This window comes from Saccopteryx bilineata, chromosome 2 (assembly GCF_036850765.1).
Source record: "Saccopteryx bilineata isolate mSacBil1 chromosome 2, mSacBil1_pri_phased_curated, whole genome shotgun sequence".
In the NCBI taxonomy this organism is placed as follows: domain Eukaryota; kingdom Metazoa; phylum Chordata; class Mammalia; order Chiroptera; family Emballonuridae; genus Saccopteryx; species Saccopteryx bilineata.
In genome coordinates, this window is record NC_089491.1 from 313537446 (window position 1) to 314060534 (window position 523089).

The 523089-nt window shown below is 42.8% G+C and overlaps 9 protein-coding genes, 1 long non-coding RNA gene, 6 other non-coding genes and 4 pseudogenes across 39 annotated transcripts; 12 read left to right on the forward strand and 8 right to left on the reverse strand.

The window, feature by feature from the left end:
* Positions 1–2457: 2457 nt before the first annotated feature.
* DAP3 (death associated protein 3) lies at positions 2458–72008 on the reverse strand. Of its 8 annotated transcripts, none has more exons than XM_066261903.1 (13): positions 71881–72008; positions 44490–44536; positions 23620–23742; positions 21213–21314; positions 18723–18831; positions 18494–18586; positions 16804–16934; positions 16029–16109; positions 15779–15937; positions 15171–15230; positions 13997–14086; positions 9616–9733; positions 2458–7138 (listed from the first exon to the last, which is right to left on the reverse strand). In XM_066261903.1, the coding sequence occupies exons 2-13, from the start codon at positions 44529–44531 to the stop codon at positions 7053–7055; spliced, it is 1194 nt and encodes a 397-aa protein (XP_066118000.1). In that variant the 5' UTR covers positions 44532–44536; positions 71881–72008; the 3' UTR covers positions 2458–7052. The 8 variants fall into 8 exon arrangements, with proteins under 8 accessions (XP_066118000.1, XP_066117999.1, XP_066118005.1 ...); XM_066261902.1 differs by lacking the exon at positions 71881–72008 and adding an exon at positions 70839–71185; XM_066261908.1 differs by lacking the exon at positions 23620–23742.
* On the forward strand, positions 35967–36048 carry LOC136327820 (U4 spliceosomal RNA; annotated as a pseudogene).
* Positions 71349–391020, forward strand: ASH1L (ASH1 like histone lysine methyltransferase). 4 transcript variants are annotated; one of them, XM_066261893.1, is made up of 29 exons: positions 71904–72009; positions 119003–119166; positions 131784–132304; positions 177564–182127; positions 208188–208289; positions 227611–228352; positions 245426–245605; positions 291933–292027; positions 337211–337284; positions 338836–338881; positions 338994–339102; positions 349991–350197; positions 350317–350463; positions 366461–366569; positions 366991–367155; positions 367300–367394; positions 370450–370607; positions 372276–372428; positions 374564–374618; positions 374705–374837; positions 375867–376115; positions 376981–377067; positions 379640–379730; positions 380301–380439; positions 380554–380726; positions 384388–384554; positions 387246–387286; positions 388161–388462; positions 388806–391020. In XM_066261893.1, the coding sequence occupies exons 3-29, from the start codon at positions 131885–131887 to the stop codon at positions 388895–388897; spliced, it is 8895 nt and encodes a 2964-aa protein (XP_066117990.1). In that variant the 5' UTR covers positions 71904–72009; positions 119003–119166; positions 131784–131884; the 3' UTR covers positions 388898–391020. The 4 variants fall into 4 exon arrangements, with proteins under 4 accessions (XP_066117989.1, XP_066117988.1, XP_066117992.1 ...); XM_066261892.1 differs by lacking the exons at positions 71904–72009; positions 119003–119166 and adding an exon at positions 71349–71398; XM_066261891.1 differs by lacking the exon at positions 119003–119166 and having other exon boundaries at positions 71875–72009.
* Positions 100603–100811, reverse strand: LOC136327756 (small nucleolar RNA U3). The gene has a single exon (XR_010729877.1). It is a non-coding gene; the product is annotated as a small nucleolar RNA U3 (small nucleolar RNA).
* On the reverse strand, positions 121616–187354 carry LOC136326249 (large ribosomal subunit protein eL28 pseudogene; annotated as a pseudogene).
* Positions 165772–165847, reverse strand: TRNAV-GAC (transfer RNA valine (anticodon GAC)). The gene has a single exon. It is a non-coding gene; the product is annotated as a tRNA-Val (tRNA).
* LOC136327570 (small nucleolar RNA SNORA48) lies at positions 249343–249481 on the forward strand. Its single transcript, XR_010729759.1, has one exon. It is a non-coding gene; the product is annotated as a small nucleolar RNA SNORA48 (small nucleolar RNA).
* Positions 280263–282645, reverse strand: LOC136323365 (NADP-dependent malic enzyme-like; annotated as a pseudogene).
* A 5292-nt stretch (positions 391021–396312) lies between the features above and the next one.
* RUSC1 (RUN and SH3 domain containing 1) lies at positions 396313–406080 on the reverse strand. 2 transcript variants are annotated; one of them, XM_066261896.1, is made up of 11 exons: positions 405845–406080; positions 403737–405182; positions 403045–403455; positions 401953–402051; positions 401722–401798; positions 401428–401602; positions 401241–401346; positions 400995–401041; positions 399775–400324; positions 399085–399210; positions 396313–397043 (listed from the first exon to the last, which is right to left on the reverse strand). In XM_066261896.1, the coding sequence occupies exons 2-11, from the start codon at positions 405094–405096 to the stop codon at positions 396875–396877; spliced, it is 3120 nt and encodes a 1039-aa protein (XP_066117993.1). In that variant the 5' UTR covers positions 405097–405182; positions 405845–406080; the 3' UTR covers positions 396313–396874. The 2 variants fall into 2 exon arrangements, with proteins under 2 accessions (XP_066117993.1, XP_066117994.1); XM_066261897.1 differs by lacking the exon at positions 403045–403455 and having other exon boundaries at positions 405845–406078.
* On the forward strand, positions 402360–407298 carry LOC136326250 (uncharacterized). 2 transcript variants are annotated; one of them, XR_010729417.1, is made up of 4 exons: positions 402360–402704; positions 404385–404517; positions 406125–406316; positions 407183–407298. It is a non-coding gene; the product is annotated as an uncharacterized lncRNA (long non-coding RNA). The 2 variants fall into 2 exon arrangements; XR_010729418.1 differs by having other exon boundaries at positions 402362–402704; positions 406225–406316.
* A 107-nt stretch (positions 407299–407405) lies between these two features.
* Positions 407406–419442, reverse strand: FDPS (farnesyl diphosphate synthase). Of its 4 annotated transcripts, none has more exons than XM_066261898.1 (11): positions 419279–419442; positions 418182–418404; positions 417943–418105; positions 416287–416427; positions 409996–410076; positions 409725–409847; positions 409273–409361; positions 409111–409183; positions 408373–408450; positions 408142–408276; positions 407406–407663 (listed from the first exon to the last, which is right to left on the reverse strand). In XM_066261898.1, exons 2-11 carry the CDS (start codon positions 418379–418381, stop codon positions 407463–407465), a joined length of 1284 nt encoding a protein of 427 aa, XP_066117995.1. In that variant the 5' UTR covers positions 418382–418404; positions 419279–419442; the 3' UTR covers positions 407406–407462. The 4 variants fall into 4 exon arrangements, with proteins under 4 accessions (XP_066117995.1, XP_066117996.1, XP_066117998.1 ...); XM_066261899.1 differs by lacking the exon at positions 419279–419442 and adding an exon at positions 419205–419240; XM_066261901.1 differs by lacking the exon at positions 418182–418404 and having other exon boundaries at positions 417943–418084; positions 419279–419441.
* A 1074-nt stretch (positions 419443–420516) lies between these two features.
* Positions 420517–421921, forward strand: LOC136323366 (snRNA-activating protein complex subunit 1 pseudogene; annotated as a pseudogene).
* A 12613-nt stretch (positions 421922–434534) lies between these two features.
* Positions 434535–446233, forward strand: PKLR (pyruvate kinase L/R). Of its 2 annotated transcripts, none has more exons than XM_066261879.1 (11): positions 434535–434633; positions 435225–435407; positions 439654–439745; positions 439834–439965; positions 440078–440264; positions 440653–440923; positions 441035–441185; positions 441466–441618; positions 441713–441879; positions 443225–443406; positions 444173–446233. In XM_066261879.1, the coding sequence occupies exons 2-11, from the start codon at positions 435317–435319 to the stop codon at positions 444277–444279; spliced, it is 1533 nt and encodes a 510-aa protein (XP_066117976.1). In that variant the 5' UTR covers positions 434535–434633; positions 435225–435316; the 3' UTR covers positions 444280–446233. The 2 variants fall into 2 exon arrangements, with proteins under 2 accessions (XP_066117976.1, XP_066117975.1); XM_066261878.1 differs by having other exon boundaries at positions 434554–434652.
* Positions 446234–446268: 35 nt separating this feature from the next.
* On the reverse strand, positions 446269–458434 carry HCN3 (hyperpolarization activated cyclic nucleotide gated potassium channel 3). The gene is made up of 8 exons (XM_066261877.1): positions 457934–458434; positions 452369–452798; positions 451321–451482; positions 450314–450532; positions 449747–449893; positions 449095–449335; positions 448078–448242; positions 446269–446969 (listed from the first exon to the last, which is right to left on the reverse strand). The coding sequence occupies exons 1-8, from the start codon at positions 458215–458217 to the stop codon at positions 446269–446271; spliced, it is 2349 nt and encodes a 782-aa protein (XP_066117974.1). The 5' UTR covers positions 458218–458434.
* Positions 447576–447682, forward strand: LOC136327932 (U6 spliceosomal RNA). The gene has a single exon (XR_010729985.1). It is a non-coding gene; the product is annotated as a U6 spliceosomal RNA (small nuclear RNA).
* Positions 453648–453750, forward strand: LOC136327939 (U6 spliceosomal RNA). The gene has a single exon (XR_010729992.1). It is a non-coding gene; the product is annotated as a U6 spliceosomal RNA (small nuclear RNA).
* Positions 458435–460427: 1993 nt separating the features above from the next.
* Positions 460428–472771, forward strand: CLK2 (CDC like kinase 2). Of its 5 annotated transcripts, none has more exons than XM_066261881.1 (13): positions 460428–460698; positions 462246–462415; positions 464860–465088; positions 465777–465864; positions 466214–466280; positions 466444–466560; positions 468072–468238; positions 469397–469491; positions 470675–470804; positions 470908–470990; positions 471153–471232; positions 471413–471503; positions 472253–472771. In XM_066261881.1, exons 2-13 carry the CDS (start codon positions 462246–462248, stop codon positions 472436–472438), a joined length of 1503 nt encoding a protein of 500 aa, XP_066117978.1. In that variant the 5' UTR covers positions 460428–460698; the 3' UTR covers positions 472439–472771. The 5 variants fall into 5 exon arrangements, with proteins under 5 accessions (XP_066117978.1, XP_066117979.1, XP_066117980.1 ...); XM_066261882.1 differs by having other exon boundaries at positions 465780–465864; XM_066261883.1 differs by having other exon boundaries at positions 464863–465088.
* A 512-nt stretch (positions 472772–473283) lies between these two features.
* On the forward strand, positions 473284–481813 carry SCAMP3 (secretory carrier membrane protein 3). 2 transcript variants are annotated; one of them, XM_066261886.1, is made up of 9 exons: positions 473284–473548; positions 473889–473966; positions 475921–476040; positions 476120–476240; positions 478339–478467; positions 478910–479069; positions 479171–479272; positions 480951–481068; positions 481352–481813. In XM_066261886.1, exons 1-9 carry the CDS (start codon positions 473483–473485, stop codon positions 481496–481498), a joined length of 1041 nt encoding a protein of 346 aa, XP_066117983.1. In that variant the 5' UTR covers positions 473284–473482; the 3' UTR covers positions 481499–481813. The 2 variants fall into 2 exon arrangements, with proteins under 2 accessions (XP_066117983.1, XP_066117984.1); XM_066261887.1 differs by lacking the exon at positions 473889–473966.
* A 518-nt stretch (positions 481814–482331) lies between these two features.
* On the forward strand, positions 482332–488708 carry ENTREP3 (endosomal transmembrane epsin interactor 3). 3 transcript variants are annotated; one of them, XM_066261888.1, is made up of 12 exons: positions 482332–483154; positions 483351–483407; positions 483604–483714; positions 483823–483942; positions 484087–484194; positions 484941–485116; positions 485250–485349; positions 485684–485753; positions 486015–486566; positions 487484–487552; positions 487653–487906; positions 487999–488708. In XM_066261888.1, the coding sequence occupies exons 1-12, from the start codon at positions 482930–482932 to the stop codon at positions 488170–488172; spliced, it is 2016 nt and encodes a 671-aa protein (XP_066117985.1). In that variant the 5' UTR covers positions 482332–482929; the 3' UTR covers positions 488173–488708. The 3 variants fall into 3 exon arrangements, with proteins under 3 accessions (XP_066117985.1, XP_066117986.1, XP_066117987.1); XM_066261889.1 differs by having other exon boundaries at positions 484944–485116; XM_066261890.1 differs by lacking the exon at positions 483351–483407.
* Positions 488709–496278: 7570 nt separating this feature from the next.
* LOC136327869 (U6 spliceosomal RNA) lies at positions 496279–496385 on the forward strand. The gene has a single exon (XR_010729929.1). It is a non-coding gene; the product is annotated as a U6 spliceosomal RNA (small nuclear RNA).
* The last annotated feature ends 26704 nt before the right edge of the window (positions 496386–523089 follow it).

The following is a 523089-nucleotide window of genomic DNA, read 5'->3' on the forward strand; positions in this document are numbered from 1 at the left end:
TCAGCACCGGGCCAACTTTGCTCCAATGGAGCCTCAGCTGCGGGAGGGGAAGAGAGAGACAGAGAGGAAGGAGAGGAGGAGGAGTGGAGAAGCAGATGGGTGCTTCTCTTGTGTGCCCTGGCCGGTTGTTGAACCCGGGACCCCTGCATGCCAGGCCGACGCTCTACCACTGAGCCAACCGGCCAGGGCCATAAAAATGACAGTTTTTAACTTCTTACTTTCCAACCTAGATTCAATCTAGTGGTAAATAGAAGCCCCAAGAGACCAGCTGTGCAGCAAGTTCAGCATGAAGACAATAAAAAATGGTACATGAAGACTAGCTCTGCAGTAGAAGGAGCCTTAAAAAAAGGCTAGGACTGGATAACATAGATTACAATAGAGTATTTGGGAAAAAATTAAGAATCCATATTTAGAACCTGGCCGGTGGCTCAGTGCATAGAGCATTGTTGGCCCAGTGTAAGAACATCCTGGGTTTGATTCCATGTCAGGGCAAACAGGAGAAATAATTATCTGCTTCTCCTTTCTCCATCTCCCCTTCTCTCCTTCTTCCCTTTCCGCAGCCAGTGGCCCAGTTGATTCAAGTGTGGCCCTGTCACTGAGGATGGCTCCATTGGAGTACATCAGCCTCAGGTGCTAAAAATAACTCAGTACTTGAGCATTGGCCCCAGATGGGGTTGTTGGATGATTTCATGTGGGAGTCTACCTCACTATGTCCCCTCCTCTGCACCCTCAAAAAGAGAATCCATATTTAGCAAACTATAAAAGTAATGAGGGAATTCTTCAGTAAGGACTTCATACAGAAATTATGCAGTAGGCATACAACTTACTATTTCTTTAGTTAAAAAGAAAGAGCATGCAGTGGCTAAAGCATCAACCTGGAATGCTGAGGTAACTGGTTTGGTCGCTTCCTCTGCACACTGGCTTGTAAGCGCAGGGTCGCTGGCTTGAGCAGGGGGTGGTTTACACAATCCCAAACCTTGCCAGATTGAGCCCGGTCACTGGCTTGAGCAAGGGGACTGGCTTGGCTTGAGCCCAAGGTCCAATTTCTTTTCTTTTCTTTTCTTTTAAATTAATTTTAATGGGGTGACATTGATAAATCAGGGTACATATGTTCAGAGAAAACATCTCTAGGTTATTTTGACATTTGATTATGCTGCATTCCCATCACCCAAAGTCCAATTGTCTTCCGTCATCTTCTATCTGGTTTTCTTTGTGCCCCTCCCCTCAACTTCTTTTTTTTATTTTTTACAAAGATAGAGTCAGAGAGAGGGATAGATAGGGACAGACAGGAATGAAGAGAGATGAGAAGCATCAATCATTAGTTTTTCATTGCAACACCTTAGTTGTTCATTGATTCCTTTATTTTTTTTAATTTTTATTTATTTATTTATTTATTTATTTATTTATTTTTTACAGAGACAGAGAGTGAGTCAGAGAGAGGGACAGACAGGGACAGACAGACAGGAACGAAGAGAGATGAGAAGCATAAATCATTAGTTTTTCATTGCGCGTTGCGACACCTTACTTGTTCATTGATTGCTTTCTCATATGTGCCTTGACTGCGGGCCTTCAGCAGACTGAGTAACCCCTTGTTGGACCCAGCGACCTTGGGTTCAAGCTGGTAGGCTTTTGCTCAAACCAGATGAGCCTGCGCTCAATCTGGGGACCTCGGGGTCTTGAACCTGAGTCCTCTGCATCCCAGTCTGACACTCTATCCACTGCGCAACCGCCTGGTCAGGGTCATTGATTGGTTTCTCATATGTGCCTTGACCGTGGGCCTTCAGCAGACCGAGTGACCCCTTGTTTGAGCCAGCGACCTTGGGCCCAAGTTGGTGAGCTTTGCTTAAACCAGATGAGCCCGCGCTCAAGCTGGTGACCTCGGGGTCTCGAACCTGGGTCCTCCGCATTCCAGTCTAATGCCCTATCCACTGTGCAACTGCCTGGTCAGGCCTAGGTCCAATTTCTGATCAAGGTACATACAAGAAGCAATCAATATACAACAAAAGTGAAAGAAATTACAAGTTGATGCTTCTCACTCCCTTTGTCTCTCTCTGTCACTATCTCTCTCAAAACAAAGTAAGGCATAATGATTATATGAATTTAGTCTTTCAAAGATGGAAGCCAGTTTCCTAGCTTTATTTGGAGCTAAGGATCAGGTAGGCAAATCAGATGCAGGTCCTGGCAAGTAATAAGGCAATAGCATCTTACTGATTTGGGAGGCAGCAGCACTGGAGTTTCTGGGGTGTAGGTGCCATTGTCATTAGCATCTGCAGTGTCAATGTTTACAGATAGCACTGGTGACTTCCGCACAGCACTTCTCTCCCCTGTTGTGTTAGGATGTTGTCTGTGGCTGCTGAGCCACGGATGCTGTTGGAAGTTCTGTGTGCTAATTCCTTTTGTTTTTAAATTATTTAGAGCGGGTACTCAATTTACAAGAAAGAATCTTGATAAGTACAATTTCTTTTTTTTAAAACTTTATTTAGAAAATTAAGTTTAACAGGATGACATTGATCAATAATATTACATAGGTTTCAGGTAAACATTTGTATAGCATTTGAACTGTTGATTATGTTGATAAATACAATTTCCAAGACACATACCCTGTGTAGTTGTGGGTTGTGCATCCATGGATTAAATCAACCTCAGATGAAAAATTTTCCGAAAAAAAAATGTAGCTGTGTAGTTAGGCCTAGGATGGTTGTTTGCACTAAAAATGTATTTTTTTTCTTGTCATTATTTCTTAAATACAGTTTAACTATTTACATAGAATTTATTTATTTATTTATTTATTTATTTATTTATTTATTTCACAGAGCCAGAGAGAGGGACAGATAGGGACAGACAGGAACAGAGAGATGAGAAGCATCAATCATCAGTTTTTTGTTGCTACACCTTAGTTGTTCATTGATTGATTTCTCGTATGTGCCTTGACCATGGGCCTTCAGCAGACCGAGTAACCCCTTGCTCGAGCCAGCGACCTTGGGGCCAAGCTGGTGGGCTTTGGCTCAAACCGGATGAGCCCGCGCTCAAGCTGGCGACCTCAGGGTCTCGAACCTGGGTCCTCTGCATCCCAGTCCGACGCTCTATCCAGTGTGCCACCGCCTAGTCAGACTATTTATATAGAATTTACAATGTATTGTTTTATAAGTAACCTAGAGATAATTTGATAATTTCATGTATATGAGAGGATGTGCGTAATTTGAATGAAGTATGACATTTTCAGGGACTTGAACAGCTGTGGGGATGGAGTGGGGTTGGGGTCCCGGAACCTGTCTACCAAGGAACCAACTGCATGTGAAAACACCAAGGCAAAAAAAAAAACCAAAAAAACAAACACCAAGGCATATAAGAGTATACTTTTTTTTGTTTTTTTGTATTTTTCTGAAGCTGGAAACGGGGAGAGACAGTCAGACAGACTCCCGCATGCACCCGACCGGGATCCACCCAGCACTCCCACCAGGGGGCGACGCTCTGCCCCTCTGGAGCGTCGCTCTATTGCCACCAGAGCCACTCTAGTGCCTGGGGCAGAGGCCAAGGAGCCATCCCCAGCGCCTGGGCCATCTTTGCTCCAATGGAGCCTTGGCTGCGGGAGGGGAAGAGAGAGACAGAGAGGAAGGAGGGGAGGGGTGGAGAAGCAAATGGGAGCTTCTCTTATGTGCCCTGGCCGGGACTCGAACCCGGGTCCCCCACACTCCAGGCTGAGAGTATACTTTTGTGTTTTAAAAAAATGTGTATTTTATTTTTGTGTGTAGAATTTTGTCTCTAGAATTTGGTAATAAAAATTGCCTCTAGAAAAGGGAGCTAAGAGGAAAGAAAGGAGCCTGATTTTCCATGTTATTGTATAGTCTGAACTTTGTAACATATATATGGCAAAAATATTTAGAACAAAGTTATAGTGAAGCCTCTAAATGACATCAACTAAGGAAATTTGGTGATAGGCAGTGGTAGTGAGGACTGAGAAGAGGAAGCGTACATGAGCTACTGAAAAGATGTATCTAAACAGTGACTACCTCGCCCCCAACAGCGGTCATATTGCCATTATTATTATTTTTTGTGCAAGACAGACAGGGACAATAAAGAAGGGAAAGAGATGAGAAGCATCAACTCATAATTGCAGCACCTTAGTTGTTCACCGGTTGCTTCTTATATGTGCCTTGACTGGGGATCAAACCAGCAACCTTCAGTTTCAGTCAAGCCAGCAACATCAGGCTCATGCTGATAATCCCGTGCTCCAGTTGGAGGCTGTGCACTCAAGCTGGCAACCTTGTTTCAAATGGCAACCTCCATATTCTGGGTTGACACTCTATCCACTGTGTCACCATCAGTCAGGCCCATCAGTTTTTATTTTTACTTCTAGAGAGGCAGAGAAAAGGAGAGAGGAGGAGAGAGGGAGAGACAGTTGCGGCACTTCAGTTGTTCATTGGTTGCTTCTCATTTGTGCTTTGACCGGGGGCTCCAGCTGAGCCAGTGACCCCTTGCGTAAGCCAGTGACCTGGGGCTTCAAGCCAGCAACATCAGGTTCATATTGATGATCCCATGTCCAAGCTGTTGACCGTGCTCAAGGTGGTGGAGCCCGCACTCAAGAAAGCGACCTTGGGGTTTTGAACCTGAAAAACCTCAGCATCCCACGTTGATGCTCTATCCACTGAGTCATCACTGGTCAGGCTAGATGCTGCTTTTTTGAGAGATTTCTGCAAAATCCAAGCTTAAGGCAAACGGGGTCATTTGTATGGGAAAGCCATGAAAAATGGCTTGTGTGGGCCTGCAAGTTGGGTGAGGCAGGGTCTCAGGGAATCATTAGATTGATGGAGACTCAGATATGGCACCCAATTGCTGGTTCTGTTTGGGAGGGTTCAACAAATGAACAATGGCCTCTGTTAGCACTTCTGTCTGGAAGAAAGCTGTCCCTCCAGCTCTCATTCAGAAGCCAAACAATTTACTTCCTCCCTAAATGCCTCTGGTGCCTTTCAAGCTGCTGCCCCAGCAATTGAGCTTAGAGTGAGTGAGTCCGAGTAAATCTGTGCATGGGACCTTAAAGAGGAACTGCCTGGGATTCCAGCAGCTCAGGCAGTTTTCAGTCTCACGTACAATCCCTGCAGTTTTCACAGCCAGAGTTATGGGGACTTCCCTTCCTGGCACTGGAACCCTAGGCTAGGGGTTCTGATGTGGGGCTAGGACTCCTCGTTCCTTGGGGGAACCTCCACAGTCAAGATATACTTCCTGCTTTTTAACCACCACACAGGTACGTGAGGCCAGGCTGTTGCATGTCTCTTCTCTCCTATCAGTAGTCATGTGGCTGCTTCTGTATATCCTTAAGACTTCTACATAGTTATAGGACTTCTGTTCAGCTAGATTTCAGGCATTCTGAATGATAGCTGTTCTGTAATTTAGATGTAGCTGTGGGAAGTTCTGTGTACCATATTTACTTATGCTGCCATCTTGATCAAGTCCCCTGTGGTAACTTTCCAATTAATGCATTATAAAATCCATGTTATAAATGGTAGCCACCTACCATTTAATGGGTATCTACTATATGCGAGGTACTTTACATATACAGTATTATGTGATTTAATTCTCATAAACCCCTGAAAAGTATGGCATTATTGTTACTATTAGGTAAGGTGAAATAGAGAAAAAGTGAAATTAGAGAAGGTAATAAGTTTTAAAAGACTCAAAGATAGAAAGCTAATATATGGTAGATCTGGGACTCAAACTTCCAACCAACAACCTGGGTATATAAAAAGAAAATTGAAAAAGAATAAAAATAAAACAACCTGGGTATAGTCAGAGAATTAAACTCTACTGAAATTAATTTGAGTCAATATTTTCTCAAGCCTCCCAAAAATGGTACACAGCTAGTACTACTCTAAATGCATTAAGAATAATCATTCCAGCCTGACCAGGCGGTGGTGCAGTGGATAGAGTGTCGGACTGGTATGTGGAAGATCCAGGTTCGAGACCCTGAGGTCACCAGCTTGAGTGCGGGCTCATCTGGCTTGAGCAAAAAAGAAAAAGAAAAGCTCACCAGCTTGGATCTAAGGTCACTGGCTCAAGCAATGGGTTACTCTGTCTGCTGAAGGCCCACGGTCAAGGCACATATGAGAAAGCAATCAATGAACAACTAAGGTGTAGCAACGAAAAACTGATGATTGATGCTTCTCATCTCTCTCCGTTCCTGTCTGCCTGTCTCTATCTATCCCTCTCTCTCTCGCTCTGTCCCTGTATAAATAATTTTTTAAAAATTTATTTATTTATTTATTCATTCATTTTAGAGAGGAGGGGGGGGGAGATAGAGAGAGAGAGATAGATAGAGAGAGAGAGAGAGAGAGAAGGGAGAGGAGCAGGAAGCATCAACTCCCATATATGCCTTGACCAGGCAAGCCAGGGATTTGAACTGGCAACCTCAGTGTTTCCAGGTTGACGCTTTATCCACTGAGCCACCACAGGTCAGGCTAAATAATTAATTTTTTTAAAAAAGAATAATCATTCCACATAACATATAACATTTATTTCTTAATTCTTTCAGGAACCTGTCAAAGGAGCTGTACTGTACAAAGATGCCAGATTCAGATGCAGTTTCGGGACCACTGATAAACAGGAAATAAGTGATGTCAGGGAAGAAGTTAAGCTGTGAATCTCAATCTCCATAAATGAATAAAGTCTGGAAAATAGTACCACTGGAAATACCTGTGGAATTTAGTCTCTTTAGACACCCAAGAAGCAGAACACCAGAGAAATTCAATTTGGCCTATCTCAAGACTCAATCTTATAAATCTAACACAAGACTTTAAGCAAGATACTGAATTTAATTTTTAAGGAAAAGATCCATGATTAGTTAAAATGTTAAAACCACTGATATTAGTTTCAGGAAGAAAAGGATGTCTTATTGCCATTACAGTCACTTTACAAGGAACCCATTTCAATGAAGGGTGGGAGTTGACTGCAGTCCTGTCCAGTCCCATGAGCTCTTCATGTGTTCTGCGCGATGTCCCATCTCATTGGGTCTATTAAAGGAAATGGCCATTGTCTTCCACATCTGTTGAGACTGTGGCCTAGAGGTAGGCACAGAGCCGCTCCAGCTGCCCAGGATTCGCATTACTTAGGAATAGCAGCTCCTTTTTTCCTTCTTCCGTATGAGCTAAAATAGAGTCAAACACAAATAATTAAAAGTTTTCTCTGCAGTGTTATGGCACCAGAAAATTCTGTGGGCAGAGGCAACATTATCCAGATTATAATCTGATTAAATTAGCATTCCCAAGAGACCTCATTTCTAGATCCTTTATCCTAATAAACTATTTTCTTTTTCTTTCTCTTTTGATTAATTGAGTGTGAGGCAGGAAGGCAAACAGAAAGACTCCCACATGCGACCCAACCAGGATTCACCAGGCAGGCCCCTACTGGGCGGGTGATGCTCTGCCTATCTAGGGCCATTGCTTGCAATTGAGCTATTATTAACACCTGAGGCAAGGCCACGGAGTTATCCTCAGCACCCAGGGCCAACTTGCTCAAGCAAATCGAGCCATGGCTGCAGGACAGGAAGAAAGAGAGAGAGACAGAGAGAGAAAGAAGGAGGGTGGGGGAGGAGGGGAGAAGCAGATGGTTGCTTCTCCTGTGTGCCCTGACTGGGAATCGAACCTGGGACATCCACACAACAGGTTGATGCTCTACCAGTGAGCCAACAGGCCAGGGATGCCCAATAAACTATATTCAAGCCATAATTTCCCTTTCAGTCTCTATAGTTCCAATCCATTTCTCCCTCTGTTCCAAGAATATCTTCTGGACTTTAGGGTTTTGTCGAGTCTCCCAACCCTTCAGAAATCTCTCCATTGTGCTTCCTAAACCACCATGCTGCAGCTTTTCTTTATTTCTTTTTTGTGTGTGATAGAGACAGAGAGAGGGACAGCCAGGGAGAGACAGGCTGGAAGGGAAAGAGATGAGAAGCATCAATTCTTTGTTGCACCTTCTTTAGTCTCCTTAGTTGTTCACCGATTGCTTTCTCACATGTGCCTTGACCCAGTGGCTACAGCAGAGCAAGTGACCCCTTGTTCAAGCCAGCAACCTTGGGCTCAAGCCAGTAACCATGGAGTCATGTCTATGATCCCACGCTCAAGCCGGATGAGCCTTCGCTCAAGCCAGCAACCTCAGGATTTTGAACCTGGGTCCTCCGTGTCCCAGTCTGACGCCCTATCCACTGTGCCACCACTTGGTTAGGAATTTTCCTTAATTTATTTAATAACATTCCAGCCAAACCATGTTGCTGAGCAAGGGGTCACTGGCTCAGCTGGAGCACCCATCAAGGCACATATGAAAAAGCAATCAGTGAACAACTAAAAGTGAAGCAACTATGAGTTGATTCTTTTCATCTCTCTCCCTTCTTGTCTCTCACTCTCTTGCTAAAAGAGGAAACAAAAACAAAAAAAAAGCCTGACCAGGTGGTGGCGCAGTAGATAGAGCTTCAGACTGGGATGCAGAGGACCCAGGTTCGAAATCCTAAGGTCAACGGCTTGAATGAGGGCTCGTTTGGCTTGACCGCGGGATCTTAGACATAAATAACCTCATGGTCGCTTTCTTGAGCCCAAAGGTCGCTGGCTTGAATCTCAAGGTTGCTGGTTGAGCCCAATTCACTGGCTTGAGCAAGGGGTCACTCACTGTGCTGTAGCCCCCCGGTCAGGGCACATTTGGGAAAGCAATGAACAACGAAGGTGCTGCAGCAAAGACTTGATGTTTCTCATTTCTCTCTTCCTGTCTGTCTATCCCTATCTGTCCCTCTCTCTGTCTCTGTTGCAAAAAAACAACAACAAAAAAACCTCAAATCAAAAAACACACATACACACACAAAAACACAGAAAAAACCAATCAACCAAAGATACAAACAAGCAAAGAAACCAAAGAAAATGCAACAATGAGAATGTGACAGCAACCCAAACCAAAACACTGGGCTTGGTTCAGTCTCCACTCTTAGCGCGGGCATTTTAGTTTAGAGTACTATGAGAATTTGGAGAGAGATATGATGGCTTTGTAAATTAGATCATACCCAGCCCCCCACTGCCACACTTTTCTGTACCATCCAGTCAGCCAAAGAGAAGTCAAGATAAAGGGAAAAAAGATGAAATACAAAGTATAGGCTGCTGCTTAGGGAAGAAGGGATCTGGCCCTGGCCGGTTGGCTCAGTGGTAGAGCGTCGGCCTGGTGTGCAGAAGTCCCGGGTTCGATTCCCGGCCAGGGCACATAGGAGAGGTGCCCATCTGCTTCTCCACCCCTCCCCCTCTCCTTCCTCTCTGTCTCTCTCTTCCCCTCCTGCAGCCAAGGCTCCATTGGAGCAAAGATGGCACGGGCGCTGGGGATGGCTCCTTGGCCTCTGCCCCAGGCACTAGAGTGGCTCTGGTGGTAACAGAGCGATGCCCCAGAGGGGCAGAGCGTCGCCCCCTGGTGGGAGTGCTGGGTGGATCCCGGTCGGGCGCATGCGGGAGTCTGTCTGACTGTCTCTCCTTGTTTCCAGATTCAGAAAAAATACAAAAAAAAAAAAAAAAAAAAAAGGAAGAGATCAAGGCTTTGACTCAGTAGGACTCTTCCTGAGAGCATAGAGCCCTGAGAGGAAAATATTAAACAACTGACCTTTCTCATGTTGAAGCCAATTGTTTTCCAAATAATACTGCATACAACTTTCAAATTCTTTTGGGTTATAGTTAGAAACCAGGATAGGAATAAAGGGATCCAGGGCGTCAAATCCTTCCTGGAGAAGAAAAAGGATAGATATGGTAACTATTAAGTGATGAATCAAGAGGAAAAAAAGTGACAAATCAGTAGAGTGATCAAGTTTATTTAAACACTTTGAGGGCAAAGTCTTGGCTTTTCTTCCATTCTACAATACTCTTCCCTTTCTGGTTATCCTGCCTTATACAGGGCTCTACATACAGGGGCTGGTTATTGTTGCTCTCATGGTCACAAGTATTATATTTATAAAAGATTAAGAAATACTTGAGGGGGGATGACATTTGTTTGTGTGTGTGTGTGTATATATATATAATATATATATAATATATATAATAACATATACATTAATTTTTTACAGTTCCATATATTCAAAACAGAAAATAAAACAAGGATGTGTATGAGATGCTTAATGGAACATAAACTGAAACAAATGAATCAATCAAACTATACAGTAACCCCCTTTAGATACATTTTAAGACCTCCACTGACTCCTGAGACCGCAGACCACTGCACCCTATACATACTGTATTTCTCCTACACAACATACCTTTCTCTATTTATTTACTTACTTATTTTTATCGAAGAAGGGAGACAGAGACAGAAGGGAGAGAGAGAGATATATAGAAGAGAACAAAGCATTCACTTGTTGTTCCACTTAGTTGTACATTTATGTCACTTCCCCTACGTGCTCTGATGGGGACTGAACCTGCAACCTTGGTGTTTTGGTACAACGCTCTAACCCACTGAGCTAATTGTCAGGTCAAGTTCTTTTTTTACATTTTATTTTATTTTGACATTCAATATTATTTAATATTAGTTTCAGGTGCATACCAAGTTAATTTCTGAATAGAGTACTGGGACTAAAAACCTTTATGCAAAAGAAAAAACTACTCAAACAAATATTGTATTCTAGTTCATAGCTTATTTTTTATAGAGTGAAGGGTTAGCAATTCGGAAGCTACTTTTACTGTATTCTAAGACTGAGCTACTAATCAAATATACTGTGGATAATAACAGCAGATTACTTATTGTTGGAGATGAGGGTTGCAAATATAGAAAGGGGGAAGGATATTGTGAATGCTTTGATATTTGCCTGGAATTGAAACTATCAGTATGAACACATGGTTTATTCATCATTCATTCATTTATATTATCTTTTCCTTCCTTTTTTTTATTGGAATAACTTAAAAAATTTTATTATTATTATTATTAATTTTTTAAAAAGATTTTATTTATTGATTTTAGAGAGAGGGGACAGAGAGAGAGGCCAAGGGAGAGAAGGGAGGGAGGAGCAGAAAGCATCAACTCCCATATGTGCCTTGACCAGGCAAGCCTAGGGTTTTGAACCGGCAACCTCAGCGTTCCAGGTCAATGCTTTTACCCACTGCACCACCACAGGTCAGGCTTATTATTATTAATTTATCAATGTGGTGACATTGATAAATCAGGGTACATATATTTAGAGAAAACATCTTCAGGTTATTTTGACATTTGATTATGTTGCACACCCATCACCCAAAGTCAAATTGTCTTCCATCACCTTCTATCTGGTATTTTTTTTATAAGCTAATTCCTATTTTGTATTTATTTATTTATTTATTTATTTATTTATTTATTTATTTATTTATTTTACAGGGACAGAGAGAGAGTCAGAGAGAGAAATAGAAACAGACAGGAACAGAGAGAGATGAGAAGCATCAATCATTAGTTTTTTGTTGCAACACCTTAGTTGTTCATTGATTGCTTTCTCATATATGCCTTGACTGCGGGCCTTCAGCAGACTGAGTAACCCCTTGCTGGAGCCAGCGACCTTGGGTCCAACCTGGTAGCTTTTTGCTCAAGCCAGATGAGTCCACGCTCAAGCTGATGACCTTGGGGTCTCGACCTGGGTCCTCCGCTTCCCAGTCCGATGCTCTATCCACTGCGCCACCGCCTGGTCAGGCTCTATCTGGTTTTCTTTGTGCCCCTACCCTCCCCCTGGTAACCACCACCCTCTTGTCCATGTCTCTGAGTCTCATTTTTTTTTCCAGAGACAGAGGGAGAGTCAGAGAGAGGGATAGATAGGGACAGACAGACAGGAACAGAGAGAGATGAGAAGCATCAATCATCAGTTTTTCATTGCGACACCTTAGTTGTTCATTGATTCCTTTCTCATATGTACCTTGACTGTGGGCCTTCAGCAGACCGAGTAACCCCTTGCTCAAGCCAGCAACCTTGGGTCCAAGCTGGTAAGCTTTGCTCAAACCAGATGAGCCCGCACTCAAGCTGGCGATCTCAGGGTCTCAAACCTGGGTCCTCTGCATCCCAGTCCGACACTCTATCCACTGCGCCACCAACACTCTTGCTTTTAAATAGCATTTTCCTCTAAAATGAATCAAGGTTCCTTGAAGAAATGGCTGATTTTATGACTAGGCATGAAAAGTACAAGATGAGCCTGAAAGATATTCTTGTACCATAAAGAAAGAAGCAGAGAAAGAATGATGGGTACATTTTCAGAGGACATAGAAGCCAGCTTGAAGGGGGTCCTACTGGCCAAATATGAAAAAATTTAAGTACCAAAATAAATACTGATAGTCAAGGTTAAGAATCTATACTTGGTACTGAAACAAATAAATACATAAGAAAGAGAGGAAAATTCTTACATATAATAGAAAGCCAATAGAAAATGATATATTTAGAGGAAATTATGGAACTAGGAAATATCTATTTTGCAATTATCAGAATAACTGATTTAGGGAAGACTCGCTGTAACTAAAACCTTACTAAAACTATTAAGGAGAAATTTGAGGAGTAACACGATATTTGCCTAGTCTCAAAGTCTATATCCACAAGGTATTTATTCATTATAAAAGAATATAGAACTTTACTGAGAGAAACCAAATGGATACCACCCGAACTAAGTGTTCAAAGTTAGTATCACAGTAGGAGGAGAACAGGTTTCATGTGCCTCCTAATGTTATGCACTAAGAATACACAACACTCCTAATATCACATATAATCTGGAGAAAACATCAGACAACTTCATAAAAGAACCCATAGATAACTGGCATGTATTCTTTAAAAACAGAAATATAAATATTAAGATTATATAAGGCAAAGACTGAAGAACTGTTTAGATTAAAGGAGACTAAAGAGACATGACAACTGAATGCAAGACATTGTCCTGGACTTTCTTTTTCTTTTCCTTTCTTTTTTTCTTTTTTTGTATTTTTCCGAAGTTGGAAACGGGAGGCAGTCAGACAGACTTTCGCATACACTGGACCAGGATCCACCTGGCACGCCCACCAGGGGGTGATGCTCTGCCCATCTGGGGTGTCGCTCTGTTGCGACCAGGGCCACTCTAGCACCTGAGGCAGAGGCCACAGAGCCATCCTCAGCACCCGGGCAAACTTTGCTCCAATGGAGCCTTGGTTGTGGGAGGGGAAGAGAGAGACAGAGAGGAAGGAGAGGGGGAGGGGTGGAGAAGCAGATGGGCACTTCTCCTGTGTGCCCTGGCCGGGAATCGAACCCGGAACTCCTACACGCCAGGCCGACACTCTACCACTAAGCCAACCGGCCAGGGCCTGTCCTGGACTTTTTTATTTCTGTAAGAATATTGTGATAATGGCCCAATATTATCCCAATGGCTCAGTGGATAGAGCATCAGCCGGCATATGGATGTCCTGAATTTGATTCCTGGTCAGGGCACACAGGAGAAGCAAACATCTGCTTCTCCATACATCCCTCACCCCCCTTCTTTACTTCTTCCCCTTCCACAGCCAGTTGGTTCGAGCATGGCCCCAAGTGCTGAGAATAGCTTTGTTAGAGCGCGATAGCCTCAGAATCTAAAAATAGCTCAGTACTTGAGCATTGGCCCCAGATGGGGTTGCCAGGTGGATCCTGGTCAGGCCACACACAAGATCTGCCTATCTCCCTTCCTCTCCCTTAAAAAAACAAACAAACAAAAAAACCAATACTGGGATAACTGGCAAAACAGAGTAAGTTCTACAGATTAGGTAACATTATTATATCAATATCAATTTCCTGATTTTGATAACTGCTGTATGATATCTTTGATTTTAGGAAGTACACATAATTTAGGGATAAAGCGGCATTATGTCTCAGGTGACATATTCAGAAAAAAATGAATGGAGAGAGAGAGAAGAAGAAAGCAAATATGGTAAACCTGGGTAAAGTCATATAGGAATATAATTTTTCTTCAAGTCTTAAATTATGTAAAAAAAAAAGTTATCTTTAGACAGAATGACTATCTAATGAACAACAACTTGTTCAATGACTTGACCTTTCCCAGCAGCTCCTGAGGCAGACAGGCTTTCCGAGGTTTAAAAAGAGACCCAGTCTGGCTCAAAGTCAACACAATGGCACCTCCATTCTGAAAGAGGATAAAAAGAAAACTTAGAAAAAGCTAAAAAGGACAGAAGATATAAAAACACTTTGAACAAAGTAATTACACCAATATTTAAATAAAATGATTTTGAATAAGATTATTCTAGTCAAGTGGAAAGATTAGAAACCAAATGCATAGATTTTTTTAACACAGTAATTTTAGAGGGAGAGGAAGGGGACAGAGAGAGCAAGAAACACTGTTCATTGTTCCACTTATTTATACATTCATTGGTTGATCCTTTAAAAATTAAAAAAAAAGGCCCTGGCCGGTTGGCTCAGCGGTAGAGTGTCGGCCTGGCTTGCGGGGGACCCGGGTTCGATTCCCGGCCAGGGCACATAGGAGAAGCGCCCATTTGCTTCTCCACCCCCCCTCCTTCCTCTCTGTCTCTCTCTTCCCCTCCCGCCAAGGCTCCATTGGAGCAAAGATGGCCCGGGCGCTGGGATGGCTCCTTGGCCTCTGCACCAGGTGCTAGAGTGGCTCTGGTCGCGACAGAGTGACGCCCCGGAGGGGCAGAGCATCGCCCCCTGGTGGGCAGAGCGTCGCCCCTGGTGGGCATGCCGGGTGGATCCCGGTTGGGCACATGCGGGAGTCTGTCTGACTGTCTCTCCCCATTTCCAGTTTCAGAAAAAAAAAAAAAAAAAAAAGAAAAAAAAATTAAAAAAAAAATTGATTCTAGAGAGGAAGGGGAAAGGAGGAGAGTGGCAGGAGGGAGAGTGAGAGGGAAGGAGAGGCAGGGAGAGGGAGGGGAAGGAAGGAGGGAGGGAGGAAGAGATGGAGGGAGAGAGGGAGAGAGATAGAGATAGAGAAACATTGATTTGTTGTTCCTGACTGGGATCAAACCCATAACACTGGTGTTAGCTGGCCAATGATCTAACCAACTGAGCTACCCAGCCAGGAACCAAATACACAGATTTTAAACTTGGTACAGTTATAGGAATTAAATAAAATATATAATAACTCTCTGCCCATAAAATTAGAGACTGGGAAATACTAGCAATGAAGTAGTCGAAGATCTTTAAAATGAAAATACATTTCTTTCTGCAATGTGTTAGGCACCAGTAACACTCACCCAATCATTTTTCACCATTTTCCTCAGATTGTAAATAAGTGCTAGTTCCTCTGGGGCAACCTGCACATTGGTCAAGGTGTGAGAGGGGGAGAAAGGGAATGGGAGCAGGAAGAAGAGGCCATTACTTGCTTTGCCTGGATGCTTCTCGACAACAATCGATAGCAATTAAAAAATCCTCAACTATGTACCTGAAGGTATAGCCTCTGAGATAAGCTACATAGCTGTTGGCTCTAAAACTGATGTGCTTCTGGAGGTTAAAAACAGTTCCCAAGGGAGAAAACATTCATTGTCCCAAACTACCACCCCCCTTCCTTGATGCTTCTGATCTTTTCTGCTTAGACAACATAGCTTCATTTAAAGAGAATAACAAAACTGACAAAGAAAGAAAACATAGCTTCTGCTGTCATGCTTTTTTCAAATTACTTTCCCTTAGTTTTCATGGATAGTAGAACTTGGTATCACCTCTTTCTGATGCTATTTCATTATACATCTTAATTCAAATACTCCTAGGGCAAGAGAACATATCGCATGGTCCCTGTGCCCCAGCCTACATATATGATAGCACCAGAAGCCAGAGAAACCAGAACAGAGAGACTCAGTTTTCCTACTGGGCTTTTATCTTCTCTTTTCAGTGTGGTCCTTCCCCAGAGAGCATTGACTCCATCCACTGCCACCAGAAGGTGAAAAATACCCAAAGAACTTTGCCTCTTGAGCTCTTTGAGCACAATCCCAACTGCATCTGTGGCGTTCCTCACTCGTGTCATCCCCTGTAGCAAAGGAGAGACAGTGGCTTAGAGTCTTATCCGTCAGAGGCCTTCTCTGGTTATGGCACAGGACACAGTGTCTTCTTTTAGGTACCTGTTCAACTATTTCTCCCAGAGGACTGCCTTTCTCAGTGCTTTCTCGCTTATTCCAGACATACTTCTCTTGAATTTTTATCTAAAAACAAACCAAATAAAAACCAAAAATGGCTACTCAGTGGAAGAATGAACTGATCTCTAGTTGAGAAGGTAGGAGACTAAGGTTGTTAGGAATTAGTTTTAAATCTATTTTTCAGGCCCTGTAAGATCTCAGTATGGAAGTCGTTGTTATCTAGCACACTTCTGCCTAGAGCTTAAAAATACACACACACACACACACACACACACACACACACACACACACCCTGACTAAAAAGGTCCAGGATCAGGCCTTGGCATCTACATTTTTAATAAACTATTAGATGATTCTGAGTACTTATAGTTGAAAACCCCTGGCCTAGAGATCATGTACAAGATTACTAAAGAGTCATTTTACCAATACATTTATGGTTCCAAAAATGTTCTTATCTGAAGTATGTAGTTGAAAATGTGCTTTAGAGGCTTTGAGGCTGTGACCTTGGAAAAGTCAATGAAATAATCTGGACTTTAATTTGCTGTCCTCAAAATGGAAACAGCCTACTGCTGCCACTACTTCACATGGATGAGTTTAGATTTTAAGCTCAGTGTGAGTAAAATATATGAAAGAAATGGAAAACGTTATCGTAATTTCAATCACAATACTAGTTCTCTACAGTCTACTGCTACTTCAAGCACAAAGAAGACAGACTCTATTGAAAGAATGTCCAGCATCAAAACTCTGGAAGTCTAGTTACCTGACTCAAGAAACGTTCATTTGCAGTTTTGAAATTCTTCAGCCAGAATGAAGCCTCTAAAGGTTGATCAAAGCGCTGTTTGTTGTAGGTGGATTGCAGAAGATCCCGGCAGTTTTTCACCCAAAGATGAGCTTTAAAAAAAAGGGCACAAAAAACAAGGCACAAATTGACCATATTCAGCTCAAAATACTCTGATTCTAAGTTCTGGGAAATGACTTTAGTCTCCTACATGTATTACTTAAGACCTTGTTTCCAAGATTTATTTTTGTCTGGTCCACTTTAGATTAAACATTATCAATACACAAAGCATACCAAGTGTATTAAAGGTCACCTCAGCTTCCTGGCGGTTTCCAAAGAGTCATAAAATGTGGATACACACACAATAAGGAGAAATACGTACAAAGTATGACAGTTTAAGTTTTCTAAGTCTAGACGCTGATAACCAGTACCATGTGGAAGGTTCTCTGGATAACTCAACATTGTTGACTGATGGCAATAATGTCTGTGATGACCTCTAACGTGGTAGTTTATGCTCTTGGTCATTACATATCAAAGTGAGGACTGCTGGGCCAAAATACTTCATTCTCATTTTTTTTATTCATTATAGAGAGGGGAGAGAGAGAGAGAGAGAGAGAGAGAAGGGGGGAGGAGCAGGGAGAATAAACTCCCATATGTGCCTTGACCAGGCAAGCCCAGGGTTTTGAACCAGCAACCTCAGCGTTTCCAGGTTGACGCTTTATCCACTGCGCCACTACAGGTCAGGCTCATTTTTTTTTTTTTTTTACAGAGACAGAGTCAAAGAGAGGGATAGATAGGGACAGACAGACAGGAATGGAGAGAGATGAAAAGCATCAATCATTAGTTTTTTGTTGTGACATCTTAGTTGTCCATTGATTACTTTCTCATATGTGCCTTGACTGGGGGGCTACAGCAGACCAAGGAACCCCTTGCTTGAGCCAGCAACCTTGGGTACAAGCTGGTGAGCTTTGCTCAAAACAGATAAGCCCATGCTCAAGCTGGCAACTTCGGAGTCCTGAACCTGGGTCCTCTGCATCCCAGTCCAATGCTCTATCCACTGCGTCACGGCCTGGTCAGGCTACTTCATTCTTTTCTTTTCTTTTTCTTTTTTTAAACAGGAACAGAGATAGAGTCAGAGAGAGGGATAGATAGGGACAGACAGGAATGGAGAGAGATGAGAAGCATCAATTATCAGTTTTTTGTATTGACAGCTTAGTTGTTCATTGATTGCTTTCTCATATGTGTCTTGACCGAGTAACCCCTTGCTTGAGCCAGTGACCTTGGATCCAAGCTGGTGAGCCTTTTTTTTTTTTTTTCTCAAGCCAGATGAGCCCACGCTCAAGCTGGTGACCTCAGGGTCTCGAACCTGGGTCCTCCGCATCCCAGTCCGATGCTCTATCCACTGCGCCACCACCTGGTCAGGTGGCTACTTCATTCTTATCAAAAGGCTCCAGAAAGCTTTTAGCTGAATTTCTTCTTATTGTATTTGCTTCACTTTGCAACCTGCTTGTCAGTAATATGAAGAAATTATGATGAACTAATTTGGACCACTTTGCATCTGAAGCATAGACCTCTCCTGTAGCTATTAGAGACTTGTCAGAAAATTAAAGCCACAACGCTACACAGTAACAGGATAACTAACCCCAGCATAGTTAAGACAGAAAGTTCTTACCATCTGGAATATGCAGTATCAGCCAGTCCTGTTTCGCACAGAAATGAATAATATGACAAAGACTGAGGGTTTTTCCTGTTCCTTTCTCCCCATCTAAAGCACTTGTTAAAGAAAACATTACCAGAAGGGACACTTCTATGTTGACAGAGTACTCCTGCATTCTTTCTTTTCTCTCATTTGAAGAAGGAAAGCACTGCTTCAAGACAGCCCACATAGGCAGAAAGGATACAGAGAACATACCGTACAGCTGGATGTGCAAAATTGGTGTTTTTCAGGTGATGCAGAAGCTCTAGGGCTGGTTTCCTTACCATCAGGCAAGCTTCATTGAATGTCTTCACCTAACAAAATGAGGAAGGAGAAAGGAGAGTGGGTGTGAACTTATAGCCAGGTCTTGGTATATACATTGAGCCTAATTAGCAACAAAATGCATATTTTTCATTTATGTAGTTAGAAGTTGGGTTGGTTCAGAATTTGAAAATATATCCATATATTTAGCTGAAAACTGCCTGACCTGGCAGTGGTACAGCGCATAGAGCATCAGACTGGGACTCAGAGGACCCAGGTTTGAAACCTTGAGGTTGCCAGCTTGAGCAAGGGGTCGCTCTGTCTGCTGTAGCCCCCTGGTCAAGGCACATACGAGAAAGCAATCAATGAACAATTAATATGCCACAACAAGAATTGATGCTTCTTATCTCTCTCCCTTTCTGTCTCTCTGTTCCTATCTGTCCCTCTCTCTGTCTCTGTCATGCAAAAAAAATTAGCTGAAAACTGAAACACATTACAATCTCAGACCAAGTAACATAAGTCAACTTTTAATTGAATCTGTTAATGAGCACAGATATTGTATCAATTAATTGAAATCTATAAATAATACAGCTATCTCACATTAACTTTGTATACCACTTAGGGTTGATGTAAATATTAAAAGCATGTAAAAAGCTTAATAAAGTACCTGACATATGGTAAGCACTGACTCATGTTAATTCCTTTCAACTTATTTTTAGCTTTTTTTTTTACTTCTTTTTTTTTAAAGATTTGGTATTGAACAGGCGACCTCGGCATTCCAGGTTGACGCCTTATCCCATTACGCCACCACAGGTCAGGCCAGCTTTTTTTTTTAAGAGAGAGAGAAAGACAGGAAGGGAGAGAGATGAGAAGCATCAACTCATAGTTACCGCACATTATTTGTTCATTGATTGCTTTCTCATATGTGCCTTGACCGGGGGGCTCCAGCTAAGTCAGTGACCTCTTGCTTGAGCTAGCGACCTTGGGCTCAAGCCAGCAACTATGGAATCATTTTGATGTTCCCGTGCTCAAACTGGCGACCTTGGAGTTTTGAACCTGGGTCCTCAGCACCCTAGGCTGACACTCTATACACTGTGTCACTGCCTGGTCAGGCTTTAGTTAATTCTTATTACTATGAGCTTCTAGGCATTTCTCTAGAATTATTCACTTTGCAGCTCAGGAGAAGGTGACCGACCAGCTGCCCCATAGATATGAGGCCATATCTGACACCACCAATATACAAACAAACCAGAAATCTGACATAAAGTCCATTTCCTTTTCTTTTTTGTAAGAGGGAGAGAGATACAGAGACAGGAACATCAAGCTGTTCATGCATGTGCCCTGATGGGGGATCAAACTGGCAATCGCTGTACTCCAGGATGACGCTCAAATTAACTGAACTATGTGGCCAAGGTTTAATTTTTTATTTATTGATTATTTAGAGACTGAAAAATAAAGAGAGGGGTGGGGGAAGGGAAGCATTTGTTCCACTCAGTCGTGCATTCATTGGTTGCTTCCTGTGTGTGCCCTGACTGGGAATTGAACCGGCAACCTTGTTATTTTGGGACAATGCTCTGACTGACTGAGCTAACTGGCCAGGACAGTTCATTTCCTTTTTGACATCAGAAATACTTTGGTGGAAAAATTTGGGAAGTATTGATATGTATGAAAGTGTTTTGCAAATAAAGCCTTTATGAATGTCTATTGATAAAACTATCTTGCCTGACCAGGCGGTGCAGTGGATAGTGCGTCGGACTGGGATGCAAAGGACCCAGGTTCAAAACCCTGAGGTCGCTGGCTTGAGCAAGGGGTCACTCCATCTAATGTAGCCCCCTGGTCAAGGCACATAGAAGAAAGCAATCAATGAACAACTAAGGTGCCGCGACGAAGAATTGATGTTTCTCATCTCTCTCCCTTCCTGTCTGTCTGTCCCCCTCTGTCTCTGTCACAAAAAATAAGAAAACTATCTAGCCTGCCTGGTGATAGTACAGTGGACAGATCGTTGACCTAGGATGCTGAGGTCCCAGGTTCAAAACACTGAGGTTGTCAGCATAAGCGTGGACTCATCTGGCTGAAGCAAAGGTTCATAAGCTTGAGTGCAGGAACATCAAAATGACCTGGCTTGAGCACGAAGGTTGCTGGCTTGAGCAAGGGGACATTGGCCCACCTGAGACCCCCCCCCCTCATTAAGGCACATATGAGAAAGCAATGAATGAACAAACAAGGTGCCGCAACCACAAGTTGATGCTTCTCATCTCTCTCCCTTTCTGCTGTCCCTCCCTCCCTCTCTCTCTCTCTCTCTCCCCCTTAAAATAAATAAAATAAAATAAAGTTCAAATTTCATTTTTTATAGTTTTCTATTCATTTAATTCTACCCTTCTGTTGTCAACGGCTTGTGTTCTGGGCTCTCTCCAATTCCCTCCCGTTTGAGCACCTGCATTACAAATCGAGGAGGCAGGCCATGGGGGAATATAGTCTTCATATCCTGGAGGGGAAGGTTGTAGTGCTGACCCTCATGCTGCTCCTCATGCTTGGCCTATGAAATAAGAACGCAAACAGGTATAATGGGGCCACAAAGTGACAAAAGACTGAAAAAGTGAAAGGGGCCTGATAGACCATACTGAGAAACATTCATCTCTCAGAGCTGGAAAAGTTATCTTTCATTTCTTGTCTTAGACAAAAAGAAATGCTAGTTGTTGTTCCTAAATCCACAGTGTGTATATAAAGCTGGCTTTTCCCTGAATGATGAAACCAGTTGCCCAGCAACATAAACCCTAGATGTGGAGGTAGCAGCAACAATTCTTGCCATCTGGATTCTTCTGTGCTGTGTATAGAGATGCTCCAGTCACATGACAAGCATGCTGCTGTTTCCATAGAAACTATAGAGGAATTGGCAGATAGAGAGACTACATTCACAGGGAAAGCTGAAACACACTTTGATGATTTCATTTACTTATTATATTTAATTCTGTGCTTGTGAAAGTAGATGAACACTGGAGACATAAATAAAACACATCCTTTTGAGATGGTGTTTTGGGTAATCTATTTTTTTCCTTCCCACATGCACAACAGCGTATGTTAAGAATGGGGAGACCCAGAGAGTAGGAATATGAACAAAAAGAAAAAAAATTGGTTTTATTTAAACACAGACCTTACAACTAACTTTGTTTATGAGACAGCAATAATGCTGGGAACAGAAAAAAGAAATCAACATCTAACCTAATAGGATCTGAAGTAGAAAATACAACACTGAATACCACTGAAATCCTAGCTTCTGATGACAGACCTCTCTTTAAATGCTGCTCTCCTCAACAAATCAAGTTAGTTCCCTCTCCAGAACTAGGAGATTTACTTAGAAAGGTAGACAGAAAATAGTCCCCAGGTTGGTTATTAGGAAAACTAGGTTTTGTAACTGCTCTGCTGTCATCTTGGGCAAATGAGGTTGATTTCTTTAGGAATATCCATACCAGACTCTTTTAAGTAAACTATGGCTGACTATCCCTTTTGTAAGTAAATTTTTTTTTTTTTTCCCCTGAAGCTAGAAACGGGGAGAGACAGTCAGACAGACTCCCGCATGCACCCGACCGGGATCCACCTGGCACGCCCACCAGGGGCGAAGCTCTGCCCACCAGGGGGGTGATGCTCTGCCCCTCCTGGGCGTCGCTCTGCCGTGACCAGAGCCACTCTAGCACCTGGGGCAGAGGCCAAGGAGCCATTCCCAGCGCCCGGGCCATCCCTGCTCCAATGGAGCCTTGGCTGCGGGAGAGGAAGAGAGAGACAGAGAGGAAGGAGGGGGGGGGTGGAGAAGCAGATGGGCGCTTCTCCTATGTGCCCTGGCCGGGAATCGAACCCGGGTCTCCCGCATGCCAGGCCGACGCTCTACCGCTGAGCCAACCGGCCAGGGCTTGTAAGTAAAGTTTTATTGGAACACAGCCTCACCCATTTGTTTATGACAGAACTAAGTATATAGTTGTGATAGAGACCACTTTGGCTCATATGCTTTAAATTTTAATCAATAATAACCGTTAAATTTAACTTCTAATGAATTGAATTAATAAGTATGTATTATGGCCTGAGCAGGTGGTGATGCAGTACATAGTGTCGAACTGGGACGTGGAGGACCCAGGTTTGAAACCCTGAGGTCTCCAGCTTGAGTGTGGATTCATCTGGTTTGAGCAAAGCTAACCAGCTTGAGCCCAAGGTTGCAGGCTTGAGAAAGGGGTTACTTGGTCTGCTATAGCCCCATGGTCAAGGCACATATGAGAAAGCAATCAATGAACAACTAAGGTGTTGCAACGAAAAATTGATGCTTCTCATCTCTCTCTTCCTGTCTGCCCCTATCTATCCCTCTCTCTGACTCTCTCTGTCTCTGTCAAAACAAAAACAAACAAAAAGTATATATATACTATGCACCTGCTCTACGTGCAGCATAGTCCTTGGCATGAGGTAAATTCTTTTCTTTTAAAATTTCTATTTTTAGAGAAAGACAAAGGGAGTCAGGAACATAGGTCTGTTTCTGTATGTGCCCTGACAAGGGATTGAACTGGCAACCTCTTTGCTTCAGGATGATGCTCTAACCAACTGAGCGATCCAGCCAGGAAGGCATGAAGTGAATTCAATGGTAGGGATCAGATCAGAACAAATGTGGACTGACCCGCCTGAGTATTTTATGCTACCACAGTATCTGACAGGAATGGGGAAGATCTGGGTTTTAGAATGCTGTCTTGGGTACACTGCCTGACTACATGTAAATCTGGGTTTTAGTTTTCCTAACATGTAGAATGACAGCCACACAAATTATACGCCCTGAATAAAAATCCATATATACATTAGTAACTCACCGGGTCATTCTCACTGGTGCGGGAAATAGGTCTGAGACTCTCAATCGAAACCTGGTTATCCAGGTGAGCAGCAAGGCTTTGGGGTACCTGGGTCCCAATGTGCAAAAAATGTCCAGGGTCCAACTAGAAAAGAAATTATTTTAGTGTTTTGAAATTAAAAGGCTTTTTATGCTTGCTACAACACTGAGGTTTTAAGCAATGTCTGCAACAGGGGAAAATGCCACTAATGTACATTTTAGTTTTATGTAAAATGAGTATCCTTATTATGATTGACAGTTCTCTAAATTCAATCACATTACTCAACCTCTAAATCTGTTCCAGTTTATGGTGCTATGTTAGGGCTCTGTCTCAAATGGAAACAAGTAATTCCATTAGAGATGCTTCAGGAGCATAGTACAGCCATTAACAAGCTAATACAGGAAACTTACTTTAATGCTCTTGCCCACCGTGATGAATGGTGGCCAGTACCTAATCACGTCACTTCAGTTATTAGGGGATTAGTGTAATGTTTCTATTTAATAGGTATTATTACACTCCCTGCAACGCTTTTCTTGATAGTTGTGCCCTGGAATAAATAATCTTTTTTTTTTTTTTTTGTATTTTTCTGAAGTGAGAAGCAGGGAGGCAGAGACAGACTTCCATATGTGCCCGACTAGGATCCACCCAGCAAGCCCACCCAGCAAGCGGTGATGCTCTACCCATTTGGGGTGTTGCTCTGTTGCCACCAGAGCCATTCCAGCACCTGAGGCGGAGGACATGGAGCCATCCTTAGTGCCTGGGCCAACTTTATTCCAATGGAGCCTTGGCTGTGAGAGGGGAAGAGTGATAGTGAGGAAGGAGAAGGGGAAGGGTGGAGAAGCAGATGGGTGCTTCTCCTGTGTGCCCTGGCCAGGAATTGAACCTGGGACAACCACACGCCAGGCTGATGCTTTACCACTGAGCCAACTGGCCAGAGCCTAGAATGAATAATCTTTATCTTTTTTTTTTTTTTTTTAAGCAAAGGAGAGAGATAGGAAGGGAAAGAGATGAGAAGCATCAACTTGTTGTTTGTGGCATTTTAGTTGTTCACTGATTGCTTTCTCATATGTACCTTGACCAGGGGCTCCAGCCAAGTCAGTGACACCCTGCTTAAGCCAGTGACCTTGGGGTCATGTTTATGATCCCATGCTCAGGTCTGCAACCCCGCGCTCAAGCTAGTGACCTTGGGGTTTTGAACCTGGGTCATCGGTGTCCCATGCCAGTGCTTTATCCACTCTGCCACCGCCTGGTCAGGCTGGAAAATAATCTTCATTTATAAAAATATGAGGAAGTGTATAAAGCATCGAGCTAAGTGAAAATATACTGCTCTATTCAGTGAACTGCACATAGAAACCTCTGAACTGGGAAGAGATGGTTGGTGTAGGGAGATGAGGACATATATTCAGGACATAAATCTGACAAAATACAAACTGGAGAACCAACTCCCAAACTGTTTGAGGATAACAGGCTTACATATAAGTGGAAGGATACCAGTTACAAGGGAAAGATTAGGATATGAAATCAGCAGAAGCAGATGTGAGATAGCTGTAATAAGAGAGTTGCCTGATAAATCAATGTTAACATAAAAGCTGCCCATTCAGTCTCACCAAGTAGCTTCATGAGCACAGAAAATGTATAAATATATTACTTTTGGAGTGACGTCACGGAAATGGCGCCGTGAGAAGCGCGTCCGACAGCTCTCCCCTAAATCACAACAAATTTATCAACTAGAAACAGAAAAATTTATCCTCGGAGCATTCCGGAGTTCCACACAAACTGAAAGCAAAAGGACTGTTATCACTTGAATCTGAGAGACGAGGGTGTGGAGGAAGCTACCGCAGCGACGCTCATTCAAGCCGCCAGGGAGTGCGCCTGCGTGCTATCAATAAGACCACCCTCAGATGCCGATAAGAAAGAGGAAATCGAATATTATGGATACAAAAGAAAGAGAGGTAACACAAATAGATGTGGAAAAATCTATGGAGAAAAGACTTAACATATTGGAAGGTTTGGAGCTAAATGACAGAGAATTTAAAATAGAAATCTTAAAAATACTCAGAGATATACAAGAAAACACAGAAAGGCAATATAGGGAGATCAGAAAACAACTCAATGAACACAAAGAATATATTACCAAGGAAATTGAAACTATAAAAACAAATCAAACAGAAATGAAAAACTCAATTCACGAGCTGAAAAACGAGGTAACAAGCTTAGCTAACAGAACAGCCTAGATTGAAGATAGGATTAGTGAAATAGAAGACAAACAACTTGAGGCACAACAGAGAGAAGAAGAAAGAGACTCAAAAATAATAAAAAATGAGAAAGCCCTACAGGAATTGTCTGACTCCATCAGAAAGAATAACATAAGAATAATAGGTATATCAGAGGGAGAAGAGAAAGAAAATGGAATGGAGAATATACTCAAACAAATAATAGACGAGAACTTCCCAAGCCTGTGGAAGGAACTAAAGCCTCAAATTCAAGAAGCAAACAGAACACCAAGTTTTCTTAACCCCAACAAACCCACTCCAAAGCACATCATAATAAAGATGACACAAACCAATGACAAAGAAAAAATTCTCAAGGCAGCCAGGGAAAAGAAGAGTACAACATATAAAGGAAGGCCTATTAGATTATCATCAGATTTCTCAGCAGAAACTCTACAAGCTAGAAGAGAGTGGACCCCAATATTTAAAGCCCTGAAAGAGAGGAACTTTCAGCCAAGAATACTATACCCATCAAAGCTATCCTTCAAGTATGAAGGAGATATAAAAACATTCACAAATACAGAAAAGATGAGAGAATTTATCAACAGAAAGCCCCCACTCCAGGAAATACTGAGGGGGGTTTTCCAACCAGATTCAAAGAACAAAAGAAAACAACACCACAAGTAACAGCTCCACCAAGAACACAATAAAACCAAACTTAAACTGTGACAACAAAGGAAAAAAAGGGGGGAGAGGATGGAGATTAACAGTAGCAAAGGATGATGAAGTGCAGAAATACTTATAAGATAGGGTACTACAATGAATATGGTAGGTACCCTTTTCATTACTTAATGGTAACCACCCTTAAAAAAACCACCACAAAAACACTTGACTTAAAAAAGGTAGCAACAGAGGAAAGAAGTATGGAACACAAACAAACAAAAACAAATGATAGAAAAACAAAAGAGAAGAATCAAACCAGATACAAAACTAACAGAAAGCAATTTATAAAATGGCAGTAGGGAACCCACAAGTGTCAATAATTACACTAAATGTAAATGGATTAAACTTACCAATAAAAAGACACAGAGTAGCAGAATGGATTAAAAAAGAAAATCCAACTATATGCTGCCTACAAGAAACACATCTAAGCAACAAGGATAAAAACAAATTCAAAGTGAAAGGCTGGAAAACAATACTCCAAGCAAACAACACCCAAAAAAAAGCAGGCGTAGCAATACTCATATCTAATAATGCTGACTACAAGACAGAAAAAGTACTCAGAGACAAAAATGGTCATTTCATAATGATTAAGGGGAAGTTGAATCAAGAAGACATAACAATCCTTAATATATATGCACCAAACCAAGGAGCACCAAAATATATAAGACAGCTACTTATTGACCTTAAAACAAAAACTAACAAAAATACAATCATACTTGGAGACCTCAATACACCGCTGACGGCTCTAGATCGGTCATCCAAACAGAGAATCAATAAAGATATAGTGGCCTTAAACGAAATACTAGAACACCTGGATATGATAGACATCTACAGGACACTTCATCCCAAAGCGACAGAGTATACATTTTTCTCTAGTGTACATGGAACATTCTCAAGAATTGACCATATGTTGGGCCACAAAGACAGTATCAGCAAATTTAGAAAAATTGAAATTGTACCAAGCATATTTTCTGATCATAAAGCCTTGAAACTAGAATTCAACTGCAAAAAAGAGGGGGAAAAACCCACAAAAATGTGGAAACTAAACAACATACTTCTAAAAAATGAATGGGTCAAAGAAGAAATAAGTGCAGAAATCAAAAGATATATACAGACAAATGAAAATGACAATACGACATATCAGAATCTCTGGGATGCAGCAAAAGCAGTAATAAGAGGAAAGTTCATATCACTTCAGGCCTATATGAACAAACAAGAGAGAGCCGAAGTAAACCACTTAACTTCACACCTTAAGGAACTAGAAAAAGAAGAACAAAGACAACCCAAAACCAGCCGAAGAAAGGAGATAATAAAAATCAGAGCAGAAATAAATGAAATAGAGAACAGAAAAACTATAGAAAAAATCAATAAAACAAGGAGCTGGTTCTTTGAAAAGATCAACAAAATTGACAAACCCTTGGCAAGACTCACCAAGGAAAAAAGACACAGGACTCAAATAAATAAAATCCAAAATGAAAGAGGAGAGATCACCACAGACATCATAGAAATACAAAGAATTATTGTAGAATACTATGAAAAATTATATGCCACCAAATACAACAATCTAGAAGAAATGGATAAATTCCTAGAACAATACAACCTTCCTAGATTGAGTCATGAAGAAGCAGAAAGCCTAAACAGACCAATCAGCAGGGAGGAAATAGAAAAAACTATTAAAAATCTCCCCAAAAATAAAAGTCCAGGCCCAGACGGTTATACTAGTGAATTCTATCAAACATTCAAAGAAGACTTGGTTCCTATTCTACTCAAAGTCTTCCAAAAAATTGAAGAAGAAGCAATACTTCCAAACACATTTTATGAGGGAAACATAACCCTCATACCAAAACCTGGCAAGGATGACACAAAGAAAGAAAACTACAGACCAATATCTCTAATGAATACAGATGCTAAAATACTAAACAAAATACTGGCAAACCGAATACAACAACATATTAAAAAAATAATACATCATGATCAAGTGGGATTCATCCCAGAATCTCAAGGATGGTTCAACATACGCAAAACGGTTAACGTAATACACCATATCAACAAAACAAAGAACAAAAACCACATGATCTTATCAATAGATGCAGAAAAGGCTTTTGATAAAATACAACACAATTTTATGTTTAAGACTCTCAACAAAATGGGTATAGAAGGAAAATATCTCAACATGATAAAGGCCATATATGATAAACCATCAGCCAACATCCTATTAAACGGCATAAAACTGAGGACTTTCTACCTTAAATCAGGAACAAGACAGGGTTGTCCACTCTCTCCACTCTTATTCAACGTGGTGCTAGAAGTTCTGGCCAGAGCAATCAGACAAGACAAAGAAATAAAAGGCATCCATATCGGAAAAGAAGAAGTAAAGCTATCACTTTTTGCTGATGATATGATCCTATACATCGAAAACCCGAAGGACTCCACAAAAAGATTATTAGAAACAATAAACCAATACAGTAAGGTCGCAGGATACAAAATTAACATACAAAAGTCCATAGCCTTTCTATATGCCAACAATGAAATATTAGAAAACGAACTCAAAAAAATAATCCCCTTCACGATTGCAACAAAAAAAATAAAATACCTAGGAATAAACATAACAAAGAACGTAAAGGACCTATATAATGAAAATTACAAAGCATTGTTAAGGGAAATTGAAAAAGATACAATGAGATGGAAAAATATTCCTTGTTCTTGGATAGGAAGAATAAATATAATCAAAATGGCCATATTACCCAAAGCAATATACAAATTTAATGCAATTCCCATCAAAATCCCTATGAGATTTTTTAAAGAAATGGAACAAAAAATCATCAGATTTATATGGAACTATAAAAAACCCCGAATAGCCAAAACAATCCTAAGGAAAAAGAATGAAGCTGGGGGCATTACAATACCTGACTTTAAACTATATTATAGGGCCACGATAATCAAAACAGCATGGTATTGGCAAAAAAATAGACACTCAGACCAATGGAACAGAATAGAAAGCCCAGAAATAAAACCACATATATATGGTCAAATAATCTTTGATAAAGGGGCCAACAACACACAATGGAGAAAAGAAAGCCTCTTCAACAAATGGTGTTGGGAAAACTGGAAAGCCACATGCAAAAGAATGAAACTCGACTACAGCCTGTCCCCGTGTACTAAAATTAATTCAAAATGGATCAAAGACCTAAATATAAGACCTGAAACAATAAAGTACATAGAAGAAGACATAGGTACTAAAATCATGGACCTGGGTTTTAAAGAACATTTTATGAACTTGACTCCAATGGCAAGAGAAGTGAAGGCAAAGATAAATGAATGGGACTACATCAGAATAAAAAGTTTTTGCTCAGCAAGAGAAACTGATATCAAAATAAACAGACAGCCAACTATATGGGAACTGATATTTTCAAACGACAGCTCAGATAAGGGCCTAATATCCAAAATTTACAAAGAACTCATAAAACTCAACAACAAACAAACAAACAATCCAATAAAAAAATGGGAAGAGGACTTGAACAGACACTTCTCCCAGGAAGAGATACAAATGGCCAACAGATATATGAAAAGATGCTCAGCTTCATTAGTTATTAGAGAAATGCAAATCAAAACTACAATGAGATACCACCTCACTCCTGTTAGATTAGCTATTATCAACAAGATGGGTAATAGCAAATGTTGGAGAGGCTGTGGAGAAAAAGGAACCCTCATTCACTGTTGGTGGGACTGTAAAGTAGTACAACCATTATGGAGGAAAGTATGGTGGTTCCTCAAAAAACTGCAAATAGAACTACCTTATGACCCAGCAATCCCTCTACTGGGTATATACCCCAAAACCTCAGAAACATTGATACGTGAAGACACATGTAGCCCCATGTTCATTGCAGCACTGTTCACAGTGGCCAAGACATGGAAACAACCAAAAAGCCCTTCAATAGAAGACTGGATAAAGAAGATGTGGCACATATACACTATGGAATACTACTCAGCCATAAGAAATGATGACATCAGATCATTTACAGCAAAGTGGTGGGATCTTGATAACATTATAAGGAGTGAAATAAGCAAATCAGAAAAAAACAAGAACTACATGATTCCATACATTGGTGGAACATAAAAATGAGACTAAGAGACATGGACAAGAGTGTGGTGGTTACCAAGGGTGGGGGGGGGGGAGGGAGGACATGGGAGGGAGGGAGGGAGAGAGTTAGGGGGAGGGGGAGGGGCACAGAGAACTAGATAGAGGGTGACGGAGGACAATCTGACTTTGGGCGAGGGGTTTGCAACATAATTTGATGACAAGATAACCTAGACATGTTTTCTTTGAATATATGTACCCTGATTTATTAATGTCATCCCATTACCATTAATAAAAATTTATTAAAAAAAAAAATATATTACTTTTGTGCCACCCCTCATAACACATCCATTTAAAAACATCTTAAATTCCATAACAACTTTCTAATTGGTATCTTTACCTTTAAATATTTGACTCTTCATTTTTCATATTCTAAGATTTGTCTTCCCAAGTAATAAATTTAAATCTTCTAATCAAAAAGGTTGGATGGTTGCCTGCTGATATCAAAATAAGCCGCAAAGTACTTAGCATGGTCAGTTGAGGTCAAAGCCATGACTTTAACTGACCTCTCGTCTCATTCCTGTATGAGCTCCACATTCCAGCCATATCATCATGCTAAAAGATGTTATTCACTTTTAGGGGTCTGTACTTATGCTCATTCTACTTCAACTTCCCTCTCTCCCTATTTAAATCTTACTCTTCCATTCAGGCTCATCTCAACTATCACATCCTCTGTGAATACTTCTCAGACACCTCCAGTCAAAAGTAATTATTTTCCCTCTCTGCTGATAGCAGTTTCTTTGTTTTGCATGGCATTTTTTACTCTGCCCTGAACTGTATTTGTGGCTTTTGTTAACTGAGTACCTATGAGATGCTAGGCAATATAGAGTTTTAAACACATTGCTTTTGAGCCAAGAATCCTAGAAGACAGGTAGAATATCATCATGCCTGTTTTATAATGAGGGAAATCAAGGTTCAGGGGAATTAAGCACCTAATTTTGCCTAAGATCACAGAGTTGGTAGGTGGTGAAGCCAGAATTCAAATTCAAGTTTGTCTGATATCAAAATCTCTATTCTTTTTTTTATTTTTTATTTTTATTTATTCATTTTAGAGAAGGGGGGAAAGAGAGGAGAGGAGCAGGGCCCTGGCCGGTTGGCTCAGCGGTAGAGCGTCGGCCTAGCGTGCGGAGGACCCGGGTTCGATTTCCGGCCAGGGCACACAGGAGAAGCGCCCATTTGCTTCTCCACCCCTCCGCCGCACTTTCCTCTCTGTCTCTCTCTTCCCCTCCCGCAGCCGAGGCTCCATTGGAGCAAAGATGGCCCGGGCGCTGGGGATGGCTCCTTGGCCTCTGCCCCAGGAGCTAGAGTGGCTCTGGTCGCAATATGGTGACGCCCAGGATGGGCAGAGCATCGCCCCCTGGTGGGCAGAGTGTCGCCCCTGGTGGGCGTACCGGGTGGATCCCGGTCGGGCGCATGCGGGAGTCTGTCTGACTGTCTCTCCCTGTTTCCAGCTTCAGAAAAATGAAAAAAAAAAAAAAAAAGGAGAGGAGCAGGAAGCATCAACTCCCATATATGCCTTGACTGGGCAAGCCCAGGATTTCGAACCTGCGACCTCAGCGTTCCAGGTCAACGCTTTATCCACTGCGCCACCACAGGTCAGGCTCTATTCTTTTTATTATATCATGTTATCTTATACACAAGTTTGCTTCCCATTTTTGGCCATACACTTGGAAGAAAATGAGTCTTATTTAATTCATCTTTGTATTTCCTTCTCTAAGTACCCAACACACCCAAAAACCTCATATTTGTGCCTTGGAATAAAGAATTTTTCATTAGAGACATATAATAGGGAGTATGTAAAGCATCTAAGTGAAAGCAAATAGCACTAATATAACTTAATGAACTTCACATTGAAACACTGGAACCAGGACTGTTAGACTTAATATCATATAAAGTTAACTGAGTAACAGAGTTTCTCCAATTGTCTGAGACCAATGGAAAACAATGTTTCTCAAATATCCAAATTCTCTACATTTCCTACCCTCTCTTGCAGATAGACTGGGGTCATTTAATTAGTTCTAATTAATGAGCTATAAGTTCATACAAGGTTTATCTTTTCTAGTGATAGCCAGCTAAGAATGGATATAGATAAAAGTGTCAACCTGGAACACTGAGGTCGCCAGCGCGAAACCCTGGGCTTGCCTGGTCAAGGCACGTATGGGAGTTGATGCTTCCTGTTCCTCCCTCCCTTCCTCCCTCCCTCCCTCCCTCCCTTCTCTCTCTCTCTCTCTCTCTCTCTCTTTAAAATGAATACAAAAAATTTACGAGTGGATATAAATTCTTTCTTCTTCCCCTGCTGTGGCAACCTACATGCTGAATGACATCCAAAGATGAATTTTATCCCTATGTCTATCCCTTCCCATGTTTGACTGTAAACCACTTTGGAAATACAGCAAGACCAAAAACAAAACAAAACAAAACACATGCATACATCATAAATAATTTAATTTGTTGTATTAAGCCAATGAGAATCCAGAGCCTGTTACCTCAGTACAGCAATCTGAACAGTATACCCTACCACTGATAGGACTCAGTTTTCTCAGTTGTACTGGAGAGAAAGCACTATAGCTCTAAAAAAAAGTAGCAGTCAAGTGGATAATTAAAAGATATTCATGGGCCACAAGGTGGTGGTGTTTCTATAAGAATCTTATGATTTTTTAGTTAACTGCTTTTTGAAGCAAATTAAGAGCTAGCAAAATGAATTCCTTACTTCTTACAGCATTATATATATCCAGCTAGTCTCTTGCTTCCAGGGAAAACGACAATAAGTACATGGCTTCTACACAGTTCCAGAATGAACATCATGCAGGAAAAACAGCATTCATAAGTCAACTAAGACAGTTACTCTAAACAATCTACATGAAGCACAAAATTCTTCAGACAGCCCGACCTGTGGTGGCACAGTGGATAAAGCATCGACCTGGAAATGCTGAGGTTGTCGGTTCGAAACCCTGGGCTTGCCTGGTAAAGGCACATATGGGAGTTGATGCTTCTAGCTCCTCCCCCCTTCTCTCTCTCTCTCTCTCTCTCTCTCTCTCTCTCTCTCCTCTCTCTCTCTCTCTCTCCCTCTCCTCTCTAAAATGAACAACAAAAAAATTCTTCAGACATCTCTGCATTCGGACTCCCCTTTCTTTTCTCCTATTAAAGAAATTTTAGCCCTGGCCGGTTGGCTCAGCGGTAGAGCGTCGGCCTAGCGTGCGGAGGACCCGGGTTCGATTCCCGGCCAGGGCACACAGGAGAAGCGCCCATTTGCTTCTCCACCCCTCCGCCGCGCTTTCCTCTCTGTCTCTCTCTTCCCCTCCCGCAGCCAAGGCTCCATTGGAGCAGAGATGGCCCGGGCGCTGGGCATGGCTCTGTGGCCTCTGCCTCAGGCGCTAGAGTGGCTCTGGTCGCAATATGGCGACGCCCAGGATGGGCAGAGCACCCCCCCCTGGGGGGCAGAGCACCGCCCCTGGTGGGCGTGCCGGGTGGATCCTGGTCGGGCGCATGCGGGAGTCTGTCTGACTGTCTCTCCCTGTTTCCAGCTTCAGAAAAATGAAAAAAAAAAAAAAAAAAGAAATTTTAGCCCCCCTCCCACTTTTTTTGAGAAAGGTAGGGGGAGAGGGGGAGAGAGAGAGAGGGAGAGAGAGAGAGAGATAGGAGCATATGTGTCCTGACTGGGGAATTGAATGGGCAACTCCGTGCTCCGGGATGACGTTCTAGAACAGGGGTAGTCAACCTTTTTATACCTACCGCTCACTTTTGTATCTCTGTTAGTAGTAAAATTTTCTAACCGCCCACCGGTTCTATAGTAATGGTGATTTATAAAGTAGGGAAATAACTTTACTTTATAAAATTTATAAAGCAGAGTTACAGCAAGTTAAAGCATATAATAATAATTACTTACCAAGTACTTTATGTTGTATTTTTGCTAAGTTTGGCAGAATAAATCTTTATAAAACAACTTACTATAGTTAAATCTATCTTTTTATTTATACTTTGGTTGCTCCTCTACTGCCCACCATGAAAGCTGGAACGCCCACTAGTGGGTGGTAGGGACCAGGTTGACTATCACTGCTCTAGAGCTATCTGGCCAGGGCTTAACTTTCATTGATTTTTAGAAAGACAGAGAAAGGAAGAGAGAGAAAAGGAAGGGGGAAGGGAAGCATTTGTTCCACTCAGTCATGCATATTTTGGTTGCTTCCCACGTGTACCCTGATCAGGGATAGAACCCATAACCTTGTTTCAGGACAATGGTCTTAACTGACTGAGCTAACTAGCCAGGGCCAATTTTAGCCTTTTAATGTAATCAGTCGAGACCAGAACGCCTCTGTTTATCTTTGCTTTTGTTTTCATTTTCTATGAATGAATTATTTTATGTATATAAGTCTGTCATGAACCCTTGGAAAAAAGAAGAATTCTACAAGACAAAGGGCTGCTTTTCTAGGAAATCTAATCTGTAATTAAACAATAGACGGGGACCTTGCCAGATAGCTCAGTTGGTTAGAGCACTGCTCCAACATGTCACGGTGGTGCGTTCAATCCCCAGACAGAGCACATACAAGAATCAAACAAATGAATAAATCAGTGGAAAAACAAATCAATGTTTCTCTCTCTCCATTCCTCTCTAATTACTGAGTATATTTAAAAATTTAAAACAACAACAACAATGAGGTGGAAGTGACTAAGCCCTTCTGGCTCAATTCTTATCCTTTAGGATTTAGCTCTGGAAGGATTTCCTCTGGATCCTACTAACCCCGGTTAGATGCTCTTGCTGGGAGCTGTAGCAGCACTACACTATAACAACCATTTATTCATGATTCTACTACTGGACTTTGAGGTCCTAGAAAACATGGACCATCAAATGCAATACAGTACAGTGGTTAGAGCCACTGGCTTTGAGGTCAGACAGATCTGGTATCTAGTCAGGGCTCTGTGACTTCATAGCCTGTCACCTTAACCAAGTTACTTAGACTTTCTAATCCTCAATTTCTGTATTTGTGAAACAAAGATATTATCTACTTCATGTGTTGGTTATGAGGATTAAAAATGGAAAGCACTTAGCCCATTACCTGGCACACAATAAATATCCAAAAAAGAGTAACCATTGATGAAATGAGTCATCTTAAAATTCTGAGTACTTGTCATATGAAAAGTAATAAAAAACTATTTGCTAAATTAGCTTTTTGAGAAGTACGAACATTCATGTACGTCCTCGTGCCTCCTGACCATCCAGAGTATGATCATACATGTGTAAGGCATTTAAAAAATGCAAATGTAGCTTTGTGCAGTGGCAGTATCATAGCCAATGAGGTTTATCTGAGGTGCGATTAGTGCTAATAAAAAGAAAAATAAAAAAATAAAAAAGGCAAATGGAGATGATGTCAGCGTAATGGCGCGGTAGGAAGCGATACCGATAAATCTCCCTCAAAACTCAACAAGATCTTCAACCAGAAACAGAAAAACCTATCCTTGGAGCCTCCAGCTGTTTCGCAATACACCCGAAGGTATGGTCGAGCGAAAAATTGGCTAAATATATAATCAAACCCCGAAGGAAATAGGGAGTAAGAAATGTTCCGCTTTCCTCAATAACCTTAACAGGGTGGCTTTCACTGGGAACTGAGAATATAGAAACTGAGGCAGGTAAAGGGAGTGATTAGATCCAGGCCGCAGCACAAACGGCCGAACCAGGCTGTAGCATAGAGATCCAAGCCGAGGAAAAACTGTGCCTGTAGCAACCCAGTCAATACAAGCTAAGACTCGTGCCAAACCCAGACAAAGAAAGATAAGTGGGGCAGCCATTTTCCCTGATCTCTTGGTCGGCGCGCACAGATAGTGGGCGAGAGATTCCTCCAAGTGCCTCAGCAGTGGGCGCTCGTGTTACCCCACAGAGAGGCAGAGTCAAGGGCCTTTGTGTGGGCCAAAAACGGAATCTCGAGCTGCCCCAGCACCCTGAGGGTGCCATGCACGGGGAGTGAGCAAGAGCCAATTCCAACGCTGCAACTTTTCCATGCGGGAGGGGTTTCACTCAGAGGGTGAGACTTCCGGCCTGATATCCTGGTCTGCGCACAGATAGTGAGCGAGAGTTTCCTCCAAGGGCCCCAGGAATGGGTGCCCACCCGTGTTACCGGACAGAGTGGCAGAGCCAGAGGTCTTTGAGTGGGCGGAAGCCCCGCCTGATTATGCTAGCAGCTCTGACTGACTGAGCCTTACCCAGAGCCCTGTGCTGAGTGGGAATAGAGTGGGGAGTGGCCAGCTCTTTGAGCCTCTTACTATCCAGGCAGAGGCAGCAGCAACCCCATAGCTGAATTATCAGGCTACTAATTGAGGAAGGAAAGACTAGGAGAGAGGCTCCAGGAACATGGACTCTTTCACTGTCAGAGCCTATAAATGCTAATGAGCCTTGACTGCCAACGAGACTGAAGCACAATACATGACATCGCCACAGAGACTTATCAACTGCAAACCTCTACCTGAGCATGCCAAAGGGGCAGAACCCGGGGTACAGAGTCACCGACCAGGAAGAGGGAGAGAAAAGAAAAAGCAAGAAGTTAACCTCTCAAAATCAAGAATAATCCGCAGACTTTATAACCTATCCTATTTTATTATATTTGTTCGTTTCTTTCTCTTATCTTCATTCTTGATTTTTTTTTTCCTCTTCCAATTTGGTCGTTTAACTCTCTGCCGGTCTTACTCTCTCCTCTCCTTCAACTACACTACCCATAAGTGTTACATCTCCCATTATCTTTTCTTTCCTCTTCCTTTCTCTCTATGAGGGTTGCACTCCAAACCCTTAACTCTCTCTCTCTCCTCTTTTTTCTTTTTTTAGTGGTTCCCTCTTTATTTTTTCTCTCTCTCTCTTTCTTTTCTCCCTCTATATTAGTGTCTTCCTTTCTCCTTTACGTCTCCTCTCATTCAAACCTCAATAACGAACAAATTATCTTAGCTGGGACTCAAACTTATGTTTGTGGCATTTTGGGGGGTTTTTACTTCACCTTTTTAACTCATTAGCAGTGCTCCCATCCCTGGCTCTCCATTTTATCTAGTTCTTGTTCCACTAAATACAATAGTAATTTTTTAATTTGTCCCCCCATTTTCCTGTTTCCCTCTTATTCCTCTCATCATAACTCTTAGTCAACCAACACCTATAAGCAAATCATTTTATCCTTGACTGAAATTTTTTCCTTATTTGTTTTTTTTTAAATTTTTCTGAAGCTGGAAACGGGGAGAGACAGTCAGACAGACTCCCGCATGAGCCCGACCAGGATCCACCTTGCACGCCCACCAGGGGCGACGCTCTGCCCACCAGGGGGCGATGCTCTGCCACGAGCAGAGCCACTCTAGTGCCTGGGGCAGAGGCCAAGGAGCCATCCCCAGTGCCCGGGCCATCTTTGCTCCAATGGAGCCTCGGCTGCGGGAGGGGAAGAGAGAGACAGAGAGGAAGGAGAGGGTGGGGGGTGGAGAAGCAAATGGACGCTTCTCCTGTGTGCCCTGGCCAGGAATTGAACCCGGGTCCCCCGCACACCAGGCCGATGCTCTACTGCTGAGCCAACCGGCCAGGGCCTTATTTGCTTTTTGTGGGTCCATACCCCCTTTTTTTTTTTTTGCCCCTTTATTACTTCTCCCCAATTCAGGCCCTCCAGTACAGGCATTGTTTGTTCTATTTAGTACAATATAATTCAGAGTTCACCACAAGATTTTCTCTAGAAAGAGGGGAGAGGAGAGGAGAGGAAAAAAGGAGGGGGAGAATAATTTCCTTTTTTTAAAAAATTTTTTAAATTTTTCTTTATTTAAAAAAAACTTCAATTTTTTATTTTTATTTTTTAACTTTTTATTCTTTATTAAATCTCATTAATAGTATCAACAAAACCACCCTCAGACGCCATTAAGGAAGAGAAAATCAAATATCATGGATACAAAAGAGGAAAAATAACACAGATGAGGAAAAATCTATGGAGAAAAAATTTAATATATTGGAAACCTTGGAGTTAAACGACAGAGAATTTAAAATAGAAATCCTAAAAATACTCAGAGATATACAAGAAAACACAGAAAGGCAATTTAGGGAGCTCAGAAAACAACTCAATGAACACAAAGAATATATTTCCAAGGAAACTAAAACTATAAAAACAAATCAAACAGAGATGAAAAACTCAATACATGAGCTGAAAAACGAGGTAACAAGCTTAGCTAATAGAACAGGCCAGATAGAAGGTAGGATTAGTGAAATAGAAGACAAGCAACTTGAGGCACAACAGAGAGAAGAAGAAAGAGACTAAAAAAAAAAAAAAAAATGAGATAGCCCTAAAGGAATCATCTGACTCCATCAAAAAGAATAACATAAGAATAATAGGTATATCAGAGAGAGAAGAGAGAGAAAATGGAATGGAGAACATACTCAAACAAATAATAGATGAGAACTTCCCAAGCCTGTGCAAAGAACTAAAGCCTCAATTTCAAGAAGCAAACAGAACTCCGAGTTTCCTTAACCCCAACAAACCTACTCCAAGGCACATCATAATGAAATTGGCACAAACCAACGGCAAAGAAAAAATTCTCAAGGCAGCCAGGGAAAAGAAGAATACAACATATAACGGAAGGCCCATTAGATTATCATCTGATTTCTCAACAGAAACTCTACAAGCTAGAAGAGAGTGGACCCCAATATTTAAAGTCCTGAAAGAGAGGAACTTTCAGCCACGAATACTATACCCATCAAAGCTATCCTTCAAATATGAAGGAGAAATAAAAACATTCACAGATACAGAAAAGATGAGGGAATTTATCATCAGAAAACCCCCACTCCAGGAATTACTAAAGGGGGTTCTCCAATCAGATACAAAGAACAAAAAAACAAACAAAGCCACAGCCTGACCTGTGGTGGCGCAGTGGATAAAGCATTGACCTGGAAATGCTGAAGTCACCGGTTCGAAACCCTGGGCTTGCCTGGTCAAGGCACATATGGGAGTTGATGCTTCCAGCTCCTCCCCCCTTCTCTCTCTCTGTCTCTCTCTCCCTCTCTGTCTCTCTCTCCTCTCTAAAAATGAATTAGAAAACAAACAAACAAAACAAAACAAAACAAAAAAAATACAAAGCCAGAAGTAAAAGCTCCAAGAAGAACACAATAAAACCAAATTTAAACTGTGACAACAACAAAAAGAAAGGGGGAGGAGAGGATGGAGATTAACAGTAGCAAAGGACAATGGAGTGCAAAAGTACTCACAAAATAGTGCACTACAATGAACAGGGTAGGAACCCTTTTCATTACTTAAAGGTAACCACCATTGAAAAAACCACCACAGAAGCACATGATTTAAAAAAGATAGCAACAGAGGAAAGATGTATGGAATACAACCAAATAAAAACAAAAGATAGAAAGATGAAAGAGAAGGATCAAACAAGACACAAACTAACAGAAAGCAATCTATAAAATGGCAGTAGGGAACTCACAAGTGTCAATAATTACACTAAATGTAAATGGTTTAAACTCACCAATAAAAAGGTCCAGAGTAGCAGAATCGATTAAAAAAGAAAATCCAACTGTATGCTGCCTACAAGAAACTCATCTAAGTAACAAGGATAAAAACAAATTCAAAGTGAAAGGCTGGAAAACAATACTCCAAGCAAATAACATCCAAAAAAAAGCAGGCGTAGCAATACTCATATCTGATAATGCTGATTACAAGACAGCAAAAGTACTCAGAGACAAAAATGGCCATTTCATAATGGCTAAGGGGACATTGAATCAAGAAGACATAACAATTCTTAATATATATGCACCAAACCAAGGAGCACCAAAATATATAAGACAGCTACTTATTGACCTTAAAACAAAAACTGACAAAAATACAATCATACTTGGAGACCTCAATACACCACTGATGGCTCTAGATCGGTCATCCAAACAGAGAATCAACAAAGATATATTGGCCTTAAACAAAACACTAGAGCACCTGGATATGATAGACATCTACAGGACATTTCATCCCAAAGTGACTGAGTATACATTTTTCTCCAGTGTACATGGATCATTCTCAAGAACTGACCATATGTTGGGCCACAAAAACAACATCAGTAAATTCAGAAAAATCGAAGTTGTACCAAGCATATTTTCTGATCATAAAGCCTTGAAACTAGAATTCAACTGCAAAAAAAGAGGAAAAAAAACCCCACAAAAATGTGGAAACTAAACAACATACTTTTAAAAAATGAATGGGTCAAAGAAGAAGTAAGTGCAGAGATCAAAAGATATATACAGACAAATGAAAATGACAATACCGGCCCTGGCCAGTTGGTTCAGCGGTGGAGCGTTGGCCTGGCGTGCGGGGGGACCCGGGTTTGATTCCCAGCCAGGGCACATAGGAGAAGCGCTCATTTGCTTCTCCACACCCCCCCTCCTTCCTCTCTGTCTCTCTCTTCCCCTCCCGCAGCCAAGGCTCCATTGGAGCAAAGATGGCCCGGGCGCTGGGGATGGTTCCTTGGCCTCTGCTCCAGGTGCTAGAGTGGCTCTGGTCATGGCAGAGCGACGCCCCAGAGGGGCAGAGCATCGCCCCCTGGTGGGTAGAACATCGCCCCTGGTGGGCGTGCCGGGTGGATCCCAGTCGGGCGCATGCGGGAGTCTGACTGTCTCTCCCCGTTTCCAGCTTCAGAAAAAAAAAACACACAAAAAAACACAACACAATTTTATGTTTAAGACTCTCAACAAAATGGGTATAGAAGGAAAATATCTCAACATGATAAAGGCCATATATGATAAACCATCAGCTAACATCATATTAAATGGCACTAAACTGAAGGCTTTCCCCCTTAAATCAGAAACAAGACAGGGTTGTCCACTCTCTCCACTCTTTTTTTTTTTTTTTTAAATTTTTTTTTTTAAATTTTTTTATTTATTCATCTTTACAGAGGAGGGAGAGGGAGAGAGAGAGAGAGAGAGGAGAGAGACAGAGAGAGAGAAGGGGGGAGGAGCTGGAAGCATCAACTCCCATATGTGCCTTGACCAGGCAAGCCCAGGGTTTCGAACCGGCGACCTCAGCATTTCCAGGTCGACGCTTTATCCACTGCGCCACCACAGCTCAGGCCACTCTCTCCACTCTTATTTAATGTGGTACTAGAGGTTCTAGCCAGAGCAATCAGACAAGACAAAGAAATAAAAGGCACCCATATCGGAAAAGAAGAAGTAAAGGTATCACTTTTTGCAGATGATATGATCCTATACATCGAAAACCCCAAAGAATCCACAAAAAGACTACTAGAAACAATAAGCCAATACAGTAAGGTCGCAGGATACAAAATAAACATACAGAAGTCAATAGCCTTTCTATATGCCAACAATGAAACATTTGATAACGAACTCAAAAGAATAATCTCCTTCACGATTGCAACAACAACAACAACAAAAATACCTAGAAATAAACATAACAAAGAATGTAAAGGACTTATATAATGAAAACTACAAACCATTGTTAAGGGAAATCAAAAAAGATATAATGAGACAGAAGAATATTCCTTGTTCTTGGTTAGGAAAAATAAAAAGAATCAAGATGGCCATATTACCCAAAGCAATATACAAATTTAATGCAATTCCCATCAAAATTCCAATGACATTTTTTTAAAGAAATGGAGCAAAAAATCATCAGATTTATATGGAAATATAAAAACCCCCGAATAGCCAAAACAATCCTAAAGAAAAAGAATGAAGCTGGGGCATTACAATACCTGACTTCAAACTATATTATAGGGCCATGACAATCAAAACAGCATGGTATTGGCAGAAAAATAGACACTCAGACCAATGGAACAGAATAGAAAACCCAGAAATAAAACCACATATATATAGTCAAATAATTTTTGATAAAGGAGCCAACAACACACAGTGGAGAAAAGAAAGCCTCTTCAATAAATGGTACTGGGAAAATTGGAAAGCCACATGCAAAAGAATGAAACTGGACTACAGTTTGTCCCCCTGTACTAAAATTAATTCAAAATGGATCAAAGATCTAAACATAAGACCTGAAACAATTAAGTACATAGAAGAAGACATGGACCTGGGTTTTAAAGAGCATTTTATGAATTTGACTCCACAGGCAAGAGAAGTGAAGGCAAAAATTAATGAATGGGACTACATCAGACTAAGAAGTTTTTGCTCAGAAAGAGAAACTGATAACAAAATAAACAGACAGCCAACTAAATGGGAAATGATATTTTCAAACGACAGCTCAGATAAGGGCCTAATATCCAAAATATACAAAGAACTCATAAAACTCAACAACAAACAAACAATCCAATAAAAAAATGGGAAGAGGACATGAACAGACACTTCTCCCAGGAAGAAATACAAATGGCCAACAGATATATGAAAAGATGCTCATCTTCTTTAGTTGTTATAGAAATGCAAATCAAAACTGCAATGAGATACCACCTCACCCCTGTTAGATTAGCTATTATCAACAAGACAGGTAATAGCAAATGTTGGAGAGGCTGTGGAGAAAAAGGAATCCTCATACACTGTTGGTGGGAATGTAAAGTAGTACAACCATTATGGAAGAAAGTATGGTGGTTCCTCAAAAAACTGAAAATAGAACTACCTTATGACCCAGCAATCCCTCTACTGGGTATATACCCCAAAAACTCAGAAACATTGATACGCAAAGACACATGCAGCCCCATGTTCATTGCAGCATTGTTCACAGTGGCCAGGACATGGAAACAACCAAAAAGCCCATCAATAGATGACTGGATAAAGAAGATGTGGCACATATACAATATGGAATACTACTTAGCCATAAGAAATGATGACATCGGATCATTTACAGCAAAATGGTGGGATCTTGATAACATTATACGAAGTGAAATAGGTAAATCAGAAAAAACCAGGAACTGCATTATTCCATACGTAGGTGGGACATAAAAGTGAGACTAAGAGACATTGATAAGAGTGTGGTGGTTGGGGGGGGGATGGGGGAGGGGGGAGAGGGAAAGGGAAAGGGGGAGGGGGAGGGACACAAAGAAAACTAGATAGGAGGTGACAGAGGACAATCTGACTTTGGGTGATGGGTATGCAACATAATTGAATGACAAGAAAACCTGGACATGTTATCTTTGAATATATGTATCCTGATTTATTGATGTCACCCCATTAAAAAAATAAAATTATAATAAAAATAAGCAAATGTATATTCTTTTTGTTTCTATAAATTGGTTATCAAACAAACATGATTTTAAGTTAATAAAACTATAATTGGAACTAATTTCATTTTTTGAAAAAAACAACAAAAACCAAAAAACACGAAACAAAACAAACCCCTCTCCCAAGGGGTCAGTGAGCATGAAAAAAACTCACTACTCAAAGAGTTAATAAAAGAATCAAGTAAAGCAACAGAATGTTTTTTCCATATATTGCTTTATTCAGTTATCAGATGCTGAAGGTCTAAATTGGAGATATATTTTTCATTTAAGTACTCATTAAAAAATGATAATTAACCCAACTAGAGAATATTAATAAAAGTTAATAAAGATAACTATAATCAAGCTTTAAAAAAATTAATTCTCCTATGACATGGTAAATTCTCAGTCATAACTATTGTACTGAAACCTGTTACATAAAGATTTTTAGGGCAGCCGGGAGTAAGTGAATGGGCAGAGAAATGGAATTGTAACTGTTCTTTTGAGTGTGAGCTTGTAAATTAAAGTCAGCATAAGTTCTCCAACGCACTGAATTCTGCATTCAATAAATCCATCTAAAAACAAGAAATCTACCTAAAGATAGTTTATACAAAGCATTTAGGTCAGTTAGGACTCACCTTATGGACCCTGAAGAACAGTCTTGTCATTCCTTTCAGCATTGTTCCTGCACATTTTAAAAAAGTGAAAAGGTCAGACAGAACTGAAAAAGATATTTGCACAATGGATTAATATCCAGAATATATAAAGAATGCCTACAAATTGACAAAAAAAATGAGAAGACACAGACATTTCACAAAAAGGTTTATACAAATGGCTAATAAACTCACGAAAAGATTTTTATTTTCATTACAAATCAGAGAAACAGAAATTAAAACTACCACAAAGTGACCATTCACAACCACCATATTAGGAAAAATGAAAAGGTCAGACAATAGCAAATGTCAAAGAGGCTGTGAAGTACTGAGAACTTTCATACACTGTCAAGGAGAGCGTAAATACAAATATCTAAGAAAAGATCTCTGATAATATCTTCTAAAGTTGAAAATGTATAAGACAGATCCAGGTATTCTACTCGTTGGTGTTAATTTACACTAGGAAATATGTATAACAATGTTCGTAGTAGCAGAGTAAAGAGTGATCAAAAACTGCAAAAACAAACAAACAAACAAACAAAAACCCAGGTCCTGGCTGAATGTCTCAGTGGATGGAGCATCATCCCAGTGTGCCAAGGTCAAAGGTTCAATCCCTGGTCATGCACATATGAGAAACAACCAATAAGTGCGCAAATGGAACAACTACAATAAGTGAAACAATGAGTTGATGCCTCTCCCTCACCCAAATCAATGGAAATATTAAATGAAAAAAAACCCAAAAACCCACTGCCTGACCAGGGGGTGATGCAGTGGATAGAGTGTTGGCCTGGGATGCTGAGGACCCAGGTTCAAAACCCCAAGGTTGCCTGCTTGAGCACGGGCTCATCCAGCTTGAGCACTGGCTCACCAGCTTGAGCGTGGGATCAGACATGACCCCATGGTCACTGCCTTGAGCCCAAGGTTGCTCGCTTGAGCAAGGGGTCACTTGCTCTGCTGTAGTACCCCCACCCACGGCAAGGCACATATGAAAAAGCAGTCAATGAACAACTAAGGCGCTGCAACGAAGAACTGATGCTTCTCATCTCTCTCCCTTCCTATCTGTCCCTCTCTCTGTCTCTTGCAAAAAAAACCCAAACAAAATACAAAACCAAAAAAAAAAAAAAAATCCACACAAAAAACACCATTAACATCATTCTCTTACATGCTAGTATAGGGGCCACTGCTGTGGAGTAAGGTGCTGGCTGTGAGAATGTGCTCAGGCCTGAAGATGAAGTTCTACTATGTCACAGGCAGAAATCCGGGCTGCTCTGTTCTCTGCTCTTTATCTGATCTCCTTAGCTCTGCCTACAGCGTCTTCTTGCCCTCCAAAACCGCTCAAAGCACATCACTATCACCTGCTGCCTAATACAACTGTACAAAATAGTTAAAAGAGCAGACCTGAGATTGCTTGCTATCCTTAGAAAAGCCTGTTTCCAAGGCTACTCCTTAGGTGGTATCTGGAAACCTGGATTTCAGGAGAGTTCTCACCATTCCCGGTACTGGTAAGAGTGGGTCACTATGCCTAAATTATTTATATAAACATGGTTTATGCTGAATACCTGCTTTCCTTCTGAGAGTTTCAAATTTTAGTACATTCCAGAGAAATAACTATATGACCAACCCCAAAAAGCCTTGAGCACTGATGCCTGACCAGGCGGCCCAGTGGATAGAGCTTCGGACTGGGATGCGGAGGACCCGGTTTCGAAACCTGAGGTTGCTGGCTTGAGCGTGGGCTCATCTGGTTTGAGCACAGCTCACCAGCTTGAACCCAAGGTCGCTGGCTTGAACAAGGGGTCACTCGCTCTGCTGTAGCCCCCCCATCAAGGCACATATGAGAAAGCAATCAATGAACAACTAAGATGCCACAACGAAGAATTGATGCTTCTCATCTCTCTCCCTTCCTGTCTGTCTGTCCCTATCTCTGTCACAAAATAACAAAAATAAAAAAATTTTGAGCATTGAGACACAAATGGATTTCTCTGGTTGGGAACATTTCACAAGTTTGTTACAACTTGTTGGTGAACAAATTAAGTATGTCCTGTGTGATCTCTATTGGAAAAGGACTGCTGGAAGGTTGCACCTGGTTTTCTTCATACCCTACCCTTTGCTGATTTTGCTCTGTACTTTTTTTGCGTGTGTGAGACAGGGACAGAGAGAGACAGGGAGAGGGACAGGCAGACAGGAAGGAAGAGAGATGAGAAGCATCAATTCTTCGTTAGGGCATCTTAGTTGCTCATTGATTGCTTTCTCATATGTGCCTTGACGGGGGGGGGGGGGGGCGACAGCAGATGGAGTGAACCCTTGCTCTAAACAGCAACCTTGGGCTTAAGCTGGTGAGCCTTGCTCAAACCAGATGAGCCTGCGCTCAAGCTAGTGACCTTGAGGTTTCGAACCTGGGTCCTCCGTGTCCCAGTCCAACGCTCTATCCAGTGTGACACTACCTGGTCAGGCTGCTCTGTACTTTTAAATTTTTTTATTTTTTTTTGTATTTTTCTGAAGTTGGAAACAGGGAGGCAGTCAGACAGACTCTCGCATGCGCCCGACCGGGATCCACCCGGCACGCCCACCAGGGGGCGATGCTCTGCCCATCTGGGGCATCGCTCTGTTGCAACCAGAGCCATTCTATTGCCTGAGGCAGAGGCCACAGAGCCATCCTCAGTGCCCAGGCCAACTTTGCTCCAATGGAGCCTTGGCTGTGGGAGGGGAAGAGAGAGACAGAGAGGAAGGAGAGGGGGAAGGGTGGAGAAGCAGATGGGCGCTTCTCCTGTGTGCCCTGGCTGGGAATTGAACCCAGGACTCCTGCATGCCAGGCCGATGCTCTATCACTGAGTCAACTGGCCAGGGCCTGCTCTGTACTTTTCATTGTAATAAATCACAACCATGGGTATGTGTTGACTTCTAAGTCCAGGAAATCATAGAATCTGGGGATGGTCTTGGAAACCACTGACACAATCACCAAGTGCCTAAAAACACTCAGCATCCATCTATACCTGGCACCCAATCCACCTGATACTCAAACCACCTGACACCCAATGTCCATTGACCAGCTCAATTTTCTTAACCCACATTTTTCTCAATTTTTCCCTACTTAAACAAACTCAACTCTTGCCTCCAACACTATCTTCCACATATCTATGACTAGCTAACCCCCATGCTAATTTTTATTTATTTATTTATTTTTATATTTTTTGAAGTGAGAAGAGGGGAGGCAGAGAGACAGACTCTTGCATGTGCCCGACCAAGATCCACCTGGCAAGCCAACTAGGCAGTGATGCTCTGCCCATCTGGGGCCGTTGTTCTTTTTGAATTGGAGCCATTTCTTAGCATCTGAGGTGGAGGCCATGGAGCCATCCTCAGCACCTGAGGCCAACTCACTCAAGCCAATCGATCCATGGCTGTGGGAGGGGAAGAGAATAAGCAAGAGTGAGAGAGTGAAAGAGAGAGAAAGAAAAAAAGGGGGAGGGGTGGAAAAATAGATGGTCACCTCTTCTGTGTGCCGACTGGGAATCGAACCTGGGACATCAACATGCCGGGTTGACACTCTACCACTGAGACAACCAGCCAGGGCCTAAACCACATTTTTCATGTCCTTTAAAATACCTACTGTGTTTCCCTGAAAATAAGAAAGTGTCTTATATTAATTTTTGGTCCTAAAGACGCGCTAGGGCTTATTTTCAGGGGAGGCCTTTTATTTCTAAGCTTGAAAAAAATTGTACTAAATCTTATTTCAGGGGATGTCTTATTTTAGGGGAAACAGGGTAGAAGCAGAAAAAATCCTATTGACAGGCTAAATGAGAGCAGGAGAGATGAATATTTGCTTACTCCACTTTCCAAGGTATATGCAAGTCAGCGCACTTCAAGATTAGTGGCTCAAAGCCACTAATACCATGAAAAATTTAATGTTATATAAATTACATTAAATGTTATAAAAATAAATGAATGTTATATAAATGAAATCAACTGGTTTCTCCTTTCAGTTTTTTCATGTCATTTGAACACTTTGCAAAGCACAAGTTACGTATATTGCTTCTTACTGGAAGGAAGGTAAGGGAACAGCTTCCTATTAAAAGTGACTAATGGTACAAGATGAAAAGAGCTATGGAAATGGATGGTGGTATGGTGATGGCTGCACAATAATGTGAATGCATTTAATATCACATAACTGTACACTTAAAAATGGTTAAGATAGTGAATTTTAAGTTATGTGTATTTTACAATAGAAAAAAAAGAACAAAACCAAAAAAGTGACTGATGGTAAAAATTAAAGATGAAAGATAATTTCCTCAAGCCCTCTATGCAACAAAACTGAAAAAAATTCTCAAAGATACCATTAAAATATTAATACTTCTGTAATACTGTTGAACAGCCATCATTCTGAGACTACCCATTGTCTACTTGTACTATTTCAAGATAGAAGAGTCCTCCCTCCAATCCCAGTCATCTGCTATTTAAAATTTGGATAAAACAAACAAATCCCAGAGAAAAATAGTTTCCTTAGTCTTTAGCCTTTCCAGGTATACTTGGAAGGGGCATGTACTCACCATTGTATTTAAAACTGTCACTAATTCTGGTGCAATATAGCTAGTGGTGGAGCCTTTCTTTAAATTTTTAAATTAGGTTGCATTTTATTTTGAAGAGCTTCCTTTCTTTAAAAAAAAAAAAAGTTATTTTCAACAGATAGGCTAGGGTAGATGTACACTGAGAAGTAAGAAAAAGCCAATACCTGATTTAGAGAGGTATTCCCTAAAGACTATCTATATGCTAAGACTTTGGTGGTCACAGAAATCAGAGGTTCTTTTTTTTCTTAAACTTTTACTATTGAGATAATTGTAGATTGGCATGCAGTTAAAAGAAACATGTTCCATGTACCCAGTTTCCCCCAAAGGTAACACCTCGCAAAACTATACTACACTATCAAAACCAGGAAATTGACATTGATAGTCAAAGTAGAGAACATTTCCATCACTTCAAGGATCTCTTATGTTGTCCTTTAATAGCCTTCCCTACTTCCCTCTCACTTCCCTCCCATTCCTTAACCCCTGACAACCACTAATCTGATCTCCATTTATATAATTTTGTCATTTCAAGAATGTTATATAAATGAAATCATACTATACATAACTTTTTTTTTTAAGTGAGGAGAGGGAAGATGATAGTGCGACAGACTCCTGCAGGAGCCCCGACGGAGATTCACCTTAGCAACCCTGTGTGGGGCCGCTGGAATCAAGGGAGCTATCCTCAAAGCGTGGGGCCAACATTCGAACCAGTTGAGTCACTGGCTGCTGGAGGGGGATAGGGAGAGAAAGGGGAGAGAGGGAAAGGAGAAGCAGACGGTTGCTTCTTCTGTGTACCCTGACTGGGAACCGAACCTGAGATGTCCATACACCGGACTGATGCTCTATCCACTGCGCCACTGCCTGGTCAGGCTAGAGAATTATAAATTCTTTTTTTTTTTTTTTTCGTATTTTTCTGAAGCTAGTAACAGGGAGAGACAGTCAGACTCCCGCATGCGCCCGACCGGGATCCACCCGGCACACCCACCAGGGGGCAACGCTCTGCCCACCAGGGGGCGATGCTCTGCCCCTCAGGGGCATCGCTCTGTTGCGACCAGAGCCACTCTAGCGCCTGGGGCAGAAGCCAAGGAGCCATCCCCAGCGCCCGGGCCATCTTTGCTCCAATGGAGCCTCGGCTGCGGGAGGGGAAGAGAGAGACAGAGAGGAAGGAGAGGGGGAGGGGTGGAGAAGCAGATGGGCACTTCTCCTGTGTGCCCTGGCCGGGAATCGAACCCGGGACCTCTGCTCTACCACTGAGCCAAGCGGCCAGGGCCGAGAATTATAAATTCTTAAGGTTAAGATGACCTGTTCAAGAACTGAACTTTTAAGACCTAGATCAAAACTGAATTAGTGCTGCCTGACCAGGCGGTGGCGCAGTGGATAGAGCGTTGGACTGGGATGTGGAGGACCCAGGTTTGAGACCCTGAGGTCGCCAGCTTGAGCGCAGGCTCATTGGATTTGAGCAAAGCTCACCAGCTTGAGCCCAAGGTCACTGGCTTGAGCAAGGAGTCACTTGGTCTGCTGTAAACCCCCTCCCTCCCCCCCTGGCCAAGACACATATGAGAAATCAATCAATGAACAACTAAGGAACCTCAACGATGAACTGATGTTTCCCATCTTTCTCCCTTCCTGTCTGTCTGTTCCTCTCTCTGACTCTGTCTCTGCCACCAAAAAAAAAAAAAAAAAAAAAAGAATTAGTGCTACAATGATTTCAATATTAATCACTGATTGCTTTTTAGAAAGAGGCTCTATATTAAGCAATTTATTGTCATGAATAATGTAAAGAAGGGACTTGTATGATGATTGCATTAAGAAACTGAAGACAGCACCCAGGAAAAGAAGAAACAGAGGACGTAACCATCTTCACTTTATCATGTGGAAGGAGGCTTCTAAAATCCAAGAGAAGGACTGGGACAGTGAATAGAAGCTATGAATAGAAGCAATCCTATGAAGTAGACATTATTATACCCAGGTGAGAGTAAGGCTGGATAGACTAAATAACCTGCCTAACAGTATATAGCCTAAAAGTGGCAGTTTTGGAATTCAAACCTATGTTTGACTTTGCAGCCTTTCCGATTAGCACTATTGTCAGTCATCAAGTGCTTGTACATTTCTAATAGGGAACTCACAGCAGTCCATATAGTTCTCAAACAGCTTTTATGAGAAATTCTTTCACAATCTGAGGTAAAATGTCTCTCTATAGCTTCTATTCACTGTCCTAGTCTTTCTCTTAGATTTTAGAAGCCTTCTTCCACATGAAAAAATAAAACACTTATGTCCTCTGTTTTTTTCTTTTCCTGGGTAATAATGTCTTCGGGTTTTTTTTCTTTGTGTGTCTGTGTGTGTGTGTGTGTGTGTGTGTATGAGAGAGAGAGAGAGAGAGACAGACAGACAGACAGACAGGAAGAAAGGAAAAGAGAACCATCAATGTATCATTGCATCACTTCAGTTGTTCATTGATTGCTTCTCATATGTGCCTTGACTGGGAGCTCCAGTAGAGTCAGTGACCCCTTGCTCAAGCCAGCAACCTTGGGTTTCAAGCCAGCAATCTTTGGGCTCAAGTCAGTGACCATGGGATCATGTTGACAATCCCTTGCACAAGCCAGCTACCCTGTACTCAAACTGGTGAGCCTGCCATCTCAGGGTTTCAAATCTGGGGCCTCAGAGTCCCAGGCTGACGCTCTAGCCACTGCGCCACCACTAGTCAGGTTGTCTTCAGTTCTTTTTTTAAATTTTTTATTACAGGGACAGAGAGAGAGTCAGAGAGGATAGATAAGGACAGACAGACAGAATGAAGAGAGATGAGAAGCATCAATTATCAGTTTTTCGTTGTGACACCCTAGTTGTTCATTGATTGCTTTCTCATATGTGCCTTGACCGTGGCCTTCAGCAGACTGAGCAACCCCTTGCTCAAGCCAGCGACCCTGGGTCCAAGCTGGTGAGCTCTTCGCTCAAGCCAGACGAGCCCACGCTCAAGCTAGTGACCACGGGGTCTCGAACTTGGGTCCTTCTACATCCGAGTCCGATGCTCTATCCACCGCACCACCGCCTGGTCAGGCTGTCTTCAGTTCTTAAAGCAATCATCATACAAGTCCTTTCTCTATATTACTCAACAATACTCTTTAAGCATGATCAATCGCTTTTAGATTTTGCATTCCTAAGAGTGACTATTTTATAATTCTATCATACCACTGTTTCACTGAGAACACAGTTCAGTAAACTGTGTTCTTTTTTAAAAACAAATATTGTTACCCATTAAAATCTCAACAGCCTTTAAAATTTTTTTTAAATTAAGTTTATTGGGGTGACATTGGTTAATAAAACTATATACGTTTCAAGTGCACAATTCTTTTATACATCAACTGTATACTGCATTGTGTTTACCCAAAGTCAAGTTTCCTTTCACCAATATATATAATATTTAAACGACTTATCCCTTTTCTTCCTCTACCCAGTCTCCCATTCCACTAGTTCCACCATACTATTGTCCATGCCAGAGTTGTTTGTATTATTTGTTCATTTGTTGCTTTCAGTTTTACATCCCACATGAGTAAAATTACACAGTTCTTGACTTTTCCCATCTCAATTATTCGTTAGCATGATCGTCTCAAGATCGATCCATCCATGTTGTCGTACATAGCAGTATTTCAACTTTTTTTTATGGCTGAGTATAATTCCATCGTATACATGCACCACATCTTTATCCAATCATCTATCAAAGGACACTTCAGTTTCCACCATGAATTCAGCTTTTTAATGGAAATTAACAAGCTGATTTCAAAATTCATATGGAAATGAAATAAACCTAGAATAAAAGAAATAACCTTGAAAAAAAAGTTCAAGGGCTCACATTTCCTACTTCAAAACTTACTATAATGCTATAGCAATAAAGACATTGCAGTACTAGCATATGCCTATGGATTGTATGTGTCTGATCCATGTCTACAGATCAATGAAACAGACTGAGAGTTCAGAAATAAATCTTTACATCATAGTCAGTTGATTCTTAGCATGACTGCCAAGACAATTCAATGGGGGAAGAACAGTATTTTCAACAAATGGTACTAGAACAACTGGATATCCATATATAAAAAACTAAAATTGGACCCCTACCATACTCATACATAAAAATTAACTTAAAACAGACCATTGGACTAAATAGAAGTGCTAAAACTATAAAACTCTTGGGAGAAAATATGTATCTGATAGAGAACTTGAATCCATAATCCATAAATAACTTTTCACAACTCAACAATAAAAAGACAACACAACTCAAAAATGGGAAAAAATTTAAACAGACATTTCACTAAAGAAGATATACAATTGCCAATAAGCACACGAGAAGATATTCAAGACCATTAGTCACTAGGCAAATGTAAATCAAAACACAGCATGATCCCACATCACACTCACAAGGATAGCTAAAATCAAAAGGACAATAACAAGTGTTGGGGAGGATTCCAGTTTTTCTGTAATCCTCATACATTGCTGTAGGGATTGTAAAATGATGCAGCCACTTTGGAAAAACAGTTTGGCATTTCCTCAAAAGATTAAACATAGAGTTACTGGATGATACAATTCTACTTCTAGTTATAACCCAATTGAAAAGAAAACATGTGCATACAAGAACTTGTGCACAAATGGTCAAAGCAGCATTATTCATAATCATCGAAATGTGGAAATGATCCAAATGTCCATCAACTGACAACTGGTGAAAAGATAAACAAAATTTGGTATATCCATACAATGGATATTATTCAGTGACAACAAGAAATGAAATTCTGGGCCCTGGCCGGTTAGCTCAGTGGTAGAGCGTCGGCCTGGTGTGCGGGAGTCCCGGGTTTGATTCCTGGCCAGGGCACACAGGAGAAGTGCCCATCTGCTTCTCCATCTCTCCTTCCTCTCTGTCTCTCTCTCCCCCTCCCGCAGCCAAGGCTCCATTGGAGCAAAGTTTGCCAGGGCGCTGAGGATGGCTCTGTGGCCTCTCTGCCTCAGGCGCTAGAATGGCTCTGGTTGCAACAGAGCAACGCACGAGATGGGCAGAGCATCGCTCCCTGGTGGGCATGCCAGGTGGATCCCGGTCGGGCGCATGCAGGAGTCTGACTGCTTTCCCATTTCCAACTTCAGAAAAATACAAAAAAAAAAAAAAAAAAAAACCCCGAAAAAAAAAAAGAAATGAAATTCTGGCCTGACCAGGCAGTGACGCAGTGGATAGAGCATCGGACTGGGACGTGGAGGACCCAAGGTCGAGACCCCGAGGTTGCCAGCTTGAGCACAGACTCATCTGGTTTGAGCAAGGCTCACCAGATTGAGCCCAAGGTTGCTAGCTCGAACAAGGAGTCACTTGGTTTTCTGTAGCCCCTTGGTCAAGGCACGTATGAGAAAGAAAATCAATGCACAACTAAGGTGCCAAAATGAAGAATTGATGCTTCTCATCTCTCTCCCTTCCTGTCTGTCCCTATCTGTCCCTCTCTCTGACTCTGTCAAAAAAAAAAAAAAAAAAAGTTCTGATACATGCTACAACATGGATGAATCTTTTATGTATGTTATGTATGTATGTATGTATACAAATGTAGTTTTCCAAAGTGAGAAGCAGGAAAGCAGAGAGACAGACTCCCACATGTACCCCACCAGGATACATCTGGCAAGCCCATTAGGACAGTGGTCCCTAACCTTTTTTGGGCCACGGACTGGTTTAGTGTCAGAAAGTATTTTCACGAACCAGCCTTTAGGGTGGGCCAGATAAATGCACAAAATAAAATTATGCGACTGGCATAAAAACTGTGGTATTTTTAAATATAATTGTCGAACTTGCGTGACAAGTGTCAAGAGTGAATCTTAGGCGGATGTAACAGAGGGAATCTGGTCATTTTTTAAAAATAAAACATTGTTCAGACTTAAATATAAATAAAATGTAAATAATGTAAGTTATTTACTCTTTCTCTGCAGACCGGTACCAAATGGCCCATGGACTGGTACCGGTACTGCAGGAGATAAAGAGAGAGACAGAGAGAAAGTAGAGGGGGAAGGGTGGAGAAGCAGATGGGTGCTTCTCCTGTGTGCCCTGGTTGGGAATTGAACCCGAGACTTCCACATGCTGAGCTGACGCTGTACCACTGAGCAAACTGGCCAGAGCCATTGATGAATTCTTTTTTAATTTTTTTTTACAGAGACAGAGAGTCAGAGAGAGGGAGAGATAGGAACAGACAGATAGGAATGGAGACAGATGAGAAGCATCAATCATCAGTTTTTCGCTGCGACACTTTAGTTGTTCACTGATTGCTTTCTCATATGCGCCTTGACAGTGGGCCTTCAGCAGACCGAGTAACCCCTTGCTTGAGCCAGCAACCTTGGGTACAAGCTGGTGAGCTTTTGCTCAAACCAGATGAGCCCGCGCTCAAGCTGGTGACCTCGGGGTCTCGAACTTGGGTCTTCCAAATCCCAGTCTGATGCTCTATCCATTGCGCCACCGCCTGGTCAGGCATATGAATTCTTTAAACAAAGGCAAAAAAGTCTGTCACAAAAGACTCTAATTACCGTATATCCCCATGTATAAGACGCACATATTCCGAAAAAAATTGGGGTCTAAAAACTGGGTGTGTCCCCTGGCCGGTTGGCTCAGCAGTAGAGCGTCGGCCTGGCGTGCAGAAGTCCCGGGTTCGATTCCTGGCCAGGGCACACAGGAGAAGTGCCCATCTGCTTCTCCACCCCTCCCCCTCTCCTTCCTCCCTGTCTCTCTCTTGCCCTTCCGCAGCCGAGGCTCCATTGGAGCAAAGATGGCCCGGGCGCTGGGGATGGCTCTGTGGCCTCTGCCCCAGGCGCTAGAGTGGCTCTGGTTGCAACAGAGCGACGCCCTGAGGGGCAGAGCATCGCCCCCTGGTGGGCAGAGTGTCTCCCCCTGGTGGGCGTGCTGGGTGGATCCCGGTCGGGCGCATGCAGGAGTCTGTCTGTCTCTCCCCGTTTCCAGCTTCAGAAAAAAAAATAATAAAATAAATAAATAAATAAATAAATAAAAACTGGATGTGTCTTATACAGTGGTTGTAGATTTTTTAAATTTGCACTTCCCACTTTTTCGCACAGATGGAGTTGTATGAATTTTGTGATGAATAAAACTGCACTTCAATAACTTTATGTAATATTTTTTTTTCATAATTCTGGCCCCAAAATTAAGGTGTGTCTTATACATGGGAGCATCTGATACATGGGGAAATACGGTATATAAAATGTCCACAATAGGCATATCTATTGAGATAGAAAATTATATGAGGGGTTTGCCAGGGGCTGGGAGAGAGGAGAATGGAGACTACTGATTGGGTTCTTTTTTTTGGATTTTTTCGAAGCTAGAAAAGGGGAGGCAGTCAGACAGATTCCCGCATGCGCCCGACCAGGATCCACCCGGCATGCCCACCAGGGGGCGATGCTCTGCCCTTCTGGGGCGTCGCTCTGTTGCATCCAGAGCCATTCTAGCACCTGAGGCAGGGGCCACAGAGCCATCCCCAGCGCCCGGGCCATCTTTGCTCCAATGGAGCCTCGGCTGCAGGAAGGGAAGAGAGAGACAGAGAGGAAGGAGCGGGGGATGGATGGAGAAGCAGATGGGCACTTCTCCTGTATGCCCTGGCCGGGAATCGAACCCGGGACTCTTGCGTGCCAGGCTGACGCTCTACCACCAAGCCAACCGGCCAGGGCTTCCTTTAAATTTTTTGTGAAAATTACTTTTTTTTTTTTTTTTTTTTTTTTTTTTGTGGCAGAGACGGAGATAGTCCGAGAGAGGGACAGACAGGAAGGGAGAGAGATGAGAAACATCAATTCTTCGTTGTGGCTCCTTAGTTGTTCATTGATTGCTTTTTCATATGTGCCTTGACCAGGGGGGCTACAGCAGATTGAGTGACCCCTTGCTTGAGCCAGCGACCTTGGGCTCAAGCTGGTGAGCCTTGCTCAAACCAGATGAGCCTGCGCTCAAGCTGGAGACCTCAGGGTCTCAAATCTGGGTCCTCCATATACCAGTTCAATGCTCTGTGCCACTGCCTGGTCAGGCTGAAAATTACAGATTTAAAAACCATATCCTCAGTGATCTCACTCAAGTAATGAATAACAGGATACAGTTACCTGTAAGGTTCTGCAGTATAACCTAGATTAACAGCTTCTCGATTTTGGTTGCACTTAAATATCTGGGAATAATTAAACTTCTGATACCCAGACTATCTCAGACCAATTAAATCACAATCTTTGGTAGTGAGACTTAGACATCAGTAGTTTTAAAAGTTCCCCAGCTGATTCCAAAGTGCATACATGAATGAGAACCATAGCATGGATGTCAATGGTTAAGGGAATTTCAATCCATTTAACATGTAGGCTTTTGGGTACGGTTAAACCAATTGAACATTCAGTACATATTTCTCCAAAAAGCCATAATGAGACCATCAAAACCCTTACTTTCATGAAGACATGATATATATAATAGCACTATTCTATTTTACCATTCTAGGAAAAGGATCTACGTCTCCCATGAATTTTCTCTGCTGATATGATTTCCTAATAATCAGTAATTTTTTCAAAAAAGATTTTATTTATTCATTTTAGAGAGAGGGAAGAGAAAGAGAGAGAGAGAAAGTAGGGTGAGAAGTGAGAAGCATTAACTTATAGTTGCTTCTCATTATGTGCCTTGAGCAGTTAAGACCGCAAGCACAGGGTTTCAAACCAGCGACCTTAGCATTCCAGGTCGATGCTCTATCCATTGTATCATCACAGATTAGGCAGTAATTCTTTTTCTAAATTGGAGATTCTCAACTAGGGCAATTTTGCCTCCTGTGAGACATGTGGCAATATCTGGAAGCATTTTAAGCTGTCACAATTTGGGGGAGCATTGCTACTGGCATCTAGTGAATAGAGGTCAGGGATTCTACTATACATACATTCTACAATGCACAGGACAGGCTCCCACACAAAGAATTATCCAGGCCCAAATGTCAATAGTGCCGAGGCTGAGATTGTTTTAAATTCTGAGTCCTATAGGAAAAGTTTGCTTCATGGAGACTGATCTGATATTTGCTTTCATATTTTCAGTTAGAAAAAAGAGAATTTGTTATACTGTATTTTATAGTCCTCATTATATCTATTTTCCCAAGTTTAGATTCCAAGAGCAACATTAGGGTTAGAGAAGTAAAGGAGTTTCTCTGAAACACACCCATTATGACAAATTTCAAAAGTGCAAACTTCTCCAATCTTTCAGTAATGTACTTCCAGGGGCCTTTGTTAGAAACAAAATGCAGTTAATCTCCAAATGATAAGGAAGCAAATGATGATGCAATGTACACTAACTCTTCTAATGGAAAAAGCAAAGAAGGAAGGAAATGAAATGGACTATGATCGCTGTATCGGCTAGAGCAGGGGTAGTCAACCTTTTTATACCTACTGCGCACTTTTGTATCTCTGTTAGTAGTAAAATTTTCTAACCGCCTACCGGTTCCACAGTAATGGTGATTTATAAAGTAGGGAAGTAACTTTACTTTATAAAATTTATAAAGCAGAGTTACAGCTAGTTAAAGCATATAATAATTATTACTTACCAAGTACTTTATGTTGGATTTTTGTTGTTTGGCAGAATAAATTTTTTAAAACAACTTACTATAGTTAAATCTATCTTTTTATTTATACTTTGGTTACTCCACTACCGCCTACCATGAAAGCTGGAACGCCCACTAGTGGGCGGTAGGGACCAGGTTGACTACCACTGGGCTAGAGGATATTCTAGCTATCACTCAACAAACTAAATCTAAAATATTTCTGCCTGGCTGGGCGGTGGCGCAGTGGATGGGGCGTTGGACTAGGATGCAGAGGACCCAGGTTAGAGACCCCGAGGTCGCCAGCTTGAGTGTGGGCTCATCCGGTTTGAGCAAAGCTCACCAGCTTGGACCCAAGGTCACTGGCTCGAGCAAGGGGATACTCGGTCTGCTGAAGGTCCACGGTCAAGGCACATATGGGAGGGTAGTCGGTGAATAACTAAGGTGTTGCAGTGAAAAACTGCTGATTGATGCTTCTCATCTCTCTCCATTCCTGTCTGTCTGTACCTATATATCCCTCTCTTTCCATCTCTGTAAAAAAAAAAAAAAAAAAGATAGCCAATAAACCTAAAATATTTCCAAACAACGACTCCAGATTGTCTAAAGGCTTCGTAACAGGCATGTTTACTGTACACACATGCCCAGTGTAAACACCCTAGAATTTCAGGGCTAAGTGATATACTTCTTAAAAATTTTAATTTATTGATTTAGTGAGAGAGGAAGGGAAATAGACAGAAACATCAATCTGTTCCTATATGTGCCCTGACTGGGGATCGAACCAGAAACCTCTGTGCTTCAGGGAGATGCTCAAGCCATCCGGCCAGGGCTCAGTGATTCACTTTTATTTATCTCAAATCAACTGTACATTGGATTATGGTTCTGAAGTGGAGATGCATAAATAGAAAGACTTAAAGCAAAAGATATATACAAAATAATTCAAGCCTGACCAGGCGGTGGCACAGTGGATGGAGCGTTAGCCTGGGACGGTGAGGACCTAGGATCAAGACCTCGAGGTCGCTGGCTGAGCACAGGCTCACCTGGTTTAAGCTTGGAGTTGCCAGCTTGAGTGTGAGATCATAGACATGGCCCTACGGTCGCTGGCTTGGCTGGAGCCCCATGTCAAGGCACATATGAGAAAGCAAACAATGAACAACTGAGGTTCGACAATGAAGACTAGATGCTTCTCATTTCCCTTCCTGTCTGTGTCTGTCTCTCTCTCTCTTAAGGAAAAAAAAAAGATATATTGTGATGCTAATTTTAGGTAATTTTCTTTCTTGATATTTATTTCTAATGTTAATAACAATAATAGTAGAATACTAGCAATATTAATATTGTTTATGTAATAAAAACTGTCTAAATTTCAGTAAGGTATCTACATTAAAATATTTTTAAAAAATTTTTTTAATTCATTTTAGAGAGGAGAGGGAGAGACAGAGAGAGAGAGAGAGGGGAGACAGAGAGAGAAGGGGGGAGGAGCTGGAAGCATCAACTCCCATATGTGCCTTGATCAGGCAAGCCCAGGGTTTCGAACTGGTGACCTCAGCGTTTCCAGGTCGACGCTTTATCCACTGTGCCACCACAGGTCAGGCTTAAAATAGTTTTTATGAGACATAAGTAAAACAATTTTTATAGTGAGATATTAAAATATAGGAATCTCTATTTATAAGATTATTCAATTGCAACACTGCTTCTAATTTTTTTTCAAAGATTTTATTTATTCATTATAGAGAGGGGAGAGAGAGAGAGAGAGAGAGAGAGAGAAAGAGAGAGAGAGAGAAGGGAGGGAGGAGCTGGAAGCATCAACTCCCATATGTGCCTTGACCAGGCAAGCCCAGGGTTTTGAACCGGCAACCTCAGCGTTTCCAGATTGACACTTTATCCACTGCGCCACCACAGGTCAGGCACTGCTTCTAATTTTTTAAAAATGGAAAGAACCTAAATATCTGTCAACAGTGCATAAGCAGCATATTTACACAATGGAACAGGATACAGCTGTTTAAAAACAAAACCACCTCAGAAGTTCTCTGAGTAATAATGAGAAAAATCTTCAATATATTAAGTGAAGAAGAATTAAAAAAAGCATATACAATGTATATGGCAAGATATTATTTAAATAAAAAAGAGTGGGGGAGAGGAGTAAAGAGGGACAAATAGTCTGACCAGGCAGTGACGCAGTGGATAGAATTATCGGCCTGGGATGCTTAGGACCCAGATTTGAAACCTAGAGGCTGCCCCCTTGAGCTCGGGGTCATCTGGCTTGAGTGTGGGTTCACCAGCTTGAGTGCAGGGTTATTGGCTTGAGGCTAATGTCTGTGGCTTGAGCAAGGCATCACTGGCTCACCTAGAGGACCCCTCCAACCCCAGGACAAGGCACATATGAGAAAGCAATCAATGAACAACTAAGGTGCCACACAAGTTGTTGCTTCTTATCTCCCTCCCTTCCTGTTTGTCCCTCCCTCTCTCTCTCTCTCTAAAAAAAAAAAGGGAGGGACAAATATACGGTGATGGAAAATGATTTGACTTTGGGTGATGGGAACACAACATAATCAACAGTTCAAATACTATAGAAACGTTTACCTGAAACCAATGTACTCCTATTTATCAGTCACCCCATTAAATTTAATTTCTAAATTAAAAAAAAAGTCACCTAAAAAATTCATGAGTAATGATTTTAAATTGAGTTAGCAATGAGGTATTTTAGAATAAATGTTTTGATTTTTATACTAGCAAATTTCAGGTAAGGGATGCTCTTCTATGCTGAAGGTTAAATCACCCTTGACTATGTCTTTATAAAGTGATTTACCAGACATTGGGAAAAATAAACTTCTTTCACTGTGGGGTTAACAAATACTTACTTCAGGGCTTTTGAAGAGAACTTGAAGCATAAATATAATTTGTTGTATGTTTTGGTCCTGACTTTGTTTTATCTCAAATAAGTAATAAATTCAAATTTTCTTTTAAAAAAAGGAGAAAAAGAAGTCCAATTTGCTTGTAAAAAGGTAAAAACAGGGTCAGGCAAAAGTGGGTGTATAGTTTTGAGTACATAAAAGTTTGTTCTTGTACTATTATTTATTAATTATTGTATTATTTTCCATACAAACAACTATAAATCTGCTTTTGCCCTCCTCTATATTTAGAATATGTAAAAACTGGTATCACTAGTTGCCTTCAGAGATAAAACGGGTTCCTTTGGGGACAGAAAAAGAGGGAGAAGGGTGTCTTTTACACTTTTTTGAATTCCGAACCAGGTTGCTATTATCCAGGCAGAATAAATTTTCAAAATTTAAATCCATAAACCTGTCCCTGCCAGTTTGCTCAACAGATAAGAGCGTCAGCCCAGTGTGTAGTCATCCTGGGTTTGATCCCTGGTCAGAGCACACATGAAAAACCACCATCTACTTCTCTTCCCCTCCCTCTCCCCTTATCTCTCTCTCCCCCTCTCTTAGCCAGTGGCTCTACTGGTTCAAGCATCAGCCCCAGGCGCTGAGGAGAATAGCTTGGTTAATTCAAGCATTGTCCCCAGAGTGGGGTTGCTGGGTAGATCCCAGTTAGGGCACGGGTAGGAGTCTGTCTCACTACCTCCAGTCCTCTCACTCAAAAACAAAACAAAACAAAAAAACCCCAAAACAAACAACAAACAAACAGAAAAAACAATAAACCCCTAGTGAGCCATAAAGTTAGCAAGTAATTATTCTGTAAGAATATCACTGTATGAATTATTCTGTATGTGTATTTCTCTATATAGGACATTCTTTTATTTATTTATTAAAAATAAAAATAAAAACATTCATTTTAGAGAGAAGAGAGAAGGGAGGAGGGAGGAGGGAGGAGCAGGAAGCATTAACTCCCATATGCCCCATGACTGGGCAAGCCCAGGGCTTCAAATCAGCGACCTCACCGTTCCAGGTCAATGCTTTATCCACTGTGTCACCACAGGTCTCCATACAGGAAATTCTGATGCATCAAATTGTGTTATACTGGGTCCCCAATTCAAATAATAAATCTACCTCCAGAATGTTTGAGAAACCTTTTGGTTTCTCAGGTAAGTACCTTTCACATAACATTCTATACAGAAAAAGATAACATTGTTTTAAGCTTATAAAAGTCTTTTTCTCTCAGCCCACGTTTCCTATCTGTAAAACAAAAAGCATAAACTATAGTAGTGTTTTCCAGACATTTGTTCCCCTATGGTAATACAATTTTTACCAAGCTAAGAGCAATTTATAATACTAACAAATAAAAACAAACAAACAAACAAAAAACCCTGGCTGGTGTGCAGCCATGGCTTGGTTCAAGTGCATCAGCCCCAGTTGCAGAGGATGGCTCTGTGGTGCCTCTGCTTCAGGTGCTAAAAATAGCTCGGTTGCTAGCATGGCCCCAAATAGGGTCTGCCTGGTGGATCCCAGTCATGGCACATGGCTACCGGTCGTGGCACATGTGGGTTTATATTTCCCCTCCTCTCAATTGAAAAAGAAGAAAACAAAATAAACAAAAAATAATAGGGTTGTGCTGGAAATGGCAGGAGTAAGGAGCATATATACTTCAAAGTTCCTTTTCCTCTAGCTACTAAAATACATCAGAAAATATCTAGGACTCCAAAAAACTCAGGTAACCATGAAAGCAATAGTGAACATTAACTGAAGACTTTATTGTTAAGCGTGTTCAATGTGCTTTATTTGACTTAACTCATTTTATCTTCATAACAATACTATGATGTAGGTAATATTATCTCTAATTTACAGACAAGGAAAAAGTGGCAAGTATAGAAAAATGGTTAAAAGCATGGACTTCAGAATCTAATTGCTGGGATTTGAAACCTGGTTCTTCTACTTAATAGACGCATAACCTTGAGCAAGTTACTTAAACCTTGTATCTGTTTCCTCATTTCTAAATTGGAGATAATGGTAACATCTAAAGCATGAGTTTAAAAGCTTGGTATACTAACACAAATTTCAGTTCTTCCCTTTTAAAGAAAATTATTCACAGATCATTATGGTTATATAGCATTTTCCATAAACTGTCAAATGTAAAGTCAATCCTGGAGCTACTCCAGAAAACTTTACCTTTAACAATTTCTTTTAACATTTGAAACTTTATTTTACAAGTTTATATTGAAGAGCTTTTCCTATTTATATATATTTTATTTCTCTTTCTTTTTTTAAAAAAATTGCTTTTTAGAGAGACCAGGAGAGGAAGGGGGCGGCTTTCATTTGTTGTTCCACTTAGTTGTGCATTCATGGATTGTTTCCCATCGGTGTCCTGACCCTGTTGTTTTCGGACAACACTCTAATCAACCGAATTACTGGCCAGGACCACGTATATTGTATTTAGATAACATCCCAGCAATGGAGAACCATAAAATAAATGATTAATTGCTTCTATTCCAGTGGGGAAGTCTTGAGAGCAGCTTAGACTGCTTCTGGACAGCAATATCATATAGCCTAGCTGTCTGTTTACAGCTTGAGGACTGATGCCAGAAGACGCAGAGCAATAAAGAAAACACAGACAGACCTTGGAGATATTGAAGGTTTGGTTCCAGATCCCCATAATAAAGCAAGGAAAGGGGTCCTCAGGTTACAACACAGTTCCATTCCTAAGACAGTGATGTAACCCCAATTTTGGTGTAAGTCGAAACACACCCTAGCCTAACACAAATGAAATACTAGAGATTTTAACAGTCCAAAATGGTGTAGGTAAGTGTACTGGGGGACACCAACTTCCTCACTCATATAACATGTTACTGCATATCCTTCTGCTGTGCACAACCAAAATAGTTCGCGCATCTAGTCCATAAGTAGGAAGTTAATGGCATAAGCTAAAACACTCACGTATCAATAGTTCAAGTTTTTTTTTTTTTTTTTTTAATTTTTTGTTTTTCAAAAGAGGGATAGAGCCTGACCTGTGGTGGCGCAGTGGATAAAGCGTCGACCTGGAAATGCTGAGGTCGCCGGTTCGAAACCCTGGACTTGCCTGGTCAAGGCACATATGGGAGTTGATGCTTCCAGCTCCTCCCCACCTTCTCTCTCTCTGTCTCTCCTCTCTCTCTGTCTCTCCCTCTCCTCTCTAAAATGAATAAATAAATTAAAAAAAAAAAAAAAAAAAAAAAAAAAAAGAGGGATAGACAGGGACAGACAGGAACAGAGAGAGATGAGAAGCATCAACCACTCGTTTTTTTTTTGTTGTTGCGTGTTGCAACATCTTAGCTGTTCATCGACCGCTCTCCCATATGTGCCCTGATCGCGGGCCTTCAGCAGACCGAGTAACCTCTTGCTGGAGCCAGTGACCTTGGGTTCAAGCTGGTGGGCTTTTTGCTCAAACCAGATGAGCCCGCGTTCAAGCTGGCGACCTCGGGGTCTCGAACCTGGGTCCTCTGCATCCCAGTCCAACGCTCTATCCACTGCGCCACCACCTACCTGGTCAGGCAATAGTTCAAGTTTTAATGGGAGTGCCTGACCAGGCGGTGGTGCAGTTAATAGAGCATGGGACTGGGACTCAGGGGACCCAGGTTTAAGCCCCGAGATCATCAGCTTAAACATAGGCTCATTGAGCTTGGTGTGTGGGTTTGCTGGCTTGAGCATGAGATCATGAACATGATCGCATGGTCGCTGGCTTAAGCAAGGGGTCACTCACTCTGCTGGAGCCCCTGGGTAAGGGCACATGTGAAAAAGCAATAGATGAACAACTAAGGTGCCTCAATGAAGAATTGATGCTTCTCGGCCCTCGCTGGTTGGCTCAGTGGTAGAGCATCGGCCTGGTGTGCAGGAGTCCTAGGTTCGATTCCCAGCCAGGGCACACAGGTGAAGCGCCCATCTGCTTCTCCACCCTTCCCCCTCTCCTTCCTCTCTGTCTCTCTCTTCCCCTCCTGCAGCTGAGGCTCCATTGGAGCAAAGTTGGCCCGGGCGTTGAGGATGGCTCCATGGCCTCTGCCTCAGGCACTAGAATGGCTCTGGTTGCAACAGAGCAACGCCCCAGATGGGCAGAGCATCGCCCCCTGGTGGGCATGCCGGGTAGATCCCGGTTGGGCACATGCAGGAGTCTGTCTGACTATTTCCCCGTTTCCAACTTCAGAAAAATACAAAAAAAAAAAAAAAAAAAAGAATTGTTGCTTCTCATCTCTCTCTCTACCTGCCTGTCTGTCCCTATCTCTGTCTCTATATCTCTCACTAAAAATAAATAAACAAACAAACAAATAGTTTTTATGGGAGTGAGCATCATAAAGACTAAATGTCATATGTCGAGACTGTCATAACCCAGGGACCCCTTGTATTGCAATAATGCGAGTCGTAATCTTTTTGCTAGTGGAGAGTGTTGCCTTCCATTATGTAAAAAACGTAACACCTCTAAAGCGAAGCATAATAGAACAAGTTATGCTCGTACTGGAAATCTAGGCAGCTTTGTTGAGTGCCTATAATTTTCTTTCAGAAAACTTTCAGTTAAACCACACCCTCGTTTAAATTAAAGCACAAATCACAATCCAAGATTTAGTACTTTGGAGGTTAGCCATGCTCGTCTTTCTTTCTTTCATTGATTGAGTTTAGAGAAATGGGAGAGGGGGAGTAAAGGAGAAGCATTCGTTTGTTGAGAAAGAGAAGCATTCACTGGTTGCTTCCAATATGTGCCCTGAACAGGGACTGAACCTGCAACCTTGTTTCAAGACAACATTCTAACCAACTGAGCTAACCAGCCATGGCCTCCCCTTTCTATATTAGTTTTCTATTGCTGCTGTAACTAATAAATGTTAGAATAAAGAAAGCGGACTGTGGAGACAGGTTCAGGGGGTTACAAACTTAGTGACATAAAACAATACAAAATGTCATTTTAGAGTTCCCTGGTTTAGAAGTCCAAATCAAATTGTCTGTAGGGTTGTATTCTTTCTGAAGGCTCTAGTTGAGGCTCTGTTTTATTATTTTTCTTTGAATTTTAGAGGCTCCTCTTTCACCTTCAAAACCTGCAATAGCTGCTCAAGCCTTTATCACACTGCATCACTTTGACACTTCTCTCTACCTCTTCCTTTTCAGAACTCTTAATTACAGTCGGTTTATCAGATAATCCAGGATAATCTCCATAGTTTAAGGTTAGCTGATTAGCAACCTCATTTCCCCCTGTACCTTTATGTATTTATTTTTATTTTGAGAGTATGTTTATTAAAGCTTGACAGTGAAACAAGGAAGGGCTTAGGACAGAAGAAATAAGAGGAGAGCCTAGCAGGGCTGCTTTGGCTGTCTAGAAATGTTCTAGGAAAGAAACGAGCCTAGGCGGGGCTGCTGTCAGTTCACTGGATAGTCAGAAGAAAGCGGACTTTGGAGACAGGTTCAGGGGGTTACCCCAGGACGAGCTGCTGCTGCCCATGCTCCCCTGGCTGCAAGCCTCTTGGGGTCCATTAGTTTGGGAGGTGAATGACTGTGGAGGAAGAAGAAAGGGAAAGGCAAAGGTGTGCTCCTAGGAGGGAGAGTGCCCCGTCTGCATCCTTAATTCCTTCATCATGTGATAACAGTTACAGGTTTCAGGGATTAGGACATGGACATCTTTGTTTAGGAACCATTGTTTTGACTTCCATACCTTCCTTGGTTCAAATAATTCAGCATGCATTCTTGCAATAAGGTCATTTTACTAAGCACCTAATATATTTTAGTCTTGATAGGTACTGGGGCATACACAAAAGAACAGAATACTACCTTATTTGCTTATACTTAGCAGACAATTCATGAATTAGTGCAGTTACTGAAAGCTAACTGAAGGCAGAGACCATAAGTAACCCTCTTTATATACTGGAATGATGAAAATTTTAAATTAAAAGTCTATTTTTCTTTGTAGCATATGGAATTATATTACTGATGAAAAACTGTACCATGAAGCTTGGACTGGATTGCTCAGATGATTAGAGCACCATCCTGAAGTGCAAAGTTTGATCCCTGGTCAGAGCACATATATGAACACATAAATGTTCCTATCTTCCTTTTTTCATTTCTTTCTGTCTCTCCCTTCTTTCCTTCCCCTCTTTCACTTCCTTTCCTCTTTCTTTCTTTCCCTTCCTCTCTCTCTAAAATCAATAAAATAAATGTTAGAATAAATAAGTAAATTTAAGATTGATGTCAATGTTTATGGCCTACCAATTAAAAAAATCTTTTTTCCTATGAAGGCAATGTGGTATAGTCAAACAATTTAGGCTTTTAAGAGACAGGCAGGCCTGACCTGTGGTGGCGCAGTGGATAAAGCGTCGACCTGGAAATGATGAGGTCGCCGGTTCGAAACCTTGGGCTTGCCTGGTCAAGGCACATATGGGAGTTGATGCTTCCAGCTCCTCCCCACTTTCTCTCTCTCCTCTCTCTCTCCCTTTCTGTCTCTCTCCTCTCTAAAATGAATAAATAAAAATTGCCTGACCTGTGGTGGCGCAGTGGATAAAGCGTTGACCTGGAAATGCTGAGGTCACTGGTTCAAAACCCTGGGCTTGCCTGGTCAAGGCACATATGGGAGTTGATGCTTCCTGCTCCTCCCTCTTTCTCTCTCTTCCCCTCTCTCTCTCCTTTCTAAAATGAATAAATAAATAAAAATTAAAAAAAAGAGACAAGCAAACTAAAGTGTAAAATAAAGTTGGTGGACTTCTCTGAGCCTCAGACTTCTCATCTGTACAATGGGGATAAGGTGATCTCAAAGTGTTGCTATAGGCCCTGGCCGGTTGGCTCAGTGGTAGAGCGTCGGCCTGGTGTGCAGAGGTCCCGGGTTCGATTCCCGGCCAGGGCACACAGGAGAAGTGCCCATCTGCTTTTCCACCCCTCCCCCTCTCCTTCCTCTCTGTCTCTCTCTTCCCCTCCCGCAGCCAAGGCTCCACTGGAGCAAAGATGGCCCGGGCGCTGGGGATGGCTCCTCGGCCTCTGCCCCAGGCACTAGAGTGGCTCTGGTCTCAACAGAGTGATGCCCCGGAGGGGCAGAGCGTCGCCCCCTGGTGGGCGTGCCGGGTGGATCCCGGTCGGGCGCATGCGGGAGTCTGACTGTCTCTCCCCGTTTCCGGCTTCAGAAAAATACAGAAAAAAAAAAAAAAAGTGTTGCTATAAATATTAAACAGGAACACATGCTCTCCTGGCAAGGTATTCCACAAATGTTAACTCTCTTTTCCTTTTATTTTTGAGAGAGACAGACTGACAGACAGCGATGAGAAGCATCAACTTGTAGTTGTGGTACTTGCACTTTAGTTGTTCTTTGATTGATTGTCAGTTATGCCTTGATTGGTGGCTCCAGCTGAGCCAGTGACTCCTTGCTCAAGCCAGTGACCTAAGCCAGTGACCACAGGATCATAGTAATGAGCACATGCTCAAGCCCACAATGTTAGGGTTTGGAACCTGGCACCTCAGCGTCCCAGGTCAATACTATCCACTGTACTACCAGGAAATTCTCTTTTCCTTTTCATATTTAAAGTACCTAACATTTTTATTTATTTATTTATTTTTACAAGGACTGAGAGAGTCACAGAGAGGGATAGACAGGAAAGGAGAGAGAGATGAGAAGCATCAATCATCAGGTTTTTGTTGTGACACCTTAGTTGCTCATTGATTGCTTTCTCATATGTGCTTTGACCTCGGGCCTTCAGCAGACGGAGTAACCCCTTGATCGAGACAGTGACCTTAGGTCCAAGCTGGTGAGCTCTGCTCAAACCAGATAAGCCCGCGCTCAAGCTGGCGACCTCGGGGTCTCGAACCTGAGTCCTCTGCATCCCAGTCTGACGCTAGATCCACTGTGCCACCGCCTGGTCAGGCTAAAGTATCTAACATTTATTTCAACATTTCCATGACTCTTTGTGCAGGAGACTACAAGAGAATATAAAAGAAATGTTAGCCATTCAAATTAAAAACGTGTTGGTGGGGTAACACACTTGCATTTGTAACACATAAAGATCAATGTAAACCTAAACGGGCTCCATGAAAGAGTTGGAACCTAACACATGATTAGGAAAAGCAAATATACAGTCAGGTAATCAAAACTGATTTCTTCTTTAGCTTAAAAAAAAAATAAAGCAGTCAAACAAAACCTGATTCATACATTGAAGTATGCTAAGGGGGAAATTTAGGAGTGTCTACTTGAACTTTACAGTTTGACTAGGCATTTGAGATCATTCTTGTATAGTGATTTTTAAACTGTTTCTTGGATCCCTAGAAATCCACAGATATCGAAGGAAAGGAAAACCCACAGAAATCTCTTACTTAATTTATTCTGCATTACCCTTTGGGTGAAACTAAAAACTACTAGATTATACAAACTTTGGGATTATCCATGTATTTTAATATAGCTCTCCTGAATTCAATCATTAAGAAAGAGTAAATGTTGGCCTGACCTGTGGTGGCGCAGTGGATAAAACATTGACCTGGAATGTTGAGGTTACTGGTTCGAAACCTTGGGCTTGCCTGGTCAAGGCACATATGGAGGTTGATGCTTCCTGCTCTTCCCCCCACCTTCTCTCCCTCTCCCTCTCTCTCTCTCTAAAATGAGTAAATAAAATCTTAAAAAAAAAAAGGATATCGACTTAAAAAAAAAGAAAAAGTAAATGTTCATGTTCGTGCAGAACTTTGAGAAACAAGTATCACTAGCCACATAAATCTGATAGGTCTGGTTTTGCACTGTTTTAGCAACGATTTGAAAGAATAGGACACAAACTACCAATTACACCTACAAACCTTATCAACATCAACACTACTCTGAAGAACAATAACATTTCATACTCTGCACTTTGCTGTGTCTAGGCGATAATTCTACTTTACATATGCTAATATGCAACTAAGAAAATAACTTTCTTAGGGACATACAAGCCATGGAAGATCGAGTCAAGAACTGAACTATTACTATACTACTCACAAAAATTAGGGGATATTTTATAGCTTCACATTCATTTTGAAATATTCCCTAATATAGTTTCCTCATTCTCTAACATCAGGTTGAAAATGTATCATCCATCCATGAGGAACGAGTAGCAGTACACGAAAACATCGCGTAAACACAGTGATATGAAATTTAAGAAATCTAAGCGGGGTTTAAAAAAAGAGAAAGAAAAAAAGAAAGTGGACCACTGCGCGGGTTTTTCCTTGGGTCCCAAGCCCGCGACACTCAGCCCGGAAAAAAAGCCCTCTATAAGGGTCGTCGGCCCTATTTAGTTCACTTCCTACCTCCTGGAAGTTCGAAGTCCCGCTCCCTTCCCTCACGAGTACAACCCTTGTGCTGGTTCATTCCCTTACCGAGTGTCGCGGTTCAGTTCTACTAACGCGGAGACCAGCAGTCCCTGGCTCCACGGATCTTGTCCCGCAACGGAGACTCGAGCTCGCTTCTTACAGCAGGAAACTATTCAACGCGCAGCCGCCGCGGCCTCCAACCACCGCCCAGCAGAGGGGCGCCAAGCCGCCCCCAAGCTGCTCACCGCCGCCGGGGGGCGGAGGAGGGAAGTGAGCCGGGACGCTGCGGTGCCGTGGCCAGGGGGGTAAGTAGTCATAAGTCTCTGTCCACCGCTCGGGTTCTTACAGTCATAACGGCCTGCTGTGCCTATTTCGCTCATCCTTTTCTCCCCCACTCCTGCGGCCAACGGAATGGAACAGGCCCGCGGGGGCATTGTGGGAGGCGCACGCGCGAAGGGTGGAGGGAATGTGGGGGGGGCGGAGCAGGAGGAGGCGGTGGCGGCCGTGGCGGCTGTTGGTGGCAGTGGGGGCGGAAGGGGGGGGAGAAAAAGAAGAGGAGGTGGAGGTGGAGGAGGAGGAGGAGGAGGAGGAGGAGGAGGAGGAGGCTTGGGCTCGCGCTGCTGGAGGTACGCGTGAGGGCCCGTGCCAGAGCCGGCTTGACAGGGGCCGAGGGGAAGCAGGGGACCGTGCGAGGACGCGCCCCAGAGCGAGCGCGTCCGGGCTGGCGGGCGCGCAAGGCGACCAAAGGCGGTGGTTGGTGGGAGCAGCGAGCGACGAGCCCAGCTACATTCTGGCGCGTGCGGCCGGACGCTCGCGCTCCGCCGCTGGAGTCGGGTGAGGGTGGGGGCACAGAGGAAGAGAAGGCGAAGAGGGAGGAGTGGGAGGTGGGGGGTACGAGGAGCTCTTCGCTCCGTCCCTCCCTCCTTCCCGAGGAGCTGCCGCCGCCGCCGCCGCCGCTCCACCGCCGCCGCTCCGCCGCCATTTTGGTTTCGTTTTGCGGAGGGGGAGACGATCCCTGTCTCGGTTGCTGGACCCACCTCCCCTCAGCTTGCCCAGCTTAGCCCCACGCCTTTCCCTTCTCCTCTCGTATTTCCGCAAGTCCGCTCACCCGCAGGCCGCCTCTTGACAAGCGGGAGGGATCCGCTGTGGACCAAGGGAAGCGGAGGAGCCTGGTGGCGGCCGTCCCCTCTTCCCCACTTCCCTGCACTCTCATCTCTCTCGGCCTTGGCCTGTGACGGTGAGTAGAACCGCCTGGGGAGGTCTTTGGGCCTAAATACTTCCTCAGCTACTCAATCCTTGGCTTTCTGGGCGCTCCTGTCATCTCCCGGATCTGTATCTCCAGGAGAGCGGTGGTAAGGATGGGGGAGGGGAGAGTAGGAAAGGGGATCCTGAGTTTACCGGGAAGTCCCTCCTGTCGGGGGTGAAGGGGTGGCCCTGACTGGCGGGCTCCTGGCTTGGGGGAGGGGGACGGGAAAGTAAGCGAGTGGAGGCGGAGTTGGCTGCGCCCCTGACAGGTTTAGTTTGTGTGTTGGGTAGGCATGATTGGAGCATCCCCCAAGGTCCAGTTTGTGTCTGAGGGATACGACTAGCTGGAGAGGTGATTTTCTGAGGGTAGTTCACCTATACAGTCAGGTCTGTGGTGTTCCTGACACGCTGAAATGCGTGTAGGAACGACAGGATGATCTGAATGTTTTAAGTGTAATAAATGTTACTGGTTAGTTTGTAAATGGAAAAACATGTTTTTGGTCTAGAAGACAGATGGCCTGTCGGTGTATAGCGGCTGTTTGTGTGTGTATGCAAGGAAGGAAACTATTCCGGAAGAGTTTGCTTGTATGTGTATAAGGGTGATGGAGTTTCCTTATAAGTTTAGCTTATTTTTAAAATAAAACTTGGGATGTGCCGTGGTGGTTGGTATGTGTGTGTATATTTTAGGGTTTGGGAGCGCCGTATTACTTCTTGTTGGGAAAGAGCAGTCATAGCAGTAGTACTTTAGATATACTATATACTGTGTATGCATGGGTTCAGGGATGGGAGAAACTTGTCATAGCCAGTTGTGGCCTTAAGAATACTTTGTTTTTCTGAAGAAGGTGAATCGTTTAAATGTGAAGGCCCAGACCATCTTTAACAGAACAGTTATTGTGAATGTGTCAAGAGTGCATGGCCTTTTTGTGGACCTTAGTTTTTTCAAACTGCACTTTCAGTTTTTTTGTGATTCTAAATACCTGTGAGAACAGTAAGATAGATGTTTCCCTCTATTTTACAAAATAAGAAATTAAGGCATAAAGAGAATTTTTCCAAGGTCACCTGTTAAATTGAGGACAGAGTTTTGAACTATAACCCAAGTATTCTGACCACTAGTCCAGTAGTATATTTACCATATAGTGGAGACTCAGGAGGTCTTTGTCAGGCAAATCTGAGTTTATTGGAAAGATAGGGGCATATGTAAGCGGATAATGTATTTGGTACAGATCAATTGTGTCAGACATGTATATGGAATGTAAGTTATCCTGTATGAAAATGTCTATCCATGACTATATTATTTTTTGTGGAGAAAACAGAGCATTTCTGACACTTAAGCTTGTGTGTTTGAGAAAGGGATGTCTTTCATAGCTTAACTTGTACCAGAGCAGCTGCCTGGGGGCTGACTGCTTAACTTTATATTTTTCTTTCAGTTTGACAGCTTAACCTTAAATCTACAGGATGAAGGATCTTCTTTCATTCATTCAACAACTATTTATTGAATAATTGCTCAATAAATGGTCCTGCATTAGACTAAAAATAATCAAGGTGACCCTTTTGAAACTTTGGATATATATGAAGGGAGACTTGTCTTGACAGTGATTTGTATTAACTCAAGCAAGGCAGACAAATCAGTGTGGAATTGAAACTAGAAAGCATTCCTAAAAAGTGTCTTTAGTTGGGAGGGAGTTTAGATCTTTTAAACATCTTAATATGGAAGGATACAAGTGTATTTAATTATCTAACAGAGTAACCAGGTAGTGATAGTGTGCCTTCTTTTGCCCCCCTCTCCTTTTTTTGCATTTATAAGTAAACTGGTTTTGGGATCTGGAAATTGTTCTTATAAGTGCTTATGGATATGGAAACTTTGGCTAGGCTGAAGGAATTCTTCGAAAGACTAATTTTATAGTAAGGATCCCCTCTATGAACATGAAGGAAAAGACTTGAACAAAACCAACTTTATATCTCTGGAAAATGAAATGTTTTTTGATGTGCTAAATTAGTGGTTCTTAAAGGGTTTTGGGGGACACATCCTTCTGTGAATCTATTGAAAGACCCTTACTGTAGAAAATGAGCATAAGCAGAACCACACAAATTATGCACACAATTTCAGGACTTAAATTGTAATGAAATAGAACTAATTTGTATTCAGGTCTCATTTGAAAGCCTTTTTTAAAAATAAAATAGTTGTGTTTGGGGGTGGAGATGCTAGTATGAGTTAAAATGAAAGATTTTGTGACAATATTTGAGCATACTGACAGTAAGAATTTGAAGATCCATGTTTTTTATTTTTTTTTATTTTTAAATTTTTATTTATTCATTTTAGAGGAAAGAGAGAGAGAGAGAGAAGGGGGGGAGCAGGAAGCATCACCTCCCATGTGTGCCTTGACCGAGTAAGCCCAGGGTTTTGAACTGGCGACCTCAGCGTTCCAGGTCGAAGCTTGATCCACTGCGCTACCACAGTTCAGGCCATGTTTTTTATTTTTATTTCTTTATTTTTACGTGAGAGGAGGGGAGATAGGTAGGCAGACTCCTGCATGCGCCTCCACAGGGATCCAGTGCTCCAATCTGGGGCCAATGTTCCAGTGCTGTGCTATTTTTTAACGCCTGAGGCTGAAGGGCTCCGAAGGAGCTATTCTCAGTGCCAGGGGCTCATGTTCTAACCCAGTGGTCCCCAACCTCCGGGCCAAGGACCGGTACTGGTCCATGGGCCATTTGGTACCAGTCTGGAGAGAAAGAATAAATAACTTACATTATTTCCTTTTTATTTATATTTAAGTCTGAACAATATTTTATTTTTAAAAAATGACCAGATTCCCTCTGTTACATCAGTCTAAGACTCACTCTTGACGCTTGTCTCGGTCACGTGATACATTTATCCATCTCCCCCTTAAGGCCGGTCCGTGAAAATATTTTCTGACATTAAACCGATCTGTGGCCCAAAAAAGGTTGGGGACCACTGTTCTAACCAGTTGAGACACTGGTTGTGTCAAGGGAAGAAGGAGAGAAGGAGGAAAGAGAGAGGGAGAAGCAGATGATTGCTTATGTGTGCCCTGACTGGGAATTGAACCCAGGACGTCCATATGCCAGGCCAATGCTCTATCCACAGAGCCATTGGCCAGGGCTTATTTTTTATTTCTTTGCATACTTATTTGCAGAGTCTTAATATGTGATTCTGAATTAGGTGATAAGAGAATGTAGCACAAATGTTTATAGTTTTATTCTTTGTCATTATCTTTTTATTCTCAGATTTCTGTCTTTTCAGTTTTGTATTGGGACTGAGGTGTTTTTGAAGCTCATTTCTTGGAGTTTATCTTAATTATAACATTATTGAGTTAATTCTGTGCAAGGGACACAACGATGAATAAATACATGGCTTCCGCATTTGGAGAGATTCTAATCCAATTGAAGCTGTGAATTGTATGATAGTATGGGGCTTCCCAAAAGGGCAAGGAGTAGGGACCATATTCCTAGAAGTTAAGGTTTCATGACTTAATTGCAGAGTTTTTGCTACCACTTATTCTTTGGAAGTTATAAAAAGTCTTCATGCTGTAAATGCAACTTTGTAGCTAAAAATGTGCTTTGGTAGCAAATAATTGATCACCTGATGTATTTGGATTGAGAAACTCTGGTTTGAAAGGGAGACAGACATTGGTTGCATTTCTTATCTTGTATTGGATGTATTTCTAATAGTAAGCTTATGTGAAAAACATCTTTAATGTTATTTTCTAGAAAATACTTCTGGGGTAAATTCCAGTAGTTATTTGACACACTACCCATGAATCTAGTACCCATGAAATTAAAAATAATAACCACATTTTTAAAAGTACAAGAAATTGGCCCTGGCCGGTTGGCTCAGCAGTAGAGCGTCGGCCTAGCGTGCGGAGGACCCGAGTTCGATTCCCGGCCAGGGCACACAGGAGAGGCGCCCATTTGCTTCTCCAACCCTGCGGTGCTTTCCTCTCTGTCTCTCTCTTCCCCTCCCGCAGCCAGGGCTCCATTGGAGCAGGGATGGCCCGGGCGCTGGGGATGGCTCTGTGGCCTCAGCCTCAGGCGCTAGAGTGGCTCTGGTCGCAACATGGCGACGCCCAGGATGGGCAGAGCATCGCCCCCTGGTGGGCAGAGCGTCGCCCCATGGTGGGCGTGCCGGGTGGATCCCGGTCGGGCGCATGCGGGAGTCTGTCTGACTGTCTCTCCCTGTTTCCAGCTTCAGAAAAAATGAAAAAAAAATAAAAAAAAGTAAAAAAATAAAAGTACAAGAAATTCAGAACGTTGTTTTAATAGGACAGATTACAGGATTCATCAAGATAATGGAGAGATCTTGAGGAAAATGGTCAGATTACTGTGATGGCCTTTGTGTAGGAATGTCAAACTTGTGAAAAGTTAGATTTTCTTTAATTTTTAACTTGGATAGTACTTTCTGGTATTTTTAAAACATGTTATGTGTGTATGTATCTGTGCATTTAGATACATATGTATATATATATAGTCTCTTCTATATATGAGATACTGTACTTCACAAAAAATAATGCTTCTAATAATCACAAAAAATTATTGAGGATTTTAAATATCAAGAATGAAAGCAATTTTTATGTCCTATTGAGTTGTATTCTAAAATACAGAATATTACTGCCCTGGCCACTTAGCTCTGTTGATTGGAGTGTTGTCCTGATGTGCCAAGGTTGCAGCTTTGATCACCTGTCGGGGTACATACAGGAGTCAGGCAGTGAAGGCATGGATGGGTGGACCAACAGGTCGATTTTTCTCTCTCCCCTTCCTCTTTCTCTAAAGTCAATTAAAAAAAATTTTTTTTTTCTTTTCGTATTTTTCCAAAGCCAGAAACGGGGAGGCAGTCAGACAGACTCCTGCATGCACCCAACCGGGATCCACCCAGCATGCCCACCAGGGGGTGATGCTCTGCCCATCTGGGGCGTCGCTCTGTTGCGACCAGAGCCATTCTAGAGCCTGAGGCAGAGGCCACAGAGCCATCCTCAGCGCCAGGGCAAACTTTGCTCCAGTGGAGCCTTGGCTGTGGGAGGGGAAGAGAGAGACAGAGAGGAAGGAGAGGGGGAGGGGTGGAGAAGCAGATGGGTGCTTCTCCTGTGTGCCCTGGCCGGGAATCTAACCCGGGACTCCTGCACTCCAGGCCGACGCTCTACCACTTAGCCAACCGGCCAGGGCAAAAATATTTTTTTAATAAAAGATTTACAGAACAGAACTTTTCTGTATCTTGCAAGGGACTGTGGCAGTACCACTTGAGGCTTTCTTCTAAGTCTTCCATACCCTATGAATAAAAAATTGGCCACATTTAATCCTGCCCAAAAAGATCTGCACACAGTGAAGTTTTATCATATGTGTAGGTGGTATGTCTCCAGTTAAATAATTTCATATTGCTATTTAAGTTATGTGTGTTGGTCTGAATCTCTTAGAGGTAATAATATATAGCCTTACTGAAATCCACTGTGAGGTCTACTTTGTGTCTATCTTTTGGGAGCATGAGAGGGGAATGAAAACAGTGTTTGTTTTGTTTTGAACTTTATTGTAGTCCTTTTTTCTTTAAATTTGTAATGTGATTTTTAGTTTTTTTTTTAAGACGGAAGTGAGAAGAATGAACTTATAATTGCTTCACTCTAGTAGTTCATTGATTGCTTTTCATATGTGCCTTAATGGGGAAACTTGGGAGGCCCAAGCTGAGCCAGTGACCCCTTGCTCAGGCCAGTGACCTTGAGTTTAATCCAGCAACCTTAGGCTTCAAGCCAGTGACTGTGCTCCAGCTGGTGAGCCTGTGCTCAAGATGACAACCTTGGGATTTTGATTTTAGTATATGTGCTGCCGAAGCGAGCACAACCTTGGGATTTTGAACCTGGGTCCTCAGTGTCCTAAGTTGACGCTCTGTCCTCTATGCCACCACTGGTCAGCCTGATTTTTTTTTTAAAATTTTGTATTCTTTTGTAGTAGAGGTTAGATTTTCATAGTTATGATTTGTCATCTTACTTAATAATAACTGTCAATCTTTCATGTTTTAGAAATCACTTTTTTAGTGACTTCCTCATTGGGGGTGTTTATGGCAGTGTGATATTGACACAACATAATAAATGATGGCTTCAAGTAATGACAGAAAGTTAACATAACCTTACTGCTATTTCAGAGTTGAACATCTTATTTATGTTTGTAGAATATAAAATTATTTTTAGCATTGTTTTTACTTTTTATAGTTTTAGTCATTTGCTCTTACACATGGAAGTTAGTAACAGGATTGTATACTTTATTCATTAATTGTGTTGATATTTTAAATGTAAAAAATTTCAAACATATATAGAGATAAAGAGAATAGTATATAATGCGTTCTCATGAATTCAGCACCCAGCTTAAGTAGTTATCAACACCCAGTTATCACACTATATCTCCATCTACTATTAGCCTCTCTCCCTTTTCTCCACTTTATTTGAAGCAAATCTTGAAGACATATTTCATCCATAAATAAGGGTATTCATTTCAGTTTTTTTACTTTTTTAATTTGAAGGGGGGAATGGAGACAGGGACAGACAGACTGGAAGGGAGAAAGATGAAAAGCATCAACTTGTAGTTGCTGTACTTTAGTTCATTGATTGCTTTCTAGTTGTGTGTTGATGGGGGGTTGCTCCAGCTGAGCCAGTGAGCCCTTGCTCAAGCCAATGACCTTGGAGCCAGGACCTTTGGATTCAAGCCAGTGACCATGGGGTCATGTCTGTGATCTCATGTTAAAGCCAGTGAGTGACCTTGCGCTCAAGCTGGTGAGCCCACGCTCTGTGCGGCGGCCTCGGGGTTTCGAACTTGGGTCCTTAATGTTCCAAGTTGACACTATCTACTGTGCTACCACCTAGTCCGGATCATTTCACTCAAATGGGTTGTTTCTTCATAGTTAGATTTATATAATTTTAAAAATAAAGTGTATAATAATATTTGGAACTGAACTATTTTACCAAATATTTCTAATTTATATTACCTGTTAATAGGGATTTCCTTTGCAAGTTAAGAAATGAGCTAAATTAGAAATTAACCTCACTGCTTTTAGATGTTGGCACTGAAAAATGCAAGTTAGTTCCTATGTTTGCCGGTAAAGCTTATCATCTCTTTCAGTTTTCTGTTTTGTTGGTGTTATTTTTAGTCATGAAGACAAGATTCTAAAAACATTTTCTAATTCCTCTTAGATTGTCTTGATTTTCCTAACTGGATCTAGTTACTACAAAGAAATCAGATAAATCTGGTGATGTTGAACAGAAGTTGAAATTCGTCGAAAATCAGTTTGTTATTTAAAGAGTATAAAATGCACATTATTAGGAATTTTGAAGTTAACTGTGGACATTTGAAAGGCCATACCATTGCTAAATAAACCATGTATGTTGCAGACAATGGTTAGCATGATGAGTAGAAACATTTATGAAAGAGAAAGTAGATAGTCTTTTTAAATTTCAAAATGAATCAAAGTACTATATAGAGATTTCAAGTGCTTACTAGTAAAATAGAATTTAGATACATACTCTTTTTTTCCACAAAAGGCTGACAGTTATAATTAAGATGAATGTGAATTCCATCATTAGTGAAATTTTGGTTAACTTTTGTTATATGCTACAATCCCATGGTAGATAAATCATGAATTTTTTATTTAATCTTTTTGTTTTATAATTCTATCTTTTCCACACTTGATACTTCTCATTCAGTTTTTTTTTGTTATAAGGCTCCAGGCAACAGTGCATCTGATTATAAAGTATCCATATCATGGCTTCTTGGTGTAAATGACATTATTTAGAATGTGGAGGAGTCATTCGTTATGATAAGATTTCTTAAATTCAGCAGTGCTGAAAATGAAAGCTCCAGAGTTAAAGTATTTACCAACATGAGACTGATGGGGCTAAATGGAGAGAATTTGAGACTGTCTTTGAGAGAAGAAACTGCTAACTATAACATTTGAGAAGATAGAATGACTTAGTCATGTATAATTATTTAAAGTATAAAGTTTTTCAAAGAAGGTTGGAAAATATAAATCTCAAGAAAAAGAGGTTCCACATCAAGCTAAATGATAGCAAGTTGGGAAGTTCAAGTTATGCAGAGCTTATAAAAGAATAAAGAACCATCACCTCGAAACTGCAATGAATTAGAGAATACATATAATTTTTTTTTTTTTTTACAGAGACAGGGACAGATAGACAGGAACGGAGAGATGAGAAGCATCAATCATCAGTTTCTCGCTGCGCATTGCAACACCTTAATTGTTCATTGATTGCTTTCTCATACGTGCCCCGACTGCGGGTCTTCAGCAGACTGAGTAACCCCTTGCTCGAGCCAGTGACGCTGGGCTCAAGCTGGTGAGCTTTTGCTCAAACCAGATGAGCCCTCGCTCAAGCTGGTGACCTCGTGGTCTCGAACCTGGGTCTTCCACATCCCAGTCCGACGCTCTATCCACTGTGCCACTGCCCAGTCAGGCCATATAATTTTTTTAAGCAAGAGAGAGAGAGAGAGAGAAAGAGAGACAGAGAGGAAGAGAGAAAGATGAGAAACATCAGTTCTTTGTTGCCTCACCATAGTTCATTGATTGCTTTCTCATATGTGCCTTGTCCCCTGGGCTCCAGTGAGCCAGTGTTCCCTTGCTCAAGCCTATGACCTTGGGCTCAAGCCAGCGACCATAAGGTCATGGCTGTGATGGCTGTGATCCCATGCTCAAGACAGGACCCTGTTCTCAGCTGGTGAGCCCGTGCTCAAGCCAGCTACTTCGGGGTTTTGAACCTGGGTCCTCAGCATCCCAGGCCGATGCTTTATTCACTGTGCCACTGCCTGGTCAGGCAATGAATTAGAGATTTAAGTTACTTTTATTTGCATGTGTGTTTGTGTACCTTTAACTTTAAGGAAAAAACCTTGAATGAATGTAGAACAAGGTCAAGGTTACTTTTGGTTAAACAAGTATTTCTTTCATTTGTTTGTACATTCATTTATTTATCATCCAACCAACTAACATTTTTCTAGTGTTTAATCCATTCCCATTTATGTGCTCAGGTATTGGGAAAGAAGACATGATTATTATTATTATTATTATTATTAGCCTTAGAGAGTTGTCAGTCTAGTAAGAGGAATGTCTTGTTAACAAACATATTTCAATATACTGGATAACACAATTCTCCCAGACAGAGAGGAGAGAAAGTTATTAAGTCTGTGGAGAGAAAGAAGAGAATAGGGATGCCTTCCTATGAGTAGAAAGAGCCAGGCTTTAAAGAATAAATATGAATTCATTAAGGCTTAGGGCATTTTATGTAGAGGAAGATCATCTGCAAAGGTATGAAAATGAATATAACATAACAATGAATTCAAGTGACTTTAATTTGGATTTCATTCTCCTTACAATCTTCTATGCCAGTGGTAGTCAACCTGGTCCCTACCGCCCACTAGTGGGTGTTCCAGCTTTCATGGTGGGTGGTAGCAGAGCAACCAAAGTATAAATAAAAAGATAGAATTAACCATAATAAGTTTTATAATTTGTTCTGCCAAACTTAGCGAAAATCCGACATAAAGTACTTGGTAAGTAATTATTATTATATGCTTTAACTTGCTGTAACTCTGCTTTATAAATTTTATAAAGTAAAGTTACTTCCTTACTTTATAAATCACCATTACTGTGGAACTGGTGGACCGTTAGAAAATTTTACTACTAACAGAGATACAAAAGTGGGCGGTAGGTTTATAAAGGTTGATTACCCCTGTTCTATGCTCTAAAAGATTGGCCTTTTTAGTTAGACATCATCAACAAAATCACTACTGCCCGACCTGTAATGGTGCATTAGATAAAGCGTTGACCTGGAATACTGAGGTCACTAGCTTGAAACCCTAGGCTTGCCTGGTCAAAGCATATACCAGAAGCAACCACTACTAATTGATGCTTCCTGCTCCCTCCTCCTCCCCTCCCCCTCCTCCTCCCCTCCCCCCTCCTCTTCCCCTCCCCCTCCCCCTCCCCTCCCCCTTCCCCTCTCTCCTCCAAAAATCATTAAAAAAAACCTTTAAAAAATCAAAATGAAACTGTTTATATACACTCTACTTGGACAAAATAATATTTGGTTTATAATTAAAGGTCATTTAAAGTTTTTTGGGTATTTTTTTGGTGAGAGAGAGAGAGATAGGAAGGGAGAAAGATAAGCATCAACTCCTTGCAGCACTTTTTTTTTTCTTCTTGCAGCACTTTTAGTTGTTTATTGATTGCTTTTTCATACATATCTGCCTTGACTGGGGAGGGGCAGTTGAGGGGTTCCAGCTGATCTAATGACCTTGGCCTTCAACCTGTGACCTTTGGGCTTATGCCAGGGATCGTGGGGTCATGTCTGTGATCCCATGCTAAAGCCAGCAATCCTGTTCTCAAGCTGGTGAACCCACACTCAAGCCAGATGAGCCTGTGCTCAAGCCAGCAACCTTGGGATTTTGAACCTGGGTACTCAGTGTCCCAAGCTAATGCTTTATCCACTGCACTCGCCACCTGGTCAGGCCATTTAAAGATTAAAATGAAGAGCCTGACCAGGTGGTGGCGCAGTGGATAGAGCGTCGGACTGGGATGCGGAAGGACCCAGGTTCGAGACCCCGAGGTCGCCAGCTTGAGCGCGGGCTCATCTGGCTTGAGCAAAGAGCCCACCAGTTTGGACCCAAGGTCGCTAGCTCTAGCAGGGGGTTACTCGGTCTGCTGAATGCCCACGGTCAAGGCACATGTGAGAAAGCAATCAATGAACAACTAAGAAGTCGCAATGCGCAACGAGAAACTGATGATTGATGCTTCTCATCTCTCTCCTTTCCTGTCTGTCTGTCCCTGTCTATCTCTGCCTCTGTTAAAAATAAATAAATAAATAAAGTTAAAAAAAAAAAAAAGATTAAAATGAAGAAAATAATTGGTTATATTTTCATTTAGAACAGTTTTACTAGTGTACACCTTACTCCTTCAGCATTTTATTTAGTCTTTGAATTTGCTAGATACCCAGCCAGATAAAAAATGTATAATTGTTTTTTATTTTTTTATTTTTTAGATTTTATTTATTGATTTTTAGAGGGGGGTAGGGGTGTGGAGGGAGGAGGATTGGGAAGCATCAACTTATAGTGGTTGCTTCTTGTATGTGCCTTGACCAGGCAAGCCTAGGGTTTCAAACTGGCGACCTCAGTATTCCAGGTCGTGGTTTTATCCACTGCACCATCACAGTTTTTCTTGATAATGAACAAATCTCCCAGCCTACATATTGATTTAATTTCCCACCATTTGTTGAAAATCTCAAATAGAGATTAAGATCGTGGACTTGGAAATCAGATTGACTTGGCACAGATCATAGTTTTGCTATATACTGATGGTGTAGTTTTGTTTTTTTTTTTAAATGAGAGGAAGGGAGGTAGAGAGACAGACTCCCACATGCGCCCTGACTGGGATCCACCTGGCAGCCTCTGTCTGGGGCAGGTGCTCTGCCCATCTGGGGCCATGCTTACAACCAAGCTATTTTTAGCACCTGAGGCAGAGGCTCTACAGAGCTGTCCTCAGCACCTGGGTTGATGCACTCAAACCAGTTGAGCTATGGCTGCGGGAGGGGAAGAGAGAGAGAAAGGGACTGGGGAAGCTGATGGTTGCTTCTCTTGTGTGCCCTGAATGGGAATTGAAACTCAGACTTCTACATGCCAGGTCAGTGCGCTGAGCCAGTCAGTGCTCTATCTGAGCCAATCGGTCAGGCTTAGTGGTAGAGCCAGTTGGCTAGGGCCAGGGCCTGATGGTGTAATCTTTGGCAAATATTTATGAATATTGGTTTCCTTGACTATAAAATAATGGTTATATTTACAAGGTTTGAGGATTATATGAGGTAATATGTGTAAAGTGCTTAGCATAATGTATATCCTATAACAAGTGCGTAATACATGTTTGTTATTTTTATTTTTCTTATACCCTGAAAAGAGAAAAATAAATATTTTTTCTAGCAAAAGGTTAGAATGTCAAAGTACATTTTTTATAGTATATGTGTTAAAAAGAATAAAAAAGCTTGACTAATGGTGAAACACAATGGATAGAGCATCCACCTGGAAGGCAGAGTTCTCTGGTTTGAAATCCCCATGTCACCAGCTTAAGCAGGGGATCACTGGCTCAGTTTGAACCCCCCGGGTCAAGGCACATATAAGGAGCAATCAACAAATAACTAAAGCAGTGGTTCTCAAACTTTTTGAAGTCAGGTGCATTTAAAATCCTACAGATAATTGTAGGCACACTATATACAAATTTCTGAGAAATGTTATAATAATTAAGTCAAATATTAAAGAAAAAACATGAAGTCCAATCGTGCTTTTATGATAATTAAACGAAATAAATATGACAAAATTAAACTTATTTTGACATTAAAAAACATTTTTATGTTATATTTTTTGAGTTATGCTTTTTAGAATTTGTAAAAAAGAGGGGTTAAAAATAAAAAAGTTATCTTTTTATATATATAGATACATTCTTAGTAAGATTTAGTAAATTCGGCAGGTCTCGGTGCGAATGTGTTAAGTTTTTTCATTTTTGTGTTTATGAGAAACATGAGCCTGATGTGTTCTTGCAATTTCTTCAATGTTTGGGCATATATTTGAAAGGCAAACTCTCATTTCCTCATCAATACATTGAAGAATTACTCTCTTTTTACTCTTAATTGTGTTGAGGGTAGAAAATCCTAATTCACATAAATAGATGTTGAAAATTGAAGTAAAATGTTCAAAGCTTTTTTAGATTTTGCTACATATTCTTTCATAGAAATCCAAAAGGCTTCAAGAAACAATTCCTTATTTTAATCATCAATCCACGATCAGTGGATATAGCTGCCAGTTCTTCTTCTGTTAATGTTAATAAACCAAAACCACTTGAAGCTTACATGAATGGGTTTCTAATCCAATCGTATTGTTCAGTGTTAAATGATGGAAAGTGCTATAAATTAAATTCTGCCCATCATCCTTCAACTCCTATTTTATTTACACTTAACTTTTTTTCCATAATCAAATTCTTCAATATCACACTTTTTGAGAAATCTATCCATTTTATTTGGGTGTATTTATCTAAAAGTAATATAATGATGTGTTAATAATAAATATAATAATGATGTGTTAACAAAAAGAGCAGTATTTCCATAATGAAATGGTATAATAGAGTAACTATATTTATTTTTATATCTGGGCACATGCTGCGGACCAGCACAACTAGTAATGCCAGGTCTCAAGTGGGAATGGTGCAGAATTAAGGAAATATGTGAAATTAAGAAAATACAGGGTTGGGAAGGCCCTGTAATAGCTGCTGGCAAGAACAAAGCGTGCCCAAAAACCACTTATTGCTTTATTTATAGGGCAAAGTGGGCAATTAGCAAATCAATGAGATCTTTGATCATGTTTCCAAGGTAACTCAAGAATTTTACCAAGTGCAGAAAACCCCCACCATACATATCATCTTAACTTTACACCAAACAAAGGATAGAAGAAACTGGCTTCCAGTCTTTCCAGGGAACATGGGGGATAGTGTAAACAATCCAGCACCACAACATAACAGCCCTTTGCAACCTAATGAGGCAAGTGAGGTGGGGGTTGGGCAGAATGTCAGCTTACAGCCAATTCCCCACAGCTCTGTACCCCTAAAATCTAAACTCCAAAAACCCTGTTGGTTTTTTGGTCTCCAACAGGCACATATTTCTCTGGAATACCATAGGGTGCACCTGGAAATCTTCTAAGGCGCACCAGTGCATCCTGGTGCATACTTTGAGAACCTCTGAAAGTAAAGCAACTATGAGTTGCTGCTTCTCATCTCTCTCCTCCCTCTCTCTCTCCCTTCCTGTCTCTCTGTTATTATATATAAATAATTTTCATACATGTATATTTATTTTTTCTAATTCTTTTTTTTTTGAAGGGGGGTACAGACAGGAAGGGAAAGAGATTAGAAGCATCAATTCTTCATTGCAGCACCTTAGTAGTTCATTGATTGCTTTCTCATATGTGCCTTGACCGTGGGACTCCAGCTGAGCCAGTGACCCCTTGCTTGAGGTAGTGACTTGGAGCTTAAGCCAGCGACAATCAGATCATGTCTGTGATCCCATGCTCAAGCTGGTGACCCTGCTCCCAAGCCGTTGTCCCTGCACTAAAGCTGGTGAGCCCATGCTCAAGTTACATGGGCCCACACTCAAGCTGGTGGCCTTGGTGTTTTGGACCTGGGTTCTTAGCGTACCAGGCTGATGCTATCCACTGTGCCACTGCCTGGTCAGTCTTCTAATTCCTGTGTGTGTGTGTGTGTGTGTGTGTGTGTGTGTGTGTGTGACAGAGACAGAGAGGTACAGAGAGAGGAACAGCTAGGGATAGACGGGCAGGAAGGGAGAGAGATGAGAAGCATAAATTCTTTGTTGTGGCTTCTTAGTCTCCTTAGTTATTCATTGATTACTTTCTCATATGTGCCTTTATGGGGGGGGGAGCTACAGCCAAGCGAGTGACCTTTGCTGAAGCCAGTGACCTTGGACTTCAAGCCAGCAACCTTTAAGCTCAAGCCAGGACCATGGGGTCATGTCTGTGATCCCATGCCTCAAGCTAGCAATCCCACGCTCAAGCTAGCAATCCCACGCTCAAGCCGGTAACCTTGGGATTCTGGGACCTCGGTGTCCCAGTCCGATGCTTTATCCACTGCACCATCTCCTGGTTAGGCTGCTTTTTATTCTTTTTTTTTTTTCTTCTTTCTTTAACAGAGACAGAGAGAGAGTCAGAGAGAGGGATAGATAGGGACAGACAGACAGAAACAGAGAGATGAGAAGCATCAGTCATTAGTTTTTCGTTGTGTGTTGCAACACCTTAGTTGTTCATTGATTGCTTTCTCATATGTTCCTTGGCTGCGGGCCTTCAGCAGACTGAGTAACCCCTTACTTGAGCCAGCGACCTTGGGCTCAAGCTGGTGAGCCTTGCTCAAACCAGATGAGCCCGCGCTCAAGCTGGTGTTCTCGGGGTCTTGAGCCTGGGTCCTTCCGCAACCCAGTCTGACGCTCTATCCACTGCACCACCGCCTGGTCAGGCTGCTTTTTATTCTTACCAAGTCAACAATTTGTATCCAAAGTGAACAAGCATGTGTCTATATATTGTGTAAATGTTTTTGGAATGGAGAACCTTGAATCTTTGAACTGTAGTGGGTTTAATTATTATAGTTCTCTTTTTAAAACTGATTTTTTGCTCTGACTGGTTGGCTCAGTGGTAGAGCGTCGGCTCGGCATGTGGAAGTCCCAGTCAAGGCACAAAGGAGAAGCGCCCATCTGCTTCTCCACCCTTCTCCCTTTCGTTCTGTCTCTCTCTTCCCTTCCTGCAGCCAAGGCTCCATGGGAGCAAAGTTGGCCCCGGGCACTGAGGACAGCTCCATGGCCTCCGCCTCAGGCACTAGAATGGCTTCGGGCTCAATGGAGCAACACCCCAGATGGGGAGTGCTTCGCCCCCTGGTGGGCATGCTGGGTGGATCTTGGTTGGGCGCATGTGGGAGTCTTATTGCCTCCTTGCTTCTAACTTAGGAAAAATACAAAAAACAAAAAGAACTGATTTTTAGGAGCCTAGGGTTTTTTTTTTTTGTTTTGTTTTGTTTTTGTTTTTTTTTACACAGACAGAGAGAGAGGGAGAAAGTCAGAGAGAGGGATAGACAGTGACAGACAGACAGGAACAGAGAGATGAGAAGCATCAATCATTAGTTTTTTGTTGTGCGTTGAGACTTCTTAGTTGCTCATTGATTGCTTTCTCATATGTGCCTTGACCGCGCGGGCCTTCAGCAGACTGAGTGACCCCTTGCTGGAGCCAGCGACCCTGGGTCCAAGCTGGTGAGCTTTTGCTCAAACCAGATGAGCCTTGGCTCAAGCTGGCGACCTTGGGGTCTTCAACCTGGGTCCTTCCACATCCCAGTCCAACGCTCTATCCACTGCGCTACCGCCTGGTCAGGCATGCCTAGTGTATTCTTTTAAAGCAGAACCCATCTCTCTCACTAAACATTTATTTAGTGTTTATTATATGCCAGATACTGGGATACAGTGATAAAATAAGTTCTGTGGGCATTTTTATTTTCCTTTTCCAGGACAAGGTCTTTCAGTACTGCTGTAACATACTGCTTATATTATATGTGGTTAAGCAAGATTTGTTCTTAGGTATACTAGAGATTACTGAAGGAATGTCTTTGGATATGATTATCTTTTGCTGGAGTAAATCAATTCTAGGACAAAAATCTCTTCCTCTTGGGGGATCTGTATTGTGTGCCTGTGTTTTATCCAGGCAATCCATTGTGCAGTTAGTCCTTTGGGATATCACCGGTTTAAGACCTCTGTTCAGAGTCAGATAAAAACCAGCATTCTGGCCTGACCAGGTGGTGGCGCAGTGGATAGGACATTGGACTGGAACGCAAAGGACCCAGGTTTAAAACTCCAAGGTCGCTGGCCTGAATGTGGGCTCACCAGCTTGAGTGTGGGGTCCCTGACCTGAGTGTGGGATCATAGACGTGACCCCATAGTTGCTGACTTGAGCAAGGAGTCACACTCTCCTGTAGCCCCCTGGTCAGGGTACATATGAGAAAGCAAACAGTGAACAATTAAGGTGCCGCAAGGAAGTGTTGATGCTTCTCATCTCTGTCCCTAGCTGTCCTTCTCTCTCTTTCACAAAACAAACAAAACCAGCATTCTGCCTCCTGTGCCTTTTTTTTATTGCAATATATTTTCATCTTTTTTTTAAATTTATAAATAATTATTTTTATTTTAATGGGGTGACATCAATAAATCAGGGTACATACATTCAAAGAAAACATTTTCAGGTTATCTTGTCATTTAGTTCTGTTGCATACCCATCACCCGAAGAGAGATCGTCCTCCGCCACCCTCCATCCAGTTCTCTCTGTACCCCTCCCCCTACCCCTCTCCCTCCTTCCCTCCCCCCACCCCCCATAACCACCATACTCCTGTCCATGCCTCTTAGACTCGCTTTTATGTCCCACCAATGTATGGAATCCTGCAGTTCCTATTTTTTTCCGATTCACTTATTTCACCCCGCACAATGCTACCAAGACTCCACCATTCCTCTGTAAGTGATCCGATGTCATCATTTCTCCTGGCTGAATAGTATACCATGGTGTATATGTGCCCCATCTTCTTCATCCAGTCCTCTATTTTTTTTTACAGTGATGAAAAGCCTTTAAGCAAACTCTTGGCCAATACAGCAAGAATCCATAAAAGAGTAGTGTCCTTAACATGTTCACCAAGTCCAAGTTGGCCCCATCACCATGCCAAATCCCTGAAAAATGCAACCCAACCATAGTTCAGTCTGTTAGGAGCTGTCACAGGGAGCAGAAGTCCAGGAAAGTTCCCCACAGGAAAAGTCTGCATGGCACTGGAATTGTTGTCACCATTCTATACTTTGCAGCTCATGTCCAAGTCCCAATGACCGCTGCTTCTAGCTGGTAATGATTCAGGTAGACTGGAAAAAGCCATTTGCAGCATGCGTGGATATGGAGCTTCTGTTCTCCTCTGCCTGGAGAGTTGAGACCAGGTTGCTTTTCCCTGGAGCTCTGTGACTGTGGCATGGTAAAGAGAACCTTGGGATACACTAAGCTGGGTGGCAAAGGTAAATTCATAATACAAGTTGGCAAAAGGAGGAAAGAGAGCTCTAAATTAGGAGTAGGTCCCAGCCTGAAATATGAGTGGGGCATTGAGGTAGGAGGGATAAAGGAAACACTATATATTAAGCAAAGCAGCAGAAAATAGGACTATCAACACCCACAACAGAGATCTTTGAGGGAAGAATAAAGAACCTGACTATTCAGGCAAAACATAGTTAAGTGGCCCTTGTGCAAATGAGATCAGTTTACCTGCTTCTTGGAAGAAATACCCTAGGCTCGTCCACAGTGTCGTAGATGGGGCCGACGGCCCTGGGCACCTTCAGCCTTCAGTGGCAAACCCCAGCATTCTGGGCAAGGTTAGGTCATAGGTGGCTGGAGCAGGGCTGGAAGAGACTGAACCCTCCCTTGGAGGAGCGAGGGGGAAGCCCACCTTCCAGTGTCCCTGTATCCTCACAGCAGATGCGTGTAAGCCTGGCAGGCTTTAACTCAATGACCTTCCTTTCCAATATTGAAGCAGGATCCAGATGGCATCCTATGAGACCCCTTTGGGGCGTTGGAGCCTTTAAGGGTGTATCCTAAAAGCTGGTAGTTTCCCTGATCTCTATTGGGCTTTTTCTGCCTCTAGGTATCTTAAAAGCCCTTCTCAGAAGATCTTGCTGAGGGGTTTGAGGATCCCCATCCGTCTATATAAATGTTTTTCATATATCTGGAGCTATTTGGAAAAAGGCAAAACAGTGTTATTAGCTAGATCTAATAAAGAAGGTAGTAGTTTGCAGGCGAAAAAGATTTGGTGTCTCCTGTTCATCAGCATTCAAACGAAATGTAAAATTTTTTTTTTTTTTTTTTTAAGTAAAAAGCATGATATGGTAGACCCGTCAGAGTCATTGGCCTGGTGTGCAGGATTCCCGGGTTTGGTTCCTGGCCAGAGCATACATGAGAAGCGCCCATCTACCTCTCCACCCCTCCCCTTCTCCTTCCTCTTCGTCTCTCTCCTCCCGCCAGCAGCCAAGGCTCCAGCGGAGCAAAGTCACCCCGGGTACTAAGGATGGCCCCATGGCCTCCGCCCCAGTCGCTAGAATGGCTCCGGTTGTAACAGAGCAACACCCCAGATGGGCAGAGCATTCCCGCCTAGTAGCCATGCCAGGTGGATCCCAGTCAGGCGCCTGCTGGAGTCCGTCTGACTGCCTCTCCATCTCCATCCTCAGAAAAATACAAAAAACAAATAAATAAAAGAAAAAAATACTACCAAAAAAAAAAAGGGGGGGGGCATTTCCTTGTGCTAAAGCTCCAGGGAGCATGGAGTGAGCTTGAGTATGTCCTATGAAACATGAAGCTCTATGTTGACATATAAGTCTTTGAAGAAGGAGGAACTGCTGAAATAGATTATCAGCATTTGTCTGTAAGACAGCAGTCTTTATAGTGGGAACACCATACGTAAATATTTGCTGTCTATAGATTAAGGGGGGAATATGGCAAATGCTGAAAAGCCATGATCTTTGTGCCCCTCCCCTCCCCCAACCCCCTCCCTCACCTCCCCCCACCCTGTAACCCCAACACTGTTTGTTGTTCATGTCTCTGAGTCTCATCTTTATGTCCCACCTATGTATGGAATCATATAGTTCTTAGTTTTTTCTGATTTACTTCTTTCACTCAGTATAATGTTATCAAGGCCCATCCATATTGTTGTAAAAGATCCTATGTCATCATTTCTTATGGCTGAGTAGTATTCCATAGTATATATATACCAAAGCTTTTTAATCCACTCGTCCTCTGATGGACACTTGGGCTGTTTCCAAATCTTTGCTATTGTGAACAATGCTGCCATAAACATGGGGGTGCATTTCTTCTTTTCAAACAGTGCTATGGTGTTCTTGGGGTATATTCCTAACAGTGGTATAGCTGGGTCAAAAGGCAGTTCGATTTTTAATTTCTTGAGGAATCTCCATACTGTTTTCCACAGTGGCTGCACCAGTCTGCATTCCCACCAGCAGTGTAGGAGGGTTCCCTTTTCTCCACATCCTCGCCAGCACTTATTCTGTGTTGTTTTATTGATGAGCGCCATTCTGACTGGTGTGAGGTGATATCTCATTGTGGTTTTAATTTGCATTTCTCTAATCATTAGTGATGTTGAACATTTTTTCATATGCCTGTTGGCCATCTGTGTGTCTTCTTTGGAGAAGTGTCTATTCATTTCTTTTGCCCATTTTTGGATTGGATTGTTTGTCTTTCTGGTATTAAGTTTTATAAGTTCTTTATAAATTTTGGTTATTAACCCCTTATCAGACACTATGTCAAATATATTCTCCCATTGTGTAGTTTGTCTTTTTATTCTGTTCTTATTGTCTTTAGCTGTGCAGAAGCTTTTTAGTTTGATAAAGTCCCATTTGTTTATCCTGTCTTTTATTTCACTTGCCTGTGGAGCCAAATCAGCAAATATATTGCTGCAAGAGATGTCAGAGAGCTTACTGCCTATGTTTTCTTCTAAGATGCTTATGGTTTCACGGTTTACATTCAAGTCTTTTATCCATTTTGAGTTTATTTTTGTGAGTGGTGTAAGTTGGTGGTCTAGTTTCATTTTTTTGCTGTCCAGTTTCCCAACACCATTTGTTGAAGAGGCTGTCTTTACTCCATTGTATTGTGTTACCTCCTTTGTCAAATATCAGTTGTCCATAGAGCTGTGGGTTTATTTCTGGGTTCTCTGTTCTGTTCCGTTGATCTATGTGCCTGTTCTTATGCCAGTACCATGCTGTTTTGAGTACAATGGCCTTATAATATAACTTGATATCTGGAAGTGTGATATCTCCCGCTTTTTTCTTCCTTTTCAAGATTGCTGAGGCTATTCGTGTTCTTTTTTGGTTCCATATAAATTTTTGGAATATGTGTTCTATGTCTTTGAAGTAAGTCATTGGTATTTTAATTGGTATTGCATTGAATTTATAAATTGCTTTGGGTAATATAGACATTTTAATGATGTTTATTCTTCCTAACCATGAGCACGGTATATGCCTCCACTTATTCGTATCTTCCCTGATTTCTTTTATCAATGTTTTATAATTTTCTGAGTACAAGTCTTTAATCTCCTTGGTTAGATTTATTCCTAGGTACTTTATTTTTTTGGTTGCAGTGGTAAAGGGGATTGATTCCTTGATTTCACTTTCTGACAGTTCATTATTAGTGTATAAAAATGCCTCTGATTTCTGAGTATTGATTTTATATCCTGCCACCTTGCCAAATTCATTTGTCAGGTCTAGTAGTTTTTTGACTGAGACTTTAGGGTTTTCTATATACAATATCATGTCATCTGAAAATAATGATAGTTTTACTTCTTTTCCAATTTGGATGCCTTTTATTTCTTTTTCTTGTCTGATTGCTGTGGCTAGGACTTCCAGAACTATGTTGAATAAGAGTGGTGAAAGGGGGCACCCCTGCCTTGTTCCTGATCTTAAGGGGATTGCTTTTAATTTTTGCCCATTGAGTATGATGTTGGCTGTGGGTTTGTCATAGATGGCCTTTATCATGTTGAGGTATGTTCCCTGTATTCCCACTCTGCTGAGATTTTTGATCATGAATGGGTGCTGGACTTTATCAAATGCTTTTTCTGCATCTATTGAAATTATCGTGTGGTTTTTCTCCTTTCTTTTGTTTATGTGATGAATCACATTGATTGACTTGCGAATATTGTACCAGCCTTGCCTCCCAAGAATAAATCCTACTTGATCATGGTGTATGATTTTTTCCATATATTGCTGGATCCGGTTTGCTAATATTTTGTTGAGGATTTTTGCATCTAAGTTCATCAGGGATATTGGCCTATAATTTTCTTTTTTTGTGTTGTCTTTGCTTGGTTTTGGAATCAGAATTATGCTCGCCTCATAAAAGGAGTTTGGAAGTCTTCCTTCCTCTTGAATTTTTTGAAATAGCTTGAGAAGGATAGGAGTTAGTTCTTTGAATATTTGGTAGAATTTTGTGAAGCCATCAGGCCCAGGACTTTTCTTTTTTGAGAGTTTTTGATAGCTGTTTCAATCTCATTTGCTGTAATTGGTCTGCTTAGGTTTTCTGATTCTTCCAGATTGAATTTTGGAAGATTATATGATTCAAGGAATTTGTCCATTTCATCTAGGTTGTCTAGTTTTTTGGCGTACAGTTCTTCATAGTATTTTCTTATAATATTTTGTATTTCTGTTGTGTCAGTTGTTATTTCTCCATTCTCGTTTCTAATTTTATTTGAGTCCTCTCTCTTTTTTTCTTGGTGAGTCTCGTTAAAGGTTCATCGATCCTGTTTACCTTTTCAAAGAACCAGCTCCTGGTTTCATTGATCCTCTGTATTGTTTCTTTAGCCTCTATGTCATTTATTTCTGCTCTGATCTTTATTATTTCCTTCCTTCTACTAGCTCTGGGCTTTACTTGCTGTTCTTTTTCTAGTTCTTTTAGATGCAGGGTTAAGTTGTTTATTTGAGCTTTTTCTAGCTTCTTGAGGTATGCCTGTAATGCTATAAACTTCCCTCTCAGGACTGCTTTTGCTGTGTCCCATAAATTTTGAGTTGATGTATGCTCATTATCATTTGTTTCTAGGAATTTTTTAATTTCTTCTTTGATCTCAATGGTAACCCATTCATTGTTTAATAACGTGCTATTTAGTTTCCAAGTGTTTGAATGTTTTTCAATTTTTCTGTTGTGGTTGATTTCTAGTTTAATGCCATTGTGATCAGAGAAAGTGCTCGATATGATTTCAATCTTCTTAAATTTGTTGAGCCCGCTTTTGTGCCCTAACATGTGGTCTATTCTAGAGAATGTACCATGAGCGCTTGAAAAGAATGTATATTCTGCTGTTTTAGGGTGAAAGGTTCTGAAGATATCTATTAAATCGAGTTGATCTAATATGTCCTTTAAGTCTGCTGTTTCTTTGTTAATTTTCTTTCTTGAGGATCTATCTAATGATGTTAATGGGGTATTGAAATCCCCTACTATTATAGTATTGCTGTTGATCTGCCCTTTAAGTCCATCAAAGTCTGCTTTATATATTTAGGTGCTCCTATATTAGGTGCGTAGATATTTATAATGGTTATATCTTCCTTTTGGATTGCTCCCTTTATCATTATGTAGTGCCCTTCTTTATCTCTAACTATGGTCTTTGTTTTAAAATCCATTTTGTCTGATATAAGTATTGCTACCCCAGCTTTTTTTTTCATTTCCATTTGCGTGAAATATTTTTTCCATCCTTTTATCTTCAGTCTGTGTACATCTTTTGATTTAAGGTGTGTTTCTTGTAGACAACATATGTATGGGTCCTGTTTTCTTATCCACGCAGCTACCCTATGTCTCTTGATCGGATCATTTAGTCCATTAACATTTAAGGTTATTACTGATATGTAATTGTTTATTGCCATTTTTTTTCTTTAAAACTGTTTTTCTCTTTTGCTATATTCTTTTTTTCCTTTGATCTGTTTACAACAGGTCCCTTAGCATTTCTTGCAGCCTTGGTTTGGTTGCAGTGAAATCCTTGAGTTTTTTTTTGTCTGTAAAGCTTTTTATTTCTCCTTCAATTTTAAATGATAGCCTTGCTGGATAAAGTAGTCTTGGTTGTAGGTTCTTGTTCTGCATTACTTTGAATATTTCTTGCCATTCCCTTCTGGCCTCAAGTGTTTCTGTTGAGAAGTCAGAAGTCATCCTTATGGGGGCTCCTTTGTAGGTGACAAGTCTTCTTTTCTCTAGCAGCTTTTTTTTTTTTTTTTTTTTTTTTTTTAATTTATTTTATTTTATTTATTCATTTATAGAAAGGAGAGAGAGGGAGAGGAGAGAGAAAGAGAGAGAGAGAGAAGGGGGGAGGAGCTGGAAGCATCAACTCCCATATGTGCCTTGACCAGGCAAGCCCAGGGTTTCGAACCGGCGACCTCAGCATTTCCAGGTCGACGCTTTATCCACTGCGCCACCACAGGTCAGGCTCTCTAGCAGCTTTTAATATTTTCTCTTTATCATTTAGCTTTGGTAATTTAATTATGATGTGTCTTGGTGTTAGTTTCTTTGGGTTTCTCCTTAATGGAGTTCTCTGTGCTTCCTGAACATGTGAAATGTTTTCCTGCCTTAATTGGGGGAAGTTCTCCGGTATAATATGTTTGAACAAAGTCTCTATCCCTTGTTCTTTCTCTTCTTCTTCAGGAACTCCTATGATGCGGATGTTATTTCTCTTCATGTTGTCACAGAGCTCTCTAGAGTTTCCTCAGACTTTTTGAGTTTCTTTTCTTTTTTCTGCTCTGCTTCCGTGCCTTTATTTATCGTGTCCTCTAACTCACTGATTCGATTCTCTGCTTCATCCATCCTGCTTTTAATTCCTTCCATTGTATTCTTTATTTCACATATTGTATTTGTCATTTCTGACTGATTCTTTTTTATTATTTCAATGTCCTTATTTATATTTGTTATCTCTTTATTTAGGTTTTCGTAATGGCCATCTATGGTTGTTCTAATATCTTTGAGCATCCTAACAATCCTTATTTTAAACTCTGCATCTGGTAATGGTTATATCTGATTCACTTAGGTCCTTTTCTGGGGATTTCTCTTGGTTTATTTGTGTTGTATTTCTCTGTCTCCTCATTTTCTCTTCACGGGAGTGGCTGTAATCACGTGCTTGGGTGCACAAGGGTTGGTGGCCTTGGCCTTTGCCCCGCCCCCGAGTGTGATGTTATGCTCGGTCCTGAGGGCAGTGCGAGCACCCTTGCTCAGCTGCTGGTCTCCGCCTGTTTCCGAGCTTTCGCCTTGCACTTGCAGGAGGATCCCACTCAAGGAGCAGCTGCTAGCCTTGGCTCTACGGCTGGGCAGGGCTGCGTGCCCAAGCTCAGCTCCTAGCGGAACTCCGCCTCTTCTGGGCTTTTGGCTCCACCCCCACGGGGGGAGCCGGCTACCAAGTCAGACCGCAAGCCTGGGTTGCCCGGATGGGGCAGGGCTGTGCTCCTCTGCCCTTGCTCCGGGGCTGGTCTCCACCCTTTCCGGTCTTCCCGCCCTTCTCCTAGAGGCTGGATTACAGGCTGTCAGCAGCTGAGCTTGACCGCTTTTGCACACCCCCTTCTCCCCAGCCGGGCAAGATCGAGCTCACACCTGGGCCCAGTGGTGGCCAGCCGGCTTCCGCCCCTACCAGCAGAACCACGCTTTTGTCTCCCGCTGCCGCCTGCTCTCTGATGCGCCCTCAGCCGCATGGGTGGGGCGTTGCAGCTCGGACCCTAAGACTCACTACTGTAGACCCAAAAGCTCCTTCCTTCTATGCGACTCTGCTCTGAATGCCGCGAGGGAGCTTGTTTGGCTGCTCTCCTGCTTCCCTTTGCTGGTATTGCTGTTTCCGGGGGAAATACTCACTTCAGCTTTGGGGAGTGACTTGTCCCAGGGGTTAGGGTGGCTATCTCCCAAAATGTTTCTCCCTATGCCTCCTAGATTACACTCTCTTCCTGTTACTGTGGTCCTCTCCTCCCCCCCCCCCCGTTCCCCCCCCTCCCCAGGAGCCCCAGGTGATTGTTTTTGAGAGAGATGTTCTGCGCGGTCCCTTTAAGAAGGATCCTGGGTCTGAGAAATCAGACTCTCTCACAAACAGTATCCTGACTTGTTTCCAGCTAAATACTGTCCTTACGCCTCTTCTGGGCTCTGGGGCTGCAGGCTGAGGCTTTGTTCCTGGGGCTCAGGACCCTTTCCCCTCTGCTAAACTCACTTCCCGCCACGCGAGTCTCTCCCTGCTGCCGTTCGCTCTGAGGAGCTGGGCAGCCCTCTCCGCGTTTCAGCGTTTCCCCGTTTCCACTTTTCCTACCAGTCTCGATGCGGCTTTTTCAGTGTTCCTTGGTTGAAGAGTCCTCCTAGTTTAGTCCAAAGTTGGTTTTTCCAGATGATAGTTCATAAAATTAGTTTGTAATCCACTTTGGTTCTGGGAGGTAGATGCTGGTACGTTCGCCTACTCCAGCGCCATCTTGTCTCTGTCCCTGTGCCTTCTAACAGAAGAAATATTTTACTCAACAAGTATTTATTGTATACTTTATACTTTTATAAACCCATGGGGTACAGCATTAAATAAAAGTCAAAAATTGCTGTCCTCATACATACTCACTTTCTAATAAGATAGATACTAAGTAAAGGGATATGATGTGATAGCTTTTTTTAAAAATTTTTTTGTATTTTTCTAAAGTTAGAAGTGGGGAGGCAGTCAGACAGACTCTTGCATGTGCCTGACCAGGATCCACTAGCATGCCCACCAGGGGGCGATGTGAGGCATTGCTCTGTTGTAGCTGCAGCGCCTGAGGCGGAGGCCATAGAGCCATCCTCAGCGCCTGGGCCAACTTTGCTCCAATGGAGCCTTGGCTGTGGGAGGTTAGAGAGAGATAGAGAGGAAGGAGAGGGGGAGGGGTGGAGAAGCAGATTGGTGCTTCTCCTGTGTGCCATGACCGGAATCGAACCCAGGTCTTCCACATGATGGGACGAAGTTCTGCTGCTGAGCCAACCAGCCAGGGCTTGATATCATAGCATTTTGATGATAAGTGTTAAAAAGGAGATGCAGTCAGAGTGGTTAGGAAAGTCCTTTGAGGCAGTGACATTTGAGCAGAGATCTGAATCATGTAAAACAGTGGTAGTCAACCTGGTCCCTACCGCCCACTAGTGGGCGTTCCAGCTTTCATGGTGGGCGGTAGCGGATCAACGAAAGTATAAATAAAAAGATAGATTTAACTATAGTAAGTTGTTTTATAAAGATTTATTCTGCCAAACTTAGCGAAAATCCGACATAAAGTACTTGGTAAGTAATTATTATTCTATGCTTTAACTTGCTGTAACTCTGCTTTATAAATTTTATAAAGTAAAGTTACTTCCCTACTTTATAAATCACCATTACTGTGGAACCGGTGGGCGGTTAGAAAATTTTACTACTAACAGAGATACAAAAGTGGGCGGTAGGTATAAAAAGGTTGACTACCCCTGAAAAGGAACCCATGCAACTATCTGGGGCATGATCATAAGCCCTGAGGCTATAGTGTATTTGGTATGTTTAAGAAGTAGGGCTGGAGCCTGACCTGTGGTGGCGCAGTGGATAAAACGTCGACCTGGAAATGCTGAGGTTGCCGGTTCGAAACCCTGGGCTTGCCTGGTCAAGGCACATATGGGAGTTGATGCTTCCAGCTCCTCCCCACCTTCTCTCTCTGTCTCTCTCTCCTCTCTCTCTCCCTCTCTGTCTCTCTCTCTCCCTTTCTCTCTCCTCTCTAAAAAAATGAATAAAAAAAAAAAAGAAGTAGAGCTGGAATAGTAAATAAGTTGGGGAAGAAGGATAGGAAATAGATAGAAGAGGTACCCAGGGACAAGATAATATAGGGACTTATAAGACTTGACTAAGTGTCTAGGTTTTATTCTATATTTGATAAGAAGCTAGCTAAGGGTAGGTGTTGAGAAGGGTCATGGCTTGATCTAATGTATACACTTTGAAAAGAAAACATGATGCAACCAGAGTGGCCAGTTAAGAGGGCACTGTGATAAGACAAGAGGTGATTTTGAGTTAAATCTAGGGTATTATCAGGGAGATGGATTTGGGATATATTTTGAATGGACTGGGGATGATAACTTGGAGTAGATGTTGGATCTGAGTAAGAGTGGTCCAAAATGACTCCAATGGTAGCTTCAAAAGTTGGATGCCATTTTAAGAAATGAGGAACACTGGGAGAGCCAGGTTGTGACTGTACAACAATTTAGTTTATATTTGCTGACTTTTGAGTTTTTTATTAAATGTTTCAGGTTGTGAAGTTGAATAGGCAGTTAGAAATAAAAATTTGGGAGTTGATTGTTGTAGAGTTGGTACTATATTTAGAGCAATGAGAGTTGATGAGATTACCTGGGGAGTTGAAGTTATTGGGTGAATTGTGGGATATTCTTGACTTAGAAGAATTTATTTAAGAATGATGGGATTGAAAGGATCTTTTGATATTTTAGGAATAATATCTTCCTTGCTAAGAATATGTAGCAAGTACTAACTAATCAAAAGAGACATAAATAAAATGGTTGATGAACAAATTGCTGTTTTTTATCTGTTAAAAATACTTTTTGTGTCACAGTGATCAGAACACTCATTTTTTTTATTTTTATTCATTATAGAGAGGGGGGAGAGAGAGAGAGAAAGTGAAAGAAGGGGGGAGGAGCAGGAAGCATCAACTCCCATATGTGCCTTGACCAGGCAAGCCCAGGGTTTTGAACCGGCAACCTCAGCGTTTCCAGGTTGACGCTTTACCCACTGCGCCACCACAGGTCAGGCCAGAACACTCATTTTAAATGAAATTAATAGCAAGAGTGCCTATTTCTACATGATTATTCTGAAAAATAGCCAGAATGGTCATTGTCTTCCTAGATGTCCATTGTGGAAGACAATATAAGTTTAAAAAAATTCACACAATTTAAAACATGATTGAGGTGTCAAAAGACATGAAGCTTCTTACCTATTAACATGATAACCATTTCTAACTTTTGGGGAAATTTTACAGAGTAAGAATGAGATCAGTCTACCTCCTAATTTCTTATTTAGTCTGTCACTGGACATTGTGAAACCTTCCTTTAAAGAAGCTGGTTTTTCATATGTAGATTTCTTTTTCTTTTTTTCTATTTTTTTTCCTACCACTCAGACTGCATACTCTCCCACTTATTTTATTTTATTTTATTTTATTTTTTTTACAGAGACAGAGTCAGAGAGAGGGATAGATAGGGACAGACAGACAGGAACAGAGAGAGATGAGAAGCATCAATCATTAGTTTTTCATTGCGACACCTTAGTTGTTCATTGGTTGCTTTCTCATATGTGCCTTGACCGTGGGGCTACAGCAGACCGCGTAACCCCTTGCTCAAGCCAGCGACCTTGGGTCCAAGCTAGTGAGCTTTGCTCAATCTAGATGAGCCCGCGCTCAAGCTGGCAACCTCGGGGTCTTGAACCTGGGTCCTCTGCATCCCAGTCTGAAGCTCTATCCACTGTGCTACCGCCTGATCAGGCGCATCCTCTCCCTCTTACTCTCCCAAAGGAAGAGAAGAACGATCATCAATGGCAAAAGGCAGTTGCATAAAACAACACCAAGAGCCGGCTTCATGCTCAGGAGAGAACACTGCAACTCCTCCTTGTGATTTCGGGGGCTCTACATGATCAGAGAAACTTCCCTAGTAACGAACTATAGAAATGATCCCTGAAAGTATAGTCTTCATATGTAGACTTAATGATTCAACACATCTAATATTCTGGAATATGTGTATAAAATCCAATACTTGTATATGTTAGGGGCTTAATATCATTTAGGTTGACTTACTGCCTTTTTAGGGACATTTATGGTTGTGGGAGAGGATCTATTTAAAATGTATTTGAGGTGTCAGAAATCGAAAGGTGTAGAATAACACAAGTCAGTCACAACATATAGGTTATTTGTTGTTGATTTAAAAACCTTTCAGAAATCAGCTTAGTGAATGCCTGAAACATATACTACTCTCTTGCTTTAGTACATGACTTCACACTTCCCAATCTACCTCTGCCTTTAGGAAACTGTAGGGTCCAATCTGTTGAATTGGCACTATGCCTAAATGGCCAGTAGTTCTGGACTTTGTCAGTCCTGGAAGGGAATTTAATTTCGGAACACTGAGAGGAAACTTTTCTAATGACATAGTCTCCAGGGTTTGTTTGACCTCTTTTTGCTATTTTATAGAAATTGCCAGAGAATTAGCATCTATATCATGTATGATTTATTTTTTTCCAAGTCAAAGTAATATTCATTAGTTGAGGGCATGAGAAAGTTCTCTTCCAAGTAAATGTTGTCCTTATGAGGAGACTACCAAATATTTCCATAATAGTTTATAGAGTCAGTCTTCTTCTTTTATTTTTGTATTTTTCTGAAGCTAGAAACCGGGAGAGACAGTCAGACAGACTCCCGCATGCGCCCGACCGGGATCCACCCGGCACGCCCACCAGGGGGCAATGCTCTGCCCCTCCGGGGTGTCGCTCTGCCGCGACCAGAGCCACTCTAGCGCCTGGGGCAGAGGCCAAGGAGCCATCCCCAGCGCCCGGACCATCTTTGCTCCAATGGAGCCCGGGCTGCGGGAGGGGAAGAGAGAGACAGAGATGAAGGAGAGGGGGAGGGGTGGAGAAGCAAATGGGCGCTTCTCTTATGTGCCCTGGCCAGGAATCGACCCCAGGACTTCTACATGCCAGGCCGACACTCTACCACTGAGCCAACCGGCCAGGGCCTAGAGTCAGTCTTCTTAAGACTGAGATGCTTAAGATAGTAATATCATAGCCTGACCAGGCGGTGGTGCAGTGAATAGAGCATTGGACTGGGATGCGGAGGACCCAGGTTCGAGACCCCGAGGTTGCCAGCTTGAGCGTGGGCTCATCTGGTTTGAGCAAAGCTCACCAGCTTGGACCCAAGGTCGCTGGCTTGAGCAAGGGGTTACTCGTTCTGCTGAAGGCCCATGGTCAAGGCACACAAGAGAAAGCAATCAATGAACAACTAAGGTGTTGCAAGGAAAAACTAATGATTGATGCTTCTCATCTCTCTTTGTTCCTGTCTGTCCCTATCTATCCCTCTCTCTGTCTCTGTAAAAAAAAAAAAAAAAAAAAAAAGGATAGTGATATTATTTGGGATTCAGATAATCCTCTAAAAAGATTTCTAGATGAGTTTGTTGCCAAAAAGTCTGGAGACTTCACTTAGAACTAGATGGTTTAAAGTGGGTAGCTCTTAGTTTCATGGGCACTTTTTTTTTTTTTTTTTTAATTTAATTCAGTGAGAGACAGGGAGGCAGAGAGACAGACTCCTGCACATGCCCTGACCAGGAATCATTCTGCAGGCCCCATAGTGGGCGATGCTCTGCGCATCTGGGGCCATTGCTTTCTTGCTTGGCAACAGAGCTATTTTAACACCTGAAGATAGGCCATGGAGCCATCCTCGGCACCTGGGGCCAACTTGCTCAAACCAATCAAGCCATGGCTGCGTGAACAGAAGAGAGAGATGAAGGAGAGAGATGAAGAGAGATTTCCACATGCTTGTCCAACACTCTACCAGTGATCCAACTGGCTAGGGCCTTTAAGATTTTATTTATTGATTTTACAGAGGGTGAGAGGAGTGAGAAGTATCAACTCATAGTTTTTTCATTTTTTAGTTTATTGTTTGCTTTGTCATACGTGCCTTGACTAGCCAAGCCCACGGTTTTGAACATGTGACTTCAGTATTCCAGGTTGATGCCCTGTCCATGGTGCCACCATAGGCTAGGCAATGTGGGCACTCATTCTTAACCTTTACTTAGGAGCTAGCCTTAAAAATAGAGGATCATAGCTCTGGTGATGGTAACTGTGGTAGTAGTCATTGACCCTATTAAAAATGCAGTCAGTCTGACCACGTGGCCGCGCAATGGATAGCACATCTACCTGGGATGCTGAGGTTCAAAACCTCTAGGTTACCAGCTTGAGCTCAAGGTTGCTGGCTTGAGCAACGGGTCACTGGCTCAGCTAGAGCCCCCTGGTTAAGGCATGTATGAGAAAGCAATCAATCAACAGCTAAAGGCTGACCTATGGTGGTGCAGTGGATAGAGCATCTACCTAGAATGCTGAGGTCACCAGTTTGAAACCCTGGGCTTACCTGGTTAATACACGTATGGGAGTCATTGCTTCCTGCTCCTGTCCCCCTCATTTCTCTAAAATTAATAAAACCTTAAAAAAAACACATAAAGTCTGCAACTACCAGTTGATGCTTCTCATCTCTCTCCCTTCCTGTCTCTCTCACTTAAAAAAAAAAAAAAATTCAATGAAACCTTTGTACCCATTCTCAAAAAATGCACATATGCACATAAATTCTTTGGTATATAATTTTTTGGAGTCATGGGCAATTTTTTTAATGGAGAACTCTTTTCACATTATTTAAAATTATTTTTTTTATTGATTGAACGGGATAGGGGAAGTGGGAGAAAAAAGCATCAACTCATTGTTCCACTTAGTTGTTCCATTTATGTGTGCACTTACTGGTTGCTTCTTGTATGTGCCTTGACCAGAGATTCAACCTGCGACCTTGGTGTGACAGGATGACAATATCCACTGAGCCACCAGGCCAGGGCTCACATTATTTTTTAAATTAATTTATTTTTAGAGAGGGAGAGGAAGGAGGTGGAGAAAGGAGTAGAGAGAAAGAAACATCCATTTATTCTTCCACTTATTTATTTATTTATTTATTTATTGCTTTATTCTTGTACGTGCCCTACCAGAATTGAACCTGCAACCTTGGCATGTTGGGATGTCATTCTAACCAACAGAGGTACTGGGCCAGGGATCTTGTACAGTTTTGATTATAGCCCAATTTCCCTTGTTTCATAAGCACCTTTATTACAGATGTTATGGAATGACAGTTGCATTCCTTTTTTTTCTTTTTTCTTTTTTCTTATGAAATTAATGGGATGACATTGATCAATAAGAGAACATAGCTTTCAGGTGAACATCTCTATAGCATTTGAACTGTTGATCATGTTGTATACCCCCATCACCCAAAGTCAAATGATTTCCTGTCATTGTATATTTGTCCCTCTTTACTCCCTTCCTTTCCATCCCTTCCCCCTGGTATCCTCAGTGCCTGGGGCAGATGCTGGAACCAGTCAAGCCACTGGCTGTGAAAGGAGAAAGGATGTGGGGAGAGGGAGGGGAATATGTACCCTAACCCAGGATCAAACCAGGACATTGGCACACTGGGTGAACATTTGATCCACTGAACCAGCTGGCCAGGGTGGCATCCTTGTTAGTGATTTTAGAGGAAAAGCTTTCAATTTTTCACCATTCAGTATGATATTGACTGATGGTTTGTCATATATGGGCTTTATTATATAGAGGTACTTTCTTATGCCCATTTTTTGAGTGTTTTAAACAAAAATGGATGTTTTACTGAATTCCTTTTCTGCATCTATTGATAGGATCATATGATTTTTGTCCTTTGTTTTGTTGATATGGTATATTATGTTGATTGATTTACATATGTTGAACCATCCTTGTACTCCTGGAACAAATCCCACTTGATTATGTATTATTATTTTTTAATGTATTGGTGTATTCGATTTGCTAGTGTTTTGTTTAAGATTTTTGCATCTGTATTCATTAGTGATATTAGTCTGTAGTTTTCTTTTTTTGTGTTGTCCTTGCCAAGTTTTGGTATCAGGGTTATGTTGGCCTCATAAAATAAGGGAGTATTGCTTCTACTATTTTTTGGAAGGCTTTGGGAAGGATAGGTACCAAATCTTTGATTGGTAGAATTCATTAGTATAGCAATTTGGTCCTGGACTTTTATTTTTGGGGAGATTTTTGATAGTTCTGATTCCTCCCTGCTTATAGGTCTATTTAGGTTTTCCACTTCGAGATCAGACAGGAAGATTGTATAGTTCTAGGAATTTATCCATTTCTTCTAGATTATTGAATTTGATAGCATGTAATCTTTCATAATATTTTAGTATAATCCTTTGTATATCTATGATGTCTGTGGTAATTCTCTTTCATTTTATATTTTGTTTATATGAGTCATTTCTCTTTTCCTTAGTCTAGCCAGAGGTTTGTCAACTTCATGGATCTTTTCCAAGAACCAGCTCTTTCTTGTATTAACTTTTTCTATAGTTTTTTTGTTCTCCATTTCATTTAGTTCTCTAATTTATATTATTTCCTTTTTTTTTTGGTGACTTTGGGTTGACTTTATTCTTCTTTTTTTTTTTTTCTTAAGTGAGAAGTAGGGAGGTAGAGGCAGACTCCTGTATGCATCCCTACTGGGATTTACCCGGCAAGCCTCCTGTGGGGTGATGCTCTGCACATCTGGGGCTGTTGTCCCCTTGTTCTGCAACCAAGCTATTCCAGTGCCTGAGGTGAGGCCATGGAACCATCCTCAGTGCCCAGGGCCAACTTGCTCCAACTGAGCCATGGCTGTGGGAGGAGAAGAGAGAGAAAGAAGGGAGAGGGGAATGAGTGGAGAAGCAGATGACCCCTTCCCCTGAGTGCCCTGACTGGGAACCATATGCCGGGCCAACACTCTACCACTGAGCCAACCGGGCAGGGCCTGTTCTTCTTTTTCTAGTTCCTTCAGATGTGATGTTAGATTGTTTACTTGGGGTCTCTCTTGTTTCTTGTTATAAACCTATAATGATATAAAATTTCCTCTTATTACTGCTTTCACTGCATTTCAGAAGTTTTCATGTCATGTCATTCTTGTTTGTCTGTATACATCTTTATTTGGGTGTGTCCTATTTTTATTTTTAAGATTTTATTTATTGATTTGAGAGAGAGAAAGGAGAAAGGCAGGGGGAGTGGGAAGCATCAATTCGTAGTAGTTGCTTCTCATACATGCCTTGACTGGGCAAGCCAAGGGTTTCGAACCAGCAGTTTCAGCATTCTAGGTAGGTGCTTTATCCACTGTGCCGCCAGAGGTCAGACTTTTTTTTTTTTTTTTTTTAAATAGGTGAGAGGATAGGAGATAGTGAGGCAGGCTCCTGCATTTGCCCCAACCGGGATCTACCCGGCAAACTACTACTAGGTAATGCTCTGTACATCTGGGGCTGTTCCCTTGCTCACACTGAGCTATTTTAATAGTGCCTGAGGCCATGGCCATGGAGCCATCTTCATCGCCTGGGGCCAACTTTGCTCCAGCCATGGCTGCAGGAGGGGAAGAGAGAGAGAGATGGGTGGGGAGGGATGGAGAAGCAGATGGTTGCTTATACTGTGTGCCCTGACCTGGAAACAAAACTGTGACTTCCACATGCTGGGGCAACACTCTACCTTTGAGCCAACCAGCCAGGGCACATTTAAGGTAATTGACACATGAGGATTTCCTAGAGCCATATTATATTTTGTTTTCTGGGAACTCTGTCTACTTTGGTTCGTTTCCTTTGTGTTTCTGTCAGTTGTTTTTGTTTGGTGGTATTCCATGCTTCTTTCTTTTATTCTTTTTTTTTTAAAGCTATGTATTTCAGTTTTGTTTTTTTTCATGGTTATTGAGAAAAATTATAAGTGCTTCTTCACTCCATCCTTCTTTGCTACTTTAGACCTTTATCCTCTCCCCTTTTATTTTTATTTATTTATTTATTTTTTAACAGAGAGTCAGAGAGAGGGACAGATAGGGACAGACAGACAGGAACGGAGCGATGACAAGCATCAATCATTAGTTTTTCGTTGTCCGTGCAACACCTTAGTTGTTCATTGATTGCTTTCTCATATATGCCTTGACTGTGGGCCTTCAGCGGACCGAGTAACCCCTTGCTTGAGCCAGCGATCTTGAGTCCAAGCTGGTGAGCTTTGCTCAAACCAGATGAGCCCACGCTCAAGCTGGCGACCTTGGGGTCTCGAACCTGAGTCCTCCGCATCCCAGTCCGATGCTCTATCCACTGCGCCACCGCCTGGTCAGGCCCCTTTTATGTTTTTGTCCATCACAGATTATCCTTATTAATATTGTAACTTTGTTGGAGCTGTTACCTGAAGTTTTGTTGTTTGTATTTGGTAGAATAACCCCTTTGAGTATTTCCTGCAGTGGAGCTTTTCTGGTGATAAATTCCCTCATCTTCTGTATGTCTGGAAAATTTTTATTTCTCCTTATTGGAAGGATAACTTTGGTGGATATAGTATTCTTGGCTGGTAACTCTTCTCTTTCAGTACTTCAGATGTTGGAGTCCACTCTCTTTTGGCTTATAGAGTTTCTTCTGAGAAGTCCAATGATAACCTGATGAGCCTTCCTTTATATGTTTTTTTCTTCTTTTCCATAGCTGCCTTGAGGATTCTTTCTTTGTCATTGATTTGTGGCTGTTTTATTCCTTGGGGAAGGCCTGTTTGGGGTGTGGTAACTCAGCATTCTGTTTGCTTCTTGCATTCAAGGATCTGTCTCTTCCAAAAGGGTATGGGAGTTTTCATCAATTATTTGTTTGAATATGCTCTCTATTCCTTTCTCTCTCTCTTTTTCTTCTGAAATACCCATTATTCTTATATTGCTCTTTCTGATGGAGTCAATTTTTGGTGAGCTCTCATTTCTTTTAATTCTTGAGTCTCTCTTCTTTCCTCTGTATCGTCTCTAGTTGTCTGTCTTCCATGTCACTGATTCTCCTCTATCTGGCCTGTTTTATTAGCTAAACTTGCTCTCTCATTTTTCAATTCATATATTGAGTTCTTCATCTCTGTTTTCAAAGTTTCAATCTCCTTGGTAATGTACTCATTTTCTTTTCTGAGCTGTAAAGTTGCCTATCAGTATTTTCTCACATTTTGTTGAGTATTTTCAAGACTTCAGTTTTGTATTCTCTATTGTTTAACTGCAAGGTTTCCGTGTGATTAAGATTGTTTTCTAGAGATTTTTCATTTTCTTTTTAAATTTTATTTAGAAAATTAAATTTTATGGGGTGACATTGATCAATAAGAGTACATAGGTTTCAGGTAAACATTTCTGTATAGCATTTGAACTGTTGGTTTTGTAGTGTACCCATCACACAAAGTCAGATTATTTTCAGTCACCATATATATGTCCCTCTTTACCACCCCCTCCCGTAACTACTTCACTTTTGTCTGTGTCCATGTGTTTCAGTTTTATATCCCACCTATGTGCGAAATCATACAGTTCTTAGCTTTTCTGATTTACTTATTCAACTTAGCATAATATTCTCAAAGTCCATCCATGTTGACACAAATGGCAATATTTCTTCATTTCTTATGGCTGAGTAGTATTTCATTGTATGTACCACATCTGCTTTATTTAATCTTCTTTCGAGGGGCACTTTGGTTGTTTCTGTGTCTTGGCCACTATCAATAATGCTGTGATAAATATGGGAGTACATGTGTCTTTGTGTACCAATGTTTTTGAGTTTTTAGGTAGATAGTAAAGGGCAATTCTATTCTTAAGTTTTTGAGGTACCACCATATTGTTTTCTGTAATGACCGTACCAGTTTACATTCCCACCAGCATTGAATGAAGATTCCTTTTTATCCACAGCCTCTCCAAAACTTGTTATTACCTGTGTTGTTGATTAACAGCCAGTTCAACAGGTATGAGGTGGTATCTCATTTTAGTTTTTATTTCTCTTAAGCATTTTATTTCACCCAGGCATTTCTCTAATATCTAGTGAAGATGAGCATCTTTTCATATATCTGTTGGCCATTTGTATGTCTTCTTGGGAGAAGTGTTTCTTCAGGTGCCCTCCCCATTTCTTAATTACCTGATTGTTGCTGAGCTTTGTGAATCCTTTATATATTTTGAATATTAATCCCATATCACAGTTGTTTGTGTATATCTTATATATTTTGAATATTAATTCCTTATCAGATTTATTGTTTGTGTATATCATCTGCTATTTGGTTGGCTCCCTTTTTGTTTTTTTATTAGTTTCTTTTGCTGTACAGAAGCTTTTTAGTTTGATATAGTCCCATTCATTTATTGTTGCCTTTACTTCTCTTGCCTTTGGGGTCAAGTTTATAAAATTTCTCTAAGGCCAAGGTTTATAAATTCAGTACCTATATTTTCTTTTTTCTTTTTTTTTTAAAGAATGTATCTTTTTTTAATTTATTCATTCATTTTTAGAGAGGAGAGAGAGAGGGAGAGAGAGAGACAGAGAGAAGGGGGGAGGAGCTGGAAGCATCAACTCCCATATGTGCCTTGACCAGGCAATCCCAGGGTTTCGAACCGGTGAACTCAGCATTTCCAGGTCGACGCTTTATCCACTGCGCCACCACAGGTCAGGCCTATTTTCTTCCATGTAATTTATTGTTTCAGATCTTGTATTTAGGTCTTTAATCCATTTTGTATTAATTTTTGTGCATGGGGCAAACTGTATTCAAGTTTCATTCTTTTGCATGTGACTTTCCAATTTTGCCAGCACCATTTGTTAAAGAGGCTTTCTTTTCTCCATTGTGTGTTTTTGGTTCCTTTGTCATAGATTTTTTGTTCATATATATGTGGTTTTATTTCTGTGCTCTCAGTTCTGTTCCATTGGTCTTTGTGTGTGTTTTTCATCCAATACCATGCTGTTTTGATTATTGTGGCTCCATAGTATGATATGAAATCAGGTTCTTTTTTCTCATGATTGTTTATTTTTCTTTCTGAACTGTAACTCTTCCTTGTGTAGCCATGGTGTTTGTCTGCCTTGAAGGCATTTGAGAGTTGTATTACTAAGAAATCAGGCTAAAAACAACTAAATGATAAATTAAAAAATAAAAATAATAAAAGAGAAAAACAAATACAAAGAACAAAACCCATAAAACAATAATCAAAAACAAAATAAAATAATAAAAGAAAAAATATTAGACGAAATATCTTCCCCAAACACCCAAGCAAACACACTTCCAAGCTTTTTTTTTTCCCCAGTAGATGGCGCTGGATTATTCATTTTAGCTCTGTGAAATTTTTAGGGTGGCCTCCCTGGAGAGGCTGATGTCACTACGAGGGAGGTGGGGCTGTAGTCACAATGATGGCTGGGGCTTGCTATGAGGTTTACAATTTTAGTAGTGGCGATCTTAGGACTCAGGGTGCTACTCTCTGTGTCTCAACAAAACAGGGGAAAGAGTGACTCTGTAGTACTAGCTCTGCCACTGTACCCATGAAGGGAGTGAGGCTGGATCTGGGAGGTGAGGGGTACCTCACTTTGTGATTTTGTGTCTCTTCTGAATATAGGTTGGTGGCATTCTGTGGGAAAACTGGTGATGACCCCATGCTCTGCTGCTTTGGTTCAGTATCTCCCCAAATTCTGCCCAGTCTCTCTGCTCCTGCACGCAGAAGGAGACCTAGTCATTTCAGGTTTCTCGCTGTCGGGAATCCTGACCACAATTGCATCTTTATCTTTCAACCCCTTTCTCAACCCTCCTTCCCTCTTTAGTCGATTTAGTGTGAGGATCTTTTAGGCAATTCTGTGAGCCCAGCTGGGGTTCTTTGGGTGAGTTATAGCTGTTCAGTTTTCAAAATTGTTGAAATTTCAAGGGTAGAGATCAAGGGTATCTCTCACTGCTGCCATTACTCGGACATCATCCTGACAGTTGCATTCTTTTTTTTTTTATTTTTTATTTTTCTGAAGCTAGAAACGGGGAGAGACAGTCAGACAGACTCCCGCATGCACCCGACCGGGATCCACCTGGCACGCCCACCAGGGGGCGACGCTCTGCCCCTCTGGGGCGTCGCTCTGTTGCGACCAGAGCCACTCTAGCGCCAAGGAGCCATCCCCAGCGCCCGGGCCGTCTTTGCTTCAATGGAGCCTTGGCTGCGGGAGGGGAAGAGAGAGACAGAGATGAAGGAGAGGGGGAGGGGTGGAGAAGCAGATGGGCGCTTCTCCTGTGTGCCCTGGCCGGGAATCGAACCCGGGACTTCTGCACACCAAGCCGACGCTCTACCACTGAGCCAACTGGCCAGGGCGACAGTTGCATTCTTGACCTGTTCTTCAACAAATGCTCTGAAAAATGGAAATAATTCTATGTAAGAATGATGGTGATTTAAATAAATACTTGTTTGTCATCTGTTCACTGTCCTTTCACCATTTTGGTAATGCAGTGGTTTCTGGAGAATCATTAGTTAAAGCAGCATACCAGTGATAGAATGTCAGACTGGATATAAGAAAAGTCATTCTTTCCTGTCTGTTAGTGATGCAGTGGATAGAGTGTTGACTCGGGATGCTGAGGTCCCCAGTTTGAAACCCTGAAGTTGAGGGCTGGAGCATGGACTTATTGGCTTGAGTGTGGTCTTCCCGGGTTGAATGTGGGGTCTCCAGCTTGCAGCCCGACATTGCTGGCTTGAGCCCAAGGTCACTGGCTTGAGTAAGCAGTCACTGGCTCAGCTTGAGGCCCCCCAGTCAAGGTACATATGAGGAGCAATTAGTGAATAACTAAAGTGAAGCAGCTATGAGTTGTTGCTTCTCGCCTCTCTCCTCCCTGTCTGTCTCTCTCTAAAAAAAAAGAAAAATCATTTTCCAAAATTGGTTAAAATGGGAGCAAAAGGATATACATCTGTGCCTTATTTTTTATTTAAAAAAATTTTTTTTATTTTTTGAATTTTTCTGAAGTTAGAAGCAGGGAGGCAGTCAGATAGACTCCTGTATGCACCTGACCGGGATCCACCTGGCATGCCCACCAGGGGGTGATGCTTTGCCCATCTGGGGCATTGCTCCATTGCAACCGGAGCCATTCTAGTGCCTGAGGTAGAGGCCGTGGAGCCGTCCTCAGCACCTGGGCTAACTTTGCTCCAATGGAGCCTTGGCTGCAGGAGAGGAAGAGAGAGACAGAGAGAAAGTAGAGGGTAAGTGTGAAGAAGCAGATGAGCATTTCTCCTGTGTGCCCTGGACAGGAATTGAACCTGAGATTTCCACATTCTGGGCTGACGCTCTACCACTTAGCCAACCGGCCAGGGCCTGTGTGCCATTCTGATTGGCTTCCTACGTATAGTTACATAGCTTCCCTACCTACACTCCACCTACCTCTCTGAATGCAATTTCTAAATCCAAACCTGACCATATTCCTTGACAGAAGAGACTCTTTACCATTCTCTTCAAGATGCTGCCCACCTCTTCAGCTTTTTGTCTCACTGGGCATTTTTTTTGTATTAAGTGAGAGGTGAGGAGCCAGAGAGATAGACTCCTGTATGCACCCCAACCAGGATCCATCCTTCAAGCCCCATCTGGAGCCACTGCTATGTTGCTTGGCAACTGAGCTACTTCAGTGCCTGATGCTAGGCCATAGAGCCATCCTCAGTGCCCAGGGCAAACTTGCTCGACCTATTCGAGCCATGGCTGCAGGAGGAGAAGAGAAAGAGAAAAGGGGGAGATGGAGGAGTGGGGAAGCAAATGGTCACTTCTCCTATGTGCCCCGACCTGGAATCAACCTGGGACTTCCACATGCTGGGCGGTTGCTCTACCGCTGAGCAAATGGGCCAGGGTCTCATTGGGCTTCTTCACCTTGTGTTCCAGCTGTTGGAAATGCCATCATTCCCAGGCATGGTTTGTTTATGTCTCTGTGGCTTTCGTGTTCCTCCCAGTGCCAGGCTGCTTAGAGTACACCTACCCATCTTCTGACAATAAGTTTAAGTTGATACTGTGAAGGCTTATCTTCCCACCTCCCCTCTTCTAGTGAACAATATGCACTATTTCTTTTTGGCATATATCTAGAAATGGCTTGCTGGGCCACAGGGTAAGCATGTTTTTTATCTTTAGCAAATACTGTCAGTTTTCCAAATGATTGGGTGATTTTACTAGTAATGTGGTGCTGCAGATGCTCCATATATTCACCTGGTTGTTTTTGTTTTTTTCACCTGGTTTTAATTTTATTTATTTATATTTTCTGAGAGAGAGAGAGAGAGAGAGGCAGATAGGGACAGACAGGAGGTAGATGAGAACATCAACTTGTAGTTGCGGCACTTGAGTTCATTGATTGCTTTTTGTTCGTGCCTTGAATGGGGTACTACAGCCGAGCCAATACCTCTTGCTCAAGCCAATGACCTTGGTCTTCAATCTAGAACCTTTGAGCTCAAGCCAGTGACCTTGGGGTCATGTCTATGATCCCATGCTCATGCTGGCTACCCCGCACTCAAACTGGTGAACCCACACTCAAGCCAGCAACCTCAGGCTTCCAAATCTGCGTCTTCAGCTTCTCAAGCCAACACTCTTTCCACTATGCTACTTCCTCATCTAGCTGGTGGTGTCATTCTTTTCATTTCAGCCATTCTGGTGGATAATAGTATTTCATTGAGGTATTGATGTACGTTTCCCTGATGACTGGTGAGGTTGAGCATCTTTTTATGTGCTGGCAGTACATTTGGAATCCTCTTTTGTAAAGTACCTGCTTTTAATGTATTTTCTAAATGTATTTCCTTTTTTAGATATATGCATTGCAAATATTTTATCCAATGTGAGACTTTTCACTTTCTTGGTGGTATCTTTTGATGAACAGAATTTTTTATTTTTGATCAATTTCATTTTTTTTTTAAATTTTATTTTTTACAGAGACAGAGCGAGAGTCAGAGAGAGGGATAGATAGGGACAGACAGACAGGAACGAAGAGAGATGAGAAGCATCAATCATCAGTTTTTCGTTGTGACACCTTAGTTGTTCATTGATTGCTTTCTCATATGTGCCTTGACCATGGGCCTTCAGCAGACCGAGTAACCACTTGCTCAAGTCAGCGACCTTGAGTCCAAGCTGGTGAGCTTTTTGCTCACACAAGATGAGCCCGCGCTTAAGCTGGCGACCTTGATGTCTCGAACCTGGATCTTCTGCATCCCAGTCCGACACTCTATCCACTGCACCACTGCCTGGTCAGACTCAATTTCAGTTTGTTTTTAAAAAAGAAAGATTTTGATCTAGTTTGAAAGGTATTTTTGGGGGACTAGGGGGCAAATGGAGAATTACTTAATAGGCATAAAGTTTGAAACAAAATGAACATGCTCTATTGATGTGTTGTACAGCATTGTACCTATAGTCAACAACACCGAATTGTACACTTAAAATTTTGTTAAGAGGAGAGGTCTTATGTTAAATGTTATCACCACAATAAAATAAAATAACAATTATCTGTGTTGTAGGTAACAGTCCACTGAATGAAAACAAAAAAAGACAGGAATGAATTAAGAAAACAGATAGTTATAGAATAATGGAGTTAGAAAGGATGTCTAGATATAGTGTTTTTCAGATGCCAGTTAACTATCCTTTGTTGTATGAAGAGTGTAAACCCAGTGACCTTAGTTGAGTTTGCCTATCATCAGGATGATTTCTCTCTGCCTTTGTGGTTCCCAAAATATTTCTCCTCTGTTTTCACCAGTGTTCCCAAGTTTAAAAGTAAAAAGATTGAAAACCACTGGTCTAGAAGTTACTGGGTTAGTTTTTTCAGTTTTACATAGATATGAACAAAACAACTTTGAGAGATGTGTGCTGTGCTTATGGTAGCTATATGTATTTCAGATCTTTTCAAAATAAGTTTTCATTGGATTTTTGTTTATTTTACAAGTAATACAGTTTTTTAATAGGTCAAGAAAAAATATATATAATTTTTTTACTTCCAAACCTTTCTCCCTAAAGAAACCAGTGCTATCAATTGGTATATAATCATCTGTACTTATATTTCTGTATGCATACAAATACATATGATTTTCTTTTGTTCTTTACAAATATGAGATTTTGCTTGCTTTTTAACTTAAAAATAGCAGACATTTTATATTTGTGTATGTCAGCATATGTGTGTGTGTCCTATTTTTGTGGCCATGTGAATGAGCACTATAATTCTTTTATTTGTGTGTGTTTTTATGATAGTCTCGAATTGCTATTGAAGTTAGACTCTGTAAAATTTTAAATTGTAGTAGATACCATGATAGCTTTATTCCAAAATGATGGTGGCTACTAGTGCTTATTTTTGATTGCTAGTACTAACTCTTACCACTTTAAAAAATTTTCAACCAAACTGATGAATGAAAATTACCTAGTTTTTTTTTTACAGAGACGGAGAGTGAGTCAGAGATAGGGATAGACAGGGACAGACAGACAGGAATGGAGAGAGATGAGAAGCATCAATCATTAGTTTTTCGTTGCGCATTGCGACACCTTAGTTGTTCATTGATTACTTTCTCATATGTGCCTTGACTGCGGGCCTTCAGCAGACTGAGTAACCCCTTGCTTGAGCCAGCAACCTTGGGTCCAAGCTGGTGAGCTTTTGCTCAAACCAGATGAGCCCGTGCTCAAGCTGGCAACCTCGGGGTCTCGAAACTTGGTCCTCCGCATCCCAGTCCGACGCTCTATCCACTGCGCCACCACCTGGTCAGGCGAAAATTACCTAGTTTTAATACATACCTTCCAAACCACTAATGAGGTGGTACATTTTTTTCTAGTTGATTATTTCTATCTCTTCTGTAATTACCTGTAGATATATCTGAATTTTTTTTCTTATTTGCTAGTTCATAGAATAAGTGTGTATAATCCTTTTTTGTGTTCATTGCATTTTCTTCCCATGTATTTTTTTTGTTTATAGTACTTTACATATATATAATGCTTTTATATAATTAATTCTGTATTTCCTTTTATGGCTTCTTGTTTCCTGATTTGCTTAAGAAGGTTTCTCTCCCGTAGGCTACAGAGATATTCACAAATATTCTTCATGTTCTTTTATTTTTACATATAGCTCTTAAACCCATGAGGGAATTATTTTTGTATGTAACATGAAGAATGGGTCTAACTTTGTTTTCTCCAAATGGATTGCCATTTAGGCCAGTATGCAGCACCATTATTAAGTCAGCTTCTTGTCATATTGAAATCTATTAATTGAAATGTTTTCAGCCTTGGCTGGATAGCTCAATTGGTTAGAGCAGGGGTAGTCAAGCATTTTATACCTACCGCCCACTTTTGTATCTCTGTTAGTAGTAAAATTTTCTAACCGCCCACCAGTTCCACAGTAATGGTGATTTATAAAGTAGGGAAGTAACTTTACTTTATAAAATTTATAAAGCAGAGTTACAGAAAGTTAAAGCATATAATAATAATTACTTATCAAGTACTTTATGTAAGATTTTTGCTAGGTTGGCAGAATAAATCTTTATAAAACAACTTACTATAGTTAAATCTATCCTTTTATTTATACTTTGGTTGCTCCACCACCGCCCACCATGAAAGCTGGAACGCCCACTAGTGGGCGGTAGGGACCAGGTTGACTACCACTGGGTTAGAGCATCACATGGAAACACCAAGGTTGCGGGTTTGATCCCTGGTCAGTGCACATATGGGAAGTGGTCAGTGAATGTACAACTAAGTGGAACAACAAATGAATGCTTCCCTCTCTCTCCCTTACTCTGCCTGTATCTCTAAAATCAAATCAATTAAAATAAGTTTTAGTTTTCAAGAGGACTACAGTGAAAAGTTTTTATGCAAAGTAGGAAAGGAATACTTTCCACAAGGTACTTTATTTTGATCTGCCAGATAATTTTTAAATGGCTTTATTGAGATATAATTCATGTTCTAATTTAAAATATACAATTCAATAATTATTAGTATATTCACATAGTTATGTAATCATCACCAACACCTAATTTTAGAACCTTTCATCTTGGTACCCATTAATAGTCACTCTCCATCCCTAGCATTCCCCCTATTCCCTAGCTAACCACTATCTACTCTCTTTCTTTATAGATTTGCCTTTTATGAACATTTCACATAAATGGAGTCATAATATAATGTCTTTGAACCTTCTTTCATTTAGCATAATGTTTTCAGTGTTTGTATTTGCTGTTGCATGTTCAGTATTTCATTCCTTTTTATTTATGAGTAATATTTCATTGTAGGGATCATGTTGCTTGGAACACGTGTGTATAAGTTTTTGTGTGGACATAAATTTTCTTTTTATTTCTATACCTAGGGGTGAAATTGCTGGTTCACATGGTAATACTGTTTAACCTTTAGAAGAACTGCTAGACGTTTCCAAAGCACATGTACTGTTTCATATTTTTACTCCAGTTTCTCCTCAGAAATTTATTTATTTGTTTATTTTACCATGTGCATAAGAGACAGGGACAGACACACAGGACAGGAGAGAGATGAAAAGTATCAGTTCTTCGTTGAGGCACCTTAGTTCTTCATCTCACATGTGCCTTGACTGGAGGGCTCCAGCCAAGCCAGTGACCCTTGCTTAAGCTAGTGACCTTGGGCTCATGCCAGCAACCATGGGGTAATGTTTATGATGCTACACTCAAGCTGGCAATCCTGTGCTCAAGTGGTGAGCCCGTGCTCTAGCCAGAGGAGCCCACGCTCAAGCCAGCAACCTTGGGGTTTCAAACCTGGGTCCTTAACGTTTCAAACTGATGCTCTATCCATTGCACCTCCCTGTGGTCAGACTTCACAGAAAATTTTTATAAAATAACAAGTGACTTTTTTGTTTAGTGCACAACCATATGCACTGGCTCTGAGTTGATTGCCTCTTACCCTAGTGGAAAAATCTTTCTAATGTAACTTCTGCTTCTCTCCTGCTGCCAGTTTAGAAATCCCTAGGGATAGAGATCAGTGTCTCTATATATTCCTTGCAACCACAGCCCTATCCCACCTCTTTTAAAAAATAGAATTGAAGTTATATAAATGATCCATGTTAATTTTGCTTCTCAGGAAGAGCTAAATAAGATTTGAGTAGTTTATCATCCGACAGTCAACAAATAGAATTTTTTTCCTTATGATTTAGCTTTGGGGGTGCTTTTTGTGTATATTTTCCCTTTGCGGCTTACTAATTTTAATTTATGTCTGCTCTTTCTCTTTTTGTTCTAAGTTTCTAGAAGTGGTTTGTTGGTATAATAGTTCTTTTGGTCATGAGATACATTCTTTCCTTCAGTTTAGTGTTCCTGAAATTAGAAAATAACAAAATTGATAACCACATTTAATAAGACAGTGGCTTTTAAATTTTTTTTACCTTGAAAATGTGGTCACTAATTCATGAAGCCTTTAAAATTAGTGGCATCTTGGAACTTAACAAACATATGCAGTATATAAATACGAAAATAACTAGGTTTATTTGTGATGAGTCCTTTGAAAATTAGGAGTTGTTGGCAATTGTCACCATCTTTTTTTTTTATTTCTGCAGTGAGAAGCAGGGAGGCAGAGAGACAGACTCCCACATGTGCCCGACCGGGATCCACCCGGCATGCCCACCAGGGGGCAGTGCTCTGCCTATCTGGGGCGTTGCTCTGTTGCAACCAGAGCCATTCTAGTGCCTGAGGCAGAGGTCATAGAGCCATCCTCAGCGCCCGGGCCAACTTTGCTCCAATGGAGCCTTGGCTGTAGGAGGGGTAGAGAGAGAAAAAGGAGAGGGGGAAGCGTGGAGTAACAGATGGGCGCTTCTCCTTGTGCCCCAGCCGGGAATCGAACTTGGCACATCCACACATCGGAGGCTGATGCTCTACCACTGAGCCAACTGGCTAGGGCCTCACCATCTTTTAAACCAGGGGTAGTCAACCTTTTTATACCTACCGCCCACTTTTGTATCTCTGTTAGTAGTAAAATTTTCTAACCGCGCACCGGTTCCACAGTAATGGTGATTTATAAAGTAGGAAGTAACTTTACTTTATAAAATTTATAAAGCAGAGTTACAGCAAGTTAAAGCATATAATAATAATTACTTACCAAGTACTTTATGTAAGATTTTTGCTAGGTTGGCAGAATAAATCTTTATAAAACAACTTACTATAGTTAAATCTATCTTTTTATTTATACTTTGGTTGCTCTGCTACCGCCCACAATGAAAGCTGGAACGCCCACTAGTGGGCGGTAGGGACCAGGTTGACTACCACTGTTTTAAATGAAGGGTCCTGTGGTTGAGTGAAAAAGCTTAGTTTGTTTCTCTTTGAAAGTGTAGTTTATATTTTATAAATTATGATGAGTAAATTTTTTAGGAACATAGTTCAAAAATTTTTTTTATTATTATTCAGTTTTTAGAGAGGAGAGAGACAGAGGAGAGAGAGACAGAGAGAGAGAAGGAGGGAGGAGCTGGAAGCATCAACTCCCATATGTGCCTTGACCAGGCAAGCCCAGGGTTTCGAACCGGCCACCTCAGCATTTCCAGGTCGACGCTTTATCCACTGCGCCACCACAGGTCAGACCATAGTTCAGATTTTATTGGTATCTTCATGAAGATATTTTAAGCATTTTATAATTTCAGTGACTTATGTAATGTCAGTGATTCAGTGGTTTAATGTAAAACATCTTAAACCAGAAAACTGCTTACCTTTTGACTTTTGAGGAGCTAATTTCATTGTTATATACATAGTATTTATTTTTAAAATTGTATAAACAGTAAGAGCTTATAAAATATTTAAAGAAAAATATTCTTTAATATTTTTATTTTGTCTAGTGTTTTTTAGTCTTTATATACATAGTTAAAAATATAGTAATAAATATATTGTTTATTCAGTGACTAGGTATTTATTGAATATCTTTTATATTCCAGGTACTTTTTGCTTAAGGCTACAGCAGTGAATAAGGCAGACAGGATTCTTATTCTTGTAGAATAGATGGTCTAGTGCAGGGGTCAGGAACTTTTTTGGCTGAGAGAGCCATGAACGCTACATATTTTAAAATGTAAGTCCGTGAGAGCCATACAATGACCCGTGTTCATTATGCATTATCCAATAAACATTTGGTGGTGTCCCAGAGGACAGCTGTGATTGGCTCCAGCCACCCACAACCATGAACATGAGCGGAAGGAAATGAATGGATTGTAATACATGAGAATGTTTTATATTTTTAACATTATTATTTTTTTTATTAAAGATTTGTTTGTGAGCCAGATGCAGCCATCAAAAGAGTCACATCTGGCTCGCGAGCCATAGGTTCCCAACCCCTGGTATAGAGGAAAATACGGATATTAAACTTACTAGTATGATAAGTGTTAAAAGAATTACAATATGCTGCATGAGCACTTAACAGAAAGATCCTCGATGGTCGAAGGGGTTAAGAAACATCTCCCTGACGAAGTACCTTTAATCTGAGATGAAAAGGATGAGTAGAAGTCATCTGTGAAGCAGGCAGAAGAGAGTCTTAAGGATAGAGAACTATGTATCTCCTAGGCCCTAGGGAATGGAACGCAGATGTTTGATGAACTGGAAAGTACTTAGATCACATATGTCACACATAACATGTTTTTGCTTTTTCTGGTTGTCATTTGCCCGTGCTTTGCTCATAGCAGAGTGGGAAATGGTGAGACTAGAAGAAGGTAGGGGCAGATAACAACAGCAGCAATAAAAGTAAACACTGGGCCCTGGCCGGTTGGCTCAGTGGTAGAGCGTCGGCCTGGTGTGCAGGAGTCCCCGGTTCGATTCCTGGCCAGGGCACACAGGAGAAGCGCCCATATTCTTCTCTACCCCTCCCCCTCTCCTTCCTCTCTGTCTCTCTCTTCCCCTCCCGCAGCCAAGGCTCCACTGGAGCAAAGTTTGCCCGGGCGATGAGGATGGCTCTGTGGCCTCTCTGCCTCAGGCGCTAGAATGGCTCTGATTGCGCCAGAGCGACACCCCAAGATGGGCAGAGCATCACCCCCTGGTGGGCATGCCGGGTGGATCCTGGTTGGGCGCATGCGGGAGTCTGTCTGACTGCCTCCCGTTTCCAACTTCGGAAAAATACAAAAGAAAAAAAAAAAAAGTAAACACTGACATGTGTGTGAAGTACTTTTTTTTCTTTTAGATCTTATTTATTCATTTTAGAGAGAGGAGAGAGAGAAAGGTGGGGGAATCTTGGAAACATCAACTCATAGTAATTAATTCTTGTATGTGCCTTGAGCGAACAAGCCCAGGGTTTTGAACTTGTGACCTCAGTGTCCCAGATCAACACCTTATCCACTGTGCCACCACAAGTCAGGCTAAGTATTTTTCATATGTTAGTTCATTGAACCCTAATAATAGTTTTTATTCACAAGTGAGAACTGAGGCATGCAGTGCCTTGACCAAAATTAATATAGCAGAACTGGCATCTGAGACTATACATTCTGGATCCAGAGTTTGTATCATTAAGCACTACAGCATACTGCAATGCATATCTAACATAAGTTATGACTAAAATTGGGAATTGTTATATCTGAAGACCAGTATGAAACAATTCAAAGGTTTTAAGTAGGGAAATGACATAATCAGGTTGTTAAATCACTTTTCTGGCTACATCTTGGAAAAGGAACTGCAGGAGAGGAAGGGGGATATACAAACATGTTGGAAGGCCACTGCTATTTTGTGGGCAAGAAATGTTTTCTTGGACAGGTCGGTAACAATGGAATTAGAGAAGTGCATGTAATGAAAAAATTATATATATGGTATTGACAAATGTTTGTGTTAGATTTAAGTTTGGAAATAAGGGAGTATGAGGAATCAAAGAAGACTGCCAGATTTCTGGCTTGAGCAACTGGTAGTACCATGATTTCTTAGCTAATATGATGCATCCTAAGAAATATGATGATGAGCTATAAAAATTTAAAGACTATGAAACCTAGGAAATTAGAATGCAATAATGTGGTATAAAATTTTTAAAGTCTTACATACTTTATATCTTTTTTTGGGGAGGGCTGAATGATGCCTTTTATTGCTTTTCAGGCAGTGGGGGTTGGGGGGTGCTCAGGAGCTCTTCGTGGGGCGGGCTCGCTTCCTCTTGACCATCACGGGCTTCTGGTTGCACAGGATGGCGCTGGTCCTGCGGATGGCGGCCATGTGGAGATCTGGGCGGTACCTGTTCTTGCGGATTATGTGCCGGATGCTGCTCAGGGTGGGCCGGGCGTTCTTGTTGATGGTCCTCACGTAGGAGGTGGCCAGCTTTTGCTGGCCGCTTCTCCGCTTCATAACGACCACCACGCCTTTGCCCTCGGCCGCCGGCTCCATGGCCGCGGTCTTGCGGTGGTTCAGCCCGTTCTAGCTGAAGGAGTTGCCAGCCTTCAGATTATTGGGTTCGGTGATGTAAGTCTGCTTGTTCCTCTTGATCAGGAAGCTGGAGCAGTTCCGTAAGACCGACCATTGCAGGTGGGCAGACATGGCGGCAGCTCCTCTCCCTGGCACAGCGGGAGATGAAAAGAGGCCTATATCTTTTTTTTTAAATGTTGAGAAATAGAACAGAGATTATAGTCTCTTATGTTTAAGACCACAAAAAGAATTTATCACAGGTGAGACAAATTGGATTTTAGTTATTTTAAGCTAAAAATCTGCCAACATTGTTCAGTCTGCAATGGCAATTTTAGGTAGGTGTACTTGCTCAAAAAGAAAAACTTATTCTTAAATATTAGAAACAGTTAAGATAAATTACCTTTTTTACAAAGTTTAAAAACCTATAAAAATTCATTCAATTTATATATTATCATACTGCCTTCCTTTGTATATATCATGAATATATATTCACAAATCTGCTTGACCTTTCTATTTAAATGTTTCACAGGTATCTAAAATTTTTTTATTTTTTATTTTAGTATTATTTATTTTTATGATAGAGAGAAAGGGACAGAGAGAGGGACAGACAGGAAGGGAGAGAAAGGAGAAGCACCAATTCTTTGTTGCATTACCTTAGTTCAGTAGTTCTCAAAGTGTGCGCCAGGGCGCACTGGTGTGCCCATAAGATTTCCAGATATGGTCTCTTAGTTCCTGAGATTAGCATTAGAGAGGAGAGAGCAGAAAAAAAAAAAAAAAAAAGGATTTCCAGGTATGCCCTGTGGTATTCCGGAGAAATATGTGCCTGTTGGGGACCAACAGGGATTTTGGAGTTTAGATTTTGGGGGGACAGAGGGGTGGGGAATTGTCTGTAAGATGACAGTCTGCCTAACCCCTGACCTCATTTGCTTGATTAATTTGCCAAAGGCTGTTAAGTTGTGGTGCTGGATTGTTTACACTACCCCCCATGTTCCTGGGAAAGACTAGAGGCAAGTTTCTTTTATCCTTTGTTTGCTGTAAAGTTAAGCTGATACTTTTGGTGGGGGGGTTTCTGCACTCAACACAAGAGTAAAAAGAGGAATTCTTCAATGTATTGATGAGGAAATGAGAGTTTGCCTTTCAAATATATGCCTAAACATTGAAGAAATTGCTAGGACGCATCAGGCTCATGTTTTTCATAAACACAAGAATGAAAATAACACATTCGTGCTGGGACCTGCCGAATTTACTAAATGTTAGCTAAGAATGTATCTATAACTTTTTTGTCGTTTTATTTTTATTTATTTTTTTTATTTTTTTTTATTTTTGCATTTTTCTGAAGCTGGAAATAGGGAGAGACAGTCAGACAGACTCCCGCATGCGCCCGACCGGGATCCACCCGGCACGCCCACCATGGGGCGACGCTCTGCCCACCAGGGGGCGATGCTCTGCCCATCCTGGGCGTCGCCATGTTGCGACCAGAGCCACTCTAGTGCCTGAGGCAGAGGCCACAGAGCCATCCCCAGCGCCCGGGCCATCTTTGCTCCAATGGAGCCTTGGCTGCGGGAGGGGAAGAGAGAGACAGAGAGGAAGGCGCGGCGGAGGGGTGGAGAAGCAAATGGGCGCTTCTCCTGTGTGCCCTGGCCGGGAATCAAACCCGGGTCCTCCGCACGCTAGGCCGACGCTCTACCGCTGAGCCAACTGGCCAGGACTCGTTTTATTTTTTAATCCTTCTTTTTTACAAATTGTAAAAAGCATAACTCAAAAAATGTAACAAAAATGTTTTTTTAATGTCAAAATAAATTTAATTTTGTCGTATTTATTTAGTTTAATTACCATTAAAGCATGCTTGGACTTTATATATTTTTTCTTTAATATTTGACTTATTATAACATTTCTCAGTAATTTGTATATAATGTGCCTACAATTATTTGTAGGATTTTAAATGCACCTCAACTTCAAAAAGTTTGAGAACCTTAGTTGTTCACTGATTGCTTTCTCACATGTACCTTGACCAGGGACTACAGCAGAGTGAGTGACCCCTTGCTCAAGCTGGTGACCTTGTTCTCAAGCCAGAGACCTTGGGCTTCAAGCCAGCAACCTTTGGGCTCAAGCCAGTGACTATGGACTCAAATCAGTGACTATGAGGTCATGTCTATGAACCCACATTCAAGCCAATGACCCCACGCACAAGCTGGTGAGCCTGTGCTCAGGAGACAACCTTAGGGTTTCAAACCTGGGTCCTCCGTATCCTCGTCCGACTCTATCTACTGTGCCATCTCCTGGTCAGGCTAAAACTTAGTAAATGTATTGCTGAACTCTTGATCTCCCTTTCCTGTCTCATCCTGGCAAACAAAAATGTTAGCCCCAAGAAGGCAGGACTCTTTTGTGTTTTTTTGCACTGCTGTGTCTCCAGTTCATGTTACATAGTGGACACTCAATAAATATTTATTAGTTTTAGGAATATCTTTTTTTTTTTTTACAGAGACACAGAGAGGGGGCCATAGACAGGGACAGACAGGAACAGAGAGATGACAAGCATCAAGTCATTAGTTTTTTTTGCGCATTGCAACACCTTAATTGTTCATTGATTGCCTTCTCACATGTGCCTTGACCGCGGGCCTTCAGCAGACCGAGTAACCTCTTGCTCGGGCCAACAACCTTGGGCTCAAGCTGGCAACTCGGGGTCTCGAACCTGGGTCTACCGCATCCCAGTCTGACGCTTTATCCACTGTGCCACCACCGGGTCAGGCTGTAGTAGTATCTTAATGGTACCACCATACAATTCACCAGTTGCCCAAGTCTTTAAATATTTTTTTCTTCTCTTTTATAACTTGACATAATTTGTCAAGTTATACCCTCTAACGTACCTCTCAATCTACCATTTTTTTGGGGGGGGGTGGACAGGGAGAGTCAGAGAGAGGGCAAGACAGATGGGAAGGGAGAGAGATAATAAGCATCAGTTCTTTGTTGCAACACCTTAGTTCATTGATTGCTTTCTCATGTGTGCCTTGAATGGGGGGCTACAGCAGAGCGAGTGACCCTTTGCTTAAGCCAGTGACTTTGGGCTCAAGCCGGCAACCCTGTTCTCAAGCTGGTGAGCCCATGCTCAAGTGGGATGAGCCTGTGCTCAAGCTGGTGACCTTGGGGTTTCAAACCAGGGTCCTCTGTGTCCCAGGCCGATGCTCTATTCACTGTGCCACTGCCTGGTCAGGCCACCCATTTTTCTTTATTTCCAGTGTTACCACCCTAATTTTTCAATCTTGTGATTGGTATTCCAGAATCAACTTTTGCTGTATAAGCATTTTTTGGGAAACATTTTTAAAGATTTTATTTATTGATTTTAGAAGGGGGGCAAAAAGGAAGAAAGACAAAGGATCAACTTAGTTGCTTCTCATCTGTGCCTTGACCAGGTAAGCTCAGTGTTCCAAACCAGTAACCTCTGCAGTCCAGGTCAACACTTAATCCACTGTGCCACCATATATCAGGCATATCTAAGCATTCTTTATTTTTTATTTTTTTATTTTTATTTTTTTTATTTTTCTGAAATTGGAAATGGGGAGGCAATTAGACTCCCGTATGCGCCCGACCGGGATCCACTGGGATCGCCCACCAGGGGGCAATGCTCTGCCCATCTGGGGCATCATTCTGTTGCAACCAGAGCCATTCTAGAGCTTGAGGCAGAGGCCACGGAGCCATCCTCAGCACCCGGGCCAACCTTGCTCCAATGGAGCCTTGGCTGCGGGAGGGGAAGAGAGAGACAGAGAGGAAGGAGAGGGGGGGAGGGTTGGAGAAGCAGATGGGTGCATCTCCTGTGTGCCCTGGCTGGGAATCGAACCCGGGACTCCTGCATGCCAGGCCGATGCTCTACCACTGAGCAAACTGGTCAGGACCTCTAAGCATTCTTATGTGTATTTTGTTACTCCATTACTCAGAGCTTCTTTTTGGATTTCTCATACTTAATATAGTCTAACAAAGTCCTTTGCAAAGTTATTTCCATTTTGTGTTGTTCTGCCTTTGGTTTATCTACTGTTAATCTTTATAATCTCAGGTGCTTTTTACACATACTGGCCCTTAATTTTTGGATATTTACCTCTTTTTTTGCCAGGCTCTTCCCGACACAGACTGGGCCTTGCTTAACGTTAACTGTTTTTCTAAGATATGTTCCTTGTCCCTCCAAGTTCTCTTGATATACTACTTTATGTAGTAGTACCTTCACGTATTTTGCTATAATAACAGTTTATGTGATTTGTCATTTGGCTGCCTTCCTCTCTAGAATATGAAGTTCATGAGACCAAGAACTATATTTCTATATTTTTGACTACAATGGATGTCACAGTTCTCAAAACATATTTTCAGGCTCTTTAAATATTTATTGAATAAAGGGATAGATTAAGAATGATGAGTTTATAAAGGAAATTATGGAATGGTTAGAACAGTATTTGGAGAACCAGTAGAATATATCATCATAGAAGCCAAGTGAGAGTTTCTAGTAGAAAATATGCCAAATGTGGTAGGGAGCAGTAGTAAAATCAGTACTAAAATTGATCTTTGGGAGTCAGTATAGCATATTATTTAAGAGGAACCAGACAGACCTGGGCTTTACATTTTATTAGCTGTTAACCTGTTTTTCATCTTTAGAAAGGGAATAATAGTAACTACCTCATGGTGATTGTAAGGCTTAAATAAGATAATCTATACTGCTCACAAAAATTTGGGGATATTTCAAAATGAATATGAAATGATAAAAAAGCATTTGATTTTTTATTAAACAAGAACATCAGAAAAGCAAACAAGTCCAAGAAGGTTGTTTGATTATGCAAATGAGATGCAAAACCAATTTTTATTTTATTGGTGAAAATACACTATACAAAAGGCTGAAAGTATTAGAGTATCTGCACGGTCCCTGATCCCCTAATTTTTGTGAGCAGTGTATATAAAACATTTAGCATGGAACTTTGCACATATTAAGAGCTCAGTAAATTTTAGGGTTTGTTTATTTATTTATTTATTTTTATAGAGACAGAGAGGGACACATAGACAGGGAGAGAGATGAGAAGCATCAGCTCATAGTTGTGGCACCATAGTTGTTCATTTGATTGCTTTCTCATGTGTGCCTTGGCTGGAGGCATCAGCCAAGCCAATGACCCCTTGCTCAAGCCAGTGACCTTGGGCTTCAGGCCAGCGACCTTTGAGCTCAAGCCCACGAGCATGAGGTCATGTCTATGATCCCATGCTCAAGCCCATAACCCTGGGCTCAAACTGGTGACCTTTAGGGTTTAAACCTGGGTCCTCAGTGTCCCATGCCAACGTTTTATCCACTGCACCAGAGAGAAGGGGAGAGATTGAGAAAGGGGAACATCGATCTCTTCTGTGTGCCCTGACTGTGGATCAAACCTGCAACCTGTGCTTCTGTCTTATGCTCTAACCCAGTGGTAGTCAACCTGGTCCCTACCGCCCACTAGTGAGCTTCCAGCTTTCATGGAGGGCGGTAGCGGAGCAACCAAAGTATAAATAAAAAGATAGATTTAACTATAGTAAGTTGTTTTATAAAGATTTATTCTGCCAAACTTAGTGAAAATCTGACATAAAGTACTTGGTAAGTAATTATTATTATATGCTTAAACTTGCTGTAACTGCTTTATAAATTTTATAAAGTTACTTCCCTACTTTATAAATCACCATTACTGTGGAACACATTTGAGTGGTGGGAGGCAGACAGGTGAAGATGAATCGACTTTATACATACTAAATTTGAAATCCCTAATAATTAGACATCCAGTCATTGTGTTAGGTAGGCATTTATATATATGAGTCTGGAATTCTAGGAAGAGGGCATAGCTAGTCTCTATCTGGAGATAAAAATGTTAGATGGCATTTAAAGTCAAAAGATCTTGTCTTGTTTTAAGTGAGTGTAGATAGAAAAGGGAAGAGCATGTTCAGGGGTAATCCAATGTTTCGAGGTTAGGGAGAAAAGAAGCAACTAACCAGCCAAGGAGACTGAGGTTGGCTAGTGAGTGAAGGGGAAGAATCCAGAGAGGTATCCTGGAAGTCAGGTGAAGAAGTGAAGGAGCTGTTCAGCTTTGTTAAATTCTGTTGATCAAGTAAGATGAGAGGACCAAGAAGTGAGTAATGTAGAGTACATTGGTGAACTTGACCAGCAGTTTTTGTGCAGAGGGGGTGGTGAAAGTGAATTGCTGTGTTCAAGAGAAAAAGAAAAGGCCAGGATTTGAAGATGGGGAGTATAGACAATACTTTTAGAAAGTTTTGTTGTAATGGGAAGCTGGCAGAGGAGATGGGATCAAGAGGGATTTTCTTTTTTCTTTTTTTATATTGATTTTAGAGAGAGAGAAGAAGGAAGAGAAAGAGAGACAGGAACATCGGTCTGTTTCTGTACATGCCCTGACCAGTGCTTGAACCAGTAACTTCTGTGCTTCGGATGATGTTCTAACCAGCTGAGCAGGAGAAATTTTCTTAGATGAGAAATATTGTAGTGTGTTTTCATGCTGATTGCGTTATCCAGGGGAAAGGTGAGAAATGGATGACTTGAGAATAGTTACCTGAATAATGCTTTTTAGAAGGTACCAGGAATAGGATTAAGTCCTCAAGTGGTTGGATTGATAGTAGAGACAATTTACTATACATTATGATAGGAAGAAAGCTGCACAGGCAGGTGTGTAGATATATGATGGGTGCTTGTGGCATTTTTCTTCTGATTGTTTCTACTGCCATCATCAGATTGGAAGCAAAATCAGTAAGAGTGGAGGTGATATGAAATAGCTGTCTAGGAAAGTGGTGGTGTGATTAGGTTACAGAAATGTGTTACAATGCTAACTACCACTTGAGGTTGGTCAGGAATATAATATGACATTAGTGAACATAATTGTTTTTCTTAAATTGTGATGGTATAGAGGTAGAAGAGGTAGAAGATATGATTTGTAAACTATTAGTAGTGCAATTAAGATATTTTAGTAAGTTTTTAGAAAACCACTTATATGAAATAGCGTACAATAAGAATTAAAGATATATAGGTTTCTCATTTATAACACAAAATGAAGTTATTTTTTTTAAAAAGAAGTATTTTCTACATGCCAAACATTATATTAAAAGCTATAGGGCTCTTGCCTGACCTGTGGTGGCGCAGTGGATAAAGCGTCGACCTGGAAATGCTGAGGTTGCCGGTTCGAGGCCCTGGGCTTGCCTGGTCAAGGCACATATGGGAGTTGATGCTTCCAGATCCTCCCCCCTTCTCTCTCCTTCTCTCTCTCCTTCTCTCTCTCCTCTCTAAAAATGAATAAATAAAAAAAAAGATAAAATTAAAAAAAAATTAGAACTTAAAAAAAAAAAAAAAGCTATAGGGCTCTTAAAATTCTTTCCTTCCTCCCACTATTTATAGGGTGCTAAAATATGTGATATTTAATGTTCCAGGGACTGGGAATGTAGTGAGCAAGCCCAAAGAGGTGTTTACCTGTATCATGCTTACATTTTAATGATAGTGTATTTTGGAATGCAGCTGATAAATGTGGAGCAAGAATAAAAAGTTACCCAAATTGTGATTCTATATGGATAATAGCTATTCAGGGAAGGATCAAATCAGTAATAGCTTCAGTATAAGCTGAGAACATAGGTCCTCAATTATCCAAAAGGTATTTTGATGCTTTTAGGAAGATAATATAATGTGGGTTAGGTTACTTCCACTGTGGTGTTTAGAGTATCACTCCTTAATCAAACACATTAATATTTCACCACTGAAGTGTAGGACTATTCACAGAAATTTGTAATGAAGATAAAAATATATTCAGATCAGGTCATACCAGGCTTTGTCACTCGTGAATTATGAAAATAATTTTGTTTTTCAGACTTCTGAATTTCAGGATTGTGAACCCATCATCTTTTCCCTTTGTACATTTAAAGGGAAAAAAAATGCATGGCACAGAAGCGGAAATAGATGGGATTTGTTATGGACAGTAAAGAAAACTGAATTGACTAAAAATCATAGGCATTGTGTGTTGGATAGTAAGGATAAGTAAGTTTGAATAGTTAGAGACAGATTATGAAAAGCTTTGAATGCAATTATGAAGTATTAATACATGAAGTGGTAGACAGCAATAATAGTCAGTTAAACTAATTGGAAGATTGCTCTTTCAGCTGTTTGTGTGAATGAATAGAGTGGGAACAAATGAATAGTTTTAGTCAATTGGTCAATATTTGTTGAGTAATTACTTAAAGAACTGCTGCTACTGTTAATAGTAATAACAATAAATTGTTGATAACTTTTTATTGAGCCACGCTATGTGCCAGTCATTTGGGTTATACATTTTGCACACATTCCTTGTAAGAGTTATAAAACAATTAAATCATTTGGTCTCTGTCCTTGAGACTCTTATAATCTTGTTGGAAAGAAAAGTCTTAAGGTGCATAGTTTTAACTATGAAATATTGTATTTCATAAATGAACTTAATAATAAATTTGCATGCTGCTTTAAAAATAGTTTATGAATTTTGGGAACTGAGGCATTCCAACTGACTACTATTTGCTCTTAGGAGAATTTGTAATAAATTTCTGGTTTTCAAAGGGTTTTTTTGGTATTTTTTTTTGTATTTTTCCGAAGTTAGCAGGGAGGCAGTCAGACTCCCACATGTGCCTGACCAGGATGCACCCGTCATGCCCACAAGGGGCAATGCTCTGCCCATCTGGGTTGTCGTTCTGTTGTGGTAGAAGCCATTATAGCACCTGAGGTGGAGGCCATGGGCCAACTTTACTTCAGTGGAGCCTTGGCAGGGGAGGAGAAGAGAAAGGTAGAGAGGAAGGAGAAGGGGAAGGGTGGAGAAGCAGATGGGTGCTTTGAATGTACCCTGATCGGAATTGAGCCTGGGACTTCCACAGGCCGGGCTGACACTCTACTGCCGAGCCAACCAGCCAGGGCCTCAAAAGTTTTTATAACAATTGTTATAAATCATTTTTGTGCCTGACCTGTGGTGGCGCAGTGGATAAAGCGTCGACCTGGAAATGCTGAGGTCGCCGGTTCGAAACCCTGGGCTTGCCTGGTCAAGGCACATATGGGAGTTGATGCTTCCAGCTCCTCCCCCCCTTCTCTCTCTCTGTCTCTCCCTCTCCTCTCTAAAAATGAATAAATAAATTTTAAAAAAAAAGAGCCTCCTAAATCATTTTTGTGATTAGTTGTTTAATGCTTGTTTTTCTCACTAGAGTATAAGGCTTCTAAGTTTAGAAACTGAATCTGTTTTGTTGAATACTGTATTTCCAGGGTGTTATACTATCCCTGGCACATTATAAGTGCTCAGAAACATTTTTTAATGAATTCAGAGTTGAATTGTACAACAGAGAGAATTTCAGACTAAAAGTCCTAATTCAAAAAGCCTGACAACCTCTTATAAAAATGGTTGGGGCACTGAAACGAGCCAAAAATATGATTCTTTACCCTCAGTGAAACTGATTTTATTCAACTAAAATGTAGGAATAAATGTAGGAAATACATTTCTTGAAAGTGAGGATTGCTAAAATATATGAAATTATTTTTATCTTTTGCTGTGTTTATAGAAGCTTTTTGGTTGAGTTATTGTTCCAGTGGTTTTAAACATTGATTTGTACCATACCACAACAGCCTTTTTATGCCATCTGTAGAATAATACATGTACTCTGAAATTTTAAATCTTATCATAACTGAATGAATTTAAATTCATGTTGAAGTACATTTTGCTTGTTTTAACTGTGATTTTGGGTTCTTTCTGATTTCCTTGTCCCTCCTCACCCTATACCCATTTCTCATGTTAATCACAGTTACCTCTCTTCTGATAAATTTTTGTTGTGATCTGTCCTACAGAGAAAGTGATGCTGGTTGCAAGTTGTGGAGATTCCTGGTTTTCATGGAACGCAGTTCTGTAAAGTATTCATAGAATTCCTTGGCAATAACATACACTTGTGATGGACTCTAGAAATACTGCTATGTTAGGATTGGGTTCTGATTCCGAAGGATTTTCAAGAAAGAGTCCCTCTGCTGTCAATGCTGGCACACTGGTCAACAAGAGAGACGTAGAGCTAGAAAAGAACACAAAGGAGGAAGAGTGCCTTCGCAAGTGGAATCGGGAAAGAAACATTGAAGCAGGGAAAGATGATAGTTTGACTGATGCACAGCAACAATTTTCAGTTAAAGAAACAAACTTTTCAGAGGGAAATTTGAAATTGAAAATTGGCCTTCAGGCGAAGAGAACCAAAAAACCTCCAAAGAACTTGGAGAACTATGTATGTCGACCTGCCATAAAAACAACTATCAAGCACCCAAGGAAAGCACTTAAAAGTGGAAAGATGACAGATGAAAAGAATGAACACTGTCCTTCAAAACGAGTGAGTAGAATTCCCAACGATATGTGGTAACAATATTTGCATTTCTCAATTAATTTTTATCTAACCTATATACATGTTCCATGAAGTTTGACTTTTAATCTTTATGCATAATTTCACAATAGTCTTTTGTAAGCATGAAATAGATTTGAGGCTTGTCATAATGGTGAGTGATAGTATTACCATGTATGTATTTGTGTTTGTAAAATTATGGCAGATATTTTAAATGGGGTATTCCCAGATTGCTGCTTTTAGTAGCATAGCAGAAAGAATACTGGATTTGTAGTTAGGAAACCTGGATCTGAATCTTGCTTTCTTATTTACCAATAATGTGACCATATACAAATCAACAGAGAAGTCACTGAGGCCCAGAGTTTTTCTAAATTTTATTTTATTTATTGATTTTAGCAAGTTAGGAAAGGACAGAGAAACACAAACATTCATATGTTACTCTATATGCCCTAACCGGGGATCAAACTGGCAACCTCTGTACCTTGGGATGATGCTCTAACCCAGTGGTTCTCAAACTTTTTGAAGTCAGGGTGCATTTAAAATCCTACAAGTAATTGTAGGTGCATTATATACAAATTTTTGAGAAATATGTTATAATAATTAAGTCAAATATTAAAGAAAAAATATAAAGTTCAAGCGTGCTTTTATGGTAATAAAATGAAATAAATACAACAAAATTAAATTTATTCTGACATTAAAAAACTTTTTTTTTCTTTTACAGGGACAGAGAGAGAGTGAGAGAGAGGGATAGACAGACAGGAACGGAGAGAGATGAGAAGCATCAATCATCAGTTTTTTTGTTGCGAGACCTTAGTTCATTGATTGCTTTCTCATATGTGCCTTGACTGCGGGCCTTCAGCAGATTGAGTAACCCCTTGCTCAAGCCAGCGACCTTGGGTCCAAGCTGGTGAGCTTTTGTTCAAACCAGGTGAACCTGTGCTCAAGCTGGCGACCTCGGGGTCTCGAACCTGGGACCTCTGCATCCCAGTCCAACGCTCTATCCACTACGCCACCGCCTGGTCAGGCAAAAAACATTTTTATGTTACATTTTTTGAGTTACGCTTTTTAGAATTTGTAAAATATGGGGGTTAAAAAATAAAAAAAAATGACCTAAAAAGTTATCTTTTTATATATATAGATAGTCTTTTTTTTTTGGTGTCAGAGAGAGGGACAGATAGGGACAGACAGGAAGGGTGGGAGATGAGAAACATCAATTTTTCTTTGCGGGTCTTTAGTCGTTCACTGATTGATTTCTCATATGTGCCTTGACTGGGGGGCTACAGTAGACCAAGTGACCCCTTGCTTGAGCCAGCAACCTTGGGCTCAAACTAGTGAGCCTTGCTCAAACCAGATGAGCCTGCACTCAAGCTGGTGACCTCGGGGTCTCGAACCTGGGTCCTCCACATCCCAGTTCAACACTCTATCCACTGCGCCACCACCTGGTCAGGCTATAGATACATTCTTAATAAGATTTAGTAAATTCGGCAGGTCCCAGCACAAATGTGTTAAGCTTTTTCATTCTTGTGTTTATGAAAAACATGAGCCTGATGTGTCCTAGTGATTTCTTCAGTGTTTGGGCACATATTTGAAAAGCAAACTCATTTCCTCGTCCATACATTAAAGAATTCCTCTCTTTTTACTCTTAATTGTGTTGAGTGCAAAAAAATCCCACCATACATATTACCTTAACTTTACACCAAACAAAGGATAGAAGAAACTTGCCTCCAGTCTTTCCGGGGAACATGGGGGGTAGTGTAAACAATCCAGCACCACAGCTTAACAGCCTTTTGCAACCTAATCAGGCAAGTGAGGTAGGGGGTTGGACAGACTGTCAACTTACAGCCAATTCCCCACAACCCTGTCCCCCCAAAATCTAAACTCTAAAAACTCTGTTGGTTTTTTGGTTCCCAACAAGCACATATTTCTCTGGAATACCATAGGGCGCACCTGGAAATCTTATGGGCACACCATTGCGCCCTGGCGCACACTTTGAGAACCACTGCTTTAACCAGTAGATTCATACAACCAGGGCTTAAAGATCTTAAATTATTATAATACCACCTGCCTTTTAGGATTGTTCTAAGGATGGAAGTTTTGTTAAATCAGTTGGTCCATACAACTATTTATTCCTGTTCCTCATATTTTAAAAATGTATATGAAGTTATAAAATACCTGAATTTTTGTGAGCAGTTAAATATTATAAGTTTTTCCCTCTTTCTTACCAACTATTAAACTATAACAACTAATTTTCCTTAACTCTTTTTACTCTGTCTAGTAAAGATATTAAATGTGTTTGGGATTATGTGTTGGCCACAAATTTTAGTCGGTACAATTACAGTATCTTAATTTCAGACTGTAGGTACCATATGTGCCTATAAGGATATTTAAATTATATGTATACAAATATAAAATAATGAATTTATGGAGAAAGAATTGGCTGAATTATTTTCACTGAAATTTAGGAAAATTCCTGAGTGTGTGTAATAACTGTTTTTACTATTAATTTCTTATCAAATTCATATGCTTTCTTCATGTTACCAGAAACCATAATGATGCAGACTCTTCGTTCTTCAAATTGTCATGGCATCTAAAAATTATTTATTTACTTATTTAAAAAAAATTTTTTTTAAGAGGAGGGGAGATAGTGAGGTAGACTCCCCGCATATGCCCCGACTGGGATCCATTTGTTAACCCTGTCTGGGGCGGTTGCTGGAAACAACCAAGCTGTTTTTAGTGGCTGAGGTTGATACTCTTGGACTAGCCGAGCTATCCTCAGTACCTGGAGTGATGCTTGAACCAATTGAGCCACTGGCTTCAGGAGGGGAAGAGGAAGAGACATGAGTGAGAGATGGCGAGAGAAGCGAATGGTAGCTTCTCCTGTGTGTCTTGACTGAGAATCAAACCCGGGACATCCATAGTCTGGGCTGACGCTTGCTGTCTGCTGAGCCTCCAGCCAGGGCTTAAATTTTTTTTTTCTTTTAAGCGACAGACAGAGAGAGGGACAAATTGGGACAGACAGGAAGGGAGAGAGATGAGAAGCATCAGTTCTTTGTTGCATCATCTTAGTAGTTCATTGATTGCTTTCTCATCTGTGCCTTGATGGGGGGGGGATGTACAGCCGAGCCAGCAACCTTGGGCTTCAAGCTAGGGACCGTTGGGCTCGAGCCAGCGACTGTGGGTCATGTCTGTGATCCCACGATCAAGCCTTCAATCCTGTGCTCAAGTCAGTAACCTCAGGGTTTTGAAACTGGGTTCTCTGCATTTCAGGCTGACGCTCTATTCAGTGCACACCGCCTGGTCAGGCAGGGCCTAAAATTTTTTAAAATTGATTTTAGAGACATATGAAGTGGAGAGAAAAAGGGAGAGGGAAAGAAGGTGGAAAACATCAATTTGTTGTTGCACTTTTACATTCATTGGTTGATTCTTTTATGTATTCTGACCTGAGGCCCACAACATTGGACCGGTACCGGTCCGTGGGCCATTTGGTACCGATCCGCAGAGAAGGAATAAATAACTTACATTATTTCCGTTTTATATATATTTAAGTCTGAACGGTGTTTTATTTTTTAAAAATGACCAGATTCCCTCTGTTACATCCATCTGAGATTCGCTCTTTTTTTGGGGGGGGGTATATTTTTTGTATTTTTCTTAAGTTGGAAACAGGGAGGCAGTCAGACAGACTCCCGCGTGCGCCCAACCAGGATCCACCCGGCATGCACCAAGGGGCAATGCTCCACCCATGTGGGGCGTCGCTCTGCCACAATCAGAGCCATTCTAGTGCCTGAGGCAGAGGCCGCAGAGCCGTCCTCAGCGCCTGGTCAAACTCTGCTCCAATGGAGCCTTGGCTGCGGGAGGGGAAGAGAGAGAGAGGAAGGAGAGGGGGAGGGGTGGAGAAGCAGACGGGCGCTTCTCCTGTGTGCCCTGGCTGGGAATCGAACCCGGGACTCCCGCACGCCAGGCCAATGCCCCACCACTGGCCAACCAGCCAGGGCCAAGACTGACTCTTGACGCTTGTCTCGGTCATGTGATACATTTATCTGTCCCACCCTAAAGGCCAGTCCGTGAAAATATTTTCTGACATTAAACCGGTCCGTGGCCCAAGAAAGGTTGGGGACCACTGCTCTAAACAACTGAGCTAATCTGCCAAGACATTCAGGAATTCATTTTTTATTTTATTTTTTTAAGCAAGAGAGGAGAGAGACAGACAGGTAGAGAGATGAGAAGCATCAACTCATAGTTGAGTCACTTTTAGTTCATTGATTACTTCTCATACGTGCCTTGACTCAGGGGCTCCAGCTGAATCAGGGACCCCTTGCTCAAGCCAACTACCTCGGTCTCAAGCCAGCTGCAACCATGGGATCATATCGATGATCTCACACTCAAGCCGGTGACCCTGCACTCAAGCTTGTGACATTGGGGTTTCAAACCTGGGACCTCAGCATTCCAGATCAATGCTCTATCCACTGTGCCACCATTGGCCAGGCCAGGAATTTTTAATAGTTGTCATTCTGCACAGGATCATATAAATATATTGTGGCTTGGGAAGTTTTATTGATAAAATCAAGTATGCATGAGTTAGACTATAAGTCAGGAAAAAATGTGTATTGTACAAATTCATGAGAAAAATTAATTGGATGAATCTTAGCTAAATTGATAAATCTAAACTGAGCCTTATATTTTTCATCTTTGAAATAAAGATAATATTTGTTTCTGCTCACCTCAAGAATTTTCAGAAGGTTGATTGAAAAACGATTTTTATTTAGATATCTTTACTTGAAACAATGTTATAGTTTATTTGCACAGCTAATTTGTAAAGGGCTTTAGAATTATTGTCTTTAGAATTGTTTTTGTAGTGTTTTAAAAAAATATTCAGTGATAAAGATATATATATATATGTATGTGTGTGTGTATTTATATATATATAAAGTTGTCTATATCTCATGTATCTTGCTTATAGTAGAATACAGTGTCTGAGGGAAAGTATCTGTATATTTACAAAACTTTGGTGACCGGGTAGGTATTTATTTTTCCAACAATTACTTTAGGATGTTGAATAGATTACTACTCTCTGAATTAGCTCTTCAGAAATAATGGAAAAATCATGGGTTATATAATGAATCAGAAATAAATCAATTACTGGCTTAATAACTACACGAGCAATTTGGTTTATTTTACTGTGCTTAGTTTTTCTTATTTATAACATGGGATTAGTATACCTGTCTTAATGAGTGTAAATAATTAAATATTTATATAGTATCTGACATGTGATAGGTTTTTGTGAATATTCTCTTTTTTTATAGCGTAAGGTAGTGCTTCACAATAGGGATGTCTGGAATGGTCTGGGTGTGTGGTGTTGTCCTTGTAACAGAGCCATCCTCAGCGCCCGGGCCAACTTTGCTCCAATGGAGCCTTGGCTGCGGGAGGGGAAGAAAGAGAGGGAGAAGAAGGAGAGGGGGAGGGGTAGAGAAGCAGATGGGTGCTTCTCCTGTGTGCCCTGGCTGGAAATCGAACCCACGACTCCTGCACGCCAGGCTGATGCTCTACCACTGAGCCAACTGGCCAGGGCCTGTAGAGCACTTTTTGAGCGTAGTTTGCGTGTATATGTCACAATTTAAAATGGACAATTTCTTGGTTCCACATTGTCACTTCTAAGAAACTCTTACAGAAATACTTGCAAGTATGCATCAAGTTGTATATATAAGATATTTATTAAAAGTGTTGATTCCTGATGCCTTCTGTTGATTCTTACTTTGTATGTCAGGGCATTTTTTTAAAAGTGTGTTTATTGAGATATAGGTCATCATATGATCCACCCATTTAAAGTGTACAGGTCAATGTTTTTTTGTATATTACTTTACTATTATTATTATTATTATTTTTCTTTAGTGAGAGGAGAGGAGGCAGAGACAGACTCCCACATGCGCCCTGACCGGGATCTACCCAGCAATACCATTAGGGGGTGGTGCTCTGCCCATCTGGGTTCCTTGCTCTGTTGTAACTGGAGCCATTTATTAGCACCTGTGGCAGAGGCCATGGAGCCATCCTAAGACCTGGGGCCAACTTGCCACAATCAAGCAACAGCTACAGAAGAAGGGGGAGGGGGAGAGAAGAGAGAAGGGGAGGGGTGGAGAAGCAGATGGGTGCTTCTCGTGTGCCTTGACTGGAAATCAAACCCGGGACACCCACATGCCGGGCCAGTACTCTACCACTGAGGCAACTGGCCAGGGCAACATTATTACCATATTTCCCCATGTATGATATGCTCCCATATATAAGACACACCTTAATTTGTGGGCCTAAAATTAAAAAAAAAAATGTATTGCATAACGTTATTGAGCTCACGTTTTATTCATTATAAAATTCATGCAACTCATCACTGTCTTCATATATTACCTTGTCCTTGGTTCCATCTATGGCGTTTGAAATGCCACACTTCTTAAATGACTTTGACAATCACCGTATAGGATACACCCAGTTCTTAGACCCCAAACTTTTTGATAAAGGGTGTGTCTTACACATGAGGAATACAGTAATTTTTTGGGGGGGGTGTAACAGAGACAGAGAGATGGACAGATAGGGACAGATTAGGGAGGAAGAGAGATGAGAAACATCAACTCATACATTCAATACCTTAGTTGTTCATTGGTTGCTTTCTCATATGTACCTTGACTGGGACGCTCCAGCTGAGCCAGTAACCCCTTGCTTAAGCCAGCGGCCTTGGGTTTCAGGCCAGCAGCCCCATGCTCAATCTGGAGAGCCTGCACTGAAGCTGGATGAGCCCGTGCTCAAGCCTGCGATCTCAGGGTTTCTAACCTGCGTCCTCAGTGTCCCAGTCGGACACTATCCACTGCATCACCACCTGGTCAGGCAGTATATTCATTCTTTGTACCAGTTTTTTAGGTAGTGAAAGTAGACGTGGAAGTCATATTTATATTTATCACATTAACCAGACGGAAAAGAGACAATGGCATATTTTTTTCTAGCATTTAAACAAAATTTCAATTTGGGATTGTACAATTTAATTATACATATTAGGATACTAAGCCCCCCCAAAACACTTCTGTGACAAATGAAAATAACCAAAATATCAGTTTTCTTTACTAGGTGATTCAAAACGGAAACTTACGTGAGCAGAAACAGATTTGAGATATTTTAATAATATATTCTGAGTATAAATTAGGTCAGATAGCATTGAAATTTGATGCTGTTTTGCCTAACAATTTGTCAGTGAATATGTACTTTATTTAGACTAGTGATTTAATAAGCACAATAAATTATAAACAAATTTTACAGCTCTAATTATAATTTTTCTCCTAAGAGGTAGTTTTTTTTTGGGGGGTGTGGGTGGGAGGGAAGAACTACCTATTCTGATTTAATTGCTTATTTAAGAAAACAGTTTATTACCTGGAAAATCTAAATAGAGTGAACAACAGGAAGGAAATTGAAGAAATTATCAAAAACCTCCAAAAACTGCCCTGGCCGGTTGGCTCAGCGGTAGAGCGTCGGCCTAGCGTGCGGAGGACCCGGGTTCGATTCCCGGCCAGGGCACACAGGAGAAGCGCCCATTTGCTTCTCCACCCCTCCGCCACGCTTTCCTCTCTGTCTCTCTCTTCCCCTCCCGCAGCCAAGGCTCCATTGGAGCAAAGATGGCCCGGGCGCTGGGGATGGCTCTGTGGCCTCTGCCTCAGGCGCTAGAGTGGCTCTGGTCGCAATATGGCGACGCCCAGGATGGGCAGAGCATCGCCCCCTGGTGGGCAGAGCGTCGCCCCTGGTGGGCGTGCCGGGTGGATCCCGGTCGGGCGCATGCGGGAGTCTGTCTGACTGTCTCTCCCTGTTTCCAGCTTCAGAAAAATGGGAAAAAAAAAACAACAAAACAAAACAAAAAAAAACCTCCAAAAACTTAAAGTCTAGGACCACATGGCTTCACTGGTGAATTCTACCAAATATTCAAAGATGATTTAATACCTCTTCTTATTAAACTCTAAAGAAAAAAAAAAACAATGGAAGAGGGGGCAGTAGTTTCTAACATTTTATGAGGCCAACATAGCCCTGATCCAAAATCTGGCCAGGATAATATAAAAAAAGAAAACTACAGACTAATATCCGTGGTGAATACAAATGAAAAATCCTGAAAAGGAAAATACTAGCAAATCAAATACAATAATACATTAATAATAATATACCACATCAAGTGGGGTTTCTTCCAGGGCCACAAGGATGGTTCACCATATATAAATCAATCAATGTGATGTACCACATTAATAAAATAAAGGATGAAAATTACTGATCTTATCAATAGATGTAGAAAAACATTTGACAAGATAACAACATTCATTTGTGATTAAAACACTCAAGAAAATGGGTACAGCCTGACCAGGCAGTTGTGCGGTGGTTAGAGCATTGGACTGGGACACTGAGAACCCAGGTTTGAAACCCCGAGGTTGCTGGCCTGAGTAAAAGGTCGCCGGTTTGAGCGTGGGATCATAGATGTGAACTTATGGTGGCTGGCATGTATGAGAAGCAATTAATGAACAATTAAAAGTGTACAACTGAGTTGATGCTTCTCATCTCTCTCTGTTTTTTATTTGTGTGTGTGTGTGTGTGTGTGTGTGTGTGAGCGAGAGTGAGAGTGAGAGGGACAGATAGGGATAGAGAGGAAGGGAGAGAAATAAGAAGCATCAATTCTTCGTTGCGGCTCCTTAGTTGTTCATTGATTGCTTTCTCATATGTTCCCTGACTGAGGGGCTACAGCAGAACTAGTGCCCCCTTGCTCAAGCCAGGGACCGTGGGCTCAAGCCAGCAATCTTGGGCTTCAAGCCAGTGACCCTGCGCTCAAACTAGTAAGCCTGCAAAAAAGCGAGATGAGTCCACACTGAAGCTGGCGTACTGAGGGTTTCAAACCTGGGTCCTTTGCATCCTAGTTCGATGCTCTATTCACTGTGCCAATGGCTGGTCAGGCTGTGTGTGTCTCTGTCATTAAAAAAAAAAAAGAAATTGAATGCACAAAGAAATGGAAAAATACTCATTCCATGCTTATGGATTGGAAAATTCAATGTAGTTTCAAATGGCCATATTACCTAAAGTGATACAGGGATTTAATGCAATGCCCATAAAAATCCCAATGGCATTTTTCATGGAAATAGAACATGAAAAATTCATCAAATTAATATGGAACCACAATGGACTTTTACTAGCCAAAGCAATCCTGGGGCAGTGTAGGGGTGTGGGGACAAAGCCAGAGAGGTATCATACTCCCTGACTTCAAATTATATCCAAAGCTACAATAATCAAATCAGCATGGTATTGGAAGAAAAACACACACAGACCAATGAAACAGAATTGAGAAACCAGAAATAATCCCACATGTATATGGACAACTCATTTTTGACAAAAGAGTGAAAAACCAACAAATAAATAAATACTCTTCAATAAATTGTGTTGGTAAAATTTGAAAGCTGTGTTCAAAAGAATGACTGCTACTTGACACCATACACAAAAATTAACTTATCATGGATTAAAGACCTAAAATGTGTGAAATAATAAATTACATAGAAGAAAACATTTTTAAAAGAGGTACTAAACTTACTGACATTGATCTTAGTATTTTATGAATTTGACCTCAAAGGCAAGGGAAGTAAAGCAAAAAATAAATGCATGGGACTATAACAAATTAAAAGGCTTGTCTGACCTGTAGTGGCGCAGTGGAAGAAACATCGACCTGGAACACTGAGGTTGCTGGTTCAAAACCCTGGGCCTGCCTGGTCAAGGCACATATGAGAGTTGATGCTTCCTGCTCCTTGCCCATTCTCTCTCTCTCCCTCTCTCTCACTCACTCTCTCTTCTCTCAAAAATGAATAAATACAAAAAAAAAAAAAATTAAAAGGCTTCTGCACAGCAAAAGAAACCACCAACAAAACAAAAGATAAATCAAATGAAAAGATGCTTGCAAACATCTTTGATGAAGGGGATAATATTCAAAATATGTAAATAACTTATACAACTCAACAACAAAACAAACTCAACAGTCCAATTAAAAAATCTACAGTGGGCCTGACCAGGCGGTGGCACAGTGGATAGAGCGTCTGACTGGAATGTGGAGGATCCAGGTTCGAGACCCCGAGGTCGCCAGCTTAAGCGCAGGCTCATCTGGTTTGGGATAAGCTCACCAGCTTAGACCCAAGGTCGCTGGCTTGAGCAAGGGGTCACTTGGTCTGCTGAAGGCCCACGATCAAGGCATATATGAGAAAGCAATCAATGAACAACTAAGGTGTCACAACGAAAAATGATGATTGATGCTTCTCATCTCTCTTCATTCCTGTCTGTCTGTCCTATCTCTCTCTCTCTCTCTGACTCTCTCTGTATCTCTAAAAAATAAAATAAAAAAGATCTTAGAAAAAAAAAATCTACAGTGGATCTGGACAGACACTTCTCCCAAGAAGACATATAAATAGCCAACAGATATATAAAATGACATTTAACTTCATTAGAGAAATAAAAATCTGAAGTACAATGCAGTGCAACCTCATATCTGTTAGAATTGCTATTATCAAAGACAAGTACACTGGTACCTTGAGATACGAGTTTAATTCGTTCTATAACTGAGCTCATAAATCAGTCAACTAGTATATCAAACAAATTTCTCCCATTTAAAATAACTGAAATAGATTTAATTTATTCCAGCCCTGTGAAACATCCCCAAACCATCCTAAATTATAAAAAAGATGTGTTTTTAATTAAGAAACACATGTTTATTTTACCAGTGTGTAACAAAATATATGAAATAAAAGAAAAAAGTTATTTAGTACTATATTCTTACATTGGAGACATATGAGTGGGGCTAACAGAGGTGAATGGCGGAAGAGGAGGGAGGAAGGGATGCAGGCACAGTAGACACGTAAACTAAAACCACTTTTTTGACACTAAATCTAAACTGCATTTTATTTACTTTGAATAAAACTAAAACTGCATTTTCTTTATTTAAAATGAAATAAAAAATACTTAATTGTAAAAAAATGCACTTTCTTAACTTTAAACTTAACCTAAGCTTAATATTATGTATTTTTCATTTAATCATCACCTGTTTTTGCTTTTTTTTTTTTTTTTTTTTTTTTAACAGAGGCAGAGATAGACAGGGACAGACAGACAGGAACGGAGAGAGATGAGAAGCATCAATCATCAGTTTCTCGTTGCGTGTTGCGACTTCTTAGTTGTTCATTGATTGCTTTCTCACATGTGCCTTGACCGTGGGCCTTCAGCAGACCGAGTAACCCCCTGCTGGAGCCAGCGACCTTGGGTCCAAGCTGGTGAGCTCTTTGGTCAAGCCAGATGAGCCCGCGCTCAAGTTGGCGACCTCGGGGTCTCGAACCTGGGTCCTTCCGCATCCCAGTCCGACGCTCTATCCACTGTGCCACCACCTGGTCAGGCTGTTTTTGCTTTTTTTTTTTTTTGTATTTTTCTGAAGCTGGAAACGGGGAGAGACAGTCAGACAGACTCCCACATGCGCCCAACCGGGATCCACCCGGCACGCCCACCAGGGGGCGACGCTCTGCCCCTCTGGGGCGTCGCTCTGTCGCAACCAGAGCCACTCTAGCGCCTGGGGCAGAGGCCAAGGAGCCATCCCCAGCGCTCGGGCCATCTTTGCTCCAATGGAGCCTCGCTGTGGGAGGGGAAGAGAGAGACAGAGAGGAAGGAGAGGGGGAGGGGTGGAGAAGCAGATGGGCGCTTCTCCTGTGTGCCCTGGCCGGGAATTGAACCCGGGACTTCTGCACGCCAGGCCAACGCTCTACCACTGAGCCAACCAGCCAGGGCTTGTTTTTGCTTTTTTGACTGCACTTTTGTCACTTTCATTTGCAGAACTTTTTTTTTTTTTTTCCTGAAACTGGAAACGGGGAGGCAGTTAGACTCCCGCATACGCCCGACCGGGATCCACCCGGCACGCCCACCAGGGGGCGATGCTCTGCCCATCCAGGGCGTCGCTCTGTCACGACCAGAGCCACTCTAGCTAGCGCCTGGGGCAGAGGCCAAGGAGCCATCCTCAGTCCAAAGAGCCATCCGCAGTGCCCGGGCCATCTTTTGCTCCAATGGAGCCTTGGCTGCGGGAGGGGAAGAGAGAGAGAGAGGAAGGAGAGGAGGAGGAGTGGAGAAGCAGATGGGCACCTCCCCTGTGTGCCCTGGCCGGGAATCGAACCCGGGACTTCCGCATGCCAGGCCGAAGCTCAGGGCCTGCAGAACTGAATAAAAATCTATCCAAAGAGGTTTGCTTTTGCCTGCCTTTTAAAATGTTACGGAAATGTAACAAACAAGTGTCATTAAAAAGTGCTGATACATGACCATTTGAACCTTTTTCTGGGTGTTTCTTTTCAGTGAAACTTGAAAGCTTCTCCCACATTGCCAGCATGTCTTTAATTTCATTTGAAGAAATCACTTCCTCCGACTCTACCTCCTCCTCACTACTAATCTCTTGCAGAAGCTCCTTATGTTGCATCATCTGTAGCTCCTTCAACTCCTCAGTTGAGAGTTCTGCCTCATGTTCCTCGACGAGCTCGTTTACTTCACCCTCATCTACCTCCAGACCCATCGACTTTCTGAGGGACACAGTCTCCTCAAACGCTTCTACCTCGGTCTCAGTCTCTGGTTCGAATTCTTCGAAGTCCCTGTCTGCAACAACATAAGGCCATACGTTTTCCATGCAGTGTTCAAGGTTCTTGTATCCTCTTGCCATACCAAGTCAATAATCCGTAAACATATCACGATGTTGTCGTGAGTGATCTTTTCAAAACTCTCGAAGGGTGCCTGACCAGGCGCTGGCACAGTGGATAGAGCGTCGGACTGGGATGTGGAAGATCCAGGTTCGAGACCCCGAGGTTGCCAGCTTAAGCGTGGGCTCATCTGGTTTGAGCAAAAGCTCATCAGCTTGGACCCAAGGTCGTTGGTTCGAGCAAGGGGTTACTCGGCCTGCTGAAAGCCCCGCGGTCATATGAGAAAGCAATCAATGAACAACTAAGGTGTCACAACGAAAAACTGATGATTGATGCTTCTCATCTCTCTCCATACCTGTCTGTCTGTCCCTGTCTATCCCTCTCTCTGACTCTCTTTCTGTCTCTGTTTAAAAAAAAAAAACAACCCTCAAAGGTTTAGGATTACGTTTTCAGTCACCTCAAAGCAGTGGCGGAACAAGTGCTTTGTGTAAAGCTTTTTAAAGTTGGCAATGTCTGCTGATCCATAGGTTACAAGATTGAAGTCGTGTTGGGTGGGAGGTAGAGGACTTTCACAAATTTGAACCAATCGAGAATGTCATCTTCAAGACCCGGTGGGTGGGCTGGAGCATTATCAAGGATTAGTAATGCTTTCATTGGGAGTTTATTTTCTTGAAGATATTTCTTCACTACAGGACCAAAGATAAGATTTACCCATTCAATAAAAAACTGCCTTGTAACCCATGCCCTTGCATTGGCATGCCACATAACCTGCAGTTTTTCTTTAAGAATCTTGTGAGTCTTTTTTTTTTTTTTTTTTTTTTTTTACAGAGACGGAGAGAGTCAGAGAGAGGGATAGATAGGGACAGAGAGACAGTAATGGAGAGAGATGAGAAGCATCAGTCATCAGTTTTTCTTTGCAACACCTTAGTTGTTCATTGATTGCTTTCTCATATGTGCCTTGACTGCGGGCCTTCAGCAGATGTAGTAACTCTTTGTTCAAGCCAGCGACCTTGGGTCTAAGGCGGTGAGCTTTTGCTCAAACCAGTTGAGCCCACGCTCAAGCTGGCGACCTCTGGGTCTCAAACCTGGGTCCTTCTGCATCCCAGTCCAGTGCATCTCTATCCACTGCACCACTGCCTGGTCAGGCAAGAATCTTGTGAGTATTAAAGGCTCGAGGATTTTCAGAATGATAACACTTGCAGTGGCTTTACTTTATAGTCACTGCTAGCATTTGCACACAATGTAAGAAAGTGTCAGACGGTACTTCATGGGTTTATGGCCTGGCAGCTTCTTTGCGGTGATGAAAATCCTCCAAGGCATTTTTTTCCAAAATAATCCTCTTTCGTCACAGTTGAACAAGGGGATGTAGCCTTCGTTTGTGATAAGTGCAGCAAAATGTGCGATGTACTCCTCAGTTGCCTTAACGTCAGTACTCATAGCTTCACCATGCCTCACCACCGAGTAGATGCCAGATCTCTTCTTGATATATATTTTTAAACCAGCCGTGACTTGCCTTTAACATATCTTCTGCTTCCTCTTTTGAGGTTGATGGTTCTTTCTTAATTCAACTTGTCATAAATAATATGTGCCTTTTTGCATATTACAGTCTCCATCACTGTATCTCCTGCCAGCTTTTTCTCTTTCACCCACACCAGCAGAAGCTTCTCCATTTCTTCATGGATATTTGTCATTAATTGGGACAGAATTGTAGTTCCCTTTGCTGGATTTGCACTTCTGATGGCATCCTTTTTTTAAGGATGGTTCAAATTGTAGATGTATTGTGGTTGTACAGCCTTGCCAGTTCAATCACTAGTACACCACGCTCATGTTTTTCTATTATTTCTTGCTTTACTTTTAGCGACATTATTTCCTCCTCAACGCTGTCCTTTACACTCACTTTTTTTGACCCCATGATAGCACACAAACAAGTTAGTAAAAAATGCAAAAATGATACAAGAACTAGTACAGCACATGAGGTTCTACTTGAATCTGTGGGTAACACATGAGAAAGAACGAGATGTTGGTGTTGTACTGCCGATACTGGACACGTGTATCAACATGCCAATGAGCGGCAGCTTCCCTAATCATGACTTGTATCTCGGAATTTTGCTCGGATCTTGAACAGTAATACAAACCAAGTCACAGCTCGAACCAAGTCACAGCTCGTATCTTAAAGAAAAAAATTTGTATGTTGGTCTGCTCATATCTCAAGGTACAACTGTAGTAACAAGTATTGAGAAAAATTTTTGGAGAAAAAGAATCCTCATTGACTAATACTAGGAATGTAAACTGGGTACAGCCACTATGGAAAACAGTATGGAGATTCATCAAAAATTAAGAATAGGCCGTGGCTGATTGTCTCTGTGAATAGAGTTTCAGCCCAGTGTATGGACATCTCAAGTTTGATTCCCAGTCAGGGCACACAAAAGAAGTAATCATCTGCTTCTATCCTCCTCCTTTTCTCCTTTCTCTCCCTCTTCCCTGCAGCCAGTGGCTTGATTGATTTGATCATAGGCCTTCAGCGCTGACAGCTCAGCTGGTCCCAACACATCAGCCCTCAGGTGCTAAAAGTAGCTCATTGATTTGAGCATCAGCCCCAGACGGGGGTTGCCAGTTGGATCTTGGTTGGGCACATGTAGGAGTCTGTCTATCTCCCCTGCTCTCTCTTAAAAAATAAAAAAAATTGAGAATAGAATTAGCATATGAACCAGTAGCCCCTCTTCTGGCTACCCAAAAAGTTTTAAAACATTTATTTGTAAAGACATATGTTACATTGTGTCCCCTTCATCATTATGTATGGTGGTCAAGACATGGAAACAACTAAAGTGTCTTTTAATAGATGATTGCATAAAGAAGGTGTACAAATATACAGTGGAATACTACTCAGCCATAAGAAAAGATAGCATACTGCCATTCACAGAAACATGGATGGATCTTCAGACTATGCTAAATGAAGTAGGTCAGATATAAAAGTTCAAGAACCATATGGTTTAACTCACGTGGGATATAAAACAGGAAGCAGTAGATGAACAAACAAAAGCTCATAGACAGGCCCTGGCCGGTTGGCTCAGTGGTAGAGCGTTGGCCTGGCGTGCAGAGGTCCCAGGTTCGATTCCCGGCCAGGGCATACAGGAGAAGCGCGCATCTGCTTCTCCACTCCTCCCCCTCTCCTTCCTCTCTGTCTCTCTCTTCCCCTTCCGCAGCCGAAGCTCCATTGGAGCAAAGATGGCCTGGGCACTGGGGATGGCTCCTTGGCCTCTGCCCCAGGTGCTAGAGTGGCTCTGGTCACAGCAGAGCAACGCCCCGGAGGGGCAGAGCATTGCCCCCTGGTGGGCGTGCCGGGTGGATCCCGGTCGGGCGCATGCTGGAGTCTGTCTCTCCCCGTTTCCAGCTTCAGAAAAATACAAAAAAACAAACAAACAAAAAAAACCCTCATAGACATATATAACAATATGTTGGTTACCATAGGAAAAGGGGAGTGCAGGAAAGCTAGTAAAATTTAAAGGGAGTCAAATATATGGTGATAGGAGATTTGACTTTAGGTAGAAAACACAGTGCAATATACAGAGGGTCTACATAATTTTATTAACCAGTGTCACTGCCAAAAATATTGGTTATAAAAAGAAAATATTTAAAAATTATGTCAATATTTGAAACATAAATTAAGAAATAGTTCAGCCCTGGCCGGTTGGCTCAGTGTTAGAGTGTCGGCCTGGGGTGCGGAAGTCCCGGGTTCAATTCCCCGCCAGGGCACACAGGAGAGGCGCCCATCTTCTCCACCCCTGCCCCCTCCTTCCTTTCTGTCTCTCTCTTCCCCTCCCGCAGCCAAGGCTCCATTGGAGCAAAAGATGGCCCGGGCGCTGGGGATAGCTCCTTGGCCTCTGCCCCAGGCGCTAGAGTGGCTCTGGTAGTGACAGAACAACGCCCCAGATGGGCAGAGCATCGCCCCCTGGTGGGCGTGCCGGGTGCATCCCGGTCCGTCGCATGCGGGAGTCTGTCTGACTGCCTCCTCGTTTCCAGCTTCAAAAAAAAAAAAAAAAAAGTTCGTTTGAGATATAATTTTGAATTTGAGTGAAGTGATTTTTATGGAGAATTATTAAAACCCACATGAATCCAAGGATTCTTTTTTTCTTTTAAAGATTTTATATATTGTTTTTACAGAGAGAGGAGAGAGCAGGGGAATGAAAAATATCAACTCATAGTTGCCTCACTTTAGTTCCTTTCTTGCTTGTTTTATGTGCCTTGAGCAGGAAAGCTTAGGATTTCAAACCAGTGACCTCAGTGTCTCACGTTGTTGCTCTATCCACTGTGCCACCACAGGTTAGGTGAACCAAGTATTGTAAAAAAGGGATGTTACCCTGAGATTTTATTATAAAACTGATAGATTAATGTAGTTTCTTTAATAAGAAAATTTATGGACAGTTATACTTGTATATTAGCTTGTGCTTAGTATAGTTAATTTGCTCAGCAATTTTGTTGTTGGTTTTTATTGTATTTATTTTATATGAGGTAGTGGGCACAATGCAATCCTTTTTAATATAGTTGACAGCTTCACTCAGAACATTTTTATTAATGTACGTTCCAAAAGTATTCTGATAAATCCCCTTCCCTTCCCAGAAGTGAGAGTGTGCGTGTGCGTGTGTGTGTGTGTGGGGGGGCAGGGTTGACACCAGAGCCAAGCAAGAAGAAGTGTGAAAATAGCCATCATTCATCAAGAGCCAGCGAACCGAATGGGAGAGTAGATGGCAGCAGAGTAGGCAGACGCACAGATTTCCAGCTCACACCACCAAACTGGATTCCAAATTAATTTAGGAACAATCAGCATGAAAAACCAATTTTGGACTAAAAGAATAGGTCTCAAAAACCAAGGAGCAATAAAGAAGTCACATCAAGCCTGCTAGGGAGTGCAGAGGTGTGGTAGGGGCTCCCCTGCTTCCAGGAGCAGAAGGGGGGTGAGGCTGAGAGCTCAGAAGGGTTCTCATTACAAGGAGAGAGACCCTGAAATAAGTGGGGTCCTCACTTTCTGAACTGGAGATCCAGTCTAGAAATCCAGAAACTGGAGGAGATAGACAGAAACCATTGAGAAGAGCAAATATCTGTGAGTGGGAAGATGCAGGGGTGCCTTAAAGGGACAGAGCAGAAAATATCACTCACAGCCACTTGCCTGGGGCCCTGGGGCCGAGGAGGGCTTAAAGAATTGGCTTGTCTTTCAAAAGGAAAGTAGAGAAAGCGAGACAGACAGTGACAGGCAGAGGATTGCCTGGGATGATCTGAGAAGCTGACTCATCCAGTGTGGTTGTGGCCATAGCTAGGGGAGGGATTGACCCCTCCACACAGCACAAACCTAAAGTGGTTCCGGGTTACCCACTTCCAGAAAGTTCTCCAGCTCCAATCAGTACAAAAGATACAGCTGAAAGCAGGAAGTGGGGAGGAGGGCAGTAACTCAAGTCTCCAGGGAGATCTGCGATATACCTCCCCCTACTGAAACTAAAACACCCCAGCCCAGAGAGCAGCTGGCAGAACTGCCTTCACATTCTCAAAGCTTATACCCACCACATTCCTGGATGCAGTTTCAAACAAGTCCCCTGCTGAGATCAGTAAACAAGATTACCACTGAGTTAAGAAAAGTGAGCAGAAAATAAACAAATCAAGACTTCAAAGCAGCCTGACCAGGTGGTGGCGCAGTGGATAGAGCGTCAGACTGGGATGCGGAGGACCCAGGTTCAAGACCCCAAGGTCGCCAGCTTGAGTGCAGGCTCATCAGGTTTGAGCAAAGCTCACCAGCTTGGACCCAAGTTCACTAGCTCGAGCAAGGGGTTACTCGGTCTGCTGAAGGCCCGCGGTCAAGGCACATATGAGAAAGCAATCAATGAACAACTAAGGTGTTGCAACGAAAAACTGATGATTGATGCTTCTCATCTCTCTCTGTTCCTGTCTGTCTGTCCTTATCTATCCCTCTCTCTGACTCTCTCTCTCTCTGTCCCTGTTAAAAAAAAAAAGACTTTAAAGCAGCTGTACTAGGTAAGTAGACCACAACTAGAACAAGTCTACAAGCCATACACAGAATAATGGGAAGGCAAAGAAACATAAGTCATACGCTTCAACAAGCAAATCCTCAGAAAAAGTCCTGGATGAAAAGGAACTAATCAAAATACTGGATGCAGAGTATAAAATAATGATTGTTAGGATGTTTAAGGATCTCAAAGCTTCAATGGATGGACTTAATGGACACTTCAGTAAAAAAATTGTAAGCATCAAAAAGGACACGGAAATCATAAAGAAGAATCAGACAGAAATGACAAACACAATATCAGATATGAAGACTACACTAGAAGGAATTAAAAACAGGCTGGATGAAGCAGAGGATCGAATCAGCGATTTAGCGGACAAGATAAGTGAAATCATGGAAGTAGAACAGCAGAAAGGAAAGAGGATCAAAAAGTCTAAGGAAACTCTAAGAAAGCTCTGTGACAACATGAAGAGAAACAATATTTGCATAACAGGGGTTCCTGAAGGATAAGAAAAAGAACAAGGAATAGAGAAACTGTTTAAAGAAATTATAGCTGAAAATATCCCTAAATTAATGCAGGAAAGAGTCACACAGGTTCAAGAAGCAGAGAGAACCCCATTAAAAAAGAACCCAGAGAGACCCATACCAAGACATTATAGAACCCCATTAAAAAAGAAACCAGAGAGACCCATACCAAGACATTATAATCAAAATACCAAAGCTAAGAGATGAAGAAAGAATATAAAAAGCTTTAAGAGAAAAACAATCACTTACAAAGGAACCCCCATAAAGATGACATCCGACTTTTCAACAGAAACACTGGATGCCAGAAGGGAATGGCAGAAATATTCAAAGTAGTGCAGAGCAAGAACCTACAACCAAGACTTTTTTATTCAGCAAGACTATAGTTTAAAATTGAAGGAGAAATAAAAAGCTTTCCAGAAAAAAAAAAACCTCAAGGGGTTCATCACAACCAAACCAATGCTGCAAGAAATGTTAAGGGGCCTGCTGTAGACAGAACAAATTGGGAAAGAAGAAAAAACAAAACAAACAAAAATTATATATATAGTAAATGAGGAATGTAGATTTAAAGATAAAATGGCAGTAAACAACTATATTCAATAATAACCTTAAATGTAAATGGATTAAATGTACCAATCAAAAGACTTGGACCCGTACATATGCTGTCTACAGGAGATGCACCTCAAAACAAAAGATACACATAGACTGAAAGTAAGAGAATGGAAAAAAAAATATTTTATGCAGATGGAAATGAAAAAAAAAGCTGGGTAGCAATATTTATATTTATATCTGACAAAATAGACTTTTAAACAAAGACTATAGTAAGGGATTAAGAAGGTTACTACATAATGATAAAGGGAGCAATTTAACAGGAAGAGGTAACCATTATAAATATCTATGCACCTAATATAGGAGCACCTAAATATATTAAGCAGATTTTGAAGGACATAAAGGGAGAGATCAACAGCAATCCTATAATAGTAGGGGATTTCAATACCTACTAACATCACTGGATAGATCCTCAAGAAGAAAAATTAACAAAGAAACAGTAGAATTAAGGGACACACTAGATCCACTGGATTAATAGATATCTTCAGAACCTTTAACCCTAAAGAAGCAGAATATACATTCTTTTCAAGTGCGCATGGTACATTTTCCACGATAGACTACATATTAGGGCATAAAACATATCTCAACAAATTTAAGGAGATTGAAACCATATCCAGCATCTTCTCTGACCACAATGACATGAAACTAGAAAACAAGTATAATAGAGCCTGACCAGGCGGTGGCGCAGCGGATAGAGCGTCGGACTGCAATGCAGAGGACCCGGGTTCCAGACCCTGAGGTCGCAGCTTGAGTGTGAGCTCATCTGGTTTGAGGAAAAGCCCACCAGATTGAACCCAGGGTCGCTGGCTCCAGCAAGGGGTTACTCGGTCTGCTGAAGGCCTGCGGTCAAGGCACATATGAGAAAACAATCAATGAACAACTAAGGTATTGCAACGCCCAATGAAAAACTAATGATTGATGCTTCTCATCTCTCTGTTTCTGTATGTCTGTCCCTGTCTATCCCTCTCTCTGACTCACTCTCTGTCTCTGTAAAAAATAAATAAATAAGCCCTGGCCGGTTGGCTTAGCGGTAGAGCGTCGGCCTGGCGTGTGGGGGACCCGGGTTCGATTCCCGGCCAGGGCACACAGGAGAAGCGCTCATTTGCTTCTCCACCCCCCTCCTTCCTCTCTGTCTCTCTCTTCCCCTCCCACAGCCAAGGCTCCATTGGAGCAAAGATGGCCTGTGCGCTGGGGATGGCTCCTTGGCCTCTGCCCCAGGCGCTAGAGTGGCTCTGGTCGCGGCAGAGCGACGCCCTGGAGGGGCAGAGCATCGCCCCCTGGTGGGCAGAGCGTCGCCCCTGGTGGGCGTGCCGGGTGGATCCTGGTCGGGCGCATGCGGGAGTCTGTCTGACTGTCTCTCCCCGTTTCCAGCTTCAGAAAAATACAAAAAAATAAATAAAAATAAAAAAATTAAAAAAAAAGTATAATAGAAAAACTGAAAAACAATCACTTGGATGTGAAACAGCATGTTTTTAAATAATGATTGGGTCAATAATGAGATCAAGGAAAAAATAAAAAAATTCCTTGAAACAAATGAAAATTAGCATACAACAACTCAAAATCTGTGGGACACAGCAAAAACAGTCCTGAGAGGGAAGTTCATAGCATTATGGGCATACCTTGACAAGCTGGAAAAGGCTCAGATAAACAACTTAGTCCTGCAACTGAAAGAACTAGAGAAAGAACAGCAAGTAAAGCCCAGGGGACGTAGAAGGAAGGAAATAATAAAGATCAGAGTGAAAATAAATGACATAGAGACTAAAAAAACAATAAGAGGATCAATGAAACCAAGAGCTGGTTCTTTGAAAAAGTAAGAAAGATAGATGAACCCTTAGCTAGGCTCACCAAGAAAAAAAGAGAAAGGACCCAAATAAATAAAATTAAAATTAGAGTGGAAAACAATGGGTATAGCAGAAACACAAAGGATTGTAAGAAAATACTATGAAGAACTGTATACCAAAAGTTAGACAACCTAGGTGAAATGGACATTGAAACATAGAATCTTTCAAAAATCAATCTGGAAGAATCAGAAAACCTAAACAGACTGATGTCAACAAATGAGATCCAAATAGTTATCAAGAAACTCCCAAACAAACAAAAGCCCTGGGCCAGATGGCTTCACAGGCAAATTTTACCCAATATTCAAAGAAGAACTAATTCCTATCCTTCTCAAGCTATTTCAAAAAATTCAAGAGGAGGGAAAACTTCCAAGTTCTTTTTATGAGGCAAGCATAATTCTGATTCCAAAACCAGGCAAAGACAACATGAAGAAAGAAAAATATAGGCCAATATCCCTGATGAATTTAGATACTAAAATTCTCAACAAAATAATAGCAAACTGGATACAGAAATACATGAAAAAAATCATACATCATGATCAAGTGGAATTTATTTTTGGGAGGAAGGCTGGTACAATATTTGCAAATCAGTCAATGTGACTCATCACATAAGCAAAAGGAAGGAGAAAAGCCACATGATAATTTCAATAGATGCAGAATTAGCATTTCATACAATTTAGCACCCATTTATGATCAAAACTCAGCAAAGTGGAAATACAGGAAATATACCTCAACATGATAAAGGCCATCTACAGCAAGCCCACAGCCAAAATCATACTCAATGGGCAAAAGTTAAAAGCAATCTCCTTATAATTTAGAACAAGGCAGGGGTGCCCCCTTTCACCACTCTTATTCCATATATTTCTGGAAGTCATAGACACAGCAATGAGACAAGAAGAAGAAATAAAAGTCATACAAATTGGAAAAGAAAAAGTAAAACTATTATTATTTGCTGATGATATGCTACTGTACATAGAAAACTCGAAAGTCTCATTGAAAAAACTACTGGACCTGATAAATGAATTCAGCAAGGTGTCAGGATATAAAATTAATACACAGAAGTCAGAGGCAGTTTTATACACCAACAATGAACAATGAACAGTCAGAAAGAGAAATTAAGGAAACAATCCCCTTTATTATTGCAACAAAAAAAAATAAAGTACCTAGGAGTAAATTTAACCAAGGAAATTAAAGACGTGTACTCAGAAAATTATAAGACATTGATAAAAGAAATCAAGGAAGATACAAACAAGTGGAAGCATATACCGTGTTCATGGTTAAGAAGCATAAACATTATTTAAGTGTCTATATTACATCAGAGGCATGTAAGTCTGGCAGGCTTTTAGCTCACTGGAAGGTAGGCTTCCCCCTCGCTCCTCTAAGGGAGGGTTCAGTCTCTTCCAGCCCTGCTCAAGCCACCTATGACCTAACCTTGCCCAGAATGCTGGGGTTTGCCACTGAAGGCTGAAGGTGCCCAGGGCCGTCGGCCCCATCTACGACACTGTGGACGAGCCTAGGGTATTTCTTCCAAGAAGCAGGTAAACTGATCTCATTTGCACAAGGGCCACTTAACTATGTCTTGCCTGAATAGTCAGGTTTTTTATTCTTCCCTCGAAGATCTCTGTTGTGGGTGTTGATAGTCCTATTTTCTGCTGCTTTGCTTAATATATAGTGTTTCCTTTATTCCTCCTACCTCAATGCCCCACTCATATTTCAGGCTGAGACCTACTCCTAATTAGAGCTCTCTTTCCCCCTTTTGCCAACTTGTATTATGAATCTACCTTTGCCACCCAGCTTAGTGTATCCCAAGGTTCTCTTTACCATGCCACATTCGCAGAGCTCTAGGGAATAACAACCTGGTCTCATCTCTCCAGGCAGAGGAGAACAGAAGCTCTGTCTCCACACATGCTGCAGATGGCTTTTCCGGTGTACCTGAATCATTACCAGCTAGAAGCAGCGGTCATTGGGTCTTGGACGTGAGCTGCAAAGTATAGAATTGTGACATCAATTCCAGTGCCATGCAGACTTTTCCTGGACTCCTGCTCCTTGTGACAGCTCCTAACAGACGGTGGTGATGGTGCCAACTTGGACTTGGTGAACATGTTAAGGACACTACCCTTTTATGGATTCTTGCTGTATTGGCCAAGACTTTGCTTAAAGGCTGTAATCACTGTAAAAAAAAATAGAAGACTGGATAAAGAAGATGTGGCACCTATACACCATTGTATACTATTCAGCCATAAGAAATGATGACATCGGATCATTTACAACAAAATGGTGGGATCTTGATAACATTATATGGAGTGAAATAAGTAAATCAGAAAAAAACAAGAACTGCAGGATTCCATACATTGGTGGGACATAAAAACGAGACTAAGAGACATGGACAAGAGTGTGGTGGTTACGGGGTGCAGGGGTGGGGGGTAGTGAAGGAGGGGGAGGGGCACAAAGAAAACTAGATAGAAGGTGATGGAGGACAATCTGACTTTGGGTGATGGGTATGCAACATAATTGAATGACAAGATAACCTGGACATGTTTTCTTTGAATATATGTACCCTGATTTATTGATGTCACCCCATTAAAATTAATAAAAATTTATTTATAAAAAAATAAATAAACCCCACAGGATTTGAAATTGAAAAAAAAAGTCTGTATTACCCAAAGCAATTGACAAATTCAATGTAATTCCTATTAAAATACCAATGACATACTTTAAAGATATAGAACAAATATTTCAAAAATTCATACGGAACCAACAAACAAGTTGAACAACCTCAGCAATCTTTTTTTTTATTATTACATTTTTATTTTTTTATTTTTTTACAGAGACAGAGAGTGAGTCAGAGAGAGGGATGGATGGACAGGGACAGACAGACAGGAACAGAGAGATGAGAAGCATCAATCATTAGTTTTTCATTGCGCATTGCAACACCTTAGCTGTTCATTGATTGCTTTCTCATATATGCCTTGACGTGGGCCTTCAGCAGACCGAGTAACCCCTTGCTGGAGCCAGCAACCTTGGGTTCAAGCTGGTGGGCTTTTGCTCAAACCAGATGAGCCCACGCTCAAGCTGGCGACCTCTGGGTCTCGAACCTGGGTCCTCTGCATCCTAGTTTGACGCTCTATCCACTGCACCACCACCTGTTCAGGCAACAGCCTCAGCAATCTTGAAAAAGAAGAATAAAGCAGGTGGTATCACACTTATGGACGTCAAGTTATACTACAAGGCCATTGTACTCAAAACAGCTTGGGACTGGCATAAGAACAAGGATATAGATCAATGGAACAGAAGAGAGAACCCAGAAATAAACCTGCACCTTTATGGACAATTGATACTTGACAAGGGTGGTAATAGCATACAAGGGAGTAAAGATAGTCTCTTTAACAAATGTTGTTGGAAAAATTGGACAGCTACCTGCAAGAAAATAAATAGCACCAACTTAAACCATTCAGAAAAATAAACTCAAAGTGGATAAAAGACTTAAATATAAGTCATGAAACCATAAGCATCCTAGAGGGAAAGATAGGCAATAAACTCTCTGACATCACTCGCAGCAATATAATATGCTGATTTATCTACTCGCACAAGGTAAGTAAAGGACAGGATGAGCAAATGGGACTATATCAAGCTAAAAAGTTTTTGCATAGCTAAAGACAATATGAACAAAATAAAAAGGCTAAGCAAACAATGATAGAACATATTCGACAATATGTCTGATAAGGGGTTAATAACCAAAATTTATAAAGAACTTGTAAATCTCAACACCAGGAAGATAAACAATTCAGTGAAAAAATGGGCAAAAGAAATGAGTAGACACTTCTCCAAAGGAAACATACAGATGGCCAGTAGGCATATGAAAAAATGCTCAACATCACTAATCATTAGCAAAATGCAAATTAAAACCACAATGAGATATCACCTCACACCAGTCAGAATGTATGCTCATCAACAAAACAACACATAATAAGTGCTGACAAGGATGTGGAGAAAAGGGAACCTTCCTGCACTACTGATGGAAATGCAGACTAGTGCAGCCACTGTGGAAAACAGTGTGGAGATTCCTCAAAAAATTAAAAATGGAACTGCCTTTTGACCCAGCCATCCCACTTTTAGAAATATATCCCAAGAACACCACATCAGTGATTCAAAAGGAGAAATGCACCCCATGTTTATGGCAGCATTGTTTACAATAGCCAGGATCTGGAAACAGCTCAAGTGTCCATGAGTGGATGTTTGGATTAAAAAGTTTTGGTACATATACACAATGTAATACTATGGGGCCATGAAAAAGAAGGAAATACACTTTTTGCAACAACCTGGATGAACCTGGAAACTATTATGTTAAGGAAAGAAACCAGGCAGAGAAAGAAAAATATCATGGACCTTACTCATTTGAGGAATCCGACGAACAATATGAACTGAAGAACGTAATAGAGACAGAGGCGGGATGAAAGGATCCAGAGGGAAAGTGGACAGAGGGAAATGGGATGATAGGATGATAGGCTGGGATGAGAGCAGAAAATCAAATCCTGGAGGGAGGAGAGGAGGGCGTTTCGGAAAAAGAGACGGGGAGATGTACTGGGGAACACGGGGGAGGGGAGGATGTATTCGGGGACACTAGAGTCTATGTAAACAAATTAAAATAAATTTCATGTTAAAAAAAGTATTCTTACAAGTTGTTCTGCAATCCAAATATACAGTAGCTTGTAAAACAGTGTTTAGAAAACAAAGACCAATGTAAACAGACAGGTTAACACAACTAGAACAGTAAAAGTTTTATATGGCTCTGATATTTTACTGTTTTCTTAGTGTATCAAGAATGTTAGAAATCTCTTTCTTCAGCTAGCTCCATTGCTTAGAATTTACAGAAATACCTTCTTTTCCCCATTTCATCTCATCTTCAGGATCCATCCAATATTCTCTAGTGTCAGCTAGGAGTTTTTTCCTTTAAATGAATGTGGATTACCTCATTTTCCCAGTTTGAAACATCTCTGCTCTTGCTGCTCTGCTTAGAAGATGATAGGGCTCTAGCAGTTTCATCAGTGTTTTGCTTCTTTACAGGTTTTCTGAAGTAACTTGCTTTTTCCTCTTTAACTTTTTGTCAGCTTCACTGCCAGAATCGCTGCCAGAATAGCCTGAAGGAACAAGTTTTTTTGATTTAGGCATTGCTATGTTCCTGCTCTGGAACAGCGTGTGCTCGCTCACTGGTGGCTCTAATTTGCCTGGCAGTTTTGAAATTGCTACATACAAATTCCAGTTGTTTTGAAATGAAATGTCGAGGGAAAAATGAGTAATATTACATGGGTTTTGGCTTTTCCTTTCCTTGACATTTCTGCTAAATAAATTCCTAATAATATATTAGGTTTTCTACATATATAATATTTAAATTGTGCCCTACTTTAGATTATCCCACTTTAGATAAAATGTATATATTTTATTGAGATATAATTTAAATACTATAAAAATTTACTCTTAAAGTATACAGTTCAGTGGTGTTAAGTGTATTAGCTCTCTACAAAATTGTACAATCATTACCACTAATTTCAGAACATTTTCTTTACCCTAAGTATGTATTCTTATTGTGTCTGTTTTATCAAAGGACAAATACCAGTATTTTCACAAAGGAGGATCCAGTTGATATCACTTAATTTTTTTTTTTTTTTAAACGAGAGAGACAGAGATAGAGGGTGGGGGGACAGATAGGAATGAGATGAGAAGCATCAATTCTTCATTTCGGCACTTTAGTTTTTCATTGATTGCTTTCTCATATGTGCTTTGACCGGGGTGCTCGAGCTGAGCCTGTGACCAAGACAGCAACTTTTGGGCTCAAGCCTGCAACCCTGTGCTCAAGCCGTATGAGCCTGTGCTTAAACCAGCGACCTCAGGTTTTCAAACCTGGGTCCTCTGCATCACAGGCAACTCTTTATCCACTATGCCACCTCCTGGTCAGGCTGTATCACTTACTTTTGAACATAATCTTTACTCTAGATTCATAGTATTTGTTTATTTCTCCATAAAACATCTGAGTTCCTATCCTGTGTAGTAATCAAGTAATTATGATGTAATATGGTAACATTCATAATAGAAGTACACAGTGTTTATAGAATCACAGAAGCATTGGGAGAAAGTGGTGAGCAGGAGTATATATATACAAGGAAAGCTTTACAGAGTAGCAAATATTTCAAATTAGGTGTTGACTTCTTTGTTAGAATTTGCTAGAAAAACTCTTGGGTCAAACCAAAAAGCAAAAGCACATCCAGCATGTCTCCCACACGTTTGTCTGTTGTTTGTGAAACAAGAATTTGGCATCCCTTTAGTGTAGTTGAATATTAAGAAAATATAAAGAATGAGGACAAGTGGGGTAGTAAAAAATTAACTTTTTGTGTTATACTTAAAAACTTAAGAGTCTGCACTTCCTATTTTGTCTACTTTTCTTTCTTTTTGAAATTTTTTCTAAGTGACAAATAGAGAGGCAGAGACAGGCAGACTCCTACATGTGCCCTGACCGGGATGCACCTGAAAAGCCCCCTATGAGATGATGCTCTGCCTATCTAGGGCCATTGCTCTGCAACCAAGCTGTTTTAGCACCTGAGGTGAGGCCCTGGAGCCATCATCAACACCCAGGGCCAGCTTGCTCCAACCAAGCCATGGCTGTAGGAGGCGAAGATAGAAATAGAGAAAGAAGGGAGAGAGGGAGGGATGGAGAAGCAGATGGTCGCTTCTCCTGATCAGGAATTGAACCTGGAATATCCACAGGCTGGGCCTATGCTCTACCACTGAGCCAACCAGCCAGTTCCTACTTTTCTTCATTAACTGATCTTGGGTTGAAGTTCCCTGTTTTGACTTATAAAATGGATTTTTTTTTAAAATTATGTAGTGTTGCTTTTAACATTATAAATTTTAAAATAAAAATTGCATGAGCATACCCATTTCTTCTTAGGGTTCTTTATTTTTAACGTTTTAAAATTTTGTGGTCCTACTTTATCTTAGTGTTCTTAGAAAGAGGAAACTTTTTGAAATTAAAATTGCTTTTTTTTTACCTGTGGTGGGGCAGTGGATAAAGCATCGACCTGGAAATGCTGAGGTCGCCAGTTCAAAACCCTGGGCTTGCCTGGTCAAGGCACATATGGGAGTTGATGCTTCCAGCTCCTCCCCCCCTTCTCTCTCTCTGTCTCTCCTCTCTCTCTATCTCTCTCTCTCTCTCTGTCTCTCTCTCTCCTCTCTAAAATGAATAATTAGAAAAAAAAATTGCTTTTTTGGAACGTTTTTGCTGAGAAAGTCGTGGTTTTGTGTACTTGTAGTAAGTAGGAGCCCTATTGTTTATAACTGTAATGTTAAGTCTTTCCAAAGATGTTGTAACTAAATTTTATTTTACAAATCTGTTAATAGTGCCTGGTCTGTAGTGGCACAGTGGGTAGTGTTGACCTGGAATGATGAGATCGCTGGTTTGAAACCCTGAGTTTGCCCTATAAAGGCACCTATGATAAACAACCAATAAACATCTGAAATGAAGCAACTATGAGTTGTTACTTCTTGCTCCGCCCCTCCTCTCTCTGTAAAATCAATAAATAAAATATTTTAAAAATTGTTAGTAGTGAATTACCTTGGTCTTCATGCAGGAGGTAAAGTCATGCAGGAATAGTACTGGGGAGGATTTGTAGAGCTTCTTGAGGACACAACCTGCAACAGCCAGTGATATTGGAGTTCAGGTTTAAGGATCAGTTGCAAGGATTTGACTATTTAAGGGGAAAGTAGAGTGAAGTGTATGGGGGTTTATGGTACAGCTGGCAAAGCTTAGCATGACACTTCAGTGTCATTTGTTTATATATATAAAGATTATCTGAAACTATATGTATATTTTTTAAACCAACTACTTCAAAATCTAGCAATTAAGAATTCTTGTCCGAAAAAGAAAGCAAACTTTTGTTGTAAGTCTAATATCCTCCTCTCCCCTTCTAACTAAAATGTGGGAAAATATGAGCATATCATCCAGAATCTACTTAATAAACTTTGCCTTTTTGTTATAAATGCGTATTGCATTGTACTGGCAAGTACCTAATGTCAAGAATTAAGAGAGGTATTTATTATTGGGTAAGGACCTACCAGGGAAAGGAATGATAGTTTGCATATTAACTGTGGCTGCCTTTGGAACCCCTTAATAGAAATAAGGATCTTTCTTCAAGCAGGATTTTTGATACTCTTAAAGCTTTAGTTTCTCCAGAATCTATTATCTAAATTGAGAGAGTACAGATTAGGAAAAGAAGATAATGTCAGAAATAAGTGTTATTAAAGTGAAATAATAACCACTGAAATAATAATAGCAACCAGAACTCAGTCTTTAAACAAAATAGGTTCTGAACTAATAAATTTGCTCTTTTTCTACTCTTTTTTTTTTGATAGCCAATTCCTGATCTACAATGTATATTTTACCTCCATTTTTGGAAAATATTTCAAAGACAAATATACAACAAGCTGACAATATAAAGTGCTGCTGCTATATTAGAAAGTCAGAGTTTAAGAGGTCTGCAAAAGCATTTTGACACAAATGCACAGATGGTAGATAATACTATACACTAGAATATTTTACCTATTTTTAGTCAAGCTACATAGAATTCTAACATCTGAGAATATATTTGAAGGCAGAAAGATAAAATAATCCTAAAAATTGCAGGATTCAGTGGTAACTTTCCTAGTAAAAGTAGTAAAACAATGTGGAACCTGCTCGGAACTTTACATTTTTATTTTTTGGCAAAATTGCTGAAGTGTGATTATACTGTAGCTCTTGTTTAATCCTTGATTGTGTGGATAGGGGCCTACAGAAGACTTGAAGAAATGACAGATACTGAAAATTCCCAAAGGCTGGTAACTTATAAAAAAACAAAACTTGTTTATGACTGTTTGGAATTATCAAATAAGTAGAAATTTTCCTAAGCATTCTTCATGACTTTTTTTTTTCCAAGTGAGAAAGTTAGGAAGGGAGAGAGATAAGCATCCACTTGTAGTTGCGGCACCTTAGTTGTTTATTAATTTCTTCTCATACGTGCCTTGACCAGGGGACTCTAGCTGAGCCAGTGACCCCTTGCTCAAGCCTGCGACGTCTAGGTTTCAAACCTGGGACCTCAGTGTTCTAGGTCAATGCTCTGTCTGCTGCTACACCATGGTCAGGCTCATGACATTTTTATTTCATCCTCAAAAAGCAAATTATCTTAGGTAAAAATGAAAAATTACAACAGTATGAGAACGCAATCAATGAACAACTAAGGTGCTGTAATGAAGAATTGATGCTTCTCGGCCCTGGACAGTTGGCTCAGTGGTAGAGCATCGGCCTGGCGTGCGGGAGTCCCGGGTTCAATTCCCGGCCAGGGCACACAGGAGAAGCGCCCATCTGCTTCTCCCCCTCCCCCTTTCCTTCCTCTCTGTCTCTCTCTTCTCCTCCGGCAGCCCAGGCTCCATTGGAGCAGAGTTTGCCCGGGCACTGAGGATGGCTTTGTGGCCTCTGCTTCAGGGCTCTGGTTGCAACAGAGCAACGCCCCAGAGGGGCAGAGCATCGCCCCCTGGTGGGCATGCCGGGTGGATCCCGGTCAGGCGCATGCAGGAATCTGTCTGACTGCCTCCCAGTTTCCAGCTTTGGAAAAATGAAAGAAAAAAAAAAGAATTGATGCTTCTCATCTCTTTACCTTCCTGTTTGTCCCTATCTGTCCCTTTCTCTGAATCTCTGTCTCTGTCAAAAAGAAAAAAAAAGAAAAATTACAATAAATTTAAGATTATTAAGTTTCTAAAAGAAAGGGAGGGAAGGAAAGGAAAGAGGGGAGGAGGGAGGGAAGGAAGGAAAGGGTAAAGGGTAAGGAGAAACAACCTGACCAGGCAGAGGCGCAGTGGATAGAACATCGGACTGGGACACAGAGGACCTAGGTTTGAAACCTTGAAGTAACTGGCTTGAGTGTAGGATCATAGATATGACCTCATGGTCACTGACTTGGAGCCCAACAACTAAGGAGCTACAACAAAGAATTGATGCTTCTCATCTCTCTCCTTCCCTGTCTGTGCTGCTCTCTGTCTGTCTCTCTGTCTCTGTCTCCCAAAAAGAAAGGAAAGGAAGAAACAAAGAAAGAAATTAGTGTTATTGTTAGTAATGTTACTACCTGTGGTTGTTGTATGAATATCCTGGTAAAGGATAACTTTAATGCACAACCTATTTATGTTACAATAGGTCAAACAAAAAAGTTCCCGTAGGTATTTTTTTCCAACACAGTGGTAAACTAAGATGTATATAGTACCTCCATTTTAAAACAACCTCACATTAGATTCTTACTTTATGAAAACTAGTTTTTAGATGTCAGACACTTTTGAAAATATTTCACATGTTAATGACTTATTCACTAAAAGATACCAGCTAAATCTAAGGGAAACTTTTTTGTTGTTAGTTTTATTGGTATTATGTTTATCCCAATGCCTTTTTTTTTTAATATGTATTTTGTGTCTAGGCTCCTTAGGTCTAACTAGAGAATTTGAGAGACTTGCTAAATAGGGAAGGTGGTCACATTTTCTCATCTTACCTGTATCTTGTGGGCTGAGTGCCATCTATGAATGTAGTCTTTCTTATACTAATTCATAAAAAGGTCCAGAGGATGAGTCTACATTATCCCACTACTACCTTTCCACTCCCATGTTCTTGTTGACAAAAGTTATTAAAAAGGGGGAATCTGATGGTATATAGGCAACTTCAGTTCCTTCTTTCAATAGAGTTCTGTTGTCTTACCTTTATATTGGTTGTTTATTTTGGAAGGTGCTTGAGCTAGAGTCATTTTGTAGTACAGAAGAAGAGAACAGTTGGCATGGAGCCCAGCAGCTATTATGCAAATTTCTCTGGATTTTCACATTTCAATAAAGCATTCTTTTTTTTCTCTACATACACAGGGGACATATAAAGCCTACATACAAGGGGACATAACGTGGTCTGTCTTAAGCCTTGGAGACAAAACAAGGTGCCATGCCACTGTTTTTTCAAAATAGCATCCATTATGAAAGCATATGCTCCCATAAATTGAGGGGCAAAGCAGATTTTTTCCATTGTACTGTGCAGTTTCTGTTATAAATATACCAGGAAGATTAAAACTATCATAATTATTTTCATCACGTTCATCCTCAATTTTTGCTTTCATTTTATATCAGAAACTTCTCTAATCAGCATTGCATTTAGCTGATTGAGCAGTTCACTTTCTATTAAAGTGTAAAATGTGAGGGATATCTGCTTTAGTCTGTATCATGTTTTTTTTTTAACCTTGTACATGCTGAGGTGTGGGGAATATGAATGTTTCTCATTTTATTGTTAATCTTGCTATGGGAAAAGTCATTATTGAACCAAAATGATAGAAGGCAAAGCTTCTTCAGTCTCAGAAAATTAAGCCTAAATATCATATTGACTTGCTAATTTGCATGCTGGTTTTTATGGTTTACTGTTCCTGTCATTTATTTATTTCTTTTTTTTTTTTGTATTTTTCTGAAGCTGGAAACGGGGAGAGACAGTCAGACAGACTCCCACATGTGCCCGACCGGGATCCACCCGGCACGCCCACCAGGGGGCGATGCTCTGCTCCTCCGGGGCGTCGCTCTTTTGCAACCAGAGCCAGTCTAGCGTCTGGGGCAGAGGCCAAGGAGCCATCCCCAGCGCCTGGTCCATCTTTGCTCCAATGGATTCTCGGCTGCAGGAGGGGAAGAGAGAGACAGAGAGGAAGGAGAGTGGGAGGGGTGGAGAAGCAGATGGGCGCTTCTCCTGTGTGCCCTGGCCGGGAATCGAACCCGGGACTTCTGCACGTCAGGCCGACGCTCTACCGCTGAGCCAACCGGCCAAGGCCATTTATTTCATTTTAATGACCCTAAATCACTCCAGAGATGCTCACATACAGACTCCTTCATAAGTGCATATGCTAATGAATTCTGAAACATAGTTGCTTAGAAATGAATGAAGACTTTTTGGGAGACATCAGAATTAAAGACCCTGTGTGATGAGATGAAAAAACCAAAAAACCTCTGAGTTTTTTTAAAACTTCATTAATAGGGAGTCAGGGTTAAATACAGTGATGACAGAGAAGTTGTTTCCTGACTGACCTCATTTTATGAGTCAAAATCATTGGGTGCATAGTTCTAAATTTTACCTCTTTTTCTATTAGTCAGATAGGGATTTGAGGGTGGGAGAAATACTGAGAAAGATTATAAATTAAGTTAGACAGGTACTGTGGTGGTGATTTTTTCACTTCAAAAATAAAATAGGTATTAAAGAAGAGTATAAAGATTTCTGCTGTTGATAACTGGGAGAGATTGCCATCTTGTTCCTTAAATTGTATTAAATAGCAAGAAGAGCTCTTTACTGGTGGGAGTTCGTATCACACAATTTCCATATTAATATTGCTATACTTTTATCACAATATTCCCTGAAGGAATTAGACTTTTCTCTAATAATATATTTTGGTTGAATTGATGATAAAGGGATCAATATAGTATAATAAGAATGAGCATAAAGTTTGGGCTTTATTCTGGAATACATAGTTCAAGTGTAGCACCAAATAATGATTTTGTACTTTATATGTTTTTTCACTTTAAATAAATTTTTATTTAGAGTAGGCATACAACATTAGTTTCAGGTGTACAACGAAGTGATTAGACATTATGTAACTTAAGTGATCATGGCAATAAATTTCATACACATCTGACACCATATATAGTTTTTATATTATTGACTACATTACCTTTGCTGAACTTTACATCCCCTTGTTTATTCTATAACTACCAATTTGTATTTCTTAATTCCTTCATCGTTTTCACACATCCTTCAACCGTCAAAATGTTGTCTGTATCTATGAGTCTGTTTCTGTACTGCCTTTTTTTTTTTTTTTTTTTCCTGAAGCTGGAAACGGGGAAAGACAGACAGCCTCCCGCATGCCCCCGACCGGGATCCACCCCGCACGCCCACCAGGGGCGACACTCTGCCCACCAGGGGGCGATGCTCTGCCCCTCTGGGGCTTCGCTCTGCCGTGACCAGAGCCACTCCAGCGCCTGGGGCAGAGGCCAAGGAGCCATCCCCAGCGCCCGGGCCATCTTTGCTCCAATGGAGCCTTGGCTGTGGGAGGGGAAGAGAGAGACAGAGAGGAAGGAGGGGGTGTGGAGAAGCAAATGGGCGCTTCTCCTATGTGCCCTGGCTGGGAATCGAGCCCGGGACTTCTGCACGCCAGGCCGACACTCTACCGCTGAGCCAACCGGCCAGGGCCTGTACTGCTTTTTTGATTAAAAAAATTTTTTTTAATTAAGTGGAGGCGGGGAGGCAGAGAAAGACTCCCTCTAGTGCCTAGCAAGCCCCCTATGAGGCGATGATTTGCCCATCTGGGGCATTGCTCTGTTGCTCAGCAACCAAGCTTTTCTTAGTTCTTGAGGCAGAGGCCATGGAACCATCTTCAGCATCCCAGGGCCAACTTGCTCCAATTGAGCCATGGTTGCATTCTAGGGATGGAGCAGGAGAGAGAGAAAGAGAGAGAGAGAGAGAGAGAAGCGAGAGAGGGAGCGATGGAGAAGGAGATGGTTGCTTCTCCTATGTGCCCTAATGGGAAATCGAACCAGGGACATCCATACACTGGACCTACACTCTACCATTGAGCCAGCCGGCCAGGACCTGTACTGCTTTTCTGTTTATTTTGTTTTTTAGATTCAATTGTTGGAAGATACTATCATTTTTTTTCATATTTTTAATTTATTGATTGATTTTTAGAGAGAAAGGAAGGGAGAGAGACAGACAGAAACATTGACTCATTGTTTTACCTATTCGTGCCACCATTAGTTGATTTTATTTATTTTTTTACAGGGACAGAGAGTTAGAGAGAGGGATAGATAGGGACAGACAGACAGGAATGGAGAGAGATGAGAAGCATTAATCATCAGTTTTTCGTTGCAACACCTTAGTTGTTCATTGATTGCTTCTCATATGTGCCTTAACCATGGGCCTTCAGCAGACCAAGGAACCCCTTGCTCAAGCCAGTGACCTTGGGTCCAAGCTGGTGAGCTTTTTGCTCAAGCCAGATGAGCCCGTGCTCAAGCTGGTGACCTTGGGTTCTTGAACCTGGGTCTTCCACATCCCAGTCTGATGCTCCATCCACTGTGCTACCGCCTGGTCAGGCTAGTTGATTCTTGTATGTACCCTGACTGGTGATTGAACTTGAAACCTTGGCATGTCAGGATGTCTAACCAACTTAGCTACCTGACCAGGGTCTATATGTTCTATCTTTTTTTTCCCCTTCGTCTAAAGGAAGACCCTTTAACATTTCCTGTAATACTAGTTTAGTGGTGATGAACTCCTTTAGCTTTTTTTTTTGTCTGGGAATCTCTTTACCTGTCCTTTGATTATAATGATAGCTTTGCTTGGTATAGTAATCTTGGTTGTACGTCCTTGCTTTCCATTACTTTGAATATTTATTGTCAATCCCTTTTAGCCTGCAAATATCCTTTTGAGAAATCAGCTAACAGTCATATGGGAGTTCCCTGGTAGGTAACTAAGTGCTTTTCTCTTTCTACTTTTAGTATTCTCTTTTTGTCTTTAACCTTTGGCATTTTAAATTATGATGTGTCTGTGTGAACTACTTTGGGTACATCTTGATTGGGAATCTCTGAGCTACTTGGACTTGTTTGTCTGTTTCTTCACCATGCTAGTGAAGTTTTCTGTCATTTTTTCAAATAGGTTTTTAATGTTTTGTTCTCTTTCTTCTTCTGGCATCCCCTTGATGCATATACTTGAAGTTGTCACAGAAGCTTCTTATACTGTCCTCTTTTTTTATTCTTTTTTCTTTTTGCTGTTCTGATGGGTGTTTTTGGCTATCTTATCTTTCTTTTTTTTTCTTTATTTTTCTGAAGCTGGAAACGGGGAGAGACAGTCAGACAGACTCCCGCATGCGCCCGACCGGGATCCACCCGGCACGCCCACCAGGGGCGACGCTCTGCCCACCAGGGGGCAATGCTCTGCTCCTCCGGGGCGTCGCTCTGCCGCGACCAGAGCCACTCTAGCGCCTGGGGCAGAGGCCAAGGAGCCATCCCCAGCGCCCGGGCCATCTTTGCTCCAATGGAGCCTTGGCTGTGGGAGGGGAAGAGAGAGACAGAGAGGAAGGAGGGGGTGGAGGTGGAGAAGCAAATGGGCGCTTCTCCTATGTGCCCTGGCCGGGAATCGAACCCGGGTCCCCTGCACGCCAGGCCGACGCTCTACCACTGAGCCAACCAGCCAGGGCCTATCTTATCTTTCAAATGGCTGATTTGATTCTCTCCCTCATAGTCCACTGTTGATTTCCGTTATAATATTCTTCACTTAAGTAAATGTGTTCTTTATTTCTTACTGGCTCTTTTTTTATGTTTTCTCTCTATATTCATTTTTGTGTTTCCTGTCTTTTTGTTGAAGTTCTCATTAAGTTCATCTACTCTTCCCCTAGTTTATTGAACATTTTTCTTTTCTTTTTTTTCCCCAAGAAACAGAACAGACAGGATGGGAGAGAGATGAGAATCATCAACTAGTAGTTGCATCACTTTAGTTGTTTATTGATTGCTTTCTCATATGTGCCTTGACCGAGAGAGCTCCAGCCGAGCCAGTGACCCCTTACTCAAGCCAGTAACCTTAGTTGGGCTGAAGTCAGTGACCTTGGGCTTCAAGCCAGTGACCTTTGGGCTCAAGCCAGTGACCCTGCACTCAAAGTGGTGAGCCTCTGCTCAAGCCAGATGAGACTGTGCTCAATTTGGCAACCTCAAATTTTCGAACCTGGAACCTAAGCATGCCAGGTTGATGCTCCACCCACTGTGCTACCACCTGGTCAGGCTCATTGAACATTTTTCTGCCAGTATTTTGAACTCTTCATCTAGTAGATTTCTTGTTTTCATTTAATTTTTTCTGGAGTTTTGTTTTTTCATCTGGGATATGTTTTTTTGTCTCCTAATTTTAGCAACTTTTATGTATTTCTGTGTATTAGGTAGAGGTGCTGTGTCTTCCAGGCTTGGCAGAATGGCCTTGTAGATATAGTAGGTTTCTTGTAGTATCCAGTGGCACAGCCTCTTCATTCAGCTGAGCTGGGTGCTCCAGGTACGCTCCACCCTGCCTTGTGGGCTTTCTACACACTCTTGTTGTAGTTGAACCCTGATTGATGTTGGCTTGTCAATGATAGGGTTTATACCCACACAAATTGGCTGAATGATGCCCGTAAGGAATTTCTTCACTCTGTGTTTTTAGAATAATTATCTTTAATAGAAGTGAATATTTAAATAATACCTTAAATTCGAGGGTTCATCCCTTGGTTTTACTACTGACAGTGTTGAACTGGTTATAATTCATAGTAATTTATTCTATCATGCTGATTACTCACAAATTTTATGATATCAGAATTAACATTGAAGTAAAAATTTAGTTTTTTGCTTTCCTGATACCAAAGCCAAACTTGGTAACAATCTACTTTTAAGTATTTATAATATCTTTTAAAGGAGGATATTTACACTATTTTTCTAGTTTAATCTTTTTTCCTATCTCCTTGTTTGTACCTTACCCTTTCATTAGCTTCTGTGAATATATTTTTAGAGGTCTTATTTACTTTTTTTTTTCACAAATTTTTTTATTATTAATTTTTTTTAATAACAGACAGAGAGAGTCAGAGAGAGGGATAGACAGGGACAGACTGACAGGAACAGAGAGATGAGAAGCATTAATCATTAGTTTTTCGTTGCGTGTTGCAACACATTAATTGTTCATTGATTGCTTTCTTGACCACGGGCCTTCAGCAGACTGAGTAACCCCTTGCTTGAGCTCAAGCTGGTGAGCTTTTGCTCAAACCAGGTGAACTCTTGGTCAAACTGGCGACCTTGGGGTCTCGAACCTGGGTCTTCCGCATCCCATTCCGATGCTCTATCTACTGCTCCATCACCCGGTCAGGTTTTATTATTAATTTTAATGGGGTGACATTGTTATTTACTTTCTTTATTCTCCTCTACTTCTTGGTTGTTAGTCATGATAATGGCAAAATATGAAATTTATAATTTATTTATTTTTGTGTATGTGTGGTGACAGAAACAGAGAGAGTCAGAGAGAGGGACAGACAGACAGGAAGGGAGAGAGATGAGAAACATCAGTTCTTTGTTGTGGCTCCTTAGTTGTTCATTGATTGCTGTCTTGTATGTGCCTTGACCATTGGGCTACAGCATACCGAGTGACCCCTTGCTCGAACCAGCGACCTTGGTATCAAGCTGGTGAGCTTTGCTCAAACCAGATGGGCCCGCGCTCAAGCTGGCAACCTCGGGGTCTTGAACCTGGGTCCTCCACATCACAATCTGACACTCTATCCACTGTGCCACCGCCTAGTCAGGAGAAATTTATAATTTGAACATACATTTTTTCTTTAGTAGTGAGTTTGAACATTTTTTTCTTTTTCTTCTTTTTAATTCTCTGCTTTGAATTGTCTGTTCATAACTTTGCTAATGTTTATTTTGAAATACACTCTTAAAATGAATAAATAAAATCTAAAAACAAATAAATAGTGACACACACCCCCCTTCCCACAACATCTGGCAACTACCATTCTACTTTCTATTGATGAATTTGACTGCTCTAGGTACCTCATATAAGTGGAATCATAGTATTTGTCTTTTTGGGATGGGGATATTTCATTTAGTCTAGTGTCTTCAAGGTACATCAATATTGTAACGTGTCAACATTTCCATTTTAAGGCTGAATAGTAATCAATTTTATGTATATACCACTTTTTGTTTATCATTCATCTTTTAATGGAAATTGATGGAGTCATTTTTACCTTTTGGCTATTTGTGTATAATTCTGCTGTGAACATCAGTGTATAAGTATCTGTACAAATTCCTCCTTTTACTTCTTTGGAGTATTTGCAGTCAATGTAACATTTTTTCGTACTTGATAAGTTGCCTGTAGAGTTATATGGAAGAATAAACAATGCTTGACCAGTGGTGGTGCAATGAATAAATTGTAAACCTGGGATGCTGAGGTCCCGCGTTAGAAACCATGAGATCATACTTACCTGGCAGGGGAGATACCATGATCAAGAAACCATGAGATCACTGGCTTGAGCATGGGGTCATCAACGTGATTCCATAGTCAATGGCTTAAGCCCAAAGGTCTCTGGCTTGAAACCCAAGGTTCCTGGCTTAAACAAAAGATCATTGGTTCGGCTTGAGCCCCCTGGTCAAGGCACGTATCAGAAGCAATCAGTGAACAGCTAAAGTGACGCAACTACAAGTTGATGCTTCTCATTTCTGTCTCTTTCCTTCCCTCCCACCCCCCTGCCACTGCAAAAAAAATAAAAAAGAAAAGCCAAGACATTTCTGAAAAGAACTGTAATGTAAGAATCCAACTTATTAGTTAAAATGATTAGAACATTGTGGTAACAGTGAATGGATAGACAGAAAATCAGTGACCCAGAATGCAGTACAGTTATTTAGCAATAGACCCAAGTATGTATGAGAATTTATTGCATAAGAAGTATAGCATTTCACATTAGAGGATGCATGATGAGATGATTCAATAAATATTAGAACCGAAAAAAAAATATTATTAGAACTGGGTAACTGTCCAGGAGATAGTATACATATACATATATGCATATGTATATGTTAAACTTCAGGAATATGTTGCTTTTCATCTCTATTTCACTGCTTGTATTTTCTTTCATTTTCTCTGTAGCAAGAGACAAGGAAGGGAGATAAGCATTCATCTTTGCATCATTTTATTGTTCATTGATTGATTCTCATATGTGCCTTGAGTGGGGTGGGATTCCTATGCTCTAGCAGGTGACCTTGGAATTTTGAACCTGGGTTCTCAGCGTCCCTGGTCTAACGCTCTGTCCACTGCACCACCAATGGTTTGGCTTCACTGCTCTGTTTTCTTTGAGAATAAAAAGATGTATTGTTTTCCACATTTAAAAACTACTTTATTTTTTATTTTTTTTTATTTTTTTTTTGCATTTTTCTGAAGCTGGAAACAGGGAGAGACAGTCAGACTCCCGCATGCGCCCGACCGGGATCCACCCGGCACGCCCACCATGGGGCGATGCTCTGCCCACCAGGGGACGATGCTCTGCCCATCCTGGGCGTCGCCATGTTGCGACCAGAGCCACTCTAGCGCCTGAGGCAGAGGCCACAGAGCCATCCCCAGCGCCCGGGCCATCTTTGCTCCAATGGAGCCTTGGCTGCGGGAGGGGAAGAGAGAGACAGAGAGGAAAGCGCGGCGGAGGGGTGGAGAAGCAAATGGGCGCTTCTCCTGTGTGCCCTGGCCGGGAATCAAACCCGGGTCCTCCGCACGCTAGGCCGACGCTCTACCGCTGAGCCAACCGGCCAGGGCTTAAAAACTACTTTAATTGCCCTGTCCGGATAGCTCCATTGCTTGGAGCATTGGCCCAAAGCACATACATTGCAGGTTTGGTCCCCAGTCAGGGCACATAATGAATCGATATTCCTGTTTCTTTCTCTTGCTCTCTCCCTTCCTCTCTGGCTAAAATCAGTAAATAAATTTTTTTTTTTTTTTTTTTTTTTTTTTTTTTACAGAGACAGGGAGAGAGTCAGAGAGAGGGACAGACAGGGACAGAGAGATAAGAAGCATCAATCATTAGTTTTTCGTTGCTCATTGCGACACCTTAGTTGTTCATTGATTGCTCTCTCATATGTGCCTTGACTGTGGGCCTTCAGCAGACCGAGTAACCCCCTGCTCAAGCCAGCGACCCTGGGTCCAAGCTGGTGAGCCCTTGCTCAAACCAGATGAGCCTGCACTCAAGCTGGCGACCTCGGGGTCTCGAACCTGGGTCCTTGGCATCCCAGTCCGACGCTCTATCCACTGCACCACCACCTGGTCAGGCAGTAAATAAAAATTTTTAAAAAATAATGTACTCTGATTGCGTTGGCCTGGTGTATGGAAATCCTGGGTTTGATTCCAGTCAAGGCACACAGGAGAAGTGACCACCTGCTTCTCCACCCTTCCCACTCTCCTTCCTCTCTGTCTCTCTCTTCCCTCCCGGAGCCAGGGCTCCATTGGAGCAAAGTTGGCGGAGGTGCTGAGGACAGCTCCATGGCCACTGCCTCAGGTGCTAGAATGGTTCTGGATACAAAGGATCAAGGCTGCAGATGGGCAGAGCATTGCCCCCTGGTGGGCGTGCCTGGTGGATCCCGGTCAGGCCCATGTGGGAGTCTGGCTGCCTCCCCACAAAAAAAAAAAAAATAATAATAATAATAATAATAACCTACTCTGATTCCTTTTTATCCAGTGCTGATCCCCATTTCTTTCCCTGCTGTTCTTTACATCATTTTAGATTTGTGTCTGCCCATTCTCATTTAAACTCATTCTAATCAGGTTTTTCTCTTGAACTTTATAGCACTGCTATTGGTTGGTTACCAAAGACCCCCACAATGCTAAACTCAACAAATGTATGTTGTCATTTTTATTTGATGAAGAAAGTAGCTAGAGCAGGGGTCGGGAACCTTTTTGGCTGAGAGAGCCATGAACGCCACATATTTTAAAATGTAATTCTGTGAGAGCCATACAACGACCCATGTATGTTATGCATTATCCAATAAAAATTTGGTGGTGTTCCGGAAGAAAGCTGTGATTGGCTCCAGCCACCTGCAACCATGAACGTGAGCGGTAGGAAATGAATGGGTTGTAATACATGAGAATGTTTTATATTTTTAATGTTATTTTTTTTTTATTAAAGATTTGTCTGTGAGCCAGATGCAGCCTCGCGAACCATAGGTTCTTGACCCCTGAGCTAGAGGGATGGAATACTTAAAGATGTAATGGAGTTACATCTAATAGAATAGAGTTACATGTAATAGAAGTTTCTCTTCTGCTCAGAAACTTTTAGTGCTTTCCCCATTTCATTCAGAGTAAAAGCACAAGCCATTATAATGGCCTAAAGGCCCTCCATGATTTAACTAGCTCGCTCTGATTACATATTATATTACTCTTCCTAGTCAATTGCTTAAGTCCGGCTGCACTACCATTCTGGATGTTCCTGTTAACTTCCTCACTTGTCTTTGCTCAGATGTTACCTCAGATGATCAGTGAAGCCTAACCCAGTCACCTAACTCAGTTCTGCATCCTCAATTGCCTTCTAGGGTTGGAAAGGATTTACAGTTTTCCCCATAGCAGTTACCACCTTTTAACAAAAAATATTTTTTAAAATTGCTGTTTTTTGTTCATTGTGTTTCTCTCCCACAAAAATATAAGCTTCATGAGAGCAGGGAGTTTTGTTTTTATTGTGTTTTGCTCTATCTCCAACAGTGAGTAGACTTGTCCAATATTCATTAAATAAAGAATTAGGTCACACACTTTTCTGCATAAATGTTCCAATAGCTTCCTCTCTCTTAGACTAAAACAGTCTGTCCTCCTACTTCCTGTTGGACTACTCTACTCTTGATTATTCCAGAAAACCATGGATTCCTTGACTCTACCAGACAGGCTCCTTTGCTCTTGTTCTTTTCTCTTTTTGGTATTGTTCTTTTCTCATGTAGCTATGTAGTCATAGCTCCCTCTCCCATCTCCTTTGGGTTTCTCTGTAAATGTAATCTTCTCAGGATTTCCTTGGCAACATATTTTAATACTGTAAATCCTTTCCAACCCTAGTCTTTTTCTCTTTTCCTTTCATGCTGATTTTCTTCATAGTATATTTCACTTATTGCCTCTATCCCTCTCATGCATTAGAATGAAACTTCCATGTTGAAAGGGATTTTTTCCCACTGCTGTTATTCTTAGCACTTAAAACAATAGGTGCTTAATACCTATATGCTGAAGAAATGAATTCATGATGCAGCAAGAATTTAAAATTATAAAGTAAATAAAATCACTAGTGTTCTTGAATACCATCAGTTTATAGAGTTAGAAAATGTAACAACAAAAAATTTATTTAGGCCCTGGCCGGTTGGCTCAGCGGTAGAGCATCGGCCTGGCGTGTGGGGGACCCGGGTTCGATTCCCGGCCAGGGCACATAGGAGAAGCGCCCATTTGCTTCTCTACCCCCCCCTCCTTCCTCTCTGTCTCTCTCTTCCCCTCCCGCAGCCAAGGCTCCATCGGAGCAAAGATGGCCCAGGCGCTGGGGATGGCTCCTTGGCCTCTGCCCCAGGCGCTAGAGTGGCTCTGGTCTCAGCAGAGCGACGCCCCGGAGGGGCAGAGCATCGCCCCTGGTGGGCGTGCCGGGTGGATCCCGGTAGGGCGCATGTGGGAGTCTGTCTGACTGTCTCTCCCCGTTTCCAGCTTCAGAAAAATACAAAAAAAAAAATTTATTTATATAAGTAACAGCAGTGCCTAACCAGGAGTGGCACAGTGGATAGAGCATCGGACTAGTACCTGGAGGAGCCAGGTTCGAAACCCTGAGGTTGCCGGCTTGGGCATGGGATCATAGAGACATGACCCATGGTCGCTGGCTTGAGCAAGGGGTCACTTGCTCTGCTGTAGCCCTCCCCCACTGTCAAGGCATATATGAGAAAGCAATCATTGAACAACTAAGGTGCCACAAGAAAAAATTGATGCTTCTTATCTCTCTCTGTTCATGTCTGTCTGACCCTATCTGTCCCTCTCTCTGACTCTCTATCTTTGTCAAAAAAAAAAAAAAAAAAAGCAATAGCAGTATTTATGAGATATTTAGAGATAAACTTGACAGGGCGTATTTAGGATCTAGATGAATAAAATTAAATATCCTGTAGCACCAAAAAGCTTGACTAGGTAAATAAATTTATTTTGTTATTGTGGAGCTAAAGTTGATGTTGAGATATCTTTTTTCCTTTATTAATATACAAAGTTAGAACCATTTTGAGTTTATTTTTTTTATAACTTTCAAGTGGATCTTTGGAACTATACAAATGAAAAAATAACCACGGAGCCATATGAAAAGTTCTAAAATTGCTGGTGATGGTTTCACAATTCTGTGAATATACTAAAAATTACTGAATTTGTGCTTTAAACGGGTGAATTTTATGATATTTGAATTACTTCTCAAAAATATTGCTATAAACAAAATAACAAGGGATTTCTATAGGAATACAAAAATGAAAAATTAATCTTTTCAAAGTATTGAAACATACGGTTTTAGTATCATCTGTTCATTTTTTCCCATGCATCTGTCCAACATGACTTGTTGAAGAGACTGTCATTTTTCTATTGTATATCCTTGCCTCCTTTATAGATTAATTGGCTGTATAAGTGGGGGTTTATTTCTGGCCTCTGTATTTTGTTTCATTGATCTATGTGTTTATTTTTTGTGCAAGTACCATACTTTTTGATTATTGTAGCTTTATAATATAATTTGAAATCAGGGAGCATCATAGCTTCAACTTTGTTCTTTTTTTCAAGAGTGCTTTGGCTACTCATGGTCTTTTGTGATTCTATAAACATTTTAGGATTATTTGTTCTAGTTCAGTTAGGTGTTTTTCTTAAAACACTATTGCTTATCTTATATCAGACATGTGATCAGTATGTTCGTTCAGTTGTAATACTAAATTGAATTGGTATAAGGTTTACCCTCTCTGAAACCTTTTTCTTGTTCAAATTTTAGGACCCTTCAAAGTTGTACAAGAAAGCAGGTGATGTTGCAGCCATTCAGTGCCAATCTGAAGAAAGCATCCATCTTCATTCACAGGGAGAAAACAATCCTTTGTCCAAGAAGCTTTCTCCAGTACACTCAGAAATGACAGATTACATTAATGCAACATCATCTACTCTTGTTGGTAGCCGGGATCCTGATTTAAAGGACAGAACATTACTTAATGGAGGAACGAGTGTAACAGAAAAGTTGGCCCAGCTTATTGCAACTTGTCCTCCCTCCAAGTCTTCCAAGACAAAACTGAAGAAGTTAGGGACTGGCACTACTACTGCAGGATTGGTTAGCAAGGATTTGATCAGGAAAGCAGGCGTTGGCTCTGTAGCTGGAATAATACGTAAGGACCTAATTAAAAAGCCAGCTATCAGCACAGCAGTTGGATTGGTAACTAAAGACCCTGGGAAGAAGCCAATGTTTAATGCAACAGTAGGATTGGTCAATAAGGACTCTGTGAAAAAACTAGGAACTGGCACTACAGCAGTTTTCATTAATAAAGACTTAGGCAAAAAGCCAGGGACTATCACTACAGTAGGACTGCTGAGCAAGGATTCAGGAAAGAAGCTAGGAATTGGTATTGTTCCAGGTTTAGTGAATAAGGAGTCCGGAAAGAAGTTAGGGTTTGGCACTGTGGTTGGACTAGTTAATAAAGACTTGGGGAAGAAATTGGGTTCTACTGTTGGCCTAGTGGCCAAGGACTGTACAAAGAAGATTGTAGCAAATTCAACAATGGGATTAGTTAACAAGGACATTGGAAAGAAACTAGTGAGTTGTTCTGTGGCAGGACTGGTCAATAAAGATGCCCTAAACCTTAAAGCTGAAGCACTGCTCTCCACTCAGGAATCACTTAAGGCTTCTTGTAGTACAAACATCAATAGTCATGAAAGTCAGGAACTTTCTGAATCCCTGAAAGACAGTGCCACCAGCAAAACTTTTGAGAAGAGTGTTATACGGCAGAGTAAAGAAAGTATATTGGAAAAGTTCTCAATTCGAAAAGAAATAATTAATTTGGAGAAACAAATGTTTCATGAAGGAACATGCATTCAGCAAGACAGTTTCTCATCCAGTGAAAGGGGGTCATATGAAACCTCAAAGCATGAAAAGCAGCCTCCCGTATATTGCACTTCTCCAGACTTTCATATGGGAGGTGCTTCTGATGCATCTACAGCTAAATCCCCTTTTAGTGCAGTAGGAGAAAGCACTCTCCCTTCCCCATCACCTACTGTATCTGTTAATCCCTTAACCAGAAGTCCCCCTGAAACTTCTCCACATTTGGCTCCTAATTCATTACTTTTAAGTCCTACCACCGAGTTAATGGAAGAAATTTCTGAATCTGGTGGAAAGAACCAATTTACTTCTGAAAGTACCCATGTGAACATTGGTCATAGGTCTGTGGGTCATAGCATGAATATTGAATGTAAAGGGATTGATAAAGAGCTAAGTGATTCAAAAACTACACATATAGATATTACAAGAATAAGCTCTTCTCTGGGAAAAAAGCCAAGTTTGACTTCTGAATCCAGTATTCATACAATTACCCCTTCAGTTGTTAACTTCACTAGTTTATTTAGTAACAAGCCCTTTCTAAAACTTGGTGCAGTAACTGCTTCTGACAAACACTGCCAAGTTGCTGAAAGCCTAAGCGCTAGTTTGCAGTCTAAACCATTAAAAAAACGGAAAGGAAGAAAACCTCGGTGGACTAAAGTGGTGGCAAAAAGCACATGCCGGTCTCCAAAAGGGCTAGAATTAGAAAGATCAGAGCTTTTTAAAAATGTTTCTTGTAGCTCACTATCAAATAGTAATTCTGAGCCTGCCAAGTTTATGAAAAACATTGGAACATCTTCATTTGTAGATCATGACTTCCTTAAACGCCGATTGCCAAAATTGAGCAAATCTACAACTCCATCTCTTGCTCTCTTAACTGACAGTGATAAACCATCTCATAAGTCTTTTGCTACTCACAAATTATCCTCCAGCATGTGTGTTTCTAGTGACCTTTTGTCTGATATTTATAAGCCCAAAAGAGGAAGACCTAAATCTAAGGAGATGCCTCAACTGGAAGGTCCACCTAAGAGGACTTTAAAAATCCCTGCCTCTAAAGTTTTTTCTTTGCAGTCTAAAGAAGAACAAGAACCCCCAATTTTACAACCAGAAATTGAAATTCCTTCCTTCAAACAAAGTCTGTCTGTGTCTCCTTTTCCGAAAAAGAGAGGCAGACCTAAGAGGCAAATGAGATCACCAGTCAAGATGAAGCCACCTGTTCTATCAGTGGCTCCATTTGTTGCCACGGAAAGTCCAAGCAAGCTAGAGTCTGAAAGTGACAACCACAGAAGTAGCAGTGATTTCTTTGAGAGTGAGGATCAACTTCAGGATCCAGATGACCTAGATGACAGTCATAGGCCAACTGTCTGTAGTATGAGTGACCTTGAGATGGACCCAGATAAAAAAATTATCAAGAGAAACAATGGACAATTGATGAAAACAATTATCCGCAAAATAAATAAAATGAAGACTTTAAAGAGAAAGAAACTGTTGAATCAGATTCTTTCAAGCTCTGTAGAATCAAGTAATAAAGGGAAAGTGCAATCCAAACTCCATAATACAGTGTCAAGTCTTGCTGCCACATTTGGCTCTAAATTGGGCCAACAGATAAATGTCAGCAAGAAAGGAACCATTTATATAGGAAAGAGGAGGGGTCGAAAACCAAAAACTGTCTTAAATGGCATTCTTTCTGGTAGCCCTACCAGCCTTGCAGTTCTTGAGCAAACAGCTCAGCAGGCTGCTGGATCAGCATTAGGACAGATCCTTCCCCCTTTACTGCCATCATCTGCTAGTAGTTCTGAGATTCTTCCATCACCTATTTGCTCTCAGTCTTCTGGGACTAGTGGAGGTCAGAGCCCTGTAAGTAGTGATGCAGGCTTCATTGAACCCAGTTCAGTGCCATATTTGCATTTACACTCCAGACCAGGCAGTATGATTCAGACTCTTGCAATGAAGAAGGCCTCAAAGGGGAGGAGGCGATTATCTCCTCCTACTTTGTTGCCAAATTCTCCTTCACATTTGAGTGAACTCACATCTCTGAAAGAAGCTACTCCTTCTCCCATTAGTGAGTCTCATAGTGATGAGACAATTCCCAGTGATAGTGGAATTGGAACAGATAATAACAGCACATCAGACAGGGCAGAGAAATTTTGTGGGCAAAAAAAGAGGAGGCATTCCTTTGAGCATGTTTCACTGATTCCTCCTGAAACCTCTACAGTTCTAAGCAGTCTTAAAGAAAAACATAAACATAAATGTAAGCGCAGGAATCATGATTACCTCAGCTATGACAAGATGAAAAGGCAGAAACGAAAACGGAAAAAGAAATATCCCCAACTACGAAATAGACAGGATCCAGACTTTATTGCAGATCTGGAGGAATTAATAAGTCGTCTAAGTGAAATTCGAATTACCCATCGAAGTCATCATTTTATTCCCCGAGACCTCCTGCCAACTATTTTTCGAATCAACTTTAATAGTTTCTATACACATCCTTCTTTCCCCTTAGATCCTTTGCACTACATTCGAAAACCTGACTTAAAAAAGAAGAGAGGGAGGCCCCCTAAGATGAGGGAGGCAATGGCAGAAATGCCTTTTATGCATAGCCTTAGTTTTCCTCTTTCTAGTACTGGATTCTATCCCTCTTATGGCATGCCTTATTCTCCCTCACCTCTTACAGCTGCTCCCATAGGATTAGGATACTATGGAAGGTATCCCCCCACTCTTTATCCACCTCCTCCATCTCCTTCTTTTACCACTCCACTTCCACCTCCTTCTTATATGCATGCTGGTCATTTACTTCTCAATCCCACCAAATACCATAAGAAAAAGCATAAGCTACTTCGACAGGAGGCCTTTCTTACAACCAGCAGGACTCCCCTCCTTTCCATGAGTACCTACCCTAGTGTCCCTCCTGAAATGGCCTATGGTTGGATGGTAGAGCACAAACACAGGCACCGTCACAAACACAGAGAACACCGTTCTTCTGAGCAACCCCAAGTTTCCATGGACACTGGTTCTTCCAGATCTGTTTTGGAGACTTTGAAGCGCTATAGATTTGGAAAGGATACTGTTGGAGAACGATATAAACATAAGGAAAAGCACCGGTGTCATATGTCCTGCCCTCATCTTTCTCCTTCAAAAAGCTTAAACAGAGAAGAACAGTGGATCCACCGAGAACCTTCAGAATCTAATTCGTTGGCCTTGGGATTGCAGACACCTTTACAGATTGACTGTTCGGAAAGTTCTCCAAGTTTATCCCTTGGAGGATTCACTCCCAATTCTGATCTGGCCAGCAGTGATGAACATACAAACCTTTTCACAAGTGCAATAGGCAGCTGCAGAGTTTCAAACCCTAACTCCAGTGGCCGGAAGAAGTTAACTGACAGTCCTGGACTATTTTCTACACAGGACAGTTCTGTAAATCGGCCTCACAGAAAGGAGCCACTGCCTTCCAGCGAAAGGGCAGTACAGACTGTAACAGGTAAGAGGGTCATTTTGTTGCCTGTTACTTGTGTTAGAGAAATAGATTATTTTGCCCACTGGTTGCTTGATAGCTGTACATGAACTTTTAATAGATCTACTGATTTTTGTTTTCATAAACATTTTGAAACGCTGTCTTCAAAGTTCTCATTTTCAGTAGACATAAGAAGTAAGCTAAGTCATGTCTTTGCATTAATTTTTTACTTTTTTTTTGTCAGAGACAGAGAGTCAAACAGAGGAACAGATAGGGACAGACAGACAGGAAGGGAGAGAGATGAGAACCATCAGTTCTTCATTGTGACACCTTAGTTCATTGATTGCTTTCTCATATGTACCTTGGCTGGAGTGTTACAGCAGAGTGAGTGACTTCTTGCTCAAGCCAGCGACCTTGGGCTCAAGTTGGTGAGCCTTGCTCAAACCAGATGATCCCATACTCAAGCTGGCGACCTCAGGGTTTTGAACCTGGGTTCTCCGTGTCCCAGTCTGACACTCTATGCACTGCACCACCACCTGGTCAGGCCTTTGCATTAATTTTGAGTTTTGAGAAGAGCTGTCATTATCAAAACAGAAAATAATCTTTTGGAAACCAAGAAAAATTTATTTTTCTTACTCAAGTAGGCTATTACAGTTTCTTTAGTGAGAAATGGCTCATGGATATCTGTTAGTAGCTTTACAGGATTTTTCGTATGCACTACCCAATTGTTTGTTATTGGAATAGTATATTATTAATTCTGTATATCGCATAATAAAAATCTAAGCATTCAAATGATCAACTTTGTAATAACAATATTCAGTGAGACTTCAATTTGTAGAGTACCTTTAAATATCTTTATAAAAGCTGCTTCACTTGGATATAAAATCACATGAAAATATTTTGATAATGCATTTGTAATGTCTAGAAAGTATCTTTTAAGAATTGAAGATAGAAACTAAGAAAGAGGAAGCTTTACCCATTCATATAGAAAAATGATTTTAGACATTTTTCATCTCATGGCACATAAACTAATTACTAAAATTCTGTGGCACACCAAAAAAATTAATTTTATGCAGAATTGACAAAAATATGTATACCGTATTTCCTCATGTATAAGATGCACAATTTTTTGAAAAATTTGGGGTAAAAAAACTGGGTGCATCTTATACAGTGGTTGCAGATTTTTTAACTTGCATTTTCCGCTTTTTCGCGCTTGTTCTTGCACTCGTAGATTTTTTTACTTTCATTTCCTGCTTTTTCACACTTGTCTTTGCATTCATTATTTTGCACTTGTTATCAGTATATTACAGTAGGTTACATTTTGACACGTTCTGCCCAAAAATGGCTCAGAAAAGATTTTTGTACAGTGCTGAATTCAAGTTAAAAGTGATTCAGTTTGCAAAAGTGAATGGAAATTGTGCTGCTTAACATAAGTTTGGTCCTCCTCCAACTAAGATATCCATCCAAAACTGTCTATGGAAAGAAGAAACACTACTGAAAATGCCACAGCAAAAGAAGGTCATGAGAGGCAAGTGAGCAGAATGGCCTAATTTAGAGAAGAAATTGAAGCTATGGATTGAAGAGCTAAGGGCAATTGGAATTCCTGTGTCCACAAAGATTGTTCAGCATGAGGCAAGAAGAATTGCTGATCAAAAAGAAGTTACTGTTTTCAAAGGAGGACACAATTGGTACTTCATGAAACAAAATGGACTAAGCATGCGTACATGCACCAGACTTGCCCAAAAGATGCCTTGAATTTCATCGTTTTGTCATTCAATGTTGGAAGACACATTAGTTTGAGTTGGGGACAGATTGCGAATATGGACAAAGTCCCCCTTCCATTTGATGTCCCAAAGTAACAGAGCTGTTGATAAGAAGGGGGTGAAAACTGTAACTGTGAAGACAAGTGGACATAAAAAGAGCCATTCTACAGTTGTTCTAGCTTGTGCCAATGGAACCAAGCTGCCTCCTATGCTGATTTTCAAACGCAAAACAATGCCAGAAGACATTCCTCCAGGATTGATTGTCCACATTCATGACAAGGGTTGGATGGATCAGGATGGGATGAAGATGTGGTTTGAGCAAGTTTGGAGGAGACCAGGTGGTTTCTTATGCACATCTGCCCTATTGGTGCTTGATCAGTTCAGGACACACATAACAAGAAACACAAAGAAGATTACTGCAGAGCAAAAAAAAACTTGCCGTCATGCCTGAAGGCTTGACATCTCAGCTCCAACCACTTGATGTCAGCATTAACAAATCCTTCAAAGTTGCCGTAGAAATGAATAGAACCAATGGATGAAGTCTTCTCAGGACAATTTGACACCAGCATGAAGAGTGAAGAAACCAACTATAGAAAAAGTTTGTACCTGGGTGAAAAGCTCCTGGAATAATATCAAGATTGAGATCATTGTCAAGTCATTTAAAAATTGTGGAATTTCAAATGCCATAGATGGAACTGAGGACGAGGCAATATATGAAGACAGTGATTTGTCATCAGACACAGATGAAGACAAGCTAATGGTTGGGAGTTTTGACAGTGATGAGGAGTTGTATGAATTTTATGATGAATAAAACTTGAGTTCAATAACTTTATATAATACATTTATCTTTTTAAATTTCAGGCCCCCAAATTAAGGTGCATCTGACACATGGGGGAATATGGTAATTTTTATTCATTCTCACCAGATGGCTATTGTTGTATTGGCTGTTGTCATTTTATAATTTGACAATCTAAGAGAAAACAGGTCAGTAACCCTGACTAAATTGTGTGTTTTAAAAATTCTTGTGGCACACAAATTGAAAATGTCTGATACAGTATAAATAACTCTAGGAAGCCCATAGAACCTCTGATGTTTTAATATGCTTGTGTGTATTTTTCAGAAGAAAGTTCATACATTTCATCAGCTTCTCCAAACTGTTAAGCCTTAATGTTTCTTCCTATAAAATGGGATTGGTAGGGTTATGATAAGGAGTAAATGAGATTATAGTATATATCAAAGTGATTTGCACATAGAAAGCACACAGATGTTAATTGGTATTATTCACTCAAAAGATTAGAAACTTGTGCATTTCAGGAAATGATGAACCCCTAAAAACAAGTTTTTGTTCCTGATTTTCACTATTCACAAACTTTTGAAAAATAAAAGCTACCTTACTGGAAAAGCTGAACATTTTTTATTTTTTAACAATGTAATAAAGAGGAAAAAATTCTAAAGTTTAATTGGGTCATTCAACAGAATTTTTTTTTTTTACATCTTTAAATTTTGTTTAATGATAGAAAGGCAATCAAGACTGTTTTTCTTTTCGTAGTGAAAGACAGAGACGGACAGACAGGAAGGGAGAGAAATGAGAAGAATCAACTCGTAGTTGCTGCACTTTCAGTTGTTCATTGATTACATTCTCATATGTTCTTTGACCTGATAGCTTCAGCTGAACCAGTGACCCCTTGCTCAAGCCAGTGACCTTGGGCTCAAGCCGAATGAACCGTGCTCAAGTCTACAACCTCAGGGTTTTGAACCTGGGTCCTCAGCATCCCAGTTTAATGTTCTATCCACTGTGCCACTGCCTGGTCAGACAATCGAGACCTTTTTGTAAAGTATTTAATTATACTCTTGGAGAAAATAGGGTATTATTCAATCACTACCTATTTTTTTAGATTGTATTTATTTTTAAACTTTATTTTTAATTATAGTTGATATGCAATATTATATTAGTTTCAGGTATATAGCATAGTGATTCAAAATCTATATACCTTACAAAGTGATCACCACAATAACTCAAGTAACCATCTTAATCAAATTTTTGACAAATATTTAATCAACAGTTTTTGAATATTATCTGCTTAGCATTCTACTTTGTGGGTCTTTGTGATATAATAGGTTAATTCTTCTCATGAGCCTTATACTGTAGGAGATGGGTGATAAATGAAAAAAAATACATAGTAAGTCATTAAAGTCATTATAAGGGAATATAAGTACAGTGTTCTGTGAAAGCATGAAATGGTGGCCTAACTAGCAAGGTTTCCCTGAAAAAGGAACCCTAAACTATTTCCTGAAGGAAGAGTAGCAGTTAGGGAAACAGAAGTCTACTCATTCATTTATTTATGGAATTACAAAATATCTAGCATTCTTCTATTCACTTGCATGTAGTAGAGAGTAAAGACATGATATCTGACCTCATTAATTTTTCAACTTAGTAAAGAAAGATAAACAATACAATGCTAAGCACATAAATAATGGCACTTTTTTTTTTTTTTTTTAGAGAGGAGAGGGAGAGACAGAGAGAAAGAGAGAGAGGAGAGACAGAGAGAGAGAAGTGGGGGAGGAGCTGGAAGCATCAACTCCCATATGTGCCTTGACCAGGCAAGCCCAGGGTTTTGAACCGGCGACCTCAGCATTTCCAGGTTGACGCTTTATCCACTGCTACACCACAGATCAGGCTCAATAATGGCACATTTGAGAAAAATCCTGTCAAGTTAATAATAGCATTGTTGGGTGATTAATTAGGGGGAATGGGTGTGTATTTCAATTAGAATTATTAGCTATGACTTGAGGATGAAAACGTTGTAACTTTTAAGATGAGAAGCCACTAGCTTCTCAAGTTGAGAAGGGGGCATTCCCGCCTTCAGTCACAGTTCCAAGAAGAGAAAAATCTCCTTAGAAAGAGAGTCTCAGACAGGAGGTCGTCACCCCAAGGATGAGATCCTGGAACGTAGGAGAGGGGCCTGGCTAGGCGCGCCTAGACTTTCGTAGAAGTCCATAAAGGAGTAGAGGCAGACCACTCGTAGATATGGGGTCCGAAGTCAAAACCATCTGACCAGGAAGGGGTGTTTTTAGAGAGAAATTTGGAGGCCAACTGTGGAAGGGGGAGGGAGAAACTCCTTACCTTCTGGTCCGGCAGGGGTTTGGAACAGGGACAGATCACTGGCCAATCAACCTACAATTACATGTCCAAACAGAATCAGGGAGTAAGCCCGGGATGAGCTGCTGCTGCCCATTGCTTCCCTGGTTGTAAGTTTGGACGGCAAGAAGGAATTGTCCAGGCAGTTAGTACCCTGTCCCGGGTTTCAGCACCAAATGTTGGCATCCATGAGAGTCTGAAAAGACCAGAGTAACAGGCTCTATTGAAAGGAAGAAAGGAACCCTGCTGGGCACTTCTCCGTGGAGAAGGGCACCAGTACAAGCTAGGGGGATGAATTTATAGGGTAAAAGGAGAATCTCTAGCAAGTGAGTGTTGAATCAAAAGTCCTGGTATGTCGGAATGCCCCTCCTTGGGTGGCTTGTCAGCTTCTTGGAATTCCTGTGCCTCAGGGACGATAGTCCAGTAAGGGTGAGGTCTGACAGATAAACGGAACATCAAGAGGGCAGTTTGGAATTCACATATCTATCACCACCCAGCCAGTGCCAAGAGCAAAGTCCTTTAATGACTGCTTTCACTTAAGATGCTTGCTACAGATTTCATTGTCCCCAATTTACCTATGCTTCTGCCTAGCCTGCTACAAATTTGGGCCTTCCCACAGTCCTTCAGGTTTGATAATTTGGTAGAACTACTCACAGAATTTACTAAAATCACTTATGATTACAATTTTTTAAGTAAATGATACAGATCAGGAAATGAAAAGATGCATAAGGCACTGTCTAGGCAGGACAGGGGACACAGAGCTTCCACACCCTCTCCTTGTGGAGTCTGAGAGTGTTGCCCTCCCAGCATTTCATTGTATTCGTAAACCAAGAATCTCCACCAGGCCTTCATTATAACATGGTTGAATAAATGATTGGCCATGTACTTGAACTCAATCTCTAGCTTCCCTTAATCCACTGGCTCACATTTTCAACCCTCTAATCATGTGGTTGGTCTCCTAGTGGCCAACCTGGATCCTGAGTCTGTCTGAGGATCTACCTTAAGTTACTTGTTTTGCGTGACAAAGACACTCCTATACTCAGGGAATTCCGAGGGTTTTTGAAACTTTGAAACTGTATGCCAGGAATCAGAGACAACAGACATACAAGGGTGAACAAAAGTAGGTACAGTTTTTAGTACATGAAACAGTTTATTCTTATATTATTATTTATTATTGTATTATTTTCCATATAAACAATTGTAAACTTTTGCCCACCCCTGTATTATTTATTGTATCACAAATTTAAATTCTTCTTTTACTTTGTCTGTATCTTGGAATCTTTCGTTCTTCATAATTACTGTTAAGTGGATAGGAGTGTGACTTGATTTTTTTTTCTTTTTTTTTTTTAGCAAGAGAAAGGGAGAGAGATGAGAAGCATAAGTTCGTACTTGTGGTACTTTAGTTGTTCATTGATTGCTTCTCATATGTGCCTTGTCCAAAGGGCTCAAGCCGAGCCATTGACTTCTTGTTCAAGCCAGCAACCTTTGGGCTTAAGCCAGCGACCATGGGATTATTTCGATGATCCCACACTCCAGCCAGCGACCCTGAGATTTCAAACCCGGGACCTCAGTGTCCCAGGTGGATGCTCTATCCACTGTGCCACCACTGGTTAGTTTGATTTTCTAATAGGAATTTTTTCAGGTACATATGAAAACTGGCTTACCTATCTGCTTAAAACAAGTTGAGGAAAAAAATTTTAGGAAGTAAAAAGTACTCAGTAAATCATGGAACAGCTTCTAATCCGATCACTTTGAAAGCCGGAACTTGTTTGTTTTGGAAAAGCTTTAAATATTTGAATTTTTAATCTTTGTTCTGATAGTAGCTATCCCTTCAATGATTATTCTGTGTCTATTGTTTGCCAGGTACAAGGAGTACAAACGTGAATAAGATATAATTTCAGATCTCAAGGAATTTCAAGTTCAGCAAAAAGCATATATGTTTGTCCTGACTTGTGGTGGCACAGTGGATAAAGTGTCGACCTGGAACGCTGAGGTTTCTGGTTTGGAACCCTGGGCTTGCCTGGTCAAGGCACATGTGGGAGTTGATGCTTCCTGCTCCTCCCCTGCTTCTCTCTCTGTTTCTCTCTCTCCTCTTTCTCTCCTCTCTCTCCAAAAATGAATAAATCAAAATAAAACATAGATGTATATACAAGTAATTATTGATAGTTTCTAAAATTGAGATATTTACAATGTATTTTGGGGAGCACATAGAGAGGGACTTATTTAAAAGAAGCTAGGAAAATGTTTTGAATTTTGGTGTGCCAAGAATAGAGGGTGAGGACTGTATCTTATAAATAGGCTTCTCTGGGTCTGATACTGTGCTTAGGTAACTATAAATATTCTGATATTATACCCAGGAGATGATGATCATAAAGCCTCTTGTCTATATAAGACAACAAGGAGCCTGGCCAGGCCGGTGGCAGAGTGGATAGGGTGTTGGACTGGGATGCAGAGGACCCGGGTTTGAAGCCCTGAGGTCGCCAGCTTGACTGTGGGCTCATCTGATTTGAGCAAGGCTCACCATCTTGAGCCCAAGGTTGCTGGCTTGAGCAAGGGGTCACTTGGTCTCCTTAGGCCCCCCGGTCAGCACACAAGTGAGAAAGCACTCAGTGAACAACTAAAGGTGCTGCAACGAAGAATTGATGCTTCTCATCTTTCTCCCTTTCTGCCTGCCTGTCATTCCTATCTGTCCCTCTCTCTGTCTCTTTTGCTAAAAAAAAAAAAGACACCAAGGATTTTGGCATTTACCCTATAGGCAATGGTAAGTAAAAGATTTTAAAGCAGAATAATGATTTGCTCAGCTTGTATTGATCGCAGTAGAATAGATAGATTAGAAAAACAATAGGTGGACCAGTTTAGAAATTGTCCCACCCAAATATTATATGGAGCTTAAATTAGGTAGTAATTGAGAAGAAATCAAATAGATTTACAAAAAGAGAAGGAAATAGGAAAATATTTTAGATTTTTTTTTTATTTAGACAATTATATTTAACAAGGTGACATTGATCAATAAGAGTACATAGGTTTTTGCCTGACGAAGTGGTGATGCAGTGGATAGAGCGTTGGCCTGGGATGCTGAAGAACTAGGTTCGAAACCCCAAGGTTACCGGCTTGAGTGCAAACTCATCTAGCTTGACCATGGACTCACCAGCTTGAGCTCCAGGTCACTGGCTTGAGTATGGGATCATAGATGTGACCCCATGGTTGCTGGCTTAAGCCCAAGGTTGCTAGCTTGAGCGAGAGGACTCTGGTTTGGCTGTAGCACCCCGGTCAAGGCACATATGAGAAAGCAATCAGTGTATAACTAAAGTGACGCAATGAAGAATTGATGCTTCTCATCTCTGTCTCTGTCTGTGTGTGTCTCTATCACTTAAAAAAAAAAGTACATAGGTTTTAGGTAAACATCTGTATAGCATTTTGAACTGTTAATTGTGTTGTGTGCTCATTATCCAAAAGAATTTCAAGATACCTTTCTTGGCCCTGGCCAGTTGGCTCAGCGGTAGAGCATCGGCCTGGCATGCGGGGGACCCGGGTTCAATTCCCGGCCAGGGCACATAGGAGAAGCGCCCATTTGCTTCTCCACCCCCCCCTCCTTCCTCTCTGTCTCTCTCTCTTCCCTTCCCGCAGCCAAGGCTCCATTGGAGCAAAGATGGCCCAGGCGCTGGGGATGGCTCCTTGGCCTCTGCCCCAGGCGCTAGAGTGGCTCTGGTCGTGGCAGAGCGACGCCCCGGAGGGGCAGAGCATCACCCCCTGGTGGGCAGAGCATTGCCCCTGGTGGGCGTGCCGGGTGGATCCCAGTGGGGCTCATGCGGGAGTCTGTCTGACTGTCTCTCCCCGTTTCCAGCTTCAGAAAAATACAAAAAAAAAAAAAAAAGATACCTTTCTTGAACAGTTAGTTGAATGGTATGTCATTAAGTGAAAAGGAGGTATAAAAAGGAAAAAGTTGGAGATAGAAAATGGATGTGGGTTGTATGCTATTCAGTGAGATAAGTGGATCTGTGTTCAAGAGAGAAATCAAACCTGAACATACAAGTTTTAGATATGATTGTTGAAGTCAGGAGGAGGAATGATATTTCAGGTGAACATACAGAGTTTCCTAAAGGAGCTTGCAGTGAAGAGTACTACAGAGATGAGTTAGATAAGAACTAAAAGTAGACAGTTTGCTTTGTGTGGTACATTACCTTTTGTGATCTAATTGCCATTTCCATGGTGTCAAATGTTAGATTTCTGGGGGTTAAAGGAATGAAAGGGAAATGAGGAAATGCAGAAAATTAAAATTCTTACAGCTTTAAATTTTATAGCATGATGACTGGTTTATTATTTACTCATTCCTTATTATGTCAGGGTAATAATTGCATTTTCTCAATCTGTGATTATTTCAGTATCACATAGTTTTCCTTCTTAAATAAAAAGAGCATAACTAAACATCGTTATTTTATTCATTTTTATTATTATTATTTTGCAATGAATAAAGAAATAAATTTATTGGCCATGCAGGAAGAAAGAGAAAAGGGAGCTTTGAGATGTGATAGGCAGTTAGACAGATATGAGCAGAGCAAGGAAAATGAACCAGGTACAGAAGGTCACCAAAGCAAGGACAACAGGCCAGGCCTCAGTTGTTTTTCAGCTCCAGGTCCAGAAAAGCAGCAAAACAAACAAATGACTCAGCAGCTGATCTCAGGACCAGCTACACTGATTTTTTAAAAAAAAATTTTGTTTATTGATTTTAGAGAACTAGAAGAAGGGAGGGAGAGAGAAAAACATTGATTTGTTGTTCCACTTATTTATCCATTCCTTCGTTGATTTTTGTGTCCTGACCAGGGACCAAACCCGTATAAGAACAATGTTCTAACCAGCTGAGCTACTTGGCCAGGGCAATATCATGTTATTTTAAATTGACCTTCGTTGTCTTCAGTTGATATTTTTTCTATACAGAACTTGAAGATATACTCATTATACAGTAATTGGTATCTTCTTTAAATGTCCAAAAAACTATTATACTTTGTATTACAAAATTGTCAATTATTTTCATGTCATTGTTATCCAAAACAACTCTCAAGGGCCAAAACTAGAACAATTTAAGCAACAAAATAAATAACAGTTTTGGATTCTAACCTAAAGAATAAGGTAAATATCCATGATCCCATGCCAATTTATGTAAATGATTGATTAAATGAATAAATGAAGGAACAGGACACATCTTTCTTATGATGTATGTAAACTATTCAAAGAGGTGGAACTTAATTCTCTTGTTGTTGATTATGGACTGTATTTAGTGACTTAATTCCAAAGAACAGAGTATGTAAAGGAAAAAATAGTAACTTTATATTAAAGAAGTCTAGCAGATAGCAGCTTAACCAAATGTAAGGTTGACCTCACCAATAATAAATCATGGTAACATGTACTTTTTGATTTAATATGGTTAGGCAGGAACTTAAGCCTCTGATATTTTTTCCATAAACCCATAACCCCAGAGTAATCATAAAAACATTTTTTTAAAATCCTGACTAGTATTCCACTAAAGTATCAAGGACGTTAAAAAACAAGGAAAGATTGAGAATGTCACAAATCAGAGGAGATTTAGGAGACATGACAACTAAATAAAACATGATATCCTGAATTGAACTCAAACATGAGAAGGAAATAAGTGGAACAATTATATGAATTTTAGTTTCATAGTTTTACCAAATGTACCATAATTATGTTAGACACTATTATTAGCAGACGTTGGATAAAGAAAGAGAATTTTTGCTCTGTACTGTCTTTGCAACTTTTCTGTAAATTTAAAATTATTCCAAAACCAGTTTAGTGTTTTTTAAGAGTGGATTACTAGAGACTTCCAGTCAAGATGGAGAAGTAAATACTATGTTTGCCTCCTCCCGTGACTGCATGAAAATTGCAACTAAATTATAGAACCACCACCCTGAGAAATACCTGAAGACTAGGTAAACAGAACTCCTATAGCTAAGGATATAAGTAGAAGCCACAATAAGATTGGTAGAAGGGGCCCTGGCCGGTTGGCTCAGCGGTAGAGCATTGGCCTGGTGTGCCGGGGACCTGGGTTCGATTCCCGGCCAGGGCACATAGGAGAAGCGCCTATTTGCTTCTCCACCCCCCCCCTTCCTCTCTGTCTCTCTCTTCCCCTCCCGCAGCCGAGGCTCCATTGGAGCAAAGATGGCCCGGGTGCTGGGGATGGCTCCTTGGCCTCTGCCCCAGGCGCTAGAGTGGCTCTGGTCGCGGCAGAGCAACGCCCCGGAGGTGCAGAGCATCGCCCCCTGCTGGGCAGAGCTTCGCCCCTGGTGGGTGTGCCAGGTGGATCCCGGTCGGGCGCATGCGGGAGTCTGTCTGACTGTCTCTCCCCGTTTCCAGCTTCGGAAAAATACAAAAAAAAAAAAAAAAAAGATTGGTAGAATGTGCAGAGACTCAAAACAGGCTGGTTTCACCTCACATGTGGTGGTTAAGAATCAGAAGGAGGATCTTAGTTGTACAGGTCCTTCCTGAGGAGGGAGGATCCCCAGGCTTCCTAGGCCAGAATTACCAGTACTGGTAAGAGGAGTCCCTACAATATCTGGCTATGAAAATCATCAGGGATTCCATCCAGGTGACAATTGTCTGCTATAGACCAGTTGTCCTCTTAAAGTTCCTGAGCACAGACTTGATTGTCCACACTAATCCTGAGTTCCAAAGAAGGGACTGCAGCTTAAGAAGCTCCAGGGACATATGGGGAGGAACTGAGTTGTTTGGCTTCTAGGCGAGAGCTGGTTGGGCCGCTCTCTCTCCCAGACAGAAGTGTTGGCAGGTACAGTTTTTCCATTATTGAGCCCTCTCCCACATAGCCATGAGGTGCAAGCAGATGCCATAACTGAGTTCATCTACTTGGTTAACAACATTTGTCTCACTGTGCTGATGATTTCCTTGAGAACTGCCATACCCAAACTGCACACCATCCCAAACCTTGTTCAGCAACTGTTTCTCACAAGTGCCCAGCCTCAACCTACAGTATGGACTTCTTTAAAATTTTTCAAAGATTTGCAAACCCCAGACAAGCTGTGGCTGGTTTCTGTATGCCCCATACCTCTTGCTAAGTGACCCCAGGCACTAGTGACAGCCAGCCTCTCCAAGGTGCCTTCAAGCCCAGCACAGTCAACTCCTAACCACAGATCATTTTATAGTTTCTATCAGATATCCCTGGGTCAGATACAGGCAGTTGCTTCCCTAGACCTGGACAAGAACCCCTCCCAAGGGTCCACAGAACCAATAAACGTGATGGTCAGCTTCATATGACACTAGACCACCATCTAGTTAGCTGCACAAATGACACACTCTTTGGGGAACTCAGCAGGCAACAGAGCCCACTAAAGCAAATCCTGCTCTGTGGGGTCAGCCCCCAAATAACAGCTTATATACTGTAGTTATGGACAGTCCTCACAGCCAATGAGCGTGAGGGTCAGTTGCACCCAATGAAGTACCAACATCAATCAGAGGTCAACTACAACAGAAGGACACACAAAACCAACACCCATGGAACACCCTTGGAGCACTTGGTTCAGGTCATTTGGGAGTCTGTGTCACTGGGCCCCATAGAACACTTACTACTTAATGCCACCATGCAAAGACTAGGAGATCTACCTAATGCATAAAAAAAAACACAGGGAGGCAGCCAAAATGAGACAGACAAACATGGTCCAAATGAAAGAACAAAACAAAACAGAAAGAGTGAAACAAAAATAGAGGGACCATGTCCAGGTAGCTCAGTTGGTTAGAACAGTGGTCCCCAACCTTTTTTGGGCCAGGGACCGGTTTAATGTCAGAAAATATTTTCACGGACCAGCCTTTAGGGTGGGACGGATAAATGTATCACGTGACTGAGACAAGTGTCAAGAGTGAGTCTTAGACGGATGTAACAGAGAGAGTCTGGTCATTTTTTAAAAATAAAATGTCGTTCAGACTTAAATACAAATAAAACGGAAATAATGTAAGTTATTTATTCTTTCTCTGCGGACCGCTACCAAATGGCCCATGGACTGGTACCGGTTCGTGGCCCGGGGGTTGGGGACCACTGGGTTAGAGCATTATCCCTATGTGCCAAGATTGTGGGTTCAATCCCCTGTGAGGGTAGATACAAGAATCAACCAATGAGTCTGACCTGTGGTGGTGCAGTGGATAAAGCGTCAATCTGGAGTGCTGAGAATGCTGGTTCAAAACCCTGGATTTGCCTGGTCAAGGCACATACCAGAAACAAATATAAATTGATGCTTCCTGCTCTTCCTCCCCTCCATTCTTCCTCCTTCTCTCTCTCTCTCCCCCTCCCTCTTTTTTTTCTAAAATAAAAAATAAAAAAAAAAATCACTAAATAAAAATTAAAGCCTGACCAGGTGTTGGCACATATGAGAAAGCAATCAGTGAACAACTAAAGTTCTGCAACGAAGAATTAATGCTTCTCATCTCTTCCTTCCTGCCTGTCTGTCACTATCTGTCCCTTTCTCTGTCTCTGTCTCTGTGTCATAAAAAAATAAAATAAATAAAAATTTAAAATAAAATAAAAACCATTGAATTCTTAAATAAGTGGAACAATAAAAATCTCTCTTTCCTTCCTCTTTCCCCCCTTGGCCCTCACTTCCCAACCTCCCTTCCTGTCTCTAAAATGAATAAATGAAAAAACTTTTAATGGAGGTAAGCAGTCTCCCAGATACAGAGTTCAAAACACTGGTTATAAGGAGACTCAAATTTAAAGGAAGAATAGATGAAGTCAGGGAGAACTTACACAGATAAAACCATTAAAAAGAAAGAAGAAAAGAAGAAGATAACTACATTAGATGGAATCAACAGCAGATTAGAATAAGCAGAGAATCGAATCAATAATTTGAAATACAAGGTAGTAGAAAACGCCCAATCAAAATAGCAGAAGAAAATTAAAAAATGTTTTTAAGTGAGAGGAGGGGACATAGACTCCTGCATGTGCCCCAGCCAGGATCCACTCAGCAACCCCTGTCTGTGTCCAATGCTCGAATCAGGTGAGCTATTTTTAGCACTTGAAGCTGCTCCTCTGACCAACTGAGGTATCCTCAACACCCAGAACCAACACTCAAACCAGTTGAGCCATTGGCTGCAAGAGAAGAAGAGGGAGAGAAGCAGATCATCATTTCTCTTGTGTACTCAGACTGGGAATTGAACCCGGAAAGTCCATATGCTAGGCCAACGCTCTATCTACTGAACCAACTGGCCCAGGCCTTAAAAATGTTTTTAAATGTGGATACTTTGAGTGAACTCTGGGATAACATTTGCATTATAGAGGTACTGGAAGGAGAAAGAAAAGGTTGATAGGTGACATTTGAAGTAATAATGACTGAAAACTTCCCTAATCTGGTGAAAGAAATAGACCTACAAGTCAAGGAAGTGCAGAGAGACCCAAAGAAGGAGAACCACAGAGACCTACACCAAGACACATAATTAAAAATCAAAAGAGAGCCTGACCAGGTGGTTGCACAGTGGATAGAGCGTCGGACTGGGATGCGGAAGGACCCAGGTTTGAGACCCCGAGGTTACCGGCTTGAGCGCGGGCTCATCTGGCTTGAGCAAAAAGCTCACCAGCTTGGACCCGGGGTCGCTGGCTCCAGCAAGGGGTTACTCAGTCTGCTGAAGGCCCGCGGTCAAGGCACATATGAGAAAGCAATCAATGAACAACTAAGAAGTTGCAACATGCAACAAAAAACTAATGATTGATGCTTCTCATCTCTCTTTCCGTTCCTGTCCGTCTGTCCCTGTCTGTCTCTGCCTATGGAAAAAAAAAAATCAAAAGAGAATCCTAAAAGCAGCAAGGGAAAAGCAGTAAGTTACATACAAGGGAACTTTCATAAGACTGTCAGCTGATTTCTCAACAGAAACTTTGCAGACCAGAGGAGATTGGCAAGAAATATTTAAAGTGATGAAAAACAAGGACTTGGCCCTGGCATGTTGGATTAGTGGATAGAACGTTGACCCAGTGTGGAGACGCTTAGGTTTGATCCTCAGTCAGGTCACACATGAGAAGTGACCATCTGCTTCTCTTCCCCTCTCCTATCTCTCTTCCCCTCTCGCAGCCAGTGGCTCGATAGGTTCAAGTGTCAGCCCCAGGCGCTGAGGATAAGTTGTTTGTTCCGAGTATCAGCCTCAGGTGCTGAGGATAGCTCAGTTGATTCAAGCATCGGCCCCAGATGGGAGTTGCCAGGAGGATCCTGGTTGGGGTACATGTGGGAGTCTGTCTCTCTATTTCCCCTCCTTTCTCTTAAAAATAAGAGAGAGCCTGACCTGTGGTGGCACAGTGGATAAAGCATCGACCTGGAAATGCTGAGGTCACCGGTTCAAAACCCTGGGCTTGCCTAGTCAAGGCACATATGGGAGTTGATGCTTCCAGCTCCTCCCCCCTTCTCTCTGTCTCTCTCTCCTCTGTCTCTATCTCTTTCCCCCTCTCCTCTCTAAAAATGAATAAATAAATAAAAAAAATTTTTTTTTTAAAAAAAGAGAGAAACAAGGACCTACAACTAAGATTATTCTACTCTGTAATGCTATCATTTAGAATCCAAGGAGAGATGAAGAGCTTCCCAGACAAGAAAGCTCAAGTTCATCTTTAACCAACTAGTATTATAAGAAAGGTTAAAGGAAATTCTTTAAGAACACAAAGAAAAAAATAAAATATATAAACAATGAGGTGACAATAACAGTATTAAGTGTAGTTATAATTATGCTAAATGTAAATAGATTAAATCCTCCAATCAAAAAACAGTGGCTGAATGGAGAAGAAAACAAGACCCATACATATGCTATCTACAAGAGACACACTTCAGATTGAAAGACACCCAGACTAAAAGTAAGGGGATAGATAGAAAAAGACACTTCATGCAAATGAAAAAAAATGTGAAGTAGCAATACAGCAGACAAAATAGACTTTAAAACAAAGCTGTAATAAGAGAATGAAGACATTTGCATATATAGTAACCACCATCTGCATATACAATATGTAAATAACCTAAGTGCCCATCAATAGATGGTTGGATAAAGCTGATGTGATATATATGTATATACAATGGAATATTGGCCATAAAAAAGAATGAATAAAATCTTAACTATTTGCAACAAACATGGATGGACTTAACCCTTTAAGTATTGAGTTTTTTTCATGCTCACTGACCCCCTGGAGTGAGGTGTGTTTTTTTCCCCCAAAATGAAATTAGTTTCAGTTCCAGTTTTATTTACTTAAAATTATGTTTATTTGATAGCAAATTTATGGAAACAAGAAGAACATTTGCCTTTTTTTAATGTTGTCTTACACATATACGATCATACTCTGGATGGTCAGGAGGCACGAGAACATTCATGAACATCTGTATTACTCAAGGGGTATTACGGTTAGTGAAATAAGTCAGAGAGAGACAAATACCATTTGATTTCAGTTATATGTGGAATCTGAAAAATGAACAATCAGAACAAGAACAAACTCGGAGATAGAATAAAATGATGGTTGTCATTTGATTGGTCAGTTAGGGACTGGGGTAAAAAAGGTGAAGGATGAGGAAGTACAAATTGGTAGTTACAGAACAGTCACAGGCACTCCCTCTAAACTCCAGCGCTCAGGCAGAAGCTTGAAAGGCATCAGAGACACATGGGGAGGAGCATCAGGAGATAATTGTCCCTTAGGAGAGCAGGGGGGAAAGGGGGAGCAGGCAGCTTTCTTCCTGAAGTGTTGTCAGAGGCCATTGTTCCTTTGATGAGTCCGCCTCCCAAGCTGGCCAGTACGTGCCATATCTGAGACTCTATCAATCTGGGTCATACTGTTTGCCCTACCCTGGTGATTCCTTGAAGCTTTGCCCCACCTATTTTTTGGGCCCATCCAAGCCGTTTTCAGGTTTCTCTCTATAGGAATGGCCTGTCTTTGCTTATGCTTCAGATTTTCCTAAGATCTCTGAAACTAAGTAGCATCTGGCCTCAGCAAGCCCCATACCTCTTACTAAGTAGCTCCCATAATACTAGCAGCAGCTGGCCTTGGTTCACAGGTTGGCATTTCCCGTTCACCTTCAAGTCCTGCATAAGTAGCACCCATCTGCAAATCATTTTGTAGCTCATGCTGAACCGCCCTGGGCAGAACACAAGAAGCAGCATACATTGGCTGCACATTCTGGCAGATCCCAGAGCCAGCACACTGCGTGGTCTGCTTCAGACCATGTAGAAACTACACCACCTAGCCACCTTCACAAGCAACACACTCAAGGGGCAAACTCTGGGCACCAGAGTCCTGCTGAAGTATGTTCTGTTCTGGGGGGGGTGAGTCCCTGCACTTATGATCTTCCTTAGTAGTCAGTGGACACACCCAGTGCTTGCAGCTTATTGGCCTGGGTGTAAATCCCTCCCGTTGACATGTCAATAGCAATCAAGGCTCAACTACAAGAGGAGGGTGTACACAACCCACACAGTGGGTGCACTCTGAGTGCCCAGCTTGGGTGGTCATGGAGGCTATGCCCCTGGACCTACCAGAAACCCACTATATTAGGCCACTTTTACAAAGCCTGGGAGATGCAGCAGATCTACCTAGTATGTAGAAACAAACATGGAGGCTCCCAAAATGCAACAAAGAAGCATCCCAAATGAAAGTACAGAACAGAACTTCAGAAAACAACAAAATGGAGACAGGCAATCTACTAGATGTTAAGTTCAAAACCCTGGTTTTACAAATGCTCAATGAATTTTAGTTATAACTTCAGCATAAAAGGCATGGAAACCATAAAAAAAAAGAACCAATCAGAAATAAAGGATACACTAAATTGAAATGAATAATTTACAGGGAATCAACAGAGTAGATGAAGCCAAGCATCGAATCAGCAATTTGGAATATAAGGAAGCAAAAAGACAATCAGAACAGCAAAATAATTTTTTAAATGAGGATGCCTTAACATTTACATCATGTAGGTGCTGCAGAACAAGGAATTGAAAACTTACTTGAATGACAGAAAACTTCCCCATCTTGTTGAAGGAAATAGACATACAAGTCCAGGAAGTTCAGAGATTGCCAGACAATATGAATCCAGAGGCCCACACCAAGACACATAATTAAAATGCAAAATGTTAAAGACAGAATCTTAAAAGCAGCAAGAAAAAGCAATTACCTACATGGGAACTCCCATAAGACTGTCAGCTGATTTTTCAACAGAAACTTTGTAGGCCAAAAGTGAGTGGCAAGAATATTCAAAGTGAAGAATACCAAGGACCTACAACCAAGAATGACTCTACCCAGCAAAGCTATCATTTAGAATTGAAGGACAGATAAAGAACTTCCCAGACAAGGAAAGCTAAGCCAGTATACCAATCCAGTATAATAGGAAATGTTAAAGAGTTGTTTTTAAGAAGAAAATAAATATATACAAAAATAAGAACAATAAAATGACAATATATACACATTCATCAATAATTGCATCTAAAAAACAAAGTCAGCAAGCAGGACAGAAACAGACGCATAGATAAAAAGAACATATTGACAGTTGCCAGATGGGAGAAAGGTTGGGAGGAATGAGTAAAAATGTGAAGGGGCTAAGAAGTACAAAAGGTTTTTAAGAATAGTCACAGGGATAAAAAATGACAGCATTGAGAATACAGTCAATAATATTGTAATAACTACATGTACCAGGTAGGTACTGGAGTTATTGAAGGAGTTACTTCATGTTAGTTGGAATAAAACATACTCGATAAGTTATGTTGATCAGAGATTTTGGTTTTGTGACAGAGACAGGGAATTAAAGAGGGACAAATAGGGACATACAGACAGGGAGAGAGATGAGAAGCATCAGTTCCTCGTTGCAGCTCCTTAGTTGTTCATTGATTGCTTTCTCATGTGCGTTAATGGGGGAGGGGGGGTTACAGCAGACTGACCCTTTGCTCAAACCAGATGATCCTGCGCTCAAGCTGGCGACCTCGGGATTTCAAACCTGTGTCCTCCGCGTCCCAGTCTGATGCTCTATCCACTGCACCACCGCTTAGTCAGGCTTGATGCAGATTTGAGGAAAAGTAAATGAAATCAGATCAGGCACACAGGCAGGAATAATAGTTCTTCATATGTTGTCTGAAGTAAGGCATTTAACCTGTCCTTTTATAGATGGTGACTCAAATTGACTTAATCACTCAAGCAGTTTGGGACTAAGCAAATTAAATCTCATAAACTTTTAAAAAGAATAACAGGTTGAGCACAATACAGTGTACAGATGATGTGTTGTAGTATTTTGCACCTGAAACCTGTGTAATTTTGTTAACCAATGTCAACCTGGTAAATTCAGTAAAAAAGAAAATAAAAAGAATAATGTCAAATTGTTGTATAAATCATGTGCATATCATGGTTAGTGTCTTGTTTATTTTTAAGTTAAATAGTCTTATATACTGAGTCTAAAATTAGCTTGATTCAAATGAAATGAAATTATACAAGTTTAAGTGACACCAGGTTTCTGGTTTCACCCAATCCTGAAAGCTAATTCTATTAAGTATCTGTGTTAGGTAGCCTAAAACAGGTCTAGTGAGAAAGAGTTTCTGAACTATAGTGTCAAGTACATACATCATTCCTGTTTTTTAGCTTTTCAACTCATGCCTGGCTACATAGGCCAAAATTGGCAACCTGATTTAAAAAATGGGGCTAGCAGTATCATGTAATATTTTTACATTTACAAATTACAGAAAAAGCAGACAGTGGCAAATTATTGTAGGTGTTGATAACTGTTTTGTCCTCCAGGAATAAATTAGAGGTAAATTTTCTTTTGTTTAGGAAAAGGATATACACTGTATAAGCATAGTGGTAGAAGCTAGTATACTGAGGTTTGTTATGTTTTGTTTTTTTAAACTGAAGAATGTAAGCATTTCAGAATTTTCTGATTATTCACATTTTTTCTAGCATAGTGTGTAAGCTACACCTGTAAGTGAAGTATGAACATATGGAGATGAAATTAGAAAATCGATTTTGGTGGTTAGTGCAGTTTTGGGAATTTCATTTCAGTGAACGATCTGATATTGGTATTACAAATAAAGCCTAATTAAAAGGAGGAAAACACTTTTTAGTTTAAAAATCACAAACATAGGCTCCGAATTATTCTCATAGTACGTTTAATTGGTGAGTCAGATAAAATATAGTTCTTCCAGTAAATGTACTTCCCACAATTGGAAACAGCTGTTTTTATTGTGGAACCAGCTCTTAACAGTCACCTTGTTCAGAAGAAGCTTTCAGGGCTACTATGAACTGTGAAACTTAGCAAAGGATTCAGAACTTGAAACAAAAAAAATTTGATCAGATTTTTCTGAATAGGTTGGTATTTTATGTTTATATTCTTTTACTGTGGTGTCCATTTTTCTTATAACCAGTTTTGATTCATTTATTGTTTAACAACCACTGTCAATAGCCCTTGACTTACAAAAGATAGAAGAGGAATTTCTTTTTTAAAAGTTAAAAATTTGCAGCTGTTTTAGTGTTCGTGGGAAGCAGTGATTTAAAAGTGTTAGATATTTGTTTTAAATGTTATTGTATAATAAATTTTTCTCATCTTTGAACTTACCATTGCATAGTATCCTTGCAAATCTAGCATACTTACTCTGTTTTATCTTGGTTTGCCCAAAATTATATCTGGCATTAGAAACATCAAACAGCCTACTCATTGAAACCATTCTATAGTGACTTGGGTCTTTCGTGTTGAACACCCAAACTTCTGTGACCAAAATTCATGCTATGTTAAGTTCTGAAAGTTTTAATTGTGTATTTAGACTAAAGAAATACACGTTTATCTAACAGCTGTTGGTTTCAATCACTGTGGGGTTTTTTTGCTAACTTCATTTGGAAATTTCTTGTTTTGTTATCTAAGTTACTCAGGGCTTCAATGAAGTAATTTGCCTCTTTATTACACTATTTTCTTTGTGCTGCCTTTTCTCACCTGCTTAGACACTGTTATCAGTGGGAGTTTTCTATTTTTATGCTGATACCTTTGTCCATTTGACTATCCTAATACCCAGGCGCCATGTAAATGCAGTATTCCTTTTTTATCTTAGATTTGTTGGATTTCCTCCTGTGTGTCAATCAAGATTGCTTGTGACAGATTAACTTCAGAACATCACCTTGGTTTTCATTCATTGTTGTGTATAATGTGAAGATGTCCAGATTCTTATCCCTTTAAAATCCAGTTATGTTCTTTTTTATTTTCTCAACTTTCTGGCATTCTTAATCATGATTTCATACCATCTTTTCCCTTTTTGTCTAATTGGACATAGAGCCTGTCTTAATCTTTAAAAACTCATTGAATAATAACCAAATATAATCCAGAGATCCTACTATCAAAACAACTTCCAGGGCTCCCTCACATTTCCAAGTTTGCTTTTAAATTTTAATTCCCTTTTTATTATCCCGATTTTCTGATTCTCTATTTTCAGTTTTTCTTACTAGTAGTCAGCTTTCTTCTTTTACATGAAAGCCTCTATTTTTCTAACTGAAAAAAAATTTTTTTTTCTTGTTGTAATCACTTACATTTATGTTGAAGTCCAGTTTTATTTAGGTATTACCTTTGTGCTTAATCTATAATTTCTGCTTCCTTCATTTATGCATGTAGAATTTCTAAACTTATTTTTGAAGCTGTTGTCTGTGTGATGAGACATTCAGTAGTGTTTCTACCCAATAGAAATAAGGAATTCCCATTTATATTCTGTTTACTTCTAAAGTGCTTAGTTATTTGATTTTATACTATATTAAGTGAGAAATGATGGAAACTCTCTGGTATCTAAAATTATATGTCCTTCATGTTTATTATTTACGGAAGTATTTGATTTTCTTGAACTGGAATATAATATACAAACTTCTTGTCCTTTGAGTAGTGGAGAGTCTTCACATATCCCTTCAGGCAGATCTGAAATGACTACAGATGAGACATGAACAAATTGTTTTCACATTATGGAGACAACAAGAAAACAGTAACTCCTCTGAGGAATGAACCATGATTTAGAAGAACCAAAGAGCAAAATAGAAAAAAAAAAAACCCACTACTTTCTCCTGTGTACCAGGGATACCTCCAAGTTCTAACTCATTATTTGGACACATCTGGTTTTATTGATTGTTGAGCAGATAAAATATATTATGCTCACTTTGTTAAAGATGGCGCTGCCCACATGGAAGCCTGTTGTCCAGGTGATATTAATGTGTTGGGGGCGGGCTGTGGGCAGGCAGGATCCTTGTAGCCTGGGTCTTGGTTTTAGGACTAAGCCTTTCCCACCCTTTTTGATGTGGGGTGGTGCAATCCCATCATGCCTCAGATGAGTGACTTTGTATTAGAGACTTTCCTATTTTCTATATTGGATTAAAGTTTTGATTTCTGCACTATAAAGTGGGGCAGACCAGGAGCTTGCTCTCTTGGTTCCTGAGATAAGTATTAGAGGAGAGAGCAGAATAATGCCACGTGGAGGAGAGGAGAGGCAGCCAAGATGGCGGAATGCTGAAAGAGAAGCCAGTTAGTGCAGAGTTTGTATAGAGAGGAGGAGATGGGGAACAAAGGAAAATGAGGCTAGTGAGCTAGAAACCTTTGATTCTAGGAAACTCGGATAAGTCAGTAGCTTTTTGGAGCCCAGTGTGTGTTTTTACTTGCCTGCCGGGTGCAAGCTAGAATTAAAGCTAATGGCCCACCAGTTCGTGGCTCCATTGTTTCATTACCGTCTGTCCGACTCTAATGTGAACCTGCATGGGCCAGGCCGCTGTGATGGTGGCCATATATACTGGCTTTACATTGATGTAATATTGAACATAATCCCAACCTTGGAGAAGGTGAAGAATTAATGAATTAGCAGATTTACTTCAGGGCCCTAGCCAGGTACAGCAGTTGCTGAGAACATCCTCCTGGCACTCCAGGGTTGCAGGTTCAGTCCCACAGTCAGGGCACATACAAGAAACAACCAGTGAATGCATAAATAAATGGAACAACAAATCTATATTTCTCTCTCTCTGAAATCATTAAATTTTTTTAAAAAGTTTAAAAGATTCACTGCATAGGAGCTTTTCCAACTTTGCAGTTACCTACCAGCATTGGAGATACCTATCTTACTAGTACTTTTTTTTTTTAATCTTTAAGACTTTATTCATTTTAGAGAGGGGAGAGAGAGGGGTGGGGGAGCAGGAAGCATCAACTCCCATATGTGCCCTGACCAGGCAAGCCCAGGGTTTCGAACTGGGGACTTCAGTGTTCCCAGGTCAACTCTATCCACTGTGCCACCACAGGTCAGGCCACTTGCACTCATTTTACTAGTACTTCTTTATGTTTAAGAGAAATGCTTGATGTTTTAGATTAGTTCTAGTTCCTAATTAGGCAGATGTGAGTGAGAGTGCTTTATTTTTCCAACATTAAAGTATAAATATATTTACTTCCCTACATTTTATAGTTTAATTGGTAGCAGAGTCAGGAATCAAACTCACCATGCCTTACTCCGTAGTTCATGTTAACACTATTCCACTCTGCATTACATTGGTTTAGTTTTGAAACACAGATATATTGGCCTCTTTTGAAATGGATATGCTTGTTCTCTTTGGGTATTATCTTGTTGTTCCCCACCCACCCAACTGCATAATGGCACTTATAAAACAGTATACTTCTGGCAGTATTAGAGATGATGTTTGTAGATTTCATATGATTAGCTCAGTTTTAACATGCTTTTGAACATCTTTTGTAGGTTGCTACCTCTTGCTCATAAGTATCATCATTTTCCAGTCCAAAACTTGGTTGCTTTACATCATTAAGTAATACTTTTTTCGGGTAACCTCATTCTCTTACTGCTTGAGCATTGTAAATGAAATAAGGGTCTAGCCTGATGATTATGAAGCCCTAGAGATCTTTGTCTCAGGGATACAGCTTTATTTCCCTTAAACATGGAATATTGTCAAGAACATCTCTGCTTTCTTTGAACAAGGAATTCAAACAGACTTTCAAAAATGAAAAATGAGAACCTTCCTGAGTGAAGTTTTAATCTAATCTTCTATTAAATCCTAAAATAGGTTGCTGGCCACCATTACTTTCAGGAAATGACAAATGGCTCAGAAGCTAAGGAAGCTAAGCCATCTCTCTCTCAATTGTTTCAGTTTCTCAGGAATTGCTGTACAATGCTGCCAATAACGATCTCCGGGGATCTGACCCCCATTCCACCTCCCACTGCCTCCTCTGCAGCTCCAGATGCCATCAAAAGAAGGAGCTTTGAAGAAAGTGCCTGTACTCTCTTTTACCCTGAGGTGGGTGAGGCTAGGCAGGGTGATTCTTAGGATATCCTGATGATCAAAGGTATAGCGGAAGCCTTCATCAAGAATTTCTTGAAGATGACCAAGAAATATGGGAAACCTTACCAAATAGCCTAGAAACTGAAGACGGAGCTCAAGAATGGATGGCACAAATGCCACCTGAAATGTAATACATGCTGACATATAAGACCCTAAATAAGCTCCTTGAGGGCATAGGCTATTATGCTGTTTTTACATCTCTTCCCCCACCTCTACAATATCTAGCATAGTGCCAAACATATAAACTATATTCAGTAAATGTTAGTTTATGGCTGAGAGAGAGGACTTTATAGAAAGTGCTCTCCAACCCCTTCTTTTCTTGACATTCAATCTAAAATTGTGTGCCCATTTATTAGGAGAATAATGCTAAACACAGTTCAATGATGTCTCAAGCTTCTTGGCCACTGTTGTCTTCTGTCTGGCTGTGTGTCGGAGTAGGAAATATTTATCTGTCCAGTACATAAATTTTCCATTATTAATACTGGAAAAATAAATGTTATGTCTTCATTGATGCCTGGGTTTTTATTTCTTAGGTGTTGTATTATATTTAGCTGTGTAATGGAAATCCTATCTCATCAGAACCACAGTCTAGGGGATTTTAAAATCCCTTTGTATCTATTTTTAAGATTCAATAATAAACAGTCTTGCTTCTAGATTAGGTCTTGCATTAGTCATCACTGTGTTTCAGAAATAACATCAATTTCCTAGAAATCTAACTTGTCTTTTATCTCACCTGAACAATGCTAAAAGAATATTTACAGTGATTGAAGATAATTATTTACTTGAAACAAAGCTCATGGTTTACTGTTTTTCTTAGAGAAAGGGAGACACTAGAAACTTAGCTATATTCAGTTCTTCAGTTTATCCTTCATTTCTTCATTAAGGAGTTATTATCCTTCACTTCTTCATTAATGAGTTAATTCTCATTTAGAGGCAGATCTATAAAATCTCATCTTCAGGTATTTGATTTCTTTTCCCTTTTGTGCCTCCAGTTATATGTAAGGCTTTTTATTTGTAATGTTTTTCAAAAATTTCAGAGTGCTACTAGTTTTTTGGCAAATATGAAATGGACATTATTTATATATTTTTAACAGCTAGTGTTTTAGGTTATAAGGAATCCAGTGAGAACCAAGTATATTTTATTCGGGAAAATAATCTTTCCTGAATGACATACTTTTTATCTTGAATAAGAGATGTGTTTAATTATGCTGCATTGACTTGGGGTTTTGGTAAAACTATGAGACATATTGAAAGGAAATTGAGTTTCTTTGTCTTTATGAGTTTTTACGTACAAAACAAAAGAACCTTAAATGTTCAGTTTTAAAGGCGGTTTATGCTATTCTGTGGATAAATTAATCACTTTAGTATATGGTGCAGAGGAAAATCATAAGATATGAAAATGACTTCTGTAGGTTAGATAGGGTATATAGATTTTAGATCTAACTTTAATTATCATCTCTAATTCTATTAAATGAAACCATCATGTTGCATTGTAATTTTGTTAGTTTATATGGTAAATTTGAATCAAGAATCAGGAATATTTGATTAGAATATTGTTAGTGATTTTTATTAATATCTCAATTATGTTTCATGTAGTAATACCTAAAAACTCAATTATTTATTCTGATCATTCTTTCACTAAAATTAGTTTTCCCTCTGTTAACCTAACAGGATAAATTATGTATATGAAACCTGTGAAATTCTGTCAGCAACATCTAGTGCGGTTTGTCCTCTGCTTATTGTCCTCTTATTGTCAGCTTAAAAATAATATTATTACAGGGAATGGCAGTGGCAACAACTAAAATGTTACAGTGCTAACACAGAATGGTTTAACATTATTTTTAGACTTGTATTTTCCTATGATTTCTATCTTTTCCTGTCTCCCCAGGTTCCCAACCAACCTTAGATAACTCTTCCCAGCGACCATCAGAGAGCAAGAACAGTAGCCCTACCCGGAAGAGGTCTTTATCTGAAAGTACTTCTTCGACAGGCAAGTACTATTCATTTTACCAGACTTTGAAGATAATTTTCCATCTGTTACTTGTGAATAGACTTAAAATATATTGTATACTTACAATAAAAAATATTATTTATACTGACTTATATAATATTATATAAAAAACAAAACAAAGTTGGGCCGCAGCCAGTTGGCTCAGTGGTAGAACGTTGGCCTGGCGTGTGGAAGTTCCAGATTCAATTCCCGGTCAAGGCACACAGGGAAACCCCCACACATCTGCTTCTCCACCCCTCCCCCTCCCCCTTCTCTCTCTCTCTCTCTCTCTCTCTGTCTCTGTCTCTCTCTGTTTCTCTCTGTCTTCCTTTCCCACAGCCATGGCTCGAATGAGCAAGTTGGTCCGGGGCGCTGAGGATGGCTCTATGGCCTCACCTTATGTGCTAAAATAGCTTCATTGCTGAGCAACGGAGCAGCAGCCCCAGATGGACAGAGCCCCCCTGCTCCCCACTGGATAGAGGGCTTGCTGGATGGATCCTGGCTGGGACATATGCAGGAGTCTTCTTTCTGCCTTTCTGCCTCTCACTTAATTAAAAAAAAATTGGCTCTTGGATGAGAGAATCAGTAATAATGTATATTGAGACAGTATAAAATGCTCACAAAAATTAGGAGATCAGGGAAAGTGCAGGTACTCCTGTACTTTCAGCCTTCTGTATAGGGCATTTTCACCAATGAAATACAAGTTGGTTTTACAACTCATTTGCATAATCAACTTTTTGCTTTGCTGATCTTGTTTAATTTAAAAAAATCAAATGTTTTTGTGGGTTTTTTTTGACAGAGACAGAGTCAAAGAGAAGGAAAGATAGAGACAGACAGAAAGGGAGAGAGATGAGAAACATCAATTCTTCATTGCAGCTCCTTAGTTGTTCAGTGATTGCTTTCTCATATGTGCCTTGACCCCAGAGCTATAGCAGAGCAAGTAACCCCTTGCTTAAGCCAGCGACCTTGGTCTAAAGCCAGAGACCTTGGGCTTCAAGCCAGCGACCTTTGGGCTCAAGCCAGTGACCATGAGGTCATGTCTATGATCGCATGCTCAAGCCAGTGACCCCTCGCTCAAGCTGGTGAGCTCGCGCTTAAGCCAGAAACCTCGGGGTTTTGAACCTGGGTCCTCTGCATTTCAGTCAGTGCTCTATCCACTGCACCACTGCCTGGTCAGGCAAATGCTCCTATTTTATATCACTCCATATTCATTTTGAAATATCCCTAATTTTTGTGAGCAGTATAATAGTCTTCCTTTTTTACCCGTTTGTGTCCAGCTAAAGGTGCAGTAGTCCTCCTTTATCCACAGGGAATCTGTTTCAAGACCCCTAGTGGATGCCTAAAATCACAGATTGTACTGAATTATATATATATATATATTTTATATTCATGTCTTCTACCCACAAATTTATTGCTTTTCCATTTTAACTGAGTATTTATCACACACCATGTCCTGTAGCTTTTGCAATTTGAGATGTAACAGCAAAACTAACATGAATTTCTTTTTCTTTCTCTACAATTTTTTGGAGGGAATATACATTTTCACCATAGATCTTTATAACCTCAGTATATGATTTTTTTTCTTTCCCTTTAAGTTAAAAACTTTCACCTTTTCATTTAAAGGGAGTACTTTATGGTTTCTTTTTGGGATATCTCAATTACCAGCATCACTACTCTTGCACTTTGGGGCTATTATTAAGTAGTATAATAACAGCTAATTGCACACACGCACTGCAGTACTGCACAGTTGATCTGGCAACTGAGAATGCTACTAAGTGACTAATGAGGTGTAGATAGCATATACAGCATGGATACACCAGACAAAGGGATATTTCACATACTGGGTGTGACAGAGAAGGATTACAGGAGATTCATCATGCTACTCATAACACTGAGAAATTTAAAACTTATACATTGTTTATTTCAGGAATTTTCCACTTAATATTTTTGGACCATAGTTGACTGCAGGTAACTGAAACTGTGGAAAGCAAAACGGCTTATAAGGGTAGAGACTACTATAGTCCAGAAGGAATAATTCAAAATGATAGGTGCAAGAGTAGGCAGACACAAAAATAGAGATTTTTAAAGTTGAGTTGAAGTAAAGGTTGTGTTTATAATAAAGACTTAGTTATACTATATAAAGTTGTTAGTAAAGTCATAGTTTCCAAAGTAGCATTCACAAATCTCAGATATGCAAAACATTTTTAGGTTGTAAAAAGAATCTCTATTAATATTTATTTCTAACCTCAACTTTTATCTTTTTTTTTTTTTGTCTTTTTCTGAAGCTGGAAACGGGGAGGCAGTCAGACTCCTGCATGCGCCCGACTGGGATCCACCCGGCACGCCCACCAGGGGGTGATGCTCTGCCCATCTGGGGCGTTGCTCTGTTGCAACCAGAGCCATTCTAGCGCCTGAGGCAGAGGCCACAGAGCCATCCTCAGCGCCTGGGCCATCCTTGCTCCAGTGGAGCCTTGGCTGTGGGAGGGGAAGAGAGAGACAGAGAGGAAGGAGAGGGAGAGGGGTGGAGAAGCAGATGGGCACTTCATGTGCCCTGGCCGGGAATCGAACCCAGGACTCCTGCACGCCAGGCCGATGCTCTACCACTGAGCCAACGGGCCAGAGCCTCTAACCTCAACTTTTAAAATCAGTAATATATGCCTGACCTGTGGTGGCACAATGAGTAAAGTATTGACCTGGAATGCTGAACTTACTGATTCTAAACCCTGAACTTGTTGAGTCAAGGCACATACAAAAAAGCAACAACTATGAGTTGATGCTTCCTGCTCCTCTCCCATCACCTTTCTCTCTCTCTTTTTTTTATTTTTTATTTTTTTTATTTATTTATTTTTTTTTCATTTTTCTGAAGCTGGAAACAGGGAGAGACAGTCAGACAGACTCCCGCATGCGCCCGACCGGGATCCACCCGGCACGCCCACCAGGGGCGGTGCTCTGCCCCCCAGGGGGCGATGCTCTGCCCATCCTGGGCGTCGCTATATTGCGACCAGAGCCACTCTAGCGCCTGAGGCAGAGGCCACAGAGCCATGCCCAGCGCCCGGGCCATCTTTGCTCCAATGGAGCCTTGGCTGCGGGAGGGGAAGAGAGAGACAGAGAGGAAAGCGCGGCGGAGGGGTGGAGAAGCAAATGGGCGCTTCTCCTATGTGCCCTGGCCGGGAATCGAACCCGTGTCCTCTGCACGCTAGGCCGATGCTCTACCGCTGAGCCAACCGGCCAGGGCTTTCTCTCTCTCTTACTCTCTCTCTCCCCCACTCCTCCATCTAAAATCAATAATAAAATAAAATAAATATATATATATATACACATAATGTCCCAATGAGGTATAACAACATATTTATATAATTTATACTTAGATTTAGGTTATGCTTTTTGTTTTCTCTTATTGATAATATGTGTGTTTTCAAAAGCCAGAGAGAGGAGATACCGGTATGGTAACTTTACTGAGGATTAGAGAGTAAGAAGTCATTTTTTATCTATCAGTGTTATCAGGATAGATGAGGAATGTAATAGCTTCATTCCAGGCATTAATATATGTAAAGGGAAGAAAGTGAGTTCAAGAAACTAAACAAAAGAACCAGTGTGGTTGAGCAAAGACAATGACCAAATATGAGGCTGTAAAGAAAGAAGGGATCAGTTATGTATAGCTTTATTAATAACACTTAGAAGCCATTGGAAGTTTTAAACAAGAAAGTGATTAGTCATATATATATAACTGTATCATAAAAGCTATTTTAATGTGTTTTTCTTTCATTCAGTTCTAAAATATTTGCCCCACACCACCAAATTTATGGGCAACATGTTACCACTAACAAATGACTTTTTAAAAAAATTCATGATATTGGTTGAAAAGACCTTTTTCAGAGGATCTTAGAAGAAAACAAACATAGTAGGCTATTTTAACCACAGGCAAAAAAGGAAGTGGAGCCCTGGCCGGTTGGCTCAGCGGTAGAGCGTCGGCCTAGCGTGCGGAGGACCCGGGTTCGATTCCCGGCAGGGCACACAGGAGAAGCGCCCATTTGCTTCTCCACCCCTCCGCCGCGCTTTCCTCTCTGTCTCTCTCTTCCCCTCCTGCAGCCAAGGCTCCATTGGAGCAAAGATGGCCCGGGCGCTGGGGATGGCTCTGTGGCCTCTGCCTCAGGCGCTAGAGTGGCTCTGGTCGCAACATGGCGACGCCCAGGATGGGCAGAGCATCGCCCCCTGGGGGGCAGAGCATCGCCCCTGGTGGGCGTGCCGGGTGGATCCTGGTTGGGCGCATGCGGGAGTCTGTCTGACTGTCTCTCCCCGTTTCCAGCTTCAGAAAAATGAAAAAAAAAAAAAAAAAAAAAGGAAGTGGAATTTGTACATCTCTTTAGGCACATTTCTCCACAATGACTTTGAGTCTTAAGGTTATAACCTAAATTGTGATTATTCATTTTGTAGATTTCTACCCAAGTGCTTTTGATTAGGAGATCACTTGAGACTTACGGTCAGAAAATTTAATTTCTTCATCAGCACAAGTTCTCACTGCCAAATTATATCAATAGGTATTAGTTGAATTTATTTGATGATTATTTTTAACATATTGGAAACTTTTTATTAATACTTTTGTGCCAAAAAATATAATGGAATTCTAACAGCATTGATTATCTCATAGTGCTTTGTTTTTATACTACTTCAAAGGGTCTTTTAAACTCAGGTAGTATAGTTAGTAACTAGTTTTGATGGTGTCGGTCTAGATCAGTGTTCAGCAAACACACCCTATGGACAAATGTGGTCCAAGGTCTCTCTGTGTAGCCCTCAAGCTGAGGATTGTTTATACATTTTAAAGCATTGTTTAAAAGCATTAAAGGGAGCCTGACTGTGGTGGCACATGGATAAATTATGCATTGACCTAGAATGCTGAGGTTGCCAGTTTAAAACCCTGGACTTGCCTGGTCAAGGCACATAATGGGAGTTGACGCTTTTTGCCCCTCCCCGCTTCTTCTCTCTCTCCCTCCCTCCCTCTCTCCTTCTCTCTCCCCACTCTAAAATGAATAAAGTTTTTTTTTAAAGCATTAAAGGGAGAGTAAAAAGTATATGTGAGACACCATAATGTGTCCTTAAAAGCCTAAAATACTTACCATTTAGTCTTTTATAAAAAAAAAAAGATTGTCACCCATGAAAAGAATGAGATTTCAGTAAGAGACATATTAAATGAAGAAAATATTTTACTTTAGGAAACCAAAGAAATAATATCTATATCCACAAAGTTTCTCTTAATATAAGACTTTTATTCATTCAAATAACTATTTATGGGAGGTTACTATGAGTACTGATCACTGGGGATACAAGCATGAATAAGGTAAGGTTCCTGCCCTCAAAGATTTGGACATATTCACTAATAAAAATTGTGTTAAAGTCTCTAACAGATGAGAGCACAAAATATTATGAGACACAGGGAAACTAAGAGCACTAACCACTTGGATTGACTAAAGAAGATATTCCTGAAGATGTGACATATATACTACTATAATTTGATTAGACAATTGGGGCAAAATAAAGGGTAAGAATGTATTTTACACACTGATAACCGCATGTCCAAAGAAAGGCACAAAACTAAAATAGAATGGTATTTATGGAGAGCAACACATCATTTGATATTATAATGTTCAAGAAGTATTGTGTGATGGTGTTTAGAAATGAAGCTGTAAAAGTAATAAGGAAAATATCACATAAGCTATGTTTTTATTCATTTGAAGGTAAAGCAATTGGAAGCCACTGAAGGAATTTGAATAGGGAATGTAAAAATTGTTTAATATTTTGTATCAATCAGAATAGGCTAGATTTGAATGCTAAAAAAAAATTGCCGGCCTGACCTGTGGTGGCGCAGTGGATAAAGTATGGACCTGGAAATGCTGAGGTCGCCAGTTCGAAACCCTGGGCTTGCCTAGTCAAGGCACATATGGGAGTTGATGCTTCCTGCTCCTCCCCCTTCTCTCTCTCTGTTTCTCTCTCTCCCTCTCTCTCTCTCCTTTCTAAAATGAATAAATAAAATAAAAAAATAAATTGGGTATTATTATTATAAAAAAAAAATTTAAAAATTTGCCAACATTTCAGTAGCTTAAAACAAAGGGTGCCTGACCTTTGGTGGCGCAGTAGATAAAGCATCGACCTGGAATGCTGAGGTCCCCAGTTTGAAACCCCAGGCTTGCCTGGTCAAGAAACATATGGAAATTAATGCTTCCTGCTTCTGCCTCCTCATTCTCTCTCTCCCTCTTTCTCCCCTCTGTAAAATGTATAAATAAAAAAGAAAATATAAAACAAAAGCTGATTTTGGGCCCTGGCCACTTGGCCTAGTGATAGAGTGTCAGAAGTCCTAGGTTTGATTCCCGTCCAGGGCACACAGGAGAAATACCCATCTGCCTCTCCATTCTTCTCCCTCTCCTTTCTCTCTCTCTCTTCCCCTCCCACAGCCAAGGCTCCAACATTGGAGCAAAGTTGGCCCAGGCACTGAGGATGGCTCCATGGCCTCTGCATCAGGTGCTGGAATGGTTCCTGAGGAAACGGAGCAACACCCCAGATGGGCAGAGCATCGCCCCCTGGTGGACATGCTGGGTGGATGGATCCTGGTCAGGCATATGCGGAAGTCTGTCTCTTTGCCTCCTCACTTCTCAATTCAGAAAAATACTGAATGAATGAATGAATGAATGAATGAATGAATGAATGAATAAATAAATAAAAACAGGCTTATTTTGGCCCTGGCCAGTTAGCTCATTCAGTTAAGAGCGTTGTTCAAAAGGACAAGGTAACAGGTTTGCTTCCCAGTCAGGGCAGACACAGGAAGCAACCAGTGAGTGCACAATTGAGTGGAACAAATAAATGCTTCCCTTCCTCCCCCTCTTTCCTTTCTTTGTCTTTCTAAGAATCATTCAATCAGTAAAATTAAGCCTGGTCAGATAGCTCAGTTGATTGGAGCGTTGTCCCAGAGAGCGGAGGTTGGTGGTTCAGTTCCCTGGTCAGGGCACATACCAAACCACGTCGATGTTTCTTTGTCTCTCCCTACTTCTGATAAAGGCAAAACAAAACAACAAAGTCTTAGTTTTTGTTCACGGGGTTTTTTTTGTTTTTTGTTTTTTTACAGAGACAGAGAGAGTCAGAAGGATAGACAGGGACAGACAGACAGGAATGGAGAGAGATGAGAAGCATCAATCATTAGTTTTTCGTTGCGTGTTGTGACCTCTTAGTTGTTCATTGATTGCTTTCTCATATGTGCCTTGACTGTGGGCCTTCAGCAGACTGAGTAACCCCTTGCTGGAGCCAACAACCCTGGGTCCAAGCTGGTGAGCTTTTTTTGCTCAAGCCAGATGAGCCTGCGCTCAAGCTCGCGACCTCGGGGTCTCGAACCTGGGTCGTTCCACATCCCAGTCCAACGCTCTATCCACTGTGCCACCACCTGGTCAGGCTCACGGGTTTTTTTTATGTTGTCTTCCCCCTAGGATTCTGTCTGATAGGGTGGCCTCTGTCTGGAATGTTGCTTGTTTTGTAGAAGAGGATCATAGTAAAGCACTAACTGGCTCTTAAAATTTCTACTCAAGTAACATGTTATTTCTTACATTTCAATGCCAAAACAAGTCACATGGTTAAATCTTAAGTCAATGTGGTGTGGAAAGTATAATCCTATTGAAGGAGGGGGCAGCAAATATTTATGAATAATAAATCTACCTATCACATATGCATTTTTAGGAAACTGCTAAAACATTACAGTTTAGTGGAGTGTGGTTAAACAAATGCATAAAGACAGTAGATAATGGCTTCAGGTTGGATATATTAAGTTTGAACTGACTTTGTGCTATTTCTATGGAGATGTTGGATAGCCCACTTGCAAGTAGTGGTTTATATGATACTTTGAGAGACATGGTAGAGATACCAATCTAGCATTATATATAAACTTGAATCTGACTGAATGAGATTGCCCAAGGACAAAGTGTAAATTGAGATGAAAACAGAAATGGAGATTTAAGAAATAATAGCATTTGAAAAGGAAGTGGAAGAAAAGATGTAAGTGAATGACATAAGAATGTTTTAAATTGATTTTCCAGAAAAAGAGAGGAGGAAGCATTCATTTGTGTGTTCCACTTAGTTGTGCATTCATTGGTTGCTTCCCATATATGCCCTGACTGGAGTTCTGCCCTATAACCTTGGTGTTTTGGGACAACATGCTAACTGGCTAGGGCTAATATATTTTTTCTAAGATTATTTTTAAATTTTTTTTTTTTTTAAGTGAGAGGCAGGGAGGCAGAAACGCAGGCTCCCTCATGAGCTTTGACTGGGATCCACCCAGCAAGCCTCCGACCAGAGGATGCTTTGCCCATGGGGCTGCTGCTTCATTACTCAGTGACCAAACTATTTTAGCATCTGAGGCGAGGCCATGGAGCCATCCTCCGCACCCGGGACCAACTTTGCTTGAGGGGAAGAGAGCTAGGGGAAGATTAGATAGATAGACAGATAGATAGATAGATAGACAGACAAACAGACGGGGAAGGGTGGAGAAGCATGTGGTTGCTTCTCCTGTGAGCCTTGCCAGGAATTGAACCTGGAACTTTCACATGCCTGGCAAACGCACTACCACGGAGCCAACCAGCCAGGGCACTAAGCTTTTTCAATAAATTTTAAAATAGAAAAATCAGGCACATAGATGGTGGCAGCATGCCTGAGTTATAGGAACACTGGCTTGGTCAGGCCTTAGTGTGGCCTTCACGTTTGTTTGCTCGCATCCACCCCTCATCTGGCCATGGCAGAGCCTTTGCCCACCTGATGCCCAGTGCCCATCATCCTTATCACCCCATATCTGTCAGCCAGCTTGAGTCAGAGAACCACCAAGGTGCAATTGCAGGAGCTGGAGCAGTACCAGTTGTGCTGCAGAGGTTGGATGGGAGGGCACTGGGAAATTGTTCTTTTTGACCTCACCTGTGAATAAAGGTTGACCTGGAATGCTGAGGTTGCCGGTTCCAATGGGCTAAGGCACATAAGAGAAGCAGCTATGAGTTGATGCTTCCCAAGTCTCCCCTCCCCCTTTCTCTCTTTCTCTGCTCTCTAAAAAGTAAAAAAAAAAAAAAAAAAAGCTCTGGTTTCTCTTCAAATCATATAAATCTTTCGCCTTTTAAAAAGTCAAAAAAATAAAAATAAACTAAAATATAAGAGTACACATCATAGAAGCCTCTTTAAGACATGATTTTTAAAAAATTTATTGATTGATTCTGTAGAGAGAGTCAGAAATATCCATCTGTTCCTTTTTGTGCCCTGAGAATCAAACCCACAACCTTTGTGTATGGAGACAATGCTTTAACCTAGTAGTTTTCAACTTTTTTATCCTTGGGGAACAGTGACCTAACCAGCTGGAAATGGAAACACTCAACAAATAAACTTTCTTCTTATCACACATAACAGTGCAACATGGTACAAGTTGGTGCTTTATTTCCAAATTCTACATGTATGATGCATTGAATACTACATAAGTTTGTTCAAATATTTTTTTTCTATTGCACATGATTTGTAAATGCTCTGCAGGTTCAGAAGGTTGTTTGACCAAGCCTACAGGTTCCAAAGATATCTGAGATAACCTTAATAGTATTTCCATTGATGATACAGTATGATAAGTGGCAATCACCCTGAGCATAAGTGAATTTGACTAAGATCTTGGGTCCATAATATTCATACAACATCTTTAACTTTTTCCTGGACCGGCACAGTATTTCTGGCAGACTAGTGTTTGACAAACACTGCTTTAACCAACCAACCTATGCAGCCAGGGCTGATAGAAGTCTCTTAATGTCTGATATCACAAAGAGGTTGAGATTTGGACAGACAGTGTCAAATGATTGGGAAAATGCTTCCTTCCTGCCTTCCTGTTTTTGTGAGAGACAGATAGACACACAGGAAAGGAGAGGGATGAGAAGCATCAACTCATAGTTGTGGCACTTAAATAGTTCATTGATTGCTTTCTCATATGTGCCTTGACCAGGGGGCTCCAGCCAAGCCAGTGACCCCTTGCTCAAGCCAGCGACCTTGGGCTCAAGCCAGCAACCTTGGGCTTCAAGCCAGCAACTTTTGGGCTCAAGCCAGCGACCATGGGATCATATCTGCGATACCACACTCAAGCCAGCAACCCCAACTCGGTGGTGAGTGGTGAGCCCACACTCAAGCTGGCGACCTTGGGGTTTTGAACCTGAGTCCTCAGCGTCCCAGACTAATGCTCTATCCACTACTCCACCGCTTGGTCAGGTGGGAGAATGCTTTCTAAAAAACGAGTTTGCAGGAGTAGAGGTAGAGCAATTTGGTGACTTTAGAGAGGGAAAGGAGTCAGTTAGAATTCAGGAGGCAGTGGAATAAATTAGAGCTCTTTATTTTCAGCACTGTAGTAGATTAGATGTGCAGAACAAACTTCTTGGTAGCTAAAACTAAAAATACTAAATAAGATGGAAAATAGTTCTTAAAACGTTGCTGAACTTTGAATTAAATAAATAGGAAACTAGAAACTTTTAGAAAGCTTGTCTCAACAGAAATAAAGAGTATTAGACCTGCTTGACATCTGCATAGAGTTCCTAACCACAAGCTCATACCTTCTTTCTTCATGCGCAATTATATTGCCTGTGACACTCAGGAAAAAATTAATTAAAATTTGTCATAGATTGGTAAAGCCCAGTTGCCTGTTACACCAAACTTAATTCCATATGATATAAAGGTAAGATTTTTTGATCAGTATATCCTCAATCATGGTTGAGCTTCCATTCTTTTTGTTTAATTTAAAATTTTTTTCAGTTAAAGTTTTATTTCAGGTGTACAACATAATGATTAGACATCTATATAACTTATAAAGTAATCACCCTGATACATCTGATACCCAACTGGTACCATACCTAGTTATTACAATAATATTGACTGTATTCCGTATGTTATACTTTATATCCCCATGACTGTTTTGTAACTGCCAATTTGTACTTAATCCCTTCAACTTTTTTATCTACCCATCAACCACCCTTCCTTCTATATCTATGAGTTTATTTGTTTTGCTTGTTCATTTTTTTTTTTCAGATTCAATTTATAAGTGAAATCATATGGTATTTGTCTTTCTCTTTCTGACCTATTTCACTTAGCATAATACCCTCTAGGTCCATCCATTTGTCTCAAATGGTAAGATTTCATTCTTTTTATGACCAAGTTATACTTTATTGTAAATATGAACCAAATCTTCTTTATTTTTATTTATTTATTTTTTGTGTGACAGAGAGAGGGACAGATAGGGACAGACAGGAAGGGAGGGAGATGAGGAACATCAATTCTTTGTTGTGGCTCCTTAGTTGTTCATTGATTGCTTTCTTATATGTGCCTTGACCAGGGGACTGCAGCAGAGCGAGTGACCCCTTGCTCAAGCCAGCAACCTTTGGGCTCAAGCCAGCGACACCATGCTCAAGCTGGTGAGCCCACACTCAAGCCAGCGACCTCGGGGTTTCGAACCTGGGTCCTCCGTGTCCCAGTCTGATGCTCTATGTCCTGCATCACTGCCTGGTCAGGCCAAATCTTCTTTATTTACTCTTCCATTGATGGGCACTTAGATTCCTTTCATATATTAAATATTGTAAATAACACTGCAGTGAACATGGGGATGTATATATCATTTTGAATTAGTGTTTTGAATGTCATTGAGTAAATACCCAGAAATGAAATGGCTGGGTCACATGGTAGTTCTATTTTTGAATTTTTAAGAAATCTCCATATTGTTTTTCATAGTTCTGCACCAATTTACAATTCCACCAATAGTTTACATACAAGTAGGGTTCCATTTTCTCTACATCCTTGTCAATACTTGTTTGTTGATTGATGATAATCATTCTAATATGTTGAAGGTAATAGCTCATTGTAGTTTTTTTTTTTTTTTGTATATTTCTGAAGCTGGAAACGGGGAGGCAGTCAGACAGACTCCCGCATGCGCCTGACCGGGATCCACCCGGCACGCCCACCAGGGGGCGATGCTCTGCCCATCCAGGGCGTCTCTCTGTCCCGACCAGAGCCACTCTAGCGCCTGAGGCAGAAGCCATAGAGCCATCCCCAGCACCCGGGCCATCTTTTGCTCCAATGGAGCCTCTGCTGCGGGAGGGGAAGAGAGAGACAGAGAGGAAGGAGAGGGGAAGGGGTGGAGAAGCAGATGGGCGCCTCTCCTGTGTGCCCTGGCCGGGAATCGAACCCAGGACTTCCGCCTGCCAGGCCGACGCTCTACCACTGAGCCAACCGGCCAGGGCCAGCTCATTGTAGTTTTAACTTGAGTTAAACTCCGATGAGTAGTGATGTTAAGCATCTTTTCATGTCTGTTGTTCATCTGTATGTTTTCTTTGGAGAAATGTCTGTTCAGGTCCTCTGTCCATTTTTTAATTGGATTGTTTTGATGTTTTTTTGTGTTAAGTTGTATGTGCTCTTTATATATTTGGGATATTAACCCCTTACTGGATGTATTATTGGTGAAAGTCTTCTCCCATCTATTAGGCTGTCTTTTTATTTAGTTTGATGCAGTCTTATTTGTTTATTTTTAATTTTTTAATTTTTTCATGTTAGAGGAGGGGAGATAGTAAGACAGACTCCCGCATGCACCCTGACCGGGATCCACCTGGCAATCCTTGTCTGAGTTCCTGCTTGAATCAACCAAGCTATTTTTAGCACCTGAGGCTGATCTGTGGGACCAGTTGAACTATCCTTGGCGTCTGAATCAATAGAGCCACTGGCTGCAGGAGGGGAAGAGAAAGGGGAGAGGGAGTGGGAGAGAAGCAGATGGTCACTTTTCTTGTGTGCCCTGATCAGGAATAAAATCTGGGATCTCCTTATGCCAGGCCGATGCTCTATCTACTGATCTACCTGGCCAGGGCCTATTTTGTTCGTTTATTTGTTTGTTTCTCTTGCCTGAGGAGATCCCAAAATGATAATACTAAGACCAGTGTCAAAGAGTATATTGCCAGTCTTCTAAGAGATTTATGGTTTTAGGTCTTACACATATGTCTTGAATTCATTTTCAGTTAATTCTTGTATGTGGTGTAAGAAACTGATCTAGTTCCTTTCTTTTCTTCTTTCCTTTTTTTTTTTTTTTTTTTGCATATATCTGTTTCTTCAATACCATTTATTGAAAAGACTGTCTTTATCTCATTGTATATTCTTTCCTCTTGTCATAGGTTAAGTCACCAGATAGGTATGGATTTATTTCTGGCTCTCTATTCTGTTCCATCGTTCTATGTGTCTGTTTTTATGCCAGTCCATGTTGTTTTAATTACTATAGCCTTGTAAGTATAGTTTGATATCAAGGTAGTTTTATACTTCTGACTTTATACTTTCTCAAGATTGCTGTGTCTATTTGGGTGTTTTGTGGTTCCATGAAAATTTTAGATTTATTTGTTCTAGTTCTGTGAAAAATACCATTGATATTTTTATAGGAATTGCACTGAATCTATAGATTGTTTTGGGTAGTATGGACATTTTAACAATGTTTATTCTTCCTTATCTATGAGCACAATATATAACTTATACACTATTGTATAATTTTTAGAGAATAGGACATTCACTTTCTTGGTTAAAGGTATTTTTTTATGTAATTGTAAATAAGATTGTTTTCTTAATTTCTGTTTCTGATAGTTCATTATTAGTGCATAAAAATGCAACTAGTTTCTGAATATTAGTTTTATATCCTGCTACTTTACTGAATTCATTTATTAGTCTTCATAGTTATTTGCTGGAATCTTATAGGGTTCTTGTAGTATGTCACCTGCAAATAATGGCAGTTTTATATTTTCCTTTCCAATTTTGATGCCTTTATTTCTTATTCTTGTCTTATTGCTGTGTCTAGGATTTCCAATACTATAGTAAATAAATGTGATGAAAATAGACATCCTTGTCTTTCCCTGATCTTAAGTATAACACTTTTAGCTTTTCATCATTAAGAATGATGTTAGCTGTGGGTTTGTCATGTATTGCCTTTATTGTGTTGAGATATATTTTTATTATTTCTACTTTGCTGAGAGTTTTTATCATAATTGGGTATTGATTTTTTAAATATCTTTTCAGCATCTTTTTACTTTTTATTTTGTTTATGTGGTGTATCACTTTTAAGTGATTTGCAGAAACTGAACTCATATTGTATCCCAAGAATAAATGCCACTTGATCATGGTATATGATCCTTTTAATATATTGTTGAATTTGGTATATAACATGTTTTTTGTGATGTTTTCATCTGCTTTTAAAATCAGGGTAATACTGTCTCGTAAAATGAGGTTGGCAGCCTATTCTCCTTTTGAATTTTTTGGAATAGTTTGAGAAAGCCAGGTGTTCATTTTTTTCTGAATGTTCGGTAAAATTCACCTATGAAGCCATCTGGTCCAGGACTTCTGTTTGTTGAGAGTTTTTTGATTACTGATTTGATTTTATTAGCTGTTAACAGTCTCGGTTCAGATTTTCTGTTTCTTTTTTATTCAGTTTTAGATGACTGTATGTTTCTAAGAATTGATGTATTCCAAGTTGTCCAATTTGTTGGTGTATAATTATAATGTTTTCTAAAAATTTTACTGTTTTCAGAGAGAGAGAGTAAAACATCAATTTTTTCTTCTACTTACTTGTGTACTCATTGGTTGATTCTTGCATATTTCCTGACTGGGAGTTAAACCAGCAACCTTGGTGTATTGGGATGACCCTCTAACCTTTGTATTTTTATACTATCAGTTTTCCCTTTTTCTTTTTAATGTGTGGTTTTATTTTGGTCCTCTCTTTTTTTGCATGATGAGTCTAGTTAAAGGTTTATCAGTTTTGTTCATCTTTTCAAAGAACTGTCCCTCAATTTCATTGATATTTTTATTGTATATTTAGACTCCATTTTGTTTATTTCCGCTCTAAGTTTTTGTTTGTTTGTTTATTTTTATTGATTTTAGCCAGAGAGGAAGGGGGTGGGGAGAGAGAGAGGGGAACATCAAGCTGTTCTTGCATGTATCCTGATCAGGGATTTAACTGGCAGCCTTTGTGCTTTGGGACTATACACTAACCAACTGAGCTATCCAGCCAGGCTCTCGTCTTTATTATATATTTTCTTCCTTATACTCACTTTGGGCCTTATTTGTGGGGGTTTTTTAGTTCCTTTAGGTTGAGGTAGGCTTGTATTGCTATGAATTTTTCTCTCATGACTACTTTCACTATGTCCCATAGATTTTGAGGAGTTGTGTTTTCATTTTCATTTGTCTCAAAGTATCTTTTGATTTCTTCCTTGATCTTACTGTTATGCCATTTGTTGATTAGCCTCCTTATGCTTTTGTGTTACTCAGTTTTTTTCTTGTAATTGATTTCTACTTTCGTACTATTCTGGTTGGAGAATGATTTCTGGGTTTTTTTGTGTGGTTTTTTTTTTAGTGTGAGAAGGGGAGGCAGAGATGGACTCCCGCACGCACCCTGACTGGGATTCACCTGGCAAGCCCACTAGGTGGTGATGCTCTGCCCATCTGGGACCTTTGCTCCATTGCAGCCAGAGCCATTTTTCAGTGCCTGAGGTGGAGGCCATGGAGCCATCCTCAGTGCCCGGGGCTAACTCGCTCTAATTGAGCCATGGCTGCAGGAGGAGAGGAAGGAGAGAGAAACGAGTGGGGGAGGGGTGGAGAAGAGATGGGTGCTTCTCCTGTGTGCCCTGACCAGGAATCAAACCCAGGACTTCCACACTCTGGGATAATGCTCAACCACTGAGCAAACTGGCCAGGGCGAGAATGATATCTTGATCTTAATATTCTTAAATTTATTGAGACTTACTTCTTAGCCTAACCTGTGGCCTGTCCTCGAAAATGTTCCATGAGTATTTGAAAAGAATGTAAATTCTGCCACTTTAAGGAGATATTCTCTGAAAATACCAATTAAATTTATCTGGCCTAATGTGTCATCATTACAAGCCCTGTTTTTATCTTGATTTTCTGTCTGAAAGACCTATTCATTATTATCAATTGGATGTTAAAGTCTTCTCCTATGACTCTCTCTCTCTCTCTCTCTGTATGTCCATCAGTATTTGCTTTATATATTCAGGTTTTCCTATATTGGGTGCATAAATGTTTTTAAGGGTTATATTCTCATGTTGGATTGATCCATTTATCATCATATAATGTCCTTTTCTCTTATTACAGCCTTTGTCTTAAAGTCTGTTTGGAATATAGTTGGCTTTATGATATCATTCACTGAAATAGATAATCAGGAGGAAGAGCAAGGTTAAAGGAGGAGGGGGTAATTAAATTGTAAATAAGAGATTGAGAAATCTATAAAACATACAAAAGTAGAGAATTAGAAAAAATTATATTCATAAAATGGAAATTCAGGTGTCATTAGAATATAGATAATAATTGAATGAATTGCCAAAGAGAGAGTGTAGATTTGAAACAAGAAAAGGAGTTGAACTAGGGAAGTTGATAAACTACAGCATTTAAAGGTTGGGAAAAAGGAAGGGATAAGTTTTCAGTTTGATTATTTTCACATAAAATTAAAAATTAATATGTATATTCTGATCATTAAAATTAGACAAATAAGGCCTGACCTGTGGTAGTGCAGTGGGTAAAAGCGTCAACCTGGACCACTGAGGTCGCTGGTTCGAAACCCCAGGCTTGCCTGGTCAAGGCACATATGGGAGTTGATGCTTCCTGCTCCTCCCTCTGTTCTTTCTATCTTTTTCCTCTCTCTGTCTCCTCTCTCTAAAAAAATGAATAAATAAAATGTAAAAAATAAATAAATTGTAAAAAAAAAATTAGACAAATAAACTTGTTCCTCGTAGAAAAGGTAAATTACAGGTACTGGAGATGGCCTTAGCAGGCGGGGGTGCAGTGGGTAGAGCGTTGGCCTGGGACGCAGAGGACCCAGGTTTGAAACCCTGAGGTCTCCAGTTTGAGTGTGGGATCATAGACACGACCACGTGGCCACTGGCTTGAGCCCAATGGTCACTGGCTTGAGTAAGAGGTCACTAGCTTGGATGGAGCCCCCCAATCAAGGCACATATGAGAAAGCAAAGGAGAATTGATGCATCTCATCTCTCTCCCTTCCTATCTGTCTGTCCCTCTCTCTGTCTCTCTCACTTAAAAAATCAACAACAAAACACAAGTACTGGGGATTGAGGACCTCTAGAGTTCAATTTTGTGGTATGACAAGTAATTGGAAGATAAAGTATAGTATCACAGAAACAGCGGAAGCAGGATTTTTTAAGGTTAACATCATTAACATATTATTATTTTCATTTATAAATGTACAATTTGCATATACAGGGAAAAATAATTTCTGTGAGCATAGTAGACTATTAGAGACAGGGAAGTAATCAGAAAAACACATCAACTTACAGGGGAGAAAAATGGAACTGCATTTCATGCCTGTGTCTACATAAACTTGGGAAGGAGAAAGAATGATTACCCATGATCCTCCAATTACAATTGTAAAAAATTATCTTGGGTCATTCTGTGTCAACTGCAGGAACTTTGATCCAGACCTTAGTTCCAGGTCAGGTGGAGGAAGGATTTTAGTAAATAGTGATATAAAATAGAAAGTTTGAAATTAAAAAAAAATACTGAATTTAAACAAGACTATTAGAGATTATTTGAAGGAAGTTATTGATAATTTGAGAAAAATTCCAATGTAGTCTGATGAGATTGAAATATAGAATGCCTGGGGCATTTATGTATGTATTTATGTATATATGTATGTATGTATGTGTTTTGTTTTGTTGGTCTGTTTGTTTGCCTGGTGCTTTTAATGGAATATCTATAATACTATACTTTTTAAAGTCGTATAGATAAGAAATCATTGATTGACTTTGGGAAAGTATGACATGATCATTAGTAGTAAACCAACATCTTGGGAAGTGGCTAATCATGATCTGATTTTTATCATGTAAAACTAACATAGCTTGCCAGAGGACTTGAGCATTTCCCACATTAATTATAGTCATAAAAAGCTGCTGAGCGGTATCTGAAGAAACAAAGATTACCAAATCATTGAGCCACTAAGATAAGAAGTTACTACTTATTTTCTATTCTTACTGTCAGCATATATTCTTTCTGAACTAATTTGTACAGATTTTTTTTTATTCTTTCTGTCACAAAGGTAGAAGAAATGGGCTTTAGAAAACAAGTTACAGGCCCTGGCAAGTTGGCTTAGTGGTTGAGCATCGGCCTGGCATGTGGATGTCCTGGGTTCGATTCTTCATCAGGACACAGTAGAAGCACACATCTGCTTCTCTATCTCTCCCCTTCTCGCTTTTCTCCGCCCCCCTGCAGCCATGGTTCGAATGGAGTGATTTGGCCCTTGGCACTGAGGATGGCTCCATGGCCTCCACTTCAAGCTGTAAGAAGAGCTTGGTTGCTGAGTGTTGGAGCAATGCCCCAGATGGGCAGAGCATCACCCCCTAGTGGGCTTGCCGGGTGGATTCTAGTTGGTGCATATTTGGGAGCCTGTCTCTCTGCCTCACCCCCTCTTACTGAATAAGAAAGAAGAGAATAAAAAAAGAAAAAGAAAGAAAGAAAACAAGTTATAGAGGCAAAATAAGGGGCGCTTAAGAGAAAGAGAAATGCCTTGGGGGGAGGAAGAAGGGAAAGGTGGGCATATGCTCCTAGGAGGGAGAGAGCACAGATGTTTTTTATTCTAATTTTAAAGCTTTGCCCAAGAAGAGAGTTTCACTTTTATTCCTTTGCATTTAAAACATTGTCAGAAAAAGTACTGATTTAGCAATATCATCTATATTTAAAATTTACATCTTTTTCCAAATTGCTTCAACTGTCAGGTTTTTAATAGGACATTCATTTTTGAAGAAATGAACTCTTATTTCTTTCTGCTCCTCATTTCTGAGAGAGAATTATTGTGTTTTAACCCACATATTATTAGGGAAATATGGGCCAATTTTGAATTTATTTTGGTTACTCTAATATACCCTATTCAGAAAAGTAAACTATCAGCTGGCTTTTGAAAGACAGATGCATATGGTATTATGATGTTTAATTTTGCTATGAAGGCCTGACCTGTGGTGGCGCAGTGGATAAAGCATCGACCTGGAAATGCTGAGGTCGCTGGTTCGAAACCCTGGGCTTGCCTGGTCAAGGCACATATGGGAGTTGATGCTTCCAGCTCCTCCCCCCTCTCTCTCTCCTTTCTCTCTCTCTCTCTCTCCTCTCTAAAATGAATAAATTAAAAATAAAAAATAAAATAATTTTGCTATGAAAAAATAGAGCAGTATTCCTTGTCTTTTGTCATGCCTAAAAAGTTGTTTAACTAGCTGCGTTCAATTTTTATCTATATGTAATTTGTCATCTTATTTAGTGAATGGAGTTCCTTCTCGAAGTCCAAGATTGGTACCTTCTGGGGATGACTCTGTGGATAGTTTGCTGCAGCGGATGGTACAACATGAGGACCAAGAGCCTCTGGAGAAAAATATTGATGCTGTGATTGCATCTGCCTCTGTGCCACCTTCCTCCAGTCCAGGCCATAGCCACAGCAAGGAGCGAACCCTGGGAAAACCAGACAGCCTTCTAGTGCCTGCAGTCCCCAATGCCCCTTGCAGTAATAGCATCTCACTCCTTTCTGAAAAGTTGCCAAGCAGCTGTTCCCCTCATCATATTAAGAGAAGTGTAGTGGAAGCTATGCAGCGCCAAGCTCGGAAAATGTGCAATTATGACAAAATCTTGGCCACCAAGAAAAACCTGGACCATGTTAATAAAATTTTAAAAGCCAAAAAACTTCAAAGACAGGCCAGGACAGGAAATAATTTTGTGAAACGCAGACCAGGTCGACCTCGGAAATGTCCTCTCCAGGCTGTGGTATCAATGCAAGCATTCCAGGCTACCCAGTTTGTCAGCCCAAAATTGAATGAAAGTGAAGAAGAAGCAGCACTACACCTTGGTCCTGATACAGTGACAGATGTCATTGAAGCTGTTGTTCAGAGTGTAAACCTGAATTCAGAACATAAGAAGGGATTAAAGAGGAAAAGTTGGCTTTTAGAAGAACAGGCCAAGAAAAAGCAGAAGCCATTCCCAGAACAAGACGAACAAGAGAATACTAAAAGGTAATTCCTTGTTTAACATTTTATCTGAATACAGGAAACGAGCTTTTATACAAATGTAACAAATCTATGCATCTGTATAATTCAGTTATTCTTAAAACATTTTATTATATAAGATCTGTTCTCTGTTCTATTTAAAAGTGTTCTTATTGCCTGAGCAGACGGTGGCACAGTGGATAGAGCATTGGACTGGGACAAAGAGGACCCAGGTTTGAAACCCTGAGGTTGCCGGCTTGAATGCAGGCTCATCTGGTTTGAGCACAACTCACCAGCTTGTACCCAAGGTTGCTGGCTTGAGCAAGGGGTCACTTGCTGTGCTGTAGCCCTCTGGTCAAGGCACATGAGAAAGTAGTCAATGAACAACTGAGTTGCCACAATTAAGAATTGATGCTTCTCATCTCTCTCCCTTCCTGTCTGTCTGTCCCTATCTTTCCCTTTCTTTGTCTCTCTCTCTCTCTCTCTGTCACAAAAAAATAAAAAAATAAAAGTGTTCTTGTTCATGGCTGTCCAAAATTATAAATAATTAAGAAGTAAAAGGGGATGTAGTGATCCAGTTCAAGCCCCTCACTTTACAGATGAGGAAATTAATGCCCAGAGAGATTATGTATTTTATCCCGTATATAGCTATGTGAGTGGAATTATTTTTACTATCACATTATTTTATTTCTACTGTGCTCTAAACTTTTCTTCTTATCGGGTACATTTTTAAATCTTCTTGCATGTTAGATTTATTTTATTCATATTTTTCTTTTTATATTTTTACTTTTTTCTGAAAGGTATAGAGCAGAAAGCCAAAAATCACACACACAAAAAGACCACTTAATTCTTTTGTTATATATCCAGCCATTTAAAAAAATTATTTAGTAATTTTAGAGAGAGAGGCAGGGAGAAAGAAAGAGACAGACAGAAACATCTATATGTGCCCTAATTGGGGATCGAACCCCAAACCTTGACGTGTTGGGACAGTGTTTTAAACCAGGGGTTGTCAACCTTTTTATACCCACCGTCCACTTTTGTATCTCTTTTAGTAGTAAAATTTTCTAACCGCCCACTGGTTCTACAGTAATGGTGATTTATAAAGTAGGGAAGTAACTTTACTTTATAAAATTTATAAAGCAGAGTTACAGCAAGTTAAAGCATATAATAATAATTACTTACCAAGTACTTTATGTTGGATTTTCTCAGAATAAATCTTTATAAAACAACTTACTATAGTTAAATCTATCTTTTTATTTATACTTTGGTTGCTCCGCCACCGCCCACCATGAAAGCTGGAATGCCCATTAGTGGGTGGTAGGGACCAGGTTGACTACCACTGCTCTAAACCAGCTGTTCTATCGTCCAGGGTTGTATGCAACCATTTCTTTCTTTGAGAGTTTATTTGATATTTTTTAATGAATCAATACAATATTCACCAATTTTAAGTGGCTTTAGCTTTACTAAATAAAGCATGGTTATTCTCACATTACAATCCTTGTTCATAATTAGAGAAATACAAATTAAAAATGCTAGGCACATTTTGTCTATAATACATTAGCATATATTTTTAATTGCCCTCTTAAAAGCTACACCTGTTTATACTTTTACTAACATTATAAAGTAATAGTTGTATACTACTTACCCTACCCTTATCTACCCTGAATGTTATCTTTTTTAATCTTGATCAATCCAATATAAGTGAAATATGTTTCCTAAGTGTTACATCCTACGTGTTTCAATTTGCACTTATTTGGGTACTAGAAAGTAGAATTTGTTTCTGTTTCCTGCCTATTTCTTTTTTTTTTTTAAAGTAAATCTTAGGGATTCACGCTTTTTTTTCTTTCTTTTAAGTGAGAGAGACAGACAGTAAAGAAGAGAGATGAGAAGCATCAGTTTGTAGTTTTGGTACTTTAGTTCTTTTCTGATTGCTTCTCATTTGTGCTGTGATGGGAGGTTGGGGGCACCAGCCAAGCCTGTGACCTTGGGCTAAAGCTGGTGCTGCAGTGCTCAAGCTTGTGAACCTGCTCTCAACCTGGACAAGCCCACATTAAAGCCAGTGACCTTGAGGTTTCGAACCTGGGACCTCAGCAACCAAGTTCAACTCTTGATGCACTGTGCACCACTAGTCAGGCTATTTTTTTCTTCTTTTTAAATACTTATACATTCAGAATATTTTTGTGTCTGTTCTTTGACATTTAATTTTCTTTATATTTTCTTCCCATACATCAACAGAACAGTTGAAGTATCATCCTTTATCTATTATCTACCTTGGAGAATCCAATACATTGAGACTTTTTCATATCTCTCTATGCATCTATTAAAAAATGCTTTTTTTTCTAGAGAAAATATAGGATTTAAATGTTTTTTTGTGAGGAATATATACTTGTAAATAAATCAGTGGAACTAGAATTCTTTATTTTTTAAGCAAGAGAAAGGAAGGTAGAGAGACGAGAAGCATCAACTCATAGTTGCAGCCCTTTAGTGTTCATTGATTGCTTCTCATACGTTCCTTGACCTGGGGGCTGACAGCTGAGCCAGTGACTGCTTTTTCTAGCCAGTGACCATGGGATCATGTTGATGATCCCATGTTCAAGCTGAAGACTCTGTGCTCAAGCTGGTGAGCCTGCACTCAAGCCAGATGAGTCTGTTCAAGCCTGCAACCTTAGGGTTTTGAACCTGGGACCTCAGCATCCCAAGGCAAAGCTCTATCTACTGCACCACCACTGGTCAGGCTAGAACTAGAAATTTGTTGATTCAGAAGTTAAAATTCTGGGCCCTGGCCGGTTAGCTCAGCCGTAGAGCGTTGGCCCAGCATGTAGAAGTCCCGGGTTCGATTCCCAGCCAGGGCACACAGGATAAGCGTCCATCTGCTTCTCCACCCTTCCCCCTCTCCTTTCTCTCTATCTCTCTCTTCACCTTCTGCAGCAAGGCTCCACTTGAGCAAAGTTGGCTCAGGTGATGAGAATGGCTTCATGGCCTCCACCTCAGGCGCTAGAATGGCTCCTTCGGAAATGGAGCAACGCTCTAGATGGGCAAAGCGTCACCCCCTGGTGGGCATGCTGGGTGGATCTTGGTTGGGTGCATGTGGGAATGTGTCTGATTGTATTTTAAAAACAAAAAAAGTTAAAATTCTGCCCTGGCCGATTGGCGTAGTGGTAGAGCATCAGCCCAGCATGTGGATGTCCTGGGTTCAATTCCTGGTCACAGAGCACACAGGAGAAGTGACCATCTGCTTCTCTAGCCCTCCCCCTCTTCCTTCCTTCTCTCTCTCTGTCTCTCTCTCTCTGTCTCTCTCTCTGTCTGTCTCTCTCTCTCTCTTTCTCTCTTCCTCTCCCACAGTCAAGGCTCAATTGGTTTGAGTGCATTTACTCCAGGCGTTCAGGATGGCTCCATGGAGCCTCCACCTCAGGTACTAACAGTAGCTGGGTTGTGAGCATGGCCCCAGTTGGGCAGAACATGACCCTCCCTGGTTGGGGCACATGCAGGAGTCTTTCTATTTCCCCTCCTTTCATTTGGAAAAGAAGGGGGGAAAAAAGTTCAAATTCATTTACATGATCTCATTCCTCCCAAACCTGTTCTTCTCATGGGTAAAAGTTTTAGACAGTTTGTTGTATATCCTTTGATACATTTTCTTATGCATTTATAAATATGTGTGTAAGCAGAGCTGTTCTTTATGTAATTGGTAACATGTCTGCTTAATTTTGTAGCTTAACTATTCTCTTCATGTATCTTGGAGATCTTTTCATTAGTATATATGAATTATTCTATGCCAAGAATATATCATAATTTAATTATTCTCCTTTTTGATTACATATTACTTTTTACATGTAAAACTTTATCAGATCAGTTGAAATTTACTTTTATATAAGGTATAAGTTAATGTTATGTTTATGGCCAGTCATTATCAAGGTTGCAGATTTGTAAGCATGACTGTTTTTATTTTGTATGTAGTTATATTCCCAGTAAATTTTAGTAGTTTTTTGTTTGTTTGTTTGTTTGTTTTTGGAAAGACAAAAAAAGATTTAATTTAAAAAGAGATTTAATGTGGCCCTGGCCCGTTGGCTCAGTGGTAGAGCGTCGGCCTGGCATGCGGGGGACCCAGGTTCGATTCCCGGCCAGGGCACATAGGAGAAGCACCCATTTGCTTCTCCACCCCCCCCCCTCTCCTTCCTCTCTGTCTCTCTCTTCCCCTCCCGCAGCCAAGGCTCCATTGGAGCAAAGATGGCCCGGGCACTGGGGATGGCTCCTTGGCCTCTGCCCCAGGCGCTAGAGTGGCTCTGGTCTCGGCAGAGCGATGCCCCGGAGGGGCAGAGCATCGCCCCCTGGTGGGCAGAGCGTCGCCCCCTGGTGGGCGTGCCGGGTGGATCCCGGTCGGGCGCATGCGGGAGTCTGTCTGTCTCTCCCCGTTTCCAGCTTCAGAAAAATACAAAAAAAAAACTAAAAAAAAAAAAAAGATTTAATGTTTTTATAGTTTTTTTTTTCTTTACAGGGACAGAGGGGGGGGATAGATAGGGACAGACAGACAGGAACGGAGAGAGATGAGAAGCCTCAATCATCAGTTTTTCGTTGCGACACCTTAGTTGTTCATTGGTTGCTTTCTCATATGTGCCTTGACCGCGGGCCTTCAGGAGACCGAGTAACCCCTTGCTTGATCCAGAGACCTTGGGTCTAAGCTGGTGAGCATTTTTTATTTTGCTCAAGCCAGATGAGCCCACGCTCAAGCTGGCAACCTCGGGGTCTCGAACCTGGGTCCTCGGCATCCCAGTCCAACGCTCTATCCACTGCACCACTGCCTGGTCAGGCTGTTTTTATAGTTTTAAATGATGATTTTACTACTACTTATTTTATCCTTTCCCTACTTATTTGAAATTACAACTTTATTGTATCCTAAATTCTTATATCTTTGGATCTGAGAGTATTTTTTTATATTATTATATTCTCTTCCCATCAGTCTGTTTTGGTATCAGTGTTATTTTGGTTTAATTACTGTAGCTTTAAAATCATTCTGCAAAGAGAATGATTTCTGCCTTCAAGGTAATAGAAAAGTGACAGTTTATAAGATCTTGATCATTCACTTTACAAAGGAAATGTGCTTCAAAGAGAAGAGGCTTTATTTCATATAAGCTTTTCTGTCTCAATAAATTTTAGTGTCTTTGTCAGCAATATTAAATATTTATTTTCCATGAAACTATATTCTGAAATTTGATAACATCATGAAGAGAAAGATACAATTGCTACTCTCAAGAGATTGTACAGGGAGGGACATTCTGATTGTACAGAGTGAGTTCCCAGAGATAGCCAGTTTTTCACCTTTCTCTAACTGGAACGTACTATATAGTACTTGTTATGTATCAGGAGTTTGTTCATTTGTTTATTCAGAAAGTATTTATTGTATAATTCTTTATTCCACATACTGAGGATAGATACAGTATAAGCAAATACAGATTTATTTCTTTTCCTCACGGATCTTATAGTCTTAAGTGCTATTATAAAGTTATTTAGTGTTATAAAGATATATCATAGAAGTTATTTTTCCCGTGGAAGTAATGATTAAGCTAAAATATCAAGAGTGGACATAATCTGTTATTTAAAGGAGCAAAGCTGGAACATTACACAGGCTGGTAAGCGTGAAAATGCATGGAAGTTTCAGGGGAGTTGAAAAACCTTTTGTGTTTAAAACACAGAGAATTAGAGTAGTATGGTGATGGAAGAGTCCAGAGAAAAGGTTGGGACCAGATCATACAGAAGGTCATCTGTGCTATGTTAAAGAGTTTGGTCACTATTTGTGATTAATAACAAACCAGAGTTCAAAAGAATAGTATAATGGTTATACGGTGAGTTCTAGACTGAGTTCAACTTCTGGTTCTGTAGGAAGAAAGGTAAATTTTTAAAACTTGGGTAAGAAATGAAATCATAATAAAAATATTTCAAACTAAATACTATGCTACATACTGAAACTTATGTGTTATATCTACAGCAATACTTAGAATGAGGTTCATAGGCGTTAATGTTTATATTATCTTTTTAAATGCTTAAAAGTTCATGAACTTAGAAGTTCAATTAAAAAATTAATAAAACAAGAGAATAAGCCACAATATGGTAAAGAAAAGAAATAAAACATATACATGGAATTAAGAAAATAAAGCTTTAGTACAATATAATCACTGAAGACCAAGGTTTCTTGAAAACTAGTAAAATATACAAACTTCTGGTAAGATTAATCAGTAAAGAAAGAGAAAGTGAATAGTAGAGTAAGGAATTTTAAAAAAGATATATATGAAAGATTAAAAAGTGACTACTGTAAGAACTTTTTAGCCTTGGCCAGATAGCATCAAGGTTGCTATTTTAATCCCTAGTCAGGGCACATACAGGAGCAGATTGATATTTCTCTATTTCTCTCTCTTTCTCTCTCCTGTCCTCCTTTCTCCCTTCCTCTCCCTCTTCCTCTTTTTCTAAAATCAATAAAATTAAAAAGAAGAACTTTATGCCCAACAGATTGGAAAATTCAGTTGAAATGTATATATTTCTAGGAAAGAAACCTACTCTAGAAAACATAGCCTGAGTGCTTCTATTTATGTAAATTGACTCTATAATTTAAAATTGTTCCACAAAGAAAGTACTAGGACCAGACAGTTTAAAAGAGAGTTCTACCATACTTTAAAGAAAAAAGGTCATTCGAGGCTGATTAATGCACTTTAGGAAATATGAGGGGAGTGAGGAGGATATACACAAGAGAAAGTATATAAATGTAAGTAAGCAGTTTTAAAAATTTTTTATAAATACCCATAAAATGACTACATAGAGCTCTGCTAGCACCAGCACCTTGTATTTCTTTCCAATCATAAACTGCTTCCCACCTATAACTGTAATCAATCTCCTGACTTTTTAGGTAACCACATCTTTACCTGTTTTTATACCATTTAACTATGTAACTGTAGACAATATAGTTTAGTTTATCCTTCCTGAAATTCACTGAAATGGAATTTTCAAGATGAATGCTTTTGTGTCTTATCCTTTTTGCTCAACATACACATGTTAAATTGTCTTTGTTGTTGCATGTTGCTGTAGTTACCTTTGTTTTCTTACTGTGTAGTAATCCATTGTTTGTAGATAATACATTTTTTCCATTTTACTGTTGGGTTATTTCCAGTTTGAAGCTATTATCCAAAAATGCTGCTCTTACTATTCCTCTAATATCTACTGGTGGATATGGACACTGATTTCTCTGAGGTATATCCATAGGAATGGAATTAACTGAATAAAGTAATGAATTTTTCCCAAGACTTAATTTCAAGATATGGCACGTTAATAAGCTAGTATGGAACTGAGTAAGAGAAATAGACCCATGCACGTATGTAAGCTATATGACAGAGTTAGCACTGTATACCAATAGAGAAAGAAAATAATATTCAGTAAGTTTGAATTGTATAAGAGTGGAAATGAAATTGGATTCTGTCTTACCCCATATACAAAAGTTAATTCCTGCCTGACCTGTGGTGGAGTAGTGGATAAAGCATTGACCTGGAATGCTGAGGTTGCTGGTTTGAAACCCTGGGCTTGTCCATCAAGGTACATACAAGAAGCAACTACTGGCCCTGGCCGGTTGGCTCAGTGGTAGAGCGTCGGCCTGGTGTGCAGGAGTCCTGGGTTCGATTCCTGGCCAGGGCACAGAGGAGAAGCGCCCATCTGCTTCTCCACCCCTCCCCCTCTCTTCCTCTCTGTCTGTCTCTTCCCCTCCCGCAGCCAAGGCTCCATTGGAGCAAAGATGGCCCGGGCGCTGAGGATGGCTCTATGGCCTCTGCCTCAGGCACTAGAATGGCTCTGGTTGCAACAGAGCAACGCCCCAGATGGGCAGAATATCGCCCCCTGGTGGGCGTGCCAGGTGGATCCCGGTCGGGTGCATGCAGGAGTCTGTCTGACTGCCTCCCCATTTCTTAAGAAAAATACAAAAAAAAAAGAAGCAACTACTACAAATTAATGCTTCTTTTCCTGCCCCCTTCCCTTTCTCTCTCTCTCCTCTCTCTAAAAAGAAAAAAAAATCAATAAATATTAATTCCCAATTGATTAAATACATAAATCTAAAAAGCAAAAGTTTAATGTTTGAAATGGTGATATGGAAGGAGAAACTTCATGATCTTGTTGACAGAAAGGATTTCACAAACAAGGTATCAAAAGCAATAACTAGCTTGTCCAGTGGTGGTGAAATGGATAGAGCACTGACCTGGATGCTGAGGGCTCAGGTTCGAAACCCTGAGGTCACTGTCTTGAGCACGGGCTCATCCAGTTTGTGCACAGGGTCATTGGCTCATACCTGTTCAAGGTAGGTATGAGAAGCAATCAATGAACAATCAAAGTCGCAACTACGAGTTGATGCTTCTTTCTCCCTTTCTCTCCTCTGCTACCCTCCTCTGCTCTCTCTCTCTCTGTCTGTCTCTCTCTCATTCTCTCTCTCATTCTCTTCCTCTTTCTCTCCCTCTTTCTCTCAAAAAAAACCACAAAACAACCATAGGGATACAGGTAAAAATTGATATACTAGATTATATTAAAACTAAGAATTTCTATTCATCAGACATCTGACAAACATATGAAGACTTGCTACAAACAGAAGAAAAAAAATTTAAAGCTTTTATTTATTGATTTTAGAGAGGAAGAAAGAAAGTGGGGGAGCAGAAGGAAGCATCAACTCATAGTAGTTGCTTCTTGTATATGCCTTGACCAGGCAAGCCCAGGGGTTTGAACCAGCAACCTCAGCATTCCAGGTTGATGCTTTATCCACTGTACTACTACAGGTCAGGCTAGAGAGGAGAAATTTATAACATAATTTATGCATTTTTGGTATCCAGAATATATAACAACAAAAAAAAAAATGTTGCAAATCATTAGTATATAATCTATCAATTTCCTTTTAGATACTTTAGAAAAGCTCTTGGGCAACACCAGAAAACACTTTTTGGAAAAGTAGTAGTAAGGTTAGTTATAATATATAGAAAATGGAAATGTCCTAGATTATCAGAAGAAATAAATATATTGTAGATTTGTACACAATGAAATGTGATATGGTAATAAAAGTTAACGAATTAGCCCTGGCCAGTTGGCTTAGTGCAGTGATTTTCAACCTTTTTTGAGCCGCGGCACATTTTTTACATTTACAAAATCCTGGGGCACACCACCTACCAAAATGACACAAAACGACACTCTAACACAGTACATATTATACATATAGTTAATAATATAGTTTCTAAATGTATTTATACTCACTTAGTGTGAAACCTGGGCCTGTTTCGATGAACATAAAAGGGATATCCTGGCAGGAATGGTAGAAAGACACACACGAAGCTCTTCCTCAACAGTTCTCAGTCTCTCTCTGTTTTTAGTTTTTATCGCAGTCAAGCTTGAGAAGCTCAGCTCACATAGATATGTGGTTGAAAACGGGAGCAATGTCAAAGTAGCTTTGTTGGCCAGAATGGGGAACTCCTTGGCAACAGATAACCAAAAACTGTCCAAAGGAAGATCAGCAAACTTTAGCTTTAAAGTTAGATAACATTGTGATGCATTGTATATCACCCTCTGCTGAGGCCTCTTTTAAAAAGAAAAAGGTCAAATATCTATATACACCATCAGGATAGACATAACCAGCTGAGGCTGAGGCTTCACCTAGTGGTAGCAACATTTACCTCCAGTCCTGACCAGGATTAGAAATCGGGACCATGGGGAGGAGTAGCAGCTTCAACTACTCCCTGCGGCCACACAATGACAAGTGCGCGGCAGCCCGAGCGGGGACCTTCCTGGGTGTGGATGAGAGGCGGCCTGCTATTGGTTCATTGCTAGTGGTCCTGTGCCTCCACTCTTCCTGTCGCTGATAGCTGGAGGGATTGTGAGGGGAATGTTTATGTTCAGATGGAGGTGGCTGGCGGCAGGCCGGATAAATAGCCTCCGCGGTCCGTAACCGGCACGCAGGCTGTAGTTTGGGGACCCATGTTTAATTTCCCCGTGGCGCACCTGATCATGTCTCACGGCACACTGGTTGAAAAATACTGGCTTAGTGGGTAGAGCACCGGCCCCGTGTGCCCACATCCTGGGTTCAGTCTTAGGTTTAATCCCAGTCAGGGCACACATGAGAAGACCATCTACTTCTCTTCTCCTCCCTCTTTCCCTTCTCTCTCTCTCTTCCTCTGTCACAGCCTGTGGCTCGATTGATTTGAGCGTCCTCCCTGGTGCTGAGGATAGCTTGGTTGGTCCAAGCATCAGCCTCAGGCACTGAGGATAGCTGAGTTAATTCAAGTCCCAGACTGGGTTTGCTGAGTGGATCCTGTTCAGGGCACATGGTGGAGTCTATCTCCCATCTTCTCACTAAATAAACAAATAGATAGATCCCTAAAAATGATATAGTAACTGATGCTATTTTTATTAAAAAAGAAACAAACAAAAAAACCCCAGAAACTGAACATTCTATTGTTGTAGGTTAAATTATCATAAACCATATTTTAAAATGCCATACCTTTTCCTTTTTTTCTTTTCTTTTCTGAAATATTCAGTCTTTTTTTTTTTTTCAGACAGAGAGAGAGAGGGATAGATAGAGACAGACAGACAGGAACGGAGAGAGATGAGAAGCATCAGTCATCAGTTTTTCGTTGCGACACCTAGTTGCTCATTGATTGCTTTCTTATATGTGCTTTGACTGTGGGTCTTCAGCAGACTGAGTAACCCCTTGCTCAAGCCAGTGACCTTGGGTCCAAGCTTTGCTCAAACCAGATGAGCCCATGCTCAAGCTGGCGACCTTGGGGTCTCGAACCTGGGTCCTCCGCATCCCAGTCCAACGCTCTATCCACTGCGCCACTGCCTGGTCAGGCTGAAATATTTAGTCTTAAAGCCATTTGGTAGATACTCATAAGGAGTATTGAAACCATGGTGATCCTAAGCTGGGTTTTAGAGCCTTAATGGGGAGAGGGCGTTAGGTTATGGAGTTAGCAGGAGAGTGTCATAAGCCCCCAAGATGATTATGATGTGTATGACCTACAAATGGCACTTGGGAAAAACATGGCATTTCGTGAATTTATATATGTTGAGAATAAGCAGGAAAGCAGAAAAGATTTTTGATCACAGAAGAAAGATAAGGTAAGGCATAGAAGTAGAAGTGAATTTGGCTGGTAAGAACAGTAAAAATATAATAATAAATGGTTAAGTAAATAAATAGTAAACAGATTCTATGACCAAGAAGTTTTGTAAGACTTATTTAATATGCCAAAATTAATTAATGTAATCAGTCTCATCGGTTGGCTAAAAAATAAGTAAATCTCATGATTATATCAGTAAATGCAGAAAATGAAATTGATAAAACACATGGTAAAAACTCTCAGCAGTCTAGGAATAGGAGAAACTACCTCAACATAATAAAGACCATATGTAAAAACCCACAGCTAACAAACTTCAATGGTAAAAGACAGTGCTTTCCCCCTAACGTCCAGACAAGGAAAGGATGCTCAGTTTTGCGACTTCAATGCATCATACTATTAAAATTCCTGCCTGACCAGGCGGTGGCGCAGTGGATAGAGCGTCGGACTGGAATGCACAAGGACCCAGGTTCGGAACCCCGGGGTTGCCAGCTTGAGCGTGGGTTCATCTGGCTTGAGCAAAAAGCTAACTAGAATGAACCCAAGGTCACTGGCTCGAGCAGGGGTTAGTCTGCTGAAGGCCCGCAGTCAAGGCACATATGAGAAAGCAATCAATGAACAACTAAGGTGTCGCAACAAAAAACTGATGATTGATGTTTCTCATCTCTCTCTGTTCCTGTCTGTCTGTCCCTATCTGACTCTCTCTCTGTCCCTGTAAAAAAAAAAAAAAAAAGAAATTCCTAACCAGAGCAATTGGGCAAGAAAAAAAAAGTAAGAGTCTGACCAGGCAGTGATACAGTGGATAAAGCATTGGACTGGGACGCAGAGGACCCAAATTTGAAACCCCGAGGTTGCCAGCTTGAGCATGGGCTCATCTGGCTTGAGCATGTGGTCGTTGGCTTGAGCATGGGATCATAGACATAACCCCATGGTCACTGGCTTGAGCCCAAAGGTTGCTGGCTTGAGCCCAAAGGTTACTAGCTTGAAGCCCAGGGTCACTGGCTGGAGCAAGGGGTCACTCACTCTGCTGGAGCCCCTGGTCAAGGCACATATGAGAAAGCAATCAATGAACATCTAAGGTGCCGCAACGAAGAATTGATGCTTCTCATCTCTTTCCCTCCCTGCCTGTCTGTCCTTCCTATCTATCCCTCTCTGTCTGTCTCACAAAAGAAATTAAAAAAAAAAAGCCTTGATAAGCGGGAGCTTTATATTGTCACTAATTTAAAAAAGAAAGAAAGAAAAAGAAGTAAAAGGCATCCAAGTTGTACAGGAAAAAGTGAAATTTGTTTTCAGATACCACATCTTCTATTTGGAAAACCCTAAAAATTCCATACACACACAGAAACAGTTAAAGCTACTAAATCAGCGGTTCTCAACCTGTGGGTCGTGACCCCGGCGGGGGTAGAACGACCAAAACACAGGGGTCGCCTGGCGACCCCTGTGTTTTGGTCGTTCCACCCCTGCCGGGGTCGTGGCCCACAGGTTGAGAACCGCTGTACTAAACTAATTTAGCAAAATCGCCATACAAAAATCATTTTCATTTCTATACACTGCTTTCCAAAAAAGGAAATTAAGAAAAACAATTTCATTTACAGTAACATAAGAAAGAGAATAATACTCAAAAATAAACTTAGGAAGGCAAAAGGCTTATTAAAAAATTATAAAATATTGCCTGACCTGTGGTGGCGCAGTGGATAAAGCGTTGACCTGGAAATGCTGAGGTTGCTGGTTCGAAACCCTGGGCTTGCCTGGTCAAGGCACATATAGGAGTTGATGCTTCCAGCTCCTCCCCGCTTCTCTCTCTGTTTCTCTCTCTCTCTCTCCTCTCTAAAAATGAATAAATAAAAAATTAAAAAATAATTTATAAAATATTGTTGAGCGAAATTAAAGAAAACAGAAATAAATGCAAAGACAGCCTGTGTTTATGGATTAAAAGATTTAATATTGTTACTAAATCAGTACTACCCAAAGTAATCTACAGATTCAGTGCAGTCCTTTTCAAAATCCCAATGATGTTCTTTGCAGAAATAGAAAAATCCATCCTGAATTTCTTTTTTTTTTTTTTTTTACAGAGAGAGAGTCAGAGAGAGGGATAGACAGGAACAGACAGACAGAAACGGAGAGATGAGAAGCATCAATTATTAATTTTTCGTTGCACATTGCAACACTTTAATTGTTCATTGATTGCTTTCTCATAGGTGCCTTGACTGAGGGCCTGCAGCAGACCAAGTAACCCCTTGCTTGAGCCAGCTTTTGCTCAAACCAGATGAGCCCTCGCTCAAGCTGGTGACCTTGGTGTCTCGAATCTGGGTTTTCCACATCCCAGTCTGATGCTCTATCCACTGTGTCACCGCCCGGTCAGGCCATCCTGAATTTCATAAGAAATTCCAAGCAATCCCAAATAGCTAAAACAGTCTTGAAAAATAATGAATTTGGAGGACTCATGATTCAAGATTTTTTCTTTCTCTTTCATTTTGGCACAGGATGGGATTTTTACTATCAGGCTGAATTTAAGTGATGAGAGTAGATAGACCTTTGCTTTATCTTTAATATTAGGTAACTTGTATAGTCTTTCACCATTAAATATGAAGCAAAAAGAAAACCTAGGAAATTTCCTTTAGTGTCATTGCGTAGGTCCCAAGGTTTCTAGCTAAGCTATTTGCATATGTTTATTTTATATATAATTTCCAGGGCCTTTTTTTTTTTTTTAAAAGATCCTTTATTTTTTACAGAGACAGAGAGTGAGTCAGAGAGAGGGATAGACAGGAATGGAGAGAGTTGAGAAGCATCAATCATTAGTTTTTCATTGCGCGTTGCAACACTTTAGTTGTTCATTGATTGCTTTCTCATATGTGTCTTGACCGCGGGCCTTCAGCAGACCGAGTAACCCCTTGCTGGAGCCAGCGACCTTGGGTTCAAGCTGGTGGGATTTGCTCAAACCAGATGGGCCCGCGCTCAAGCTGGCGACCTCGGGGTCTCGAACCTGGGTCCTCTGCATCCCAGTCCGACGTTCTACCCACTGCGCCACCGCCTGGTCAGGCAATTTCCAGGACTTTTAGGTGTACTTAGTCGGAGGATAAGTAGAAGTATCTTCTCCATCTTTGTCTAGAACTGGAATCACTTTTTTTGTGTGTGTGTGTGCGACAGAGGCAGAGAGACAGATAGGAACAGACAGGCAGGAAGGGAGAGGGACGTGAAGCACCAATTACTCATTTTGGCACCTTATTTGTTCATTGATTGCTTTCTCGTATGTGTCTTGACCAGGAGGCTACAGCAGAGTGAGTGACCCCTTGCTCAAGCCAGTGACCTTTATTTAAAGCCAGCAACCATGGGGTCATGTCCATGATCCCATGCTCAAGCCAGTGGGCTCACCTTAATTTTTTTTAACTTAATTGTTTTTTATTTTGTTTCTGTTTTACTTAATTGTTTTTATTTATTTAGAATTCTTAATGAAGTTAGAAGCCTGTCCCCTTACTTTTTGGCACTGTAGATGATATTTCATTGCTTTCTGGCTTGTATTTTCATACATGAAATCTGTACTCATTTTTGTACTCCTGTATATTATCATGTCTTTTTTGTCTGGCTCTTTATTTTCTTTATCAAATGGTTTTCAACAAGTTTATTATGATATGCCTTCCTTGTTTTATGTGAGTTTATATTCCTTATGGTTTGTTTAGCTTCATAGAACTTTTGAGTTTAAACTTTTTATCAGATTTAGAAAAAATTTTGACCATAAAAATTTTCTTATGAATTTTTTAATATTGTGAATGTCATATTATTTTGTGTCTAGTTTTTGTTCTTATCCTAGCGTTCATTTACTTTGTTTTGTTGTTGTTTTTGGTGTGTGTGCGCACGAGAGGACAGAAAGGGACAGAAAGACAGGAAGGGAAAGAGATGAGAAGCATGGACTCATAGTTGTGGCACCTTAGTTGTTCATTGATTGCTTTCTCATATGTGGTAAACTGGGGGGCTTCAGCTAAGCCAGTGACCTCTTGCTCAAGCCAGCGACCATGGGGTTATGTCTATAGGCCATGCTCAAGCTGGATGAGCCCACTCTCAAGTTGGTGACCTCAGGGTTTTGAACCTGGGTCCTCAGCATCCCATTCCAGTGCTCTCTCTATTGCACCACTGCCTAGTCAGGCTGTTGTTATTTTTTCTTTTTGGGTTTTTTTTTTTTTTTTTTTCAGAGACAGAGTCAGAGAGAGGGACAGAGAGATTGGAACAGAGAGAGATGAGAAGCATCAATCATTAGTTTCTTGTTATGACACCTTAGTTGTTCATTGATTGCTTTCTCATATGTGCCTTGACCGTGGGGCTACAGCAGACCGAGTAACCCCTTGCTCAAGCCAGCGACCTTGGGTCCAAGCTGATGAGCTTTGCTCAAACCAGATGAGCCCGCGCTCAAGCTGGCGGCCTCAGGGTCTCGAACCTGGGTCGTCTGCATCCCAGTACGACTCTCTATCCACTGCGCCACCACCTGGTCAGGCAGCTGTTGTTGTTTTGCTTGTTTTTGAGAGAGAGACAGGAAAGAAGAGAGGGGGTAAGGGAGGGAGGAAGAGAGTGTGAGAAGTATCAACTCATATTTGCTTCACTCAAATAACGTGTTGATTGCTTCTTGTATGCGCCCTCATCAGGGATTGGACCTCAGGCTTAAGTTGAGCCAAGTGACTCCTTACTCAAGCCAGCAACCCAATACCTAAGCTGGCTACTTTGGACTTTTGAACTTGTGACCTCAGTATTGCAAGTCAATGCTCTATCGATTGTGCTATCACCAGTCAACCCGTAGTGTTCAATTTATTTTGGTAGGCAGTTAAAGTACTTGTAGTTCAGCTTGGATTCATTTGAAGATTGTTTTTCAGATTTATTAGGGCCTACCTTTATTCCAGGGATAATTGAACCCTACAAAAATGGGTAATATTACCCTCTGGAATCTCTGTTGAAGGTCCCCAGTATTGGGTGATGTCTTTCTACTCTGCCTAATGGAATCTGAGTATCTACTATCATGTTTGAACTCTGGGAACTTTTCTGGTTATACTACTCTGGTGGTTCTTTGTCTAGCCTTATAGAATTTCACTCTTTACTGCACAAGTTAGTATTTATATTTAGCATTATATTAAAGGAGACCTATGCACAGATTTCTAGAGGATTTTTTTCCCATAACTTTATTTTTTTTGTTTGGTTTTTTTGTTTGTTTGTTTTCCCCATAACTTTTTTCACTACAATATTCTGCCCCATGAATTCCAGCTGCCTTAGCCTCTTTGTATTCTGGTCACTCTCTTCTTTCTTTTCTTTTTTTAAGTGAGAGGAGAGGAGCTAGAGAAACAGACTCCCACATGTGCCCTACCAGGATCCATCTGGCAACCCCCTTCTGGAGCTGATGCTCGGATTAACCGAGCTATCCTCAGTGCCTGAGGCCAATGCCAGGACCATCTGAGCTATCCTCAGTGCCGAGGGCAGTTGCTGAAACTACTTGAGCCTTGAGCCACTGCAAGTAGGGAAGAGCAGGGGAAAAGAGGGAGAAAAGCAGATGTCGCTTCTCATGTGTGCCCTGACCAGGGATCAACCCTGGGACTTCTACACACTGGGCTGATGCTCTGTCCACTGATCCAACCAGCTAGGCACTCTCTCTTTTTAACTCATCAAGTTGGAAATTCTCTACTTTGGTTCTACCGAAGTCCTCATAAAGAAAAAATGGTTATAGGGCTCATCTCTCTCTCTCATTTTTTCTCAGGAATCACAGTGCTGCACTAACTATTGTCTGATGTCTGGTGATGGTTTTGTAAACTTTGTCCAGGTTTATAGCATTTTACTGTTTTCTACTAGTTTCTCTCAGGAGGACAAGTCTGGTATCTGTTACTCCAGCATGGCCAGATGAGGAAGACTCCGTATTTCTTTTTTTAATTGCTGTTATGTTTTTAAAATAAACAATAATTTATAGGAAAATATTTTTTCTCCATAAAAAATATCTTTAAACTTCTTTTTATAGCTTTACTGAAGCAGCAGTTGAGATTCCCAGTCCTCCTGAAACCCCAGCCAAACCTCTTGAGCCTGAAAGTACCTTGCAGCCTGTGCTTTCTCTCATCCCAAGAGAAAAGAAGGCCCCACGTCCCCCAAAGAAGAAGTATCAGAAAGCAGGGCTGTATTCTGACGTTTACAAAACTACAGAGTAAGTAATAGTTCCTATCAGCTGACATCCTTTAAAGACCTTTTATTCTTCCATGTTTGAAAACACACTTTGACTATCAAAAAACACAATAAAAATGTAATAAACAGTTATATGAATTTCATCACAAATACTTCAGTAGTCACTGTTCTCATGCTATCACACCGTGTTGTTTGGAGCTGATACATTTTCTTTGATCTTTATCTGCTCTCTGTCTTTCTAGATTACATTTCTATAGTTTGGATTCTAATGGTGCTTTTTTGTTAATTAAAAATAAGAAAAAGCCTGACCTATGGTGGCACAGTGGATAAAGCGTCGACCTGGAAATGCTGAGGTCGCCGGTTCGAAACCCTGGGCTTGCCTGGTCAAGGCACATATGGGAGTTGATGCTTCCAGCTCCTCCCCTCTACTCTCTCTGTCTCTCCCTCTCCTCTCTAAAATGAATAAATAAATAAATAATTAAAAATAAGAAAAATGCCCTTATGCATGTACATAAAATGATATTGGTGATTTTCTACACTCATTCCTTATTGATTAAATGCTTTTTGTGTTCCAAGCACTTTGTCAGATGAGTAAAATACACCTTACTTTTAAAAACTTTCTATTTCCTTGGGAAAGTACAGCTAGATAAACACTCTGATTGAGAAGTTCTAAAGCCCCAAAAGAGATATCAACCAACTATATCATTGAATAACAAGTATTTTACAGAATATATTTGAATTAGGTTTTACAGAGTCAGTAGTAGTTTGCAAGGTTAAGGGTATTACATTTAGAAAGAACAGAATGTACAAAGGCACCTACCAGTTTGCAAAGATTTTTTCATATATTAGTACAACTCAAAAGTTCAGTGTTGCTGAAATGCAATGGTGTTATGGAAAATAAACAATGTTTTCCAGAAGCCAAGTTGATCTAAAAGTAACATAAATGCCTACCAGAATGGATTGAACTCTGAGAAACTACAAAAGCATAGACTTTATTGACTGTAAGATATTTATCTCATTAAGCTATAAGAAATTAAAAATATTTTTAGAAAAGGAAGTGAAAAGTATAAGAATATGTTTTAAAATGATAACTGGCAACAGAGTAGTAGAAAGTGAATTGAATGGGAGAGTTACTAATGGCAGAAATTCACACTATTCATCAAAAGGTCATGAAAGTCTGAATTTAGGCCAAAAAGTGAAATTGAAAGATGAGAGTTTAGATTTTAAAAATACATGCGACTTAAGTGATCATCATGTAAATCACAGCTCTTTGAACTCTATTCCTGCTTCTTGGTCATGAAAATGTTTTATTTAGCTTGTTCCAATAAAAGAAATCCTCTCAAATAACTAAGACTTAAAAGATAGACATTTATTTGCCTCTAATTTAAAAGAAGTTGTGGAGTACACAGTTTGAGGTTAATATGGTATCTCTATGGTGTCTTCAGGAACCTAGACTTTTTTTCTTTTTTTTTTCCATTTTAGCACCATTTGTTCCTATGCTTCTCTCTTGTTTCACCATAACTGCTGGAGTCCAGTCTTAAGGTCTTCATTACAGAGAGCAGAAAAAGAGAAAAGGGAGTAAAACGTGTACGCTTTTTTTTGTAAGGAAACACTATGGAGTGAATATGCCTCCCCCCAAATTCATGTGCTGAAACCCTAATCCCTAATGTGTCGATACTTGAAAGTAGGGCCTTTGGAAATTAATTAGGTCATGAAGATGGAACTCTCCTGAATAGGATTAATGCTGTTATAAGAAGAGACACTGAGCCTGACCTGTGGTGGCACAGTGGATAAAGCGTCGACCTGGAAATGCTGAGGTCGCATCTGGGAGTTGATGCTTCCAGCTCCTCCCCCTTCTCTCTCTCTCTCTCTCTCTCTCCTCTCTAAAAATGAATAAATAAAATAAAAATAAATCTTCGGAGAAGAGACACTGAGCTTGGCTGGTGGCTCATTGGATAGTGTCAGCCCAGTGTATGGACATCAGGTTTGATTCCCAGTCAGGGCACACAGATGAAGTGACCATCTGCTTCTCCTCCCCTCCTTCTCATCCTTCTTTCCCTTTTTCCCTTCCACAGCCAGTGGCTCAGTTGGTTCACGTGCGACCCCAGGCACTGAAGATAGCTCAATTGGTCTGAGTGCACCACCTCAGGCACTAAAATTAGCTCAGTACTTGAGCATTGACCCCAGATGGGTTTACTGGGGGGATTCTGGTCAGGTTGCATATGAGTCTTTCTCATATCTCCCCTCCTCTCACCTTAAAAAAAGAGAGAGAGAAAGAAAAGAAAGAATGAAAAGAAATAAGAGACACTGATAGAGATAATTTCTCTCTGCCATGTGAGGATACAACAAGAAGATACAATCTGCAAACCAGGAAGTGGGCTCTCACCAGAATCTAACTCTGATCTTGGACTTCACTTACCTCCAGAACAGTGAAAAATAAATATTTGTTGTTTAAACCACCTAGTCTATTGTTATATGATTTAGTAGCCCAAAATGACTAAACCTCACATATAGCCACTGGCCAGAATATAGTCATGTAACCACACTTCAGCCCCAGGGAAAAACTGGGAAATAATTGTCATTATTCTATATAAGAATGTCTGAAAAGAATTAGCATTCTGTCACTACAAATGAGAAAATGGAATGCATTTGGAAATATCTAATATAATTATAAATTTAAAGGAATATTTTTACTGAGTAGAGAAAGTAAAATATGTTTTTCAAATATTTTTGATAAAAAAAAAAAGGTTCAAGTTTTATTTTTACTGGTATGCTTTTTCTGGATTAAACCTATAAAAATGAGAGATTAATAATATAATCAGCCTGGCCTGTGGTGACACAGTAAAGAGTGTTGACCTGGAATGCTGAGGTAACTAGTTCAAAACCCTGGGCTTGTCCAGATAAGGTACGTACGAGAAACAACTACTATGAATAGATGCTTCCTGCTCCTCCCCTCCAATTCTCTTTCTCTCTGTCTTTCCTTTCTCTAAAATCAATAAATGAAAAAAATTTAAATAATAATAAAATCAGACCATGTTTCAAAACTAATTAAACTGATCATCAACTACTTCAGTATTTTTGCTTTTTTTCAAATGAAATAATTTTTTATTTTTCAGTTAAAGTTGACATACAATATAGTATTGGCTTCAGGTGTACTACTCAGTGATTAGACATTTATGAACTTCCAAAGTGATCACACTGTAGTTGACATTAGTGGTCTTCCTTGTTGTACATTTTATAGGTTTTGATAAATGTATAATGACATGTATTCACCAGTGGAATATCATACAGTATAGTTTCACTATCCTAAAATCCCTCCATGCTCTGGCAGTTTGTGCCACAGAAGTACAAATAAATGGCATGGTTACTCTTTTTTCAATCACAGTATACATTCGGAATTATTCTGTTAGTTTCAGGTGTACTGAATAGTGGTTAGGCAATCAAGTATTTTTATAGTTGTCCGCAATATGTCAAGTACTCACATGGCTTCGTGCATATTTATTACAATATTACTGACTATATTCTCTGTGCTCTACTTTATATCCCCAGGACTCTTTTTTGCCTACCAATTGTGTAGTTCTTAATCTCTTCACCTTTTTTCACCCAGCACCCCAATTCTTCTCCCCTCTGGCTACCTTCAGTCTGTTTTCAGTATCTATGAGTCTGTTTCTGTTTTATTTATTTTGTTCTTTAGATTCCACATATCAAGGTTACCTTTCTGAATATAAATCATGAAAGGTCTTAAAAAGCTGCAATGGGTGTCCCTGATCTGGGTCAAGCTGCGCCTGGTTTTGTGGTGCTGCTTGTTTCTGAATAGCTAGGAACAAAGTAACTCCTTGTTTATCCCAACTTGGCTTTTGGTCTGTGCCTGTGCCTGGTTCATTCTCTGGGCACACAATATCAGTATGGAAGATGAATTAGATAAGGAAGTATTAGAAGTTAGAAGACCATTTAAAACACAGGACACCTTTGAGGTTTTCCAGGATAGAAGTAATGTCATGAACTAAGGTGATAGTGACTGGATGTTGGAAAGCTTGGACTCTTGAAATTTCTTGACAATAAAATTGAAAGGAATTACAAAGACTGATTGGATGGTATGGAGTAAAGTATAGTATAAGGCTAGAGCCAATGATGATTCTAGTTTTAAATTGTGTATTCCTGTGTTAATGATGATCTCATTAGCTAAGTTACAGATAAAGGTGGTAAAGCCAGTACTTGGTTTAAGAAAACCTCTATTATTAATGTCTAAATAAAGTCAAGTAATAAAGTCATTAAACTATCAAAGGAAGTTAACCTATGTATTAGTTTTCTGTGCCTGCTGTAATAACTTGAATTGCTTAAAAAACCCACAAATTTATTATCTTATAGTTTCTGAGGTCAGACTTCCAATAGGAGTTTCTCCAAGCAAAATAAAGGTGCTGGAAAGTCTATGTGCCTTCTAGAGATTCTAAGGACGAATCCTTTTACTTACCTTTCCAGTGTCAAGAGGCTACCACAAGATGTGGCACTTTAGTTGTTCATTGATTACTTCTCATACATGACTTAACCGGGGATCTCCAGCTGAGCCAATGACCCCTTGCTCAATCCAGCGACCTTTGGGCTCAAGCCAGCGACCATGGGGTCATGTCTGTGATCCCACGCTCAAGTCAATGACCCTTTGCTCAAACCAGGTGAGCCTGTGCTCAAGCTGATGACCTCAGGGTTTCAAACCTGAGTCCTCAGCATCCCAGGCTGACGCTCTATCTACTGCACTACCGCCTGGTCAGGCAATCTTTATTTTTTAAGGCAGTTCTAGGTTCACAACAAAACTGTGCAGAAAGTACAGATACTCCTGGTGCCTGTCCTACACAGTCTCCCATATTTATGCTAGACTGAGTCCTTCATTTATTTGACAGATAGGAAAACTGAAATTAATTAAAGGTTAAATGACATACTCAATACACACATTATTTTCAGCTAAACTAGGTTAAAAATTGTTTATTCGATTTTTATTATACTCTTTAAGAAAATGAAAATAGCCTGACCAGGCAGTAGCACAGTGGATAGAGTGTTGGCCTGGGATACTAAGGACCCAGGTTCGAAACCCCAGGGTCACCAGCTTGAGCACAGGACTGCTGTCTTGAGCATGGGATCATATACATGACCCCATGGTCACTGGCTTGAGCCCAAAGGTTGCTGGATTGAGCAAGGGGTCATTGGCTCAGCTCCCCTCTCCCCCTGGTCAAGTCATGTATGAGAAGTAATCAGTGAACAACTAAAGTGCCACATCTATGAGTTGATGTTTCTCATCTCTCTCACTTCCTGTTTCAGTCTCTCTCTCTTTAAAAGAAAAAGAAAATGAAGATAACCCAAGTAAAGTGGTTTTTTAATAACTTTATTTATTTTTTCCTTTTGGTATAATTGATGTGTCAGTTTCAGGTATGCTGCATGATTCAATATACATGATATTTAATTTACTATTTTAATCATTTTAAGTGCATCATTCAATAAGAACCATCACCACTATTACTGTCTAGAACTTTTTCATCATACCAAACTGAATTGTTTTATTTCTAAAGTAGGAATTTCAGTTTCTCTACTGCTATACAAGTAAGATATGTAAAATGACTGGCCTACAGTAGGTACTCAGAGTAAATATTAGTTATTTCTTCTGCATCTCACTGCCAAGGGATGTTTCCTATCCTCTTTTTTAAAAAAAAAACAAAAACAAAAAAAGTTTTATCGAGATGTAATTCACATACTATATAATTAACCTATTTTAGGTTTACAAGTCAGTGGTTCTTGTTATATTACATTAGTTTTTTTAAATTCTGGTAAAATACGTATAACATAAAATTTGTCATTTGAAACATTTTTTAAGTGTACAGTTTAGTGGCATTATATAGTCACATGTGTTGCAGCCATTACCACTATTTTAGAATTTTTCATCACCTCATGTCTATGATCCCATGCTCAAGCCAGTGACCCCGAGCTCAAGCTGGATGAGCCTAAGCTCAAACTGATGACCTCAGGGTTTTGAAGCTGGGTCCTTTGCGTCTCAGTCCAATGCTCTAAACCATAAAGCAGTAACTCCCTACTCCCCAGCTCTTAATTATGTCAAATGTGCTTTCCTTCTCTATGAATTTGCCAATTTTAGGTACCTCATGTAAGTGGAATCATACAACATTTGTGCTTTTTTGGTCTAGATTATTTCATTTACCATCTTCAGTGGTCATTCATATTGTAGCACATATCAGAACTTCATTTCCTCTTTATGACAATATTTCATTCTGTGTATATACCACATTTTCTTGTCTATTTATCTATTGATTACACTTGGCTTGTTTCTACCTTTTGGCTATTGTGAATACTACTGCACTGAACAGTGGCATATATGTATCTTTTCAGGTTCTTTCTTTCAATATTATATAAATATACTTGGGAGTATACATACATATGGTAGATATAATAATTCTATGTTTAGTGTTTTTAAAGATCATTTGATAATTCTATGTTTAGCTTTTTAAACGACCACCAAACTTTTCCACAATGGCTGTACCATTGACATTTATCATGCAATTAAGTTATTAATTTGAGATCTTAATTTTTTAATTTTTTTTTTTTGACAGTCAGAGAGAGGGACAGATAGGGACAGATAGGAAGGGAGAGAGATGAGGAGCATCAAGTCTTCATTGCAGCTCCTTACTTCAGTGATTGCTTTCTCATATGTGCCTTGACCGGGGGGCTATAGCAGAGTGAGTGACCCCTTGCTCAAACTAGCAACTTTGGGCTCAAGCCAGCAACCTTTGGACTTAAGCCAGTTACCACGGGGTCATGTCTATGATCCCATGCTCAAGCCAGTGACCCCGAGCTCAAGCTGGATGAGCCTAAGCTCAAACTGATGACCTCAGGGTTTTGAAGCTGGGTCCTTTGCGTCTCAGTCCAATGCTCTATCCACTGCGCCACCGCCTGATCAGGCTTAATTTTTAAATTATATGTTTTGACTTAATTTTCTTCTTAGCACTGCTGTGTTGTTTTTTTGTTGGGTTTTTTTTTTCATTCCTTTCTAGCTATTTCTCAATATCTCTTGTGATTTCTTCTGTGATTCATTGTTTAAGAGAATATTGTTTTTCACACATTTGTATATTTGGTTTTTTTTTTCTTTTTATTCATACCAAGTTTTAATTCTTAGTGATTGAAAAAGATATTCTGTATGATTCCAGTGTTTTTAAATTCATTAAAACTTGTTTTTGTTTTGTGGGCTAACATATGGTCTGTCCTGGAGAATTTTCTGTGTGCCCTTGACTAAACTATATAATCTGCTATATTGCGGGTATTGTTGTTTTTTAATCTAATTGGCTCATTATTTTAAAATTCTTACTGAGCTTCTGTTTGGGTCTTCTAACCAATATTGAAATTGATATATTGGCCTTGGCTGGTTGGCGCAATGGCTTGACTGGTTCAAGTGTTGGCCCCAGGCATTGAGGATAGTTTGGTTGGCCAGAGCATGTCAGCCCTTAAGTGCTAAAAATAGTGTGGTTGATTTGAGTGTCAGCCCCAGACCTAGGTTGCCGGGTAGATTCTGGTTGGGGTACATGTGGAAGGCTGTCTCACTATCTTCCCCTTCTCTCACATGAAAAAGAAATGATATATTGAAGTCGGCAACAGTTACTGTATTGCTGTCTATTTCTCCCTTCAATTCTGTCACTGTTTCCTTCATATATTTTAGGGCTTTTGTTTGGTGAATATGTTTATAGTTGTTTTTGCCTGTAGGTAGAGAGACTCTTGTCATTATTTCACGTTCTTCTTTGTCTCTTCGAACATTTTGGTATTGAATTTATTGGGGTGACATTGGTTTGCAAAACCATACAGGTTTCAAGTGTGTGAATCACTACAACAGTATCTGCACACTGCATTGTGAGCCTGTCACCCCAAGCAAAGTCTCCTTCTGTCTTTCTTTTTTACCCCTTTGCCTACTTCCACCTTCCCCCCAACCCTTTTTTCATCTGTCACCCACACTGTTGTCAGTTTCCGTGTTATATATATGTAGTTTTTTCTTTTGTCTTTTTTGCTTAACCCCTTCTCACTATCTTCCATCCATTCCCCAACCTGCATCCCCTCTGACAGCTATCAGTCTGTTTCCCTGTATCTGTGGTTCTGTTTCTATTTAGTTTGTCATTTTATTTTGTTCACTAGATTCCGCAGATAATTGAGATCATGAGGTATTTGTCTTTCTCTGACTGGCTTATTTCACTTAGTTTAGAATCTTCAGGTCAATCCATACTCTCACAAAGGGTTAGATTTCCTTTTTTTAATTTTTTTATAGCTGATTAGTATTCTTTTATGTAAATGTACTACACCTTTTTATATCCACTTATCTCCTGATCGGCACTTGGGCTGTTTCCCAATCTTGGCTCTTGTAAATAATGCTGTAATGAATGAAAGTAGATATGCATATTTTCTTTCAAATTAGTGTTTCAGGTTATTTTTGGATATATTTCCAGAAGTGAGATTACTGGGTCAGAGGACAGTTTCAGTTTTAATATTTTGAGGAAAGTCCATCCTGTTTTTACAGTGGCTGCACCAGTCTGCATTTCCACCAACAGTTCACAAGAGTTCCCTTTTTTTCACATTCTCACCAGCACTTATTTGTTGATTTATTAATGATAGCCATTCTTTTTTTTGTTGTTGTGACAGAGAGACAGAGAAAGCGACAGATAGAGACATACAGGAAGGGAGAGAGATGAGAAGCATCAATTCTTCGTTGCGGCACCTTAGTTGTTCATAGATTGCTTTCTCATATGTGCCTGACTGGGGGGCTACAGCAGAGCAAGTGACCCCTTGCTCAAGCCAGCGACTTTGGGCTCAAGCCAGCAACCTTGGTGTCATGTCTGTGATCCCGTGCTCAAGCCTGATGAGCCCGCGCTCAAGCTGGTGACCTCGGGGTTTCGAACCTGGATCCTCTGCATCCCAGTCCAATGCTTTATCTACTGCACCACTACCTGGTCAGGCTGTGATGATAGCCTTCTGACAGTCATGAGGTGGTATCTCATTGTGGTTTTAATTTGCATCTTTCTGATGATAGGTAATGTTGTGCATTTTTTAATGTCTGCTGGCTATCTGTATGTCCTCTTTGGAGAAGCATCTATACAGGTCCTTAGCCCATTTTTAAAATTGAATTGTTTGTCTTCCTGGGGTTAGTTGTATAATTCTTTATATACGGTATTTTGGAAATTAACCTCTTATCAGATGTATCATTAGCAAATATGTTCTTCTATTCAATTGGTTCTCTTTTAACTTTGTTGACAATTTCTTTTGCTGTATAAAACCTTTTTAGTTTGATGTAGTTTCATTGGTTTATTTTTTCTTTGTTTCCCTTGCCTAGGAAGATGTATCAGAAAAAATATTGATACAAAAAGTGTCTGAAGTTTTTCTACCTGTGTTTTACGATTTTTATGGTTTCGTTACTTGGAGTAAGTCTTTAATCCATTTTGAGTTTATTCTTGTGTATGGTGTAAGTTGGTGGTCTAGCTTCATTTTTTTTGCAAATGTCTGTCCAATTTTCTCATCACCATTTATTAAAGAGACTGTCTTTACCCCACTGTATGTTGTTGCATCCTTTGTCAAATATTAATTGACCATAAAGGCATGGGTTTATTTCTGGGTTTTTTATTCTATTCTATTGATATATATTCCTGTTGTTGTGCCAGTACCATGTTGTTTTAATTAATATGGCCTTGTAGTATACTTTAATATCAGGTAATGTGATACCTGTAATTTTGCTTTTCTTTCTCAAGATTGGTGAGGCTTTTTAGGGTCTTTTGTGGTTCCATATAAATTTATTCTAGATCTGTGAGATATGCCATTTGGTATTTTAATGGTAATTGCTTTGAATCTGTAGATTCGTTTGGGTAGTGTGGACATTGTGATGATGTTAATCTTTTCTGTCCATGAATATGGCATATGCTTTCACTTATTTATATCCTCCTCGTTTCTTTCTGCAGTATCTTATAATTTTCTGAGTACAGGCCTTTTACCTGCTTGATTAAATTTATTCCTAGGTACCTTATATTTTGTTGTAAGAGTAAATGGGATTATTTTCATAATTTCTTTTTTTGATAGTTCATCATTGGTGTATAAAAATGCCACCAATTTTTAAATATTCATTTTGTATTGTCCACTTTGCCAAATACATTTATTAGTTCTTATAGTTTTTGGTGGAGTCTTTAAGGTTTTCTATGTATAATGTTCTCTATGAATAATGACAGTTTTACTTCCTCCTTTCCAATTTGGATGTCTTTTATTTTTTCTTGTCTGATTGCAATGGCTAGAACTTCCAGTACTGTGTTGAATAAGAGGGGTGTAAGCATACATCCCTGTCTTGTTTCTGATCTTAAGGGAAACATTTTAATTTTATCCATTGAGTATAATGTTGGCTGTGGTTTTGTCATACATGGCCTTTATTATGTTTAGGTACAATCCCTCTATTCTCACTTTACTGAGAATTTTTATCATAAGTGTGTGCTGCATTTTATCAAATGCTTTCTTTTTTTTGCATTTATTGATATCATGTGATTTTTATTCTTTATTTTGTTTATGTGTTGTATCACCTTTATTGATTTGTAAATATTGTACCAACTTTGCATGCTTGGAGTAAATCTTACTTGTTCATGTTTGACCTTTTAAATATATTTGTGGATCCAGTTTATTAATATTTTGTTGATGATTTTACCATTTCTGTTCATAAGGGATAATGGTATATAATTTTCTTTCTTTGTAGTATTTTTATATGCTTTTGATATTAAGATAATGCTGGTCTTGTAAAAAGAGCTTGGAAGCCTTCCCTTCTCTTGAATTTTTTGAAATAGTGTGAGAAGGATGATTGTTAGTTCTTCTTTGAATGTTTGAAAAATTTGCCGGTGAAGCTGTCGGGTCCAGGACATTTGTCTTTTGGGAGTGTTTTGATTGCTGCTTTGATTTCATTAGTTGTAATTGGTCTATTTAGACTTTCTGATTCTTCATGATTCAGTTTTGCAAGATTGTATGTTTGTAGGAATTTATCCATTTTTGCCCAGGTTGTCCAATTTGTTAGCATATACTTGTTCATAGTATTTTCTTACAATTCTTTGTATTTCTGTGATGTCAATTGATACTTCTCTTTCATTTCTGATTTTACTTAATTAGGGCCTCTCTCTTTTTTTCTTGATGAGTCTGGTTAAAGGTTCGTCATCAGCCTTGTTTATCCTTTCAAATAACCAGTTCTTGGTTTCATTGATCTTTTTTTATTTAATCTCTGTGTTATTTATTTTCTCTCTGATCTTTATTGTTTCCTTCCTTCTACTTGCACTGGGGTTTGTTTGCTGTTCCTTTTCTAGTTCTTTTATGTGTAGGGTTAGATTATTTGAGATTTTTCTTGTGTCTTGAGTTAGGCCTATAATGCTATGAACTTCCCTCTCAGTACTGCTTTTTCTGTATCCCATAGATTTTGGATTGTTGTGTGTTCATTTTCATTTGATTCCAGGTAAGTTTCTATTTTTTCCTTGATCTCATTGTTAACTCATTTATTTTTTAATAACACATTAACTAGCCTCCATGTGTTTGAATTTTTCAGTTTGTGTTTGTTTTGAGGCAGTTTTCTTTTAGACAGCATATATATGGGCCATGTTTTCTTAACCATTCAGCCCCCCCCGTATGTCTTGATTTGAGCATTTAATTCATTTACATTTAATGTTATTATTGATAAGTACTTTATTTATTGCCATTTTATTTATTTTTAAATGCATTTTTTACATTATTTATTTATTTTAGAGGAGAGAGAGAGAGAGAGAGAAAGGGGGGAGGAACAGGAAGCATCAACTCCCATATGTGCCTTGACCAGACAAGCCCAGGGTTTTGAACCTGCAACCTCAGTGTTCCAGGTTGATGCTTTGTCCACTGCGCCACCACAGGTCAGGCACCATTTTATTTTTTATACCTACATTCCTCTATTTCTTTTTTTATTTTTCTCTTTTTTTAATTGATTTTAGAAAGAGGGGAAAGGAGAGAGAGAGACAGGAACATGGATCTGTTCTTGTATGTGCCCTGACTGGGAATAGAACCAAAAGCCTTTGCTTTTGGATGATACTAACCAACCATGCTATCTGGCCAGGACCTTCTTTTTTTATTCTAATTTTTAAAGCAGCCCCTTTAACAGTTTTTGCAATACTGACTTGGTGGTAATGAATTCCTTTTGCTTTTTATTGTCAGGGAAGCTCTTTATTTCACCTTTAATTTTAAATGATAGTTTTGCAGATAGAGTAGTAGTCTTGGTTGTAGGTCCTTGCTTTTTATCACTTTGAATATTTAATGCCAATCCCTTCTGACCTGAAGTGTTTCCACTGAGAAATCAGCTGACAACCTGATTTCTTACAATGGGAACAACCTGACAACTTACAATTGGAATTCCATTGTAAGTAACTGTCTTTCCCTTTGCTGCTTTTAAGATTCTTTGTTTTTATCCTTTGGCATTTTAATTATGATATATCTTGGTGTAGACCTCTTTGGGTTTGGTTTGATTGGGAATCTCTGTGCTTCCTGAACTTGTGTGACATTTTCCTTCACAGGTTAGGGAAGTTTTTAGCCATTATGTCTTTAAACAGGTTATCTATTTCTTGTTCACTCTCTTCTTCTTTTGGTACTTCTATGATACAGATGTTGTCATGCTTGATATTGTCTCAAGAGTTCCTTTAGACTTTTCTCATTTTTTAAAATTCTCTTTTTTATTTTATTGTCTGCTTGGATGCTTACTATTATCTTCTGAATTGCTCATTTCATCCTCTGTTTCATCTAACCTCTATTGATTGCTTCTAGTGTAGTCTTCATTTCAGAAACTGTATTCTTCATTTCTGACTGATTCTTTTTTATGCTTTCTATTTCCCTTTTAATACTTACTATATATATTTAAGTTCTCACTGAGATCATCCATTCTTCCCCTAAGATTCTTGAGCATCCTGTATTACGTAGATCTGCTGTGACTCCCAAATGTGTTCGCTTTATGATACAGGTGTGTTGTTGGGCTCAGTGGTACAATCTTCCAGATCACGTGAGCTCCATGCTCCAGTAATGTTTGTTGTGGGTTATATGCACACTGCTTTTGCAGTTTTGCACCCTGCTTTTGTGGTTATATATAGTTAACCCTTTAGGCTGGATGAGTATAAGTATAAACCTTGATCATTGTGTATGAATCACTGTGCAAGGGCTACACTCTGAGGCAGAGTTGTTCCCAGTAGGGTCTGGTGCCTGCCAGAATCTTTTTAGGGGTTTGTTGCTTGTGTGGCTAGTTGTGTCAAGCTCTGTTGTGGTCTGAAGCCCCCCACTGGTTGTGTTGATTCTAGGTTAACTTGGGTGGGTTTCAGGGACAGGTTATGTCAAACTTTGTGTGTAACTGGCCTTGGCCTACCTGTCTGGAGCTACCATACTATTCACTTTTTGCAGTTGCATCTGCTAGGCCTGGGTATGTATGGGAGGGGCCAATCTATGTACAAGGGTAGCTTCTTCCAGTTTAGAGCTGCAGGAGGTTCTATAAAAGGTCTGAGGCTGTCTGAGCTTGCCTGGTCTTCCTCCAGAGGCTTCTGAAGAAAGACTGTAGAGTGAGCCCAGGCTGACCACAACTCACAGACCCTTTCAAAGGTTTCCCACTCTATATGGCAGGACAACTGAGTCAAAAGGACAGGGTTATTGGGTTCCCTCCATGGGGGCCACATGGTCAGGCACTCTATAAGAAGGAAGTGGCCCTTACTCTACAGCCAAGCCACTCTGTCTTTGCCAGAGTCTCCAACTCTTATTTCCCCCAGGAGGAACATGTTGCAGTTTCAGGTTGGGTACAGCCAGCTGTCCCCTCTGTAGGATCAAGCTCAGCAGGGCAGAGCCACTGGGGCTGAGGGGACAAATCAAAAGAGTCTCCTTTTGGGATTAGTGCCAGCAGAACCACAGTAGGGGCCCAAGCACTTGTCCAGGTCCAAGGCAGTAGACTTCAAGGAAACACAATTAATTCAGCCGCTCCTAGTCCAAGCAGCCCTTTCTTCTCACAGAACTGAACTCAGCAAGACAGGACCTCTGGGAGTTGGGAGGGCAGATCCAAATAGTCTATAGGAGGTAGGCAGATACTTCTTCGCCTTCCCAGGATAGCACAGGTTGAGCATGCAGGAGAGATAGGAGTGGCCCCCTTGTGACATAGCCACACAACTCAGCACTCACCTTGTGATACCTGAACAAAAAACCTCCAGGAGCCTGACCAGGTGGTGGCGCAGCGGATAGAGCATCGGACTGGTATGCGGAAGAACCCAGGTTCGAGACCCCGAGGTCGCCAGCTTAAGTGCGGGCTCATCTGGCTTGAGCAAAAAGCTCATCAGCTTGGACCCAAGGTCGCTGGCTCCAGCAAGGGGTTACTCGGTCTGCTGAAGGCCCGTGGTCAAGGCACATATGATAAAGCAATCAATGAACAACTAAGAAGTCGCAAAGCGCAACGAAAAACTAATGATTGATGCTGCTCATCTCTCTCTGTTCCTGTCTGTCTGTCCCTGTCTATCTCTGCCTCTGTAAAAAAAAAAAAAACAACAAAAAAAACCCTCCAGGAGATAGTGCTCCAAAATTCCCAGCTCAGGGCAACAATCTGTCCGTCCCGTCCCGTCCCCCCCAGCAAATGAACAGAGTGGTAGGGTAGGCCAAGTGATTCACCGGGTGGGGGAGGGTGCTGCTATATCTTCAGAGTGCGGAAGAATGGTCCCCTTTCCAAAACTCACAGTTCAGTCACTGTCTGAGTCTCTGCCTAGAGCTTCTCCAGAAAAAGAGCACCCCAAAAGTCCCTGCTGGGTGCTGCCAGCAGACACCTCTGCAGAACTCTAGCAAAGCAGACAGGTTTCCGCTAGTAGTTGGAGGACTGGGAAGTGAACTCCCCAGACCAGTACCAGTGCCAAAACAGTAGAAGTGCTTGACCCTGGGAAGGTCATGTCTGGGTCTCTAACAGACTCCCTCCTTTCCCAGGCAGATTGAATTCCTTGCTGATTTTAACCACCAGATCCTATGCAGACTCCTTCCCATCTCTATTGATTTTGGTTGAGGGTCCTTGTATGAGGTTGAGACCCCACTCTCCTAGGGAAAGTAGATTTGCTACCAAGATATCCTGGTGCCTGCTGCATGGTTGCAGTACTAGCCCTTTTCACGTCTATGCCCATTTCTCTCTTCTCTCTGTGACTTCTGTAAATCCTTGGTTATAATAGTTCAGTTAGCCTTTGAGGTTGGTTGCTCTATAATTTAGCTGTAAATCCGGTTTGGCACAGGGAGCAGGTGAGTGTAGCTTCTGCCTACTATGCATCCATCTTGGAATGTCTTTTTTTGAGAGAGAGAGAGATTGTGTATCAGACAGACAGGAAAGGAGAAAGGAAAAGCATCAACTCTTAGTTGAGGCACTTTAGTTGTTCATGGATCGCTTCTCTTATGTGCCTTGACCAGTGGGATCCAACTGAGCGAGTGACCCCTTGCTCAAGCCAAGCAACCTTGGGCTTCAAGCCATTGACCATGAGCTCAGTTCTATGATCCCACACTCAAGCCGGTAACCCCGCATTTAAGCTGGTCAGCCCACACTCAACTTGGTGACCTCAGGGTTTCAAACCTGGGTCCTCAGTGTCCCAGATCAACGCTCTATACCTGGTCAGGAAGAATGTCTTATAACTTAAAGTCTCTTTGACTGGTAGTAGTATAACCTCTACACCTTTCTTTCGGTCACTGCATGGAATGGTAACTAAAAACAACTTGTTTGTATCTTTGGATCTGTAGTAAATATCTTGTAAACAGCATAGTTGGATCATATTTTTTATTCTTTTTTTTAACTCTTTACCTTCTGATTAGAGAGTTTGATCCATTTACATTTAAAGTAATTATCAATGAAGAAAGACACTTGCTATTTTGTTTTCCTTTTTTTAGAGCTTCATGTTCCTCATTTCTTTCATTGTTGCCCTCTTTTCTGCTTAGTTGTTTCTGTAATGATACATTTTTAATCCCTAATCATATCCTTTTGTATACTGTGTATAGATAGCTCTTTTCTCTGTGGTTTCCATATAACTTCATAAAGGTATAACTAATTAATTTGAATTTATACCAGCTTAACTTCAGTCACATACAAAAACTACTTTTATAAATCTCCATACCCCTTCTTTTATGTTATTGAAGTTAAAATTACATCTTTATTCAAAAACCTACATTTTTGTTTGTTTGTTTTGAGAGAGAGAGCAAGACAGACTGGAAGGGAGAGAGATGAAAAGCATCAACTAGTAGTTGCACTATTCGTAGTTGTTCGTTGGTTGTTTTTTTTGGGGGGGTTGTTGTTTTTTTACAGAGAGAGTGTCAGAGAGAGGGATAGACAGGGACAGAGAGATGAGAAGCATCAATCATTAGTTTTTGGGGTTTTTTTTTGTTTTTTATTTTATTTTATTTATTCATTTTTAGAGAGGAGAGAGAGAGGGAGAGAGAGAAACAGAGAGAGAGAGAAGGGGGGAGGAGCTGGAAGCATCAACTCCCATATGTGTCTTGACCAGGCATGCCCAGGGTTTCAAACCGGCGACCTCAGCATTTCCAGGTCGACGTTTTATCCACTGGGCCACCACAGGTCAGGCTCAATCATTAGTTTTTCGTTGTGCATTGCAACACCTTAATTGTTCATTGATTGCTTTCTCATATGTGCCTTGACTGCAGGCCTTCAGCAGACTGAGTAACCCCTTGCTCGAGCCAGTGACCTTGGGCTCAAGCTGGTGAGCTTTTGCTCAAACCAGATGAGCCCGTGCTCAAGCTGGCGAGCTCGGGGTCTCGAACTTGGGTCTTCCGCATCCCAGTCCGATGCTCTATCCACTGCGCCACTGCTCGGTCAGGCTGATTGCTTTCTTATATGTGTCTTGACCTAGGGGCTCCAGCTGAGCCAGTGACCCCTTGCTCAAGCCAATGACCTTGGGCTTCAAGCCAGCAACCTTTGGGCTCAAGCCAGTGACCATGGGATCATATCTGAGATCCCATGTTCAAGCTGGCAACCCTATACTCAAGCTGGTAGGGTTTTGAAACTAGCGACCTCGGGGTTTTGAAACTAGCGACCTCGGGGTTTTGAATCTGGGGACCTCACATCCAGGTCGACACTCTATCCACTGTGCCACCAGCAGTCAGGCAAAGCATTTATATTTATATCTTTTAAATCCTATTTCCTATCTCTTCTCTACAGTCACCATCATGATGAAACTATAAGAGCCTTTTCTGTCTTTTTTCTAAAAAAATATTATTTTTAATAATTATAAGTGATATATGTGTTTGTCAACACATATGTATAAATGAGGTATGTGCTTGATTTTATAAAAGGAGAAATAAGACTGCATTAACAGAAATGATTCAAGAGCTCTCCATCTGTGATTTGGCTCCTAATGTGGAGTAGAACATATTAGATCATCATTGTTTATATTCTCAGAAATTATAAATCATCACTTATGAAAACTCACTCTGCCACTTAGAAATGGAGAAGGGTTGAAAGGGAGTCCAAAATCACATTTACATTTACATTCTGCTCTATTTTTTATAGAGGTTTGGCTATGTCCAGTTTTATGGCTAAGGAAAATGGAGAGGGTTGTTTGTTTGTTTTTAAGTGAGAGGAGGGGAGAGAGTGAGGCAGATTCCTGCATGTGCCCTGACTGGGATCTACCCCGGGGACTCTGTCTGGGGCCAAAGCTCCAGTACCAAGCTATTTTTAGCACCTGAGGCTGATGCACTCAGAACAACCAAGCTATCCTTAGTGTCTGAGGCCACACTGGAAGCAAGGGAGAGGAGGGGGAGAAAAGCAGATGTTTGTTTCTCTTGTGTGCACTGACCGGAAATTGAACCCTGGACATCCATATGATAAGCTGATGCTCTAACCACTGAGCCACCAGCCAGGACCAGGAAATGTGGGGGGAGTTGTTTTATTATTGTATTTTTATTCATTTTAGAAAGGAGAGAGAGGGAGAGGGGAAAGGAGAGGGAGACAGAGAGAGAGAAGGGGGGAGAAGCAGAAAGCATCAACTCCCATATGTGCCTTGACCAGGCAAGCCCAGGGTTTCAAACCAGCAACCTCAGCATTTCCAGGTCGATGCTTTATCCACTGCGCCACCACAGGTCAGGCAGGAAATGTGTTTTATAGTTGGCATTGAATAGGCAGCAGCTCTCTTTCTCTAGTCCCCTCTATTGATGTTAAAGTGACTTCATTAGCAGCTACTATTTCTGAGTTGACTATTCTTTTTTTTAATATTCTAATTTTTTTTTTAATTTTTAAGTTACAGTTGACATACAATATTACTTTCAGGTATGCAACCCAATGATTAGACATTCATATAATTTATAAAGTATCACCCCAATAAATCTAGTACCCAGCCGACACTATACTACTTATTACATTATTGACAATATTCCATTTATTTCATGCCCATGACTTTTCTGTAACTACCAATTTGTATTTCTCAATCTACCTTTTTTACCCATTTTCCCAAACGTCCTCCCATCTAGCAACCGTCAAAATGTTTTCTCTCTGCCTCTGTTTATATTCTTATTGCTCATTTATTTTGTTTTTTAGATTCCACATACAAATGAAATTATATGACATTTGTCTTTCTCTGACTCATTTTACTCATCACCATAATATCCTCTAGGGTATTATACATTCATGTTATTGCAAATGACAAGAATTCATTCCTTTTTATGGCCAAGTCATATTCCATTTTGTGTGTATGTGGGTGTGTACATATATACACATACACATATATGTACACGCATCACTTCTTTATCCATTCATCCATTGATGGACACTTAATTTGCTTCTACATCTTGGCTATTGTAAATAATGCTGCAATGAACATATGGATGTACCATATCTTTTCATTTTAGTGTTTTGAGTTTGTTTGGATAAATATCATAAGTGGAATTGCTGATTTCTTCTTTGTCTGTTGTTATACTCTTTGCTTTAAAGTCTATTTTGTCTGGTATAAGTATTGTTAAACCGAGGTTTTTTTAAAAATTCATTTCTAGTTTTATGAAATACTTTTTCCATTTCTTTACTTTCAAATCTTTTTGTGTGTGTATGTGACAGAGAGAGAGGGACAGATAGGGACAGACAGGCAGGAAGGAAGAGAGATGAGAAGCATCATTTCTTCATTGTGGCTCCTTAGTCTCCTTAGTTTTCATTGATTGCTTTCTCATATGTGCCTTGACCATGGGGCTACAACAGACCGAGTGCCCCCTTGCTCATGCCAATGACCTTGGGCTCAAGCTGGTAAGCCTTGCTCAAACCAAATGAGCCCACGCTCAAGCTGGCGATCTTGGGGTTTTGAACCTAGGTCCTTCACATCCCAGCCCGATGCTCTATCAACTGCACCACTGCCTGGTCAGGCTACTTTCAAGTCTTTATGTGTGTCTTTCAATGTGAAGTTAGTCTCTCGTAAACAGCATTATGTAAGGGTCTTGTTTTGTTATCTAGTCAGCAACTATATGTTTTCTGATTGGTGAATTTCATCCATTTACATTTAAAGTAATTATTGATAGCTATGTAGGTATTGCCGTTTTATTATTCATATTATTTATCCTTTTTTCTTCTTCTTAAAGAAGACCCTTTAACATTTCTTGTTATACTAGCTTGGTGGTGAACTTCTTTATGGGTTTTTTTTTCTGTTTTGTTTTTTTTTTTGGGTTTTTTTTGTTTTTTGGGTTTTTTTTGTATTTTTCTGCAGCTGGAAATGGGGAGAGACAGTCAGACAGACTCCCGCATGCGCCCGACCGGGATCCACCCGGCACGCCCACCAGGGGCGACGCTCTGCCCCGCTGGGGCATCGCTCTGCCACGACCAGAGCCACTCTAGTGCCTGGGGCAGAGGCCAAGGAGCCATCCCCAGCGCCCGGGCCATCTTTGCTCCAATGGAGCCTTGGCTGCAGGAGGGGAAGAGAGAGACAGAGAGGAAGGGGGGGGGGGGGTGGAGAAGCAAATAAGCGCTTTCCTATGTGCCCTGGCCGGGAATCGAACCCAGGTCCCCCGCACGCCAGGCCGACGCTCTACCGCTGAGCCAACTGGCCAGGGCTTCTTTATGTTTTTATTGTCTGGGAAACTTTATTAGTCACTCAATTCTGAATGATAGCTTTGCTGGGAAGAGTAATCTTAGTTATAGATCTTTGCTTTTCATCACTTTGAATATTTCATGCCAATCCTTTTGGCCTGCAAAGTTTCTGTTGAGAAATCAGCTGACAGGGATCTCCCTTATAACTAACTGCTTTTCTCTTGCTGCTTCTAAGATTTTCTCTTTGGACCAGGCCAGGTAGTTCACTTGGTTAGAGTATCATCCAGGTACATCAATGTTGCAGGTTCAATCCCTGATCAGAGCACCTACAAAAATCAACCAATGAATGCATAAGTAAGTGAAACAACACAAATTGATGTTTCTCTTTCTCCCTTCCTCCCTCCTTCTCTCTCTTTCTTCCTTTCCCTCTTTTCCTCTCATTCTTCCTATCTCTAAAAATTAGTAAGTTAAACAAATATTTTTAAATTCTCTTTTCTTTAACCTTTGTCACTTTAATTATGTGTCTTTCTGAGAGCCTCTTTAGGTTCATCTGGTGGAACACTGCACTTTTTCTACTTGTATGTTTATTTTTTTCATCATGTTAGGGAAGTTTTCTGTCATATTTCTTCACATAGGTTCTCAATCCCTGTTCTCTCTTTTCTCCTGATACCCCTATGATGCGGATGTTGTTATGCTTGAAATGATCCCAGAGGTTCCTTAAACTGTTCTCATTTGGGGGGGATTCTCTTTTTCTCTTGTTTTTTTTGGGGTTTTTTTGCTGTCCTGATTGGATGTTTTCTTCTACTTTGTCTTCCAAATTGCTGATTCAATTCTCTGCCTCATCTAATCTCTTGATTGCTTCTCGTGTAGTCTTTATATCAGTTACTATATTCTTTATTTCTGGCTAGTTCTTTTTTTATGGTTTCTGTGTCCTTTTTTATGCTATACAAGTTCTAAGTTTTTTTAGCATCTTTATAATCATTATTTGAACTCTATATATAGTTAGTTTTCTTGTATGTATTTTATTTTTATTTTAATTTTAGTGAGAGGAGGGAGGCAGAAAGATGGATTCCTGCATGCGCCCTGACCAGGATCCATTTGGCAAGCCCACTAGAGGGTGATGCTCTGCCCACCTGGGGCCATTGCTCCATTGTTCAGCAACTGAGCCATTTTTTTTAGCACCTGAGGCAGAGGCCACTGAGCCATCTTCAGTGCCGAAGGCTAACTCACTTGAACCTATCAAGCCATGGCTGTGGGAGGGGGAGAGAGAGATAAAAGGGGAAGGGGTGGAGAAGCAGATGGTCGCTTCTCCTATGTGCCCTGACTGGTAATTGAACCCAGGACATCCATATGCTGGGCTGATGCTCTACCACTGAGCAAACTGGCCAGGGCCTCTTATATCTATTTTATTTAGTTATTTTTCTGAAAAGTTCTGTCCTTTCATTTGGGACATGTTTTTCTCCCGGTTTAGACCGCCTCTTTGTGTTTGTTTCTATGTATTAGGTAGATGTGCTGTGTATTCTGGTCTTGGTAGAGTGACCTTATATAGTAGGTGTCCTGTAGGGCCTACCCTCCCTAATCACCTGAACCAGGCACTTTAGGTATGCTCCTGTGTAGGCTGTATGTAGCCTCCTGTTGTAGTTGAGCTTTGATGGCTATTGACACATCAATAGCAGCAATTAAAGAACCCCCAGGCTGATCAACTACAAGTACCTGCCTCAACTACAGAGGAGCTGCTATATATCAGCCAAACCCATGAAACAAAATTTACTTCAGCAAGGTTGTGGTGCCTGCCAAATCTGTGCCTTGATTGTGTCGCTCATACAGGTAATTGAGTATACTGCAGCATGGTTTGAAGCTGGCTACAAGTGTGCAGCCTCTGGTGCTCCCGGGAGGTACAGTCCAAAATCACCTTCTGCCTGTGCCCTGCCTGGGGCCACTTGGTATAAGCTGCTAAGTGATTTTCCCATGATTACAACTTGTGCTAGGCTTGGAGTTATCTTGGGGAAGTTAAGCTGCCAACAGAAGTTGGCTACCACTACTGCTAGGCTTGGGACCCCTTGGCAAGAGGTACAGGGCATTCTGAGGCCAGAATTTCATTGTTTGCGATTTGTGAACCTTTGAGAGATTTTAGAAAAGTCCCCTTGCCTGGCCAGTGATGGCACAGTAGATAGAGCACTGACCTGGAACACTGAGGATGCTGATTCAAAACACTGGGCTTGCTCGGTCAAAGCTCATGCAACAAACAAGAAGCAAGCTGTAAACAACTAAAGTGAAGCAACTATGAGTTCATACTTCTCACTCCCCCAGCCTCCAATCTCCGTAAAATCAATAAATAAAATCTTTTAGAAAGGAAAGGCCCCAGCATAAGCCAAGACAGGCATTTGTATGGATAATTTATTGGTAGTACCTTTGGTAAACCTGTAGTTTGGGTGAGTTGGAGTCAGAGAATTACCAGGGTAGGGCGAACTGTGTTAGGCAGATTGTTAGAAACTCAGATATGGTACCTACAGGCTGAAAAGGTGGAGAGCTGAAGAAAGGAACGCTTCTGCCAGCACTTTTGACTGAAAGAATGCTGACGCTCTAGTTCCGATCTTGAAGCCAGACAATTCAGTTCCTCCATTGATATCCCAGTACTTTTTGATCAAGTGAGTTTGTCTGTGATTAAGTCTGTGCTTTGGCCTTTAAGAACACCTGGGACTCCAACAGCCCTTTGTCTCATCCCATCCATCAGCCACAATCCCTACTGGTTTTTATAGCCAGAAGTTACAGGGACTTTTCTTCTTGGCACTGGAACCCTGAGCTCCTGGGAACCCATTGCTCCCAATTTTTTAATTGCCGTGTGTGTGTGTGTGTGTGTGTGTGTGTGTGTGTGTGTGTCGCCAGCCCAGTTCAGTGTCTCAGATCCTTCTACCAATTTCAATGTGGCTTCCTTAGTTCTATCCTTAGTTATAGGACTTCTGTTCAGCTAGATTTCAGATACAGTAGTTCTGAATGATGGTTCTGTAGTTCAATTGTAATTTTGATGTGATCTTGGTTGGACACCAGCATTTTCCTACTCTGTTATCTTGACCAGAAGCTCCTGACTTAACTATTCTTTAATAAAGGCCTGATAGGTTTCATAAATAACAAAAATTAATATACTGTAATAATAACAAAATTTAAGATACTTCAAAAGGTTGTATTTAAAAAAAAAGGTATTTCATACATAAAATGGAATATTATTTGTTCTGAAAAAGGAAGGAAATTTGGACAACTCCCTCAAAAACCACTATGCTATGTGAAGCAGGCCATTCACAAAAAATGACAAATACTATTTGGAGAATGGTATTGCCAGGGGTTGGTGGCAGTTAATTGTTTAATGAGTACAGAGGAATAATGTTCTCTAGATGGATGGTGGTGATGGTTGTACAATAATGTGAACATACTTAATTCTGCTGAACTTTACACTTCAAAATTGTTAAAATAGGCCCTGGCTGTATTTGCTCAGTGGATAGAGAATCAGCCCAGCATGCGAACATCCCAGGTTCAATCCCCAGTCAGGGCACACATGAGAATCAACCATCTGCTTCTCTCTCCCTCCCTCTTCCCCTTCTCTCTCTTCCTTTCTCGCAGCCAGTGGCTAGATTGGTCCGAGCATCAGCCTCAGGCGCTGAGGACAGCTTGGTTGACTCGAGTATCCATCCCAGACTGGGGTTGCCAGGTCAGTCCCAGTCAGGAGACATGTGGGAGTCTCACTACCTCCCTTCCTCTCACTTAAATAAAAATTAAGTTTAAAAAAATAATAAATTTAAATTGTCAAAATAGTAAGTTTTATGTTACATATATTTTACCACGATATTTTTAAAAATTACTAATTTAAAGTGGATATCCCAACTTTTCAGGAAGAGCCATTTGCACATCTTATTGATAGTCCTCTAATGATCTGTATTTGCACTGAAAAATTACATAGCTTAACTCAGAAGCCATGATTTTTTGGTGTTACTGGATGGGAGTAATTAGGCAAAAACATCTGATGATGTAGCTAAGGAGTGAATATTTTAGGAATACAATGAGACTTAAGAATAGAAAAATAGCCTGACCAGGCGGTGGCACAGTGCATACAGCGTCAGACTGGGACGCAGAGGACCAAGGTTCAAGATCCCGAGGTTGCCAGTTTGAATTTAGGTTCATCTGGTTTGAGCAAAGCTCACCAGCTTGGACCCAAGGTCGCTGGTTTGAGCAAGGGGTCACTTGGTCTGCTATAACATCCCCACCCCTGTCAAGACACATATGGGAAAGCAATCAATGAACAACTGAAGTGCTGCAACAAAAAATTGATACTTCTCATCTCTCTCTCTTCCTGTCTGTCTGTCCCTATCTATCCTTCTCTCTGACTCCGTCTCTGTAAAAAAAAAAAAAAAAAAAAAAAAAAAAAAAGAATAGAAAAATATGCCCTGGCTGGTTAGCTCAGAACATGTTTTTGTCTGCTTTTATTTTTAGATCAGTTAGTAGATGTCTTATATACACTGCCCACAAAAATTAGGGGATATATCAAAATGAATATGAAGCGATAAAATATCCCCTAATATTTGTGAGCAGTATATTAAAAAGCATTGTATCTTCTTGATATAGTATCTCCTTTATCATTATGAAATGTCCATCTTTGTCTCTGGTTACCTTTGTTGTCTTGAAGTCAGCATTGTCAGATATGAGTATGGTTACACCTGCTTTTCTTTGGATATTATTTGCTTGGAGGATCATTTTCTACTTTTGCTTTGAATCTACTTTTGCCCTTGCAGCTTAGATGTGTCTCTTGAAAGCAGCATATGGTTGGATTTTGCTTTTTGATCCAGTCTGCTACTCTGTGCCTCTTTATTGGTGAGTTCAGTTCACTTATGTTTCGGGTAATTATTGACACTTGAGGATTTCCTATAGCCATTTTATGTCTTGTTTTCTGGTAGCTGTGCCTTGTTTGGTTTTTCTATTTTTTGTTTCTGTCAGTTGGTCTTTCCCCTGTTTCTTCTTTTTTTTTAAGCTGTGTGTTTCAGTGGTGGCTTTTTCATAAGTGGTTACCATTAGGTTATTAAGATAAAAATGTTCATATTTGCAAGAGGTTTTTTTTTTTGTATTTTTCTGAAGTGAGAAGCAGGGAGGCAGAGAAACAGACTCCTGCATGCACCTAACCGGGATCCACCCAGCATGCCCACTAAGGGGCGATGCTCTGCCCATCTGGGGCATTGCTCTATTGCAACTGGAACCATTCTAGTGCCTGAGGCAGAGGCCATGGATCCATCCTCAACACCCAGGCCAACTTGCTCCAATGGAGCCTTGGCTGCGTGAGGGGAAGAGAGAGATAGAGAAAGGAGAGGGGGAAGGAGTGGAGAAGCAGATAGGCACTTCTCCTGTGTGTCCTGGCTGGGAATCGAACCTGCGACTTCCACACACTGGGCCAGTGTTCTACCACTGAGCCAGCTGGCCAGGGCTAAGAATCCTTTGTCTTTTGAGGGCTTCTGCATTCCATCCTCCTTTGCTACTGCAGACCTTTATCCTCTCCCCTTTTATGCTATTGTCACAGATTATCATTGTTTTTATTGTGACTGTTAGAACTTTTACTTGTAGTTTTGATTTGTTTTTTTCCTTGTATCTGGTTGGATAATCCCCTTGAGTATTTCCTGCCGTGGGGGTTTTCTGGTGATAAATTTCCTCAGCTTCTGTATGTCCGTAAAAGTTTTTATTCCTCCTGCATATTTGAAAGATAACTTTGATGGATATAGTATTCTTGTCTGGTAATTTCTCTCTTTCACTATTTTGAATGTTTGGGTATACTACTGTGGAGCCTGACCTGTGGTGGCGCAGTGGATAAAGCGTCGACCTGGAACGCTGAGGTCACTGGTTCAAAACCCTGGGCTTGCCTGGTTAAGGCACATATGGGAGTTGATGCTTCCTGCTCCTCCCTCTTCTCTCTCTCTCTCTCTCTCTCTCTCTCTCTCTCTCTCTCCTCTCTAAAATGAATAAATAAAATCTTTTAAAAAAAAGTTTCTGCGGAGAAGTCTGACGATAACTAATAGGCTCTCCTTTAAATGTTATGTTTTTCTTTTCTCTAGTTGCCTTGAGGATTCTCTTTGTCATTGATTTTTGACAATTTTATTATGATGTGCCTTGGAGTAGGTTTGTTTGGGTTGCAGTAACTTGCCGTTCTGTTTGTTTCTTGGATTCAAGGCTCTAACTCTTTCCATAGGCTTGGGAAATTCTCATCAATTATTTGTTTGAATAGGCTCTCCATTCCCTTCTCCCTCTCTTTTTCTTCTGATATACCCATTATTCTTATATTGCTCTTACTGATGGAGTCAGATAATTCTCGTAAAGGTCTCTCAGTTTTTTTAATTCGTGAGTCTCTCTAATCTTCTCTCTGTAGCATCTCTAGTCACCCGTTTTTGATGTCACTGATTCTTTCCTCTATCTGGCTTGTTTTATTAGCTATACTTGCTACCTCATTCTTCAATTCATGTATTGAGTTCTTCATCTCTGTTTTCAAAGTTTCAATCTCCTTGATAAGTTATTCGTTTTGTTAATTAATTTGTTTTCTGAGCTCATTAAGTTGTCTGTTGGTTTCTTCTCACATCTCGTTAAGTATTTTCAGAACTTCAATTTTGAATTCTCTATCATTTAACGCCAAGGTTTCCATGTGATTGAGATTTTTTCTGGAGATTTTTCATTTTCTCTCTGAACCACATCTCTGTCTTGTGTAGCTGTGGTATTCGATTTCTTCTCCCTTGATGGCATTTGAGAGTGGTATTGTTACGAACCCTAACAAAAAGCCAACTAAAAAATGAAAAAGAAATACAATAAAGATATAAAAAATTTAAAAATTATGACAGGAAAACCACAGATAAGATCAAAGTCCAACAAAAAAAATCAAAACCAAAATACTACATAAAATAAGAATAAAAATATAAAATTTAAAGAAGATGAAATTCCAAAGAAAAAAAGAAGAAGAAGGAAAAAAGTGAGAAAAAAAAAGAGGAAAATATAAATTTGATTTCAAGAGGTTTCTTCCAGTCAGTGTCACTGTATTACAACTTTTAGCTCTGTGAAGTTCCTGGGCTGTCCACAGCTGAGATGTTGCTGTTGCAATGATGTAGATGGGGCCGCTTTCACAATGCAGGGTGGGGCGTGTTGTTAGGGAGGGCTTTATGGCTTCACCTTTATAGATTTATGGCTCCAGCAATCAGGATCTCCGGCTTCCAGGTGCACCTTCCCACATCTCAACAGACCCGGATACCGGATGTGGAGCCCCTCCGTTCTTCAGGGGATAGAATGTCTCTGGAAAACTAGCTGTGGGGTTTGTCTCTGCCACTCTCAGTACCATGAGGTGAGAGAGGCAGGATCTGGGAAACTGGGGGATCACACTTCAGTTTTCTCTTTCTCTCCTGAGTGTAGGCTGCATACAGACTGCAGGAACAGTGGCTATGACCTCATGCTGTGATTGCTTTGGTTTATCTCCACCTCTGTCCCTCTAACTCACCACTCCTTTCAGCAAAAGTAGACCCAGTCACTACAAATTTCCTTCTCTGTAACCCTCAGACAAAATCCAAACTGAGCTTCCCTCCCTGTAGTTTAGCAGAAAAAAAAAAAACCCAACCACGCCAGGTTTGTCTCCTCGCATCCAACAGCAAGTGTGTTTTTCATTATGCTCCCCTTTTCATCCAGTCCCACCTTTAGTCCATTTGGTGTGTGGATCTTTCCAATGCTCCTGTGAGCCCAGCTGGATTTCCTTTGCTGCATTATTGTTGTTCAATTTGTTGAAATTTCAAAGGGAGAGATCAGGAATATCTCACACACTGCCGATACTCTACTCTGAAGTCATTCTTGTTAATGATTCTTACCTCCCTTTTCACTTGGTTTTATAGATATAATTATTTTGGTTTATCCTTTTCATATTCACCAAGGAAAGACATTACAAAATTTAGTAAATGCCAAATGTTGTCTTGAAAAGTTTTCAAGGCCCTGGCCAGTTGGCTCAGCAGTAGAGCATCAGCTCAGTGTGTGGATGTCCCAGGTTTGATTCCCGGCCAGGGCACATAGGAGAAGCAGCCCATCTGCTTCTCCGCCCCTCCCCCTCTCCTTCTTCTCTATCTTTCTCCTCCCTTCCCACAGCCAAGGCTCCACTGGAGCAAAGTTGTCTCGGCCACTGTGGATGGCCCCATGGCCTCTGCCTCAGGTGCTAGAATGGCTCCAGTTTCAACAGAGCAATGCCCCCGATGGGCAGAGCATCACCCCTAGTGGGCATGCTGGGTGGATTCCTGTTGGGTGCATGCAGGAGTTTATCTCTCTGCCTCCCCACTTCTCACTTCAGACAAATTCGAAAAAAGAAAAAGAAATGTTTGCAGTGTGTATAAAAACTGTTTTATCAACTATTACTGTTACATTATATTTTGTTTGTATGCTCCCTTGACATTTACAAAGAGCTTTTACATACATTCTCATTTTATCAGTTATGTTATATTTAAGTACATCTATGTCATAATCCTAAATTCTTAAGAGTTCATGTCAGAATCTTTACCAATGTGTCCTATCAATGTGTTTTCCATTAGAACAATGCTTTAACTCAAATAACTTTTTTTTACATTTTCATATGCTTTGGTCTTATTTTTTCAGGGTTGTTTTTGGTGCTTAAGAAGCGAATACTTAACATTAATCTAAATAAATTCTTATTACGAAAGTAAATTGATTGGTTGTAAAAAAAAATTTTCTTTTTTTTTTTTTTTGTATTTTTCTGAAGTTGGAAACGGGGAGGCAGTCAGACAGACTCCCGCATGTGCCTGGCTGGGATCCACCCAGCATGCCCAGTGGCGATGCTCTGCCCATCTTGGGGGTCACTCTGTTGCAACCCGAGCCATTCTAAAGCCTGAGGCAGAGGCCACAGAGCCATCCTCAGCGCCGGGGCCAACTTTGCTCCAGTGGAGCCTCGGCTGCGGGAGGGGAAGAGAGAGACAGAGAGGAAGGAGAGGAGGAGGGGTGGAGAAGCAGATGAATGCTTCTCCTGTGTACCCTGGCTGGGAATCGAACCCGGGACTCCTGCATACCAGGCCAACGCTCTACCACTGAACCAAGCAGCCAGGGCCTGTAAAAAAATTATTTAATATTTTCCCAGAGCATATCATATAAGTATTATCGATTCTTAGACATACTTGGTGACAACTTAAAGAAGGTTGCGGGAGCCTGACCAGGTGATAGAGAGTCGGACTGGGATGCAGAGGATCCAGGTTCGAGACCCCAAGGTCGCCAGCTTGAGTGCGGGCTCATCTGGTTTGAGCAAAAGCTCACCAGCTTGGACCCAAGCTCGCTGGCTTGAGCAAGGGGTTACTCGGTCTGCTGTAGCCCCACGGTCAAGGCACATATGAGAAAGCAATCAATGAACAACTAAAGTGTCACAAGGAAAAACTGATGATTGATGCTTCTCATCTCTCTCCGTTCCTGTCTGTCCCTATCTGTCCCTCTCTCTGACTCTGTCTCTGTAAAAAAATAAAATAAAAAATACAGAAGATTGCACGATTATACAAAAACGTTGTATACCTTTTACCCTAATTCATTAAATGTTGATCTTTCTTCACCTCCATCCCTGCCTCTTCTCTCTCTCACACAAAAACACACAAACACATTTTTTCTCACTTATTTAATAAAAAGCTATAGACATTTTTGACCCATTACTCTTCAATATTTCAGTATATGTTTCTTCACAAGTACATTTTTTTATATAAACAGGTTACAAATAATTAAATTCAGGATCTTTAACATTACTGTAGTACTATTATCTAATATATGGTTTTTGATAATATTTCAGCCCTGGATAGATAGCTTAGTTGATTAGAGCATCATCTAAAGCAGGGGTCCCCAAACTACGGCCCGCGGGCCACATGCGGCCCCCTGAGGCCATTTATCCGGCCCTCGCCGCACTTCCGGAAGGGGGCACCTCTTTCATTGGTGGTCAGTGAGAGGAGCACATTGACCATCTCATTAGCCAAAAGCAGGCCCGTAGTTCCCATTGAAATACTGGTCAGTTTGTTGATTTAAATTTACTTGTTCTTTGTTTTAAATATTGTATTTGTTACCGTTTTGTTTTTTTACTTTAAAATAAGATATGTGCAGTGTGCATAGGGATTTGTTCATAGTTTTTTTTTATAGTCTGGCCCTCCAACGGTCTGAGGGACAGTGAACTGGCCCCCTGTGTAAAAAGTTTGGGGATCCCTGATCTAAAGCACAGAGGTTGCCAGTTTGATTTCTGGTCAGGGCACATAAAGGAACAGATCAATGTTCCTGTCTTTCTCTCTCTCTAAAAAAAAAAAAAAATCAATAAAATAGGCCCTGACTGGTTGGCTCAGTGGTGGAGCATCAACCTGGCATGTGGATGTCCCAGGTTTGATTCTTGGTCAGGGTACACAGGAGAAGTGACCATCTGCTTCTCTTTCCCTCCTCCTCCCTATTCTCTCTCTTTCTTTTTATCTCTCTCTTCCTCTCCCGCAGCCATGGCTTGATTGGTTCAAGCTCATTGGTCCCAGGGGCTAAAAATGAAGGAAGAAAAATAAATAAATAAAGTTTCACTAATTTTGACAATTTTTTTGTTTTGTTTTGTTTTGTATGGAGGAACTTCTCTATTATGGACTTTCTTTTAGCTTTAGATCTTCTACATTTTTTTTTCCTTTTCTAAGTGAGAGGAGGGGAGATAAACAGACCCGCATGCACCCCAACCAGGATCCACCAAATAACCCCCATCTGGGGTTGATGCTCTACCAATCTGGTGCCATGCAGCTGAGCTATTTTCAACACCTGAGGCAGAGGTTCCACAGAGCCATCCTCAGTGCCTGGGGTAATGAGCTTGAACCAATCAAGCCATGGCTACAGGAAGAAAAGAGAAAGAGGGGAGGAGAAAGAGGAGGAGGAGTGAAGAAGCAGATGGTCGCTTTTCCTGTGTGCCCTGACCGGGAATCAAACCTGGGACATCCACCCACTGGGCGGACACTCTACCACTGAGAAAACTGGCCAGGGCTGACAATAATGTTTTTTATAACAATTTTTTAACAGGGATTCAACATCTAATATTTTATCATGCATTGCATTTATTTATCACATCTCTTTATTCTCTTATAATTTGGAGCAGTTCTTTAGTCTTTCTTTGTCTTGCATCATATTGGCTTTTTTTTTTTTTTTTTTACAGAGACAGAACGAGAGTCAGAGAGAAGGATAGACAGGGATAGACAGGAACAGAGAGCGATGAGAAGCATCAATCATCAGCTTTTCGTTGCGACACCCTAGTTGTCTATGATCCCATGCTCAAGCTGGTGAGTCCAGCACTCAAGCCGGAAGAGCCCGTGCTATATTCTGCTTTGCTATTTGGGGTCTTCAAAGCAAAATGATAGGTCATTCACACATTTGTGTGTGATAGAGAGAGGGACCAATAGGAATAGATAGTCAGGAAGGGAGAGAGATGAGAAGCATCAATTCTTCACTGTGGCTCCTTAGTTGTTCATTGAGTGCTTTCTCATCTGTGCCTTGGCCAGGAGCTATAGCAGACCTAGGGAACCCTTGCTCAAGCCAGTGGCCTTTGGGCTCAAGGTTTCAAAACTGGGTCTTCTGTATCCCGGTCTGATGTTCTATCCACTGTGTCATTGATTGCTTTCTCATATGTGCCTTGACCATGGGCCCTCAGCAGACCAAGTAACCCTTGCTCGAGCCAGCGACCTTGAGTCCAAGCTGGTGAGCTTTCCTCAAACTAGATGAGCCCGCGCTCAAGGTGGCGACCTTGGGGTCTCAAACCTGGGTCCTCCGCATCCCAGTCCGACACTCTATCCACTGCACCATCACCTGGTCAAGCTTTAGATGCTTTTTTGTTTGATATAGTCCCACTTGTTTATTTTTGCTTTTGTTGCCTTTGCTTCTGGTGTCAAACCCAAAAAATCATCACCAAGGAGTTTTATGGTTTTAGATATTATGTTCATGACTTTATTCCGTTTCAATTTGATTTTCGTGTATGTTGAAAGATAATGGTCAGTGCTAAGTTTCTTTTTCTCCTGAATCCAAGTGAAAGGAGTTACGAGAATAATATCTCATTTCTTAAAAATCATCAACTATCTTTCTTCTTCCAGATAAACTCCTATGACATATTATTTATTGCCTCTTATTTCATAGTTTTCATATCTGAATGACTATTAACATAGGTAGCAAAATTTATAAATAAATGGTATTATGACAGATATTTGTTTTGATCTTTTATGTCTTTACTGTTTATATTTAGGAATTTGCTATTGATTTCTTATGGGTTTTGTGTGTTTTTTTGTCTATTTTGTCTTTGATGAAAAGTCTCTTTGCTTGACTTGGGAAACTGCTTTTGTTACCAAAGTGACTTAAATTTTTAAGTACATGTTCTAATTTTTGGGTTTGTTCCCAGTTTGTCAGCTACTTACTATGAACAATGTCTAGCCAATTAGAACTTATACTATGAATCATTTCTGTACTCCACTAACAGTACAAAAACAATATAAACTTAATGAAGTTTATCATTGTTTTTTTAAAAAGACTAGAAAAAAATTAAAAGACTATAGACAAAGAAAAAGAAAAAAAATACATTAATTCCAGAAGTTTTGCAAGCAAATCTAGGCTTTAAAAGATGTTTTTTTCATATGAAAAATGTATTGGGTGAATTTCCGTGAAAACACACACACACACACACACACACACACACACACACACACACACACACACAAGAATACCAAGTTTATATTTGTCTCTTCTAGGTGAGGAAAAATATCAGTTTTCTCACGTAGTTGTATTCACAAAGATCATAACATCATATCTCTAGATATCAATCACCATTGCAAAAATTACTGACAAAATTCTCAGGGAGTCTCAAATTTATCCAAAATGGCTGTTGTGTCAGGTGTCAGTTTTATCTTCACAATTTTTCTTTGTAGTTAAAGTCTCTACCTATAAAGTGAAGATATTATTACATAAAATTTTTTAGAGGTTTTTCTGATTCAGTATCGTTTTTTTCTATGTTTATTTGACCAGTTTTGTTTACATGTATTTAATATACCATATTGATTAATACACAGAGATTATGTGGTTTGGTTACTATAACTAGAACAGCATGCTTATGGCTTCAGAATCAGCTTTTGCTTGGAAACATTTATAAAAGTTTCAACTTACTTTTATGTGTTAAAAGTATATTATTGCCCTTACCGACTCATCTATGATGAAGATCAGAAACCAAAAGCCTTCCAACTTACCTCCAACAAGTTTCACATGGAAGACCTATAACAAGATAGGAACCTCTTTCTCTAAACTCCCCACATTTGTCAGTGTCTCTCACCTGCTAAGAAGTGACATAACTTACTCCCATTATTATGGGATTTTAAAGCCATAGAGCAGATAGCAGGCCAGTTTCCTAAGAGGATTTTATAGGTATCATTTATGTTTATGAAATGTACTTCTTTTCCATATTAGTAATTTTGTTATACAAAATTAAATGAGATTATTTCTGATTACCAATTTGTTTTATCCAATTATACAGTGTGTCCGTAAAGTCATGGTGCACTTTTGACCTGTCACAGGAAAGCAACAAGACGATAGAAATGTGAAATCTGCACCAAATAAAAGGAAAACTCTCCCAGTTTCATACCTATTCAGTGCAGGTCGATGTGGGCTCACGCATAGATTTTTTAGGGCTCCTTAGGTAGCTATCCCGTATAGCCTCTACAGACTCTTCATTGACTGATGGCCTACCAGAACGGGGTTTCTCCACCAAACTGCCGGTTTCCTTCAACTGCTTATCCCACCAAGTAATGTTATTCCTATGTTCACTTTGGTCACGGATTCGAATTTAGCGAGCCACAGAACACACTGAACTTTCCGCTGTACTGTCCACATCTCGACTGGCATGGCCGTGGGCTGCTCCGCTGTATACATGGTGTTACGTCATCATCTGCGCATGCGCACATGCTGCTACATCATCCTACAGAAACTGGGAGGGTTTTCCTTTTATTTGGTGCAGATTTCACATTTCTATCATCTTTTGTTGCTTTCCTGTGACTGGTCAAAAGTGCACCATGACTTTACGGACACACTGTATATCTTATTGAGCCTATGTAGTTAACTAAATGGTTATAGAAAGTATAGGAATAGAAGAAAATATGCATATATAGTATTGCTCTCTGCCCCAAGTTCCAGGCACAAAGTTCCTAAAACCCCTGTAATTTCCAAATGATAAGAACACTAGGAGCATCTCTTGTTCTTTTTCATTTTATTTTGATAATATCAATTTATTGCTAATTTTGGTCTTTCCATTAGTTCCCTATATAAAAAAGATGAGTTTCATAATAGTAGGTACAATAGTTTCTGAAGAAAACATGGGCAAAATAAGATAGAAACCATAAATAATCAGAAAGTAAATGAAGCAAACCTGTCTAATGTGATGATTACCCTAAAATACATTAATATTTTTCCCTAAGTTATTAGATTCTTAAGGTAAAATGATCTCAATCTAGCATATTTGGAATTGTTAGAAATATTCTAGTCTTTAAATGTTATGAAAGACTTCAAGATCTCATTAATGGAGCTGGAAATGTTAGCAGTTATACTACTGGTCAAGTTTTATTTGTATTTTCTGAGCCCTCTTTAAGCCAAGAATAATAATCAGGTAGAATCTAGTCATAATCACTACTATATATCTGATCCGTTCCTTGTTTGGGGTTCAAGATATGTAAATTTTGGCTCTCTTTTCTTGGTATGCATCTTTCACAATCTTTTCTGTGATTTTCATGGAAGTATCTCTAACAGTGTTCAAGGAGAATAAAGCTAGCGCACCATAACCTCAGCAGTAGTGAGCAAAATCTTATCTATGATATGCCTCAGTGCACATACCACAACACCAAGAGCAACTCCATGAAACACCTAGGAATTGTTGCCTTGGCTAGAATATAGGGTCCATCCATTTGGAGTAGTTAGTGACTGGTTCAGGACCACCCCTGGTAAAATTGCATGCCCTTTGGTTAGTTCATAGCACTGTTTTGTGCTATATTCTGCTTTGCTATTTGGGTTCTTCAAAGCAAAATGATAGGTCATTCATTGAAGGCCATAGCTTTTAGAATTTGTTCTGAAAATACACCACCAATTGCAGCAACTCCTATGAGAGCAGTTGGTTTTATTTCTTAAACAGTATCTTCTAGGTTCTTCATTTCTTCATGTTCATGAGCAAATTCATTTCTCTCTTTAGCTAAAAATAACACATCAACCGTATCGTTGTTATTGCTTTCTCCTTTTATAAACCTTCATTTTCTATGACCATTACAATCAGGTGTGCAATCCCTAAGACAGTCTCTCCAGCTCTTTGAAATAGTATTGTTTGATCAGACAGTTTGTTCTTCATTGTTGGAAGGGCTGCAAGGATACCTATAACTACAACAGATGCTGTTCCTTGAATAACATCATTGAATGTGCAGTACTGGTTTTGATACTTGTTCAGGAGACAATGCATTTATGTTGGTAAAATCTTTAAACTGAAGTAGGCAATTCATGCCATACTTGGAAGAAAGTCCCTCCATTAATTCATCTAAAACATCATCATATTCAGTACCTCTCACTCTTCTCGGCTATAGTCCAATGTACCCAATGGACCTTTAACCCCTCTTTTTGTGTTTCCAGAGTTTCCACATCCAGAGTGACAGGCAGATATTCTTGAGGACTCATCTCTTCACAAACTACATACAGAGCTAGTTTACCCACAGGGATGCCCATTCCATTACAGTCAAGGTCTCCCAAGCCAAGAATATGCTTTCCATTCATCACCACAAAAGCCTTGATGATCTCTTTTGGCCATGAAAAGAGATCTCTTCAGCTACAAAGCTGAAGCAGGCTCAGGCCAGTTCGCTCAGTGCATACAGCTTCAGCCCAGCTTGCAGACGTCCTGGGTTTGATCCCCCAGTCATGGCACACATGAGAGGCGACCATCTGCTTCTCCTCTCCCTCACTTCCCCCTTCTCTTTTTTTTCCCCTTGCACTGGCCTCAGCCTGCTTCAGCTTTGTCATTCATGACCAGAAGAGATCATCAAGGCATTTGTGGTGACAAATGGAAAGCATATTCTTGGCTTGGGGGAGGATAGGGTTGATGTGTTATTTTTAGCAAAAGAGAGAAATGAATTTGCTCATGAACATGAAGAAATGAAGAACCTTGAGCGTTGGCCCCGGACACTGAGGATAGCTCAGTTGATTGAAGCACTGGCCTCAGACAGGTGTTGCTGGGTGGATCCTAGTCAGGGAGAATGTGGGAGTCTGTCTTTCTATTTCCCTTCCTCTCACTTAAAAAAAAAAGTTGAAGCAATATGTCCTTCATCACTGATAGTAATAAAGAGACCTGACCCACCCACGGTGAGGGCTTAAACAATAGGCATGAATTTCTCAATGTCAGACATTAGCACTCTATACAGTAGCTTTTTATTTTTATCCTGAAGACCCATTAAAAGAGAATTCCTGTCAAAGTCAGAATTCAGATGCTCAAACTTTTTTTTTGAAAGAGTGAGAATCGGACAGATAGGGACAGAGAGACAGGAAGGGAGAGAGGTGAGAAGTATCAATTCTTCACTGCGGCACTTTAGTTGCTCATTGACTGCTTTCTCATATGTGCCTTGACCGGGGGGCTACAGCAGAGCTAGTGACCACTTGCTCAGTCCAGCGACCTTGGCATCATGTCTATGATCTCACTCTCAAGCAAGTGACCCCTCACTTCAGCTGGTAAGCCCACACTCAAGCCACAACCTTAGGGTTTCAAACCTGGGTCCTTTGTGTCCCAGTCTGACGCTCTATTCACTGTGCCACTGCCTGGTCAGGCCAGATGCTCAAACTTTTTAATTAAGAACCTGGATAACCTAACTGATAAAGTAAGGTGACAAAAATCCATGAATACTCAATTGTTGTCTCCCAGGTTAAAAAACCAAGTTCTTGTTGAGGTAGGGGTTCTGCATCATGACTTAGCATACACACTGTTGGGTGTGGCAGCAGCAGGGGAGTTTTTGGCCTCCGTCGTGCACGGTAAAGCAGCAGGGGAGAGCAAGAGCCCACTTATTTGTCTTTGAGCCTGTACCTGACACAGGGCACCTAAAATCCTTGAAAATTCCTTAGTGATTACAGCAGTAGGAGTATCTCTTGTTCTGATGAGGTAACTTGCAGTGAGCTCCTGATTGGGGGCTGATCATCAGAAAGACCAAGCCATATTAGAAGCTTGGAGTTTTCAGCCCCAATCCCCATTGTCCAAAGGGGAGAGGGCCTGGAAATTGAAGTTAATAATCATGCCTATGTGAAGAAGCCTCCATAAAATCCCAATCACATGAGGTTCAGAGATCTTCCATGTTAATAACAGAGTTATGAGGAGAAGGGCACATGCAGAGAGACCTGGAAGCTCTGCACCTCTTCCCTCATATCTTGCTCTAAGCATCTCTTTATTTCTTAATTTTTTGAGGAACCACCATACTTTCTTCCATAATGGTTGAACTACTTTACATTCCCACCAACATGAATAAGGGTTCTTTTTTCTCCACAACATCTCCAGCACTTGTTATTACCTGTCTTATTGATAATAGCCAATCTAACAGGTATGAGATGATATCTCATTGTAGTTTTGGTTTGCATTTCTCTAATAGCTAGTGAAGATGAGCATCTTTTCATATATCTGTTAGCCATTTGTATGTCCTCTTGGAAGAAATGTCTGTGCAAATCCTCTCCCCAGTTTTTAATTGTATTGTTTGCTTGTTTGTGGCTGAGCTTTGTGAGTTCTTTATATATTTTGGACATTAACCACTTATTGGAACTATTGTTTGAAGTATCATCTCCCATTTAGTTGGCTGCCTACTTGTTTTGTTGTCAGGTTCTTTTGCTCTGCAGAAGCTTTTTCGTTTGCTATAGCCTCATTAATTTATTTTTGCCTTTACTTCCCTTGCCTTTGGGGTCAAATTCATAAATTGTTCTCTATGGCCAAGGACCATGAGTTTAGTGCAGGGGTCCCCAAACTACGGCCCACGGGCCACATGCGGCCCCCTGAGGCCATTTATCAGGCCCCCGCTGCACTTCCAGAAGGGGTACCTCTTTCATTGGTGGTCAGTGAGAGACGCAAAGCATGGCATCGCTCACATACAGTACTACTTCCAGTGACGTGGGATGCACGCCTCACGGCTCCGGAAGCACATCACATCACTTGTTACATCTAGCAGTGACAAATATGGAACCGGACATTGACCATCTCATTAGCCAAAAGCAGGCCCGTAGTTCCCATTGAAATACTGGTCAGTTTGTTGATTTAAATTTACTTGTTCTTTACTTTAAATATTGTATTTGTTCCTGTTTTGTTTTTTTACTTTAAAATAAGATATGTGCAGTGTGCATAGGGATTTGTTCATAGTTTTTTTTATAGTCTGGCCCTCCAATGGTCTGAGGGACAGTGAACTGGCCCCCTGTGTAAAAAGTTTGGGGACCCCTGGTTTAGTGCCTATGTTTTCTTCTATCTAATTTATTGTTTTAGATCTTATATTTAGGTCTATATCCATTTTGAATTAATTTTTATGCAAGGGGTCAAACTGTAGTCAAGTTTTATTCTTTTTTCTTTTTAATGCATTTTCTGGTTTTTTTAAAATTATTTTTACTTTTTAATTTATTTTAGAGAAGAGAGAGAGAGAGAGGGAGAGGGAGAGGGAGAAGGGGGGGAGGAGCAGGAAGCATTGACTCCCATATGTGCCTTGACCAGGCAAGCCTGGGGTTTTGAACCGGCGACCTCAGCATTTCAGGTCGACACTTTATCCACTGTGCCACAACAGGTCAGGCAAGTTTTATACTTTTGCATGAGGTTTTCCAGTTTTGCCAGCACCATTTATTGAAGATTATTCTCTCTCTCTCTCTTTTTTTTTTTTTTTTGTATTTTTTTCTGAAGCTGGAAACAGGGAGAGACAGTCAGACAGACTCCCGCATGCGCCCGACCGGGATCCACCCGGCACGCCCACCAGGGGCGATGCTCTGCCCACCAGGGGGCGATGCTCTGCCCCTCTGGGGCATCGCTCTGCTGCGACCAGAGCTGCTCTAGCGCCTGGGGCAGAGGCCAAGGAGCCATCCCCAGCGCCCGGACCATCTTTGCTCCAGTGGAGCCTCGGCTGCGGGAGGGGAAGAGAGAGACAGAGAGGAAGGAGGGGTGGGGGGTGGAGAAGCAAATGGGCGCTTTCCTATGTGCCCTGGCCGGGAATCGAACCCAGGTCCCCCGCACGCCAGGCCGACGCTCTACTGCTGAGCCAACCGGCCAGGGCCAGCTTCTTTTCTCTATTGTGTGTTTTTGGTTCCTTTGTTGAAGATGATTTGTCCGTATATAAGTGGTTTTATTTCTAGGCTCTCCGTTTTGTTCCGTTGGTCTGTATGTCTGGTTTTTTGTGGTTTTGTTTTGTTTTTATTTTTGTTTTTTTGCTAATACCATGCTGTTTTGATTATTGTGGCTCTACAGTATAATTTTAAGTCAGGTAGTATAATACCTCCAGCTTTATTCTTTTTTTCTCAGGATTGCTTTAGCTATTTATTCAAGGTCTTTCATGGTCCCATACAAACCTGGTGATTTTTTTTTTTTAATGACATTGGTAGGCCATAGCCAGTGGCTCAGTGGATAAGAGCGGTGGTAGTCAACCTGGTCCCTACTGCCCACTAGTGGGCGTTCCAGCTTTCATGGTGGGCGGTAGTGGAGCAACCAAAGTATAAATAAAAAGATAGATTTAACTATAGTAAGTTGTTTTATAAAGATTTATTCTGCCAAACTTAGTGAAAATTCGACATAAAGTACTTGGTAAGTAATTAATATTATATACATTAACTTGCTGTAACTCTGCTTTATAAATTTTATAAAGTAAAGTTACTTCCCTACTTTATAAATCACGTTACTGTGGAACCGGTGGGTGGTTAGAAAATTTTACTACTAACAGAGATACAAAAGTGGGCAGTAGGTATAAAAAGGTTGACTACTCCTGGGATAGAGCATTGGCCTTAACATATGGATGTGTCAGATTCAATTCCCATTCAGGGCACACAGGAGAAGCGACCATCTGCTTCTCCCCCTCCTGCTCCTTTTCTCCCACTTTCCTCCTGCAGCTAGTGCCTCAGTAGGTTTGAGCCTTGGCCCTGGGTGTTGAGGGTAACTCCATTGGAGCAAATCAACATCAGGCACTAAAAATAGCTCAGTGCTTGAGCATTGTCCCCCAGTGGGATTTCTGGGTGGGTCACGATTGGGACACATGCAGGAGTCTGCCTCACTATCTACCCTCCTCTCACTTAAAGAAAAAAATTTTTAAGCCCTGGCCAGTTGGCTCAGCGGTAGAGCGTCGGCATGGCGTGCAGGGGACCCGGGTTCAATTCCTGGCCAGGGCACATAGGAGAAGCACCCATTTGCTTCTCCACACCCCCCCTTCCTCTCTGTCTCTCTCTTCCCCTCCCGCAGCCAGGGCTCCATTGGAGCAGGGATGGCCCGGGTGCTGGGGATGGCTCCTTGGCCTCTGCCCTGGGCGCTGGAGTGGCTCTGGTAGAGGCTGAGCGACGCCCGGGGGGGGGGGGGGCAGAGCGTCGCCCCCTGGTGGGCGTGCCGGGTGGATCCCGGTCAGGTGCATGCGGGAGTCTGTCTGGCTGTCTCTCCCTGTTTCCAGCTTCAGAAAAATACAAAAAATTAAAAAATTTAAAAAAAAAGAAAAAATTTTTTAAATTAAAATGACACTGTGATTTTAATAGTATTGCATTAAATTTGTATATTGCTTTGGTTGATATGGTCATTTTAAGTATGTATATTGATTCTTCCAATCCATGAACATGGAATATTTTTTCATTTCATTCTTTATTAATTTTATTCAATAATGCTTTGTAGTTTTCAGTAGATAGGTCCTTCGAATCCTTTATTAAGTTTGTTCCTAGATATTTTATTTTTTGTGTTGCAATTGTAAAAGGAATTGGAGGTTTTTTAGTTCCATTTTCTCAAGTTTCATCATTGGCATATAGGAAAACAATAGACTTGTATAAGGTCTCCCAGAAAGTTCTGTTCATTTCTATCACAAGTTTCGACACGTAAGCACATGTTTATTTGGCACATGTGTGCCTCTCTATTTTTATCACTTGATGTATACATACGTAGCAAATTAAAACAAAGTTGATTCACGTTAGTCTTTTGTGTGAAGCAATAGTATACCCATGGCTACTGATAAAGATCATTTACGCCACTATAATTTTTACAGATTTCAACAAGGAAGAAATGCTATACAGAAGCATGTAGAAATTTATTGAAAGTGTTTGGTGAAGGAAAAATACCGACTATCACTTGTTTTTGTCCTTACAGAATTTTTTGAAGGGCAAAAAATTCAAAAATGAAGAAGATATCAAACAAGCACTGGTTCAATTTTTCACATCAAAAGATAAAACATTTTTCAAAAATGGGATATACAAATTACCCTCATGCTGGCAAGAAATCATTAATAATAATGGCAATTATATTATTTAATAAAGTTTATTGACGGTAAGAAAAATTTGTATTTTGTTTTATTCTAAAAACGGACAGAACTTTCCAGTAGACCTTATATATTGATTTTTGTATTCTGTGATTTTACTGTATTGGTGTGTTTCTAATAGTTTTTCAGTGGAGTCTTTGGGTTTTCTATATACAGGATCATGTCATCTGCAAAAAGTGATACCTCTACTACTTCTTTCCTGATATGGATGCATTTTATTTCTTTCTCTTGTCTGATTGCTCTGGCTAAACCTCCTGGAACTATGTTGAATAAAGATGGAGAGAGTGGGCAGCCTTGTCTTGTTCCTGATTTTAAAGGAAAAAATCTTCATTTTTTTCACCATTTAGTATGATATTAGCTGGTGATTTGTCATATATGGCCTCTATTATGGGTTTTTTGTTTTTTGTTTTTTGTGTTTTTTTTTTGAGAGAGAGAGAAGGAAAGGCAGGGACAGACAGGAAAGAGATGAGAAGCATCAACTTGCTGTTACAGCACTTTAGTTGTTAATAGATTGACCAGGGGCTTCAGCCAAGTCAGTGACCTTGGTATTCAAGCCTGTGACCTTTGGGATCAAGCCAGCAACCATGGGGTCATGTCTGTGATCCCATGCACAAGCTGGCGATCCTGCACTCAAGTCAACAACCTTGCAGTTTTGAACCTGAGTCTTCAGCATCCCAGGCCAGTACTCTATACACTGCGCCAACATATGGTCAGGCTGGCCTTGATTATGTTGAGGTACTTTCCTTCTATACCCATTTCATTGAGTGTTTTAAATATAAAGGGATGTTGTATTTTATCAGATGCCTTTTCTGCATCTGTTGCTAGGATCATATGAGTTTTGTTCTTTGTTTCATTGATAATGGTATATTATGTTGATCGACATATATGTTGAACCATCCTTGTGCTCCTGGAATGAATCCCAGTTGATCGCAGAGGTTTGCCAGTTTGATCCCTGGTCAGAGCACATATAGGAACAGATTGATGTTCCTGTCTTTCCTTCTCTTTCTTCCTCTCTCTAAAATAAACAGTTTTAAAAGGGAGAGAGTGGTTTATTCACACACATATACCTAGAACTAAGTGGTTTTATTTTTGCAGCATAAGCCATAGGTCAAAAGTAAACACCTATCACAAAAAGTTTACTATAAATTATCACAGTTTTGTATCTGAAGCGGCTACTCTTCATTCCTACAGGTATAAAGATTTTTCTCCTGAGTGATTTGAACTAACAGCATACAAACAAATGAATATCACAGAAAATGCTAGGAGTGTTCAAAATATTCAAGAAAAACTGACTAAGACAACCTAATTATCTCTCTTAATCTGTTACTCTGCAGAGCTCACACAGAACAATATTACAAAAATAACAGAGAGCCAGACCATTGGTGGCACAGTGGATAGTCTGTTGACCTGGGACACTGAGGTCACCAGCTTGAGCGTGGGTCATCCAGCTGAACGCTGCCTTACTGGCTTGAACACAGGCTTAGCCGCTTGATCTTAGGATCATCAACATGATCCCATAGTCCCTGGCTTGATCCCAGAGGTCACTGATTTGAAGCTTAAGGTCACTAGTTTAAGGCCAAGGTCAGTGGCTTGACTGGAGCCACTCCCACTCCCGCTCACTCCCCACCGCCCCAGTTAAGGTGCATATGAGAAGCAATCAATGAACAATTAAAGTGCCACACTACCAGTTGCTGCTTCTCATCTCTGTCCCTTTCTGTCAGTCTGTCTGACTCTGTCTCTCTTGCTTAAAAAAAAAAGTAATAGTTCCTGTGGTTACCAACAGAAAAATAAGCAGCCATGCCTAAATTAAAACCAAAATTAGACTTGGCTGAGAACTATGAAAACAGTTTCTCTTATGATTATTATGTGCATAATGGTATCACATATTTTAGATATCAGTATTGCAAAGTCAAGGATAAAATTGCTTTTGGTATGGACCCAGTCAGTGATTGAGGAGATGTATTCAAGGTTTCATTTATTTGGGGGAGTAGAACTATACTTACTTTTTGGCTTTTCTATGGTATTGTATTTTTGTTCACTTTAGGGTGGCCAAGTCTTTTCATCCCTGCTACTGTCTATTATATGCTTTCTTACCCTAATGGCAGCAGGGTAAAATGTGTGCTTTGCTTTCATTCCTGTTTTAGCTAACTTAAAAGTTTTATATTCTCTAGTTAATCAGTTTGTGTAAGTCTTGAATCTAATAAAGTATAGACCAAATTTCCTTTCATATAGAATACTTGGTTCTGCACACAGTAATATTCTAATCTACATATTTGACTTTGATAAAGAAGAAAAAAATTTTTTACTTGGCTTTAAAAATTCACCTATTAAAGAAATGCATATCAAAACTACAATGAGATACCACCTCACACCTGTTAGATTAGCTATTATCAACAAGACAGGTAATAAGTATTGGAGAGGCTGCAGAGAAAATGGAACTCTCATTCACCATTGGTGGGAATGTAAAGTAGTACAATTATTATGGAAAAAAGTATGATGGTTCCTCAAAATATTAAGAGTAGAACTACCATATGACCCAGCAATCTCTCTACTGGATATATACCCCCAAAACTTGAAAACTTTGGTACATAATGACACATGCACCCCCATGTTCATCGCAGCATTGTTCACGGTGGCCAAAACACGGAAACAACCAAAATGCTCTTCAATAGATGATTAAATAAAGAAGATGTGGTACATATATACAATGAAATACTACTCAGTCATAAGAAATGATGACATGGTATCATTTGTGACAACATGGATGTACCTTGATAACATTATATGGAGTGAAAAAAGTAAATCAGAAAAAGCTAAGAACTATATGATTCCATACATGGGCGGGACACAGAAGACTCATGGACATAGATAAGAGTGCAGTGGTTACCAGGGGGAGGAACGAGAGAGAGGAGTGGGTGAGGGGGAGAGGCATAAAGAGAAACAAATAAAAGGTGACGGGGGAAAAATTCACCTTTCTATTCACAGTCATTATTTTGGGTAACTTTTTTAAATTGAGAAATTTAGATATATACAGATAGAACAATCTACCTATAGTATCTGTCCCTTTCCTCCTTTGTAACTGTTTCAGAAACTTCTTACCACTGCTTTAAAAAAATTTATATGACCTAATTTCTGATTCCAAATGGACTACATCAGCAGCCTTTCATTTTTTTCTGATTCTCCAGTCTCATTCCCGCTTTGATCTTATACTAGCTGTCTCCTCTGCTTGATCTTCCTCCACTTCCCAGATGCTCTCATGACTGATATCTCAGGAACATTTACATCTTAGCTTAATGTTATGACCTTAGGAAACTATTTCCATATTATTATCTATTTATCACATTTTAGTTGTTTGCCTGGCATTTATTATTAGATGATTATTTTCCCTGTTTTCTTAGTTTTTCTTATTGTCATATCTGTCCAAGTAAAATGTAAACAATCATATTCACCACTGTTTCTTAGAACTTAGAACAGGATCTGGACTTAATGAGTGCTAACTAACTGTTGAGTAAACAAATAAGTGATCCACTAGAAAGAACCAGTCTTCAAATATAAGAACTTCGGGTCTGTAGATAACTTATTTGGACCTCGATTTTCTTATTTTCAAAATGTGTATTAGTTTATCTACTTGTAACAAGATATAGTACTTGTTACAAAATAGTAGCTTTGTTTTTAAAAGACAATATGTTGTCATTCATAGAGAAAAGAAATATATTAGCCTTGCTTTATTTATTGGAACTTTAAGCCAAAATAAAATAAGAGTAGAGTAAATGAGGCTCTCCTGAGCCCATTTTCCTCTTTCTTTTTTCTCATTTTTTCCCCTTCTTTTTACTTCCCTTCCTATTTGTCATATTTCTTGACATACCAAACATTAGGATTTCATACCAAACATTAGGAACACAAACTAATAGGTTGAGTGAAAGAGACAAACCTATAGGAACATCATGGAATAAAATAAATCAGAGTTGAACAAGAAACTGAATTTTTTCATCATAAGACTCCTTACCAGTTAATGAAATTAAGGCAGTCTCATATAGTGTGTATTTTCAAACCTATAAACTAGTTAATATTTCCTCTTGTCTACTACACAGGGTTTATTTATTTATTTGTTTGTTTGTTTATTTTAGCAAGAGAGAGGGAGAGAGAGAAAGACTGAAAGGGAGAGAGACCAAGAAGCATCAATTCATAGCTACGTCACTTGAGTTGTTCATTGATTGTTTCTCTTACATGCTTTGATGGGCTTGAGGGGTTCTCAAGCCAGCAACCATGGGATCATGTCTGTGATACATACAACCATGGGATCATGTCTGTGATCTATGCTCAAGCTGGCAATTCCATGCCCAAGCTGGTGAGCCTGTGCTCAAGCTGGATGAGCCTGCGCTCAACTTGGTGACCTCAGTTTCAAACCTGGGACCTCAGCATCCCAGGTTGATACTCTATCCACTGCATCATTACTGGTCAACATAGGGTTGATTTAAATTATAATATGTGAAAGTACTTTATAAACTATAAATTGTTAACAAAATACAAGGTAATCATTATGATCAGATCTGAAATTGAGGTTTCTTATGCATAACTGTTGCAGAATACTAATGAGGTTCTTATATATAATTTCTAAAAGATTATTTCAGAAATGTAGATTTTTAAAACAAATACTCTTGATAGTATGATCTGTTTTCTATATATTACCACAGGAGGAAATGTTGCCTCTAACAGTCTTTTTTTCTTTTTTTTTTAAATCATAGCCCAAAGAGCCGATTGATTCAATTAAAGAAAGAGAAGCTTGAATACTCTCCAGGAGAGCATGAATATGGGTTATTCCCAGCCCCCATTCATGTTGGTGAGTATCAGTATACACAATATATTACTATGGGGAAAAATGGTGTTTCTTGAGTTTGGGTAAAGTGTTTTTGCGTTCTTGTTATTATTTATGTATTTCCAGTGGGGTCAAGCTTTTTTCTTTACCATTTAATTTATACTCACTCTGAAGAAGTTTGCTATCTAGGAGTCAGAATGACATAAATCTTCCTCACTGAACTTTCAATAAACAACTCTGTATCTGTAGCATTTGATTTCCTAAGTATGTCATCTAGGAAAACCCAACTCTTCATCAGTTCAGTTTCAAATATTTTCCATGTTCAGCCTGACCTGTGGTGGCACAGTGGATAAAGTGTCAACCTGGAGCACTGACATCGCCAGTTCGAAACCCCAGGCTTGCCCAGTCAAAGCACCTATAAGAAGCAACTACTACAAGTTGATGCTTACCACTCCTCCTCGCTAAAAATCAATAAATAAAATATTTTAAAAAATTTTTTTCCATATTCTAAAGAAATAAGATGATTTATGGATATGTAATAATCAAAGGAAGAAGGCCCCTGCTTTTCCTGATCATTTATCTGCTTGAAAGTTGAGTAAGATTTATCTTTCTGTTTATTTAGGGGAGAAATGTCAAGGCTTTGTTTAGCATTTGAGTAATAATAATACCTTCTATGGTTCTACTATAAGCTTATCAAACAAGTAAAAAGTACCTAGAAGACGTTCTAAATTCCTCCTATTTTTTTCTTTTATTTGTTTTAAAATTTTATTTAGAAAATTAACTTCAACAGAGTTACATTAATCAATAAGGTACATAGATTTCGCCCTGGCTGGTTGGCTTAGCAGTAGAGTATTGGCCTGGTGTGTAGAAGTCCTGGGTTCGATTCCCGGCCAGGGCACACAAGAGAAGCACCCATCTGCTTATCCACCCCTCCCCCTCTCCTTCTTCTCTCTCTCTTCCCCTCCCACAGCCAAGGCTCCATTGGAGCAAAGTTGACCAGAGCACTGAGGACGGCTCCATAGCCTCTGCCTCAGGCGCTAGAACAGCTCCCACCACAACAGAGCAACGCCCCAGATGGGCAGAGCTTTGCATCCTCGTGAGCATGCTGGGTGGATCCTGTTGGGGCACATGCGGGAGTCTGACTGCCTCCCTGCTTCTAACTTCCGGGGGGAGGGAAGTACATAGGTTTCAAGGAAACATTTCTATAGCATTTGAACTGTTGATCATGTTATATATCCATCACCAAAAGTCAAATCATTTTGTCACCTTATATTTGTCCCTCTTTACACCTTTTCTCCCAGCCCCCTCCTATTTTTTCAATGCTTTAATCAGTCCATCTGGAATTTTTATTATTTCCATTCTTAAAAATATATCCTACTCTCTCCAAATTCCATTGCTATCACTCAAGTCCATGCCACTATTCTCTTTTGCTCAGGCTACTGCATTGTGCAACAGCCTTCTAACAGATCTGTCCACTCAGTTTTGTTTCTATTCAGTCCACTCTCCACATTCTAAAAAGAGAAATGGTTTTATAATTTAAACATATTATACTTATAGTCTTTCAGTGGCTTACCTTTATTCCGACTTTCAAGAATGATCTGGCCCCTGACTACCCCATTACTCCCAATATATCTGTTCCTATCTTTCCCTGCATTGTGTTACATCATGTTGGTCTTTCAAATCCTAGAACATACCACGCTCTTTCCCATCAGAGGATTGTTATGCTTATTATTTCTACTGCCTGAAAACCTTTTCTTCAAACTCTTCTCATAATTGGTTTCCTCTCGTCTTTTTAGGATGAGCATAATGTCAATATCAGCTTAAATATCATTTTATTTAAAATTGTTTTTTGGCCCTGGCCGGTTGACTCAGCGGTAGAGCATTGGCCTGGCGTGCGGGGGACCCGGGTTTGATTCCTGGCCAGGGCACATAGGAGAAGCGCCCATTTGCTTCTCCACCCCCCCTCCTTCCTCTCTGTCTCTCTCTTCCCCTCCCGCAGCAAGGCTCCACTGGAGCAAAGATGGCCCGGGCACTGGGGATGGCTCCTTGGCCTCTGTCCCAGGCGCTAGAGTGGCTCTGGCCGCGGCAGAGCGATGCCCCAGAGGGGCAGAGCATCGCCCCCTGGTGGGCAGAGCGTCACCCCTGGTGGGTGTGCTGGGTGGATCCCGGTCGGGCGCATGCGGGAGTCTGACTGTCTCTCCCCGTTTCCAGCTTCAGAAAAATACAAAAAAATAAAAAATAAAAATAAAATTGTTTTTTCTGATTGTCCCACCCACCAAAGAGGGTCCCCCCTTTTATTCTACATCATGTTTTTTTTATAATCTATAATTCCTATATTTGCTAGTCATTTGTTTTATACCCCCCTCTGTTATAAACTCCAGGAGTACAAGATTTTTTGTGTCTCTTATTCTCCTTTGATTTCCCAGTATCTGATACATAATAGAAATTTAACAATTATTTGTTGTATAAGTGAAAGAAAGTAGGAGAAATCAGGATTAATTGCTGAATATAGATGACAATTTTTTCTCAGGAACAGTTTACTTGTGTAGCATATGCTGATCTTATGGTTTATCGTTTTTTCATCAACTATGACTCTTGACCCTTTTGACTATGGGGCTCTTTTCTTGGTTATGATTATCTAATTCCCTTTTCATCCTTGGAGGGGCCAGCACCAGGAGGGTGTTTAAAGCAGCAGATTTAGATAATATTTTCAGTAAAGATTAGTTATTGTGTATTGAGTGACTGGAGAATGGTGTAAGTACAGCATAGAGTTATCAGGCTTAATTCTCAGCTAGATAACTATGGTAGTGCTTACCTAATGAAGATGAGAGTTAAATTCCATATTCTCTAGGCGTAATGCCTAAAATCTCTTAAATAAACCTCTTGTTTTTATTAGTGACATCATAGCAGGGAAAGCAGATTCTTAGCAGATTTAGCTATTTCATAGAACCTGCTAATGATAAATAGGCTTTGAAAATAAGAAGTAATTTAAGGCCCTGGCCTGTTGGCTCAGCGGTAGAGCGTCAGCCTGGCGTGCGGGGGACCCGGGTTCGATTCCCGGCCAGGGCACATAGGAGAAGCGCCCATTTGCTTCTCCACCCCCCCCCTCCTTCCTCTCTGTCTCTCTCTTCCCCTCCCGCAGCCAAGGCTCCATTGGAGCAAAGATGGCCCGGGCGCTGGGGATGGCTCCTTGGCCTCTGCCCCAGGCGCTAGAGTGGCTGTGGTTGCAGCAGAGCGAAAACCGCAGATGGGCAGAGCATCACCCCCTGGTGGGCGTGCCGGGTGGATCCCGGTCGGGCGCATGCGGGAGTCTGTCTGACTGTCTCTCCCCATTTCCAGCTTCAAAAAAATACAAAAAAAAAAAAAAAAAAAGTAATTTAAGCCTAATCAGTGGTGGCACAGTGGATAGTGTTGACCTTGGATGCTGAAGACCCAGGTTCAAAACTCCATGTTGCTAGCTTGAAGCCCAAGGTCACTGACTTGAGCAAGGCGTCACTGGCTCAGCTGGAGCTTTCCAATCAAGGCACATGTGAGAAAATAATCAGTGAAGAAGTAAAGTTACACAACTATGAGTTGATGCTTCTTATCTCTCTCACTTCCTGTGTCTGTCTCTCTCTCGCTCACTTTAAAAAAAACACACAACCATTTTGGTGTTACTGGGTTTGCCCTCTTTCGGAAATAGGCTTCAAAATTGGATGAAGCTCTTAACTATTCAAGGAAATGAAAGAGTTAGTTAAATTCAAAGTTAAAAGGGAGAATAATGGATAAACTCAAATCTCTGTCGTGTCTCTGGCATGAATTAAGAGGTCCCAAATGGAAACTCCTTAATTTAAATATTTTATTTGAGTCCCCACTTTAGCTCTCACAAATACTAATTTGTACTTCATGGTTTACAAAGTGAATAAATAATGGAAAAACTATCCAAGTAATAGGTCTTTATTCCTGTGAAACAAGGCTTTGAATCAGATGGAGGAGGGAATTTTTTTTTTTGGACAATGCTATTTTGTTTTTCAAATAATCATTTTTGATAGGATAGGGAGGATGGCTCCTCATTCATTTTAAACAGGTCATTTCTAATATCATGTAAATAAAGAGCTTAACTTGAGCCAGCCAGACCTAGTTTTCTTCTATCTTTGCTGTATTATTTATGAGTGATATAGTTATATAAACAAAATTAAATGTATCTTACCATTGATGGCATCAGATTCAATAAATAGAAAGTAATGTTTATTTTAATGTTTAATGAAATTTAGGTTTATTTATCTCATTAGAGAAATACATTTTAAATAAAATTTTACTTTTTATAATTTTGCAGCCTCTGTCTGCATTAATTGTCTGAGGGTTTGTTTCAAGCATCTGAGGACTAAAGAAAAACATACTAAAATAATACATATCCCAATGAGATCTCCCAATAATTCAGTACCCCACTGTTTTATTCAAAAAATGGGATTAAGTGATTGAAGACCATCAGCAATGCCACGCACAGTATTAGAAGCTAATAAAACTTGTAACTGCATTTTGCATGTTAAAAACATCATTAGCTTGAAGCTGTGCAATGTCTAAACTAAGATTATGACATCAAACACCATTCCAAGAAGAGTCTCATTATAACTATGTGGGGTTACTCAAAAGGGGGTGTGATTCCAGTCACATTGACCTTTAAGCTGTGTCTTTACAGTTAGTTCTTCCCCGAGCAGCAACAACTGCATTTTCTAGATCTACCAAGCGTGTGTTGATTTCTTGGTCAATGTGAATTTGATTTTACCATGCTAAACTAGCATTTTCATGCCATTTTTGAATCAATTTAGTAGTTTGGATACTTTGATGTAAGTTTACTACTGATAACACTGCAACAGTAGTAAGGGTTATAATGCCTATGATAGCAGCTATTAGCATTCCCATAACCCTTTTGGAAGGTGACTGTTTACCAAACAAAAGATGGAATGTGCATTACATCCATCTGCCAAATGTGATTTGGTTCCAAGCCTTGGAGATTAATCCCAGGAGGCCACTGTTTGGGATTGTTAATGATTTGACATTTAGGACATGTGCGTACAATATCTTCAGCCTGTTTCCAGTACAGTTGGAATATAGCAGAGTCCTGAGGCATTAACATGAATCAAGTCATGAAACTGACTTGCCTTAGTAAGAGTGGGCATAACCAGTTTGTCAGCTATAGTATTGCATACAGCTAAGGGTCCTGGTAGATTAGTATGTGAATGAATATGAGTAAGTTTTTTATTTTGTATAGTCACTTCACAGGTGGGACTTTCATCTAAATTTTTTTCTGTTAAAAAGACCCCTGAATCCCACAAAAATGTGGAAACTAAACAACATACTTTTAAAAAATGAATGGGTCAAAGAAGAAATAAGTGCAGAGATCAAAAGATATATACAGACAAATGAAAATGACAATACGACATATCAGAATCTATGGGATGCAGCAAAAGCAGTGATAAGAGGGAAGTTCATATCACTTTTAGGCATATATGAACAAACAAGAGAGAGCCCAAGTGAACCCCTTAACTTCACACCTTAAGGAACTAGAAAAAGAAGAACAAAGACAACCCAAAACCAGCTGAAGAAAGGAGATAATAAAAATCAGAGCAGAAATAAATGAAATAGAGAACAGAAAAACTACAGAAAAAAATTAATAGAACAAGGAACTGGTTCTTTGAAAATATCAACAAAATTGACAAACCCTTGGCAAGACTTACCAAGGAAAAAAGAGAAAGAACTCATATGAACAAAATTCAAAATGAAAGAGGAGAAATCACCATGGACACCGTAGATATACAAAGAATTATTGTAGAATACTATGAAAAACTTTATGCCACTAAATTCAACAACCTAGAAGAAATGGATAAATTCCTAGAACAATACAACCTTCCTAGACAGAGTCAAGAAGAAGCAGAAAGCCTAAACAGACCTATTAGTAGAGAAGAAATAGAAAAAACCATTAAAAACCTCCCCAACAATAAAAGTCCAGGCCCTGACGGCTATACCAGCGAATTTTATCAAACATTCAAAGAAGACTTGGTTCCTATTCTACTCAAAGTCTTCCAAAAAATTGAAGAAGAAGCAATACTTCCAAACACATTTTATGAGGCCAACATAACCCTCATACCAAAACCAGGCAAGGATGGCACAAAGAAAGAAAACTACAGACCAATATCTCTAATGAATACAGATGCTAAAATACTAAACAAAATACTAGCAAATCGAATACAACAACATATTAAAAAAATAATACATCATGATCAAGTGGGATTCATCCCAGAATCTCAAGGATGGTTCAACATACGTAAAACGGTTAACGTAATACACCATATCAACAAAACAAAGAACAAAAACCACATGATCTTATCAATAGACGCAGAAAAGGCTTTCGATAAAATACAACACAATTTTATGTTTAAGACTCTCAACAAAATGGGTATAGAAGGAAAAGATCTCAACATGATAAAGGCCATATATGATAAACCATCAGCTAACATTATATTAAATGGCACTAAACTGAAGGCTTTCCCCCTTAAATCAGGAACAAGACAGGGTTGTCCACTCTCTCCACTCTTATTTAATGTGGTACTAGAGGTTCTAGCCAGAGAAATCAGACAAGACAAAGAAATAAAAGGCATCCATATGGGAAAAGAAGAAGTAAAGGTATCACTTTTTGCAGATGATATGATCCTATACATCGAAAACCCCAAAGAATCCACAAAAAGACTACTAGAAACAATAAGCCAATACAGTAAGGTCGCTGGATACAAAATTAACATACAGAAGTCAATAGCCTTTCTATATGCCAACAATGAAACATTTGAGAACGAACTCAAAAGAATAATCCCCTTCACGATTGCAACAAAAAAAATAAAATACTTAGGAATAAACATAACAAAGAATGTAAAGGATTTATATAATGAAAACTATAAAGCATTGTTAAGGGAAATCGAAAAAGATATAATGAGATGGAAGAATATTCCTTGTTCTTGGTTAGGAAGAATAAATATAATCAAGATGGCCATATTACCCAAAGCAATATACAAATTTAATGCAATTCCCATCAAAATTCCAATGACATTTTTTAAAGAAATGGAGCAAAAAAATCATCAGATTTATATGGAAATATAAAAAACCCCGAATAGCCAAAGCAATCCTAAAGAAAAAGAATGAAGCTGGGAGCATTACAATACCTGACTTCAAACTATATTATAGGCCCACAACAATCAAAACAGCATGGTATTGGCAGAAAAATAAACATTCAGACCAATGTAACAGAATAGAAAACCCAGAAATAAAACCACATATATATAGTCAAATAATTTTTGATAAAGGGGCCAACAACACACAATGGAGAAAAGAAATCCTCTTCAATAAATGGTGCTGGGAAAACTGGAAAGCCACATGCAAAAGAATGAAACTGGACTACAGTTTGGCCCCCTGTACTAAAATTAATTCAAAATGGATCAAAGATCTAAATATAAGACCTGAGGCCTGACTTGTGGTGGCGCAGTGGATAAAGCGTCGACCTGGAAATGCTGAGGGCGCCAGTTCGAAACCCTGGGCTTGCCTGGTCAAGGCACATATGGGAGTTGATGCTTCCTGCTCCTCCCCCCTTCTCTCTCTCTGTCTCTCTCTCCTCTCTCTCTCTCCTCTCTCAAAATGAATAAATAAATAAATAAAAAATAAATAAATAAACATAAGACCTGAAACAATAAAGTACATAGAAGAAGACATAGGTACTAAACTCATGGACCTGGGTTTTAAAGAGCATTTTATGAATTTGACTCCAAAGGCAAGAGAAGTGAAGGCAAAAATTAATGAGGGACTACATCAGACTAAGAAGTTTTTCTCAGCAAGAGAAACTGATAACAAAATAAACAGACAGCCAACTAGATGGGAATGATATTTTCAAACAACAGCTCAGATAAGGGCCTAATATCCAAAATATACAAAGAACTCATAAAACTCAACAACAAACAAACAATCCAATAAAAAAATGGGAAGAGGAAATGAACAGACACTTCTCCCAGGAAGAAATACAAATGACCAACAGATATATGAAAAGATGCTCAGCTTCATTAGTTATTAGAGAAATGCAAATCAAAACTTCAATGAGATACCACCTCACACCTATTAGATTAGCTATTATCAACAAGACAGGTAATAGCAAATGTTGGAGAGGCTGTGGAGAAAAAGGAACCCTCATATACTGTTGGTGGGAATGTAAAGTAGTACAACCATTATGGAAGAAAGTATGATGGTTCCTCAAAAAACTGCAAATAGAACTACCTTATGACCCAGCAATCCCTCTACTGGGTATATACCCCCAAAACTCAAGAAACATTGATACGTAAAGACACATGCAGCCCCATGTTCATTGCAGCACTGTTCACAGTGGCTAGGACATGGAAACAACCAAAATGCCCGTCAATAGATGACTGGCTAAAGAAGATGTGGCACATATACACTATGGAATACTACTCAGCCATAAGAAATGATGACATCAGATCATTTACAGGAAAATGGTGGGATCTTGATAACATTATAAGGAGTGAAATAAGTAAATCAGAAAAAAACAGGAACTGCATTATTCCATAAGTAGGTGGGACATAAAAGTGAAACTAAGAGACATTGATAAGAGTGTGGTGGTTATGGGGAGGAGGGGGGAGAGGGAAAGGGGGAGGGGGAGGGGCACAAAGAAAACTAGATAGAAGGCGACAGAGGACAATCTGACTTTGGGTGATGGGTATGCAACATAATTGAACGACAAGATAACCTGGACTTGTTATCTTTGAATATATGTATCCTGATTTATTGATGTCGCCCCATTAAAAAAATAAAATTATTATTAAAAAAAAAGACCCCTGCTTGTCCAGAGCTCCCAAATCCTTATGAGCCATGGACCTTTTGACTTGACCCAATTGAAAATATAGTGCAACAATAAAAATTGAATGATCCGTTCTCCAGGATCTGCCTTCCATGGGATTGAAGAAGACATCAGGACTATAATTTCCCCAGTATAGTCACTATCAGTAATTCCAGTATGAACTGGATGTTAAACTGGAAAGTCTTAGTAAAAGTCTCACCATATTAGGAGGTAGTGGTCTACATAAACCGGTCTTGACCTTTAAAGGGTCCTGTCCAAGGATTAAAAGAATACCCTCACTGGTAGTAATATCTTCTGCTGCACTCCCTGCTGTGGCTGGGGATAATTCCAGGACACTGCGGAGTATTACTCCTGAGGAAGCCTGAAACCTTCCTGCTGCACTGGGTATGCTCCCTTTGGAACAAGGCTGGGAACACGCCCTGCTGATTGTTTTTCCCTGTAGCGGTGTTCCTTTGTATTTTTCTGAAGTCGGAAACGGGGAGGCAGTCAGACAGACTCCCGCATGCACCCAACCGGGATCCACACGGCATGCCCACCAAAGGGCGATGCTCTGCCCATCTGGGGTGTCGCTCTGCTGCAACCACAGCCACTTTAGCGCCTGGGGCAGAGGCCAAGGAGCCATCCCCAGCGCCCAGGCCATCTTTGCTCCAATGGAGCCTTGGCTGCGGGAGGGGAAGAGAGAGACAGAGAGGAAGGAGAGTGGGAGGGGTGGAGAAGCATATGGGCGCTTCTCCTGTGTGTCCTGGCCGGGAATCGAACCCGGGACACCTGCACACCAGGCCAATGCTCTACCACTGAGCGCACCGGCCAGGGCCAGCGGTGTTCCATTTTTATGATGAGACTGAGATTGGCTAGACCAATGGTTACCTTTTCTACAACATGGGCATATTCCAGGTGGCTTTCCTCCCTCATTCCCTCGTTTTTGCTGGGGAGTTATTCTATTGCCTTTTTTATTACAATCCTTTTTAGTATGTCCCACCTTGTCACAGTTATAGCATTTTCCTGGAAATTTTGAGTTTAACTTTAATCCTGCCATAGCTTGAGCCATCATAGTAGGCCTGTAGCTCTGTGTCAACTCCTTAGCATATTTAATGTATCCAGTTAAATCTAATTTTTCTTTCATTAGGCCAGTAGCCTTTTGGCATCTTGGTTAGCGTTTCCAAAGGCTAATAGTTGGAGTAAAGTATCAGCAGCTTCAACATTGGTAATTTGTTGTTTTTTTACAGAGACAGAGAGAGGGATAAACAGAGACAGACAGGAACAGAGAGATGACAAGCATCAATCATTAGTATTTCGTTGCACATTGTGACACCTTAGTTGTTCATTGATTGCTTTCTCATATGTGCCTTGACTGCGGGCCTTCAGCAGACCAAATAACCCTTTGCTCGAGCCAGCGACCTTGGGTTCAAGCTGGTGAACTTTTGCTCCAACTAGATGAGCCCACGCTCAAGTTGGCGACCTTGGGTTCTCGAACCTGGGTCCTCCGCATCCCAGTCCAACGCTCTATCCACGGCGCCACTGCCTGGTCAGGTGGTAATTTGTTTTTTAATAGCCTCTTGGAGCCAGGCAATGAATTCAGTATAGGGCCCCTTTGGTCCTTGCAATACCTTTTGAAAAGAGATAGCCACTTGTCCCTTAGATTCAGTTTTCTCCCAGGCTTTCAAGGAACATTTCCTAATTTGGGCAATGGCCAGATCTTTCCTAGGAAGTTGATTTGGGGCACCTGCCCATGCTCCAGAGCCCACCAATTGTTCTAATTAAATAGGAACATTATGGGCTCTGTTATGTGCAGCTTGAGTTTCGACATGGTCATGCCACCAAGCCTTAAATTGCAGAGATTCCCCAGAACTTAATACAGTTTTAGCCAAAGCGTTCCAATCAACAGGAATTAAGCGAGAACCTTCAGCAGGACTCTGATCAGGTCGTAAATGGAAAGAATTAGTTCCATAATGTTGTACACAGCTAATTTCAGTTCCTTCAGTATTTTTTAATTGATTTTAATTTATTGTGTTTACGTAGATTCTAGCGTCCCCTCCCGAATGCATTCCTCCCCCCCCCCCCGTTCCCCTCAACATCCCCCTTGCCCCTCTCCCCACAACGCCCTCCCCCCTTCCCTCCAGGATTTGCTTTTCTGCTCTCTATAATGCTGTAATATCTATATAATTTCACCAATCTCTTTCCCTTTTCTGATCCCATCCTATCATCCCCTTTCCCTCTGTCCACTTTCACTCTGGTCCCTTTGATCTTGCCTCTGTCTCTGTTTCGTTCCTCAGTTCACATTGTTCATTAGATTCCTCAATTGAAGAAGGTCATATTGTTAAGCCTAATTCGGAGGGACCCATAACATTGAAGACAGGAACAAGGTCCCTCGGTTACACATCAAAGCTTTATTGTCTAGCTTGGCCATGCAGCGGCTACTCCGACAGAATTCTGAAGGAAAGCATGTTCTACTTAGTTTTTATAGTTTTGTAAGTGGGAAGTACAGAAGCAAAAATTGCAATTAGGAGCCCCTTACCACTATTGGTTATAGTTATATGTTCTTTAACATTAAAAGACCACCTTCAATTTGCAAGCCATACATCCTTTTGGGGAAAACAAAGTTTACAAGCCAACACAATGGTAGAAAGATGTCTCTTTGCATATTAAAAGGCATTCCTGTATTATCTAGTGTTCATCTGCTATCTCTCTGTCCAGAGTCACACGTATTAAACACACACATTTACATAGGAGAGGTAGTTTCGGTGGGGACAAATTCCCGCAAATGGTTCATTGCTATGAGAAAAGGTTTATTTTGGCTTTTCTCTCCCTGTACCTGGCTAGCCATTCACCCTTTTCCCCACAGGGGTAGTGGAATGTCTGGGGATCCATGTTTTCCTCCCCTCTGCATTTGCAACACAATGCCAAGGGCCATCCTGACTATGCCAATCACACAGTACAGAGGCTATTCTCACAATTTCTCTGCACATCTTAACCCAAATCAACAAAATGTTTCTCAAGCCTCCCAAAATATTAATATTAATTCTGTAGCTTTTGGTACTTTACAACACCTGCGGGTGAAGTGGCTCAGTGGCTCCTCAATATATTTTTTTTTCTCTGCCTGGCTTATTTCACTTAACACAGTAGTTTCCAAGTCCATCCATGTTGTCGAAAAAGGTAAGATTTCCTTCTTTTTCATGGCCCTGTAGTAATTCATTGTATATATGTACCACAGCTTTTTTTTTTTTCTTTTGTATTTTTCCTTAGCTGGAAATGGGGAGAGACAGTCAGACAGACTCCCGCATGCGCCCGACTGGGATCCACCCGGCACGCCCACCAGGGGCGACACTCTGCCCACCAGGGGGTGATGCTCTGCCCCCCGGGGCGTCCCTCCACCGCGACCAGAGCCACTCCAGCGCCTGGGGCAGAGGCCAAGGAGCCATCCCCAGCACCCGGGCCATCCCTGCTCCAATGGAGCCTTGGCTGTGGGAGGGGAAGAGAGAGACAGAGAGGAAGGAGGGGGTGGGGGGTCTAGAAGCAAATGGGCACTTCTCCCACATGCCCTGGCCGGTAATTGAACCCGGGTCCCCCGTACGCCAGACCCACGCTCCACCGCTGAGCCAACCGGCCAGGGCCTGTACCACAGCTTTTTAATCCCCTTGTCAACTGATGGACACTTGGGCTGTTTCCAGATCTTAGCTATTATAAACAATGCTGCCATAAACATGGGGGTGCATTTCTTCTTTTGAATCAGTGATGTGGTGTTCTTGGGGTATATTCCTAAGAGTAGGATGGCTGGGTCAAAAGGCTGTTCCATTTTTAATTTTTTGAGGAATCTCCATACTGTTTTCCACAGTGGCTGCACCAGTCTGTTTTCTCACCAGCGGTGCAAGAGGGTTCCCTTTTCTCCACATTCTCGTGTTGTTTTGTTGATGAGCGCCATTCTGACTGGGGTGAGGTGATATCTCATTGTAGTTTTAATTTGCATTTCTCTAATGACTAGTGATGTTGAACATTTATTCATCTGCCTATTGGCCATCTGTATGTCCTCTTCGGAGAAGTGTCTATTCATTTCTTTTGCCCATTTTTTGATTGGATTGTTTATCTTCCTGGTGTTGAGTTTTACAAGTTCTTTATAAATTTTAGCTATTAACCCCTTATCACAGTGGTCCCCAACCTTTTTTGGTCCAAGGACCAGTTTAATGTCAGAAAATATTTTCATGGACCGGCCTTTAGGGTCGGACAGATAAATGCACAAAATAAAATTATGCGACCGGCGTAAAAACTGTGGTATTTTTAAATACAGTTGTCGAACTTACAAGACAAGCGTCAAGAGTGAGTCTTAGATGGATGTAACAGAGGGAATCTGGTCATTTTTAAAAAATAAAACATCATTCAGACTTAAATATAAATAAAATGGAAATAATATAAGTTATTTATTCTTTCTCAGCGGACCGGTATCAAATGGCCCACGGACCAGTACTGGTCTGCGGCCCGGGGTTTGGGGACCACTGCCTTATCAGACATTGTCAAATATGTGGTTTGTATTTTTATTTTGTTCATATTATCTTTAGCTATACAAAAGCTTTTTAGTTTGATATAGTCTCATTTATTCATCCTGTCCTTTATTTCACTTGCCCATGGAGAAAAATCAGCAAATACATTGCTGCGAGAGATGTCGTAGAGCTTACTGCCTATGTTTTCTTCTAAAATGCTTATGGTTTCCCAACTTACATTTATGTCTTTTATCCATTTTGAGCTTATTTTTGTGCATGGTGTAAGTTGGTGGTCTAGTTTCATTTTTTTTTTCCAGGTAGCTGTCCAATTTTCCCAACACCATTTGTTAAAGAGACTGTCTTTACTCCTTTGAGTGCTGTGTCTCCTTTGTCAGATATCAATGATCCATAATGGTGTAGGTTTATTTCTGTGTTCTCTGTTTTGTTCCATTGATCTGTATGCCTGTTCTTTTATTTATTTATTTATTTATTTTTTGTATTTTTCCGAAGCTGGAAATGGGGAGGCAGGCAGTTCGACAGACTTCCGCATGCGCCCGACCGGGATCCACCCGGCACGCCCACCAGGGGGCCATGCTCTGCCCATCTTGGGACGTTGCTCTGCCACAATCAGAGCCATTCTAGCACCTGAGGCAGAGGCCACAGAGCCATCCTCAGTGCCCGGGCCAACTTTGTTTCAGTGGAGCCTTGGCTGCGGGAGGGGAAGAGAGAGACAGAGAGGAAGGAGAGGGGGAGGAGTAGAGAAGCAGATGGGCGCTTCTCCTGTGTGCCCTGGCCGGGAATCGAACCCGGGACTCCTGCGCGCCAGGCCGATGCTCTACCACTGAGCCAACCGGCCAGGGCTATATGCCTGTTCTTATGCCAGTACCAAGCTGTTTTGAGTACAATGGCCTTGTAGTATCAGGAAGTGTGATACCACCCACTTTATTCTTCTTTTTCAAGATTTCTGAGGCTATTTATATTCTTTTTTGGTTCCATATAAATTTTTGGAATATTTGTTCTATATCTTTGAAGTATGTCACTGATATTTTAATAGGAATTGCATTGAATTTATAAATTGCTTTGGGTAATATAGACATTTTCATGATGTTTATTCTTCCTATCCATGAACACAGAATATGCTTCCACTTGTTTGTATCTTCTTTGATTTTTATCAATGTTTTATAATTTTCCGAGTACAAGTCTTTAACCTCCTTGGTTAAATTTACTCCTAGGTACTTTATTTCTTTTGTTGCAATAGTGAAGGGGATTTTCTTAATTTCTCTTTCAGACAGTTCATTGTTGGAGTATAAAAATGCCTCTGATTTCTGAGTATTAATTTTATATCCTGCCACCTTGCTGAATTCATTTACCAGGTTCAGGAGTTTTTTGACTGAGACTTTAGGGTTTACTATGTACAGTATCATATCATCTGCAAATAGTGATAGTTTTACTTCTTCTTTTCCAATTTGGATGCCTTTTATTTCTTCTTCTTGTCTGATTGCTGTGGCTAGGACTTCCAGAACTATGTTGAATAAGAGTGGTGAAGGGGGGGCATCCCTGCCTTGTTCCTGATCTTAAGGGGATTCCTTTTAATTTTTACCCATTGAGTATGATGTTGGTGTGGGTCTGTCATAGATGGCCTTTATCATGTGGAGATGTGTTCCCTGTATTCCCACTTTGCTGAGAGTTTTGTTCATAAATAGGTGCTAGATTTTAGCAAATGCTTTTTCTGCATCTATTGATATTACCATGTGATTTTTCTCCTTTTGTTTATGTGATGAATCACATTGATTGACTTGCGAATACTGAACCAGCCTTGCCTCCCCAGAATAAATCCGACTTGATCATGATGTGTGATTTTTTTTCATGTATTGCTGGATCCGGTTTGCTAATATTTTGTTGAAATTTTAGCAGCTAAATTCATCAGGGATATTGGCCTATAGTTTTCTTTCTTTGTATTGTCTTTGCCTAGTTTTGGAATCAGAATTATGCTCACATCATAAAAGGAGCTTAGAAGTTTTCCATCCTCATGAATTTTTTAAAATAGCTTGAGAAAGCTAGGATTTAGTTCTTCTTTGAATATTTGGTAGAATTCTCCTGTGAAGCCATCTGGCCCAGGGCTTTTGTTTGTTGGGAGTGTTTTTGATAATTGCTTTGATCTCATTTGTTGTAATCGGTCTGTTTAAGTTTTCTGATTCTTCCAGATTGATTTTTGAAAGATTATATGTTTCAAGGAATTTGTCCATTTCACCTATGTTGTTTAATTTTTTGGCATACTGTTCTTCATAGTATTTTCTTATAATCCTTTTTATTTCTGCATTGTCAGTTGTTACTTCTCCACATTTCTAATTAGTCCTCTCTTTTTTTCTTGGTGAGTCTGGTTTAAAGGTTCATCAATCTTGTTTACCTTTTCAAAGAACTAGCTCTTGGTTTCATTGATCCTCTATATTGCTTTTTTTTTTAGCCTCTATGTCATTTATTTTCACTCTAATCTTTATTATTTCCTTCCTTCTACTTCCTCTGGGCTTTACTTGCTGTTCTTTTTCTAGTTCTTATAGATGCAGGGTTGAATTGTTTATTTGAGCTTTTTCTAGCTTCTTAAGGTATGCCTGTAATGCTATGAACTTCTCTCTCAGGACTGCTTTTGCTATGTCCCATAAATTTTGAGTTGTTGTATGTTCATTTTCATTTGTTTCAAGGAAATTTTATTCCTTGTTCTCATTGTTAACCCATTTGTTATTTAATGACATGGTATTTCGTTTCCAAGTGTTTGAGTGTTTTTCAGTTTTTTTGTTGTAGTTGATTATTCTAGTTTCATGCCATTGTGATCCGAGAAGATGTTTGATATGATTTCAGTCTTCTTAAATTTATTGAGACTCGTTTTGTGTCCTAACATGTGTTCTACCCTAGAGAATGTACTATGAGCACTTGAAAAGAATGTATATTCTGGTGCTTTCGGGTGAAAGGTTCTGAAGATATCTATTAAATTCAGTTAATCTAGTGTGTCCTTTAAGTGTGCTGTTTCTTTGTTAATTTTCTTTCTTGAGGATCTATCCAGTGCTATTAGTAGGGTATTGAAATCCCCTACTATTATAGTGTTGCTATTGATCTCTCCCTTTGTGTCCATCAAAATCTGCTTTATATATTTAGGTACTCCCATATTAGGTGCATAAATATTTATAATGGTTATATCTTCCTGTTGGATTGCTCCTTCTTTATCTCTTACTATAGCCTTTGTTTTAAAGTCTATTTTGTCAGATATAAGTATTGCTACCCCAGCTTTTTTTTTATTTCCATTTCCATGAAATATTTTTTTCTATCCCTTTACTTTCAATCTATGTGTATCTTTTGTTTTGAAGTGTGTCTCTTGTAGACAGCATTTGTACAGATCCTGTTTTATCCACGCAGCTACCCTGTGTCTTTTGATTGGAGCATTTAAACCATTAAATCTAAGGTTATTATTGATATGTAGTTTATTGCCAAATCTACATTCCTGTTTTACTAGATTCTTCCCCCGTTTGTTCTGTTTACAACAGGCCCCTTAACATTTCTTGCAGCATTGATTTGGTTGTAATGAATTCATTGAGGTTTTTTGTTTTTTGGTATTTTTTTTTTTTCGGTCTGGAAAGCTTTTTATTTCTCCTTGAATTTTAAACGATAGCCTTGCTGGATAAAGAAGTCTTGGGTATAGGTTCTTGTTCTGTATTACTTTGAATATTTCTTGCCATTTCCTTTTGACCTCAAGTATTTCTGTTCAAAAGTCAGGTATCATCCTTATGAAGGCTCCTTTGTAGGTGATTTACTGCTTTTCTCTTGCAGCTTTTAGTATTCTTTCTTTATCTCTTAGCTTTGGTATTTTAATTATGATGTTTCTTGTAGTTCTCTTTGGGTTCCATTTTAATGGGATTCTCTGTGCTTCTTGAACTTGTGTGACATTTTCCTGCATCAATTTAGGGAAGTTTTCTTCTATGGTTTCTTGAATCAGGTTCTCTATCCTTTGTTCTTTCTCTTCTCCTTCAGGAACCCCTATTATGTGGATGTTGTTTCTCTTCATGTCACAAATCTCTCTTAGAGTTTCCTCAGACTTTTTGATCCTCTTTTCTTTTTTCTTTATTTATTCATTTATTTATTTTTTAGTTTTTATTTTTCTGAAGCTGGCAATGGGGAGAGACAGTCAGACAGACTCCCGCATGCGCCCGATCGGGATCCACCCGGCACGCCCACCAGGGGGTGACACTCTGCACACCAGGGGGCGATGCTCTGCCCCTCCGGGGGCGTCGCTCTGTTGCGGCCAGAGCCACTCCAGCACCTGGGGCAGAGGCCATGGAGCCATCCCCAGCGTGCGGGCCATCTTTGCTCCAATGGAGCCTCGCTGTGGGAGGGGAAGAAAGAGACAGAGGAAGGAGAGGGGAGAGGTGGAGAAGCAGATGGGTGCTTCTCCTGTGTGCCCTGGCCGGAAATCGAACCTGGGACTTCTGCATGCCAGGCCGACGCTCTACCACTGAGCCAACCGGCCAGGGCTCTTTCCTTTTTTCTGTTCTACTTCTGTGCTTTCGCTTGTCTTGTGCTCTAAATTGCTGATTTGATCCTCTGCTTTGTCCAGCCTTCTTTTAATTTTTTCTAGTGTAGTCTTCATTTCTAATATTGTGTTTGTTATTTCTGTCTGATTCTTTTTTTTTTTTTTTGTAAGGCCCAGAGCAGAAATGAGGGCTGGTTAATTCTGCAGCGATGGGCAGGTACACAGATGGAACCCATGAACTGTATCTGGAAAAGCAAGGAGCCATCTGAAGACTTTTTTTTTTCCTTTACAGGGAGAGAGAAAGTCAGAGAGAGGGATAGACAGGGCCAGACAGACAGGAACAGAGAGAGATGAGACACATCAATCATCAGTTTGTTGTTGTGACACCTTAGTTGTTCATTGATTGCTTTCTTATATGTGCCTTGTCTGCGGGCCTTCAGCAAACCAAGTAACCCCTTGCTCGAGCCAGCGACCTTGGGTCTAAGCTAGTGAGCATTTTTTTTTATTTTGCTTAAGCCAGATGAGCCCACACTAAAGCTGGCAACCTCGGGGTCTCGAACCTGGGTCCTCAGCATCCCAGTCCAACGCTTTATCCACTGCGCCACCACCTGGTCATCAGGCTCTTTTTTATTATTTCAATGTCCTTTTTGATGCCAGTTACCTCTTTGTATAGGTCCTCATTTTGTCCATCTGTTGTTGCATCCTAACCATCATTATTCTAAACTCTGCATCTGGTATCTTGTTTATTTCCATTTTAGTCAGTTCTTTTTCTGAGGATTTCTCTTGTTGATTCATTTGAGTTACACTTCTCTGTCTTCCAATTTTGTCTCTGTATAGACTAGGTACCACTCTATCGTTGTTAGGTCCTGAGTTGATGCTCTCTGTATCTGCCGTTGGATGTACCAACCCTGGACCTCTCTGGCTGCAACCTGGTGCAGACTAGTGGGGGTCACTGCATTTGGCTGTTCCTTAGCAATCTTCTTGGAGCTACAGGTAATCTAGAATTTGTGGCTGCCTCTCCTAGGCCCTGATGCCGTTGTAACTATCAGCTGCACTCCTAAGCTGGCTTTTATCTACTCTTGGCCAGTGTTTGTGGCCTCTCTATTCCTGATGTGAGGTCTTTCCATCTGCCTACCTCTGCCTCCACCTCCTCAGGCACTTAGGCACCAGCACAGGCTCACAAGCCATAGCTCGGGCTGCTCTGCTGGCATATAGGATGCCTCTTCTGCCTCTACCCCTCTCCTTCCCACCCCAGGCCACTAGGCTCCACTCTTCTTGGGTACGTGGGCTGCCTCTCTAGGCTTCGCCCCTGCAGACAAGCAGGAAACCTCTCCAGGCTCCACCCTTCCCCATCTCCGCTTGGGCCGCCTGTCTTCGCCCCCCCCCACAGGCACACAGCACCCCTCACCAGCCTCCACTTTCCATGGGTATGAAGGATGCCTCACCCCACTGGTGTCCGCCCCTCGTGGGCGTAGACCTCACTGGGCTCTACCCCTGACCACCACGTGGGCCAAGCGCCACTCCGCCATCACAACCGGGCCCTCCTGCCCTTTGGAGGGTACTCAGCCGGTTGGGGGGCCATGTAGCCCAGACCTCAGCCCTCAAATCCTGTGTCCCTGATGTGCCCCCTGCTTCTAATTGTCTCTCTGCACTGACTGGAACAGGAAAGCCTCTGTTGGATGGGTTTAATTGCTTCCTTTTGCTGGCTTGTTTCTCCCAGGAAGAATGGGCACTTTAGGTTTGGCAAGTGACCCAGTACAGGGGTCAGGGTTGCTATCCCCCACAGTCATTCCCTGTGCCTCCAAGACTACAGTCCCCTCTTGCAACTCTAGTCCTCTCGGCACCCCCCATTCCTGGAGCCCCAGGTAAGTGGCTCTGAATGAGGTTTTCTGCGCAGTCATTTTAAGGTAGAGCCTGGGTCTACCTTAAAAGGAGAGTTCTTAGAAGGAAAGTTCTGTCTCCTTCTTGCAAACAGTAACCCAGCTCTTCTTTCAGCTAACTACTGTCTGTATGCTTCCTCTAGTCGCTGGGGCTCTGGTCCTAGGGCCGAGAGTCCACAACTCTCCTCAAACCCACCTCGCCATGAGAGACCCTCCGGGCCACGCTCACTCCTGGGAGCAGGGCAGCCCTTTCCGCATCTCCGCCTTTCCTACCAGCTCAGTGTGGTTCCTTCGGTGATGCTTGCTTATGGATTCCTCTTAGTTTAGTTCAAAGTTGGTTTTTCAAGATGATTGTTCCTAAATTAAGTTTTAATCCACTTTGGTTCTGGGAAATGGGATTTGTAACCTCCTTCAGTATTTTAAAAGGAATTGACTCATGGGTGAATTCATAAACACCATTAGGATTTTGGTGATCTACCCCAGGAGCTACTCTCTCTGTAGCTGTTACTGGAAAAACCATCTGTAATGCTCTAAATCTCTTTCTCTACGGGCCTGTAATACTCCTTTCTAAAGAGCAGCAGATAACTGTGGCGGAGACTCCCTAGGTACAAAAACAGGCAGTGGAGCGGGTGGCAAAAGTTCCACAAAATCAATGAAAGGAGCAGATGGCCCAGAAGGTTTGTCAACCTTCGGAGCACTTTCAGGCTCAGTGTATTTAATCTCAAATTTTTCATCTCCATCATCATTATCATCATCATCATCATCATCATCATCATCAGTTTGTATAGGTTCTAAAACAGATTTTACTAAGATCCAAATTTGCCAGATAGCAACTAGCAATGGAATACCTTGAGTATATAATTTTTTCAACTCTTTTCCTACCTCTTCCCAGTCATGTAAATCTAGACTTTCTAAAGTAGGGAACCAAGTACAATGCTTCTCAATTACTTATAACAATTCTAAAAGTTTCACTTCGCTGGATTTAGCCCTGCCAGCCTTCAACAATTGTTTTAAGAGACAAATATAGGAACGGCATTTCATAACACTGCCCCCAATCCCCATTGTTACCCTGCATATTCCTGAGGATGTCCTTACCACTTTCCTGTGAAGGACTGAGCTGAGGCCTCTATTTCCTCTTGGGGTCCAGCAGTTATTTCCTTACCTTATTTATCACTCTGGCAATCCTTCTTCCAATCATGTCACTGTTTCAATCGGGTCCCTGTTTCAATCAGGTCCCTGTTCATGCGCCACTTACTGAGACCAGCTCGGCAAAGGGAGTGCACAAAAGGAAGGCGCTGCAGGTCTTAATAAAAAACACACAAGACACAACATATAGGAAAGATGGGTACAGGGGACTCCCAGCCTCTAGGATTGAGAGCCCACATCACTGCAGCCTCATTGTATTTATTTGTCTCTTTGCTCATTAATCAAATTAGCAGAGCCTGGGTCAAATTAGCAGAGCATGGATTCAGGTACAGAGAAGGTTGTTTAACTTATACCTTTCAAATATGTAGGGAAAAGGCCATAGGGATCAGCTGTTTCTTTTAAACAGTCTTATCAGCACTTGCTGGGGCAGCATTCTGCCCCCGCAGGACTTGGGTTTCCAAAGTTAAAGCATATAATAATAATTACTTACCAAGTACTTTATGTCATATTTTTGCTAAGTTTGGCAGAATAAATCTTTATAAAACAACTTTTTATAGTTAAAATCTATCTTTTTATTTATACTTTGGTTGCTCCACTACCACCCACCATGAAAGCTGGAACACCCACTAGTGGGTGGTAGGGACCAGGTTGACTACCACTGGTTTAACCCAATGTTGGTTTCTTAAGATAATTGTTTTTAAAATAAGTTGTAATCCAATTTGGTCTTGGGAGGTGGCAGTTGGGATATCTGCCTACTCTGTCACCATCTTGGAATCTCTAGATTTTTTTTTAAGACTGTTTTTAGGGAAAGTAACTTTTTAAAAAATTCATTTTAGAAAGGAGAGAGGGAGAAAATGGGGAAGAGTAGGAAGCTTCAACTCCCATATGTGCCTTGACCAGGCTAGATTTTTTTTTTTAAGTGGGAGGAGAGGAGATAGACTCTTGCATACACCCTGACCTAGATCCACCCAGCAACCCCCATCTGGGGCCAATGTTCAAATCAGCTGAGCTATCCTCAGCATCTGAGGCCACTGCTCAAACCCATTGAGACATTGGCTGGGAGAACGGAAGAGAGAGAGAAGGGGGAGAAGTAGTTGAAGAGAATCAGATACTTATCAGATGCTTATTTCTCATGTGTGCCCTAACCTGGGATTGAACCTGAGATGTCCGCATGCCAGGCCGATGTCAATCCACTGAGCAATCCTGCCAGGGGAGAGGAAGATTTATTTTAAGGACTTGGCTCATGCCAGTTGTGTAGTCTGGTCAGCCCAAAATCTGTAGGGTAGGCCAGCAGCATGGAGAACAAGGAAAGATTTGATATTGCAGCTCAAGACGTCTGAAGGCAGCCCTGGCCAGTTGGTTCAGTGAATAGAGTTCGGGTCCTGTGTATGGACTTGCCGGGTTTGATATCTGGTCAGGGCACACATGAGAATCAACCGTCTATCTGCTTCTCTTCCCCCTACTTTTCCCCTATCTTTCTCTCTTCTTCTCCCACAGCTAGTGGATTCCAGGCATTGAGGATAGCTTGGTGGGACCAAGCATCAGCCCTGAGGTGCTGAGGATAGCTTAGTTAATTCAAGCATCAGCCGAAGATGGGGGTTGCCAGGTGGATTCTGGTTGGGGCACCTGCTGTGGTGGGATTCAAATAATTTAACAACCAGTTCTCTGCCCCAATGACCATTTTAAATATAAAAAATGTTATACCGAAAGGTAGTTTATTATTTCATGTATTTAATAATTAAATAAGAACAATTAAAAATATGAATGAAAAAATTAAATAATACCTGACCAAAAACCCCCAGTAAAACTGTTATTTAAGTTATTTCCATATTGCTTCTTGTTTGGAATCCTCACTTGCAATTTTTTTCATCTATGGACTTAAATCTACGGGTGCTTAAATATGCTATTGTGCAGATGAACATTACAAAAGAGTATGGAGGCCTGACAAGGCAGTGGCGCAGTGGATAGAGCATTGGACTGGAATGTAGAGGACCCAGGTTCAAAACCCCAAGATTGTCAGCTTGAGGGCAGGCTCACCAGCTTGAACACAGGGTAGCTGGCTTGAGCGTGGGATCATAAACATGACCCCATGGTCACTGGCTTGAGCCCAAAGTCTCTGGCTTGAGTGAGGGGTCTCTCGCTCTGCTGTAGCCCCCTGCTCTAGGCACATATGAGAAAGCAATCAGCAGTTAAGGAGACTAAGGGGCTGCAATGAAGAATTGATGCTTCTTATCTCCACCTTCCTGTCTGTCTGTTTCTATCTGCCCCCCCCTCTCTCTGTCTCTGTCACACACACAAAAAAAGAGTAAGGAGCCCTGGCCGGTTGGCTCAGCGGTAGAGCGTCGGCCTAGCGTGCGGAGGACCCAGGTTCGATTCCCGGCCAGGGCACACACAGGAGAAGCGCCCATTTGCTTCTCCACCCCTCCACCGCGCTTTCCTCTCTGTCTCTCTCTTCCCCTCCCGCAGCCAAGGCTCCATTGGACCAAAGATGGCCCGGGCGCTGGGGTTGGCTCTGTGGCCTCTGCCTCAGGCGCTAGAGTGGCTCTGGTCGCAACATGGCGACGCCCAGGATGGGCAGAGCATCGCCCCCTGGTGGGCAGAGCGTCGCCCCATGGTGGGCGTGCCGGGTGGATCCCGGTCGGGCGCATGCGGGAGTCTGTCTGACTGTCTCTCCCTGTTTCCAGCTTCAGAATAATGAAAAAAAAAAAGAGTAAGGAGTGTAAATTTCTGATTTCCACATTGGACAGCTTCCCAGGTCTTAAAGAGAACCCTGATTACAAGTGCCATTTTAATAACAGGTTCACCAAAATCAACAAAAATTAGGTACTGGTTCTACTGAACCAGTGCTAATTGGCTGAACCCCACCACTGGATGCATGTGAGAATCTGTCTATTTCCCCTCCCCTCACTTAAAAAAAAAGAAAAGAAAATGAAGAAGTCTGAAGGCAGTCTACTAACACAATTACCTGTAGGGAGTTCAGTCTTTTTTTCTTGTAAGACTTTCATTTGATTGGGTATATCTCACCCACAGAATATGTAAAGTAGTCTGATTTACTCAGAATCTGTTCATTTAAATGTTAATCTTATTTTAAAATATATTATGGCCCTGGTCAGTTTGCTCAGTTGATAGGGAATCAGCCCAGTGTATGGATATCCTAGGTGTGATTCTCTCTCCCCCTTCTCTCTTCCGCTCACCCAGCCAGTGGCTTGAGTGGTTCAAGCATTGGCCCCAGGCTCTGAGGATAACTTGGTCTGTCCAAGCATTTCAGCCTCAGGTGCTAAAAATAGCTCATTTGATTCGAGCATCAGCCATAGACAGTGGTTGCCAGGTGTGTTCTGGTCAGGGCGCATGTGGGAGTCTGTCTCACTATCTCCCCTCCTCTCACTTAAAAAAAAATACATTTACAGGCACATCTAGAATAATGTTTGACCAAATATCTTGGTACTGGACCTAACCAAGTTGACACATAAAATTAACCATCTCATTGGTGATGATTGCACAACTTTGTATATTAAAATCCGTTGAAATATACTTAGCCCTGGCCAGATAGCTCAGTTGATTAGAACATCATCCCAAAGCACATAGGTTGCCAGGTCAATCCCTGGTCAGAGCATATACGGGAACAGATCGATGTTCCTGTCTCTTTCCCCCCTTCCTCTCTCCAAAATCACTAAAATAAACATGTTTTAAACATGAAGAAAAAAAAATACACTTAAAAAGGGGATGTGACTCAAGCCCCAATAAAGCTGTTGACTTGAAAACACGTTATGAATAGTGGCAAGTTTTAAGTCTTTATGGTATACAAAGTTACCTTCTTTTTTGTATTTTTCTGAAGTGAAAAGCGGGAGGCAGATAGACTCCCGCATACGCTCGACTGGGATCCAGTAGGTATGCCTACATTGGGCGATGCTTGGCCCATCTGGGCCGTTGCTCCAATGTGACCAAAGCCATTCTAGTGCCTGAGGCAGAGGCCATGGAGCCATCCTCAGTACCCGGGCCAACTTTGCTCCAGTGAAGCCTTGGCTGCAGGAGGGGAAGAGAGAGACAGAGAGAAGGGAGAGGAGGAGGGGTGGAGAAGCAGATGGGAGCTTCCCCTGTGTGCCCTGGCCGGGAATCAAACCCGGGATTTCCACACACCAGGACGATGCTCTACTGCTGAACCAGCTGGCCAGGGCCAGATTTATCATTTTTAAATGATATAACCAGGTATTATACCATTTGCAGTTGTTTAAAGTTATACTTGAAAATGCATAAGGTATTCATAGTTTTCCAAAATTGTTCTGGGGAGTATGGAAGCAAAAAATTTGAAGACTTGATCTTTCACATTTGGCTTTTGGAATCAGCTGGGCTTGATTCGTACTCCCTCCGTGTCTACCAATTACTATCTGTGATTTTGTGCGAGTTGACTGACATATCTCAAGGCTTCAGATTCTTTAGTGTAAAACAGAAATTAGTATGAATATTAAATAAAATAATGCATGTAAAATTCTTAGCAGAAGCCTGACCAGGCGGTGGCACAGTGGATAGAGCATCGAACTGGGATGCTGAGGACCCAGGTTTGAGACCCCAAGGTCACCAGCTTGAGCATGGGCTCATCTGGTTTGAGCAAAGCTCACCAACTTGGACCCAAGGTCTCTGGCTCGAGCAAGGGGTTACTTGGTCAGCTGTGGCCCCATGGTCAGCGCACATATGAGAAAGCAGTCAATAAACAACTAAGGTGTTGCAATGAAAAACTGATGATTGATGCTTCTCATCTCTCTCCTGGTGGGCAGAGCGTCGCCCCCTGGATGGCTCCATGGCCTCTATTTCTGTCTGTCTGTCCCTATCTATCCCTCTCTCTGACTCTCTCTCTCTCTCTGTCTCTGTAAACAAAGAACAGCAACAACAACAAAAAAAATTCTTAGCACAATACCTAACACAAAGGGATCATTCAATAAAAATTTGTAATGATGCCCTGGCCAGTTGGCTCAGTGGTAGAGCGTCAGCCTGGCGTGCAGAAGTCCCGGGTTCGATTCCCGGCCAGGGCACACAGGAGAAGCGCCCATCTGCTTCTCCACCCCTCCCCCTCTCCTTCCTCTCTCTCTCTCTTCCCCTCCTGCAGCAAGGCTCCATTGGAGCAAGGATGGCCTGGGCGCTGGGGATGGCTCCTTGGCCTCTGCCCCAGGCGCTGGTCGCAACAAAGCAACGCCCCGGAGGGGCAGAGCATCGCCCCCTGGTGGGCGTGCCGGGTGGATCCCAGTCGGGCGCATACGGGAGTCTGTCTGACTGTCTCTCCCCGTTTCGAGCTTCAGAAAAGTACCCCCCCAAAAAAAAAAATTTGTAATGAAGTTGTTTTTCCAGTAGAGTTTCTATTTCTTTTTCACAGTATATTTGTCCTTCTTTACTCCCTTCCTCCTGTCCCTTCCCCTACTCCTTTCTCCCCCCGGTAACCACTTCACTTTTATCTATGTCCATGAGTCTCAGTTTTATATCCCACCTATGTGTGAAATCATACAGTTCTTAGCTTTTTCTGATTTACTTATTTCACTCAGTATAATGTTCTCAAAGTCCATCCATGTTGTTGGAAATGGTACTGTGTCATCATTTCTTATGGTTGAGTAATATTCCATTGTATATATATATGCCACATCTTTTTTATCCAATCTGCTATTGAGGAGACACTTTGGCTATTTCCATGGCTTGGCCATTGTGAATAATGTTACAATGAACATGGGGGTATATGTGTCTTTGCGTACCAGGTTTTTTTTTTTAGTTTTGAGGGTAGATACCCAGTAGAGGGATTGTTGGGTCATATGGTATATCTATTCTTAGTTTTTTGAGGAACCATACTGGCCAGTTGGCTCATTGAGATTGTTGGCCTGGCGTGTGGATGTCCTGGGTTCAATTCCTGGTCAGGGCACACAGGAGAAGTGCCCATCTGCTCTCCTTCTCCCTCTCCTTTTTCTCTGTCTTTCTCTTCCTCTCCCACAGCCAAGGCTCCATTGGAGCAAAGTTGGCCCAGGTGCTGAGAATGGCTCCATGGCCTCCACCTCAGATATTAAGATCTTAGTTGCAAGCATGGCTCCAGATAGGCAGAGCATTGCCCCCTTGTGGACTTGCTGGGTGGATCCCAGTCCTGGTGCATGTAGGAATCTGTCTCTCTGTCTCCCTTTCTCTCTCTGAATTTTTTTTTAATGTTTTTTTGAGGAACCACCATACTTTCTTCCATAATGGTTGTACTGGTTTGCATTCCCACCTGCAGCTAATGTGCTATCCTATACTCCTATATGCCAATGGTGAAATTTCAGAAAATGAACTAAAAAAAATAATTCCTTTTACAATTGTAATTTAAAAAAATATTTAGGAATAAATTTAACAAAGGATGTGAAGGACCTATATACTGAAAACTACAAAGCATTGTTGAAAGAAATTGAAAAAGACATAGAAATGGAAAAATATTTTATGTTCACGTATTGGAAGAATCAACATAGTTAAAATGACCGTATTACCCAAAGCATTATACAAATTTAATGCAATCCCCATCAAAATCCCAATGTCGCCTGACCTGTGGTGGCGCAGTGGATAAAGCGTTGACCTGGAATGCTGAGGTTGTCGGTTCAAAACCCTGGGCTTGCCCGGTCAAGGCACATATGGGAGTTGAAGCTTCCTGCTCCTCCCCCCTTCTCTCTCTCTCTCTCTCTCTCTCTCAAAATTTCTCTCTCTCTCCTCTAAAATGAATAAATAAATAAAAATAATTTTTAAAAAAATCCCAATGTCATTTTTTAAAGAAATAGAACAAATAATTACAGGTTTGCATGGAACCATAAAAAACCCCGATAGCCAAAGCAATCTTTTTTTTTTTTTTAATAAATTTTTATTAATGGTAATGGGATGACATTAATAAATCAGGGTACATATATTCAAAGAAAACATGTCTAGGTTATTTTGTCATTAAATTATGTTGCGTACCCCTCGCCCAAAGTCAGATTGTCCTCCGTCACCCTCTATCTAGTTCTCTGTGCCCCTCCCCCTCCCCCTAACTCTCTCCCTCCCTCCCTCCCATGTCCTCCCTCCCCCCACCCCTGGTAACCACCACACTCTTGTCCATGTCTCTTAGTCTCATTTTTATGTTCCACCAATGTATGGAATCATGTAGTTCTTGTTTTTTTTCTGATTTACTTATTTCACTCCTTATAATGTTATCAAGATCCCACCATTTTCCTGTAAATGATCTGATGTCATCATTTCTTATGGCTGAGTAGTATTCCATAGTGTATATGTGCCACATCTTCTTTATCCAGTCTTCTATTGAAGGGCTTTTTGGTTGTTTCCATGTCTTGGCCACTGTGAACAGTGCTGCAATGAACATGGGGCTACATGTGTCTTCACGTATCAATGTTTCTGAGGTTTTGGGGTATATACCCAGTAGAGGGATTGCTGGGTCATAAGGTAGTTCTATTTTCAGTTTTTTGAGGAACCACCATACTTTCCTCCATAATGGTTGTACTACTTTACAGTCCCACCAACAGTGAATGAGGGTTCCTTTTTCTCCACAGCCTCTCCAACATTTGCTATTACCCGTCTTGTTGATAATAGCTAATCTAACAGGGGTGAGGTGGTATCTCATTGTAGTTTTGATTTGCATTTCTCTAATAACTAATGAAGCTGAGCATCTTTTCATATATCTGTTGGCCATTTGTATCTCTTCCTGGGAGAAGTGTCTGTTCATGTCCTCTTCCCATTTTTTTATTGGATTGTTTGTTTGTTTGTTGTTGAGTTTTATGAGTTCTTTGTAAATTTTGGATATTAGGCCCTTATCTGAGCTGTTGTTTGTAAATATCATTTCCCATTTAGTTGGCTGTCTGTTTATTTTGATATCAGTTTCTCTTGCTGAGCAAAAACTTTTTATTCTGATGTAGTCCCATTCATTTATCTTTGCCTTCACTTCTCTTGCCATTGGAGTCAAGTTCATAAAATGTTCTTTAAAACCCAGGTCCATGATTTTAGTACCTATGTCTTCTTCTATGTACTTTATTGTTTCAGGTCTTATATTTAGGTCTTTGATCCATTTTGAATTAATTTTAGTACACGGGGACAGGCTATAGTCGAGTTTCATTCTTTTGTATGTGGCTTTCCAGTTTTCCCAACACCATTTGTTGAAGAGGCTTTCTTTTCTCCATTGTATGTTGTTGGCCCCTTTATCAAAGATTATTTGATCATATATATGTGGTTTTATTTCTGGGCTTTCTATTCTGTTCCATTGGTCTGAGTGTCTATTTTTCTGCCAATACCATGCTGTTTTGATTATCGTGGCCCTATAATATAGTTTAAAGTCAGGTATTGTAATGCCCCCAGCTTCATTCTTTTTCCTTAGGATTGTTTTGGCTATTCGGGGTTTTTTATAGTTCCATATAAATCTGATGATTTTTTGTTCCATTTCTTTAAAAAATCTCATAGGGATTTTGATGGGAATTGCATTATATATTGCTTTGGGTAATATGGCCATTTTGATTATATTTATTCTTCCTATCCAAGAACAAGGAATATTTTTCCATCTCATTGTATCTTTTTCGATTTCCCTTAACAATGCTTTGTAATTTTCATTATATAGGTCCTTTACATTCTTTGTTATGTTTATTCCTAGGTATTTTATTTTTTTTGTTGCAATCGTGAAGGGGATTATTTTTTTGAGTTCGTTTTCTAATATTTCATTGTTGGCATATAGAAAGGCTATGGACTTTTGTATGTTAATTTTGTATCCTGCGACCTTACTGTATTGGTTTATTGTTTCTAATAATCTTTTTGTGGAGTCCTTCGGGTTTTCGATGTATAGGATCATATCATCAGCAAAAAGTGATACCTTTACTTCTTCTTTTCCGATATGGATGCCTTTTATTTCTTTGTCTTGTCTGATTGCTCTGGCCAGAACTTCTAGCACCACGTTAAATAAGAGTGGAGAGAGTGGACAACCCTGTCTTGTTCCTGATTTAAGGTAGAAAGTCCTCAGTTTTATGCCGTTTAATATGATGTTGGCTGATGGTTTATCATATATGGCCTTTATCATGTTGAGATCTTTTCCTTCTATACCCATTTTGTTGAGAGTCTTAAACATAAAATTGTGTTGTATTTTATCAAAAGCCTTTTCTGCATCTATTGATAAGATCATGTGGTTTTTGTTCTTTGTTTTGTTGATATGGTGTATTACGTTAACCGTTTTGCGTATGTTGAACCATCCTTGAGATTCTGGAATGAATCCCACTTGATCATGATGTATTATTTTTTTAATATGTTGTTGTATTCGGTTTGCCAGTATTTTGTTTAGTATTTTAGCATCTGTATTCATTAGAGATATTGGTCTGTAGTTTTCTTTCTTTGTGCCATCCTCGCCAGGTTTTGGTATGAGGGTTATGTTGGCCTCATAAAATGTGTTTGGAAGTATTGCTTCTTCTTCAATTTTTTGGAAGACTTTGAGTAGAATAGGAACCAAGTCTTCTTTGAATGTTTGATAAAATTCGCTGGTATAGCCGTCAGGGCCTGGACTTTTATTTTTGGGGAGGTTTTTAATAGTTTTTTCTATTTCCTCCCTGCTGATTGGTCTGTTTAGGCTTTCTGCTTCTTCATGACTCAGTCTAGGAAGGTTGTATTGTTCTAGGAATTTATCCATTTCTTCTAGATTGTTGTATTTGGTGGCATATAATTTTTCATAGTATTCTACAATAATTCTTTGTATATCTATGATGTCTGTGGTGATCTCTCCTCTTTCATTTTGGATTTTATTTATTTGAGTCCTGTGCCTTTTTTCCTTGGTGAGTCTTGCCAAGGGTTTGTCAATTTTGTTGATCTTTTCAAAGAACCAGCTCCTTGTTTTATTGATTTTTTCTATAGTTTTTCTGTTCTCTATTTCATTTATTTCTGCTCTGATTTTTATTATCTCCTTTCTTCAGCTGGTTTTGGGTTGTCTTTGTTCTTCTTTTTCTAGTTCCTTAAGGTGTGAAGTTAAGTGGTTTACTTCGGCTCTCTCTTGTTTGTTCATATAGGCCTGAAGTGATATGAACTTTCCTCTTATTACTGCTTTTGCTGCATCCCAGAGATTCTGATCTGTCGTATTTTCATTTTCATTTGTCTGTATATATCTTTTGATCTCTGCGCTTATTTCTTCTTTGACCCATTCATTTTTTAGAAGTATGTTGTTTAGTTTCCACATTTTTGTGGGTTTTTCCCCCTCTTTTTTGCAGTTGAATTCTAGTTTCAAGGCTTTATGATCAGACAATATGCTTGGTACAATTTCAATTTTTCTAAATTTGCTGATATTGTCTTTGTGGCCCAACATATGGTCAATTCTTGAGAATGTTCCATGTACACTAGAGAAAAATGTATACTCTGTCGCTTTGGGATGAAGTGTCCTGTAGATGTCTATCATATCCAGGTGTTCTAGTATTTTGTTTAAGGCCACTATATCTTTATTGATTCTCTGTTTGGATGACCGATCTAGAGCCGTCAGCGGTGTATTGAGGTCTCCAAGTATGATTGTATTTTTGTTAGTTTTTGTTTTAAGGTCAATAAGTAGCTGTCTTATATATTTTGGTGCTCCTTGGTTTGGTGCATATATATTAAGGATTGTTATGTCTTCTTGATTCAACTTCCCCTTAATCGTTATGAAATGACCATTTTTGTCTCTGAGTACTTTTTCTGTCTTGTAGTCAGCATTATTAGATGTGAGTATTGCTACGCCTGCTTTTTTTTGGGTGTTGTTTGCTTGGAGTATTGTTTTCCAGCCTTTCACTTTGAATTTGTTTTTATCCTTGTTGCTTAGATGTGTTTCTTGTAGGCAGCATATAGTTGGATTTTCTTTTTTAATCCATTCTGCTACTCTGTGTCTTTTTATTGGTAAGTTTAATCCATTTACATTTAGTGTAATTATTGACACTTGTGGGTTCCCTACTGCCATTTTATAAATTGCTTTCTGTTAGTTTTGTATCTAGTTTGATTCTTCTCTTTTGTTTTTCTATCATTTGTTTTTGTTTGTTTGTGTTCCATACTTCTTTCCTCTGTTGCTACCTTTTTTAAGTCAAGTGTTTTTGTGGTGGTTTTTTCAAGGGTGGTTACCATTAAGTAATGAAAAGGGTACCTACCATATTCATTGTAGTACCCTATCTTATAAGTATTTCTGCACTTCATCGTCCTTTGCTACTGTTAATCTCCATCCTCTCCCCCCTTTTTTTTCCTTTGTTGTCACAGTTTAAGTTTGGTTTTATTGTGTTCTTGGTGGAGCTGTTACTTGTGGTTTTGTTTTCTTTTGTTCTTTGAATCTGGTTGGAAAACCCCCTTTAGTATTTCCTGGAGTGGGGGCTTTCTGTTGATAAATTCTCTCATCTTTTCTGTATTTTTGTGAATGTTTTTATATCTCCTTCATACTTGAAGGATAGCTTTGATGGGTATAGTATTCTTGGCTGAAAGTTCCTCTCTTTCAGGGCTTTAAATATTGGGGTCCACTCTCTTTTAGCTTGTAGAGTTTCTGCTGAGAAATCTGATGATAATCTAATAGGCCTTCCTTTATATGTTGTACTGTTCTTTTCTCTGGCTGCCTTGAGAATTTTTTCTTTGTCATTGGTTTGTGTCATCTTTATTATGATGTGCCTTGGAGTGGGTTTGTTGGGGTTAAGAAAACTCGGTGTTCTGTTTGCTTCTTGAGTTTGAGGCTTTAGTTCTTTCCACAGGCTTGGGAAGTTCTCGTCTATTATTTGTTTGAGTATATTCTCCATTCCATTTTCTTTCTCTTCTCCCTCTGATATACCTATTATTCTTATGTTATTCTTTCTGATGGAGTCAGACAATTCCTGTAGGGCTTTCTCGTTTTTTATTATTTTTGAGTCTCTTTCTTCTTCTCTCTGTTGTGCCTCAAGTTGTTTGTCTTCTATTTCACTAATCCTATCCTCAATCTGGGCTGTTCTGTTAGCTAAGCTTGTTACCTCGTTTTTCAGCTCGTGAATTGAGGTTTTCATTTCTGTTTGATTTGTTTTAATAGTTTCAATTTCCTTGGTAATATATTCTTTGTGTTCATTGAGTTGTTTTCTGATCTCCCTATATTGCCTTTCTGTGTTTTCTTGTATATCTCTGAGTATTTTTAAGATTTCTATTTTAAATTCTCTGTCATTTAGCTCCAAGGCTTCCAATATGTTAAGTCTTTTCTCCATAGATTTTTCCACATCTATTTGTGTTACCTCTCTTTCTTTTGTATCCATAATATTCGATTTCCTCTTTCTTATTGGCATCTGAGGGTGGTCTTGTTGATAGCACTAATTAGAATTAATAAAGAGTAAAAAGTAAAAAAAAAAGAAAAAAAAAGGTAAAACACCCCACAAAAAAAAACAGTAATAATTTATTATTTCCCCCTTTTTTTCTTTCTTCTCTTTCCCTCCTCTCCCCTCCTCAGGGAAATATCGTGCCTATAATGGAGGGCCTGATTTGGGGTGAAGAGTTCAAGGGGCAAAAAAAGGGAGTAGGGACCTACTAAATGCAAAAAAAAAAAAAAAAAAAGGAAGAAAATTTTAGACAAGCATAAGATGATTTGCTTGTAAGTGATGGTCAACTAAGAGATATAATGAGAGGGATAAGAGGGAACCAGAAAAAAGGACCAAAAAAAGAATAATAAAGAAGAAAAAAATAAAAATAATAAGTAAAAATCTGTTGTATTAAGTGGAGCGAAGACTAAATACAATGGAGACCTTGGGTTGGGAGGACCCAAAATGCCACAAAAATAAACAAACAAGAAAAAAACAAAAACAAAAGCAAAAAAGAAAAATAAAGCCAAAAAAAGCCTTGAGTCCCAAATTAACTAATTTGTTCGTGATTGAGGATTAAATGGGATGAAAGTAAAACGAGAAAAGAAAAAACGAATAGAAAGGAAAAAATAAGAAAAAGAGAAAAACGAAGGAAGAAATAAAAAAGGAAGAGAAAAAAACAAAATAAAGCAAATCAAAAAAAAAAAAAAAAGAGGAGAGAGTGAGAGTTAAGTATTTTGGAGTATAACCTTAAAGGAGGGTGAGGATGAAGAAGAGAAATAAAATGTAACAGTTATGGGTAGTGTAGTTCAAGAAAAGGGAAGCATAAGATGGGCAGAGAATAGAAGGACCGAGGTGGAGGAAATAAAGGCAAGAAGATAGAAGAAACAAACCACAACAAAAAAAAAATTAGTGGAACAAGTTGTAAAGTCTGTGGATTTTTTTTTATTTTGAGAGGTTAACTTCTTCCTTTTTCTTTTCTCTCCCTCTTCCTAGTCGGTGACTCTGTACCCCAGGCTCTGCCCCTGTGTCACACTTAGGTAGGGATTTGCAGTTGATGGGATTCTATGGCAATGTCATATAATTGGCTTTAGTCTTGCTGGTAGTCAAGGCTTGTTGGCGTTTGCAGGGTCCAACGATGAGAGAGTTTGCTTTCCTGGATTCTCTCTCCTAGTCCCCCCTTCCTGAATTAGCAGCCTGGTGATCCAGTTATAAGGCTTCAACTGCTTCTGCCTGGGGAGTAAGAGGCTCAAAGAGCTGGGAAATCCCCACTCTATCCCCACTCAGTGCAAGGCTTTGGGAAAGGCTCTGGCAGTCAGGGCCTCCAGTGTAATCAGGCGGGGGTGGGAGTCAATTGTTGTCAAGGTGACTGTTCAGCGCCTAGCATTCAGTTGGACCTCTCAACCCAGGCTTTCCACACTTTGTATTGTAGCCTGTTTTGGCTGGGAAGAAGAGGCACTAGTCTCTGCTTGCGACTAGTGTAGTATAGATCTTATTATCTGCCAAGTCCCTCTTGTTAGCGTTTATCCCTGAATATGGAGGCTCTATCAATCAGAAGTTGCCCCCGCCCCTTTAGCGAGAGGCACTAAAAAATATCACGCCTCTTGTCTTGGGTCGCTGAACTGAGAGAGATCTTATCAATTAGAACCGAGGGTGCGCAGATTTCATGGGTTAAGCTAATTTCAGTGATTGGGTCGCAGCTGTGCTCCCAAAGGTATTTTAGGCTGCCTGCGCGCGCCCCTCCTCCAACGCTTGATTGTTAGCTTGAATGGCTGGGTGAGGTGCCCCGCCCACGGAGAGAATCTCCCAAGTAGAAGACCACCCTGGTGCCTTTCCTGCTTGCCCTGCCGCTGGCGGCTGAATCGCACCAGGCGCAGGATAATGGGGCACCCTGGGTGTGCGGGCCAGTAAGGCGCTCTGGGCGTGTGGAATGCCCAGGGCACGCGCGCATGGGGTGCTCCGGGCACCGGTGGCTGGCGACTCTCACTCGCAGTGCGCGGGCCGCTGGGAACGTTAGCGGTGCTTGCTCTGCAACCGGACCGGGCGTGCGCCGGCGGCTGCTCGCCGCTCTGGAGTGTGGGCGGTGCTCGCTCTGCAACCGGACCGGACGCGCGCCCGGCTGCTCCCGGCTCCCGAGTGTGGGCGGTGCTCGCTCTGCAACCGGACCGGGCGCGCGCCCGCGGCTGCTCGCGGCTCCCGAGTGTGGGCTGACTCACCACAGGCGCACTCCCTCGCGGCTTGAATGAACGTCGCTGCGGTAGCTTCCTCCACACCCTCGTCTCTCAGATTCAAGTGATAACAGTCCTTTCGCTTTCAGTTTGTGTGGAACTCCGGAATGCTCCGAGGATAAATTTTTCTGTTTCTAGTTGATAAATTTGTTATCACACTTTCTTGACTTCAAATTATTCTGTAGAGCCACAATAATCAAAATGGCATGGTTTTGGCAGAAAAACAGACATACAGACCAATGGAACAGAATCGAGAGCCCAGAAATAAATCCATATATATATGAACAAATAATCTTCAATGAAGAAACCAAAAACAGGTCCTGCTGGTTGGCTCGGTGGTGGAGCGTCAGCCTGGCGTGCGGGAGTCCCGGGTTCGATTCCCGGCTGGGGCACACAGGAGAGGCACCCATCTTCTTTTCCACCCCTCCCCCTCTCCTTCCTCTCTGTCTCTCTCTTCCGCTCCCACTGCCAGGGCTCCACTGGAGCAAGGTTTGCCCAGGCGCTGAGGATGGCTCTGTGGCCTCTGCCTCAGGTGCTGAAATGGCTCTGCGGCAGATTGACGCCCCAAGATGGGCGGAGCATCACCCCCTGGTGGGCATGCCAGGTGGACCCCGGTCAGGCGCATGCAGGAGTCTGTCTGACTGCCTCCCCATTTCCAGCTTCGGAAGGATACAAAAAAAAAAGAAACCAAAAACACAATGGTGAAAAGAAAGCCTCTTTAATAAACGGTGCTGGTAAAATTGGAAAGCCACATGCAAAAGAATGAAACTTGACTACAGTTTGTTCTTCTGCACAAAAATTAATTCAGAATGAATCAAAAGCCTGAATATAACATCTGAAAAAATAAATTACATAGAATAAACTCATGGACCTTGGGCATTGAGAACAATTTATGAATTTGACCCAAAAGGCAAGGAAAGTAAAGGCAAAAATAAATGAATGGGTCTATATCAAACTAAAAAAAATTCTGCAGTAGAGTTTTTCTCAGCAAGAATCTATTCCTTAGGCCTGACCAGGTGGTGGCGCAGTGGATAGAGCATCAGACTGGGATGCGGAAGGACCCAGGTTCGAGACCCGAGGTCACCAGCTTGAGTGCGGGCTCATCTGGCTTGAGCAAAAAGCTCACCAGCTTGGACCCAAGGTCGCTGGCTCCAGCAAGGGGTTACTCTGTCTGCTGAAGGCCCACGGTCAAGGCACATATGAAAAAGCAATCAATGAACAACTAAGAAGTCGCAACGCGCAATGAAAAACTAATAATTGATGCTTCTCATCTCTCTCCATTCCTGTCTGTCTGTCCCTGTCTATCACTGCCTCTGTAAAAAAAAAAAAAAAAAAAAAAAGAATCTATTCCTTAATACACAGCTCTGCCCTTCTACAACTGCTGCAGTTATTCTTCTGATACCCTTTACTGTATCATGTAACCCTTGTTATTATATCATGATATCTTTACCTGCTGAGCTCAGAATTCAGAATCGTCTTCATCATAACTCTTGTTGGTTGCCACTCACTGCCACTCATTCAGACTTATGCCAAATCTTGACTACTTTTCCTCATATAGTGGTAAGACCATGAGCCTATGTGCAGGAAAAAATTTAAAATTGCAGACTTAAGACTTTTTGCAAGGTTGGCCATTGGCTAGCATCTGGGAACTTGAAAACAGTAAATAAACAGTTTCCCCTATTGATATAAAACTTTCCCTAGATAGTAAAAGTGTTTTACTGTGTATAAATTGTATGGTTTCCTTAGAATACCTGCTTCCATTCTAAGAATCTGGTATTTTGGTACATTGTAGGCAGAAGGTACCCATATAACGAGCCATAATGAACTATACAACATAATGAACAGTTCAAATGCTATAAAAATGTTCAACTGAAACCTATGTACTCTTATTGATCAATGTCACTCTGTTAAAGTTCATTTTCTAAGTAAAATCTAAAAATAAAAACAATAAATAGCCTGACCCATGGTGGTGCAATGGATAAAGCATTGAACTGAAATGCTGAGGTCACCAGCTCAAAACCCTAGGCTTGCCTGGTCAAGACACATATGGGAGTTGATTCTTCCTTCTCCTCCCCCCTTCTCTCTTTCTCTCTCTCTCTCCTCTCCTCTCTAAAATGAATAAATATATATAAAAAACTTTTTTTTAAACCTTGAGCACTGAATTTCTAATGAGCATCCTTGATAGACAACATGTCACACACATTGTCACATTTCATTGCCAAAGATTGCATCTGTATGACTCTACTGGGAAAGAACCTTTTAAATTTGTGCCTGGTTTTCTCCAGATTTTGCCCAATGCACTTTTTCCCTTTACTGATTTTGCTTTGTATTCTTTTGCTGTAATAGCCATGAGTGTGACTATATGCTGTATCCTGTGAGTCACCAAACATGAATGTGTTCTTCAAGACCCTTAACACACCTTAGAATCAAACACATATGAACCATTCCATACTCATATCTAAATAATGTTTGTTTGTTTGTTTGTTTGTTTGTTTTGCTTGTTTGTTTTTTAGCAAGAGACAGGAAGGGAGAGAGATAAGAAGCATCAATTCTTCGTTGCATCACCTTAGTTGTTCATTGATTACTTTCTTATATGTGCCTTGACTGGGGGGAATCCAGCCAAGCCAGTGACCCCTTACTCAAGCCAGCTACCATGGGGTCATGTCTATGATCCCAAACTCAAGCTGGCAACCCCATGCTCAAGCTGGTGAGCCTGCACTCAAGCCAGATGATCCCAGGGTTTCGAACCTGGGTCCTCAGTGTCCCAGGTCAACGTTCTTATCTATTGTGCCACCACCTGGTCAGACCTAAATAACTTTGAAAAAATGACCTGTCTACTCTGCATCTCAACATTTTATATATATATTGAGATTGCTTTGACCTGAGTTGTAAGGATTAAGTGATACTTATTTTGTACTTAACACAAAGTGAATATCCCTTCCCCTTGACTTATCTATAACTAAATATGAGATAACACAGATCACCAGTAACAAAGAAATAGGTCCTGTTGTCATTAAGAGTCTAATAAGGGAATACTCTGAATAACTTTATGGCAAGACATTTAATATATACAAAATGAAAAAATACTTAAAATATAATTTAAAACTCATACAAGGTGAAATAGAACATCTGAATAGCCTATATCATTTAAAGAAATTAAACCCTTATAAATCCTTCACATAAAAATCCTAGAACTAAATGGTTTTCCTTGTGAATTGTTATATATTTGAGAAAGAACCAACACCAGTCTTTAACAAACATGTTCAAAAAATAAGGGAAAAACACTTCCCAACTCATATTATGAGGCTAGTCTTAATCCTGATACAAAACCTGGCAAGGATTTTAGGGAAACAAAACAACAGGAAGGGAGAGAAGTGGGAAGCATTAATTCTTCATTGCAGCTTCTTAGTTGTTCATTGATTGCTTTCTCATATGTGCCTTGACCGGGGGGCTACAGCAGAGTAAGTGACCCCTTGCTCAAGCCAGCGACCTTAGGCTCATGTCTATGATCCCACACTCAAGCTGGTGAACCCATGCTTAAGCCAGATGAGCTGGCACTAAAGCCAGCAACCTCGGGGTTCAAACCTGGGTCCTCTGCGTCCCAGTCCGATGCTCAATCCACTGCACCACTGCCTGGTCAGGCAGAAATAAAGTTCTTTATGAACATAGAGGAAAAACAAAAAAAAACTCTTAAAACTAGAAAGGAATTTTCTCAATCTTATAAAAGCATCTATAGCCTGACCTGTGGTGGCACAGTGGATAAAGCATTGACCTGGAATGCTGAGGTCGCCAGCTCGAAACCCCAGGCTTGCCTGGTCAAGACTCAAATAAGCCTGACCAGGCAGTTGCACAATGGATAGAGCATCAGACTGGGACACAGAGGATCCAGGTTTGAAACCCAAGGTCTCTGACTTGAGCACGGGCTCACCAGATTGAGCGCAGGGTCGCTGGCTTGGGCATGGGATCATAGACATGACCCCGAGGTCGCTGGCTTGAGTAAGGGGTCACTTGCTTTTCTGTAGCATTCCGGTCAAGGCACATATTAAAAAGCAATCAATGAACAACGAAGAAGCTGCAATGAAGAATTGATGCTTCTCATCTCTCTCCCTTCCTGTCTGTCTTTCCCCATCTGTCTCTCTCTCTCTCTCTCTCTGACTCTCTCTCTGTCTTGTCCAAAAAAAAAAAAAAAAGACACATATAAGAAGCAACTATGACAAGTTGATGCTTCCTTCCCCCCCTTTCCTCTCTGAAACAAAAAAGAAGGAATCTACTGTTAACATCATACTTAACAATAAAATATTGAGTGCTTTCTCCTAAAATTGGAAAGAAGGTAAAAATGTTCACTCTCACTACTTCTCCTTAGCATTATTCTGATGTTCTAGCTAATGCAGTAAGTCAAGAAGATGAATAAAAGTGTTAAGGATCAGAAAAGAAGTAAAACTTTGTGTTTGCATATTACATGATCATGTATGTAGAAGATCCAGAGATTCACAAAAAGCTACTAAAACTAGTAGCAAGGTTACTGAAAACAAAATTAGTTATATTCTTTCAAAATTAAGCATACTCTTATCTTATAATCTAACAATTGCACTCTTGTTATTTACCTAAAGAAAACTTGGGTCTATGCATTAACCTGCACACAGGTATTTATACCAGCTTTAGTCATAATTGCCAAAACTTAGAAACAACCAAGATGTCCTTCAGTAGGTGAATGGACAAACTGGTATATCCAGACAATGTAATATTGTTCAGCACCAAGAAAAAAAGAGCTATTAAGCTATAAAAATAACTGGGGACTTTAAATTCATGATACTAAGTGAAAGAAGGCAATCTAAGAAGGACTACATACTGGATGATTCCAACTATATGACATTCAGAAAAAGGCAAAACTGTGGAGACATTAATAAAATCAGTGGTTGCAAGGGGTTGGGGAGTAGGATGGGATGAAAGGGCAGAACACAGAAGAAATTTAGTGTAATAAAACTATTCTGTGTGATACTGTATGATAGATACATGGCATTATACATTTCTCCAGAATCAGAGTATATAACATCAAGAGTGAACTCTAATATAAATTGTGGACTTTGAGTGAGAGTAATATGTCAATATAGATTTATCAGTTGTGCCTGACCAGGCGGTGGCTTAGTGGATAGAGCGTCGGACTGGGATGCCGAGGACCCAGGTTTGAGACCCCGAGGTTGCCAGCTTGAGCGCGGACTCATCTGGTTTGAGCAAAAGCTCACCAGCTTGGACCCAAGGTAGCTGGCTCGAGCAAAGGGTTACTTGGTCTGCTGACGGCCCGTGGTCAAGGCACATAGAGAAAGCAATTAATGAACAACTAAGGTGTCGCAGTGCACAAAGAAAAACTAATGATTGATGCTTCTCATCTCTCCATTCCTCTCTGTCTGTCTGTCCCTGTCTGTCCCTCTCTCTGACTCTCTTTCTGTCTCTGTTAAAAAATAAATAAATAAATAAATAAATAAATAAATAAATAAATAACATTAGATTTATCAGTTGTTAGTAAATGGACCGCTCTGGTAAAGGATGTTGATAATGGCTATGCATAATTAGGATCAGGGGATATATGGAAAATCTGTATATTTTCTATTCAATACTGCTTTGAACCAGTATTTTCTTTCTGAAGCTGGAAACGGGGAGAGACAGTCAGACAGACTCCCGCATGCGCCCGAACGGGATCCACCCGGCATGCCCACCAGGGGCGACGCTCTGCCCACCAGGGGGCGATGCTCTGCCCCTCCGGGGCGTCGCTCGCCACCAGAGCCACTCTAGCGAGTTGGGGCAGAGGCCAAGGAGCCATCCCCAGCGCCCGGGCCATCTTTGCTCCAATGGAGCCTTGGCTGCGGGAGGGGAAAAGAGAGACAGAGAGGAAGGAGGGGGTGGGGGTGGAGAAGCAAATGGGCGCTTCTCCTATGTGCCCTGGCCGGGAATCGAACCCAGGTCCCCCGCACACCAGGCCGACGCTCTACCGCTGAGCCAACCGGCCAGGGCCCCTAAAACTACTTTTAAAAATAGTCTGTTTTTAGCCTGACCAGGCAGTGGCGCAGTGGATAGAGCGTCAGACTGAGATGCAGAGGACCCAGTTTTGAGACCCCAAGGTTGCCAGCTTGAGATCAGGCTCATCTGGTTTGAGCAAAGCTCACCAGCTTGGACCCAAGGTCACTGGTTTGAGCAAGGGGTCACTCGGTCTGCTGAAGGCCCACGGTCAAGGCACATATGAGAAAGCAATCAATGGACAACTAAGGTGTTGCAACGAAAAACTGATGATTGATGCTTCTCATCTCTCTCTGTTACTGTCTATCCCTCTCTCTGACTCTCTCTCTGTCTCTGCAAATATATATATACATATATATATAAATATATATAAAGAGAATTATAATAAGAAATTAACATTCATGATTATGGAGGCTGACAGGTGCCAAGATTTGCAGTCAGCAAACCAGAGACTTAGAGGAGAGCCAGTTGTCTAAGTTCCCATTCAAATGTTGGCTGGCTTGAAATCCAGGAAGAGCCAGGAGAAAAGAATGTTTGAGTTTAATCAGGCAGGGGAACTTTACACTTACTCAGTCTTTTTATTTTCAGGCGTTCAGCTGATTGATTGGGAAGAGCAAATCTGCTTTACTTAGTCTACCAATATAAACTTTAATCTCATCCTGAAACACCCTCATATACACCCTCAAAATAATGTTTTACCAAATATTTGGGCCCAGTCAATTTAACTTACAAAATTAACCATCACGAGTAGTTAATCTGTAGTGGTAAGCTAAAGTGAATAGGAATTTATGGATGCCATGGCCTCCTTGTTAATTGATTGAGTCATTCTAAGACACTCAGCTGTTTCCCAACAACCACAACAGGCCTTTGCCAGTTGGCTCAGTGGTAGAGTGTTAGCCCAGCATGTGGTGGATGTCCCTGGTTTGATTCCCAGTCAGGGCACACAGGAGAAGTAACCATCTGCTCCTCCCCCCTCACTTCTCTCTCTCTTTTTCTCTCTCCCCCTCCCCCTCCCCCTCCCCCTCTCCTGCAGCCATGTCTCAATTGGAGCAAGTTGGCCCCAGGTGCTGAGGATGGCTCCAATGGCCTCTGCCTCAGGCACTAAGAAAAGCTTGGTTGCTGAGCAATGGAGCAACACCCCAGATGGGCAGAGCATCCCCCCTAGTGGGCTTGCCAGATGGATCCTGGTTGGGGCACATGGAGAAGGCTCGATCTCTTTGCCTCCTCTTTTCTCACTGAATACAAAAATTAAAAAAAAAAAACAGAAACAGAGAAACACCACCTTCTTCAAATTGGCTTGCCTATAACTGGCATAACAAGTTCAAATATTTGATTCATTTAAGAATTATAGATAAAAGCCTGACCAGGTGTGGCACAGTAGATAAGGCATCGAATTGAGATGCAGAGGACCCAGGTTCGGAACCCTGAGGTTGCCAACTTGAGCGCAGCTCATCTGGCTTGAGCATGGGTTCATAGACATGACCCCATGGTCGCTGGCTTGAGTAAGGGGTCACTCACTTTGTAGCACCCTGGTCAAGGCACATATGAGAAAGCAATCGATGAACAACTGAGGTGCCACAATGAAGAATTGATGCTTCTCATCTCTCTCCCTTGTCTGTCTGTCCCTATCTGTCCCTCTCTCTGACTCTGTGTCACCAAAAAATATATATAGATAGATACAAGGTTGGAGGGGATCCCACAATATAGCCAGTGGGATTATCCCATTCTTCTATCATTTTTTTCCCCAGTGTTCCCTGTAAATTTTATAAGTAGGCATACTGAGTTCAGCTTGGTCAGATTTGAGAATTTTTTTAAAGCCACAGATTTCAGATGAGAAATACTCAGATATCTAAAAGGGAATAAATTAATCACCAAGATGTTATTCCATAAATACAGCAGTTTTAAAACTTAAAACCAGGTTTCATTATGACATTACATGCTCTTGAAGTTGGTGTTATATGTCATTTTCTTCTTTTACTCTCTTGGACTGAACACAATATGCCTAACTTCTTTGGCACAGACAATATTCTATAGCAACTTTACTAAAATGATTTGGTATAGTACTTATTTAAACATGTATAAACAGCCTGACCTGTGGTGGTACAGTGGATAAAGTGTCAAACTGGAATACTAAGATCCCTGATTTAAAACCTGGTCTTGCCTAGTCAAGGCACATATGAGTTGATGCTTGAGACTTGTTTGGAGGTTCTAGCAGGGGAGCGCAGCTACTCGTATACCCTTGACCGAAGAACGGTCCTCTCCTCTAGCGGGGAAGGTCGTCCTCTTCGACCGAGCGCGCAGCTTCGGGAGGGACGCACATGGAGCGGTGAGGGAGGAAGGGGACACCCGCCTAGCCAGCCAGATCAGCCGAATCAACCCTGGCGATCAATGGGGTGACAGATGTCGCAGCCAGATCGCCCTCACATCCATGAGTTGATGCTTCCCATTTCTCCCCCACTGCCTTTCTCTCTCTCTTCTCTCTCTAAAATCAATAAATAAAAAATAAAAATAAACACATATAAACATATATTGAACTTTAAGAGCTATTGATTTTATTTTGTGCTATTGAAAGGTTGCATTTAGGGTTTTGTTTGTTTGTTTTTAATTAAGTGAGAGGCATGGAGGCAGAGAGACAAACTCCCACATGCACCCTGACTGGGATCCACCCAGTAAGCCCACTAGAGTGCGGTGCTCTGCCCATCTGAGGCTGCTGCTCCGTTGCTTCGAACTGAGCTGTTTCAGCACCTGAGGTGAGGCCATGGAGCCATCCTCAGGTCCCAGGGCCAAATTGCTCAAACCATTCAAGCCATGGCTATGGGAGGGAAGCAAGGGAGAATAGATGGTCACTTCTCCTGTGTGCACTGACTGGGAATCAAACCTGGGACTCCCACACGCTGGGCCGACACTCTACTGCTGAGCCAACTGGCCAGGATCAGTTAGGTTTTTTAGATCAAGAAATCTCAGAGGGCAAAGCTAGGAAATACCAAAATTTTAGTGCAGCTGTCAACTTCCTTTATTAAGATATAAAGCAATTTTGCAAAACATCTTTATTGAAAAACAGCAATGTATTCTTATACTTTTTTCAAATATTCAAACTTATGATCTTAACTATTAAACTTAAATGTGACATTTACTTTTTAACTTTAAATAATTATTACTGTATCATGAGTTTTTCTCTACATAGCATAGGAAGTTGATTTGGCAAAAGTGAATGATGAATATGTTAGTTGTTTTATATACACTCCTGTTAAAATATATCTTTATCATATACTATACTACATGGTGAAAAAAGCTGGCAAAATTAAAAATTGGTAATGGGGCCCTGGCCAGTGGGTCAGTGGGTAGAGTGTTGGCCTGGTGTGTGGATGTTCTGGGTTCGATTCCTATTTAGGGCACACAGGAGAAGCGACCATCTGCTTCTCTCTCCCTCCCTCTCTCCCTTCTCACCTTCCTCTTCTGCAGCCAGTGGCTCAATTGGTTTGAGCATGACTCCAGACACTAAGGGTAGTTTGGTTGGTCTGAGCACATCAGCCTCAGGCACTAAAAGTATGTCAGTACTCAAGCATTGGCCCCAGATAGGGTTGCCAGGTGGATCCTGGGTGGAGACCATGTGGGAGTTTGCCTCACTATCTCCCCTTCTCTTACCTAAAAATAAAAATAAATTATTAATGGAAAAATTTATAAAATTGAAGATTAGATTTTTCTTTTTCTTCTCAGTGCATATTAGATCTTATGGCTTTTTGCACTGTTGTATGAATAGATGTTGAAATTGATAGTATATTTTATTGTTGTTGTTTCAGGAAAGTATCTAAGGCAAAAGAGGATTGACTTCCAGCTTCCCTATGACATCCTTTGGCAGTGGAAACATAATCAGGTACAATTAACCTATCTACCAGATTTCATTCTTAAGTGGTAAGGCGTGGTGGGGAGAGAAAGCAAGTCTTTTTCTCTACCTCCTTGTTTTTATTTTATTTTATTTTAGGAAATATAGAGAAGTGTCCCTGTGAAGGTTAGAGACTAAAAAAAATGAATTTGCATCCATATTTAATGTGACCTATTTGCCTTTACTCATACTTCAAAATAGCAGTAAGTTTCTATTTCCCTGGGCAACCTTCTGTTACTATTTTCGACTTTTATTTTGGTAGCATAGATTCTGTTCTGTAAGAATCCTGTTTGATGCAGGTCTCCAGAGAATTTAGATGTACTGCCAGCAGCAGTAAGAAATTTCAGGCTTTATTTTTCTTGGCTCCTTCCCATCAGTTTGGAATTTATTTTTCACATATGAAAGAAATTCTTCTACCAAAGGAATAGAAAAAATGTTTAACACTCGTATACTTTTAAAAGTTCTTTAAATATATTGGGAACTAAAAAGAGGAAGGTGCTATTTTTCTTTCTTCCTTACCTAATTGAAAAGTTCCCCCCAGTAATTTTTATATTAAACTATAGGCCTCAGACCCCATAGTGAGAGCAACCATTGGGAAATAAAAATAGTCAGGCAAACAACATGAGTAAGCTCCTGAGTTTTGCCAAAATTCCAGCAAAGTTTAATTTTGGAAAGTCAAAAGCAATTGACATTTTCCTCTGCATTCTCTTCTCTGGTGGCCTTTCTTGAATTCTGAGAAAATCAATATGTTAGATACTTGTCTCAGTTTCTAACATTGAAGGAGAGACAGTGTTTTGACTATACCCACTGAGAAATGATGGTGGGGTTATTCTTATAGGTTAATACACTAGCTTAAACCAACTTGCTATTGTTTTTTGTACTGTCCTCTGTGGTAAAACACTGATTAACTGATTGCCTCTATTCTATAATAATACCTTCTTTTCTTTTTTTTTATGCATTCTTGATTACAATGTGAGAGCTCCATTTTCCTGCCTGCCCTATCCTCTTTATTCACTAAATTATTTGCCCTAATTAATATGTGAAATGTATTTTCCTACAATACCTACCCTGAAAAAGCCAGGATACTCAAGTTTTTCATTTCATATACTTATCCAGATCATATAAACAAGCCCTAGACAAGTTTTCCTCTTTTTTCATAGAGACAAATAGAATCTTAATTTATCCAAATGAATAGCTTTGATTTACAGTGTGATTTTTCATTTACTTCTATCTAACAATATGCTAAAGAAACATCATTCAAAATCTACTTTCTTTAAACCATTTTATGTTTATATTTCTTTATTTCTTCTGTTGAACCTAGTTATCTCTTACCCTGATCTAGTAAGTCACCTTCTATTTCAGGGTAAAAAGTGATCACACCAAGAATTCCCCTCAAATGTATCCAGCCCAGAAAGTCTTGTAAATATTTCCACATGGGCAGAGCACATGGATAATTTCCTGTATTTTTAGTGATTAATACTGCTGTCTGGCATTTGAACTTAAATGCTATATCAAGATTTTTCTTTTCTCTTTTTCTTCTAGCTATACAAAAAACCAGATGTTCCACTATATAAAAAAATCCGTTCAAGTGAGTAACTTGGGAGTTATTTTTTCTGCCTTCGTACTGTCAGTGTTCCTCTTAGTCTGATACTTTTTATCTTGTATGTTTACAAACTCTTCTTTTACTGTCTTCTTTCAAGATGTCTACGTTGATGTCAAACCCCTTTCTGGTTATGAGGCTACCACCTGTAACTGTAAGAAGCCAGATGATGACACCAGGAAGGGCTGTGTTGATGACTGCCTCAATAGGTACTGTACCAAACTGATTCCTCTAAAAACGTAGGCTTAAGATCTATAAGATACTTCAGTTGGAGGGAAAAGTTAAATGAGCTCTTTAATGTTTTTCCTCAAGAAGTTACACAGAGATATATAAAACATAATTGATGGACTGTTTTAGTCTGCTTGGGCTGCTATAACAAAATACCATAGACTAGGTAGCTTAAATAACAGAAATTTATTTCCATAGTTCAGGAGGCTGTGAAGTCCAAGGTCAAGATACCAGTAGATTCAATGACTAGTGAGGACCAACTTTCTGGCTTACAGACAACTGCCTTCTACCGCTTACATGGCCTTTCCCTGGTACATGCTCATGGAAAATTAGTACCTTCATACAGGGGCACTAATCCCATCATGAGTTTCCCACCCTTATGACCTAATATAACCTATTTTCCTCCCAAAGGCACTACTTCCAGATACCGTCACATTGGGGATAGGGCTTCAACTATGAATTTTGGGGATACATAAACATTCAGCTCATACATGGGATGAATAGAGTAATAAAAAAAGAATGAGATTTAGAGATCTAAGGGAAGTTACTTAACCCCTTTAATAAAAATGTCTTTTTGTGGGAGGTTTGTGAGGATTGTATGAGACAGTGTTCGTAAAAGTATTAAGCATAGTTCTAGAAATCTTCCTAGATCTCAGTATATGGTAGCCATGATGAGGGAGTAATATAGGATGATGGTAGTTAGAGAGAAGAGAGCATGGTATATTTGGAGGGAGGGGCAGTGGATTAATAAACCATTAGTATATAGCAGCTACACATAAGAATTGAGTCAGTGATATCAATGAGAATTAGTAATGCTATTGTCAGAGACAGAAAATATGGAATCTGACTGGTTTGGAGATAATTACAGTTTTCATTTTGGACCATGGAGTTTAAAATAACAATGAGATTTCAAAATGGAAATGTCTAATAAAGACAAAGTAGTGAAAATAGTTTTTTGGTTTTAGTAACATAAGCAAATTTATACCAAAAAAGAACCAATGAAATTCACATCAGTACTTCCTGTTCTACGTAGTTTTCCTGGGCAAAGGCAACTGCTTTCCTGGTCTCTAGTCAACTGTCCTCATAGCTGGGAGAATCAGTGTTTCAGTACCTCTGCTTCCACATGTCAGTTTGGAAATTGTACCTTATCTACATCTTTGTAAATATATATCTTGTCATTGTATATACATACAGTTTTACATAGTAATAGCTGATGGTATAGATAGTATATGTTTTGTGCACTTATTTTTTCACACACATTTTATAAATACATTTTTATGTATCAGTATGATGTACAAGTTCATCATTTTTAGGAACTTCATAAAGTTGATATGCCATAGTTTACCATTTTCCTGTTGTTTGCATTCAAGTTATTTTCAATGTTTTTTTATTAAAATAGCACTACTCTGTATAATTCTTTGTGTAGATTCAGTTTTTTAATCCTTAGAGTGCATTCTCAGAAGAAGAATTACTTGTACAAACTATATGAACATTTATATAATTTTTATTGTATATAGTATTTATTAATTTTAGTATCTCCACCAATGAATGTATCAGTGTACTTATTTACCCATAGTTCCACCTCATTTGGGTATTCACATAACTAAAATTTTGGTGCTTTAGTATTTAATAGTTTAATATTTGGGTGTATTATATTTCCTTAAAGGTTGTTTAAATATGCATTTCTTTATATGCTAATATTTCTGTGTGGGGGGGTTGTTGTTATTTTTGTGACAGAGACAGAGAGGGGGACAGACAGGAAGGGAGAGAGATGAGAAGCATCATTCTTCATTGCTGCACCTTAATTGTTCATTGATTGCTTTCTTTTTGTTTTTGTTTTTTGTTTTTTTGTTTTTGTATTTTTCTGAAGCTGGAAATGGGAGATACAGTCAGACAGACTCCCGCATGCGCCCGACCGGGATCCACCCGGCACGCCCACCAGGGGCGATGCTCTGCCCACCAAGGGTGACGCTCTGCCCACCAGGGGGCAATGCTCTGCCCCTCCGGGGTGTCGCTCTGCCGAGACCAGAGCCACTCTAGCGCCTGGGGCAGAGGCCAAGGAGCCATCCCCAGCGCCCGGGCCATCTCTGCTCCAATGGAGCCTCGGCTACAGGAGGGGAAGAGAGAGACAGAGAGGAAGGAGGGGGGGTGGAGAAGCAAATGGGCTCCTCTCCTATGTGCCCTGGCCAGGAATCGAACCCGGGTCCCCCGCACTCCAGGCCGACGCTCTACCGCTGAGCCAACCGGCCAGGGCTCATTGATTGCTTTCTCATATGTGCCTTGATGGGGGGGTAGGGGTTACAACAGAGCAAGTGACCCCTTGCTCAAGCCAGTGACCTTACACTCAAGCTAGTGAGCCTTGCTCAAACCAAATGAGCCCACGCTTAAGCAGTGACCTCGGGGTTTTGAACCTGGGTCCTCCACATCCCAGTCCAACGCTTCATCCATTATGCCACCGTCTGGTCAGGCTCTGTGTTGTTGTTTTTTAATGATACTTTATTGTCTGTGAAATTATCATAACATAGCTGCTGTTTCATTGGCTAGTTTCTGTCTTTCTCAAATAGTCCAGTGAGGGAGGTGATAGTTTTACATTTTATAAATGAAGGAACTTAGAAAATGAATAGTAAATTGCTCCACATTACACAACACTTAATGACAAAGACAGAATTGATTCAAAGAAAGCCATGTTTGCCATGGCTAGGTAGCTTAGTTGGTTGGAGTGTGTCCCTGTACATCAAAGTGTGGTGGGTTGAATCCCCAGCCAGGACACATACAACAATCAGCCACTAAATACATAAATAAGTGAAACAACAAATATCTCTCTGTCTCTCTCCCTTCCTCCCATACACACACATTCTCACTCTGTCCCTCCTTTTTTCCCCCTTTCTCTCCCTAAAACCAGTTTTTTTTTTAAGTTTTTAAAAAGCCCTATTCTTTGCCTGGCTTGTGGTGGCACAGTGGATAAAGCGTCGACCTACAACTCTGAGGTCGCCGGTTCAAAACCCTGGGCTTGCCTGGTCAAGGCACATATGGGAGTTGATGCTTCCTGCTCCTCCCTCCTTCTTCTCTCTCTCTTTCTCACTCTCTCTCCTCTCTAAAAATTAATAAAAATAAAAATTTTTTTTAAAGAAAGCCCTATTCTTTTCACTATACCACACTGCTTATTGTATAAGTAGTCTTTTAATCACTTTCAAAATTTAAATTTAGGCCCTGGATGGTTAGGTCAATGGATACAGCATCATCCTGCACACTGGACACCAAGGTTGCTGATTCTATCTCCAGCCAGGGCATGCACAAGAAGCAATCAATGAGTGCACACCTAAATGGAACAACTAAATAGAACAAGTTGATGCTTCTTTCTCTTTCTTTCTCTCTCACTCTCTCTCCCCTTCTCTCTCTCTGTTTCTCACCCCCTTTATATACCCGTCTCCCCTCTCTCTTTCTCAAATCAATGGAGAAAAATTTTTAATTGAAATTTATATATTTTCCTTTACATAATTACATTAGTTGTCTATATCATTTCTGTTAGTATGTATGTCACATTAGGCTTCCCATTGTGTTGCCGTTTTGGGGAAGAAAAACAAACTGCCTTGGCCAGTTGACTCAGTGGATAGAGTATGAGCCCAGTGTATGGACATTCAGGTTCAATCCCTGATCAGGACACAAATGAGAAGTGACTGTCTGCTTCTATTCCCCTCCTTTTCCCTCTTCTCTTTCTCTTCCCCTCTTGCAGCCAGTGGCTCGATTGGTTCGAGTGACGGCAATAACTCTGTTGGTCCAAGCGCTGATTCAAGCATCAATCCCAGACAAGGATTGCTGGTGGATCCTGGTCAGGGAACATGTGGGAGTCTGTCTCACTGTCTTTCCTTCTCTCATTAATAAAAAAAAAAAAAAACTTCTAAGTAAAAAACAAATACTCAAATACAGTGCTGCCAACTTTATATCATTAGAATATGATGATCACTACGTAACCATGCACCTTAGGAATGTGGTAAATGCATAAATACCTAAGAAAAATTAAAGTATGTGCCTGACCAGGTGGAGGCGCAGTGGATAGAGCATTGGACTGGGATGCAGAGTACCCAGGTTCGAAACCACCAGGTTGTCATCTTGGGTGGGCTCATCCAGCTTGAGCACAGGCTGACCAACTTGGGTTCAGGGTCACTGGCTTGAGCATGGGATCATAGACATGACCCCAGGGTCGCTGGCTTAAGCAAGGAGTCACTCACTTTGCTATAGCCCCCTGGTCAAGCCACATATGAGAAAGCAGTTGATGAACAACTAAGGTGCCACAACGAAGAATTGATGCTTCTCATCTCTATCCCTTCCTGTCTCTCTGTCCCTCTCTCTTGACTCTCTCTCTGTCTCTGTCAAAAAATTATAATAATAAAATATTCAATGGATGCTTACATATTTAAAAGTAACCCACATAAAAATTCAGTTAAATAGCACCACCTAAAAGATAGGGCATCTTTGTCTTTCCTGTCTTTGTATTCAGGTTCTATAAATATTTGTGGGTGAAAAGTTAAAGGATCTTCAGGAGCCACTTTCACATCTATGTAAGATTCATATGTATAATGGTACTCACTTGCAGGTCGCCCAAAGTAAACTTTATTGAGGACACTTTTTCTTTTTTTGCGAGTGAGATAGAGATGGGAAGGCAGAGAGATCAGAAGTATCAATTCATTGTTGCATCACTTTAGTTGTTCATTGATTGCTTTCTCATATGTGCCTTGACTGGGGGGGTCCAATTAGCCAGTGACCCCTTGCTCAAGCCAGCAACCATGAGATTGTGTTGATGATCCTATGCTCAAGCTGGCGACCTCAGGATTTCAAACCTGGCCCTCAGCATCCCAGGTCAACGCTCCCACCAGTCAGGCTCAGTACTATTTTTTAAAAACAAATAGAGAGTTTTAAAAATTATTTCAAATAAATACTTTAAAAATGTGTTTTATAGCCTGACTTGTGGTGGCGCAGTAGATAAAGTGTCAACCTGGAATGCTGAGGTTGCAGGTTTGAACTCTGTGCTTGCCTAGTCAAGGCACATGCGAGAAGCAACTACTATGAGTTGATTCTTCCCACTCCTCTCCCTGCCCCTTCTCTCTCTCTCCTCTCCATGAGGAAAAAAAAAATTTTTATATATAAATTTGCCTGACCTATGGTGGTGCAGTATATTGAATGGCAATCTGGAGTTGCCAATTCAAAGCTTCAGACTTGCCCAGTCAGGGCACAGATGAGAAATGACTACTATGAGTTGGCACTTCCCACTACTTCCCCTTCTCTCTCTCATTCTCTTTCTCTTGCTCTCTCTCTATTCCCCTCCCTCTCCCCATCCCTCTCCCTCTCCCCCCACTCTCTAAATCAATAAATACAATCTTTAAAAAAAAACCAACTTGTCATCCTCTCTTTCAAACAGTTTCTAGGAATCACCATTATTTATAAATTCTACAAATATTTCCTGGTGGTTTTTTATTTCTATAAACTATCATATCAAACCCATTACTACTACAGAACATTCTTCATGTAGAGCAAAGTCTTGTAATTAATTTCAAGCGCCTTTTTAACCCTGTACCCATTTCCTCACAGCATGTATAGTGCCCACTCTCTCAGCTCTCCACAAAGATAGGGCATATAACAAAACCAGATACTTCGGGAAAGATAAAAGTGTATTTCTCTAGTGAAACTTATGCTATCTACCCTGATTATTCTCAGAATTCATGGGCCCTAAACTTAACATCAGGGTCCCTCTCTAACTCCCTGTTAGATCCTGTCTATGCTCCTTGGTTCAGTACAGTGCATTTCCACTTGCTCACCAATAAGAATCTCTAGAAACATTTCTCTTTTGCTTTAGAAGAGAACTAGGTCCTCAAATTCTTGATCCCAAAACGTAGGAATGATCTTCTATCCTGCCTAACTTGGCACAAATATTCGTGGTGGGAATATTCATTTTGTTTAAGTATATTAAAATTTATCTCCACTCACAGGGTGACCTCCATAGTTGGTTACCTCAATCACATTAGTACATTTCCCAATAACTATTTAACTTTAAATCTAACCATATGAGGGAAAGAGCTTTCCAGTCTAGATTTATATTCAGAAGGGAAAAATACTTTAGTTTTCAAGGGCATTATCTAGCTAAAAATAATGACAATTTATATTGCTAAATCAAAGTCTTAACTTCTTAGTTTGCAGCATCTACTTTCATATTTTGATAGATTTACAGTTCTGTTTTTCAGGCACAATGTATAGAAACATGTTTTACTTTTTTTTTAATTTTTTTTAATTCATTTTAGAGGGAGGGAGGGAGGGAGGGAGAGAGAGAGAGAGAGAGAGAGAGAGAGAGAGAGAGAGAGAGAGAGAGAAGGTGGGGAGGAGCAGGAAGCATCAACTCCCATATGTGCCTTGACCAGGCAAGCCCAGGGTTTTGAACTGGCGACCTCAGCATTTCCAGGTCGACGCTTTATCCACTGTGCCACCACAGGTCAGGCCATGTTTTACTTTTTATATAATTAAAGGGCTTATTCGTTTATTTATCAAAACAAATGAAGCCTGACCTGTGGTGGCACAGTGGATAAAGCATCGGTTCGAAACCCTGGGCTTGCCCGGTCAGGGCACATACAGGAAGCAGCTACTATGAGTTGATGCTTTCCACTTATCCATTACACACACACACACACACACACACACACACATCCATCTACCCTCTCTCAAAAATCAACAAATAAAAAAAATCTTTAAAAAGCCTGACAAGGTAGTGCAGTGGATAGAGTGTTGGCTTGGGACGCTGAGGACCCAGGTTCAAAACCCCAAGGTCACTGGCTTGAGCACGGGTTCATGGGATCATAGACATGACCCCATGGTCGCTGGCGTGACTTCAAAGGTCACAATTAAAGCCCAAGGTCACTGGCTTGAGCAAGTAGTCACTGGCTTAGCTGGAGCCAAGTCACGGTACATATGAGAAAGCAATCAATGAACAACTAAGGTGCCTCAACAAAGAACTGATGCTTCTGCCTGGCCTGTGGTGGCGCAGTGGATAAAGCGTCAACCTGGAATACTGAGGTCTTCGGTTCGAGACCCTGGGCTTGCCTGGTCAAGGCACATATGGGAGTTGATGCTTCCTGCTCCTCTCCCTTCTGTCTCTCTCTCTCTCCTCTCTAAAATGAATAAATAAAATCTTTTTTAAAAATTTATGCTTCTCATCTCTCTCCCTTTCTATCTCTGTCTGTCCCTCTGTCATTCTTGCAAAAATAAAAATAAAAATTTTATATATATATTCAGTGCCTTCAACTCTAGAGACCACAGATTTTAGAAAGTTCTGATTGATTGTTCTCTGGCAGAAATCTTTCTAAAATTGAAGACTTTTCTCTCAACATTCTGTTATATTTATATAAGGTCTATCAGAAAATTCTGTCCGTTTTTGGAATAAAACAAAATATAAATTTTTCTTACCGTCAATAAACTTTATTAAATAATATAATTGCCATTATTATTAATGATTTCTTGTCAGTGTGGGGGCAATTTTTTTTTTTTTTCCTGAAGCTGGAAACGGGGAGAGACAGACAGACTCCCGCATGCGCCCGACCGGGATCCACCCGGCACGCCCACCAGGGGCAACGCTCTGCCCCTCCAGGGCATCACTCGACCAGAGCCACTCTAGCGCCTGGGGCAGAGGCCAAGGAGCCATCCCCAGCTCCCGGGCCATCTTTGCTCCAATGGAGCCTTGGCTGCGGGAGGGGGAGAGAGAGAGAGGAAGGGGGGGGGGGGAGCAAAATGGGCGCTTCTCCTATGTGCCCTGGCCGGGAATCGAACCCGGGTCTCGCGCACGCCGGGCCTATGCTCTACCGCTGAGCCAACCGGCCAGGGCTGTGAGGGTAATTTGTATATTCCATTTTTGAAAAATGTTTTATCTTTTGATGTGAAAAATTGAACCAGTGCTTGTTTGATATATTCTTAATTTTTGAATTTTTTGCCCTTCAAAAAATTTTGTAAGGACAAAAACAAGTGATAGTTGGAGGCTGCTAAGACCAGAGAATATGGTGGATGCGACATACATGCTTCTGTAGCATTTCTTCCTTGTTGAAATTCGTAAAAATTACAGTGGCGTAAATGAACTTTATCAGTTGCCATGGGTACACTATCGCTTCACACATAAGACTAACGTGAATCAACTTTGTTTTAGTTAATCTGCTATGTCAGTATGTATACATTAAGTGATAAAAATAGAGAGGCACACATGCGCCAAATAAATGTGCTTATGTGTTGAAACTTGTTGTGATAGAAACGGACAGAACTTTCCGGTAGACCTTATATTTTAATTCTTTTATCCACCTAAATTGTATTGTTGTGTGTGTTATGAAGTCTGAAAATACAGGTGTGGGGTTTTATGAACAGAGGTGTATAATTGAAACCGTGAAAATAAATGAGTCTTCTAAAGAAAAGAACAAGAAATGTGTTGTGAAAGGCAGACAGGAAAAAAGGCTTTGTGTATAAAGAAAAAGACAGGAATTGTTATTGGAGGAGAGGTGGGAAATCTATTATCACAGAGATCAAGCAGAAAACCCACAAAAAGAGGGCATTTTCAGGACGACTGTTCAACAGTATTGCAACAAAGAAGTCAGCAAAAGAAAAACTAAAGATGATAAATTTGACAGTAAAGCAATGTCTTTTCATAAGTTGATTAAGTTGAAGAATAGTTCAGTGGGTACTCTGTTTACTGCTCATTTATGTGATTTGACACTCCTCTCTACCCTTTAGATAAGGGTCATGTTTTATTTTTTGAAAAATCAAATGACTGAAAGTAATTTTTTTTAAGATTTTATTTATGGACTTTAGGGAGGGAGAGAAAGGATGGGAGGAGAGCAGGAAATATCAACTTGTATTTGCTTCCCCTGTGTGCCTTGACTAGGCAAGCCCAGGGTTTAGAACCTGTGACCTTAGCATTCCAGGTCAGTGCTTTATCCACTGTTCCACCACAGGTCAGGTGACTGAAAGCACTTTAGATTATAAAGTGTTAAAAACCTTTTTTTTTTTTTTTTTTTCGATAGAGAGTCAGAGAGAGGGACAGATAGAGACAGACAGGAAGGGAGAGAGATGAGAAGCATCGATTCTTCATTGTGGCACCTTAATTGTTCATCAATTGCTTTCTCGTATGTGCCTTGACTGGGGGGCTACAGCAGAGCAAATGACCTCTTGCTTAAGTCAGTGACCTTGAGCTTCAAGCCAATGACCTTCAAGCCAGCAACTGTGGGATCATGTCTGTGATCCCACACTCAAGCTAGCGACCTCAGCGTTTTGGGGTTTTTTGTTTCTTTTGTTGTTGTTGTTTTCTATTTGTTTGTTTGTTTTGTATTTTTTTGCAAGCTAGAAGTGGGGAGGCAGTCAGACTCCTGCATATGCCCAACCAGGATCCAACTGGCATGCCCACCAGGGGGCGATGCTCGGCCCTTCTGGGGTATTGTTCCACCGCTGCAATTGGAGCCATTCCAGCGCCTGAGGTGGGGGCCACGGAGCACCTTGCTACGATGGAGCCTTGGCTGTGGGAGGGGAAGAGAGAGACAGAGAGAAAGGAGAGGGGGAAAGTTGAAGAAGCAGATGGGCGCTTCTCCTGTGTGCCCTGGTGGGGAATCCAACCCATGACTTTAAAAGCCCAGCCGAAGCTCTACCGCTGAGCCAACTGGCCAGGGCCGACCTCGGTGTTTTGAACCTGGGTTCTCCAAGCCCTAGTCCAATGCTCTGTCCACTGAACCACTGCCTGGTCAGGCTAAATACTTTATTTACGAGGTTTGTGATTTACGATTATAAACATAATTTCGTGTTTTAATTTACCATTGTATTCTTGGTCCTCCTTTGTTTATGTTAAATAAGCATACTAGGACTATGTAACAACACTGGCTTCTGTTTAAGATCTAGAAATTTGAAAAGGAAAGCAATGAAAGGACATGTGCATAACAGCTTTCATCTACTATCTTCAGAATTTTTTACTTCCTTATTCATTCCAGATTATAGGTTCAGCTAGACTGTAAATGTTATTTGCAACATGGAAATGTCATTTACACTAATAAAATAAGAATTTCTATCTAAAAAGAACAACAGTGTGAATTTACTGACCTTCACATTTAAAACTGGTTATGATGTTAAATTTTATATGTCTTTTCCCACAATTAAAAAAATTTTTGACCTTGAGTGGTTAGCTCAATCAGTTAAGAGCACAGTCCTGAAACAACAAGGTTGCAGGTTCAATCCCCAGTCAGAAAAGCAACCAAAACATGCACAACTGAGTGGAACAACAGATGCTTCCCTTCCCCCTCCCTTCTCTCTTCCTTCCTTTCCCTGTCTCTCTCTTTTAAAAAAATTAATAAAAGTTAAGCCCTGGCTGGATAGCTCTGGAGTGTCATCCAGCATAGTGGTTGCCTGTTTGATTGCCCATTCAGGGCACATACAGGAGCAGCTTGATGTTCCTGTCTTTCCCTCTCAAAAAAAAAAAAAATTTTTTTTTTTTTTTGCAAATAGCCATGAGCTACTTCAAAACACAAGTGCAGTATAATCATCAAATTACTAATTTGTCTATGGGTTGCAGTTCATTTATTGTTAGCACAGAGCTAAATTAGATAATTTTTACCCAGGATGCTAAGTGGACAATTAGCTTGATAATTTACAAGAAGCATTCAGTGTTTGCAACTTGACTTGGAAATTTTAAGTGTTATTAATATTTGTAGTTATATATTATTATTACCTTGTTAACCTTTTAACCAATGTAATCTTGTTAAAATAATTTCAGGTATTCATTTTAAGAATTTCTGTAAAACATAAAGTGGGTTTATGAGGGCATATTAATGTTAACTTATATACAGTTATTACTTTTCTTTCTAGAATGATCTTTGCTGAGTGTTCCCCCAACACTTGTCCCTGTGGTGAGCAGTGCTGTAACCAGAGGATACAGAGGCATGAGTGGGTGCCATGTCTAGAACGATTTCGAGCTGAGGAGAAAGGTTGGGGAATCAGAACCAAAGAACCCCTAAAAGCTGGACAATTCATCATTGAATACCTAGGGGAGGTTGTCAGCGAACAGGAGTTCAGGTAAATGATGATACTCAGTAAAATGGTAAAGGTACCAGATTAAAATGGAAAATGGAAGATTTGAAATTTACTTTCAGTTTAATTATTAAGTGGCTTTCAATCATCTTTCTCCTCTTCAGGAACAGAATGATTGAACAGTATCATAATCACAGTGACCACTATTGTCTGAACCTGGATAGTGGGATGGTGATTGACAGTTATCGCATGGGAAATGAGGCTCGATTCATCAACCACAGCTGTGACCCAAACTGTGAAATGCAGAAATGGTAAGGAAGCAGGGGAAGGTGAAACCAATAATCCCACAGAAGAGAAGGCATTGAGGTCATCCAGAGATTGACTTTCTACAATGTCAGTCAGCTTACAGAGAGCAACTCATGCAATTCCCTATTATACCAGATCCTCCATGCAGAGAGGAAACTCCTTCTATTTCTTCACTTTATCCTACTCCTAGAAAGTTTTATATAAATATGTATATAATGTTTAGTATTTATTGACTATTTACTATGTCCTAGGTACTGTGTTACATTGTTCTCATACCAGTTCATTCAAATTACTTCTTACATGTCCACTGGATTTGTCACCATGAGATATAAAAACAATTAGAGCAGGCTAGAATTCAATTGAGAAGGAAAAAATTACATCTAAAAATAGAATAGGATAGCACAGAATTCTAGGAAGGTGGTGGAATAGGAAGCATCAGAATTCTATCTCCCCTTAGATAATTGCACTAGCAGAATTCATGTGATGGAATGATTTTGGAATTCTGAAGTATATTGAAGGCTTGCAACTTCCAGGGGAAGGCATAGATGGTAAATTACAATTTGTTTTAGTCAATTTGAGCTCTTAGAACAGTAGCAATGTCAGGCAATAGTACAAACATTCTGGAACAGCTTGCAGAAGTTTGGGTGGGTGGAAAGGACAATGTTCTCCAAACACTGGGATCTGTACTTTGATTGTTGACTGCTACTTTGATCACAGAGGTGCAAAAGAGGCAGGCAACCATTGTTTCACATCCCACTACACCATTTATTTTTATTTTTTGTGACAGTGACAGAGAGAGTCAGAGAGAGGGACAGATAAGGACAGACATGAAGGGAGAGAGATGAGAAGCATCAGTTCTTCATTGCAGCACCTTAGTTGTTCATTAATTGCTTTCTCACATATGCCTTGACTGGGGGGCTCCAGCAGACTGAGTGACCCCTTGCTCAAGCCAGCGACCTTAAGCTCAAGCTGGCGACCTTGGGGTTTCGAACCTGAGTACTCCACGTCCCAGTCCAATGCTCTACCCACTTCACCACCACCTGGTCAGGCCCACTACACCATTTTTGCAAACCCCTTTCCCTCCAGCTAAAGTGACATTTAGGAGAGAGATTTAAGGGACCAGCACCCTCTCTTACCCCCTTCATTTTTTGCTTTTTCTGTTTCAGGAGCCAAACCTTAAAGACTAAAACATTTAAAAACAACTGCATATATGGGGGGAAATGCAAAGTAGCCGTATATCCAAGGAAAGTTTTAAAAAAGACCTAATATCTCAGGCTGATCCTTGGCACAGAAGTAGCCTACAGCAGTCAAAAAATAAAATAATATAGAAAAATAGCAAACGCTGGGGAAGGGTCAGAATCTGATTTCTGTAGTTACCACATTATTAGATTTAAATGCTCAATGTTCAGCTTAAAATCACAAGGAATATAAAGAAACCAGGAAAGTATGGCCCACTCAAAGGAAAAAATTTTTTCAATAGACTCTGTCCCCTAAAAAGACTTAATGACAGATACATTAGACAAAGACTTTAAAACAACTGACCTAGGCCCTGGCTGGTTGGCTCAGTGGTAGATCGTCAGCCCGGTGTGTGGAAGTCCTGGGTTTGATTCCTGGCCAGGGCACACAGAGGAAGCACCCATCTGCTTCTCCACCCTTCCCCCTCTCCTTCCTCTCTATCTCTCTCTTCCATTGGAGCACAGTGGCCCGGGCACTGAGGATGGCTCCATGGCCTCCTCCTCAGGTGCTAGAATGGCTCTGGCCGCAACGAAGCAACGTCCTAGATGGGCAGAGCATCACCCCATGGTGGTCATGCTAGTTGGATCCCAGTCAGGCGCATGCAGGAGTCTGTCTGTCTGCCTCCTTGCTTCTAACTTCAGAAAAATACAAAGAAAAAGAAAAAACAACTGACCTAAAGATGCTCAAAGACCTAAAGAAAGATGTGGGGAAAGAGGGTTGTAAAAACAACAGTGAACAGCCTGACTGGCAGTGCGCAGTGGATGAAGCATCAACCTGGGATGCTGAGGACTCAGGTTTGAAACCCCAAGGTCACTGGCTTGAGTGTGGGCTCATCTGGCTTGAGCACAGACTCACCATCTTTTTCTTTTGTATTTTTCTGAAGTTGGAAACGGGGAGGCAGTCAGACAGACTCCCACATGCGCCCGACTGGGATCCACCTGGCATGCCCACCAGGGAGCGATGCTCTGCCCCTCTGGGGCATCGCTTTGCCACACCAGAGCCACTCTAGCACCTGAGGCAGAGACCATGGAGCCATCCTCAGCACCCTGGCCAACCTTGCTCCAATGGAGCCTTGGCTGCGGGAGGGGAAGAGAGAGACAGAGAGGAAGGAGGGAGGAGGGGTGGAGAAGCAGATGGGTACTTCTCCTGTGTGCCCTGGCCAGGAATCGAACCCAAGACTCCCGCATGCCAGGCTGACACTCGACCACTGAGCCAACTGGCCACGGCCCAGATTCACCATCTTGAGTGCAGAGTCACCAGCTCGAGCATAGGATTGTAGACATGATCCCATTGTCACTGACTTGAGCCCAGAGGTCGCTAGCTTGAAGCCCAAGATCACTGGCTTGAGCAAGGGGTCACTCGCTCTGCTGTAGTCCCCTCTCCCCCCCCCCCCCGTCAAGGCATATATGAGAAAGCAGTCAGTGAACAACTAAAAAAAAGGAGCCACAACAAAGAATTGATGCTTCTCATCTCTCTGTATTCCTGCCTGTCTGTCCCTCTCTCTGACTCTGTCTCAGTCACACACATAACACACACACACACACACACACACACACACACACACACACACACACAAAGAGATAGAAAGCCTGCCTTGGTCAGAGATCTTAGTTGGTTGGAGCGTTGTCATGAAACACAGAGGTTGCCAGTTTAATCCCCAGCCAGGGCACAAACAGTAACAGGTTGATGTTCCTGATTTTCTCTCTCTCTCCCTTCCTCTCTCATTAAAATCAATAAATAAAAACTTTAAAAATCTTTAAGAAAAGAGATTGCCTAAATAGACATATTGGAGCTGAAAAGTACAAAAATTGAAATAAAGAGTTCACTAGAGGGATTCATTGGCAAATATGAGCAGGTAGATGAAAGATTGGGTGAACTTGAAGATTGGACAATTGAAATTATCAACCCTGAAGAACAGAAAGAAAAAAGATTGAAGAAAAAAGAGCAGATCCTCAGGGACCTCTGAGATACCATCAGGCAGACTAATATATGCATCATGGGTGTCCCAGAGAACAATAAAGAGAAAGAAACGATATGAAGAAATTATGGTTGAAAACTTCCCAAATTTGATGAAAGACATGAATATAAATATCTAATAAGCTCACTGAACTCTCAGGATGAACTAAATGATATGCAAATAATGAAAGCAGCAAGTGAACCATCATACACAAGAGAGTCTCAATAAGAAAATTTGCAAATTTCTTATTAGAAACTTTGGAAGCCAGAAGCCAATGTACTAATATATTCAGATTACTAAAAGAAAATATCATATATCTAGCAAAACTGTCCTTCAAAAGAGAAGAAAGCCTGGTCTGTGGTGGCACAGTGGATAGAGGATCAATGTGCAACTCTGAGGTTGCCAGTTCAAAACCCTGGGCTTGCTCGGCCAAGGCACATACGACAAGCAAGCAATAAACAACTAAAAGTGAAGCAACTGTGAGTTGATACTTCTCGCCTCCACCTCCCCATAAAATCAATAATTTTTTAAAATCTTAAAAAAAATAGTAGCTATAGAACCACCGGTGGAAGGATTAGAACTGGTCGCCATCCGACTCATTTTTCCGTGAGGAAGTTGATGCCCAGTGAGGCCAAGGGACGGAGAGTGACCTGCGCAGTTCAACAGATACTGGACACCCACTCTCTGCCAGACACCATGTGAAGTCTTGAGGATACAAAGACAAGTCAACAAGGTTCTGGATTTCAAGCGGCTTAGAGAATAGTGACATTGATTTATCAAGGATGTATCTAGGATGCTGTGGCAGCACAAAAAGGTGGCAGGGAGCGCTTCTTGGAGAACAATGTTGCACTCCTGTGCAGTGTTGGAGGATGTGTTAAATGACTCACTGGGATGGGAGTGGTGGTGTGTTTTAGAAAGAGCAGCAAAGGTTAATGTCAGTGTGTGTGGGGGGGAAGGCAGGGAGGCCACAACAGTAGCCAGGTGTTATTAAAGCATAAATTATGAGTTGAGAAGTAGATAGAGATGAAGGTAGAGAGGTGGGTAAGGACCAGGCTATTGCAGTGCTGTCCCAGGTGGATGAGGAAATGACTTTTTCTGCCCAGGGCTGGTCAGCAACTTGCATTTCTGGTCAGAACCATGGCTGAGTGAGGCTGCAGTCCTGCAAGCCAATCTTCCCCTGACATTCTCACCACCCTTTCCCCTTCTTCTGTTGTCTCTTCCCCTCCAGGAGCCTCGCTTTAGAGAGCAAGGCCAGGGGCTACTCTTCCTCTAGTTGGGGAGTCAAGTGTGCTCACCTTTGGACCCTGCTTCAGCTCAACACTTCCAACACTTGCCTCTCACACAGTGCTTGAAATGAGACGAAATAGGTGGAGTTCTGCCTCTTTAGAAAGAAAATAATTGGCTTTCTGAGAGGAGAGTTGCTTGGAATTTTCTCCCCATTACTTAAATACTCTCTCCTCCATCATTTCTACTTCTTATTAAAAAATGTTGCTACTGAAAAAGAACCATTGATCCCTACAGATGTTTAGCATATCCAGCCGAGTTTTGCTATTTGGATATTGTATATTTAGCATGTAGGGAGTTGGAAGCAGACAGATTAGAACTGATACACTTTTAAGTGAGATGATTTAGGAATTTAGGGCAAGGTCATTTGCTTTGAGATTTCTTCCTGTTTTGGTATGATTGGCAATTTCTTTATTATTCAAAGCTTTTTATGTATGTTAAAAAAAAAGTAGCTAAAAGAGAAGAAGAACATGTGGTAAACACAGTACAATGTACAGATGATGTATTACATAGTAGAATTGTACACCTGAAATCACTATAATTCTATCAACCAATGTCACCCCAAGTAAATTTGGTTTAAAAAAAGATAGGAAAATCAAGACATTCCCAGATAAACTAAAGCTGAGGGTGTTTATGACCACTAGACCTGCTCTATATTTAAAAAAATAAAGAAAGAAAGAAATGTTCAAGGGAGCTCTCCAAAGTGAAATGATGAAAAGGCACTAAATAGTACTTTGAAGCAAAATGGAAAAATTTCTCTTTTTTTTTTTTTTTTAAGATTTTATTTATTCATTTTAGAGAGGGGAGAGGAAGAAGGGGCGGGGATGAGCAGGAAGCATCAACTCCCATATATACTTTGACCAGGCAAGCCTAGGGTTTTGAACCAGTGACCTCAGTGTTCCAGGTTGATGCTTAATCCACTGCGCCACCACAGGTCAGGAAAAATCTGTCAATAAAGGTAAATACATAGGTAAATGGTTTGTAACTGTACTTTTTGTTTTCTACATGATTTAAGATACTAACATATTTAGAGTAAAAGAAGCAATTAATGTAAAAAAATATATATTGTTTTCTACATAATTTAGAAGACTTATGCATTTAAGAGAATAATTAGCTCTGAATAGATAGCTCAGTTGGATAGGGCATCATCCTGAAGCGGAGAGGTTGCTGGTTCGCTCCCCAGTCAGGACACATAACAGGAACAGATCAATGTTCCTGTCTCTTTTTCTATCTCTCAAATTAATACAATAAACATTGTTTAAAAAACAGACTTATTAGTTTATATATATTTTTTTTAATTTTTATTTATTCATTTTTAGAGAGGAGAGAGAGACAGAGAGAGAGAAGGGGGGAGGAGCTGGAAGCATCAACTCCCATATGTGCCTTGACCAGGCAAGCCTAGGGCTTTGAACCAGCAACCTCAGCGTTTCCAGGTTGACGCTTTACCCACTGCGCCACCACAGGTCAGGCTTAGTTTATATTTTTGTGCACACAGTGTATAAAGATGTAGTTTGTGACATCAATACCCAAAATTTTTGTAAATTAAAGGAACAAAATTTTTGTAAATTAAAATTAGTGTTATGCCTGACCTGTGTTGTCACAGTGGATAAAGCGTTGACTTGGAATGCTGAGGTCATTGGTTCTAAACTCCCTACTTGCCTGGTCAAAGCAACTACTACAAATAGATGCTTCCCACTCCTCCCCCCCTTTCTCTCTCTCTCTCTCCCTCTCTCCCTCTCTCCCTGCTCTCTAAAAATCAATAAATAAAATTTTAAAAAATAATTACAGTGTTGCAGTTTTAGGATGTTAAATATAATCTTCATGGTAAACCCAAAGACAATAGCTGTAGACATATACAAAAATAAATTAAGAAGAAATTTAAACATTCCACTACAAAAAAATCAACTGTTGTCCCTAGCCAATTGCCTCAGTAGATAGAGTGTCAACCTGGTGTGCAGACGTCCCAGGTTCAATATTTGGTCAGGGCACACATGAGAAGAAATCATCTGCTTCTCTTCCCCATCTCTCTCCCCCTTTTCTCTCTCTTCCCCTCTCATAGCAGTTACTCAGTTGTTTCAAGGGTTGGCGCTGGGCACGGAGGATAGCTCCTTTGATCTGAGCATCAGCCCTGAGCATCATCACTGAGGATAGTTGGGTTGATTCGAGCATCAGCCCCAGTTGAGGCACATGGGGGAGTTTATCTCCCCTCCTCTCACTTAAAAAAAAAATTACAGTTGACATACAATATTATATTAGTTTCAGGTATACAACACCATGATTAGACACTTATATAACTTACATAATAACCCTGTTTAATATAGCACCCATCTGATGCCATATATAGTTACTACAATACTATTAACTATATTCCCTATGCTGTACTTTACATCTCTGTGACTGTTTTGTAAGTATTAATTTGTACTTCTAAATCCCTTTATTTTTTTCACCAATCCCCCCAACCACTCTCCCATCTGGCAGCTATCAAATGCTCTCCATATCTATGAGGGTGGTTTTTGTTTTTTTGTCTTTGGGGGGGGGGAGGTTAATAGAGAGAGACGGGAAGGGAAAGTGAGAGGCATCAACTCATAGTTGCTTTCACTTTAGTTATGCATTGACTGCTTCTCATATGTGCCTTCCCAGGCAATGCCAGTGTCCCCTTGCTCAATCCAGCAACCTTGCGCTTCTCATGCCAGCAACCTTTGGGATCAAGTTGGCACGCTTTGGGATCATATGGATGATTCCCCCTCTCAAGCCAGAGACCCCATGCTGACGAGCTCAGAGGTAGTGACCTCAGGATTTCAAACCAATGACCTCAGCATTCCAGGTCAACACTATTCACTGTTCCACCACTGGTCAGGCTCTAGGAGTGTTTCTGTTTGCTTATTTGTGTATTTTGTTTTATAAATTCTACATATAAGTAAAATCATCTGGCATTTGTCCTTCTCTGACTTATTCACTTAACGTAATAGTTTTATCTCTGTTGTTGCAGATGTTAATATTTCATTCTTTTTGATGGCTGGATTGTATTCCATTGTATATATGCACCAGTTATACATTAATCTATTGATGGTCACTTATGTTGTTTCCATCTTTTGGCTGTTGTAAATAATGCTGCAATAAACATATAAATGTATATGCCTTTTCAATTTGGTATTTTGGGTTTCTTGAGGTAAATACCCAGAAGTGTCTTCACTGGGTCCTTCTTTGTCTCTTGTTAAAGCTTTTGTTTTGAACTCTATTTTGTCTGATATAAGTACTGCTAATCCAGCTTCTAGTTTTGTCTATTTTTCATTTTTTAGAAATATCTTTATACTTCCCTTTACTTTTAATCTACGTTTAGAACATTTCAGCCATTTGCTTTGTTTTGTTTGTTTGTTTGTTTGTTTGAGAGAGAGAGACTGGAAGGGCAAGAGGGAAGGAGAAAAAAAATGAGAAGCATCAACCTGTAGATGCTTCACTTCAGTTGTTTATTGATTGCTTCTCATACATGTCTTTTTTGTGTGTGTGGCAGAGACAGAGAGAGAGTCAGAGAGAGGGACAGATAGGGACAGACAGACAGGAAGGGAGGGAGATGAGAAACATCAATTCTTCTTGCAGTGCCTTAGTTGTTCATTGATTGCTTTCTCATATGTGCCTTGACGGGGGGGGGGGGGGGCTACAGCAGACCAAGTGACCCCTTGCTCAAGCCAGCGACCTGGTGAGCTTTGCTCAAACCAGATGAGCCCTTGCTCAAGCTGGTGGCCTCAGGGTCTCAAACCTGGGTCCTCCACATCCCAGTCCGATGCTCTGTCCACTGCACCACCGCCTCATCAGGCTTCTCTTACATGTCTTGACTGGAGGCGGGGTGGAGGGGGAGGCTCAAACTGAGCCAGTGACCCCTTCCTCAAGCAAGTGACTTTGGGATAATGTTGATCCCACACTCAAGCTGCCAAGCTCATGCTCTAGCCTGAGACCTTGGGGTTTTGAAGCAGGACCCTCAGCACCCTGGGTCAACACTCTATCCACTGTACCACCACTGGTCAGGCTTAGCCACTTGCATTTAAAGTAATTGTTGATAAATATGTATGTATTGCCATTTTTTTATTCATATTTTTAATATTTTTTAAATTTTTACTTATTTTAATTAAAATACATTGTTTTTTTATTTTAGAGAGAAAATAAGGAGAGGAGAGACTGAGCTTTCTGGCCAGGGCTTAATTTTTACTGATTTTGAGAGAAAGAGAGAGGGAAGTATCCATTTGTTGTTCCACTCAGTCGTGAATTCTTTGGTCGCTTTCCACATGTGCCCTGACCAGGGATTGAACCCACAACCTTGTTGTTTCAGGACAGTGCTCTTAACAGACTGAGCTAACCAGCCAAGGCATATTTTTCATTATTCTTTTCTTCTTGAAGAAGCCCCTTTAACATTTCTTGTAATACAAGTTTAATGGTAATGGCCACTTTTAGGTTTTTCTTGTCTGGGAAGCTCTGTATCTGTCATCCAATTCAGAATGATAACTTTGCTATATAGAGTAATCTTGCTTGTATTTTCTTGCTTTTCATTACTTTGAATATTTCGTGCCAATTCCTTCTGCACTGCAAAGTTTCTGTTATGAAATCACCTCTAGGTAACTAACTTGCTGCTTTTAAGATTCTCTCTTTGTCTTTAACGTTTGGCATTTTAATTATGATGTATCTTGGTGTGGGCTTCTTTGGGTTTATCTTGTTTGGGACTCTGCACTTCCTGGACTCGTATGTCTACTTCCTTCACCATGTTAGGAAATTTTGCCATCATTATTTTTTTAAATAGGTTTTCAATTACTTGCTCTCTTTTTCTAGCACTCTCCCATGATGCGAAGTTGGCATGCTTGAAGTTGCCCCGGAGGCTCCTTCTACTATCCTTTTTAAAATTTTTATTCTTTTTTGCTGTTCCAATTGGGTGTTTTTGGCTTCCTTATCTTCCAGATTGCTGATTTGATTCTTTCTCTATGGCTGATTCCTCTTAATTTATTCTTGATTTCAGTTAGTGTATCCTTTATTTCTGACTAGTTCTTTTTTATGCTAAATGGATACTAAGTTTCTTGAGTAGTAACCACTGTTTTCAACTCTATCTGGTAATGTCATTTAGTTATTTTTCTGGAGATTTCCTTTTTATTTAGGACCTGTTTCTTTGTCTCCTTATTAGGCTGCTTTTCTGTGTTTGTTTCTATTTATTAAGTAGAGCTACTACATCTTCCAGTCTTGGTGAGTGGCCTTATGTAATAGGTGTCCTGTAGGGCTTAGTGGCACAACTTCGCAGCTCACCCAAACTAGGCAGTCTGGGTGCACCCCCTGTGTGGACCGTGTGCACTGTTCTATTATAGTTGAACCTTGATTGCTGTTGGCACAGCATTGGGAGGGAATTACTCCCAGGCTAATGGGCTGTGAGGACCAGCAGCAACTATAGAAGAGGAGCTGCTATGCACTGGCTAATCCTATGGATAAGGACTTGCTTCAGTGGGGCTTTGGTGCCCATCAAGTCCATCCCTTCAACGTGTTGCTCATGGAGGTAATTGGGTTGTAATTTGGCATGCTCTGAAACTGTCCACTGTGTGCACTGGCTTTGTGCCCTCCTTGGAGCTTCAAGGTCAACCACCACATGTTCCCTCCTAGAGCCACTGTGCATGAGCTACACAGCAATCTGCAGATGACTGCTACTTGTAGTGGTCTTGGAGGTACCTAGGAGAGGCCAAACTGTGAACCGAGACCAACTACCATTAGTACCAGGCTTGCAGCCACTTCAAGAGGTACAGGGTACACTGAGGCCAGATGCGATTTGTTTGAGAGATTTTGGAGAAGTCTGAAGCTTGAGGCAAGAGAGGTCATTTCTATGAAAAATGCCACTGGAAATATCTTGGGTGGGCCACAAGTTGGATGGGACAGGGTCTCAGGAAATTACTAGGGCAGGTTAGCTAGGTTGACCAAGACTCATATTATGGTGGCTACCTTCAGGCTCAATGGAGAAGGGCTCAGCAGTGCAAAATGGCCTCTGTGGACACTTCTGTCTGGGAGAAAGGTGCCCTCGGGTTCATCCTGAAACCAGACTATTCAGTTCCTCCCCTATGTCCCTGGTGCCTTTTTTTTTTTAATAAAAATTTTATTTATTCATTATAGAGAGAGGGGAGAGAGAGAGAGAGAGAGAGAAGGGGGGAGGAGCAGAAAGCATCAACTCCCATATGTGCCTTGACCAGGCAAGCCCAGGGTTTTGAACCGGCGACCTCAGCGTTTCCAGGTTGACACTTTACCCACTGCGCCACCACAGGTCAGGCTCCTTGGTGCCTTTTAAACTGCTTCCCCAGCATTGGAGCTTAGAGCAGGGGAGTCCAAGTAAGTCTGTTCCTTTAAGAGGAATGCCTGGGCCTGACCAGGCAGTGGCACAGTGGATAGAGCATCGGACTTGGGATGTGCAGGACCCAAGTTTGAGACCTCGAGATCACCAGCTTGAACCCAAGGTCGCTGGCTCGAGCAAGGGGTTACTTGGTCTGCTGTAACCCCACGGTCAAGGCACATATGAGAAAGCAATCAATGAACAACTAAGGTGTCGCAATGAAAAACTGATGATTGCCCTGGCCGGTTGGCTCAGCAGTAGAGCGTCGGCCTGGCATGCGGGGGACCCGGGTTCGATTCCCAGCCAGGGCACATAGGAGAAGCGCCCATTTGCTTCTCCACCCCCACCCCCTCCTTCCTCTCTGTCTCTCTCTTCCCCTCCCGCAGCCAAGGCTCCATTGGAGCAAAGATGGCCCTGGCGCTGGGGATGGCTCCTTGGCCTCTACCCCAGGTGCTAGAGTGGCTTTGGTCGCAACACAGCAACGCCCCGGAGGGGCAGAGCATCGCCCCTGGTGGGCATGCCGGGTGGATCCTGGTGGGGCACATGCGGGAGTCTGTCTGACTGTCTCTCCCTGTTTCCAGCTTCAGAAAAATACAAAAAAAAAAAAGAAAAACTGATGATTGATGTTTCTCATCTCTCTTCGTTCCTGTCTGTCCCTCCTTATCTATCCCTCTCTCTGACTCTCTCTCTGTCTCTGTAAAAAAAAAAAAAAAAAAAAAGAGGAATGCCTGGTACTCCAGCAGCCCTCTGTCTCACAACCACAGTTCCTGCTGGGTCTTATAACCAGAAGTTATGGGTATTTCTCTTTCCAGCACCAGAAACTGGGCTGGGGGTTCTAATGTCGGGCTGGGACCCACCCCTCTTTTCTTAGGAGGAACTTTGCAGTTGAGTCATCCCTTTCGATTTTTATTTTCTTAAGTGAGAAGCAGGAAGGCAGAGGGACAGACTCCCACATGCACCCTGACCAGGATACACCTGGCAAGCCCTCTACCAGGTGATGCTCTGCCTGTCTGAGGCTGTTGCTCCGTTGCTCAGCAACCGAGCTATTTTAGCACCTGAGGCAAGGCCATGGAGCCATCCTCTGCACCTAGAATCAACTTGCTCCAAGCAAGCCTGGCTGTGGAAGGGGAAAAGAGAGACAGAGAAGTGAGAGGAGGAGGGATGGAGAAGCAGATGGTTGCTTCTCCTGTGTACCCTGAACAAGAATTGAACCTGGGACTTCCACACACTGGGCCTATGCTCTACCACTGAGCCAACCGGCCAGGGCCTCCCTTCTGATTTTTAACTGCCATATGGTGTAAGACTATCCCATTTTTTAGTCTCCACCCTTGCTACCGCTTTCTATGTGGCTTCTGCTACATATCCTTAGTTATATGACTTCTGTTCAGCTAGATTTGAGGCATTCTGAATGATAGTGGTTCTGTAATTAAGTTGTAATTTTGATATGGTTGTAGGAGGTTCAGAGGATTATGTTTGCTTATGCCACTATCTTGACCCCAATGTAATTCTTTATAAATAAGTGAATTTAGTAAGATTGGTAGAAACAAGATCAGTGTATAAAAGTCAGTATATTTAATGTATGTTAATATATTACCATCAACTAAGTAGAAAGTAAAATTTAAAAGACAGTATTATTTGGCTCTGGCTGGTTGCTCAGTTGACTAGAACATGGTCTTGATATGCCAAGAGTGAGGGTTCGGTCCTGGGTCCAGGCACATACAAGAATCAACCAATGAGCCCTGGCCGGTTGGCTCAGCGGTAGAGCGTCGGCCTGGCGTGCAGGGAACCCAGGTTTGATTCCCGGCCAGGGCACATAGGAGAAGCGCCCATTTGCTTCTCCACCCCACCCCCCCTTCCTCTCTTGTCTCTCTCTTCCCCTCCTGCAGCCAAGGCTCCATTGGAGCAAAGATGGCCCCGGGCGCTGGGGATGGCTCCTTGGCCTCTGCCCCAGGCGCTGGAGTGGCTCTGGTCTTGGCAGAGCGACGCCCTGGAGGGGCAGAGCGTAGCCCCTGGTGGGCGTGCCGGGTGGATCCCAGTCAGGCGCATGCGGGAGTCTGTCTGACTGTCTCTCCCCGTTTCCAGCTTCAGGAAAAAAAAAAAAAAGAAAGAAAAGAATCAACAAATAAATTCATATAAATAAGTGAAACAACAAAATGAATGTGATAGAGATCAGAATAATAGCAATCCTTTGTGGGGACGGTACTGATTAAGAGAGACAGGAGCTTTCTGGGAGATTACAGAGGGAGGGGTTACAGATGTATAATATTCAGATTTGTGTATTCTACTTCATGTAACTTATGCCCCCCAAATTTTTTCCATACAATATAGTATATAATCAAATTTTAAATGTTATGGTATAGACTCCTGGTTGGCAAACTGCAGCTCGCAAGCCACATGCAGCTCTTTGGCTCCTTGAGTGTGGCTCTTCCACAGAATACCACGTGCAGGCGCTACCTCCGTAAGGAATGTACCTACGTATATAGTTTAAGTTTTAAAAATTTGGCTCTCAAAAGAAATTTCAATCGTTGTACTGTTGATATTTGGCTCTGTTGACTAATGAGTTTGCCGACCACTGGAGACCAAAGGTCAGCAAACTTTGGGATGTGGCTGTGTGCCAGTAAAAATTTACAAAGGCATGGGAGCATTTTGTCTGCCATAGTTTCCCAACCACTGGTATAGACTAAAAATGCTTTGTGAATTTAAAATAAGAGTATCAAATACGGAAGACTAGATAAATTTACGTTTGATACGGTAGTATCCAAGTTAAACCTTGATGTCTTCCACATTGGCCAGGAGAAAGCAAGGGAAGAGAAACAGTGGTATCAAACAGTCTAGGTTTTAAACCCCTGGTTTTGAATGCAATTGCTATGTGACTGTGAACAAACTAAGTCACAAATACCTCGTATATAAAATGGGAATCATAATACCTATCTCACAGGGTTTTTCTGAGAATTAATGAGCTAATTAATCATCAGCATAGTGACCAAGCTTTTGAAGCCAGACTGCCTTATTTAGAAATTCGATTCTCGCCCTGGCCGGTTGGCTCAGCGGTAGAGCGTCGGCCTGGCGTGCAGGGGACCTGGGTTCGATTCCCGGCCAGGGCACATAGGAGAAGCGCCCATTTGCTTCTCCACCCCGCCCCCCCCCCCTTCCTCTCTGTCTCTCTCTTCCCCTCCCGCAGCCAAGGCTCCATTGGAGCAAAGATGGCCTGGGCACTGGGGATGGCTCCTTGGCCTCTGCCCCAGGCGCTAGAGTGGCTCTGGTCGCGGCAGAGCGACGCCCCAGAGGGGCAGAGCATCGCCCCCTGGTGGGCAGAGCGTCGCCCCCTGGTGGGCGTGCCAGGTGGATCCCAGTCGGGCGCATGCGGGAGTCTGACTGTCTCTCCCCGTTTCCAGCTTCAGAAAAATACAAAAAAAAAAAAAGAAAGAAAGAAATTCTATTCTCCCAATAGCTGTCTTGACTTTGGGCAGGTTACTTATCCTCTCTGTGCCTCAGCTTCCTCATTTAGAAAATGAGGGTTATAATACTACCTTTTTTTTTATTTACAATTATTAAGAGTATTAAATAAGTTAGTACAACAGCCTGACCAGGTGGTGGTGCAGTGATGCGGAAGATCCAGGTTTGAAATCCTGAGGCCGCCAGCTTGAGCGCGGGCTCATCTGGTTTGAGCAAGGCTCACCAGCTTGAGCAAGGGGTTACTCGGTCTGCTGTAGCCCCCAGGTCAAGGAACATATGAGAAAGCAATCAATGAACAACTAAGGTGCCGCAGTGAAGAATTGATGCTTCTCATCTCTTTCCCTTCCTGTCTGTCCCTGTCTGTCCCTCTCTCTGTCTCTCTCTGTCTCTGTCACATACACACAAAAAAAAGTTAGTACAACAAAATGCTATAATTAATATAGCAATAAATGTTAGTGGCCCTGGCTTGGGTAGCTGTGGATAAAGCATCATCCCAATGTACCGAGGTCACATATGGGAAACAGTGAGTGCACAACTAAATGGTACAACTAAATGGAAAAACGATGGTAGTTGATGCTTCTCTTTCTCTTTCTCTCCCCTTCCCCTCATCAATGGAAAAATGCCTTTTTTAAATCTTAGTTATAGTTATTACATAAAATACACAATAGGTCATTAATAACTTAATATAAAATAGAACAAAAGAGTAATCATGTTCAGTAAAGAAAGATGGAGATCACCCTGGCTGGTTGGCTTTGTGGTAGAGTGTTGGCCCAGTGCGTGGATGTCCCGGGTTCAATTCCCCATCAGGGCACACAGGAGAAGCAACCATCTACATCTCCACCCCTTCCTCTCTCCCTTCTCTCTATCTCTGTCTTCCCCTCCTGCCACAATGGCTCAACTGGAACAAGTTGGCCCTGGGCACTGAGGATGGTTCCATGGCCTCGCCTCAAGTACTAAAATAGCTTGGTTGTGGAGCAGTGGTGCCAGATGGGCAGAGTATTGCCCCCTAAGGGACTTGTCTGGTGGATCCCAGTCAGGGTGCATGCAGGAGTCTGTCTCTCTACCTCCCCACTGGGAATTAGAAAAAAATTTTAGCTAAGCCATAAGAAATAATTTTAATGTATCTAATAAGTAGACTAAAATTATGTTTTAGAGAGAGTTTGTTTATCAAACAGCAAAAGTTAAGACCTATTCTAACTGACAACATAGAGCATGTTTTCCAGAAAACTAATTAGGACTATTAGTCTCACAGTATTATACAGTCTGAATAGAACAGATAGATTAAAAGTGCAGAACTTATCCAGAAAACTCGAGTAATTGGATACAGAAACAAAGGCATATTTGAAATCAGTGTACCATTTTTTTGTGGTTTTCAGGCATGATATTATAGAATCTCTACCTTTGCTTGACCAGGTAGCATCATAGTGGATAGTGTCAACCTGGGACACTGAGGTCCTGGATTCAAAATCTCAAGGTTGCCAGCTTGACTGCAGGCTCACTAGTTTAAGTCCAAGGTCACTGATTTGAGCAAGGGATCACTGGTTCAGCTGTAATCCCCTCCCACCCCCTCATCAAGGCACTTATGAGAAGTAGTCATGAAAACTAAAGTGCCACAACTACTAGTTGATGCTTCTCATCTCTCTTCCTCCCTCCCTCTCTCTCTCTTTCTCTCTCTCTCAAAAAAAAAAAAAATGAATCTCTAATTCTTTTCCCTTTTCTGTAGGTCTGTTAATGGAGTATACCGGATTGGACTATATGCTCTTAAAGATATGCCAGCTGGTACTGAACTCACTTATGATTACAACTTTCATTCCTTCAATGTTGAAAAACAGGTAACCATAATAAATTCAGGAGGGAGATTGAATTTTGTCACAGTGTTCTGTATAATAAAGGCCTTTTAGTAAATATTACTGACTTGTAGCCATTGAGAAGTACAATGAAGAAAACAATTTTTTACTTTTAACTCCATTTATAGGTCTCTGTTATTCTTTTAGAACTCTGTAAAAAGATATTGCTTAATCATTTTTGGCCTCATGTTAGTTCTTAGCTATTCTGGTGCAATTTTTCCAACGTTGAGTCTTTCAATTATAGGGGAAATCCATTTGTACTTATTTTATTCTCAATTAGTTATTTTCCTCTATATGAAAATTTCTTGATTCAAACTTATTGGTGGTTGTGCAGATGCTCTGGCATCCTATTTGAACTTGTAAATGAGATGACAGGCTAAAAGCATTATTCTCTTTTCTTTCAAAGCAACTCTGTAAGTGTGGTTTTGAGAAATGTCGAGGAATCATCGGCGGCAAGAGTCAACGTATGAATGGACTCACCAGTAGCAAAAGCAGCCAGCCTATGGCCTCACATAAAAAGTCTGGACGATCAAAAGAAAAGAGGAAGTCTAAGCACAAGCTGAAAAAAAGGGTGAATAATCTCATGGCTTTCCTCAAATAATTGCATAGAGGCAATTACTAAAATAAGGGAAATACCAAAGGGTGGCGTCTTTAATATTCTTTGAGGTGATTTCTGATTGTTTTTTTCCTACATTCTGGTACATCTCTTTTTCAGAGAGGCCACCTCTCTGAGGAACACGATGAAAACATCAACACTCCAACAAGATTGGCCCCTCAACTACAAATGAAGCCCATGTCCAATCGAGAGAGGTAAAAAGGAGAGTTTCTTACTGAGCTCTTTATATTATGTGATATGCTGGTTTGGCTTATTCAATGTGTGTAGTTGAGCCATTTTGTGTGTGTGTGCAGGAGGTCTTTAAACAATGATTCACCCCTGGCCGGTTGGCTCAGTGGTAGAGCACCAGCCTGGCGTGCAGGAGTCCCAGGTTTGATTCCCGGCCAGGGCACACAGGAGAAGCACCTATCTGCTTCTCCACCCCTCCCCCTCTCCTTGCTCTCTGCTTCCCCTCCTGCAGCCGAGGCTCCATTGGAGCAAAGTTGGCTTGGGCGCTGAGGATGGCTCCATGGCCTCTGCCTCAGGCGCTAGAATGGCTCTGGTCGGGACAGAGTGACGCCCCAGATGGGCAGAGCATCACCCCCTGGTGGGCATGCTGGGTGAATCCCGGCTGGGCACATGCGGGAGTTTGTCTGACTGCTTCCCGGTTTCCAACTTCAGAAAAATACAAAAAAAATAAATAAATAAATAGTGATTCAAGAGATCTATGAGCTTGGATGTGGGAGTGGGGGTTATGTCCTTATTTTCCCTAATTTATATCTGAAATTGAGCATTTCCTTTTGATATGACTATAGGCCAAAAGGGGGGGGGGTTGCAGTTTCCATTAACTGTGTCACCAGTATTCGTATTTTCATATTATGTGTTACAAATATCTCAAAATATCACATTCATCTCTACTTCAGAATTACTATGGTTATAAAACTCACAACTAGATCTTGTCATGTGTAAAAAAATCAATGTTTATTTCTATGTCACAATTTCAAGTTGTTGGGGATTTTTTGTTTTTTCTTTTGTTTTTTTGTTCTTCTAAGTGAAAAGAGGGCAGGTACACAGACTCTACATGTGCCCTGACCAGGATCCACCCAGCAAGTCCCCTGTGGGGCGATACTCTGCCTATCTGAGGCTGTTGCTCCGTTGCTCAACAAGTGAAATATTTTAGTGCCTGAGGTGAAGCCATGGTGCCATCCTCAGCACCCTGGGCTATCTTGCTCGAATGAGCTATAGCTGTGGGAGACAGAGACAGAGACAGAGACAGAGACAGAGAAAAGGAAGGTGTGGTGGAGAAGCAAATAGTCACTTCTCCTGTGTGCCCTGACCAGAACTGAACCCAGGACTTCTACACACTGGGCCAATGCTGTACCGCTGAGCCAATCAGCCAGGGCCACAGATTTCAATATCTTAGAAAGTTTATCCTCATTTATAACTTTACTATAATTTTAGGCTCTTTTATTCTATTTTACTTTGTCTTAGAACTTTTTAATTATTTATTTATTTGAAAGATTTTATATCTTGATTTTAGAGAGAGAGGAGGTATGGGGAGCAAGAAGTATCAACTCATAGTTGTTTCACTTTAGTTCATTGATTGTTGTATGTGCCTTGACCTCGCAAGCCTAGGATTTCAAACTGGTGACCTCAGCATTCCAGGTCAATGCTTTATACACTGCGCCACCACAGGTCAGGCTGTCATAGAAATTTTAAACTTCAGTGAAACAGAAGTGATCTAATCCGATGGTTCTCTACTTTAGCTGCATATTAGTTTAGATAGTTTTTCAAAAGTTCTGATGCCCAGGACTTCTTATACTAGAATTTTAGAGTTGTAAACCAGGTATCAGTAGTTTATAAAGCTCCCTAAATGATTTCAATGTGCAGCCAATGTCAACTATAAAATTAGTCTAATCTTCATTTACTAAGGCCCATAGTTTGAAAATTATTCAAGGTCACATCTCTTTATATGTGTGCTATGCTAAAAATCAAATTATGGAATCATCAAAATTGTGTAGGGTCAATTAAAATACACATAACCCATTTAAGTTTAGAGATCCATTATAGGCACTGCACCTAACGTCATTTGCACAGTGCATATCCACCTTACATATCTTTGCTCTTACCTGGCAGTTCAGTTTTTTTTTTTTGTGATAGCTAATGCTAAGTCTGTACATCATCTGGGCACTTTTCTCTAGATTTTGTACAAATACTCCATAAAGTTCTGCCTTTAAGTCAGGTGGCTTCACTTCCAAAATTTTTGTAGCTTTTAGAGTATATTTGCCATATATTTATAAAAAATATAAGGAAATGTTTTACATTATATGAAAAATACAAGATGCAAAACTGAATAATATCGCCTGACCTGTGGTAGCACAGAGAATAAAGCATTGACCTGGAGTTCTAAGGTTGCTGATTCAAGACCTCCAGCTTGCCTGGTCAGGGCATATACGAGAAGCAGCTATGCTTCCTGCTCCTTCTCCCCCTACCTTTCTCTCTTTCTCTCTCTCCAAATATCAATAACTAAATTTTTTTGGCCTGACCTATGGCAGTGCAGTGGATGAAGCGTCAACCTGGAAACACTGAGGTCGCCATTTCAAAGCCCTGGACCTGCCTGGTCAAGGCACATGTGGGAGTTGATGCTTCCTGCTCCTCCCCCCTTCTCTCTCTCTCTCTCTCTCTCTCTCTTCTCCAAAATGAATAAGTAAATAAAAATATTTTAAAAATAAAAAAAAGCCTGACCAGGCGGAGGTGCAGTGGATAGAGCGTTGGACTGGGATGCGGAAGGACCCAGGTTCGAGACCCCGAGGTCGCCGGCTTCAGCGCGGACTCATCCGGCTTGAGCAAAAAGCTCACCAGCTTGGACCCAGGGTCGCTGGCTCAAGCAAGGGGTTGCTCAGTCTGCTGAGGGCCTGCGGTCAAGGCACATGTGGGAGAGCAATCGATGAGCAACTAAGGTGTTGCAACAAAGAACTGATGGTTGATGCTTCTCATCTCTCTCCGTTCCTGTCTGTCTGTCCCTATCTATCCCTCTCTCTGATTCTCTCTCTGTCTCTGTAAAATAAAAAAATAAAAAAATAATAAATAAAAAATAAAATTAAAATTTTTTAAATTAAATGTCTCCCCATATATAATTCTGCTTATAAAAGCTAAATGCACTATAAGTATTCATTTATAACATTTTAGCAGTGGCTCACATAGAACAGACATATAATAAATGCTTATTGAATTAATGAATAAAGGAACTCTTTTCTTCTTTTCTTGCAGGAACTTTGTATTAAAGCATCATGTGTTCTTGGTCCGAAACTGGGAGACGATTCGGCAGAAACAGGAGGAAGTAAAGCACACCAGTGATAATATTCACTCAGCATCGTTATATACCCGCTGGAATGGCATTTGCCGAGATGATGGGAACATCAAGTCTGGTAAGGACTGGGAAACATTCTTATTAATCCAAAATATTATCTCAAAAGTGATTTATTTTAGTTACTTTCAAACAGTTTATTCAAAGATTCCTTTTAGTGTGGTCCAAAAAAAGTTAAGATCCAAGCATAGAAACACCAATCAGCTCTTCCAGCTCTCCACCTTCCTTGTTTCTACTCTGAGAAATAGAAAGAAACTCCCTCCCACCTGCCTCCCAAACATCACCTACAGCCAGAGGCGGATTTAACAGCAGGCACACCAGGTGTACGTCCTGGGCCCCGACTTCTGAAGGGCCCCGCAAAACCCCAACTCTACACTTTTTTCTAATGATACCAAGTTTGGTTTTATATGTGCAATTTTAACATTAATAGTACATAATATTTTTTATTTATTTAAAAATATGGTTAACATGTATTTTTATTTTCCCTGTCTCTCTCTTTTTCTTAAGGGGCCCATTATTTTCTTCTGCACCTGGGGCCTCAACCAACCTTAATCCACCTCTGCCTACAGCTTGAAAGTCACTAGACATGAAATAGGTAGAGGTCCTTTGTCTTTTTTTCTACCTGGAAAATAACCTTGCAGACAGGGTAAATAGTGATGACAAATGAAGAGGAAAATGACACATGCCAGTGTTCATTTGAAGATGTTTTGCCCCTACATTTTAGATCAGCATTATACACACAGATCTTCAGTTTTCCTTTTTCTAACCTTCACAAATAAATAATATAACAGCACTCCTGATGCAGATTTGTTATCCCAAACAGGTTGAAAGCAGAAAATCTGGCATGTCCAAATACCCTTTCTAACTAAAATAAAGTGTTCAAAAGCTCATGCTTTTATTATTTTCCTTCCCTCAAAAAGTACAATCATTCTGCTTTGTGTATGAGGGAATATGCTAAGTGGGAACTAGACAGATTTAGAAATTTGCCCCAAATTTTCTGTCCTCTCGGTGATTTGATTGGTATAAGTTCTCTGAATTTATAATTCAGTTAGTTTGAATCTTCTGGTAATAACAATAATTATTTCCTGAATCTTTATTAGAGGTCAGGCACTGAGCTAAACACATTTAAAAAAATGATATCATTTAGCCCTGGCCAGATAGCTCGGTTCGTTAGAGTATTGCCTCAAAGCAGAGGTTGCAGGTTCAATCCCTGATCAGCGCACATACAGGAACAAATCAATATTCCTATCTCTTTGTCTCTCTCCCTTATTCTCTCTCTAAAAATAATTTTTTTTAAAAAAAGATGATCTCATTTAATCTTCACAATTACCTCATGAGGAAAGTACTATCACTATTCCCATTTTACAGTTAAGAAACTGAGACATAGAGAGTTTTAGTAACTTGCCCAAGATCACACAGCTAGTAAGAATTGAAGCCAGAATACAAAAGGCAGACAGACTCCTTTTGAAGCCCAGACTTGCAACTACTACACTGCTACTATATAGCATTTGGCCACTAAAATAATATCCTTCTAACTTGTAGCATTTGTCTCTCTGGTAAACTCTAATGTTTCCTGATTTTTCTGTTTGGAGGAGGGAAAGTACTCCATGACCACTAATCTGCTAATCACCTCACGGAAAATTGAGCAAAGGACAGGAATCCATTTGGAAAGAGAAAGCTACACAGAGCTCCTCTTTTCCTGAAGCTAATTTTCACTTTATCCTTCCAGACGTCTTCATGACCCAGTTCTCCGCCCTGCAGACAGCCCGATCTGTTCGAACAAGACGGTTGGCAGCTGCAGAGGAAAACATTGAAGTAGCTCGAGCAGCCCGCCTAGCCCAGATCTTCAAAGAGATCTGTGATGGTATCATCTCTTATAAAGGTGATCATATCCACTCTAAATTCATTTTTCTTAGCTTTTTAAACTTGTGTTACTTATGCCTGACCAGGCAGTGGCGCAGTGGATAGAGCATTGGCCTGGGACACTGAGGACCCATGTTTGAAACCCCAAGGTTGCCAGCTTGAGCACAGGCTCACCGGGCTTGAGCATGAGATCATAGGCATGACCCCATGGTCACTGGCTTGAGCCCAAAGTCACTGGCTTGAATCCCAAGGTTGCTGGCTTAAGCAAGGAGTCACTGACTCGGTTAGACCACACCCCCGCCCCACCCTGTCACAGCACATATGAGAAAGCAATCAGTGAACAACTATAAGTTAATGCTTCTCATCTCTCTTCCCTCTTGTTTGTCTTTCTATCTGTCTGTCTCTCTCTCTCAAAAAAAACTCGCATTACTTACCCTCACCTGAAACATCCAAGACCAAGAACAAGTGACAGTTTAGGATTAGGAATTTAGGAAATATACTTAGTTTTATCTCTTGACAGAGTATAGAATTATAGGACTGATTATAGTCTTTGGGATTGTTTTTAAATCCCTAGATCTTATATGTCATTTTTTTTATTTGCCAGATTTACCATAATGAAGTACTATATTTAGACATCACATTTTTTAGCTATGGCATAAAAAGAAACAGGTCTCTGTCTTGTATATAATTTTCCTAAGTGAGGCAGTGAAACAGCAATTTAAGAAAAAAAGCATTATGAGCGCATGACATCAGCGGTTCTTAACTCTTTTTGATTGACAAATATTTTTGAGAATCTAATAAAAACTCTGTACCCTTTTCCTAGAAAAATGCATAGACATGACTTTGCATATATTTTGGAGGGTTCACAGGCCCTAACCTCTCCATTAAGGGAAAGGACCTAAAATTGCAAGAAAATTACTTTAAAAGCATTTTTACACAAATACCTTTACTTCATTCCTCTTTCAAAGCATGTCTTTTGGATGTGTGTTGAGGGTAATAGTGAGGAAGGAGAAATATTTTAATTTTGGGTGAATAGTGTACATGACTTTTTATGACCAATATAAATTTGGAGATATTTAAAATGAGAGATTTAAACAAATAAGTGCAGCTTTTTGCTATAAGTTTTGGCTGGTCTTTTACTAAATTCTAAGGAATTTTTTTTCTCTTTATTTTTCTTCATATTTTAGTAGCTTTTTAATTTTGTTAACCTAAGGTAATAGAGAAGAAAGGGGATGCCTAACCTGTGGTGGCGCAGTGGGATAAAGCATCAACCTGGAACGCTGAGGTCGCCTGTTTGATACCCTGGGCTTGCCTGGTCAAGGCACATATGGGAGTTGATGCTTCCTGCTCCTCCCCCCCCTCTCTCTCTCCTCTCTGAAAATTGAATAAATAAAATCTTAAAAAAAAAAAGAAAGGGGAGCCATCCTGTCCTAAAATGTAAAGTGTTGTGGCACCTATTCCCTTTCATTCCCAAAAGATCACAGTCTGCCTTTCAACCAGCCCGATCTGATCTTATGTGAAACTGCATTAGACAAATCTACAGGTTCACTACATTCTGGGCATGAAGTAACAGCCTTCTTTCTATATAGTAAATTGCTAGAAGGGAAGTAAGGTAGCAAATAAGAAGTAGCCCCACAGTATGAATTCTATTTTTATAATACAAAGTAACTATTATGAAAAAAAGATTCCAGAAAATATTTACAGTACTAAGTTATCCATTATCTGGAATTTAATTCAAACCAACAGAGTAATATTAACAAGAACTAGAAAACATTTTTGGATGAGATGATCTTTACTGTAATATACATGATTTGTTGAGCTAAAATTTACGCTAAGCAGCCTAGCTACCTAAATAAGTTTTCCATCTCTCATTCTTCATAGAAAGTTTTTCTCATCCATCTAACATTGTGTCACAGTTTTGGCAGATAATCTTTATCTGTTAGATTTCAGGCAGTCCTGAAAGTATCTTCTGATCCCTGCCTTTACCCACATTTCTGAAAAACCCTTGCATTTGTCATAACCCTTGGCCTCAAAAAAATCTTAGATTTCTTTCTAACTTTTTGATTTTGGGGATTTCACTTTTTTATTTAAGAGTTAATACTTGCCTCCCTTGTATCATATTGTCCTTCTACTAAACCTTGCATTCTTTTGCAGATTCTTCCCAGCAAGCATTGGCAGCACCACTTTTGAACCTCCCCCCAAAGAAAAAGTAAGTTCACAAAGGTGGGAAATACATGTCTGAAATTTAGAAAAGTACTAAGTATACCAGATTGACACCTTGGCTTTATGTTCTAGGAATGCTGATTATTATGAGAAGATCTCTGATCCTCTAGATCTTTCTACTATAGAGAAGCAGATCCTCATTGGTTATTATAAAACAGTGGAGGCTTTTGATGCTGATATGCTCAAGGTCTTTCGAAATGCTGAGGTATTTCTCACTTACTTCAAACACATATTTAAGAAGTTTGTTCTAAAGAGAACTATTCTAGGAGTTTTAAGTTTTTTACCTTTATCAAATTTCATATATCTGGTTAAGAAAGGCAACAGTTATTTTGAGTACCCATAGGGTAAGGATTACAGTGTACTACATATTATAGAATGTTTTATAATAAAGGCATTGATATGACTAAAATGGAAGGTTAAATTATACTCCCAAAAAAGCAGTTTTTTTAAAAACCTATTTATATTTACATAAATATACATTTTGCTACATTTAAATCATATCCAGTTTCTCTCCTCAGTACAATAAGTATATGTGAAATACACAGAAGTATTATAGGTAAATAGCAATAAATAAATGAAATGGAATTGAGGGGTGTTACATAAATAGGTTGTAGAATAGGTGAAGCTTATTAGAGAGAAGGTGGTTTTGAACTGATTTAGAGGAGAGGATAGAATATTGTATGGTGCATAGAAAAGAGAAAATTATTCAGTGATTTTGAAATACCATGGAGAGGTATTTGAAGGATAAAAGAGGCTACTAAATGAAGGAAAAATTGGGTTTGAAGACAAGAAATGAGAGAAAAACAGAGAAGTGGGTGAAGAATTAGAGCACTCTTGAATTGTAACTAGCTTTTTACTGAAACCCAGCTTTCATATATATTTAAAGCTTATAGCTCAAGACAAAGGTAAATGAAGAGCTGCTTCACAGCATTATTCCTGTGAAATTAATTCATATTTCATGGTCACTATGTATTTTATCAAGTGGACATTAGACCTGTGAAAGGAGTTGAATGAGAGGTCAGTAGAGCAAAATGGAAAGTTACCATGCACAGTCTAGTGTTAATTCGTTTTAGTTCAATTTAAGTTGTTTTCAAATACCTGGCACTACATTTGATGGTACTGAAAATCTGTTAAACAAAATGGGAGGATAGAGAAAATTCTGCTACCTCTTCAGTTATAATTTTAAGTCATATTGAGAAGACCAAACTTGATTTCTTTCTTCTGCTTTCTTCAGAAGTACTACGGGCGTAAATCCCCAATTGGAAGAGATGTTTGCCGCCTACGAAAGGCCTATTATAACGCCCGGCATGAGGCATCAGCCCAAATTGATGAGATTGTGGGAGAGACAGCAAGTGAGGCAGACAGCAGTGAGACCTCAGTCTCTGAGAAGGAGAATGGGCATGAGAAGGATGATGATGTTATCCGCTGTATCTGTGGTCTCTACAAGGACGAAGGCCTCATGATCCAGTGTGACAAGTGCATGGTGAGGGTCAGGAGGTGATTCAGAAACCTAGTCCTGATGAACATGGTGACCATATTCAAAGAAGCAGCTCATGCCTCTTTTGGCTTGGCTTGACAGGATTTTTATGAACTTGAACTTTATGCTTTGGTTTCAGTTATCCCTCACGAGTCACCATATTATCTTTCTCCTTTTGTATATCTCTGTCTCTTTCATTTTATCCTTCTCTTCTTTTTCTAACTTCTGTTCTTTCTACCCACTTCCCACTGTGCATGTCTCAATCTGGATCAAAAAGAATGACAGTATTTAGGATAGTGGTTTACCTTGAAAAGCATTAGAGGGAGGTGAAATACATTAGAGGTACTAACTGTATATAGCATTAATCCAGATGGATTAATTAATCCTGATGAAGGAGTCAAGGCTCGGATTTGAGACCTATCCCATTTGATTTGAACTTGTTATCTTATATGGAAAGTGGAGCTAAGAGTAATACACAGGGTTGTTGAGAGAATATAATTAGATAAGGATAAGTAAAAACATTTTGTAAGTGTAAAGCCTTTCATAATAACTATATCATTGATTCATATTATTTATTAAGTAATAGTTTGGTTCTATATTCATTCATTCTCCCATTCTCTATCCATCTTCCCATTTTATTTGCCCAGATCTATACATTGTGAAGCAATCTGTATACTTACATTCAGACAAATCCTTATCTTTTCTTCCCCTATTTTATCACTTATCTCTATTTTTTTCACACACTTACCTTATCCCTTAGTTCATTCCTGTTTTACTTTACCCTCTCCTATTGCTAATTCTTTTATTCTTAGCCCCAGGATTTCTCCAAGTCTAAGGCGCCCACCTCTCCCCACCACACTTTTCCCTACAGGTGTGGCAGCACTGTGACTGTATGGGAGTGAACTCGGATGTGGAGCACTACCTGTGTGAGCAGTGCGACCCAAGGCCCATGGACAGAGTAAGCCATCCTCTGATAAGACTCAGATCTAAAAGTAGGGAGATGTAGTGCATTAAACTTATCTGCCCTGCACCTGATATACTGAATTTCTTTTGATGAGTCACTCAGCCTCTCTGGGCCTCAGTTGCTTACACTTTATATTGAGGGTAATGATTCTGCTCTTCCTTTTCTCAGGAGTATGGTCAAAAGGAAAATAAAATAACTAGAAATCTATGGAAGAAATAATATTATATAAAACTGATTTTTATGAACACTATCAACTATTTATAAAAGAAGTAGTTTGTAAAGTCCAGAACTTGAGTACTCTAAATACCACTTATATTAAGCAATGTTTAAGTAAAAAAAGCACTGTACTCAAAGTCAACAAAAGTTAGCCTTAGCCCTGTACTGCAGGAGAAACTATGGGTTGGGTAACTTGTCCAAGATATTAAATTGTTTTTTTGTCTTGGCTCTGACATATTTATATGTGTGATATTGGGCAAGTAACCTCTATAAAAAGAGGATTTAGGCAAGTTTTGTTGTTGTTGTTGTTGTTTTGTATTTTTCTGAAGTGAGGAAGCAGAGAGACAGACTCCCACATATGCCTGGCCTGACCGGGATCCACCCCAGCATGCCCACTAGGGGCGATGCTCTGCCCATCTAGGGCTTTTATCCGTTGCCACCAGAGCCATTCAAGTGCCTGAGGCGGAGGCCTTGAAGCCATCCTCAGCGCCTAGGTCAGGCATGACCAACAGTTTTTGCCCCCAGGCCAGATTAGAAAGAAAACTTTTTTCACGGGCCAAAATATTAAAATTAAAAATGTTAAATACAAAAACCAATTCATTTAAGTAAACAAAATTTTATTATGTAATTTGTTTATGAATAAATGTGAGTGAAAAACATTTTAGTATACAATATTATTTTAATAAAAATATTTTTTAATAAAAATTAATTATATACCGTATAAATATCCAAACTGTATCGCAATCAATCGAAACAATATTTAATAGAATGAGCTTGAAGGGATTATATCGCAAATAAAACAATTATTTCATTTTACAAACAGCCTGGACACATTTTTATTATCAACTGCAGCTATTGTCTATGCTACAGTGCCACTTGATTCAGCACACTTGACCACAAAAATAACGAATTGTTTAACCTTGGGTGCGCACTGGCAAACTCCGCCTAAAAGAATGTGGGTTTCACATCACCGCTAAACGTCAAACAGTTCATATCGAGTACAGCTAGTGCTCGAATTACGACCAGTCTGGTTCTAGTAGGCTATATGTACAATACTGTGAAATGATGTTATAAAAATCTTTAAGTCGTATTTTATCATAATTTTCTTTCATTATTGTTATATATCATAATTTTCTTTGTTCATTTTATGCCATTTGTATCATCTCTACACCATTTTGTTTCTTATTTTTACATTCGTTAGGTTTAAGTAAAATACTGCATTACCAGTACAACTGGTTTAATATTTGCAAAACATACAAAATTACAAAATACAGGTGTATACAAAATACAGGTGTAAAAAATGTTTCCTATACTATAGGAAACATTTTTCCAATTGCAAAACATATCAAAATATATAAACATGTACGAAACATTTTATTGGCCAGCACTGTCGTACGCCCAGCTGGGCAACGCTTGTGCTGCCAGATACGGAGCAGTCGTGGCTAGCGATTGTGGTCGTAAAGTTGAATGGTCGTAAGTTGCATAGGTCATAAGTCAATCAATACCTGTACAGACGAATATAGAAGTTGTAAATCTTTATAATGGAATTTAAAAAAAAAATAAAGAAGTATCACGAATCCATTCGACGAATTATTGGAAGTTAACCCTAGATTAGTCACACGTGGAATTCTTTTCCACATATCACTATCTTCTTAAATATCTCGATTTCCAATAATCAAAGATGCTTCCGCTTCTGAGTAGCTGAGATTTTATAGTAGTGGAGAATATTAAAAATTTAATTGCGGGCCGTATGTTGGCCATGCCTGGCCTAGACCAATTTTGCTCCAGTGGAGGCTTGGCTGCGGGAGGGGAAGAGAGAGAAAGGAGAGGGGAAAGAACAGAGAAACAGGCACTTCTCCTTTGTGCCCTGACCGGCAACTGAACCCGGGACATCCACATGCTGAGCTGACGCTCTACCACTGAGCCAACTGGCCAGGGCCTAGGCAGTATTTTTTTAACAGTGGTGCTGGTGTCATTTTGAGTGGACAGTTCTTTGTTGTGAGGGATACACTGCAGAATACTTGGCTTTCCTGGCCCTTACGCACTAAATATTACTAGCCTCCCCTAATTGTGACCGAGTTCCCCTTCACACATTTTCACATGCCCTCTAGATGGCGCAGGACAACCACACAATTAATGCTTCATAGAATATAGTCTGGGGTACTTACCTTGTCCATCTTGTCCTCTACCTTCATTTTCCCAAATTTAACAACTCGACTTGCCTTCATCTTTCGTTATATATTTAATTGGTTGCGAATTCTTGGTTTTAGTTATCTTCCCCTAGAGTGGAGATCAGTAGGCTGGATGTTATAGTCCCAGCCCTTATTGATTGGCTTTCTGCTCTTATCAGGAGGTACCCATGATCCCTCGGCCCCACTATGCCCAACCTGGCTGTGTCTATTTCATCTGTTTGCTCCGAGATGACTTGCTGCTTCGTCAAGGTGCGTATATAGGAGCTGACTTGTCATAGCTGACCTTTCTGAGTAGTACAGTACAAGGTGTCTGGCTGTCTGCATAGTAGTCATTGTCTCCATATGACCTTTAGTAGCAATAGAATAAAGGTTTTTATACCCTTTAGTCCTTAGACTTACATGCATTTCCACTTCCCCAGATGAAACTAATATGGATAAAGCATTGACCTGGACTGAGGTCACCAGTTTGAAACCTTGGACTTGCCTGCTCAAGGCATATATAGGAGTTGATGCTTTCTGCTCCTCCCTCTTTCTCTCTTTCTCTTTCTCTCTTTCTCTCTCCCCTCTAAAATGAATAAAGTCTTTTTTAAAAAAGTTAATTTTAAGACTAGGAAGGACATAGGATTCTAAAAGATGGAAGACCTCCCTCGTGTCATTCCCATAGTCTAGTTGATTATCATTACCAGTAGACTGCTGGTTGAATTTATTGTTTTAGATTTTAAGTCATTTCTATGTAGACCTTAGGTCAGTCCAATAGATACCTAACAGAATTCATGCAAAAATCACTTTAACCTTCTCTTGTGTTATCTACCTTACTAGGTGACTGTGTGTATCTGATGAGGGATAGTCGGCGCACCCCTGATGGCCACCCAGTCCGTCAGTCCTATCGACTGTTATCTCACATTAACAGAGATAAACTTGACATCTTCCGCATTGAGAAGCTTTGGAAGAATGAAAAGTATGTGTTGAGGTTTTATCTCTTTTCTTCCAGCTGTGCCCTACCTGCACAGAGCTGAATATTGACTAGGATCTTACCAACTAAATTTCTCCCTTCTCTCTTTTCTTTTTTTAGAGAAGAACGGTTTGCCTTTGGCCACCATTATTTCCGTCCCCATGAAACCCACCATTCTCCATCCCGTCGGTTCTATCACAATGAACTATTTCGGGTGCCACTCTATGAGATCATTCCCTTAGAGGCTGTAGTTGGGACTTGCTGTGTATTGGACCTTTATACATATTGTAAAGGTAAGTGATCTGGGTTACTTAAGAAATGACCTCCTATCCCCTAGTCATTGAGCTACAATTGCCCACTCCATTCTTTCTGTCTCTGTCTGATAAAAGATTCTCCAGGGCTAGTCTGGGAGCTATACTGTATTTTTTCTTTCTTTTATCTAGTGCTTGGTACTCAATAATGGTAATTCTCTTTTTAAAATTTTTTATTTGTAATACTGCATAATTAGCACTCTGTTAGTATTTATGGGAAGATAATGTTCCTTCACCTACCTAGTTCAAAATCCTTAAGGCCATCATCAACTCTATACATTAAACTAGTGGTTCTCAAACTTTTTGAAGTCGGGGCACATTTAAAATCCTACAAATAATTATAGGTGCACTATATACAAATTTCTGAGAAATATGTTATAATAATTAAGTCAAATATTAAAGAAAAAATATAAAGTCCAAGCATGCTTTTATAGTAATTAAATGAAATAAATATGACAAAATTAATTTATTCTGACATTACAAAACATTTTTATGTTACATTTTTTGAGTTATGCTTTTTAGAATTCATAAAAAAGAGGGGTTAAAAAATAAAAAATCGACAAAAAAGTTGTGTTAAGTTTTTTCATTCTTGTGTTTATGAGAAACATGAGCCTGATGTGTCCCAGTGATTTCTTTTATTTTTTTTTTGTGACAGAGACAGAGTCAGAGAGAGGGACAGATAGGGACAGACAGACAGGAAGGGAGAAAGATGAGAAGCACCAATTCTTCGTTGTGGCACCTCAGTTGTTCATTGATTCCTTTTTCATATGTGCCTTGACCAGGGGATACAGTAGACCGAGTGACCCCTTGCTCAAGCCAGCGACCTTGGGTTCAAGCTAGTGAGCCTTGCTCACACCAGATGAGCCCACACTCAAGCTGGTGACCTCGGGGTTTCAAACCTGGGTCCTCCGTGTCCCAGTCCGATGCTCTATCCACTGTGCCACCTCCTGGTCAAACTATCCTAGCGATTTCTTCAATGATTGGGCATATATTTGAAAGGCAAACTCTCATTTCCTCGTCAACACATTGAAGAATTCCTCTCTTTTTACTCTTAATTGTGTTGAGTGCAGAAAACCCCCACCATACATATCATCTTAACTTTACACCAAACAAAGGATAGAACAAGGGTAGTCAACCTTTTTATACCTACCGCCCACTTTTATATCTCTGTTAATAGTAAAATTTTCTAACCGCCCACCAGTTCCATAGTAATGGTGATTTATAAAGTAGGGAAGTAACTTTACTTTATAAAATTTATAAAGCAGAGTTACAGCAAGTTAAAGCATATAATAATAACTACTTACCAAGTACTTTATGTCGGATTTTCGCTAAATTTGGCAGAATAAATCTTTATTATAAAACAACTTACTATAGTTAAATCTATCTTTTTTTTATATATACAGAGAGAGAGTCAGAGAGAGGGATAGATAGGGACAGACAGACAGGAATGGAGAGAGATGAGAAGCATCAATCATTAGTTTTTCGTTGCGACACCTTAGTTATTCATTGATTACTTTCTCATATGTGCCTTGACCATGGGGCTACAGCAGACCGAGTAACCCCTTGCTCAAGCCAGCAACTTTAGGTCCAAGCTGATGATGAACTTTGCTCAAAGCAGTTGAGTCCGTGCTCAAGCTGGCAACCCCGGGGTCTTGAACCTGGGTCCTCTGCATCCCAGTCCTACACTCTATCCACTGTGCTACCGCCTGGTTGGGCTAAATCTATCCTTTTATTTATACTTTGGTTGCTCCACTACTGCCCACCATGAAAGCTAGAATGCCCACTAGTGGGTGGTAGGGACCAGGTTGACTACCACTGGGATAGAAGAAACTTGCCTCCAGTCTTTCCGGGGAACATGGGGGGTAGTGTAAATAATCCAGCACCACAGCTTAACAGCCTTTTGCAACCTAATCAGGCAAGTGAGGTGGGGGGTTGTGCAGACTGTCAGCTTACAGCCAGTTCCCCACACCTCTGTCCCCCAAATATCTAAACTCCAAAACCCTGTTGGTGTTTTGATCCCCAACAGGCACATATTTCTGTGGAATACCATAGGGCACACCTGGAAATCTTCTAGGGCGCACCAGTGCGTCCTGGCGCACACTTTGAGAACCACTGCATTGAATAAACAAATTTAAAAAGCACAATTGTTCTAAAGATTTATGGTTAACAATGTAGGCTATGATTTTTTTTATTTATTTTTTACAGAGACAGTGAGTCAGAGAAAGGGATAGATAGGGACCGACAGACAGGAATGGAGAGATGAGAAGCATCGATCATTAGTTTTTCATTGCGCATTGCAACACCTTAGTTGTTCATTGCTTGCTTTCTCATATGTGCCTTGACCATGGGCCTTCAGCAGACCGAGTAACCCCTTGCTGGAGCCAGCAACCTTGGGCTCAAGTTGGTGGAATTTTGCTCAAACCAGATGAGCCTGTGCTCAAGCTGGCAACCTCGGGGTCTCGAACCTGGATCCTCTGCATCCCAGTCCGATGCTCTATCCACTGCGCCACCACCTGGTCAGGCAATATAGGCTCTGAAGTCAGACAATCTAATTTCATATTCCAGCTGTACCACTTTTTTTTTTTTTTTTTTTTTTTTTTTTTTTTTTCCATTTTTCTGAAGCTGGAAACAGGGAGAGATAGTCAGACAGACTCCCGCATGCGCCCGACCGGGATCCACCTGGCACGCCCACCAGGGGCGAAGCTCTGCCCACCAGGGGGCGATGCTCTGCCCATCCTGGGCGTTGCCATAGTGCGACCAGAGCCACTCTAGCGCCTGAGACAGAGGCCACAGAGCCATCCCCAGCGCCCGGGCCATCCCCGCTCCAATGGAGCCTTGGCTGCGGGAGGGGAAGAGAGAGACAGAGAGGAAAGCGCGGCGGAGGGTTGGAGAAGCAAATGGGCGCTTCTCCTGTGTGCCCTGGCCGGGAATCGAACCCGGGTCCTCCGCACGCTAGGCCAACGCTCTACCGCTGAGCCAACCGGCCAGGGCTGTACCACTTTTTATCTATGTGCTCTTGGGCAAGTCATTTAAACTTTTGAAAATAGGGATTAATATCTTAGAGAGTTTTATAAAGATTAAATGAAATAATCTATGAAAGCACTTAGCCCAGTTTATGGCTCACAGTCACAAAGTTCAGTGTATGTTAGTTGTTGCGTAATTCAGTTGCCTAGCTCTTCCTCTTAGTATCATAGTAAAGTAATCCAGAAGAATATATGTTCCGTTCAAAAACTGACTTTTTAGAACTTCATAATATTGATGACTCCTTTGTTCTCCCAATTTTATAGTGTTTTTTCCAAATATACTTTTCTTATACTGCCTTTCTTTTCTGATAATTTCCCCATAGTCTGCTCTGTTTGTCCCTCAAAATCTTCCCTCAGAAATTCCTGCAGCACTCAGATAATCTACATTTCTGGTTTTCTCCCATCCTATAGTATGCCTTTCAGTCCTAGACAACATCTTTTTTCCTTTTTTGTTGCTAGTTCTGATAATTCTCTTTTCTTCTGCAGTCACCAAATGCTAAGTAATAGCTATAGTGTTTCCCTCCTCCTGACTGCTCTCCCAGTGGTGTGTGGTAGTCTCTGGGCAGCTCCAGAAGAGAAGGGAAAATAGGAGGGTTATTTAACAGTGTTTGGATCCTTAGGGAGACCCAAAGGAGTGAAGGAGCAAGATGTGTACATCTGTGATTATCGGCTTGACAAGTCAGCACACCTGTTTTACAAGATCCACCGGAACCGCTATCCTGTCTGCACCAAACCCTATGCCTTTGATCACTTCCCCAAGAAGCTCACTCCCAAAAGAGATTTCTCAGTAAGTCTCCTTTCCCTCCTAACTGTATGTGTCAGGACAGTCTAGTTCATTCCTGGAATTCACAGAGGAAGAATTCTCAAGTGGCTCTCTGCTTCTTCATCCTCTTTCCATCCCAAACTCTGGAAATCTCTATCTCTATTTTGGATGTTTGAACAGCATTACCACTTTTATTCTGCATTTCCTGATATGAGCTATGTCTCATGAAATTTTTAATTTCCTGATTACACCTTAGTGAGATTTTCCTCTTTTTTTCTCTCACCTCTTTATAATCTTTGTCTGTGAGCCCCATATTATAGTTTTCTGATTTGTTTTTCACACCCATACTTTTAAGAAGCAAGTAGAATCAAGAAACTGAGAAACTTTTGATGAAAATAATTCATTCCTTTTTTTTGTCCCTGGATTAAAAATATAAAACATCATTATATAAAATTATAAAAGTACAAAGCATTAATAAGAAAAACTGTATACAGTCATGCGCTGCATAACGATGGTAGTCCCATAAGATTATAATGGAGTTGAAAAATTCCTTTTATCTAGTCACACTGTCACATCATAGCACAGTGCATGGCTCGTATCATTGTGGGGATGCTGGCTAAACAAACCTACTGTGCTTCCACTGGTTACTGTACTGTTTTTTAAGAGAGAGAGATTTAAGATTTAAGAGAGAGAGAAGCATCAACTTGTTCCACGTAGTTCCACTGGTTGTACATTCTTTGGTTGCTTCTTATATGTGCCCTGACCAGGGATCTAACCCACGACCTCAGCACACCGGGATAACACTATCCACTGAGCAATCCAGCAAGGGTCTACTATGCTTTTATTGTTATTTTAAAGTGTACTCTTTTTGCTTATAAAAAAATAGTTTGATGTAAACAGTATGTTGTGTTTCACCAGCAGCAGCCTCACACATCTCATGTTTACTGCATTTCTTTTATTGTAACATTTTCTCTTGTGCTTGATTTAATCTTGTGTTGTTTTATAAGCTTGGTATAGCTTAAATGTAGTGTTTATAAAGTCTACAATAGTTTACAATCATTTTCTAGACCTTTACATTCACTCACCACTCACTCACTGACTCAGCCAGAGCAACTTGCAGTCCTGCAAGCTCCATTCATGGTAAGTGCCCTATACAGGTGTATTATAATTTTTTATCCTTTATACTGTGCTTTTACTGTACCTTTTCTTTGTTTAAATATACAAATACTTACCATTGTGTTATAGTTGCTTATAGTATTCATTATAGTAGTTTGCTGTACAGGTTTGTACCCTAGGAGCAATAGGCCATACAGCCTAGGTGTGTAATAGGCTATATACCATCTAGTTTTATGTAAGGGCACTCTGATGTTTGCACAACAAAATCGCGTAACCACGCATCTCCCATCATTAAGCAGCACATGACTGTATTATCCCACTACCCAGAAAATAACCACCGTTAACATTTTTATTATCAGCCATTTTCCTGTATGTATTTTTTCTTTCAAATTGTTGTGAATATACTCCTCTGATTATTCTGTGCCATTCATCATTCCATAAAAGTTTTGGTCACCTAGCCATCTGTTTTCTATAATGAAACCCTGGACTAAGCTCTCTTTATCCTGTGTCCCATTCTTTTAAGTGGGACTGTCAAAATTCATTACTGTTGCCTGACCTGTGGTAGCGCAGTGGATAAACCGTCGACCTGGAAATGCTGAGGTCGCCGGTTCGAATCCCTGGGCTTGCCTGGTCAAGGCACATATGGGAGTTGATGCTTCCAGCTCCTCTCCCCCTTCTCTCTCTCTCTCTCTCTCTCTCTCTATCCTCTCTAAAATGAATAAATAAAATTAAAAAAAAAATTTTTTTTTAATTCATTACTGTCATCTGGAATGCTTAGAAATAGTCTAACCAGAAAGCAAACGTTGATGTCCCTATTTTTTCTATTATTTTCAGACTTCTCTAAATAGTATTTATTTTATATTCTTTCTACCCACACCAAACCCTGCCTCTCACCTAGACTTCTCTGGTCTTGTTTGCTCAGTCAACAACCCACTGATTACCTTTGAAACCCCAACCATAACTACTTAAAAGTTGGGATGGTGCATAAAGAATTGTGAGCCTACTCCTTTACCATCCTTCTAGGCTTACAAATTCTATAAAAAGCACTGTGTCCTACAGATTAATAGAAGTACTGAGGCCATGGCCAGTGGCTCAGTGGCTAGAGGGTACGCCCTGCTTATGGACATCCCAGGTCGATTCCTGGTCAGGGCACACGGGAGAAGTGACCATCTGCTTCTCTCCCCCTCCCTCTACTCCTCCTCTCTCTCTTCCCCTCCTGCAGCCAGCGGCTCGATTGGTTCAGGTGTGGCCCTGGGTGCTGAGGATACCTCCGTTGAAGCTCATCAGCCTGAGGCACTAAAAATAGCTCAGTACTCAAGCATTGGCCCCAGATGGGGTTGCCGGGTGGATCCCAGTTGGGGCACATATGGAAGTGTGTCTTACTATCTCCCCTCCTCTCATCTAAAAAAAGCAGTAGTACTGAACTTCTGACGTGGAAATAGTCACTCAGCTTGTCAAGGCTTTAGTCCTATACTTTACTTCCTTTACTTCCCCACCTCCCAACCTCCCTATCTCCCTATCCTAAGTTGGCCCCAGGTGATGTGATCCAGCTTTGCCAGCTTCTACATTCCACTTACCGCTTCCTTTTCTTCTCTGCAGCCTCATTATGTCCCGGACAACTACAAGAGGAACGGAGGGCGGTGAGTCCCATTGGGGATGTGACAAGCCTAAGGGGTTTACCAACAACTTGAATGGAGGAAGAACCACCACCTACCCACTCAGACCTACCTATAGGGTTGGGGATTCTCTGACAGAGTAGCCCAATGTAGTGCCAACAGTAAGGTCAGGGAGGGAGGTTTTGCAAAGATCACAGATAAAGAAGAGGATTTAGAACAACTCTAGGCAGATTTCAGAAAAGTTTCTATTTTAGATTTCTGCAAGCTTTCTCCATTACACCAAGGTATAGCCACTCTTGGGACCTTTATCAAGGAACAAAAGTAGTTAGAAATGCAGTTTTCACTAAGCCATGTGAGTTCATAGTTTTCATTCACTTGTTTTGCACATAATGGGTATTCTTGGAAAAAGAACTCCAAAGGTTTTTCTTCAGTTTTTTTTTTCTGTTTAATGGAAGCATAACAGCTGCTTTACCTATATCAATAGCTTATCATAAGGGAAAAAATATTGGATAATAGATGTGAAAAGAGATTTCGGAAAAGTAAAAACTCCATTTAATTATTGGGCGTTTGAACTTTTGATATTACATTACTCATGAAGCAGTCAGAACTAGCTAAGCAATTTTACCAGCTCTGGAATATTTTATAGATTTGTTGAATTCCTGAAAGAAAGAAGAAAAATTGAATTTTACTAATAGAATTTAAATTTCAGAGAAAGGTAGTGGCTTGTCCAAATAATAATAAAGTGAAGACCAGAGCCAGGTTCCTTATCTCTGGAACCAGGGCTCTGACAGCTGGGCTCCGGGGCCTCAAACCACCCTGAGCTCTCTTCCCTTCATGCCTTTTCCATTCCCACGTGCCCTTGTCAGCCTGGCTCTAAGTTTAGATATCTTTCTGGCAGATCATCCTGGAAGTCTGAGCGCTCAAAGCCACCCCTAAAAGACTTGGGCCAGGAGGATGATGCTCTGCCATTGATTGAAGAGGTTCTGGCCAGCCAAGAGCAAGCAGTTAATGAGATGCCCGGCCTGGAGGAGCCGGAACAGGAGGAGGCCACTGCTGAAGTCCATGAGGGTGAAAAAAAAACAGAGGAGAGTAGTCAAGAAGCTCAATCAGCCTGCACCCCTGAGCAACGACGGCATAACCAACGGGAACGACTCAACCAGATCTTGCTCAATCTCCTTGACAAAATCCCTGGAAAAAATGGTAAGAAGAATCAGGCTAATATTTAGGGTATAAGATAAATAGAAAATTAGGGGAGAGGGAATGAAAAAGAACAACATCTAATTACTTGCCCAGAACAGAAAGTATTCTAAGAAAATGGTATAGTTCTTTCATGGGCCTTTTACTTCTATATTGGCAGTGAAACTGGGAGGTGAGAGGATCTCCTCCCTAGAGAACAACTTTTTTATCTAGGGCTACAGGAAGGCCTAAATTGCTTATAAGTCAGAAGAGGAATTGTTGAACTTCTCAAGTCTTCTTAGAGCTCAAATCTGGAATAAGGAGTAGGCTGGTGGAATTTGATCAGCCTCCTTGGTTCTGTTTTCAGCCATCGATGTGACCTACTTGCTGGAGGAAGGATCAGGCAGGAAACTGCGAAGGCGTACTCTGTTTATCCCAGAAAACAGCTTTCGGAAGTGAACCTCAAAGAATGAGAACCTCAAGCATCTGGGATCCATTGGAGCTAACAGTCCTGCCACCTGTTCTGAGTGTAGACAAGGGTGGGAAGGTCCGTCCAGCAAGGGGAATGAGGCCACGTCATTAACATTAGGTACTTAATACATCTTGGAGCTAGCGGAGAGGAAGGGGAAACAGTTATGTCTAACCAGTTCAACTTAACTTGTTTTCCTCTCCATTGCTTCATCTAGAAGGTTAATAATAATGTGGGGAGAAAGGCAGAGTACATTAAGGATGACCAAAACCTTTTGGTACTTTACAACACTTGCCCTACCCCCAGCTTGGGTTTTTCTGTCATCCTCTGATCCCACAGGCACTGCTAAGAAGCTGCTTTCTATACCTAAGTATAACTCAAAACCCAGAGGGATCGAGCCACCCATCCCTACCTACCCCATCTGTTTTCTGTAGGCTCTAAGAGCTATCCGAGAGACCTATGACAGAAACAATGGCGGGGCCTCTTTCCAGATACCTGAATAGGAAAGTTTCTCTCCTTTCTTGCCCAACCAGGTCAAAGTAAAACATGGTAACTCAAAGCACTTCTAACTGCTGCCCTTCTCCCTATCTCTACTCCCCAAAATGGAATCATGGAATAGGGAAGGCCCCCATGGGGTCAGAGGGCACAGCACTTATTTAATTCTTTTTGTTTTAACCTTCATAACCTGCCGAACGTATTTTTTCAAATGAAAAGGCCAGGCCCCGCATCCCCCACCCCCGCACATGTATGGTTATGCACTGTAGTTTGTGTGTCTGCTGTGCTGTGCGAATGGAGATTCATTTCAAAAAAAAACCATTTTAAAACCTACATAAAAATGAACTCTAACCACCAAACAAAAGTCACTACATAAACTGTTGAACAGTATTTACCTATCAAACTATTTGTTGTAAGTGTAGATTATCAATTGAAAACACTACTCTTGTTTTCTTAATTGTACAGTTTTCAGTGTCCATATCTTAAAGAGACAGTGTGTCCTCCCCACCCCTAGTTCCATCTTTCTTCCACCCTCTTGATCATCAGGAGGGATATCCAGGGTGTTTCTCTCCTTCCCATTCTCTTGGCCAGAAGTTACCAGACAATACTGTCTCTTTAAAAATAAAATTTAAAAAGCTTTGCTTTGTTGTCTTCTCAGACATACATATGCATATATGTTTCAGATGTTCTTATAAGAGAAAAGATGGTTTTTAAATGTGCCAAGTTCTGTGTGTGTGTGTGTGCGTGTGTGTATCTGCTGCGTGATTAGTAAGCAATACAATAGTAAACAAGTCCCCATTACTTTTTTCAAATATTGGACCAATGTTGTCCTAATTGTACATTTCCCCTTATGATGACGACGCTCTGACTTATTTAGGTAGAGACATTGACCACCTTCCATTCCATTGAGTCTTTTTTCCTTTTCTCCTTTCTGTGTCAATCTTGAGGAATAAACAAAAGACAGGGGATGCCAAAGATCCCCTTGAGCAGAGAAAAAGCAGAATAAATATTTTATTAAAGAAAAAAGAATTAAGAAAATAGTTTGGAGTATTTTCTTACTGTAGAGAAGCACTGTACATTACTAAGAGGCCTGGGTATAAGATACTCATGTGTGGAGCTGGAAAAATCGCATGTCCAAGCCCATTTGAGTGATTTCTTTTGGTTTTCATTTCAGGGAGCCAGGAGGGAGGGAGGTGGGGATAGGGGCACTTTGGGAGTCTCCTTTTAGTCAAAAGCAGGAAAGTGACAAGAAAGAGTTTAAAATTCAATATTTCCTTTAATAGTGTTAAACACTAAAATTTTAAAAAAGACAAAAAAAGAAAACTTTGTAAAATGTGTGAACAGAAGCAAAAGATACTACGCTCTGTCATTTTATCTTTCTTTTGTTGAAAGACTAAAAACTGAAATGTTTTTTAGACAATCAAATGTTAGGTAAGTGCAAAAACTTGTTTTTTCTTACTGGTATAGAAATTAATGCCTTTTTTATTTTTTGGTTATTTTATAATAACAAAATTAAAAGAACCCCCTAGCTGCCAGGTGGGTTTTGGTGTTTGAAATGCGGGGTAAAGCACTACATCACTGCAAATAGATACAGTTAGTCTGCATGTCTGTAGGCTGTGTGATTGCGGAAAATATAAATGCTGCTAATATATTTCCTTTTTACAAAAGCATATCTAAATAGATGATTGTTTTGATGTTAATCTTTGTAAATTATGTATTACCAATTTTAACATTGGATGTAATTGCATAAAAAGGCTTGCATCTCAATCCTTGAAAGTCTAGTATTAAATGGAAAAACTTTTCCTAACTACAGAGTGGTGAGCTTGCAATTTTTTCCCTCTTTCCTATCCTCCGTTTATCATCTAGGATCTTTTCCATCCTGTTGATAAAAAGATCTTTTTAAAACCGTATTATCAGCATCCTAATGGGCACACTCACCACTATTGACTATTGGATAAAGCCACTTCCTCGATACTAGAATCTTTTTTGGTCTGGGCCCAGTCTAACCAATCAACATCATAATCATCTACACCTCCATCTCGTGCACACACATACATCATCTATACATCACCTCATTTAATACTCATTAACAACCTCCAAGGTTGGCAATAATAACTTTAGGCCACATTTTTTAGCCCACAATGTTAGACTATTCCCATTGTAAGTAGTTTACATGTATTCATTTATTTACTTAATCTTCACAACAGCCTTTTCAAGTAGGTACAAAAAAACAATTTTATGTATGTGTAAACTGAGGGAACAGAGAAGTTGAAGTTAACTAGTTTGCCAGAGGTCTTAATAGGTAATTTAGTTAATCCTCCTAATAACCCTCTATAGTTATGCCTATATTGTAGAAGCAAAAGCTAAAGCTCAGGCCTGACCAGGTGGTGGCGCAGTGGATAGAGCGTCTACTGGGATGCCGAGGACCCAAGTTCGAGACCCCCGAGGTCGCCAGCTTGAGCGCGGGCTCATCTGGTTTGAGCAAAAGCTCACCAGCTTGGACCCAAGGTCACTGGCTCGAGGAAGGGGTTACTTGGTCTGCTGAAGGCCCGTAGTCAAGGCACATATGGGAAAGCAATCAATGAACAACTAAGGTGTCGCAACACGCAATAAAAAACTAATGATTGATGCTTCTCATCTCTCTGATCCTGTCTTTCTGTCCCTGTCTCTCTCTCTCTCTCTGACTCTCTCTGTCTCTGTAAAAAAAAAACAAAAAAAAAGCTAGGCCCTGGCCGGTTGGCTCAGCGGTAGAGCGTCGGCTGGCATGTGGGGGACCCAGGTTCGATTCCTGGCCAGGGCACATAGGAGAAGCGCCCATTTGCTTCTCCACCACCCCCCTTCCTCTCTGTCTCTCTCTTCCCCTCCCGCAGCAAAGGCTCCATTGGAGCAAAGATGGCCCAGGCCCTGGGGATGGCTCCTTGGCCTCTGCCCCAGGCGCTGGAGTGGCTCTGGTCGCGGCAGAGCGATGCCCCGGAGGGGCAGAGCATCGCCCCCTGGTGGGCAGAGCGTCGCCCCCTGGTGGGCGTGCAGGTGGATCCCGGTCGGGCACATGCGGGAGTCTGTCTGACTGTCTCTCCCTGTTTCCAACTTCAGGAAAAAAAAAAAAAAAAGCTAAAGCTCAGGAGGGTGGGTAACTTGCCAGAGATCACTCAGTAACTAATGTTAGAGCAAGAACTGCAAAATCTTTACATTCATCGCAAATAGAAAAGTATCAAATACCCAGTGTGACTCTCCTAACTAAAGGAGATAAATCCACTTCTGCCAACAACTGAAAGACCTAACAGAATGTTGTCCCAGACATAGATCAGACATTTAGGCTTTGACTTCAGCTAGAATATAGTTGCTCAGAAGCATCAAGACAACAGGAGCTCAATCTCTTCTACAAGGACTAGGGGTTCACCCCACAGATATAATAGTCACTTATGACTACAAAAACAATACATTAGTAGTTAAATTTTTTTTTTCAGAGACACAGAGAGAGTCAGAGAGAGGGATAGATAGGGACAGACAGACAGGAACGGAGAGAGATGAGAAGCATCAATCATTAGTTTTTCGTTGTGACACCTTAGTTGTTCATTGATTGCTTTCTCATATGTGCCTTGATGGCAGGCCTTCAGCAGACTGAGTAACCCCTTGCTCGAGCCAGAGACCTTGGGTCCAAGCTGGTGAGCCTGCACAAACCAGATGAGCCCACGCTCAAGCTGGTGACCTTGGGATCTTGAACCTGGGTACTCGGCATCACAGTCCAACGCTCTATCCACTGCGCCACCGCCTGGTCAGGCAGTAGTTAAATTTTCTTAATTTGTTTTTTAACCTTTGTTATCTACTACAGTTTGTTGTCTTCTAGATAATATATAGTAATACTATAAAACTAAATTTAATTTCACATTAGTGTTTAATCTATTTCATGATGTTCTGCAAGGAAGTCCCACTGCTGTTACCACCTGTACAACCCTGAGAACCATTAAGCTCTGATTGCAAATATCACCACATTTCACTCATGCTCTAAAATACTGAGCTTTGAGCTCATCTTACTAGGATTACCCACTGTAAAACCAAGTAAATGGGGTAGAAGTCAGAAAAAGGAGTGGGCAGGTTGAGTCATGAAAAATAAATTAGAAATCATGGCCCCTCTACCTGACCAGGTGGTGGTGCAGTGGATAGAGCGTCGAACTGAGATGTGGAGGACCCAGGTTCAAGACCCTGAGGTCACCAGCTTGAGCCCATGGTCGCTGGCTCAAGCAAGGGATCACTGGTCTGCTGTAGCCCCCCCCCCCCCCCCCCCCCCCGTCAAGGCACATAGGAGAAATCAATCAATGAACAACTAAGGAGCCACAACAAAGAATTGATGTTTCTCATCTCTCTCCCTTCCTGTCTGTCACTATCTGTCCCTTTCTCTCTGCCACACACACAAAAAAAGAAATCATGGCATCTCTAAGATTACTCTACAGATCTCACTTTGAGAAACATTGGTCCCAAAGTTAAAGTATGGGTAGTTTTCCATATCTACTGTTTCATAACTTCAAACATTATAAAAACAAAACTTTTTTTGTAGTAGTAATTTTGCAATTGAATCTTCATAAACTTGAGTATTCAGACTCCCTGAGAATATAACTAGGAATCCCCAGAGGCTCTCAGAATCCAGTTGGCAAAACATCACCCTAGAAAACATCTGGAATGCAAACAGGTAGAAATCAAAACAGCAGTCAAACACAAATGCAAAATTAAAGCAAGGGCAGATGAATAATATGAATTGGCCAGGAATAGAGTCTAAGAATAAGTTTTAGAAATAACAAAGGTGCCTGACCAGGCAGTGGCACAGTGGATAGAACGTTGGACTGGGATGTGGAGGACCCAGGTTTGAGACCCCTGATGTCGCCAGCTTGAGCACGGGCTCATCTGCTTTGAGTAAAGTTCACCAGCTTGGACCCAAGGTCGCTGGCTTGAGCAAGGGGTCACTCGGTCTGCTGAAAGCCCGTGGTCAAGGCATATATAAGAAAGCAATCAATGAACAACTAAAGTGTCATAATGAAAAACTAATGATTGATGCTTCTCATCTCTCTCCGTTCCAGTCTGTCAGTCCCTATCTATCCCTCTCTCAGACTCTGTCTCTGTTAAAAAAAGAAAGAAAGAAAGAAAGAAAGAGAAAAAGAAAGAAAGAAAGAAAGAAAGAAGGAAAGAAAGAAAGAAAGAAAGAAAGAAAGAAAGAAAGAAAGAAAGAAAGAAAGAAAGAAAGAAAGAAAAGGAAATGACAAAAGTATGAGAGTTGAAGTTAACAAAGCCTGCTCCAAGTATTTACAAAGTTTTGGATCCGTTATTTCTCTACCATTGCCCATTGTCCTCTCCAACCAAGTTCCCTGAGATGAAGGAAAGCTTCCAGATATCTTTCCCCTGTTCCACTTCATAATTTTCACCTTTCCCCTAACTTCCCCCTTGCCTTGTTATACAGCTTTACAGCTTTCAACTCTCCTAAAGTTTTGGTGACTCTCCTCTAGGCAGCTATTTACAGCATACTGATTTCTAACTTCATCAAAACTCCAGAGCGTCTTAACTATTCTCATTTCAAAAGACTGAAACTCATTAACTCCCAACAAAATTATAGATGTCAAGTTACTATGCTTTCTGAAATTATATCCCTATAAAATGGTGATGTTAAATAGAAAAAATGTGACCCGACTGGTAGTGGCACAGTGGAAAAAGCATCAACCCAGAACACTGAGGTCCCCATTTCAAAACCCAAAGGTTGCTGGCTTGAGTGCAGTCTTAAGGCATGTATGAAAAGCAATCAATGAACAACTAAACTAAAGCAACTACAAGTTGATGCTTATCTCTCTCATCCTCATCTCTCTCCCTTACTGTCTCTCTCTAAAATCAATAAAATTAAGTACGTGTATATATATATATATCTATACATACATATACACGTATATATGTGTATGTGTGTGTATATATAGATATACAGATATATCTATATATAGATAAGAAAATATATAGCCTGACCAGGCGTTGGCGCAGTGGATAGAGCGTCAGACTGGGATGCAGAAGGACCCAGGTTCGAGACCCCGGGGTTGCCAGCTTGAGCGCAGGCTCATCTGGCTTGAGCAAAAAGCTCACTAGCATGGACCTAAGGTCGCTGGCTCGAGCGGGGGGTTACTTGGTCTGCTGAAGGCCCACGGTCAAGGCACATATGAGAAAGTAATCAATGAACAACGACCGTGTCGCAATGAAAAACTGATGATTGATGCTTCTCATCTCTCTCCGTTCCTGTCTGTCTATCCCTATATATCCCTGTATCTGACTCTCTCTCTGTCCCTGTAAAAATATAAAAATTAAAATTAAAAAAAAGGAAGTAACTTTACTTTAAAAAATATATATGATGCCTGACCTGTGGTGGCGCAGTGGATAAAGCGTCGACCTGGAAATGCTGAGGTCGCCGGTTCGAAACCCTGGGCTTGCCTGGTCAAGGCACATATGGGAGTTGATGCTTCCAGCTCCTCCCCCCTGTCTCTCTCTCCCTCTCTCTCTCCTCTCTAAAATGAATAAATAAAATAAAAAAATTAAAAAAATATATATATATATATGATAAGTAAAAAGGTGTCACTTCTTGCAACCCTTTAATCCTTCCATTCCCTCAGAGATCCAATGAGTACAATTTCAAGGGCTACATCTTCCCTACTCTCCCATATTTACTCAGGCTCCTACCTATCAATCTCACAAAACAAAGCAATCAAGTCTCGAAACAGAGAGGCACTTCTGAGAATCAGGCACAATTAAGAGCCACTTCATTCCTCAGGAAGCAGTAGGAACTGAACCTGGGCTATAAAGGAAGCATCTCCCTTGAGCTTTACAAGAGAGTGCCTCCCTCCCTTCCCCCACTACCTATGTCCTGAAACCCAGTGACACACACACATTCAACTCCCACACTTTATTGCCACAAAGGAAGAAGGAGGCAGACCAACACCACAGGCCACCCACCAGGGGTGTCCAGACTTCAGCACCTAGTACAACATGAGTACATAATAAATACAGGCAACATGGGATGGGTGGAGTAGGGGAAGATTCATACAGAGGAAGGAGACTAGAGACACTCTAGCCTTGGGAACTGAGGCATATACTGTACTGGCAGAGTCCACTTACACATGGAGAAGGTAGATGGGGGCTAGAATTCCATTCTGCAGATAGAAAGGGAGATGCTCCCTTACAAAGATGGGCAAGAGGAAAGAGCATGGGTAGGAAATTCCATTGTATATATTTGGAAGAAGAGCAGATTTCAATTTACATACATGGGAATGGAAGGGAAGGAAAACTTATTTTACGTATTAGCAGAACCTGATGTGGGAGAAAAGTGTCATTTTGCAAATGGGAAGAATGCTTCTGGGATGCTCAGTTTACACAGGTCATTGTTCAGAGGCCATTCCATTCCCAGGTCACAGGAGGGAGGGCCATATGCAAGAAAGAGAAAGGTCCTAGGACTACAGAACAAGAGAGGTATACCCCACAGGTACCAGCCCCTCCACTCCATCTTGCCCACAGCGAAGCCAATCCTCATCCACAGTGGCAATGACACGCAGCACTTCCCCACGCCTGAAGCTCAGCTGGTCAGGTCCTGCAGCAGTGTGGTCACAGAGAGCACGGACTGCCCTGTAGGAAGCCAGAGGGAGATGCTAGGTTGAAGTGAGGCGAGATGCCAGCTGCCCATGGCCTCACCTTCCCACTGTGTGGAGCATCCCTTTGGTTCAGCTCATTGAACACTGACTGGGCTTGTGTGGACCATCTACCAACATGTGGATTCTCTGGAGCTCTAACCCTCTCCTTAGCTCCAACCCCACTCTTCAGCTACTTATTTGACATGATTTGTACTTTTCTGGTACTTCAAATTCAACATCGCAAACTAAACCCTGCACCTCTTGTGTCCCCTATACCAGGGTGTCTCAGTGCTCACATCCAATCAATCACCAAAACTGGCTTGGTGTTTTTATCTCCCACAATTCCATCTATCTTTCTCATCAACTCCACTGCCCTCACCCTAGTTTAAGCCTCTGTCCTCTCTCTGAACCACAGCATATAATCTAACTGGTATCCTTTAACATTTTATGACCTCCCTCCCCAACTCCATTCTCCACACAGCAGTCAGAGATCCTTCAAAAACACAAGCATATGCCTAACCAGGCGGTGGCACAGTGCAGTGGATAGAGCATCAGACTAGGATGCAGAGGAGCCAGGTTCAAAACCCCGAGGTCTCTGGCTTGAGCTCATCCGGCTTGAGTGCAGGGTCGCTGGCCTGATCAAGGGGTCACTGCTCTGCTATAGTCTCCTGCCCTCCCGTCAAGGCACATATGTGAAAGCAATCAATGAACAACTAAAGAGCCACAACAAAGAATTGATGCTTCTCATCTGTCTCCCTTCCTGTCTGCCTGTCTCTATCTGTCCCTCTCTCAGTCTCTGTCAAAAAGAAAAAAAAACACAAGCATATCATTCATTCTTCCCTCTTTAATGACTCCCACTACATCACAATGAGGTCTATAACCAGCATACCAAAGCCTCTAGTCTCCCTGTCACTGCTGCCAGCATCCTCCATTCCAGCCACACAAGCAATCATGTATCCACAGTTCCTCACCACACTTGGGCCTCTCTGCCTTTGCATCCTCTTCTTTCTGACATATGCACATCCTATACCATCACTGAGCCTTCCCTGAGTTCCCATACCTGGGGAAGAAGCCTACACGGCCCCAAAAAACTCAGTCTTCCTTTCCTGAAGTCTTTTCCACGCAGAATTTTAACTGTTCATTCGTTTACGCATTGGTATCTCCATTGGACTAAAAACTCCTTGAAGCCAGGGACTCCAATATGTTTACTTTGTATCCTCCCCACCCCCCACCAGCATAATGTCTGGCACATAGTAAGTACTTGAAAAATATTGCTGAATGAATGAAAAATCAAGAAGCTTAATTCAGTGGACTGAGAAACCAAAGGAAGCCAGACCCCAAAGTAGAAGCAACCCATGGTGCCAAATTAGAAGACCCCACTAAAGGGAAGTACAACCCCTCAGGATATGCACATGGGCACATCTGGTGCATAATTACCATTAACTGGGAACCTCCTCTGTGCCAAATGCTTTTATAAAATTATGTTTAGCCTGACCAGGCAGTGGGACAGTGGATAGAGCACCAGCCTGGGATGCTGAGGACCCAAGTTTGAAACCCTGAAGTTGCCGGCTTGAGCATGGGATTGTAGATATGACCCCATGGTTGCTAGCTTGAGCCCAAAGGTCGTTGGCTTGAGCCCAAGGTTGCTGGCTTAAGCAAGAGGTCACTGACTTGGTTGGAGCTCCCTGGTCAAGGCACATATGAGAAAGCAATCAATGAACAACTAAGGTGCCACAACTGTGAGTTGATGCTTCTCACCACTCTCCCTTCCTGTCTGTCCCTGTCTATCCCTAAATATGTTTGGTCTTTATAATGATCATAACAAAGGTATAAATTATCCTCTTAACAGAGAAACTAACACTCAGAAAAATGAGTTCACACCAGTGACAGCAGAAATCTAATGCAAAGTAAGCACTGTCTGACTTTACAGCCCCAAGGCCTTTGAAACCACCTCCCCTGTGAAGACAGAAGTGCACACACACGCATATAACATAACACACATGTACAACCAGTGCACCCTTTCCAATCCTGCTTACCTGTGTGTCTGTACCATGCTGGGCGCTGAGACCTCAAGTTCTTCAGGACAGGGAGTCTCAGGAGGTGCCACCCTCTTCACTAGAGCCAACACACTCACTGTAGGAGGCAGCCAGCTGGATGGTCTCCTGGAGGAAGGGACACGGTACAAAGGTCACCCCACCTCCAGAAAAAAACCCAGGGACTCTGGAGGGAGGAAACAGCTGGGGACCTGCGTGTTTCAAAGACATGAGGAGTTGGTCACTGCTCAGGGCAGAGTGGCAGTTTGTTAGGTTGATTAAGCAGGTGACGACAAAGGTGTACAACACCAAAAGTCACTAAAGGACTTATGTAACCAGTACACTCAGAGAGATCCAGAGGATCACTAGAAAGTGCCTGAAGCCATTTAAGAGCTACCAATGGTCAAACTCTAGAGCAAAACTCAGCCAATATTTTCTTTTTTCTAAAGGGACATATAGCAAATATTTTTTATTTTGAGGGCCAAGAAGCAAGATGGAGAATATCATGTAGGTGCTTATATAACCATTAAGATGTAACCACTTAAGAATGTAACCATTTTTACTTCGTGACTGTAAAAAAAAGACTGCCAACTTCTGACCTAAAGGATCACTCCAGTTTCAAATTGTGATTGTGGTGACTGGTGGCTCTAGGATGGGGTCAGAGGTCATGGAAGGGACTGGGTACCCCATTACCTGGACTTCAGAACTCCACTTTCAGTTTCTGTGAGGCCACCAGACACTCCAAACAGTCTCCCCAGCCACATGCCTCTGCCTGGTGTCACATCCTCTGTGGACAGCGATCTTTCCTGTGCTCCCTCAGCCGCAGTCCCGTGACGCCTGGATCCCCACCGAGGACGGGAGAAGCCCTCCGTGCCCCCGGAGGCGTACACCCGGGAGGCCTGGGTCAGCTGTTCCCACCAGCTGCCTGGTTTGGGAGGGCTTGAGGGGGCTGAAGGGCCTGGAGGGGTCTCCCCAGAAGACCCTCGAAGGCTCTGGGCCAGCCGACCGCCCCAGTGCAGCACAGCTTGCACAGTCTGCTGCAGGGCTGGAGGCGAGCCTGGTGGGGTAGGAGCCTGAGATGGGCCCAGGGGCAGGTGGTGGTGGTGCTCAAAGAGCAGATCCAAGTGGAAGGTGAGCACCGACAGTGGCTGCAGCAGGAGCAGCAGCTCTGTGGACAAGGAGGGACAGCCACCCCGGGCCATGGAAAAGAATCCAGTGGGCAGATACAGCAGGGACAGCAGGCCTGGGAAAAAGCAGGCTAACGTCAGCCCCTCTCCTCAGCCTAGCCCCAGAGGACTCCCTGCATCTGCCCACCCATCAACAAACATCCCCCCGGGCTGCATTCTATGCCAAGTACTGGGCAGAGAATAGCATGGTGGGAAACAGGGCTGACACATTCCTGTCCACGTAGAAACAAAGGCTAGAAAGGGAGGCACATATAGAACAAGTGATTTAAAAAAAAATAATAAAAGAATTGAGTAACAGAGAGGAAGACCCGGCCATGGAAACAAAATGGTGGGAGAGGGTTAGCCTGATCTGAGGGCAGGGGTGAAATCTCACTGTAGAACCCAAAGGATGAATGAAAGTTACTGAGGAGGAGCAGGAAAGCCTATTCTAGGTGGAAGAAAGAACCGGAAAGGAAGACGGTCAAAAGACCAGGGAAAGCACCAGACTTGGAGGCAGGGGAAAAAGGCCGAGGCCAAACAATCAAGACCTTGAAGGTTATAGTGAGGATTTGGGTCTTTCCCACTTTGGGCTACGGGGGTCCTTGAAAGCGCTTTAATCAGAAGAGTGGTAAAATCGGAGAGTGGATTAAGATCATTCTGACATCAGTGGGAACCAGCAGAACAGATCCCTTTCCCTCCCTCCCTCATAGCCTAGCAACCCCATTCTCTCCCATTTGAACCTCTGACCTGCATCTTCCTGGAGACTGGAAAACCACAGCTCCAACTGCTTGGTGCTGGGGAATAAAAGAAGGAATAGAAAGAAGTTCAGGAAGGTAGAGGGTTCCAGCCCCCTCTGGTAGAGGGTGGGAGATGAAATTTGAATGGGAGAGGTCTTCTACTCTGGCAACATGAGGCATCACAACTATGTCCCACTGGAGATACCCCTGCAGTCCCCAAGCCATGGGAAGGGGTGCCAGAAAGAATGCCACTCACTTGAGGAGGCCCAGGATGAAGGCATGAAAGCGACTTCGGCTGCTGCTCAGCGGGGCCAGGCGGCTGACCTGGCTATACAGGGCTCCAAAGGACCGGGTGCTGGAGCCTAAAGACAATGGAGCTGTCAGCCAAGCCATAGCCTGCCCCCATCCCAGCTCCAGGCCCAGGCCCCACTCCCCACCTTCACCTGGCTTCACTGATGCTTCTACCACGCTCCAGGGACTGCTCCTGCGCTGCCCAGTGATGAGGTCCTTCCGGAAAGGCTTCAGCCCGTCAGCCACCAGGGCATGGAGGGCAGGACAGAGGGTGGTCAGCACTAGGTGCCCCACATCTGGGCTCAGCCGGCTATCCCCTAACTGGGCCTAGAGGCAGCACAGTGGGCATGGGTCCAAAGATACCACCAGCGCCCTCCCTGAGAACTGTTCTGCACCGTTAGAGCTACATTCATCTCACCCCAGAACCTTCCCACAGACAACTTCACCTTCTGAACCAAGTTTCGGGCTGCCCCAAAGTGCAAGATGATTTTATCCACTGAGGCGCTGACAGCTATCAAGAGACCTGGAAAGGAACAGGGGAGGGAAGAAGCCTCAACCCCCCGTCTCTCCCCAGCATATCCAAAAGACTAACGACTGGTTTACTCAATCTGACCCTGAGAATGGAGGGCCAAAATGAGGGGCAATTGATTCTGAAGCCAGGGTTAGGGTGTCCTTACCTTTCTTCTGCTCTTGCAGCTGGCCAGTCCCACTCTGGGCTTCTGCCATCCACAGTTGCTGGGCCCCGGGGACACCGGCAAAGGACCAGGAACTCCGAACTGGGGAAACGGAAGAAGGGCGCGGTGACACTTACCAAGGGTTATTCCAGGACTCCAAGCTTCTTCTGCACAGGCTACCTCCTGCGGGTCCACAGCGCCCCAGCCCTGAAGAATCTTGGGATAGGGGATTAGGTAGACCACGGGGCAGCTCAACCCGGAGCCCCAAAGTGAAATCCTGCTCAGATTTCAGCACTGGCTACCCCTCTCTACCCACCTCTTCCCCGTTTCCATTCCCTTCCTCAGGGCCCAGCTCCCACCTCCTCGATCCCGGAAGTCCCGGTGAAGGGACAGCCGCGCTCACCTCCTGCCCGCCAGCTGAGGCCTATAGGACGCCAGATGACAAGGCGAGGGAGGGGAGGAGCACCCTGCGCCCACCCCAACCCTGGTCCCGCCCCAGGGACCGGAGAGCACGTGGGGAGCCCGGACCAATGGAAAGACAGACAAACGATAATGGAGAAGAGAGGGAGGGAGAGGAGACCTAGGACTGGGAGACTGGAAGGCGCCGGAAAAGGGAAACCCAGGTCCCCTGCCAGGAAATCCGCAGAGGGCGCCCCCCACAGCCCATGTGAGTCTGGCCTGGTGAGGAAGACCTGACTAGGACCTCGTCAGCCAAGGGGGTCGTGGAGCTTCACCCTGCGTGTTTCCCAAGCAAGGTGAGGGTCAAGTCAGAACTGCACTGGTCAGGGAATTCCACGGGGGGGGGGGGGGGGGGGGGGGCGGGGGACCCAAGGTCCCTAATGACAGATTTGCTGGGATCCCCTTGAGTATGGAAGCTGGACAAGCCCGCGTCCAGTACGCGGGGAACTCTGCATAGAAGCTGAGCCAGACTCCCCAGAACCAGTGAACTTGTTAGGAATCGACCCCAGATTAAAGGGTGGAGCCAAACACTGTAACCCGGGAAAAACTAAAGCGGAGGTGTGCCCCGGACTTTGGAGTAGGCGGGGCGACCCGCCTGAGGCGTGGCCTGCGGGGGGCGGCCCGGGTTGGTCTTACGTAGCCTGAGTGGAGGCGGTGGGCTCCTGGTCCAGCGAGGGGCCTTCTGCTGACGAGGTGGCTGTGACAGCGGGGGAGCGGGTACCTGGCGGGGTTGGGGAGCCGCGGCAGGGAAGGTACTACTTCTGGGAAAGAGCGGGGACAGCAGCAGTGCCAGTTCGGGGCTGGCCAGGCAGGACAGGGCCCCTCGAGCCGGAGGAGAATAGGCTCCCACGGGGGACAGGCGGACAGGCAGCAGTTGCTCCTCTGAGGGACTGGGCGCCCCCAGCAACCGCAGCCCCGCACCGGGCCAGCCAGCCAGAGGCGCCAGGAGCAGAGGCCCAGCTGTGCCCGCGCCCCCACCCTCCAACAGGGGGCGCCCGTCGGCCGAAAACCGTAAAACCAGGGACCGAGGGAGCAGGAGGGGACCGGCTGCAGGCAGGATTGGCGGGGCAGGTACGGAGGGAAAGAAAGACAGCGGGATGGGCAGCCAGGCAAGGAAGGGCGGGAGAAAGAGGGAGCAAAAAGTTAGTCCCGTAACCCAATGACCCACCCAGTTTCCCTTTCCCGGAGCGCTGCCTAGTAGAAGGGGTCAGGAGAATGGGTGACACAGAAAGGGGGTAGGGGAACACAGGGGGACAGGATGTAAGCCTTGGAGGCTTGAGCAAGGCAGAAGCCCAGCCCTCCTTCCACTTTCTCCTGCGGCCTCTTACCCTCAAGGCCAGCCTGTGCGCCGGGGTCCTTCTGCTTCTTCGCGGATGGGGCCTTCTCTCCAGCCTCGGGGCTGACCGCTCTGCCCTCCTCGGGCTGCCCCTCCGCTATAGGCTGCAACCCAGGTCGGTTCTTCTTCCTCCGGGGAGGGACGGGTGGGGGTGGGGGTGGGGGTGGGGGCCGAGGCGGGACCAAGGCCCAGCCTGCTGGAGGGTCTCGGGGTGGGACTGGCGGGGGCGGGGCTCGGCTTCGGGACCGAAGTTCCTTGAAAGTGGTGACTTCCCGGGGAGCCGCTGAGGACCCTCCCAACGACCCAGTGGGGGGCTGTTCAGTGTCCGGTGAAAAGACTATAAGCCAGTCACTGCGGTCTTTCTTGGCCTGCGGCACGAGAGGCAGCCCCGGGCCCCGCTTGCGCTTCTGGGCCAGCTCATGGAAGGACGTGATTGTCCGGTGGGGCACCAGCTCCTCGCTGACGTCATTTCTCCATCCCCCATCACTTTTCCCTGCGTCTGTTTTCAAGCCAGAATCACTTATTCCTATGTTGGTTTTCCAAACAGACTTAGTATTCCCGTTGATTTTCCAGACGGAGTTATTGTTCTCAGTGATTTTCCAGCTAGCATCTGTTTTCTCTTTGTCAATTTTCCAAATAGGGTTGATTTTCCAACTGGGTTCGATTTTCCCAGCGTCGATCTTCTCGTCATCCGCCTCTGGGAGCTCATCCGCCTCTGGGAGCTCGGAAGTAGGAAGATCTTGCTCCCCACCCTCATCCTCCCCTAGCTCTGGGTAAGGGGTGTCCTGGCAGGTGGTCAGGTCGTTGCTGTTTGGGTCCAGACCAGGGCCGGATGGTAAGGAAGCTCCGGAGCAGGAATCAGGAGAACAGCAGAAGCTGTCTGGAGAGCAGGCGCCAGGGCCTGCAGAGGCCAGAGGGGAGCCCTGCTCCAGTGGGATGATGCTGGGCTGAGGATGGACGTCTTCGTCGCCAGGGAGATCCCGAGAGTAGACTGAGATTGGGGACTCATCAGGGCTAAGATCTGAGCAGGAGCTGAGAGAAGAAGAGCAGCCAGGGTCCGAGGGAGAGGCAGCCCCTTCTTCCTCTTGTGCTGGGTCCTGCTGGGTTTCTAAGTCTGGCCCCTGCTCGGGGCAGCATCGGCAGGGCACGGCAGGGCTGTTAGAATTGGCATCTACCAGGGTCCCGCTGCAGGCGCCCCGGCTTTTCTTGCCCCCGGTATCCCCTGGGGGAAAGGATGTGCTCAAGGGCCCCTCCCATAGCTCAGGACGGCGGGACAAGTGCAGGCCCAGAGAGATATGCTGGAGATGGATGTGGTTGAGGTTGCAGAGTAAAGCCCTCTGAGGGGACAGCATAGTGCCAGCGGCAACGGGATGGCCTCTAGAGAATCAGGAAGACCGGGTCTCTCACATCCGCCTACCTGGCAACCGCAGATACTGACCTAGAAGACAGGGATGGTGAAACCCAGCCAGTGAGGGTGCGGGCCGCGGGAAGGACACTGAGGTGATTGACGGCAGGAGCAGGCCTGGGGAGGTGCCAGCTGCTTTAAGCAATATTCAAATGAGATGCAAATGACCATCCACAGGCCATTAGTTTCCTCTGCAGTGTTTGCAGGTGGAATCGAATGTAACCCCCCAGGAAGAGGCCTGGGAGGGTCAGAGAATGAGGCTGCTTTCTGGGTCCCAGTAGAGATGATGTGGGGGCTTGAAAAAGAATGCGCCCCAGAATGGACCCGGGGTCCTCTCTGCCGCAATCACTCCCAGAGTAAGGAGCTCGGGGAGGCCTTGCCCAAATGCTATGAAATAGGGGGGGGGGGGGAGGATGCATCTGGCTGCTTAATTGCAGAAAAGGGGCAGGCGTGGAGAGGAAAGATGGAGCAGCAGTCTAGCTGTCAGACCAGCCGATACAGACCCCCACAGGGCTTCAGCTTTAATCTCTGCACCACCTCCACCCTGCTGGAAACCCAGTGTTTCTGTCCATTTTCTCCGCACTTGTCTATCATCCAGCCACCACCCCACCCCTATTCATTTTTACTGCTCCCTCTCCTACCCCACCCCGCATGCCTGATCCACTCATCCCATCCCCAGACCAAGACATCCTCACCACGGTCCTACTGCAACCGCTCCAGGCGTTGGACTCCCCTGCGGCTCCCACAATCCGGGCAGACTGGAGGGGTGGGGAGCTTAGACTACCAGCCAGCGCTGCGCAGCCGCGCCTCTTCACGTATGGGCGTGGCATAACTCATACCCCGCCCCCAACACGACAGTCTTGCGTGTCACCCACCTGGACGTCTCGCAGTTAATTTTTTTAGAGGAAGGGAAAGAGAAACAGCAACTTGTTCTTTTGTTCACGCCATCATTGTTTGATTCTTGTCTGCACTCAGACCAGATGAAACCCGCAGGTCAAGACAATGATCCAACTGAGCTACACCGCCAGGAACCCCTCTGGCACTTTTTGATATATCCTAGGCTTTCTGTCCTAAGGGATCCTGAAGCAAAGGCCCACAATCCTGACTTCCGTGCAATCACCCCTACACCCAAACCACTCAGACCAGAGCTACACCCCTGACTGGTACGTGCAAGAATAGAACCACAAAGTTAGATAGTACAGCAGGTCCTGGAATATCATTTCATTCATTTCCTTATACTATTGAGAAAACCAATTCCAACAAGGTCCATTGTGTGGAGCTTGCATGTTCTTCCCTTGTCAGGGTTTCTCCCCACATCCCAAAGACATGCAGGTCAGGTGAATTGGTGTGTCTAAATTGCTTGAGTGGGTGTGGGTATGAGTGGGCCCTGCAATTGATTGGAACGCCCTCCTGTCCACGGTTGGCTCCCACTTTTTTTTTTTTTTTTTCTGTATTTTTCTGAAGCTGTAAACGGGGAGGCAGTCAGACTCCCGCATGCGCCCGACCTGGATCCACCCGGCCCGCCCGCCAGGGGGCGATGCTCTGCCCATCCGGGGTGTCGCTCTGTCACGACCAGAGCCACTCTAGCGCCTAGGGCAGAGGCCAAGGAGCCATCCCCAGCGCCCCGGCCATCTTTTGCTCCAATGAAGCCTCGCCTCGGCTGTGGGAGGGGAAGAGAGAGACAGAGAGGAAGGAGAGGGGGAGGGGTGGAGAAGCAGATGGGCTCTTCTCCTGTGTGCCCATCGAACCCGGGACTCCCACACGCCAGGCCGACGCTCTACCACTGAGCCAACAGGCTGGTTGGCTCCCACTTTAAGCTGCCCAGACAGGCTCCTGTCACCCACAACCCTTAACTAGAATAAGCAGGTTGGAAAATAATCTTACCTGTTTTCATTCATTCCTTAAATGTGTGTATAGCCCACAATTTTATTTGTTAATATTGGAAGTGTTTGGTATTGTTTTTGTGACCAGAAGTATGCCATAGGAGCTTAACTCTTTTTTTTTTTTTAATTTATTCATTTTAGAGATGAGAGAGAGGAGAGAGCAACAGAGAGAGAGAAGGGGGGGAGGAGCTGGAAGCATCAACTCCCCTATGTGCCTTGACCAGGCAAGCCCAGGGATTTGAACCGGCAACCTCTGCATTTCCAGGTAGACGCTTTATCCACTGTGCCACCACAGGTCAGGCAGGAGCTTAACTCTTGTTTATATCAGTTAGCCTATGTCGCACTATTCAAGAACCTATGGATGACATGTAAGTGAGGATTTACTGTAATTTATTAAGAGCCTCCCCTCCCCACCATAGCAGTCTCTAGGTCACTTTTTCCGCTTGTAGATCTTATGTGCTAGCCTCAGGAAAATGGCTGGAGGCAGGGACGAAGGGCACTGCTCGATGAGACCCAAAAGTTGACTGTATCTGTCTTCCTCATACTGCATAAACACAGCCTGCAGATTCAGCTCCTCATAGAGCGCCTTCACCCGGGCCACCTTCTCAGGCTCTTTCTGCCCATAATTCTCCTGGAAGGGAGTTGCAAGTAGGAAAACAAGCTTAACCTTCCCCCAGCACCTCCAGGTCCCCTCCACACCCTTCATCTACATATTCTTGAACACCTCGATTCACCTGACTCCTGTCTCTGATTTCAGGTGTTTCTGTGTGTCTAAGATTGTCAAAGATCTTGAACTTTCCCCTCCCCATCCCAAATGCTCAGATATTGGCTTAGCCCTCAGCCTCCTTTACCCCAGGGTTTCTCAACTTTGGCACTATTGAAATTTGGAGCCAGAATTTTCTGCTGTATATATTGTAAGATGTCTGGCAGCATTTCTGGACTCTACCCACTAGATATGCCCGCAGCACATGCACACACACCAAGTTATGATAAAAAATGTCTGCTGCTATTGCCAAATGTCCCCTGGGGTACAAAACTGCCCCCACTTGAGAACCACTGCTCTATCCCTTTCTCAGCAGCTCAGGGATCCACAGCTCTCTCTTGGGCACCTGTAGGATCTGCTGCTGTTCCTGCGAGGCCCGTTGCAGACACTGAACCACCAGCCAGCTGCATTTGTTGTCCTGGATGTCAGTGCCAATCTTGCCCGTCACACTGGGGTCCCCAAAGAGGTCAAGATAATCATCCTGGGCAAGAGGGCAGAAAGAGAAATGAAGAAGCTCCAAGGCAGGGAAGGAGGAAAGTTGGAATCTGTTTTCTGCCAGTGCCTCATGCCTTCCTACCTGAACCTGAAAGAGCTCTCCCATCTCCAGCAGGATCATCTTGGCAACAGCATGTTCCTTCTCCCCATCAATGCCCGCCTACAGTGAAAAGAGGATTAATAAGCCAAACACCAGAGATGCCTTCATCTTCCCGGCTGCTTCCTCCCATGAAGTGTTGCCCAAGTGCAGCCCCAGAATCTTCTCTGCTCTCCTTGCAGACATCCCTGGTTTCCCTGATCTAGGAAGTCCTGACTGATTGTCCAACCTCTATCAGTTAGTGTTAGCTAGGCCTTCCTGCAGAGATTAATCTATTCTGGAGGCCCTCAGACTATCTCTTCTTTCATGAGGCTCAGTCCGAGAGTCATTGATCCTTCTTCATAATCTTTTTGCCATTTCCACCTTCTTTCAGAATGAAAAGGAAACTTGGAGAAGCAAGGTCAGGGTAGACAGTCAATCCCACTTACTGCTTGTAAATCCAGTCTTTTCAACGTGAACCATCATCGCCCCACCACACCAATCCATACTCAGATGGAGAATTTTTCATTTCTATGATAGGCCAACCACTTTCATATCACTTGCCCATTTAATTTTTACAACAATCCTATGAAGTGGAGATTTTATCCTCATCTTACAGCTGAGCAAATATATTCAGAGAGAATATACATAACTTGCTCAGTATCACACAGCCATTAAGTATGGGCACTAGACTGTCCAAAAGCCCAGATTAGTGGGCAAAAGGGGATGGGGAGGCTCACTCACCATATACATGGCAGCAGCTACAGGAAGATAAAAGGAGTAGAAAGCTGTCTTATACTTGACAATAGATTTGTACCTGAGTAGGGGTAGAAGATAAACTCAGAATGGCAATGCCCACCTGGAGCCTTCCCTCACTGTCTAGATGTAGTTCCCACTGTCCCTTACCTCTTTTCAGTAAATCTGCCAAGATCAACGTTGCCCTGCGGGGCTGTGATGAGGTCCAAGGTCTGTCCAATTTCAGTCTGATAGGAACTCTAAGGAGGAAGATGGCCCGTGAGATGACCTTTCTCCAGGACTGAGGAACCCTGAAATCCTGGGCCCCATATTACATACCAGTTAACAACTGGTCAGTCAAAAAGGCAGCAGGAGGCAGGGGAGGCCCCAAAACTCAAGGCCCATATTCACACATACGCCATCCTTTATCATTCTTTCTAGTCACACGGGGACAGAGAACTCTCCTTGCTATTACCACCACCCTTCTCAAGTCCCTCACTTTCTTCCTCTTCCAGGCAAACCTAGGTCTCCTGTGCCCTGAAACCAACTAGATGAGAATGTCCTGTAGAGGCCAAGGCTACTGCCGGCAACCTCTGGGCACAGAGCCCTGGTCTGCAGCACACCTGCAGGAAGAGCTCAATCAGGTTCAGGTAATAGGGCTGCTCCCGGCAGTAAAACTTCAGCAGTTGGTAGATGCATGCTTCCAGAAGGAAAGCATCATTGATGGCATCCAAACCTATGCCTGGCTGTCAGGGGAACAGAAAAGACAAGCAATCAGTCTCCAGCCTAGACTCACACCAAGAACCTGTCACTCTGAACACCTCAGTAGGCTCTATGTAACCACCTCCCTGCTGCCTGCTCCCATGCCCACTGCCACTTTTCCTCCCACTTTACCTTCCGATACCAGCAGATGTGTCCCCGCCGGGTCAAGGATGAATCCATAATGTCGTCTGACACCAGGAAGAAAGCTTGGAGCTAGGAGAAGGAAGAGTGGAGTAAGGACCCCCAGCATTTCTTACTCCTGTCCTTTCCACCAGCAACAGCTGCTTTTGAAAATCACTATGAGCTGAGAAGGAAGGTCAAGATGGGGAGACCTTGCTCTGTGCTGTTGGACTCTGACAAGTCATATGACTTCTTTGACTCAGGCTTCCCAGCTACAAAATGGGACTAAAACTCTTGTTTTCAGAATAAGAAACTACAACAGATCTCTGCCATCTCCAGACAAGCAGCCATAAACGATCACGGGCATCAGGAAGATGATGAGACATCTTTACATACCGTATTCTTCTCTTGCCAAAAACTTCAGTGAACACTTAAAGTAATATTTCTTAATGCAACTTGACTTTGCATGCATGACTTCTGAAACAAAAGGCTGCTCCCATATTATCCCTGGGCACTGTTTACACATGCCACTGACCGGGAACAAAGCTCCACCTCAGAGAGCTCATTTGGGGGTGCAGGTATGATAGGACAGAACTGAAGTCTGACTCCTGGTAACTTGCACCTGTGGATCTTAAACATCTTTAAACACTCTTACATATCAGCAAAGAGCTAACTCTTCCAAGTGCCAGCCTACTTGAAGGTACTTTACTGTAGTGGTTTTCCCACTAGACTGAACTTCTTGGAGGCAGGTTTGAAATTAGCCCTCTTAGCATTCCCAGAGCCTACCAGAGCACTGGACCCACAGTGGGTGTGTCATAAATTCTTGTATGATAAATAAATGAAAGAATGAAATGCCATAATGTTCCTCATGGTACTTCTTGCTTGCCATCAGGCTATACATATCCTGGTTCCTTAAAACAGCTTTCCGAGGCATGTCTTTTCTTGTTTATTAAGTGAGAGAAGGGGAGACAGAGAAACACTCCCGCATGCCTTCCAACCGGGATCCACTTGGCAAGCGCTGTCTGGGCCAATGCTCAAATCAACCAAGCTGTCCTCGGTGCCCAGGGCCAACACTCGAACCAATCAAGCCACTGGCTGCGAGAGGGAGAGAGAAGGGATAGAAAGACAGGAAGAGAAGCAGATGGTCACTTCTCATGGGTACCTTGACCAAGGACTGAACCTGGGTCTTCCTCACATCCAGCCAACACTCTATCCACTGAGCCAACGAGCCAGGGCCTCAAGGCATGGTTTTTAAATCTTCACCTCATCCTGATCTGTATGTGTGCTCTACTGGATCTGTATTGCTCAGAGGAAGCACCCAATGCTGCCCACCAGCTTCAACTTAAGTGTAGGCAGTGCAAAAACATCCGTGGCAATCACCGCTCTTGTTCCAAGCCAACTCCTCGAGAAGGAGGCACCAGTGTGCACATTTACCTCTGAGCTCACCCGGTGGTGAGGTCTGGGCTTTCCACATTGAAGGCACATATTTTATTTACACACTGTTTAGTAAGAGTGGCATGGTTACCCAGAAACCACTGGTCTGCTGCCTCTCCCAAAAGTGACTGTAAGGGTCACCTGGTTTTAAGCATTACCACTCAACTGGATTGTCTCTAAAAGACATTTCTTTACACTGTGGCCTCCCTCAGTCTCCTCTGCCCACTGCCCAGCAATGATTCTGACCCAACTGCGCTTTCCAGTTTTTAGACTTTAGAAAATACCAGTTCCAGAGCTCTACCCCAGATCAAGTAAATGAGAACTCTGTAAGGTGGTGCCTCAGCACTGGGTGGTGGTTTCTCAGTAGTCTTCCCAGGTATGTGCTGGAGTGGTAAGTAATGGGAAGCATGTACCACATTACCCATACAGCGTTCTTGGCAAATGTTTAGTCTGGTTGTAATCATGAAGAAATAATCAGACAAATACAGACTGGATTCTGAGCCACTCTACAAAACACCTGTCCTGGACTTTTAAACAAAGTAGTTATGATGGAGAGACTATTCTAGATTTAAGACTGAAGAAGGCCCTGGCTGGTTAGCTCAGTGGCAGAGCGTGGGCCTGGCGTGCGGGAGTCCCGGGTTCAAATCCCGGCCAGGGCACACAGGAGAAGCACCCATCTGCTTCTCTACCCCTCCCCCTCTCCTTCCTCTCTGTCTCTCTCTTCCCCTCCCGCAGCCAAGGCTCCATTGGAGCAAAGTTGGCCCAGGCGCTGAGGATGGCTCTGTGGCCTCTGCCTCAGGCGCTAGAATGGCTCTGATTGCGGCAGAGGACACTCCAGATGGGCAGAGCATCGCCCCCTGGTGGGCATGCCCGGTGGATCCCAGTCAGGTGCATGCGGGAGTCTGTCTGACTGCCTCCCCATTTCCAACTTCAGAGAAATGAAGGAAAAAAAAAAATTTTTTTTTTTTTTTGAAGAAAAATTACCAAATACAATGCATCTTGACTGGATCCTGGATGTTAAAAAAAACTACCTATATGACCTGTGGTGGCGTCGTGGATAAAGCGTCGACCTGGAAATGCTGAGGTTGCCGGTTCGAAACCCTGGGCTTCCCTGGTCAAGGCACATATGGGAGTTGATGCTTCCAGCTCCTCCCCCTCTGTTTCTCCTATCTCTCTCTCCCTCTGTCTCTCCCTCTCCTCTCTAAAAAAAAAATGAATAAATAAAAAACTACCTATACATTTTGGGGAGCATTAGGAATATTTAAATATGGACTGTACATTAGATATATTATTATATAATATATAATTAATATTAATATATTACTATATTATATAATATAATATACTGTAACATTATTATATCAGTGTTAAATTAAATATCTTGGATGTTGTTATGTTCTGAATGTATCCAAAATTTTTTTTTTAGTGACAGAGACAGAGAGAGGGATAGATAGGGACAGACAGACAGGAAGGGAGAGAGATGAGAAGCATCAATTCTTCATTGCGGCACCTTAGTTGTTCATTAATTGCTTTCTCATATGTGCCTTGACTGGGGGGCTATAACACAGTGAGTGACCCTTTGCTCAAGCCAGCGACCTTGGTGTTTCGAACCTGGGTCCTTTGTGTCCTAATATGATGCTCTATCCACTGCGCCACCACCTGGTCACACTCCCCAAAAATTCTTATGTTGAAATCTTAACCCTCAAAGATGATGGTATTAGAAGGTCAGGCTTTGGCTCTGGCTGGTGGCTCAGTTTATAGAGTGTCAGCCCAGCATGTGGACATCTCAGGTTTGAACCCCAGTCAAGGCACATAGGAGAAGCAACCATCTGCTTCTCTCCCCCTTCCTCTCCCTTCAGTCCTTCTTCCCCTCCCCCAGCAAGTGGCTTGGTTAATTCACGGTGCCCTGGGCGTTGAGGATAGGTAGTAGGTCCAGCATCAGCCTCAGGTGCTAAAAACAGCTCGGTTGATTCCAGCATCAGCCCTAGACAGGGTTGCCAGGTGGATCCCAGTCAGTAGTATGCAGGAGTCTGTCTATCTCCCCTCCTCCCGCTTAAAAAAAAAAGGAGGGGACTTTGGAAGGTAACTAGATAATGAGAATGGAGCCCTAAAGTATAGGATTAGTGCCCCTATAAGGGAGACCCCCATGGAGCTCCCTAATCACATCCACCACATGAAACTACAGCAAGAATGGGCCAACTATAAACCAAGAAGCAGGCCTTCACCCCACCATGGCAGTGCCTTGATCTTCCCAGCCTCCAGAACTATGAGGAGTAAATTTCTGTTATTTCTAAACTACCCAATCTTTGACATTGTTGAAGCAGCCTAAACAGTAAGGCAAATGTGATCACGGTATTGTAGTGATAGAGGCAAGTGTCCGTCCTTGTTCTTAGGCATAAATGCTGAAGTAGAAAAATAAGAGGCTGAAGGAGATAAGGTAGAATTAGAAAGAAGACATAAGCAGAAATTATAACTAAAGTCACCCAAGCAAAAACAATGGTGGATAGCTCAAATGGCATCTTGGAGAAGTGATAGCATTTCAATCGTGTTTTTAAAAAAACATTCCCGGCGCCTGGCTAAGTAGCTCAGTAAGTTAAAGTATCATCTTGATATACCAAGGTTGTATATTTAATTCCAGGTCAAGGCACATACAAGAATCAACCAATGAATGCATAAATAAGTCGAACAACAAATTGATGTTCCTCTCTCTCTAAAATCAACAACTAAAAAATCATTTTTTAAAAACCACACCTAGGCCCTGGCCTCCTGCATCAGTGGATAGATCACTGGCCCAACATACAGACATCCCGGATTGGATTCCCGGCCAGGGCACACAGGAAAAGCAACCATCTGTTTCTCTTCCCCTCCCTCTCCCCCTTCTCTCTCTGTTCCCCTCTCAGAGCCCATGGCTTGATTGGTTCAAGCTTCAGACTGGGCTCTGAGGATAGCTCGGCTGATTCGAGCATTGCCCCCCAGACAGAGGTTGCTGGGTGGATCCTGGTCGGGGAGTATCTGGGAGTCTATCTCTCCTCCTCTAACTTAAAAAAATAAAAATAAAAATCACATCTAGGTGCAGCTAGGGTTAATACCAACTGATTCTACAGGTGAGCTGCTGGCCCTCAAGTTATGACCCCACAGCTCTGCTACTCTTCTCTGCTCTGATTCTCCTGCCCTTCCTTCCTTACCCGTCTCCTCCAATTTTATGGGCTCCTCAGACCCTCCTGACCCCTACAGGGACACCCATCACCCAGGGCCTTGTCCTTTAATAATGCCATTGCCCTTGGAGGCAAATCCCCATTCTCCAGCCTTATAGCCCAGGCTCCGGACTGGAATTTCAACAGTCGCAGGACAGACAGCTCCACATGCTCTGCCAGTACCAAGAATGCAATGTGGCTGATTCTGAGCTCACCATTCCTACCCTGAGCCAGCTGCTCTTCTCCTCGGGCCAGGAGCCTCAGCATCACCCGTCATCTACCAAGTCCTGAGTGTCTTCCTTTTTGGCCTCATTGCACCCCTCCCAGTATCCTGTCCCCCTGTCACTGATGAAACCTTTAGGCCAGGCCTGCAAACCATACACCTTCAAGGACCAAGTGAGCTGGGCACAGGAGACAAGGAACATAGGCAGTGCAGCAAAGCAGAGTCAGACCCACACAAGAAAGCCCATGCCCTGTCTTGGGCAAGTGACCTCAATTAAACTTTGCCCAGCTGTTGCAGATCTAGCAATTTTCCAAGTGACGCTAGAAATTTGTGTTTTTCCATTTCTTTTTTTTTTTTTTTTTTACAGAGACAGAGTCAGAGAGAGGGATAGACAGGGACAGACAGGAATGGAGAGAGATGAGAAGCATCAATCATCAGTTTTTCATTGCAACACTTTAGTTGTTCATTGATTGCTTTCTCATATGTGCCTTGACCGCGGGCCTTCAGCAGACCGAGTAACCCCTTGCTCAAGCCAGTGACCTTGGGTCCAAGCTGGTGAGCTTTTGCTCAAACCAGATGAGCCTGCGCTCAAGCTGGTGACCTCGGGGTCTCAAACCTGGGTCTTCCCCATCCCAGTCCGATGCTCTATCCACTGCGCCACCACCTGGTCAGGCTAAATTTGTGTTTTTTATGTGAAACCTGTTAAATTTAGGACACTTAATTTTAAAAGATTTTCAAAACTATCAGGGAATAACAGTTTTCAATCTCTGCTTTAGAATAATCTGGAAGAACTGTGTCACTTTACTCAGAGAGTTAATACCTTTACGCCCAGTTCTAAGGCCCTGGCCAACAGGTAGTCTACAGATAAAATATGTCCCTGCTGGGAGAAGAGGTCCCCACATTTGTTAGCCTATAGAGTAATTTACTCTCTAAATTCAGCTGTAGCACACTAAAGACACAGAAACACAAATAATCAAGAATTGAGATTCAGCCTGACCAGGTGGTGGTGCAGTGGATAGAGCGTCGGACTAGGATGCCGAGGACCCAGGTTCAAGGCCCCAGGATAGCCAGCTTGAGCATGGGCTCATCTGGCTTGAGCAAAAAGCTCACTAGCATGGACCCAAGGTCACTGGCTCGAGCAAGGGGTTACTCAGTCTGCTAAAGGCCCGCGGTCATGGCACATATGAGAAAACAATCAATGAACAACTACGGTGTTGCAACGAAAAACTGATGATTGATGCTTCTCATCTCTCTCCGTTCCTGTCTGTCTGTCCCTATGTATCCCTCTATCTGACTCTCTCTCTGTCCCTGTAAAAAAATAATATAAAATAAAAAAATAAAATAAAATAAAAAAGAAAGAAATGAGATTCAGGTCCATCCTTCCCAACCAAGGCACCACCCCCTGCCCCCCCCAAACCTCTCCTGCCCTTCCCCCCCCCCCCATCCTCTCACCAGTTCCACACACCAGCCCACAGTCATGGCCCGCTGGAGACTGTCAGCATCCTGCTTTCTTGGTTCCACCAGATCCTGGAATGTTTCAAGCACCGTCATACCGCGCTGGTACTTGCCTCCTATGACATTGTACTCCAAGACCTGGGGGGCAGCCAGAGGGACAGGGTATCATTGTTCACAGAGCAGCTACTCTGAGTTTTCTTCTTGCCCTCTACCTCCATCCACAACTTCACTGTAAATCCTCCATAACCTGGACTCCTCCTCCAGGGAGCCTCTGAAATTGCTACTCTCTGATTATTTTCCCCAAGTCCTGGAACACAGAAGAGTTCTCTAGTCCTCAGGCTCTCTGCATTGTACTCCTCAGTAAATTTAATAGTGCAGGAAAAACTCTGTTCGTGCTACAGGAATGGCTGGCATACTCAGGTCTCTTTCTCAGGTTCCAGCCCCAGCCCCACCTCCCCTAGACTTACTCTTTCAGCCACTTTCTCCTACCCACAGTTCAACCTATCTGCAAATGAAAAGCCTCTCACTGTATTGAAGAAAAGCTCCACCCTCCTCAAAGTTGGTCAGAGGAGAGCTTAGAGAGGACCCAGGTTGGGGAATCCATCCCCCACTCCTCCAATTGTATCTCCTCCTGTTCATGATGACTTCTGCTGCCCTGCTGACAACCAGATCTAATTCACTGGAAAGACTTCCCTTTTAATCTCCATCCCAATGTAGACAAACCCTCTCCTTTTCCATGGTTCCCCTCAGACAAAAGAGACAGCATTTATAAAAGAATTACTAAGCCCTGGTGGGCTGGCTCAGTGGTAGAGAACATCAGCTCGGCATGTGGATGTACAAGGTTCAATTCCCAGTCAGGGCACCCAGGAGAAATGCCCATCTGCTTCTCCACCCCTCCCCCTCTCACTTCTCTCTCTCTCTCTCTCCCTTCCCCTCCTGCAGCCATGGCTCTATTGGAGTGAGTTGGCCCTGGGTGCTAAGGATGGCTCCATGGCCTCCACCTCAGGTGCTAAGAACTCGGTTGCTGAGCAACAGAGCAGCACCCCAGATGGGCAGAGTACCACGCTGTACCATGGGCTTGCTAGGTGGATCCCAGTCAGGGCGCATGCAGGAGTCTGTCTCTGCCTCCCCTCCTCTCATTGAATTAAAATATCTATATGTATCTATACATATAGATACATATAGATACATAGACATAGATATAGACACTCCAAAAGAATTAGGCAACTTAAGTATCCCAGCCATAGTTCTATCCAGAACAAAGGTATCTGAGGATAGACTAGCTTCCCTCAGGGCCACCTCAGACTGCCTTCCTCACTGATCCCTGCCAAGAACATAGCACCTTATGATTTCTGGACACCTAAGTAACTTTCTTTCCCAACAAAATAAAAAGGCCAACCAAGTTCAAAGCTTTCTTTAATTAATTAATTAATTAAATGCTTTTTAAAAAAGCCTTCGCCCTCACAGGCCCACCAGAACCACAAGGTGGAATTGATGGGCTGAGGAAGTATATCTGTCCAGGCACAGGTCCTCCAGAGCTGACCTGGAGTCACTTTGGTAAAAGCCTGCCCCCAAAACCATAGCACCAATGTTGAATCCCACACATATACATAGTGACCAAAGATTCACTCCCTCAAGTCACAAATCCCTCACCTCCTTGAGCCGGGCAATAGCATCTCCTATCTCTGGGTGCTCCATGCCATCCTCAGTCAGCACCTTAACAATCTGGGAGAAGTGCTGAATGAAATTCTGTATTTTTTGGTCATAAACATCCCATTTCTGGTCTCCGTTCATTCTGAGGGAGGAGTAAAGTACTCTAAGAAAAGGGAGGACAAGTCAGAAACTTGATCAGAGTTCCCCTCCCCAAGGCCCCTCACCCCTACCACACTCACCGAGGCTCCTCTGTCCATGCTTGGCACCAGCAGCGGGCACTGTGCCATGCTCTCAGGACTAAGCCCCTGTGCACCAAGGAGGGCCGCAGTAGGGGACCCAGCCACCTCTCCTGGGGCACCCAGCAGGGGGCTGGTAGCAAGAAGACCCCCATAGACCTCAGCCAGCGGGACAGGGGCATCATGGAGGGAGGGACTGGCATAGGGAGGAGGCGCCCAGCACTCCCTGCAGGAGCAAGCACCAAAGGCAGATGCATGGTGTCAGCTCTCCAGGTCACCCTTACGACCCCCCAACTTTTTACCGCCAGGCCCTAATCCCGTCCTATTCTGAACAGAGCTTGGCATTTACAACAACAACAAAAAAGGAAATGCAAGAAGCAAAAAGTACAGCTGGATGACTGACACTCAACTGATCACACTTTAAAATAAGATAGCAAGAACTTAATGAAATTTTAAAGAACTTAATGCTACCTAACTTTATCCTCCATCAACACCTTCTCCAAGGAGCCTCTGGAATTGTTACTCTCTTGACTTCTTCCCCCAAATCCTGGAGTACAGCTAAAAGGATCCAGACTCAAGTTCCTCAGGACTAGGGGCTGTGAACCCTTAAATCACCCTATTTCACAGAGGTCAAACTGAGGTAGACAAATATATAGGCAGTGGTAGCACCAAATCTAGAACTCAGACTCCCTTAGTAGGTGGGGAGAGGAGTGTGGAGGCTCTGAGACGTCCCAAGAAGAGGAGCCGAAAACTCTGGGTGCTACGGCCAAGAAGTCTGGGGCTCTGAGACCGGGCGTCCCGAGGTCTACAGGGAGTGCAGGGCAGGCGGAGACAGCCTCGGAACAACGCCGGGCTAGTAAGGAGAGTTCTCAGTAAAAAAGCAAACCTGGTTCGGGTATATTGGGGGATGTTAGGAAAGTACACGACTGAGCTCGGGAGTTTCCGCACATCCGGAGAAACAGCCAGTCGAGTCTACCCACCCCCAAAACCCGGGAACTCCGACGCAAAAGACCAGGCCTCCCGTGCCTCAAAGTATCGCTCCAGAGGTAAAGCCGAGTCTCCAACCCCTGCCTCCGGTCCCAGGCCACAACCATTCTCACCTGTTTCTGGTGGGACCCAGTTCAGGATCGTTGGCGGGGTATTCCTTAAAGTTGTATCCCCTCCGCGCTCAGCTCTCTGGGTCTAGTAGTTCTCGATATTCTTTCACTATGGACAGAAATGCCTCATTCGACTCCAATTCCCGGCCTACTGCGGGAGGGACTGAAACAACGCGATCTATCACGAGCTGGCTGGGCGAGAACGAGTCGCACTGATTGGCTGCTTCCCCTCGTATGAGCATGGGGCCTGTATCAGAGAGCCAATGGAGCAAAGCCTAAATAGAGAAGGAGTGGGAGGAGGGTGTGGTCGCATTGAATGGGGTAGAACCAGCTGTTGCTTACGTGGAGCAAGCTGGGAATGCCCTCCAGTCTGGTTCCTAGTGGTCACTTTTACTACACACTTCAGCTTTCAATATCTTCCTGTGCAGCTGATTAGCATGTTAGTACAAACCCAGCAGACCAGTTTTGTCATTTATTGGTTCGCTAACTTGAGCAAATCATTTAACTCTGATCCTCTGTTAACTTTCTTAAAACTGGCCTTCCTCATCTGCTATGAGGGTAATACCAGGAGGTAATGTATATAAAGTGCTTTAAGTGCTGAAAAAGCCTGACCTGTGGTGGCGCAGGGGATAAAGTGTCAACCTGGAATGCCAAGGTTGCCAGTTCAAAACTCTAGCTTGCTTGGTCAAGGCACATAATGGGAGTTGATGCTTCCTGCTCCTCCGCCCTTCTCTCTCTCTCTCTCTCTCTCTCTTTCTTTCTCTCTAAAAAATTGAATAAATAAAAAATAATTTAAAATAAAAGCTGGGGGGGGGGGAGAGTCAGAGCAGAAGCTAGAAGCCTTAGCCCTACACACACACAGCTTAGCCCACCATGACTTGACCCGTTGACTCTCTCTTCATTAATTCTTCCAAATCTTAGTAACTTGACCCATCAGGTCAAGATGCGTGAAACCGCCTGACCTGTGGTGGCGCAGTGGATAAAGCGTCGACCTGGAAATGCTGAGGTCGCCGGTTCGAAACCCTGGGCTTGCCTGGTCAAGGCACATATGGGAGTTGATGCTTCCAGCTCCTCCCCCCCTTCTCTCTCTCTTTCCTCTCTCTCTCTCTCTCTCTCCTCTCTAAAAATGAATAAATGACACGTCACGGAACGCGTGTGCGTCACCTCGTAGGAGGCGGGACGTCCGGGCCGGGTTTCCTCGGCAACCTAGACGGCTAGTGGTGTGTGCAAGCTTTGCAGGCATGGGGACCCCTCCAGGTCTGCAGCCGACTGCGAAGCACTGCTCAGCCGCTTCCAGGAGACGGACAGCGTGCGCTTCGAGGACTTCACGGAGCTCTGGAGGACCATGAAGTTCGGGACCATCTTCTGTGGTAGAATGAGAAATTTAGAAAAGAACACATTTACAAAAGAAGCGTTGGCTTTGGCTTGGCAATATTTATTACCTCCATACACCTTCCAGATCAGAGTGGGTGCTTTGTATCTGCTCTATGGATTATATAACACCCAACTGTGTCAACCTAAGCAAAAAATTAGAGTTGCTCTGAAGGATTGGGATAAAGTTTTAAAATTTCAACAAGAATTGATAAATGCACAACATTTTGATGCAGCCTATATTTTTAGGAAGCTACGACTAGACAAAGCATTTCACTATACAGCAATGCCCAAGTTGCTGTTATGTAGAATGAAGAAAAAAAATTCAGCGAGTTGAAGTTACGGAAGAATTTAAGGACCCAAATGATCGTGTAACGAAACTGATCACTTCCGATGTATTGGAGGAAATGCTGAATGTTCATGATCATTATCAGAACATGAAACATGTCATTTCAGCTGATAAGTCCAATCCAGACAAAGCCCTCAGCTTGATAAAGGATGATTTTTTTTGATAACATTAAGAACATAGTTCTGGAGCATCAGCAGTGGCACAGAGACAGGAAGAATCCATCCTTGAAAGTTAAAGATGGAGAAGAAAAGAGGGAAGGAAAGTCACAAGAATCAGAGGGATGTGAAAGGGCAGAAGTATTAGCAAAAATAAAATCAAAGGCCTTTTCAGTTGTTGTTCCGGCTTCCAGGTCAAGGAGGCATCGTCAAGTCAGACTTGACACTTCTGACTCTGATTCTGCGCTGGGTCAAGGACAAATCAAAGCTCCCAGGAAAAAAAGAAGCAAAGAACCATTGAAATTAGCAGAAAGGATGATGTCTTCCAGGAAAAGAGATGACACCCAGAATGTACAGAAGGAAGATGAATGTTTAAGTCTGAGTATGCCTGTAATTATAGAAGAGGATGAGGGGAACGGAAGTCACAGGGAAACAGAGGTCACTGCACCCAACAGGAAAAGGAACGTCAGAACCAAGAGCCTGGTGTAGAGTTGAGCTTTCTGACAGAGGAAAGATTAATGTTTTGTATATGGAACAGGAAGACTGCCATCACTAAAAATAATTCTTCTGGGAAACTGTAGGTTATTTCTTTGAAATGGCAATACTTTAACATAGTTTTAGAATAAAAATACAAAAACATATAGTGACAATGTTCTCAAATTTATATTTAATGTTTTCTTTTATGAAGTCTGCATAAATGGAGAGAAAATTTTGATTTAGAATGTAAAAGAAGTAAGTCTGTTATTTTCAGATTTTTACTATTTCCTACAAACTTCGTGATATTATACTATGTTAGTACATTTTTTGTAATATATTGGAAAATTTTTTATATTAATGTTTATTGCTGTAAATGGCTAATTATTTTATACCTAAAATCTAGTAATGGATTTATGATATATATTAACTATTTTGTATATTCTATGATTAAGTGCACTAAAGTTTTTGTCTTACTTGTTTTATTTTTAAAATATATTAAATTTACATGGTCAATAACATGTGATTGATAATTTAGGAAGCTCAGTTTCTACATCTATAATCAATTAAATATTTTTGGTGCTTGTTTTAAAGCTCCCTTTGGCCTAACATGTATGTGTACATTCTATTTGTGTATGTATATGTATGCATCTATTCATACACACATGCACACACAACATAATAAATACATCAAGTGCAACGAAAAGCAATTTATTAAAATTAAAAAAAATGAATAAATAAAAAAAATAAAAATAAAAAGATGCCTGAAACCCCAAACACCTAGGACATAAGTGGATTTTCTCATTATGGAACAAAATTAATTGTGCGAGAGAAAAAAATAATTGTACAAGGATACCCAATTTCACCAGTGTACTGGTGAAATCAACATTATATTAGAAACCTGACTGGTGGTGACACAGTGGATATAATGTTGACCTGGGACACTGAGTCAGATGAACCCGTGCTCAAGCCAGCAACGTCGGGACTTGAGTGCGAGCTCACAGGGCATGAGCGCAGGCTCACCGGCTTGAGCACAGGATTGCCGGCTTGAGAGTGGGATCATACACATGTTCCCATGATTGTTGGCTTGAGCCCAAGGTCACTAGCTTGAGCAAGGAGGCACTGGCTCTGCTGGAGCCCCCCCATCAAGGCATATGATTATTTTTTATTAAGATTTTTTATTTAGGCCCTAGCCAGTTGGTTCAATGGTAGACCATCAGTTTGGCAATGTGGATGTCTTGAGTTCAATTCCCAGTCAGGGCACAAATGAGAAAGCAAACATCTGTTTCTCTTCCCCTCCCTCTCCCTCTTCTCTCTCTTACCCTCTTGCAGCCAGTGGTATGGTTGGTCCAAGCATTGGCCTCAGGCACTGAAGATAGCTCAGTTAATTTAGCATTGATCCCAGATGGGGATTGCCAGGTGTATCCCAGTCAGAGCACATGGAGGATACTGTCTCTCTATCCCCCCTCCAAAAAAAGTAGTGGTACATATATACAATGAACTATTACTTGGCCATAAAAAAAGAATAAAATCTTACCATCTGTGACAGCATAGATGGACCTAAAGGGTGTTATGCTGAGGAATGTAAGTCAGGCAAAGAAAGACAAATACCATATGATTTCACTTATCTATGGAATTTTTATTTTTATTTTTTGTATTTTTCTGAAGCTGGAAACAGGGAGAGACAGTCAGACAGACTCCCGCATGCGCCCGACCGGGATCCACCCAGCACGCCCACCAGGGGGCGACGCTCTGCCCACCAGGGAGTCGCTCTGTTGCAACCAGAGCCACTCCAGCGCCTGGGGCAGAGGCCAAGGAGCCATCCCCAGCGCCCGGGCCATCTTTGCTCCAATGGAGCCTCGCTGCAGGAGGGGAAGAGAGAGACAGAGAGGAAGGAGAGGGGGAGGGGTGGAGAAGCAGATGGGCGCTTCTCCTGTGTGCCCTGGCCGGGAATCGAACCCAGGACTCCTGCACGCCAGGCCGACGCTCTACCACTCGTCCAACCGGCCAGGGCCTTATCTCTGGAATTTAAAGAGCAAAATAAATAAACAAATAAAATAGAAACAGACTCATATATGCACAAAAAAAACTGATGGTTGCCGGAGGGGAGGAGGCCTGGGGGCCAGGTGAAAAAGGTGAAGGGATTAAGAAATACAAATTGTCCATGGCTAGTTAGTTCAGTCGGTTGGACTCTAACCAACTGACCGTTAGAGCATCATCCCGAAGCACAGAGATTGCCAGTTCAATACCTGGTCAGGGCACATACAGGAACAGATCAATGTTCCTGTCTCTCTCTCTCTCTCTCTCTCTCTCTCTCTCTATATATATATATATATATATATATATATATATATATATATATATATTTCTTTCCCTTCCTCATTTACTAAAATTAATTAATCTTTTTAAAAAGGAACAACAGGCCTGACCTGTGGTGGTGCAGTGGATAAAGCGTCAACCTGGAAACACTGAGGTTGCCGGTTCAAAACCTGCTTGCCTGGTCAAAGCACATATGGGAGTTGATGCTTCCTGCTCCTCCCCTTCTCTCTCTCTCTCTCTCTCTCTCTCTCTCTCTTTCCCTCCCTCCTCTCTAAAATGAATAAATAAATGATTTTTTTTAAAAAAAGGAACAACAAATTGGTAGTTACAAAATAGTCCCAGGGCCTGACCAGGTGGTGGCACAGTGGATAGAGCATCAGACTGGGGTGCAGAAGACCCAGATTCGAGGCCCCAAGGTAGCCAGCTTGAGCGCGGGTTCATCTGGCTTGAGGAAAAAGCCCACCAGCTTGGACCCAAGGTCACTGGCTCGAGCAAGGGGTTGCTCGGTCTGCTGAAGGCCCACGGTCAGGGCATATGTGAGAAAGCAATCAATGAACAACTAAGGCCTGACCAGGCGGTGGCACAGTGGATAGAGCATCGGACTGGGGTGCGGAAGACCCAGGTTCGACACCCCGAGGTCCCCAGCTTGAGTGCGGACTCATCTGGTTTGAGGAAAAGCCCACCAGCTTGAACCCAAGGTCACTGGCTCGAGCAAGGGGTTACTCGGTCTGCTGAAGGCTCATGGTCAAGGCACATATGAGAAAGCAATCAATGAACAACTAAAGGGTCGCAACGAAAAACTAATGATTGATGCTTCTCACCTCTCTCCGTTCCTGTCTGTCTGTCCCTATCTATCCCTCTCTCTGATTCTCTCTCTGTCTCTGTAAAAAATAAAAATAAATTAAAAAAAATTTTTTTTAAATGAACAACTAAGGTGTTGCAACAAAAAACTGATGATTGATGCTTCTCATCTCTCTGTTGGGGGCTCCAACAGAGTGAGTAGTCACTTTGGACTCAAGCCAGCAAACTTGGGCTTTGAGCTGTGACATTTGGGCTCAAGCTGGTGAGCTTGTGCCCAAGCTGCATTAGCCCGTCCTTAAGCCAGGGACCTCAAGGTTTTGAACCTGGGTCCTCCGTGTCCCAGTCTGACGCTCTATCCACTGCGCCACTGTCTGGTCAGGCTAGAAAATTTTTTAACATAAAAGAAAGGGAAGCTCACACAGATGCAGGAAACAGTACGTTCAAAGCCATGGCATTGAAAGAGATCAAGTCACATTCAGGAAATGTAAGGGTTTTGGCATGGGATGAGGTGTGGAGAAACTGAGATGTGTCTAGAGAAATAACCTGCTTTGCATGCCCTGATGAGTCAGCAATGTCCTTGATCAGAGCAGGCTGATCAGATCTGATTTTTAGACAACTTGGGCTGCAGTGGGAGGCTCCCTTGCACATGAAAACCTCAGTGATGAAGACCCCAGGCAGGAAAAATTCTGGGCAACTGATGAGAGAAGCAGGCCACAGTCCATGGCAGTGAGGATGGAGAAGAGGTGGATTTGGGAAATGATTGGAATCTGTACATTTTGTTTACTGATGTTGGATGTAGGTGGCGAAATTTTCATAGTTAGACAAAGATACAGAGAGAGAGTTGAGGAGGTGGAGCAGGATGCGGTGAGGGTAAGGAAAAGAAAAGAAGTTAAGTTGGTTTAGTAGAAGATGCACCAGAGAGATGCTGAACAGTGGACCATGACCCCATCACAGGGGTAGAAGATGTGCCTTTAGAAATGAAGTCTGGCCTGACCAGGCGGTGGCGCAGAGGATAGAGCGTCGGACTGGGATGCAGAAGACCTGGGTTCGAGACCCCGAGGTCGCCAGCTTGAGTGCAGGCTCATCTGGTTTGAGGAAAAGCCCAACAGCTTGAACCCAAGATTTCTGGCTCCAGCAAGGGGTTACTCAGTCTGCTGAAGGCCTGCGGTCAAGGCACATATGAGAAAGCAATCAATGAACAACTAAGGTGTTGCAACGCGCAATGAAAAACTAATGATTGATGCTTCTCATCTTTCTCTCTCTGTCCCTGTCTATCCTTCTCTCTGACTCACTCTCTGTCTCTGTAAAAAAAAAAAAAAAAAAAAAAGAAGTCTGCAGCCCAGAAGAGAGGCTGAGGTGCGCTAGATACTGTTGAGTCACATTGAAAGCTAGAACCCCTCCCATTCATTCATCATTAAAAGTTATTTATTATGAGTGCTCACTAGGCACTAGTAATATAACAGTGGGCAAACAGACAAACTCCCTGTCCTTCTGAAAATGACTTTCTAGGTGGGGTGGGAACACATTTAACCACCTGGCCAGTTGGTTCAGCAATAGAGCATCCATCTGGCATGTGGATGTCTGGAGTTCAACTTTAAGTCAGAGCTCACAGGAGAAGCGACCTTCTGCTTCTCCACACCTCCCTCCCTCCTCCTCCCCTTCTGCAGCCAGGGTTTGGATAGTTCAAGCAAAATTGGCCACAGGCGCTGAGGATGACTCCTTGGTCTTCAGCCTCAGGTGCTAAAATAACTCGGTTGCCAAGCAACAGACCTATGGCCCAGCCCCACAGAGCATTGCTTGGTAGGGGCTTGCCTAGTGGATCCCGGTTGGTAGGGGCATGTGCCAGAGGGAGTCTGTCTCTGCCTCTCTGCCTCTCACTTAAAAACAAAACACACACACACACACACATTTAACAAGTCAAATTGTTTGAAAGTTGACTCGGGAAGAAAAGTAAAGTAGGGGGGCAGAGTCAGTGTTAAATGGAGGGGTCGGAGAAGGCCTCACTGGTAAGGTGATAATTGAAAAGAAATTATAAGGAAGTAATAAGCAAGATATATGGCCATCTGGGGGGAAAGCATTCTCTATAGACAGAGGGAGGGAACAGGGAATGCAGCTGCCCTCTCTGAGGTAAAAGCTTACCCTTCTTGTTTGAGAAACAGCAAGGAAATTAGTATGACCAGACAAAGGGCTCTAAAGGGATAAGAGGAGAAGAAGAAAATTGAGAGGTGTCAGGGCTTTGTAGAGACTTTGGCTTTCGCTCCAACTGTGATGGGGAACATTATTGGATGTTAAATGGAGTGCTGTGCTCTCCACATTCTCACCTCCTTTTCCCCCAACCCCTCTCCATGTATGGCTCTTCTGCTTGTCCCCACTCTCACCAGAGTTGAGCCCTTCCTTGCCCCTGGCCCCACATGCAATTCTGGAGCTGGGCAAAATGTAATATGCCTTCACAAAAGGCTCTAGGAGTAGCCAGAGACCTGGGACCATAGATCAACATTCACAGTAGCATTATTTACAATAGCCAAAAGACAGAAACAGCCCAAGTGTCCATCGACAGATAAATGGATCAACAAAGTGTGGTATATAAATACAATGAAATATTATTCAGCCTTTAAAAAGGAAGGCAATGCCCTGGCCGGTTGGCTCAGTGGTAGAGCGTTGGCCTGGCGTGCGTAAGTCCCGGGTTCGATTCCCGGCCAGGGCACACAGGAGAGGCACCCATCTGCTTCTCCACCCCTCCCCCTCTCCTTCCTCTCTGTCTCTCTCTTCCCCTCCTGCAGCCGTGGCTCCATTGGAGCAAAAGATGGCCTAGGCGCTGGGGATGGCTCCATGGCCTCTGCCTCAGGCGCTAGAATAGCTCTGGTCGCAACAAAGCGATGCCCCGGATGGGCAGAGCATCGCCCCCTGGTGGGCGTGACGGGTGGATCCCGGTTGGGCGCATGCAGGAGTCTGTCTGACTGCCTCTCAGTTTCCAGCTTCAAAAAAAAAAAAAAAAAAAAAAAAAAAAACAAAAAAAAAGGAAGGTAATTATGATACATGTTACCTAGAACCTTGAAAATACTGTGCATGGCCTGATCTATGGTGGTGCAGTGGATAAAGCATCGACCTGGAAATGCTGAGGTCGCCGGTTCGAAACCCTGGGCTTGCCTGGTCAAGGCACATATGGGAGTTAATGCTTCCAGCTCCTCCCCCCTTCTCTCTCTCTGTCTCTCTCTCTGTCTCCTCTCTAAAAATGAATAAATAAAATTTAAAAATTGCCCTGGCCGGTTGGCTCAGCGGTAGAGCGTCGGCCTGGCGTGCGGGGAACCCGGGTTCGATTCCCGGCCAGGGCACATAGGAGAAGCGCCCATTTGCTTCTCCACCCCCCCCCCCTCCTTCCTCTCTGTCTCTCTCTTCCTCTCCCGCAGCCAAGGCTCCATTGGAGCAAAGATGGCCCAGTCGCTGGGGATGGCTCCTTGGTCTCTGCCCCAGGCGCCAGAGTGGCTCTGGTCGTGGCAGAGCGATGCCCTGGAGGGGCAGAGCATCGCCCCCTGGTGGGCAGAGCGTCGCCCCTGGTGGGCATGCCGGGTGGATCCCGGTCGGGCGCATGCGGGAGTCTGTCTGACTGTCTCTCCCCGTTTCCAGCTTCAGAAAAATACAAAAAAAAAAATTATAAAAAAGAAAATACTGCCTGACCAGGCGGTGGCGCAGTGGATAGAGCGTCGGACTGGGATGCGGAAGTACCCAGGTTCGAGACCCCAGAGGTCGCGCGCGGGCTCATCTGGCTTGAGCAGAGAGCTCGCCAGCTTGGACCCAGGGTCGCTGGCTCTAGCAGGGGGTTACTCGGTCTGCTGAAGGCCCGCGGTCAAGGCACGTGTGAGAAAGCAATCAATGAACAGCTAAGAAGTCGCAACGCGCAACGAGAAACTGATGATTGATGCTTCTCATCTCTCTCTGTTCCTGTCTGTCTGTCCCTGTCTATCTCTGCCTCTGTAAAAAAAAAAAAAAAGAAAGAAAAAAGAAAATACTGTGCTAAATGAAATAAGCCAGGCACAAAGAGACAATACTGTATGATTCCACTTATATGAGGTACCTAAAAGAGACAAATTCATAGAGACAAGAAGATAGAGGCTACCAGGGGCTGAGGGTAGAGTGGGAAATTGGGAACTACTGTTTAAAGGGCAGAGTTTCACCTCACCCACAGCGGCACAGTAGATGGAGCATCAACCTGGGATGCTAGGGTCTCAGGTTCAAAACCCTGAGGTAGCCAGCTTGAGCGTGGGATCATCTACATGATTGCTGGTTTGAGCCCAAGGTGGATGGCTTGAGCAAGGGGTCACTGGCTCTGTGGGAGCACCCCGTCAAGGCTCATATGAAAAAGCAATCAATGTACAACTTAAGTGTTGCAACTAGGAGTGATCCTTCTTCATCTCTCTGCCTATCTGTCTGTCTGTCTCTTTTTCTAATAAATAAATAAATGGTAGAGTTTCTGTCTGAGTTGATGAAAAAGTTTTGGAAATGTATAATGGTGATGGGTGAGTAACATTGTGAATGTACTTGATGCCACTGAATTTTATACCTAAAAATGGTTAAAATGGTAAATTTTACTGTATGTATATTTTACCACAATTTATTAAGAATAAAGAAGAGCCCTGGAGGGGTAGCTCAGTTGCTTAGAGCATTGTCCTGATACACCAAGGTTCAGGGTTCGATCCCAATCAGGGCACATACAAGAATCAAGCAATGAATGCACAAATAAGTGGAACAACAAATTGATGGGGGTTTTCTCTTTCTCTCTACCCTCCCCATATCTCAAATACATGCATACATACATACATACATAGGAAAAGGAGACCTGGGCCTCTGCCCAGTCTGGCCTCTGCCTCTAGCTCCTCTCTGGCTAGTTTCCCATATCCAAGTGAGAATCCAAGAGGATTCCATGGATGGAGTTTAAAGAGTTTATTTCAAAACCTGTGAGCAAAATTAAGACCTCTTCATGAGCAAAGAGTCTAGGGTCTATGTGGGGGGGAAAGCATAGACTGGAATGTATAGTACCATGCTGCCTTTTGTATTAAAATAGGAAAGATTGTATAATATATTGTTTGTTCCTGCATTGTCTATTTCTGGGAGAACACAGAAAATTCAGAAATCTGATAACTTACTGGGTGGAACTGAGTGGCTGGGAAGAGGGGATAAAATCGGAAAGGGAAAAGGCTTCACCTGTACCTTGTATCTCTAAATTGTATATATTGCGCAAAAATCTACTGGAGTAAGTGCAAACACATTCCAAACAAATTCTTTTTTTTTTTTAATTCATTTTAGAAAAGAGAGACACACAGAGAGGGAAGGGAAGGAGCAGGAAGCATCAACTCCCGTATGTGCCTTGACCCAGCAAGCCCAGGATTTTGAACCGGTGACCTCAGCATTCCAGGTCGACGTTTGATCCACTGCACCACCACACATCAGGTTCTTGAACAAATTCTATGGTATTTTTGGGAATATAGACGCAGAGCCCCACAGGCAATGTTCTGATTACTGAGGTTGGAGAGGAGGCACCCTATACGCACCAAAACAACCAGAGCATGTAGGCAGATGGTGTCACACTGCACCCTTCCAAAGGGTTTTAGGTGTTTGTTTCTTATCTGGGTTTGCAGAGGACGAACCAGACGCACTGACCCTCTCCACCCAGGCCCGCGCCGCCGTAGGGCGTGGGCGAGTCGCTTCCCCGACTCGCCTTCCTGCCAGCGACTGCTCAGCTCTTGGGCGCCCCTCGCAGGCGGGACAGGGGACCTTTCCCCGGGCCAGGCTGGGCGGGTATTGGGTGGTTTGAAGAATAAAGCCGCCTTAGGCTGGAGGACAGAAGCCTGGACTTTGTGTGCCTTTGTGAGAACAGGAGCTTGTGTGTACATGCATGTGTATATTTTTGTGAGAAAACGTGTGGGAAGTCAGGTGAGTCTGTGTAATGGTGTGTGTTGTATGAGCGTGTGCTTGTGGTGCATGGACTCTGTGTGTGTTATGGTTAGGTATGTGTGCATGGGGTGGAATGAGACTGTTTGTGTGTGTGCATACCTGTATGTTCATGTGTCTCTGCCCTGCTCATGCTCGTTTTTTTTTCTTTTTTTTTAATTTATTTATTCATTTTAGAGAGGAGAGGGAGAGACAGAGAGCAGAGAGAGAGAGAAGAGAGACAGAGAGAGAGAAGGGGGGAGGAGCTGGAAGCATCAACTCCCATATGTGCTTTGACCAGGCAAGCCCAGGGTTTCGAACCGGCGACCTCAGCATTTCCAGGTTGACACTTTATCCACTGCGCCACCACACATCAGGCTGCTCCAGTTTTGATTCTGTTGAGCTCTGTTGTCACCTCCTCTGTGAAGCAACCCTGATCTCATCCTCACCCACAAGGCTCAGTTTTTTCTAGTGTTCCTCTGTGTCCTGGACACAACTTGATCACCCCACCAGTCACTCTTTTTTTTTTTTTTTTAATTTTTTATTTATTCATTTTAGAGAGGAGAGGGAGAGAGAGAGAGAGAGAGGAGAGACAGAGAGAGAGAAGGGGGGAGGAGCTGGAAGCATCAACTCCCATATGTGCCTTGACCAGGCAAGCCCAGGGTTTCGAACCGGCGACCTCAGCATTTCCAGGTTGACACTTTATCCACTGCGCCACCACACATCAGGCTGCTCCAGTTTTGATTCTGTTGAGCTCTGTTGTCACCTCCTCTGTGAAGCAACCCTGATTTCATCCTCACCCACAAGGCTCAGTTTTTTCTAGTGTTCCTCTGTGTCCTGGACACAACTTGATCACCCCACCAGTCACTCTTTTTTTTTTTTTTTTAATTTTTTATTTATTCATTTTAGAGAGGAGAGGGAGAGAGAGAGAGAGAGGAGAGACAGAGAGAGAGAAGGGGGGAGGAGCTGGAAGCATCAACTCCATGTGCCTTGACCAGGCAAGCCCAGGGTTTCAAACCGGTGACCTCAGCATTTCCAGGTCGACGTTTTATCCACTGCGCCAGCACAGGTCAGGCCCACCAGTCACTCTTTATGAAACCTAACTGCTAGCATTCCTGTCCCACCTCAGTCTGGGCAGGGACCTGACTGGTGATCTCATACCCTCAGAGTCTGGATGGGACAGAACATGTGGTGGAGGCTCCCTCCATGCTTGTGTCTGAGTCTATGTGTGTTTGACATCGTGAGAGCAGCCCTGTGTGATGTCTGAGGACAGCTGAATACATGCACGGGGGGGGGGGGGGCTTTTGTCTGAAAAGTTGAATTCACCTGTTCTGTTTGGAGGCACGTTGTCTTTCTCCCTGTTTTCTCACCCACGTACCTTCTGTTCAGGCCGGCCTGACCCTGTGGCAAAATGCAGATTTTCTCACATGGTTGCTTGTGGACCCAGGGTCAGCTAGACTGCTTCTCCTGTTTGGCCTGATTTCAGTCAAAGTTTCTGTCTCTTGGCTAGATAGGACAGAGATATTTCGGGGCATCAACCCCTACTTCCTGTTGGCCACTTGGGGCTGGAATGAATCCATGGGATTCTTGTCCACCCAACTGTCCTAGAATCAGTTCAAAATTGACAGGCCAACCTGACCAGGCAGTGCCGCAGTAGATAGAGCATCGGACTGGGATGCAGAGGACCCAGGCTTGAAACCCTGTGGTCGCCAGTTTGGCATGGGCTCATCTGGTTTGAGCAAGGCTCACCAGCTTGAGCCCAAGGTCGCTGGCTTGAGCAAGGGGTCACTCACTCTGCTGTAGCCCCCAAATCAAGGCATATATGAGAAAGCAATCAGTGAATAGCTGAAGAGCCGCAATGAAGAACTGAAGAACATCGTCGTGCCGGACCAGGCAGTGGCGCAGTGGATAGAGCGTCGGACTGGGATGCGGAAGTACCCAGGTTAGAAACCCCGAGGTTGCCTGCTTGAGCGTGGGCTCACCAGCTTGAGCCCAAGATCACTGGCTTGAGCAAGGGGTCACTCCGTTTGCTGTAGCCCCCCGGTCAAGGCACATATGAGAAAGCAATCAATGAACAACTAAGGAGACTAAAGAGTCACAACGAAGAATTGATGCTTCTCATCTCTCTCCCTTCCTGTCTGTCTGTTCCTATCTGTTGCTCTCTCTGTTTCTGTCCCCCCCCAAAATAAAATAAAATACATTGCCCTCCCTTCTCCTACTGGTGTCTCTGTTCTAGCATCCTGATCAATTCCATTATAGCACTTACACGGTTTGTAGTTATAGATCTATTTATTTGAAATTTGTTTATAGTCTGTCTGCCCAACATATTGTAGACACCATAGAAGAACAAAGGCCCTATCTGTTTTGCTCAGCACAGTATCCTCAGGACCTGGCACAGAGTAGATGCTCAATAAATATTAGAGAGTGGTCAATGAGCAAATGGTAACTAATGTTAACATGCTATCAGAGCCCTTCCAGAGAATCCTACCACATTATCACAGAATTTCCCATCCCCTTTCCTCAGGCTCGTCACTACCCTAAATCCCATGCTTTCCAGAATCATCTAGGGCTAACTTCAGTACATACAAAAGAAAAGGGGTCACCTGACCAGATGATGGATAGAGCATGCCAGGTTCGAAGCCCCAAGGTCACCAGCTTGAGTGCAGGCTCATTTGGCTTGAGCATGGGGTTGCTGGCTTGAGCAAGGGATCATTGGTTCGGCTGGAGCCCCCAGTCAAGACACGTATGAAAAAGCAATCAATGAGCAACTAAAGTGACACAACTACGAGTTAATACTTTTCATCTCTCTCCCTTTTTGTCTGTCTTTCTCTCACTCACTAAAAAAGAAGAAAAAGAAGAAAGGAAGGAAAGAAGGATGGAAGGAAAGAAGGAAGGAAGGAAGGAAGGAAGGAAGGAAGGAAGGAAGGAAGGAAGGAAGGAAGGAAAAAAAGGGGGACATATCACTGGCAAAAAAAAAATCTCTATTCAGGTGAATGGATTGAAAATTTGTCAGGAAATACAGATGAGAGAAGGCAAATGCCAGGAGACAAGGGAAGGGCCCTGGCCAGGTAGCTCAGTTGGTTAGAGCATTGTCCCCATACACCAAGGTTGCAGGTTGAATCCCAGGTCAGGGTACATCCAAGAATCAACCAATGAATGCATAAATAAATGGAACAATAAATTGATCTCTCTCCCTGTCTCTGTTTCTCTTTCGCTTGCTCTCTCCCTCTCTCTCTAAAAATTAATCAACTAATAAATAATTTTAAAAATAAAAAAAAAAGCAAGGAAAGAGAACCAGTAGGTCTGTGGGAGGGCCTCTCTGTGGGGACAGGGGCGGCCTACTGGGTGTGTCCCTTTTCTTCTTTCTGGCTCCCTTAGATAAGACCAGCAGTCTTGTCATCCTCTCCCCCTCCCCACCTCACCCCGCCCCCCGGTCTCCAGTCCGAGCAGCCCCAGCCCACACTGTGGAAGCATGTCGATCCAGGAGAAGAACACACAACCCCAGCAGCTTTGGTCATGGATCTCTAAGTCGCAAAGAGACTTAGCAAAGTCCATCCTGATTGGGGCTCCAGGAGGTAAAAAGAACCAACATAAGTCAGTGAAAAGAGGGGGAGGATGAGGGTAGAAATGGCGAGGGGAGTGGAGGGTACAAACAATGCATACCTACTGCTGTCAAAGAAGGGTTGGGAGGGTCTGTGTTCATCAGAGTCTCCCCTATGTTAACTTATGGACCCTGGTCTGGGCCTCTCCTCCCAGCCCCTAGCAGCAGAGGGGAAGCTTGCAGCATGGGAGCCATGGGGCAATCCCATGGTTCCTGGACTCTGACCCCTGGTGCACAGGGCTTCCAGTGACAGGGGAGACACTGGTGACACTTTAACCAATAGGCAGAACTGATCCTCAGCTGAGCCGGGCCTTACACCTCTGACAGCCTGACAGTGTGGAACAAACCACCAGAGACTGGCAGGTGGGCAGTAGCATGGAAGGTATGGCTAGAGTGGCTCCTCTGGGCTGAGTCAAGCTACAGGGACTTCAGGACCAGGAGTAGCATTGAAGGGACTGAGGAAACTCCTAGGAGGGGGTGGAGAAGCCAGAAATTGGAAGGAAGACAACAGGACCTTAGGAAAGGGAACTGGGTGATTCTGGGCCTGGAAAATGAGGGGCTACTGTGGACTAGATAGCAATGGGGAGCTGAGTCTGAGGGAAGTTAGCAGCTGAAGGGCAAGAAGTCAGGGTTTGTGGGGGATCAGATAGCTAGACTTGAGCCTGAAATTAGTCAGACCTGGATGTGAATCCTGTCTCTGTTACTTAGAAGCTATATGATATTGGGCAATTTATTTAATCTTTCTCTTCCTTGTCTATAAAATGAGGATCATTGTAGAGCATTTAATAGTACCTGCTTGATAGGATCCTTACGACTATGTAAGATAATGCATGCATAATGCCCAGCTCATAAGAAGGACTCAACAAAAACTGGAGAGCTGAGGGAAGGAATAGAGGGTATGCTGAGATGAAAGGGAGGAGAGGCACGTGCCCATGAAGCCCCTTTCTACTGCAGGGCCAGCGGGGTACCTGAGGCGGGCGAGCGTGGCCCAACTGACCCAAGAGCTGGGCACTGCCTTCTTCCAGAGGCAGCAGCTACCAGCCGCAATGGCAGACACCTTCCTGGAACACCTCTGCCTGCTGGACATCGACTCAGAGCCTGTGGCCGCTCGCAGTACTAGCATTATTGCCACCATAGGTAAGCACTCTCTATTCCCCTCAACATCACAGGCCCTCTGGGGCGCTTCTCAAGGTGCTTCCTCATCTTATGTCTTCTTTGAAACCACTCTATGCTTGCCAGAGTCATTCATTCAACAAATATTTGTTGAGCACTTGGTAGATAAGGTTTTAGGTCCTGAGAGTAGATCAGTGAAGTAAACAGAAAAAGATCACCATCTTTGGGGAGCTGACAATGTAGCTGGGTGAGAAAATAAATAATAAACAATAAATTATTTAGTATGTTAGACAGTGATAAATACTATGGAAAAAAGAGCAACAGAGCATGGTGAGAGGTATCAGGGATGCCTGGGTGGGAGGCAGGCTGCAATCTTAAAGAGAAAGTCAGAGCCTGACCAGGCGGTGGCGCAGTGGATAGAGTGTCGAACTAGGATGGCAAAGACCCAGGTTCGAGACCCTGAGGTCACCAGCTTGAGCACGGGCTCATCTGGTTTGAGCAAAAGCTCACCAGCTTGGACCCAAGGTCGCTGGCTCCAGCAAGGGGTTACTCGGTCTGCTGAAGGCCCGCAGTCAAGGCACATATGAGAAAGCAGTCAATGAACAACTAAGGTGTCACATGTGCAACGAAAAACTAATGATTGATGCTTCTCATCCCTCCATTCCTGTCTGTCTGTCCCTGTCTATCTCTCTCGCTGACTCTCTCTCTCTGTCTCTGTAAAAAATAAAATAAGCCTGACCTGTGGTGGCACAGTGGATAAAGCATCAACCTGGAAATACTGAGGTTGCCGATTCAAAACCCTAGGCTTGCCTGGTCAAGGCACATATGGGAGTTGATGCTTCCTGCTCCTACCCCCCCCTTCTCTATAATAAATAAATAAAATCTTTAAAAATAATAATAAAAATAAAAAAATAAAATAAAATAGCCCTGGCCAGATAGCTTGGTTGGTTCGAGCACCATCCTGATGCGCAGAGGTTGCGGGTTCGATCCCAGGTCAGGGCACATACAGGAGCAGATTGATGCTACTGTCTCTATCTTCCTCCCTCTCTAAAATCAATCAATAAAAATAATTAAAAAAAATAAAATAAAATAACTAAAATAAAAGAAGTGGTGGAGGAAAAAGGTTCTTCCCCTTATTAAAAAAAAGAGAGAGAAAAAGAGAGAGAGAGAGAGAGAGAGAGAGAAAGTCAGAGAAGCCATTATTTTGAAAATTAGACCTGAGCAAAGACTTGAGAGAATGAGCCATGCAGATATCCGGGGAAGAGAGTTACAGGCAGAGGGAATGGTCAGCTCAAAGATCCCAAGTCAAGGAGGCTGAGAGGGCTAGAAACCATCAGGGGGGGAAGAATATCAGAAATAAAGGGATTGCAGGAGAGGGGGAGCTCATGTAGGACTTAGTAGAATTTTTAGAGTTTAAATCTGAGTAAATGGGAAACCACTGCAGAGTTTTGAGTGGGGGAAATGGACACACTCTTACTTATGCTTTAATAGAGCCAGCTGGCTGCTGTATTGAAAATAGAGTGGGGGGAGAAGCTGCTCCTGCAGTATTTCTGGGTCAGACCAGGTGGTGGCAGTGGAGTTGGTGAGAAGAGATCAGATTTTATTGAATATAAACTGTAATTGAAAAATAAAAATTAAATGAAAAAAGTGATCAGATTCTGAATGTATTTTGAAGGATTTCCTGATGTGGGGTGGGGTGAAGGTGAAAAAAGAATCAAGGATGACTCCAAAGGTTTTTGGTGTGAGGAACTAAAAGGATGCATTATCAACTGAGCAGGAAAGACTGTGGTGGAAACGTTTGTGGGGAAGAGATCAGGTGTTCAGTTTGGGGAAAGCTCAGGTTGAGATGCATATTAGACACTCCAAGTGTGAGACAGAGTAGGCAATCAGATATATGAGTCTGGGTTTGGAAGAGAAGTCTGAATTGGAGATTAAATTTGGGATACAAAATTGGAGATATAAGTTGTCAGTATATAGATGGTATTTAAAGTTACAACACTAGTTGAGACCACGAGGGGAGTGAATGTGAAATGACAAAGAACAGACTGGGATATCTAATGTTAAGGCAAGGGAGGAGCAAGTGAGGCTGAGAAGGAGAGCCAGTGAAGTGGAAGTGAATCAAGAGAGTGTGGAGTCCTGGAGGCCAAGTGAAGAATGTACGTCAAGGACATGTGTCCAATGCTGCCGATAGGTCGGGGAAGATGAAAACTGAAAATTTTTTTTCTTAAATATTTATTTATTGATTGATTTTTAGATAGAAGAGGAGAAGCAGGAAGCATCAAGTCTTAGTAGTTGCTTCCCATATGTGCCAAGCCCAGGGTTTCGAACCAGCGACCTCAGCGTTCCGGGTCGATACTTTATCCACTGTGCCACCACAGGTCAGGACTGAAACCTGACCATTAGATTTAGTAGCAACACGACAATTCTTGGTGATGTTAACAAGAACAGATGTAGTGGAGAGATGAGGGGGACATCTAACTGGAGTAGGTACAAATAGGGGTTGGGGAACTAGAAGCAACAAGTACAGATAACTCTTATTATAATGAGTTTTGCTGTAAAAGAGAGCAAAGAAATAGGACTGTAGCTGCAGGGGAATAAGAGAATTTTAAAAAAGATTTTATTTATTCATTTTAAAGAGGAGAGAAAGAGAGAGAGAAGTGGAGGAGGAGAGGAAGCATCAACTCCAATATGTGCCTTGACTAGGCAAGCCCAGGGTTTCGAACCAGCGACCTCAGTGTTCCAGGTTGAACTTTATCCACTGCACCACCACAGGCCAGGCCAGGAGAATTTTTTTATGATGAAATAAATAACAGCAGGTTTACATGCTGATGAAAATGATCCAATTAAAAGGAAAACATTGATGACATAGAGGACTGGAACATGGCGGAATCTAAGCTGGAGACCTAATGCATAAGTGAAAGAGCTGGCTTTAGGTAGGGGCTGGAGAGCATAGCCAGCTGGTTCTCAGTTACACAACTGCCCTGTCAGCAGAGCAGAAATGGGTTAGAGCCTGACCTGTGGTGGCACAGAGGATAAAGTGTCAACCTGGAACACTGAGGTCACCAGTTCAAAACTCCGGTCTTGCCTGGTCAAAGCACATATGGGAGTTGATACTTCCTATTCCTTCCCCTTCTCTCTCTCTCTTTCTTCTCTCTCTAAAAATGAATAAATAAAATCTGCCTGACTAGGCAGTGGTGCATTGAACTGGGACGCAGAGGACCCTGGTTCAAAATTCGAGGTCGTAGGCTTAACCTGGGCTCATCTGGCTTGAGCACAGGGTCACTGGCTTGAGTGTGGGATCAAAGACATGAACCCATGGTCGCTGGCTTGAAGCCCAAGGTTGCTGGCTTGAGCAAGGGGTCACTTGCTCTGCTGGAGCCCCCCCTCCCATCAAGGCACATATGAGAAAGCAATCAGTGAATAGCTAAAGAGCCGCAATGAAGAACTGATGCTTCTCATCTCTCTCCCTTCCTGTCTGTCTGTCCCTATCTGCCCCTCTTTCTGTCTCTGTCAATAAATAAATAAATAAATAAAATCTAAAAAAAGAAAAAAGAAAAACAAATGGGGTAGACTTCAATTCTCCTCAATCAGAATGAGGCCTATCAGCTACACAGCCCCCGTGCCCTAAATGCCCTGCTGTACCCACCCCATATACTGCGGTTACTCCCACACTGCCCCATTTAATCACTGAAGACAGTTACCTCACACCAAGCTGAGAACACCCCCCTCCAAGCGCGCGCAAACACACACACACCCGTGTTGGCGTGTGTTGGCTGGAGAGGGGAATGGAGTTTCTAACCAGGTTGATCTGGCAATAAAGGTCAGGTAACAAGGCTTCTGTGGCATGCGGCGTCTCCGAGGGTGGTCGTGAGTTTGGTTGTTTCTCAGGTTTTTTTTTTTTGTTTGTTTGTTTTACAGAGACAGAGAGTCAGATAGAGGGATAGATAGGGACAGAGGGACAGACAGACAGGAATGGAGAGAGATGAGAAGCATCAATAATCATTTTTTCGTTGCGACACCTTAGTTGTTCATTGATTGCTTTCTCATATGTGCCTTGACCGTGGGCCTTCAGCAGACCGAGTAACCCCCCGCTCGAGCCAGTGACCTTGGGTCCAAGCTGGTGAGCTTTTTGCTCAAGCTGGCACCCCGGGGTCTCGAACCTGGGTCCTTCCGTATCCCAGTTCGATGCTCTATCCACTGCGCCACCGCCTGGTCAGGCTGTTTCTCAGGTTTTGGGGAATAGTTGTCTGAGTGGGATCTCTGATTCCAGGGCCGGCATCTCGCTCCGTGGAGCGCCTCAAGGAGATGATCAAGGCCGGGATGAACATTGCGCGACTCAACTTCTCCCACGGCTCACACGAGGTTCAGGAAGGCGGGCGGCGGTGGGGCTAGAGGATGCCCCGAGTCCTGGCCATCTTCCCCTGAAATCCCCGCTCGGTTCTGTCCTCAGTACCACGCTGAGTCCATTGCCAACGTCCGAAAGGCGGTGGAGAGCTTTGCCACTTCCCCGTTCAGCTACCGACCAGTGGCCATAGCTCTGGATACCAAAGGACCGGAAATTCGCACTGGGATCCTGCAGGGGGTGAGAGGCGGGTCCAGCCCTGGCTAGGTCGCTGGGGCCTTCAGGGGGCGGTAGGGCGCGGAGGCGGAGCGCGGGGAGAAGCGGCACTCAGAACTCGTGGCTCCGCCCCCAGGGCCCCGAGTCGGAAGTGGAGCTAGTGAAGGGCTCCCGCGTGCTGGTGACTGTGGACCCGGCATTCCGGACGCGGGGTGATGCGAACACCGTGTGGGTGGACTACCCCAACATCGTCAGAGTCGTGCCAGTGGGGGGATGCATCTACATTGACGACGGGCTCATCGCCCTAGAGGTCAAGAAAATCGGTGCGGACGCTCCTCTCGCCCTGTCCGCTCTCTGAGCTGGACGCTCTCTCTCCCCTCTGGCTCCTGCATTTGCCCTGTACACCCACCACACCTTCCCCGGGTCGGCGTCCTTCTCCACTAGTCCCAGGAGTCCCCAGCATCCAGATTCCTGGGCTCACCCTAGCTTGAGGCTGGACTGACGGGGTAGTCATTTCTTCCACAGACGTCCACCCGATGCCTATTAAAGTACGGAGCCCAGGCCGAGGGCGTACAGAGGAATAGAGTAGTCCGTGGTTCCTAATCTGTTGGCGGGGGTGTGGAGTGGGGGTGTCCAAGCCCCTGTTCCCTATTCTGTGAATCTGCCCTCGGCCTCACCCCTGACCTGGGCTGGCTCTTTTCGTGCCCACAGGCCCAGAGGGGCTGGAGACCGAGGTGGAGATTGGCGGTGTCCTGGGCAGCCGGAAGGGCGTGAATTTGCCTGGCGCCCAGGTAGACTTGCCCGGCTTGTCCGATCAAGATGTACGGGACCTACGCTTTGGAGTGGAGCATGACATAGACATCGTCTTTGTCTCTTTTGTGCGGAAAGCCGGCGACGTGGCTGCAGTCCGGGCTGCTCTGGGGCCCGAAGGACAGGCCATCAAGATCATTAGCAAAATCGAGAACCACGAAGGCGTGAAGAAGTGAGGCTTGCTCTTTGTCCCTACCAGACCCTTAACTAACCCTATAGTTCCTCCTCTTCTCCCATCTCCTCTCCTGGCTCTTCCTCAACCCTGACTCCCCCAACCGCCCAGGTTTGATGAAATCCTGGAGGTGAGTGATGGCATCATGGTGGCACGGGGTGACCTGGGCATCGAGATCCCAGCTGAGAAGGTTTTCCTGGCTCAGAAGATGATGATTGGACGCTGCAACTTGGCGGGCAAACCAGTTGTTTGTGCCACACAGGTCTGGAGTGAGCCTGGAGAGGGCTGGGGCACTCTGTAGGTTTGAGGACAACTGAGGGTAAATACCTGTACTTTCGGTCTGTAAGACCTTCCTCTTAGAAAGAGATATTGTGACAACCCCCCCTCCCCCCGTTTTCAGATAAGGAGACTGAACAGCCAGGGTCAACTGTTTGTGACTGTGACCCTGACTTTCAGGGCACTCTGAGAATGTGGATGTCAGAGAAGTAGCTTCCCTGATCAGGGTATGACTCCTACAGCTCTGACATCCTGATGTTCCCCAGATGCTGGAGAGTATGATTAGTAAGCCCCGGCCAACACGGGCAGAGACGAGCGACGTGGCCAACGCTGTGCTGGATGGTGCAGATTGCATCATGCTGTCGGGGGAAACTGCCAAGGGTAGCTTTCCTGTGGAGGCTGTAATGATGCAGCATGCGGTAGGAGCTCAGAATGCAAGGCAGATGGGCTGGACAGCCAAACCCCTGCCAGACCCCAGTGCCCCTGCCCAGCCTGACCTCCTGGTGCCTGCAGATTGCCCGGGAGGCAGAGGCTGCAGTATACCACCGGCAACTGTTTGAGGAGCTGCGGCGGGCAGCACCACTGAGTCGTGATCCTACAGAAGTGACTGCCATTGGCGCTGTGGAGGCTGCCTTCAAGTGCTGTGCTGCTGCCATCATTGTGCTGACCAAAACTGGCCGGTGAGGGAGATACTGGGAATACCAAGACAAGCCTTTGGGTCAGGGGAAGGCTGGGATGGGCCACAGGCTTGGGTTTTGTCTTGTCATAAGAGATAAAAAGTATCATTCTGGGGCAAGAGGAGAGGTAGCTATGAGATTTGGAGGCCAGGAGAGGGAGATCTTGGAGCACAATAGGAATTGTGCCAGTGAACTCCAGGGTGGTGTTGGAGGAGGTGGTGGCATCATTGAGAGCATTGGCTTCCAGGCCATTTGGGTTCCTAGGACTCAGAGGCAGGTTCTCTGCATCTAGCTCATAAAGCCTTATATGGCTGAGGTATTGCAGAAGGGTCCAGAAGGTTTGAGATCAAGTCTTTGCTCTGAAATGACACCTTGAGTAAGTCACCCAGGCTGTATAAGCCTTCGTTTCCTCATGGGCTTGTGAGGATTAACCACAGACATTAGTACTACAATCCTAGGTGTATAAAGGTACCTTCTCAGAAGGGCTTTGTTTCTCAAAGAGGTCATTCCTTATTATTTCATTTGATACATATTTTATTATCTCATGTCTTCCTTGTGTGGTGAAAAGGGTAGGCATTCTTCTTTTTTTTTTTTTTTTTTTTTTTTGTATTTTTCTGAAGCTGGAAACGGGGAGGCAGTCAGACAGACTCTCGCATGTGCCCGACCGGGATCCACCCGGCACACCCACCAGGGGGCGATGCTCTGCCCATCTGGGGTGTCGCTCAGTTGTGACCAGAGCCAGTCTAGCTCCTGAGGTAGAGGCCATGGAGCCATCCTCAGCGCCCGGGCCATTTTTGCTCCAATGGAGCCTTGGCTGCGGGAGGGGAAGAGAGAGACAGAGAGAAAGGAGAGGGGGAGGGGTGGAGAAACAGATGGGCGCTTCTCCTGTGTGCCCTGGCTGGGAATCGAACCCGGGACTTCCGCACGCCAGGCCGACGCTCTACCACTGAGCCAACCGGCCAGGGCCAGGGTAGGCATTCTTTTTTTTTTTTTTTTTTTAATATTTTATTTATTGATTTTTAGAGAGAGAGAGAGAGAGAGAGAGAAGGGGGAGGAGCAGGAAGCATCAACTCCCATATGTGCCTTGACCAGGCAAGTGCAGGGTTTCGAACCGGCAACCTCAGTGTTCCAGGTCGATGCTTTATCCACTGCGCCACCACAGGTCAGGCCAGGGTAGGCATTCTTATACCCACTTTACAGGTGAGAAAAACCAGGGCTCAGAGAAATATGACTTACCCAGCTTGGGTCACATAGCTTGTTGATGACATCTGGAACCAGAACCCAAACTCTGTTTTCCTGATTCAGCACTCTTTCACTGTTCTGGGCTGACCCTTTCTGCTTCCTTCAGCTCAGCCCAGCTTCTGTCTCGGTACCGACCTCGGGCAGTGGTCATTGCTGTCACCCGTTCTGCCCAGGCTGCCCGCCAGGCCCACCTATGCCGAGGAGTCTTCCCCTTGCTTTACCTTGATCCTCCAGAAGACATCTGGGCAGATGATGTGGATCGCCGGGTTCAGTTTGGCATTGAAAGTGGTGAGCTATCTAGACTTCCTCCTCACCCACCCTTGGATTTATATCACAAGTCCTCCCATCCCACACTCCACACCCACCCAAAGGGCCTTGCCTCTATCCTCTCGTCCCAGATTTACTCTGTGAGATTCACTAAGACTCAGATATTTTTACCTCCATGGGACATGCTGAGAGAGAGTAGGGAGAGAGGTCAGGGCCATCCCTAAAAAGCCAGCCCAATTATTGCCTGAACTAGATGGCTAGAGCCTGATGTGACATATTTCATTTGATGTATCCTTTATCATCTCACATCTTCTTTGTGCGGTAAGGAGGGTAGGCATTCTTATACCCACTCTACAGGTGAGAAAAACCAAGTCTCAGAGAAATATGACTTACCCAGCTTGGGTCACATAGCTTGTTGGTGACATCTGGAACCAGAAGCCAGAAGATGAAAGGAATAAAGGGACCCAGTCCCCTACAGCTGGAACTAAAATCTAATTTAAAACTATGATTATACCCCACCTCTTCCTACTGGTCTTCCCGCAACACAGGCGGACAGACTTGAAGCTTAGCAACATTCCACGTCACCCCTGGACACACCTGCTGCTTTAATATAACGCACTTGTCACATTTCTTGTGGTGCTACCGTGGCACACATTGTACAGTTTACCTCAGGCACCTCATTCCCTACAGGCTAGCCCTGAGGTGGTAGAAGGTGGTGGCTGGTTCTCATTACAGGGCTGGCCTGGGTCCCTCAGTGGCTGATTGTCATCTTCTTCCCCTCCCCCAGGAAAGCTTCGTGGCTTTCTCCGTGTTGGGGACCTGGTGATTGTGGTGACAGGCTGGCGACCTGGCTCTGGCTATACCAACATCATGCGGGTGCTAAGCATATCCTGAGATGCCCCTCCCCCTCTGACCCAGCCTGCTCTGGACTCCATCCCTCCTCCCTCTTCCCTCCACGCCCCGATGCCCTTCATCTGTCTTCTCTACTCAGTCCTGGGTATCTGAGGCTGCATCTGCCATCTAGCCCCATTCCTGGCTTCCTCTTCCCCCTCTCCATTTCACTCAGGCCCTTAGAGTCTGTTCAATTAAGCACTGGTCATCCGGCAGCATCAATCATGCAGTGCCTGCACACAATGCTCTCAGCTGGACCCTAAGATGCTCTGAGCCTTTAATCCCAGCTTAACTGGTTGATTCTATTTTCCCAGGCTTCCCACACCTGGGGGTAGGGGAGAGGGGAACAGGACAATCATGTTCAATCTCCACAAATTCACTGTTTTAGAAATAGTTTATATCCTTGTAGTCTGCTGTTCTCATATGTGGCCTTCATGGTAATGTGGTTATCTCTGGAGGACCTCTTCCTTTATTGTAACTAATAGTGATATCAAAGTGCTACCCTTTGAGGGAAGCTAGGGTAGATGGATTATGGGGAATACATCTTACCACTGTCTTCACAACCTGTGCTGGGATTGCAGACCATTCCCTGGCTGCTCTCAGGGCTATCTCATGCCTTGCTAGGTGAGTTGCCTCCTCCCGCACCCAGAAGTTCCTTTCATGCTCACTTTGTTCCAACACACAAACTAGGAGCCAAATCAGTGTTTCTATTTTCTTTTTAAACCCAGCTGTTTGGAAGCAATTATAAAACTTCCCCCACATATCCAGTATCCCAGAACTCCTCACCCAGGAGCAAAGGAGATTTGGGGTCCTGGCTCCACATTCTTTGATGCTGTAGAATAGACATGGAGACAGGGCTGGGGTAAGGGATTTCTCTTGTCCCTGAGAAGGCAGAGGTGCTGGCCAGCCTGCCCTTTCCCAGGCTCAGATGCCTTGGGCCCTGCCCTTACTCCTGCACCAACAGCAAACTCAGTAGAGGAAAAAACCTAAAAGAAAGAACAGCCCCTCCCCACCCCACCCCTCAGGTGGCCCTTCTGCCCCTACCTAGATAGGGAGAGGATTCCAGTGTTGCTGCTGATGGAGCTGGACAAGGACCAGAGGAGCTGGCATGGGGGTTTTACCCCTTCCTTTCTCCCTACTAGGAGGGCATAGGAGGAATGGATGGAAAAAATAGATGAATAAAATGAATCCATAATAAAGTAGCAAATTAATAAATATAATTATTAAATAATTGAATAAAAAATAAGGAAGAGAAGAAGGAAAGAAAAAAGTGCCATCTAAGGATTCAGCTACTTGCCCCTCATCTGGGAGGATCTAGGCTGGCACAGTAAATAAGGAGATGTCAAACATCCCTTAGCTTCAATGGGGACACCACTGGGGCAGGGACACAGGGAGGAGGTGGCTCCCAGTTTACAGAGACAGATCTACCACAGAGACAGAGTGCAGGGAACTTGGCAGGAGACATGCTCCTGTTCAGGGAGTACAGACAGGGAGGGCCTACACATGGCAGTGAAGGTAGATGCCCACTTTGGGGACCCAAAACATTTGTTGACAGCAATGGGGGCTGGCTATGCTAGGAGGAAGGGAAGATAACCAATCCAGGCAGAACCTGCAAGGTTATGGGCGGGGAATCAGACATCTAGTTACTTGGCAGTGATGGCAGTGGCAAGTGCTTGTGCTTAATAAGGTGGGATCCTGGGCCTGGGCCTGCGCCTGGCAGGACCATGGCTGGGGGAATACTTCATCAGAGTGCTTAGAGTCACCTCTATTTGGCAGTGGAGACAGTACCTGGAACATGGTAGGCACTCAGTACATTTGATGAATGGGTGAATGAATTAGGCTGCAGGGTGCCTGAGCTGAAGGCAGAAACTATCTTCTTGGCAGTAAGGGGAGGTATTCCCATAGGGCAGTGTTTTAGGTCCTCTTGGCTTTCCCTAAGAGGTGTCTGCCCTCAGGGAAACACTACTGCACCAGAGAGCTTACCTAAGGGTTTCACATGTTGGCAGAGAGCTGGGGGCCCTTAGGAGTAGCTGGCTCAGGCGCTGGTGGCCTGGAGGCCTGGGCTGTCCCTGGAAACTTGGCCAGGAGCCCTGAGGGGGCCAGGCGTTCACTTCTTGAGCTCTTGCGCCCAGGAGAGCCATCTCCTGCTGCCCGCTGAGGCAGAGAGGGTTGGGAGGCTGAGAGTGGGCGGCCTCGAGGTCCTAGTCGACGTACACCTCCTCCTGGGGGGGGCCCCAGCAGGGATACCTGGGAACGCCCAGCCCGGGATAGGCTGGCGTGGAGGGTTCGGGCAGGTGGGGCGGGCAGGCGGGAGGTAGATGCCCATGGCCCCTGAGCCAGCAGAGGGCCAGCTCGAACAGGCACCAGTGGAGAGGCTGGGGAGCCTGATGAGCGTCGAGCAGAGCGAGCAAGGAAGGTGGCTGGAGAGTCGGGGGAGAGGGGCAGGGGTCCCTGCTGATGAGTCAGGGCAATGGCCACATTGGAGGTCATGGCGGCTGCCTGCAGGGGCGCACGCACCAGTGGCTCCCACAGCACTGGTTTTCCGCTGAGCCGAGCTCCTGTGCCTGGGGCCAAGCCCCAAACACCTCGAGCCATGTCCCTGTCATGTTGCACCAAATGCTGCTCCACGAGTCCCCCACTGCTGCCTGGACTTCGCTCAGAGCGCTTCCTCTGCAGTATGGAATTTTTCTTACCTAGAGATTGTCCCAGGAGAGAGGAGTGAAGGATAAGAAAGGAATCTAAGATCAAGGTTGAATATCAAAGAGTGTGAGGGTCAGGTGATGGTGGTGGATTGAAGATAGGGGATGAAGGTCAAGAATATGGAGATGTTGACCTGTGGTGGCGCAGTGGATAAAGCATCGACCTGGAAATGCTGAGGTTGCCGGTTCAAAACCCTGGGCTTGCCTGGTCAAGGCACATATGGGAGTTGATGCTTCCAGCTCCTCCCCCCTTCTCTCTCTCTCTGTCTCTCTCCTCTCTCTCTCTCTGTCTTTCCCTTTCCTCTCTAAAATGAATAAATAAAAAATTTAAAAAAAAAAAAAAAAAAAAAAAAAAAAAGAATATGGAGATGTTGCCTGACCTCTGGTGGCGCAGTGGATAAAGCATCGACCTGGGAACATTGAGGTTGCCGGTTCAAAACCCTGCACTTGTCTGGTCAGGGCATATGTGGGAGTTGATGCTTCCTGCTCCTCTCCCCTTTCTCTCTCTCTCTCTCTCTCTCTCTCTTCCTCTCCCTCCCTCCTCTCTAAAATAAATAAATAAAAATAAATTCTTAAAAAAAAAAAGAATATGGAGATGTAGTGCTCGCTTCAGCAGCACATATACTAAAACTGGAACAATACGGAGAGGATTAGCATGGCCCTTGTGCAAAGATGACACACAAACTCATGAAGTGTTCCATAGTCTTGGGTGATGGGCACACAGTAATCAATAGCTCAGATGCTATAGAAATGTTTACCTAAAACCTATAAATTCTTGTTGATCAATGCCACCCATTAATTTTAATTTCTAAATTGAAAAAAGAATATGGAGATGTAGATGAGGATGAGGGGTTGGGAGATGAGGTTGGAAGAAAGAGGGTCAGGAGATGAGAGTATGAATCAGAGATGGTAAGGGTCAGGGACTCAGAGAAAGACTCAGGGCAATATCTCTAGGGGTAGGAGATACTGAGTGACAAGGACCACGAGCCACAGTACTGAAAGGCCTAGGGGTGCATTTGCTGGGACTGGGGCGGGCTTCTTGCTATGGAGATGGGTGGGGGCCCAGGGTGGACCCAGAGAAGACACAGTAGACAGGTCTCACCAATGCGGCGCAGCCGGTCCATGGCCACAGTCTCAAAGGCCCGGCGCATCATGGGGAACTCCTCGAGCACAGCATTGAAATGGTCCACGCTGAGTGAGTAGAGGCGGCAGTAGGTGTCGGCCCGGACGCTGGCTGTGCGCCGGCCCCGAGTCAGCAGACAGATCTCTGCCAAAGTTGGGAGGAGGCCTTCAGAACCAGTGTCCCCAGAACTCCCTCTCACTGGGCCTGCAGCAGCTGACCCAGCTTCCTCAGGCTCCTCCCCAGATGGAAGAAACTAATGATTATTCACCCGCCCCAGAGTCCTTATATACTCCAAGCACTGTCACTGTCCAGACTTGCACTACTGTCCTCACTCTCTCCAAGTTAAAGCGGACAATCAGGCAGGTCTTGCTGGCCCCCACACTCCCTGTTATTCTTTTCCACTTTAATTCTGACCCCACCTCTACTGCTCTAGCACAAAGGGTAGCTCTGGGGAAATACCCCTTCAAATGAACACCAAGGACAGCTCAAAAGTAGAAAAGCAGTGCCAAAGGGCAAAGGGCAACATGAGAGAAATGCTGGAGGGTGGCAGGTGGTTTGGAGACTGTGAGAGATTATATGAGCTTCAAGTCACTCTGGGAAACAGCTGGCAGAACTACCCCCACTGTCATAGGCTGGGCCCCTGAATCCCACCACCAAGGAGTCACCAAGCTCAAGCCCCTGGGACAGCACTGCTTTATTTCTCTCTGTCCCTAATTTCATAGGATCCTCAGATTTCACCAATTATGGGTTCTAAATAGCCCACTGGCCCACCAATAATTGGTTCTAAATAGCCCACTGGCCTAGAAATGTTCAACCTGGCTGTGCAATGGAATCTCCTAAGAAGCTTCTTAAAAATACAGAGCTCCAGGCCCCAGGCCAAGATTCTGATTAAGTAGGCCTGAGGAGGGGCTGGAACTGGTGATTCTGCAGACTCAGGGGAGCAATCACCCTCCATCCTGTGCTCTAGTCCCCTCACCCTCCCTGAGGGCTGCTGACCCCCAAAGTAGGATCCATCAGTGAGGCGGGTGTCCCGGGCGCCACGTGCCAGCACACTGAGCAGCCCATGCTGGATGAAGTACATCTTCCTGCCCACGGAGCCCTCACGCACCACGAGGTCCCCTGGCTGGAAGACCTCAAAGCGCAGCTTAGTGAGCACTGCTGTGACGAAGCTGGGGTCAGCATGGGCGAACAGTGGCATGTGGGCCACTAGGCCCCTGCAGGTGAAGTTAATGATCTCCTAGGAAGAAGAAGGGCCTGTCAATGAGGCTGTGCCCCCTGCCATGAGGTGCCCTTATCGAGTTCATCTGTCCCCAGATGCCCCACCCCCAGGGTCATGATCTGCAAGGATGGGGATGCCTCAGTGGACCTGAGACCATCCCTGCCTTCAGAGCTCTCCCAGGAGCCCTCAAAGGACTATCTCCCCCAAAACAGAGATCCCTGCTGCCCCTCCCCATGTACACTTCATCCTATAAGATCTTTAAGAAAGACCTTAAAAAAAAAAAAAAAAAAGAACAACCTTAGTTCCTGGAAGCCCCCCAAAGGCCTGGCCTTCCATGGGGCCCTCTGCTGATCAATAGCCCAAACCCAGATGGTACCCTAGAAGCCCAAGTCCATGAACAGCCCCCTCCAGGGCCCGACCCCGACCTACCTCCCGAAGCGGCTCGCTCAGCTCGCCTAGTATGTTCTCCTCATCGAACATTTTCCCCTGGTAGCGGTGCTCATAGTACTCATGGATGCGCTGCCGGGTGTCAGCTGGCAGCTTGTGGAAGGACATGTACTGCTCCACCTGCTTGTACTGGAGGGCCAGCCAATGGCCGGCAGGCATGAGGACACAGAGACAGATGTGAGGCCAGAACAGTGGAGGAGGGTGTATGTGGAGGAAGGTCACAGACATGGACCAAACCCAGAGAAGTAATACATGGAGAAAGAAGGGGGCACCTAGGGCGACAGAAGGGCATATGGATAACAGTAGATACAGGGATGACACAAAGTGCAGTCACAGGAAAACCCAGACACAGGCAGAAGAGGGGTCCAAGGACAGAGGCATAATTCCAAACAAGGAAAAGGTACACAGAGGGACATGGGACAAATTAACATAGGGCAAGTAAAGACACAGAGAACCAATGGGGGTAGCGTCAGAATGGGCCTCAAGTTCAGCTACGCAGCCTCCAGGACCCCTTCATGCCCACCCTTTCCTTCTCCTGTCCCTGCTGACCTTCTCTTGGTACTGACGCCGGGAGGAGTCCAGGGACTGGATGAGGGCAGTGGCGTGGCCAATGAACATGGCATAGCAGGTGGCGCCCACAATCATGCTGAGCATGGTGAGCCAGACGTCAGGCATGCCTACAGGTGCCTGCTGCCCATAGCCAATGCACAGCATGTGGCTCATGGCCTTGAACAGGGCATGAGAATACTGGCGGCCCCACGAGTGGTTCTGGAGAACAAAGTATTGCACAGCTGGGCAAAGGGCCCTCAGAGCCTTATTCTCCTCCTGACCCCTTTTTTCTCTTTTAGTCCTTCTGCCTGCCCTCTTTACTTCAGATCTACCTCCAGGAGGCACTTAAGTTTTGGGAAGCCCTGAGGCAGAAACGGCCCCTTTTGCAGCTTGGGAGCCTCAGTTTCTGCCTAAGTTTCCTTCCCTGTCTGCTCCCTCCAACAAAACTCTGGGTCTCTTCTGGCCGCTTGGCTCAGTGGTAGAGCATCGACCTGGCGTGCAGAAGTCCCGGGTTCGATTCCTGGACAGGGCACACAGGAGAGGCGCCCCTCTGCTTCTCCACCCCTCCCCCTCTCCTTCCTCTCTGTTTCTCTCTTCCCCTCCCGCAGCCGAGGCTCCATTGGAGCAAAAGATGGCCCGGGCGCTGGGGATGGCTCCTTGGCCTCTGCCCCAGGCGCTAGAGTGGCTCTGGTCGTGACAGAGCAACGCCCCGAATGGGCGGAGCATCGCCCCCTGGTGGGCATGCCGGGTGGATCCCGGTAGGGAGCATGCGGGAGTCTGTCTGACTGCCTCCCCATTTCCAGCTTCAGAAAAATACAAAAATAAATAAATAAATAAATAACCTCTGTGTCTCTTTCCCCTCTCCTCTCCCTTCCCCACCTCCTCACTCCTGTCTTCTCTTGGTATATCTCCATCATCCCCCACCTCTTGCCCACTGTGGTCATCCCACTACTCAGGAAAAAGAGCCCTCAGAATGCCCAGAGAGGTAGAACTGGGGGATTTCTCACCACCATGTGGTTGATGGAGACCCAGCAGTCAGGAGGGAAGTCCTGCAGCATGGGGACCAGGAACTGCAGACAGCCATCCCAGTGACATAGCAGCAGCATCATCCCGATGAGGTTGAAGATGCGAACGACAGCACTGGCCAGGTCATAGGTCATGTGAAAGATCTAAGGATTCCGAGGAGGGGCCGCTGTGGACAGGAACCCTTCCTGACAGTCCTCCATTCCCAGCCTTACAAATTCTCTTTAAACTTCTCTCTAGCCGCACAAATTTTAAAGATGTGGCTATTATTTCTACAGAGCTTTAAGCACTGCTAATTCAAAGCTGTGCTGCTACTCTCAGAGATTGGAAAATTGCTGCCAATTATGTGCTCAAAATCACACCATGTCACAGCAGAAGCAAAAAGCTCTGCTGCAGAAGCTGCCCAGGTATCACCTGAAAAAGAGGACATTTAACAGTGTAATGTCCCCAGGGCATGTATATAAGGATTAATGCCAGCAGCCCTCCACCTCTCCAAAGATAGTAGGTAATTTGCTAAGAACTTACTATGTGCCAGCATCACTCTAAGTGCTTCACAGGTATTAACTCCTATAATCTTTATAACCTTATCATACATAAACATATTTAATATTCTCACTTTATAGAAGAGGAAACCAAGTCTCATATAGTAAATGGTAAAACTGGGATCTGATCACAATGAGATTGCAGAGCCCACACTCTAAACCGCTAAATTCTGCTGCCCTAAAGCTGAAACTCCAGCCTCTTCCACACTCTGCAATTCCCAGCTCTCCTCCCAAATCTTCCTCCCAGAGTCCAACTAACCCTCAAGTATTTATCCAGCAGTTGTGCTCCACCCCCCTGCACCACCATCCTGACCTCAAGACCCCAACCCTGAGCCCTCATTCTGTTCCTGCTTCTCCCTCACCAACATTGGAGAGAGCCCACCCTCGGAAGCTCCACATGTCTGCCCACCCCATAAAGTCACTAGGAGTCCCACCCACAGCACTGTCTCGGAGAAGTCTGTGAGTCCCACTGCCCACTTCCCCACCCCACCTCCTCCCACTGGTGTATGTAGCGGATGAGGCGGGAGAGGCGGAGCAGCCTCAGGAGGCTGAGGATCTTCGTGAAGCGCACTATGCGTAAGGCGCGCGCTGTTTTGTAGACCTCAGTGTCCAGTCGTGATTCCAACTCCACCACCAGGAAGATGTAATCCACAGGGATAGAAGAGATGAGGTCAACTAGGAACCAGGTGCGCAGGTAGCGTATGCGGATGGCCTGTGGTGACAGCAGAATCTCAGCGCCTTCCTCCACCACAATGCCCGTGCGGAAGTTGAGCATCAGGTCCAGCAGGAAGAAAGTGTCAGAGAGGACGTTGAAGACAATCCAAGGTGGGGAGTTTTCCTCCTTGAAGAAAGTGATGCCTACAGGCAGCACAATGAGGTTCCCCACCATCAGCAGGAGCATGATCAGGTCCCAGTAAAACCTAAGGTAGGGGTGGGATAGGGAGTAAGACCACAGTGATATTTCATCAGCCACCTAGATTAACAGCAGATGATCTGACCCTGCCAAGAGTGGACAAGGATACAGAGAAAGGGGTTGGCCATTTACAGCTATTAGGAGTGTAAATTGGTACCACCATTTAGCAAAATAGTTTGTCATTATTTAGTAAAATTAAATATTTGCATTCCCAGCAATTCCATATAGACATTTGAGGAGCTATATACAGGAATATGAGTCTAGAAACAATCTGGATGTCTATCAGTAGAGAAATGTAGCTAAGTAAGATAAATACAATGTAATATATTCATGCCCTGGAATACTATACAACTGTAAAATCATGCAATTATAGCTACACTCTCCAGTAGAAATGAATCTCACAAATTTAATGTGGAGCAAAAGAAGCAAGATATAAAAGTTTACACACTGGAAAATTCCACATGAACAAAGTTCAAAAACAGCAAAACTAAACTGCATAATTTAGGTATTCTATGGATGGTAAAGCTATAAAGAAAAATAAGAAAATGAGTGCCATAAAAGTTACAGTAGGGGGCTGGAAAAGGAATGTGAGAGCAGTAGGAAGGTTTCTGGGGTGCCATCAAGGTAGTCTCTCTTGACCTAATAGTTGTTACACGGGAGTGTGCTTTAGAATTCCTCTTTCAAATGTGTGTGTGTGTGTGTGTGTGTGTGTGTATCTCCACTATATAGTAAACTACTCTCTCTCTATATCTACTGTATAGATAAATATACTATGTATCTATATCTCCTTACTATGCAGGGTCAGGTAAACCTAGGTTTACAGTAGTTCCTATGGAAAATGATGCAATAATTAAGCTCGCTTCAGCAGCACACATACTAAAATCGAAACAATACAGAGAAGATTAGCATGGCCCCTGCACAAAGATGACATGTAAATTCGTGAAGCATTCCATTAAAAAATGCAATAATTAGGCCTGACCTGTGGTGGCGCAGTGGGATAAAGCATCGACCTGGAACACTGAGGTTGCCGGTTCGAAACCCTGGGCTTGCCTGGTCAAGGCACATATGGGAGTTGATGCTTCCTGCTCCTCCCCTTTCTCTCTCTCTCTCTCTCTCTCTCTCTCTCTCTCTCTCTCCCCTCTCTCTAAAAATCAATAAATAAAATATTTAAAAAAAAATGCAATAATTAGCCTGACCTGTGGTGGCTCAGTGGATGAAGCGTTGACCTGGAACACTGAGGTCGCCGGTTCGAAACCCTGGGCTTGCCTGGTCAAGGCACATATGGGAGTTGATGCTTCCTGCCCCTCCCCCTTCTCTCTCTCGCTCTCTATTCCTCTTTCCCTCTCTCTTTCTCTCCTCTCTGAAAAATTAATAAAGTCCTTAAAAAAATTTTAAAAATGCAATAATTAATAATACAAGAATAAACTCTGTGTTTTGCATTCTCACAATTGTAAACCTATTTTTGCCCCACCCTACATACAATATATATGTAATATACTTATTATATATATGATCTATGTCACTATTATGAAATAATTTTATTTTTATATAATTATTTTTATTGATTGATTTTAGAGAGAAAGGGTAAGGGAGAGAAAGAAAAAAAATGGATTTGTTGTCCCATCTATCTATGCATTCATTGGTTGATTCTTTGTTTTTTAATTTTTTAAAAAATTTTATTCAGAAAATTAAATTTAATAGGGTGACATTGATCAATAAGAGTACACAGGTTTCAGGTAAATGTTTGTATAGCATTTGAACTGTTGATTATGTTGGATACTCATCACCTAAAATCAAATCATTTTCCATCACCATATATGTGTCTCTCTTTACTCACTCCTCCCACCCCTCCCCCACATCTCTCTTCCCCGGTAACATTTTTAATGTTTATTTAAAAAATTTTTTTAAATATTTTTTAACAAAAGAGAGAGACAGACAGACAGACTGGAAGGGAGAGAGATGAGAAGCATCAGTTCTTCATTGCAGCACCTTAGTTCACTGATTGCTTTCTCATAAGTGCCTTGATAGGGGGATGAGGGGTGGGCTCCAGCTGAGCCAGTGACCCCTTGCTCAAGCCAGGGACCTTGGGCTCAAGCCAACAACCTTGGGCATCAAGCCAGAAACCTTTGAAGTTCAAGTCAGCAACCATGGGGTCATGTCTATGATCCCATGCTCAAGCCGACGACCCTGTGCTCAAGTTGCTGAGCCTGCGCTCAAGCCAATGAGCATGTGCTCAAGCTAGTGACCTCAGAGTTTCAAACCTGGGTCTCCTGCATCCCAGGCAGACACTCTATACACCGCACCACCGCCTGGTCAGGTTTAATATTTATTTTATTGATTTTAGAAAGAAAGAAAGGGAGAGAGACAGGAACATCGATCTGTTCCTATATGTGCCTTGATTAGGTATCAAATGGCAATCTCTGTGCTTGAGAACAATGCTCTAACCAACTGAGCCACTTGGCCAAGGCCACTGATTGACCAGTGATTGAACCCGCAACCCTGGCATATCAGGACGTTGCTCTAACGGTTAGAGTCTAACCAACTGAGCTACCTAGCCACAGCTTGAAATAAAGTGACCTTGACTGGGTGGCTTAATGGATAAAGTGTCATCCTGGCACACCGAGGTCACGGGTTCAGTTCCTGGTCAGGGCATGTGCAAGAAGCAATCAACAAATACACAACTAAACGGAACAACTTTGTGGAACAGTGAGTTGATACTTCTCTCTCTCTCTCTTTCTCTCCCTTCCCTACCTTTCTTCCTCTTTCTCAAATCAATGAAAAAAATTTAAAAAGTCAAAGTATCCTATGCTAATCTCACAAGGTTGAAAAATATATGCACTGTGACAAGGGACGTGATAGTGCCTTACAAGCACTAGTTAGTGTTATGACTTACCACTTTTCATCCTGAGATTTCTGAAGCCCATTGGTGGTCTAGGACATCATGCTCTCCCCAGCCTTCCCTGCCCCAGTTCTTCTCCCAACACAGTGGATCGTTGGTTCCTGTGTCTCTGTTGGGATCTGTTTATCTGTGTCCCAGGGTGGGGTTGGTCTGTCCTGCCTCAAATCTCAACTGAGCTTTTCAGGGACTCCTCAACCCCTCCACAGCACCTCAGGTAGGGCTGCACACACAGAGAAGCTCCATAGATCCTGAAGGAACAAGGTTTGAATTTCTGCACTCCTTTTCTTCCCTAAACTTCCTGTGCCCCCTGAGACTCTAGCTGAGCCCAGCCATGGACATGGGCAGGGGAAAGCCACACTGCTGTGGTGAAAGCTGTGGGGAGAAGAGTTCAGGAAGGAGCTAAGTGAAACCTTCAGTCAGAAAAAAAATTGCTGGAGAATCTGAGGGTTCCAATTAGCAATTTTGTGTGTGTGTGTGTGTGTGTGTGTGTGTGAGAGAGAGAGAGAGAGAGAGAGAGAGAGAGAGAAAGACAGAGAGAGGGACAGATAGGGAAAGAGATGAGAAGCATCAATTCTTTGTTGCAGCACCTTAGCTGTTCATTGATTGCTTTCTCAATGACTGGTGGTTTCCGGCAGAGTGAGTGGCACCTTGCTCAAGTCAGTGACCTTGGACTCAAGCCAGTGACCATGGGCTTCAAGTCAGTGACCTTTGGGCTCAAGCCAGCAACCATGGGGTCATGTCTATGATCCCATGCTCAAGACAGCGACCCTGCATTCAAGCTGGTGAGCCTGCACTCAAGCCAGATGAGCCCATGCTCAAGCTGGCAGCCTCAAGGTTTTGTACCTGGGTCCTCTGCATCCCAATCCGATGCCCTATTCACTGCAACATCATCCAGTAAGGCAGCAATGATGGTTTTAACTCTAGGACACATATAATCATAGCATTGACCCAGGACCCAGCCCCTTCTGACTTTGGTTGCAAAATCAATTACTTCAGCCCCTGAAAGAAGTTTTGTGGTCCCCAAGTCCAGGCTCCAAGCAGCCTCTTAGACAGTGTGCTTTCAGTCAACAAAAAACCCTCAAAGCCCTCTTCCTCTCCCTCCTGGGCCACTGGAGAAATCCCATACTATGAGTGAGGAGAAGAGAGAGAAAAGAGGGTTTGCCTAGCCATAGAGCATCCTCTCAATCTGACTCACAAGCAGTCACAAGTCTGGCGGGTGATGCAGTAGAGAGAATAGAGAATCACAACAATAAGGGGAGACACAGTTTCTGGGGATAGGCCTGAGGGTAAAATGGAGGAAGGAAGGGAGATCCACAGGAGACTAGGAAAAATGAATAACGGGGTGGGAATGAGGCAGTAAAGAAGGTGGGAGTGGAAAAAGCAATGGGAGAAAGGAACATTTAGGGAATGTGTATGAATGTGAATTCAAGATGATGTCTAGGTCTCCAATTGTATTTCCAGACTCCTGATTCACACCTCATCTTCTTGGCTCATTTTGCTCCCCAGGTTAGGTGCTTTGCACACATTCTCAACTCATCCAAAAACTGTCCTTCATTCCTCCAAGGACAGGGCTGCTTTCCTCCCTTAGTGCCCTTGATGTAAAGGTACAGCCAGATAGGGACTATGAAATGGCCCTGCCCTCACTCTCCGTCTTTCTCCCTGGTGTTGGCCGTGCCCCTGTGTTGCTGCTTCAGTCAGTGTGCATCCCAGCCCTGTCCCGCCGCATGCCGCCGTCAGCACCAAGGACAGCTACCAGAACTGCCGTCAGAAAACCCCGCCACCCTTCTTCCAGCGTCCCTATTTTTCCTGGTCGCCTAATCAGCTAAACTAGGCAGATGCTGGGGGTTTGAGTAAGGGGTAAGGGAAAGATAGCAGAGCTCGGTTTCTCCCTTAGGCTGATCCTGAGCTATCGAATATGACATAATTTCCCATATCACCAAAAAGCAGTACTGGAGCAGGCAAGGATTCCTAACTCTAGTATTCCCTGTAGTCCAGGTCGGGTGCTGGGGTCCTGAAAGGGGAAATCCAGGTCTCTGGTGTCTGCTTGTCCCTGCAGGTGCCCCCACCCTGAAAAGTCACCGAGCATTCCCAGGCTAGGTTGGTGGAAGATACTCTGTCACCCCATCGAGGACCCCTGGGCCGGAAATAAAGTGACCGTGGAGGGTGGGGCGGGTTCAGTTCCCTTATCGCGCCTGTGGGGATGTAATCTGTGTTTTCCACCCTCTCTGCTGGGCCCCCAGTACCGGAAGTCGCTGTAGGGATGGATGATCCAGGCCCCCGCTGACTTGACTCGCTCCTGTTCGATTTCCACTGCTTTGTGGCTGCCGAACACGCGAAGGGAGAACTTGTTGACCGTGGGCTGGAGCAGCGTCCCAAGCTGCCTCCTCTTGGGCTCGGGTCCAGATGAGGACCCGGGGATCTGACCCCAGGTGGCAGTCGCAGGCGCCGGGGCAGCAGGAGGCGCGGCCTCCAGCCCAGGGGTCGTCCCGTCGCTGGCCGCCGTCGTAGGCCGCGGCTCCGTCTCCATGACGCCCCACGATTTACACGCTTGGCCTCCCAGACCCTGCCAAGGCCATCCCCGACCCTCCAGGCCCTCCAGGTGTCGGAGCCGGCGCAGCTCCGCGAGCTCGGAACTGAGGCGTAGTCGGCTCGGAACTGCCCGCACGCGGGGCAGAGTGGGTGTGTGGGACAGCCCTCCCTCCCGCTGTGAGCGGGTTGCGCTGCGCCCCCTGGCGAGGTCCGCGGCGAAAACTGGGCAGGGCAGGCGGGACCGGGCTCTCCAGAGTCATCCCCGGAGGGGGCGGAGCCAATTAAGTAGGTATCCGGGAGGGACTCCGAGATGGGCGTGACTTAGCGAAGAAGGGCTGTTGTCCAAGTGGAGGAGGAAGAGAAGGGGAAACTCCACAGGAGCCGTGGAGAGGGCGTGGCCTAGAGTTGATTGGCTTTTATTCACTGATTGCCTGGGAGGTGGAGCCTCTGCAAGTGGCGGGAAAACCGGATGCGGGTTGTAGCTGGTGAAACTAAGGAGGGCGAGGGATTGGGGATCAATGTTAGGGGTGGGGAATGGCTTTTGAAAGTCGCCTGTATTCCACTTTCTCTCAGCGCTCTATAGGCATATTAGACATATTCCTTTCTTCTGTTCTCCGTACTTTTCCCTGGTATTTCACTTTCTGAATTCCTTTTGCCAACCTTCACCAAATGCGACTGCCCGTCACTGAGTGGATGCTGAGGATACAATTGTTTCAGATCTCATCTCTAGGAAACCTAGAGACATTTCCAAATCTCCCTTTCCCAGGTAGGGTCTAGTCTAGAGCTTTACAAAAGTATCCAGTGCATCACTGTCCATAACCACTCTTGTCACAAGGCTGCTGTTATCTATTTACAGGTCTTTTTCTCCCATTAGACTGTGAAGCTCCAAAGAACAGAAGAAGCCTTGCACCTGGCAGTGCTGGACATATAGCAGACACTTAGTAAATGCTTGTTGAATGAATGATCTGGGAAAGTGTTCGTGGAGGAGGAAGTGATTTTGCCATTCTGTCCTCTCAGCCCCTCATTACCCTTCCTCTTCTATTTTAGGGTACTTTTCCAAAACGATTTTTGGCTGAACTAATCTCCACCTGACAATCCTCCATCTCAGCTCCCCTCTGATATTCCAACTTTAATATACTTACCCTCAGGGTTTTTAAAATTTTTCCCTTTGTATTTCTCGATTCCTTCTATAGCGTCTGTAACTCCGCCCAGTTTGTCTCTTTCCTCTTTTTTTTTTAAAGATTCTATTTATTGATTTTAGACAGAGGAGAGAGAGAAAAGAGAATAGGAGTGGAAGCATCAACTCATAGTATAGTAGTTGCTTCTCTTTTTTTTTGTGTGGCAGAGACAGAGAGTCAGAGAAAGGGACAGATAGGGACAGACAGGAAGGGAGAGAGGAGAAACATCAATTCTTCGTTGCGGCTCCTTAGTTGTTCATTGATTGATTTCTCATATGTGCCTTGACCAGGGGGCTACAGCAGACCGAGTGACCCCTTGCTTGAGCCAGCGACCTTGGGCTCAAGCTGGCGACCTCGGGGTCTCAAACCCGGGTCCTCTGCTTCCTACGCGTCCCAGTCCGAGGCTCTATCCACTGAATTTTTCCAATTCAGGAAATTACACTTCTCATGTTTTGTATAAGTACATAACATACAGTTCTCAAGTGATTTCCCCTTTTTCCGCATCCGATTCTCCACTCCTTCCTTCTCAAACCCTTCCTTCACTGCCATGCCCCTGATCCCCACGTGCATAGTTTTAGTCTAGGAAAAAAAAGGTCTCTCTTTGTTGTGGTTAGGCAGCCGAACTGCTTTATGAACTAGATAGTTCCAGGTTATGTTGGAGAATCAGACCTCACCACCAAGCTTCAAAAGGTTTGAGGAGCGGTAACACTCCTTAAATAACAACCTTCTCTTTTAAATATCCAAACCTAATTCAGTCACCTAGGTCTCGTCTCATTAAAGGAGCAAAAGATTGAGGAGGAATAGAAAAGAACACGAGGCGGGGCGGAGACGGCCCAGTAAACCCGAGCAACTCCCTCACGATGCCCATGAACTTCCGCCCTCCACACCTCCTCGGGCTCTCACTGGCTGAGGCCCCGAGCTAGGCGAAGACGCAATGGCGTGCGCGGCCCTAGGGGCGGAGCCCAGAGGTAACTGGGAAGCGACGCAGGACGTGAGTGCGTACGTGCTCGCTCACGGTGGCGGCGGCGGATCGGAGAGGCCAGGGCCGGAGACCCAGCTGGGATCGGGCCCCGGGCGGGGGCGGTGCGAGTGGCGCCTAGCGGATCCTCGGGGCGGGGACGGAGCCGGGGCGGGCGGGACTGGAGCGGAGCCCGGGAAAGAGGCGGGAGGTCCCAGGGTCTCGGGTTGGTGGGGGTGGAGCCGCACTTCGTCGCTGCGGAGGTGCCGGGACTCCCGGCCGTAGCGCTGCCGCCATCACGGACTTCCTGTGGGACAAGCGCACGGGCCTCGCCGCCAGAACGGTGAGCGCGCGGGCTGGAGGGCCGCGGGGCCGCGCGGAAAGATGGCGATCGCGGGGCGGGAGGGGTAGTGTATTGGGGGCAAGAGACCCGGGTGAGACTAGGAGAGGAAGAGGGTTGAGACCTGCGAAACGGTAGAGGTAAGGACTAGAGAGTTGAGGTGGAGGATCAGCTTGCCTTAGTTGTATCCGAAAGACCCATAAGAAACTTGGAAACTTGGGAGGGATCAAAGTAAGAGAATGTGGGGTGGGATAGAGTGGTTCCAGAGATGAGAAAAAGCAGAATGTCAAAGTTGGACTAAGGCTGGGAAGAGGGAAAACACCACTGTGTTAGTTGGCTCCAGAAATTAATTGTGAATTTCCTGAGTGAGAAAGGAAAGATAAAGATTTAGAAGTTGAGAAAGATTGTAGGCTGGAGATGCTTTATGGGGGAGAGCCTATGAAGAACTTTGGTTGCAGTGTCTTTATGGTAGATGACATTTATGTAGCTAAACAATGTTATATTATCTGGGAAAGTCTTGTGCTTGCATCTTCTTGTCTTCTATAAGCCAAGAATGAATCAAATATCCCTCTTCAATTTAAGGATAGTAGGCCAAAGTAGCTCAGAGGAGGAGCCAAATCTTGGAGTCATTGGCCTTCCCACACCTAAACCTCTCCTCACACCAACACTTCTGTCCCTAGGCCTATTTCATTTTATTCTGTCCTTCTATTCTTATCCTCCTGGATTGTGACAGTGATTTCTCTCTGATTCTTTCCATGAAGGAGGAAAAGGATTTGTGCACCATGCCATTCCAATTCCAGTAACTGGAAGGGGGCTGGCTGATATTAGTTGCAAACTAGTTAATTTGTATTTCCTAAGCACAAAAGAGGAGGGGCCAGATGGGAAGCTGCTGGGGCCTCTTGTATTAAAACCTCTTGAGGGGTGTTTGGCCAGAGCTATGAGAGATGATTAAGACATTTCAAGGGGCCAGACCTAGATCCCTAGAATTTGTTTATATTTGATATTCACTGCTGTATATAGAAACCTGGTAAACTGGATTCCTGCCTTCAGGCTACGGATGGTCTAGTTGGGGAGATAAGATATACTCTGAATAACTGTAAAACAGTTATCATAATAGTGTGTATTAAAGCTTTATAGTACTGAGTTGTGAGGAACTCAGTGCGATGCGGATCTATCTTAGATCTCAGCTAAGGAGGTACTATAAGCAGTCTCCATCAGTTACACCGTCTCACCTATAATATAGCAGTCTCCATCAGTTACACCGTCTCACCTATAATGAGCTTCGGCCCAGAGGTCTTCATAGAGCCATGTTTAAGGAAAATCAGAGTAGAGCAACATGCTGAGTGGAGCATAAATAAGGGAGTTAGGGGGAAGCTTCCTAGAGTTTTCAGCCAGAATTAGTAGGTAAATACTGTAAGCATAGAGGGTGGTAAAAAGATAAATAAAAGAGAAGAAGCAAGCCACTTAGTACTTCTGGAGCAGCCAGTCCTCAAAGGGGACTTCTGAAAACTCAGTTTTCCCCACTATTTCTGTTTTTCCTTCCCTTCCAGATGCCTCATCCCCGAAGGTACCACTCCTCAGAACGAGGCAGCCGGGGGAGTTATCATGAGCACTATCGAAGCCGAAAGCATAAGAGAAGAAGAAGCCGCTCCTGGTCAAGTAGCAGTGACCGAACACGACGGCATCGACGAGAAGACAGCTACCATGTTCGTTCCCGGAGGTGAGGCCACATACTCTAGTTCACTCACTCATTCATTCATTCAACAAAGATTTATTGGTGCCTGACCAGGTGGTGGTGCAATGGATAGAGCACCGGCCTAGGACACAGAGGACCCAGGTTCAAAACTTTGAGATCGCCGGCTTGTGCATGGGTTCACCAGCTTGAGCAAGGGGTCACTGGCTCAGTTGGTGCTCCCTGTTCAAGGCATACATGAGAAAGCAATCAATGAACAACTAAGGTGCTGCAACGAAGAATACTTCTTTTTCCCTTCCTGTCTGTCCCTATCTGTCCCTCTTTCTGTCTCTCTTGCTGAAAAAGAAAAGATAGATTGGTTACACGATAAGCACTTAGGTCTCTGGTCAGCAAACTGCAGCTCGCGAGCCACATGCGGCTTTTTGGCCCCTTGAGTGTGGCTCTTTCACAAAATACCACGTGTGGGCACTACCTTGATAAGGAATGTACCTACCTTTATAGTTTAAATTAAAAAAATTTGACTCTCAAAAGAAATTTCAGTTGTTGTACTGTTGATATTTGGCTCTGTTGACTAATGAGTTTGCTGACCACTGATTAGGTGAAGCTGATGCTCAAGATGGATTAGGCATTTGCACTGTGGTGTGAAGAATGTTAACAGAGAGGAAGTATCCAGCAGGTTTGGTTGGAGTGAGACAGGATGTGTAATTCAAGGAAAATTTTCCAGAGAATGTGACATCTAAGCTCATCTGAAATATAGGGTGAAGTGTCCCAGGTAAAGGGAAAAGAAATGCAAAAGACTAGGAGCTGGGCCCTGGCTGGTTGGCTCAGTGGTAGAGCGTCGGCCTGACATGTGGAAGTCCCAGGTTCGATTCCCGTCCAGGGCACACAGGAGAAGCGCCCATCTGCTTCTCCACCCCTCCCCCTCTCCTTCCTCTCTGTCTCTCTATTCACCTCCCGCAGCCAAGGCTCCATTGGAGCAAGGATGGCTCCAGGCACTGGGGTGGCTCCATGGCCTCTGCCTCAGGTGCTAGAGTGGCTCTGGTCACAACAGAGCGATGCCCCGATGGGCAGAGCATCGCCCCCTGGTGGGCGTGCCGGGTGGATCACGGTTGGGCGCATGCGGGAGTCTGTCTGACTGCCTCCCCGTTTCCAGCTTCAGAAAAATACAAAAAAAAAAAAAAAGACTAGGAGCTGGTGGTAGCTAATGAGCTAATAGACAAGACAGAGTTAGGTTTGCATGGTTTAATTAACTTAGTGGCATATTCAGTGGGAAGGATGGGTTAGGGATAGTTTGGACCAATGTTGGATATCAGGAAAGGCTTAAAAAAGAAATGACTTGCCTGACCTGTGGTGGTGCAGTGGATAAAGCGTCGACCTGGAAATGCTGAGGTCGCTGGTTCGAAACCCTGGGCTTGCCTGGTCAAGGCACATATGGAGTTGATGCTTCCAGCTCCTTCCCCCTTCTCTGTCCCTCCCTCCTCTCTCTCCCTCTTTGTCTCTCTCTCCTCTCTAAAAATGAATAAATAAAAAATTTAAAAATTGCCTGACCTGTGGTGGCGCAGTGGGATAAAGCGTCGACCTGGAACACTGAGGTCGCCGGTTCGAAACCTTGGGCTTGCCTGGTCAAGGCACATATGGGAGTTGATGCTTCCTGCTCCTCCCCCTTCTCTCTCTCTCTGTCTCTCTCTCTCACTCCTCTCTCTCTAAAAAAAAAAAATCAAATAAAATATTTAAAAAAAAAAAAATTAAAAAATTAAAAAAAAAAAGAAATGGCTTCTTGCTCATTAGCCCTTTGAATAGTATGAACGTTCATGTATGTCCTCACTCAAAGGGTTAACAAAAAACTCACTACTCAAAGGGTTAAATCACTGGAGGGCCCGACCAAGCAGTGGCTCATGGATAGAGTGTTGACCTAGGATGCTGAGGACCCAGCTTCAAAACCCCGAGGTTGCCGGCTTGAGTTTGGGCTCATAAGCATGACCCCATGGTCGCTGGCTTGAGCCCAAACGTTGTACTTGAGCCCAAAGTCACTGGCTTGAGCAAGAGGTCACTGGCTCAGCTGGAGCCACCCAGTCAAGGCACATATGAAAAGCAATCAATGAACAACTAAAATGCAACAGTGAGTTGATGATTCTCATCTCTGTCCCTTCCTGTCTCTCTCTCCATTTGTCTCTGTCTCTCTTACTCAAAAAATAAAAAATAATAATGATAAATTACTGGAGGGGAGGAGATGGCTCCCAGAGGATGTACTTCTTAGTTCTGCACATGTCTTTTCAGAGGTCAAATTTTTTGGTGGCATGCAAGTGGTGAGTCCTCCTCTGTGCTTAGTTACTTCATTTCTCTGGTCTTTGGTCCTCTCAGAAACTTGATAGGTGTCTGAGAACCATTTTTTCAGCGGTACTCTTTGTACACACCTTGTCACATGGTGTGGCCTGAACAGATGCTCCTAATGGGTGTTTATTGTCCAACAGCAGCTATGATGACCGTTCCTCTGACCGGAGAGCATATGACCGGCGATACTGTGGCAGCTACAGACGCAATGACTATAGCCGGGATCGGGGTGATGCCTACTATGACACAGACTACCGGCATTCCTATGAGTATCATCGTGAGAACAGCAGTTACCGCAGCCAGCGCAGCAGCCGAAGGAAGCACAGGCGGCGGAGGCGGCGCAGCCGGACGTTCAGCCGCTCATCTTCGGTGAGTGCCCGCTCAGACCCTTCTCTCCCTACTCCTCCTCAGTCCTCTGGGACCCTGGTAAGTGAGAAGTATCCTGTTCTCAGCTGAGCATTGGGGCATGAACACTGAGGTGGGCACTGAGTCTGTCTACTCTCTTGGAAGCTCTTCACCTCTTGGAGGGCCCCAGAATCTGCTTTGGAGATGGACGGGCACAGAGCATTTGTGAACCCCAGTGCCTTCTGTGGCATGCTGGCCTTATTATGTTGGGAGCAGCTTCTCCACCCTCAGAGGCCTGAACTCTAATGAGGACCTTGCTTGTAAACTGCTTTTCTCCCCCAAGCCCTGGGCTCCATGGCCCCCTCAGCAGGTGGGCTTGGGTGGGGGAAAGGGAAGATCTGTGCCTGCCTGGAAGAGCGTTGTGTAGAGCATGGGGTTGTGGGTGACTTTGGCAACGACACCACTTCTCTGCTCTGCCCGTGCCTCTCCTTGTTCCCGTTTTGGGTTTGGGACTTGGGGTTATGCGCCACTCTCTCTTCTCACCCCAATCCGCCTTACTGCATCTGACGTGTTCCCTTCCACTGTCCCCCATCATCGTCTGTCCCCCTTGGCTGGGCGCCTGTGACCGGTGGCCCCTCCACCACCCACCCCGCCTCCCTTCGGCCCCTGCTCCGACACCTGGCTTGCTCCGACCCCCCCCGCCCCCCGACAGCAGCACAGCAGCCGGAGAGCCAAGAGTGTAGAGGACGACGCTGAGGGCCACCTCATCTACCACGTCGGGGACTGGCTACAAGAGCGATGTACAAGCCAAATCGTAACAATCCTATAGCCTGTAATGGTCCCATAGCCATCCTAATGTCCCAAGCCAACCCAAGTCACATTCTCTTTTGCCTTTTCTCAGTGGTGTTGTTTATCTGGGTGGTTTGAGTTGCTGTTGAGAATTGACCTCTGCTGTCCACTCCCAGCTCTCATGGCCCTTGGGTTAAAGGTGGTGGGAATCACACAGGGGTTTTCTTCCCCTGTGACCATCTGTATCTGTTCCCCCTCCTTCATTTCACCCCAGGTTGCTGTACCCTTTTTTCTTCCAACTTGGCTCATTCCCCACCTTCTCTCCCTCCCTCTCCCCGACCCTGCTCTTTTTCATTTCAGATGAAATTGTAAGCACCTTGGGAGAGGGGACCTTCGGCAGAGTTGTACAATGTGTTGACCATCGCAGGTAACTGTCAGCCACCCCACCCCCATACCTGTTAGACATAAGGAGGTAGTGAGGGTTATCTGGGGTTCATTTGCCTAAGGTAGGATTTCTTAATGCCCACACACCCCATTCAATTTGAGGTGTTCACAACAACCCAGCAAAAGCTGCTTTTGCCAACCTACAGGGGTGGGGCTCGAGTTGCCTTGAAGATCATTAAGAATGTAGAAAAGTACAAGGAAGCTGCTCGACTTGAAATCAACGTCCTGGAGAAAATCAATGAGAAGGACCCTGACAACAAGAAGTAAGCAAGCGAAGGAGTATGTGGGGAGTCTGGGAGACTCCAGCCCTATACAGGAAAACCTTCCCAACTCGGGTTAGGCAGGCATGGGAGTCCTAGACCTTCCCATCCATTCATACTTTGTTCATCATCTTAGACTAGTAGAACATTAGAGTAGCAGAGGAGGGTCTGGGATAGTCTCTTTCATTTCCCTTCTTTTGGGGACAGATTGCTCTGTAGTTTCACTGCAGCCCAAAATGGCCTCTGTAGGGATCTGCCCTGGAAATGACCCTGAGACTGAGAATTAACATTTTCGTAAAAAAATTAATTGAATTTTTCCTGACCTGGAGTGGTGCAGTGGATAAAGAGTCAACTTCGAATGCTGAGGTCGCCAGTTGGAAACCCTGGGTTTGCCTCGTCAAAGCACATGCGGAAGCAACTAGGAAGGAGTTGATGCTTCCGGTTCCCTACCCCCTTCTCTCCTCTTTCTAAAATGAAATAAAATCAGCCCAGGTCAGTTAGCCGAGTTGGTTAAGAATCATCCCGAAACAATAAGGTTGTGGGTTCGATCCCTGGTCGGGGCACATACAGGAAGCAACCAAAAAATGCACGATTGAGTGGAACGACAAATGCTTCCTGTCCCACTCCCCTCTTTCTCCCTTCCTCTGTCTGTCTCTAAAAATCAATAAAAGTTAAGCTTGGCCTGACCAGTGGTGGCACAGTAGATAAAGTGTTGACCTGGAACACTGAGGTTGCCAGTTCTTGCCTGGTCAAGGCACATATGGGAGTTGATGCTTCCTGCTCCTCCTCCTCCTCTCTCACATACACACACTCTCTCCTCTTCCTCTAAAAATGAATAAATAAAATCTTAAAAAAAAAAAGGCCCTGGCCAGATAGCTCTGGAGCATTGTCCTGGAGTGCAGAGGTTGCTGGTTTGATTCCTCAGTCAGGGCACATAAAGGAGCACTGCAATATTTCTGTGGAGCAATTTGATGTTTCTCTCTCTCCCTGCCTCTCAAATAGAGAAAGAAAATCTTAAAAACAATTGAGCTTTAATACCTAGAACTATGTATGTTGATGAGGCTACACGCATTTATATGTAATATTTCTGTTTGTACACATTCTATAAGCCAAATATATAAGCATTAAATGAAGACATAAAAAGACAATAGGTATAAACATGGGACCAATGGTGGCTGACGGTGAGTGAATTTCAGGAATGGAAGATGGTGTCAGGACTTAGGAGTGACAGGTGGACAATTCAGGATCAACACTAGAGTCTGGCACTCAACAACTCGAGCAAATATCTTTTTTTAACTTTAAAATTTTGCAGGTAAATTGTTTGACTCTTGCTAGGTACCTCTCTTTGGGTCTTCCAGAAAGGCCATTCCCTAGCTTAACTGAATTTTGTTGGTAATACTAGCTGGCATGTTTTTACCCAAGCGTGTGGAATCGACAGCCCTGTCATCCCTTTTTGGAGGGGTTGTGGCAGATGGGAGCTCATCAGACATTCCCCTTCTCCCATCTCTTCCCAGCCTCTGTGTCCAGATGTTTGACTGGTTTGACTACCATGGCCACATGTGTATCTCCTTTGAGCTCCTGGGCCTTAGCACCTTCGATTTCCTCAAAGACAACAACTACCTGCCCTACCCCATCCACCAAGTGCGCCACATGGCCTTCCAGCTGTGCCAGGCCGTCAAGTGTGAGTGGGGTGGGCCGAGGTGGACTCTGGGGCAGCCCCTTCCTCCATTGGACTTCTGTCTCAGTTGTGCACTGGGGAAGCCCCTAGTCCACTTGTTTATCTGCACTTTTGTTATTCACTGTCATGTTGACATCTCTTCTGACTTAATTCCTTGACTCATGCCCTCATTGTCACTGATTGCTCTTATTCCACATCTAACCAAGCAGGAGCTGGAAGACAAAGCTTTTGAAATCAAAGAATTTACATACCTCTTTTTTCCTTTATTCCCTTCCTGGGGAAGTGTAAGGCAGCAAGCACAAAGAGACAAAAGGACACTTCAAGCTAGAGGTTTACATGTAACTAAGCTGAGATGCTCTTCATTCCCAGCAAGGGAGATGGAAGCAGGATATAGTGCAGCCACAGGGCCCAGGTAGGGATTTTAGACTACTACATAGTTTCTCTTGAGTGTTCATAACAATGCAGTGTTGCAGAGTTGAATTCATGCAATGTCAGATACACATATGTCAGTCAGAGTCAGTACAAAAAAAATAGAAGCCGTAGTGAACTATGTTTATAAGAGTTACACACGCCTGACCTGTGGTGGTGCAGTGGATAAAGTGTCGACCTGGAAATGCTGAGGTCGCCGGTTCAAAACCCTGGGCTTGCCTGGTCACGGCACATATGGGAGTTGATGCTTCCTGCTCCTCCCCCCTTCTCTCTCTCTCTCTCTCTTTCTCTCTCTCCTCTAAAGTGAATAAATAAATAAAAAATTAAAAAAAAAAAAAGTTACACATACAGATATTAATAAGCATAGGGTGTCTTAGACCAGGCATTTCATTTGGATGTAGAGCAGAAAGCAGCCTAATGACTCTGGATTTACCTCCTCACCAGCTTAGAGCTAGGTCAGTGGTTGGTGAACTCATTAGTCAACAGAGCCAAATATCAACAGTACAATGATTGAAATTTCTTTTGACAACCAAGTTTTTTACACGTAAACTATATAGGTAGGTACATTGTTGTTAACTTAATTAGGGTACTCCCAAGCTGGCCAAAGAGCCCTATGTGGCTCACGAGCCGCAGTTTGCCAACCACTGAGTTAGGTGAGCAAGCCTGGGGTCAGCTGGTGCCAGTTAGCCTTGGCTGCCCAGACCAAATATGACCTGGCCTTTTCCTCTGTAGTTCTCCATGATAACAAGCTGACACATACGGACCTCAAGCCTGAAAATATTCTGTTTGTGAATTCAGACTACGAGCTTACCTACAACCTAGAGAAGGTAAGATGGGTGGGGTCTCCTACTTGGCCAGTGGGGGCAGGGAGTTGTGCATATTTGCCTTTTTCTTAGACATTTCTGTACTCCTTTTAAAAACTTCTTTCTCCCACATTTTCTGCTAGTCTAGCTTCAACTGACTGAAAACCAGAGTACCAGAATAGATTGAGGCCTGGCAGGTTAGCTCCGTCAGTGTTCTACTGAAACAATAAGATTGTGAGTTCGATTCTTGGTCAGGGCACATATGGAGACAACCAGTGAATGCACAACTAAGTGGAAAACAAATGAATGCTGCTTCTATATTTCTAAAATCAAAAAATTTTTTGGTTTTTGTTTGTATTTTTCTGAAGTGAGAAGCAGGGAGGCAGAGAGACAGACTCCCACATGCTCCCGACCGGGATCCACCGGGCATGACCACTAGGGGACGATGCTCTGTCCATCTGGGGCGTTGCTCTGTTGCAATTGGAGCCATTCTAGCGCCTGAGGCGGAAGCCATGGAGCCATCCTCAGCTCCTAGGCCAATTTTGCTCCAATGAACCCTTGGCTGTGGGAAGGGAAGAGAGAAACAGAGAGAAAGGAGAGGGGGAAGGGTGGAGAAGCAAATGGGCGCTTCTCCTGTGTGCCCTGGCTTGGAATTGAACCCGGGACTCCTGCACGCCAGGCCAACGCTCCACCACTGAGCCAACCAGCCAGGGCTAATTTTTTTTTTTAAATAAATTGTTTGAAAGGGAGAGATTTAAGAAGACTTAAATTGGAAAAGAACTTGGAAAAAGGACCTTAGATAACTTTCCAATCTAATGGAAGTGCTTTTAAGGTTCTTGCTTTGGACTTCTTTTTGTAATGAAACTCAGCTGCATGACTAACTTAGAGATCATGCAGATCTCACCAAAGTAAGCTCTCCCTCCCTTTGCCACCTGTTACTTATTTTCAGAAAAACTCCAGTCACTTGGGTATAGCCTTCACATGCACAGAGCCTTGCATGCTACACTATAATTATTTCTTAATTTTTTTCTTCCCCAACTCCCAAAGTACTCAGCCAGGTATTGGGGAGGCTCTAGGTCAAGAGACTGGAGTGTGTGGGGCAAGCAGGAGATTAAAGTTGCTTTTTTAAGGCTCAAAAGCACTTCAGACAATTGTGGAGTCTCAGTCTATGGTACAGAGGTTCATTCTCTTTCTGCTTTGCTCCTAGAAGCGAGATGAGCGCAGTGTGAAGAGTACAGCTGTGCGGGTGGTAGACTTTGGCAGTGCCACCTTTGACCATGAACACCATAGTACCATTGTCTCCACTCGCCATTACCGAGCACCAGAGGTCATCCTTGGTAAGGGGGAAGGGCAAAGTTGCCCAAATGTGTGAATGGGTGTGGTGGTGAGGGTGGTATCTCTTTAATCTCCTAACATCTTTTCCCTCACATTCCTACCCAGAGTTGGGCTGGTCACAGCCTTGTGATGTGTGGAGCATAGGCTGCATCATCTTTGAGTACTATGTTGGCTTCACCCTCTTCCAAGTAAGTGGTTGATTATATGACCACCTGGCATTCTTCTCCCTGGTATCTTTGTTGGCTGAGACCTGCCTGCTTACTCCTTCACATTGCTTATCTTCCTGGCAGCTCGTCCTCAACATTCCCTTCCCAGTCCCATGCTCAGTTCTTTCTGGCTTTCTTTCTCAGACCCATGACAACAGAGAGCATCTAGCCATGATGGAAAGGATCTTGGGTCCAATCCCTTCGCGGATGACCCGAAAAACAAGGTGAACTTTGAGGGGGAGGGACTTAACCCTTTTCCTTTTCTCTCTACAAATGGTCAATATCATATCATTTTCTTTTTTCTTTGACACCTCCCCTCCTCCAACTACTCAGACGGGGAAATAAGGGAATTATCCCACAGTAAGAGGAACCTCCTGATTCCTCAACATCCCCTTCCCCTCTAGGAAGCAGAAATATTTTTATCGGGGTCGCCTGGATTGGGATGAGAATACGTCAGCTGGGCGCTATGTTCGAGAAAACTGCAAACCACTGCGGGTGAGCTAGGCTGGGATCAGTAGTGCCCACCACACAGAGGTCACTTCTTTCTTAAGGTGTTTTGCTTCTGGAATGCATTTCACAAGCAGAGGGTTAGGGAAGGAGGGGAATACTGAAAGAACATTTTTAGTTAATAGAAGAGAAATGAGAGGGACTGGTTTTGTGGAGTGAAGGAGGTTAGACAGCCGTGTCCTTTTTTTTTTTTTTTTTTTTTTTGTATTTTTCTGAAGCTGGAAACGGGGAGAGACAGACTCCCGCATGCGCCCGACCGAGATCCACCCGGCTCGCCCACCAGGGGCGACGCTCTGCCCACCAGGGGGCGATGCTCTGCCCCGACCAGAGCCACTCTAGCGCCTGTGGCAGAGGCCAAGGAGCCATCCCCAGGGCCTGGGCCATCTTTGCTCCAATGGAGCCTTGGACAGCCATGTCCTTTATGAGCCTATCAGATATCAAAGCAATGTCCTAAATTCCTTGGGTCAGACAAAAGAATAAACCAGTTTGAAGAGTTTTAGTTTTAATGTGGAGCTAAAGATTCATGGAGTTGACAAAAGGCTATACAAGTAGAAAGAGATTTCAGGTAGATTAAGCTATATTATCAGAAATGGCCATGGCACGGTCATGCTAAAGTAGCATTTATAATGGTTGTAAGCAAGCCTTGGTCCTCCAAGGTTAAATCTAGGGCCTATAAGAAGAAGGAGGCAGGGTTTGTAAGGCATTGCGCCTCACATTTTTCCTGCCCTCCACCCCAGCGGTATCTGACCTCAGAGGCAGAGGAACACCACCAGCTCTTCGATCTCATTGAAAGCATGCTAGAGTATGAACCTGCTAAACGTCTGACCTTGGGTGAAGCCCTTCAGCATCCTTTCTTCACCCGCCTTCGGGCTGAGCTACCCAATGCCAAGTTGTGGGACTCCAGTCGGGATATCAGTCGGTGACGATCACACCCTGGGCCCCCCTGCATCTCTAGCAGCAGTGGGTGTCCAGTCAAGGACACTGGTGCTTTTTTATACAAGAGGACAGAGCCAGAGCCTACTCCTTCCTCCTGGCTCCCTATATACCTGTGAATATGTGAAATAGTGTAAATATGAAAAATCTTGTACCTTGCCTTGTACATAATGCTATTCCATTCTACACTTGTACCACCCTCACTTGCTCCTTGACAGTTGAGTTGGATGGGGGTTGAATGAGGTAACCAAGTGGCATCCATCCCATGTTTTATAAGGAATTTTGTATAGTCTTTGTGAAATAAAATGACATGCTTCATCTGACCTCCATCCCAGGAGTTTGAGGTTTGGGGATGCTGGGGCAGAGGGATAAGAAGACAGGCAGCCTTTCTGAGTTTGGATGTAGAGTCCCATCTTACCCTCTAAATTAGGCCACCAGTTTATCTAGGTTGTCTTCAGGAGAGGGTAGTGATGAATGGGATAACATTTCTTGCACGTTAGAATGGAGAAAGGTTACAAAGTGGCACTTTGGGAATAATAAGGGTTAAGAAAGAGGTCCAACTACCGGAGCCATAGGCTGGGCTCCAGGCTAGAGCCAGAAATCCAAGTTTAAAAACAAACAAAAAACCTTGCTCAATTCGGCATCTGGGAAGGCTGCCACCACTGGTGGGAAAACTCCCATCATACATCTCGAGCGACGGATAAACCAGGATTCTGACACGGAGGCTGCTGGGAGATGTAGTTTGTTACTGGAGGGCCGTCACGTGGGGGAAGGGGCGGTATTCGCTAAGGAACCGGCTTAGAGGTGTCACATGGTGCACTTCCGGCTTCGCCTTTAACCGGGACGCAGGCGCAAGTCGCTACTGCTGCAGGAATCTTTGCGACTTTTCCGGTCGGTACAGCCAATCCGTGCGCAGACAATTGGAGGTGCGGGGGCACCGAGAGGAGCAGAGTGAATGCTGAGAGTCGCCACTGCCCCCAGTGCCACGGCCGGGGCGTGGAGGGCAGGGGCCGGCCTAGGCCGCGGTTGGAACTATGGCTCAAAGCCAAGACGGTGGAAACCCATTCGCCGAACCCGGCGAGCTTGACAACCCTTTTCAGGTGACTTGCGCCGGCCTCCTTTGGGCAACTAGGTTTAGTTTACTCTTGTCGGTTCTGGAAGATGGGGCTAACTCGAATTCCCATTAGTGACATTTGATCCGTGAAAGGGGTACCACATGGGGTTGACGGTGATTCTAGACCAGTGAGTACCCTGGCGGGCGGGCCCTGGTCCTAAGGAACTGGTATTAATTAGTATTGTGGGGTGAAGGATTTGGAGCAAATGTTGGGATAACAGCGTGGCCTCAGGGTTAAGTCCTTGGAGTCGGAGGCAATTTAGAAGACCCTGTAAGTTCTCTGTGATGTATCAGGTGCCAGCTGAACCCCAGGTCTCTGCCCGCAGGACCCAGCTGTGATCCAGCACCGACCCAGTCCGCATTATGCCACGCTTGACGTCTACAACCCTTTTGAGACCCGAGGGGTGAGATTCTGAAGAGCACAGGAGGGCAAGGAAGGGGAGGGAGGGTATGCCAATAAGCCCTTTCTGTCAGGGTATAGGGAGCTTTTCTGCATGCAAAGGAAGAAAGAAGCAGCATGATCTTAACTCTGAGAGAGAGGCCAGTCTGTCATGGGGTGCCTAATTCTGGAGACACCAGGGCCAATGATCCATCCAGTAGAAGCTCTAAATGTCATTCCTGTGAGGACCTGGAGGCTGGCCAGGTCATAACCAAGGCTCTGTCTGAGGTGCCCTCTTTGAAGAAAATAAAAAATGCAATTGGTTATAGTTAAGGAGAAACCAGACTGCTTATGTGTGCAATTAGAAGGCAAGGAATAAAAAAAAGAAAAGAAAAAAAAAAAAAGAAGGCAAGGAATGAGGAGGACTAGACATCTGTCTCACTGGAATAGGAAGTAGAGTTTTAAAAAGCTATGGAAATAGATGTTATAGGTGAATGCTTTTGAGTTCTGGCTAAAGAATTTGAGGTAAGGGGTAATGAAGCTTGCTGCAAGTTGTATAGGAGTTCTCTGACAATAAACACAAGAACTAGCTTTCTAATAACAGAGAGGAGCTGCTGCCTTAAGTAATGAGTCCTGGATCTAAAGGTATTCAATCAGACACTAGATTCCTGTGTTATGAGGGACTAGATGATCTGTAAGGATTATTATTACTATTATGTTCAAATGTGATGAATGTATTTTATCTTTTATTTTATTCTTTTCTTCTTTTTCCAAGTGTGAGGAGGGGAGATAGACAGATTCTCACATGCGTTCTGACTGGGATCCACCTGGTAACCCCACCCCCACCCCCATCTGAGGCAATGCTTAGGTTTCACGGAGCCATCCTCAGCACCAGGCTGGGCTGATGTGCTCGAACCAATTGAGCCATGGCTGTGGGAGGAGAAAAAATAGAGAAGGGGGGGTGGAGAAGCAGATGATTGCTTCTCCTGTGTGCCTTGACCAGGAATCAAACCTGGAACATCTACATGCCAAGTTGACGCTCTACTACTGAGCGAACTGTCCAGGGCTGGGCTTATTTTATTTTACTCTGATGCAAAACCAAAGATTCCACTACAGCACAGAGACCAGTATATTTAAAGGTCATGAAAAAGTTGTTTGGGACATGCAGGATGTGATGTACAAACTGGAGGATCAGGTTATTTCCTTTATAACATGACACTACATTGTCGCTGAGGGACACATTTGGTTTTTTATTATTTATTTAATTATTTTAGATTTTATTCATTCTTATTAGAGAGAGAGGGGAGATAGAGAGGAAAGAGATAGAACAGGGGGAGGAGCAGGAAGCATCAATTCCCATATGTGCCTTGACCAGGCAAGCCCAGGGTTTTGAACCGGCGACCTCAGCATTCCAGGTTGATGCTTTATTCACTGTGCCACCACAGGTCAGGCACTGAGGGACACATTTAAAATAATACTGTGAAACTGAACTGAAATGTGGCACAAACATGACAACATCCAGGTATATCTTCAAGCACCTCCCTTAGGATGGACTTGGAATATCTAGACTTCAGTGTGGGAAGTATTACAATTCTTTGGAAGAATTAAAGTTCACACTTGAAATTTCAGAGAAGAATTTTAAGGCCAAATCATAATGGGGTCATTTCTCTTCATCTCCAGGTATAAATATGATGCTTTATTCAATACCACATTAAAAAAAGAAATAATAAAACCTGTTAAACTTCTAGATCAAATCCCAACCCAACCTTGTGACCTCCTGCATTGAAGTTCTTTCTATCAATTAAAGCTGATAGGATCAGTTTGACTCCTGGTCAAAGAATCTGATTATAACCCTTGTTCAATCAGGCTGGCATTATTTACTTTAGCAGTTAGAGAAGTTACAATCCAACTTGTATTTAGAAGCAATGTCAAAATGGGTGTTGTTACTGCCAGCTGTAAGGTCTGTTTAAACCCAACAGCCACCACCAACCTATGAGCCTCCTGCCCCTGCCTCATTGCCTCCACCCTCAGCTCCCTCGCAGTCCTCGAGAAAGCTCAGCCCCACAGAACCGAAGAACTATGGATCATACAGCACCCAGGTAAAGAGGGTGTGTGGGTGGGAAGTGGGGCCAACCCAGGGACTAAGGGTTCACATCTCCCTCTGCTCATACTGGGCAGGCTTCAGCTGCAGCAGCCACAGCAGAGCTGCTGAAGAAACAGGAGGAGCTTAACAGGAAGGCAGAGGAGTTGGACCGGAGAGAGCGAGAGCTGCAGCATGCTGCCCTAGGGGGCACAGCTAGTAAGTGAATCCTTAAAGGGGTGGCAAAGAAATCTGACAGGTTTTTTGTTTGTTTGTTTGTTTGTTGTTGTTTTTGCATTTTTCTGAAGCTGGAAACAGGGAGAGACAGTCAGACTCCCGCATGCGCCCGACCGGGATCCACCCATGGGGTGACGCTCTGCCCACCAGGGGGCAATGCTCTGCCCATCCTGGGCGTCGCCATGTTGCGACCAGAGCCACTCTAGCGCCTGAGGCAGAGGCCACAGAGCCATCCCCAGCGCCCGGGCCATCTTTGCTCCAATGGAGCCTTAGCTGCGGGAGGGGAAGAGAGAGACAGAGAGGAAGGCTCGGCGGAGGGGTGGAGAAGCAAATGGGCGCTTCTCCTGTGTGCCTTGGCTGGGAATCGAACCCAGGTCCTCCGCACGCTAGGCCGACGCTCTACCGGAATCTGACAGTTTTAAAGGAATGAAAAAACCTGAGAGCATGGACACTGGAGTCAGATTGCTGAGTTTGAATTTGGATGCTATTGCTTATTAATATTTTTTTTACGAGAGAGAGGGGGGGATAGACAGGTAGAGAGATGAGAAGCATCAATTCTTTGTTGCGGCATCTTATTCATTGATTGCTTTCACATATGTGCCTTGACCTGGGGGCTTCAGCCAAACTGGTGACCCCTTGCTCAAGCCAGCAACTTTGGGCTTCAAACCAATGAGCTTCATGCTCAAGCCAGTGAGTCAATGCTCAAGCCAGCAACCTTGGGGTTTTAGGGGTTTTTTTTGGTATTTTTCTGAAGTTGGAAACGGGTAGGCAGTCAGACTCCCGCATGCACCCGACTGGGATCCACCCGGCATGCCCACCAGGGGGCGATGCTCTGCCCATCTGGGGTGTTGCTCTGTTGCAACCAGAGCCATTCTAGCGCCTGAGGCAGAGGCCACAGAGCCATCCTCAGTGCCCAGGCCAACTTTACTCCAGTTGAGCCTTGGCTGTGGGAGGGGAAGAGAGAGACAGAGAGGAAGGAGAGGGGGAGGGGTAGAGAAGCAGATGGGCACTTCTCCTGTGTGCCCTGGCCGGGAATCGAACCCGGGACTCCTGCACGCCAGGCCGACGCTCTACCACTGAGCCAACTGGCCAGGGCCAACCTTGGGGTTTTGAACCTGGGTCCTTGGCATCCTAGGCCGGTTCTCTATCTACTGTACCACCACTTAGGCTGCTATCACTTATTAATAGTGAACTCTTAAGCAACTCACTTAATGTCAAGTGTCTCAGTTTCTATAATTGTAAAATGTGAATAATGTTTGTACCTGTTTGACAGGATTGTTGTGGGGGTTAGACAAGATCATATATACAAAGTGGTTGGCACAGTACTTAAAAGTTGTAAATATGGGCCCTGGTCAGTTGGCTTAGTAGATAGAGCGTTGTCCCGACACGTGGAATTCCTGGGTTTGATCCCCAGTCAGGGCACACATCTGCTTTTCTTGTGACCTCCTGCATTGAGGATTCTGTAAAGCAGAAGCGACCATCTACTTTTCTTCTTTCCCTTTCCCCCTACTCTCTCTCCCTCTCTCACAGCCAGTGACTTGATTGGTTTGAGCATCAGCCCCAAGCACTGAGGATAGGTTGGTTGGTCCAAGTGTCAGCCTTAGGTGCTGAGGATAGCTTGATTGATTTGAGCATCGGCCCCAGACAGGGTTGCCAGGTGGATCCCAGTCAGGGCACCTGCGGGAATCTGTCTCTATCTCCCCTCCTCTCTCACTTAAAAAAAAAAAAAAGCCTGACCTGTGGTGGTACAGTAGGTCAAGTGGCGACATGTAATGCTGAAGTTGCCAGTGTGAATCCCTGGGCTTGCCCGGTCAAGGCACATACAGGAAACAACTGCTACAAGTAGATGCTTCCCGCTTCTCCCCCTTTCTCTGTTTTTCTCTCTCCCTCTCTCCAAAAACATAATAAAATCTAAAAAAATAAAAGTTGTAAATAATAATACTCTCAATATTTTTGTTCCTCACTCTTATCTCCTTGGACCCCAAATTGGATATAGAAGAATGAACCTAGGGGTGGAAGGAAGGGGGACTAATTCCTCATTAGTCTCTGCCTCACCTCCTGCTCTCTCTGTGCCTTACAGCTCGACAGAACAATTGGCCCCCTCTGCCTTCATTTTGCCCAGTTCAGCCCTGCTTTTTCCAGGACATCTCCATGGAGATCCCACAAGAATTTCAGAAGACAGTGTCCACCATGTACTATCTCTGGATGTGTAAGTAGTGAGAAACCTTTCTTGAGCAAGAGTGTAGGTAGTAACTTGTACATCTTTGCTGCATTGGAGCCCACTCACACAGAACTAGATGCTACCTCTCTTGGAGTTTAAGGGTAAGCTCTCTAGGATCTTCTTAGTTATTCCTTTTATACAATTTAGAACTTACGCTTCAGCTTTCTAGCAAATGTGTTCTTGCCCTTTCCCCCTCTCTTGTCCTAATGTGTAAATTATTCTGAATCCTTTAAATATCTTTTAAAAGAGGATTACACATAATTAGATTTGTTCATTCTGCCTCCCTTATTGAGTTGAGGATTCTGTAAAGGCAGAAATTATATTTCTTTACTTATTCTGCTACAGTGGTGAGGGTTATCGGGTAGGCTTACAGAAAGAATCTTTGATTGCAGTCCAAAAGGAGCCATCATCCTGTCCCTTCATCTGTTAGGCAGTACTCTGGCTCTTCTCCTGAATTTCTTCGCCTGCCTTGCCAGCTTCTGTGTGGAGTCCAGCAATGGCTCAGGCTTCGGGCTCTCCTTCCTCTGGGTCCTCCTTTTCACTCCCTGCTCCTTCGTCTGCTGGTACCGCCCCATGTATAAGGCTTTCCGGTAAGTTGGGGACTGGGGTGATAGGGGAATCTGAATGGACCCTCACAGTCTGCACTTCCAACCCTAATTCTCCCACTCTCCCCCACTTTTTCTCCTTGCAGGAGCGACAGTTCATTCAATTTCTTCATTTTCTTCTTCATCTTCTTCGCCCAGGATGTACTCTTTGTCCTCCAGGCCATTGGCAATCCAGGTTGGGGGTTCAGGTTCGTGAAGTTGCAATCTACCCTCATCCCTTTCTCCCACTCTTCTAGACCAAGTTAGGTACTGGGTACCGGGTACTGGGGTAGGAATTGTTTAGCAAAAGGATGTGTGGTATGCCTGACCAGCTGGTGGCGCAGTGGAAAGAGCGTCGGACTGGGATGCGGAGAACCCAGGTTCAAGACCCTGAGGTCGCCAGCTTGAGCGAGGGCTCATCTGGTTTGAGCAAAGCTCATCAGCTTGGACCCAAGGTCGCTGGCTCAAGCAAGGGGTTACTTGGTCTGCTGAAGGCCCACAGTCAAGGCACATATGAGAAAGCAATCAATGAACAACTAAGGTGTCGCAATGAAAAACTGATGATTGATGCTTCTCATCTCTCTCCGTCCTGTCTGTCTATCCCTATCTATCCCTCTCTCTGACTCTATCTCTGTCCCTGTTAAAAAAAAAAAAAAAAGGGAAGTGTGGTATGTTTGTTTGTTTTTTACAGATTTTATTTGCCTGACCAGGTGGTGGCACAGTGGATAGAGCGTTAGACCGGGACCCAGAGGACTCAGGTTCGAGACCCCGAGGTCGCTTGTTTGAGCCCAAGGTGCTAACTTGAGCAAGGGATCATTCAATCTGCTGTAGCCCCCCAGTCAAGGCACATATGAGAAAGCAATCATTTAACAACTAAGGTGCCGCAACGAAGAATTGATGCTTCTCATCTCCCTTCCTGTCTGTCTGTCCCTCTCTCTGTCACCAAAAAACAAAACAAAACAAAAAAAAACAAGAAGTGAATTTATTGATTTTAGGGAGGGCAGGGTTGGGGAGCAGGAATCATTGACTTGAACTGTTTGCTTTCTGTGTATCCCTTGACCGGGCAAGCCCAGGGTTTTGAATTGAACCAGCAATCTCAGCATTCTGAGTCCAGTGTGTTACCACAGGTCAGGCTGTGTTTTTTTGTTTTGTTTTGTTTTTCGTGACAGAGACAGAGAGGGACAGATAGGGACAGACAGAAGGGAGAGAGATGAGAAGAATCAATTCTTTGTTGTGGCTCCTTAGTTGTTCATTGATTGCTTTCTCATATGTGCCTTGACTGGGGGGCCACAGCATAGCAAGTGACCCCCTGTTCTAGCCAGCAACCTTGGGCTTCAGGTCAGTGACCGTGGGGTCATGTCTATGATCCGATGCTCAAGCCAGCGACCCTACATTCAAGCTGGATGAGCCCATGCTCAAGCTGGCAACCTCAGGGTTTCAAGCCTGGGTCCTCTGCGTCCTAGTCCAACGCTCTATCCACTGTGCCACTGCCTAGTCAGGCCAGGCTGTGGTTTTTACACTTGAAAAGTACTAGTTTACCAAGAGACAGGACATACTTCCAGGGTAGAGTCCAGACAGAACTCTAGACAGGCATGGTTGAAGAGGAGAGGGAGAATCTTCAACAGAAGGATCTATTTAGAGTGAAGATATCTGGAAGAGCTTGGAGAATTAGGAGCTAATGGTGCAGAAGCTGGGGTTAAACTATGAAAAGAGTAGATGTAGTTTGGGATTGTGGTGCATGGAAAGCTGCCAGACTGACTGGAGTGACCCTCAATGGGAAGGGTGGAGGTAGGGCATGTTTGCGACATAACCAGTGGAGAAGTTGGAAAGGCAGACCCAGCTGTGAGCAGCCCCTGTTCAGTGTCACATGTTTGTCTCTCCTTATAGTGGCTGGATCTCTGCCATGGTGTTGCTGAAGACCAACGTGGCTGTAGCTGTGCTCATGATGCTGGTTGCCCTATTCTTCACTGGCATCGCTGTGCTAGGAATTGTGATGCTACAACGGGTGAGGGGCTGTGTTGAAGGTGGTACCAGGGGTGTGAGATCGTGTGTCACTAGGGGCCTGAGTGGAACAGTCAGGGGGAACGGGGGAGGGCCAAGCTGATGGGCAGGTTCTGAGCTAATGGACCTCTGGGGTAAGGGGATTGTGTGTGTGTGTGTGTGTGTGTTGGAGGGGAGCCAAGAAGGAACCGCTAAAACAGGCTGGGGAGTGGTGATAGTAGTGTTAGGTTGGAATACAGTTAGCAGCGGCTATAATATGCTGTGATTTCTCTGCCCTCTGCTTTCAGATCCACTCCTTGTACCGCCGCACAGGTGCCAGCTTTCAGAAGGCCCAGCAAGAATTTGCTGCTGGTGTCTTCTCCAACCCTGCAGTGCGAACCGCAGCTGCCAATGCGGCCGCTGGGGCTGCTGAAAATGCCTTTCGGGCCCCATGATCCCTGACTGGGATGTTCTGGCCCTGCCACTTGAGGGGGCACCCTTAGCCCCCATCCCTGAGATCTCTGGGACTTGGTGAGACATTACTACTTGATGTCTCCTCTATAGTATCCCAACTCCACAGCTGTTACTGCTGAACCAGACTTAGGGGTGCGGGGGAACCCACTGTGACCCAGTCACTGCTCTGCCTACCCCCCACCACCCCATCAGGCCACACTGTGCCACCCCTACACACCCTAACCCAGCTTCCTTCTGCTGTGCCAAGGCTGTTTCTTCAGTTATTTAAATAAAAAGAAAGTGGAACTGGAACTCAACTTACTGTTTCTGGGATTTTTACTGGGAACTAGGACTTCTGGAACTGAAAGAGTATGGTGGTAACTGGAGTGGCAATTAGTGTGAATTCCAGAGGGAAGATAGGGCTTGGCTTTACTGTGACCTGTGAGCGGTCTGGGGTGGGGCAGCAGAGCCGGGTGACTTGGGTGGTTGGCACAGGAAGAGGGAGGGAACTCCATAGCTGGGCGTGGAATCACAGAGCCAACAGGGAGCCCTGCTCCCCATCCCTCCATTAATGACCCAGAAAGAGCCTCTGCCTCTGCTCAGAACCTAGGGGACCACGAGCCTGAGAGGCTGGGTGGTGCGCAAGTGGGCGACCAAAGAGTTGTTAGCTTGGGCCTGGGTCTGGGTAGAGGCAGGAACAGATTCGCCTGCCTACTCGGTTGCCAGCTTCTACCCTCCCCTCTCCTGCAGAATCTTTGGCTCTGACTACAATTCCCGGGCTGCATCGCGCAGCCACGCCCCTCCTCTCGCATCATTCTGTCCCCATCCCCCGCCTCCAAACCCGCCGCAGCCGGAGCTGGGGGTGCAGAGCGTGGTGGGGAGGGGAACCGGGCAGGCAGCTCAGGAGACGGAAACGTCCTGGCCTCTCCCCACCAACCGGCCTCGGATCCCACTGGACACTCCTGGGGCACACCGACCGCCCCTCTAGAGTCACCCACGCCGACCCGTCCCTTCTTCTCTATACTTCTTTCCCATCCTCTCGGTTATTACCTTCCCCACCCTTTCCTGGGTTCCCAATCTCCATCCTCCCCTCACCCCCTTTCCTCATTCCCAGACCGGCCCGGCCCTTCTCAGCGCCCTTCTTCCCTAGGGAAATGCGATGAGCCTTTGCCCCGGCGTCCTCATCGCCATCCTGGGCACTGTGCACGTCCAGTGCCCCTGGTGGGGAGGGAGTATTGTGCGGCCCCTCTGTGACATCCCTCCCTTGCCGCCCCCCAAACAACTGGAGTCCCTGGGCCATGCCCCAGGGGACCCAGCCTAGGGGTGGGCTTTAAAGCTAGTGGGGTGCAGAGGAGGAAGGACGGGGCCTTGGGCGCCTCTGAGATGCTTCCAAGTGCCAGGGGGGGCCGGAGCGAGGCAACCGGGCGGCAGGCATGATGCCCTCGCCTAGTGACTCCAGCCGTTCGCTTACCAGCCGGCCCAGTACCCGAGGCCTTACCCACCTACGCCTCCACCGACCCTGGCTGCAGGCCCTGCTCACGCTGGGGCTGGCCCAGGTGTTCCTGGGCATCCTGGTGGTCACCTTCAGCATGGTGGCCTCCTCCGTCACCACCACTGAGAGCATCAAGAGGTCCTGCCCGTCTTGGGCTGGATTCTCGGTGAGTTGGGTGCAGAGTTGTTGGGTGGGGCGGCTCCTTGGGCCCGACCCCTCCACACCAGCTGCCAGTCCAAATCCTGGCCTCTCCTCCCTCTTTTGATCTCTCCCTCCTTACAGGGCTGGGTGCACCCTTGTGGTGAGGGTCCCACTCAGGTGCCTCCCCTGCCAGGCTGAGCCTGTGCCCACTTTGTCCCCAGCTGGCGTTCTCCGGGGTGGTTGGCATTGTGTCCTGGAAGCGGCCATTCACTTTAGTGGTAGGTGCCAGGGTCTGGTGCCCACTGGGAGGCAGGTGCCTAGCACCTGAGGGGATACCCATTTATGCCCTTAAGAAGGGAGCTGGTTCTCCAGTTCTGTCACCCAGGCACGAATGTGTGTGGAGAGTGGCTCCTTCCTTGGTAGCCCTCCAATCCTGAGGGTCCCAGTCCTGAATCTGAACCCTGTTTTTCCCAGATCTCCTTCTTCTCTTTGCTTTCGGTGCTGTGTGCCATGCTCAGCATGGCTGGCTCTGTTCTCTCCTGTAACAATGCTCAGCTGGCCCGAGACTTACAAGACTGCTCTGTGGTGAGATTTGAGGAAGGCGAGCCAGAGAGAACTGGTTGGGGGAGATGTGAGGGACATCTGGGTCTGTCCTGACTCAGTCTGCCTCACTCTCCCCACTTCCCTGCTCAGGATGGAAAGGTCTGTGTGTGCTGCCCCTCCGTTTCCCTCCTCCGGTCCTGCCCAGAATCAGGGCAGGAACTAAAAGTTGCCCTTAATTCCACCTGTGATGAAGCCCGAAGGGCCCTCAAGGTGAGCACGCACCCCCCCCCCCAACTCTACCATTTCTTCCTGCCCCAGCATGCCTCCCCTCACAGGGTCCTCACAGGCCCAGAACATATGGGATTTAATCCCTTTCCAAGCTCCTCCTACATCTCTCTCTTTTTCCTTTTCCAGAACCTGCTCTTCAGCGTCTGTGGGCTCACAATTTGTGCCACCATAATCTGTGCCCTTTCAGCTATTGTCTGCTGCATCCAAATCTTTTCCTTGGACCTCGTGCACACGGTAAGGGGAGACCTGGGGTCAAAGTATAGCAGGTATAATGCAGTGGGTGGGGCAGGGGTGTATGTGTTGGGACTGGGATTAAGGGGGTGACTACAGCCCTGGCTTCTAAGCACAAGGAGCTGCAGATCACCTATTTGGAATGTCTATTATTGTAGGTATGTGTAGGTGGTCCAAGGTAGGTAAGGAGGGTAATGACTGGGAGTAAGAGAAGTACATGATGCCAGTCTGGAGCCAGGAGAGGGGCATTAGAGAGTGGGACTAGAATTTGGGTGGAGTCAAGGTCCTAAATGGGGGTGGGGATAAAGGGTTGATGTTCTGGTGAGGACAGAAAGCAGCAGGTGGTGATTTGGGATGCAGATTGGGAGGGCGTCACAAAAAGGAGGAATTTTTATTTACTTTTTTTTTTTAATGTTTGTTTTATTGATTTAAGAGAGAGGAACATCAATCTGTTTCTATATGTGCCCTGCCCAGGGATTGAACCGGTAACCTCTGCATATTGAGATGATACTCTAACCAACCAACAGAGCTATCCAGCCAAGGCAAGGGCAGGAGGAGGAATTTTTAGTTGGGCAGGGCCAGAGCTGGAGGTCATGGGTTGGGACAGGATTAGAGGAGGAGCTGGTTCTGGCTAAGGGAGGAGCCAGAACTGAGCTCTTTGGAGGAGGTGGGGCCAGATAAGTGAGGAGTTGGGGAGTCAGAGAGTTGTATTCCCAGAAACCAGGCTTGCTGACCTGCTTGCTCTCCAGCAGCTGGCCCCTGAGCGCTCAGTCTCAGGTCCCCTGGGGCCTCTGGGCTGTACATCCTCACCCCCAGCCCCTCTCCTACACACCATGTTGGACTTGGAGGAATTTGTACCGCCTGTGCCCCCACCTCCCTACTATCCCCCAGAGTACACCTGCAGCTCAGAAACAGATGCACAGAGGTGAGGCATGGTGGAGTCCTGCTGGGGAAACTAAGGAAGGGGAAGGGGGCTTCAGCTGCAGCCTGGATTGGTGGGGAGGATCTTTGTGGAATAGTTCTTCTCCAGGCTTTGACCCTTCCCCTCCTCCCACCAGCATCACCTACAATGGCTCCATGGATAGCCCAGTGCCCTTGTACCCTACAGATTGCCCCCCTTCTTATGAGGCCGTCATGGGGCTACGAGGAGACAGCCAGGTGAGAACTGGGCTTGATGCGGGCCAGGGAGCCAGGGCTAGAGCCTGAAAAGCTGAGTGAGCTGCAATCACTAGATAAAGATTATAATAGTTTTCCTGACCTTATAGCACTAGCATATCCACTGTTGCTTTGATCTTCCCTAAAGCCTGGTGAGCTGGGTAAGGTAGGGACCATTATTTCCATTTTATAGATATAGAAACCGAGGCCCACATAAGTGACTTGTATTAAGTGACGAAGCTGGACTGGAGTCTAGTTCTCCAGAGTTCTGTCCAGCACAGGGGGGTGGCCATATCAGTGTGTAAAGCTAGATCCCTGACCTTTGTGTCTTCTGCAGGCCACCTTGTTTGATCCTCAGCTTCATGATGGTGCCTGCATCTGTGAACGAGTGGCCTCCATTGTGGATGGTGAGCAGAAAGTAGGGAGGGTGGACAAAGGCTGACTGCCTTGGACAGCAGAGCTGGGTGGAGGCAAAGAAAGGGGAGACAAGGCTGAATTGGTGGTGTGTGGACAAATGAGGGCGGTGGCTTCTTGAAATCCTGGACTTAACTGTCTCCTCTGAAATAAAACTGGAGGCAGAGTGGCTCCCCAAAGGCTGGACCTGAGAAAAGAGAAACTGCCTAGGCTGGCTCAGGCTGGTGCTACCTTTCGCCTCCTGTTGCCCACAGTGTCCATGGATAGTGGGTCTCTGGTGCTGTCAGCCATTGGAGACCTTCCCGGGGGCTCCAGCCCATCAGAAGACTCATGTCTGCTGGAGCTGCAAGGCTCTGTCCGCTCAGTGGACTACGTCCTCTTCCGTTCCATTCAGCGCAGCCGTGCAGGCTACTGCCTCAGCCTGGACTGCGGCCTTCGCGGCCCTTTTGAGGACAGCCCACTGCCCCGACGGCCCCCTCGGGCTGCCCGCTCCTATTCCTGCTCTGCCCCAGAGGCCCCACCTCCACCCACACTGGGTGCCCCAACTGCTGCCCGCAGCTGTCACCGGCTAGAGGGCTGGCCCCCCTGGGTGGGACCCTGCTTCCCAGAGCTAAGGCGGAGGGTCCCCAGGGGAGGCAGCAGGCCAGCTGCAGTCCCTCCCACAAGAGCCCCCACCCGCCGCTTCAGTGATAGCTCAGGTTCTCTCGCTTCACCGGGGCACCGGCCTCCTCATCCGGCTCCCCCACCACCGCTGCTGCTGCCACGGTCCCACAGTGACCCAGGCATCACCACCTCCAGTGACACTGGTAAGCAATCCCTACCCCCAAATCCACCCACCAAGGTTCAGGAAAGGGCAGGCACTGGGAGTTAGAGAGCCAGTGATGGCCACTAGGATCTATTCTAGGACATGACTAAGGTCCCTGAAGAGGATGAAAGGGTGTGTTTGCTCCTGCAGTAGTCAATTCTTGAGAGCTCACCTCCTAGAAACACAGTATCAATAGCTTAGTGGCTAAAAGAGGAGGAATTTTTCTTTGTTTTCAGAGAGAGACAGATAGGAAGGAAGAGAGATGAGAAGCATCAACTAGTAGTTGCAGCACTTTAGTTGTTCACTGATTGCTTCTCATATGGCCTTGACTGAGGGGCTCCAGCTGGGCCAGTGACTTTTGGCTCAAGCCAGTGACCATGGGGTCATGTCTATGATCCCATGCTCAAGCCAGCAACCCTGCACTCAAGCCAGAAACTTCGGAGTTTCAAATCTGGGACCTCAATGTCCTAGGTTGATGCTCTATCCAATGCGCCATCACTGGTCAGGCAGGAAGATTTGTTTTTTGAAACCAAATTTCTCAGCTACCATCTTGGACCAGTTACCAAGCTTCCATTTCTCACAAATAAAACAGGTATAACAATAGTACCTCTACCATAGGTACTATAGAGTTACTGAGAAATGAGGTCATGCAAATAAAATGCTTAGCACAAAAATGCTCATTATCACCATTATGTGCCAGTTACTGGGGAGGATTCCCCTGTAAACGATACTGCCTTAGTCCCAGTCTTGGTGAGTTGTATGATCTGTGGGCAGAGGTGATTCCCCCTTGGTTGGGGACAGGGTGTGGGAGCTGTGAAAGCTCTTCTGGGCTTGAATTCTCACAGGAGTATGGTAGGATGGGTGGGTATATCCAGTAAGCACTATCACTCAGTCCCTGTTTCTCTCTCTCCTCCCCAGCTACCTTCAGGGACCTTTATACCAAAGTGCTTGAGGAAGAAGCTGCTTCTGTTTCCTCTGCAGATACAGGTCAGGCATGCGGTTATTGCTCAAGGCTTGGGAGCTGGGGGAGTGCTGGCCCTCTCTGCATCTCCCATTCTACTCATTCTGTCTCCGTCTCTCTTTTCAGGTCTCTGCTCTGAAGCCTGCCTCTTCCGCCTAGCCCACTGCCCTTCCCCCAAGTTGCTACGTGCTCGTTCAGCTGAGAAACGGCGCCCTGCTCCCACCTACCAGAAGGTCCCCTTGCCTTCGGGCCCCACGCCTGCCCAATCTCTGGGAGACCTGAAGGGCAGCTGGCCAGGCCGGGGCTTGGTCTCTCGTTTCCTTCAGATGTCGAGGAAGGTCCCAGACTCCAGTGGGAATGGAGCCCATGGGCATAAGCAGGTAGGCAGTAGGAGAGCCTGGGAGGATACCCAGGAAAGCCTGGAGCTTCAGGTTGGGCCACATTTATGTCCTCTCCTGTGACCCCCCTTCAGGTATCCCGGAGCCCTTGGGGACGGCCAGGACGAGAGAGCCTCCATCTTCGAAGCTGTGGGGATCTGAGCTCTGGCTCCTCCCTGCGGCGCCTTCTGTCTGGCCGCAGGCTGGAGCGTGGTACCCGCCCCCACAGCCTAAGCCTCAATGGGGGCAACCGGGAGACTGGGCTCTGAAAGTGGGCTTCAGATTGCTGGGATCAGCAGCCTTTGCATTTCCTTACACTGGCTGACACAAAAAGAAACGCGCTGTACGCCCCAGAATTATTCCTTTCCCTCCTACCTCTGGGGGCTCCTGCTGCTTGCCTCCGCTCCTCCAGCCTGGGAGAGCTTTTGTCCTGTACTGCATGGGTATTCAGGTTATGGGGGGATATACCCTGCTTACAGCACTGGAGGAAGAAAATAATCAAGTCCTGCCTCACTTCCACCTCCCAGCATGAGAGTAGCTCTCTCTGATTTGTCAGGGGAACTAAAGCCAGGGCAAGGCATGTCCCAGGTGTTTAAACATCAGGGGTTATATGCCTGTGCAATTGGGTGGTGAAGCATGAAAGTCATAAAAATCTGGGTGGCCTCTCACCTCTGACACCTCTAGCTGCATGATCTTGGACAAGTTACTTAACCTCAATTTCCTGACCTGTAAAACATTGTGAGGACAAATGTTTGTAAAGCTCAACACTACGTAAGCCTTCAATAAATTTTATTTTTACCCTCTCTTCTGGATCATTTTTATTCTCATCAGTGAAATTTGTTCTAGCATCTCTCACAGATAATAAAACTCTCAAGACAATTCTTACCTGGCCAGTGGTGACACAGAGAATAGAGCATGACGTGGGTGCTGAGGTCCCAGGTTTGAAACACCTAGGTTGCCAGCTTGAGCACGGACTCATCTGGCTTGAGCACAGGTTCACCAGCTTAAGCATAGTGGCACTGGCTTGAGTGTGGTATCATTGGCATGATCCCAAGGTCACTGGCTAGAGTAAGGGGTCACTGGCTTGGCTGGAGCCCCCCAGTCAAGGCATGTATGAGAAGCAATCAGTGAACAACTAAAGCGCTGCAACTATGAGTTAATGCTTCTCATCTCTCTTCCTGTCTCTCTTTCTCTCGTGTGTGTGCCAAAAAAATAAAATAAAAAAATTCTTTCGGGCTGCCCATTGTATCTCTGCTGCTTTTATTTTTTTAAATTGATTTTAGGTTAAAAAAAAGTAGAGACACATGAGCATTGATCCGTTCCTATATGTTTCTTGACTAGGGATTGAACCAGCAGCCTCTGTGCTTCAAAACTATGCTCTAACCAACCAAACTGGCCAGGGCTCTACTGCTTTTTCTTTTCTGATACTTTTCATGATAGAACATTTTCTCTTTCTTCTCTGAACCTCCTTACCCACTCCACTACCTCTTCCCAGGTACTGCTTTTGTCTTTTTTTTTTTTTAATTTTTCTGAAGTGAAAAGCGGGGAGGCAAAGAGACAGATTCCTGCATGCGCCTCACCAAGGATTCACCAGGCATGCCCACCAGGGGATGATGCTCTGCCCATCTCAGGCATTGCTTTATTGCAACCAGAACTATTAGCGCCTGAGGCGGAGGCCATGGAGCCATCCTAAGTACCTGGGCGAACTTTGCTCCAATGGAGCCTTGGCTGTAGGAGATGAAGAGAGAGATAGAAAGGAGAGGGGGAAAGGTGGAGAAGCAGATGGGCGCTTCTGTGTGCCCTGACTGGGAATTGAACCTGGGATATCCACACGCTGGGCTGATGCTATAACACTGAGCCTTCTTTTCTTTTTTAGTTGATTTTTATTTTTATTTATTTATTTATTTATTTTTTTGCATTTTTCTGAAGCTGGAAACAGGGAGAGACAGACAGACTCCCGCATGCGCCCGACTGGGATCCACCTGGCACGCCCACCAGGGGGCGACGCTCTGCCCACCAGGGGGCGATGCTCTGCCCATCCTGGGCGTCGCCATGTTGCGACCCTCCTGGGCGTCGCCATGTTGCGACCAGAGCCACTCTAGCGCCTGGGGCAGAGGCCACAGAGCCATCCCCAGCGCCCGGGCCATCTTTGCTCCAATGGAGCCTTGGCTGCGGGAGGGGAAGAGAGAGACAGAGAGGAAGGCGCGGCGGAGGGGTGGAGAAGCAAATGGGCGCTTCTCCTATGTGCCCTGGCCGGGAATCGAACCCGGGTCCTCCGCACGCTAGGCCGACGCTCTACCGCTGAGCCAACCGGCCAGGGCCTTAGTTGATTTTTAGAGAGAAAGAAACATTGATTTGTTGTTCTACCCATTAATGCCATCATTGGTTGGTGGGTTTTTTTTTTTTATGGGAGACACAGAAAGACAAAGGGAAAGATAGGGACAAACAGGGAGGGAGATGATAAGCATCAATTTTTTGTTGCAGCACCTTAGTTGTTTATTGATTGCTTTCTCCTCATATGTGCCTTGATGGGGGGGGGGCTCCAGCTGAACCTGTGACCCCATTGCTCAAGCCAGCAACCTTGGGCTTCAAGCAGCAACTTCTGGGCTCAAGCCAGTGTTCATGGGGTCATGTCTATGATCCCATGCTCAAGCCAGCAAACTTGTGCTTAAGCCACTACCTCAGGGTTTCGAATCTGGGTTCTATATGTCCCAGGCCGATGCTCTATCCACTGTGCCACCGCCTGGTCAAGCTGGTGGATTCTTTTTATTTAAATTTTTAAAAAAGATTTTTACTTACCCCAATTGGCTCAGTGGTAGAGCGTTGGCCTGGCAGGTGGCAGTCCCGGGTTCAATTCCTGGTCAGGGCAAAGGAGAAGTGATCTCCACCCCTCCCCCCATCTCTCTCTTCTCCTTTTCCACAGCCGTGGCTCAAAGGATTCTGGCAAAGTTGGGCCCAGGTACTGAGGATGACTCCATGGCCTCACCTGAAGCACTAAAATAGCTCTGTTGCCAAGCAATGGAGCTATGGCCCAGCTGGGCAAAGCATTGTCTGGTAGGGGCTTACCGGGTGGATCCTGGTCAGGGTGCATGCAGGAGTCTGTCTCTGCCTCCCTGCCTCTCACTTAATAAAAAAAAATTAAAAATACTAACTGATTTTAGAAAAAAAGAGAGAGAGAGAGAAAGGGTGTGGGGGGGTAGAAGAGAGGGAAACATCAACTCATAGTAGTTGTTTCTCGCGTGTGCTTTGACCAGGCAAGCCTGGGGTTTTAAACTGGCGACTTCAGCATTCCAGTTTGATCCTTTATCCACTGTGCCACCACATATCAGACCCAGGTACTGCTTTTAATAAAGTCTTCTGCAACCCAAAGATGGCCATTTCTATGCCTGCATCTCAGTCTCTAAGAAGCACTTACCCAGAAAATCAGCATCTTTCCTCTTGACTTTTCCCTTCTTGTCTTTGAAGATATCATGTTCTCCTATTTTTCCTCCTACTTTACCCTCTTGGTATCCTTTGCAGCTTTTACACCTTTATAGGACTGCTTAACACTAGAGGGCCCCAGGGCTCTCCCCTCAATCCTTCTCTACTTTCACTTGTCTGTAGATAGCTCTACAAAGACCCATGGCTTAAATACCATCTAAGTGTTCATGGATAACTCCCTACTTGGTCTCCCCGTGGTCTCAAGCCTCCAACTGACATCTCTGCTTGGTTGTCTTAATGGGCACCTAGCCTCAACACGGCCACAACTGAACTCTTGATTCCCACCTCCAGCACCTGTTCCTCTTCCACTGTTTAATCTCAACAAGTGGCACCACCATTGCCTGACCAGGCGGTGGCGCAGTGGATAGAGCGTCAGACTAGGGTGCGGAAGAGCCAGGTTCAAGACCCCGAGGTCACCAGCTTGAGCGCGGGCTCATCTGGTTTGAGCAAAGCTCACCAGCTTGGACCCAAGGTCCCTGGCTTGAGCAAGGGGTTACTTGGTCTGCTGTAGCCCCACGGTCAAGGCACATATGAGAAAGCAATCAATGAACAACTACGGTGCCACAACAAAAAACTAATGATGCTTTTTATCTCTCTCTGTTTCTATCTGTCTGTCCCTATCTATCCCTCTCTCTGACTCTCTCTCTGTCTCTGTAAAAAAAACAAAACAAAACAAAAAACCAAAAAACAAGTGGCACCACCATTCACCCAGTTGCATATTCCAAAAGCTTGGGACTCAGCCTGATTTCTTTTCCTTCATCCAACACACCCAATTCTATTCTGAATTCATCCATGTTTTAGCTACCTAGTTCAAACCACCATTTTCTACCATCATCTGAATTTATCTATTTCCTCTCTTCCTAACAATCCATTCTCTACTCAGCAAAATAAGAAATCATGTCACATCAAGATGCTGCTCGCCTGACCTGTGGTGGCGCAGTGGATAAAACGTTGACCTGGAAATGCTGAGGTCACCGGTTCGAAACCCTGGGCTTGCCTGGTCAAGGCACATATGGGAGTTGATGCTTCCAGCTCCTCACCCCCTTCTGTCTCTCCTCTGTCTCTTCCTCTCCTCTCTAAAATGAAAAAAAAAAAAAAAAAAAAAAAAGATGCCGCTCAATTCTAATGTCTTCCAATTGTATTTAGAACAGCGGTTCTCAACCTGTGGGTTGCGACCATTGGAAAATACATAATGCATATCAGGTATTTACATTCCGAATCATAACTGTAGCAAAATTACAGTTATGAAGTAACCACCAAAATTATTTTTTGGTTTGGGGTCACCGCAACATGAGGAACTGTATTGTGAAATACAGTCACAGCATTAGAAAGGTTGAGAACCACTGATTAGAATAATCTCCAAACTCTTCAGAGGCTGTGGTCAGGTACAAGTCCCGGTCTGCCTAGAGCAAGAGCCTTTCTTTGCACTTGCTTTGTTCTAAGCATTAAACGCTCTGCCCTATGGCTATTGCCTTTGCCTAGGCCTAATTCCGTGTTAGTTCCATTCTCACCTTCTCCTTGAGCAACCCCCCAGTCATTTTTTTTTTTAATTTTTTTATTTTATTTTATTTATTCATTTTAGAGAGGAGACAGAGAGGGACAGAGAGAGACAGAGAGAGAGGAGCTGGAAGCATCAACTCCCATATGTGCCTTGACCAGGCAAGCCCAGGGTTTCAAACCAGCGACCTCAGCATTTCCAGGTCGATGCTTTATCCACTGTGCTACCACAGGTCAGGCACCCCCCAGTCATTCATTTTATCACACTGTTTTGAGCACTTGTCACAGTATCTAAAATTACCTTGTTTTGGGTTTTTTTTTGTTTTTTTTTTTATACACTTTTACTTTCTATTTTAATTCAGTCACCTTGTTTTGTTTGATACCCATAGAATGTAAGCTCACGACATCAGGGACTTGCTCATTGCACTGGGCCTAACTAACATTTAGGAGGTCATCAACAAACTCAAGTTACTTAAGTGGCAAGTGGAACCTTGAAAGCAACTTCGGGACCCTATGATTTTGGGTATAGCCTCAGTGCTTTATTGGGAAGGAAGGAAGGAGGTGCACTGCCCACAGACGGCGTCAGGCTGCAACGCTTCTTGAATAATTCATCATCATAACCCCGCCTCAGGGAGGGTTGTGGTGCGGCCAGAACAACAAAATAAAGTGGCCAGGGTGGAGATTTGAGTTCCCAACAGGGCAGTTTCTGGGCACTGAATGTTCCCTATCCTGAGGCTCCCAGGGGAGGGAGCTCAAGAACCTTTAGTTCTAAGGGGCCAGATGCATCGCGGGAACTGTCAATCCGCCCTTCCCCATATTATACGGCATGTGGGCGTGGGTACGCCGAAACGCATGTGCGCATTTCACTCCCCGCCCCCTTTCTGAGTAGACCGCCCCCCTCCCCCACAATCAACTTAAGCTCCACCTGGGCTACGGCTGGTTAGCGAGAGCTGTTGGTCCTAGAAAGACCAATAAGGCGTGCGGAAAAGGCCTTCGACCCGCCTCCTGACCATTAACGATCTACATTCCTAAGCGAGGCCCCGCCCCATCGACCCTGAGAGTCTTCTGGCTGCGCGTTAAGGAGTACAACCTTGTTCGTAAGCCGACTCTGCAGAGCGCCGCTCCTCCAGTCCGGCCCACCTTACTGGGCAGGTTGCGGTGGATTGCTGTTTCACTGGATGTAGTACTACTTGCATCTTAATTCTCCCGTCCCGGCGTTTGCACTACACCTTTTCATCGTCATTATTATTTGAGAGACAGTCGTAATTTACTAATGAGGAAGAGAGGATAAAATCTTCAAATTCTCCACTATCCACTTGCTTTTTGAGGGGAGGAGTGGGAATAAGCATGTAACTTATCTATTCAGTCATTTGGCAAACGTTCTCTGGGCACCAGGCTAGTGCTAGGTGCTATGCTATGCATTGGGAAAATTCCCACTGGGGATAGGAGAAGAATGAGGACAGACTTCTCCATACTGTTAGGTTTAGGTTCAGGGCTCCTTTAAATCCAGAGCCCCTTTAAAACTCAAATTCTCCTCATTCATTTTCTCACCTGGGCTTAAAACAGAACTTTCTCATCCCCCACTGTGAGGTTGTAGTTATTTAGGTTGCTATTCTCTCTTAATAGCTTCCTGGCCTTCACTTTGAAATGTAGCAAAAGTTTTATCTTTGCAGAAATTCAGGGAAAGCTTACATTGGGAAGGGACCTGACAAGGGAGTTTAAATTGCAATAGTTGTTTGTAAAAGCCTAGCCACAGGCCCAGAAACGCTGTCTTCTGATAGATCAGCTCCCAGTACAAACCCTTGGGAGGAGGGAGGACTGGGTTGCTTGAAGCCCCAGCTGGCCAGGAACTTTTGAACCAGCCCAGGACTTTTTTAGACAGTCTAGCTGGGAGATAAACAATTTGGAGGAGCTGTGGCGCCACTCCAATCCACATTAAAAAAATTACCTTGTACCTATTTTTTTTTTTTTTTTTTGTATTTTTCTGAAGCTGGAAATGGGGAGGCAGTCAGACAGACTCCCGCGTGTGCCCGACAGGGATCCACCGGGCACGCCCACCAGGGGCGACGCTCTGCCCACCAGGGGCGACGCTCTGCCCACCAGGGGGCGACGCTCTGCCCATCCGGGGCATCTCTCTGTTGCGACCAGAGCCAGTCTAGCGCCTGAGGCAGAGCCCACAGAGCCATCCTCAGCGCCCGGGCCATCTTTGCTCCAATGGAGCCTCGGCTGCGGGAGGGGAAGAGAGAGACAGAGAGGAAGGAGAGGAGGAGGGGTGGAGGAGCAGATGGGCGCTTCTCCTGTGTGCCCTGGCCGAAAATCGAACCCGGGACTCTTGTACGCCAGGCCAACGCTCTACCACTGAGCCAACTGGCCAGGGCCTGAGCAGGGTTTTTATAGATTAGTCAGGGGTCTTGGAAAAAAAGTGACTAACATCGTTGCCTTAATAGGTGCAAGGGGCCCTGGCCGGTTGGCTCAGTGGTAGAGCGTCGGCCTGGTGTGCGGAAACCCCAGGTTCGATTCCCGGCCAGGGCACACAGGAGAAGCGCCCATCTGCTTCTCCAACCCTCCTCCTCTCCTTCCTCTCTGTCTCTCTGTTCCCCTCCCACAGCCGAGGCTCCATTGGAGCAAAGTTGGCCCGGGCTCTGAGGATGGCTCTGTAGCCTCTGCCTCAGGTGCTAGAATGGCTCTGGTCACAACAGAGCGACGCTCCAGATGGGCAGAACATCGCCCCCTGGTGGGCGTGCCGGGTGGATCCTGGTCCAGCGCACGCAGGAGTCTGTCTGACTGCCTCCCTGTTTCCAACTTCAGAAAAATACAAACAAAAACAAACAAACAAAAAAAACAAAAAACCTTGCTCTAACCCTATTTGGCACTGACATGGCTTCATCTATCTTGGCCACCAGCACCCCCGTGTTTATTTTATTTTTTAATTTTTAAAAATCTTTTAGCCTGACCTGTGGTGGCGTAGTGGATCAAGCACTGACCTGGGATCATGAGGTCGCCGGTTTGAAACCCTGGGCTTGCCTGGTCAGGGCACATATGGGAAGAGCTTCCTGCTCTTCCGCCCTTCTCTCTCTCTATCTTTCTCTGTCTCTCTCTAAAATGAATAAATAAAAATAATTTTTAAAAAATCTTTTAAAATTCTTTTTTAGAGTGGAGGGGAGGAGCAGGAAGCATCAACTGCCATATGTACCTTGACCAGGGTTTTGAACCGGCGAGCTCAGTGTTCCAGATCAATGCTTTATGCACTGCACCACCACAGGTCAGGCCCAGGCATTTTAAATAAATTTTCCTTTTGGAACATAAAACAGCCTTGTGGGGTTTTGGTTTTTGGGGTGTTTTTTTTTTTTTTCACAGAGACAGAGAGTGTCAGAGAGAGGGATAGAAAGGGACAGACAGTGCTCGCTTTGGCAGCACATATACTAAAATTGGAATGATACAGAGAAGATTAGCATGGCCCCTGCGCAAGGATGACACACAAATTCGTGAAGTGTTCCATATTAAAAAAAAAAAAAAAGGTCCTGGCCGGTTGGCTTAGCGGTAGAGCGTCGTCCCGGCGTGCGGGGGGACCCGGGTTCGATTCCCGGCCAGGGCACATAGGAGAGGCGCCCATTTGCTTCTCCACCGCCCCCCTCCTTCCTCTCTGTCTCTCTCTTCCCCTCCCGCAGCCAAGGCTCCATTGGAGCAAAGATGGCCCGGGCGCTGGGGATGGCTCCTTGGCCTCTGCCCCAGGCGCTAGAGTGGCTCTGGTCGCCGCAGAGCGACGCCCCGGAGGGGCAGAGCATCACCCCCTGGTGGGCAGAACGTCGCCCCTGGTGGGCGTGCCGGGTGGATTCCAGTCGGGCGCATGCGGGAGTCTGTCTGACTGTCTCTCCCCGTTTCCAGCTTCAGAAAAAAATACAAAAAAAAAAAAAAAAAATTAAAAAAAAAAAAAAAAGGGACAAACAGGAATGGAGAGAGATGAGAAGCATCAATCATCAGTTTTTCATTGCGACACCTTAGTTGTTCATTGACTGCTCTCTCATATGTGCCTTGACTGCGGGCCTTCAGCAGACCGAGTAATCCCTTGCTCGAGCCAGTGACCTTGGGTCCACGCTGGTGAGCTTTTTTTTTTTTTTTTTTTAATTTAATTTAATTTTATTTTACAGAGACAGAGAGAGAGTCAGAGAGAGGGATAGACAGGGACAGAGAGTTGAGAAGCATCAATCATTAGTTTTTCATTGCGTGTTGTGACACCTTAGTTGTTCATTGATTGCCTTCTCATACGTGCCTTGACCGCGGGCTTCAGCAGACCGAGTAACCCCTCGCTCAAGCTGGCGACCTCGGGGTCTCGAACCTGGGTCTTCCACATCCCAGTCCAATGCTCTATCCACTGCGCCACTGCCCGGTCAAGCTGCGCTGGTGAGCTTTTGCTCAAACCAGATGAGCCCGCGCTCAAACTGGCAACCTTGGGGTCTCGAATGTAGGTCTTTCCGCATCCCAGTCCGACGCCCCATCCACTGCACCACCGCCTGGTCAGACCAGCCTTGTATTTTTGGTATGGCTCTCCCCAGTGCCCACCCATAGACCTAGGAAAGGGATTAACCTGTCAGCTATCTCATATGGGATAAGGCAGTCCAGCTGGAGTTCTTGCCAGATGCCAAGAGAAGCTGAAAGGAGGCTTTCCCCCTTCCCTATGGCCACCTTCCATTCGGGTTCAAGGGATTTAGCCTGTCAGCTCTTCTGTATAGGATAAGGCAGTCCAGCTGGAGTCCCTCTGGGTCTGACCCAGCTGGGAGTTTATACTGACCTGCCAGTTGACAAGGGAGATTGACAATAGGCTTTTCGCCTTCTCCCGTAGACCAGCCTCCCCCCCCCCCCCCACTGCCCCCAGTTTCAACCTTTCACATACCCTACTGGGCTCATGCACTGATTGATTAGCAGGCAAATGAGTTAGCAGGCCATACTGAATGCTATAACTGACATTAAGCCACATGTACAGTTAATTGTGATAAGAGCTACAAAGTAGATGTAAGGACTATGAGCTTGTGGCAAAGCGCTGTACATAAAGGAAGAGAATTTTTAGAGAAATAGACATCTAAAATGAGTTTTGAAAGATGAATAGTCATGAACACAACGCTAATTGGAGGTGAAGAGTGATACATACTGAAGGAAGAGCCTTTGCAAAGACTATGAGGTACAATGGATGTAGAATGAGGGGCAAGTCATGGCAGGCTTTAATTGGCAACAGGTCTCAATGTCTTGGCACTTCCTTCCCCACCCTCTGATCTCTACATAGTCAAAATCACCTTAAAAATATAAAGCTGGTGCCTGACCATGCGGTAGCGCAGTGGACAGAGTGTCAGACTGGGACGCGGGTTTGAGACCCTGAGGTCACAAGCTTGGGCACAGGCTCGTCTGGTTTGAACAAAAGCTCTCCAGCTTGAGCCCAAGGTTGCCCGCTTGAGCAAGGGGTTACTCGGTCTACTGAAGGCCTGCAGTCAAGGCACATATGAGAAAGCAATCAATGAACAACTAAGGTGTCGCAATGAAAAACTGATGATTGGCCCTGGCCTGTTGGCTCAGTGGTAGAGCATTGGCCTGGTGTACAGGAGTCCTGGGTTCGATTCCCGACCAGGGTACACAGAAGAAGCACCCATCTGCTTCTCCACCCCTTCCCCTCTCCTTCCTCTCTGTCTCTCTCTTCCCCTCCCGCAGCCAAGGCTCCATTGGAGCAAAGTTGGCCCGGGCACTGAGGATGGCTCCATGGCCTCTGCCTCAGGCGCTAGAATGGCCCTGGTTGCAACAGAGCAACGCCCCAGATGGGCAGAGCATTGCCCCCTGGTGGGCATGCCGGGTGGATCCCGGTCATGCGCATGTGGGAGTCTGTCTGACTGCCTCCCGTTTCCAACTTCAGAAAAATACAAATCCCCCCCAAAAAACAAAAAAACCCTGATGATTGATGCTTCTCATCTCTCTGTGTTCCTGTCTATCTGTCCCTCTCTCTGTCTCTGTAAGAAAAAAAAAAAAAAAAAAAAAAAAAAAATATATATATATATATATATATATATATATATATATAAATAAAATAAAGCTGGGGCCCTGGCAAGTTGGCTCAGTGGCAGAGTCTTGGCGTGGTGTGTGGAAGCCCGGGATTCAATTCCCGGCCAGGGCACACAGGAGAAGTGCCCATCTGCTTCTCCACCTTTCCCCCTCTCCTTTCTCTATCTCTCCCCCTCCCATAGCCAAGGCTCCATTGGAGCAAAGTTGGCCCAGGCGCTGAGGATGACTCCATGGCCTCTGCCTCAGGCACTAGAATGGCTCTGGTTGCAGCGGAGCAACATCCCAGATGGGCAGAGCATCGCCCCCTGGTGGGCATGCCGTGTAGATCTCGGTCGGGCGCATGGAGTCTGTCTGACTGCCTCCCCACTTCTAACTTCAGAAAAATACAGAAAAATATATATATATAAAGTTGGACCAGGCAGTGGCACAGTGGATAGAGCATCAGCCTGGGATGCAGACTCAGGTTCAAAACCCAGAGGTCACTGGCTTGAGCACAGGCATATAGGGCTCAGTGGACACCCTATCCACTGAGCAAGCTGACCAGGGCTGTAAAACTGATCTTGTCGTTTCCCTGCACAAACTCTCCAGTGAATTTCCATCTTAGAACAAAATTCAGACTCTTTACTGTGGCCACCAAAGCCTACAAAATTTCTTCCCAATTTTCTAAACTCACTGTGTGTGTGTGTGTGTGTGAGAGAGAGAGAGAGAGTCAGAGAGAGGGACAGATAGGGATAGACAGGCAGGAATGGAGAAAGGAGAAACATCAATTCTTTGTTGTTGTGGCACCTTTAGTTGTTTATTGATTGCTTTCTCATATGTGCCTTGACTGGAAGGGGGTGCTATAGCAGAGCAAGTGACCCCTTTCTCAGGTCAGAGACCTTGGGCACAAGCCCGTGACCTTGGGCTTCAAGCCAGCGACCATGGGGTCATGTCTATGATCCCACACTCAAGCCAGCAACCCTGTGCTCAAGCTGGTGAGCCTGCACTTAAGTTGGATGAGCCTATGCTCAAGCCATTGACCTCAGTGTTTCGAACCTGGGTCCTCTGTATCCCAGTCTGATGCTCTATCCACTGTGCCACCTCCTGGTCAGGGTAACCTCACTTCTTCTTTTTTCTTTTTTTTTAAATTTTATTTTATTTTATTTATTCATTTTAGAGAGGAGAGAGAGAGGAAGAGGAAGAGACAGAGAGGGAGAGGAGAGAGAGACAGAGGGGAGGAGCTGGAAGCATCAACTCCCATATGTGCCTTGACCAGGCAAGCCCAGGGTTTCGAACCGGCGACCTCAGCATTTCCAGGTCAACGCTTTATCCACTGTGCCACCACAGGTCAGGCCAAACCTCACTTCTTAAAGTTATCTGTCACTGGCTCTCTCCATCACTCCCTAACTCTTTATTTTACTTCATAGTTCTTAGGACCCCGTGAAATTATCTGTTTTTTTTTTTAATTTAATTTATTTATTTTATGACAGAGATAGAGTCAGAGAGAGGGACAGACAGGAAGGGAGAGAGATGAGAAGCATCAATTCTTCATTGTGGCATCTTAGTTGTTCATTGATTGCTTTCTCGTATGTGCCTTGACCGTGGGGCTACAGCAGACTGAATGACCCCTTGCTCGAGCCAGCAACCTTGGGCGCAAGCTGGTGAGCTTTGCTCAAACCAGATGAGCCAGTGCTCAAACTGGCGATCTCAGGGTCTCGAACCTGGATCCTCCACATCCTAGTCCGAGGCTCTATCCACTGCGCCACTGCCCAGTCAGGCAAATTATCTGGTTTTTTGTTTGTTTGTTTGTTTGTTTTGTCTAGGGCATAAGCTTCATATAGCCAGAAAATTTGTCACCTTATTCATAGCTGTATCCCCAGGATCTAAAACAATGCCTGATACTAGATGCCAAATTATTATTTGTTGAATGTGTGAATTGGGGAGGACATAGCAAGAGTGCCTAACCAAGTCAGGGGTGTCAGGAAAATGGTACTGATGGCAGTGATATTAAGGTTGAGCCCTTGTTGATTAAATAGAAGAGTTATTGGCCTGACCTGTGGTGGCGCAGTGGATAAAGCGTTGACCTGGAAATGCTGAGGTCGCCAGTTGGAAACCCTGAGCTTGCCTGGTCAAGGCACATATGGGAGTTGATGCTTCTAGCTCCTCCCCCCTTCTCTCTCTCTGTCTCTCTCTCTCTCCTCTCTAAAAATGAATAAATAAATAAATAAATTTAAAAAAAAGAATAAATAGAAGAGTTATTGCCTGACCAGGTGGTGGCACAGTGGATAAAGCATGACATGGGACACTGAAATCCCAGGTTCAAGAGCCTGAGGCCGCTGGCTTGAGCACAGGCTTACCAGCTTGAGCATGGGATCATAGATATGGTCCCATGGCTGCTGGCTTGAGTCCAAGGTCACTGGCTTAAGTGAGGGGTCACTGGCTCAGCTGGAACCCCCAGTCAAGACACATATGAGAAGCAATCAAGGAACAACTAAAGTGCAGCAACTACAAGTTGATGCTTCTCATCTCTGTCCCTTCCTGTCTGTCTGTCTTTCTTGCATGCATACACGCTAAAAAATAAAAATTAAAGAAATTAAATTAAAATTAAAAAAAGAAAAAGAAGAAGAAGAGGAGGAGGAGGAGGAAGAAGAAGAAGAAGAAGAAGAAGAAGAAGAAGAAGAAGAAGAAGAAGAAGAAGAAGAAGAAGAAGAGTAATTAATTTTTACCAAGAGAAGAAGAAAGTACTTATGGCAGTGGGAGGGAGAACAAAGGAAAGATGAAGTGCAGTCTATCAAAAGAAATGGGAATTGAGCATATGGTGCAAATGGAGAGATAAGAAATGAGGGTGGAACAAAGATTCCAGGCCCTGGCTGGTTGGCTCAAGTGGTAGAGTGTTGGTCCAGGATGTGGATGTCCCAGGTTCAATTCCCCATCAGGGCACACAGGAGAAGCGACCAGTTCCTTCCCAAACCCTCGCTTTCCCCCCTTCTCTCTCTCTCTCTTCTCCTCACATGGCTGTGGCTTGATTGTTTAGAGCACATTGTCCCCAGGCACTGATGATGGCTCCTTGGAGCCTCTGCTTCAGGTGCTAAAAATAGCTTGGTTGCGAGCATGGACCCAGATGGGCAGAGCATAGGTGCCAGATGGGGGTTGCCAGGTGGCTCCTGGGTCAGGGCATATGCAGGAGTCTATCTCTCCTCACTTGGAAAAAGAATAATAAATAAATAAATAAATCTCCCATAAACCCTCTTAAAGGCAGTGTGGTGCCATTGAAAGATTTGAGGAAGAGAATGGTAGCTTCCAAATTTCTATTTTAATTACACCAAGCAGCTCTTCTCAGAGAATAGGTTGGTGGAGAAAAGTGGAGGTTATGAGACTGAGAAAAATGTTTCTGTAGTTCATGAGAGAAATAATGGGAAGAAGGGTACAGAGAGAGGACAGAGTCAAAAATTAGTCCCGATGCCTGACCTGTGGTGGCGCAGTGGATAAAGCGTCGACCTGGAAATGCTGAGGTTGCCGGTTCGAAACCCTGGGCTTGCCTGGTCAAGGCACATATGGGAGTTGATGCTTCCAGCTCCTCCCCCCTTCTCTCTCTCTGTCTCTCTCTCCTCTCTCTCTCTCTCTCCCTCCCCCCTCCTCTCTAAAGATGAATAAATAAAAAAATTAAAAAAAAAAAAAAAGAATTAGTCCCGACCCTGGCTGGTTGGCTCAGCGGTAGAGTGTTGGCCTGGCGTGTGGAAGTCCCGGGTTTGATTCCCAGCCAGGGCACACAGAAGCACCCATTTGCTTCTCCACCCTTCCCCTTCTCCTTCCTCTCTAACTCTCTCTTCCCTTCCCGCAGCCAAGGCTCCATTGGAGCAAAGTTGGCCCGGGCACTGTGGATGGCTTCTTGGCCTCTGCCTCAGGCACTAGAATGGCTCCAGTTGCAATGGGACCCCAATACTCTGCCCAAATAGGCAGAGTATTGCCCCCTAGTGGGCATGCAGGGTGGATCCCGGTCATGCACATATAGGAGTCTGTCTTTCTGCCTCCCCGCTTCTCACTTCAGGAAAAAAAAAAAAAAAAAAAAAGAATGAGTCCCATAGGGATGTAAAGCTAAAATAAAATAAGCAAAAGTTTGGCAAGTGAAAAAAAAAGAAAAGAGCCCCAGTTTCAGGAAGGAAGAGGTTCCATTTATGGGGAAAGAGAACACAGGAGGAAGAACAGGTTTGGCTGAAGGTGATGATAATCTCATGATGGTCCTGCCAAGGTGTTTGTGAGACACCAGAGTAAAGGCCTGGAGGTCAGAGTCATGTCCCAGAATCAATCCCAGGAGGAAGATTGGGATTGGAGGTGGGTATTGTGGCACCAAAACCAACTAGGAGGAATCAAAGCCATGGGGTTATCTGTTTGGAGAGAGCATGATGTATGAGAAGAGAAGGCCTTGAACAAAAAACCCTAAGGAACACCCACAGGCAGAAAGAGGTAAAACCTGCAAAGGAAAAATAGCAGCCAGAAAAGTAGGAGGATATCCAACCAGTAGAGAGAGAAGTCATGGAAACAAAAGAGAACACTTCAAGAAGAGAGAGGTTGCCTGACCAGGCGGTAGTGCAGTGGATAGAGCATTAGACTGGGACGAGGAAGACCCAGGTTTGAAACCCTGAGGTCGCCAGCTTGAGTGCAGGCTCATCCAGTGTGAGCATGGGCTCACCAGCTTGAGCATGGAATTATAGACAGGACTCCATGGTCGCTGGCTTAAGCCCAAGGTCGCTGGCTTGAGCAAGGGTCACTTGGTCTGCTGTAGCCCCCTCTGCCTGGGTCAAGGCATATATGAGAAAGCAATCACTGAACAACTAAGGAGCTGCAACGAAGAATTGATATTTTTCATCTCTCTCCCTTCCTGTCTCTCTGTCCCTATCTGTCCCTCTCTCTAACTCTCTCTCTCTCTCTGTCCAAAAAAAAAAGGGAAGGATCAAGGCAAGAGTTTTGGAGATGAGGAAACTGAAGCTCAAGAAAAGTCAAGCCCTGGCGGGTTGGCTCAGTAGTAGAGCATCGGCCTGGCGTGCTAGGAGTCCCGGGTTCGATTCCTGGCCAGGGCACACAGGAGAAGCGCCCATCTGCTTCTCCACCCCTCCCCCTCTCCTTCCTCTCTGTCTCTCTCTTCCCCTCCCACAGCCAAGGCTCCACTGGAGCAAAGTTTGTCCGGGTGCTGAGGATGGCTCCATGGCCTCTGCCTCAGGCGCTGGAATGGCTCTGATGGTGGCAGAGTGACTCCCCAAGATGGGCAGAACATCGTCCCCTGGTGGGCATGCCGGGTGGATTCCAGTCGGGCGCATGAGGGAGTCTGTCTGACTGCCTTCCCGTTTCCGGCTTCAGGAAAAAAAAAAAAAGAAAGAAAAGTCAATTAACTTCCCAATACCTCAGATCTAGTGAGTAATGAAGCAAAAATTTAAATCCTGTGTAATCACTCCGATGTTCATGCTAAACTACCCACTCATATTGCCTCTCCCTAATGGGACAAGAGATAAATGGTGGCAACAAGTGGAAGCAAGAGAGGAAGTAGAGGTCTTAGACAGATGAGTCAGTTGACTACCTGGAAGGAAGAAATAAAGACTGAATGACGATAACAGTAATATTTCCTGCCATCTATACAGAACTTCATAGATCACAGGGTGTACCTTCACAGACATTATTCTCTTCTGTGAGCCTCATTACAGCCCTACATGGGAGGGTCAGAACAGTAAGGATTGTGCCAGCAGGTTCACAGATGTTTAGTATTCATTTGTTTGTTTGTTTTAAATTTATTGATTGATTTTAGTCAGAGAGGAAGGGAGAAGGAGAGAGACAGAAACATCTATCTGTTTCTGCATGTTCCCTGACAGGATCAAATCCCCAGCTTCTGCATATGAAGACAATGCTCATATGCAGCCAACCGAGCCTTCCGGTCAGGGCAGATGTTCAGTATTTAAATGAATACTTTTGTAGCCTCAACCAAGTCCCCTTCATATGGTCTTTTCTTTCCTTTTTTTTAGTGAGAGAGATAAGGAGAGAGATGCTGTAAAGCCAGTAGTCACGGCTAGGGCCACCATCACAGCAGCCTGTCCCATGCAGGTTCGCATTGGATTCGAACAGTCGGTAAAGAAACAATGGAGCCGGCCTGACCTGTGGTGGCGCAGTGGATAAAGCGTCGACCTGGAAATGCTGAGGTCGCCGGTTCGAAACCCTGGGCTTGCCTGGTCAAGGCACATATGGGAGTTGATGCTTCCAGCTCCTCCCCCCGTCTCTCTCTCTCCTCTTTCTCTTCTCTCTAAAAATGAATAAACTAAAAAAAAAAAAAAAAAAAAAGAAACAATGGAGCCAAAAACTGATAGGCCATTTTCTTTAATTCTAGCTTGCACCCGACAGGCAAGTAAAAAATACACACTGGGGCCTGACCTGTGGTGGCGCAGTGGATAAAGAAAGCGCTGACCTAGAATGCTGAGGTCGCCGGTTCAAAACCCTGGGCTTGCCGGGTCAAGGCACATACAAGAAGCAACTACTACACGCTAATGCTTCCAATTCCTCTCCCCCCTTTCTCGCTCTCTAAAATCAATAAATAAAATCTTAAAAAAAAAAAAAAATACACACTGGGCTCCAAAACCCACTCACATTCAGTGTTCACAAAGCTACTGACTTATCCGAGTTTCCTAGAATCAAAGGTTTCTAGCTCACCAGACTTATTTACCTCTGTTCCCCATCTCCTTCCTTCTCCCTACACAAACTGCACAAACTGGCTTCTCACTCAACACTCCGCCATCTTGGCTGCTTCTCCTGGCCACATGGCCTCTTTCTGCTCTCTGCTCTGCTCCCTCTGCTCTCTCATGCTAATCATCCCAGGAACCAAGAGCGCAAGCTCCCGTTCTGCCCCCATTTTATAGTGTAGATTCAAAACCTTTAATCCAATATACAAAATAGGGAAGTCTCTAATACAAAGTCACTTCTCTGAGGCATGATTGGATTGTACCGCCCCATATCAAGAAGGGTGGGAAAGGCTTAATCCCAAAACCAAGCCCCAGGCTACAATGATCCTGCCTGCCCCCAACACAAATTAATATCACCTGGGCAACAGCCTCCAAGTGGGCAGCGTTATCTTTTACAAAGTGAGCATAATACATTTTATCTGCCCAACAGATGCAAAGCATCAACTCACAGTAGTTGTGGCACATGCCTTGACTGGGGGACTTCAGCTGAGACAGTAACCCCTTGTTAAAACCAGTGACTTTGGGTCAAGCAGTGACCTTGAGCTTCAAGCCAACCACCTTTCGACTCAAGCCAGTGACCATGGGTCATGTCTATGATCCCACACTCAAGTCAGCGACCTGACACTCAAGCCGGATGAGCCACACTCAAGCCGGTGACCTTAGAGTTTTGTATGTGGGTCCTCAGCATTCCAGGCCAATGCTCTATCCACTGATCCACTGCCTGGTCAGGCCATTTGGTCTTATTTTAACTATAAAAATCATGGTCAGAGTGTTGGGCAGATAAAATGTATTATGCTCACTTTCTTAAAGTAGGCGCTGCCCATGTGAAGGTCGTTGCCCAGGTGATATTATTGTGTGTCTCTGTGGGCTGTGGGCAGGCAGGATCATTGTAGCCTGGGGCTTGGTTTTAGGACTAAGCCTTTCCCACCCTTTTTGATGTGGGGTGGTGCAATCCCATCATGTCTCAGATAAGTGACTTTGTATTAGAGACTTCCCTATTTTGTATATTGGATTTAAGGTTTGGATTTCTACACTATAAAATGGGAGCAGAACGGGAGTTTGCTCTCTTGGTTCCTGAGATTAGCATTAGAGAGCAGAGAGCAGAGAAAGGCCACATGGAAGAGGCCAGGAGAAGCAGCCAAGACGGTGGAGTGCTGAGTAAGAAGTCAGTTTATGCAGAGTTTGTGCAGGGAGAAGGAAGGAGATGGGGAACAGAGGTGAATAAGTCTGGTGAGCTAGAAATCTTTGATTCTAGGAAACTCGGATAAGTCAGTAGCTTTGTGAACACTGAATGTGAGTGGGTTTTGGAGCCCAGTGTGTGTTTTTACTTGCCCGCCAGGTGCAAGCTAGGATTAAAAATGATGGCCCATCAGTTTTTGGCTCCGTTGTTTCTTTACTGACTGTCCGAATCCAGTGTGAACCTGCATGGGCCAGGCTGCTGTGATGGTGGCCCTGGCTACTGGCTTTACACAGAGTTAGCCTCCTTTTTCCTGAATTTCACACTTCTTTGCCTGAAACCATACCAAAGACTGTCTCTGAAACACTGCCAAGCCAAGCCTTGAATAGCAGGGTGTGGGTGTGTAAAGCCAGAAGCCAAGGCCAGGGCCACTATCACAGCAGCCCGGCCTATGCAGGTTCGCATTGGATTCGGACAGTCGGTAAAGAAACAACGGAGCCACAAACTGGTGAGCCATAGTCTTTAATCCTAGCTTGCACCCGGCAGGCAAGTAAAAACACACACTGGGCTCCAAAACCCAATCACATTCAGTGCTCACAAGGCTACTGATTTATCCGAGTTTCCTAGAATTAAAGGTTTCTAGCTCACCAGACTTATTCTCCTCAGTTCCCCATTTCCTTCCTTATCCCAGATACAAACTCTACACAAACTGGCATCTCACTCAGCACTCTGCCATCTTGGCTGCTTTTCCTGGCTTCCTCCACGTGGCCTCCTTCCGCTGCTGGCTCTACTCTCTCTGCTCTCTCATGCTAACCTCAGGAACCAAGAGCGCAAACTCCCGTTCTACCCCTATTTTATAGTGTAGAAATCCAAACTCTTAATCCAATATACAAAATAGGGAAGTCTCTAATACAAAGTCACTTCTCTGAGGCATGATTGGATTGTACCGCCCTACATCAAAAAGGGTAGGAAAGGCTTAATCCCAAAACCAAACCCCAGGCTACAAGGATTCTGCCTGCCTTTAGCCCACCCCAACACACATTAATATCACCTGGGCGACGGCCTCCTCATGTCATCTTTAACAAAGTGAGCATAATACATTTTATCTGCCCAACAGGGTGGTAACTTAACCTATTTATTCATTCAGAAAACATTGAGCCCCAATTCTGTACTTGCCTCTGAGTGAAGAGTTTTGAGATTTCAAAGAAATAGGAAGCAATGCCTGATCTATGGTGGTGCAGTGGATAAAGTGTTGACCTACAATGCTGAGGCCACTGTTTCGAAACCTTGGGCTTGCCCAGTCAAGGCACATATGGGAAGCAACTATGAGTTGATGCTTCCTGCTCCTCCCCAGCCCTTCTCTCTCTCTTTCTCTTCTCTCTCCAAAATGAATCAACAATGCCTGGCCAGGATGTGGTGCAGTGGATAGAGTGTCGGACTGGGAAGCAGAGGACCCAGCTTCAAAACCCTGAGGTTGCCAGCTTGAGTGCAGGATCACCAGTTTGAGCACGGGGTCGTTGGCTTGAACGTGGGATCATAGACAGGACCCCATGGTCGCTAGCTTGATCCCAAGGTCGCTGGCTTGAGCAAGGGATCACTTACTCTACTGTAGCCCCCTGGTCAAAGCACATATGAGAAAGTTGAGAAAGCAGTCAATGAACAACTAAGGAGACTAAGGAGCCACAATGAAGAATTGATGCTTCTCATCTCTCTCTCCTCTCTTCCTGTCTGTCTGTCCCTATCTGTAAGTCATTTTTAAAAATTGATTTGAGAGAGAGAAACATAATTTGTTGTTCCACTTATTTACACATTCATTCATTAATTCTTGTATGTGCCCTGACTGGGGATTGAACTTGCAACCTTGGTTTATCGGGATGATGCTCTAACCTGGCCAGGGTGGCTCTGCCGCTTATTAACTTCTCTAAGTCTCAGTATTCTCATCTGTAACATGGAGATGTCAGATGAATGCATGTAAGCACTCATGAAAGATTGGCTATTATCTTGAGAAAAAATATAAGACAGCACATAAGGTACAAGTACTTTTTATTTTCACTGGGCTTTACAGTGAATATTGTGGTTATTGTTTAAGAGTTGTAGTGGTGCCTGACCAGCAGTGGCACAGTGGATAAGCATCAAACTGGGACACAGAGGATCCATGTTTGAAACCCCAAGGTCGCTGGCTTGAGTGTGGGGTCACTGGCTTAAGCGTGGGATCATAGACATGACCCCATGATCGCTGGTTTGAGCCCAAATGTCGCTGGCTTGAAGCCCAAGGTCACTGGCTTGAGTGCAAGGTCACTGGCTTGAGCAAAGGGTCACTCGCTCTGCTGCAGCCCCCCGGTCAAGGCACATATGAGAAAGCAATCAATGAACAACTAAGGAGCCACAACAAAGAATTGATGCTTCTCATCTCTCTCCCTTCCTGTCTGTGTGTCCCTAACTGTCTCTCTCTCTGATTGTGTCTCTGTCTCTGTCACACACAAAAAAAGAGTTGTGGTATCAAATCACTTTACACACTTTAAACTTACACAATGTTATATGCAGTGATGGGATTCAAATAATTTAACAACCAGTTCTCTGCCCTAATGACCGTTTTAAGTATAAAAAGAGATATACAGAAAGGTAGTTTATTATTTCATAAAAGAACAATAAAAGAGGTACACAGGCCCTGGCCGGTTGGCTCAGTGGTAGAGCGTCGGCCTGGCGTGCGGGAGTCCCGGGTTCGATTCCCGGCCAGGGCACACAGGAGAAGCGCCCATCTGTTTCTCCACCCCTCCCCCTCTCCTTCCTCTCTGTCTCTCTCTTCCCCTCCCGCAGCCAAGGCTCCATTGGAGCAAGGATGGCCCGGGCGCTGGAGATGGCTCCTTGGCCTCTGCCCCAGGCGCTGGAGTGGCTCTGGTTGCAAAAGAGCGACGCCCCGGAGGGGCAGAGCATCGCCCCCTGGTGGGCAGAGCGTCGCCCCCTGGTGGGCGTGCCGGGTGGATCCCGGTCGGGCGCATGCGGGAGTCTGTCTATCTCTCCCCGTTTCCAGCTTCAGAAAAAAAAAAAAAAAAAAAAAGAGGTACACAAAACTAGAGTGTTATAAGAATTTAAAAATATTAATGAAAAAATATTAAATAATACCTGACAAGAAAACAAGCCTGACCAGGCGGTGGCGTAGTGGATAGAGCGTCGGACTGGGATGCAAAAGGACCCAGGTTCGAGACCCCGAGGTTGCCAGCTTGAGCATGGGCTCATCTGGTTTAAGCAAAAAAAAGCTCACCAGCTTGGACCCAAAGTCACTGGCTCAAGCGAGGGGTTACTCAGTCTGCTGAAGGCCCGCAGTCAAGGCACATATGAGAAAGCAATCAATGAACAACTATGGTGTCGCAACGAAAAACTGATGATTGATACTTCTCATCTCTCTCCATTCCTGTCTGTCTGTCCCTGTCTATCCCTCTATCTGACTCTCTCTCTGTCCCTATATAAAAAAAAGAAAACAAAAAATCTGTTATTTAAGATATTTCCATATTGCTTCTTTTATTTATTCATTTTTTTTTTTTTTTTTAGAGAGGAGAGAGAGAGAGAGACAGAGGAGAGAGAGAGAGAAGGGGGGAGGAGCTGGAAGCATCAACTCCCATATGTGCCCTGACCAGGCAAGCCCAGGGTTTCGAACCGGCAACCTCAGCATTTCCAGGTTAACACTTTATCCACTGCGCCACCACAGGTCAGGCCCATATTGCTTCTTGATTGGCATCCTCACTTGCAATTTTTTTCACCTATTGACAGAATGAACATTACTATGGGCCCGTAGAATATGCTGTAGTGCATACGAACTTTAAAAAAGAATAAGGAATACCCTGACCAGGCAAGTGCACACAGTGGATAGAGCGTTGACCTGGGATGCAAAGGATCCAGGTTTGTTTTTTTTTTTAATTTTATTTATTCATTTTAGAGAGGAGAGAGAAAGGGAGAGAGGGAGAGAGAGAGGTGAGAGAGACAGAGAGAGAACGTGGGGAGGAGCTGGAAGCATCAACTCCCATATGTGCCTTGACCAGGCAAGCCCAGGGTTTCGAACCAGCGACCTCAGCATTTCCAGGTCGACGCTTTATCCATTGCGCCACCACAGGTCAGGCGGGATCCGGGTTTGAAACCTCAAGGTCGCTGGCTTGAGCAAGGGATCACTGGTTCAGTTGTAGTCCCCAGTCAAAGCTTCTCATCTCTCTCTCTCTCTCTCTCTCTCTCTCTCTCTCTCTCTCTCCCTCATTAAAAAAAAAAGGGAGGGCCTGACCTGTGGTGGTGCAGTGGATAAAGCATCAACCTGGAATGCTGAGATTGCTGGTTTGAAACCCCAAGCTTGCCAGGTCAAGGCACATATGGGAGTTGATGCTTCCTGCTCCTCCCCCTGTTTTATCTCTTTCCTCTCTCTCTCTCTCTCTCTTCTCTCTTTCTAATAAAATTTTAAAATCTTTAAAAAAAATGTATACAGTAGAGTCCAAGGTATAAAAAAAAAGGAGGTAAGGAATGTTAAGTTTGTGATTTCCACATTGGGCGGCTGCTCAGGTGCCCACCTTAGAGAGAACCCTGATTAAAAGTGCCATTTTAACAACCAGTTTGCCAAACTCAACAAAAAATTAGGTATCAGTTCAGCTGAATCCCACCACTAGTTATATGTCAATTATATCTCAATAAAGTTGAAAACAAAAGTTGTTTAACCAGATGAATTCCAGAGTGAAGCCACGTGCTAGTAAGGGGCAGAAGGGGTCTAGTCTCCCTGGAGACTCCTTTTTGGCATCAGTAATCAGGAGAGTGGTGTATCTTCAGATCAGAAACTGAGCTGAAAGGACAGGTTCTGGGTTGATAGGTAAGGTTTATTCATTTATTCATCTAGTAAGTATTTTTTGAGCACCTACTCTCTGATGTGCATGGAATAACAAAGTGTCTCTCTTTGACTTGCTCATGGAAGTAACAGTGGGAATGAAAGGGGGCTCCTCCTTGGGGACATGGTCTGACGCCTAAAGAGTAAAGAGCCTCTGACATGGTACTTCCCAGTCTCCAGGGCAGCGGTGTGCTACCTGAGCTGATCCTGTGGCCCGGTACAGGGCTGACAGAAGTGGGACCAGAACTCTGATGCTGGGTGAGCCAAACTATTTTTGTACTTCTGCTTTGTTGATATTTATTTCTCAGTTGGCGTCACTTGGTGTTTAGCTAAGTCTTTTAAAAGGAATGCATTTGTGGACACCTAGTACGCCCCTAGTGGCCACTGCCACAAGGCCTAGGTGTTTGAAGTGACTTACTAGGGCAGTGGTTCTCAGTCGTCCCCTAGGGGACATTTTGGAAATTTGTGTCTTTAGTGGAGATCAGGATTAGAAAACAATTTAAGGATTAAATGGACAGGAAAGGTAGATGTTCAATAATATGCAAGACAGTCCTGCGTGAGGAATATTTCTCTCATTCTACTTGACTTTGGAAATTTCCACTCAACAACATATGTAAATATAAAATCAGTCTGACCAGGGGGTGGTGCAATGGATAGAGCATCGACCTGGGATGCAGAGGACTCAGATTAGAAACCTCAAGGTTGCCAGCTTGAGTGTGGGCTCATCCAGCTTGAGCATAGGCTCACTGGCTTGAGCTTAGGGTTGCTGGCTTGAGCGTGGGATCATTAACATGACCTCATGGTTGTTGGCTTGAGTCCAAAGGTCACTGGTTTGCAGCCCAAGGTTGTTGGCTTGAGCAAGGGGTTACTGGATCGGGTGGAGCCCCTGGGTCAAGGCATATTTGAGAATGCAATCAATGAACAACTAAGGTGTTGCAATGAAGAATTGATGCTTGGCCCTGGCCGGTTGGCTCAGTGGTAGAGCGTCGGCCTGGCGTGCAGAAGTCCCGGGTTCGATTCCTGGCCAGGGCACACAGGAAAAACGCCCATCTGCTTCTCCACTCCTCCCCCTCTCCTTCCTCTCTGTCTCTCTCTTCCCCTCCCGCAGCCAAGGCTCCATTGGAGCAAGGATGGCCCGGGCGCTGGGGATAGCTTTGTGGCCTCTGCCTCAGGCGCTGGAGTGGCTCTGGTCGCAGCAGAGCGACGCCCCGGATGGGCAGAGCATCGCCCCCTGGTGGGCGTGCCAGGTGGATCCCGGTCGGGAGCGTGCAGGAGTCTGTCTGACTGTCTCTCCTCATTTCCAGCTTCAGAAAAATGCAAAAAAAAAAAAAAAAAAAAAAAAAAAAAAAAAAAAAAAGCAAGAATTGATGCTTCTCACCTCTCTCCCTTCCTGACTGTTTGTTCGTCTCTGTCCCTCTCCCTGCCTCTGTCTCGGTCTCTCTCGCTCACTAAAATAAATAAATAAACAAATAAAATAAAATAAAATATATCCTGACCAGAAAGTGGCACAGTGGATAGAATCAACCTGGGATGTTGACGACCCAGGTTCAAAACCCCAAGGTCTCTAGCTTGAAAGCGGGCTAAGCCAGCTTGAGCATGGACTTGCAAGCTTGAGCACAGGATTATAGATATGACCCCAAGGTCGCTGGCTTGAGTCCAAGGTCATTGGACTGAGCAAGGGATCACTGGCTTGGAGCCCTCTGGTTAAAGCATATATAAGAAAGCAATCAATGAACAACTGAAGTGCCACAGCTATGAGTTGATGCTTCTCATCTCTCTTTCTTCCTGTCTGTCTGTCTGTGTCTCATTTCTTCTCTCTCAATACAAAAAAAAAAGATACAAATAAGCATGAATTTATTATATAATAATCATTTATAGAGAAGGAAGCCTAAATAAAATCCATTTCCAAGTATGTAATATTGAATGTTGAAAAGAGTTTCTAGCCTGACCAGGTGGTGGCGCAGTGGATAAAGCATCAGACTAGGCTGTGGAGGCTTCAGCGTGGACTCACCAGTTTGAGTGTGGGGTCGCTGGCTTGAGCATGAGATCACAGACATAACCCTATGGTCACTTGCTTGAGCCCAAAGGTCGCTGTCTTGAAGCCCAAGGTTGCTGGCTTGAGCAAGGGGTCCCTCGCTTTGCTGTAGCTCTCCCCTCCCCCAGCCCCTGTCAAGGCACATATGAAAAGGCAATCAGTGAACAACTAAGGAGCCGCAATAAAGAACTAACTGATGCCTCTCATCTCTCTCCCTTCCTGTCCGTCTGTCCCTATCTGTCCCTCTCTCTGACTCTCTGTCTCTGTCCAAAAAATAAAAAAAAAGTTTCTATGTGGTAGTACAGTTCCCGTAAAAGCAATTAATTGACTGCAAGTATGTAATTAAAATTTTTTACTAGATTGAGATGTAGTTTACATTCTATAAAAGTCTCTCTCTTTTTTTAAAAAAAAAACTATTTATTTCATTTTTAGAGACGAGAGAGATAGAGAGAGAAAGAGAGAGAGAGAGAGAGAGAGAGAGGAGCAGGAAGCATCAACTCCCATATGTACCTTGACCAGGCAAGCCCAGGGTTTCGAACCGGCAACCTCAGCATTCCAGGTTGATGCTTTATCCCATTGCACCAACACAGGTCAGGCAAAAGTCTCTTTTTTTAAGTGTACAGTTCAATGTTTTTTTTGCGTTATACAACAGTAATCTCCATTCCCACCCCACTCCAGGCAACTACAGGTACTAACCTATTTTGTCTCTACAGCTTCACCTATTCTAGAATTTAATATAAATGAAATTATATAGTGTGTGGTCTGTGTCTGGTTTCTTTCACTTAACATAATGTTTTTGAGGTTTATTCAAGTCCTAGTATATATATCAGTATTTTGTTACTTTTTATAGCTGAATAGTATTATGTTGTATGGAAATACCACAATTTGTTTATTCACTAATTGATGAACATTTAGATTTTTTTCTGTGAATAATGGTGCTATAAATATTCACCAGTCATTGTATGGATATCTTTTCAGTTCTCTTACGTAGATACTTAGATGGTGAATAGCTATGTAGATACTTAGCTAAACACCAAGGGAGGACAAGTGAGAAATAAAAATTGGTTTTTTTAATTGAGTTTATTGGGGTGACATAGGGAAATAAGAAAAGTATTGTTGGTTAGAACCTCATCCCACTACACCAAGGTTCCTGGTTTGATCCTTGGTCAAGGCACATACAAAAATCAACCAATGAACACATAAATAAGTGGAACAAAAAATTGATGTTTCGGCCCTGGCTGGTTGGTTCAGTGGTAGAGCGTCGGCCTGGCATGCAGAAGTCCCGGGTTTGATTCCCGGCCAGGGCACACAGGAGAAGCACCCATCTGCTTCTCCACCCCTCTCCCTCTCCTTCCTCTCTGTCTCTCTCTTCCCCTCCCGCAGCTGAGGCTCCATTGGAGCAAAGATGGCCCGGGCGCTGGGGATGGCTCCTTGGCCTCTGCCCCAGGCGCTAGAGTGGCTTTGGTCGCAACAGAGCGACGTCCCGGAGGGGCAGAGCGTCGCCCCCTGGTGGGCGTGCCGGGTGGATCCCGGTCGGGTGCATGCGGGAGTCTGTCTGACTGTCTCTCCCCGTTTCCGACTTCAGAAAAATACAGGAAAAAAAAATTGATGTTTCTCTCTCCCCAATTCTCTCTCTCTCTAAAGTCAATCAATAAATAAAAATTTAAAAAACATTATAAAAATATTCTATTATTTTTCCTTTATATCCAATTAAGGAAACTATATTGATTCTTTTAAATAATGTATGTAGGCCTGACCTGTGGTGGCGCAGTGGATAAAGCGTCGACCTGGAAATGCTGAGGTCGCCGGTTCAAAACCCTGGACTTGCCTGGTCAAGGCACATATGGGAGTTGATGCTTCCAGCTCCTCCCCCCTGTCTCTCTCTCTCCCTCTCTAAAATGAATAAATAAATAAATAAAAAATTAAAAATTAAATAATGTATGTAGGTTAAGTCATATTACCTATATGTTCATTTTGGGATAATAACAAGTACATTAGAAAATACTTGTTATGAGCTTGACTGGGCGGTGGCGCAGTGGATAGAGCATCGGACTGGGATGTGGAAGACCCAGGTTCCAGACCCTGAGGTCGCCAGCTTGAGCGCGGGCTCATCTGGTTTGAGCAAGGCTCACCAGCTTGGACCCAAGGTCGCTGGCTCGAGCAAGGGGTTACTTGGTCTGCTGAAGGCCCACGGTCAAGGCACATATGAGAAAGCAATCAATGAACAATTAAAGTGTTGCAACGCGCAATGAGAAACTAATGATTGATGCTTCTCATCTATCTGTTCCTGTCTGTCTATCCCTCTCTCTGACTATCTCTCTGATTCTGTTAAAAAAATAAATAAATAAATACTTGTTATGAAAAGAGGGTGCTTGGGCTGAGATTTTCAGGCTGGGAGAGTGGAGCTCAGAGACAGAGGCAGAGTCACCACCTCCCCAGCTGAAATCAACCATTTCTGGCTAACTTGGGAGTTTTGGATTTTGTTTTATTATTTAAGCAGTATCTTTTGATGCCTTTGGAGAACACTGATCCAGAAATGTTGCCATATAGCCAGCACTCAGAAGCCAACTTGGCCTTTCATCTTGGGCAGGTAGAACCCTCTGTAGAAAATAAGAGACAATTAAAAAAGGATACAGCCTGACCAGGTGGTGGCGCAGTGGATAGAGCATCGGACTGGGATGTGGAAGGACCCAGGTTCGAGACCCTGAGGTCGCCAGCTTGAGTGCGGGCTCATCTGGCTTGAGCAAAGAGCTCACCAGCTTAGACCCAAGGTCGCTGGCTCCAGCAGGGGGTTACTCGGTCTGCTGAAGGCCCGCGGTCAAGGCACATGTGAGAAAGCAATCAATGAACAACTAAGAAGTCGCAATGCTCAACGAGAAACTGATGATTGATGCTTCTCATCTCTCTCCGTTCCTGTCTGTCTGTCCCTGTCTATCTCTGCCTCTGTAAAAAACAAAACAAAACAAAAAAACAAACAAACAAAAAAAGGATACAAAGCCTGACCAGGTGGTGGCGCAGTGGATAGAGCGTCAGACTGGGATGCGGAAGGACCCAGGTTCAAGGCCCTGAGTTCGCCAGCTTGAGCGTGGGCTCATCTGGTTTGAGCAAAGCTCACCAGCTTGGACCCAAGGTCGCTGGCTCCAGCAAGGGGTTACTCAGTTTGCTGAAGGCCCACGGTCAAGGCACATATGAGAGAGCGGTCAATGAACAACTAAGGTGTTGCAATGCGCAATGAAAAACTGATGACTGATGCTTCTCACCTCTCCGTTCCTGTCTATCTGTTCCTGTCTGTCTCAAGAATACAAAGCAAACATCTCAGACCAACACTGCAGCTTTTGAAAATAATCAGCAACTAGCATAGCATTTAGCACACCAGAGACACTCTTTCAGTTTGATATGTGTGTCACAGGACTCTGGATATAAATCCAGTCTCTGCCACTGGGTAGCCAGGGGACTTTGGGGCAACTTAATGACCTTTCAGAGTCTTAGGTTCTTCATCTCTAAAATGGGGGAAATAATAGCATCTGCCTTGTGAGAATGAACTGAGAATGAGGTAAGGGTCGAAATCACATAAAGTAGCATAGAATAAGTACTCTATAAACATTAGCCATTATTATAACCAACTTTATTTAGAAAATAAAATATAAAAGTTAAAGAACAAATCACATTGTGAGAGAAATCTGTAATACGAGGTGGTATCAACTCTGGAAAATATATAAACTGAAGGATATAAAAACAAAATAAAAGGCCCTGGCCAGTTGACCCAGTGGTAGAGCATCAGCCCAGTGTGTGGATGTCCCGGGTTTGACTCCCCCGTCAAGGCACACAGGAGAAGTGCCCATCTGCTTCTCTCCCCCTTTTCTCTCTTTCCTTCCTGCAGCCATGGCTTGATTGAATTGAGCTCGTTGGCCCGGGCGCTGAGTATGGCTCCATGGAGCCTCTGTCTCAGGCACTAAAAATAGCTTGGTTGCAAGTGGCCCCAGACGGACAGAGCATCACCCCAGATGGTGGATCTTTGGGAGTATGCAGGAGTCTGTCTCTGTTATCTCCCCTCCTCTCACTTAATAATAATAATAATAAGAAGAAGAAATAAGAGACTCACAAATACAGTTCCTACAGAGTGAAACAGGGAAGGAAAGGGGGCCCTAAATTTAACAGAACAGGCAGGGATGAATGTAGTGTGTTTAATAAATACTTGTGGAATGAATGAACTAGAGAGGAGTAAGGTACAAATATTGATTGACTTACGACCTATGTAACTTATGATCATTTGACTTTACAACCACAATCGCTAGCCACGACTGCTCAGCGTCTGGCAGCGCAAGTGTTGTCCAGCTGGGCCTACAACAGTGCGGACTAGCTTCCGGCAGCACTACCATCTCCGCGTGCACCATTTCAACTGTTATCCCAGACTCGGTACAGCAATTTGTGTTTTGTGTCTTGGAGATATATATATATATATATATATATATATATATATATATATCTCCATATATATATATATATATAATTTTTTTTTTTTTTCTGAAGCTGGAAATGGGGAGAGACAGTCAGACAGACTCCCGCATGTGCCTGACCGGGATCCACCCGGCACGCCCACCAGCGGGCGACGCTCTGCCCACCCGGGGGCGATGCTCTGCCCCTCTGGGGCGTCGCTTTGTCGCGACCAGAGCCACTCTAGCCCCTGGGGCAGAGGCCAAGGAGCCATCCCCAGCGCCCGGGCCATCCTTGCTCCAATGGAGCCTTGGCTGCGGGAGGGGAAGAGAGAGACAGAGAGGAAGGAGAGGGGGAGGGGTGGAGAAGCAGATGGGCGCTTCTCCTGTGTGCCCTGGCCGGAAATAGAACCCGGGACTCCTGCACGCCAGGCCGACGCTCTACCACTGAGCCAACCGGCCAGGACCTGTCTTGGATATTTTTCACCAAACCCCTCCCAAGATGTCTACCAAGAGGAAATTGTCTTTGCAAATATTTATATTAAACCAGTTGTACTGGTAATGCAGTGTTTTACTTAAACCTGAGGAATGTAAAAATAAGAAACAAAATGGTGTAGAGATTATACAAATGGCATAAAATGAACAAAAAAAATTATGATATATAACAATAATGAAAGAAAATTATGATAAAATATGACAAAGATTTTTTTAAAAGATTTTATTTATTCATTATAGAGAGGAGAGAGAGAGAGAGAGAGAGAGAGAGAACGGGGGGAGGAGCAGGAAGTATCAACTCCCATATGTGCCTTGACCAGGCAAGCCCAGGGTTTTGAACCGGCAACCTCAGCGTTTCCAGGTTGACGCTTTATCCACTGCGCTACCACAGGTCAGGCCAAGATTTTTTTTTTTTTTTACAGAGACAGAGAGTGAGTCAGAGAGAGGGATAGACGGGGACAGACAGGAACGGAGAGAGATGAGAAGCATCAATCATCAGTTCTTTTTTTTTCTTTTCTTTTTCTTTTTGTATTTTTCCGAAGCTAGAAACGGGCGAGAGACAGACAGATTCCCGCATGCGCCAGACCGGGATCCACCCGGCACGCCCACCAGGGGGCGACGCTCTGCCCACCAGGGGGCGATGCTCTGCCCCTCAGGGGCGTTGCTCTGCCGCGACCAGAGCTACTCTAGCACCTGGGGCAGAGGCCAAGGAGCCATCCCCAGCGCCCAGGCCATCTTTGCTCCAATGGAGCCTCAGCTGCAGGAGGGGAAGAGAGAGACAGAGAGGAAGGAGAGGGGGAGGGGTGGAGAAGCAGATGGGCGCCTCTCCTGTGTGCCCTGGACGGGAATCGAACCCAGGACTTCCGCACGCCAGGCTGACGCTCTACCACTGAGTCAAACGGCCAGGGCAATCATCAGTTCTTCATTGCGCGTTGCAACACCTTAGTTGTTCATTGATTGCTTTCTCATATGTGCCTTGACAGCGGCCTTCAGCAGACCAAGTAGCCCCTTGTTGGAACCAGCGACCCTGGGTCCAAGTTGGTGGGCTTTCGCTCAAACCAGATGAGCCCGTGCTCAATCTGGCGACCTCGGGGTCTCGAACCTGGGTCCTCTGCATCCCGGTCCGACGCTCCTTCTACTGCACCACCGCCTGGTCAGGCGACTTAAAGATTTTTTAAAAGATTTTATTTATTCATTTTATTTTATTTTTATTTTTATTTATTTATTTTTTTTACAGAGACAGAGAGAGAGTCAGAGGGATAGACAGGGACAGACAGACAGGAATGGAGACAGATGAGAAGCATCAATCATTAGTTTTTCATTGTGCGTTGCGACTTCTTAGTTGTTCATTGATTGCTTTCTCATATGTGCCTTGACCGTGGGCCTTCAGCAGACTGAGTAACCCCTTGCTGGAGCCAGCGACCCTGGGTCCAAGCTGGTGAGCTTTTGCTCAAGCTAGATGAGCCCGCGCTAGATGAGCTGGCGACCTTGGGGTCTTGAACCTGGGTCCTTCCACATCCCAGTCCAATGTTCTATCCACTGCGCCACCACCTTGTCAGGCTATTTATTCATTTTAGAGAGGAGAGAGAGAAAGGGGGGGAGGAGCAGGAAGCATCAACTCCCATATGTGCCTTGACCAGGGAAGCCTAGGGCTTCGAACCAGTGACCTCAGCATTCCAGGTCGATGCTTTATCCACTGTGCCAACACAGGTCAGGCTGACTTAAAGATTTTTATAACATCATTTCACAGTACTGTACATCAGTGGTCCCCAACCCCCGGGCCGCGGACTGGTACTGGTCCATGGGCCATTTGGTACCGGTCCACAGAGAAGGAATAAATAAGTTACATTATTTCCGTTTTATTTATATTTAAGTTTGAACAATGTTTTGTTTTTAAAAAATGACCAGATTCCCTCTGTTACATCCATCTAAGACTCACTCTTTTTTTTTTCACTTTTTATTCTCTTTTGGTAAAGCATTTTATTCCCCCTAGAAAGAGAGCTAAAGTAATATAATAAAAAGGATAAAAAGAAAGTGTTGCCCTGGCCGGTTGGCTCAGCGGTAGAGCGTCGGCCTAGCGTGCGGAGGACCCGGATTCGATTCCGGCCAGGGCACACAGGAGAAGCGCCCATTTGCTTCTCCACCCCTCCGCCGCGCTTTCCTCTCTGTCTCTCTCTTCCCCTTCCACAGCCAAGGCTCCATTGGAGCAAAGATGGCCCGGGCGCTGGGGATGGCTCTGTGGCCTCTGCCCCAGGCGCTAGAGTGGCTCTGGTCGCAACATGGCGACGCCCAGGATGGGCAGAGCATCGCCCCCTGGTGGGCAGAGCATCGCCCCTGGTGGGCGTGCCGGGTGGATCCCGGTCGGGCGCATGCGGGAGTCTGTCTGACTGTCTCTCCCTGTTTCCAGCTTCAGAAAAATGAAAAAATAAATAAATAAATAAATAAATAAAAAATAAAAGAAAGTGTTGGTGCGAGATCACGGTCATTGTTGTCTTTAGAGAATCTTTTTTTCCGGCTATTAATAGTCTTTAGAACTAGGATCTGATATTTGTGGCAGGGACAGGTTTGTACACATTCTTGCCATGCAGTGGTTGTAATGTCTCCATAGCACAGTTCCCTAAGACTCACTCTTGATGCTTGTCTCGTAAGTTCGACAATTATATTTAAAAATATTGATACCACAGTTTTTATGCCGGTTGCATAATTTTATTTTGTGCATTTATCCGTCCCACCATAAAGGCCGGTCCGAGAAAATATTTTCTAACATTAAACTGGTCCGTGGCCCAAAAAAGGTTGGGGACCACTGCTGTACATATAGCCTACTCAACTTACGACCAAATCGTGTTATGACCAGTCCGTTGGAACTAATCATGGTCGTAAGTCGAGCACTAGCTGTATAAATATCACCTGCTCTCCTCCTAAGAATGAGTACTGCTCAACATTTCCTGGAAAAACAGGAAGTCTGGATGGGGCAGCTACTGACACATAATGATGTGTCAGGACATCTACGTAGAATGAGTAAGATATTCCTTTACTGAACTCTTTAAAGACAACTGATTGCAATATTTGATGCCTAGCAGCTTACTAGACACACACATTATGGTACTTATACCTCACAACAATTCAATTCTATGAGATAGGAGCTATCACTCCCCTTTTACAGACAAGAAACAGAGGCTGAGAGTTTGTCTGGAAAGACTTCATCACTGAAATAATTTTATTTTATTATTTAAAATTTTTTATTTATTGATTTTAGAGAGAGGATATATATATATATATATATATATATATATATATAGAGAGAGAGAGAGAGAGAGAGAGAGAGAGAGAGAGAGAGAAAGGCAGGGGGAGGAGTGGAAAACATCAACTTGTAGTAATTGCTTCTCATATGTGTCTTGACCGGGCAAGCCCAGGGTTTCAAACTGGCAACTTCAGCATTTCAGGTTGACGCTTTATCTACTGTGCCACCACAGGCCAGGCTCACTGAGAGAATTCTAATAGACAACAAACAAGCGGTTACTGAACATCTCTTATGTGCCAGGCTCATGCTTATCTCACTGATCCCAATAATAACCCTGAGAGGTTGTGGTGTGGCCTCTCTTTTACTAGTTAGAAAATAGGTTCAGAGCACCTGAAACCTATGTAATCTTATTAACCAATGTCACCTTAATAAAGTAAAAAAAAAAAAAAAAAAAGACTTAGAGGACTGGAGTTGGTCAAGTCATAATTGTGTGTGTCACTCCCACTAAATTATTTGTGATGTGTGGTCCATGTGTGATGTAGCTGCAACATTATGGACAACCCCCTTCTTATATCCACTAAGGATGCAGCTTGTACAGCACTTCCCAGTTTCTGAACTACTTTACACAACCTCCCTGTCCTATGAGAAAGGAGAAGCCATTGTACAACCTGTACCTGATGATGTAACAAGGGAGGCCTGGAGAGGTGCAATGTTGAGGACTCCCTCCCTTCAATCATGTCTTTCCTCTCCCAGGGCCCATCCTCCTGGCATGCCGCTGGTTAATGATCTCTGCTCTTTCTCCTCCATGAAGCCTTTTAAGTTAACTCATCACCATGGAGTGTCCCTTGATGCACACCTGTTACTTGTTTGTCTTTATCTGTAACTATCTGTAAATGTCTGACTCCCCAGCTTCACAGCTCTATATAGAGCAAAGACTGTCTTAATCATAACTCAGTTTTGGTTATACTGTTTTGCACAGTGAACCTCTTTTATTAGTATTAATTTAATTAGTATTAATTAATTTATTCATTCATTTTAGAGGAGATAGAGAGAGAGAGAGAGAGAAAGGGAGGAGCAGCAGGAAGCATCAACTCCCATATGTGCCTTGACCAGGCAAGCCCAGGGTTTTGAACCAGCAGCCTCAGCGACCTCAGCATTTCAGCGTCCCAGGTCGAGGCTTTATCCACTGTGCCACTACAGGTCAGGCTAATTAGTATTAATTTAATTAGT

Coding starts and splice junctions, on each gene's coding strand:
- DAP3 (XM_066261903.1), bottom strand. CDS start 44,531: ATGCTGAAAGGAATGACAAGACTGTTCTTCAGGGTCCATAAG. Junction 18,832..21,212: donor CTCCTCGATTTGTAATGCAG/GTGCTCAAACGG, acceptor TCATTTTGTTAG/GTGAAGACATTCAATGAAGC. Junction 16,935..18,493: donor GATACTGCATATTCCAGATG/GTAAGAACTTTC, acceptor TTTTTTTTAAAG/CTCATCTTTGGGTGAAAAAC.
- ENTREP3 (XM_066261888.1), top strand. CDS start 482,930: ATGATGCCCTCGCCTAGTGACTCCAGCCGTTCGCTTACCAGCCGGCCC. Junction 485,117..485,249: donor TCAGAAACAGATGCACAGAG/GTGAGGCATGGT, acceptor TCCTCCCACCAG/CATCACCTACAATGGCTCCA. Junction 487,907..487,998: donor GAGCCCATGGGCATAAGCAG/GTAGGCAGTAGG, acceptor ACCCCCCTTCAG/GTATCCCGGAGCCCTTGGGG.
- FDPS (XM_066261898.1), bottom strand. CDS start 418,381: ATGCCAGTCCCTCCCTCCATGATGCCCCTGTCCCGCTGGCTGAGGTCT. Junction 416,428..417,942: donor CTATTGCCCGGCTCAAGGAG/GTGAGGGATTTG, acceptor GCTGCCCCCCAG/GTCTTGGAGTACAATGTCAT. Junction 408,277..408,372: donor GAGAGCTCTTTCAGGTTCAG/GTAGGAAGGCAT, acceptor CCTCTTGCCCAG/GATGATTATCTTGACCTCTT.
- HCN3 (XM_066261877.1), bottom strand. CDS start 458,217: ATGGAGACGGAGCCGCGGCCTACGACGGCGGCCAGCGACGGGACGACC. Junction 452,799..457,933: donor CATCCCTACAGCGACTTCCG/GTACTGGGGGCC, acceptor CCCCTACCTTAG/GTTTTACTGGGACCTGATCA. Junction 446,970..448,077: donor GGACCGGCTGCGCCGCATTG/GTGAGACCTGTC, acceptor GACAATCTCTAG/GTAAGAAAAATTCCATACTG.
- ASH1L (XM_066261892.1), top strand. CDS start 131,885: ATGGACTCTAGAAATACTGCTATGTTAGGATTGGGTTCTGATTCCGAA. Junction 350,198..350,316: donor GTCAGCGAACAGGAGTTCAG/GTAAATGATGAT, acceptor TCTCCTCTTCAG/GAACAGAATGATTGAACAGT. Junction 376,116..376,980: donor TCCAGTGTGACAAGTGCATG/GTGAGGGTCAGG, acceptor TTTTCCCTACAG/GTGTGGCAGCACTGTGACTG.
- CLK2 (XM_066261881.1), top strand. CDS start 462,246: ATGCCTCATCCCCGAAGGTACCACTCCTCAGAACGAGGCAGCCGGGGG. Junction 469,492..470,674: donor TTACCTACAACCTAGAGAAG/GTAAGATGGGTG, acceptor CTTTGCTCCTAG/AAGCGAGATGAGCGCAGTGT. Junction 471,504..472,252: donor AAAACTGCAAACCACTGCGG/GTGAGCTAGGCT, acceptor CCTCCACCCCAG/CGGTATCTGACCTCAGAGGC.
- PKLR (XM_066261878.1), top strand. Junction 441,186..441,465: donor CAGTTGTTTGTGCCACACAG/GTCTGGAGTGAG, acceptor GATGTTCCCCAG/ATGCTGGAGAGTATGATTAG. Junction 441,619..441,712: donor CTGTAATGATGCAGCATGCG/GTAGGAGCTCAG, acceptor TGGTGCCTGCAG/ATTGCCCGGGAGGCAGAGGC.
- SCAMP3 (XM_066261886.1), top strand. CDS start 473,483: ATGGCTCAAAGCCAAGACGGTGGAAACCCATTCGCCGAACCCGGCGAG. Junction 473,967..475,920: donor ACCCTTTTGAGACCCGAGGG/GTGAGATTCTGA, acceptor TAAACCCAACAG/CCACCACCAACCTATGAGCC. Junction 476,041..476,119: donor ATGGATCATACAGCACCCAG/GTAAAGAGGGTG, acceptor CATACTGGGCAG/GCTTCAGCTGCAGCAGCCAC.
- RUSC1 (XM_066261896.1), bottom strand. CDS start 405,096: ATGCTGTCCCCTCAGAGGGCTTTACTCTGCAACCTCAACCACATCCAT. Junction 401,042..401,240: donor TTCATCCTGGGCCTCCTCAA/GTGAGTGGCATT, acceptor TTTATTCCCCAG/CACCAAGCAGTTGGAGCTGT. Junction 400,325..400,994: donor CAGTCTCCAGGAAGATGCAG/GTCAGAGGTTCA, acceptor GCTTTTTCCCAG/GCCTGCTGTCCCTGCTGTAT.